Source organism: Vulpes lagopus, chromosome 1 (genome assembly GCF_018345385.1).
Source record: "Vulpes lagopus strain Blue_001 chromosome 1, ASM1834538v1, whole genome shotgun sequence".
NCBI classification, from domain to species: domain Eukaryota; kingdom Metazoa; phylum Chordata; class Mammalia; order Carnivora; family Canidae; genus Vulpes; species Vulpes lagopus.
This window is the reverse complement of record NC_054824.1, coordinates 121,695,665-122,272,380: the sequence shown is the minus strand read 5'-3', so window position 1 is coordinate 122,272,380 and position 576,716 is coordinate 121,695,665. Positions and strand designations below refer to the sequence as shown.

Sequence of the window (576,716 nt, the reverse complement as noted above, 5' to 3'; positions counted from 1 at the left end):
AAGTGTTTTATAATCCAAATATTACTATCTCAGTAAGACACTCCAGTGTGTTTATTAATCCATATCTACTTGCATACCCTCCTTGACCTTCAGTCACATGCCTTACAGCTCAGCAGGCTTCAAGCAAGATGCCAAAACTCCTGCTCTGTCTAATTGCATGATTTTCAGTTACTCTACATTATTTCTTCCCAGAGAAGCTTTACAAAAAAATAATCCCTTGCCAGTTTAGTCTCCCTTGCTAATGACAATAGGCTGTACATTCATTACATTCTTGGTATATTAGAGCCTTTTCTTTTAACCTTCCTCTTTAAAAAAAAAAAAAAAATCCCTTCCTAGTCCCTGCTCCTTTTCTGTTTTCTAAAATAAGACAACCTCTTTATTAAACCCCTCAAGAGAGATGGGAGTCTGTCATCCAGAGAAGAAGATGCAAAATTCTCTCCTGTGAGCTATTTCGCTGACTAATCCCTCATTTTCCCCATATCTCTACAACCTCCCTCTACAAGGCCAGGTCTCTACCTACCTTGTCTATCAAATACGCCCCCCCACACACACACACAACCCGGAACCCAGGATGTATGCCGGTACTTAATAGGTGAGTATGTCCCCCAAAACCCCTTGTTCTATCATTTTGGACCATTTTATCTTGTTTATCTTTAATAGAGGGGAGAGAGAATTTCTCCAGAGATTCGACGTGCTATGACACATTTATTAAAACACATCAGTAGAAACTGAAGACATTCAAAATTCCTCTTCCTGGCAGGCAGGGCTCCCCACACTCCAGCCTCGCCTTCCACCACTTCTGGCACCTGGTCTTTCCTTCCATCCTGACTTCAGCTGACTGAACCAATGGTTTCCAAAACACATCGAGCACATTTCCTGCCCCGACCTCTTTGCCTGTACTGTTTTTCTCAACCTGGAAGGCCTCCTTGGAGAACTCTGCCTATCAAAACACCTGCCCACCTCAAACACTTAACTCAGAGTGCACAATGGCAACAGCACACACTTTAGCATCAAATAAACAGAGTGGCAGGAGATTAATTACTTAAATTTCCTGCACACTTGCATCCTGCACACTAGTATGCAGATAACCTGGATATTAAACATTCCTACCACGTGTGTAGAAAAGGAAGAACCAGAACCATTTGGTGAAGCATTAATGATGTCGTTTCTAATAAATCATAAACTCCTTAAGCAGAAAAGATATCTTGAATATCTGTTATTCTTGATAGCTCCAGAGGGTTTAGAACAAGGTAGTCACAGATAAATGAAAACAGAATAAATAAATGAATGCATGAGTAAATGCAGAGGGAAAGAGAGGAAAGAGGCAAAAGCAGCACTGGAAAATACAGAGGAGAAAACTAAGAGAGAGTTTATGATTTCAGGTCCCTGATGTTATTTCTGTAGGTGTATTTGAGCCAGATCGTCCCCATTGGGGAAACAGCAGTGCTGTTCAGCTGCAATATTCTTAAAGCTGTGATATAGAGCCTCACAGTGGCACAAAGGCTAACCCTGTATGCAGCAGGGGAATGCTTCTGGGGGCAAGCCAGAGAGCAAGATGGGGAGGATTTTGTCTTTCCAACTGTAGAGTGAGTTAATATTCCCAACCCCAGGGTCATTCATAAAAACAAAAGTAGTTGGTTCCTTACTAAGTGTATCCTGGACTCCAACAAGAAGACATCCCCCCCCACCCCACCCCTGCCCAGCTACCTGGTTCCCAAGACCTCTTCCTCCAACCCAGGACTTTCTGGCCTCAAATTCTTGCATTAACTTTCATTTGCTAAACTTTGAGTGAATTATTGTCCTCTGCTAGCATGCTTTCTCAACATGCAAAGATAAAGCTGTGTGTCATCGACATTTCCATGAAAATGGGTTAAGAAATTCATGACTCTCAGAAGAATCTGAGAATAGTAAGAGAACAAGGGTGCCAGGATCTAGATAAAAAGAGGAGGAAGAAAACACTGCAAGACAGGGGTGTCTGTGTGGTTCTGGTTGAGTGTCTGCCTTTGCTCAGGTCGTGATCCTGAGGTCCTGGGATCGAGTCCTGCATCGGGCCCCGTGGGGAGCCTGCTTCTCCCTCTGTCTATGTCTCTGCCTTTCTGTGTCTCTCATGAATAAATAAATAAAATCTTTAAAAAAAAAGAAAGAAAAGCATAAGACAGCCCCCTTCTCCATTCTCATCAACCCCCATGCCTAAACTGCTACTTCTGAGTAGGTGACACTCACAACTTACATTTGTCTTCTCCTCTCTCCAAAGTGTCTGGCTTCTCAAAGCAGCTCTATTTAGATGTCCTCCAGGCATTTCCAATCCAACAAGTTCAGAGGTGTTCCAGCCACCTCCCTTCCTGACACATCCTATCCCATCTCCTCATATCCACACAGACCAGTTCTGTTCTTCACTAAAGACCAGCATACATGCCATCTTTTCAGTGAGACTCTTCATTTGAGACTCTTCATTTGGAAACAATCTCTTTTGAAATATGCATGCCTTTAATTTGTGCCTCGGCAGTACTTGTCACTCTCTACCTTGTACTCTGGTGATGGAGATTCTTTCTCCCAGTTTAGATTGTAAGACCTTTTTATATTCATAAATTCTCTGACAAAGGCTATGCAGTGTTTTCTGCACAGAAATGTTAGTTGCATTAATCAGTGAATCAATTAGTCAAAGGGAAAGAGAAATATTGGACAAGAAGAACAGCCTACTTCACAGTCATAATTAAGACTTACAAAGAAATCTTATAGCAAGAGAAGTTTACTGACAAGTATAGGGGATTCTCCTTCCCTATGAGGAGCCATGTAGCAAGCATACCTCAGCCAACCACACTATCATGAGCCTCTCATTGCTGACCAGCAAAAGGCAAATGGTCAGGTCATACACCAGCCAATAGGAGAACAAATCTCTGGGAGAAGGATGGAAACCAGATTTTGTCAGCAATTATATGAGTGGTCCTAGAGGGATATCTCTTAGATACCACATTGTGGTGAGGGGCAGGCAAAGAGGATTGGGCTGGGTATGTGTGTTAGCAGGCATAAATTCCCCAAAGCAAACCCCCTATCACCAGTGGGGGTGGGGGAGTGGAATGGAGGGGTGTGAGAAAGAGAGAGAGAGAGAGAGAGAGAGAGGGAGAAAAGGAGGAAGGAAGAGAGGGAGAGGGAGGGAGAGAAAGAAAGAGACAAGGAGATAGAGACAAATGGAAGAAGAGAAGGGATGGGAGGGGAGAAGAGAAAGAGCAAAACCCACCCAGATGACAGCCATCTGGGATCCTAGGAAACCCACGCCTCTACTCCATTCAAAAGTGTCCTCCCTTAATTTGTTGGAAATGAAGCTCTATAACTTTGTCACAGACACTTGACACAATGAAAGGAGCCTCAACACTCATCCAATGCCTCCTTTTTTTACGGATTATGCTGAAAGAGGAAATTATTGAGAGCTACTAGTCTAATCAGAATTAGACTAGTGGCAGGACAAGAATACGCAACCCCAGGGAAGATGGAGAAACTAGGGTCATGTGATTTGATCCAAGTGGAGTCACCTTTTTCTGGTACACTGCATCTTTTGTTCAAAAGCAAACACTCTAGACAGAAGGGAGAACTTAAGCTTTATCCATCATTCATGTGCAGTAGTCCTTAAGCCTCAGTCATCCCTTTACTTCCTTTCCAGTTTTTGCTCCATCTGTATACAATTTGTCCTTTTCGTTACCAATTAGTTTTTTTTCTAAATTCATGTGTAAGCTTGTAATCTTCAGCAGAGATTGCCAACTATTCCCTAGTTTCCATTCTGCCCTTTGCCTTAAGGTAATAAGCACCTCTGCATCACTGAGTTTTGGTTTGCAGAGGGTAGAGACATATGACAACAGAACGTGGGCAAAGGTAATATACACAACTTCCACTTACGTAGAGGAATAAAGTTCTTTGCTAAGAAATTCTTTTTCCCCTTTCTAACAAGCTAGAAACGGCAAGGTCATGCAGCAGCTTTGATCCCTCAGAGGAGAGCAATGCCATAGAGGATGGCAATATGAAGAATCCAGGACCATACACAGATTCATAGACCCAAGTTCAAGACAGCTACATTGAAGATGAGTTCTGTTGTATTTAAAAGTTGTATTTTGGGGATCCCTTTGTGTAATATTGTGACTTACAATGGGAAATATATGTTTGGTCTTCATCTCTGTTCCTGACACAGAGATCCTAAAACCTCAGTGATTTCCTAAGAGATAAAGGTGTCCTTTGTTATGTTAATGAGCCAACTTTTGGAAAGCCCCTCAGTGGGTCGTGGGACCCCTGGTTACTAGGAGAACCAATCATGTGACCAGAGCATGGAATCTGTCAGAGGTTGAGGTCAATCACTAGTGGCCAATGACTTAATCAATCTTGCCTTTGTAATGAAGCCTCCATAAAAACCCAACAGGACAGAGTTCAGAGAGCTTTGGGGTTGGTAAACACAAGCAGATTCAAGAAGAGTGGGCACCCAGAGAGCATGGAATCTCTCCATCCCCTTTCTCTATATGTTGCCCTATGCATCTCTTCTACCTGGCTGATTCTGAGTCATATCCTTTTATAATAAACTGATAATGTAGTAAGTGAATGTTTTCCTGAATTCTGTGAGCTCTCCTGGCTAATTAATTGAACCCAAGGGAGGTCATGCAAACCTCAGTTCTATAGCCAGCTGGTTGGAAGCACAGGTGACAACCTAGACTTGTGATTGGTGTCTGAGGGGGGTGATGTGCAGTCTTGTAGGACCAAGGCCTTAACTTGTGGGATCTGACAGTACATAGTGTGAGAAGTGAGTTAATTACTTAATGGTGCTGAGAAAACACACATTGATCTATGTTATAGCAGCTTAGCATTTATCCTACCTAAAACAACATTCTATGATATCCATTAGGACTTTATTTAATCCTTTCGATAACTAAATTAAATTATATAACTATTTCAATAAAAAGATACTTCAAATACAATCTAAACCTCATTCCTATAGCACAGAAGCAGAAACATAATGCGAGGAAAAACTGACATGAGAGAAGCAAACACAAGTTTTGATTAAAATAAGTGGCAAGGGCCACTATTCTCAATGTAGGCAGTGAGAGAAGGGAAAGGAATACTAGGAAAATTAAGGCTAGTTTCCCCAGAAGTAATCTGTGCCTTCTCCATCATCAAGCCTTGAGCAGGCTTAGGTCTGCCACACCGTCCAGGGAAGAGTGGAAAGCTAAGGACTGACAGACCACCTGGCCTTATCTCCATCTATAAGAAGGATTCCAGACTCAGGAGGGACACAGATCTCCCCCACCACCAATCCCCAGCAACCACCCAAGATGGGGCTTGATAGCCGTGGGGGCCATTTTAGGAGGCATTGTACAGGACAGTTTGGCCATCTTCAGCTACTTCTCCTAATTCCCCTTCCCTGTGCAAACTGGGAGGGGGAGGGGAGCACAAGATTCAAGGAACTAAGTGAGAAAGGCAATACCATCTGTATTTGCAAAGAAAGGCAACTCTTTTGTATGTTTTTCATGTTGGGCTTCCCCCCTCTGGCTCTTCCTCTGCAGGTAGCCTCTTTCCCCTAGGGGACAAGCATGAGAGGATACTGATTGGAAACACATGTGCCAGAAACTCACCTCCCCTTGACCTACAGTGTGCCCACTGCCACTACTCTACATGGCCTCTCCCCCTAACTTCAATGTGTCTTGAAACATAAAAATGCTGTTTTGCCTGAGGCCAACTTGGAAGCAGAAGAAAATGAGTTTTTAAACTAATTTTCAGAAAACGATATTCATCATGTTAGCTTCCCATCTGGAATTATTTAAAAAAAAAAAAAAACATACAATGGCAGGTTTTGCCTTCATCTCTATCGTTACATTTGACCCCTGCACTAAAGCAGAACAGAATCGAGTAAAATAACCCTGTATCCTTTTCCTTAGGAGGTGGTTGGGCAGCTTACCCCGCCGCCCCACCAAGAAGCACTTCCTTGAAGTATCCTTTAAGGCACTGTCAGTACAGAGACCCTGGATTTCCCTCCTCAGACTACACTCACTCATCAGCGTAAACACATCAAAGTGAAATTGTTTAGTAACTACTTTCACATGTATGGGCTGGAAAATCTCATAATTTAGCACCTAAGCTAAGCAGACTAGCAAACAAATCACCGTGATTAGCAGAAAGGATCTTAGACTTTAAATTTGGGCAGACCTAGCTCTGCACTGAAAAGCTGGTTCAACACAAGTAAGTCGATGCTCATCTCTGAACTCAAACTTCATTCTCTGCACAACAGAGATGATGACACTTTTTACATAAGGTCAGTGGGGAAATTAAATGGGATGACATATATAAACCCTAATGGCACAACACCTGGCAGGTACTCTGTAAAGGCAAGTTATCTTCTTCTATCTTTCCCCTTCCCCCTGAAGAAAGCTTAAATGTTAAATAGTTCCAGTTGGAAGTATCAGGGGGCAATACTGATTTTGTTCTTTATTCTTTTCTATATTTTCCCAAACCCAATAGGGAACAGGTATTACTTTCCCAAAGAAGAAAAAAAAAAGTTATTTACAAAGATAGAAACATGTAATCTCTATAAAGAATCTACTTGTCTCTTCAGCCTAAATTCATGCATTTTATGTTTATTATTTCTTCCACAAACCAAACTTTAAATTTAAATCACCCTAACTTAGGGTAAATGTGTTTTTTTTTTAATTGTCAATAAAGAAAAGACATTCATCATAACAATGATGAAAGCAAGCTCTTCTATTTGTTTTTACTCCATTATATAAAATAAATATAAGCAACATCTGTTACAATTAACTATAAATGCAGTACTTTTTTCACTGCAGAATGGAATGATGGTTTAGGGTATAGAATTGAACAAGCAGTTTGGAATTATTGATTATTCAATTATATCTAAGTGTGTTATGATATTTAAACATTTCACCATCTTAAAATATTTTTTTAATATTCTGATGAACTGTAGTAGTAGAGTTCCTAAACTATAGACATGTTCAGAAGTACTCTTTCCTGGAAGCCCAAAAACCTTAATACATATAAACTAGCATCCAGCATGAAAAGTAGGATTTCAGGACAGCACTGCAGCTAGAGGACAAAAAAGTATCTGACCTTTACTGGCATCATTGCCTGTGGTCTTACTACATTATAATGGGAATAGGATAAATTTGGTCAGAGTTTGATCCTGTTCTATTACCTACAGAATCTGTTTTCGTAAATACTACATCATGAGTGAGATGCTGATTGGAAATAATCTATACACTGTCATTAGTATTGGCATATTTCTGAGTATTTTTTTATTTTTAAAATATTTTATTTATTTATTCATGAGAGAGGGAGAGAGAGAGAGAAAGGCAGGCAGAGACACAGGCAGACGGAGAAGCAGGCTCCATGCAGGGAGACTGATGTGGGACTCGATCCCAGGACTCCACGATCACGCCCTGGGCCAAAGGCAGGCACTAAACCACTGACCCACCCAGGGATCCCTCTTTCTAAGTATCATCATAATTAACTGAAATTATTATCTCTCAGATATTACATTTTGTTGTCTTCTATTTTGAGGCAGCTTCATTATATTTCAATTTAATTTCTTTTAGATATCTCTTTAGGAAATTAAAATAAAAATGCACCAAAGCCAAACAAGATTTATACCAGTAATGCAAGGATAGTTCAATATAGGAAATAATATCATGAACCATTTCAATAGAACAAAAGGGAAAATTACACAATTATATCATGAATTCTGAAAATACACTTGATAACATTCAGCATCCATCACTGATAAAAACTTCTAATAATCATAGGACGAGAGATCACGTCCTAGCATATATACTGTTCACTACTACTGTGGCCCTGAGCCCTATGCTTTAGAGTCCATTCATACCCTTCCACTGCTGGACCATCCTCAGGGTACTCAGGACCATGGAATTTCCTGTTCAAATGTCCCCAAGCCTGGGGACATCTGGGATAGCATAGTCTCTTTCCTAGGTTCATCCTCCAATGGGCAAACTATCCACACACACAGTGTACACACCCCAGGTCCTGAAGAAGACCAAAGAGTGGCTGTTTACAAGAGGGTACAAACAGAGCTCAGGGGTTTAGCTGGGGTGGCCTAACACATGAGTTGAACATTAGGCCTCTCCATCTGGGTCAAAGCTAGGAAGGAGAACAGGCTGAAAGTGCTGAATTTCGCCAGACTGCTACATTTCAGCACAAACTCTGAAGAGTCCTGACATCCTGTATTTGAATCTACTAGCTTCCGGATCTTTCTAAAGGATGCTTTTCATGGGATCCCTGGGTGGCGCAGCGGTTTGGCGCCTGCCTTTGGCCCGGGGCGCGATCCTGGAGACCCGGGATCGAGTCCCACGTCGGGCTCCCGGTGCATGGAGCCTGCTTCTCCCTCCGCCTGTGTCTCTGCCTCTCTCTCTCTCTCTCTCTCTCTCTATGACTATCATAAATAAATTAAAAAAAAAAAATTCTTAAAAAAAAAAAAAAGGATGCTTTTCATGATAAGTAATTATTTTATTTAACAGGTTTTAGCTTAATTAATAACCATAAAATTTTTGCAGATTTATTACATAGGCTTCTGTCCCTGTTCTCATAGAAATCAGGGCAGACCAGTGTGGCATAGTGTAGTGTAATAGAGGATAATGTAATTTTGAGTCAAAAACCAGGATCATGCCCCACATCAGGCTCCCTGCTAAGCAGGGAATCTGCTTCTCCTTTTGCCGGTCCCCACCACTCATACTCTCTTGCTTATGCCCTCTCTCTCAAGTAAATAAATAAAATATTTAAAAAACAAAAACAAAAACAGGATCATGCACAATGAAGTAAAACAAAAAACAATCCTTTTAAAGAAGCAGCAAAGTGACATTATCACTACTAATTAACATTGTTCTATATGGATTAGCTAAAAATTAGATCAGAGAAAGAAATTACATAGACTATTGATAAGGAAAAGCAAAATATCACTATTTGTACATAATATAAACATCTAACTAGAAAACCTAAAGGAATCAAAAAAAGTAGAAAAAAATTTAAAGTTTAAGTTGACTTGTAACAAAAGCAATATACAAAAATCAGTAGCTTCAGCCAATTAATAAATATAAGAAAAAAATATATTTGTAACTGTGACAAAATGTAAAACATATAGACATAGGTGTAATTTTTAAATTTACAACATCTCAAAATTTTGTTTTTAGGTAAGTAAATAACGTTAAAAAATGGTTATGACAATCATGAAAAAGAATAATAATTTTAAAAATTGACTCACTAGATATTATTATCTTTTATAAAGCCACAGTAATTAACATAGCAAGATCTTTTCTCCATGTAAAAACAGGGCAATGAAACAAAAGAGGGTATCCAGAAATGAACCAAAATGGATAAAGAAATTTCATGCATAATAAAGGAGTCATTTCAAATCAAAGGAGAAATAATAGATTTTCCAAACAATGATTTTGGAATATCCTATTGCAACAGCTATTTGGGGGAGTGGGCTTAAATGTAGTCTCTCTATAGACTCCTAACTTTAAAGTATATCCCAGAGAAATGAAATATGTTGAAGTCTAAAATTAAGCCATAATAATAAAAATACTAGAGAAAACATAGGAATTCTTCTATGAGCTTGGAGTAGAAAGGTCTTGTCTTTTCTTTTCTTTTCTTTTCTTTTCTTTTCTTTTCTTTTCTTTTCCTTTCTTTTCTTTTCTCCTTTTTCAAGTAGGCTCCATGCCCAGCATGGAGCCCAATGCAGGCCTCAAACTCACAGCCATGAGATCAAGACTGAGCCAAGATCAAGAGTCTGACACTTAACCAACCGAGCCACCCAGGTGTCCCTAGGAAAGTCTTTCTAAGCAAGACACAAAGGCTCCATGCATAAAAGAAAAGAATAAAAATTCTCCTTACATAAAAAAAATAAAATTTAGCACAGGAAAAAAATAATAAAGTCAATCACATACATATAATTTAATAAGATTTTTTAAAAATGAAAACACAGATGCAACACAAATGACAAGGGGTTAATCTCTTTAATATATAAACTTATATACTGATGGGGCTCTTGGTTTCAGCTCAGATCATGATCTCATGGGTCTTAGGATCAAGCCCTGTGTGGGGCTCCCTGCTCAGCACTCTCTCCCTATACCCCTCCCTCAGTTTCCATGTGCACATGTGCATGTGTGCACTCTCTCTTTCTAAAATAATACATATATATAAACACATACATATATACATAATATATATAATACATATATAAACACATAAATTAATAAGAAAAATAACAATTTAATAGAAAAATTAAAAAGGGAAAAGAATATGCAAAGAATATTCACAGAAAAATATGAAAAGATAACTCAATCATAAAAATAAATAAATACAACTGTAATGAAATAAAAATATTTAGTTTTCCATACCAGTAGATCCAGATTCAATAATAAACCAGTGACACATGTAGAGTGTACATTGGCTCTCTCTCTCATTGAGCCCACAATTCCAGCTCTAGAAATTCACCTTGAAAATATTCTTGTCACATGACCATGAAAACCTATGTAAAAGTGTATTCAGTGTGCCATTAGTAGTAGTAGTAGCAAAAGATAAAAACAGCCTTAGTGCCCATCATCACAGAATGGTTAAGTAAATATTGGTACTTTTATCCAACTGAATACAATATGGCCATTTTTTAGAATGGCAAGTCAAAATGTACAAATATAAAACTAAAAAAAAAAAAAAAACAAATATAAAACTAAACATCTTTAGGATATGTTATAGTTGAAAAATGAGCAAAGAGCATTTTGAGCTATATACATAGGATGTTTCCTTATGTAGTGTGTGTGTGTGTGTGTGTGTGTGTAAGGGTTAGATAGTCGTGTATATTTTTACATAGAACATGTCTAGTTCCTAAGGAACTCACAATTATCATCCTGGGGGAAGAGTGAGAGACTAAGGTCAGAGACGAAAGAAGGCTCTTTTCTTCCTATTCTTTTGTCTATTGGTTTTCTTATTACACGCGCATATTCCTCATTCAAAAAAATTAAAATAGACATTTTTAAACATTTTCATGTCAAAAACAAAAGTATCAAAAGAAAAAAATGGGTAATTCAGACTTCAACAAAATTAAAAACTTTTGTGCTACAAATGATCTGATCAAAAAGCAAGAAGATAATCCACAAAACGGAAGAAAAATTTTTCAGATCACATATCTGATAAGGGACTTGTATCTAGAATATACAAAGAGTTCTTACAACTTAATAATAAAAAGATAAATAGCCCAATGGAAATAACAGGCAAAGAACCTAAACAGATATTTCTCCAAAGAAGTTATATAAATGACTAGTAAGTACATGAAAAGATGCTTAACATCATTAGTCATGATGGAAAGACAAATCACAAACACAAAAGGAGATATCATTTCACATCTGCTAGGATGGCTATGATCAAAAAGACAGATAATAACAAGTGTCGGCAAGTATGTAGAGAAGTGAACCCTCATAAATTGTTTGTGAGAATGTAAGTTGGTCTATCACTTTGGAAATAGTTCAGCAATTCTTCAAAATATTAAACATAGAGTTACCATAGAACCCAGGAATTCTACCCTTAGGTTCATTTCTAAGAAAAATTAAAATATACACCTGCATAAAACCTTGTACATGAATTGTTTTCATAGCATATTAACAATAGCCACTAAGTGGAAACACCTCAAATATCCATCAATTGATGAATAGGTAAATAAATTGTGGTATAATACAATGAATATTACCTAGGAATAAAAAGGAATGAATTAATGATACATGCTACAACATGGATGAACCACAAATACATGCTACTTGAAAGAAGTCTGTCACTAAAGTCATTAATGTGAAATGTGCAGAATATATAAATCTATAAAGAAGTTAGATTAGTGGTTGCCAGGGCTGGAGGAGGGACTTGGGGGACAGGAAATGAGATGAGATTGCTAATGGGTCTGTGGTTTCTTTTTGGGATGATGAAAATATTCTAAAATTAGATTACACAGATCATTGCACAACTTCATGAATATGATTTAAAAAAAAGGGCAGCCTGACTGGCTCAGCAGTTTAGCACTGCCTTCAGCCCAGGGCCTGATCCTGGAGACCTGGGATTGAGTCCCACGTCGGGCTCCCTGCATGGAACCTGCTTCTCCCTCTGCCTGTGTCTCTGCCTCTCTCTCTCTCTCTCTCTCTCTCTCTCTCTGTATCTCTCATGAATAAATAAATAAAATCTTTTTTAAAAATTGACTTGTATATTTTAAATGGGTGAATTTTATAGTATGTGACATATCTCCAAAAAGCAGTTTAAAAAAAAAAGCATCAAGGCTGGAAGGATCCTTAGAAGTCATCTGGTCCAACTCCTCCTTTTGCAAATCTAAAAGCTCAAGTCCAGAGAGGTTATCAGATGACCTTCCTAGGGGGCACAGATGTTCAGGGGCACATCAAAAACTAGAAGCCAAGTCTCCCATGCTTTGGAATGGAGGCCTGTCCTAGACAGGGGATGAAGCCTCTGTGTGCCAGCCCACAAGAGGGCCCTTTCAACGCTTCTTTACTTGTAGGGGAAAGCTCATCCTGCTGGGATAACAGGGCAATCCCTGTACCTGAGCTAAATGCTACTGAAAAGAGCTACTCATCAGTCATTCAGCAAATATTTATTGGAGCCCTTCATGAGCCAGGCAGTTTGAAAGACTAGGAAGGCAACAGTGAGCAAGACATAATGTTTCCTTTCTTTAGGGATCTTGGATGTTAGTGATGACAATAGCTATCTTTAAAATTAATACATTATATATTGCACACTTTACATGGAACGTCTCTTGTTATCTCCACAACTATGGGTACTTCCTTATGGATACTCCTATTACAAGTAACCTATGAGTACTCTTATTGTACCTATTCTACTGATGGAAACACTGAGCCTCACGGAAACTTAGAGACTAGTCACAGAGCTGATAAGCAGTGTAGTCAGGTTTCAATCATGACACTCCAATCCCAGAACTATGCTTTGGGCCCCTGTGCTGGTCTGTTGGTTATCCAGAAAGTAAATAAACAGCAACAGCCAATTGACATTACAGTTAGTGACTAGCAGATTTCTGAGAGACATGTTTAGAGGAGTGCTTAGATGTTAGATGAGGTGATCAGTCTCTATGAGGAGATGCTGTTTAAGCTGAAAACTGAAGAATGAGGATCCACCCTGAAAGCAGGAAGAGAAGGGTGAGGTGTTGCAGGTTGTAAGGCTGGAGAGCAGGGGGAGGGGGCACACCCAGGGGGTAAGGGACTGAACAAGCATGTCCAGATGGACCATAAAAATGAGTTTGGGTTTCATTCTAAATGTGAGAGGATACCACTGGATGGTTTTAAGCAAGGTGATGTATGGAACAATGAGTAGAAACCAATTCAAAATGTGTACTGGAAGCAGAACCAAGGAAAGGAAAAATGGATGTCTCCTGAGACCCTGGGCTAGTGCTTTGTGTCAGGTCATGATGTCCCCATGCATTGACCATGTCTTATATTTCTTATATTGTGACATCTGGGGCCTTGCTGATGCAGCCCTGGAGAGACTGCCTATCCCAGGGTTAGCCAATTCCTAAAGATAGTAGAAAATTAATCCATGAGTATGCTTTTCTTTTCTTTTCTTTTGCTTTTTTTTTTTTTTTTTGAGTGTGATTTTCAAATACAAACCAACTGATCCACAGCCTATACCCCAACCACTTCTTTTATTGATTCTTGTACTCCAGGTCACTATCCACCTGCTCTAATCACTCCAGAGCTAGTTACTAACAGCTAGGGACAGTCCCGCATCCTCAGAGCTTGCACAGATTCAAACTAGCCAGTCCTAGGCCTGCTCTCCCTTCTTTGCCTGTTCCTTCCCATGAAAGCCGCAACAAAGACTCCTGCCCACGGGTCCTCTCTCTCTATCTGCCTCCCAATTGACCCTAGTGCTTCCCTATGTGTGCCTCCAAGTCACGGTGTGGCCTTTGTCCTCGGAAACCATGAGTAACAAAACATCTCTTCAATGACGGTTGTCTCTGGTCTATTGACCTACCTATACCCCAGATTTTCTATTCAGGCACTCTTATTTTAAAACAGCGCACTCAATCAGAATTTCACTTCTTGGGAAACAGAAAAGAGAAACACCATGGGAGGCACACACAGAAGAGTGAGGGTGGCTAAGCATGAGAGCAGAGTCCTTGTTGCACTCTTATGAGGATCTCTTCTGGCTTGAGATCAAGTGGGCCCCTGAAAGAACCACAAGATTCAAGACAAGTCCCCTCTTTTTTCCTTCCGAGCCCCCAGCCCTATTATTTTCCCTGGTATCCCCCAGGCTGAGAACCAGAGCTGGGCTCTCTCCACTGTCCCTACCACATGAGGCAGAAGGAAGTCCATCTGCTCCAGGCTGGGAATGAGGCTCCAGATTATGTGCCCATAGCTCCCCACAAGCTGCACTTGGACACTCAGTGCTATTGATATCACAGATATTATTTTAACAATAGCTTCCAAGATAATTAAGCCAGTGAACATCTCTGCCTGGGGAACCATAGGCAGGGTCGGTGAGAGGGTGGGACAGGGGTGACTGAACATATCCACACTATTAAAAGAGGTGAGAATTAGCAAAGGCACTTAGAGGGATTTCCAAGAGTTGTTAAAGGTGATCAGAGCCTTTTCTTCCTCAATAAGACCTTAATTGTGCTGAGAGTTACCACAATTAAGCAGTGGGTAGCAAATAAAATGCCCTGGCTCTTTGCAAAGTGAAGCAAGGAAATTGTGAAAAGTGGGTTTCAAAAAGCAAGATTGTCAAACTCCTGCCAGGAAAGTTCCCAGAGAGCACCAGATTCGGAGGCAGCGCAAGTACAGAGATAAACACACCCCACTGCACCCACTTTTCAGTCCTGGAAGCTAAGATAGGAAAGGTCCAGGAGACACCCTAGCCAAGGCTTTCAATGTACCAATGGGAACAACGGGGACCAAGAGGTGATGTGACATGGCTGAGGTCACACAGCAAGGGAGTGGCAGGGTCCTTACAAACACCCATACTGTGGCCTGTTCCCAGAAGGGTGGGCATTTTTGAAGGGGGCACTTATGACCTTGGAGCTCCTTCCTCTCTCACCCCAAACCACATGCTCCAATTCCCAGGCCCTCACCCCACTCCCATGGCCCAGACAAACCAGGCTTCTACTTAGCCTTCATGATGTAGACAGGCAGCCCTCTCCTGGGAAGCCGGGGACACATGGCCAATGCCCCGGGGCTTCCGTAGTACTCTGGGCTCTCAGTGTCGTCACCTACTCCTCACTAGTCCCTACAGTGCCTACCTAGTCCCTAGGCTGCTCAGAGAGCTGACTTTGACTTTGTTAATTTTGTATTCACGGTCCTATTTCCCACTGTCTACTTTATAATGTGCCATCTGAATTATCTGACAAACCAACTTTTGTTAACAAATTAGTGAATTACAGTGATCAATTTAATTCCTCGGGGCAGCCTGGGTGGCTCAGCAGTTTAACGCCTCCTTCGGCCTGGTGCGTGATCCTGGAGACCCGGAATCGAGTCCCACGTCGGGCTCCCTGCATGGAGCCTGCTTCTCCCTCTGCCTGTGTCTCTGCCTTTCTCTCTATGTGTCTCCCATGAATAAATAAATAAAATATTAAAAAAAAAAATAAAGAACTCCATAGAGTCTGAAAGTCAACTATGCAACCCAGTCATGTCTGCATTTGAGAGTTAAACTGTTCTTTGAGTTTTCTCTAAGCACACTCTCAAGAGATTGATGAATAATCCTGAATACCATCAAGTCACCTTTTTAAAAAAAAAAATTAATTCCTCAGCAAACTTTAAAAGGAAAAAAATATATGCCTAAACCACCACAAGGTGCCTGGGACAGACCCCTATGGAAGAAATACCAGGACCAACAGGCCTTGCACCCCCTCAAATGAACCCTTTGCTCCCTGGAAATAGAGGAAGTCTCATTCCTTAATCCAGAGAAAACAGTTATATGTAGAATCCAGAGTGTGTATTTTTCCAGTGCTTATCTGATCTAACAGAACTGAACTTATTGTAGCTTAAAGATGGGCTTTCTATTATATATGCTAAGAAACAAAATTCAACTGAATAAATTTTGAAGATTTTATTGGCTTTATTCAATGATTCATGAATTGGGCATCACCCAGGCTAGCAGATAGAAAGGTGCTCCAAGGAGCTATACAAAATGAAAGACTTTTACAAGCAGAGGAAGCAAGAACAAGGAAGCTATACTAGACAAAAAACATGTTGATTATTTCAAAGTTACTTTCCTTTAGGGGATGGCAGGGTCTATCAGGCAGATTGCCTCACTCGTGCTCACCAGGTAGTTCCCGATTGACTGGTTTAAGATTCCATTTCTGGAAAAACTAACTGAGAAATAAGTCTCAGTTTGGTGAGTTGGGGCTTAGCATAAGTGACTCCATTTTGGGCCTGTTGTCTTGTTTTTGACACATAACACAAAATATTCATCCTTGTCAGGTAATGTCAGTACAGTGGAAAATGTTAGGGAAAACACTGTCAGATTTGACTATTGACCCAATGTTGGCATATTTACTTCTTGAACCCTGAATTGTTCTCTGGGTGTCTTTTTCTAAATTAAAAAAAAAAAACATGTTTTTAAAACAATTTATCATGACAAAGGTTATTATACTGATTCTGCCAAAAAATTAAACACCTAGTCTTTAGTACACATTTTAAAGAAACTACATCTCTTCCTTCATGGTGCACAGCAACACACCATGTAGTCTCTGAAAGCACAGCCCTCCTGCATTTAATTCTTGGGCTCTGTTCCATTAAGAAAATATTAACACCATAACCACAAAGAACTGAAAACTTGAAAGGAGCCTTAGCACCCTGGACAATATTTGCCTTCATTTCTAATCAACTTCTCCTATTTGCTTAAAATGAAAAGGGAACACCAACTCTCCATAAACAGTGAATATTGAGAGCTCACTTTCCCCAGTTTTCTTTTATTTCTGAAACATTTAAAGCAGGGCCTATATTTCTCCTTAGGAGAGAACACTTAAAAGCTGGAGAATGACACTTTGTCCTGGTTACTGCAGAGGTCATTCTTCCCTCTGCACTCCTCTTCACAAGAGCCTTTTGTTACTGCCATCTCTGCTGTTACCTTTAGAGACCAGAGAATGCACAGATTCCAAAGGCAGGTGGTGCCTTATCTAAATGAAGATGCAACGTATGTTCTTCCTGAAAGACAAGGACAATTCCTGAAGCATCCACATGGCCCATCTCTCCTGAGGGGCAGAAGACAATTAACACTTTGCACAGATGTGACAGAAACAAACCTGAGCTGGTTGATGCTGCCTGTGTGGGGACAGGTGAGTGCAAATAGTCACTCGCCATGCGAGGACCACCCACAGACCTACATTTCACCTGTCCCACTATAGAGATTGACCACAGCACCACAGGACTGGGGTTAATTATACTTACATCGACTCAAAAGAAGGAAAGAGTAGCAAGCATATTAAGAGATTAAAATTCACCCTTCTCTTACCCTCAGACATATAGCTTCCATAAAAAGCAGCATGGGGTTGTTTTAAAAGTCTGGATCTGAGACTTTGCAAGGTCAGGTTTGATTCCTAGCTCTTCTGCTTGCTGGCTACATCATGTGGACAAGGTGCCTCCCTTCCCCAAATTTCTATTTCCTCATCTCTAAAGGGAGCATACCTGTCCCACTTAGTTCACAGGATTGTTGAGGTGTTCAAATGGAACAAGGATATGAAACACCTTCCCCTAGTAGCCTCCACAAATGATTGTCATTGCTATATAGCCTCCTAATGCTAGATCTTTCTGGATGAGGTCCAGTTGCTGCCAAATGCTTTTAATGCCCAGGCATGGATAGAGTCACTACAAATGTAAGGCTCAGGAAATCTTGCCCTAAAGGAAAGTGGTCAAGAAATAATTGAAGTTCTCCCATCCTCTTACTTGGTGGGAAGTCTTGAGCATGTAACACAACTTCTTAATTTCTTTGAAAACCCCCTGATGAGTCCAACAGAGGACTGAAGAGAATGACCTAGGGTATAGTCCACACTAATTTCCACCCTGGAGGCCAAGGCTAAAAGCACCAAATACAACTCACATACACAAATCCATCTTTACATACCACACCTCGACAACCTGCAGATTGAAAGTGAATTTCTGGGGTCCCTTCTTTGTACCCTCTTCTCTGGATTGCACCTGAATGTTGAATCCCTCTGATGAGTCCTAGAGAGGTCCAGCAACCTTGTGGAAAGCCCCAGAATTGTGGGTCTGGAAGAAACTTCAAACATCAACTCCAGTTGGCAGATATCCTTCCATAGCTCCCCACTGCCCTCCAACAGAGGTCAAAATGCTAACCACACCGTGTGCAACCCCTCCACCTGGCATACATTTTCCTTCATGTTCCATAATCCAGTCCCAACCTTTTGTTGCTGCAGAACCTCCAAAAAAGCTGTTTATCTGTCTGCAATGCCCCTCAATTCCATCTCACCCCCATGTCTTCCTGACTAGCTCCTCTTCTTCCTTCAATCTCAACCTAAACTTCCTTATCTTCTATTTCAACCTAAACACCTTTCCTCAAAAGCATCCCCCGACTCCTCAAACTTGGTCACATATTTGCATAGCACCATACACTTCCCACCTAAAATGTATTTTTTTAGTCTCACTATCCTATAAAATCCAAAAGGACATGAACTGTATCTGATCTACTCCCATCGTCTCCCATTTCTTAGCACAAATATTGGCACTAACTGAACACTACACAAATGATTGTTAAAATAGTTTGACAACTATTTGGTCTACCTTCCTCATGTTACAGAGGAATGTGAGAGGGACCCAGACAGATGAAGAAATTCACCCAAAGCCATCATACATCTTAGGGTGCAACCAAGAATTAGAACCCAGCTCCCCCAATGACTAGTCCCAGGGTCCTTCCCCTGCCACCCTCCTCCTTTCTGCCAGTACTTAACTCCTATTTGTCACAATCTGGGCACTTAAACAAGATTGATTCCAGACATGGATCATGATTTAATTTAGATTGTCTGACATCCACCTTCTCCATTCTGTATGAGGGTGAACTGGGAAGACTGCTATTTCACAGTCTCTTAGGAACATGCTGGGATTCTGATTTGAACATCACACAGCTGAACACATAGCAAGCATGTAGGAGCACACACTACCCCCACTGCTTTGTTCAGTGCCTTAGAAAAGTTAATGCTACATGACAATATCCTTTTGGTGTAACTGTTGAAATGGCCTTCTTTCCCCAGTGAGGAAACATCCCAAATGAGTGCAAGGTTCCCTCCAGTGGTGTCATTTTCAATGAAGCTTGCCCGTGTCATTTGCAGTTAGAGGTTCATTGGTCAGAAGTGTTTTCTAGAGATGCGTGCAATGGAAACCATTAGAGAGATACTCAGAGCCGCCAGCTAGCCCAAAAGTTTAATCCACTATATTAGCTGTAATGATGCTAGGCAGCTGCTAAAGGAGAAGAGAGTAAGAAAGCAAGAGTGCCAGCCTTGTACCAACACCCTCACATGAGGTTTTTAACAAAAGCCCCAGTGCCACCTGTAATATAATTATAGCATTAATAATCTCTTCCAGATTACCAAAAACACCTTTCAAATCCTTTAGATAATGAAAGGATCTAAAAAGACTATTCACTAAGCCAGTATGCCTCCACTGTAAGTTACTAAAGTGGAATTTTGTCACCACTTTTTATTTTTGCTTGGAATGGGCTGGGGGAGCTCATCACTCTTGGGATAACTTTCAGGATCATTTCTCAGCTGGACAGTTTCAGGCATGAATCCCAGGGAATGGTGACATTCTTCTTCAGAAGGAATGGGTAGTATAGGAATTCTCATCTCTACAACCAAAGTCATCAAAAATAAATTAGGACTTAAAAAAAAAAAAAAGACGGTCATTATCAAGGGCCCCAGCTTCACACTTGTTCATCTGATGAGTTATAGCGTGTCATCTGTACCAGCAACTCTGTGTTAGAAACAGCCAATGCAATATCTACAGTACAAATTACAGTCTTTGATCCCAACTCGCCCGTTAGAACGGAAAACTAGGCTTGCTCTTTATATTTTATATCTCCAAATGTTTCTGAGTGAAGAGATGAGAAAGTGTATTGAATCCTTTGGTTCTCTCTTTATCCATCTCTAAATGGGATCTTAGGACTTGGTGTGCTTACCTCGCCTTTTATCCAGCCTGCAGTGTGACTCATCTGCAAGCACAAATTACCTCGCTAAAGTATTCTTAGGAGAAATAATTAGCCACATGCCCCTCCTCCGCACACTCTCCTGCATTCCTCGGGAGGCCCGGATGCCTGACATAAATCATTTAGTCCTGAGCCCTCGCACACACCTTTCCCACTGGATTCCATAATTGGCAAAGTAGTTGCCAACTGGGTTTAAAGTGATTTGAAATTGTTTTCCATCCAGTCTTGCTGATAGCAAAAGGTTTCCCCTTTACCTCAAGCATGAGTTACAGTAACATGATTGAGTGTAACCAGTTATTCAGTTCAAGCTGTGATTCTGATACAGTATAGACAATATGAATTCCCCAGAGCTCAGTGAGGCCATCTCAATGGTCCGTTTAAGTCCAATTCAATTAGACTCACTATGGTTCTTAGACTTTCTTAGGTATGTGTGCAGCAGCCCTCAGGGTTGAATGTGAGACTGGTATTCATCTAGGACTTTTAAATTAGGTCTCAGGTGTCATCATTCTAAATGAATTATTACAGTGGTGTGTTCACATTGCTGTAGTTGAAGTTATGTTAGCATCTCCTCTCAACCATTTTAATCCACGGTGGAACAGAACTTGTCATGTAAGGTCTCTGCCGGAGAGTGACTTTTTCCTTGAAACCGTTTTTTAAAAGAATTGGTCTACCAAGTAAACACTATGATATGCATTTTTTGATGGCATGGGGAAAGATCACCTTAATTTATTTGGGGTCTTTGTATGTTTTACTTTGAGCACATGAAAAAATAGCTATCTTAATATTGAATTTTCTCTCACTTAACAGTTTGAGTCTTCAATGCATCCCTATTCGGAGGTGGTGGGGATGAAGACAGGTCAGACCTAAAAGTTATTATATTGATAAGCTTTCCTTTTTCAAAATTTCTTGTTGTCTGCCTCTATAATCTCTCCTTCTCTAGCCTCAACCAACATTTTCTCCTTTCTTTTAATTTCCCAGGTTTTATATGAGCCCCAGTCATGACATCAGCAAGCATGTGGGAACATCGTCAGTGTGTAGCTATTTCAGACACATTAAAAAGTACATGCCCATTCCCCTGTGCTGGAGTTGCCTAACAAACCATAGCTTAGTATAGTGACGGTGACATTAACATCATAGTGGAGGAATCAGCCAGCCTTGTGGCGAGAGCACCCTACGCATGTATCATCAATAACAAATCACATGCTGGGGAGAAAATAAAATAATTACAGGACCTACTTTTCTTTATTCAGGCGGTGTTCCAAGTGCCCACAAACCAAAGGGTTGCAGTAATCAGCCTCACTCTGATAATGTATGCAAGAGAGAGTTTAAAACAAGAGAGCCATGAAATTCAGAACAAAGTGACAACAGGTGAGCAGATTAAATGGGACACTAATTGGGTAGTTTATAAATCCGAAACGCAGGATGTGAGCATACTCAGGGTGTGTTATTTGTTCCCAGTGAAATAAAAGCTGAACTGGCAAATTGACCAATATCTCTATATACAGTGTCTGTGATGATCCCTGTGGCTTTGGTCTCTGAAGCATAAAAAGGAGGGGATATTTTGCAGTCATATGGTAAATTTGAGTGATATGCCCAAACTGTTAAGTTCCAGTCCTCCAACTACTAAGGACACCTAAAATATTCAAGGAGAGTATCATGTTCTATTCATACACAAAGGTAAGTTTATTTTTAGCCATCGCTATGAAGTCTTAAGCAAAACCATTATAGCCCTCAGAGTTTACCTATTAAATACATGCATGCTGGAGCAAGCAGTGGAAGTATTCCCCAGTTGCCTGAAGTGACCGAAAAAGTGGAGGAAAACGCTACGTGATTTTAGTGTTGAAAATTAGCTGCTGCTGGGACGCCTGGGTGGCTCAGTGGTTGAGCGTCTGCCTTCAGCCCAGGGCCTGATCCTGGGGTCCAGGATCAAGTCCCACATCAGGCTCCCTGCAGGGAGCCTGCTTCTCCCTCTGCCTGTGTCTCTGCCTCTCTCTGTGTGTCTCTCATGAATGAATAAATAAATAAATAAATGTTTAAAAGAAATTAGCTGCTGCTGATTTAAGTGGATGCTCTGGCTGTTTTTATTTCACAAATACATTGTTTCCAGAGCTATATACATTAAGGATAATATTCAGCAAGCTGAACTTCTTGCCTATTTGGATTTTAGTTTTCCCCCAGGTCTTTGCACGGTCTCCTCATCATTGACATCAATGATCTCAGCTCAGGTATCCCCAGATACTCTTTTCCTGACCACTCTGGCCAGTGCTATCCGCTTCCTGCTGTCACACTTTGTCCCATTACCCTCCTTCACATTCTTTGTGAACTGATTACCTGAAACAACCTGTTTATTTATTTGCTGATATGGATACTGTCTCTTTCCCTATTAAAATTTGGGCAAGAAATTTGTCTCTTTTACTTCGGTGTCCTCAATGCCTAGTTTGTGCTTCACTCACAACAGTAAGTGGAAGGAAGGAAGGAAGGAAGGAAGGAAGGAAGGAAGGAAGGAAGGAAGGAAGGGTCTACACACACACACACACACACACTCAAAAGGTGATAAGAATACAAGTCAAATTATTCTGACATATAAATTTACCTATGTTTTACATATATGAAATATGGATCTATTATTCCTTAAGGGAAGAAGCATGGGTCTATTCCTAAAAGGAAGAGGGTACTATCATATATTATCAGGAAATGTATAAATAATATAATATAAAATAATATCTAGGCTAGTCAAAGAACAAAAGGACCAATATGGACCACTCAGTGAGGCAGAACAGTGAATTCCTAGGCTATCACCATGGTATACATAGTGTTGGGATCTGGCTGGGTATCCATAAGTAGCTAAAATTGAGTGCCCAGTAGACACCACGAACATATAAGAAGTCAGTCCTGTGAGGATTTCTAATTCCAGCGTTATAGAAAACTAGATATTTCAGAATAGAACCCTGAAAATGCCAAGTAAATTATAGAAGAATTTTTAATTGTAAAATATACAACACAAAACATCATTAACCATTTTCAAGTATACAGTTAGGTGGAATTAAGTGCATTTACATTGTTTTGATGTAACCATCACCACCATCCATCTCTAGAACTTTTTCTTCATCCCAGACTAAAATTTTATATCATTACACTCTCCATCCCACTATCCCCCCAGCCTGCAGTAACCACTATTCCACTCTCTGTCTCTATGAATTTGACTACTCTAGGTAACTCAAATAAGTGGAATTATGCAATATTTGTCCTTTGGGTGACTATCTGATTTTAGTTAGTATAATGTCTTCAAGTTTGTTCCACATTGTAGCACACGTCAAAATCTCCTTTCTTTTTAAGATTCAGTAATATTCCATTATATTATTCATCACATTTTGTTCACTCATTCACTATTGGTAGACATTTGCTATTCCACCTCTTGGCTATTGTGGAAATGCTGCTATAAACATGGATGTGCAAATATCTGTTTAAGTTTCTACTTTTAATTCTTTTGATTACATACCCAGAATCCTTAGGTCATATGGCAGTTATATTTGTAATTCTTTGAGGAATTGCTGTAGAATTTTCCATAGCAACTGCCCCATTTTACATTATCACCAACAATGCAGAAGATCCCAATTTCTCCACAACCTCAAAACTTACTGTTTTCTGGTTGTTGTTTTCTAATAATTGCTAACTTAATGGATGCAAAGGGATATCTCATCATAGTTTTGATATGCGTTTCCCTGATGACTAGTAATGTTGAACATCTTTTCATGTGCTTTCTGGTCATTTGTATATCTTCTTTAGAGAATTTTTAAGTTCCTTGCCCATTTTTAGTCAGGTTGTTTGCTTTCTTGTTGAATCATACAAGTTCTTCATATATTTTTAAAATATATTGTAGAAATGCATATGTATACACATATATTTATAATATATATCATATATTTTTATAAATTATCAGATATATGATTCGCAAACATGACTCCCATTCTGTGGGTTGCCTTTTCACTTTATTGATAGTGTCCTTTGATGCAGAGAAGTTTTTAATTTTTATGTAGCAAAAAACATTTTTAAAATGTATGGGTATGTTGGTGAGGAAGAAGGGAAAGTCCTTAGAGCCAAAGATGATGAGAAATCTCAGACTCAATCAGAGAAAGACAATTATCATATGATTTTACTCATATGTGGAGTTTAAGAAACAAAACAGGAGCATAAGGGAAAGGAATGAAAAATAAAACAAGATAAAATCAGAGAGGGAGACAAACTATGAGACTCTTAATCATAGGAAATAAACTAAGGGTTGCTAGAGGGGAGGAGAGTGATGGTAAAGGGAGTAATGAGCATGGGTGTTATATAAGACTGATGAATCATTGAACTCTACTTCTGAAACCAATAATATACTATATGTTAATTAATTGAATTTAAATTTTAAAAATTTTCTTTAAAAAAGGAATGCATTGAATGTATGAGTAAATTTAAAGAAAACAGACATTCTGTATAATTGCAGAGAGTATTTTAGGCTACTTTGACAGAAACCATGGAAACCTATATTCAATCTTTGTTATTCATTCAAAAATGCTTATGTGGGGATCCCTGGGTGACGCAGCGGTTTAGCGCCTGCCTTTGGCCCAGGGCGCGATCCTGGAGACCCGGGATCGAATCCCATGTCGGGCTCCCGGTGCATGGAGCCTGCTTCTCCCTCTGCCTGTGTCTCTGCCTCTCTCTGTGTGTGTGTGACTATCATAAATAAATTTTAAAAAAAATTTTTAAAGTGCTTATGTGGATATTATTGTGGCAATTATTGCACAATATATGTAAGTTGCCACTATGTTGTACAGTTTAAACGGATACAGTGCAACATATCAATTAGATCTCAATAAAACTGGATAATTAATTTAAAAAAGAAAGAAATCTCAGACTTAGAAGATAACGAAGTTTGAGACCATCATTTGCCTAGGGGTTATATGCCTAGATCTTAAGTCTTACCCACCTATAGGTGGCAGGAAAGGAAAAAATCCTGAGCCCAAGTAAAGCAGGGGTTATATCTTAAAGTTGAGACTCCCGGGGTGCCTGGGTGGCTGAGTTGGTTGCATTTGGCTCTTGGTTTCAGCTCGTGTTATGATCTCAGGGTCCTGGCATTGAGCCCTGCGTCCAGCTCTGAACTGGACTTGAGAATTCTCTCCCTCACCACCTGCCCCTCCCCGATTGTGCTCTCTCTCGCTCTTGCTCTTTCTCTCTAAAATGGATAAATAATTTTTTTTAGGTTGAGACTCCCCAAAAGTGACACCCTCAAGAGGTGTATTTTTTAAAAAGGTTTCTGAGAGGGAGATGGTAGGGATACTTGCATGTCTCAGTCTTGTCTCTGGTTAGAGCATAAAAAAGATTCTCCCTCAGTAATTATTAACCATAAGCCCATTTTCATGCATGTTCAGGGCCAGAATTCATTACTGCTGGAGCCCAAGAAAACTCAAGCCAAAAATTTATTTTGAAGTGGTCTTGATTGAGGAATCCACAAACTCAAAATTGCAAAACACAGTTTAGACCTTAAAGAACAAATAAAATTATAAAGAACATGAGTTCACCATCACAATATAAATTTTTTTTTAATTTTTATTTATTTATGACAGTCACAGAGAGAGAGAGAGAGAGAGAGGCAGAGACACAGGCAGAGGGAGAAGCAGGCTCCATGCACCGGGAGCCCGACGTGGGATTCGATCCCGGGTCTCCAGGATCGCGCCCTGGGCCAAAGGCAGGCGCCAAACCGCTGCGCCACCCAGGGATCCCACCATCACAATATAAATGAGAAAACTACCATAACCAGGAATCAGCAGAAATGGCAAATCGTAGATATTGGAATCACAAACCTGAAGATTTTGAAATAGTAATATAGTGACTAGAAACTAAATATGTTTCCATGTTTAAAGAAATATTCATAATGTTTCCAAAATTATGATGAGAACTAATATAGTATCAAAGATCCCCAACATGCTCAGGAAAGAACTAAATAGAGCTTCTAAAATGTAAAATTGAAACCGAAGAGGGGAAAGGTCAATAGATGAATAGAACCAATGAAGAAAGCATATGGAAACATAAAGAGCAAGATGAATAAATTTCCAAGAAAGTGGCACAGAATGAAACAACAAGGAAAACATGAGAGGGGTCAGAGGACATGGAGGATAGAATGAGTTCTAAAATCCAATCAGAGTTCCCTCAAAATCCAAATCAGAGAAAATGAGGGAGAAGCAAGTATCCAGAACTGGGAAATATCTACCACCCTTCAGATTCAAGAAGCCCAGTAAATGTCAAGAAAAATAAATTCAAATAAAATTCACTAATCACCATTTATACACACCAATAATGAAACAGCACAAAGAGAAATTAAGAAAACAATCCCATTTGCAAATGCACCAAAAATAATAAGATACCTTGGAATAAACCTAAACAAAGAGCTGAAAGATCTGTACTCTGAAAATTACAAAACACTGATGAAATAAACTAAAGATGACACAAAAAAATGGAAAGACATTCCATGCTCATGGATTGGAAGAACAAATATGATTAAAATCTCCATACTGCCCAAAGCAGTCTACAGATTCAATGCGATACCAATCAAAATACACCAGCATTTTTCACAGAGCTAGAACAAACAACCCTAAGTTTTCTGTGGAACTACAAAAGACCCCAAGTAGCCAAAGCAACCTTGAAAAAGAAAAGCAAAGCTGGAGATATCATAATTCTAGACTTCAAATTGTATTACAAAGCTGTAGTAATCAAAATAGTAGGGTATAGGCACAAAAATAGACACAGATGAACGGACCAGAACAGAAAACACAACCACAACTATATAGTCAATTAATCTTTGACAAAGCAGGAAAGAATATCCAATGGAAAAAAGATAATCTCTTCAATAAATAGTGTTGAGAAAACTGGACAGCCACATGCAAAAGAACGAAACTGGACCACTGTCTTACACTATACACAAAAATAAATTAAAAATGGATTAAGGACCTAAATGTAAGACTTGGTCATAAAAATCCTAGCAGAGAGCACAGGCAGTAACTTTTCTGACATTGGTGTAGCAACTTTTTCCTAGATAGGTTCCCTGAGACAAAAGAAATAAAAGCAAAAATAAACACTGGGACTACATCAAAATAAAATCTTCTGCACAGTGTAGGAAATAATCAACAAACTTATAGGCAATCTACAGGATGGGAGAAGATATCTCCCATCTCAGGCTAGTATCAAAAATATATAAAGAACTTCTAAAACTCAAATCAACATAAAAAAAAATAAAAAAGCCACACACACACACACACACACACACACACACACACACACACAAATAATTCAATTTAAAAAAGGGCAGAAGACAGAAACAGACATTTCTCCAAAGAAGACATCCAGATGGCCAACAGACATAAGAAAAGGCGCTCAATATCACTCATCATCAGGGTTATGCAAATCAAAACTACAATGAGATATTCATCATACTTGTCAGAATAGCTAAAATCAAAAACATGTGAAACAAGTGTTGGTGAGGATGTGGAGGAAAAGGAATCCTCTTGCACTTTTGGTGGGAATGCAAACTGGTATAGTCACTGTGGAAAACAGTATGGAAATTCCTCAAAAAGTTAAAAATAGAACTACCCTCCAATCCAGCAATTGCACTGCTGGATATTTACCCAAAGAATACAAGAACACGGATTCAAAGGGATATATGCACCACTACATTTATAGTAGCATTATTTACAATTGCCAAGCTATGGAAGCAGCCCAAGCGTTCATAGATTGATGAATGGATAAAGGAGAATATATATTCCACATATAACGGGATATTATTCAGCCACAAAGAGAGAGTGAAATCTTGCCATTTGCAACAACATGGGTGGAGCTGGAGAGTATGATACTAAGCAAAATAAATTATTAGTCAGAGAAAGACAAATACCATATGATTTCACTCCGACATGAAATTTAAGAAATAAAACAAAGCAAAAACAGAGATGGACAAACCAAGAAACAGATTCCTAACTATAGAGAACAAACTGATGGTTACCAAAGGAGAGGGAGGTAGGGAGATGGGTGAACTCAGCGATGGGGATTAGGAAGTGCACTTGTCATGGTGAGCACCTGGTGATGTATGGAATTTTTGAATGGTATATTGTATACCTGAAACTAATATGACACTTTATGTTAATAACTGGAATTAAAATAAAAACAAAAAAATTCACTAATCACATCATAGAGAAGGATATCAAAAACAAAGCAAAGATCTTAAAAGCAAATAGAAAAGATAATTTACATACAGTTAAAGTCGTGGCAACATTGAAAGTGAGAAGACAGTGGAGTATTTCAACAAATTGAGAGCAAATAACTCTCAATCCAGAATTTTAAAAGAATAAAAGCAAATAAATACATTTTCCAAAAGAAAAACATAACTAAGGCATTTCCTACCAAACGACTCACAAAATGCAGTTCTCCAGCATATATTTAGGAAGAATGAAAAGTATACCACAGTAGGGTCTGAAATGTAAGAAGGCAAGAAAGTCTTTAACTGCGTGAAACAATAAAATGTCTAATTTGTGGCTTAAAAAGAAATCAAGAGGGACGCCTGGGTGGCTCAGCGGTTGGGCGCCTGCCTTCAGCTCAGGTCATGATCCTGGGATCTGGGATCGAGTCCTGCATCAGGCTCCCCACGAGAAGCCTGCTTCTCCCTCTGCCTATGTCTCTGCCTCTCTCTCTCAGTCTGTCTCTTATGAATAAATAAATAAATCTTAAAAAAAGAAAGAAAGAAGAAAGAAAGAAAGGAAAGAAAGAAAGAAAGAAGAAAGAAAGAAAGAAAGAAAGAAAGAAAGAAAGAAAGAAAGAAAGAAAAAGAAAGAAACCAAGAGGGAGCCAAAAGTACCAAAAAAAGCACGTAAGTGCTTAGTCATCTTAGGTTATGAGTGTCTGACAAGACAGCAAGGACAATAATTGTAGACTATGTTAATTTATATATGCATGTTAAAATTTCCACCGTAAACAGCAGAAGAATGGAAATAGTGTAGACAACTTCCAAACTAGTGGAGGGGGGAAAAATGGAATGAGAAAGATTAAAAAACAAGGCTAATCACAAGAAAGACTTCAAGAGGAGAAAAAAAAAAGTTATTTGAATGAATGAAAGATTAATTTCATAATAATGGTAATAATAATGGTAAGAACAGAAAGAAAACATCGATTATATCTCCAAAATAAAGAACAAAGAAATAAGCCAATATAATATGCAAGCTATCCTTATATATAAAATCATATTTTATAAATCACAGCACCTACATGCATCTGATTGGACATATAGTTTAAAATATTCTGATCAGAGATTTAAAAATCATGTTGGAATTTTGTAAATAAAAAAGATCTCTATAGAAAAGTACATGACCTATATATATTCAATGTAGAGATATAACAAGATACATGAATAAACAGAAAATGCTACTTGCAGAATTGTACATAAAATCCTTTCTTTGTTTTTTTTATCCTTTCTTTGTTAAAAATTTTTTCCAGTGTATATGTACATGATTGAACTCACACACAAACCCACACATCTATATAAAATGCATAGAAAAACCCTGGATGTACGGGAGGCTTTTTATAACTGTATGCATTTTGCATTGTTGGAAACTGTTTATACAATAAGCATGAGTTCCTTTTATAATAAAAAAATAATAAACAAATAGAAAATGCAAAAAAAGGCATATAACAGGCTCAAGGGACTATACACAGATAAGAAAAACAAGAGGGAACAAGATGAAGGTCATGGAAAAGAATTGGACCAGAAAAAAATAAAAATAAAAATTCAAAAAGTGAGGAACTGGGAAAGAGGAACACCAAAAGGTTATATAAATGTAGCTCTTGTTTAACTTTTGCAATAAAAAAAAAGGAGGGGGGGTGCTCTTTTATTTACTGTTTGGTTTGGGGTTTTTGTTTTTCTTTTTTAATGTGTGCTGGTATGTTGCCAAAGCTCTAGATTTCTCTGCAGCTAATTAAGACCCTTGTCTGGATTTGGACCCCAGAGATAAAGGTCAAAACTGCTGGTGGGGCTCTCAATGGTTTTAACTGGTGTTCTTTGCACTACTGAAAGCTTAACTCCTCAATTGCCAGGGTGAAAAATGGTGTCATCCTTTCCCCTGACAAACACTGTCCCCCCTCCTGTTTAAATCTTTGCCCATTTAACCCCTCATTAACTCATTGAACCCCTCCAAGTGAACTGACATGTTCGTTTCTTGCAGCTTTGGTATCTTCTGGAGATAATGCTGCCTGGGAACATCATTTCGTCTCTCCTACGGCTGGCTAGTTAACATCAGGACCCTGATTTTACAAACTGCCACAGCTTTTTCAGGATGAAAAGCCCTGGGAGGAAGGTGTTAATCAGAGCAATACCTAGAACAATTGGACTCTGGGTACCAGCTCAAATCCTGAGGTAAAAACAACCTGAAAATATCCAGTGGCTCCCAGGCATCAAAAAAAGTTATGAAAACTGAAGGAGGGGATACACAGGAAAGGCCCAGGCAGGAAATGAGGTAATGAGTCATATAAATCCTCTGGTCTACCAATCCAACATGTGTTTTAAGAAGGACAGGGAAGAAAACAAAGGTGCTCCTCTCCACTGCTTAATCTATAGCAGAATACGAAAACATTCTACTAATGCAATTTTCACAGGATTCCTTGCACAATTAATTATTAAGTCTTCAAAAGAAAGTATGAACTCATGGTATGGCTAATTAAAATTTAAATACTGTAACCAAAGTCACTTCAGTCTTAGCTAATGAAAAATAACATGATCCACCACTGAAGGCCTCCTCAAAGCCCACTGGGTATATTTACAATCCTCTTGGTCCCAAAGCTATCTGGCCCCTTGGTTCCAATACAATAGCCCCAATATGTCAGCCTATCTCTATTTGCTTCAAGCAACATGGAGAATTCACTCCTTTAACACTAGGTGAATTTTCATCCTCATGAACGACTTTACACATAACCAAATAGGCAGGGATCCCTGGGTGGCGCAGCGGTTTGGCGCCTGCCTTTGGCCCAGGGCACGATCCTGGAGACCCGGGATCGAATCCCACGTCGGGCTCCTGGTGCATGGAGCCTGCTTCTCCCTCTGCCTGTGTCTCTGCCTCTCTCTCTCTCTCTCTCTGTGACTATCATAAATAAATAAAAATTAAAAAAAAAAAAACAAATAGGCAGATATCATTAGGTAAACGGTGTTTGCAGCGGTCCCCTGAAATCTCCTAAGAATGTCTCCTGCACCCAGGTTCCAAAACATCCAAAACACTGCCATTGAAGAGATACAGAGCTTAACACAGAACTTAAAACTAAGACATTTTCTTGATCCAGATCTCTTTCAAAATGCAAATATGGGAACGTCTGGATGGTTCATCCCTGACTCTTGATCTTAGCTCAGGTCTTGATCTCGTGATTGTAAGTTCAAGCCCCCATGTTGGGCTCCAGGCTGGGTGTGGAGATGATGATAGATAGATAGATGATAGATAGATAGATAGATAGATAGATAGATAGATAGATAGATAGATAATAGAAAATATGAGGGGCCCTGCCTGGCTCATTCAGAGGAGCATGCAACTCTTGATCTTGGGGTCATGAGTTCAAGCCCCACATTGAGTGTAGAGATTGCATAAATAAGCATACAAACAAACTTTAAAATTCAAATATGACAGGAAATACAGCATACAAATCACTAACATTATAGCTTAAATCAGTGCATCTGGGATGCCAACTACCTGAGACCCAGGGTAAGAACCTTCACCATCCTGGAATTCAGTAAAAGGTGAGGTCTTCCTCAGGAATTGGGATTTAGATAAGAAGAGGCTTGATTTCCTAGAGAGGACATTGTCATAGCGCGGACACCTGGACCACCTCCATTTTTCATGGCATCCTCACCCCCTGCCCACTAAATCTGCCATGCCCCAGACCCTACCTGGATAATCTGAGGCTACTCCCAGCAAGAATATTTCACAATTTCTATGCTTTTAGAATATGATTCTAAGGTTCCTCCCTGTCTATATTTATGGACTTCTTTGGTTATTTAAGGAAAGCCAGGGAGCCTACGACTAATTAATGTAACTTCAGCTGCTAAAAGAAACCAGCCCAAAATGTATAGTGCTCAAACATGATGGAAGATTTTCTTTCATATGTAAAGTCCCAAATGCACAGCAGATGCTCTCTTCTAAGGGGTGATTTAGGAACCCAGCCTCCTTAATGTTATAGCTCTGCCATCTTCAACATATAGCTTCCAAGGGTCATTGTGCTTTTAGGCATTGAGCCAGCAGAAAGGGAATATGAGAAACAGGTTAAAAGCCAGGCCTAGAAGTTGCATACAGGGGATCCCTGGGTGGCGCAGCGGTTTGGTGCCTGCCTTTGGCCCAGGGTGCGATCCTGGAGACCCGGGATCGAGTCCCACGTTGGGCTCCCTGCATGGAGCCTGCTTCTCCCTCTGCCTGTGTCTCTGCCTCTCTCTCTCTGTGTGTGTGTGACTATCATGAATAAATAAAATCTTTAAAAAAAAAAAAGAAGTTGCATACAGAACCTTCCAAAATCCCTCCCATGAATCTTAGGGTTTAGGCACCTGAGGTTAAAAGTTCCTTGGATCTGAGGCACCTGGGTGGATCAGTCAGTTAAGTGTCTTGACTCTTAATCTCAGCTCAGGTCTTAATCCAGGGTCATGAGTTCAAGCTACACATTGGCCTCCACGCTGTACTTAAAAAAAATTCTCGGGATTAGATCATTTCTTTCCTGCATAGCAATAACTTAGGACCTCAGCATCTGTCACACAGGGAGCACTTAATATGGATAGGAGATTCAGAAAAGGGAGATGGAAAGGGGCAGAAACATGCTCTATCCTCAGGGCTTTAGTAAATCTGGTCTGAGGTACATAGTGGATCCTCCTGTATTCCCAAGGAGTTTCAGCCGTTGTTCATTAGAGACCGATAGACACATATACACATGTTTTATATATACATGTATATCATTTATATATTTTTGTTACCTGGTAAATAGATGCATATATGTAAATCATATACACACACTTGTAGGCATATAATTTACATTTTATGTGTAGACTGTTCTATTTGATAATAGTCATGAAAATTCCTCTTTAATGAACCTGTTCACTGCTCACTTTAGGAGGTGCAATTATCCAAAGGGGCAAACTCTGTATATTCAAACTTGCCATAATAAATAATATATCAGAAAGCATTTAATATATTGTGATGAGTCATTCAAATAGTTGTTAAAGTGACAGTTTTACATAGAATTTTCTTGTGTATATGTTTAACTTTTTTTAAAGTGCTACATTTTGGCAAACTCCCAAGGTTATGTCCAAATTAATGGTGTGAATGTCTTTATATTCAAGCTGTTATTCGAACAATGCGAGTCAAGTTTTAAAGAGATTTTCAAATCTGCTACAATGATTCTGTATTAAGCGTAAATCCAGAATACAATAACTCTTGTGACATTCATTTTAACTGAGGAAATTATTTCAAAAGAAGAAAGAAAAAGAAACCATGAACAACTGAACAAAAATTTCCCCCTACTTTGCCCTTGTAGAACTTCTCAAACTCTCTTAAATTCTGCAACCCCTTCCCCAAACACAGAGAGAAAAAGAGAAAAGGGAAGAGCATCCAAAGTACCTTTTCACAATTTGGAGCCTCTAAAATTGGTGGAACAGCTGTAGCCCTAAAAGGAAAATCACTGGGAAGATGGCATCCCCACCCTGCACTCTGGTCACCACCTGCTGTCTGCCATGATGGAGGACATAGACGACCCGATTCCATAAGACTGACCTGCCTTCTCTTTGTTATCACAAGAGGTGGGAGAAATAAGAATAGGTGCTTTTGAAAATTAGTCATTCCAGATGCTTTGATTTTAATAGTGTGTGTTTTACTAATTTTAAAAGAAAAAAATTTAAAAATCTGAACAAGATAGGTCAAACTAGAAAACATTTCTCCTCTTGGGAAATAAGAACAGCTGAATGTAGATTTCTTAAAATATTACCTGGACATTTAGCTTCTTTTTCAAGACTCTTAGAGAAAATGTGTTACTTTTATCACATACTTCTTTCAAATGAAACAAAACCTAAACAATGTGCTTATATAAGAGAGAAGGAAAAAAATCCTCTTCCTTTACCCATCTCAGGCTCCTCAGCTGGAATTCTGCAGATTAGACTGACCAAAGACAGATTAAATTAACAAGAGGAAAACAAACCCAGGGTTATTAACACATGCATCTCACATACACACAGCAGTATTAAGAGATGAGTAACTCAAAGGGGTGATTAAAAATGGAATTTATAGTATTTAGCAAAGAATAATAATTTTGTAGAGAACAAACAAGACAAAGGAAAAGAACTTTGAGCCTCCAGGAGGAGAAAATCATGGGAAGGCAAATATATGGGGAAACTAATAGCAGATAAGGACCAGTTTATGTAGTTTCCTCTGGTGCTATGTCCAGGCTGATAAAGATCTAGAGTTGTCTCCAGTGATTAACTTCTGTCCTTCCTAGGGCCGTCTGGGTGGCTCAGTGGTTGAGTATCTGCTTTCGGCTCAGGTGGTCATCCCAGGGTCTTGGAATTGAGTTCTGCATTAGGCTTCTGTCAGGGAGCCTGCTTCCTCCTCTACCTATGTCTCTGCCTCTCTCTGTCTCTCATGAATAAATAAAATCTTTAAAAAAAAATTTCTGTCCTTCCTAGTAAAGAGGGAGGAAGGACACCTTTACAAATTGATATCCTGCTTTTCAGCAAATAGGAAGGAGAGAGCTTTTCTTATATCTATTTCTTCTTACTTGCCTTCAGCTCAAAATAATCCATATGTGAAAGTGGCATATTTTAGGGTAGCATATTCTGCTACCCTTCACTTATTAGATATTATAACTAATGTTGATGTGAATTTTTTTCTATTTAAAATTTTCTATCCATTCAAAAATGAATTTTAAAATTCCCAATGCAGTGGCTTTAGCTAATACTTGTAGGGTATCAGGTCAGCCTCATTGGGTATCTCAGTATTATCAGACTATACCATAGGCCATTTTCCATTAACAAAAAATTGTGTTGTTTTTTTTTTCAGTAATAAAGCCGTGCTTCATTTCACACCTTTAACCTTGATATAAATATGGCCCTTAATAAGATATTTTATAGATAAAAGTTTAATTAGATTTTCAAAATTAATATAATTATATTAATATTTTAAAGTTTGGGGTTTTATAAAATTCACAGCAAAGAGAAATATTTTAAGAAATATTTTATAGTGGATAATTTAGCTTAAGATTGATTTTGTCCCATTTTGTGAATTTTTACTCAATGACTTCTATTCTTCCAAGCTACCATAGAAGTAGAAGCCATTTAATAAACAGGAGTGTTTTATGAGTCATTCCGCACCAACATGTGATTTCTCTGTATTGGTGTGATAAATAGTTGTTATCATCCAGTGTGGCTAAATAAGTTGGCCATCAAGAAAGAGTTACTTTGTCATTTTGAGGTGATCCAAATATTAGGTATTGTCCCTAAGTTCTGGGTTAGAGTGATTCAAATCTACACTCTATGGATTAAAGATACCCAAAGCCAACCTCAGATATGCAGTAAAACTATTCAACCTACTTATATGTCATCCACAGCTTCTCTTTAAATAGCTCAGGTTATGGTTCTCCCCCAGGTCTTGCTTATGCACCCTGGTACTATGGTAATGGTGTTCTAGTACTAAAAGTCTGCCTTCATTTAAAGAAAAAACAAGCAAAAAACTACCTATGCAAGATACTGGTATTAAAGTTGAGAGCTTAAAGGAGGCCTTACACTTTATCAAGCCTTGGACATGCTCGTCCAAGAAGTCTTTGATTTCTCATCATGCAAGATTTTACTTTGTCCTCTCAGGGCATAGGATTACAAAGCATAATGCCATCTCCCTGTTTCCTCTTCCCACTGTCCCCTTCCTTCTGTCATTCTATGATTACTCTGTCACAGATTTGTTTTAGAAACCACCATTCTTAATCTCTTTGTTACATGGAGAAGTTCAACTCTCTGTAAATAGTGACTATATCCAAATTCAGGTTTTGCCCTTCCTTCATATATCAGACACATCTAGTTGATCACAGAAGGGTTTTTAAAACATGAAACCCTCTTCAAAAAGTCCTGTGAACTCACTGATAATTACTTTAAATGTAAATGGACTAAATTTTCCAATCAGAAGACATAGAGTAGCTTCATGGATTAAAAAAAAAGACCCAACTATATGTTGCCTACAAGAGATTCACTCCACCTTCAAGAACACACAATAAGCTAAAATTAAAGGGATGGAAAAATATATTTCATGCAAGTAGAAACCAAAAGGGAATAGGAGACACTATGTTTATATCCTATAAAATAAACTTTCAGTCAAAAGTCATTATAAGATACAAAGATCATTATATAAAAATAAAAGAATAAAAAAATATAAAATAAAAGAATAAATTCATTGAGAGAAAATAACAAGTAAATACATATGCACCAAGCATAGGAGCACCTAAATATTTAAAGTAAATATTAACAGCTCGGAAGAGATAAATAGCAATACAATAATAGTAGTGAAGTTTTTCTTTTCTTTTTTTTTTAAAGATTTTTTATGTCTTTATTCATGAGAGACATAGAGACATAGGCAGAGGGAGAAGCAAGGTCCTCTCAGGTAGTCTGATGTGGGACTCAATCCCAGGACCCCAGGATCATGACCTGAGCCAAAGGCAGATGCTCAACCAATGAACCACCCAGGTAACCCCATAGTAGGGAATTTCAATAGCCCACTTTCAACAATAGGTAGATCATCCAAATAGAAAATCAATAAAAAAAACAATAGTGAACCTGAACAACATTTTAGATCAAATGGCTCTAATGCACATGTTGACAACATTCCATCCAACAGCAGCAGAACACACATTCTTTCCCAATGCATATGGAGCATTCTTCAGAGGTGATCATATAGAGGTTCCTCAATAAACTGAAAATAGAATTACTATTCAATTCAGCAATCCCACTTCTGGGTACATAGCTAAAAGAACTAAAACTACTGTCTTGAAGAGAAGTCAACAGTGTCATGTTCATTGCAGCACTATTCACAGTAGCCAGGATGTGGAAAGAAACTAAGAGTTTGTCAACAGATGAATGGAAAAAGAAATGGGGTATAAACAATGGAATATTATCCAGTCTTAAAAAGGAAGGAAATCATGCAATTTGCAAAAACGTGGATGAAACTGAAGGACATTATGCTAAGCAAAATAAGCCAGACACAAAAAGACAAATATCACAGGATCTCACTTACATGTGGATTTTTTTTAAAAGCCAAACTTACAGGAACAGAGAATAGAATAGTAGTTACTAGAGACTGAGGGATGGAAAAAAGAAAACATCGATCAAAGGGTCAAAGAGTAGAAATTTTCAGTTATCAGATGAATAAGTGCTGGAGACCTAATGCACAGCATGGTGACTATAGCTAATAATACTGTATTCTTGAAATTTGCTAAGAGAGTAGATCTCAAGAGTTCTCAGCACACACACACACAAATGGTGGCTATGGGAGATGTTGGATATGCTAATTAGTTGATTGTGCTGATCATTTCACATATATATATCAAAATACCATGTTGTATAGCTTAAACATAAACAATTTTTGTCAAAAATAAATACATAAAAATAAAAATAAAAGCCCTGTGAGCTATACATAACAATATTTCTTCTTCATTGTATAAAACTGTTGGAAGTTCTGATGTTTTTTTTCCAACTATTATTTTTTTGGATGGGAGCCCACCCCCATACATGAACCTGAGTCACTGCAATGTGTTTTTTGCTGCCAAAGTATAGAAGCTTCCACAGTTGTTCTAAGGAGCACACACTTTAAGTCCTTGCCTCTATACAGATGTTGTCTACGTTATGTTAAGCCATCAAGTTAACTGAAACAATATGATGTTGGCCTTTGCTAAGTGAAAAAAGGGACTTCATTTACAATTTCATGTTTGATGCATTTTGTACTTTGCAGGTACTCAATAATGCTGGTGAAATGAATAGTTGCAAAAATATGCTGCTGGTAAATAAATTCTGAAGTCTTGGCTTCAATTAACATTTTATATGGGGAAGATAAAAATGATAGCTCTACATTCAACATTTGTCAAGAAGGATGTAGCCTGAGGGGCAATGTTACCAGTGTGCAATTTAAATAGCACCATCACAATAATTAGTTGAGTAAAAGGAAATTGATTCTGCATATTTTTAAAAAATCTATGTAGTATGTACACATATAAAGCTTAAACTGGTTTAAACATTGAGGTGATTTATGTAAAAGCCCAGCAACTATGACAGGAAGTATATTCAGATGGGAAAAGTATTGTCAACTGGAAATATGAATGTGCTTGTGGTGTCTTTCTGGCAATCTTAATGTTATTGCTCTGAACATAAACATTTATATGGTGAAGGAACATAAAAGTCTCATTTTTTTTTCAAAGTAACTTTCAGGTATGCTTACGTAATAACTCCACATCCTGCAATGGCACAGTAGATGATGTAGGATGCCTCTTTACCAACAGTCCAAATTCCTGGATTTTGCAGTAGCAGAATCCAGCAAAGAAAAAAAAATAATTAGGTGCATCTATTAATTAAATTTGCATCCATGGAAATTTAAGTCTCCACACTTGGTATTGTCTCACCTCTGGCTGTTTATCTGCTATTCATCCACCAGGTGTATTATAATTATCTGTTGGTATGTCTTAGCCACTCTCTGAGTCAGCTCTTTGAACACAGAGACTGGATCTTCCTCCAGGTATCATGTCTGACAAATAAAAGGCTTTCAGGAATGCTTATTACATGAGTGAATGCTGATGATCTGATTACTTGTTCTTTGGGGCCTCTCTGAGATTTATAGTCACGATGTCAACCTCAGGTTCTCTCTGTCCTTTCTTGACTCCTCTTATTCGACTTCGTATGAGAAGCTAACACTGCTGGAGTCCAGGTCACATCCAGGGACTGTGCCACACACCTCTAAATTCATTCTCATATCCTTAGCTCAAGCCTGGAGAGTCAATACCATGACTATCGTTGTCTTCATTCTCAAAAGAGAAAGCCAAAGTTTAACCAAGTTAAGTAATTTGCCTGAGGTCACACAGCTAGAAAGAGACCAGCCAAGAGTTAAGTCACTATCTGTTGAATTCCAGGGCTTCCATGTGATTTTTAGGCATTTCACTAAAAATTCTGAACTGGAAATGAGCCAAAGAAAAAGCTGAGTGCCCATTAGTAATGGATAGAAAGCATCTTGTCTTGGAGGACCCAGGGGCTTGTAAAAATTCAGCGAGTTCTTCATCTCTTCCATATTCTGTGCCCTCAGTGGATGCTGGAGCTTGAGTTTCTGAGAGAAGTGGGAGGGGAGATCTCCTACCAGTAGGGAGCAGAGTCTCCACTGGAAGATGGCTATGGGTGAGGGAGTAGAAACAGGTGATGCTTTCTCCTGGCTTTAAATGCAAAACCTCTCTGTAGCAGTGGTCCTGCAGTTCTGTACCAGAAGCCAGTACAAAGGCAGGATTCAATTATGGATTTCACCTTTACATAGCTCTAGGGGGAGAGAAGTATATTAATTAAATTTAACCACTGTTGAGTTCCCCTAGCTCCTCCCACACATACCAGGGACATCTCCCTAAGCAGCGCAGTTTCTGCGAGCAGCCAGGGTGAGCATCTACTACATGTATGATTCAAGGGAGGCCAGAAGGCCCATGGCCTCCCTCCCACACCCCACTTATCCTGCTCCAGGAGGAACCTTCCCCTGTTGATCGTCCCCACAGTTTGTAGGAAGGGCCAAGCCCCTTCTTGCAATCTTCCACAGCAGCCTTTGCAAACAAGTATATAATGTCATGCAGTGTACATGAGAGAATTTCAAAGCTGTAAGTTGAAGAAAGATCTTTCTATCCCTTCCAGCTCGATTCTAGCTCTCAAGTGGTAGATGGAGCTGCCTGGTGAATCTGTGAACTAGGTCTCTGGGGGTGTTCAAACAGAGGTAGATGACCATTCATCCAAGTCCTAGAGGGGATCCTGCATTAGGCAGGATGCTTGAAGAGGTGGCCTCTAAGATACGACTCTTCAGTTCCATGGGTACCATGCCAGGTCTGAGTGTGGCACAGACTCTCAACAATCAGTGTTCAGGCAAAGGGGAAATGGTCGCTTTCCAATGGGTTATATCTGAAAATTTGCAAGTGCCCAATAATCTCTGTCATCTAAATCAGATCACTAACAACAATTACTCCTGGATAAGATGTTTATTTCTTTGTTGAGTTGCTTATTTAGAATCCAACCTTGTCTCAAAGAAGCTCTGAGGTAACTGTAATGCAAACTGGACAAAGCAAGAGTATTAAAAATGCAGAGACAGACCTACAAAACCTCCCAAATCCTAGAGCCTAGCGGTTGGCCAGAGTATTTACTGTATATGGAGCAATAGTGACATCCAGTGGTCAATTCAGTTATAGCTGGAGGAGGTTTGCCGTTGGCTCCCAACTAGAAATACACCAGGAAAATTATTTTTTGAGCAACTCCTTTTGGGGCTCTTCAGAACTCCAAAAAGACCTGAATTTTGTCTCTTCTAATGCAAGAAAATACTTTTGTCTGTCTCTCGGCTTGCAGGTTTAATGTCTGCAGACAGAGTTTGCTCAAATGTAGAAAAAAAGTGCTCTCTACAGCCTCATCTATAAAATGGAGCAGGTAATAAACTACCTGCCAAATTGGAGCCAGCAATGAGCTGCCACAGGAAGTAGAGTGTGTGAGGATAGCCATAAATGCACATCGGAGGAAAAAAGGAGAGATGTTATTCCATAAGTCAAACACAGAACAAAGACAGAAAAGCTGAAAGAATGAGGCCAGATTAATAGTGTCAGGCAGAGAACTGCATGGAGGGTAAGGCCTTTGGCTTATTTGTTGTTGTATCCTCAGCATTTAGCACAATATCTGGCATAGAGAAGGTGCTCCAATTCTCTTTTACTCTGTGAATAATAGAATGAATGAATTGAGGGTTTTCCAGGCATTGTGTCCTACAGGACCTACCAGTTAGGGGTTATGTGGTCTGCTCAGCCCAGTTTTGATCTGCATGTTGCCCTTATGGTTGTTTCTCAAGATGAGCAGAAAGATAAAGACTCAGGATTATCTTACTGGTCTGAGAGTAAAAAAAAACTAGAACAGTAAGCAGTGTTTGTAAATCCCATGTTTACACTGAAAATCTACATGTTTCTTTATCTAATTCACTAGTCGAGGCATTCAGCTACCAACCCACTACTAAGTAGTGGCCCCAGAGAATAGAACAGGAACCTTTGGCAAGCAGCAGCCCGCAAGGTCAAGGGTCAGACAGCTCCTGCTTCATTCCCTTGGGTCCCAATAGCCAGACTTATCAGAGACCAATCTAAAGAGCCTTTTGGGCAGATGTGCTCTAGATGGTTTACATAAACTGTAGCTTAGATTATTTATCTCATTGTAAACAAAATATTTATAACACGGAACTAGAGTCAATATAGATAATTTTCTTCAATAATGTTTTGGGGCCAGTTACATAGAAAAATGTCTTTATTGTTTAGAAGCTTTTACTACTAAATCTGTTGAACACATTGATACAGTGTTAGCAAACAAAGCGAAATATTTTAAAATAGAGTCCAAATAATCTTATTCCTCTCCTCTGGATCCATCTTTGTGGGGCAGTGGGGGGTTAAAAGAGTCTTAAACTACATCAGATGGCGCTTTTGCATAGCCTGTAAAAAAATGGCCAAAAGTGATGATTTCCCATTCATGTAATAATTCGTCATCCTATAACCTTGCCAAAAAATGTAATAAAACATGATATTCTTGGTAATGGTAGTATGCCTGAGACTCTAATTATAATAAAATACAGAGAAATTGAAGGCAATTTCTTACTGGAACTGTAATTAGTACAAAAGAGCATCAAGTCCTCGAACAACAAACAGACATTTGTATTAAGAAAATAATTCTTGGCCATTACTACAAAATTGTTAATTTGTGAAAAGGAGCATGTATATCAATTGGTAGTACAATTATTATACCCTCCTCCCCACATGAAATACAGTAATATCAACATTACAACCAATAATAAATTAAAGAGTGTGCATGTGAATTCATTTAATGATGTTACTACATCTTCCATGCAGATGGGCTGCAGTCTAGATTAAAGTAAAGATTTGTGAATCTCACAAACTGCTGAAATGAATGATTAGAAAGACATCACAATCTTCCTGCTCAGCAAAGTGTCATTCGCCCTCTACCATAGCGCATAATTCCACAACTTCCCAAGAGCATATTCGGCATCCTAGGGCCTATTCAGCCCTCAGTGTGCATGAGTAAGTTCTCTCAGGGTTCAAAAGCCCAAGTATTAGAGAAAAGAGAAGGGCATCATCAGAGACCAAGAAAAGGGTCTTCTCCATGCATAGTTATGGATGTCAGTTGGACTCTGTTGCTGGATTTCATTTAATTAGTTACGTAACACATAAAAGACACTATACAGAAACATAACTCTTTTCAATGAAAGTCCATTTAAATTAATTTTCTGAGTATTTTCAAATATTTCAAGGCAATTTTTAAAAGAATTAGACACAGTGATATCTATTAATAACTAAACATCATCCCTCAGCTAAAAATCTCTGCTGTGGGTTCCCATCACCTGTCCCATAGTTCCTAACTGCCTAAAATAGCACATAAAACCTTCGTGTTCTGACCGCTGTATGCCTCCCTCCTGCTACCTGCATCATGCATGCATCCTCCCTACCTCAATGTCTCCCCCAGAGAATACTCAACATCTCAAGCAAGCACAAAAATCACAGAAGGAATTCATTTGTCTACAGCTCCCTACATTCATTAACCAAGCATCTATTTCACACCTTCCACATGGTTGGCTCTCAGGATAAAATGATGAACAAAACATTGCTCATATCCCAAAAGCTCATAATCTAATAGACTGCTATCAAATGTTGCAAAGTTCCTCTAAATCTCATGAAGGGAAAAAGACACCACCTTTCTAATCACCAAGAAGAAGGAAGCTTAGGCCTGAATGACAGGACAGGGTAAAACTAGTAGCCAAACTTCCAATTAAGGAAGCAGCTTCAAATTACCAATTACATCCAAACATGGGTCAGCCTCGACCAGTTACCCAGAAAAGACAAGAAACAGGAGAAACAACTGGTTTTGGATGTGCAGAATGGAGCTCAAGGGAGCATCCAGTGTCAACCAGATCTTTCAAGATCACCAAACTTCTGATCATGCCAGAACGAAACAAAGCCCACCACATGACCATGATGAGAAAGGTGACCAGGCCCCTAGAGGCCTTTGTAGGAGCAGAGGAGGTAGAGAAAACCTGGGGACCCAGAAGGCTGGGCAGCAGATAGTGGTTGATTTAAGTTCAACCAGAGACCATTCAGCTACGAGGTGTGAAGAAAGACCAGCCCTTCCACAACCCAGAAGGGCTGAGGACTTCTGTCCTTTGGCAGAGAGCAACCATAAGAATTTGTGGATCAGGAGTGGAATAAGAGGAAGTTGGCCAACTCATCCTTGGATCTAAGGAAGGGAAGATCAGACTATGAAAGACTAAATACCTAGCTTTCATCGCTGACCAAGATTTTTCATCAATGTAAAGAAGGAAGGGTAATGCAGGTGAGGTCTCCGATGAATAGTCTCTGTGTCTCTCATTTCCCAAAGCTACATTAATTGGGCCCTTATTAATCCTCATGACTACCTACGTGGTATTATGATCTCCATTCTATGAATGAAGAGACTTAAGGCCCAGAGAAATTAAGTAATTTGCTCAATATCCACATAATGACTATGTGTTAAGGCCACAGCTCCAAAACCAGTATTTTTATTTATTTATTTTTTAAGATTTTATTTATTTATTCGTGAGAGTCACAGAGAGAGAGAGAGGCAGAGACACAGAGGAGAAGCAAGCTCCATTCAGGGAGCCCAATGTGGGACTCGATTCCAGGACTCCAGGATCACGCCCTGGGCTGAAGGCAGGCGCCAAACTGCTGAGCCACCCAGAGATCCCCTAAAACCAATACTTTTAATCACTATGCTATGGTTCCTCTCTGAATCATTTATTTGTCCACGTGTCATGAGAATTGGAGCCCTGCTGAACATCAGTAAAGGCAAGTGCAGTTGTGCATAAGATAGTAAGGAATGCTGGTCCCTCAAACATTTCGAGGTTGACATCACACCAACTTGCCTTTAAGATTAAAATAGGCCAGCAGATGCTAGAGTCCTTAAAGGGGAGAAAAATAGCTAAGAAGCACCAACACTGTCCAAAAAAAAACAATCCCAACAGTCAAATAAATGCATATCAGGTTTATGCCACGGGGCAGTCTCTTAAAGCCAAAATGCAGGATCAAAATTAATGAAAAAGAAAAAAGTCATTCTGTTTTAGGAGTGAGTTATACAATGTGATTACATATGGAAGGGACTGATTTCCCTCTAACTGTCCCCAGAAGGTGTTGGTGGTTATTTTAAGTCTCCACCATGCTACCTGGAGACTGCTCCTGCAGCCAGCAGGTTCCACAGGGGCAGAGCCTGAAGACTGAATGTGTACACCTCAGCAGAGGCACAGAAGCTAGAGACCTGCCAACTGAAACTCGATGTAATGCATAAAAATATTTACAGCACCACTTTATGAAATGACCCATTTTCAAAGCATCAACTCCTTTCTGCAATTTCCCATCACACTGAAATATTCCCTTCTGAGTCTACATATAGAGGGAGTTGAAATATATTCTTATGAATATCGACCTGATTGGAACAGCTATTTGTAACTAAACCTAAAAAAGTGTTTTAAGGGGCATAGCATTAAGGATGCTGCAAATTGAAACTTTGAATGTGTCTATTTCATATTGTGAACAGGACCTCCGTAAGCTTTGTTTTTTATTTCTCACATGCCATTAGAAAGCTATGTGTGCCTCGCAATTTTGGGATAATGTTTTTGCCTTGCTGCTTAGCAATATAATGGAAAGAGTGCACAGCTGAAAATTTATCTCTGCAACACATCTAGAATACTAATATCCCAGTTATCATAGAACTTGCATTTATTTAGAAAGATGAGACAAGTCCCTCTGTTTTTCTTCTTTATTCATTCATTTAGTTCAGCAAATGCTATATGTAAGGATATAAATGTTCCACTAGATCAATTTCTCAACCTCAGCACTATTGACATTTTAGACTAGGTAATTCATGTGATGGGGGCTGCAAGTTCGCTCTGCAGGATATGTAGCAGGATCCTTGGCCTCCACTCTCTAGATGCCAGTAACACCCATCCCCGCAAATGTGACAACCAAAAATGTCTTCCAACGTTGCCAAATGTCTACGACAGAGCAAAGCCACCCCAGTTAACAATGATATTCCAGACTGTTCTTCAAGATGCATTCTCCAAGCCCAGCGGACAGGCATAATTGAGTTCTAATTTTCCTAACATGCAATAAACAGCTATCTTTTTTTCTCTCTCTTTTTCTTTTTTTACCATAGGCCATTGTGTTTCTCGATGAGCTCTCATTACCAAAGCACCTCAAATGCAGTGAAATGGAGGTTCTGCTCTCACATGGCTGAGAAGAGTGACTGGGGCCAAGCTGTGCGCAAGGAGACTTTCCCCCTCTAATACTGAAGCACACTTTTGTTTTTGTTTTTTTTAACTAACCTCTGCTTCCCTACCTTTAATACATCTAGTAATGTTGTCAAGGAGACGGCCAACACCTAGCAGATAATAGCTAGGCCAAGATAATTTGACCTTGGTTCCAGCCCGTTGTTCCTCTGCACACACACAATAGACCTTGCAGCCTCCTTAAATCAGGGCTGGCTGCATGATTATTGTATCCAAATAAGAAACTCACAGATTCTAATCTCCTGATCTTACCTGGTTTAAAACCAAAGAGACACATTTCATTTGCTTCACCAGATCAAATAAAGAGGGAGTCTGGCAATAGCGATAAACCCCAGAGATCAGCTAAATTATGTCCCAACTTGACATTTATATGAGCACACGCCTCTCAATCTCCGGAGGTGATTAGATTAAGTGTATTTTAGCATGCGCTTCAGGCACGCACATCCTCAGAGATTCAAGGACAGGGGTGGGTTGTGACTAATACCATCACTGCTTTTATTCAAATGTTTTGTATTACCAATATGCTGCCTAAAATGTTACTTAGGATGGAGAGCTGCATTTCAACAAATCTCACACAAAGCTTCTTACATTTCAGGATTAAGGTTTTCATCCCCGCCCTAGCTCAGACCTTGAGCAAATACTTCTGCCGTTGAGACGTGATTATGGTTTCTTATCTGGGCATCATCCCACATGGCATACTTTACCTCCAGAGACTGAAATCATTTTGCTCAGAGATTTTGATTTACTTCATTAACTCCAGAAACCTCAAGAGAGGCCATGAGACAGAGCAGTGGAATGCAGGCTGACGGCAGTGAGTCTCCGGGGTGCAGGGGAGAGCAGTGAAAGGCGCTTCCCTACCTCTGCTCTAAGTTAAAAATAAAAACAGAAATGCTAATGCTCCGTAAAATCCAGAATTATAGCTGAAATGCCAAATCACCAACAGCTAGCCAAAACCACCTCCTTGTCCTGGTACAAGTTAAAATCGCATTGATAGCATCTAGAAGAGCCTGCATTTGTCATTCTCAAAAAAGAAAATGAGTAGACACAAGGAATTTCAGATTTCTAATCTGATAGTTTCAGGGTAGATGCAGAATACATCTTAAAATGCACTATTTATTGACACGGGGAAAGAAGGATAATATTGTAGTCTTTATTTTTTTTTTATAAATTATTAAATCCCTTCAATCCAAAAGACATTTCAGTCTTGGTAAAAAAAAAAAAGAGAGAGAGAGAGATTCTAAGTAGCTGTTTGGTGTTATGAATTTTTAAATAATTTTGTCTGTAACTGGTCAAATGACACAAACTCCTTTTCAATTCTAGAAAGTTATGTAGTTTCTCTTGCTTCCCTGCCTTCTCCTTTACTCTCTATGTATTATTTAATCTATACATATTATGACCATTCATCCTCTATCTTTGCAGGCATGATTGTAAATATTCCACCCTGAAAAAAAAAAAAAAGTAAATATTCCACCCTGTTATCACTGTATCACACCCTACCTCAGAACAAGTGACCTAATTTCAGTGTCCAAAACTAGCTACAAGTGCTAATAAGCACAAAACACAATATACTTGGGCAAGAGTCATCCCTCGTCATGGCCAGACTTCCAACATCCTGCTCCACAGAACAGTTCTGTCTGCAGCAACAGAAACTCCCTAGTGCACTGCCTTCTTTTGCTTATATTCACCCGCACTTCGATCCACAAGGGATTTCAGGCAACTTAGAAAAGTACACCCATCACAAAAGACTAAAATGGTTGAAGGAATCAGGGCATAAGTCAGTGAGGACAGGAAGTTAGTGAACCCCAGAGATGAGATCTGACCACAGACGTGCACAGCATGGAACCTTGTCTGGTTGCAAGAGGCTAGTGCAGAGCTTGATTTCAAGCTGCCTAGTGAACATATCAATGACAGAAAGATGATTCGTTGTGAGATAGATGGCAAACTTTCAAGAGCTACTCTACTAGAAGTCAAGGCCTGAGGTTACCCCTCTGGGGACACCTCCTAAGAAGGTTCTATCAGACCCAGGTCCTCGATGACTCCCAGATTCATTTTTTCCATCTCTGAACCTTTCTCAAGGCAATGCCTAAACCCTTCCAAGTGGGACATGGTTGGTTCTCATTGTTAAAAACAAGCGTTAGGGAGGGAACCTTGGACACACCATCCAGTGACTCAGAGCTCTGCAAATATTTCCCTTCTCACTCCTTCTTTCTCACACGTATAATACATGCATTCTTGTCTCCTTTCTGCATCTGTTCCTCTAACCCTGCCTTCATACAGATGAAGACATAACCATCCTACAGTCCCACTTTTTGAAAGTTGTATGTGTATATAATCTCAGCACACCAGTCCCAAAAGTCAATAAGCTTTCATCTTAATCAGAACCCACAGTGCTATAAAAACGCATTTTGCTATAAAATACACTTTATAAATTTCCATAGAAAACTGTCGAGAATCTGGATTGTGTGTATTTATACCTTTCTGTAATTCCTAAGTGCCACCTAAGGTACTTTGGCCTCAGTAAAACCCTGAGGTGGGGGGGAGGGGTAGAGAAGAGAATATTACGGAAAAAATCAGGCAACAGTGAATGATAATGAATATTACATGTTCTTGTAGAGAATGTCTTCAAAGGAGAGGAGGCTTGCCAGCGTAACTGAGTAATGATCTTTGAACACAGCATTAAAGTCATAGCATGAAGGAAGGAAGATAAAATATTTAATGACATCTTAATATTCCCAGTCTTACAAAAAGCCAAGAACCGGTCACAGTGTATCAGTGGTTGTACATTGCAATATCCTTAGGCAACAATTTTTTTCCAATCAGAGTATTAGGACTACCGAAATCATAGGGTGGTAGAAAAGGGAGGGAAATAAAGTGAGCTATAAACTGCTTGGAAATCCTGTCTTTCCCAGTTGACTTTTAATATGACTGTGGAAACTGGGCTCGACAATGAATTGGCTCACTTGGTTAACAGCTTCGCCAGAGCTTCAATAAATATTGAGGATGTTTTTACAGAATAGCCTTTGACGAATCACATCAAGGACAAGTCCTCAAAAACCCTACTGGCCTCCTGGGACATAAGTATGGTCAGAAGTCATTTTAGTATCTAGTATGTCACTGCCTCCAAATCTTCCAGGTCTTTCTATATGGTTCAGTTCCAGGAGAATAACACATCTAGAACTTTGCACCAGGCAAACAGATGCCTCATAAAGATGGGATGAAGATGAGAAGGCAGGGGAACCTGTTTCATCACAAAGAGAAAAGCAAGCAGGCCTGAAAACATGAAGATGGGGAACCAGGGGGCAGTCTCTGGCAGGGCAATTTACTGAGTCACCAATGTGCCTGGGTTCTCGATGCATTTTCCTCTCCTCCTCTGCATTACCACCACCTCCAACTAGCAATGTCCTTACTATTTTCTTGCAGCAGAAATGTAAGAGACAAGATAGAAGCTACATAAAGTCAATGGCTCTTCTGCCTTTTGAAAAAACCCAAGCTAATTAAAAAAAAAAAAATCTGAGGGAGCACCTGGGTGGCACAGTCAGCTGAGTATCCGACTCTTGGTTTCTTTTTTTTTTTTTTTAATTTATTTATGATAGTCACACAGAGAGAGAGAGAGAGAGAGAGAGAAGCAGAGACACAGGCAGAGGGAGAAGCAGGCTCCACGCACCGGGAGCCCGACGTGGGATTCAATCCCGGGTCTCCAGGATTGAGCCCTGGGCCAAAGGCAGGCGCTAAACCGCTGAGCCACCCAGGGATCCCTGACTCTTGGTTTCTACACAGGTCACAGTCTTGGGGTCGTAAGATCAAGCCCTACATTGTGCTCCCTGCTCAGCTTGGAGTCTGCTTGAGTTTCTTTCTCCCTCTCCCTGGCCTCTTTCTCCCCTCTCTAAAATAAATAAATCTTAAAAAAAATTTTTTTTAGAGGACAAAGTGCCTTAATCAGCTAGGGCTACTATTAAAAAGTACCACATGGGATCCCTGGGTGGCGCAGCGGTTTGGCGCCTGCCTTTGGCCCAGGGCGCGATCCTGGAGACCCAGGATTGAATCCCACGTCGGGCTCCCAGTGCATGGAGCCTGCTTCTCCCTCTGCCTGTGTCTCTGCCTCTCTCTCTCTCTCTGTGACTATCATAAATAAAAAAGAAAAAAAAATTAAAAAAAAAAAAAGTACCACAGACTGATGGCCCTAAATAACAGAAATTTACTTCCTCACAGTTCTAGATGCTTGAAATTCAAATTTAAGATCTATGCATGCAGGGCTGAGTTCTTCTGAGGTCATTCTCCTTAGATTAGAGAATGGCTGCCTTCTCCGTCCTCTGTCTTCCTTCTGTGTCTGTCTGTATCCACATCTCTTTTCATAAGGACATGGGTTGTACTGGATTAGGGCCCACCCTCATGACTTCATTTTAACCTGATACCTCTTTAAAGGCCTTACCTCCAAATATAGTCACATTCTCAGGTACTACAGGTTAGGACTTCAACATAGAAATTAGAGGAGGCACAACTCAGCCCAAATACAGAAAAATATATTTGGGAAAATAGAGAGAGAGGTATTTGAGTCTGGTGGACATTAAGATGGTAAGATGTAGAAGGAGCCTCTCTGTGGAATAATGAGGAAGAACAGACTTAAACCCAGAGATCCCTCACCCTCCTCCAGAATTCCTCTGCTATAAGCACCATACCCAAGGAACAGAGCCTCCATATGAAGATCAAGACACTGAGAGTTTCTGTGGAGGAACAGTTTGGGGGCCAAAGACCAGATGGTCTTCCCCAATACCTAGGCTCCAAGTCCTAAATCCCTTGCAAAATTCAGGACTGGGAGCCTGCAGAGAGCCTTAATAATGACCAGTGTTGAATTTCCAGACAGTCCTATGGAATAGGGGCTCAGGGACAAATTTATATTCACTTAAAGGAAATACAGAATGTGATATTTCTTGCTGTTTACGGACTGAGTTCATACCTGCTAGAATTAGGTCAGGATGTACACTATAAAGCCTGAGAAAGAAATAAACAAAACAGAAACCAGGTCCATATGTACACAGTAAGCCAACCAAGGTATCCAAAATAGTACCAGAAGCAGTGCAGAGCTCAAACTAAGAGGTCTGGTGTGCAAAACAATTTATTTGGACTTAAAAGGCAAGAGTAAGTCAGATCTCCTGACTCACTCGGACAACACAGTGAGCTCCTCCAAGAATGCTAATAATAGTAGCTAATAGGTGCTAAGAGCTAACACTGGTCAGCTTTCCCATCCCATCCAATCAAGCCAGCATTCCCATTTCAATTTGAAATCCTAAAAAAAAAAAAAAAAAAAAATGAAATCCTTCCTGATCTCCTATATATATATAGATTTCCTATGTATCTTAACATTTCAGCATAATCTGTGATTTTATGCATCTATTGTTTACTCAGTCCTCCTATTTAAATTATAAACTTCATGACAGCAAAGTCATATTTTCTACCTCCTTTGGACTACTTCACAATACCTAGGGAAATTTCACTCATTTAATCAGAAGTCACAGTCATGACTGAGAAGTCTGTTTTTCCCTCCCTCCGTAAGCATTAAAAAGAATCCACATGTCCCTTTGTGCTTCAGACAGAATGGGTAACCTTAATAAAATCTCCCTGTTTTTCCATTAACGTAGGTTAAGAGTATTTTCAGAAATTTTTTCTTGCAGATAGCTAAGTTCAAGAAAGACCACTGAGAGGGGGGAAAAAAGGTCTGTCATTAAGAAAAACAAAAGAAACCAAAAACAAAAGAAACTCTGCAGAGAAGAGTTCAGAGCAATATTAGCACTTGAAATTCTTAACTCTATCCCATTTACTCTAGCCAAATATATGCCTTTTCCAAGAAAAGGGTCTTGAAGTTCCAAATCATTAGTAAATAAAACAAAAGAAACAAAAGAAAAAAGCAAATACGGGATCCCTGGGTGGCGCAGCGGTTTGGCGCCTGCCTTTGGCCCAGGGCGCAATCCTGGAGACCCGGGATCGAATCCCACATCGGGCTCCCGGTGCATGGAGCCTGCTTCTCCCTCTGCCTGTGTCTCTGCCTCTCTCTCTCTCTCTCTCTGTGTGACTATCATAAATAAATAAAAAATAAAAAGAAAAAAAAGAAAAAAGCAAATAGAAGATCAAATTGCCCCTTTTACTCCAAATAAAGTTTATACTATAGAATATAGGTACACCTGCAGGCAAGTGAACTTTCTAATACGGAGCCCCTGAATTAGATCTACCTTGCCTACTCTGGGAGGACTGGGTGCCCTTTGGTTCCTCTGATAGATGCCAGACCTTAGCCATTAAGCTTGCCTCGGGTCAAGAGCAATCAGGACCACGTGCGCTCTGACAGCAGCTCACCAATCAGGGAGGTTTCTCCTCTCCAAAGTGGAGAGTAAGGAGCAGCTAGAGTGTTATGCTAATGGCTATGATTGCCCTTGGAAGAAAACATCAGAAGTGAAACACGGTTCCTTTAGTGGATATGCTGAGCCCAAGGTTCCATAGATCTCTGTGGACCATCCCACTGGCACGTGCAGAGAAAGAGATGCGGATTGTTGCGGAGCAAGATCTGGGCTGGGACATGCATCTGGATGCCATCAGTGTACAGTTGTGGTTGAAATCATGAGCAGAGATAAGATTCCTCAGAAAGAAGATGTAGAGGATGAGGAAAGGGAAACCAGGAAGAGAGTCCTTAGAAATATGACCAAAGCATAGAGCAAAGAGAAGCCAGGACAGAAATGAAGACAGAAGAATCCAAGAATGATGTTGCAAAAGCCAAGGAAAGAGAGGCGGAAGAAGAGCAGACAAATAACATCAGTTAGCACCGAACTGTCAAATGACGCAGGACTGGGTTTGAGGTTGGGCAGTTCAGTGGCCTTTGGGCAACCTCTGCCCTTCTTCAGAGAAGTTTTGATGAGTTGGAGATGAGAAACTTCTCTGCCCTCCAGGAGAGGAGAGCCCTACAGCAGCAGTTACCCATAATTAAAATGCAATCACAAAAGGCATGATCTTTATCTTGGACCCAAGAATGTGCTCCCAAAAGGTCCCAAAAACTCATATGCCAAATCTTGTGTGCTTTGTGTATCTGTGCATTTTTCTAGAGCAAGACTTATAGCTTTCATAAAATCCGATTGCCCAGCATTAGGAGCCAAGAAAACATAACTGAACAGAGATAGGTCAGGATTCTAAGCCCTTGTAAGGGCAAGTGTGTAGTTAAAATTCTCTGTCTTGGAGCCCAAGGGGAGTAGGAAAAGAACTATACCCAGAAGGCAACTCTTCTGGAAGTGTTCATACTCGATACCTGGTAGACACTTTGAGAGGTCAGTTGAGGAGATCTCGATAAAGAACAGGAGAAACAAAAACAAGCCAGAGAAAGCTGGAAGGCTAAAACTGCCATCCATTCATTTCACAAATATTTGTTAAGTGCCTGTTATGTCCCAGGAGCACTGCTAAATCCTGGGGATATAGCCTGAGGGAATTTGCCTTTAGAAAGTAAGAGATTGAAACTTGAGATTTCATGGGTGAAAACAGTTCTTTCACAGCCTCTCGGTTAGGTTGCTCAATTATTTCATTCTCAAATCATAATGTTCACATCCAGAGGGAAAAAAAAGGAAAAAGGAAGAAAGCAAAACCATGCTTGGTGAATTAGCCCACCCAGCTGCCAAGATCAATCTCCAATTCAGTCATTTGAGTCTTGGGGGAAGAAAGGAAAAATCAGGATGACAATTAAAAAAAAGAGAGAAAATTGATATGTTAAAACTTTGCATTTCAACTTTGAGCTGACATTGTGGTGAGACTCTTTCCAGCTGCTTTGTCTGGCCATGTCAAGAAGTGACCATGATTTATTGTGCCACCTCCATAATTTCAATGCACTTGATCTCCCCCCGGAAGCAGTGACAAGTAAGGTTAACTGCTGTGTGAAGAGACAGTATGAGTAATGCTTCGTGCATAGAGCTGGCACAGCTCTACGGTGCGAGATGGGGGAAGCGGGGCTGTTAGCCATTGGTCAAGCCCCTTCCAAACAGCAACCTCCCAAATGCCCTAACACCTTTTGGAACCGACAGTACTTGTATGGAAAAACACCCTGAATTGTGTTAGAGTCTGTTTCCGTGTCCTTATTCACTTGCAAACATGCAAACAGCTAACCTTGCTCACACTTGCATTTTGTATTATTAGTAAGAGTTCACATTAAGTGTCCATATACCATGCCAGCCCTGCCTGTGTGCTTTATATTCTTTATTACCTCAATTAATCCTTATCTCATCATCCCTATTGTCATCCCCATACACGGAGGAGAAGAATGAGGCAGGCTAAATAGAATGAAGTTATTAAATATTTCACCAAGGTATGGGGAGCAAAGCCAGGATTTGAGCCCAGATGGTCTAACTACACAACCTCGCTGCACACTTCCTCCATGAGCCCATTCTTATTCCTTTAATTTGGTCAGCTTATCCTAATTCATATTGTCTCTTTAACTAGATTGTATACATTTCTGAAGGACTGTTGCTCTGCCACTACTGAATAAAAGTAACATGTACATTGCCACAGAATTTTTTTTAATCTCCCATGAGTATAGCTTGTCTTGATGAATACGGTCTAGTTTGTGTCTGCAACACTAATCACTTTTTCATATGTTTACACTTCATTTGACCCAAATAAATGAAAAAGAGAAAAGAAAAACCAAAATTGATGGAACACCTACTTCATTCTAAACTTTGTGGTGAGTGCATTAAGCCTCACAGTGACCCCATGAGGTAAATATAACTATCCTCATTTTATAAATTGAAAAATGGAAGCTCAAGGAAGTTAAGGACATTTTTCCTGGCCTAACTATGTGAGAGGTATAAGTGGGCTCAAGGGCCTCCCTGATTCCACTTTACCAGGACCAGACACATGCTGTAGATGTCTTTTGTATGTAACTCAGTGCCTCATATTTTATTATCCATGCAGATGAGGGGAAATTGAAGGGAAAAAGATAGGCAGGAAGAGAAGAGATAAGGAACAAGGTGAGAGTTGGCATCAGAGCTTAGATATTGCTCAAACACTGCAGAAATGGCTTCTCTACATCCCAAGGTCTGTCTACACTATTGTCAAAGACTTCAGATTCTGGTTGTCTGGATGGCAACCTTGAGATGTCACACTCACAACTTCTTCTCTGGCAAAAAGCCAAACTCCCTCCACTTTCTGGCAAATGCACAGTACCTGTGTGAAATATTCTGCTTTCCAAAATGCCTGAGGACAAGGTCAAGGATGTGCTGCTATTGGGATCTTGTCCTGCACAGCAACTCAGCTGGTGGAAACGGGGTTCCTGGAGGAGGAGGCAGGGACCTAGCCTCCTCTCATCACATGAATATCATCTTACTCTTATCCTCTCAACTCTTTCCCTTCACTGAAGAGTTCATGAAAGTCAATTCATACGTATCTCAATTCAAACTCTTTCTTGCCTAGAGAAAAAAATGCTGTTGTTTTTGTCTAATGGAAGTACCGTGCTGTGACTGGATTTGTAACAGCAGCGTGTCAAAATGCCAAAAAAGTGTGTCAAAAATAACATTTAAAAAAACTCAGGGGAGACATGTTAAGTCCTAAATGAGCATCTTTATTTCTCTGTGTTGAAAGGCATTAGTCTCCTCTCAAGAGTCTTAATAAACTTTACCAAAAAAAAAAAAAAAAAAAGGCATACAACACTTAATGAACACAATTTAAGGGCCCGTCCAGCCCTTGATACTCTCATTACTGTCAAAGCCTCTCTCACTTGTATGTGAGAGTTCTCCTCTTCCAAGGCTTCTCATGCAATTTCTTCTTCAGTGGATGCTTGTTTTCCCAACATCCTTAACCTCCAAAGTATATGCATATTGCCATAAAGTTAATCAACTAAAAACAATTAATTTCAATTTATTTTCTGTGTCACTGTTGAGGAAAACATCACGAAGTATTTCCTGACACACTGCAGATAACAGTCAAATTCATGGCAATCCCCTGTTGCCAAGGGTTTGTATATTTAATTTAATGGGCCTTTCAATAGCATTCAAGAGTATCTATAAGCAAGATGCTGGCCTCCCATGATCTGGCTGAAAGAAGATAAGAATATTAAAATTTCAGAGGCTATTCAGATCACTCAAAGTATCATTGTGTCTTTTTACACAACTCAAAGAGGAAATACTTACTTCTATCAAGATCCAGGGTGAAAGTTTTATCTAATACCATGAAACTCCTTGTATTTCCTGCTTCAGCCGCTTTATTGTTCATCTACTGCTTTGTGACTGCTCAGTTTCTCCATTGCAGAGGCAAATGCAAATCAATCAAAACCTAGGCAAAGTAATTGGAAAGCATAAGGACCTATGACAGGATAGCCATTGTTATTCTGCAAGAATTGTTGCTATACTAGGAAGAAAAGAGTATCTCCCTTTAGTTCAAGAACAGTAGAGGGTGATGTAAACCTAGAACAGCTAGTGGCCATGTTTGCTGTAACGTGGAGAACCTCTTTCTAAGTATAAAGTCAACAAAGGTAGCTGACGGCCAATACGTGAAGGTCAGTCTCAGTAATAATGTTTGAACACTTGGCTGCAACTCTACCTAAAGTAAGATCTACCCTCTTAGATTTCTAAGTTAAGTTAAGCCAATATATTTCTTTTTGTGCTCATATTAGCTGGATTTTGCTTCTTGCATAACTGAATAATATGCCTAATTCTTCCTTTAGGTAAAGAAAACTATTTTTTCTTTGTTTTTTAGTTTAATTTTGTTATTTAAATTCAATTTGCCAACATATAGTATAACATCCAATGCTCATCTCTTTATGAACCCTCCTTAATGCCCATCACGTTAAGAAAACTTTCTTTCCTAAGCCTGAGGCATCATGGTTCAATGTGGGTAGATTTTGAACTTTTCTGTTGCTATTGCTGTGCTGCAAAGATGTGGCTTGCTTATATTCAGATGGTTTTTCCTCATCTTTTTAGTGGATAATTTTCATTACAAAAGACCACTGATCACCTTCCCAACACTTGTTTGTTAAGTGCTCTGATACATCTATGGTGAGATTATAAACCAGTGCAGTCTTACTACAAGGCAAATTAGCAGGCGGAATCAAGAGTCTTTGGTATCCATACCACTGGGTTTATTCCAAAACTACCAAGAAATCCATTAATGGATCAAAAGTGAAAACTCACACAATTATCTCTATAAGTGTTGAAAGGATATTTGAAAACTTCACTATCTGCTTTTTATCTTTTTAATCTTAACAAAATAGGAAAAATGGGTACTTCCTCGGCACAGTGCAACATGTCTCTTTCAACTCAAAAACCTCCATCATACTTAATGGAGAAAAACTATACATACTCTCAGTAAAATGAGAAATAAAGACATCCATTGTGTCAGCTACTATTTAACATTATTTTGGAGATAGCAACCAAGACTACAAAATAAGAAAAAGAAATGAACCATAAAAAATGAGAAATGAAGAAGTAAAATCATCATTATTTAAAGTGGTCTAACAGTTTATCAAGAAAAGCCAACAGTCTCCATTGCAAAACTATTATTAAAGCCAAGAATAAGTAATAGTATGGCTAGCAACAAAATTATTACATATATTTAATAGCCATCGTATATTTAGTACAACTACCAGTTATATTGTGAAATGGAAGAACAGATCCCATTTGCAATAGCAAAAAAAAAAAAAAAATTAAAATATGCAAAATCTGCACAAATCAATCTTGAATGCTACTAAAAGGCGAAGGACTAAAAACAAATAGAAAAATAGAAAATAAAATATCAAATTATAAAAATATGATCTTTTCCCAAAATAATCAATGAATTGAAAACAATTCTAGGGCAGCCTGGGTGGCTCAGCGGTTTAGCGCCACCTTCAGTCCAGGGCCTGATCCTGGAGACCCGGCATCAAGTCCCACATCAGGCTTCCTGCATGGAGCCTGCTTCTCCCTCTGCCTGTGTCTCTGCCTCTCTCTCTCTCTCTCTCACTCTCTCTCTCTGTTTCTCATGAATAAATGAATAAAATATTTTTAAAAATTTAAAAAATAAAAAATAAAACAATTCAAATGAAAACACTATAGAATTAAGGGGAAAAAAACAGGCAATTAATGTTTCTATGGAAAATATAAATGAACGATTGTGTTCCTCCACCGCAGAAAAAGAAAGAAAGAAATCTGAAAAAGAATAATAAAGAAGGGACACTTGCTATGCCAGGTATTGAAATATATTATAAAACCAGAAAAATTTTAAAATATAGTTCATGAAAAAAAGATCATAGAACAGAATAGAAAAATAAAAAATAGGGATCCCTGGGTGGCGCAGCAGTTTAGCGCCTGCCTTTGGCCCCGGGCGCGATCCTGGAGATCCAGGATCGAGCCCCACGTTGGGCTCCTGGTGCATGGGGCCTGCTTCTCCCTCCTCCTGTGTCTCTGCCTCTCTCTCATCTTTCTCTGTGTGACTATCATAAATTTAAAAAAAAAGAAAAAGAAAAAATAGACCCAAATTTATATGGGAATTTAATATATGATAACGCTGGCATTTTAAAATAATACGGGGGGGAATATATCACACAACAAATGGTATTGATTCACTTTTTAAAAATATTAAGTTGTATCCCTATCTTATACTCTATACAAAAATAAACTTTAGATTCAGCAAAAATATGTGTAAAATACAAACTCATATAATTACCAAAGGAAAAAAGAATAATATATTTAAGGTCTCCAAGTAGAGAAAGACTTTCTGTGCATAGGACAATCCTCAAGATCTTTAAAATAAAAATATTGATACAGACAACCATACACACAAAACACTTCTGGGGGGAAAAACCTGTAATGCAAAAACAAATAAATAACAAACACTGAAAAGATAATCTGGACAAGATGCTTGCAAATAACATCACAACCAAAGAGCTTACATTTCATCAATTTAAAAACTGCTGAAAAATTAATAAAGAAAAAAGGAAAAACCCAAAAGAAAGCACCTCCCCAAAACAACCCATCCCCAAAAAAGGAAATAATAAGTGGCTATTAAAAAATGATCAGTCTCACCCAAAATAAAAGAAATTAAAATTACAATGAAATAACATTTTTGGCCTCTTAAGTTAGCAAAGATTAAAACATTTCATAATATATTGTATAAATGGAGAGAATAAGAAAGGACACTCTTTTCTCTCATATTACTGATGGAAACATAAATTGATATAACCTCAATGGCAATGATTTTGTATACAGTATTCCTCCCTTATCCATGGTTTTGCCTTCCATGGTCTCAGTTACCCTCAGCCTGGAATTAGGGGATCCTCCCCAGATGTATGGCCCTGTGGATAACAAATTAACACTACGTCACAATGCCTACGTCATTCCCCTCACTTCATCTTATCAGGTAGCCATTATCGATTCAGCTCATATCATCACCAGAAGATGAAGGTGGATACAGTACAATAAGATATTTAGAGAGAGAGAGAGACCACATTCCCATAACTTTTATTATAGCATACTGTTATAATTGTTCTATTTGTTAATTGTTGTTAATCTCTTACTGTGCCTAATTTACTAATTAAATTTTATCATAGATTTGTATATACGGGAAAAAACAGTACATATAACTTTGGTTACTACCATCACCATCTGCTGAAGGTCTTCAAACATAACCCCCCAGAGAAGGAGAGACTTCTATACCTATCAAAACATTAGATGCTCATAACTTTTAACCAACCAATTCCACTCCTAGTATCTTATAAGGCGGGAAATAAGGTCTACATTGTGATAGTCAATACAGAATTGTACACAGTAGGAAGAGATTAGGATTCATGTAAATGTCAATTGACAAGAGACACTCAAATATTCCACAACTACTGAAAAGAAAAACAAATAATATAAAAGATTTCTCTGAAAAGAAAAACAAGAAACTGAGGCTGGATTCCTGATGGTTCAGAGAGAGATTCAAAAAGAGATTTGATTTCACTGCATGACCTTTTGTATCTTCTAAATGTGTGTCTTATACATGTTTTTTATTATTAAAAATAACTTAATAATTTAATTATTAAATACATTTAATTATTTACATTATTAAACTATTTTTAAATAATAACTAACATATCCATAACTGTAATAAAGTAAGATCATTTCTAAGACTCTATTTTAAGAAAATAATCTGAAACAAACCAAAGTACACACACAAAGATATTTGTCACAAGGGCTTGTTTGTTTGCTGATGTGTTTTGTTTTAATAATTAGGAAATAGTAGCAACCTAAATACATAATGTTAAGGAAACTATCAAGGAGATAATATTGCATTAATAAAAGAGAGTATTACGCAGCCACTAAAAATGTTGTTGTGAAAAGCTTTTAACAAAAGGGGAATGTGCTTATGCAATTTAGTGAAAAAAGCAAGCCAGAGAATTTTTATACACTGGGATCTCAATTAAATGAAAACACATAGAAAAATGTAAAAATATGAATAACTATCTCTGAGAAATGAGATTACAGAAAATATGTTTCCTTTGTATTTTTCATAGTACCTGATTTTTCCAAAATGGGAATGTAATTTTACTATAGTAAAATGTTGAGAAAAATGAATGACTAAAAAATGTTGAGTAAAAATGAAAATGTATGTGCCCTTATTCACAATCTCTGACCTCCTTAATTACTAATGACTGGTTCAGAAAACCCTGCCTTTTAGGACTTCCTCTCACACTACATGTGACATTGTTTTCTGCTTTCTACTAAGATCCTACCAGAAGTGATTTCATTTTATGCCTACACTTGGTGCAGAGAGATCAGTGCCCACCTTTTCATCATCATGCCCTCTGTGTGAGCCTGGGAGTCCAGCAGGATGACAGGTTCTGAAGTCAGTCTGCTTGGATACACATTCCAATTCCATCATTTTCTACTTAATGTCTCTGTGCTTCCATGGGGATGCAAGCGATCCACCATGTAATGTCACCATGGAGATAAGTGAGATAATTCATGTAGGGTGCATGGGTCCAAAGTGCCTGGCGCACAGCCAATCCTTTATAAATATTCACTATTTTGCCAAAGAGAAATTTGCTTTTTGATTCAAGACTGTGACTTCAAAACATGAAGATAAACTCTCTTAATAACACCCAATTCTTTATCAGCTTATCTGCTTTTGTCATTCTCCAACAGTTTGAGGTCCTGTCACATGGTTTGAGATTTTCTTTCTCAGCCTCTCTGCATTAATTCCACGCTGACTCTGCTGCCTTTGAAACCCACACCAGCGGGAAGCTTCAGGGACTGCATAAAGATTTTAGTGCTGATGCCTTAGGAGAGCTGGCTGTCCTAGGAAACAGGGAATGAGTTGGGGGAGGGGAGGTCAGAGGAAGCCTATGACCACCAGGCCTCCAGAAGGTTTGTATTTACTCCTGAAAGGCTAGGGGTCAGAATTCTTTATGCAGAACAAGAATTCAAGATTTCTCCTAGACCATAGACTGATTTCAAATTTAAACTAAAAAAAAAAAAAAAAAAAAAGTTCGGAACTAAGATCTTGATTTCTGAACACTGTTTTCCACTAAAAGAAGCCAAGGGCTATTTGAAATAAAGTCTATTTCCAGGACTGGGGAAGGGTAAGGAAAAGATGTCCCTGGAATATTTTTTTGTGCCAGAAAGTAAGAAAGTGTTCCAAAAAAATGAAAAGGACAAGTCAAAGGAACACAAAAGCCAACTTGAAGGTGCTCTCACTGAGCATCAAGTTAAATAATGATAGTAATGGATGATATCACTTGAAATAAAATAAAATTCCAGAAGTATATACTGATGGAAGGAAAGAAGAAAGGGAAGTGGGGAGGGAGAGAGGAAGGTAGGAAAGACACCAGCAGTACCAAGGTTCCATTTTCTCCACATCATCACCGACACTTGTTCTCTCTCTCTCTTATCAATCTCTTTCTCTCAATCTCTGTGTGTGTGTTTATAAGAGCCATCCTAGCCATCCTGGTGGGTATGAGGTATTATCTCATTATGGTTTTGATTTGCCCTTCCCTAATGATGAGTGATATTGTTCGTGTGCTCTTGCATATTTTCTTTGCAGACTATTCAAGCCCTTTGCACATTTCTGAGTTAGATTGTTTTCTTGTTATTGAATCATAGGAGTTCTGTATGTATATTCTGAGTATTAACCCCTTATGAGCTATATGATACGCAAATATTTTCTGTAGGTTGCCTTTTCACTCTGTTGATAGTGTCTTTTTTTAATATATATTTTTAAAGATTTTATTTATTTATTTATTCATGAGAAACAGAGAGAGAGAAAGAGAGAGAGGCAGAGACACAGGCAGAGGGAGAAGCAGGCTCCATGCAGGGAGCCCGATGCGGGACTCGATCCCAGGTCTCCAGGATCACGCCCTGGGGTGAAGGCAGACGCTAAACCGCTGAGCCACCCGGGCTGCCCGATAGTGTCTTTTGATGCACAAAACTTTTTAATTTTGATGTAGTCCAATTTATTTATTTTTTTCTTTGTTGCCAATGCTCTTTGTGGCATGTCTGTCCTCTAGACTCTTGTGCCAATTCAGACATCAGTGAAGATGTATTTAGTTGACTTAGTTATTGACGTCCTCACCCTGTCACTTACTATTCAAGGACAGCCAGTGGTGTGGAATTCCTCAACACCCACAGCAAAGATGGGATCTCCATTTCAGGGTAGTAAAGTGTTTGAGGACTGACCCTACAGACAGCCAGTTTCTATGTGCAAACTCATCTCAGAGAAGCAAAGCTAAAGATTTTTATCATGATTCACATCTTCATGAAGTACTATCATAAATCAATAATCAGCTGATGGGCTAGAGGAGATCAAGCCCACACCAGGGACACCCATCCTTATCCTACTTTGGTCTTTGCAAGGGGAGGGAAAAGCTGAATGCAGCCTGAGAGCCTGGTGACACAGAAGAGAAAAATATTTTGAACTCTGTTTCTTAGGCAGCATAAAATTTTGTGATATGTTGATCAAAGATAAAAGCAGCAATGCAGAGTGATGAGTGGATTTTGTCCTTAGGCACCAGAAATGATATTGAGCTTCAGAAAAACTAAAGGTATATCTAGCAAAAGTACCCATATGTAAAATGAAAATGACCACCCCTCAACTTCTGTCTCTAATATGCATTTTCTAGAACCTTCTCCTTGTGCTCATATATTATTCATCTCATCTATATCACATATATAATAATAAAAGTAAGTACTTATATACACTTACTACATGCTAGACATTGTTTTAAAGGTATATTAATATATTTTTTAATCCCAACAACTCTATGAGGTAAATAATGTTATTATCATCTCCATTTTATAGATGAAGAAACTAAGTTTTAATGACTCATCCCAGGTCACAAGGCTTAGAAAGCAAAGCTAGAATTTGAATGTAGGCCATCCCAGTCCAGGATTGAGATCTTAATCACGACAATCTGTGGATAATCTGTTGTCTCTGGACTTAGAATATGTATATACATGCACACACACATGCACATACACCTGTAATCATCCGAAAGATCCCCTTTTCAAGACAATTTAAGCAGATGAGGAGAGTAAATATATTGACAGTCATCTGTCATTCTCTGTGGTCTGAGCAATACATGCCAAGTCTTTGAGATTCCTGAACAGAGACTCAAAATAGTTTATGACAGACTATCCAGCATCCCTAGGGCACTTGCGTGGCTCAGTTGGTTAAGCACCCGACTCTTGATTTCGGTTCAGGTCATGATTTCAAAGTTGTGAGATCTATCCCTGCCTTAGGCTCCAAGCTGGGCATGGAGTCTGCTTGAAAATCTCTCCTCTTTCCAGGCGCTATCCTATTTGCGCTCTCTCGCTCTCTCTCTCTCTCTCTCTCTTTCTGAAAAGAAAAAAAAATCCAACATCCCTTCAAAACTGGCTAGGATCTAAGTCTTTGGTTCAATGAATAAATTTTTTATTGTGGAACATCAGGCAGCCTCAGGTATGTAGGAAAATCTAAAGTGTGAGGACGCTCCAGTCAAGGAAGCTTTGCTAGTACCCTAAAATGCTCTGGATGGGCAGCTATCTTTGCTCTGGACGTATTTGGCTGGCCCCACCTGAGTTCCCCTGTCACTGAAAACCTTCCCTTCCCTGTATATTAGTGGGTTTTTTTCTTCAATTCCACCTTTGCATCTTTATGCTTCAATTTCCTTATCTATAAAATGGTCTAATTAAAGCACCTATATCATAGGATCATTGGGAGAATTAAATAACACATTGTAAAGTTCTTAGAATGGCTGTTGTAGCATGCTAGAAGTGTCCATTGATACTGCATTATCACCAACTAAAAATCCATTTTCTCTCTCATTTTGCATTTTGTATGAGGGTTCCAAGTGGCATTTCCCGATGGGCTGTAGACTGTTCCACCTATCTCATGACACTATCACAGACGACATCAGTTACTGATTGTTGTGGATTAAATTATGTCCCCCTCTTCCAAAAATGCTGAAATCCTAGGCCCCAGAACCTGTTAATGTGGCCTTATTTGGAAATGAGGTCTTTGCAGGTATAATCAAGTTAAGATGAAGCCATACTGAATCAGGGTAGACCTTAATCCAATATAACCAATGTTCTTATAAAAAGAGAAGAATGTGTGCTCACGCATACACACACACATACACAGAAGAATCATACAGGACAATGGAAGGAAAAATTGAAGTGATACCCCAAGCAAAAGAGACCCAAGGATTGCCAGCAATCATCAGAAGCTAGGAAGAAGCAAGGAAAGATCCTTTCCTAGAGCCTTCACAGGGAGTATGTCCCTGTAGACCCTGGACTTCAGACTTCTCGCCGCCAGAACTGTGAAAGAACAAATTTCTGTTGTTTTTTTAAGCCACTCAGTTTGTGGTAATTTGTTATATCAGTGCTAGGAAATGGATACCCTGAGCTTGGCCTTTCCATGTTCACTCTGTGGGGTTTTTTTTCTCTAACTTCCCTCCCCAGTGTCTCTCATTACGTTTTTGAGCATGAATTCTCATCTTATAAAATATCAGATGAAATATTTAGTCACAGTGGTCTGTGTCAGAAACTGCCCCATTCTCTAGGGTCGTCGTCGTTTGTTTGTTTTTTTTTAATTTGTTATACATCAATTATTTCCCTACCACAAAACATGACAGTGCAACAAAAAGCTATGCCACAGAACACTGAATTTCTTTTATTTAACTCTGTCAGTGTTAGGGAACAATGTGTTATCACTGGAATCAGAAGCCAATCTTGTCCTGCTGGGTTATCGTGAATCCTCATTTGGCTCTGGCCATTCATAATCTTGATGTCCTAATATTCTTTCAACTGGGAGATTGACAAAAAAACCACTGTCATTTCACCAAGTGATTATTCAATTTCATATTCCTAAATCTCATTTTTTCCAGCCTCTCTGAGTTAAACATTACATTTTATTTCAGCTAAATCACCCCTGTAATAGGCTGAATCTTATTCTGTTAGAGATTTTGATGACTTCTCCATTGATGGAACATAAAACAGTGTCTAGCATATATACATTTTTACAGTTTAATTCTGGGCTCCCAAAAGATAAATTGTGAACCAAATGGGGAAAGAGACATGAATAAATAATGCCAGCTGAACAGACTAAAATATGTAGGAAAAGTTAAGCCCCTCTCAGTAAATGTCAAGTATGAAATTGTTTTATATAATTTTATTCATTGGACCTAACCTACTCCCACAAGATTTCATTTGATTTTCAGAGATTGATACCATTATGTTCTGCATTTCAAGTATGAGATCAAAACATTCCCAGCACCAGACTTCAGTTTCTTGCACTGTGATGCAGAACTTGCTGTAACAATGGTGCATTCCCTGGAACAGAATGAAGTCTATGGTTCAACGAGACCCTACCCAACACTTCTCACTATGAACTGGAATGTGTGGGTAATCACTGAGTGAGGGCAGGGTTGCAGAGCAAGGAAGCTTAGTGCAAGAGCAGTGGCATCACTTCTAATTTTCAACAGCTATGGAGGCTGATTAGAGACAGCATACCAGCTGAGCTGCAGATTTTGCAGATATTGTTCACCAAATCATTTGCCTTTCCTCCTAGACATGCAACTAGACTACATATCCCAGTCACTCTTGCAGTGAGACATAGCTGGAGACAGAGTTCTGGACATTGAAATGTGGATCATAGTGGTATAATCCGCCTTCAAGCATGGGCTACAAAAATTTCCATACAATCTTCCCTCTTCTCTCTCTTCTTGCATCTGCTAGCCAGACTCAGGGAATTCAGGGGAAACCTCCAAGGCTATAGAGTAGAAGCCTGCAAGCTATTTCCTATGAAGGGCCAGAGAGTAAATGTTTTAGGTTTGGGAGGCTATACAGTGTCTGCTGCGATTACTCAACTCTGTTTTTGTATTAGGAAAGCAACCATCAACAATATGTAAATGAATGAATGTGCCTGTGTTCTAATTAAACTTCATTTACAAAAACACTTTGGATTTGGCCCACAGACCATAGCTTTCCAAACCCGACCCCAGGGAGACCATCCAATGCAAGGAATTTGGGGTCCTGAATAAGCCATGGGAATTAGACCATCCCCTCCCCTGTTCTGTCTGTTGTACTGGCCTTACTGTGTGGGACATGCGTGATGCACTGACATGAAGTTCTGTTCCTGGCAGTCACTCAGGAATCCAAGCCAAGGAAGGCATCATCTTATCACACACTTTCACAATCACCTCCCACTTTTGAAAGGAAGTATTTCAAATAGTACCCTTCTTAAAGCTTCTTCCTAGAAGCAAGGTGTCATTTCCACTCACATTTTATTGGCTAAGTGGAGGCATGTGACTGCACCTAAAATGGAAAAAATGGAGAAGGGATCCACCACATGCCCAAGAGAAGAGAATCCAATTATTTGTTAGTGATATTAATGATACTATATAATGTCAAATAAACATATCAGTCATTCACATCCAAAGTGCAAGAAAAGTTTAGTCAGACTGCTATCCTCCTAAGGCTGAAGTTTGGCCTCCTAAGCAAAGTTTGTAGTAGAACTCGGGCCACTGTGGGTAGAGAAGATTTGGGCTACATGACTGGGTCAGGGTTTTCAGAAATCAGCGTATAACACAAGGGAAATAGAAATTGCAGGAGCTTTGGACAGAGGAAGGGAAAACTAGGGGACCTAGATTAGCATCCTAGATTCAACTTTGCTTCCAATCCATGCTGTTCTCGTCCATCTACAGGAACAACAGAATTAAACTGACCCACTTACAAATAATATGGCTTAGGTTGGGCCATATGTGACTACCAATATTTGGCCATGTTTTACATACAAAACATAGTTTTGTTTTGTTTTTAACTTTTTTTTTATTTTTTTTTTATTTATTTATGATAGTCACAGAAAGAGAGAGAGAGGCAGAGACACAAGCAGGCTCCATGCACCGGGAGCCCGACGTGGGACTCGATCCCGGGCCTCCAGGATTGCGCCCTGGGCCAAAGGCAGGCGCCAAACCGCTGCGCCACCCAGGGATCCCCAAAACATAGTTTTATAAGACACTCAATTCCTTATATTTTAAATATCACCTTACGTTTACTTTGCAAACAGAAGAGCATAAAAAAAGTTCATAGAGTTACAGGGTCCTACCCAAAATGTGCTCAGAAAATAAAATATTCCCCAGACTGTATAACCCTATCTAGCTCTGGAACATACTTATAAAAGGAGCAAGGCTAACTATATTCTCGTCTTGACACCGGCTGTTCTAAAGTTGCAATCACTCCACTGCTAAACCTAATATTGAGCTCCAACTATGGGAGGGGCTTAGAGAGGTCACAGTCAAGTTGAAGTGAGGAATGAGTGGTCTGGCTGACCCCCACGCAGCCTCAAGGATCTTTCTGTCTAGAGGAAGGAGGCTCTCGCCAAGAAGAGGTGGGGAGAAGCTGATATGAATGTGGTAACATAGGGTCAACTGGGAGCCTAACCTTCAGGACTAGGTCTGAGCCCTCCAGTAAGAGGCTAGAGATAGAGTCTAGCTGGGGCTATGTTCTTGAGGGATTTTGTGAAATATAAGACTTAAGTGGTGAGTCTTTGGGGTCATTAGGATTTTGTGCCTTCCAGGTAGCAGGAACAGAGCAAGAACACCTGCAGTAGGGTCTTGATTTGCTGGACAGCAGGCAGCAACAAGAAGAGGTCTGTGAGAAGATTCTTCATAAGCCAAAGTCGGATAATCCCTTCAGAAGCTCAGAAATAATGGAGGAAGAGAAAGGAAAGAGGGAAGAGAGATGATGTGCTGGAGCTATGCGATGGGTACCATCAGTCATAGAGATGTGGGCATTTCTTACAAAGTGAATTAGTCAGGGTTCTCCAGGGAAACAGATCCAATAAGGGGTGTGTGTGGGTGTGTGGGTGTGTGTAGAGAGAGAGAGATTTATTGTAAGGAATTACCTCATGCAATTACAGAGGCTGACAAGTCCCAAGATCTGCAGGGTGAGTCGCCAAGCTTGAGACATAGGAAGGTCAATGGTGTAGTTCCAATCCAAAGATTGGCAGGCTCAAGGCCCAGGAGGAGCCAGCATTTCAGTTTGAGTCCAAAAGCATTAAAAGAAGAAACAATATCCCAGTTTGAAGACCATGAGACAGGAGGAATTCTCTCTTACTCAGGAGAAGGTCCTTTAAATTCTATCCAGGGCTTCAATTGACTGGACGAGGCCCACAATCTGGGGACAATCTGCTTCATTGAGTCCTCTGATTTAAATGTTAACCTTATCCAGAAATATCCTCTCAGAAACACCCTGAATGTGTTTGACCAAATATCTGGGTAGTCTACAGCTCAATCAAATTGACACATAATTAACCATCACACAAAGTAACCTCTTTTATTCACACAGGCTGTTAATTTTGCATTTCACAGAATCTTCCCAACAACTTCTGAATTAGGTACTCACTTACTGAAGTAAGTGAAAGGTTAAGTGGACTGTCTGAGGGCATAGCTAATGGAAGAGCTGGAATTGGAACCCATGACTTCATGTTTACATTGTTTCTAATAGTTTCCAGCATGAACACTCTTTTTTATCTTATGTATTTCTGATTTAAGGAAACAAACTATTAAGAAAAAATTTAAACAACTAGAGAAAAAATCTAATCAGTTTTATTTTTTTTTTAATTTTTATTTATTTATGATAGTCACAGAGAGAGAGAGAGAGGCAGAGACACAGGCAGAGGGAGAAGCAGGCTCCATGCACCGGGAGCCTGACGTGGGACTCGATCCCGGGTCTCCAGGATCGCGCCCTGGGCCAAAGGCAGGCGCCAAACCGCTGCGCCACCCAGGGATCCCATCTAATCAGTTTTAGATTAAATTTTATAAATAGAGTTAGGAGTAATATGGTTATAAAAAATAAAAATTGTAGATAGACCATAATAGGATAGTATTTTTGTTTGAGTTAATACATCATATATAAAGCTTTTTTTCTCTAAGTTATGTCTTCCAGGTAAAGCCCCAGTAGAATATGCCAATGGGTGTCCATTCTGATTAATTGGTGTCCATGGCATACCTCTATCAAATACTGAATACTGAGGCTGCCTCAACGTGTTGACTTCTTTCTAGGCAGGCTCTCTCCACATGATGACAAGATGGCTGCAGAAGTCCCAGCCCTCACATTCAGCTTTACGATCAGCAGAGAAAAAAAATATTCAACTTCCTTGACAGTCTCCCCAAAGCTCTAGGCTTTGCCCTTATTGGGCCTAACTTGCATTTATCTGAACCAAACAACTATGCTAGGAGGTTTAATCCTGGAGTTAAAAAAAATAGTCAATCCCATTCCATACCACATAGGCTAATATTGAGGAAGAAGTGTTGGCCCAGAATAGATGATAAATGACCAAAATCAACAATTTCCCCTCCCATATTCCCCTAAGTAGGATTTACTCTGGGTTTGCTAGTCTTTACATGATGAGGAAAGTTACTCCTTCAAGGATGGAGCATTTCCTAAGGACATGAAATTGAATCAGTACAGTTGTCCAATCTTATATTCCACTATCTCTTACCCTAGACAAATTAATTTATTATCTTTTTACAGGACTGAGGCTTTCTTGTCTCTGCTTATGTTAAATCCCTCCACCCAAAATTCCCTCCCTCTCTCTCATGTCTTAGAAAACTCCTGCTTACTGATGATGTTCAGCTCAGATACCACTTTCTCCAGAAGGTTTCCCTGAGCTCTTGGCCTCACAGCCCTCCCCCGTCCTACCTGATGCAGCTTTTTAGAAGCTTCTATAATGCTGTGTGCCTCTCTTGTGACACCTCTACTCTTCCTATGGATTTATGGGAGGCAGAGCTAATCACACTGTCATCTTTGTCTCCCTTCCAGACTCCAAACTCTGAGGCAAGCCTGCTTTTATTCATCTTCACGTGCTTCAGCACCAACCCACTGTCAGCACTCAACATGTACTAAGTCCCATTCAACTCAGCACCCAGAGATTTGTCAATTCTCACAATGATTTCAACCACCATTAAAGCAAGTCAAGGTGTACTAGTATGTAATCCACGTAGTGGATCCAAGAGCATAATTTTATTATATTATTATTATTATTATTCTATAATATGCATGACAGACAATTTTTTAAGAAGACAGGAAAAATCAAATACTTGTGGATTCCCCATCACCTGCACATGGCGCTTATACATGACAAGCTGCTTAAACTGTAGAGGGCTCTAGGTAGGCCATGCTCTGGTTTTAATTCCACCCTGGCTCCCTTATACGTTTCTAAGAGCTCAGTCACTGCTACCTTAAGAAAGCCCTGGTTGAAACTTGATGCCTATAATTCTTAATTACAATTGCATTGCTGCCTTTATGTGCATCTCTGCTCATTTAAACTCAATGCTGACTGACAAATTGTGCTCGTCTGCCTATTCGACAGTAATTTAGTCGGGCAACCTGCAGCTTGCACCAGATTGATGAGCAGCTGTTTGATCTGTTTGGGGATGTATTGTTTTCTTGGTGTAGGCTGCCTTGTGCTGCTGCTGAACGATGGATGGTTTTGTCTCCTCCAGTGACATTGTGGACACTCTGGATGGCCTCTCCTGTAACTCCAAATGCACATTTTAAAAACATCGATCACTCTCCATCGCAGACAGAGCATCACAGAGAAGAGCAGGATGAAATGGCTCATCAGACTCAACTCAAACTCACATCACTGTTTTTCAAGCCAGCGAGGGTTCAGGTTGACATTCAAAAAGTGGATATCCTGCCACTGCAAACCAGAACCTATGCGATTGTTGGACACGGTGATTTCTCTCGGAAGAGCTTTATGCTAGTAAAAGTTGCCTTTCCGTAGAATAGCCCTACCCACCACGATACAAAATACAATGTAATGGTTCTGAGCCATGCACTCTTCCCCTGCCATGTCCCATGGCCTTCAGCCTCTTGTAAGCAAGGCAAGTTTCTGAGGCTGTGAAGAGATCTCCCCTCCCCCTGACTCACGCTTTATTATTTTTTCAGTTCAGGTTTTTCATGGGCCCTGTAGCCTGACGCAAAGTGGAGGAAAAGTGAGAGTCCCTAAGGAACAAGCAACTGCTTTATTGAGATATGATTCACATGCTATGCAATGCACCCATTTTTAAGTAGAATTAAATGGGGTTTTGTATATTACAGTATTAATTCTTTTTTTTAAGATTTTATTTATTCATTCATGAGAGACACAGACTGAGAGAGAGAGGCAGAGACACAGGCAGAGGGAGAAGCAGGCTCCATGCAGGGAGCCCGATGCGGGACTCCATCCTCGGACTCCAGGATCACGCCCTGGGCCAAAGGCAGGCGCTAAACCACTGAGCCACCCAGGGATCCCCAAATTCTTTTTTTTTAAGATTGTATTTATTCATTTATGAGAGATACAGAGAGAGAGGCAGAGAAATAGGCAGAGGGACAAACAGGCTCCCCATGGGGAGCCCAACGCAGGACTCAATCCCAGGACCCCAGGATCATGGCCTGAGCCAAAGACAGGCGCTCAATCACTGAGCCACCCAGGTGCCCCCCAGAGGTAATTCTTTTAAGCTGTGGTAAAATACATATCATGCAAAATTTGTCATTTTAAGCATTTTTAAGTTTACAGTTCCGTGGCATTAATTACATTTACAGTGTTATGCAACCATCACCATTATTTCCAAAGCTTCTTATTATCACTCCAACAGAGAGTCTGTGACATGAAACAATGACACCCATTCTCCTTCCCCAGCCCCCAGGAACTTCTATTCCACTTTCTGTCACTATGAATTTGACTATGTAGTGAAATCATATAATATTTGCCTCTGTGTGACTGGCTTATTTTATTTAGCATAACATGTTCAAGGTTCATTCATGTTGTAACATCTATCACAATTTCCTTCTCTTCCATGACTGAATAATACTCCTGATCCCCCATTGTGTGTATACATCACATTTTATTTATCCATTCAGTTGTTGATGGACATTTGAATTGTTTCCACTTTTTGGCTATTGTAAATAATGCTGCACGAACATGCCTGTAAAATAACATCTGCTCAAGTCTCTGCTTTCAGTCCCTTTGGGTATATACAAAGGAGTGGAGTTTCTGGGTCAGATAGTAATTCTATGTTTAGCTTTTTGAGGAACCACCAAACTGTTTTCCATAACGGCTGCACCATTTTACATTCCCACCAGCAATGCACTAGGGCTCTAATTTCCCTATGTCCTTGCCAACACTGATTATTTCCCTTTTTTTTTTTTTTTGTATAGCCATTCTAGTAGATGTGCCCAGCATCATTTTAATCCTTAGAGCCTGGGGTAGCAATTTTCACAAGTAGTAGTGGAAAGGAAGAAGGAGATTGCCTAACTGGGGTTTGAAAATATACTGATGCCTCCACACTTTAAGGAACTTAATCTAGGTCAATTTCATTTTTTTATATTTTTTTAAAAGATTTTATTTATTTATTCATAAGAGACACACAAGAGAGAGGCAGGGACATATGGAGAGGGAGAAGCAGGCTCCCTGTGGGGAGCCCAATGCGGGACTCAATCCCAGGACCCTGGGATCATGACCTGAGCTGAAGGCAGATGTTCAATCACTGAGCCACACAGTGTCCCAGTCTAGGTCAATTTTATTTACAGATGTTTTCTGGTGCCCTCATCTGATGTCCTATGAAATTGATGGTGGGCAGTGGGGAACCTAAAGTCACGCAGATCCTCCTACTTGCAAACATGCTAATTGGTTCCTGCTAAGGGATAACAGCAAGCAAATTAAGTCACCCATAGATGACAATAAAGCATAGACATGTAACAATAGTGTATTTTATATCTCATGTGTAAGGAAGTCTCCAAAAGTTGAAGACAAATATCAGGGGGAAAAAAATCAACCTCTGAAACTAAAGCCAGGAAGAATCAAGCATGTACTTTCTTCAAACTCCCAACCTGCACACAAACCCAATATCATTACCAGTAAGGGCAATTCCCTGTTCCCTGAGAAAATAAAATAATTGATGTGGGTTTTTCCATCAGATTGAGGCTCCAGAGGACATCTCCCCAGCCCTCCCCCTCAGCAGCCTAGATCTGACCTGAGACCACATTTTGATCACTCTTCCCATCTCTCTTCCCTGCTCCTCTCCTTCCCTTTGGTTTTTCTAAAATGCACGCCCTCACTAAATCACTTACATCTGAAGCCCTGGCTCATAAGTAGGTCTTCCACCAAGTATGTGTTCTCTCAGGGACCTAGTCTCCTCATCTCCAAAGTGGGGATGAAGCTATCTCCCAGGGATGTGAAGGAGGACCCATGGCAGCCCTTAGCCAGCTTTCCCGGAACTCACAGGAATCCACTAACTGCAGGAATCGGACCTTGGCCCCCCAGGTGCAGTCAGCAATCACTGTGGGGAGTGCTCTGGTGGAGGTGGGGGGGCAAGGTGCTGTGTGCCTGGAAGGATGGGGACAGCTTCACAGTGAGTTGGCTCAATCTCAGACACCCCTGGTCCACTCTGCTCGACCTTAGCAACTCTACTCATTATTCTACCCATATTGTTGCCTGTGGACACAGCTCTTTTGACTTGATCATAAATTATTTCTAGGTATCCCTATGTGACTGCTAGAAAACTAAGACTGTCATGCACCCCATGGTAGGTCAATAAGCACTGAGTCAATAAACACTGAAATCCTCCGGTGAGAGAAACACTGGCCTCATTTCAATGGCCTAGCTCATACCAAAGGATGATGTGTACGGTCTGATAAAACTGATACAATGCAGAGGAGATGGGGAGCCATCCTGGGCATTTACACCCCAACAGGAGAGAGTCAGAGGATGGCTCACGTAAGGCTACACAATACATTTTCCCATTTGTTTCAAGATATACTAACTCTTCTCCAGCCCCGAAAATGCTGCTGTGACTTATAGGTCCACCCATATTTCATCTACCTTCTATTTTGCTCCTCAAGCCCTAAGGATTCTGCTTCCTTAGAATTAAAAGTCCCTCCCAGAACATTTTAATTTGCAAATAGATAACAAGTATTTCTTACAGATCAACCAAGAGCATTTCATTCTTCTTTCACATGACTTCCACCCCGAAGTATACAAACAATTCAGGAAACAGACATAATAGCTGTGAAGTCAAACATAACCAGATGGTTTTCCAGTCCTGGCTATCTAAATACCATGTCATCTGTGTTACATAATTCTTACAGAAAGCATGCCGCTTTAATTGTGCAGCACAGATCATGACAGATTGCTCAGTTTTTGACATCATTTTCTTTGGTGTTTTCTCTGCTCTGAGCGCAGGGAAACTAATTATGTCCAGGTGGGGTCCAGGTGCAAGTATGTGCGCTAACTCCAGAGGGCCTGCTTATATATAAAATGGTTTCATTGGAGTGTTCTAGCTTTGAAAACTTGCTCTCCTGGCCCTTTTTAATAAGTGCTCATTTCTCTCTAAATATTCCCCCATCCCCATGCTGACTAATGACTAATTGAGGTTCTACAGGAATGGAATGGGCCCTGGGAAGGAAGAGTGGCTCCATTGCAGACTGTGGGCTGCCATTCTTCACGGTCTCTCCAGAAACCTCTCTATCTCTACAGCATATGGGCTCATTCCTGAAATTAGCATCATTATATACAGGGCGAAGATGACTTCGCTTCACTTCATATTTAGAATCAAAAAATATACTTGTTAAGAAGATATATCACCTGTTATCAAAAGAAACTAAGGGAAAAAAAAGAAACTAAGAGTTTTGAAGAGGGATGGATGGCAGTGATGGCTGCACAACAATGCAAATATACCTAATGTTACTGAACTGTACACTTGAAGATGGTTAAAATGGTAAATTTTAGGTGATGTATACCTTGTCACAACAACAAAAAGTAACTGATACTGTTTCTAACTTCAGAAGATGGGCTCACTAGAAATTAGAGCAATATGCCTACTTCAGATTGGTAATATTTACAGAATCCTTCCATTCTATTGGTTACTTCAGAGACTGTCATCTTACACTGGCATAGAATGGCTTTATGGTTTGCAACGCACTCTCATATATCCTATCCTATTGGACTTTCCTTGTGTATACAAGACAAGTGGGTTTATCACCATATTGCCAATGAAGATTGTTGCCATTATGTTTGCTAAATAACAGACTAGTGGCTTAAGAAAAGCAGGAACTATGTGACTCCCCAATCTGCAGTTATGGGCAGTGCTTGGTGGGGGTTATCTCTGCTCCATGCACCATCACTTTGAGTGACTCGATGCAGACTAGGGGATCCACCTCCAAGAACAGAGTTTTCACATGGCTGGCAAGGTGGTGCTAGCTGTCAGCCGGTGGCTCAGTCGAGGATGTCAGCTAAGGGTTATTCTCCACATGAGCTTCTTCACAAGGCTGCTTGGGTTTCCTAGAGCATGATTACTAGGTTTCAAAAATGGGCATGCCAAAAGACAGGAAATGGTAGCTCCCAGTCTCTTAAGGCTTAGGTCCAGGAATTAGCACATCATCACTTGAGCTATAGTCTGTTGGTCAGAGTGGTCACAGAGCTCACTGATATTCAAGAGGAGCAGACATGGATCCATCCAACCCCTTGAAGGAAGGAACAACAAACCAACTTGTGACCATCTGTAACCTGCCACAAGGATGTCAAGGCTTAGAGTGAGTTGGCCATGGTTGCTCAGGTAGTAAGTGAGACTTGACCATTGGGCTTTGTCCACTTAACTATTCTGGATTGGTATGATGAATTTCACCCAAATCCATCTAGGTCACTTGAAATTATTTCTTTCCCATGAAGCCAGCAGATTATTGTGCTTAAACCACTTTTCCTTCTTCAAGTTAGAGTACAGAAGTGAATTCTTAAAACTAACTTTTTAAAATACAAAATGCTTTGAAACACATCTCTCCTTGGTCTGAGTTCTAGGTACACACATGAAATCTTTAATTTGGTTTCTGCCAACAATTTAAACACTATCTCCCGTAATATTTGTCACCACCAAAATACACACAAATGCAGTATCATGTGTTCTGAATCTAAGCAATTTTAACATCAAAAATGTCTTGCTTATCAAATTATCTCAAGTAGCAAAGGAATTTGTTTTATATAACCTAAAAACTCATGCTAAAGATGTCTTTTTCATGATATGAAGTTCCCATTTCAAGGTGAGGCTCTGTAGGTGAAATAACCATCTTGCTTTGAACAGTCTTACCTTGCAGCCCAATTTGCTGGTAATAAACTATTCCATCAAGTGGAAGATACTGACCTATGAGTGCTTTGTGTTGGCAAATGAGGTTGCTAAGCCATGCAGATTTGGGAAAACGTCCTTTACAATGGAGAGAGCTGGCTGCCACCACCTTAACCAAGTGATCAAACTCCACATCCTCATCATTAGTAGTGGAACGATCTGCCATTAAGTGCCTCTCAGCATGATACAGTGGGAAGTACACGGTACCACTTGTAAAATATTCTTGCCGAAAATGTTTAACTTGATGCTCATCAGCCTCAACACCTGGCTTTCAGGACACCTTTCTCAATTGGAGTTTCTCAACTAAACCAGAGATCACAGAAAATGGGTTAAGTAATGATTTATCCAATTTTCCCCTGGCAAGGGACGCCTGGGTAGCTCAGAGGTTGATAATCTGCCTTTGGCTCAGGTCATGATCCCGGGGTCCTAAGATCGAGTCCTGTACCTGTCTCCCCGCAGGGAGGCCGCTTCTCCATCTACCTATGTCTCTGCCTCTCTCTTTCTGCCTCTCATGAATAAATAAATAAAATCTTTAAAGAAAATTTTCCCAACTAGCACAACTGGTACCATTCTATCTGCAGGGATAGAAGTTAAATTATGCCATAAAATGTGTGCCTTAGGACATTGCAGCTCAATCCTCTCATGGATCTCCAGTTGCGAAGGATTAACTTAAATGAGGAAGTGGATCAGACGAATCCAGAATATGAGACATTCTACAAAACAACTCACCCAGTCTCTTCAAATAGAAAGGGCCACGAAAAGGAAAGTGGTATTTGTTAATTAAAGGAGACTAATGAGCTCTCACAAGAGATGATTTTTGTGTATTTTTTACCTTTATCTATAAGGATCATATATTGCATACTCTCTTAGTATCAAGCTTATATGACTCAAGATAATGTCCAAGATTCACCCACACTGTTGCATGATTCAGTATGGCTCTCCTTTCTACCGCTGTGTAATATTCCTTTGCACAAATATACCACCATTTATTTATCCGTTTCATTGTCGATGGACATTTGGGATATTTTCAGTTGGGAAAAATTATGAACAAAGCTGCTTGCACAGATCTCTTAGTGGTATATTCAAGCATTTCTCCTGAGTACACAATGAGGAATGGCATTACTGGGTCATCGAGTCAATAAGTTGAAATTTATTAGATTCTGGCAAACAATTTTCCTAAAATTGTGGTTAAACCAATTTACATTTCCAGGCAAAAGATCTGAGAGCTCCGGGTCCTTAATCCCTCTGGGGGATGGGGAAGAAGAGATATTGACAAGGAAAAGCTATGAGAAAACCTTCCAGGGTGGTGAAAATATTCTATTTATCGATCCGGTTAGTGCTTACATAGGAGTATACTTAATAAAAATTCATCAAGTTCTAAAACTGCTCTTAAGAACAAAATCAATTGTTAAAAAATTCATCAAGGTACACATTTAAGATCTGTATACTTCGTATGTAGGTTCTACTTCAAGGGGAGAAGAGAGGGCAAGAGGCTAAAAAGGCTTAACAACCAAATTTATAGGTGAGTCTTGATTGGTTCTTGGTTCAAAACAAAAACCAGTTATAAAAAATCATTTGGAGTCAAGTGGAGAAGTTTTAGTATGGACCGAATGTTAAATGTTATTAGAGAATTAAATTTTAAGTTTTACTAGATGTGATCATCATATCGTGCTTGGGTAGGAGGATGTCCTTATTAGGAGATGCAAGCTGGAGTATTTAGGGATGAAGTGTCACAGTGTCTGTAATTTACTTTCAAACGGTTCAACAAATATGTGCGTGCTGGGACAGGGGTATAATCTCAGAGATAAAGATAAAACAAATATGGAAAGAAAGTTAACTACTGTCCATCTGAAGTAGCAGGTACAAAAGTATTTGTTACATTATTTTCTCAACTTTCCACATATTTCTAAATTTCTATAATAAACAATTGGGCAGATATAGAAACTCAAAGTGACCAGTTGAAAATGACAATGCTCCAGGGTGCCTGAGTGGCTCAGTGGTTGAGCATCTGCCTTTGGTTCAGATCGAGATCCCCAGGTCCTGGGGTCAAGTCCCATATCCAGCTCCCACATGGAGCCTGTTTCTTCGTCTGCCTGTGTCTCTGCCTCTCTCTCAGTGTCTCTCTGAATAAACAAATAATTTTTTTTTTTAATGACAAAGTACCTAAGAAGATCCTAGAATAAAATCCAGGAACCCCAGTTCTGTGCCCTCCAATCCATTGTTGCTACCCCATGCCACAAACCAACTGTTAAATTGGAACCCGCTTTTTAAAATTAATTTCCTGGGATCCCTGGGTGGTGCAGCGGTTTGGCGCCTGCCTTTGGCCCAGGGCACGATCCTGGAGACCCGGGATCGAATCCCACATCGGGCTCCCGGTGCATGGAGCCTGCTTCTCCCTCTGCCTGTGTCTCTGCCTCTCTCTCTCTCTCTCTCTGTGTGACTATCATAAATAAATAAAAATTTAAAAAAAAAAATAAAATAAATAAAATAAAATTAATTTCCTTCAGCAGAGACCCCCTCCCCACAGTCTAACCAGACTACACAAACACATCCCTGATTTCTCTTGCAAATAAAAGTTCAGCCTATTTGCAATCTGCCTGCAAATTCGCACTTCCCTCTGCAAACATCTCTTCCTCCCTTCCCCTCCCTCCCTCTGTGGCTCCGATCTCCGGCTTGCTCTCTGTCTCTGCCTCTCTCTATCTCTCTCCATCTCTGTCTCTGTCTCTCTCTCTCTCAGGATACACCTTCAAAACCTCCCCACAACCACTTTACCCACGTCCAAAGTCCCTTCTTCTAATGCAAAAGCTGAGTTGAAAGCAGCGTGGCCCTGGCAGCCCACAGAGCCCCGCGACCCCCTGTCCCCCCAGGGCAGGAGGAGGACACCGCAAAATGCCGCACGTCTGTTTGAGGTTCGCTAACCCAGCTGCAGTGCTCCGCGGAGCTTCTCGGGTGGCTGGGCCGCTTTGAAGGTTTACTTTCAATTAAAAAATAATAATAAAATAAAGTAAAATAAGAAGAAAAGAGGCCAAATCAGCAGCTGTCAGGGACGCGGGGAAGATTTATTCAGGGTGGTCAAAGGGGAGCGTGGCCAGCAGTCAGGGCCCGAAGGTAGGCGGTTAGGAACTGCGAGCGGGAGAGCGAAATCGCTGCGGGCAAGGTCTGCGCGCGGCGCCCCCGGGCGGGGAGGCGGCACCTGCTGCGCGGCGGCCCCGGGCGCGGGCGCGGGGCGCGGGGGCGGGGGCGGCCGGGAGGGGGCGCTGCGGCCTCGGACGCGGAGCCCAGCAACCCGGTGACACCCGGGCTGCCCAACACCACCGAGTTCTACACTGCCTCCTGATTCGTGTTGGCCCCCGCGAGTAATTCTCTCATGAGTAAATATATAAAATCTTTTTTTAAAAAAAACTAATATGCACCTTTCCGATGGAATGAGCCAAGTCCCCAGTTAACCCCATCAATGTCCAAGAAGCTTCTAGAAGGAAACAGTGAAGCTGCAGGCGCGAGTTTGAACACACTTCCCCTGAGCCCCTCGGGCCGGCTTGCCCTCCTCCTCCTCCCCACCCAATCTCGGATGCGGTGGCAACAGAGAAGCTTGGAGGGGTTCCCAGCCCCACCCCTTTCCCCCAGGGGCGGATTATCCACATTTCGCCTGCTGGCTTTGCACCGTGGGTAACAAAGGTAGTTACTACCCTCCTAACTACTAGTGGAGCCGCTGCTTGTGCTAGCACAACCAGCTGGTGGATGGTGCCGGAATATCCCAGACCTCATTAGCCTGTGACTATCTTAAACCTAAATATATATAAATATTAATTTTATCATAATATATACAGAGAAAAAGAAGCATTTAAATTTTTTTCAAAGATTTTATTTATTTATTCATGAGAGCCACAGAGAAAGAGGCAGAGACACAGGCAGAGGGAGAAGCAGGCTCCTGGAGGGGACCCTGATGGGGGACTAAACCAGGACCCCAGGATCATGACCTTAGCCAAAGGCAGACCTCAACCACTGAGCCACCCAGGCATCCTAAGAAGCATTTAATTTTTAAAGAAATTATGGTAGATTAAGCCCACACTTTTCTGATTCCCAGACATTGGCCTTTTTGTACCTGTCCTGTCATATCTGACAGATGCCCTTGTACATGCCCACAAGCCAGGCTGTCAGCTGCAGTCAGCATGAGGCAACCAAGGTTCTTTCCCCCCCACCTCTGTCTCTCTTTTGTCCTTGCCCACCACTCGCGAAGCCTCCTGCCTGGGGAAGGTCCGTGCTTCCAGTGCTGGTCAGGAGAATCCAGTGGTCATCCTGAACACCAAATGATGTGGAGACCAGTTCTCAGGAGAGTGCTGGGTTCTGCATTAAGGAGATTATCTTCCTTCCTAGCTCCGTGTAACATTTTGACATCTGGTCACCAAGGCAGTTCTGTGATGCCTCGAGAATCACAAAGTCTGTCTTGAGATTTTTTATCAGCTTCTGAATCACCCTTTGCCTGGAAGGAAGTCCTCAAGTAAAATAATTCTGTCAACTTCCAGTCCTCATTCCTCTCTCCAGAGGAGTTCAAAACATAAGCCAGGAAGATGAATAAACATTATTATCCCCTCCTTTCTTACTTGCCAGCTTTTCTTCCCCAAAATAATTTTCTTTCTCTTTCCCAAATTGCAAAACAAAACCTCACAGGATTTTAATAAGTTAAATGGATATTGATTGATAGAGATGGAATGAAAGTACAATCTGCATCAACGGTATCTGGAACTCTCTTTAGTCAAAATTTTGTGTAAATCTAAAAAACCTATAGTCACTGAGGGATGCCCCGATTAAATGGTATGGAAAATTGAGGCCAAGATAAAAATGTTTACCTTGGCTTAGACTCATGGCACATGGTGTAATGCAAAATTAAAAACTATTTTGTAATTAAAACAATTTCTCTTTTTACCTCCTGATGATATATAAGCTGTGGGGGCTGGACATTTAACTAGACCTGAGCTGCAATACCAAATTTGGCCAGTAGGTGGTGCTTTCTCAAAAGGAGAAAACGAAAATTGTTTTTACGAAGATCTTTGAAGTTAGAGGATTATGAGGTCACAGCTACCTCTGTTAGAGTTTTGGATATTTTGGCATACAGTCTAACAACGAGAAATAGCTACCTTGGGGGATCACCAAGAAATGTAAAGAATACATGAAAAGAAATGCAAATAATAGTTTCGGAAAGACAGGCATAGGCTAGTGTATGTACAAGATAAGAAGAGAATTACTGTTTTTCAGTGAATTTTGGAGAAGAAAGATTTTTTCCAATTTTATTTGGAAATAATTAACATATGTCACTGGATAGACTTGCAGTGTCCAGCATGATGGCTTGATTTATACCTATTGTGAAAATATTGCCACAATAGTCTCAGTTAACATCTGTCTTTTCATATAGATACAAATATAAAGAAAATAATAAAGGAAAAAATGTTCTCCTTTGTTAAGAACTCTTAGGATCTACTCTCGATAACTTTCCTATATATCATGCAGCTGTGTTGACTATATGTTGTGCACTATATCATTGCACTTATAAATCTTATAGTGGAAAGCTTGTACCTTTCGGCCACTTTCCTCCAAACCCCACCACCTCTTCCACCTCTGGTAACCACCAATCTGGTCTCTGTATCTGTGAGTTTGTTGGTTTTTTGTTTTTTGCTTATGGGGTTCTTTTTGGTTTTAGATTCCACATAGAAATGAGATAATACAGTGTTTGTCTTTCTCATTTGACTTATTTCAGTTACCATAATGCCTTCAAGGTCCATATTGTCACAAATGGCAGGACTTCCTTGTTTTTTTATGGCTGAGTAATATTTCATTGTAGTGTATACACCACATCTTCTTTATCCATTCATCCATCAAAGGACACTTGGGTTGTTTTCTTGTCTTGACGATTATAAATACTGCTGCTATGAACATGGGAATACAGTTATCCTCTATTACTTTTAGATATACTCCTAGAAGTGGAATTGCTGAATTGTATGTTAGTTCTATTTTTAAATTTTTGAGAATCCTTCATACTGTTTTCCATTGTGGCTGCGCCAATTTTCAATCTCACCAACAGTGCACAAGGGCTCCCTTTTCTCCACATCACAGGAGCATTTGTTGTCTCTTGTCTTTTTGATGATGGCTATTCTTTTTTTCTTAAGATTTATTTATTTATTTATTTATTTATTTATTTATTTATGATAGACATAGAGGGAGAGAGAGAGAGAGGGGGGCAGAGACACAGGAGGAGGGGGAAACAGGCTCCATGCTGGGAGCCCGACGCGGGACTTGATCCCGGGACTCGATCCTGGGACTCCAGGACCCCGCCCTCGACCAAAGGCAGGCGCTAAACTGCTGAGCCACCCAGGGATCCCCTGATGATAACTATTCTGCTATTCTGACAGGTATGACATAATATCTCACTGTGGTTCTAGTTTGCATTTCCCTAATGACTGGTGACGTGGAACGTCTTTTCATGTACTTGTTTGGCCTTTCACGCATTTTCTTTGGAAAAATGTCTATGCAGATCCTTTGTCCATCTTTTAATTGGGTTATTTGGAGGGTTTTGCTACTGAGTTATGTGAGTGCCTTATGTGTTTTGGGAATTGACCCCTTATGAGAGGAATAGTTTGTGAGTATTTTTCCCATTCCATGGGTTGTCTTTTCACTTTCTTGATGGTTTCTTTTTGCAGAAGCTCTTTTTGGGAAGAAAGATTTTTAATAGGGTTTGGAGGACCTGTCATGCAATGATTTTTTTAAGACAATAATACATAATGTTTTTACAAAGAAAATATTAGCAAATGATACTGATGAAATGGACACAGAAAAATTTTTATACTTTCCTCTTAGTCTTAAGGGATTTTTAAAAGATTGCTTGAGAAAAGATTCCTGTGCTTGGAATGTGTGTGTGTATCTGTGTGGCTGTGGGGGGAGTAGATGTGTATGGGTATACAAACATCCATGTTGGTTGCTATGGGTGTGTGTGTGTGTGTGTGTGTGTGTGTTTATGTGTATGGGTGGATGTGGGAGGATGTGTGAAACAAGATGGATGTGTGTGTGGATGCGTGTGTGTGTGTGTGTGTGTGTGTGTGTGTGTGTGTGTGGTGTATGTACGGGCACAGTGGTGCTCTTATGTATACCTTGGGGCAGTCATACCTTCTCTCCAGAAGAAAAGAGGTCATTGCTTTGTTTTTACAGTTTATATAGCCTTCCATGATTTTATGAGTTTAACTCAATTTAAAATACTGACAAATGAGATAGCTGTTATCAGATTTCTTTAAATTGTAACACAAAACAATATTACCCATGTATTTATTCAGTGGCTGGGCAAACAGAAGTACACGGGAGCAAAACGATGTGTAATTACTGCCATCTTGTGGAGAAAACAGACACTGCTGTTGTGAAGGTCTGGATAGACCATGAGATTTGGATTTTGTTGATTTGGATATGTTTTGTTTTTATTTGCTTTGATTGGGGTTTTGTTGAGTTCACTGATGTTCACGTCCTTGTAAAAGGTCTGCCTCACTAACATCCCTGTTGGGGAGGAGTGAGCAGCGATCTGATAAGTGGTGAGAGACCGACCATGTGGCCTGGGCCTCACTGTGTCTGGGCTCTGGTGCAGACTCCTTGAATTCAAGTTTGGCTTCATTACCTCCTGATTGTACCGCTGGGGCAAGTCATCTACTCTCTATATTCTTCAGTTTCCTTGTCCATGGTATCAGAATATCTGTTCTACATGGGTGTTCTAAGCAATCGGGTAATTAATCCGGTCTGGCACGTTCATAAGTCTCCGTGTGATCATTATCCATGCAAATCCTATTCTAGCCTTTTCCAGTCGAAGCCTTGTCTATGCTGGTCAAGGAGAAGAGCTACATGGCCCTGCCGTGGAGGGACTGGGTTGCTTGCAGAGATAGAGCCGAGCAGGCTAGTTCTGCAGCCGTGCAGCTGTAGGGGCACTGCCCTCTCTTGCATCCCTACAAACATTGCTATAAAAGAAACAATTCATCATGCTATGTCACTTCATGGCCATGCATATTTGTATGCATGTCCCTGTAGTCACAGCTGTCCCTGTTGATTCCAAGCCAGCTGACGTGTAACCCTTAAAGGCAAGGATGGACTCCACCTAACCTGCCCCCCCAGGCCCCATTATGTGGTATGAACCCCATTGGAGCTAATATCTCAAAGCAGCAGACATTTTCCTCAGTCCAGAGAATGGTGTAGAAGAGTGTGTGGCCTTCAGAACTCCAGGTCATCCTCTTCTGGGTCCTCATGAAAGCCAGAGAGCAAAGACTACTGAGGAGAAGACCACGGTGTCCAGCTCCCTACTAGGGGGACTGCAAGCGCCTTGAGAGCTACTCATAGCTCAGTAATAATTATGAACTTTAGCCAAGTCTGAGGCATGTGAAGCCAGAGGAACAAAACCCAAAAATAAGGGTTGAACTCAGAAGAACAGTTGTATTCCAGAAATAGGAAGCTGGGAAAGACAAAACATCCAACCAGTTGCTTAACTGCCGCCTTGACCATGACTCAGAGGCACTAGACTGGGGTGAGAGCACAGGAAGGAGTAATCATTTTAAAATCATTTTGTCTTCCAGGTTCTAAGAAGGACCCGATAAAGGCCTTTCTATTGAAGCCAAAGCATAAAAAGTTTTAGATTTTCCAAATGTCAGAAAAATATTTCAACAGTTGCCTAAACTTTTCTTACAATATCCATTGCTCTGCTAGCATCACCCATCTGTTCTTGCAGGCTGTCTACTTTATCCATTAGAGCCCTTAGCATATTCATCATACTTATTTTAAGTTCCCAGTCTGATAATTCCAATATCCCTGCCAGGTCTTGTTCTGATGTTTGCTCCATCTACTCAAATTGTGGTTTTCACCTTTTGTTATACCTTGGAGGTAATTTTTTTCCTGATGGCCAGACAGGATATACTGAATAAAAGCAACTGCGACCTTTATAATGTGATAGTGAGGTGTGTGGGGAAGGGAAGTGTTCGTTAGTCCTGTGATTAGGTCTGGGTCTTTTAGTGAGCCCTTGACTCTGGACTGTGAATTTCACAAGTGCTTCTGGATTTTTTTTTTTCCTCCCCTGTTAAATGGGCCAGGACAACAACAGCCCGCTGGAGATGGGTACTTTCTTCCGCTGGGTGGGTCAGGCTCTGTAACACCTCAGCAGATAAACTAACCTGCCCTGTCTGGTTAAGGTTAACTCCCTTAGGCTCTGGCTAACTGTTACCTCAACTTTTTCTGCAGGGTGTTTCCTTTTCTGGCCAAATCCTTGTAGTCTGTGGTAAGACAGTGGGGAAAGGCAGAATGGAAATCTGAAAAAGATAAATTCAGCTTCCACTCATCTTTCATAGAGTAACTCATCACTAACCAGACTGGCTGGTTCTGTTTAAAGTCTTCTCCTTCCTCCTCTTCTTTCCTACTAGAAGTTTATGCCCAGAAATATATGCCTACAGGCATGAGCGAGGAGAAAAGCATCCATAAAAGAGAGACTATTTAATCAAACCCCATAACCAGTCCTTAGGTTGCAGTACCTGTTTTAAGATAGAAACTTAAAGAAATTGAAGGAGCTAAGAACAGCTTGTGGGAACTTGTGATGCCCTTTCTCTTCTATCCCCACAGAGCAACTTTACTTTCATGGGTGCAGTTACCCTAAAATTGTTTTGTGGTATAGTTTATGATGTTGCAAAATCAATTATACTTGCAAATGAAATCATTTTGCAATAACTATGTTCCTGTGGGGAAGTAGGTGTGGTCTAAAAAAAAATGTCCTATTACATAATAATGTTTACACTTCTTATCTCATTTCCCACAAAAGAATGAGTTATGGAAATATCTACATCTCTCTTGAAATCAACACAGGAGGGAAATTGCTTGACATGTCAGTTAGCCATTGCTGAACACAGGTCACTCCTAAAATGCAGTGTTTTGCCATTGCTCAAGAGTCTCTGAATTAGCTGAGTGGTTCTTCTGGTCTGGTCACACTAGGCTTCTTTCAGCTGGTCTGGGTTAGTCTGCATTTGCCCAGGCATCTCTGATCAGCTGCTGAGTAGCCAGGGACCAGCTGCTCTAAGATAAGCTCAGCTACTACAGCTTGATTCTATTCCACGTGATCTCTCATCCTTTAGTAGTCTAGCCTGGGTGTGTGTCCTGGCAGCTGAGCAAAGTTCTACGAGATAGAACAGATATGCACAGGCCACTTGAGACCTCGGCTTGACACTGACATGGTCGCTTCCGCTGCCTATTAGCAGTAGTTTATTGGCCACAGCAAGTCCCTCTTGATAAGAAGAACTACAAAGTCACATTGCAAAGGGTGAGGATACAGGATGGGATAGAAAATTGTCTCCATTTGGGCAGGCTTACACATGTATAGGGAAGACAATCAGACCTTCACAACACCCCCCCTTTTTTAATAGCCCTTGGAGTAAACTTTTATTATCTCTACCCTCTTCTTTTGGTACCCATACCTCTCTTTATTTAAGGAAACTGTTTCTCCCTCTCCAGATCACATAGTTTGAATGGGCTTACCCTATCTCCCTGCCACAGACATTAGTCTGAAGAAGGAACCAACCCAGGAGGACAGTACTAGTATCTACTCCTTGCTGTAGGGACTGGTCCCAAGTTATTAACACAAGATAACCATGGCACCCAATTAATATTTTCCAATATTTTTTTCTCATCTTTTCTAGGAGAAGCCCTTTCTCTAGCTGATCAAAAACATGAGCTTTCATTATCCCAGCCTTGTAGAGAAGCCACCATACAAAATGAAATTGTCACAGAGTCACTGAACTCTCTACCATCATTGTCTTTCTGCTCTTTGGCAATGGAAACCAAGATGCTGACACCGGCCCAGATGGTTCGCATTGTGTTTCTGTCACTTGTAACCTAAGGAATCCAAGTGAAAGAGCCCCAAAATGTAAGATTTCAAATAGAAAAGGCCATGTTTGTCCTTTTTGGGTACTCACTAAACTTACTTCATGAATCACTCTTCCATTTTACCTGTAGAGGGGAAGTTGCAATTCCCATGCCGAAGGGAACCACAGGTAACTGGAGATGACAAATGAAAGTAAGTATCCAGCCCTACCCCCATGAACTCTGAGCACCAGCTGGGCCCACCCCTTGGGCTGTTCAAACCTTAACTATTGGGCATGAGGCACCAGTCAGAGCTCCAAGCATCAGTCCTCTGGGATCTCAGATTCTCTTTGATTCTCTTTCATTTCCTTCCAACTTCCCAAAGATGGTAGTTGCTCTTTTAAGCTATTATGTCCGGGCTCTGTTGACATATACTTCTTGCTCGTTTAAGTTATTATGTCTTGGCTTTGTGGACATCTACTTCCTCCTCGTTTAGCTTTCCAATAACCTGTATTTACCCAATTCTGTGTATTAAATTCCTTCTGTTTAGGGACACCTGGGTGGCTCAGTGGTTGGGTGGCTGCCTTCGGCTCAGGTTGTGATCCTGGGATCCAACATCGAGTCCCACATCAGGCTCCTGCAAAAAGCCTGCTTCTCCCTCTGCCTATGTCTCTGCTTCTGTGTGTGTGTGTGTCTCTCATGAATAAATAAGTAAATCTTAAAAAAAAAAAATTCCTTCTGTTTGAAATAATGAACATGGCTTCTGTTTTCTTGACTCAACCCTGACTGGTAACAATCATTAAAACAAAAAGTTTATTTTGTATGCTAGAATTTCTTTTTCTGAAATTATAATGTGAAAAACAATCTCTTTAAATGCCAAGATCCTTGCTACAAGAGAGTAGTTACCAAACAGCCACAAAAAGCACTTCTATAAAACAGTTATGATTATTCTGTTATTTACATCAAAGCCCTCATGATTCATAAAAAGACTAGGCCTGAAGTGTGTCATACGTGGCATGTATATCCCTAACTCTGTCTTCACTCTTCTTGAATCTATTTCTAAACAGGCCAACTGAAGCCAATACTTAGGAACCAACAGTCTAAGGAATGTTCTGACAATGATACCAGTGGTGTTGGCCTAAATTTAAAATGAGCTAGTAAGTATTTTAAATTTTTAAAATATGTATTTAAAATACATAAAATTTAATAAAAATAAAAATACTTAAAATTAAGTATTGAAGTATTTTAAATCAATTTGAAATGAAGTAATGTTTTTATTTAAAATTTAATAAGTATTTATAAGCCAGATCCATTTGTGCATTTGTGGGAGAGAGACAGTGATTATCATACTAGAATAAGAGCCTTCATTTTAGGGCAAAATTTAACCGAGGAGATTGTATGAAGTTTAGATTTATAAACACGTGTTTCTACAAAATGGAATTATATATATATTTCCCCTAGAAATACCTACACCAAACTAATAATTATGATTGTTTCTTGGGTATAGGATTTATTTTATTATTGTTTTTCTTTTTATGATTAATACATATTAATTTTCTTATAATGAAAAACATATTTTAAAGTTCCTCCAGGGCAAATTTTAAAGGTTTGGATTTTAAATCTATGATTTATATTTCATTTTTACAAAAATGCCTAATGCATGCCTTCAATAAATATTCACTGAGTACCTATAGGTGCTATCACAGTAAGAGAACCCCAAAGTAATATTTCTACCCCAAGGAATCTAAATCAGCAAGGTTCACAGGCATCTTTACAATAAGTAGCTAACACATAATAGACCCCTTAAAATGTTTGTTGAATGAATACATGAATGTTCCGTCAAAAGTATTTATTTAGTCAAATTCTCATTTCACAAAGGATTAGCCTTATTCTGTTCATTCATCATAAATTTAACATACTTCATCACTTCCAAGACATATATTGCTCGCCTCTCAACAATTTTAAAATAGAATGGGACTTCCTAACAATGTTTTTTTAAGTAATTTTTCATAGACAATTTGCTGTGTTTTCTTTTATAGTGATAAATAAGGTAACAGTATTGTGTTTTATAGTGATGACATTTTTGAATGAAATACAATATATATTATATTTTCTATATTTTAGAAAATACATATGAATATTTAGGCATGTTTCTGCTAGGGTTCAACCAGAAAACATTTTCATAGGGCCTCACCATTCAATGAACATTCAAGCCTCCAACATTCATATGAAATCCACAACTCCTAATTTTTAATGTCAAAAACAATAGCTGACAAGTGACAACTTTATAAAAACCTGCATATTTACAAGGGTTTATTTCTCAAATTTTCAAGATTACTATTAAATGTTCAATGTGTATCTCTATTTTAGACTTCATGCAAGGCATAAGTATATATAAAAATTATGGGCATATCTAATCATTAATGTACTTACAGGATTTTCACATTTTAGTGTTTGAAATTAACCAAGGTTTCAAAGGTCCAAAAAATATGAAAATGACTAAACCATATAGGAATTCTGAGAACTTACAAAAGAAACACTAATAAAACCTTATGTGAGAGATGAAATTAACCATGAAATCCAAATGCAATGTTATGACAAAGCAGGCAAAGAACCCAAGAAGGAGGAGAAGCAAGTGGAGGAGGGGAAGAAGAAAAATGAATAATGACAAAAAGAATGAAATGTCACCAAACTAAGAAAATGTGACTCATCGGCAGATGATATATCAACACAAACTGCATATAAAGGAATCACTTGAGCTCTGCACATATACTAAAGACATCAAATAAATACAGAAGGTATATTTTATTAATAATTACTGACACCCACTAGTTCTGTGAATGTTATACCAGGTACCTCAGGTTTAGTCACATGATCTTTTTTGTTATCTCTTAGCCTTTCTCTTTCTTCCATATTTTCTCACAGAGGTTTTAGCCAACATGGAAGTTGGAAGAGGGCAGGAAGGAAAAAAAGGAAAGCTGTCCTTTCAACCAGATGGTAATCTTGTCTGCCCCTTACTCTCTCAACCAGTAATCACTGAGCCTCCCAAATAACTGCACTGAGGACCTTTGAGAGCTGCAGTTACCTGCTCTTCCCACCCACATTTCCTTCTTTTCTGGGATCAGGAACATAAATAGAGTCCAGAAGTACACATACCTTCTACTTTTCCGTCTGGGCACATCCTCACTCCCTGCTTCTTTTTTTTTTTTTTTTTTCACTCCCTGCTTCTGACAACTCAAGCCCCAACACGTCTGCCCACTGATCATAATAGAGTTGTCCACCTTCAGCGAGAAAGCAATAGAGCCCCTTTTCCTATTGTATACTTTAGGAAAAAATGACTTAAAAACTTGACAAGTTTTCATCATTATAAAATAAAAAGGGAAATTCACTGGAGACTATAGCAAACACTGATTGTTGAAAGAAAACAAGAACTCTTAACTTTCGCAATCAATGCTGTATGGAGATCTAAAAGCTGGGGAATCCCTGGGTGGCTCAGCAGTTTACTGTCTGCTTTTGGCCCAGGGCATGATCCTGGAGTCTCGGAATCGAGTCCCACATCAGGCTCCCTGCATGGAGCCTGCTTCTCCCTCTGTCTCTGTCTCTGTCTCTGCCTGTGTGTGTGTGTGTGTCTCATGAATAAATAAATAAAAAATCTTTAAAAAAAAAATCTTAAAGCTAAGGAAGAGGCAATGAGTCAGAAAAGTACAGTGCATTTGTAGCTAGAAGTTTACAAAAACATTGTCATCTATTTCTAATTGCACTATTATTATTCACTGGAATAATTTTCCCTTGACTTCCAGGCTCCAATTTTTTAAAAAACTTTCAAGAGTTACAATTTTATGGACTTTCCTGGTAGCAGGGAAAGGGAAGAAATGAAAATGAAAGTCAGATCAAATTCATGTAGGTGAGATTAAGACTAAAATTTTTGTCAATGATAAAATTATCTTTAAGAGGACACTGACCGATTCTGTGATGGTATGGATGGCTTTTTCATATGAAATATTTTCAAGAAAGCCTTCTGGAAATGCTTGTGACACAATGGATACAAAAAAGGATTGACAAAGGAATTGAGCCATTGAAGCCAAAATGTGATTTCGTACCCAACTATTTGAGGACGCTGTTCTAGTGGGTAAATTGAGCGAATGATGGTGAACAGAGAATAGGGAGCCCAGCAAACGGCAAAAACACCTAGGAGAATGGCCAGTGACTTGGCTAATTTCCTGGCTCTAAGCAGTTCAATATGTTCCCTTTGGTGAAGACACAGGGAATCAGAATGGGTGAGGGAAGCCATTTTGGAAGTAATTATACTGCTATTCATCTGGGCTCTTAAAGAAAGCAAGAGATTGCTCTTTCTTTCATGTCTTTTCAAAGGAACAGATGGTGCTGTTTCCTTCTGTTCAGGAAGAGATGTTCTTGGAAACAGTCCACCCCTAAGTAAGGATCCACAGTTACTGGAAGAGACAGAAGAAGTGAGTGTGGGCTGGCTTTGCCACCGACTGAGATTGCCACGCTTCCACAGGCTCCAGTATATGTACATGTTGAAATAGGCCACCGAGAGGACTGGGACAAGGAATTCAAAGAATGACGAGATGGCGAGGATGTACCATCTGGTAAAGAATCCAGGTTCACAATCCTTCTCTTCCACGACTCTGAAACTGGAATTCTTCCAAGACTCTGAAACTAGAATGATTGGCCCATGCACTAAGAAGGCCAGGACCCAGACTGCCACCATCAAAGACACAATCTTCAAGATCCCAGTGTGTTGAGCTCTGTAAGAAACCTAAAAGAGACCAAATAAATTGTTTCAATATAATGAACATATGTTGATTGCATAAGGCATATCATAGGCCCTCAGAAGTTTCAGTGCTATGCAAGAGGGAAGTTACCTAGCCCTGGATAACATGATATGGGCCAGGACAGAGGGTTCAGTGGAGCTTGGTCCAAGGTGCAGACTTTCTTAGCGACCTACCAGAAGGAATCTATTAAACCTCTGGCCCTCTAGAAAATGTTAAGATCAATATCTAAAATAAGAATGCAATGTTTCCTACTCTACAGATACTAATCTGAATGGTGGAACAACTGAAACTGGGTGCCCCTTTTCACAATGTTTCTCAATCTGCCAGCTGGATCATGATCAGAATTTTTCTTTTAATGAAGTAGAGCAGTCAATGTCAGAATGTTTCACAATTAGATGAGTTTGTATTGTTTGATGAAACTTTTGCTTTGGGAATGTAGATATACATAGAGAGGGAGAAACACATGTACTGAACCCCCTATCAAATGGTTTTCGCCTGCGGTCACAGTCAAACAAGTTTGAATGCCACTGTCTTTTTTGATTCTGATATTTAGGAAGAATCTACTCTGTAGTTTACCCAGAGACTTCAAGGTGGTGTCAAAAAGAGAATTCTTACATCACTCCCAAGGAGATGAACACCCCCCCACACACACACACACACACACAAAGTCTAAAGCTGCTATGGAGAAATAATAGAATGTTACTGAGCATTACCAAATCATTTCTTTCTATAAACATTTCCACTTGACAAAAATGGTGCCAAAGCTGTGGTGGCCAGCCACTAGGAGAGACATGGCTGTGGCAAGGACCACAGTCTTTTTTAAAGGATGAAGAATGCTCTAGGTCTGCTTGGTCATAAAGACTGGCTTCTATAAGGGAAAATGAGGTTCTATGAGTAAGGATTGCTCTCAGTTCTCAGGGCCCATGATCTTTGATAGATCCTGAAATCTTTAAAAATATTTTCTATAAGAAATCTGAAAGGTCACATAAACACATTAACCAAGAATTTTTTTAAGGGGACCTGGAACAACCTTCCTAAGCTTTTTTAGATCAGTAAGTTCCTTCCAGCTCATATGTTCTATATTTCTCTGATTTCCTCACTCAAGGGAAAGGAAATGATTTCCCCCATGAAACTGAAACATGCCTCTCTTTCCACCGTTGCTTATGTATTATTTTCTCTACAAGTCTCTAAATTTCATGCTATGGTGTGTTTTCTAATTTCTATTAAAAAGGTACAAAAATGCCCAGCACTGTCTTTCTTTGATGGATTGTGCAGGCTGGGAAGGGCTCACCAATTGGCTGGAGGTAAGAAGAAGCAGACTTAAAAAAAAAAAAAAAAAAAAAGAAAGAAAGAAAGAAAGAAAGAAAAGTTATTTTTAAAAACTGCAGGGAAGTGGGTTTTTTTTTTAAATTACTGATATTTCTGAGGCTAAGCTAAAATGCATATGGTGCTGACCACAAGTTCCCATATACAATACACTTTTTTACCTTCTGCTTCTCATGCCACTAATTAATATATCTCTTGCACTAAATCTAATGATTATGAAGATGGTAACAATACCCAGATGGTCATAAAACTGCATTTAGTTTTTTAATTGCTCTGTTCAGCCTTTGTAATGATGTGATGCAATATGCTGGAAAGTGATCTCTTTTCTATTATGCATAAGGTCAAATGGGATAATGGACATCCAAGGGAATTGAAAGGACAATGCCCATCTCTTCATCTCTGGGTAGCATTTTTGATAGATAGCTCAAGCATTGCTTGAATCCAGGCCCAAGCCAGTTGGAGTGGCCTTCCTGAGATCAATCAATGGCCCAGTCCTCACCCAGGACAGAATATGTTCATTGTTCAGGATATTGCCTCTTATCCTGCTTCCCTACCCACACCAATAAGATATCCAAACATTCTGTCAATCAAGTTTCTTTTATAAGGCAGAGCAGCCCCCAGAACTTGCTGGTGTTAATAATGAGATGAGATTGCAGAGCCATTCTAAGCACCTGTTGCAGGTTGAAATGTGTCCTCCAAAGAGATACATCGGAGTCCTAAGACCTGGTACCTGTGTGTATGACCTCTTTGCAGATATAATCAAGTTAAGATGAGGTCATATTTAATTAGGGTGAGCCCTAATCCAATATGACTAGTGTCTTTATAAGAAAGGCACAGACACACAGGAAGAACACTGTATCAATGGAAGCAGAGACTGGAGTGACACATACGAGCCAAGGACCGCCAAGGAATGCCAAGGATGGCTGGTAATATTAGAAGCTAAGAGAAAGGCATGGAACCAGCAGCAGAGAGAGCATTGCCCTGCCTACACTTTGATTTTGGACTTCAGGTCTCCAAACATTAAATGTATTCTGGAGAATAAATATCTATGGTCTTAAGCCATCCAGTGTGCAATACTTGATTACAGCAGTCCTAGGAAACTAGCCAGCCCCCAGCAACAATATTTTAATGGTCTTGATTTTACTGTTAAGCTTCCTTCTTCATCTTCAGGTAAAAAATAAGTAAATAAATAAATACTCTCCACTTACAATCTTAATTCTACACACATTTTAATCCCCACTCCTTCCAACTACACTGTTCTACTTTCCTGCATCCACTCTTGTTTCAGCCACACAGAAATCTGCCCCTCCAGAAAATGTGTCTGAGCACTGTAGTCATGCACTGCCATCTGCACTGGGCCTTCCTTTTCTGAATTATTGTCAGATTTCCACTTCTCAGGCCTAGCCCACAACCTGCCTTCCCATATTGTCTCCTCCACTTTGAACTACAACAAGAACTCAGCTTCCCCATAACTACTTCCTATGAGCTCCAGTGGTCTTTGAGGGCTTCCTGGCTCACATGGCTATATTTGAACTATTAGCCAACAGAGATACAAGAGCTACCTGTGTATCCCTTGCAAACATCCACGCACTGGTATGTGGAGCTCTTGTTACACACTTGACTCTGTGCTATGTACTAAAGATCTTAGATCCAGCTGACCCAGGCCTCATCAAATTAGAACCTACATGGCCAGGGGAATTCCTCAAGGCAAGACTAGGAAACAAAGCCACTCATTCTCTCTCTATACCTCAGTCCTCATGTCTCTGTGACTTCTAACACTTGTCCTAACTGTACAAAGTGTCCCTTGCCTTTGCACAAACCCAAGATAGACTCAAGAGCTTGAACATCCAGCAAAGGGATGTCCTAGTGAACATTAACTAGGAACATCCAGTGAAGACTAAAAAGAAATATTAACTCAGAAAAAAAGGGAAATGTTTAAGTATAAATCGGAAATATTATTAATTAAAGCACTTTCGAACATTCTGATGGACTCAAACTAAGAAATACATTATATTATTTTATTTTTTTAAGAAATACATTTTATATCATAATTAAGTGCACAGACAGAAGTACTCATAAAATAATACCTACATTTATTATGTAAAAAAGATACTCTGATATTTTATACTCTATTTTTTAGTTCTGTTTTACTATGGGTTTTTTTCTCTATTTTTTCTTTAAAAAAAAAAAAAAAAAAAAAGCTGCCACAACCCATGAACTGACTTCATAACTCAACAGCCTACAATGGAAAACCATGTGGATCACAACCTGCAATTAGAAAATCATGAGCTTAGAGGCATCTGAATTGCTCATCCAAGCTAATCTGTACTCTCTCCAGAGTTTGTGTGCTACAAATTGCAGTGGGCCATGAAGTACCTGATGCCAAGTGTCTGGACCAACACATTCATTCTCCTCTTCTTCCTGACAATATGGCAGCTCAGCTAGAGACCACATTTCCCAGCTTTTCTTGCAATGAGATGTGAGACCATATGACTAAATGTCACCAATAAAATGTGAGTGGAAATGATTGTATGATTCTGCACCACTTGGTTTAAAGAAAATCCCTTACCCTGGACTTCTGCCCTTTGCTCATCCTTTCTAGAACCTGGAGTGACAGCAACCTGACCTTGACCATGGAGAGTAATGGTCAAGAGCAGAATAATGACTTAGAGCAGGGATCAGTGAACTAGTGTCTATGAAACAAATGTGCCCCACCACCTGTTTAGATCAATTTTCATTGGAACACAATGAATGAATCATTCCCTTTTATTTTTTTTAACATATTATGTATGGCTGTTTTTGTGACATAATGGTAGATTTGAGCAGTTGCAACAGAGACCATAGGTTCCTTTATAACAAAAGTTTGCTGACCCCTGCCCTAGAGGGTGCAGAGCCACCCTGTTAACTTAGGTTCCTAGATGATTTTCTGAGCAGAAGCTTTCCTGGAATGTTCTGTGAGAGAAAAAGAAATTTCGATCTTGTTTGAGCCTCATCTTTGTTACTGCAGTTGATCCTTGCCTTACGCAATATACTCTTGTCTGCTCCAAGCTGTGCAGCCCTCCCAAGTCAGAGCTGTCACTGTCCTCCCAATACTTCCAACATGGCCCTTAGTCTACTCTGCCGAACCCATCTGTTTTTAGATCTTTCTCCACATTAGCCTGTTGTGCTCCTCAAAAGTGGAGACTTATCCCAGCACTTAGCAAAATCACACAGTAGTAGCCCCTAAAGATTTGAGGGGAGTGAAGGAGGTTTCCTATCTAGGTCTCAAAGACTTCAGATTACTGCTCTGTATTGCTATACTCCTGTCACCCTCTGTCTTTACTTGCATCTGCCTTGTATTTCCCCTTGTTCTATTGCTGATAAATTTAGCATTTGCTATTCCAAATCTTACATCATTTCAGACTTTCTTGGCATGGATCCTACACAGGCTTTGGGACTTGATCTTCCAGGCTGGTCCCACTGTCTGACCTATAGCTTCTCTGTATATTCTTTTTTCCTTTGGCTATTTTCTCACAACATTCAAAAGTCTGGGCATCAGGATGCCTGGGTGGCTCAGTGGTTGCGCATCTGCCTTTGGCTCAGGTTGTGATCCCAGGGTCCTGGGATCAAGTCCCACATGGGGCTTCTCACAGGGACCCTGCTTATCCCTCTGCCTGTGTCTCTACCTCTCTGTGTGTGTCTCTCATGAATGAGCAAATAAAATCTTAAAAAAAAAAAAAAAAGTCTGGGCATCTTTCTACTTGCCCACGAGGTTCCACCTGAGGAAAATCTTCATGTCTTAGTTTGTGTAAGGAATGGAACTGATAAGCCTACTGTGACTCTCAGGTATATCCAATCTACTGCGGACTCAGTCTACCACTTCTGAAAACTTGCCTTGGATTATTTTTTTTTATGTCTTTCCACTTGAGTGGTATGTAGAGGAGTGAATGACTTAGCCAAATCACACACAGAAATTGTTCTCTAAGGGCCAATGAAAACTTTGTGCCAAATAACAGAAGGATAATCAGGATCCTCAAAGGTTTGCCAACTAAACAAAAAATTACACGCAAAAAGGTTTTGCTTGTGGACCCAAAATGTGTAAGTACATAATCTTCTAAAGAAGGTAAATTAATGTTTTCACTTACAGCATTCGAGACTGACTGGTATCGATCATAGCTGATGAGAACAATGTTATACACCGATGTTGTACACAAAAGATAGTCGGCAATGAGCCAAAATGCACAGAGTTTATTTCCAAAGTCCCAATCAAACAGAGTGTGAGGGATGTACAAAGGAATGGAGATCATACCTGTACAAGGAAAAATAAGGAAAAAAAAAAAAAAGCATGTATCAATGAATACAAAGAGGCATAGGCATACAACACAATGACATACCTGAACTGACTAAAACTGTCTTGATTATAATTTAGAAATTCATGGTATTTCATTAACAAACTCAAGACTGATTACCTACACATTCCTTAAATACTATTTTCTTTCTTAAATACCATCTTTGCAATGGCTATTATAAATATCATATGTTTCCTTATTACTTTCCAAATTAAGCTCAGGTCTCAATCTGCATCTCCAGCCATATACAGCACAAGTCATCTTTATGTTCATGATCCAACCCAGACAGAATAGGCCAGCCTTCCCCCAAACACAGCCCACAGTTTCACATGTCCTTTGGCAACAGCACTCTTTCTTCCTAGAATATCTTCCTCTCTTCTACTGAAAAGTCTATTTATTTCCATCTCATTCTTCATTCAGTTCACAAAAATGACTACCTCCTTGTCATCTTTCTCAGAACTTCCTTGCCAGAAGTAACCCCTCTGTCACCTGCACTGTGCTGGCACTTTGCTCTTTGCTCCCTCTCTCATGTACAAATACATTCTATTTTGGATCTCTGTCATCTTATCATGTATTTCTCCTGAGAGATGGGACCTCAGTTGTAAATTGATCTTTGCATTTTTCACAACATTGAGAGCTGACCAATGGCTGATACATTTAACTTAAATAAGTTAATAATAGCTGATATGTATTGTGCAGTTACCATATGCCAGACATCATGCTATGTCTGCTGCATATATCATCTCATTTAATGTTCATAGAAACTGTCTGAGGTAGAAACCATGGTGACATCGCTGATAAAGAACTTATAGCTCAAGATGAAGACATAATTGCCCAAGGTCCACTCCACTAGTAAACAGAAGATTGGCTTTGAAGCCAAGCAGTGTGATTTCAGAACTCCCAACTTTAACCACTGCACTTCATTGAGTGAGCAAATATGTAAGTGGTTCAGCTCTGCACAGAAATTGCTTAATTATGAAAAATGACTAAACGGGGCTCCCTTTCCTTTAGCTTTGTTGGAATTTTTCATTGTGATGACATTTCAGACAAGTGACACTACTCACTAAGAATCTAATCTATTAAGAGGAAGGAAGCTCAGTGAGAAACTTCATATTTTATCAGGCACTTGGCAAGATGTCCTATTTTCATTTGAAAATCAAATTAACCGATGATGAAGAACAATAGTAAAGGCAAAAGAAAGGAGAAGGATGAAGGAAACCCTGCATTCTCCCAAAACTAGATGACATGAGGATATAATGGTGTGGTTTCAGCACCAGTGAAAGGGAATGCAGAATTTACTTTTCTGTACCTAAGTTCACATACAAAGATGAAAGACAAAGCATCATCGAGATGGAAGAGTTTTGTGGTCAGTTCTTATATGTAGTTCAATTTGCCTGCTTGTTTCATGCCTCGATTATATTTTTAATGATAACCAATCTTATTTATGGAGCCTTCCATCTCAAAGGGGCACGTGCATGCATGCATACACACACTTATGGTATAAAATAGGTAAATGAGATAAATCAAAGTACCTAAGATAAATCACCTGAGATAAATCAAAGTTTCTTCAAAACAGAGATATGTATCCTATTTTGGTCCAGAGTTGTGGCTTCCAGTATTCCCAAAATGAGTATTTTCCACACACACATGCTTATTTCCTCCACAGAATGACAAAACGTACAATGGCCAATAATCATTTGCATTACAGACACACTGTCTCTTTCAATGTTAAAGGGAGGGTGTGAGTTCAGTAATCTTGTCCACACATTTTCTGAATTAGATGAAAGAGGAAGGGTGTGTTTGGGTGTGTTCAAAACTTCAGGAGCTGCTTGAGACAGCAGTTTCAAATAGCCAATCCTCTGGCTTTAATAAAACCCTGCTGTCACCTCATGTTCTACATGATATTTGGCACAAATGTCATGCTTAGATCCTCCATCTTGTTGAGTGATGGCAATGTTTGTGGCTAATTCCAAAGCAGTTTCAAAAACTGAATCGTAGCTATTTCTAGGATACGCCCACTCTGAAGTGTTTCTATAACTGCCACTCTGGAATCATGCTTCTGAGTCAGACTGACTTGATAAGCAAATCTAAGAGTCAGTTTCTTGAAAAAAGCAATGTACCTTTAGCATGACAGTTTAAGGAGGTTAGGGGGTGGGAAGTGAGGGAAAACAAACTATATTAAGAGAAGGCAAAAAAAAAAAAAAAAAAAAAAAAAAAAAAAAGAGAAGGCAGTGAAGAAACAAAAACAAGGAAGTAAAGGAAGAAGGAGAGCAGAGCAGAAAAAAGAAGGATGAGAAGAAAAGCCCTGTTAAACCTCAGGCCATTTGCTCACCCCAGCCTGCTCCCTGCCTTTCCGTCTAACCTCCTGCTACTCCCTCTGCCCCTCACTCCCTCCACTCCAGATCCTCCTGCCTCAGATACACTGCACACTCACCCCTCAGATCCTTGCACTTGCCCCAGTAGGAAACGCTCTTCCTTTAGAGCTCCTTCTTATTCACTCTGATGTGTCCTAACCAGTGAGCCCCACCCCTGGCATTTAAATGGCAAACTCCATCTCCAGCACCCTTTCTCTCCCTCTTCCCTGCTATTTTTCTCACTAACAATGACCACCCTCTAAAATGCTATATAGTTTTATTCACTTATTTATATTTTTTATATGTCTCACCACCACCAGCAGCCCAGTAGAAATAGAAGCACCATGAGGACAGGGAGGTTTTTGTCCCTATTTTCACTGTTATACCCCCAGTATCTCAGAGAGTGCCTACTTCAAAATAAGCCAGCATTGGATAATGAGCATGGGGAAGCCCAATTTGCTTGAAAATTGCCACTATCTGGCATTGTCCCTTCTTTCCAAAACCAGGTAAGAAGCTACAATTTCCATGAGAAAGTGACAATCAAGAGTTGGAGGTAGCTAAAAACCCCAGTGAATTCTTTGGGCCAATAGGGGAATGTGTGGACAATGGTGAGTGCATAGAGAGTATTATGGACTGAATGTTTGTGTCCCCCCAAAATTCACATGTTGAAGCCCTACCCCTCAGGGTGGCTGCATTTGGAGATAGGGCCTACAAGGAGGTAAAGTTAAAGGAGTCTTAAGGATGGAGCCCTAATCCAACAGCATTTGTATCCTTATAAGAAGAAACACCAGAGAGCTTACTTGCTCGCTCTCTCCATGCACACTCAAAGGAAAGGCCACATGAGAACATATGGAGAAGGCAGCTGCCTGCAAATCAGGAAGAGAGCCCTCACCAGGAACCGAATCTGCTGGCACTTTGTTCTGGGACTTCTCAGCCTCCAGAACCATGAGAAAGTCGATTGCTGTTAAATCACTCAGACGGGCATTTGGTTGTGGCAGCCCAAGCTAACCAACAGAGAAGAGTCCTGAACTGAGGCATGAAGGGACTAAAGATAAACTCTGACCTCTTAAAACACGGTTCAGATTCTGTTGGCCCCAACCATCTCTGTCCTTGCAGATCCTGCCTGGCCATCTGTCACATGGTCATGTAGGCCCTAGGTGCCCACACACGTGTAGATGTGAGGAAGGAACCCATAGATGGAAACATAGTCATGTGATACCAATTTTATGGATATCTGCTTATAGACATAGTATTTTTTTTTTCTGGAAGAGTGTGCAGATGAGATATATTTATATCAATGTAGCTGGTACTGGAATTTCTTCTCAATAAATCTTTGCTAAACATTACATTCAGCCTGGATAGTTACTCAAGTGCCCCATAATTTAGATTTTCGATTAGAGGCCAGTTCTGAAACCTGTGAGAAGAGGGCGTTCGGCAAAGCCCACAATACCTAGCACACGCAATACTCTAGGCTGTCACCACGTGGTTCTGGAGATCAAGGTCTCTTCACCAAAAGAACTAAGAATTTCTGCCTTACAACTACAGGAAAGTTCTCCTGAGTTCTCCCCTGGCCCAGCACCACCATCATGAGCCTATAGGCTCAGAGCCAAAAAGCCCACTGCTAAGCATGACTAAGGACAAAGAACAGCCCCAACACCAAACTCTCCAACTCCAATCTTGTTACAGAAAGTTCTCAGAGGCTGTCCTAATTTCTTATACCATCATGGCAAATACTGTTAAATAAGTGGGCCTCTGGATGAAGCATGGCAAATACTGTTAAATAAGTGGGCCTCTGGATGAAGCTGGGAAAGGGAAATATCAAGGAGGAGACTGGCAGATTAACAAAGATTCTGGCTTGTGTCTGCTGTCGTCAACTGCAAAGCCATTCCTTTTCCCATCCACCTGCCAATGGAGGGAGACCCTCAGGAGTGTTGAATAACTACACCAGCAGGGATATTTCCCTAAGACAAACCACATCTTTATATTTGGTGTCCAAGCACATGGTGGTGGGGCTGCCCTGATGCTTCCATTGGGCCATACCAGGAAACCCTCTGTGCTTATCTAGTACCATCTTTGTTCAAAAGCTTCAGACCTCAGGCTCTTGTGGTTGGGTATAGTTTTACCCCATCCCTCCCTACTGCCACTCCGTTTGAGTTAGTCAAAATACATAATCAACTTGAAGTGTTAGGTATTATCTAAAAGCTGTACAATTCTGTGAAGAAGGCAAAGAGGGAGAAGTATATTTATAGCGAATATTCTCTTCACATTAAATATAATCATATAAAAAAAATAAATATAATCATATAGTTATACATGTGCCTGTGATTATAGAAAATGATATGGAAGGATCTACCTCAAGTTGTTAATGTGGGTTACCTGAAGGGGCAGAATTGAGGAGAGAAATGGGGAGATTTTTGCTTTTTTTCAATACTTCTATGTGGTTCACCATCTTCATCTGTGATCCTTCTATGCTGTGACTCCACATCCATCTCTCCAAGCTAGAAGTTTTCTCCAGGACGTTTATCAGTACAATATCAGAAGCATTAGCTGCCCTCCCAAATGCCCCCTATTCCTATAAATCATGCCATACTTTTCTTGTTCCTAGAACTTAATCTTTATCTCCTGCTCAACCCCGCCCTTGCAGCTCTGCCTCCCCAACTTCCTTTCCACCCTCCCCACAGTCACTCAGAACCTCATCATATGACTTGTGCCTAGATTGCTGCAGGAATGTTTCCGAAGCCAAGCTGCCACCTGCTCTGGCTTCTGCCACCTGCCACATCTCTGCTAATGCCTCCAAGGTAAAGCCTCAATCCATCAGATCACTCTTCTGCTTTAAAAATCCAGATCCTCACATTTTTTTGTTGAAAAACCTCCAGTCCAGACACACTAGTATTCTAGGGCCTTCATTATATAGATTCCAACTACTCCAGCTTCATCCCCTATTGATCCCATACAGCCTGTCTGGAGCTCACACTTAAGAAGATGGACACGATGATTTTCTACCAGCATGTCTTTGCTGATTCTTAGAATACTCCTCTCCATCTCTGCCTATGGAAATTCTACCCATCCTCTGAAGTTCATTTCAGATGCTTCTACCCACTAACCAGATGTGCTTTCTCCCTCCTCTGAGTGCCCATAGCACTTGGTGGGTCCCTGTGGTTCTCATATCATACTCTATACTGTTGCAGTCACTCGTGAGCTTCTCTTATCCACTCTCCTACATTGAAACCTTACCAAAGAAAGAAATTAACCTAGTCTTCTGTATATGTCATTATCTAATCATACTTGAGTACTTAATAGTCCTTACACATGGTAGGTAATCTACTATCATTTGTGATCTTGGTTTGAGTTGTCATCTATCTGTAGAGAAATCAAAAGAGGACTAACATTTGTTGAGTAACCCTATGTTCCAGGCAACGAAGTAAGTATTTTATGAGGGTTTTTTTTTTCACTGTAAAATAAATGAAAGCATTTATGTAGCTATAGACACGACAAGTTAAATTATACTAGAAGCTCCTATAAAGCAATACCATCAGCTGACATTTCCACATATACTTATAAACCTAAATATACAAGGAAAATAGCTCCAGAAACAAATAAATCTTAGACTAAAGCAATTTTAGAACTATTCTGGACTTATTTTCATTCTATAAAAAGAAAATAAATTTTGTCAAGGAAAATTCTCCTACAAACCTGATTTACACATACATACTATTCCCCTAAAGTGGCATATAGTCTCTTCAGAATTTTAATCCTTAAACTTTTTTATTTTACCATCCCCAATTCTATACAGTCCCTTGAAATAACAGACACTTATTTTCTTTTTAAAGCTAATTTAGGGCAGCCCGGGTGGCTCAGTGGTTTAGTGCCACCTTCAGCCCAGGGTGTGGTCCTGGAGACCTGGGATCAAGTCCCACATCAGGCTCCTTACATGGAGCTTGCTCCTCCCTTTGCCTGTGTCTCTGCCTCTCTCTCTGACTGTGTCTCTCATGAATAAATAAATAAAATCTTTAAAAAGAAAAAAAGCTAATTTAAAGGTTTTAGAAAGAAGTTATAATTGGAAAAGATTATCTGAAATAAAGACATGAAACTTACCAACGAAGAAGTCAGCAATGGCCAAATTGAGGAAAAAGTAGTTACTTCGATGTCTAAGCTTTTTATCCACCACAAAAGCTAGAATAACCACAGCATTTCCTAGCATTATAGCAAAAGCTAGTAAGCTCATTAAAAATGCTAGAGTAATGCGAGTACTTAGTGGTAAAGTAATTGTTCCATTAGTAGCTGACATCACATCAAATGATGAAGAAGCTCAATAGAGCAAATTAATCCAGGAAGACAATTCTGGCAAGTATGTTTTCCAATCGGGTACCTAATATATATAGTCTGCTACTCATAACTATTTTTCAAGATCTAATGCTGATCTCATTGTACTTCCTGATTCTTGATAAAGCAATCTTGTGATAACAGTTTCCCTTTAACTGACACTGAAGAAGTAGTTTCCTAAAGATAGTGAAATGTTTTAGTGTAAACATTTGAATGTGATTTAACTACCTCCCCTTAATAGAGCAATATTACATAATATATGTGAAATATAATCGATTCAGTAAATAGATAAGAAATTGGGCTCCAATGAGACTTATTTTTTGAACTGGTATAGATCTAGTTAAAGATTCTTTTCGGATCATGATGGGATACCGGGGGCTGAATTCACCATCCCATCTGACAGAACCAAAAAACTGAGCAGAATATATGAAACAATGGTTGTCAGAGCACCGGACATCAGGCAATGAAGGACAGTGATCCCTGAGAAAAGGGGAGAAAATGAGATCAGCTGTGCAGCTGCCCCTGCTTACTGTCTTTTGTGAGTTTCCAGGGCACAGAGCAGAGAGGGGACATCCAGGAGGAGCCCCCAGCAGATTACTTGCAATGGGGAGATGAAGTGCAGAGTCAGGGAGTACCAGATAGGACTCTGCTGCACAGCTGCTATGTAATACATATTTTTTAACTGCACATAAGCTGGAAGTCTTGTGTGTAAGATGGTGCTTGTAATTTCTTAAAAATGTAGCTGATAAAAATAAAATAAATATTACATAGAGAGATTAGACTTAAGGTTGATTTGATTATTTTTCATTCATGGCATGAAAATTAATGATCATGACCTTTTTTAAAAATCTGAATGAGGGGCAGCCCCAGTGGCGCAGTGGTTTAGTACCGCCTGCAGCCCGGGGCATGATCCTGGAAACTCGGGATCGAGTCCCACGTCAGGCTCCCTGCATGGAGCCCGCTTCTCCCTCTGCCTGTCTGTCTGTCTGTCTCTCTCTCTCTCTCTATGAATAAATAAAGTCCTTAAAAAAAATCTGAATGATTTTTCCCATTTGTCACTCTCCTTAATCTTTATTCTTCTTTACATTCACTCACTATTAATTCACTAACAAGAGGTATTAGGAATTTGTACGTTCTTCCACAATTACAAAGTCCCTTTCAAAACTATCCAGTTTTTATGCCTAGTCAACTTAGAAGGCCTTTCTGTTAAAAAAGCAATGCAGCACTAGTTTAATGTAATTTCTTAATTCCAGAATTCTTAATTCTATTTTTTGTAATTTCTGTGGGAAGAGGAAGCAATCTAACAGGCTTAGAGATCTTGCCTTGTGCCTTAGGTTGTGGGGAATTGCCTTCACAGAAGTGGACTGCCAGGTAGGTAACATTTGGGGAAAATAATAATGACAAATCACATTGCGCTACATTTCATTCTCTTACCTTGTGTTGAGCCAACTCAACCACAGACTTGGTAGATGTGTAGCTCAGAATTCCATTTTAGGTACTCTATTTGAATTTATTTAAATTTACTGGTGTCAAATCGCTGTAACTTATGTGGCAGATCATTTCCTTTTCTATCACTCCTGATGTATACCTAACTGTTCTTTTTAAAGCATTTATGATACTTTAAAAATGTAAGTTTTGTAAATAAAAATAAATATAAAAGAATAAATCCTGAGGCACCTTGGTGGCTCAGTCCGTTAAGTGACCGACACTTGGTTTCTGTTCAGGTCATAAACTTGGGGACATGAAGTCAAGCTCTGCATCAAGCCCCACATTGGGCTCCATGCTTAGCACAGAGTCCGCATGAGACTCTCCCACCCTCTCGCTCTGCCCCTTCCCCATGATCTCTCTCACTCACTCTCTCTCTCTCTCAATTAAAAAAATTAGATCTATCAACTGTCTATTATCAGTAATCTTCATTGGTAAGCTCACCATTCAGTAGAACCTATTCACAAAGACTGTTTTATAATCATAGATTTTAACATTCAAAAAGTCATGATTAAGCCCTTTTAATCAAGATTGTTAAACATCTAGAGGCTTTTATGTATCCATTAGCAATTTGCTATTAAATAATGAATTTAAATAACTTACCTTAGTGGACTGTAACCAGTGATTCAAGGCCTTTTGGCATTATTTAGAGCCTTTAACTTAATCTATTAATTATATGCTTATATAACTAAGAATAGAAATAAATATCACCTGGCCTCATCTAGTGACTGTGAAGATATGTACATATAAGGCAACTGAATGATGAATTAAAGATTCATCTTGCTAATGTCACGAGGAACACAGCAAGAGACTTAACCGTACCAGCAGAACTCTGCATCCAGATCCCCAACAGATCCCATCTCTTTTAATAAACAAGAGACTAACACCATCACCCTGCAGAGGCTTTCTAGCAGGTTTTGCAGCTAGAGAGAAAGAGGAAGTAGAAGGACCAGGCTCTTTTCTTCATGAAGCTATTCTGCATTTTCAATTGGGTTGTTTGTTGCTGAGTTTTAAGACTTCTTTATATATATTTTATATACTAGACTCTTATCAGATACAATTTGCAAATACTTACTCCTATTCTGTGTATTGTTTTTACTTTCTTAATAATGTCCTTTGAAGCACAGTTTTTAATTTTGATGAATTTCAATTTATTTTTTTAATTGCTTATGCTTTTGGTGTCACATCTAAGAAACCACTACCTAATCCAGGTCATGAAGATTTACTGTTATGTTTTCTTTGATAAATTTTATAGTTTTAGCTCTTATATTTAGGTCTTTGATACATTTGAGCTAATTTTCATATACATATGAGGTAAGGGTGCAACCTCATTGTTTCCCATGTGGATATCAAGTTGGCACAATTTGTTTGGAAAGGCTACTTTTTACCCATTGAATTGCCTTGGAATCCTTGTAAAAAATCACCTGATCATAAACATATGGGTTTATTTCTTTATTCTCAACTCTAGTTCATTGATCTTCATGTCTGTTATGCCAGTCCCATACACTTCTTTATTTTCTATTCAGTTTAACAGTATCTTTCTATCTTAAAATAAAGTATATTTCAAGCTTGTGATATAGAAATTTAAGGTTTAAGATATAAAATGACTTAAATTTAAGACATAAAATCATTAAGAAAGCCAATATTAAAAAGAATACTCAACAGCATTTAAGATCAATATGAAATCACATTTTAGCATTCAAACAATGTAGATTCACTTAAGTTCTTATAAAAAATTTTTTTAAAAAGCATAGTTGGCAGATGACAGAGATGAACAGCATGATTTTTCAGTCTTAAGTATAGAATTTTGTTTAAAACCTGGTCATTATGATTGTATTTAAACAAGGTAGATAACATAAACAAACATGGTCTTAGAACTTCTGGTTCCATATACAAGAAGCTTGGAATGCAACACTCTACCCTAATAAGTAAAAAAAGCTGAATAAACTGAAAAACCTTGGATCCATAAGAGAGGGAGGGACACAGGACAAACTGCTGTCCTCAAGACTGGAAAGACAGACAAGCAAATACACAGAGTTATGAGTTATCAGAGCAGGAAGTCTGAAAACAGAAAACACTAAGGAACTGGTGCCAGGGTAAGAAAACCTGAACTGTAATTGATGAGTTGCTAGAGGACCAGTGCAGACAACTCAGAGTTTAAAATTCCAAGGGGATGCAGTCATAGGGAGGGCCCCACAATTTGGTGAGATTTATTTCCAAAAGCTTGACCAAGTTCCTAAGGTAAATATCAGAAAAATCCCCTCACACTTCCAGTAGGGAGAGGGAAAAAGAAACATTTTGAAATACGCCAGAGCACTCTTGTTCTTAACGAGGCCTGCCCTCTGCGGAAACTAGTTAACTATAGCCTAACGTGCTAGGGTTAGATCAGTGCCTAACAGATTTAGGGGAACACCCAACTCCACCCCACTCTAGCCATCTTGTCCCACCTAAGGGAAGAGAGTAAGAAATATTTGTGTAGTTCACAGTCCAGAGGCATGGGCTCACTAAAAGACTGAGAGACATCGGGCAGCCCAGGTGGCTCAGCAGTCTAGCACCGCCTTCAGCCCAAGGCGTGATCCTGGAGACCCAGGATGGAGTCCCACATCAGGCTCCCTGCATGGAGCCTGCTTCTCCCTCTCCCTGTGTCTCTGCCTCTCTCTCGCTCTCTGTGTCTCTCATGAATAAATAAATAAATAAAATCTTTAAAAAACAACAACAAAAAAAGACTGAGACATAATCATAGACTATAGAATGGTTCCCTTCTCCTGATAATTCATTCACCACACCACCAAAGGCCTATTTACAGCAGTTCTTTTTACCTAGTACATCATATCTGGCTATCAAGAAAAAAAATTACAAGGCATATCAAAAGGCAAAAAAAATTTGAAGAGTTGGAGCAAGCATCAGAACCAAACATGCATGGCAGGGATGTTGAAATTATCAGACTGGGAATTTAAAACAACTATGATGAACAAATACAATGAATATGAATATCTCTAATGGAGAACATAGGCAGCATGCAAGAACAGATGAGCAAACACTAACTCGAAAAGATATATGCACCTCTCTGTTCACTGCAGCATTATTTACAATAACCAAGATATGGAAATAATCTAGGTGTCCACTGATGGATAAATGAGAAAGAAAATGTGGAGCATTAAAAAAGAAAGAAAGGAAGGAAAAATGTATATCCTTTACACACATACTTAAAATGGAATATCATTCATCCATAAAAAGAATGAAATCTTATCATTTGTGACACCATGGATGGACTATTATGTTAAGTGAAATAAGTCAGACACAGAGAGACAAATATTATATGATCTCACACGTATTGGAATCTAAAAATTAAAACAACTGAGCTCATAGATCAGAGAACAGATAGGTGGCACCAGAGGAGGGGGGTTGTTAGTAAGGGGAGTGTAGCCAAAATGGGTGAAAGGGGTCAAAAGTTATCTTCCAGTTATGTAAGTCATGGGGATGTAATGTACAGCATGGTGACTATAGTTAATAATATTTGAAAATTACTAAGAGAGTAAATCTTTAAAGTTATCATCACAAGAAAAAAAGTTATGTAACTACATGTGGTAATAAATATTAATCAGACTTTATGTGGTGATCATTTTGCAATATATACAAATCTCAAATCATTATTGTATACCTGAAACTAACATGATGTTATATGTCAATTATGCTTCGGTTTTTAAAAAAGAGAAAGAAAGAAAAGAACAAATGGGCAATATAAGCTGAGAGGCAGAAATCCTAAGAATAAGAAATTAATGTTAGAGATAAAACACACTGTAACAAAAATGAAGAATGCCTTTGATGGGATTATTAGTAAACAGGATATAGTTGAAAAAAGAATCTCTGAGCTAAAGGGCATGTAAATAGAATTCTGGAAACCCAAAAGCAAAAAGAACAAGGACTGAAAGAAAGAAAAGAATATCCAAGGACTTGGATGACTACAAGTGGTATAACATATGCATAACGAGAATATCAGAAGGTGAAGAAAGAGAGAAAGGAACAGAAGAAATATCTGAAATATCAATGACTGAGAATTTACCCAAACATCAGACACTAAACCATAGATTCAGGAACCTTAGAGAATATCTAGCTGGATAAATACCCAAAAGAACTACACATAAGCATATTATTTCAAACTTACTTACACAAAATGAAAGATAAAGTCCTGATAGAATTTCCTTGGAGAAAAACATCTTGCCCATAAAAGAACAAAGACAAGAATTACATCCAACTTCTCAGAAACTATGCCAGCAAGATGAGAGTACAGTGAATTATTATAAATGTTGAGAGAAAAATCCACCAATCTAGAATCCAGTATCCTGCAAAATTATCCTTCAAAAGTGAAGGAGAAATAGATTTTCTCAGGAAAACAAAAATTGTGGGAATTTGTTGCCAGTAGACCTGCCTTGCAAGAAATGTTAAAAGGTTTTTTGGAAGAAAAAAAAAATACTGTAAGTCAGAAACTTGGATCTACGTAAGCTAAGGGAAAGCAATGAAGAAGGATTAGATGAAAGTAAATAAAAACTTTTATTTTTCTAGTTCTTAGTTGATCTCACAGATCATAGTTTAAAATAATACTAATGATATATTTGATTATGTATATTTATGTAAATATCATTTATATGCTTATATTTGCTTATATGTAAATGAAATGAATGACAGCAATGACATAAGGGATAGAAGGGAGGAATTAGGACAATTTTGTTATTATAGCATACTCATACTACCTATGGGTATATGAAATAGTACAGTGTTATTTGCAAGTGGGCTTGGATTAACTGTAAATATATATTGTAAACCCAGTTTTATGACTTCACTCAGTAGTTTCAACAATGAGTCATAGATTCCATCATCAGTAGGTAGGCACTATACAATCATATTAGCAAAGCCAAATTTAATTTTTCCAATCCCTTATAATAAAAGCCAAGGGATCCCTGGGTGGCGCAGCGGTTTGGCGCCTGCCTTTGGCCCAGGGCGCGATCCTGGAGACCCAGGATCGAATCCCACGTCGGGCTCCCGGTGAATGGAGCCTGCTTCTCCCTCTGCCTGTGTCTCTGCCTCTCTCTCTCTCTCTCTGTGACTATCATAAATAAATAAATAAATAAATAAATAAATAAATAAATAAATAAAATAAAAGCCAAAAGAAGATTCAAATTATTAAAAATCAAAACAAAACCTTTGCTCTCTCCAGTTATTTTTTCATCCTGGTTAGAATGTGTAACTAATTTGCAAACTAATAAGCCACATGAAACAAAATTAAAGTTAAAAATAATTTTTAATAATTGGTATACACCAAAAAATTGGCATATGCCAATGAAGTTCTGTTATATTCCAGTTTTGGAAAAAATGGCACATGTTTTTCATCCCTGTGTTAAGTGACGGCAAACAAGTGTATCACAGGTAACTCACAAAAGCCTAGGAATAGAAATACCAACAAAACCCCCAGAAAATAAACAAAGAAATTTTAACAGGTATATTTACAAGAATATCAGAATATGCATCTGTGCCTATAGTTCTTTCTGTTATCCAATCTATCAGCAGATTCTAAGTTTGCTTCCTAAATGTCTTTCAAATTCATCTACATAACTTCATCTCCATTCTCATTATCCTAATCCAAACTACCACTAAGTCTTTATTATGGCATCAGCCTTTTAAATGCTTCTCATTATCCACTCTTGTTCATTTTCAATCTATTTTCTGCCAAGCAACTGGAGTTCACTTCCTAAAACACAAATCTGATTGTGTCACTTTTCCTCTTAAAATGCTTTAGTTGTTTCACTCTGCTCTTATTAAGATCTTATCATCTACAAGGTCCTACCTGACTGACTCATCCTGTCTACATCCCTCTTTTGACGATATCTCTTTCAATTACTTCTGTTTTATCTCACAAAATTCTTTCTCTAGTCCTCTGGCACTCCAGCTCTAAGCAAAAGTTCTCGATAAATTTATAGTAAAACAATGAACTAATAACGGGTAGGTCCTTCCACCAATGCAATTCCTCTAGATCATTTATTTCAGTTGGGGATTTTTTTTTTCTCATACTGGTCAGAACCCATCCAATGCCTTTGGACAACTTCCATCAGCTTCTCCTTCTGGAGCTTTTCTTCCTGCCTGCTACATCACCTCATGATAGTTAGAACAAAGCCAAAGCTACCATACACCATATAGGGTCTTTTTTTTTTTTTTTTAATTGTAGGAAAAGACATGTAACCTAAGACTTACTGTCTAAACCATTTTTAAGTGTGCCATTCAGTAGTGTTAAGTATATTCACGTTGTTATACAACCAATCTCCAGAACTCTTCATCTTGCAAAACTGAAACTCTATACTCATTACCAACAATTTCCCATTTTCCCTCCTTCTCAGCCCCTGGCAACCACCATTCCACTTTCTGTCTCTATGAATTCAACAACTCTACGTACCTCATATAAGTAGAATCATAGAGTACTTGTTCTTTATCTCACCTGGCTTATCTCACCTAGCATAATATCTTCAAGGTTGATCCATTTTGTAGTAGGTGTCAGAACTGCCTTCCTTTCTAAGGATAAATAATATACCATTGAATGTATGTAACACATTTTGCGTACCTATTTAACTGTTGATGGACACTTGAGTTGCTTCTACCTTTTGGCTTTTGTGAATAATGCTGCTATAAACATAGATGTACAAATATCTCAAGATCCTGCTTTCAATTCCTTGCAGTATATACCCAGAATTGGAATTGCTGTATCACATGGTAACTCTATGTTTAACTTTTTGAGGAATCACCATACTGTCTTCCCTAGGGGCTATACCATTTTACATTCCTACCAGCAGTGCACAAGAGTTCCAATATCTCCACACTCTTGCCAACACTTGTTACTTTGGGGTTTTTTTCATAGTAGTCATCTTAATGGGTGTGATATGATTTCTCATTATGGTTTTAATTTGCATTTCCCTAAAGATTAATGATATTGGGATCTGTTCATGTGCCATTTGTATATAGTCAATGGATAAATATCTATTCAAGTACTTTGACCAATTTTAAATTGTTTTTTGGAGTTTTTTTGTTTTTTTTTTGTTTTGGTTTGTTTGTTTTTTTTTTTTTTTTTTTTTTTTTTTTTTTTTTGGTTGTTGAATTTTAGGAGTTCTCTATATTCTGGATATCAGTTCCTTCACCAGATATATGATTTGCAAATATTTTCTCACATTCCATAAGTTGTTTGATGCACAGAAATTTTTTACTTTAAAGGAGTCTGATTTATCTATTTTTACTTTCCTTTCCTGTGCTTTTGGTGTCAGATCCATTGATTCTTATTAGTTTTTAAGCATTTTTATCACTAGAATCAGGCATAGATAAAAGAAAAAACTGAAAAAGAAATAGTGAGCTTAAAAGAACAAGTTTCCCCAAAGAGTCAACACTGATGCCAACTTTATCTATACTACTTAGTTTTCTAATTTTTTTAAGCCTATAGGCATTTTTCTTTTATATATTCTACAGTCTTCTCTCTGACAAATTGTTCAATCCTGTCTACATCCCTCTTTTGACAATATCTCTTTCAATTTTAATTCCAAATTACCCCTTTACTTCAGGCTCTGCTCCTGTACTTGACTCTCTGGTGGTATCTCTTTTTGAAAAGAGAAAAATGCTTTTGAGACTTCCGATCCACACCCTTCTATACTTCCCACTAGCTAAGAACCACAGCTGTACACAAGCCAACCTTCTTCCTTCTTCTATTTCACTGCTGGTTTCCTGACTGACTTTCCTTCTGGGCTCCAGAGCATCTCCAGGTTGACTTAGATCATCTCATAATGCTTATTTGCTCACTTCCTTTTTTTTTTTTTTTTTCCTAGGAAGTTTCTATGGGTTCTTTTCTCAGGAAATCCAATTTCTCTGATGTCTGGCTTCTCTTTTGTCCAATCTAATGCATCTAGGCCAGCCAAAACAAAAGCATCACATCCAGTCTGGGACCTGAAGTGCACCATGTAATGAATGAGATAGATGGAAGAGCAATAGCAATGCAGGAGTCGAAGGTGTCTAAGTGGCAATAAAATGGCTTCTCAATTAGTAAACCACGTTAGATGCAAATGGCACCATTGTCTATCCAATCGCCCAGCCCAGTGCTTGAATGTCAATCTTAACTCCTCTTTCCCTCAGCCTTTATATCCAGTCACCAAGTTCTCTCAGTTTCGCCTCCTAAATATATCTTAAATCCATCCACGTCCACTCTTCCCTACCATCAATAGCTCCATTCATGTCACCATCATCTCTCACTTGGCTTTTCTTTTGACATCCTTTTGTATTGTAAGGGAGAAAAAATGACTTTCCCCCTACTCTTCTGAATTCATAGTTTAGACTCCCTGTAATAAAAAACAGATTAACAAAAGAAAAACAAGCAGAAGTTTATTAACGTGTATGCCTCGTGTATGTGGGAGATACCTGGGAAAAATAAGTAAAATTCCTGAGATGGTCCAAGCCACTACTTTAAATACCATCTCCAGCTAAAGACAAAAGAAAGATGTTGCAGGGGCAGGGCGGGGGGAGGGGGGCGGTGGTGGTGGAGAGGAGGTAATTTACGGAAAGATGAGAGGAGGAAATGATTGGTAAGCAAAGGTTGTCCTGCCTTGCAGATAAGACTCTCAGGTGAAAAAGTTGTACCTGGTAATAGCTCTTTTCCTGGTACAGGCCCCCTTTCTTTCTTTTTTTTTTTTTTTTCAGGCCCCCTTTCTAATGTAAATTTCCCTATAAATGTAGGTTTCCATTACAAAAATGTAACTTTTACTCAGTTTTCAGAATTTCTTTTGTGTCTGCAGTTTCTTGAAACAATCACTCAAAATAATCCTTATGCGGAAGAGGCAGATTTTAGGGTGGCATATTCAGCATCACTATTTTATTGATTTCAGACCAATTTGACTTCATTTCTTTTACAATTTGATTTCATTTCTTTTACATGCTGACCTTCATCTTCTGAGCTCCCACTATGTGAAACTTTAGACTGGTAACATTTCACACATGATCTCATTTCATCCAACCCTCCAAAAGCCCTGTGAGGAAGGATTATTAGCCCCATTTTACAGATGAGAAAAATAAAGCTCAAAGAAGTTGAGCTGAGAAAATGGCTTCCATGTCCAGGGCATGGATTCAAAATTTAAATCCAACCCTGACTTGCAAACCTAATGCTCCTTAATTACAAACACAGAGCTGTGATTTATGTCTTGCCTGTCAGAGGACAATAATACAATTTGGTAACAAGTTTGATGTCCTTTATTTAAGGGAAAAACAATCTATAGATTAGGGGATTACAGTTCCTCACAAGCAAGTAGAGCATTCTTCCCAAGGGATTTTGGGCAAGAGGGAGTTTTATAGAACAATAGGAGAGGTGAGCATAAACAGGGCATAACTGGCTAGGCAGTCCAAGATTCCTTATACAACTAGCAGGTCCTACTTTTAAGGATAGTGTAAGTTAGCTAAAACTGAGTTGGATGATTGTGATTGATATAAATTGGATTTCCATGAGATACAATTCCTATAAGCGAAGATTGAGCTGTTTAGATTTATGACATGTGTCAGGCTACTGGAGCAGCCCCCATTTTTTGAGTCCTAATAAATGAATTAACTTTGTCGTACCCCTAAACAGTATATAACTCAAAACCAGGGCTAATGGAAAAAAACAAAAAATAAAACAAAACAGAAAACTCTTTCCTAGGTTCAGAAACTAAAATCCATCTATAAGTGTTACAAGTTTTGATTTGCCTTCCTTTCTTTTCCTACACCAGGGGGTTGGCAAACAATGGCTCACAGACCATAGTTTGGCCCCTGAGCTAAGAATTTCTTTTTCAAGATTGTATTTATTTATTCATGAAAGACACAGAGAAAGAGGCAGAGGGAGAAGCAAGCTCTCCATGTAGGGAGCCCAACGTGGGACTCAATCCCGGATCACACTGTGGGCCGAAGGCAGCGCTAAACCGCTGAGCCACCGGGGCTGCCCCTAAGAATGGTTTTTAAATGTTGTGATACTGTGATTTATAATTAGAAATATTTATTTGGTCTTTACCCCTAATTCTGGCCTAGAAGTCCTAGACCCCTAGGAATTTCCTAAGTGATAAGAGTATCTTTGTTATAACATCTGGTCTTTTGTCCTTGGTTCTTAAAATAGCTCCAGTCCCAAAATGGTAAGAAGCCCCTTTCAACCACACCTGAGTTTAAGCAATGATGTGACTTTTGGAAAGTCCCAGGGAGTGGGGGTGGAGGTGGGGCACGCTGGTTTCCAGGGAAACCAAATGTCTGATTAAAATGTGTCATTTTTAGTCCTACTGTCAACCTCTGGGGAGAGGAGTGGGCTGGCTGGAGGTTGAATCGATTGCCAGTGGCCAATGATTTAATTAATCGTACCTATGAAACGAAGCCTCCATAAAAGCCCAAAAACACAGCTGGGAGAGCTTTCAGGTTGGTAAACATGGACATACAAGGAGGGTGAATGCTTCATAGAAAGCATGGAAGTTCTGTGCCCCTTCTTCCTTACTTTGCCCTATGCATCTCTTCCATCAGGATGTTTCTGAGTTATATATTTAATAAACCCATAATTGAGTAAGTAGAATGTCTCCCTGAATTTTGTGAGCCACTCTAGAAAATTAATCCAATCAGAAGAGGGGATCTTGGGAATCTCCAAGTTATACCAGGTTGACTAGAAGAACAGGTAACAACATGGACCCAGCATATGAAGTTGGGGCGAGGTCAGTCTAATGAGATGGAACTTTAACCTGTGGGATTTGATGCTATTTCTAGTTAGAGAGTGTTAGAACTGAGTTGTAGGACACCCAAGCTAGTGTTGCTGGGTTACTTGATGTGTGGAAAACCTACACATCTAGTGTTAGAAGTGAAATATTCTATGCATAGTTTTGAAAGTAGAGGAGACACACAGGAAAAGTGTTTTCCTTAATACATGTTTACAGATTGAAAAAAATCAAGAGCAAAACATTTCATATCACATGAATATTATATGAAACTCAAATTTAAATATTCACAGTTTTATTAGAATACACCCAGGCCATTATTAGTGTGCATATTGTCTCTGACAGCTTTCACATTATGGTGAAATAGAATAGTTATACAGATGTGGCTCACAAAGCATAATAGTATTTGGCTATCTACTGAAAAAGTTTGTCAGCCTTTGGTCTGTACTCCTTGGCTAGACTGAGCATTCCCTATTGCATCTCCTAACTGTACCAGTCTATGGCTTGATTAAGCCTTTTATAAACTTTTGAAAACTGGATGCAGAGAAATTATATAACTTGTTCAAACTTGCAAGGCTAGCAAAAAGTAGTCAGGATTCAAACATGACAGGCTCTAGAGAGCCATCTCAAAGGTGCTATACTACATTGCTTCTCTAAGGGAACGTAAGAACTTCCTAACTACTCTTAAAATCCTCAGCAACAGCCTATCTTAAGTAAGATGACAGCTATCTCCTAAACAGTGAGGAAAGAGAATACTTATCTAATGGCTTTCTTAGATGCTTATTACATACTAAGTACTGTGAAAAGCATCTCATTTAATCTCCATACTATCCCAGACAGGGAGGAATCATAATCCACATTTTTACAAATTAGGAAACTAAGAGCAAAAAAATATTAAGTTTCCTGATAAATTCACAGAGAATATACCAGTGGGGGCAGTGATGGAATACTGAAATTTACAGACTAGGTGCTCAGATATGCAAAACTATAAACTTATTTCTCTGTATTTGAACCAAGTTGATAACAAGCCCCAATATTTCCATTCCTGGAAGGGAAGGAAATGTGTCATTATAAGATTTCTCAGTCACTTCAAATATAAAATGTAGTAACCAAAGGTGTTCAATTTTCATTAGTCTTCAGGGGAATGCAGATTAAGACCACAAAGAGAAACCACTACACACCACACAGCATAACTGGATTGAAAGTCAGGTAATACCAAATGTTGATCCGCAGCAACTAAAATTTTGTTCACTATGGGTAGGAGTGTAAATTGGTTTAACTGCTTTTTGGAAAACTGTTTGGCAGTGTGAGCAAAGTGTGCTGGAGCTCACAAAAAAGTGATTGTTAGGTTTTCACAAAGTTTGCCAGCTAACCAGGTGGTTTATTTCACACTGGTAGCTTGGAATTGGAGAGAGCAGATGTATTCACGCCACTGGAACTAGCACATGTTATTAATGAACAATCAGTTCAGAGTCAGTTGTTAAAAATGTACCAGCACACCTTGGGGCGGTGTACTCTAAAGCTCCACATATACATATGTCCTGACTCGGCAAAGCTGTATGTATATATGCTAGGTATGTACGCTTTAGAAATGTGTATATATGTTGACTAAAAACCATGTATAAGAATATTTATAACAGCACTGATTATAACATCCTCAGACTGGAAACTCAAATATCCATAAATAGAACTGATAAATTGCCATGTTCATTCAATGGAATATTATGCAGTGCGAAGAATAAAAGAACTGCTACGTACAGCAATCCAGATGAATCTCACAAAATATTGGAACAAAAGGAGTCCAAGCAAGGACAGTGTGTTTCCACTTATGTATAAGTCAAAACAGACCCAATTAATCTCTGGTGTCAGAAGTCAGGGAGGTGGTTACTTGGCAGAGGGAGAGAGCAGCTAATGTAGGGTAAAACACAAGGGAAGTCTGTGGTGCTGGTGGTGTCCTTTTTTCCAACTTAAGTCCCGGTTATCTGTGTATTTTGTGAAAGCTCATCAGTAAGAAGTTCAATTTAAAAAAATCAGTCATTTCTATAATCAGATATCCATATGCAGAAAAAGAACTGCAAATTGAAGCTTATATCTTATACAAAAGTTAACTAAAAATGCATAACATATCTAAACAAAAAACAAAAAAACTCTAAAACTTTAAAGGGAACAGAAGAAAATCTTTATGACCTGGGGGAAGGCAGTCTTTAGACATAATACCAAAAACATGATAACAAGAAAAAGGTGAATTACATCTCATCAAAATTAAACACTTTTACTCTGTGAAAAACACTGTCAAGATACTGAAAAGACGAGAGACAGAAAAAGAGAATGAATAGACAAGCAACAAAATATTTGCAAAAGATTATTTACAAATTACATACCTGACAAAGAACTCACATGCAGAATGTATTTCTTGGTTTTGATAAATATACTATAGTTATGTAGGATGTTATAAGCAGGAAAAGCAGAGTATTTTTATAATTTCTAGTGAATCTATAATTATTTCCAAAAAAAAAAAAAAAAAGATATTGGTAGTTTTTTCTGCTGAATCCCTACTTATCCACATCTTTTGTATCCTAAATATCTTCTAACACAATGCTAACGGAGGTATAACCTTTTCTAGAGATCAATTTGCCTACACCAATCAAGCTATTAGAATGTATAAATGTTTGACCAGGATCCATTTCTAGGGATTTTTCCTAAGAAAATAATCAGAGATAAATACCAAAAAATCTGCACAAAATGAGTTTTTTATGGTTTAGCAAAAAATTTGAAAAGCCTTAAAAACTGGAAACACGTGTGGACTAGCTAGTATATTATGATATACCCAAAAGATAGAATACTATATAGCCACAAGAAATTAAGCCATAGAAGAATATTTATTGACATGGGAAAATGTTAACAATATACTTCTATATGAAATATGCAGGATACAAAACAGTATATACAGTTTAATACCATTTTATGGAAAGAAAAATAGCCATATATACAAAATCATGCATAGGAAAAAAATAGAAGGATGTACATAGCAAATGTTAATAATGGTTATCTCTAGATAGTAGAATTAGAAGTGATTATACAATTTTCCCAGTAAATTTCACCTGTCCTCCAAACAGTATCGTTTCATGTATTCTTTCTTGGGTATGATTAACTTGATACAATTCTTTTCTTTCAAATAGTCTGTTTCATGATATATACCTCCAAATCATACTGCTTTTCCCACTTAAAAAGTAGATGCTACTTGCTCTTACATACTGGCATATGCAGAATATTTTTAACTAATACAATATACTATAAAATATGCCACAGCATAGATCTGGCTATAGAAAATTATTGTTTGGAGAATCTGAAAGCCCTCTAATAGAGAGAAATTTTAAATAGAGAAAAAGATGCTTTCATTAGTTGGGGTCCATAATGGTTGAGCATAAACAACTCAGATTCCAGAATTGGATACTCTGGGATCTTTCCCTACTAGCGAACTGATTCTGGGCAAAGGAGATTAGGTTTCTTCAGTCAGGAAAATGTGGCTAATCATTTTGTAGAAAAAAGCGAAAATAAGATTTTTTTTTTTAAATAAGGGAAAATGAGATCACGGTTATAAATGTTTTTTATAAAGACCTAAATAACTCTGAGATGAAACAGCAAGAAAGAAATTCATATTTGGTGTTGTAGAAAAATTAACTCAATTTTCCTGCAGCACCAAATACTTCCTGTTTTATATCTTGTTTTACAAAGTTAGACATGCCAAAATTATGAAATTACTTTAATGTTAATTGATGGTCTTCAATTTCTCATTTAACAGGTAATACCATAGGACATACTTAACCTTTCATGGAATCTGAGGTAAGTGTTATATATATAGTATTTATGTGTGTAAATACATACACTTCACATATCCTCTGAGGACTCCTGATCATTGGCAACATTAGACATATTTACAACAAATAGGACTTGGATTTTATTTCTCAGAATCCATTCTAGTGTAAAGCCATTTACTAGGTTTTTATTAAAAACACCAAATAAGGATGTTGGGTCTTTTAAAGGCAAGACATCAAGGGAACAGAAAAGAGTATCTGTGTCCACTCTTCGGTGATGCTCTCCATGATGCAAGCACCATTCCAAGTTGCCTCTGAACTTCTGTTCCCTCCTTTTGGAAGAGAATCTCAGGCAAATCTGCAATCAATTAATAACTTTCAATAACAGTTTGCAATCATGTCTAAAGGGGAACAGCTTATAACTTACTGTTGTATTTCAAAGATAAGCGTATAATCTAGATGCCTAGAAGTAAGGGCATATATTACAGATGAAAGAAGGAACATAAAACACTGATGTAAAGGAAGATCTGGTAAGAATAGAAAAAAAGAGGGACTTTGTTTTTCCAACCAAAACATTTGTTCCTTTTCTCCACAAAGTCGCGGAGTTGAGAAAGATAGCTGGAATGCAGATGAGATGCTGCATCACACTTACATAACTATCCGATGATGTGCTCTGGCCCCATACCAGTGGGGTTTTCCCACCTCTATCCCCTTCCATAAACACTTGTGAACTGCAGCAGAGCTTCTAGTGTCGTCCTAATTCTTCAATGAATATCACAAGAAAGGGATTTCCGGGATGTTAAAAAAAACAAAAACAAAAACAAAAACAACCAAAAACAGAATATTACACTAACATATTTCACAGGTAGGAGAAGACTACTGACACTCCATATCTACTGCTTTACAAGAATTAAACAAAAAAGTAGAGGCTAGAAAATCACATTTTGAAATTTCACAATCACCAATTTGCAACAGAAACTGGAGCATAGCACTTATGCTAACAAATATGGCAGATGAATTATTACTTCAGCATGTAACTGCAGATGGATACTCCTTGATTTTTGCTTAATCGTTACTCAATAATGAACACTATAAAATGAAAGGTGACTTATTGTGAACCAAAATCACAAGAAGAAACTCTCCAAGATCAATCTGCAATGAGTTCCTATTCCAATAAGCCATAAAGAGCAGTAAAGGGCAATATTCATTTAACATAATAAGAATCCCAATGACAAGGTATCAGGTATTTATACTTCTCTCAAGACCTTTCTTCCCCACCTAACAAAGGCACTTGACACGTACTGAAATGGACAGTTAATTCAGGTACTGCCCTGGGCAACTGTTACCATCCCCATATTAGATGAAGTGGCAATTAAGTTCAAATTAATTCTTCTGAATCAGCCTGAAATACACATGAACGTATCATAAGTTCTCTATTTTTGGCAGATGATATAACCAAAGAAGAAAATATAATGCTGGTGTCCACAATGGGTTGGCTGACTTGAACAGTCCAGGATCTTCTCTGAACAATATTCCTTGATGACTGTGGAATTTGTGAACAATGATAGGGAATTTAACCTGGCATACAATTTTAGGTATTAATGTTCACTCCTCTTCTTGTCTTTTCTTACTTTTTTGTTCTTTCCCAAAGCCTTAGATGATTCCTCCTAAAAAAGATATAAATCAATGTAGTGTCTCTGCATTTATGTGAAGATACTGGCTTAGGAACCTTTAGTCTAACCATATAATATGTATAAGAATGAAAGCATAATTACCTCTATATGTATCATCTTTCTGTTTTACATGGCACTTTCATTTACAGTCTATTTTAACATTTCCAAAATAATCAACATCATTTATCTAATAGATTTATGCTTGAATAATTTCGGTATTATTTAATCTATTCCCACTTTCTAAAGGAAGGTAGCAAACTTTAAATAAAATAAACATGCTTATAAAATATGAAACAAAAAAGAATTCAAAGTATAAAGGCAGGCACCCTAATGCCAGGGGAGAGGGAAGGTGTCTGACACTAACAGAGAATGTTAGAATTTTATACACGTTTAAAGAATATCTAGTTGACTGTGGCATGAGCTACACAACCTTTCCTGGCCTCAATTTTAGGGAGTAAAAATTAACTGGTCTTTAAGGTTTTTATAAAACTCTGTATGAATCTATGAAATTAAGGCTCAAAGAGATGAAGTGATCTGCCCAAGGTCACACAACTAACTGGCCAGTCAGATTGTTGTGACTAGAAACGAAGTCTACAATTTCGAGTTCAAAGGTTTTTCTAATGTACCACAAACATTTTTAAGATTTTATTCATTTATTAGAGAGAGAGAAAGAACACAAGCATTGGGAAGGGGCAGAGGGAGAGGGAGAAGCAGGCTTCCTGCTGAGCAGGGAGCCCAACGTGGGGCTTGGTCCCAGGATTCTGGGATCATGACCTGAGCCAAAGGCAGATGCTTAACAGACTAAGCCACTCAGGCACCCCTCAAACATTCTGACTCATTCTTGGGTTTTCTTTTTTTTTTTTTCCTCATAGGCAGCAGTGAGAATCTCTCTATATAATCTCAGTAAGGACTCACCGGTGAATTTGTGTAGTTCCTCTCCACTAGTATATTTCTGGCACAGTTGTTGATATGTTTAAAGCGATCTGGTCCTAGTAGGATTCCTCCATACCAGCGTGATACTACCACCATGACATTTCTCACATTCAAAATCTGTTATTTTCAGAAGCACAATTAGATACACACAGACATGTATAACTTCAAGTTTTAAAGGAGAATGAAATAACTCATATACAAAACTGCACATGACATTTCTCTGTGACTTTAATGGCAGAACCACATGAGTGAGCAGAGTGAAACTTCTAACATTCAAGTAAGAAAATGTTAGAATGAGAAGTGAATTTAGAAATTAAACACTGCTTCACAGTGTCTTTGAATCCCACATTTTGTAGCAACCAGATAGAGTAAAGGGAAGATCATGCAAGTAGGGTTCTAGTTCTTCATTAATTCAACCCAAATAGCTCAGTTTAAGCAACCTTTTGCCCCTAGGCCAAACAACAACTAACACCTGTTTCTGAACAAACCACTGGAAAGAACTGGGGCAGCATGAGTAATTGCTGGTGCCTATCAGCAAGGTCTTCCTCAGTCTGATATCTGTCAAATGCTGCTTTAACATGAAGCCCACCACTCTAAGGGCTTGACCACACAGAGTTCCTTCCTATCAAGGGAACGGCCTGGTTAGAAAACAAACCTCCACATACAGTAACAGAAGAAACTATAACAGCTATCTTAGGAAAAAAAAAAGAAACAATCCATTCTTAAAATTAATGGACAATCAATCACCACCATACAGATGAAGAGAATCCAGCAGCATGAAAGAGAAAGGACAAGGTAAACAAACTAAAATGAACCAGGAAAAATTTAAGGGGGAGAACATCTAATTAGCATACTCTGAGAAATTTTAGAAGATATTGCATCCATAAAGTCAAAACAGTATATTATAAAAAAGGAAAAATAGAGACAAACTCTTTTTTTCTTTTTTTTTTAAGTTTATTTATTTAAGTAATCTCTACATCCAACATGGGGCTTGAACCCATGACCCTAACATCAAGATTTGCAGGCTTTTCTGACTGAGCCAGCCAAGTGCCCAAGAGGAATGAATTCTTAAAACTTAAATACATGATTGCTAAAAAAAAAAAATGTTTTTAATTCAATGGAAACCTTGGAAGACAAGCAAGAAAATGTCTCAGAACATAAGGTGATGAGATGGACAACTTAATTTTAAAAAGCAACAACTGGGTCTGTCCAGATGGTCCAATAACACCCAACTAACAGGAGGTGCACAGACACAGAACAGAGGAAACAGAGAGGACCTTGTCAAAAAACAAAAAGGAGATGCTTTTCCAGAGCTGTAGATAATCTATCATCTATGACTGACAGAGCTTCAAAGCACAGCACTTGTTATTAACCCTGTGCTTTCTGCCCCATATCGTGGTTAAAAGTCTTTCTCAATCAGTGTTTAAAAATTAACTACTAATTAACACAAATCTATTTCATGTTATATAGCCTAACTGATTTACTTATTCTTATATGGTGCTCTGTTTCACTGAAAAATTTTATGGCTCAGAAAACAGGACGAACAGGGTTTAACTTACACTTACCTCCATGAGATGGAGAAGACGCCCACCAGCTGCTGTCTCCCCATCATCCTCACAGTCCTGTAAGAAGGTCTGTTTATCCTCACAATATATTCTAGAAATACACAGAACAGTGTTACACTTTAAAAGCCGAAAATATTGCACTAAGAGTTACACCTTCATGCTTATTGCAATCAATTTACTTCCAAAATCAGCATATTTGTTAAAAAAAAATTTCTTCTTGAACTATACATTAGACATATTTCCACTGATGATTCATTATCTGGTATGGTTCATTGTCTGTATTTGGGAAAGGCAGGAATCAAGGATGCCTCCTTTAAATCAGAAATGCTACTATTATATATCTGACACTTCATTTAACTTTGAAAAGCTATAAGGTTATAGACAGTAGTCACTGAAAAACATTGCTAGAATTTACTGTATAGAGAAACCTTATACATAGTAGGCACCATGAAATGATACACAAGAAATAAGTGGCTTACTCCTTTCTTCAAAGAACCTTAGAGCTAGTAAAAGAGACAAAAAGTACATTAAAAAAATGGAGGTGATAAAAGCAACATAAATGAACATTTTATACTTTCCTCGTGTTTTATTCTAGCCATCAAACCTTTCTCTATTCTCCCTATTCTAAGAATTATAAGATTTATTTTCTCTATAACTTTTTCCCTGGTTGGCTGGTTGTATCAGAAATAAATCATGGTATTTTTACCTATTCAAATTATCTAGAAAAGTTAGCATTTGGAATAATAACATAGGGCTACACTGTAGCAGAATAAGCATGGTAATTAAGTGTGTAATATAAAAAGAAAACAGTGCCAGTTAAGGTATGTCATCTAGATTTCTTAGGCTCCTACAAATGACACCATGTAGGATGAGGCAAATGCATGAAAAATATCTTTCCAGCTGTGGCTCTCAAGCCAGGTTCTACCATATCTATAAGCCTAAGTCAATTATAGCAATCACATTAATGTATTTATTATATATTCATATTTATCACAGCAATCATATTCATTGACTCATTCATCTTTCAATCCAACTTTCCATTCATTCACTCAATAAATATTTACTGCTTCAACTGCTATGATGAGGCTCTGTTATTATTTAGAGTTGACCTCATTCCAAGAAAACAAAGTACTATTAGGCAACATTTTATATGGCAAATTTAAGGCAAAAAGGAGTCAGCAGTTGGTTTATATTAGGACTATAATTATATCTAACACTATAATTCTATGGAACCAATGAAGAAAGTCTGAGTCATAAATCAGTACTCTTAGGTTTTTAAAAAGTGAAACATCATGGACATTTTCACTTTTTCCGGGCAGACAATGATGCAGTATCCCACAGCTGTGTGTGCCAGTAGGCTGAAGAGTGCTCCATAACTCAAGAGCAGGAACACAGCACCAGAAGCAGGAAGTAATCTTAAAAGGATCCTAAGCATTCAAATACACGACACAAAGTCCACGCAACAAATAAAAGTCCTTTATTTTACTTCCAGTGAGGTTCCTTCAAGCATCCACTTTGTGCCTGTTTAGTCTTAAGTGACACACAATTCTGACAAGCTCAGCTCTTTCATTCTCAAGTGTAAACTATAAAGGAGTCAAGTGGAGGGGCTACATAACTACATGTAGTTCTGCTGAAATTTGTGAGAGGTGACAACTGATCACCTATTAATAAGCAAAACTATAAAAATACTCACAGGTACTTAAAAATCCAAAAATCTGGGGCCTGAAATAGAATATCTGGCATATTATCTAACTTTACAATAACTTAAGATCAACATCATAGCCATCAATTGTTGAAGATACAGCTGCACAACCAAAGATTTGTATAAAACCTTAGTATTCAAAACTAAAAGGCATATAGTAAAAGCAGCACACTTAATTCATGGCTAATGGGAGCATAAATTGGTTTAAAAGAAAAACTCTAGAAAAAATTTGGCAGTGTGTATCCAGAGCTTCAAAAACGTTCAAACTTCTTGGTAATTCTATTTCTAGGAATCTATTCTTTCTTCTTTTTAAATTACACCCTCATTTCATTTCAAAAAAGAATGTGAAGTAACCAGAACCTATTCTGAGTTAGTAATCTAAACTGAATACAAAAGGTGTTCATAGAATGATTTTTACACTACAGTGAAAAATATGAAAAACTGACCAAAAAGTAAATGGTTAAATAAATGGTAGAGAGCCTCAAGGAAACATTACACAACCATTACGCTACCATTTATAAAGCAATTTTAACAACATGGAAGAAATGGGATACTAGGGTAGTGCATTGAAAAAATAAACGCTGCACAGAAGACAAAAAAAAAGTATCACTTTATTATGAAAATATATCAAATTATAATCAGTTACATTTAATGGCAGAAAATGGCTGATTTCCCCAGCAATTCTCTTTTTTTCTTTTCTGCAGCTTCCAAATATTCTACATATGATCATTAGTTTTATAAAGGAAAAAAGAACCCACATTATAGTTGGTCTCTAAAAATCATGCATTATTTTCCCCCATTTTTTACAAATGGAACATTCCTAAAATTGTGATCACTCACCGGTATGCATAGATGTTGTGGGTGGCACTAGCTATTTTCTTATTCTCATACAATTTGGCAAGAACCATTTTCACCTTAAAAACAGCAGTAATATAAATAAACTAATGTATACTTTGTTCTATAAATAAACGCTAGAAAAATATCTTAAAACATATTGATATAAATACTGTTATTCTGAAATAGTAATTTAAAGAATCTACTACACTCTGAAAAAGCCATTTCCAAGGTTTTCTCCTCATTTTAGGGGCAGAAACTGGTACTCTTATTTAGTATAAAAATATTAGTATAAAAATATTAGGTATAAAAATATTATACCAAATAAGAGTAAATAAGTAATAAAAGTAAAAAAAGTAAGTAAGTAATGAGTAAAAAAAATTTTTTTTTTTTCTCTTTCAAAGCCACAGGCAAGGCTTTATTGGGGCTTATAGCTAGAGCTGAAGTGCTGATGGAGAGTGGTCAGGCTGGCTTCCAGACCTAGTGTTTTTGAGCACCAAATATGAAAAAGTATTTGAACACTAAACATGTCTAAGGTTGGATGGGATGCCTGGGGGGCTCAGGGGTTGGGCCTCTGCCTTTGGCTCAGGGCGTGATCCTGGAGTCCTAGGATCGAGTCATTGGGCTCCCTGCATGGAGCCTGCTTCTCCCTCTGCCTATGTCTCTTCTCTGCCTCTCTCTGTGTGTCTCTCACGAATAAATAAATAAAATCTTTTAAAAAAAATAAGGTACTTATATATGAAATTTTTTTCTCCACGTTAAGAATTTTAAATGTAAATATGACCATTTTTTAAAATGAGCTCTGAAAATTTACCACATTTATGTATCCTTTGTGACAGATACAAAATAATGGTATGTTCCAAATGTAAGACCAAAACTCTCTGGGAGTCCTATAAGGTTTATACGGGTGGTAACATAACCAGCTCCTGAAAGACCAGTAGTGATCTCTTTTGCATCAAAAGGGAAGAAAAGGGTGGCAGAAGCCATTCCATTCAGAGGAAACTTCATGTGCAAATCTATCAGATTTAGCAAATAAAACATAAAGGATGCTCAGTTAGGTAAATTTAAAAAAAAATCACAATTTTTTTTTTATTAGTATGTCCCATACAATAATGTTTATTTGAAATTCCAATTTAACTAGGTATCTTGTATTTTATCTGGTAACCCTACCAGGGACATAAAGGAGAAAGGTTCTGGAAGTGACCAAGAGTTTTATATACAAACTATTTAGAGTATGAATGAGAAGACAAAAGACTTTTCATCAGGAATGAAAAAGCAAGGGTCCTATCACAAAAGGATGAATGAGAAGTTATATACAAACTATCACAAAAGGATGAATGAGAAGTTATATACAAACTATTTAGAGTATGAATGAGAAGACAAAAGACTTTTCATCAGGAATGAAAAAGCAAGGGTCCTATCACAAAAGGCCTCATATAATGAGTTTAGGGGTTTTTTGGTAGACATTGGAAATAAGCAAAGACTGGGGGCTGGGGGACAGTGACACACGGCCAGACTTTCAGAAAGGTAACTGGCAGAGGGTAAGGAAGAAATCCTGGATGTAGGGAAGACTGAGCTATAGCCATGGAGAGCAATTTGAATCAGAAACTATGCAATCTTGTGTTTATCATTTTTTAATCATTCAGGTTCTCAGATTCCTACTCAGTAAAGTACACAATGACCTGTAAGATTAATTTTAGCTCTCACAAGTTATGATCCTCTAAGTCCAAGTGACTATAATCAGAAAAAGAAAGAGGATTCAGGATGATCAGATTCAGAACAGAATGTCTAATGAGGACCTTGGCAACAAAATTATGGGCAACACCCCAGGACAAAACAGGGTTGCTGAAAGAGCCAGAAGCCTACACCAAAAGCTGTTATGTTGACCACAAGTCGATGCAGAGAATAATTTCCTCTTCTAGAGACCAGAAGAGAGTAAAAGGTCAGCCTGGTACAAAGAACTGTCTGTATCTCTGGAGGTCAGGGCTTCAAGAGAGCTTAGAGTAGAGGAGCTGCAGAGACTAAAGGGAAGAGACTAATGATTAAAACCTATGCTAAATTAACGAGACTTTTTTGTTGTTAATTTAACTTTATAGGTTACTACAGTTTGTGACTGAAAAGTCTCCCATTTGATATCCCTGGGTAGGAGCCAGGTCACCTAAGGTCAGGAGGCATAAAGAAAAAAGAATTCAGGTCGGGAAGGTCAGCCAGTCTGTCCACTGTCCCCTTCCTGGGCATCAATGGAACCCACTTGGTTTTGCAGAATTCCCACACAATAGGACAAATAATTCTTTTTAATAAGCTATTAAGCAGCATAATTTTCTACCCAACGGATTTTTCTTGTGTGTAAATCCATTACGGTATTAAGCCCTAATTAGAATTTAGATACAATTTTGAAAGCAGTTGACAAATAGAAACAAAAAAAATCTTCCACAATTCATAGTAATTTGGGGGTAGGAAAATAAGCAAATATTTTCATCTTACGTGAAAATTAAACACAACATAAGGATATTATTGTAAAACCATTTACTTGAATTACTTTGGTAAACCAACATCAAAGTGAGCTGGACATAATAACTACCTGTTTGGGGCAAACTACTGGAGCCAAGTGCGCCTGAAAAGTACTTCTTCGGTCTGTAATAGGAATGCCATGATCAATCGGAGGTAATTCTTCTATTTCTATAAATTTAAAGAATTGTATTACTTTTATCTTTAAAATTCATACATTTGAACACTGAAAAATTGACAATGGTGTGGATGGAGGGTGGGAAAGAGACGTAAATTATATGACAAATCAACCCAAACAGCCATTAGTAGTTGTCTATTAAAATTAAATTATAATTTTAAGCAAAAAGTTTCCAAACAGACTGTAAATAAGATTAAACTACTTGATTTAGAAAGGATTTTCACCTGCCAAGGTTACCCAGTAGTAGGTTGGGACTGAAATCCTGAGCTGTTACAGTAGTATAAATTGTACAATAACTAAATTTGAGGAGTATAAAAGATCCTGAGACCAAAAAGATTGTCAGCTGCTAATATACCACAATTTATTTATCCATTCTGTTGATGGACTTCTAGGGTGGGAAACCTAAGACTTTATTTTGTATAGCTGAAAGGTAGTATCTTCTTCTTAATAAAACTGTTCCTACTTTATAGGATTGAATATACTAATGATATACCAAATTGGTACTCCAAGGAGTATCATGATTTCGAGTTATTTTGCCTCTTAAACAAGTTTAAGACACTAATTTACTCTTCTCTCTGTTGAGAAACTTAGCAAACATCTGGCTGCTACATCTGCTCCATTTAGGATCTAAAGTTATTCAGGAAAAAGAATTAAAATTGTTTCCTACTTCTATTCACCGATCTGTTGAATCTTACCAAGTCAGCTTGCCTTACAATTAATGAACTATTTCAACTAACAGATATAAAAATATTTCTAGACAGCTTTAAACAAATTGTCAAAACTTACTTCACTGGCTTATGGCAGGATTAGGACAAGAAACCAGGATTATGCAGGACTTTTGCCTTCCTCCTAAAAGTTTCCTCTTCTTGTACGAACTGACCACTGTACTAGGGCAGTACTGAGGTCAATAGGAATCAGATACTATTGATTGTGACTATGATATTCACTCTTTTTCTTTTAATAGTGGATCCTGTTTCCCAAAAGAAATCATATGCCAAATTCACAAATATATAAAGGAATAAAATGTGAGACTGAAGCAGAGGTGGGGGTCCTGGGTCTTCTCACTCACTCTTTCTCTTCCTATGTATCCCCTTGTACTAGTCCTGAAATATTATGCAAGAACTTTAAAACTTCATAGTACTACTTAAAGACTACAGTGTTGGGGCACCTGGGCAGCTTAGCCAGTTAAGTGTCTGATGGGCTCAGGTCATGACCTCACGGTTCTGAGATAAACTCCCGCATCCCTCTCCTCTGCCCTTCCCCCGGCTCACATGTGCATGCTCTCTCTCAAATAAATTAATTAAATTAAAATTCTTAAAAAATAAATGATAGATAGATAGATAGACAGACAGACAGATAGGGTGCTTGGGTGGCTCAGTCTGTTAATTATCTGCCTTCACTTCAGGTCACCATCTCAGGGTACTGGGATCGAGACCTGCATTGAGCTCCCTGCTCCATGGGGAGTCTGTTTCTTCCCCTACCCCTAGCCCTATTCATATACTCTCTCTCTCAAATAAATAAATAACATCTTTAAAAAATAAAAAAAGAATTAATTAAAATAAAAAGCTATTATATAATACATAGGAAACTCTTTACCTTCAAAAAGAATGAATGTTCTTTCTGGTATATCATGGTTTTGTAAAAGACTTGAGAAAATGGACACTATTATTCAAAATTTTAAGATACTAAAATGGAAGACACTTTCTGATCGCAACATAGAGCTGATTTATCACATCAATCTATTCACAAGCTGAGAACTTCTAGATTATAGAACAAATTTGCTTAAGCAAAAATTGAAATCTTTTTTTAAATATAGTTAATTTAATTTAACTTAACTTAATCTAAAGGCAGGTGCTTGGGACACCTGGGTGGCTCAGTGGTTGAGCATCTGTCTTTGGCCCAGGGCATGATCCTGGGGTCCGGGAGCCTACTTCTCCCTCTGCCTATGTCTCTGCCTCTCTCTGTGTCTCTCATGAATAAATAAATTAAATATAAATAAATAAATAAAGGCAGATAGTTAACCAACTGAGCCACACAGGTGTCCCAACAAAAACTAAAATCTTAAAGGCATTTTACTAGGTTTAATTCAGTGGCTGTATTTTCAATCATTATATTTATTTTTATATTTGTGAGCACAGACTAAAATTTAACTCTGAGATATCAAGAGACAGCTGAGGATTTCAAAATATAAATATAAAATATAAAAACAGGATGTGAATTGAAAACATTAACACATATTTTCTTAGTTTCAGTTTCTCCCATCATTAATTCAAAACTCTAAAAAGTCATCCAAAAAGAAAAAAAAGGTGAGGCGTGAAGAAACTGCTATTTTTTCCTCACTGTTCTGACAGACCAAACATGGCCAAACACCAAAATGGCCAGCAGGCATGAAAAAAATAACTCAATTCTCTGCAAGCTAAAAACTATTTCTTAACATGTGAGAGTTTACTACATTTCTATATCATTTCAAAATTAATACATAATACTATCTCACTATCTTCAAAAGAGACTAATTAGTATTATAATTATAATTATAATAATTATACCTGTTCGATTTTCAGTGATACCAAAATCCAATGCTTTCGCAGGAATTTCTGGTTGACAGGCTAAAATAAGATCATCTTCACAGTCTACATCTTCCTCTTCGGTTTTCTTCTTTACATCGGGGCCTATTTGTATATGAGATATTATCAGTGAACTCTGAGGAGAATAAGGAATTCCACTTAAAAACTTGTTGGTCTTGGTCTCTAAATACCATTCTTCAATAGAAGGAACCAGGACTTTAATGAGAAGTAGTTGATTCCAAGGTTGGAGCAAGGAAAAGAAAAGATGAGCCTGGAACTCCTTATGATTCCAGAGAGTAAAGAAATGTTTCAAAAAAAAAAAAAAAAAAAAAAAAAAAGGAGAGGTGAGCTTATAAAAAAAAACAAAAAAAAAAACACAGGAGTTACCTGAAAGAGCTCCTAAAGGCAAAACCTAGAATAATTCGAGCAACCAAATAATGATAGTATGGAATTTTACTCCATGGAATAAAATAATATACATGAGTTCATACTGATATAAATAAATAAGCAAAAAATAAAGAAGAGACAACTCTTCCTCACAAAAGAATTCCAATTCAATGAAGAAGAAGAAAATGTAAATCATTAGGCAAACACCACACTAATAAACATTGCTGACAAGACATACTAACGGACACTAAAATTAGTGTGTGGCACTTTAAGGACCAGGATATTAGGATAGCCTCAATGTATCTCCCTCCATGTCCTTATCAACCACAAAAGGAAAGATAATAAATATCATGGTTAATTTTATATGTCAACTTGGCTAGCCCATAGTACCCAGATATTTATTTGGTCAAACACTATTCTAAATGTTTCTGGAAAGGTATTTCTTGGGTAAAATTCACATTCAAATCAGTTAACTCTGAGTAGAGCAGACTGCCCTCCACAATGTGAGAGAGCCTCATCCAGTTAAGGTCTCAATAGAAGAAGGACCAACCTCTCCAGAGCAGTTATACTACTCTGCAGGGAGTAGGGAGCCAGTAGGGAGCCAGTAAGGAGCCAGCAGGGAGCCAGCCTTCAGACTGGAGCTGCAGCATTAATTCTTCCCTGGTCTCTAGCCTGCCAAAACTATCTTGCCGATTTTGGATTTGCCAGCCAGCCTCTACAAACTCATGAGCCAATTCCTTAAAATAAATCAATCTCTCTCTCCTTCTCTTCCTAACCTCTCCCTCCCCTTTTTTGTATGTATCTCTCCTTCTCTGTCTTTATAAATACACAAACACACACACACACACACACACACACACACACACACACACCCTTTTGATTCTCTGGAGAGCCCTGATTAGTACTGTAACTTTACACTGGAGACATGTGGGAGATACCACCTTAACCAAAGAATCAAGGTAAACATCACAAATAATAAAGCATATTGATACCACAAGTTCCTTAATATATGCATATGCTCTGTAAGGACACAATACCATTTTTGTGGTATTCTTGACAAAATGCCTAATCCCACTGCAGTTGCAAGAAAACAATGGACAGACCCAAACTGAGGGATATTCCACAAAATAATCAGTACTCTTCCCAAGTGTCAGGTCATAAGAAGTCATAAAAGTCAAGGAAAGACTGAGAAACTATTTATAGACTAGAAGAGAGTAAGGAGAAATAACAGCAAAATGCAATGTAGAATCCTGGACAGCATCCTATAAAAGCAGAAAGCATTAGTGGAAAAATAAGTGAAAGTCAAATAAACTCTTTAGTTTGGTTAATATTATACCAATGTTAGTTTCCTATTCTTGGTAATTATACTGTAGTTATGTAAGGTGTTACTAAGGGAAGCAAAGGAGGGATATAAAAGAGTTCTTTGTACTATTTTTGCAACTTTTCTGTAAGTCTAAAATCAGTTCAGAATATTTTTAAAATTGTAAATAGTTGTATTTAATCACTTTAAAACTGAATATTTCTTTGGTAGAAAAATAACTATGAAGTAATAAATTTGTACTGAAGATTAACAGTAAAATGAAAATAAATTAGGTGTCCAGTGGGTGTCCTGGAATGGAAAATTCTCATGAGATATCTTCATCACTAGCTTGTAGCTAGTATTAGTTTTTCAGAACCACAAATCCTTCCATTTTAGTATGAAGTCTACAAAAACAGATCTGATAAGAAAAATTCCAAGCGAAATTTCTACAAAGTAAAAATTATAAATTGTACAACAAAAATCAATAACTCTTTAAGATTTGAAGAGTAGATAAAGTATATTGTGGATAATAGATGGAAAAGGGGAAAATGTCATTTTTAAGATCTATAATTTAAAAAATTTCCTGAGAGTTAAGTGATCCCAAAGTTTTGGGAGTCCTAAATTTCTACTGGTATACATTCCATTTTTGCAATTATCCTACACTCCAGAATGGTAGATTGGCAAAAACCAATTCTGTTTTGAGACCACTTTTCCAACTGATGTTCTGAAATGCTACAAAATCAGAACATGGATCATGAAAGTTAAGGAAAATACTTCAAAAAAGATTGACACACGGACAGAACACCTTCATACCATTTATCTCTCAGATATTAATGGAAGCAGTAAAAAAACTGCTTCTATAGAAAAATAGTAAAGTGCTCCGAAAAAGTATATCCTACTATCAACTTTAAATGTATACTGATTTTGCTAAGGGAGTCCCAAATAGTTTGTTTTTAAAAAATCTCTTTCCCAGATTGAAAATAATTCCATTAGAGGTAACAATGAAATATTAGAAATTTCCACATTGTCATATAATGATTCAATAAAAGAATAATAGGGCAAAATACTGATTTTCAAATATCTTGAAATTAGATAGTAGTAGTGGTGTACAGCTTTGGAATATACTAAAAATAACTGAATTAAAGATTTTTAAAGGATGAATAATTATGGTATGTTAATTACATCTCAATTTAAAACTACATTTTCAAAGTAAATTTTTATATCCTAAATATCACTTCAGTGTATGTTCCAAAGCTCTTTTTCTATAAACACTTCACTCATTTGAAGCTAATGTCTAATTTATGCACTCCAATAATTCAAGAAGAATGTTACACGGTTCATGTTACCTTAATAGTCAAAGAAAGTAGAACTTTAGACCCAAGTTCTTTAATCATAAAATCTACTTCTGTAAGGGTATGACGTAAAAACCAGAGGCTAAAACCATATAGAAAGAAATAACCATAATTACATGAATAAGTGAACTTTCCAGAGAAACTTGTAAAATATCACATATAAACCATAAAACAGAATAGATTTTCATTAAAAATTTTATTTAGAATATCTACATGGAAATTTAGTTACTATCAAGTTAAAAGAACATTAGTAATAGTTTTCAATCCTACCTGGTTCTGTCATCTGAGATTTTTGTATTAGAACATCTCTTATTTTCTCCACCCATAGATAAAGAATGCTTTCACCAATATTCTGTCTAAACAAAATTCAGGGGAAAAATTTGTTATTTAAAAAAAAATTCCTTCTCAAATTCAAGAAAATACAGACATATTTACAATCTAAGAAATTATATGCAATTTAGCCATGTCTTTTTAAAAAAAGAATTTATAAAAACAGATTTACTAACATTTGTTGGATGAGTATTTTATATAGATTGTTCATATCAACAACATTAAAAATTCCACCTGGCTCCAAAAATTAACATTGCTTACTTAAAATAAGCAGAGGAGCTGTAACCAAAGAAGGGAAAGAAAACTTCTGAACTTGAACTGGATGAAGTACATGGGTATAAATGCGATTTAGTTTCTGTCAGCATATATAGTTGCAATATTGATTGTTTTCTTTAACTCTTTGAACAATTTCAAACCAGTTATATGGCACATTTATCAACTGGTATAATTATTTCCACAAAGAAGAATGCAAAGCATTGGAGGAACTCCCTCAGAGAACAAACTGAAAAGACTTAAAAGATGATTAACAACGTTTTATTCACATTTTGTTTTTTTTTGTTTTTTTTTTCTTTTTTTTTGTTTTTTTTTCACATTTTGTTTTTAACAAAATATTCTGTTGCCCAAATTGATTCATTTTGGTTCCAAATAATGTCTAGTTCAGATAAATCCATCTCTAAGGGTCATTGAGAAAAAGAACATGTCGTGGTTCACGTACATGGAGTTATGTTAAATGATGACAACAGCAATAAAATAAAGGCCCCAGGTGCCTTTCAACTCTTTGGGGAATGACACTAATTTTAGCTAAGTGTCTGTTATGTGTGTTTAAAGCAACCACCATACTACTTCATAACAACACCTTACCTCCTTCCTCTGAAAGTTCCCCTTGAAACCACTATCTCTCATCATGCTACTCATCAGTACCCACCAAAGGAAACTTTCAAAACAAGCATACAGAAAAAAACAATATTGTTCTCAAATAATTATGTAGCCTCAAATTCTGCCCATCTCACCCTTAACTCCTTAGGCTAAACAATCCCCCGTGGGATCTAGTTACCTAAGATTCTTAGAGAGAGGAAAAGTCAACTTAAAAAGGTTTTAAAAATCTGAGAATGTTGGTTGAAGTTCTTTTAAACAATTTTCACTTCTAACCTTTCTTCTCAATAAGATTTAGAGGTATAGAAGGAAAAGTAAAACGTACTGAGTATATACAAAGCCTAAAGTTCATCATATGTGTCAACACATTTAATGCTCATAATTACCTAATGAAGTATTATTTCCCCATTTTACAAGTGAGAAAAAACTAGACCTAGAGAGATCAATTAACTTGTCTAAGTGTTTAGAAGCCCAGAGCCAGATGTGGATGCAGACTTACTCCAAAGTTCAACTGGCCCACTGCATTCTACTCTCCTATCAAGCAGCTGTGACCGGAAAGTAAGCCGTTGAACTCTGAGTCTGCTTCCTCATCTATAAAATAGAGACTTAAAGCATCTCATGTTACTTTACAGAAGCAGTTTATTTTCAAGAGAATCTTAATTCATTCAATATAACTTCAAGGGCCTCATCTCCACACCAGCCCTAAGGATATAATAGTCAATGAGAAAACTAGGTCCCTCATCTCAGTGTTTGTGATCATTATCCTTTAAAATTTATTGTTTCTAATTTATGTTTTTGTATGTAGTTTTCTCCATTTCCTAATCTCATTCTATTGACTTGTGCCCATCACCATCACCAAAAATAGTAATACTAGTATCTAGTGTTTATCTAGTGCAAACACTTACTATACAGAAGACAAGTAGAAAACACTTTGTTAGCTCACTTAATCCTCAAGCCACACTTTGAGGCAGGCAAATTATCCCTTGGTGAATATACATTCACATTCAGATTTGTTGTTGGGGAGGTGGGGGGAGCCGTGAAAACACCATGGAAGAATTTTCACAAGTAATAAATAACTTTTCCAAATAATAAAGAAGAAATTAAACCTAAACTCCAAATCTCCTCTCCACTGGTCCACGGCTTCCTGCAGAAAAATGTACAACAGCATTTCTGCCCAACATCAATTACTGAAACACTTCCTTCTTCTCGAGCATTTAACAAGACTTACTGAAATCCAGTGTAAAGAAGTTGTAGTGGATGTTAAAGGTTTCCTGAAGAAAATGAAAATTACTCTTTCCCTTGGAGCCCCAAATTCTATCACTAATGAGTTGGGCGGGGGGGTGGTTGTTTTATTTGTTGTTATTACTGCTGCATTTGTGTTTTCTCTTATAGGAAGAAACTGTTTTTTTCTTTGTTCTCAGATTTTAACTGTTCACTCTAGGATTTGGTGGTTTTCAGACTTTTGCCATTGCTGTAATGAAATCTCTTACAGAACCAGGAACTAAAACAGACAAAAGCGGAGAGTCCTCCTTCCTGTGCCTATCTATCTCATACCCTGCCCACAATGGGTCCTGGAAGAAGTCTGCTGAATCCTAAGGACTATGGCACAAAATTTAAAAATGACTCATTATAGAGATTCTGCACTCTTATTTATGAAATTAAATTACAGTAAATAGCTAAATAGAAAATGTCTAGGACAAAATTTGTTCCAAATTGAATGGAAGACCAACTTGGATTAAAAATAGATTTTAGAAGAGATATTTCATGAGTAACTATACTTAAATGACTATTATCCAATCCAGAACAAAACAAAGCTAAGTTATTTGTGACTCTACCTTTACTTGTGGCTCTAATTTTTATATCTTTAATTTTCTAATATTTATATTTGTTGATTTAAGGATAAAGCTACTAAAATATACTACTACGTTGTATGAACCTAGACAAAATCATTCAACCTGTCTGACTTTCCATCATCTCATTTTCAAAATGAAAAAATTGGATGAGATGATTCTTTTAATAACAAAAATAGGAGTTGCTATTAAATGGTGTTAATGTACATTACATGGATTATATCATTTAATCCTCACAATATTATTCTATCATCATCATTTTACAGATGAGAAATCAAACGGATTTGAAAACATCACATTATTTCAAAAACTGATTCAGAAGCCTGACCAAGACAGCCTAATCTCAGCTTTGCTAAACTTCAGATTGGTAGAACTTCCTGACTCTAGGCTCTGACTTTGTGTATTTTCTTTAGAAAACTTACTATCATAAATTTTTCCTTTGCTCCTTTGGAGCACATGGATATCTTTTTATAAGACTTTTATCAGTTTTATAACCTAGGAATGTCTTCCTCAAGGACCTGGGAACCATCCTTTTGAATTGTAATCATCAAGGAAGACAGCATCCCTTCTCCCAGTCTCTGTGGGAGTAGAGGAGTCTAACTGCCGATAAGCAACAATTAGCAAATACAGTTGGCCTAACCACAGAGAAACACATTTGCAACTCAAGAAATAACTTACTGTAAAAAAAAGAAATAACTTACTGTGCTTACATAGGTCACTGACTGACCTTCCCTCAACATCCTCATCACAGCCCTTATAAATTCTTCTGTTAAAGAAGAATGAAAACTGGTGCAGCCACTGTGCAAAACAGTATGGAGGTCCCTCAAAAAATTAAAAGTAAAACTACCCTGCAATCCAGGAATTGCACTACTGTGCACTTACCCAAAGGATATGAAGACACTACTATCCTTTCAAATTAAAGGATATATGTACCCTTATGTTTACTGTGGCATCATTTACAAGAGCCAAACTATGGAAGCAACAGAAGTGTCTATCAATAGGTGAATGGATAAGGAAAATGTGGTTTACATATACAATGGAAAATTATTTCACCATAAAAAAGAATGAAATCTTGCCATTTGCAACAACATGGATGGACCTAGGTTGTATAGTGCTAATCAAAAGAAGCCAGGGCAGCCCCGGTGGTTTAGCGGTTTAGCGCTAAAGGTATGATAAGCCGCCTTCAGCCCAGGGCATGATCCTGGAGACCTGGGATCGAGTCCCACGTCAGGCTCCCCGCATGGAGCCTGCTTTTCCCTCTGCCTGTGTCTCTGCCCCTTTCCCTCTCTATCTCTCTCTGTGTCTCTAATAAATAAATAAAATCTTCAGAAAACAAAAAAAAAAAAAGAAGCCAGTTAGAGACAAATACCATACGATTTCACTTATACGTAGAATTTAAGAAACAAAATAAATGAATAAAGGGAAATAAAAGAGGAATCAAAAAACAGTCTCCTAACTATAGAGAACAAACAGATGGCTACTAGAGAGATGGATGGACGGATGGGTAAAACAGGTGAAGGGGATTAAGAGTACACATAACTTGACGAACACTGAGTAATACATGGAAGTGTTGAATCACTGTATTATATGTCTGAAACTAATATAATATTCTATGTTAACTACACTGGAATTAAAATTTTAAAAATTCTCCTGGCAAGGGAAACAAAAGCAAAAATAAACTACTGGGACTACATCAAAATAAAAAGCTTCTACATAGCAAAGGAACAGTCAACAAAACTAAAAGGCAACCTATGTACGGTAGAAGATTTGCAAATGACATATCTGACAAAGGGTTAATATCCAAAATATATAAAGAATTTATAAAACTCAATATCCCTAAATAAATAATCCAATTTAAAAACGGGCAGAAGACATGAACAAGTACTTCTCCAAAGAAGACATTCAGATGTCAACACCAGACACATGAAAAGACGTTCAATAGCACTCAGCATTACAAAAATGCAAATCAAAACTACAAAAAGATTATCACTTGGGCAGCCCTGGTGGCTCAGCGGTTTAGCACCGCCTTCAGCCCAGGGCGTGATCCTGGAGAGCCAGGATCGAGTCCCGCATCGGGCTTCCTGCATGAAGCCTGCTTCTCCCTCGGCCTGTGTCTCTGCCCCTCTCTCTCTCTTTCTCTCTCTCATGAATAAATAAATAAAATATTTTTTAAAAAAGGATTATCAACCTTACAATAAATAAAATCTTTAAAAAAAAAAAAAAGATTATCACCTTACAGGTCAGAATGGCTAAAATCAAGAATACAAGAAACAAGTGTTGGTGAGGATATAAAGAAAAAGGAACACTCCTGCCCTCTTGGTAATGCAAATGGATGCAGCCACTGTGGAAAACAGTATGGAGGGTAGCCCGGGTGGCTCAGTGGTTTAGCGCTGCTTTCAGCCCAGGGCCTGATCCTGGAGACCCGGGATCAAGTCCTACGTCAGGCTCCCTGTATGGAGCCTGCTTCTCCCTCTGCCTGTGTCTCTGCCTTTCTCTCCCTCTGTGTCTCTCATGAATAAATAAATAAAATCTTTAAAAAAATAAAATAAAATAGTATGGAATTTCCTCATAAAGTTAAAAATAGAACTACCCTATGATCCAGTAATCACACTACTGGGTCTTTACCCAAAAAATTCAAAAACACTAATTTAGAGGGATACATGTACTCCTATGTTCATAGCAGCATTATTTACAATTGCCAAATTATGAAAGCAACCCAAGTGTATAAAGACAATGGGATAGGTAGATATAAATATAGATACAGGTATTTCCCCACTTACCAAAAGTTTGCATTATGCCAGTGCACTTTTACAAATGACCTATATTAGCAGCTGTTTTCACTAACCAAAAAAGCCTGAAGAGGATTTTCACTTTCACAAAAACAGCCAAAGACCTATACCAAACTTAGGTCTTTCACAAAAGTGAAGTGGTGTAACTTGAACATTCAGAAAGTGAGGGGTACTTTGTGTCATTTTGGCATTTGAAAGGGTTCATAGGGACACTCCACTTAGGCAGTGGAAAAAAATCTGTACTATAAAAAAAAGTTAATCTGTTTTCTTTTCTCTTAAACAACAGCAGTTAGTATGATGTTTGAGGTATTTTAAAATCTGTCATTTATCTTTTGTTTTATTAACATAATTATTTTCATATATTCAAAATATCCATATAAAATATTTCACTAAAAATAAGGTATGATAAGCCAACTAATCTATATCAATCATCAAATCCTAGTTTATATTCTTCAGTATTTAGCTGGTCATTCTTCATCATCCATTTTCCTGTTACTTTCATAAAAAGGCCTCCACCATCTCCCTGCTGAGATACAGACTGCTCTCCCTCTGGTGGCCCTTCCCTCAAACTCTTCAAGGCCCATCTCTCACACTGCCATACAAATCTGATTACATCACTCCTTATGCAAAATGCCTAGAGCCTACAAAATAATGCCCAAACTTCTTTCCCAACTTGCAGATTCTTTCTACTTATCCCTACCTAATCTATATACCTGGCATCTTCAACTATTTCCTAAACTCTGAAGATTGCTTCACACCCACATAATTTGCCCATGCAATTCCTTCTACCAGAAGAACTCTCCCCATTTGATTATCTGGCAAACACCATGCTCAGAAGTCTCCTTCACAATGGAACCCTTATTTATAACTTCAACCAGATAGTTTGTTGCTAAAATATCCTAAGTACTTGGTCCAGACCTCTTAAAAACGATGCCATTATATTGTATTGGTACACATTTATCTTTATTTTTAATTTTCAAACTCCTAACAGAGTGTCAGCATATAGGAGATATTCAATAAATGCTTACTGGAAAAACTGTTATTTTTCTGACTTCCTACTTTCCTACCTGAGTTCATCTGCCTATCTAGGCAAATATCAAATTTTACATACAAGATTATGCTAATGAAATCTCAATAGTGTTAAAATATTTAGAATATATTGAAACTATAAAAGTTAAGAACTATACTCATATATTTATGTACCTCATTTTAATTTTCAAAGACCAATAATATTTTTAATTTGCTGCCCCCTGCTGGATTTAGGGAAAAAATTAATTGAGGTCACAAAAGTTTTTTAAAAAAAGAGTGTTTATTTTTTGGGGTGCCTGGGTGGCCTACTAGGTCAAAGTGTCTCCCTTCAGCTCATGATCTCAGGACCTGTATCAGGCTCCCTGCTCAGGAGGGAGTCTGCTTTTCCCTCTCCCTATCCCTCTGTGCACTCGCACTCTCTCTCAAAAACATAAATCTTATTTTAAAAAGTGTTCATTTTTATTCAGACCATATGTGTGAAATTAATGCTATTGGATAGGGGTTATTCAAGCACTTTTAATAAGCAAGACAGGGGCAGCCCAGGTGGCTCAGCGGTTTAGCGCTGCCTTCAGCCCAGGGTGTGATCCTGGAGACCTGGGATTGAGTCCCACATTGGGCTCCCTGCATGGAGCCTGCTTCTCCCTCGGCCTGTGTCTCTGCTTCTCTCTCTCTTTCTCTTTCTCTCTCTCTCTCTCATGAATAAATAAATAAAATATTAAAAAATAATAAGAAGAAAAAAGACAGTATAAACCATATTGCATCTATAAAACAAACTGCAGGGATCCCTGGGTGGCGCAGTGGTTTGGCGCCTGCCTTTGGCCCAGGGCGCGATCCTGGAGACCCGGGATCGAATCCCACGTCGGGCTCCCGGTGCATGGAGCCTGCTTCTCCCTCTGCCTGTGTCTCTGCCTCTCTCTCTCTCTCTGTGACTATCATAAATAAATAAAAATTAAAAAAAAAAAAACAAAAAAAACTGCAATTTCTGATCTTTCCTAATTTTAAAATAGCTCAACTGAACAAGTTAGGGAGAACAGTAAACTGTGTTCTATGGGAGGGTATCTCTTGGTAAAAGTGGGATTTTTGAATAGAAAAGAGGAAAATGGGAATCCATTTCTGAGTATGTGACGTTGTGCATAGGTAGGAAAAAAAATCTGATGAGTATGATCAACATGATAAAAACCCAAATAAGGGAAGATTTTCAAGAAAGAGGAACTTCAACACCAGTAAAAACTCCAGAGGTCAAGTAAGATAAGAACTAAAAAATGACCATAAAATGTATAATTAAAACAACATTGGTGAACAAAGTTGCAGTATATTTATCCTATTCTACTTTAAATGGGAAGATAAATTGGTAAATAAGCATAAATAAAGGATTACAGAAAGAAATGTGCTGTGGGCATAAAAGTCTGAGTGACTACTAAAGTTACAGAAAGTTATCAGAAAACGTTTAACTGAGGAAATAAATACTTATATGCTGAGGTCATCCTTTATTGATTATGTTCTTGATTACTTTCAGAGTCAAATGTACAACTGGGGACTCAAGGAAGACCATACTTCACCTAGGTGGGAATGAACAGAATCAATTCCATAAAGACTTACCCTATTTTAATTAAATATTTTGGGAGGAAAAGAAACCTGGATGTACTGGAAAAGGGAAAGGGGTACTCTCACTGTACCAAAGGGGGTGGCCACTTAGGACATATACAACAATCTTTACCAATTTCTGCATTACAGTGAAACTGACATTATAGAACATTATTTATTTTACTAAAATAGAATCTCTCACTATAATTAATCCAACTCACAGACACCTGCTCTTGACTATTGCATTAGCTTCCTAACCAATGCCATACACATCTATTTTTGCTCCCCCTTGATCAGTTCTCTGCACAGAAATAGAAAGGTGTTTTCAAAAAGGAATTTTATCATGGCATCACTCCACTTAAAAAATCTCTGGTTCTGGGGCACCTGGGTGGCTCAGTCAGTTAAGCGTCTGTCCTCAGCTCAGGTCATGATCCTGCGGTCCTGGGATCAAGTCCCGCATCGGGCTTCCGGCTCAGTGTGGAGCCTACTTCTCTCTCCCTGCCCCCTGCTCTGCTCTCTCTCTCACATAAATAAATAAAATCTTTAAAACACACACACACACACACACACACACACACACACACACACACACAAAACAAAAAACCTCTGCTTCTTGGGGTCCTCAGACAAAGACAACAATCCTTAACATGACCTACAAGACTGCATGATCGTACCTCACCAGATCATTTTCCTGCTATGCTCCCTTCTCTCCACTCCTCTCTCTCTTCCCACTTCACACCACCAGGCTTTAAGTCCTGAAATGTGCCAAGCTCCTTGACATAGAGCTTTTTGCACATGTTGTACCTTTCACCAGAGTGATCTTCATCTTAGTAACTCAGCTCAAATCAAACAAGCCATCCCTGACTTCCTACACTAGGTCAGGTCCGGTTTCAAACTCAATTAGCACTGCATATTAATATCTTTTTTTACAGAAGTAATTAGAGCTACAAAAATGTTATGAGTGAGTAATCTCTCTCCTACAAGTAAGTTCTAAATGCCATGAAACAGGGACCATTTCTGTTTTTCTGCTAGCTATGTGTACCCAGAACCTAGTACAGTACCTGCCACGTAGTATTTGTTGATTGAATGAAAGAGTGAAAAATACAGCATATCGATAGACTCTCATTCTTATGACCTAGTACAAGATTCTACTATAACCAGTCTCATTCAACATAGCCTGTGAAAATATCAAAACGCGAGCACTATCTCTGAATTTACTTTCACAATTTGGTGTTTTTATAGCTATTAGTTCTGAATTATTATTACTGTATTTTCATATCTAAGTAGCAGTCCTATCAAATGTCTACATAAAATTATATAACCAAACTTTCAAGGACTCTTCAAATGCATTCTTTTTGTTAATGGAAATGTAGTTTAACAAAAAGTTTAGAAAAGGCCTTAACATATCACAGTTCCAACAAAAGCCCACAGTAAAAATCACAAATAGGATTTTTTAAAATCACCTGTTACTTACATATATATTTCCTCAAGGCTATTCGATAAATCTGCACGTTCTTGCCCTTTAAGCCAAGGAGCACTAAGATTAAATAAAACACAATGAAGACTATTCAAGGACTGTGTTGATATCTCAAATTACTGATTGCATTATAAATTATTTAACTTTTAAAAAGTTGCCTACTTTCATTAAAATAATCATTAGTTATACTCTACAAATCTATACAGTTCCAAAATGCTTTCATTGGCAATAACTCATTTTTCCTTACCAGAAAACATGATGATGGCAACCCCAATATTATTCAATTATAATATGGTTTAAAAGACAGAGGTGAGTTCAAGGGTATTATAAACCTGTCCAGGTTTACATAAGTGGCAGAACAAGTTACAGAATACAAATTTCCAGATTCTTAGTATTTGCTACACTATCAGGAGTTCCTAATTTTTTCTAAATGGTGTCTCAAAAACAACTTTAACAAACAGAATGCCCTGAAAAGGGCATTTATGTTTACAAGCATTCTAAAATTATATATATAATTTTCAATAAATTATTGAATTTTTTATTCAATAAATAATTAAAAATTACAGAACCATTATTAATAGCAAATTTTATTGCTGTTTTAAAACACAAAAAATTATCCCACTGGTAGGTAAAGATTTCAATAACTGAGATTTAATGGAATTGTGTTCACACAAGTTTATACAACTTAACAAGCCAAGTAGGCAAAGTGGATCAAACATTACTTGGGATCAACAGGTCAGGACTCATTAAGATTAAGCTTGGGCTGCTAAGAGTATAGTCTTCTACAGCAATGGGCAGGGAGAAGTACCAGAAGCACCATGGGTAATTCTGGAAGGCAAGCAGTTTTAGGCAGGGGCATGTCCAAGAACTATGGCTAGGTCAGTAGAACTAGGTTAGGACAAAATCTAGATTACCAGGTTGTAAAGATTTCCCTCCCTATCTCTAAAGACAATTCAGTAGCTATTTTACCCCTGTGAACCCTGTGATTCTCTTTTATACTAAGTACATTCTGCAATGTTTTTATATAATTTAATTTTTTATTTAAATGTTCTCCACCAAGTACAAAAGATGTTCTTAATTTCTATATATATTTTGATAAGAAAGTATGTTATATAAACACAATGTATAGTATAGAGAAATAATTTTTTGAAGTATAATCTTTTTATAAAATTATAAATGTAGAGCTTACTTCAGTTGATAAATAGGTGGAGCCGTTCCTGGGTATTCATTTGGTAGCATCACCTATAAATCAGTTTAAAAACAAATCTGTTTATACTTCATCATGGCCCCAAAATAACAATACTTATAAAGCTAGTCACTTGACAAATTTCTTACTTGCCAAACTTAAAAACAAAACCACTATTTTGTTCAATCTCAGGAGAGAATTCCCTCCTATTTATACCTACATATTAAATATGTTGTTAATGATGTCTATATTTTAAGGAAGAGCACATTTTTTTGCAGAGAAAGCATACAAGCAATGAAAATTAGGAAATAAGGGTGGGGAGGAGAAAGACAGAAGGAAAAAAAGGCCTGGAAATTGGGGCATTATACCCTAACCCCAAATGAATAGAGTGGCATTATAGTGCGTTCCTCGTATTTTTCTGAAGTACTCCCCAAAATCCTATTAAGTACTGTTAAACACATTAAATAGCTCATGTTTTATAGAAACCCATATACATTTGTTCTCAAATCAGTATTATTATAAAAACAAATACCGACAGAAACTTTCATGTTGAAAGTATGTGTTGTCATCAAAGAATAAGCATTAACACAGAAAACCACACTGATCTTGTCATTTATCTGTCTTAACCACAACTGATTCTCAGTTAATAAGGAAGTATCTGCTTTATGAAGTCTTTTAAATTACTAACCTATTCTTCCTCTTAAACGTTCGTCATCTTTTCAGGTTTAAACCCTCTCCTATTAAGTGGACAGAACAATGAAAGGAAGTGAAACTCAGCCTGTCACTGGTATGTTAAGAATACTTAATTAAAATAACTGGGATTGAAAAGACTATCAATTGAAGCGTGTCTTGGGAATGACCAGAGATTTAATTACCCATATGTTTAGACAATCAATCGTTAACAAAAGCCAACAGCAAAAAAAAAAAAAAAAAAAAATTCAGAAATCACAGGTTGGTCACTTAAGAGGAATACAGTATTAGTCAAACAGCGTCAATGTTGTAACTGGAAAACGGCTATAGAGAAGGGGAAAAAAAATACCTGCAAGCAAAGGGTCCACTTGGGGTCATCTATATCGTCGCTAATTCTAATACAAAATATTTTGGCACAGTCATCAATAACACACCATTCCTCGCCATAGATAGCTGCCATTGCTTCAATTTCCTCATTCTGAAAGAATTGATGGAAGGACAAGTCAATGATTGTGCATGCCCTAAAAGCCTGAGTTTTCCTTTCCTCGTTTATAAAGTATTTGCATTTCATATTACTAGCCTGGATGAAGGATCCCTGAAAAGAACAGCGCCAAAGGGTCTTAGCACCGGGTCACCATGTTCCACTCAAGGCGTGGTTGCCAGATACCATTGCAAGGAGCGTAACCAGCCTTGCTGTGCACATCACTGTGCTTTCGGCTGCCACTGAGCCAAAATATATATATGCATTCCCATATGCTATAGCAAGATTTACAAGTAGAAAGAAAAATACATCTTCTCTGCTTCACCTTTTCTTAGCAGGTAATCCTCACTCCCACTCCCCAATAGCGTCGCTACATACTAGCCCTATATTCCTACTCAGTTATCTCGGTTCTTTTTGTTTGTTTGTTTTGGATTGGGGCACAGGGCTGGGTGGTTGTTTTGTTGGGGTTTTGTTCGGTAATCAAACCCTAAAAACATTTCGGAAATCATTCTTTTCGTTCGGGGTTAAAAAAGAAAAATTACAGTGAGAAATGGGAAGCAAAGTATGCAACTTGGTACCATCTCATTTTGTCCTCGCAGCCCAGCAGGAAAAGTTTTAAGAGCATCCCCGTGAGCCACGCACGGGGGAAGGGGGGGGGGGCTCAATATCAAGAGGAGTAAGATCTAGGGGGCCCTCAAGGAATTCCAGGGGCTGTGTTATTATTGCCCATTTTGCAAAGGCTGAATCCGGGGATAAGTAGCTTGTCCAAGGTGACCCGACGGCGACAGGGCAAAAGGCAGAACCCGGATTTCTGTCTCCAGCCCAGAGCATGCTCAGTCGCGTGCTGATGGTTGACGAGGACGCCGTCCGAGGAGGCAGGCCGAGCCGCCGAAGCCCGGGAAAGGCCGGCCGAGGGGGGCTATGGGCGGAGAACAGGCGCAGGGAAAAGGGAACGCGGGGCAGCAAACGGCGCGCCTGGCGGCCCGGACGCTGCCGGCGAGACCCGCGGCGGCCCCGTGCAGAGGCCCCCTCAGCGGAGGAGGCCCGGGGCGGCGAGGCGAGGCCGAGCCCAGCCTGGAGGTCGGCGCCCCGCCGGGCCCTCACCTGCCTCTGGTCGCTCCCTGCGTCCCCCTCAGCCATGTGGCCCCGGGAGCGGCCGAGCGGCCGCCGCCAGCCCAGGTCCGGAGCGTGGGGGCGGGGCGCTGCGGCGGCGAGCGAAGCGCGGGCTGCGGCGCGGTGCGACCCGGAACCGCACCCCGGGCCGCGCCGCGCGCTCCGCATCTGCTTCCGGGTGCGGGCCAGGTGGCCCGAGGGGCTCTAGCGCCCGGGGCTCCCCGCCCGGCAGTCGGCCGCCGCTCTCCCGCCCCTTGGCGGCCGCCCGGGGAAGCCGTCCAGCGACGGAGGAGGCAGGGGGCCTTCTGGGCTCCGTGTGCCGGAAATCCCGGGGCTGGGGGCTTCAGCTCGCGCACTGCGGCCGCGGGACCCCGTCACCCCGGGAGGCAAAGGCGAGGCGGACTTAGCGCCACGTCCCACGGGGGAGCTCCACCGCAGCCCGCAGCCCAGACTCGTCTTTGCATTTCAAGGCAGGGGTTTCTTTGTTTTGGGTTTAAAAAAAAAAAAAAAAAGTATTTTAAGGGATTTTGTCTAATCTGGGCAAGGACGGGTTTGATTTACCAAAACCAAGAGAACAAGAGAGCAGGCTGCATTTTGAAAGCTTGTGGGAAAACTTACCCACTCGCTGTTTTATTGTGATAGCTTTTGAGGTTTGTTGAGTTGGTGTTTTTTTTTTTTTAAGATTTTATTTATTCATAAGAGAGAGAGAGAGGCAGAGACTCAGGCAGAGGGAGAAGCAGGCTCCATGCAGGGAGCCCGACGTGGGACTCGATCCCGAGACTCCAGGATCACGCCCTGGACTGAAGGCAGGCGCTAAACCGCTGAGCCACCTGGGCTGCCCGGGTTGGGTGTTTTTTTTTTTTTTTTTTTAAGCGTTCTCAAACATTTGCCTGAAACCAACTTGTGTACAAAACAAAACGATGACAAGGGTCGTTAATTCATTATACAGAAAATTTGGATCAGTTTGCGGCAGTTGTTCTTCACCCGAACCCCAAAGCACACATCCCAGTGCACTCGTTGTGAATTGTACGGATGCCTTAATCAAGCCACTTAATCTCTCATTCAACAGGTATTTTGTCTCCTTCACAAAGACTCAGAATATTACATCTCTCTTTTATCTTCCTTAACCATGGGCATGTTTTAATTCCCCGAGGAGGAATCGTAGAGTTCATTTAAGGGTGCAGTGTTTAAACACCTATAAAGAATTCCGCCCAAATTACTTTGAGGGGATCTTAGTGAGCCTTGTGGATTGATTAATTCAACAGACATTAATTAGGTACTTCTAAGTTTTGGAGATGTGTTTTCAGACATCATGCATTGCCTTGAAGGAGTGAAGATGCAAAGCAACAAAAGTAAGTCAAGATTATAATAGACTAGAATTGTGCCCTGTTGTGTTAGCACAAAGAAAGACTATCCATCCAAATTTTACTGGGATTCTTGTTCTGGAGAATGCTTGAACTGGGTTACAAAAGAATAGGTAAAGGTTAGCTAATTGAAGAAGAGGAGAATAGTTGTTCCAGATGGTGAGAAAATATTGGCAGAAAAATTATGGCCTATTTAAGGAACTCCATATCTCTGACATCATAGCTGTTCACCTACTCTTGTCACATGCCTTACATAATACCTTTCTGATTGCCTCCATAAATCTGCACATGTGCATTTATTTTGGTTCCAAGAGACTTGGAAGGCTTTAGCCCTCTGTGAGGTTAATCACATTTCCTCCAATTGATTTGGGCAATGTGTTTTTCTTCCATCTGGAGGTAAGGCAGTTTCAAGCCCCTCCTTCCAACCAAGTTGGGCCCCAAAGTCCATGGTGCAGCCGGGCTATCATGGTATTTCTCTACTAGGTGAGGAATTTGCCTGGAAGTGCTGAGGGGTTTGGCCACCACGCATCTCCAGATTGCCTGAAACTCTGCAATTAGCATCCTGTACTACCCAGACATCCATGTGTTGTTAAATGGCTTTCTTCCTTTGCTCTAACTCTTCCTTTATTGACTTCTTCATATTTCTTACAGCTTTTGTTGCATAAAATAGTTTTTTTAAAAAGTCATAGAATCCTTTCTTCAATGAAAGCTTATGTAAAACAAGTTAGGTCATGGCGGAAAAGAGCATTGATGAGTCTGAAGTCCCAATTACCCAGCAACCCTCCGTCCCAGTGGCCCCTCAAAGACTTTAAGCCCAAATTTGAAAACTACAAAAATATAACTGAAAACAAGGCACAGCACAACTTAAACTTCTAAACAAAGTACTCTAAATCCAGTTTATTTTACATAGTACCTCTTTTCTCACCAAATATCACAGAAACTCTTCCACATCCAAACAGCAAATACTGGTGATTCTGATTCCTATATCCCTTAATGTTCTTCATATCTTACTTCCCTGTCTTTCTGATTCCATCTGGACTCTCTTCAAGTTATCCTCCTCACATCTGCCAGAGTAATCATTCACAGTGTGAGAGTGATCATGTTTTTTTTCTTGAAATCCTTCACTTGTTCCCCAAAGCTTTCATGATAATGCTTCAGCACCTTAATACACAAGGTATGTTCCTGGTAACCTCTCTATATTCCACTTCTCCAGTGAGACCAAGCTAATTTGCATTTTCATTGATGAAAGATCTCATAACTTAAAAAAAAAGTGTGAAAACAGCTATTTTATACAATAAACACTGTATAGAACTGAGCTAAGATATACAAAGACATCAGTGACTAGAGTAAAGGAAGAGAACAGATGTGTCTAGCAATAGTGGGCAGGTACCTGGTATTAGAGTGATAATTGCCGAAGGCTTTAGTGACCTAGAGGAGAGGCATGTGGCCAGATCCCACAGGATTCTGACCTAGAAGAGATGGGATGACTGGCTGCACCAGAGCTTCTATGTAGGGTGGACTTGAGTGCAGTATGGTTGGTAGGAGAAATTTGCTTGACATTTTTTTGCTTAAGGTTAAGAAACATAAGCTGAATCAAATAATTGGAGAGGAGAAGAGAGGTTATTGAGGGATAAACGGTCAAAGCCCTCCCTTGGTACCAAAAATGAATGCATATAGATACAGAGATGATATAGCAATGCTCATTAGGTTTTGTATATAGATATAGAGATCATATAGCAATGATCATTAGGTTTTGCAAGCAGTGTGACAGAATGAGATTGAAAACTGACACTAGAGGAGAATGAGCTATGTGAATGGGGAAAAAAAAAAACAACCCTAAGCTGGAAGTGCATATATCTGATTATAAGAGATGGCTGCCACATCAGGTGAGGAATTAACCTTTAAAAGGTTCTCTATAAACTTACTTAGACGGTTCATATAGGGCTCTTCCATTCTCTAGGACCTTTATACTCACAGTGAAGTCTGCAGACCAACAGCATGAGAACCTGCTGGAAGTACAGACATTTAGGTCCTACCCAGACCTACTGAATCTGTATTTTAATAAGATTTCCGGGTGATGTGTATGTACATTTTGAAAATCTTGTGTGACAACCAAGAAAGGGCCTCTTCTACCTTGGAGAGCAGGGGGAATCATTTGACTGAAGGCCCCAGCTACTGTGCTATAAGCTCCATTACTACACTTGCACTGAGGCTGTGCTTTTCATGGGCTGCTTTCAGCAAAGCATGAGGTGGAGCTACTCAAACTGGCCCATTCTTAGGAGACAAGAATCTGCTGATGGGGAACTTAGGCTCCATGGTTCCCCCAAAGCCGTGGTGAACTTTCCTTAGAATCAGTGCCACATGACTTTCCTCGTCCTTCCATTTCCCCATTCACTTAAGGTCAGGTTTGTATCAGTTTGATGTTTCTCTGAGCCTCTTCAGGCTCCCTTCCTATTTTCTCTGACAGGTATTTCTCCCAATAAATTCTCTGCACATTCAACCTCTTTTTTTTGGGAGGTCTGCCTCTCCAGGATCCAGAGGAACACAAAGTGCCTTAGGATACGTTGTAATACAGCGGAATTCTGCCCATAGCAACTGACTCATATAGTAATTTCTGTTTCTGAACATTTTTTCTTAGGGAAATATGTCCTTAAAATATTTAAGAAACAAAACACAAAACATGTTGGCACACTAATAAGAATCTCTCCCTTATTCTCTGCTTATCTTCTGCTCCCAGCTATTGAAAGCTAATGTGGCAGACTACAGGCCAGTGAATGCCTAAGTTATAGGTCCTGTGTTCCATTAATTTGTGTTCTGCCACGGAGTTTGACCAAATATGGCCCAGAAAAGTGATAAAGGTACAAAGGAAGATGAGCATGCTGGATGTTAAAATACAAGTCATATGGAGAAGTTCTGCCAAAGAAATAGTCAAGGAGGGGGTCCCTGGGTGGCTCAGCGGTTTAGCACCTGCCTTCATTCAGCCCCGGGTGTGATTCTGGAGACCTGGGATCGAGTCCCATGTCGGGCTCCCTGCATGGGGCCTGCTTCTCCCTCTGCCTGTGTCTCTACCTCTGTGTGTGTGTGTGTGTGTGTCTCACGAATAAAAAAATAAAATCTTCTTTAAAAAATAAGGAAACAGTCAAGATTAGCAAGCGATTGGGAAAGGGAGAAAAATCCTTGAATATTATGATGTCACCATAAGTAACACTGCAACCTGGCAAGATTAGCTGGCAGTGGTGCAGTCACCAAAAAATGGTGGTGCCAGGCATTTCCTGACTTCAGGAGACTTGAAGGGAATGGAAGGGTAATGTGTAATGTGCAGTGCTGGAGTTCATCCACCATGGAACTGTGCCATAAGGATCCTGACAGCACCAATTCAGTCAGCACTCCCATTTCTGAAATAGGAAGCCCTGTCTCCTGATGAGGTGTGCCACCACTTCAACGACCTAGGACGGTGGTTGATTTCCCAGTAACAGTGTGTACAAGTGTGTATGCCACAGAAATTAATCCTTCAGTATCACGTAGTCAAGGGGAGAAGGTGTGTAATCAAGTTTATCATCACTGTGCTAAACACACGTCATCTGATAATTTTATGTTAGATTTTTCAGAGCCCTTTATATTCTGTGCAATATAAATCTCCAAGAGAGGACAACAGTATTCAGCTTTTCACAAAGAATTTGACTAAGGAATCCCTCCTTACTACTCCCAACTACCTAAAATCTTGGAGCAGTAGCATTTACTAGACCACTCTTTAATAAGCACTACCTTCACTTAGCCTCATACCCCATGTCCTCCTGGTAACAGCAGTTCAAGGTTATGGTTATACCAATTTCTCTTCCAGTATTAAGGAGGGCCTAAAAAATACTAGCTCTGACTTTTTGAGTATTTTCTTTCCAAGAAGCCTCTTTGTAATGAATAGATTTCTAGGAGGGATGACTACCAGTTCTATTGTTAATTACCTGTTAAAACCTTAGGAAGGATTGAGTTATAGACTGGCGCCGCCATGTCTGGACCCTAAGCCCCCCCGGGGGGCCTTCCCCCACTCAGCAGGTACCAAGGACCCCAGGATGCCCCAGAACCAATGGCAGGTCCTTCTGGCCTGCATGCCAGGACTTGGTCACTTCCCTGTGTTTCCTCCAGGAAACAGCAGAGGGGCTGGTACAGCCCCCTGCCCGGGGCACCCACACCCTGGGGCCCTGCTCAGAGCTGAAGGCCTTGGAGACGCTGAGACCCTTGCCTCTGGCAAGGAATGCCAAGAACATGCTGACCCCAATCAGCCAGCCGAGCTGCAGCTTGGGGCCCCCCGGAGGCTCCCCCAGCCCCTGCAGCCCTATCCTGGAGGAGGCCCTGGAAGCAGTCAAAGCCCCACTGGGGCGCTGAGAAAGTGGACCCCCAGTTCGAAGTTCCAGATAAAGCTGGATTCCAGCCTACAGATCATACCCAGCTATAGCTTGGCCTGCAGTAGCCGTGCTCAGGCTCCCTCTACAGGTCCTGCTGGGGGCCCTGAGGTCAACTGAGGAGGCACGGAGGCCCTGGGGCCATAGTGCTGTGCTTCTTGTAGAACCCAGAGGACCCCACTCTGGAGAGATGCCGAAGATGGGACCCCTCTCTGCAATGCCTGTGGTACAGATACAAGAAGTATGGCACCCGCTGCTCCAGCTGCTGGCTGGTGTCCAGGAAAAGTGTCCAGCCCAAGAAGTTATGTGGCAGATGTGGGGTGTCCCTGGGCCCTTCCTAGATCCCTAGTGGGAATAGGAGTAAGCCCAAGGCGAAACCTTCCTCAGCATTGTGCACGTTGACACTGCCTTAGCGCATGCCATATCCATGTTTTACTTCCTTACCCCTTACAGGACACCTCCGATTTCTTTTCCTCTAAAAGCTTTTCTTGATTAGAAGTAGAAAATGAGAATTAGCTCCCCCTACCCCAAAATCAGTGTTCAAAAAGATGATGTACTTGAAATTGAAAAATGTTTTAAAATGCAAGTTATCTGTTTTTTCCTCTGATGGGAATGTTATTCCCCCAATTTTCAAATGACTCTATTCCCTTATCTCTCGGTTCTCCATACAATGACACCTCTTCATCAAGGACTTGCCTGACCATCCTAACTAAAGAATTGTTCCCTCTCCCTCTTGATGTCCATTAACCAAAGACTACTGGGAACACACTGCAATCCAAGAAAGTTGGGCTTTGAGGTGTTCCTGCCAGCAAGCAGGAGATTGCACACCTTGGCAAAACATGAGACATCTCAGTAAGAAAGTCTACAGTGGGGCTTATTAAGGGCTTTGGCTTGCATTCAAGGAAGTCGGATTTACTCTGGATTGGAGGCTATAAGGAAAGGAGAGTCATTCTATGATCGGGTATCTTAATGAATCTTCTCTTGGAAGCAGAAGAAGCAGAGTACAGCTAAAGCTGCAGTTAGTAAAGAAGGAGCATTCACTCATGGTAGCTGGGAGAGGGGCTGTTTGTCATTGTAGTGGTTTGCCCAGAGTATTTGGTTTTGTCTATGCTTAGACATGATCATAGAGTAAGTAGTCTTTTTGTTGTTGTCTCATCACGATGGCAGAGTGACCTTATCTTATGTTAATGTGCCACGAAATTGTTATATTCCATGATGGAGCACCACCATCTAGCTCTGAGTGCCACAGCAGCTCCCAGTGAACAGGTAGGTGATCTTTTGCTGCTCGCTTTATCCCAAAATCTTTTTTTTAAAGATTTTATTTATTTATTCATGAGAGACAGAGAGAGAGAGAGAGAGAGAGAGGCAGAGACACAGGCAGAGGGAGAAGCAGGCTCCATGCAGGGAGCCTGACGTGGGACTCGATCCCAGGACCCCGGGATCACACCCTGAGCCAAAGGAAGATGCTCAACCGCTGAGCCACCCAGGTGTCCTGACTTAGCTGTGTGGGGATTTGTTTTGTTTTGTTTTTGTTTTTTTAGCTCTGTGTTTTAACTGCTCTTGGCCTCAGTTTCCTTGTCCATAAATGGGGATGATGATGACAGTATCTATTTCATAGGAGTATTATGAAAATTAAAGGATCTAATCTATGTAAAGAGCTTAGGATATTGCCTGGCACATAGTAAACATTAAAAATATTATTTTTATTATAGGTTACATTATAATATGTTGCTATCATATCCTATTATCATATTCTTATACAGTTTAAAGATCTGTATAATTAATAAAAACTTATAGTAAACATCTCTGCAGTGTTTCATACAGAGAACAGTATGAAGTTTTGTTCTCCAGCTTAGTATTTTTTGCTGCCTGCTGTGTGGAAGGTTCAGTATGGTACCTGGAGATATGAGTATTAGTAAGACTCAGTTCTTGCCATTGAGATACTCCCATCTAAAAACTCATCAAAGCTACTTTGTGAAAACAAACAAACAAAAACAAAAAAACTACAGTGTGTTTGGAGCAAAAGTCTAGACCTCTTAACTCCTTTTTCTAAATGTATATGGGAAACCAATTTTTCCTCTCTCCCATCTCCTGCAACATACATAGATTGTCTAAAGTGATTCTTACCACTGTGTAACTCGATTAACCATGATCTTTGTACAATGCCCTTCATGCAGTTTATATCACTCTACCCACCTGGTTTTGCTCTTTCCTTGGCTCCAAGTCCCAGATTAATTGCTCTGGACTGTCCATTTGTGCACTCAGGCCCTTCTGCGCCCTTCTCTACTCTGCTCGGTGTAAGGCGCTGCAGAGGTTTGCATCGTAACTGCCAAGCCCTGCCTGTTGTGATGCCCCCTTCCCACCTACCCCCACTGCTCACCTTAGTTCAGACCCTCTTATCTCACCCCAGACTACAGCGGAAACTTCTCAGCTTGTCTTCCTGACTCCAGACGCTTCCTCCACCTGTCCTCCTTGCTGCTGACAGAACTCTGCCCTTATAGCATCACTTGGATCATATCAGTCCTCTTTCTAAAGCCTTTCCATTTTCTGCATTGCCTGTTTCAGGGCGCCTCTGTATGCCAACTGCCCATATGAAACACATGTCATCTTTACTATTCTTCGTACTCTCATCTGTCTCATGCAATGAGGCACCATGCTCTGTCACCTAATTTCCCTTCAATCAGTTAATTGCTTCTTTTCTCCATCCTCGAAATTCTTCCCAAAGTTCAGGCCACTATGATCTCTTGATAGCAACAGCCTCCTAACTGGTATTCTCCCCTCAAACATTACTGTCTTTCAACCCTTTTTCCACCTCACCACCACCAGACTTCTCTCTGTAATAGTCGTCTAATATTGAGACTCTCCTTTTAGGCTTTAACTCCATGATTTTGAGATGAATCTCAAACTCGATGACACACTGTAAAGGACCTTCATGATGTGACTTCCATTTATCTCTCCAGTCTCATGTCCTCATCCTGACTCTTTCCAGCTGTGTGGTCAGCCCCTTACACCCAGACTTACTAAGCCACCATCCCTTCCCATAGTGGGAAGCATTCCCACTATGCTTCCCACAGTAAGCATATGACTGCTTACTGCAGTCCCATCACGTGTTATTCCCTCTACTTGGAATGCTATTACCGCCCCCCCCCCCCCCCCCCCCCCCGCTCACTGTTTTGGAATTGGCTTTCTTGATGGCAGTTACTATGCTTTTCTTCGTCCTTGCATTGTCAGCAGCTAGTATAGTGCCTGGCATCTGGTGGGCTCTCTACTGAGAAAAGTGACATAAATTGTTAATGGTCAGACACAGGATTAAATGACAGAGGGCTAGGAATCAATCTGGTTTTCTGTTTCTAAATTTTGTGTATATTCCATGTCATTGTACTGCCTTCCACCTTGGATAAAATGTCTTAGACATCTTTAAAGTCTAGTTCATTCATTGATCCAACAAATATTTGTCAATTTCCTAATTTGCGCTAGCCACTGCGTTAGATAAAGGAAGTAAACTGGTAAGCAAGGCATTTTCTGCCTTCAACATACTTCTAGTCTGATTAAAGAGATAACTAAAGAGGCCTTTGTAGTACAATGTGATAAATATCAGGGTGTGAATACACAGTAAATCAGAAAGCCTATAGAAGGGGCACATTATCCAGTTATGAAGAGTCAGGAAAGGCCACTAGAGAGAAGTGATTCCTAGGCTCATACTGCATGAAGCATAAGCCTCAGCAGGATGAGGAAGCTGGGGAAGAGAGTTGAAGGCACAAAAGAACAAGAGCAAAGATCTGAAAGTGTCAGAGGTTGTGTCAATACAGGGAACTGAAAGTTGTTCATAATTGCTGAAGTGTAAAATAACACAGTGATATTGAGACATGAATCAGGACATTGCAAGGCTTTATGATGCTAAGGAGCTTAGTCTACATTCCCAAAGCCATTAAAAGGCAGGGTGGAATTCCAAGCAAGAGAATTATTTGATTGGATTTAAAATTTGGAAATATCCTTTGACTACATAGTATAGATTGGGGTTGGCTGTGGTGGGGGGTAGGGAGAGAAAAGGGTGGGAAAGGGAGAATGGAAGGAGAATTGAGAAAGAGAATAAACATTAAGGAGGGGAAAAAACATTAAGGAGGGGAGCAGGCTTTAGGGCAGGGACGGTAGGGAAGGAGAAATTGCTCTTTTAGCTATACTGTCTGATGAATTGGTATATGAGTCAGAAGCTCAGGAGTGATGTTGGGAAACCAATTACAGGTTTGAGATGTGAGCATGCAGAAGGTTATCAAGCCATGGGAACACATGACCTCACCCAAGAAGGGTATGAGGAGAGGGAAAGTGTAGGGCAGAACTTCTGACCTTTTAAGGGAAAGGTCAAGGATGAGGAGCTTGGAGAAGCTAAGGGAAGAGAGCATTCTTAGGAGGAGGGAAAGGGTCACTGGTGTCAAATGCTGCCAAAGGTAAATGTTAGGAATAGTAAGGGTCCATTGGGTTTTGCACTCAGGAGACCTTTGGTGTCGTCAGTGGGAGCCTGTTCAGTGGAGTAGCGGAAGCAGAAGCTAGAGTGCAGAAAGTGGTGGAGAGGAAGAGGAAATGGAGAGAGTGTAGAGCACTGTGTCAAATAGTTTAATTCTGTGAAGGAATAAAGAGAAATGGTACTACTCTCTGGCAGGTGGGTTTGCAAAAGATGGCACAGGCTAGAGAAGCCCCATTCTGCCCTAGAGCAGTCCCATGTGAGAGTACGTGAAGATCCAGGAGAAAGGGAGTTGATGGAACACAGGTACTGAAGGGGGAGAAGGAGGGGCTACGAACACAGGTGCAGGCTCTGGCCTTAGACATGTCAACAGAAAAGGAAATGTGAGAAAGGGGGTTGGGTGCCAGCAAGCTTGATGCCTCGGTGGTAAGAGGTCTAGGGATTCTTATCCAACAGCTTTGGTTTCCTTGGTAGCATAGGAGGTGAAGTGGTCTGTTGAGAGTGCAGGTGGGGTGCCAGTGGGGTAAGGGATATGAGGAAGGGCAGGACACAAAGCTCAGCCCTGGCCCCTTTTATTCTCACTCTGTTATTTCTGTTCCCTAGGCCTTATCCTGCAAGCCTCAAGGCTTCATGTCGCCTCTGCACAGATGAGCACAAGTTGATATCTTTAGCCCAGGCCTCACCTCCAAGCTTTCAACCATCCACTTGTCACCTACCTGTCCTTCCCTGCCCTGCCCCTCCAGCTTCAGCTCAGAGCTGCCAGTGGACAACAGGAGACTGTTAGGCAGAGCTAAGATGTTTATCCAAGTTTAGCCTCACCCACTTGTAGTGTGGCTTACTACGTGCTAGGCCCTATGCTAGCTTGTATGCCACCCCTTGGTTTTGCTCAGACGATGTTATTTTCTTAACATGCCATTTCCTCACCTGTTTCCACAGGTTCAAATCCTAGCCATCTTAATGACTTAACTTCAAAGCCATCTCTTTGCATTCACTGATAGACCTGGCAGGAAAGCAAAACTTTCCTTCTCTATCTAAACTTTAACTTATTCTTCTTAATCTGTCTCATGGCATACCTGCTGATTCATTAGTATTATAGTGTCTTTTTTTTTTTTAAACTTATTTATTCACGAAAGACAGAGAGAGAGAGGCAGAGACACAGGCAGAGGGAGCCCAATGTGGGACTCGATCCCTAGACTCCAGGATCACACTCTGGGCCAAAGGCAGGTGCTAAACCGCTGAGCCACCCCGGGATTCCCAGTTTTATAGTGTCTTATCTGCATGACTAGATGATTAAATTCCTGAAAGCAAGGCGTGTTGTCAGGGTTTCTTTTCTTTCTTAGCCTAGAGCATGTATTCACTCACAAAATCATGTCACTTACTAAAGTAATGTGTATTTACTGCCTAATGAATAAATGAGTTAATCCATGATGAATGACATATTCTCTGCTTCGGTAAGTCTTTATGTGTCATTATCCCAATCTTCTTTCTATTGGTAATCCTATGCTGTGTCATGGGTATGTGTGGGTGATTCATAAATCTGTTAGCCCTAAGATCTTACCCAAAAGAAACTCTCAAATGTTTAGTTTCTTGCTGCCTCTTTCAAAGTTACTATGCAGAATGTGTTCATTGCCACTTCCTGGTGTTTCCTATCTAAAGCTGAGGCGGAGTGTCCATCCCATCACTTCCAAATGTCTTCTCAAATATTCTAATCCTTACTGATGTACTCTTCCCAAATCCCTGGGAGTGGTACTGTGGTTTATCTTTTTTGTTAGTTTTCGTTGTATACTTTGCCTCCAAAATTATTGCCTCCAACTTTAAGAGGCCAAGAGTTTGTGTATAAATGCATCACATTTTTGCTGTATTTCTTTGCCCTGGCCCCTTTCTCTTTTCTCTCCGGTTCTCTAGTAGTTGAGAAAAAAACTACCAGCAGAGGGCAGTAGAGAGATCAGAAGGACTAAGGATGGGGGAAAAAGGCCATATAATAGAACTTAACAAGATTTCTCTATTCTCTAGCTTCATAGAAGCAGACGTGATTTGCTTAATTCTAGGCTCTAAATTTTAAAAGATAAAAATCACAAACTTCAAATCACAATACCATGACCAGTTGGAACATGAGGACAGGCTGGAGCATCTGGAAATATAAACCTGAAAAAGAAAATCGAGGCAGTTCAGGCTAGTTGTCTTTACATTTCTAGAAAAAAAAAAGGCTTGTGAAAGGATCATTAAACATAGCAGGTGAGAGCAGTGTGCAGGCAGTATTTGCCTCAAGAAGCACTTCCAACAATAAGCAAGTTGGTGTGGGGGAGTAGTTTGAGCTTATCAGGGGTGGAAAACTTTTCCCTTCTTCCCATCTAGGTTCTTTGGCTGGTCTAATAATTAACCTGACATAAAACAGATTAATAGGAGAAAAATTTTGTACCTACTGGAGCCCCATGAAAATATGAGACTCCCCTGCAGTCAGGTAATTGAGGCTTATATGCCATCCTGAGCTAAGGAGAAGGGGAGAAAGGCCCGGGGCTTTAAAGGGAGAAAGATAAGCAGAAGAAGAGGAGAAGAGCAAATGTTGGGTAAACATGTTTGCCATGCCATGCCTGTAAGTCTTTTCTGATATAAAAAGTTACCTGTAGTACTAGCTCTCTTCCTGGTACAGGCCCCTGATCTAAATTATTTTAGGCAGTTAAGGAGGAAAAAAAAATATCTTCCTGAATCTGCTGGAGCCTATCTTCAGCTTGAAAATATCCATGTGCTTAAGTGGCACGTTCTGAGGTGGTGCATTTTGCTCCCTCTCAAATTGCACTATGAGGGATCGATCTGGCAGTCTAGGAATCTTACTTCTTTGGGTATGAAGATGAATGAGAGAAGTTTTCATTGATGGAATGGAGAGAATCTAATGCTGTACATCTGTAGTGTATTTTTTAAAATTTTTATTTATTTATGATAGTCACACAGAGAGAGAGAGAGGCAGAGACACAGGCAGAGGGAGAAGCAGCCTCCATGCACCGGGAGCCCAGTGTGGGATTTGATCCCGGGTCTCCAGGATCGCGCCCTGGGCCAAAGGCAGGTGTCAAACCACTGCACCACCCAGGGATCCCTGTATTTTAAAGTTCATAAATAGCTATTTGATACCCATAAATTTTTAAAACTTTTTAGAAGAATGGCCTGTGAAAAGGGAATTACACTTTTGTGTTTGGCTTAATCTCGAGGACCAACAGGTGAGAGCTGTGTGGGGCCAGCATTTGCCGTAGCCAGAGAAACTTCTAACAGTAATCCTGTTGGTGGGCAGAGGGGTGAATTGTTTGAGCCACACTGGGAAACAGTGATCTGCCCATTTTAGAAATTTCCCAGCCTCAGGCTGGGGAAATACCTTTTCAGAATGTGGTTTAGGACAACGTGGCTTTCGGTTTGAGGTTGGACTAGATGATTTCTGATGGTTCTTCCAAGTCTAAGATCCAGAAGTCTGTGATTTGATCTACACTTCCAATTCAGGACCAAAGATTGTTCCATCAAACCTCCATGCTGAGATCTTTGCCACTTTAATCAACAAACCAATATATCATGCTATGGTAACTCATGGAGAGTAGGGCCTTTGATCTGGCTGTATCAGGTGTTGAAAGGTGACTCAGGAACAGATAGTGGAGGTTAGTGAAGATCTGGAAAAGAGATGGATTTTAGAAGGCTCAGAAGATCAGGGAGCAGGAGAGACCATAAAGGATGGGGTGGCTATGGAAAAGAAAGGCGGTATTGACAGGGCTGTTTGTTAGAGGTTAAGAACAAGAGAGAAGAATGTGGGGAAGGGGGTAGTGGTGATATATTAGGTTCTTTCTGGGTTCAAGGAATAGATTGATGCTCAGGTTTCATCAGATAAAGAGTAGGATTTGTTGCAACAAGACAGATAAAAGCAGAAACATCTATGCTGCTCTAAAAGCTTGATGAAGACACAAAGGCAGCCACTAGTTAGTCGCCTCTCAGCAGGGAGCCTAACCCTTTGCTTCCTACTCCCAGTTCCTGCATTCTGAGGTCTCTGTCATTCTCTCTCCACTTTTGCATCTATTCCTGGTCATCTTTTCTACTCTCCTTCTTGCTTGTCCCATGGTTTCTGTTTGTTCTGTGCCTTCACTTTCCTCGATGCCTTTATGCATCTACCCTGGCTAAAGACTATACTTTGTATACTTACAGTCAGCTAGACCCAGAAAGAATCTAGATAGTTTAATCCTAATCAGGAGAGAGCTTTTCTGTTGAGCAGAGCCTTTCAACCAGATCTTTAGTAAGCCTGCTAGAAAGGTACCATTTGGTTAGGCCTTGACCCCGTGCCTCCTCTCAAAACAGGGCTGTGGGTGGGACAGACTCACTGAGACTTCTAAGAAGGGGTAGTGTGACTGTCAGGCACACCGGATGGAAAAGCAGGGTGATTCATGATGAAAAGACCTAAGGGCTAAAGGCAAAGGTGGAAATATTGCCCAAGGAGCCTTATTGGAAAAGCTATGAAAGAGAAGGGCTTGATCGAAAAAAAAAAAAAAAAAAAAAAAAAGAGGCTGTAATGGGCATTTCTGTGATGGTAGCTGCCCATCAACCATTGCCCCTTCTGGTTATAGCATGGCACCATGACTGTGTGTGTGTGTGTGTGTGTTTGTAGGTGGGGAGCTACTTCTCCTAAAGAAGGTAATCTTGTGGGACTGACAACCAACGTGTCCGGTTCTATGAGCCCAAAGTCAGTCTCTCCCCCTCTTTCTTAATTTTGCCTGAAGATCAATAGGATAGGAAGAAAAAAATCATCAGAACTTATTCCTCGGAAAAGCTATAGGCTAGCTTCTCCCACTCTAATCCCTGGAAGTGCCCTAGTCCTGCCCTCATCAGGCCAGATTTTGAGCTCTTTCTTTGGGACTGCAATACATTCCCTATTTGCTTCAGTTAGTCAATGTCAGTGCTTGTCACTTGCGACCAAGAAGCTATAGGCATAGGGGGTTTTCTAAGCTTTTTGTGTGGGGATTTGGCAAAACCAATCATTGGTAGAAGTTTAGTTACTTAGCCATCTGTGTGTGACACCTGTAGAAACAGAGGGACAGGCACAGAATTAAGTCTAGATAAAAATAATTTAAAATCTGAATATAGGCCAGCTCATTTATTTTAGCTATTAAATAAACTGGATATAATGGCACAAATGAGCAAAAAAAATTAGATAGTCAGCTTTTAAGAGAGAAAAGCCTCCAATGACCTCATAGCATTTATGGCCTGGAGTTAATAATAACTACAAAGTGCTTAATGTGTAGGTATAGGGGAGGTTAATTTCCCCCAACAAAACAATTTATCTGGATTTGCCTGATGGCATCTGACCTACTTTTCAACATTCCAGGCAGTAATTACCCAAAGCCCTCCCCAAAGTCTCAGTCTATAAAATCTTCCTTTTAATAAGATTTAACAAGCCTGTAGTGTGCTCTTGTAGCACTTTAAAGTCACAGTGGCACCCGGACAGTGTTTTTAAAATATGCAATGCACAAAGTGCATTCTGGGGTGTTTCAGGCTTAAGAGAACACTGCAGAGATACAAACATCAGGTACCATAATCTGGAGGGAATTTCGTTGGGATGTGGGGAGGAAAACGGTGGTAGTGGTAGAAAGGCTCCTAAGTTGAATCAAGCAAACAAAAGAATACTAGGTGGATCTAGGCAGTGGGTAACTCTGAAGTGCCTCACAGTCTAAAGAACTGATTATTTTTTCAATTGGGAATAGCAGAGCAAAGGCTTAGTTAGACCCCAAACCCCTTTCCATACATCCAGAGCTTCCACTTCTATTCCTATTTATGTGCGTTGCAATAGGGATGACATAGTTGCTTTAACATGCCCCCTTTTGCAAAATTAAAATAGTTACCTTCTCATAAGCTCAGAAAAGAGTTTGGAGAAAATATTTATTAACTGTTTCCAGAGATTCTATGTTTGCCAGACATTTGGCAAAATGAGAGTTTGATGTGATTGGGGGAAATTTGGTAATTCCTCAAAAGAGAATTTGATGTGATTGGGGGAAATTTGGTAATATTTTGGTGTTCTAGAACAGCACTGACAAATATGGTAGCTTCTAGTCACATGTGGTTATTGAAATTAATTAAAATTAAAATTTTAAATTCAGATCTTTAGACACACTAGCCAAATTTCAAGAGGTCAGTAGGCACATGTGACTACTATATTGTATCGTGACTACTGTAGTGGACAAGATAGAATTACAGAACATTTCCATCATTTCCAACATCTTCACTACAGAGAATTCCTCCAAGGAGACGTTTAATAGAATTGATTAGGCAGCAGTGTTCTACAATAAGAATTGTCAACAATTCTTTGTTGTGTTTTCATCTTCCTAGTCAGCAATAAGAATGGCAAAGAGATCTCATTTCCTAAAGATTTATGTAAATACCAAAGAGACTTCTGTAAAAATACAGAACAGTTAGTGATCTTATCAAGTTTGGAACTTCTCAAAAAAAAAAAAAGTAAAAAAAAAAGTTTGGAACTTCTCTTATTATTTTTTTTTAAATATTTATTTATTCATGAGAGACGCAGGGAGAGAGAGGCAGAGGCACAGGCGGAGGGAGAAGCAGGCTCTGTGGAGGGAGCCTGATGTGGAACTCCATCCAGAGACTCCAGGACCATGCCCTGAGCTGAAGGCAGAAGCTCAACTGCTGAGCCACCCAGGCTCCTGAAATTTCCTTTATTAGTAAACATAATAATGATTACCTCCTATTACCCTCATCCTCCTAATTGGCTAGGATGTTTTCATTTACTGACCCAAGAAAAGAGTACAGTGAATTGAAAACATGAGAGTAGTAAATTTCATAGTGAGAATGAAGCCTTTCATGAGATTATGTGGAAAATTGTTTCATTGGCTGTGAAGATGATTCAGTATCCTTAGAAAATAAATCCTGATGGTTCTTTGTGATGACTGACTCAGCACACATTTTGCAGTTGAAGTATTGTGCTACTCAAGTGCCTTTTTTGTTAATAAAAGATGATACTAGCCTGGATATACAGGCAAGGCTTCTTGTGTTCTCCAAACACATTCTAAGGAATCTGCCACCTGATGTATCACATGTAGGGCAATGACCAACCAGCCTATAATAGGTTCTCGATAAATGTTTCTAAAATTGAATTGAGAGAAAAACTACAGTCCCTTAGAAATGATAGCCATTTTTATTTTTTTTCATTACGAAAAAGTCACTGAATACATTGGAAAATACAAAAAAAGTCCGAAAGTTTTTCTTATGCTCAGAATTTCGTGTTTCTTAGTTATGCATAATTTTTTAAAAAATTGCAATTAGGGATCCCTGGGTGGCGCAGCGGTTTGGCGCCTGCCTTTGGCCCATGGCGCGATCCTGGAGACCTGGGATCGAATCCCACGTCGGGCTCCCGGTGCATGGAGCCTGCTTCTCCCTCTGTCTGTGTCTCTGCCTCTCTCTTTCTCTCTCTCTGTGACTATCATAAATAAATGAAAATTTAAAAAAATAAAAAATAAAAAATTGCAATTATACTGCAGTTTGAAACTTCATGTTGCACGCTGTGTAATTTGGTCCTCTGGCTAGACCTGATATGTATCGATTCTGAAGAGGTGGACTCTATGAAGCATTATTTGATGTGGGGAGGAGGCGAAGGAAATTCTCTAAGTCCTCATCCCTTTCAACATCCTTCACTGGTACCTATCTTAAAACAATTACACCTGAATGGCGTTTTAAGACCATCTTTTGACAAGGGAAAGAAAGGGTGTGGCTAATTTACACTGCCAATTAGGTCCCCGCGGGTAAAGTCGCAACCACAGCAGAAAATAAATACGGGCAGCTGGGTGATGTATTTGTTAATAATAAATTTCCAGAGCATTTACCCAGGACTTAGATTTGCTTCCTCTCCCCGCCACAGCTCCTGAGTGTCAGCCCCACTTCTTCCGAGTCGGGGTGTGGTGGGAGGAGCGCGAGGCCTTGCCCCTCCGGGGAGCGGTGGGCAAAGCCTGGAGCCGGCGTCTGTGGTCCAGGCGGCACCGGAGCGCGCGGGGGCGGGGCCTGCGGGGCGGGGCGGGGCCTGCGGAGGCGGGGCCCTGGAGGCGGGGCGGGGCCTGCGGGGGCGGGGCGGGGCCTGCGGGGGCGGAGGCGGGGCCCTGGAGGCGCCGCGCGCACGCCTCGAGTCCCCCGCGACGGTCACGTGCCGCACGGGCCCGCCACAAATAAGGCGGGCGCGCGCGGGCGGGCGGGCGCGCTCGCGGGGCAGGCGGGGCCGGCGGCGCGGAGGGGCGGCGCCACCTCGCGGAGCCTTGTTCGGCCGTGGGTCGCTCCGCCCCGTTCCCGGCGCCGGGACCCCGGAGACCGTCCTTCAGCAGGGCCGCAAGCCCTCCGGTGGTGCAGCCGTTTCCTCGTCGTGGTCCCCGCCCCGGGAGCTCTGGGAGCCCGGGTGACCGCGTAGGTCAGTTTCCGTGGCCGGTTCCTCTGCGAGCGGGTCCCCCCCCTCCGTCCATCCCCCGGTCTGGTGCGCGGGGGAGACCTGCCCTCCCCTGGTCGGCCCCTGGTCGGCCCCAGGTCGGGGCGCGGGCGCGGGCGTGCGCGGGCCGGGCCGTTCCCGCGCGTCGCCGAGGCCGGCCCGAGTGGTGCGCGGCGATGCTGGGCTCCGAGCCGCGCGTTGGGCTTCCCCGCGGCCGCCGGCTCTCCAGCGCCGCCGCGAAGTCAGTCGTTCAGAGGGGCAAGGTGTTGGCGTTTGTTGCGCTTCCACTCGGGTGCTGCGTCTTCGTGCCGGCGCCGCGTGCTCCCTCGGCACTCGGATGCGCCCCCGTCCTAACTTTTCGTCTCCTGCGGTGAGGAGAGGAGGCTCAGTGGGAGTCACGAGCCGTCCACGTGACCGTCTCAGTACCTCGTGGTTAACTCGACAGGCGTGGAAGGCCCCCACAGGGACTCAGAAACCCAGGAAAGATTGCAGCTGCACCGTGGGAACAACGATTCACTTGCCCGGCGGCCCTTCCTGATTGGCAGAGGCGTTGAAACGTTTTTTTATTTTTTTTTCCTGATTTAGCTAATATTAGGTCTGCGGCGTCAAAGTCGTTGCTCTACGTACACTGAGGCTGTGAAGTTGAACTGTTGGCCCTGTGATGTTAAGTTCATCAAGACCGCTCGAGTGTACCCGATTTAGCTGTTAGGCTCTTGTGGAGTTGGTAATACCCGTGATGGGTTTTCCCCGAAAGCTTCAGCCTTAGCATTGTAGTTGATGCGTTCTGGATAGAGTTCGGAATATCCTCTCCTCTTTGCTAAGCGTTTGGAATATGATTTTGTTGACTTGAGGACATATTCACGTTCTAACCCCGAGATCAACGAATTGTACGCAGCCAGAATTGGGTATAATTTCTAAATCACCCCCCAGTTGAAAGGAATTTTTTTTAAAAAGACTTTATTCACTCATGAGAGACACACAGAGAGACGGAGACAGAGACAGAAAGAGGGGTGGGGCCGACACAGGTAGAAGGAGAAGCAGGCTCCATGCAGGGAGCCCAATGCGGACTCGATCCCTGGTCTCCAGGATCACGCGCTGGGCCGAAGGCAGTGCTAAACCGCTGAGCTACCCCTGGGCTGCCCAAAATTTTAAAGATTTCTATGTTAATTACAGTATGGTTACAGAATCCACCCTCTTATTCCCTAGTTCATTCAGGAGGAAAATGGAGAAAACTGTCGGTGACAGTTTTAAAAATTTATCACTTTTTTGTTTTCTCCCAGACAGCATTGATATTCGAAGCAGAAGTTAACTGCCACAAGTTGAATACATTTATCTGAAGCAGTTGTTGTAATTCTGTGTAGGCCTTTGCCATGGTCCCTTTATCAGATGACGCTTGCTAAATACCTCAGCTGAATCTTGTCAGCGGGAATTTATGGTGGGTGGCTAATCCTGGTCTCTGGAGGCCCTCCAGTCTTGGAATTATTCAAGCAGTACTTAAACCTGTAATTCAGAGCAGCTAGGTGTTTCTACAAAAGCATAGATCCTCCACTCTTCCCTTAGGAGAAAGGGAAGTAATTGTTTCGAATCAACAGAATACAGCCAGTTGTTTTTCTTTTGTTTTTTTGAGGGATAACATGGTGTCTGTTAAATACATTAAAATTTTTCTTCTCGTGGCTTTACTTTACTTACAGATACATCTGTATACTTAATCTTCAAGTTGGAACTCTGTGGCCCTTTCTTACCTCTTCACATTATGAAAGCTGAGCTTTTGTACGTACTATGTATTCACTGAGAAAAGTAGGAGAAGAAATTCGGCTTAACAAATAACAGTAGAGAATGAGCTAGCAAGTGAATATGAGAATTTTGAAATGGTTAGGAACTGTGTCAGTTCTTTCCAGACAAGTCTGATGGTGATTACAACTTCATTGATGACTAGTAAATTCCTCCAGTTCCTAGAAAGAGGGCTGGTATAAGCAGTGTAGGCACCCAGTTTGACCAATTTTGCCTGAATTCATTAAGGAAGTGTTAGAAAAGATACTGTCATGCACTCTGTACAGTTTATGTTGATGATCATCATGTCATGTAAGTATCTTATAGAGTGCTCTTGATTCCTTGAAATGTTGGATTTTCCCTTACCTGACTTATGCCACTATAAGGTGGGCAAATATAGGAATAGTTCTAAAGCTTTTTCATTGAAGTGTAATTGACAGTGTTACTAGTTTCAGGTGTACATCAGTTATTGCACAATTCTGTACATTAAGATCTGCTTACCATGATAAATGCAGTTAACATCTGTCACCGTGCGTAATTTTAACACGTTTAATAAGAGGAACTACTAAGTTACTCATTTTGAGTTATTGTATTTATCAGCCAGCAAATAGGAAATTACTGTGTAGTGAAAACAGTCTTTAATTCATTTTCGGATCATGTGACAGTGGAAAGTAGTAACTACATGTTTTTACTTTGTTAAAGCTTTTCTTTAAAGAGAAACTTTGAGGGATCCCTGGGTGGCGCAGCGGTTTGGCGCCTGCCTTTGGCCCAGGGCGCGATCCTGGAGACCCGGGATCGAATCCCACGTCGGGCTCCCGGTGCATGGAGCCTGCTTCTCCCTCTGCCTATGTCTCTGCCTCTCTCTCTCTCTCACTGTGTGCCTATCATAAATAAATAAAATTAAAAAAAAAAAAAAAAGAGAAACTTTGACTATATGGTAGATAACAGGTCAGTATTATTATTTATACCTAATTTGATTAAGTTGGGAAGATAATTTTCAAATGTGCAATAATCAAGATGGAAAACATTTAAATACTTTTATCTAAAATGTAAGGAATTTTTTTCATTAAAAGGTAACAAGCTCCTTGTTGAGAATATGTTTACTGTCTAAAATTGGATTTATCAAATGTGTGGACTCCTCAGCCCTTTGCTTTTACAGATCCAAACTGTTAGAAACAGTAGTTAATAGTTCAAATCAGGTTTGCATCTAAGAGTTCTTGGTTATTGCAGCACATAAAATGTATAGCAACCTGAGGTTAATTTAAACAATTTAGTAAATCAGGGCCAACTTATATAGTTTTCAAATTTCTATTAACACTTTTAGCCAAATAGAGACAAAATACACAGCAAGTAGGATTATTCTTTTATTATGTTCATCGGGCATCCAAGTCCATGTGTGTACATAACAAATATGACTAAGAGAAAATAGAGAAAAGAGAAAACATAAAGTAAATACTTTGGAATAAACATTTTTATATTGACTTCAGTGGTTTACAAACTGTAGTGTGACATACTATAATTTTAGCTACTTCTCTATCATTTCTCCTCCAAAAAAGACAATGCTATCTATCAGGGTGCAAACTCTGATTGGAAGGAAGTTGTAAAGTTTCACTGAATTAAAAATTAAGTGAATTTTAATTTAACTTATATTTTTTTTAAAGTTTTTTTTTTTAATGAAAGATATAGAGAGGGAGGCAGAGACATATGCCGAAGGAGAAACAATGTGGGACTCTATCCCCCGGCCCCAGGATCACAACCTGAGCTGAAGGCAGACTCTCAACCACTGAGCCACCCAGGTGTCCCCAAAATTTATTTTCTTGACATTGCCATGTTTTTACATAGTTACTTCAATTTTTAATATGTTCCTCACATTAAAAGAATACGATAATGGAAGAAAACCCCACACTGTTGAGCAGCTGGCTACTTTGGAATGCAGTGTTTATTAAGTGTGCTACAGGTTTTAATGTTAGATTTAGATTGTAAAATGTTTATCAGTACATTTAATTTTTCTCACTATTCAAATTCCTAGTATACAGTGTGTTTCAAATATTATTGTAATAATACCAAGCATAAAAGCAGTATCTAAGAATTTAAAAATCACAACATGTAGTCATGGTAAGTTTTGAATAATTAGGTTCCCTTTCACTTTGATGGTACAAAAGCTATTTGACAATCATAAGACCCGCATTTCAGGATCTTCCTGACATTTTTTTTTTTTTTTTGATAGTCACACAGAGAGAGAGAGAGAGAGGCAGAGACACAGGCAGAGGGAGAAGCAGGCTCCATCCACCGGGAGCCCGACGTGGGACTCGATCCCGGGTCTCCAGGATCGCGCCCCGGGCCAAAGGCAGGCGCCAAACCGCTGTGCCATCCAGGGATCCCCTTGACATTTTTTTTAATCGTGAAATACACTTGATATAAAATTACTTTTTTTCTTTTACCATGTTTAAATCTACTAGTTACTGGCATTGAGTACATTCACATGGTTGTGCAAGTATTACCACTATCCATCTCTAAAACTATTTCATCATCCCAAACAGAAACTGTGTACCCATTAAATAGGAACTCAGAATCCCACTTCCAGCTCCTAGTAACCATTATCCTATTTTCTGTGTATTTGTCTATGCTGGGTACTTCCTATAAATGGAATCATAATGTTTGTCCTTTTGGGTCTTACTACTTTCACTTACATAATATATTCAAGGTTTGTCGATGTTGTAGCACTGGTCAGAATTTTCAAAGCTGTGGAATAATCCATTGTATGTATGTACCACACTTTATTTGTCCATGGACACTTGTCACTGGATACTTAGATTGCTCCCATCTCTTGGCTGTTGTGCAGAGTGCTGCTATGATTGTGGGTGAGCAGCAATTATCTGTTCGAGTCCCTACTTTAATTCTTTTGGGTATATCGTGTGTCATATGGTAATTCTCTGTTTAATTTTTGAAAAACTGCTATACTTTCCTGAATTGTAGTGTGCCCAGTTAAATGTTATAAGTATGATTAAAGAAAGCTAGCCTGGATGTCTATGAATTTTAACTTTTTAAGTACTGTTAAGAACTCAAAGGACAAATTGTTTAGTATTTTGAGTTTATGGCACATAGATGAATTAGCTCTGATTGTTGAACTTTATTCTTTGATTTCTCCAGAAATTTTCTACTTTGATTCTGTAGAAATTAAACTTGAACAGTAAAATAGCAATTCAACTTAAAATAGACCTCCAACTAAACTTAGCAAGTCAAGATTGTCCTTTAGGCTACAAGTTTTAGGGTCTTTGCCAAGATCTCAGAGTTGTGAGGGCTATGGAACTTATCCCCTGTATTGAATGGGCATTTAGTGGCATGGACTATCAAGTGTAAGGATCAATTTAATTAATTTACAGTGTTTATAAAACAAAATATAAATTTCCTTTCTGCAAAATAATCTAGAAACCTACCTTCCTCAGAAGACTTCAGAGGAAAGGAAACAAGGCAAAATAGTTTTTGAAGCTCAACATATGTTTTGTCTAGGTATCTCCTTGAAAATATTCTCTTGTTTATATAAAATCTCAATTAATTTTAAAAAGGGAGTTTAGAATTGCATAAATGTGAAAAGAGCAGTTGAAAACATCCTCAAGGGATCCCTGGGTGGCGCAGCGGTTTGGCGCCTGCCTTTGGCCCAGGGCGCGATCCTGGAGACTCGGGATCGAATCCCACGTCAGGCTCCCGGTGCATGGAGCCTGCTTCTCCCTCTGCCTGTGTCTCTGCCTCTCTCTCTCTCTCTCACTGTGTGCCTATCATAAAATAAATAAAAAAAATAAAATTAAAAAAAAAAAAAAAAAGAAAACATCCTCAAAATGATGGTGAAAAATACCATTGATAGGCTGTGGCTTAAATCCATTCTGATCAGGTGCATTAAGGAATTTTTTCCTTTCTCTTAAACATCAGAGACAAAGCCGTTTTCTGAAGTTAGCTTATGATTCCAAAGAATGTTTTTTAAAAAGCTGTTCAAAATGTGAATTTGGATTCTTTTATTTGCTTTTTTTTTCTAAAGTTAACTATTAATCTTAGGAATTAGTTTATTTATGAATTAGAGACACATCAAATTAAATAGTAATGTTTAGTAATCCTGGAGTATATTTTTAAAAGTTTTCTTTTTTGGTATGATTTTAATTTCCTGTGACATATAAGGGAAAAAAAAAACCCAACCAACTTGAGGTGTCTGGGTGGCTCAGTTGCTTAAGCCTCCAATTCTTAATTTCAGCTCAGTCCTGATCAGGGTTGTGAGATTGAGCCCTGCATCATCTGGGCTCCCCACTCAGCAAGGAGTCTGTTTGAGATTCTCCATCTTCCTCTGCACAGGTCTCCTGCACTCTTGCATGTGCACATGCTTTCTCTCAAATACATTTTTTAAAAAATTAAATTTTGTTATCAGATAAAGGTGTACCACTTGTGACAAGAGCATTTCCTTTAGACCTTTCTATGCTTTGTTCTCAGAGAACTAAATCTATATCCATTCATCTGTCCATCTATTTAACCTTTGATTGCCTGTTGTGTTCTAGGCACCTTGCTAGGTACTAGGAATATAGGAATATAATGGAGAACATAATAGGACCCTTGTCCTATTTAAGTTTACAATGTAAGGAGTTGCACAGAAATGACCACATGAATTTGCCAGACTGAAATATGGCAAATACAGTGAGGGATCTAGTTGAGGTTGGGAATGGAGAGGGCAAGTCAGACCTCCTGAGAGATGTGAATAGTAATTGATTTGTATACTTGCCTTGCAATACTTATTAGTTCCCCTAGTTTAAGGCCTGGTTTTATTAATTAATGAGCCATCAGAGTTCAGGTCAATACCTGGAATGTGGTAAGCCCTCAATTAAGTGTTGATTCATCTCCTAGTGTGACACTAGTGATGGGTTGATAGTGGTCCTGATGGGGGTAGGGAAGCTACTGCTTCTTGTGGATGTCATGTTAGACACCTTCCTCGCTCCTCGTGCTGATGATGACCTGGATGCTTGCCTAAGGCACATGGTTTTAGGTAGTAGTGAATATTCTAAAATTCAGGTCTATTCAGTCAGCAGCAGACTTAGTTATTCTTAAATGGAGAAACAAGATGTTAGGAATGGTTTCTTGTAGCATAGTTGGAAGAAACATAAAGATGATTATACTGGTCTAGTTAGTACTGCTAGCATTTTAGGAAATTTACTCAGTTTTTAAATTATAGGAATTTTTAGAGTTGTGCTATTTTGACTGTGTTAGAGCCACTGAGAAATTATCTTGCTATAAAATGTATTGTTTTCTGCTCCTAACACTTATAAAATGATTTGTACATGGAAATAAGTTTTAAATGTATATGTGATTTAATAAACTTGTTTCTAGGGGAAGGTAGGAGAAAGTGCCCATTTCCTCCCTACCTCTGCCACGCCTTTCTAGGATAATAGAAGTTTATAAAAGAAATGTAGGGAAAATGCATTAGGGATTTATTTTCAAGGATATTAAGTCCTAAGTTTTACAGTCAGGAAACCCTTGGAATTAGCTAGGCCTGCTGATAGACTAATTAGTTTTGATGGATATGGGGTAAAAATTGTTTTGAAAATAAGAGAGTGTCCAAAGTTGCTTTAAGAATATTTTTTAAGGGATCCCTGGGTGGCGCAGCGGTTTGGCACCTGCCTTTGGCCCAGGGCGCGATCCTGGAGACCTGGGTCGAATCCCACGTCGGGCTCCGGGTGCATGGAGCCTGCTTCTCCCTCTGCCTGTGTCTCTGCCTCTCTCTCTCTCTCTCTCTCTCTCTCTCTCTCTCTCTCTGTGTGACTATCATAAATAAATAAATAAAAAATTTAAAAAAAAGTTTTTTTAGGGCAGCCCTGGTGGCTCAGCTGTTTAGTGCCGTCTTCGGCCCAGGGCGTGATCCTGGAGACCCTGGATCCAGTCCCATGTCCAGCCCCCTGTATGGAGCCTGCTTCTCCCTGTGTCTGTGCCTGTCTCTGTCTTTCGTGATTAAATAAATAAAAATCTAAAAAAAAAAAAATGTTTTTTTTTTAATCAAGCAGGCATCTGCATTAAAAACTGTGAGTTAGGTGGAGAGCAACAAGAGATTTTCCCTTTTTTTCCTGTTTGGGTGATATTACCTGGCTTTGTTCCCTTAATTTTAAAATAAAACTATTTGAATGTTATTTACCTCTATTACACTCCCCTCCCCTGTCCCCACCCTGTCTTACAGTTCTCTCCAGTCCTGTTAAGATACCTAAGAATCTGTTTCTCTTCTGAGGAAATTGGTAGCCTTTGGACAGGAGCTCTTCCTGGGCTACTTAGCTCCCCGTCCCCCCCCCCCCCCCCCCAGCCCCTTAAGCACCATCTGCCCTGCCCCTGGCCTCTCTGCCATGCTTCTTTCTCTTGGGCTTTTCATCCACCTTCTTTTGGCCCCTCTAAGATCTTTTTAATCCCACATCCCTCCTTTCTCCTGTATGTCCAGCTTTTCCTGTATCTGGCTCTGCCCCCACAGCCTATAAACATGCCCAGGTATCTAATATCCTAAAACTGGAGCTATCACTAGCTCGCTCTTCAGAATGAAGTTGCTTTAAAGGAGTCTGGTGCCCTCTCTCCTTAATATCCTTCATTTACTTCTCAATGTACCACATGCATTTTTGCCTGCCACGCTCACTGAAAGTATTCTTGAGGCCATCGTGACCTCTGATTTGCCAAACCAGCCTGTGGTTTCGGGCCTTGTCCCTGCACTTCCTTTTTAGCATTTCACACCCATCTGGCCCCTTTGAAACTCTGCCATCTCTTGGTATCAGTGTTATCACCCTCTTCTGTCCCTTCTCCAACCTTAATCCTTCTCTGCTAGATCAGAACCCTTTGCCTCCTTCCCTTACATGCTGGTCTTCTCCTGAGGAGGGATCCTACTTGCTCCTATGACTTGAGTGACTGCTGATAACTTGGACCCTTTGAATTCTAGCCAGGAACTGCATACTTCTGCCCAAGCTGCTGCCTGGGCCTCTCCCTCCCTGTTTCCCCCAGGAGTCTCAAGCTCCTCATGACCAACATGGAATCATCACAGCTTCCCTGTGATTCCACAAGACTGTTCCTTTCCTGACATGTGTCTGTGTTAGCAACTTTCTTTACCCTGCTGATCTTGGTGAACTTTCATTCCTCAAGTTCTGGCTGAAACGTCCCTTTCTCTGGGATTCCTTCTATAACTGATGCAGATGAAGAACTAGTCCTGCCCTTTCTCCTGTATGGCCACTGCCCATTGCACACATTGCTATTCTTGGCACATGTCAGTATGATGATTGGCACATTCTCCCTGTTTCTGAAAGGCAGCGATTGTGCTGTCATTGTTACGCCTGCAGTGCCTATAGCAGCCTGTCTTTGGTAGTATTAACAACTGCTGTGCTGAATATGATACTACAGTGGGCTGTGTAAGTGGGTAAGATTTTTATCATTTTATTTTTTTCATCATGATAAGAGTACTCTTTAATCCCTGTCCCCTACTCCCCCACCTACCCCCTTCTGGTAACCATCAGGTTGTTTTCTGTAGTTAAGAGACTATTTCTTGGTTTGCCTCTCATTTTTTCCCCTTCTTTGCTTGGTTGTTTTGTTACTTAAATTCCATATGTGAGTGAGAACACATGGTATTTCTCTTTCTTTTGACTTATTTTACTTAGCATTATACTTTCTAGCTCTACCATATTATTGCAAATGGCAGGATTTTATATACATCTTCTTTATCACTGGAACTTGGACTGCTTCCACAGTTTGGCTTTTATAAATAATGCAGTAAACATAGGGGTGCATGTATCCCTTTGAATCAATCTTTTTGAATCTTGGGGGTAAATACCTGGTAGGGTGATTCCTGGATTGTAGGGTAGTTCTATTTTTAATTAAGGATCATCCGTATGTCCTCCAAATGTACCAGTTTGCATTCCCACTGTAGTGCACGTGGGCTTCCTTTTCTCCACATCCTCACCAACACTCATTTCTTGTGTTGTTGATTTTAGCTGCTCTGGTGTGAGGTGTTACCTCATTGTAGTTTTCATTTGGATTTCCCTAAGGATGAGTGGTGTTGAGCGTCTTTCCATGTCTGTTGGCCATCTGGATGTCTTCTTCGGAAAAATGTCTGTTCATGTCCTCTCATTTTTATTTTTATTTTTATTTTTTTTAATTTTTTATTTATTTATGATAGTCACAGAGAGAGAGAGAGAGGCAGAGACACAGGCGGAGGGAGAAGCAGGCTCCATGCACCGGGAGCCTGATGTGGGATTCGATCCCGGGTCTCCAGGATCGCGCCCTGGGCCAAAGGCAGGCGCTAAACCGCTGCACCACCCAGGGATCCCCATGTCCTCTCATTTTTAATTGAAATATCTTTTTTGGGGATCCCTGGGTGGCGCAGCGGTTTAGCGCCTGCCTTTGGCCCAGGGCGCGATCCTGGAGACCCGGGATCGAATCCCACGTCGGGCTTCCGGTGCATGGAGCCTGCTTCTCTCTCTGCCTATGTCTCTGCCTCTTTCTCTCTCTCTCTCTCTCTCTGTGACTATCATAAATAAATAAAAATTAAAAAAATATCTTTTTTGGTGTTGTATAAGTTCTTCATTTATAAATTTATTTAATCTCTGCATCCATCATGCGGGTTGAACTCATGACCCTGAGATTAAGAGCTGTATACTCCTCCAACTAAGCCAGCCAGTCACCCCTAAGCTCTTCATGTATTTTGAATACTAACCTTTTATCAGGTATGTCACTTTGCAGATGTCTTCTCCCATTCAGTAAGTTGTCTTTATTTTGTTGATTGTTTCCTTTGTTCCCAACACCATTTGTTGTCGGAGAGACTTTTTCCCATTGTGTATTCTTGCTTCCTTTGTCAAAGATTAATTGACCACATAATTGTAGGTTTATATCTGGGCTTTCTATTGTGTTGGTCCATGTGTCTATTTTTGTGCCAGTACCATGTTTTATTACAGCTTTGTAGTATATATTGAAATCTAGGATGCAATCCCTCCACTTTTATTCTTTTTCAAAATTTCTTTGGCTACTTTGGTCTTTTCTGGTTCCATACACATCTTAGTCTTTGTTCTGTGAAAAATGCTGTTGGTGGTTTGCTAGGGATTGCATTAAATATGTAGATTGCTTTGGGTAGTACGGGAAGTTTAACAATATTTGTTCTCCTAGTCCATGAGCATGGGGTATTTTCCCATTTGTTTTTGTCCTCTTCAATTTCTTTGAGCAGTGTTTTATAGCTTTCAGAATATAGGTCTTTCATCTTCTTGGTTAAGTTCATTCCTAGGTATTTTATTATTTTTGTTGAAATAATAAATGGGATTGTTAATTTCACTTTCTGCTATTTCATTATTAGTTTATAGAAATGCAATGAACTTCTGTATATTGATTTTTGTATCCTTTGACTTTACTGAATTATGTATCAGTTCTGATAGTTTTTTGGTAGAGCCTTTAGGGTTTTCTGTATATAGTGTCACACCATCTGCATATAATGAAAGTGTTACTTCTTCCTTACCAATTTGGATGCATTTCATTTCTTGCCTCATGGTTGCAGGTAGGACTTCCAGTATTATGTTGAATAAAAGTGGGAGGAGTGGATATCCTTGTCTTGATCACAATCTTAGGAGAAAAACTCTCAGGTTTTCACCATTGAGTATGATGTTAGCTATGGGTTTTTCATATATGGCCTCTATTATGTTAAGATGTGTTCCGTCTAAACCTACTTTGCTGAGAATTTTTATGAAGAATGGATGCCATACTTTGTCAAATTATTTTTCTGCATCTAGTGAAAGGATAGAAACCATATGATCATTTCCATTGTTGATGTAGCACATTGATTTGTGAATGTTGAACCACCTTTGCATCCCAGGCATAAATCCCACTCGATTATGGTGTATGATTTAACATATTGTTAGATTTGGTTTGCTAATATTTCATTGAGAATTTTTGCATCTATGTTCATCAGAGATAATTGACCTGTAGTTCTTTTTTTGTAGTGTCTTTACCTGGTTTTGGTATTAGGGTAATGCTGGCCTTATGGAATGAATTTGAAAGCTTTTCTTATTTTACTTTTTGGAATAGTTTGAGAAGAATAGGCATTATTATCTCTTGAAATGTTTGGTAGAATTCATCTGTAAAGCCATCTGGTCCTGGACTTTTGGGGTTTTTTTTGGTAGTTTTTTTGATTACTGATGTAATTTCATTGCTGATAACCTGTTCAGATTTTCTATTTCTTGATTCAGTTTTGGGAGGTTATGTGTTTCTAGGAATTTATCCATTTCTTTCCGATCTTTGGCACTAATTTTTCATAATAATCTCTTACAACCCTTTGTATTTTCTATGGTGTTGATTATTCCTCCTCTTTATTTCTGTTTTTATATGAGTTCTCTATGAGTCTGGGTGAAGGTTTATCAATTTGTTCTTTTAAAAGAACTAGCTCCTGGTTTCACTGACATTTTTGCTATTTTAATATCCAAATCTCTGTGCAGCTTTATATTTTAGTACAGTATTTTGGTTTTGTTTCACAATATAATTTTGTTCTCTAAAGATTAGGTTTTATTTGACTTTTTCTCTGAAATTTTTTTCAAGTTGTTTTTTTCCCCTCTTGGGCTCTGGACTTTTTGATATTTTAGAGGTTTTATTCAGATGTCTTGTCACCCTTAGCTACTGGCTTTTAAGAGTGAGGAACTAGAAAACTCATTGGAAATTGAGAAAGTAGGGGAGCCTTGTTCACTCCCAACTTTACTATAAGATTCATCTGACTTAGTTTATTGGGAGCTGCTGGTGTCTTCTTGGAATATGTTATCCCTTAGGTATTGTAACCAGTTTATCTCCACCCCCTGGCTGGAGCCCTGGGTTTTTAGCATTAGGAATGCTGATGAAGGAAGAGGGGTGGGAGTCATAGTGTTCACTGTGCATAGGCTGCCTTTTTTTTTTTTTTTTTTTTTGGCTGCTACTTTTAAAAATGATCCTTCAACTGTCTTCCATCCTCCCGTCTGTAGAGCATTTCTTCTAGCCTTCCTAGAAGATTCATTTAACTAGTTCCCTATTGATGGACATGGACTTGTTAATACCCTTTTAACCATTGTAAATAATGCAATCCTTATGAACATGCTTATAAAATAATCTTATGTCAGTATTTCTGTAGGATAGATTCCTCAAAGGAGAGTTGCCCTGGGAAAATAAATGGTATATGTGTATTTAAAAAATTTTTTGAATTGTGAAATATGTGTAAGATAAAATTTACCATCTTGAAAATGTTTTGTACACTTCAGTGGTGGTAAATACATTAATAATGTGTCCTACCATTACCACTTTAAAATTTTCTTATAAAACTGAAACTCTATACCCAATAAATAATTAGCCATTCTCCTCGTCAAGTCCCTGGCAACCACCATTCCACTTTCCTTCTCTGATTTTGACTGCCTGTGCTCTAAGTACCTCATGGAAATGGAATTGTACAGTATTTGTCTTTTTGTGACTGGCTTATTTCACTTAAGATCATGTCTTCAGAGTTAATCCATATTGTAGCATATTGCAGAAATTTCTCCCCCTGCCCCCCCCTTTTTTTTTAAAAAAAGCTTTTATTTATTTATTCATGAGAGACACACAGAGAGAGAGGGCCAGAGACACAGGCAGAGGGAGAAGCAGGCTCCATGCAGGGAGCCTGACATGGGACTCTTATCCTGGGGCTCCAGGATCACGTCCTGGGCTGAAGGTGGCGCTAAACCACTGGGCCACGGGGGCTGCCCTTCTTCCTCTTTAAACTTTGAAAAATATTCCATTGTATGTATATACTATATTTTGATTAACTATTCATCTGCTGGTGGATACTTGTGTTGCTTCCATGTTTTAGATATTGTGAATAATGAAGTACAAATACCGTGAACATTGATGTACAAATACCTCTTTAAGACCTACTTTTCAGTGCCTTTGGGTATATACCCAAAAGTAGAATTGCCAGATCATAGGGTTATTTTATTTTATTATTTATTTTTAATTTTTAATTTTTAATTTTTAAAAAGATTTTATTTATTTTTTCATGAGAGACAGAGAGAGGGCTGCCCAGGTAATTTTATTTTTAATTGTTTAAGAAATTGCTAATTTGTTTTACACAGTGGCAGTACCATTTTACATTCCTGCCAACAGTGCACAGGATTCTAATTTTTCTGCCTCCTTGACAGTCTTTGTTTTCTGTGATTTTGTTTTTCATTGTACCCTTCTTAATGGATGTGAGGTGGCATCTCGCAGGTTTTTTTTTTTTTTGTACATTTTTTTTTATTGGAGTTCGATTTGCCAACATATAGTAAAACACCCATCAAGTGCCCCCTCAGTGCCAGTCATCCAGTCACCCCATCCCCCTGCCCACCTCCCCTTCCACTACCCCTTGTTCATTTCCCAGAGTTAGGAGTCTCTTATGTTCTGTCACCCTCTCATTGTAGTTTTGATTTGGATTTTCCTAATCAGTGATGTGAAACATCTTTTCATGTCCTTATTGGCCATTTGCAACAAGTCGGGGAAGGGAGAGGGAGAAGCAGACTCCCCCCTGAGTGGGGAGTCCAACATAGGGCTCTTATTACAGGACCTTGATGATGACTTGAGCTGAAGTCAGACACTTAACCAGCTGACCTACCCAGGCGCACCCTTGCCATTTGCATATTTTCTTTGGAGAAATGTCTATTCGAGTACTTTATTTTTGAATTGTGTTTTGAGTTTTAGAAATTCTGTGTATTTTGGATATTAATCCCTTATCAGATATGATTTGGAAATATTTTTCTCAAAAAAAAATATTTTTCTCATTTTGTGACTTGCCTTTTAACTCTGATAGTGTCTTTTGATGCACAGAATTTTAAAATTTTCATGGTGTCCACTTCATCTATTTTCTGTTTTTCTTGTTACCCATGCCCTTGTTGTTCTGTCCAAGAAATCATTACCAAAACCGCTGTTATGAAGCTTTTGCCCTATGTTTTCTTTTTATTGTTTTATATCTTATATTTAGATCTTTGATCCAATTTGAGTTAGTTTTTGCATATGACGTTAGGTAAAGGTTCAACTGAATTCTTTCCCACATGGATTTTCAGTTTCCCCAGCACCATTTGTTGATAAGACTGTACTTTTCTCATTGAATCATTTTGGCACTCTTATTTAAAAAAATCATTTAACCATATTTCTGGCTTCCCTGTTCTACTCCATTGTTCTAAATGTCTTTCTTTATGCCAGTACTGCAGTATTTGATTATGGTAGCTTTATTACACGTTTTGAAATGAGGAAATAGGAGTTATCCAGCACTGCTCTCCTTCTCCAAAATTGTTTTGGCTATTTAGAGTTACTTGAAATTTCACATGAATTTTAGGATGGGTTTTTCAGTTTCTGCAAAAAACATTACTAGGATTTTGTTAGGCATTGATTGAATGTCTAGATTTCTTTGCATAGGATTGGTATTTTAATAAGTTTTCCAATTCATGAATATGGGATGTGTTTCCATTTATAAAGATTTTTTTTAAAAGTTTATTCATGAGAGAGACAGAGGGAGGGAGAGGCAGAGACATAGGCAGAGGGAGAAGCAGGTTCTATGCAGGGAGCCCCATGTGGGACTGGATCTTGGGACTTTGGGATCATGCCCTGAGCCGAAAGCAGATGCTCAACTGCTGAGCCAACCCAGGTGTCCCTGTGTTTCTGTTTATGTATGTCTCATTTTTCTCAGCAATATTTTGTTGTGTTTACTGAAGTATTTGATTTTTTTTTTTTGGTGAATTCTTAGGTATTTCATTCTTTTTTTGATGATATTATAAATCAAATTATTTTTGTAATTTCCTTTTCAGATTATTTATTAATGTATAGAAATGCAACTGATTTTGTATCCTGAGAATCTTGTATCTTCACACTTTCCTAAATTTATTTCTAAGAGCTGTTTTTATTATGGGGTTTTCTGTAATTATCCTCAGCAAACAGATCATTTTACTACTTTTCCAATTTGGATGCTTTTTATTTCTTGTCTAAATTATCTGACTAGAATGCCCGGTATTATGTTGACTAAAACTGGTGAAAGTGGGCATCGTTTCCTTGTTCTGATTTTAGAGGAAATGCTTTTACCTTTGAGTATGATGTTTGGGTTTTTCATATATGGCTTTTATTATGTTAAAATAGATTTTTATTTCTAGTTCTTTGAGTTTTTTTTTTAAATCACGAAAGGTGTTGAATTTTGTCAAATGTGTTTTCTGCATCAATTGAGGGGGTTATGTGGTTTTTTTTTTCTTCTTATTCTGTTAATGCAGTGTATTACATTGATCAGAGTTCATATGTTGAACAATCCTTGCATTTCAGGGATAAATCCCACTTAGTCGTAGTGTATATTCCTTTTAATATTGCTGCGGAATTCAGTTTGCTAGCATTTCACTGAGAATTTTTCCATCAGTGTTCATAAGGGATAGCAGTCTGTAGTTTTCTTGTAGTGTTTTTGTCTCCCTTTGGTATTAGTGTAATGGTGGCTTCTTGGATAAATTACAAAGTGTTTTTTACTCTTGAAGTTTTTGGAAAAATTTGAATAAGATTTAGTATCATGCTCCAGTGAAGCAGTCAAGTTCAGGGAGATCTTCTTTGAGAAATTTTTGATTACTGATTCAGTCTTTTTACTGGTTATGTATCTATTCAGGTTTTCCATTTCTTCATGATTTGGTTTTGGTAGATTTTGTGTTTCTAGGAATATGTCCATTTCATCTAGGTTATTCAGTTTGTTGGTGTATAATTATTCACAGTACTCTTATGCTTTTTATTTCTGTAGGATTGGCAATAATGTCCCAATTATTTCTGATTTTAGTAATTTGATTTTTCTCTTTTTTTCTTTAGTCCAGCTAAAGGTTTGTCAATTTTGTTGATGATTCTGAAGAGCCAACTTTTGGTTTCATTAATCCCCCCCCCCTTTTCTATTCTCTATTTTGTTGCTTTCTGTTCTAATGTTTATTTCTAATATCTTTGGGTCTAATTTTTTTTTTTGGTCTAATTTTTTTTTCTAGTTTCTTAATTTGCAAAGTTAAGTGGTTGTTTTGAGGTCTTGTTTTTCAACGTAAGCATTTTTGGCTATACGTTTCCCCTCTTAGTTGTGTCCCATGCGTTGGTACATTGTATTTTCATTTTCCTTCACATCTAAATATTGTCTAGTTTCCTTTGTGATTTTTTAATCTGTTGGCGTTAAAATATGTTTAGTTTCCACCATGTTGTGAATTTTCCACTTTTCCTTCAGTAATTCCCAACATCATCTCTGTTGAGACTTAATCTCTGGCATAACATATGGTCTGTTCTGGAAAATGTTCTATACTCACTTGAGAGAAATGTATATGCTGTTGTCAGAATGTTTTGTATATTTCTGCTAGATCTAGTTGGTTTATTGTTTAGGTCCTCTGTTTTCTTCTGTCTTTATAAAGATATTTAAGTTCTGTCAGCTTTTGTTTCTTATATTTTGATCTCTCATTGGGTGTTTGCAATTGATTGCTTATTGCTGTAGTAAATCTTCTATTAAAATATAATTTTTTGTCCCTTGTACCTTTGATTTTGAATTTATTGTATCTGACATTAGTATAGTCACTCCTCTCGATTACTGTTTGCAAGGATTATCTTTTTCCATTCCTTTAACATTCAGTCGATTTCTGTCTTTGGATCTAAAGTGAATCTCCTGTAGACAGCATATGATTGGATCATGTGTTTTTATCCATTCTGCCCATGTCTCTCTTGATTGGAGAGTTTAATCCATTTACATTTAAAATAATTACTGATAAGGAGGAACTTCTGTCATTTTGCTATTTTCTGTATGCCTTATAGCTTCTTTTGTCCCTCATTTACTACATTATTACCTTTTGTATTTAGCTGATTTATTTTGTACTGAATTATTTAAATTATTTTCTTTAAATTTGATAGTTATTTGAGGGGGTGATCATGGGGATTACATTTAAGGTCCTAAAGTTATAGCACTAATTTGAATGTATATTAGCTTTACTTAAAACACATACAAAAACCTTGCTCCTTTATGCTGTTCCCACCCCTTTTGGTTACTGATGTTACAGAAATATGTTTTTATACACCGTATACCCAAAATACGTTTTTATACACCGTATACCCAAAACATAAACTAATGCATTAGTCTCTTAAATTACATAGAAAACAAGATTTGGAGTTATAAACTAAAATTCTAATACTAGCTTTTGAAACAGCATTTTTTTCTTTGTACTACTCATAAATCATGTAGAAAATAAAAAGTACAGCTATAAAGCATTATTATAATAACACTAGCTGGGGGAATCCCTGGGTGGCTCAGTGGTTTAGCACCTGCCTTCGGCCCAGGGTGTGATGCTGGAATCCCAGGATCCAGTCCCGCATCGGGCTTCCTGCATGGAGCCTGCTTCTCCGTCTGCCTGTATCTCTGCCTCTCTCTGTGTCTCTCATGATAAATAAATAAAAATAAAATCTTTTAAAAAAATAACACTAGTTGTTATTTGAACATGTATTTACCTTTATCAAGATGTTTCTTCCTTTATATGGCTATGGGTTACTGTCTAGTGTGCTTTTATTTTACTTTGCAGGATTCTATTGAGCATTACTTGAAAGGCAGGTCTAGTGGTAATGAATTCCTCCACCTTTTTGTTTTTCTGGGAAGGTCTTAATTTTCCTCTCACTTTTGAAAAGTAGTTTTTTTGTTAAATATTGGATTCATGGCTAACAGTTTTCTTTTTGTACTTTGAATATATTTGCTGACTGCCCTCTGTCCTCCAAAACTTCTGATGAGAAATCTGCTGTCATCTTACCCTTGTATGTGATGATTCAGCTTCTCTCATGCTGCTGTCAAGATTGTCTCTCTTGAAAATTAGATTATATAGTGTATATCTCTTTGAGTTTCTCTTACTTGGAATTCATTGACTTTCTCAGATGTTTGTGTTCATGTCTTTTATCAAATTTGGGAAGCATTTAGCTATTATTTCTCCAAGTATTCTACCCCTTGTTCTCCCTGTACTGGGACTTTCATGATACATGTTGATGTGCGTGTTGGTGTCCTACAGGTCCCTTAAGCCCTGTTCAGATCTCAGTCTTTTTTTCCTTCTGTTTGTTTCTCAGACTCCGTGGTCTACATTGTCCTATCTTTCAAGGTCACTGAATCTTTTTTTTTTTTTTTTTTTTTTTTAATTTTTATTTATTTATTTATGATAGTCATACAGAGAGAGAGAGAGAGAGAGAGAGAGAGAGGCAGAGACACAGGCAGAGGGAGAAGCAGGCTCCATGCACCGGGAGCCTGATGTGGGATTCAATCCCGGGTCTCCAGGATCGCGCCCTGGGCCAAAGGCGGGCGCCAAACCGCTGCGCCACCCAGGGATCCCAAGGTCACTGAATCTTCTGCCTGCTAAAATCTGCCTTTGAATCCCTCAAGTGAATTTTTCATTCATTATTGTACTTTTCAGGTCAAGAATTTCTTCGTTTCCTAAGTCGATTTTCTCTTTATTTGTGTTTTCCTCTCATTTATACATTTTCTTGACTCTCTCCATCTCCTTAGATCTTCATATGTCTTTTTGACATCTGTGTCTAGTATATTTGCCATCAGATCTTCTTCAGGGACAGTTTCTATTGATTAGTTTTTCCCTTTGAATGGGCCCTACTTTCCCGTTTCTTTGTATGCCTTGTAACTTTCTTCATTGTTGAAAATTGGACTTTGAATCTAATAATGTAGTAACCCTCAATAGCAAATTCTCCTCTATCCCCGAGGTTTTCTAATTTGTCATTGTGGTTTTAGATTGTTGTGGGCTGTTTTCTGTGCTGAGGATTAGGTTAGCCCGAACTGTAAATTCAAGGTCTTCTCATGTCTTTTCTGAGCCTTTTGGTGATCATGAGGAGTCATGTTCTAATTCACTTCATACATGCAGTTGTTTTTTGATGTGCTGGTCTTTAGTGTCTGGCTTTAAAAAGAGTAGAAACAGAAAAATGAAGGGATAAACAAAAGAGTGCTGGCGCTTTAAGTCCCCTGCAAGCTTAGCCCACTGGAGGGGATTGCAGCAGTGAGAGATGGTGCAACAGCAGTGACTGCTGGCTTCTGTCTGCATCTCTGTGATCAGAAGTAGCAGTGATCTGAGCCCAGATCTCCAATATTTGGAGTGCAGGGGTCTTTTTGTTCACTCTGGCTCTTACAGGCTGTTTCAGGAACACACGTAAAGAGAGATGGATAGCTGCTGGCTTGCTAAGAGTTGACACTGGCATAAAGTAACTACAGTTTACCTTCTAATCTTGGCGGTGGTAAGCCTTGAGAAGATCCTAGGGTTCCAGAATAGTTGCGTTGGGCATATTCTGCCAGTTGCAGCTACTGTCTAGGTAGGGGAATAGGTTCCTGTGTTTCATACTCTGCCAGCTTAGTAGAATCCTCCCCAGGTGTATGCATATTTTGAAATGTACTCGATACTGACAAATTGGAGCCTCTCCCCCTGTGACATAGGAAAGATTGTATGGATTTATATTCATATTAGCAGTTTATTGCAGTGCATATTTTCTGTCTAGGACAGCATTGGGCATGTTTAACCTTTTTTTTTTTTTAATTGAGGTATTGACATGTAATGTTACATTAGTTTCAGATATATAATCTTTTTACTTTTGCTAATGTTGTAGTCAGAAAAAATTGATTTGCATTTATTAGAAGGAAATTTATATTCTGTGACTTGTGCTTGATATCATTATGACAAATGCTTTAAATTGGTTACAATCCTCTGTATTTGGTTTGAGGCTTGGAAAAATAGAGAAAACAAATGAATTGTAAATATGGCCACTCCTAGATCTTTACCTGTAATTTAGGTTCCCCCCCCCCCCAGGATATTTTGCACAGGTTTTGAATGTGTTAATTTATATTTCAGCCTTATGATATCTTTATAGTAATGACCATGTTTTAACTTTGTCTAGTTATTATGGTAATAACTATTTACAAAAAATCATGTATCTATAAAAGGATTCTGTCATACAGTGTTAACAACAGTTCATGAGGTTATTTTGCAGATGAAGAAACTGAGGATTTTGAGAGATTAAGAAATTTGCCCAAACGTCTAGTACATTTTTTCAGTAATAATAAAAAGGGGAAAGGAATCTTAAGGTCACGTTCTGGCCTTGCAGCTGATTCGTTTAGTCATTTCATTAGCTGCAAAATGAAGATGATTTTTTTCCCTTTCTGTATTAGATAGTGTCTAAATGCTAATTATGTTATTAGGTAATAGCAATATTATTTTTAAACCTAGAAATGAACACTGAAGCAGAACAGCAGCTTCTCCATCATGCCAGAAACGGCAACGCTGAAGAAGTTAGACAGTTATTAGAAACTATGGAAAGGAATGAAGTAATTGCTGACATTAACTGCAAAGGTAAGCTTTGAGTGGATTTTTTAGCTTTCTTTTGTGAGTATGCATGGTTCTGTCATTTATTTAGCACAATATTTTGATCTTGCTAGAAATACCTATCTCTGTCTAGAAAGAATCTTCATAAGAGTCAGTAAAAGGTCTCCCTAAATCAGGGAAATTGAGATCTAGTTTTAACATTTAGTGTCTGTGACAATTTTATCAGCTACGAGAGTGACCCTGAGCCTACAAGATGCATGCTATGATAGGATACAGTAGTTAAAGGAGCAGGTTTGAATGTTGACTATATGCCCAGGGTCCTGTGAAGTACCTTATAGGTGGTGGTAGGTAGGATCTCTGACCTCACTGAGATTAGTGTTGTAGATTAATAGATCAGACTAGTCTATACTATACAGTATATACCAGAATATGGAATCCCAGGGTGTCATGAAATCCCTTGGGCGAAGTATGAAACTGGAACTAGAAGAATTCGCTTCTTGGAGGAAATAATTCTAAGGTGATCTATGAAGAGTGTATAGGGCTTACTCAAGTGAAAATAGAAAAATGTTCAAAGGAGATACAGCATGTGTCAAAGTCCAAGGTGAGAGGCAGTCTAGGTGGCAAGGGCCTGTAGGCAGGAGGGGTTGAGGGATAAGGTTGGGTAGGTAAGTAGCAGCTAAATATTAATGCACTCTGTGTAGCAGGGTTGTACATATTACACTCAGGTGTCCAGAGAAATAGAATTTATCTTCTAAAATGGCTCTGATATTTCAACATGCACGTTTTCCTTCTTGGAGTATGGAGAACTAAATGTTAGTCCTCAAACTCAATTGCTTTTTGATAAATGATTGGTCTTCCAGAGCCTCTCAACTCTTCTTGCCCCATCTCCCCTTAGGTGGCATTTAAATGTAAAGATGAGCCTTGTGTGTATCTATAGCCTTTGGTTCCTCAGTGACCCTTTTCTTCCTAGTGCTCTTTAAGTATATGTAGCTGAACTTGGGGACAAAGTCAAACTGGTGTCTCTGTTTGTCATACAAGTGGTGCTTCTTGGTTGTTACTTTGTGGCCACTTTGCAGGTGGGGGCTAGGATAGGTGACTGCCAGGCAATCTTTTCCTATCACCCGGATGCCACTTGCCTGTTCTTGGTGTTCCTACAGTTTATCTCCCTCTCTGGGCTCATGGCACCATGTCTCTGCATTTATGTCTCTCTCTCTCTCCCAGGCCTCTGTTCCAGATGCATATTTTATTCTGCTGTGTCACATTTTTCTCCTATCCTAGAGCGACAAACCTTCTGGCTCACCCACAGTGGGGAAGGAGTATTATCTTTGCAGCAGGGAGGAAATGATGATCTGAGTTTTCCAGAAAGCATGAGTTGGTTTTTGGTATGCTAAAGGAATTCTAAAAATCCTCTTGGTCCTTCAACAAAGACCAGTTCTTAATCTTTATCTGGGGATGCTATTTTGAAGGCTAAAATTATTCCCGGCATTTGAAAATCCTAATAACCCTTTATTATCTACCCTTCCCACCCTCACCTGTGGTTATTTTGGGTTAACTGGTGGGAAGTCACCTTCTTGGAAATGTAAAATTGAAACAAATGTGAATGCTTTTTCAGAATTTCATTGTTATACCTGGCAGTCAGACTTTGTCTTAGGGCAGTTTAAAGGATTTACATAAAGGAATGACACCAGATGATGTGCAGTTCACCAGAAGAAGTGAATAGGGAGAGGTGGGACTGGATGTGAGCAGTGTTTCCTCATGAGGATCACCTATGCCAGGCATTTCTAGGATTTCTTTTCTACTGATTTGTTTTTCCAAACCCTGAGAAATTGAGAAAATGGTGAAATGTACTATAATTCCTTAAGAATTAAAGCTTAACAATCAACATAGAGACGTTATTCGTTGGAAGGAATTAGTGCTGTCAAGTTGAAAGTAAGAGAAGGAAGCATTGACCTGCAGTTGAAGGTAAAGGCCCATATTTGTAGGATCAGGGTACAAAGAAGGATCTAATCTGTTTTGCAGGTAGTTGTTGCTATAAGTGTGTGTTCTTGGTCCTGTTTTCTTGCAAATATTAATGTTTAGTTTTGTGCCTTTTCTTCCTTTTTTGACCTTGGGTTTCCTGTTGAGGCACCTGCCATCTTGGGCTTGTCTGGTTTGATCCAGCTTCTATGGAGTACTGCCAGGACAGGACTCTGACTTTCCTGGTTGCTGGCCTACCGATATCCTGTTAGAATTACCTACTTACTCTGATAATCTTTTTTTTTTTTTTTTTAAGATTTTATTTATTTATTCATGAGAGACACAGAGAGAGAGAGAGAGACACAGGCAGAGGGAGAGGCAGGCTCCATGCAGGGAGCAGCTTGACTGGGACTTGATCCCGGGTCCCCAGGATCACACCCTGGGCTGAAGGCGGCGCTAAACTGCTGAGCCACTGGGGCTACCCTCTCTGATAATCTGCTAAGAAATACGTTTTGGAAGCAAAATTGTAACCCAGGTCCAAAAGTGCAATAGCACATGGCTCTGGGGGTCCCAAACAGATCAGGTTCAAGCACTCACCACTGACAAAATCCAAAGATGGAGAGGTGAGTGGGGGTGAAACAAGCAGGGAATTTATTTCAATGAGGCCAACACCAGAAGACAGTGGGCTAGTGTTTTCAAAGTGCTGAAAGCACTTCTAGATTTATATAAGGAAAATGTAGAACAAAGGTTGGTGAGTAGGTACAGCTGAGCAATAAAGAGTAAAGGGCAGTTGGATCATTGTCTTGGGATCCATCATGTGTTGTCAATATTAGGACAGTCCCTCTTTTTGAGGGGCTAGCTTGGTTCCCATTACAGGATGCTTTGCCTGCCAGGTCTTTTGCCTGAGTTAAAAGATAAGGCAGTAAGAAGAGCTTAATTAGTTAAAAAGTACAGACTGAGGTCAAAATAGAGGTAGTTAAGGCTACAACAGTTTCTTCTTTCGAAATAAGAACTTATGCTGGCCGTGTCTACATGTAATTCTGTGGTGGTGTCCTGTCACCTTGTTGGAAATTCTCGATGTGAAGCTACTTAAATGTTATCCATAATATCTGCTGGTGTTTCCCAGTGTTACAACATTCTTTGTAGGGTACAGTTCTTTGTAAATATTCCTCAATTTGACATTTCTTATTTGTTGAACAAAATTTTTGGATATCCATGGTAAGTAGTAAAGAGTATAAAGAATGAAGTATTTTAACATAGGATTTTGGGAAGTCCCATTTCTTGGTCCAGAATCTTACTTGGAAACCCTAGATGTGAGGAGACCAGTTCAGAATCTGATACAGTACTTAGAGGAGACCATCATGGGTTAGCTGGGAGTAGAAGCAATGGGAATGGCAACAAGTAGGTATAGTAAGCAGTTAGGAAGTAGAATCAATAGGACTAACTGAATGTGAGGGTTAAAAACGAGAGAAGTGGCAAGAGTTTTGCTTATTTTTGACTTGAGAACGAGGGGAATAATGGCAGTTTGTTGAGGGGAAAAAAAAAGGGGGGAGAAGAACTAGCTTTAGTGAGTATGTACAGTTGACCCTTGAACGACACAGGGTGAAGAAGCACCCACTTTTCTGCACAGTAAAAAAAAAAAATTCGCATATAACTTTTGACTCCCCCAAAACGTAACTGTTAATAGCCTACTGTTGACTAGAAGCTTTACTGATAATAATCAATGAACATATATTGTATGTTATATATGTCACATATTGTATCCTTATAATAAAGTAAGCTAGAGAAAAGAAAATGTTAAGAAAGCCCTAAGGAAAATACATTTAAAGTGTTTATCGACTAACATCTGTATGTAAGTGGACCCATACAGTTTAAAACTCATGTTGTTCAGGGGTCAACAGTGTACATATAAAATGACCGATGAACTCAGCTTTGCTCTTTTTGAGCACAAGCTATTTTGTGTCATCCAAATGGAGGTGTCTAGTAAGCAGCTGCAAAGGGGAATGTAGATTTTGAAGTCAGTAGTACATGAACAGTGAAAGCAGTGGAAAAAGGCCAGGAGATACATTATTGGAGATACCAGTAATGAAGGACTAATCGGACAGTGGAACTTCCGAAGATCCCGAGAGAAGTGCTGGAACGGGGAGAGGTGCAGGGCTGTGGCAGCCTGGAAGGCATGTGAGCTGTGTTGTCCAATGCTTTCCAGTGCTGTGGCAGCTGGAAAGTGCCCCTGGGATTCGGTGACAGTGTTGGCAGATTTAAACTTGAGGACCATTTGAATGACATGGTGGGAGATGAACCTTTTCTGCCCTGGGTGGTAGGAGGCTAACGGGAATGGAAGGGGATGGAAAGGGGAAGTGCAAGCAGAGCGGGAGGGGAGAGTGAGGACAGTAGCTGCAAGGAGAAACAGGATCGGAGAGGGCTTTCATTGCTTTTGGTTATAGTGAAGAGGAAGGGGTGGAGGATAAAGGAGAAGAGTACCTGAGAAGCAGAAAGGGATGGAATCCAGGATATAGGATCTGGATTGGTCTTAGATGTCAGAAAGGAAGGATGGAAGAATGCCTATTGGTAGCAGTGAGATAGTAGATTTGGCTCTAGGAAGCCCAGGGAGTTCCATGAAAGCTTTTCTTCTCATTGTGAAGCTAAGAGACTGAGGCCCTTTGTGAAGGGGAGGTGTGTGGATAAGAGGCTTAAAGAGAATAGGGAGGACTTTTAAGTGCATGTTGTAGAATGTAGGAGAGACATCTGCCAAGCAGAGTCTAGAGTCTAGCTGAAGTATGAGATCCTGAGTTTAAGGTGCCATGAATCTACAGGGTTCTGTTATTTTTCTTCTACCACTGTTCAGCCACCTGGGAATAGTTACAGAAAAATCAAGCTAACATACTTACCAGGCTTCAAGGTTTTTGTAGGCTACTGTGACAGTTATGGAGGGGATTGGTAAGGAAGTTGAAGTGAAGGATCAAGATGATAGATTTATTGAAGGAAGTAAAGTGAAGGTATTTACATATATGAGAACTGGTTAAAGAATGAAGGGCTGATTCAATTGCATAAGTCTGGAAGGATACCTATGTGAACAAGCCAGAAAGAGGGCAGTTGGTGAGCTCAGAGATGATGACATCTAGGCTCTGGCCATGGGACTGGGTGTGTCACATCAAGCAGAGGCCAAGTTTGCAGGAAATGAGGGAAGCTGAGAAACTGAGAGACCAGGATACTAAATAGTATAGTATCCCTAGTAGACACCCCTAAGACAGTGGCACACGGTTTGCATGGGGAGAAAGACTGTTGCCTAGAGTTACTTGGTGAGGGGTGAGCCGGTGGGATACTGCTAGATGGCGGCAGAGAAGGTGTTTGAGACTTAATGGCAGAAGTCTCAAAAGAGGGTTGCAATTTGAGTGGAGTCCTTGACTAGAGATAGCATTGGGTTTTGATGCGGTGGCTCATTTGGCTTCTGTTGTGTGAGGATCAGTGGATGTGTGGGAATTGTCTGGGGAAGCTCCACCTGAGGGATACAGGAGAGTCCTTGTCCTCAGAAAGAGCTAGGTTTCAGTTGAGAACAGAAAGTAAGAGAAACATTCCATGAAATAGACTGTGGCTCTAGGATTTATTGACTCTAGATTATAGGTTCTAGAAGGCACATGTCTTCGAGGAAACAATTGTGGGAATTTGGGTAAGTGGCAAACAATCACAAGACACTATTGGTGGTATCAGTCCCTTGGGGAGCTGTCAGAGGCTTGTTCTGGGTGCAGTGAGGCTGGTTGGTGTCTGGGTTTCTGTTGGCTCAAAATCTAAAATCCAGGAAGTGAGGGCAGCCGTTAAACCCTAGTCCCTCCCAAGGAGTGCCCCTTGGGGGGCAGCATGCCCCTAGGCTCTGGTAGACCCTCCAGGGTGCTGGGCTTTAGAATTCAATAGGCTGTATGCTCTTATGCCTGATTTGGAATTTTGATAACCTTCTAGAGGTCTCTCAGCTCTAAGCTATAGTACCCTATTATTTTTTTTTCTTTCTGAATTGATTTGTATAGTATGTTTTCATCACACACAATTACTCTATACCTCTTCTCAGCAAGGATCCAACATTTCATTGCTCTTAACTTTGGTTCTTGTCTAGTTGGACTCTACCACTCTCATAACCCATATCCTCATTATTTGAGATTTTTATCTGAAGTCAGGACTCCATTTTCTGTCTCTATCTGCAGAGCTAACAACTTTCCAAATGCTGCAGAAGGGATTCTTTATCAATTCCATCTTTCTGTCTACTCTTATAACATGGTACAGGTTTTCTTGTCTTTTTCTTTCTTTTTTTTTTTGCTTTAATATATTTATGCATAAAAACAGAAAACAGTAAAAAGTTCTGAGAAACCCTCTCCTCACACACCATGAATAATGTTGGTGAACAGTGAACAGAAAGAGAAATTGATGCAGAAAATTATTGCTGTTATCACAAGTCATTGTATTCCACAGTACCTTCCTATCTGGGCCCTTTTAAAACAGTTTGTATTTATCTTGTATTAATATTTGTTAATTCCAAGCCTTATCGGGTTTTAATTTTATAAGGTAAAGGATATATCCTTAACTAGGAAACTAAGAAAGATACATAGCTCTCTGGTCATTTTGCCTGCATTCAAAACACCAGGTTGTATACATCCATTTGTTCACCAAACAATAATAAAATGAACACTAACTTTTGACTAGTCATGTTTAACTTCTCTGGGTATACCCTACTGCCTGGATTATGACATGTAAAATTTTTAAAATTTTTATTTAACATATTATGTATTACTGGTTTCAGAGGTAGAGATCAGTGATTCATCAGCCTTGTATAATAACCAGTGCTCATTCCATCCATTGCCCTCCACATACATACAAACATACCCCACATCATCTTTATCCATTCATCTGATACACATCTGGGCTCTTTCTAGAGTTTGGCTCTTGTGGACATCCCTGCTATAAACACTGGAGTGCAGGTGCCCTTTCAGATCATTAAATTTGTATCTTTTGGATAAATACCTACTAGTGTAATTGCTAGGTCATAGGGTAGCTCTATTTTCAACTTTTTGAGGAACCTCCTTACTGATTTTCCAGATTGCCTGCACCAGGTATGGCACAGATTTTCAAAAGGAGATGTTTTTCATGAAATACTGTGCTGAGAGGACCAGGTCTTTGCTAGATGATGGCAAGATTTTTAAAGATTCAAAACCTTGGAGCCAATTAGAGATCATCTACTTTGAATATGACCCCCATGATGTCTCTTTCTACCTTTTTAAGAATGAGGATATAGGGGATTCCTGGGTGGCTCAGTGGTTTAGCGCCTGCCTTTGGCCCAGGGCACGATCCTGGAGTCCCAGGATCGAGTCCCACATCGGGCTCCTGGCATGGAGCCTGCCTCTCCCTCTGCCTGTGTCTCTGCCTCTCTCTATCATAAATAAATAAAAATCTTAAAAAAAAAAAAAGTGACACCAGAATCTGGGGCTTATGGATTCTAATCATTATACTTGTTACATTTCTTACTGTGTCCTGTCTCTTGCCTCTCATTCATCAGCAGTGCAATGTGAAGGGAAGATTGGCCAGTGAATGGGAATACCTTGCTAAAGAGAAATTTTTATTATAAAATTACGTGAATAGCAAGTAAAAATGCCTTATCTTTTAACATTTTTAGGAAGAAGTAAGTCTAACTTGGGCTGGACACCTCTTCATCTGGCGTGCTATTTTGGACATAAACAAGTGGTTCAGGGTCTGTTAAAGGTACATTTATGGCTAAAGTTTTTAAATGAATAAAAGAAATATTACTGCTATGGAAATTATGAAAGTCTTAGAAAAGCCAACTAACCATAGTAGATTACTTAACACTAACACACTTAATTATTCTTTGCTAAGTAAATAAATTAGGTTAGCCTGATGACTGGTTAAAATTCTATTATTTTTTAGTCATTTGATTTTTCCATTGACTTTTTAAAATTGCAAAAGTGAATGTGTGAGTTAATGTGAAGATAATAGTTTTTAATATAACAGTTAAAAAATAACCTAAGCACATCCTAAATAATTTAAAAAAGATGCAGAATCTCTTAATGAGCACCGTATGATTTAAGATCTCACATTTTTTCAATTCTGTGATAATGTTTCACTTTGATATTTCTGAAATTGTCTTAAAATTGGGCAGTACATTTAAGTAGTGGCTTTTTTCTTTTACTGAAAACTTATTAAATTGGTGGAGAAAATATGGTATTTTGTTCAGAATATTCTTTTTTCAATATGAGGGTTTCTAAAGTAGAGTGAAGGTCTGTAGATTTTTAAAGGAAAGCAGTTTTTTACTCTTCGACCTATTATGAAGTAGACTTTTATCTCTAGTAGCTTTACTGTTTTACTGTGAATTGAATTGAATTGAATTTTAGCATTGACAACCAATGAATATTAACATCATTTTAATTTTGAAATATTTAATATATTTTTTGGGTGCCTGACTGGCTCATTTGGTAGGGTACACAACTCTTAATCTCAGGGTTTTAAGTTCAAGCCCCATGTTGGGTGTTGAGATTACTTAAAAATAAAATATATATATTTTAAAGAAATAATATAATTTTAGAGAATTATTTTCACCTTTATGTATTTCTTGACATGTGGAAGATGTCTAAAGTTTTCATGTTTGTCAGGCTGGTGCAGAAGTGAATGTATTGAATGACATGGGAGACACGCCGCTTCATCGAGCTTCCTTTACGGGACGAAAGGTGAAAACATTCCACATTTGGTGTTTGTGGGTGGAATATTTGGGAGAGCAGTGACATGTTTTTTTTTTTATGACTCTATGAATAGGAACTGGGCGAAGCCACAACAAATACATAAACCAGCACTTTGGGTCAAAAGGCCACAAGCTCTTGGAATGAACGTGAGGTCAGGTATTTCCACTCTGGAATCCTGATAGGAGCTCTTTCAGTCCCTGCTCCTGTCCTCTAGGGATGGGGAGATGGGGAACTCCTGATAGTTCTTTTTTTTTTTTTTTTTAAACTGCTTCATTGAGGTAGAATTTTATGTTGCATAAAACTCACCTACTGTAAGTGCACATTTTGGTGATTCTTAGTACATTTACATAGCTGTGCAGTCAGCTCAGAACGTTTCCTCATGCCTCTTTATGTTTATTTCCTTCTGTTCTCCCCTGCCTCAGGCTGTCACTGATTGGTTTTATATTTCAAGGATGTCTGTCCTTTCTAGAAATGTCTTGTAATTGAAATCCTACAAACTTTTGTGTTTGGCTTCTTTAATTTAGCATGGTATTGTTGAAGTTTATTCATGCCGTAGAATCCATGTATCCGTGATTTCTTCCTTTTTATGACTGAATAACTTTCCATCTTATGGCTATATCACATTTTATAATCCTTTCACTGTTCACTGGAAGGACTCTTTTCCCATTGCGTTGTCTTGGCACCCTTGTTGAAATGAATTGACCGTAAATTTCTAGACTTTCTGTTGTCTTCCTTTAATCTGAATCTATTGTTACATCAGTACTACATTGCTTTTATTACAGTAACTTTATAATTAAGTTTTGATATTGGGTGGTCTGAGTTTTCCAGCTGTGATTTAAATTATGTTGACTATTTTTAGTCAAAAATTTATCTCCAGGGGTGCCTGTGTGGCTCAGTCAAGGTAAGCATCCGACTCCTGGTTTTGGCTTAGGTAGTGATCTCAGGGTCATGAGATCCAGTCCAGCATTGGGCTCTGCACTCAGTGCAGAGTCTGCTTGAGCTTCTCTCTGCCTGCCCTGCCCAAAATAAATCTTTAAAAAAAATTGTATTTCCATATAAATTTTAGGATCATTTTAATTTCTACAAAAACACCTGTTGGCATTTTGATTGAGGTTGTGTTGTCTAGGGTCTATGGATCCATTTGGGAAGAATGGCTACTTTAACAATATTGAGTCATCCAATCCACAAATAGGAAATGCCTGTTCCTTTGTTTAGATCTTTAATTTCTGTTGGCAGTGTTTGGTAGTTTTCAGTATACAGATATTATACTCCTGTTAAATTTATTTCCAGGCATTGTATTCGTTTTGATGCTATTTTGAATGGAATTTTTCTTTTAATTTCCTTTTCTGATTTCTTCTTGCAACTGTATAGAAAGATAAGTTGATTTGTTGTTAATCTATATATTGTGTCCCTGTTGTTGACCTGTATCCTGTATCCTTGCTGAATTTGTTCATTAGTTCTAGTAGGCTTTTGTAAATTCCATAGGATTTTCTCTACACTGGATCCTATCATCTGCAAATAAACACAAATGTACTTCTTTTCCAGTCTGGATGCTTTCTTCTGCTCTTATTTTACTAGATCCTAGTAAATTGTTGAATACATATGATGAAAGCAGAAATCCTTGTTTTTTGATCATAGGGGAATAGCATCTAGTTTTTTTTTTACCAGTAAGTATGATGTTTGTGGGTTTCTCTTAGATTCTCTTTCTTAGGTTGAGGAAGTGTTACTCTATTTCTAGTTGGTTGAAAGTTTTTTTTTTTTTTCTCTAAGATTTTATTTATTTATTCATGAGGGACAGAGAGAGAGGCAGAGACACAGGCAGAGAGCCTGATATGAGACTCGATCCTGGGTCTCCAGGATCATGCCCTGGGCTGAAGGTGGAGCTAAACCGCTGGGCCACCCGGGCTGTCCTGGTTGAAAGTTTTTATCATGAATGAATGTCTAGTGCTTTTCCTGTCTTTCGAGATGAGCATGTGATTTTTTTCTTTAGTCTGTTAATATGGTATATTACATTAATTGATTTGGGGATTTTAAACATAGCTGTGTAAATCCCACTTGGTACTGGATAATGTCTTTACTGTGTTGCTGGATTCTCTTTGCTAACATTTTGCTAGGGCTTTCTTGGGTCTGTATTCATGAGAGATACTGCTTTATAGTCTTGTTTTCTTGATGTGTTTATTTGACTTTGGTAACAGGGTGATACTAGCCTTATAGAATGAGTTGGAAAGTATTCTTTTTCTCCTTTTTCTGAAATAGTTTGTAAAGGATTGGTGGTATTCTTTAAGTAGTTGATAGAATTCACCAGGTAAGCTATCTATGCTTGGACTCTCTAAATGGGAAGATTGTAAATTACTAATAAGCCATCTATGGTTGGACTTTCTGTGTGGGAAGATTTTAAATTACTGAAACAACTTAATTATTTTATGTAGGTCTGTTCTGATTTTCTGTTTCTTTGAGTCCACGGTGGTTATTTTATCTTTCTGGATTTTTTTTTTAATCTCACTTAAGTTGTCTAATTTCTTGGCTTAAAGTTATTCATGATGCTCTCCTGTGACTTTTCTGGCTATAGGGTTGGTAATGATAGTCCCTATTTCATTTGTTTTTGCTAATTGGTGTAATCTTTTTGTCTTGGTTAGTTTGGCTAAAGATTTATCAATTTTGTTGATCTTTTTCAAGAACTGACATTATTTTGATATTTTTTGTTCTGTTTATTTCATTTCTGTTCTTATTTCTCTTTTTTGGCTTTTAATTTCCTATTTTTTTTCCCTTAAAGTGAAAGCTTATTGACTTGAGTTCTTTGTTCATTTCTAGTACACGTATTTAAAGCTATAAATTTTCATTTTAGCTGTATACAATACATTTTTGACTTGTGTTTTTATTCTCATTTAAGATATTTTCTGACATTTTCGTCCCTTCTTCTTTGACCCGAAGGTTATTTAGAAGTATGTCTGCCACATATTTGGAGATTTCCCCCAAATTTCTTTCCATTATTGATTCCTAATTTTCCTTATGATCAGATAACATACTTTGAATTATTTATTGAAGAACATGAAATTCTTTTAAAATTTATTAGGGGAGCACCTGGGTGGCTCTGTCAGTTAAGTATCTGACTCATGATTTCAGCTCAGGTCTTGATCTCAGGATTGTGAGTTCAAGTTCCCTGTTTGGCTCCATATTGGGCATGGAGCCTACTTAAAAAAATAATAAAATTTATTAGGAACTTGTGGTATAGCATTTGATCTGGGAGAGTGTTTTTTGATTGCTTGAAAAGAATATATATTCTGTTTTGCGGGTGGAGCATTCTATAAATATCCATTGGCTTAGTTGATAGAGTTGTTCAAATCATTTATCCTTAACTGATTTTCTGTTTGTTTTATGAAATATTGAGAGTGTTCTTTGAAGTATAACTATAATTCTGGAATTGTGTAGTTTCAATTCTGTCAGTTTTGGTTTCATGAATCTTGGAGCCCTATTAGGTCCATATCCATTTGTAATGGAGTTATATGGAATATATGGCAATATATCTTCCTCATGTATTGACCTTTTTTATCACTACAATGTTTTTGCCTTCAGTAATGTTTCTTGTCATAAAGTTATTTTCTACCTGGTTAATATAGCTAGTCTAGCTGCCTTACGGTTACTGGTTACATTTTATTTCAGGTGTACAACTCAGTGATTTGATAGGGTTATATGTTATGCTATGTTCACCACAAGTGTAGCTGTCATCTGTCTCATTACATCACTATTACAGTATCATTGACTATATTCCTTATGCTCTGCTTTTGTTTCATTGACTTACTCATTCTGTAACTGGAGGTATGTATCTTCCTCTTCTCTTCATCCATTTTACCCACTTCCCAACCCCCTCTCCCTCTGGCAGCCATCAGTTCTCTGCATTTATAGTTCTGATTCTGCTTTTTGTTGTTCATTCTTTTTAGACTCCTTTTATGAGTGTGGTCATAGCATATTTGTCTTTTTCAGTCTGACTTATTTCACTTAGCATAATACTCTTTAGGTCCACCCATGTTGTTTCAAATAGTACAGTTGCCTCCTTTTTATGGCTGTATAATATTCCTGTGTGTGTGTGTGTGTGTGTGTGTGTGTGTGATCTTCTTTATCCATTCTTCTTTTTTATATCCATTCTTCTATTGACGGACACTTAGGTTGGTTCCATGTCCTGACTATTGTAAAGAATGCTGCAGCAAACAGGGACACATTTTTCGAGTTAGTATTTTCATTTTCCCTGGGTAAATGCTCAGTAGTGGAATTATTGGATCATATAGTATTTTTATTTTTAATTTTTTGAGAAACCTCCGTACTGTTTTCCACAGTGGCTGTACTTATTTACATTCCTACCGTCAATGAGTGCATGGGGGTTGCCAACACTTGTTTCCTGTCTTTTTGATTTTAGCCAGTCTGACCAGTGTGAGGTGATATTTCATTCTGGTTTTGATTTGCGTTTCTGTAATAAGTGAAGTTGAGCATCTTTTCAGTGTCTGCAGACCACCTGTTCAGTTGTGTGTTTTTATCTAGTCTGACAGTTTCTGCCTTTTGATTTAGTGTTGGGTCTATTTACAATTTTAATAATTTTTGGTTTACATCTTCGATTTTGTATTTGTTTTCTATGTGTCAGGTTTTTGTTCTTGTTCCTCCTAGACTGCCTTCTTTTCTGTTACACAAATATTCTTTAGTGTAAAATTTTAGTTCCTCTAGATATTAAACTTTCTGATCATGTTTATCACAGCAACTTCACATTCTTTATCTGCTAAATACAACATCTATAACCACAGACAGTCCGTTTCTGTTATCTGCATTTCTCTTATTATGAGTTTCTTGTTTCTTTGCATGTCTCACAAGTTTTTATTGAAAACTGGATTATTTATTTATTTATTTATTTATTTATTTATTTATTTATGTTTTATTTATGATAGTCAAAGAGAGAGAGAGAGAGGCAGAGACACAGGCAGAGGGAGAAGCAGGCTCCATGCACCGAGAGCCCGATATGGGATTCGATCCCGGGTCTCCAGGATCGCGCCCTGGGCCAAAGGCAGGCGCCCAACCGCTGCGCCACCCAGGGATCCCCTGGATTTTTTAAAAAAGATTTTATTTGATAGAGAGTGCATGCACAAGCGGTGGGGGGAGGGTGGCAGGCAGAGGGAGAGAGAGAAGCAGGAAGCCTGATACAGGGCTTGAACCCAAGACTCTGGGATCATGACCTGAGCCAAAGGGAGATGCTTAACTGACTGAGCCACCCAGGTACCCTGAAAACTGGACATTTTTAAAAAAATTTTTTATTTATTCATGTATTATAGTCACAGAGAGAGAGAGAGAGAGAGGCAGAGACACAGGCAGAGGGAGAAGCAGGCTCCACGCACCGGGAGCCTGATGTGGGATTCGATCCCGGGTCTCCAGGATCGCGCCCTGGGCCAAAGGCAGGCGCTAAACCACTGCGCCACCCAGGGATCCCCTGGACATTTTTTATAATGCATTTTAGCAACTCTGAATTCTGACGTGTCCACCTTCAGGTTATTTTTTTCCTTTTTTTATTAATTTGTCTGCTCTTCATCTGTGAAATCTGGAGTAAACCAGGCCTGCTGATAGCTCTTCTTTTTTTTTTTTAAAAAAAAAATTGTTTTAATGTTTTAACATGATTTCTGTTATGGACTGAATGTGTTCCCTTAAAATTCATATATTGTAATCCTGTCCTCCCCAGGGTGATGCAATTAGGAGATAAAAAGTAGGTGAGGGATGGGAATAGCCTGTACCTTCAAGGCTAAAGATGCCTGATAAGCTCACCTGACATTCTAGTTCCATTGACTATGCCTCTCAATTTGTTGTCTTTATTGAATACCCAGCACCGTGAAATGATTAATTTTGTTCAGTTTTAAGTCATTTTTTAAAGATTTTATTTTTATTTATTCATATGAGAGAGAGAGAGAGAGAGAGAGAGAGAGAGAGGCAGAGACACAGGCAGAGGGAGAACCAGTCTCCATGCAGGGAGCCCAATGTGGGACTCGATCCTGGGACTCCAGGATCACGCCCTGGGCCAAAGGCGGGGGGGGCGCTAAACCACTGAGCCACCCAGGGATCCCCCAATTTTGTTCAGTTTTATACTCATTTTTCAAGATGACAGTTGTCTGAACTCTTCACACCACCATAGCCAAAAATTGTTTTACCTCTTTTTCTTGATTTTTTTCGATTATTTGAATGATCTCGTAAATGATAGTTTTATTTGATTACTGTCCATAGTTTAATATGCCTAAAGATTATTTAAAATCCTATATTAAACTTTATATGCATTTGTCACAAGTCAATAACTTGATTATATCATTTCATACTTTTTATTATGAGTAGATTTAACTAATTTTTGTGTGAGTTACCATGAATGAACCTTGTGAGTATGTGCTTAATAAGCATATTTGAATTAGTACATTTTACACTATTACAGTCTATATGCTCATGTGTTGATACTTGTGAACCAGATATGCAGTCTTGCTAAAGCTGAGAAAAATGTACTTTTTACAATAAAAAATAAAAATAGTTGGTAAATTGTTATACTTTATGGGATTTTAAAAATGAGCTTCAGATAGTGTAATTTGCCTGATCCATACATGAACTACTTGCTTGTATCTTCACAGCCTGCACTACTCCATTTTTCTTCTGTGTAAGCAAATTCTTGGGGTTGACTTGGATCATGAGATGGCATTCTTGACAGTGCAGCTCAGATGCTGTCTCTCTAAATACAACTTTCTGCAGCTGGGAGAAAACTGCTTTTCCAGATTTCCTGAGCATATTACATCATTTTCATCTTCTACCCTATAGTTATTGTGTATATCTCTTTACTACTAGATTGCATTCATCTTGGTTTCAAAGAATTAACACACATCAAGTTTTAGTATCTTTGATAAGCACAGCACAGGTCTTTCTGCCTATCTCCACGTACCTACCTCAGATCGGCTCATTCATCTGTACTTGGTTCTTCACGTATTTGCCCGTTTCTGCTGTATTCTTGAACTTCAAACAGGAGATTCTGCTATAATTTGGGCCTTAGTTTGATTTGAACATTAGCATATATATCATATTATCTCTTGTGTTAGAAAATTTAGCCGAAGCTAAATGGGTACCTCACACAGGAAACTTGAAAAATTTATGTGCTTAATGTTTAAGCATGATTGAATTTTGCAGAAAGTTTAATTTTCTAATTGTGCTCATGAAAGGAACCCAATTATCTTCTGATGTGATCCTTTACTATGAATATAATTTATAATTTAAAACCTGTTATGGTAGTGAGATTCAGTGATTTAATAACTAGAATGAGTTGAAAAGGGATTTGGTTTGTTATTAAAGTATTTTACATTCGTGTCCTTCAAAATGTATAAAATCTCCCTGAATTTCATGAAGGACCTTCGGGCTCTTCTTGGTAATTACTGACCCCTAGTGTTATCTAATCAAAATGTACCATAATTCTCAGATGTACTCAGCATTTGTTCTTTGGTTTTTCAAATGCAGTTAGAGTGCTGAAGTTTTTATATTTTTATGATAATTATAAAATAGGGATACAATTGGTACGGTAAATAATTGGATTGTTGTACTAACCTTTGTGTTGATTGACTATTTTCCAACAGCGCTAAGAATACATTTAAAATGAATGCTTCCTCTGTTGTGTGTGTCAAGAATTGTGTGTCTGTCACCTGGCATATAGAAGATACATATAATCCTGAGGTTCCTATAAGCTTCTCTATCTTGTTCCCTAACTTACCATCTCTCATGCTTAGGCATTAAATGCCTACTCTGTATCAGGCACTGCACAAATGACCTGATAGGTCTTGTTTCATTTAAAAGGAAATGACAACAGTGAAATGTAGGCACAAACATTTCCATTTCTTGTAGTTTGTAGTCTTGTAGTTTTCTTGTAGCTTCCCAGGAATCCAGCTGAGTTGGAAATTAGTGTGCAACAGGTTAATTGGAATACTGTGGGATCACATGTGTGTTGGGGGTGGCGTAGCAGAATTGTGCAGAGGCTGAAGTCAAGCAGTGGTGCACTCACCAGGGTTGCCTCAGCCAGGTGAGGGGAGCTCTGCAAGAGAGGTGACCCATCAAAGCTGTCCCAGTTTGAAGTAAGAGAGCTCAGCCCTTAGTGATGGTCAGTCAGTAGGTATTGGCTGCCGTGGGAAGGGACATGACCTTGTGCGAGGCAGCTCTTCTTAGCTGAGTGGATACCTGGAGTAACTAAAGGTAGTGGCTGCCTCCTGGGCACTCCTAGCATCTAGGGTATTAAGTCGTCTATTTCTCAGGGTGGGGCTGGGTGTTGTAGCACAGCTTCGATCATAGCTCACCCTTTATTCTGCTCAGATTTGCTTCTTCATAAGCTTCTAGGTACCCCTTCAGGGTTCCAGTGGGCCATTCCCAGCTAGGAGGAACTTAGAGGAGGAAGGATAGTGAGACTATAGCATTGCTGCAGTTAACCTTTGGGCCACAACTGAATCCTTTTCTCCCTTTTCTGCTGTCTCTTCTAGATATACCCTTCCCTTGACTAGCACATCTGGTCTTCGTGGCTTATCCAGTGCTGTGACTCAGGTCCTCATCACTGGAGATCTGAGCAGGTCATGTCCTTCCTAAGTGTGGAGTTGCCACACTTGTTCATTATTGTCAAAACTAGACCTGGGAGGGGCACCTGGGTGACTCAGTGGTTGAGTGTATACCTTTGGCTCAGGTCGTGGTCCCAGGATCCTGGGATCAAGTCCCGCATCAGGCTCCCCACAGGGAGCCTGCTTCTCCCTCTGCTTGTATCTCTACCTCTCTGTCTCTCATGAATAAATAACTAAAATCTTAAGAAAAAAACCGGACCAGGGAATACCAAGAGCTACCTAAGTGTATCATCTGCATGCCAAACATACTCCTCCATTTCCCCATTGTATATAGTCCTCCTTTCTTATGTTCAAATTCAGTTACCTCTGCTAAAATGATGACTACTCCTGCCTCTCCTTTGTTACAGGAGGTGAGTGTTCAGGCACCCTTTCTCATCTTCTGGCATGTGAATCAGAGCATTATCCTCAGGTGTGGATTATGCTGCCCCCGGAACCTGAAGAAGCCAATGAGGCATTGTGCTTCCTTCTCTGTTTTGAGAAGTGCAAGATGGTATAATTTGTTTTTTACTTTGGAGACACTGTCCTGGCATTACCCAGACCACTGAACCCTTAAAAACAATATGGCATTGTCCCTGAATTCTTCCTAAGATTTATTTCCCACTCCCTGGAGCATTATATCTTAGCAAGGCTTTCAACATTCTAGTCTCTTCTTGTTCATCTGGTTTTATTATATGTCATTGGTAAGGTAGACCACTGTGATGGTCTGTAGGATGAACAAATGACTCTGAGGCAAAACTGTAAATGTGTACTTTGTCTATGAGAGTATAAAGTGGTTTTGATCATTTTTTCCTACCCGGAAAAGAGTACATAATGTCAAATTAGTTGCTATACCATGTCCTTAGGTAATATTAACTTGCTTGGAAAAGATAGCATGCTTTGCAGAGTGGCTATAATTGGGGCTATTTGAATTTATGGAAATCCTCGGTCTTCCTCCATATTCCATCTGGTTTTTGCAGTGTTAGACTGATGAATTAAATGGAAATAGTCTAAGAACCATCACCCCTACATTCTGAGGTTTTTTTGTTTGTTTGTAGGCTCCATGCCCATTGTGGAGTCCAGTATGGGACTTGAACTCACAACGCTGAGATTAAGACCTGAGCTGTGATCAAGAGTTGCACTTAACTCACTGAGCCATCCAGATGCCCCTACATTCTGAGGTTTTCAAGGATGGCACTGATCCAACCCATATAAGATATTAGTTTTAATTTATCTGGGCCAGGGGGCAAGGGAGGACAATTTTAGAGCCCTCCTTCTGGCCCTTAGACACCCAGGAATCCACACGAAACTGCCAACAACTAAGTGTGTCTGTTCCAATTGTGTATTCACGGACCGGGGAAGTGATTTCTGGATGTGATTGTGGACCTGCATGTACCATGAGCCAGACCTGAGCTAAGGTCTCATTTGTTACCTTGTCCTCATGTATGCCCCCTTTCTCAAAGAGGGGCCGGATGGCACTTGGGGGTCTCTCAGCATCAGTGTCAACTTGGACATTAGACCTAACAGTTCCTGAAATGTTTGGATATTCCCCTTTCCCTGGTGTAGCTACTTGGGTTTCATTAGTCCCTTTGGGAATAGTCTAGGAAAATAATGGCTTTGTACGTTTGATTTGGTGTTGCAAAATCTTTCCTTCCAGAATCTGGTCTCTCCTTCAATAGTTTTCAGTCCAAAATTGATTCAGGTCCAGAAACTGGACAAGGTGTCATGACTTCTTCAGAGACTGTCTTCAGCTTCTAACCATTCATCATTGACTTTTTTGACAATACAAATTGAGTTTTTAACTTGGATGATTCCTAGCAGCATAGCCAAAGCAGTGGCCCCTTATAAGTGTCAAAATGCCAGATATGCCTTTGCAGACAGAAGATTTTAAATAAGTAGACTTGCTAGACTGAACATAGTACATAAGATCATATTTTTTATTTTTGCCATATTTTTTATTATTTGTTGTGCCAGATTTTTTATTTTTGTGCCTGGAAGGGCCTAGAGGATACATCATTCACCAAAGCAGGAAGAAATGACTGGTGAATAAGGCACCAACATCATTAAGACCCTTATTAAGGTTTGTCTTCTAAAGTCTAGGGCTTCCAGGAAATGACACTGCAGCCCTGATTCACCAATAGCAGTGGGGTATGCAGGGGATGTGTATCATAGGACCCTGAAATAGTAGAGGCTTGGAGATGGCACCGCCACATCAGAAGCCAGGTGGATGCAATTACAGTAAGTACTGTAGCAAGTTCAGCAGGGTAAGATCGGGAGGACTGGCCTGCAGAGAGTTACAGAAATGACTAATAAAATGGCATTCCTGAGGTCAAGTCACATGGGCGTATGACAGCAGATACTACTTCTGTCATCTGTTATTTTTTTTGTTTTGTTTTTTTATACTCTTGCTGGTTTGAGAAGGTATCATGTCTTACCAATTCTTCAGTAGCTTATTACACATTCTTTAGACTTGGTATCACCCCACAGCCACTGGGTGCTCAGTTCTGTTTCTTCTTTTTTCAGACCCATTCCTCTCCCTCTCTTCAGTTTTTCCTCTTAGGTCAGTAGGGGTTAGCCAAATACTGTCTTCAAGTTTACTGATCTTTCTTGGCCAGTGTGCTCCCTGATGTCTACTGATGTCATTGAAGCATTCTTTGTTTCTGTTACTAATGATTTTTATTTGTAGCATTTTCCTCTCTTAATAGTTTCCACTTCAGTTGAAATTCTCTCATTATGTATGTAGTCCACCTTTTCAACTAGACCTTTTAATGTAATAATCATAGTTACTTTAAATTCTGTGTCTGATCATTTCAGCATTTTGGTCATTTCTGTGTCATCCTGTTGATTGCTTTGTCTCTTGACAGTGGATCGTTTTTTTTCTGTTTTGTGTGTGTGTCTGGTAATTTTTATTGGAATGTTAAACTGTGTGTAAGCTAGTAGAGACAGGTAAATAGTTTGGGCTTGGAAATGGGCATACGTCTTAGTGTGGGAGGTTGGATCAGTCTAGTCTGGAGCACATCTGAACTTGTGTTTTGTTGTTGCCATGGTTACCTTCTGTGTACCAATGGCTTCAGATTTCTATTTCCAAATTTGGTATTGCCTCCGCGTGTATGTTGTAGGCTGATTTTTCTGGAGAGTTTTTTTTTTTTCCCCTTGATGTTCCTACTTCACCCTAAGCTTGAGGCCTTCCTAGCATGCCTTGTCCCTCAGAGAGCATTTCTCTCCATGGCTGTTGCCTCTCCCTCATTAATTGAGTACTCTTGCTTGTTCTCAGTACTTGGTAGTCTTGGGGTGAGAGGAGGGGACAGAGTGAGTTGCAGTTGTCCTGGTCGAGCCTATACATCTTAGGCCTTTTGTCCCTGTGTAAGGGACAGGAGTTTCTTAGATAGTTCTTTATCAGTGATCCTGCTCCTCCAGTAATAGGAGACCTTTAATGTATGGATCCTTGATTGTTTCCTGTCTCTCTCCTTGGTTGAAAGGGTCTTCACTGTGCCTTGTGGATGAAAGATTTGCTGCCTTTTCACAGCAGTGATATTTTTCAAGGAATAACATAAGGCAGAAAGGCTTGCCTCAGGCTTTATAAGCCTTCTCTGCAGCAGTGGTAGCTCCCTCCTCTGTGCCTGCATCATCAAGGGTAAGGCTTTCTCTGATCACCTGCCGGAATCCCCATCCCCTGCCCCCCCCCTTTTTTTTTAAGCACCAGGTGGAGGCCCATGGAGAAGAGTCTGCAGGTGGATAGGAGTTTCCCTTATACCTGTGGTTCGTAGAGGTTCTATATCCTTATGTTAGTGTTTCAGCAGGTAGCAGTTCATTAAAATTTGCAGCTCAGTTCCTTTATCTGCTTGTTTGGCAGCCCCTGTCTTACTCTCATACCTACCATGGGTGAGCAAGTGCTTACTTGAGGGCAGTTTCCTTAGATTTCAGACTATAGGCATATCTCAAAGATATTGCAGGTTTGTTGCCAGATAACTTCAATAAAGCAAATATTAAAACAGTTAAGTCAAATGAACTTTTTCGTATCCTAGTGCATATAAAATTTATGTTTATACTATAGTCTATTTAGTGTGCAGAAGCATTAGGTCTAATAAAACAATGTATATACCATAATTAAAAATTCTGTATTGCTAAAAAAGGCTGTCATCTGAGCTTTTAGTGACTCATAATCTCTTTGCTGGGGGAGGATCCCACCTCCATGCTGATGGTGATTGATGAAGATTGGAATAGCTTTGGCAGTTTGTTTGAATAGGAGAAAATGAAATTTGCCACATAGATTAATTCTTCCTTTCACAGACCATTTCTCTGTGCATGTGATGCTGTTTGATAGCATTTTACCCACAGTAGAACTTCTTTCAAAATCTTCTCAAACTCTGCCATCAGCTAAGTTTATGTAGTGTTTTAGATCATTTGTTGTCACTTCAGTCTTCATAGCATCTTCCCTGGGAGTAGATTCTATCTCAAGAAACTGCTTTCTTTGCTCATTCATAAGAAGAAACTCATCTTTGAAATTTCTATCATGAAATTGCAGCAGTGCAGTCTCCCTTCTGATTCTAGTTCTTTTGCTGTTTCTGCCACAACTGCAGGGACTTCCTCCAGTCTGAAACCCCTTGAAGTCACCCATGAGGTTGGAATCAACTTCTTCCAAACTCCTATTAATGTTGATAGTATTTTGGCTGGTGCTTTTGAATCTCAAATGCTCTAAATGGCATCTAGAGCGGTGATTCCTTTCCAGAAGGTTTTCAATTTACTTTGTTCAGATCCATCAGAGGAATGAATCACTGTGGTAGCTAGGGCCTTAAGAAATGTATTTTTTTTAGTCCTAAGACTTAAAGTTGAAATTACTCCTTGATCTATGGGCTCAATAGATGTTATGTTAGCAGGCATGAAAACAATCTTAATTTTGTTGTACATCCCCATCAAAGCTCTTGGGTAACCAGGTGTGCATTGTTAATAGGCAGTAGTATTTTGGGAAGAATCTTTTTTCCTGAGCAGTAGGTCTCAACAGTGGACTTAAAATATTTAGTCAGCCATTTGTAAAATAATATTCTGTCATCTAGGCTTTGTTGTTTTGTTTGTAGAGCAAATATCAAAACAGAGATTTAGCGTAATTCCTAAGGGCCCTAGGATTTTCAGAGTGGTCAATGACGGCTTCAGCTTAAGTCACCAGCTGCATTAGCCCCTAACAAGAGAGCCAGCCTGTCCTCTGGAGCTTTGAAGCCAGGCATTGACTTCTTTCTACCTGTGAAAGTCTAGATGGCATCTTCTTCCAAAACAAGGCTGTTTCATCTAGGTTAGAAATCAGTTGTTTAGTATAACCACTCATTAGTGACCTTAGCTAGAGCTTCTGGAACACTGGCTGCAGCTTCTCTGTCAGCTCTTGCTGCTCCACCTTGTACTATGATGTCATGGAGACGGCTTCTTTCCTTAAACCTCATGAACTCCCCTCTGCCAGCTTCAGATTTTTCTCCTGTAGCTTCCTCACCTCTCTCAGCCTTCATAGAATTGAAGAGAACCAGGGCCTTGCTCTGGATTAGGCTTCAGTTTAAGGGATGTTGTGGCTGATTTGATCATCTGTTTAGACCACTCAGACTTGTCTCTGTCTCAGCAATAAGGCTGTTTCATTTTCTATTACTGTATGTTCATTGAAGTAACACTCTTAATTTCCTTCAAGAACTTTTCCTTTGTACTAACTGTTGGCTGTTTGGCCCAAGAGCCTAACTTTCAGACTATCCAAGCTGTGGACATGTCTTCCTCATTAAGTTTAATTATTTCTGACCTTTGATTTAAAGAGAGAGGTGCGTGACTCTTTCACTTGAGTGAACCTTTAAGGGTCATTGTAGAGTTACTAACTTCAATATTGTCTAACTTTAATATTGTGTCTCAGGGACTAGGGAGGAGGCCACAGGAGGAAGAGATGGGGAGTGGTTGATCCCTGGAGCCATCAAAATACACATAACATTTATTGATAAGTTTGCTGTCTTCCGTGGGCATGATTCATGGTATCCCAAAACAATAACAATAGTAATGTTAAAGATTAGTGATCACAGATCATTATAACAAATATAATAATAGTGAAGAGGTTTGGGCGCCTGGGTGGCTCAGTGGTTGAGCGTCTGCCTTTGGCTCAGGTCATGATCCCGGGGTCGTGGGATTGAGTCCTGCATCAGGTTCCCTGCAGGGAGCCTCCTTCTCTGCCTCATGCTCTGTGTTTTTCTCATGACTTAAATAAAATCTTAAAAAAAATAGTGAAAAGTTTTTGAAATAATGTGAGAATTAGCAAAATGTGACACAGAAACATGAAGTAATCTAATGCTGTTGGAAAAATGGTTCTGATGGACTTGTTGGATGCAGGGTTGCTGTGAACCTTCAACTTGTGTGAAAAAACACCAAAAAATAAGATCTGCAGTTGGTTGTCATGCCATCTCAGTTGCCTGGGTTCAGGCAAAGTAATCATTTTGTAGATGATCTGTCTTTTCCTCTTTTTTAAAAATTTTATTTAAAGGAGGGTGATGCACTTTCCAGCTTTCTAAATTCCAGGTGGAATGTGCAGGTCCCAGTTAATTTATGAAACAGTCTTTTCTTGTGGCAACATCAGAGACTGTGATACCTAAGTGTTAAGTCGATCGTGTGTCTGTGCCTTACATGTAGCAGTTAATGTTTAGCATGTCTTAGCAGTCTTTAAGGGGCACTTGGGAAGCCAGTCAGTTACGCATCCCACTCTTAGTTTTGTCTCAGGTCATCATCTCAGGGTTGTGGGATCAAGCCCCATGTTGGGCTCTGTGCTCAGCATGGAGTTTGCTTGAGATTCTTTCTCTCTCTCTCTTCAGTCAGTCAGTCAATCAATCAATCAATCAATCAATCAATCTTCTTTCTTAAAAAGGCAAAAAAACAAAAAAAACTTTAAGATTTTACTTTGTGTGTGGCCTCTTAAAAAAAAAATCTACATGTGGCTGTGCATGTGTATTTCTATTCAGTTTTATCTTTTTGGAATTCCAGGTTACCTTATAGATAAAAGACCTTCATGATTAATTTTGTACTAATTTTTTGATTTTTTTTCACCTATATTCTCTTAGTTATTTACCCCACCCCTGTTTTTTGAAAGTGATTGTCAAATCCACCGTCTAGTCTTTCTATTGAATATTTAATTTGTTAATTTTAAAGAATATTTTTCTCTGAATATTCTTTTTTGTAGTCTTTATTTCTTAACAAAGAAATAATCTCATTTTCTGAGGATATTATGGGTTTTTTAAAGGTTTTCTCCATTTTTGTCTCAAGTTTTTTGGTTTTTTTTTTCCTCTGTCTCAGTCCTTTGTGCGCTGATCAGATCTCAAATCTCAAGTTGTAATGGGCTATCGATTCATGTTTAAGAGTGACATTTCTCAAAACTTGTAGAGGTTCAGTAAGTATGAGTAAGACTTGCTCACTTGTGGGCTTCATTGTAGGTTGAAGTTTGTTGAACTTGTATAGTAGATTGGTATGTCTTTGTACCTTTTTCATGATTTCATGTAACTGTATAACACGTACAGACCTTTGTGCTTCAGATTTCCCATCTTTGTTTTTAATTTTTCTTGAAGATTTTATTTATTTAAGAGAGAGAGTGTGTGTGCCAGAGAGCACAAGCAGGGAGAACAGCAGAAGGAGAGGGAGAAGCAGAGAGCCTAATGTGGGACTCGACCCTGGGACCATGACCTGAGCTGAAGGCAGATGCTTAACTGACTGAGCTACCCAGGCGCCCCAGATTTCCCATCTTTGAAAAGAGGTGTTATAATAGTATCTATCTCCTAGGATTTTTGTGAAAATTTATATGAGTTAATAAAAGTAAAACTTTTAGAACAGTGTCTGTTACATAATTACATAGTAAATGTTAATTGAATATTGGGTATCATTATATCTTTCATTTATTTAGAAATAATTGTCTTTTTAAATATAAAATCTAGCCTTAAATTTGCTCTTATTATGATCCTAGGAAGTCATGCATCATTTTTCAGATGTACCTCTGTTGATGTTTTTTAGTAAAAATTTGGATTTTGAGGAATACTTTACTTGCCTAAGTTTGGGAAATTGTTTCCATGTGTATGGATATTGGATAATTAAAACTTACCCTTTTAAGTCTCTAGTTTTTAAAAAGTAGAACTTTTTTTAAAAAAATTGAGGTATAACTGGAGTGCCTGGCTAATTCAATCAGTGGAACATGCGACTCTTAATCTTGGGGTTGTGAGTTCAAGTCCTATGTTGGGTGTAGAGATTACTTAAAATCTTTTTTAAAAAATGAGGTATAATTGATTTGTAACATACTAATTTCAGATGTACAACATAAGGTTCATTATATAAGGTTCATTATGTATTGCATAATCACAATAAGTATATAGTTAACATCTGTCACCATACAGTTACATTTTTTTTTCTTGTAAGAACTTTTAAGGTCTTTTAGCAACTTTCACATATTCAGTACAGTATTAACTATTAGCCACCGTGCTGTACTTTACATCCCAATTACATATTTACTTTATAACTGGAAATTTTGTACCTTTTGATCACCTTTGCTCATTTTGCCCATCCCCTATCTCCTGAATTGGGCAGTCATTAGTCTGTTCTATGAGTTTCATTTTGTTTTTAGATTTCTATAAGTAACATAAAGTATTTGTTTTTATTCTGTGACTTACTCCCTTAGCATAATGCCCTTGTGTTCCATCCATATTTTTGCAAATGGCAACATCACTTTCTTTTTAATGGCTGGATATTATTCCATTTTATGTATGTACTACAATTCCTTTATCCATCCATCCATTGATGGACATTTAGGTTGTTTCCGTATCTTGGCTATTGTAAATAATGCTGCAGTGAATGTAGGTATGCTGATTTTTTTTTTTTTTTGGTTAGTATTTTTGTTTTCTACAGAAATACCCAGAATAAATATCCAGAAGTGCAATTGCCTGATCATATGGTAGTTCTATTTTTAATTTTTTGAGGAACTTCCATACTATTTTCCTTAGCTGTACCAGTTCACATTCCCACCAACAGTGCACACAAATTCCCTTTTTTCCCCCTACATCGTCACCAACACTTGTTATTTTGGTAACTATAATTCTCAGAGGTGTGAGGTGATCTCATTGTGGTTCTGATTTATATTTACTGATGATTAGTGATAAACGTCCTTTTTGTGTATGTCAACCATCTGTATGTCTTCTTTCAAAAAATGTCTCTTTAAATTCTCTACTCATCTTTTTTTTTCTTTTTTTTTTTTTAGATTTTTATTTTTGGATTGAGAGTTCCAGTAGGGGGAGGGGCAAAGGGAGAGAATCTTAAGCAGACTCCATGCTGAGCATGGAACTCGATATGGGGCTTGATCCCACGACCCTGAGATCATGACCTGAACTGAAACCAGGAGTCAGATGCCTATCCAGGCACCCCCTCTCTGCTCATCTTTTTTATTTTTTTTATTTTTTTTAATTTATTTATGATAGTCACAGAGAGAGAGAGAGAGAGAGAGAGAGAGAGAGAGAGGCAGAGACATAGGCAGAGGGAGAAGCAGGCTCCATGCACCCGGAGCCGGATGTGGGATTCGATCCCGGGTCTCCAGGATCGCGCCCTGGGCCAAAGGCAGGCGCCAAACCGCTGCGCCACCCAGGGATCCCTGCTCATCTTTTAATTGGATTGTTTTTCTACTATTGAGTTGTAGGAACTCTTTGGATATTAACTTATCAGATACATAATTTGCAGATATTTTTTTCCCATTCAGTAGGTTCCCTTTTCATTTTGTGGATGGTTTATTTTGCTGTGCAGAAGCTTTTTTTTTTTTTTAACTTTTCATTTTTAATTTTTTACTTTTGGGGTCAAATCTAAAAAATCACTGCCAAGACATGTTAGGGAGATTACCACCTATGTTTCCTTCTAGGAGTTTAATGGTTTCTTTTTTTTTTTTTTATTTTTATTTATTTATGATAGTCATAGAGAGAGAGAGAGAGGCAGAGACACAGGCAGAGGGAGAAGCAGGCTCCATGCACCGGGAGCCTGATGTGGGATTCGATCCTGGGTCTCCAGGATCGCGCCCTGGGCCAAAGGCAAGCGCCAAACCACTGCGCCACCCAGGGATCCCGAGTTTAATGGTTTCTGGGTGGGAGCTAGTTTTTGTATATAGTGTGATATGGTGGTCCAGTTTCATTCTTTTGCATGTGACCAGTTTTCCCAGCACCATTTATTGAAGAGACTGTCCTTTCCCCATTGTGTGTTCTTGGCTCCTTTGTTATAAATTGGCCATACATGCATGGCATATTTTTTGATAGCTATATTTGAAATATTATAACACATCTCCCTGCTTTCTCTAATACAGTGTATCCACATAATGAAGCCCCTCTCCCCATAAAATATTCTGCTATTTTCCTTAGAATTATATTGAAGTTACAGCTCATTATTGAAGTAGGTTTCTTGAACTCCTGAATTCTAAGAGTTCAATGAGCATAATTTATGGAAGTTATTTCTTTTTTCTAACTTTGAAACATGAAACCTATGTTGAGATTGCTTTACAAGACGTAAAATTTTCATGTGGAATTTCTGTTAAAAGTAGACTTTTTTTTAAAGGGAGGGGGTGGGAGGGACAGAGGGGGGAGGAAAGGGAATTCCAAGCAGGCTTTATGCCCAGTGCAGAGCCAGAGATGGGGTCCAATCTTAGAACTGTGAGATCATGACCTGAGCTGAAATCAAGAGTTGGACACTTAAACGACCAAGCCACTCAGGCGCCCCTGAAGTTAGATTAGTTTTACAGGAAGAAAAAAAGCTTTAGCAATCAACATGGGAATGGTCATAGCATCATTATTCATAGTAGCCCAAAGGTGGATACAGACTAAATATTTGTTAAATCTTTAAGGGATACATAGAATGTGGTATACCCATATGGTTGGAGTCTTACTCAGCAGCAGGAAGGAATAGAGTACTGATACATGCTGCAGCACTAAGGAACCTTGGAAATGTGCTGAGTGAAAGAAGCCAGACACAAAAGGCTGCCACATATTGAATAATTCTGTTTGTAGAAATACTCTGAACAGGCAAATCTATAGAAGCAGAAGGTAGGTTAGTGGTTGCCAGAGCTTTAGGGAAAAGAGGTTTGGGGAGTGGTTAATGGGTAAGATTTCTTTCTGGGGTGATAAAATATTCTGAAATGAGCTAGTGATAATGGTACACAACTCTGAATTTACTAAAAGCCACAGAATTGTGCACTTTAAAAGGGTGAAATTTATAGTATGTGAATTGTGTCCTAAAGCTGTTACTAAAAAAACAGCCTGGGTATGGAAGTTTTTCAAGTGTTTCATCTGAGTTAGGTGAGTTGTCTGATGAGCGCATAATAATGGTGCAGTGAGGGACTTCTTGGTGCCTCAGTGGTTGAGCCTCTGCCTGTGGCTTAGGTCATGATCATGGGGTCCTAGGATTGAGTCCTGCATTGGGTTCCTGGCAGGGAGCCTGCTTCTCCTTCTGCCTATGTCTCTGCCTCTCTGTGTGTCCCATGAAAGAATAAAAACAATCTTTAAAAAAGAAAAATGGTACAGTGAGGGAATGACAGTTTGCAGAGCAGAGTGGATTAGGGCAGTTTAGGGGCGTGGTTCACAGTTACGTTAATTTTGTTTTGCTCTAACCTTTGTACTAGTAGACCTAACATACAATGTGGTGCCTATTCTTTTTTTTAAAGAAGGAAAAAGACAGGGTATCAGGCTCAAAGTAAATACTCCTCTTCTTAGTGGGTAAATGCTACTTGAGGCAGGGTTGGAAGGGTACCTTCTCTGAGCAAGATGCATGTTTTAGTTCTGAATTTTAAAGAATATTATTAAAATGTATCTACTTTTCCTTTTTCAACTTCCTTAGCCCTTGATTATTTTGATTCTTTATAGTCTTTGTCCTGGCTCTCCTCATGAACAGATAGTTTTCTTAAAGGTCATCAGTGGTTTACTATTTTGAAGGCTTTCTGTTTTCAGTTTTTCTGTACCTATATTCTAACAAAGGTGATCACTTATCTGGGAGAAGATGTTGTATGGTCTTGTTGCATATCTGGCTACTTTTATTGTTCCTGTCTTTTTTCCTTTATCCTTCATTATGGGTATTCCTCTGACTTTTTTTTTCTTTTAAACCATCCTTCCCTTTTCCCTTGAAACTTTCCCCATAACAAAACCCATGTACTTTTATAGCTTCATTATTTTCCCTGGGAGATTATGTAGAAATTTGTGTTTTGACCTCCTACTTCTCTCCAGGCATCAACATCCTCTGTTCTGCTGCATGGTGGGCACACTTACCTGCCCTCAGGTTATCTTGAAATTTCATGTTTCTAAAGTGATACTCTTCTTCCTCTACATATGCTCCTTATACAGTATTTGAGTTGGTCATTGAAATACATTTTACTTTAAATCCTCCTTTTTGCTGTCTCCACTGGAGAACAAATTCCCTACTTTTTACCTGGACTTTCTGTGTCCCTGATTTTCTAATCTCTCCAATTTTCTAATTTTGTAGTTAGAATTTAATTCTACCCTGTGCAGGGATTCCCAGTCAGTATCCTAATGTCAGCTCTGATTTGGGGATCCCTTTGCTATTCATTATCTAAGTTGGTTTCCTTCTTGTGGAGGGTCTTGCATAATGGTGAGAGCTTCAGCATGGTAAGTGAATTACAAGAGTGTGGAGAGCCATGGAAGGCTCAGAAGAGAACCACATCTTCAGCCGATGGAAGGCGTGCCTCTGAGGAGGAAGTGGATGGAGCCAGACTTCCATAGAGCACCACTGACTACGCAGGACTGGATTAGGAATTCCAGATCCTGGGAGATGAAGAGAAAGATGACAACTCATTGTTTACCATCTGGACAAAGTGGTTAAGAAGTCAGGATGGTCTTTAATTTTGGCATAGAGAAGCATAGTTAGGCTTACTTTTTTTCCTGAACATAAGAATAATGATCCTGCAACAGACTCTTAAAATTAAAAAACCTCTTCTACTCAAAAAGGCATTAAAAATCAGCACCGACCTAGCCGTTGGGGTGTTTCATTGATGTCCCTGGATTAGAAATTCGGCCACTGGTCTCTTAAAATGCCTTCTATTTTCTAATTCTGTTTCAGGGCTGTTTCAACAGCCTTTTCTAACATCATTTTTGCCTGAAAGCTTGTATTCCTTACCTGAGGGCTTCTGAAAAGACAGGTTGCTGGGCCCTGTCCTCAGCATTTCTGATTCATTGGGTCTGAGATGGGGCCTGAGAATTTACATTTCTGCAGATTTCATGGTTGATGCTAATACTGCAGGTCTAGGGAAGTAGACTCTGAGAACTTTTGCTCTAAGTCTTCTCATACAGTGATCCGACGATCTTTCTAACTTGAGGTCTGATGTCATTCCTTTGAAACCTTTCAAGCATATCCTTTTACCATTCAGAGAACCTGAGCTCTCTAAAATTATATGTAACAACTCTTCACGCTCTACATTGCCCTGTTGCTTCTGTACCCTTTTTCCATGTTATTGAAGTATATTCTTTTTCCCTAATGGTATTTCTCTGTACCTTTGCTCATACCATTCACTCTCCCTTTGGGGATTTATATCATTCAAGCTCCCCGTTAGTTTTTATAGTCTTCCTGAAGATCATATCAGGATAATTGAACTCTGTGCAGTTGCAAAAATGGCATAAGACAATTAGATGAGGTATTAAATAGGATGAGAGATAACCTTGCTTAACTTAAATGTGCCATGTGCTACCAATTTTGAGTAATTCTAATAATTTTTTAAGCAACTTTGAGATTTTATACACTATACAGTTGACCCATCTAAAGTACACAATTCAGTGATTTGGATATGTTGACAGTCTTCTACAACCATCACCACAATCCATTTTAGAACATTGTCATCACCCCAAAAAGAAACCACGTAATCCTGTAACTCTGTTACCCCTCCCACTTACCCCAGGATATCACTAATCTGTCTATCTCTATGAATTTGCCTATTCTGGACATTTCGTATAAATGGAATCATAGGATACATGGTCTTCTGTGACTGGCTTCTTTTACTTTGTGTAATATTGTCAAGATTCATGATCTGGCATATATTAATACTTCATTGTTTTTTCTTGACAAAGAATATGCCATTGTATGGACATTTGACCCACTCATCAGTTGATGGACATTTGGATGGTTTCCACTTTTCAGATACTATGAATAATGCTGCTCTGAACATTTATGTGTAAGATCTTGTAGTTCATTTCATTTCTCTTGGATATATACCTAGTAGTGGAATTGCTGCATCATATAGAATCTCTATGCTTAGTATTTTGCAGAACTGTCAAATTTTTTTCCAAAGCATCTGCACCATTTTACATTCCCACTAGCATTGTGTGAAGGTTCCAGTTTCTTCACATCCTCACCAACACTTGTTATCATCAGCCTTCTTAATTTTAGACATTATAATAGTTACCAATTATTATCTCATTTGGTTTTTATTTGTATTTCTGTAATGCAAATGTTGTGCATCTTTTTGTATGCTTATTGGCCATTCTTTAGAGAATGTCCATTGAAGTCCTTTGCCCATTTATTTAAAATACTTTTTTAAATTTGAAGACTTAAATTTTATAGAGCAGCTTCATGTTGATATCAAAATTCAGAGGAAGATAGAGATTTCTTACATGTGCTCTATCCCTACACATGCACAGCCTCCCCCATTATCAGCATCCTCCACCAGAATGCAACCACCAGTCGCAGCTGATGAACCTGCATTTGTTACAGCCGATGAACCTGTGTTAACACAACTGCCCATAGTCCATAGTTTACCTTAGGTTCAATCCTGTTTGAATTAGGACAAATATATAATATGCATGTATCATTATACCATTTTACAGAGTATTTCCACTGCCTCTGTGCTCTTCTTACTTATTCTTCTCCTTATCCTAGCCTCTGGCAACTACTGATCTTTTTTTATTAATGTCTCTAGTTTTGCCTTTTCCAGAATGTCTTCTATTTGGAATCATATAGTATGCAGCCTTTTCATATTCCTTGCACATTTTTTAATCAGATTAGGTTTTTTTGTTGAGTTTTAGCAGTCCTTTATATATCCTGGATATACATTTATCAGATATATGATTTGCAAATATTTTCTTCTATTCTCTGGATTACCTTTTCACTCTCTTGGTGTATACCTTTTGAGGTACAAGGTTTTAAATTTTAATATAGTCCAGTTTCTTTCTTTTTTTTTTTTTTTTTTTTTTTGCCTGTGCTTTTGGTAGCATAGCCAGAAAAAAAAATCTTTATAGAATCCAATGTCTTGAAACTTTCTTGCTGTTTTCTTTTAGGGTGTTTATTGTTTTAGATCTTAAATTTAGGTCTTGGTCCATTTTGCTTTAATTTTTGTATATGGGGTAAGGTACAAATCTGATTCCTTTCTTTTCTTTCTTTTTTCTTTCTTTCTTTTTTTTTTTTTTTTTTTTTTGCTTGGTGGGTATCCAGTTTTCCCAGCACCATTTGTTGGAATTTTTCCTTTAGAATGGTCTTGGCACCCTTATTGAAAATCATTTTACCATATATGTGAGAGTTTATTTCTGGACACTCTTATCATGTTCCATTGGTTTATGTGTCTTTATGCCATTACCACAGTTTTGATTACTATAGCTTTGAGGTAAGTTTTGAAATTAGGCAGTGTGAGATCTCCATCTTATCTACGCCCCCCCCCCCCCCCCCCCCCCACCAAGTACTGATTGGCTTTTCAGGGTCCCTTGAGATTCCATAGGAATTGAAAGGTATTGCAATGAATTTATTATAGATTGTTTTGGGTGGTTTGCATATCTTAATATAAATTTTAAATCTTACTACCTGTGTGTACTAGCTGCCTTGCATTTATGCTGTTTTTAATTCCCTTCAGCCAGGTCTTAAAGGTTTAGGGTCCAAGTCTTTTTGCCTTCATGGTTGAGTTTATTGCTAAGCATTTTATTTCTTTTGATGCCACTGTAAATGGCATTGTTTTTCTTAGTTTTCCAATTATTCATTTTATGTTTGCCTATTGTTAAATTGGATTGTCTTTTTATTGAGTTGTAAAAGTGGTTTATTCTGGATACAAGTCCTCTATCTGATATATGATTTATAAATATTTTCTATCACTCTGTAGGTTGTTTTACATTCTTTTCTAGTACAAAAACACTTACCCCAAAATGCTACCCTTAAGATGATAGGAAATGCTAAGATTTTATTAGAATTCATTTTATTAAAATATTAGACAATCATTTTTCTATTTTTAAATGTAATATATTTTATAGAATAGTAGTTAGCTGTATTACAATAATGTATTATATAGACAACTACATAAATACTATATCCTGGAAAATACATGATATATTAGAAAATGGGGGTATCACACAAGCAACTGTCATATAAGCAAAATTATATTTAAAAAAACAGCTCCAAGGGGATCCCTGGATGGCTCGGTGGTTTAGCGCCTGCCTTTGGCCCAGGGCGTGATCCTGGAGTCCCGGGATCGAGTCCCGTGTTGGGCTCCCGGCATGGGGCCTGCTTCTCCCTCTGCCTGTGTCTCTGCCTCTCTCTCTCTCTCTCTCTCTCTCTCTCTCTGTCATGAATAAATAAATAAATAATTTTTTTTTTTTAAACAGCTTCAGGGGAGCCTGGGTGGCTCTGTCAGGATCTGAATCTTGGTTCGTCTCAAGCCATGATTTCTCATGGGTTGTGAGATTGAGCTCCACATCGGGCTCCAGAGTCCATGGGGGAATCTGCTTGAAGATTTTCTCCTTCTGCCCCTCCCTCAACTCACGGTTTCTCTCTCTCTCTCTCTCAAATGAATAAATATTTTTTAAAAAAGTCTCAAACTTATGCATAAGAAAAATGATTACAAAGAAATACACCAAAATGTTTATAGTGGTTATGTAGTGACTAGGATGATGAGTATTTTGTTTTCTACTTATTTTGTGCTTTTTAGATGTATTCAAGCATTTCTTAGTACAAAAAATTTATGAAAAGAATATAGGAAATTTTTTTAACCAAAAGGAAAAATGTAACTCATGGATAAACATAACATGTAATGACACAGGATATCACTCTGTATATATCAGTGCACAATCAGCCTGACCATTAGAATAGCACTGTTTCATGTTGCCCTCATGTAGAATGAAAGAGGACATGTTGCCACCATCTCTCTCTGTGGGTGTATACATTCCAGTAACATTAAACATCAAATCTCTAATATGCTTCTGCAAATTTGCATTGTTCTGCATTTCTCCTGCCCTGTTGTATAAATGAACTGTACCAGTGGTACTGGACTTACATATGTTACCAATTAGTTTGAAATTCCTAAAAGCAGTTAACTGCTTAGAGTAAATGTGAATGATGGTTTGTTGTTGAATACTTTTTTAGGAGATTGTTTGCTTCATTACAAGCCATTCCTTTGGTGGTGTATCCTATCAGTCTATATGAATCACATTAGAAGATGATGTTCTGTATCTTATACACATCAATTAAAAACCTAGGTCTGTGGGGCAGTTTTTTTTTTCCCGACAGGGGTTATATGAATAATGTTAAATGAATGTGTTACCTGCTATAATTTTAACAATAGCTTTGTTAACTTATACATTTAGTTTAACTACATGAATCAATTTGGTAGAACAAGCAGATGATTACTTAAAAAATCAGTTATAGAAGTTTGTGTCAATTGTGGATTGGCAATTGTTTAGGCAAGCTTCAGTTATTACAGTTAGTTGAACTGTAATACCATTGATTCTTGAATAACACAGGTGAAGGGGCACTGAGCCCCGCACAGTTGAGAATTTACATGTAACTTTGACTCCCAAAACTTAACTACTAAGAGCCTGCTGTTGACCGGAAGACTGATAACACACACAATTAATCAACACATATTTTGTATGTTATATGTGTTACATACTCTATTCTTAGAGTAAAGGAAGCTAGAGAAAAGACAGTACTAAGAAAATACTAAGGAGAAAATACATTTACGGTAGTGTGTTGTATTTATTTAAAAAATGTGCATCTGAGTGGACCTGCACTATTCAATTGTGTGTTATGCAAGGATGGGCTGCAGTGAGCTTCTTGTAGTTAGTGTAATCCCTTACTGTATACATAATTGATGTGCTACATGGATTCCTGTGGTACTGGTGGTGGTTATAGAAGCTTAGCAGTAATTAGTAATTAAGAAAAGGGATATCATACAATAAAGTTAGTTTAATAGCTAAAAACAGTTTCTCTGCTTTTTTTTTTAGGAATTGGTAATGCTTCTTTTAGAATATAATGCAGATGCTACTGTTGTTAATGGGAGTGGACAGACAGCAAAAGAAGTCACTTATGACAAAGAAATCAGAAACATGCTTGAAGGTAAACATTATGGATCTTAATATAAAAGCATTTACTTTAGCAATTGGCAAGGTAAAAAATGTATGTAGATAGCTTCTGGGATACCCAAATAGATGACACTGAGCTTATGCTCTAATGATAAGGTACTCTTTGGAGTCTTTGATTAGCCACAAAATTAGGAGTTTCCTCACACCCTCAAACTAAAACATTTTTAAAACTTGCCATTATGTTGTATGATCAAACCTTTAACAAAATAAAGCGTAGAAAAGGAGAAACCTGAGAAGGAATATGGCTAGTGAGCTGCAGAAGCCTCATAATGAAGGAATACAGAAGTGCAGGCTAGAGAAGCTGCAGGAAGTGCAGCTAGCAGGGAAGACCATCTGGCTGGCTCCATTGTCCTGAGGATGTCACTGTAGGACAGCAGCCAACAGTAATTTCTTGATGGATCAGCATCATTGTTAGGAACTTCAGGTATTAAATTGTGTTAAAGAAGATAGGAGTCTGCAATAACTTGGAACAGTTTTTCTAAGAACAAAACAAACATTATGATGCTTATGTTGGGAGACTCATGTGTTAGGCCGTCCTCTGAATGGCCACGACTTTGCTATAATTACTATTATTATTTTTTTTTTTTGGTAGTATTTCTATGCTAGAGAAGAGATTTCTTAATTTCTACTTTATAATAGAAAGCACATATCTTGTGTTTTTTTGCTTTGTAATTCGGAGAAAGGCAAGTTAATTTTGTATTTAAAGGGTATTTCTTAATTAGTATTTTTTAGCTATGTAAAAACCAGTATCTTTTTACTGCTTTCCAGTTGTTCCTGAAAACTAAAATGTTCTCTTGTTTTCCAGTTCAAATAATGTCTGCTTGTTCAGAATCCTTAGTTCACTGTATTAACTCACTCTTGCTTTTGTAATAAAACCCTTCCATTTAAAATGAACAAGCATATCAACGTAAAACATCTTCTGTAAGGTTCTATATTATGTGATTTGGGGGAGATTGCACATATTACATGTGATCCCTGCCCTTTAGTATTTGTGATCTGAGAGGACGAGGTCCTGTTTTTGACTGTGTCCTGTCATCTTATTATTTTTTTAAGTAATCTCTGTATTCAACATAGGGCTTAAATTCATGACCTTGAGATTAAGAATTGCATGTTCAACCCACTGAGCCAGCCAAGTGCCCCTGTCGTGTTAATTGTAACAAGACGAGAACCTGGAATTGAGGTTCTCCTATCAGAGTGGAATGTTAGTTTAGCCTGACAAGTTGCCATTTGATGGGGGCCAATCATAAAGACCTGTTTTACTGCCTCCCCAAATCCAGAACTGATAAGGACAAGGGCCTAGTTGACTTATGGACATTATGATTTGTCAGCTAATAAGGTGCTGCCAGCCTGGGAAATGGAAGTAGAAACTTAATTGATTCTGCTCTGATGAGATCACATTAGCCAGACAGAATTTGTGCATATAGCCTCAAATGGGCCAGACTTCAGGGAGTGCATCTAACTTCGAAGACTATAAGTAGAACAGAAACCACATGGTGGGATAATACATTAGAGATAGGAAATAGTCACAACCAAATCATACTTAAGTATATAAAGAACTGTTACAAAAAAAAAAAAAAAAAAGAACTGTTACATTGTGGTCTTATTTGTGCCAGACCAGAGCCAGGTTGACTAAGTTGGTGGAGTGCCAGGAGTTATCTTTCGGTCCTGTGCATGTAATAATGGCTTGGGTTGCATTTCAAGGTATAGTGAGTTCGCATGATTGGAGTTACTTGGACAAGGGTAGATTACTACTTGTCAGGCACTAAAGAGGAATACCTTCTTCTACATACCAAATATTTGTCTTTCATTTTATTTTGAAAAGTTTCTAACCTATGGGAAAGTTTCAAGAATAGGACATGAACATGTCCTCTATTTAGATTCACCAGTCACATCCTTTTATATGTTATTTAATGTTATTTATTAATTTTAGTTTTTTTGCAGGTTTGTAATTTACAGTCACTAATTCTTTAGCTCTAAATATTTCAGTGTGTATCCTTTAAGAACAAGGATATCTTCTTTTTTTTTTGATATCTTCTTATATAATCACACTAAAATGATCAATTTCAGAAAATACTAATATAATACATATAATTTATATTCAGATTTTTGTCAGTTGCCCACATGTTCTTTGTAGAATTTCCCCTTCAATCCATAATCCAATCCAGAATCTCATTGTGTTGTCACATTACTTTAGTGCCCTTTATCTAGAATAATTCCTTAGCTTTTGTCTGTCATGATCTTGACCATTTTGAAGAAGGTGGATTGTAGAATTATTTGTAGATCTTTGTTTTTGTTTTTGTTTCGTTTTGTTTTGTTTTTTTTTTTTGCTTTTCATATAATTAAATTCAGGATATGGGTTTATGGCAGGAATGGAGAGGTTGTATCTTTCACCAGTGCATCACAGTAGGAGAATACATGATGTCATTTTGTTCTGTTACTGGTAATGTTATTTCTGATAACTCAGTGGTCCACAGTAAAGGTACTGCCCCTCCTTTATAAGTAATATTCTGTGGGGAGAAAATATAAATTTCCTGTTTACCAATAATCTTTTTATTTTTTTGACCAATCTTTTGATCAGTCATTTTAACATTCATAATTTCTGCCTTAAATCATTTATTACTATGGAGATTGCAAAATGGTGATTGCCTGTTGTTAATGAAGTACGTTTGCTAGGTTCTTGCCTGCATTTCAAGTATATTAAATGTATATGCACAGGTTAGGATTTGGGTGCCTTCCTCTGAGGTGGAGAGGGAGTCTGGGTGTGGAAATAAAAACGTGAGAATAGGAGATGATGGTACATTGGGAATGTTAGTCATTTCTTAAAGCTAAACTAGTTCCAGTTATTGCTGTGTTTAAGATTGCAATCTCAGTGTTGTCCCACTCACTTGGTTCCCCAACCAGTGTTTTTGTCCATGACTTGACTTCAGCTAGGAAAACCTGAGAAATCTTTTATAGTTTTACTCCCTTGAAGCCTTTGCACAGGATTTTGTGACATGTTTTAAGTGAGATGACTGAGCCTTTTTATAAGATTGCTGCTTTTTCTTTTATAAGCCAGAACAGAATAAAAACCTATCAAAAAGAGACCTTATTGCATATTCCAGTCTCTTAAATTGGATTGCCAGTTGCTCTCTCTCCCTGTAAGTGTAATTTAAGAAGCACAGTAGTGATGAGAGCATGGTCTCTAGAAACAGCCTGCCCAGGTTCAAATCCCAGCTCCTCCATTTCCAGCTGTATGACCTTGGTTTAATTCCTTAACTTCGGACACCTGGGTAGCTTCAGTTGTGATCCTGGAGTCCTGGGATTGAGTTGCATGGGTCTCCCCACAGGGAGCCTGCTTCTCTCTAGGTTTCTGCCTCTCTCTGTGTGTCTCTCATGAATGAATGAATGAATGAATAAATAAATAAAATCTTAAAAAAAAATTCCTTAACTTCTTAGTGCCTCAGTTTCTTCATGTGTACAATCAGGGTAATAGTAACACCTACTTCATAGCATAGTTAGGATTTCATGAGTTAATATATTTTTTTCAAAATTTAATTTTAAAGTATAGTTGACCAACAATGTTCTGTTAGTTTCAGGTGTACAACATAGTGCTTCGACATAGTGCATATATGTTGCACAGGTGTTCACCATAAGTATAGTTATCATCTGTCACCATATAAGGTTATTACAGTAAGGACTGTATTCCATATGCTGTATTTTTTCATCTCTGTGACTTATTTTATAACCAGAAGTTATTTTTTAAAGTGCTTTGAATAGCACTTGGCATATAAGTGCTATAGAATTTGTTAAAATGTTATATTAGGTGGAAGTATAGAAGTATATATGAATCTACTTAGTTACACAGCTTGTACATCTTCCTACTGGTGCTATTTCTTACTGTTACTTTTCAGATTCTAAGGTTCTGGAAGGTATGAATGCTAGTCCTCAATATATCTACCTTTCCAAGGCAGATCTGTAATAGTATTTCAGCATGCAAAAGTAAGTCATAATTATTTGTGATGGGTATTGTAGTAAGATACTTAAAGTCCTCTGAATTGAAAACATAACATCGTCTAAAGCTGAAAGAAGTTGAACTCTGCTATCTGAAATGTAAGGCATTAAGGATAACGATAAAGTCTTTAAATGCATTTGAATTCTAATTCAGAACATTGTGACTTCCCCCCCATTGATCGTTCATTCATATATCTTTGTAATGATTTTGCTAAAGGATTCTAACTGTACTTTCCTTTTGCAGCTGTAGAAAGGACTCAACAAAGAAAGCTTGAAGAAGAACTTTTGGCAGCAGCAAGAGAGGGCAGAACAGCAGAACTCATAGCTCTGGTAAAACAGCAGCAACTATGTGTATTAGTTCTTTACCCTCCAGGAAGATTTTGACTTAATGTTAACTTCATGACTTAGTCCAGTTGTAGGACCAAAATCCTGGAGGTTATAATAGTTATAATAATAGTATAAAAATCCTTAAATATCCAAAACCACTTGGCATAATTATAGCTTAAGCAGGATATATTGTAATGATTATATTTTTCTCTGAATTTCTGATTTAACCCCCACCTCCTACTGAAAACTTGGTGGATTAAGAAACTGATTTTTCAAGGCAGATACTTAATGTAAGGATAATTTTTTTCCAGAATAAGCCAATTTAAAATCGAAACAAAATGTAGGATCCAAAAAAGGAACAAGTTTCTCTAATTTTGATAAGCAGTAATTTCTGAAAGATAAGCTATACTTTTAGAAAGTAACATACACAGAAGAGACAATATTTGGGAATTTTATATCATGTTAGAATAGACTGAAAACTTTACCCATTTCTTTTTTTCCTTTTGAAGACCTACTTTCCAGTTTCCATTTTCCACTTAGTCTCATTAAACATGAAACCAAATTTGTTCTAAATTCAAGACTGAAGCATTGCCATTTGCTTTAAAGTTATTTCAGCTCATTTGAAAAGGCCTCTTTGGTTTCCAAGTAAAGTGCCTAAAACATTTTTTAAGCTTTGTGAAATGGAGACTATATAAAGAAGTTTTTGAAGCAGTTGGGAACAACAAATTCTATAGAACTTTAACATTTAACGCACTTAACGTTTATGGTTTTAACTCTTCTGAATGACTGTCTATGGTAGGCTGCTTTGTACTTCTGTCCCAAGTGTGAGTCACAAGACTGGTAGAAGCGAGCACATCTTAGTGAAATCTCAGTGTACAAGGGTGGGTGGGGTGGCTTTGGTGTAGTGTGTGGTGTCTGTTGTCAGGGGAATGTGGGACCTGAGATCTCCTGGCAACTTGAGGACAAACGTGGAGAGAGATGTGGACTCACTGGTTTAGTGGGCAAGAAGCTCTTGACTTCCTAGAGCTATGGTCTTCATCAGGTCTGTAGTTGGAGCGTCCACCAAATCATTCAGTAACACCTTAATGTGCTTTATAGGAGAAAGTCTATATTTGACATGTAATTCTGCATTGCTTTTTTTTTCTTCATTTGTTAGCTCAACAGGCCTAATCCTCCTGATGTTAATTGTTCGGATCAGTTAGGAAATACACCCTTGCATTGTGCAGCTTACCGTGCTCATAAGCAGTGTGCCTTAAAACTTCTAAAAAGTGGAGCTGACCCAAATCTGAAGAACAAAAATGGTAAGCATGTCAGTAAAAGCCTTTGTTGGTCATTTTGAAGCTATAAAAATAAGTCAGTGCCATATAAAATTGCTTTGTTTTAGTATCCAGCCTTTGTTAAACTCTATGGCCCTTACTTAATTTTGAAGTCGAGGCATTCACACACACACAAAAAATAAACTAATTTCCTTCCTAGTTTGAGTTAACTGTTTAGTAATACCTACTCCATAGAAGGCAGTAGATTAAGATAGAGTTCCACCCTTGAGAGAAAAAAAATACAGTTGATTCTCATTATTTAAGGTAGTTATGTTCTGCCAATTGTTGTGAACAGAGAATTAACGAATACTGAGCCATTCCTCCTAAGGAAAATACAGAGTTATGTTCCTGAGAGGCTCTGGTCACAACATTTTTATATTGATTAGTACATAACCTTGTTTTGTATGTATTACTATTAATAACATCTTATTTAACATATATTGTTAATTCATGAACGTGGGAGCTTTTGCCAACAGCACTATCACTCATGCCTGGGCAGAGTTAGTCTGATACAATATATTGTCCATAAAGTACATCGCAGCCCTCTTGTAATTAGGAACACTAGATAACAATTCAATGCCATATTTGGTGGCCAGTTTCAACAGCAAAACAAAAAGCAAAAATATTGAAAACGCGGCATTAGGTAGACTGTGATGGGGAAAGTTGTTTACTGTATGAGAACTGAAACAAGAAGGCAGAGTGTAACCTTGTTCTTTACCACTTTGGACTTGCCTGTGAATGACCAAGAAATTGTAGTAAGTATTGATTTTAGGGTTACAAATTTTAGAAATAGGCACATCTGCAAGTATGGAATGTGTAAGTAATGAGTTTCAACTCTACATGCATGACAGTATCAGAGATGGGATCAGATAACCACAAGAGAAGCTACTACAGGTGTCTTGGGTATTCAGAGGGAGAACATTGCATTAGTGCCATTACCATTTTTTAGGATGCCTCCCTCTGCCTAGCATCATTAGGACCTGACTTGGCAGTGGTCCACCACAACCCTCTTTTCACCTCCATGATTGCCAAAATTATACTCCATGGTAATTGTTGGCATATGTTACTGCATCCCATGAGACTGGATTCCTAAAGGCAGGGCTAATACTTCACTGTCTGGTTTAGCTGGGACCTAGAGTAATGTATAGCATGTGACACCTTCTACATGTTGCATGTTTGTTAAAGATTTGAGTAATTAGAAATGGCTTAATGAAGGAATAGATACTTAATATGGACTGAAGTCCTTGTAGGATTAAAAAAAAATCCTCTCTAAATACTTGTATCTCTAACAAAAGGCCCTATCCATATATATTTTTTTCTTTTCAAATATAAATGGATACCTATGTGGCTTAGTGGTTGAGTGTTTGCCTTTGGCTCAGGGCATCCTAGGTTCCTAGGATCGAATTCTGCATTGGGCTCCCTGCAGGGAGCCTGCTTCTCCCTCTGCCTATGTCTCTGCCACACTCTCTGTGTTTCTCATGAATAAATAAATAAAATCTTTAAAAAAATCATTAAATTTTGGAAAGGGTATTCAAAGCAGAGTGAAGATTATGACAAAGTCATTAAGGTAAAAAATTCAAGTTAACGTTTAGATGACATCCTCAGTTTAGCACATCCACATACATGAAGAGGAGAACTACTTGGTAATCCTATGCATGCAGATTAGGCTTGCATGGTGGAAAGCCTTATTATATGCCAGATCATTTTACCCCTTAATTTGGAAGTTCAGGGGACCATGATAAGGAAATAGAGGAGTAGTGGAGAGATAAAATACTTTTTTTTTTTTTTAAGTTTTTAAAAAATAAGGACCATATTGACCTGGTCTTAGGTGAGAGGTAGTTAGGGCCTGAACTTTTATTGACCTCAATAGGAGTAGAAAGGAAAAAAGAAAATTGAATTCTCTGCTCCCCTCTCTTCTTTTGGCCCTTATACTATAGACTGGCATTATCCAGTAGGTATATAACAAGAGCCACATACATAATCTTAAGTTTTCTAGTAACCACATTTAAAAAGTAAAAAATGATGAAATTAGTTTTAATGTGCTTTATTTAAAACAGTATATCCAAAAAACCATGTGAACATGTAATCAGTGAAAAATAGATTTTTACATCCCCTTTTTGATACTAAGTCTTTGAAATCTGGTGTGTTATTTTACACTTAACAGCACATCTTAGTTTGAGCTAGCCATATCTCAAACCACTGCATAACTACATGTGGTTAGTGTCCACTATATTGGACATAACAGTTCTAGACATACCAAACTATTTGAGTCTATGGTTAACCATGTTTTCCTTACCATGTGTGTGCTCTTCTCCCTGCCAGAAATGCATTTTTCCTGCTTGTATATTTGGTAAACTCTAGTCTCACTTTAAGAGTTAGCTCAAATTGTCTTCCCCAGAGAGGCTTTCCCTGTATCTGTAGGATAAATATAGGTTCTTCCTGTAATAAAAGAAGAGAAACCAGGCAATAGAGAAGGGAAAGCACTCAGGAGATGTGAGGGAAATACCAGTTCTGTGGAAGTCAAAGGAAGAGATAGAATGTGGAGTTAAGGGAAGGGTGTATTTGTTGTCATGTGCAACTTAGTTACTACAGGTGTCTTGGGTATTCAGACTGAAAAAGATAAACATTTAGACAAGGCTGTGGAATTGAGTGACTCAGTGCCCAAAGGTCCTTTCTGAAAGGGTAGTGTCCACTGGGTAGTTGAGCAACAGCTAGGTTAGAGGTAAGGATTGAGTAGGCAGTGAGGAAGCTAAGGCAGCACTACTTATCTGCTTCTTTGCAGTATTTACGAACAGAAGGAATGGTTTCATGGCCAAGAGGAAGATTTTTTAGGCAGAGCGATTTCAGCATGTTGTTAAAGTTAGAGGACTAATGTAATAGAAAAAGAGCTTGATGATTTAATTGTGACAGTAAGAAAATGTAACTTTAAAAAATGCAATGCTTTGGTAACAGCAGAAAAAGGAACATGTTCCAATTGAAGGACATAAAAGAAGACCTAAAAATGGAGAGACCTACCATGTTCTTGGTGGGAAAAACTCAGCATTAAAAAGCTAACAGTTCTCTCCAAATTAATTCAGAGCAATCCCAGGCAGAATCCTCAAAGGGTTTTCATAGGACTTGACTACCTACCTTTCATTTATATAGAAGAGTCCAGGGCAGTGAATTTTAAAATGGAAGAGAAGCAGAGGGGTTTGTCCTGCGGGATAAAAAGACTAATTCTGAACCTATGAGAAGTAACACATTCCTTTATTTAACAAATATGTATTGTTTATGTGCTAGATACTATTCTAGGTACTAGGGATCTAGAGCAGTGGGGGGGGGGGGGGGGAGCAAATTCCTGCTTTCCGGGAGCTTACATTCTAATAGGAAAGGGCCAATTAAAAGCAAAAATTATATCAGATGAGATTTGTGCTAGGAGAGGGGAAAAAGGCAGAGAATGGAGGGGGGCAGGAATTAGAAGTGTGTTGGGTGTGAGGCGTCTGGATGGCTCACAGGTTGAGCATCTGGCATGATCCTGGGTCCAGGGATCCAGTCCCATGTTGGGCTCCCTGCAAGGAGCCTGCTTCTCTCTCTGCCTCTCTCTGTCTCTCATGAATAAATAAAATCTTTTTTAAAAAGTGTATTGGGTTTATAGAGGGTTGCTACTTTGTGAAAGGTGGCAGGAAAAGCTCTGTGAGAACAGTAAGACTTGAAGTGAGGGGAACAAGCAGTGTCAGTATCTGGGCATTGAGGATGGCCATAGGCAGTGGACATGAGGAGTATATGTGATGTGTGTCATGAAAAGCAAGGAGACTAGTATGTCCAGAGTAGCGAGGAGGAGAGTGGTCAGAGGAGGAGGTTAGAGAGGCAGTGGGAACTGGAAGATGAAAGGCTTTGAGGGTTAAGAATTGTGGCTCCTACTCTTTGTGAGATGGGAAGATGTGGCAGGGTTTAGAATGCAGCAATGATGTGATCAGACTTAGATTCTAAAAAATGATCATTGATTGTTTTCAGAATAGATCCTAGGGAGACAAAGAGGAAAAAGGGAAGCAGTTAGGCTATTGGAATAATCAGGTCAGAGAGGATATTGGCTTGGATCAAGATAGCTGCCATACAAATGTTTATAAGTGGTTGGATAATAAATATATATATATATATAATATATATATTAATTATAATATATGTATTTTGAAGGCAGAGTGGTCAGGATTTTCTGATGGCTTGGGTATGTGAGATATGAGAAAGACAGGAATCAAGGGTGACTTTACAGTCTTCTAGTTGAGGACCTGGAAAAACGGAATTTCCAGTTACTGAGAAGGTAAGAGTGGAGAGTAGGGTAGACTAACAATGGCTGGAATTAGAAGTTTGGTTTTTAAGCTCTTTAAAATTTGAAATACTACTCTACAATCTAAGTAAGACATCAGAAGTAGAAGTTTGTGCTTAGGAGAGAGAGCTCTCTAAAAATTTGGGAACTGTCAGCATACAGAGTTAGTAATGGAATGGATATCACTTAGATCTTGATATTAGGGTAGATGAAGATGAACAGATGGTTTGGAAATTAAACATGTATATGTGGGAGCTTGGTAGAAGACAAAGGTAGCATGAAGAGTGGATGAGGAAAGAACTAAGTAAATAATGCTGGGGCAGTTAGCTGTCTACATAGTAATAGGTGATTTTAGATTCCCATCATCTATTGGATACTAAATTCCAGCTAGTTTAAACCTAGTCTACTGCAGCCAAGAAAAAGAAAACGCATCCAAATTGATAAGGAAGAAGTCAAATTTTCACTATTTGCAGATGACATACTATACATACTAACTCTAAAGAATTTACCAGAAAACTACTGACACGGATAAATGATTCAGTAAAGGTGCAGAATACAAAATTAATATACATAAATCTATTACATTTCTATACACTAATAATGAAGAAGCAGAGAAATTAAGAAAACAGTTCCATTTATAATTGCACCAAAAATTATAAGATGCCTGGGAATAAACTTAACCAAGGAGGTTACTTCAAAAACTAAAACACCAGTGAGAAAGAGCTAAAGATGGCACAAATGGAAAGATATTCCATACTCTTAGATTAGAACTAATATCAAAATATATATACTACCCAAAGCAATCTACAGATTTAATGCAATCTCTATCAAAATAACAACATCAACATTTTGGGGCACCTGGGTGGCTCAGTCAGTTAAACTTCTGTCTCTTTTTACTTATTAGAGAGCAAGAGCATGTGTGAGTGGGGGGAGGAGCAGAGGGGAAGACTGATGCAGGGTCAGATCATATGACCCTGAGATTTTGACAGAAGCTGAAACCAAGAGTAAGACGCTTAAACAACCAACCCACCTAAGCACCCTGCGTCTATCTCTTGACTTCAGTTCAGATCATGGTCTCAGGGTTGTGAGATCAAGCCCTGCATCGATCTCTGTACGCGGTCTCTGCACGGGGCATGGAGCCTGTATAAGATTCCCTCTCCTCCTGCCCCTCCCCTGTGCCCCTTCTAAAATAGAACAAATAATTCTAAAATTTGTATGAAATCACGAAAGACCCTAAAAAAGCCAAAGCAATCTGGAGAAAGAAGAAAAAATTTTTAGGTATCACAATTCCAGATTTCAAGATCTACCACAAAGTTCTAGCGATCAAAGCAGTATGATAATGGCACAAAAATAGACACAGGTATCAGTGGAACAGCATAGAGAGCCCAGAAATAAACCCATACTTCTGTGGTCAGTCTTTGATAAAGGAGGCACAAAATGGGGAAAAGGTATCTGGAATATATACAGAACCATTAAAACTCAGTGGTAAGAGAATTCAATTTCAAAAAGGTTCAGACACTCCTTGAAAAATCTATGGATGGCAGAAAAGCATATGGCTAAAGACTTCACATAGAAGTATAAACCTAAAATAAAACACATTCACATGAAAAAAACATTCATATAAACACCAGTGGGTATGTACTATGTTGTTTATTTCAGCTCCTTAAAATAGTAAAAACGTGGAGATAAGTCTGAGTACTTAAGTAAACTGGTTTGATTTGATACAGCAGTACTAAAATAAGATGGGAGCTACATATATATTGTTGTGGATAAAGGAAAACTGTTGACTAAAGAAAGTAGCAGGAATGATAGATACAACATACTCTTACAAATAATACATTAAAATCATATTTAACATTTAAAAGCACTTTATGGCTACATTTCCCTATAATGAAAGTAGAAAGATATGCCTTTAAGATTTAAAGATGTGCATTTAAGGTTTAAGAATCATGAAAAACAAAATAATAAAACTGGAAAAAATTGATTACCTTTTAAAAATCAATAGTCATTTTACAGAATGATTTTACATTGAAGGGTAAACTTTTAAGTTTTTATTTTTTAGTTTTTTAGAAAGATTTTATTTATTCATGAGAAACAGAGAGAGGGAGGCAGAGACATAGACAGAAGAGGAGACTCAGTCTCCCCACAAGGAGCATGATGTGGGACTCGATCCCAGGACCCTGGAGTGAGCCAAAGACAGATGCTCAACCACTGGGTCACTTAGGTGCCCCTTATTCCACTTAACATATAGTGTACAATTAGTTTCAGGTGTATAATATAGTGATGCAACACTTCCAGAGAACACCTGGTGTTCATCACAGGTGCATTCCTTAATCCCCACCTCCCTTCTGATAACCATCAGTTCTCTATAGTTAAGAGTCTGTTTCTTGGTTTACTTCTTTTTTTCTGCCTTTGCATGTTTAATTTACTGCTTAAATTCCCCATATGAATGAAGTTATATGGTATATGTCTTTTCCTGACTTACTTCACTTAATATATGTCCTTGCAAATGCCAAGCTTTCATTTTTTATGGCTGAGTAATATTCCATTGTGTGTATGTATTTGTATATCCCACATCTGCTTTATCCATTCATCAGTGGATACTTGGGCTGTTTCCACAGTTCGGCTGTTGTAGATAATGCTGCTCTAAACATTGGGGTGCATGTATCCCTTTGAATTAGTATTTTTTTTTGAGTAAATACCTACTAGTGCAATTGCTGGTTGATAGCATAATTCTATTTTTAACTTTTTTTTTAAGATTTTATTTATTCATGATAGACATAGGGAGAGGGAGAGGCAGAGAGGCAGAGGTAGAGACACAGGCAGAAGGAGAAGCAGGCTCCATGCTAGGATCCCGAAGTGATATTCGATCCCGGGACTCCAGGATCATGCCCTGGGCCAAAGGCAGGTGCTGAACCGCTGAGCCACCCAGGGATCCCCAATTTTTAACTTTTTGAGCAACATCCATACTGTTTTCCAGAGTGGCTGCACTAGTTTTCATTCCCACCAACATTGTAGGAAGGTTCCTCTTTCTCCACATCCTTGCCAACACCTGTTGTTTTTTTCTGTTGTTTTAGCCATTCTGATAGATGTAAGGTGATGTATCATTGTAGTTTTGATTTGCGTTTTCCTGATTAGTGATGTTGAACATCTTGTCATGTGCCTATTGGCCATTTCTCTTTTGGAGAAATGTCTGGTCACATCTTCTACCATTTTTGCATTGGATTATCATCTTTTGGATGTTGAGTTTTATAAGTTCTGTGTATATTTTGGACACTAACTCTTTATCAGATATGACATTTGCAAATACTTCCATTCTGTAGGTTGCCTTTTAGTTTTACTATTTCCTTTGCTGTGCAGAAGCTTTTTATTTTGATATAGTCCCATTAGTTTATTTTTGCTTTTGTTTTTCCTTGCCTCAGGACATTACCTAGAAAGAAGTTACTGTGGCTGATGTCAGAGAACTTAACTGCCTGTGCTCTCTTCTAGAATTTTTATAGTTTCAGAAGTCTTTAATTCACTTTGAGTTTATTTTTGTGTATGGTGTAGAAAGTGGTCCAGTTTCATTCTTTTGCATGTTTCTGTCCGGTTTTTCCAATACCATTTGTTGGAGAGACATTCTTTTTCCCATTGTATAGCCTTTCCTGGTTTGTTGAAGATTAATTGACTCTATAATTGTGAGTTCATTTCTGGGTTTTCTATTCTGTTCTCTTGATCTATGTGACTGTTTTTGTGTCAGTACCATACTGTTTTGATTACTCGATCATTGTAACTTGAAGTCCAGAATTGTGATGCCTCCAGTTTTTTCTTTTTCAGTGTTGCTTTGCCTATTCAGGATCTTTTGTGGTTCCATACAAATCTTCGGATTATTTGTTCTAGCTCTGTGAAAAATGCTATTGGTATTTTGACAGAGATTGCATTAAATGTGTAGATTGCTTTGGATAGTACAGACATTTTAGCAATATTCTTCAATCCATGAACACAAATATCTATGCATTTTTTTGTGTCGTCTTCAGTTTCTTTCACCAGTGTTGTATAGTTTTCAGAGTACAGGTCTTTTACTTCTTTGGTTAGGTTTATTCCTAGATATCTTACTGCTTTTGGTGCAATTGTAAATGAGAGTGAATCCTTAATTTCTCTTCCTGCTGCTTCATTATGGGTGTATAGAAATATAACAAATTTCTGTATGTCGATTTTTATATCCTGCAGCCTTATTGAATTTATCAATTCTGGCAGTTTTTTGTTAGAGTCTTTAGGGTGTTATATATTTAGTATCATTTCATCTGCAAATAGTGAAAGTTTGACTTCTTCCTTGCCAATTTGGATACCTTTTGTTTTTGTTGTCTGAGTGCTGCGGCCAGGACTTCTAGGACTATGTAGGTAAAAGTTGTGAGAATGAACATCCCTATTTTGCTCCTGACCATCATGAAAAGCTCTCAATTTTTCCCTATTTAGGATGATATTAGCTGTGAGTTTTTCATATATGGTCTTATATTGAGTCATGTTGCCTCTAAACCTACTTTGTTGAGGTTTTTTTCTCATGGGTGGATGTTTTACCTTGTCAAATGCTCTTTCTACATCTACTGAAATGATCACATGGTTATTCTCCTTTCTTGTATTAATGTGATATATTATGTTGACTGATTTGCAAATATTGAGCTACTCTTGTAATCCAGGAGTAAATTCCACTTGCTCATAGTGAATGATTTTCTTAAAATATAAGATTCAGTTTGCTAGTATTTTATTGAGCATTTTTATATCTATGTTCATTGGGGATATTAGCCTCTAGGTTGTCTTTCTTTAGTGGTGTCTTTATCTGGTTGTGGTATCAGGGTAACATTGGCCTCGTAGAATGAATTTGGAAATTTTCCTTCCATTTCTATTTTTTGGAATAGTTTGACAAGAGTAGATAATAACTCTTTAAATGTTTCGTAGAATTCCCTTGTGAAGCTCTCTGGTCCTGGACTTCTGTTTGTTGGGAGATTTTTGATTACTGATTCAATTTCTTTGCTGCTTATCAGTCTGTTCAAGTTTTCTTTTTCTTACTGTTTCACTTTTGGTAATTTATATGTTTCTAGGAATTTATCCATGTCTTGTACATCGTCCAGTTTGTTGGCATATAGTTTTCCATAATCTCATAATTGTATTTCTTTGGTGGTGGTTGTTATTTCTCTTCTCATTTGTGATTTTATTTGGTTCCTTTCTCTTTCTTTGTGATAAGTCTGGCTAGAGGTTTATCTTATTTTTCCAAAGAGCCAGCCTCATTTCACTGATTTGTTATATTGTTTTTAAAATTTCTGTATCATTTATTTATGCTCTAATTCTTATTATTTTCTTACTTTTGCTGGCTTTAGGCTTTGTTCTTTTTCCAGCTTCTTTAGGTGTAAGGCTAGATTGTTTATTTGAAATTTTTATTATTTTTTGAGGTAGACATGTATTGCTATATAAATCCCTCTTAGGACCACTTTTGCTGCATCCCAAAGGTTTTGGACTGTTGTGTTTTCATTTTGTATGTTTCCATGTATTTTTAAAATTTCTTCTTTGATTTCCTGATGGATCCATTCATTATTTAGTAGCATGTTGTTTAACCTTCATGTATTTGTGATCTTTCCAGACTTTTTCCGAAGGGTAAACTTGTAAAAGTAATGGAAAGGGTGGGTACAGATACCTGGAGAGGATTTCCCTAGCAGGGCTCTATGAACTACAGAGCAATGGGAACACCTGTGTTACATAATTTAAATTTTATCCACTAATTATTAAGAACTAAAGTTATTTTCTTGGGAATTAAGCAAAGGAATCCTAGAAATGCTAGAAGAGTCAGAAACTGAAAATTAATGTTAACAGTATGATTCCTAGTGTCTTCACCAATTTCCCAAAGACTTGGATAGTTTTTCTATGTGGTGGTTTGTAATGTTCTTCCTTCAAAATTTAGATTCAAGGGACACCTGGGTCGCTCAGTGGTTGAGCTTCTGCCTTTGGTTTGGGTCGTGTTCCCAGGGTCCTGGGATCAAGTTCCGCATGGGGCTCCCTTGCAGAGAGCCTGCTTCTCCCTCTGCCTATGTCTCTACCTCTCTCTCTGTGTCTCTCATGAATAAATAAATAAAAATTTTTTAAAAAATGAAGATTCAAAAAGCATTCCAATGTAACAAGAATTATAATAGCCCCACGCAAATATCAGTCTAAACTGAAGTAATATCCCTGTAAACATCAAAAATTTGATTATTGGTGTTTAAATATGCTTTTACCCTATGGTTCATATTAGTAATCAAAGTTAAACATTCTCGTTAAAGTTTTTTACTTCATTTTTTTTTTTTTAATTTTTATTTATTTATGATAGTCACAGAGAGAGAGAGAGGCAGAGACACAGGCGGAGGGAGAAGCAGGCTCCATGCACCGGGAGCCTGATATGGGATTCGATCCCGGGTCTCCAGGATCGCGCCCTGGGCCAAAGGCAGGCGCCAAACCGATGCGCCACCCAGGGATCCCTTTTACTTCATTTTTTAAAGACTTTATTACTTGAGAGAGCACATGCATGAGCAGGGGGGTGCAGGGCAGAGGGAGAAGCAGACTCCCTACTGAGCAGGGCACTCATTGCGGGGACCCCAGGATCATGACCTGAGCCAATGACAGATGCTTAACCAACTGAGTCCCCCAGGCACCCTATTAAAGTGTTCTTGATAAAAATCAAGATGATACCTTCTGAGAAAGTTTTCTTTTAAAGTCATATTGTCTGCATTATAGAAAGTTTTAAAAATTGATTTAAAATATTATTTAAATCTTTGTTTCTTTGGCATATTGTACAACTTTTTCATTTTCATACCTATTTTAGAACAGTTTTTTAAAAATTGCAAAACTAATGCTTATGCTCAAAATGAGGGAAATGAAGGCACCAACAAAGTGGAATCACCTATGACCCAAATATCCATAAAGATTTAGCTTTTAGTTGTTAATTATTCTCTGGTAGATCAAACTTTTTAAAAGTTTAAAATAATAGGGGTGCCTAGGCAGCCTAGCCAGTTGGGCATCTGACTCTTGATGTCAGCTCAGATCCATCCGATCTCCGGATCGTGGGTTCAAGTCCCACAGTGGGGTCTGCACTGGGTTTGAAGCCTACTTAAAAAAAATTTTTTTTAATTTAAAATAATAAATACCAACTTAGGAGAATAGGCAAAAGAAGATCATATATTATTAATATCAAAATACAGAGGTATCTGATGATATTACAAAGCAGGCATCAGAAGGCATGGAATCAGGAACCAGAAGCTGTTAGGAATCAAGAAGGCTGCCACTCATTGTATGTGTATCTTTCTCTGACTTCTTGGTCTCTCATTTCTTTTAGCAGATCAGTTTTCCAGTGTATGCACTGGAAGATGGCTGCCCTGAACTGCAGTTAGTAAACCAGGATCTCCTAACCTCAATTGTAAATTTCAGTGGGAGATAATCCTGTGGCACCCACTGTCTTAGGCGCCTGCCTCTGCTACATTCAGCTGGAGCTCTGGGGGCAGGGCCTTATGGTGCAAACATAGCTGCTAAGGCCTCAGACAATGTGTGAAAGAGTGAGGGCTGGCAAATGCCTCAGAAAGTGTCTACTCTTTTTGTGTTATGGCTTGTAAATAGAGTTGACATATTCAAATATCAACAGTTTTTCCATATTGTCTCCAGAAGCATAGCCTTCATGGCTCACCTTCTGAATAGTATGTCATGTGGATATGTTTATCACCCCAAACTGTTGTACGTATGAATGATATGTACAATTATCTGTTTTTCTACCACTAAGTTTTCCCAGTCTTTTTTTTCCCTTTCATTCAACATTGTATTTTCATCCTAATTTGTTGATCCTCTTCTTTGATTTCTTTGGGCACTTATAGACTTAAGTAGAGATTTGGTAAATATTTGATTGTTTTCTCCCAGCTTATCTATAATTACTTTCATTCATTAAGCAAATGCTGAGCCTCTACTGTGTGCCAAGAACTATTGTAGCTGTTGGAAATCCAAGAGTGAACAAAACCCGAGAGTCCCCACACTCTCAGCTTATGTCCTAGTGGGAGGAGATAGAAAAATGTAAACACATATGCAATGTCAGGCGGTGAGGTGCAGAAAAATAAAACCGAATGAAGGGGATAGAGAGTGATGGTGTGGGGGAGGGGGCTGTTGGAAAAGGTGTGAGAGAAGGCTTCTTTGAGCACAGAGCTGAGTTAAGGAGTGAGGCCTGAGGCTTTCTGGCAGAAGAACATTGAAAACCAAGGGCAAGCAAGTATAAAAACTCTGGGGTGGGAGAGCAGTGGCATATTTGAAGAAGAAAGCTGTTAGGATGCCTAGAGCAAGGCAAGTGGGGAAGAGGAGTAAAGTCAGGAGTGTTAGCTGGAGACCCAGCCTTGTTTGTGGGTGTGGTTGCAGGGTTTTAAGTCGGCAAGCGCTGTATGGGGCAGTGTTAGGATGTGAGACTATTGGATTGCTAATCACTTTATACCTTGAATCAAGCAGTCTTTCCTTTTCCATTGTTTTTTGACTTTCTCCTACATTTTAAGAATTTCTGTTCTTTTCTGTTTTCTTTCATTGCTTCATCTGTCTCTTGCAAGTATCTCACTTTTTAATTATTGTTTTTGTAATGTGTTGATATCTGATAAGGTTTCTCTTTTTTGAGGATTGTTTTTGATATTCTTTTTTTTTTGTCTTTGATATTCTTATCTGTTTATTCTCCCAGATGGCATTTAAATAATATTTTTAGGTTCTTAGTAAAAATACTGTTGGTATATTATTGAAATCACATTCTGTATAAGTTCCTTTGCGGAATATTGACATTTTTATTTAGTGTTCTCACTAAAGGACAGATTTATATCATAGAAAAATTTAAATATTGGATCATTCCTGGTTTTTATTTTGTTGTGATTGATAATAGATGATGTGCAATTTTGAAATGACTGGCTGGTTATGGTGCTTATCTGGGTAAGGAGCTATTTCATTCAGTTCAAAAAGCATTTAATTCTTACTGTGTGTCAGGCACTTTAGGCATTGAATCTAGAAATGAAGGCTCAGTCCTGGGATTTCAGCTAAGTTGGCCGGAGTTCAGAATTTATTTTTGGTGTTAGGGCAGAATTTTGTGAAAGAAATCATTGTCATCCTCCTCTTCACCTAAAGGAATAATTTCTCAAAAGTGCTCTGTATATAGAATAAAAATAACAGTTGGCAGGTGTTTTTATAAGACCTCTTTCTATATGCTATCTAGAAAACTTAAAGTGGCTATTAATTTCCCAGTTAACACTTTAAAAAGATTTTCCCCACTAAAGTAATATATAACCAGTTCACATTTTTACCTATTAGAAGTCCTATAAATCTACCTCTAAAATCTGAAACCCATGAACTTATCTCCATATTTTCCACTCTCTTCATTTTATATACGACTAATTCTCTAGTCCAAACCACTATTCTCTTTCACCTGAACTATTGATACTGCTTTGTTAACTATTCTCCCTGCTTTTCTCTTACAACATTTATAAGGCATTTTCCACACTGTAGCCACAGGGATCTTTTTTTTTAAAAAAAAAAAAAACTTTATTTATGGAAGTTATCAAAACTTAAAAAATAGAATAGTATAATTAATATCCTCATCACTCTCTTTCAGACATTCTCAATACTAGCTACTCTCCAGTTATTGTTACTTTGTGTATAAATATTTCAGTATTAGGGCACCTGGCTGGCACAGTCAGTAGAGCATGTAACTCTTGATCCTCAGGTTTTGAGTTCAAGCTCTATGCTGGGTGTAAAGATTACTTAAAATCTTTAAAAAGTATATTTTAGTATATTTATAAAAGGGCTTTTTTTAAAAAAAGATTTTATTTTATTTATTCATAGAGATGCAAAGAGAGAGAGAGAGAGGCAGAGACACAGGCAGAGGGAGAAGCAGGCTCCATGCAAAGAGCCCGACATGGGACTCGATCCAGGGTCTCCAGATCATACCCTGGGCTGCAGGCGGCGCTAAACCGCTGCGCCACCGGGGCTGCCCTATAAAAGGGCTTTTTAAAAAATATAACTACATGATGGTTGCACAGCTCTGAATATACAGAAAACCATTGATTTGTATATTTTATTTTTTTATTATTTAAAAAAAAATTTTTTTTAACAATTTTTTTTAAATTTTTATTTATTTATGATAGTCACAGAGAGAGAGAGAGAGAGGCAGAGACACAGGCAGAGGGAGAAGCAGGCTCCATGCACCGGGAGCCCGATGTGGGACTCGATCCCAGGTCTCCAGGATCGTGCCCTGGGCCAAAGGCAGGCGCCAAACCGCTGCGCCACCCAGGGATCCCTATTTTTAAAAAATTTTTAAAAATTTATTTATGATAGTCACACAGAGAGCGAGAGAGAGGCAGGCAGAGACATAGAGGGAGAAGCAGGCTCCATGCGCCAGGAGCCCGATGTGGGACTCGATCCCGGGTCTCCAGGATCGTGCCCTGGGCCAAAGGCAGGCGCCAAACCGCTGCGCCATCCAGGGTTCCCCTGATTTGTATATTTTAAATGGGTGAATTATATGGTATGTAAAAAATACCTCAACAAAGCCGTTAAAAAAACAGCCACAATAACATTATCTTCTTAGTAACAATTTTACAAAATCACCAAATAGTCAAAGTTCACATTTCCCCTATTATCTAAATATGTTTAAAACTGTCAAAGTGTTAAAAAAAAAATCAGTCCGGTCATGTTACTCTTTTTCTTAAAACCCCGTTCAGTGGCTTTTTATCATATTTAAAATAACCTAAATCCCTGTACTGACTCTGATTCAAAGATCTGACCTACAAAGCCCTGACCTGATATGGCTTCTTTCTACCTTTTTTCAGTCTCTCTTGCCCACTAAATTGTTTCTGCCTTAAATGCTGTTCCATCTGCTAGAATGCCCTTCCCCTATATTTTCTCAAGGCCAGATCCTTCCTTTCAATTTAAACACCTTTTCCTCAGAAAGGCCTACCTTGATCAGTTGCCCAGTCTCCAGTCTAAAGTGATATCCTAATCCTTCTCTATCTTATCACTCACTTAAGTATCAGCATAGCATGGTTTATTATCTACCCTGTAATGTTTTTTTAGAGATATATTTTATTTTTTATTTTTAAAGATTTTATTTATGAGAGAGAGAGAGAGAGAGAGAGAGAGGCGCAGAGACACAGGCAGAGGGAGAAGCAGGCCCCATGCAGGGAGCCTGATGTGGGACATCATCTTGGGAACCCAGGATCACACCCCCTGGGCGCTAAAGTGCTGAGCCACCCAGGGATCCCAGATTTATTTATTTTAGAGAAAGAATTTCAGACTCCCTGCTGAGCACAGACCTTGACATAGGGCTTGATCCTAGGACCCTCAGATTGTGACCTGAGCCGAAATCAAGAGCTGGATGCCTAACCAACTGAGCCACACAAGTGCCCCTCTGCTATGTACTTTTTATTAATGTACTGTCTTTTTTCCTTTTTTCTGTGCTTTCCCTCCCTCCCTCCTTTTTTGTCATGTTCACTGCTGCATTTCCAGTGCCTAAAATATTAATTGCTAATAAACCCTCATTAGGAGAAATTCATACAAAAACTGCCTAACATCATATATTAGTTGTTTGGTATTTATAAAAAGGTTCTTTGATCAGACATCAAAAAAGAATGAAATCTTGCCATTTGTAACATCATGGATGGAACTAGAGTGTATTATATTAAATGAAGTTATTCAGGGAAAGAAAAATATGATTTCATTCATATGTGGTATTTAAGAAAAAAAAAAACAAAAACAGATGATCTTAGGGGAAGGGAAGGAAAAATAAGAGAAAAATAGGGAGGCAAACCGGAAGAGACTCTTAACTATAGAGAACAAACTGAGGGTTGCTGGAGGGGAGGGGGTGGGTGGGTGGGTGGGTGATGGGCTAGATGGATGATGGGCATTGAGGAGGGCACTTGTGATGATTACTGTGTGTTACATGTAAGTGATGAATCACTGAATTCTACTCTTAAAACCAGTACTACACTATATGTTAACTAACTTGAATTTATTTATTTATTTATTTATTTATTTATTTATTTATTTATTTAAGAATTTAAGTATTTATTCATGAGACAGATATTATATATAGGGGGGGAGGGGCAGGCAGGCAGTGGGAGAAGTAGGCTCCATGCCGGGAGCTTGATATGGGACTGGATCCCAGGACTCCAGGATCACGCCCTGGGCAGAAGGCAGGTGCTAAACCACTGAGCCACCCAGGCATCCCCTAACTTGAATTTAAATTAAAAAAAATGTTATTTGATAGAATATATTGCCTTACTGCATAAACAGAGCTCCACTTAGATATGTTACTTTTTTTTTTTTTTTTTTTTTAAGATATGTTACTTTGAAAGTGCCATTTTCTATGGCCAGGTTAGGAGAGGACTATTTTTTTTTTTTTTTTAGCTAGCTTGCTTCATATAGTGGCCTGCCTACTTCAGAACTCAAAAAAGTAACTTTAACAAATTCTGTTTTTGTTGTTTAGCAAAACATAGAGCGCTTGCATGTATAACGTTGCAGAAGTTACCATAATGCCTTGCTGGTTTTGTTCTCTATTATCACTTTTTTCTTTTGTTCTCAGTGTGGACCATCACGCTTTTAGCTTGTGAGCTTTCTCTGCTACCTATTCTCTGGTGAAGCAGCTTAGAAGTGGCTGTGGTAGGCTGAATAATGGCCCCCTAAAGATGCGATTAGTTAAGTATCTTGAGATAGGGAGAGAGTCTTGAACTATCCAGCTGGGCCCAGTGTAATCACAATTGTCCTTAAAGGGAGAAGGCAGGAGGATCAGAACCTTGGGAGAGAAAACTTAAGGATGGAAGCAGTGTTTTGAGTGATGTACCTTGAAAATGGGGGGGACTGCAAATCAAGTGATATAGGGGACTCTAGAAACTGGATAGGGGCAAGAAAATGGAGTGTCCCCTAGAGCCACCAGAAGGAGTGAAATCCTGTATATACCTTCATTTTGGCCCCAGTGAAATTGGTTTCAGACTTCTGACTTCCCAAACTACATAAAAATTGTGTTGTTTGAAGCTACTATATGTGGTACTTTGCTACTATGATGATTTAAATAAAGTAGGAAGGCTTGAAGGATCACGGAACCTGTACAGTATTCTGAGGTCCATATTGTTTACTGGTTTAATAGCTACGAGAATGGGGGCCAGGAAGAGTTGAGATGGCAACTTAAGGTGCGTAATTTGGGGTGGGGTGGAGAAGAAAAAGATGTGGTTTTTGGAGTAATGAAAGAATATTATATGCTGTAATGGTAGTATCTATTTTATATACAATTAAACTCTTGATTTTTTTTTTTTTCCCTTGTGTTTTACACAGATCAGAAACCCCTTGACCTTGCTCAGGGTGCTGAAATGAAACACATTCTTATTGGTAATAAGGTATGTAGTAATGGACTACTTGCACATGATCATTTTTAGAAAAAGATTTTGGATTCTTGAAATATATGGATAGCATTTTTCATGAAAACATATTTTCAATAGGTTGTCTACAAAGTGTTGAAACGATATGAAGGCCCTCTCTGGAAGGTAAGTGGGGATGATGTATTTATGTATAAAACTGGAAAGAGGGTCACCTGGGTGGCTCAGTCAGTTAAGTAGTTGTCTTCAGCTCAGTTCATGATCCCAGGGTCCTGGGCTCGAGCCCTGCATCAGGCTCCCTGTTCAGCGGGGAGTCGGCTTCTCCCACTCCCACTCCCACTCCCACTCCCACTCCCCCTCTCCCTGCTTCTGTGCAACTTGTGCATGAGCACTCTGTCTCTGTCAAATAAATTATATTTTTTTTTAAAAAAAGGAAAGAATTCTCAGGTGCTCCATTTTTATTAAAAAAATTTAAATATTCTGACTTAATCATTCATGGATCTTACAACATAAACCATTTCCTCTAGCGCTGGACTTTATCAGGCTTCCATTTGCTGTAACAATTGCTGTCTTTTGTGTTGATAGTCTGACACTTTTAGGTGACCAAGCCTCTACAGAACAGAGTGGGAGAACATATTTTTTTTCTTAATTGTAGAATCATAGTGTTTTTGTTATGACTGTTGAACGAAGGAGGACTTAATAGGAATTTAGTATTTGAATTGTCACAGAGCACACATTCAAAATCTTTCTGGTTCTAAAAATTTCTTTGCATTTTGGAGTTCAGTGTTTTCTACAATTAACTAGAGCATGTATTTTCATTTGCATTTGCAAGCACTCCTCTATATTTATTTACGCACAAGTATGTTTATGTTGTATGAAATCAGAACACTTTTTTTCAGCAGTTCATTCCATACTTTGTCTTTGAAGTCCCCAAATGAAAATTTTCTTGTAAATATCCCTGAGTAATATTGTCAGAACTATAAATAAACTGTGTTCATTGTTGATCTTGTTAGTATGGCATTTCTTCTCTTCCTGTCCCCCTGTAGTGAGCGGTACGTTTTCATTACTGCACTTAGTACTTTAGTTTATGTTTGAATTTTTTTTTTTAACGATTTAATTTATTTGAGAGTGAGCAAGAGTGAGCATGGGAAGGAGGGAAGAGGGGAGAGGGACAAGCAGACTTCATGCTGAGCATGGAGCCTGGTGTGGGGCTTGATCCCAAAACCCTGAGATCATGACTTGAGCCAAAGGCAGGTGCTTAACCTACTGAGCCACCCAGGCATCCCCATGTTTGATCATTGTTTATTTTATTTTATTTTATTTTATTTTATTTTATTTTATTTTATTTTATTTTATTTTATTTATTTTATTTTATTTTTTAGCTTATTTTTTTGATCATTTTTTAATGTTTAGTAGTACTGTCTAGATGAAAGACTACAATAGAACTCTGATAACTTAATTTTTATCAGTCAGATATTTGAATCTAGATGTGTCAGCTTGGAAAATCTTTGCCATTTTTTCCCCTTAGAGTTCAAGATTTTTTGGCTGGAGACTATTCTGGGTAGTGTTAGAACATGGAGTCCTTTCATGGTATAGGAAACAGTAAGTATTATGACCCTGATACTTATTAAATTTCATTATCTAAATTCTGAAAGATTAAAAGTTGCTACTTATCTCTTTTCCTTTTGTCTTGATAATTTAATATTTATTTTGAAGGCCTGATGCAGTTCGTAACATTTATCGCCAGGGATGCAAACACCTAACTCAAGCAGTATGCACGGTAGGATGACACATGGATCTTTTGCTCAAATCATGAAATCAGTTTTTGCAAGTGATTGCCCCAAATTATTTTTATAAGCTGCCTTGTAAAATCTTGGGGATAGAAGGCACTTATATATATATATATATTTTTATTTGAGAACAAGTAAAATTATGGAATCTGTTTTAAAAATATCAGTTTTTATCTCTGCATATTGTGGGATGAGACATGAGTTATCTGAAAACAAAAGAGCCTTTAACATTTTGTGTGTGTGTATATTCTCACATATATATGTATGTGTATATCTACATATTATGTTATACATGTATATGTATATATATATATATATATACATGGCTAAATTGGGATAATGAAAGTTTTTCTAGTGTTAAAATTTAAAGTCTGTGTCAAAATTGGGATTCCTAGGTTCTCATTGTTCACTGTTTATACTTTCACCAACCAGAAGAAAAAGTGAGTCTCTCCTCTTTAGAGATTAGTCTAAGTCTGGAACCTAGACATGCTTTCTTATTTCCTACTTCAGATCCTTTAGGGTTGTCAATATGTTTTGGCAGTCCATCTGCTCTTGAGAGCACAGCACCTGCCTTTCTCAGGGTGAGCACCCCCAGAAGACCAGAAATTCCCCTTGGGGAGTCCCAGACTTGTCACATTCTGCAGCAGTATAGCCTAATTGCACAGCCAGCCCTTCAGTGTCCTACTCCTTCCTCCTTTCACATTGGACCAAAGAGCCAGGGTCATTTCTCTGATCTTATCTGTGTAATTTTTTTTTTCCTCTTTCAGTGAAATCCTGGCCATTCTCTTCTGTTCCTTTATAAACTCTTTTACTTAATACCCAACTTTTTCCTCATTTGGGCCCTTTATCTCATTCTTGTTTGCTTTAAATCAAAATACCAATGAGTTGCTCCATTTACCCTTTTAAAATTTCTGGCTCTTTAACTTCTGTGAAATTGGTTAGCTCCTGCTATATTATTATCAATGCAAGCTAATGAGCATTCACTGTGTGGCTGCTATAAAGCACTCTGTTTACTCTGTAGTTTCTTAAGATAAAATCTTAGATTATTGATTTGAGATCTTTTTTTCTGATAGAAGTGTTTATAGCTATTAGTTTCTTAATTTTTTCATTTTGCAGTTCAGTGGCATTAAGTACATGTGTATTATTTTGCAACGATCAGCACCATCCATCTCCAGAACTCTTCTTCTTCCCAAACTAAAACTCTTTACCCATCAGTCACTAACTCCACTCCTATTTGCAGGCCCTGGCAGCCACCATTCTACTTGTGGTCTCTGAGTTTGACCTTGCTGGATACCGCATAAGTGGAATCATGCAATATTTGTCCTTCTGTGACTGGCTTATTTCACTTAGCCTCAGGGTTCATCCATGTTACAGCTTGTGTCAGAATTTCTTTCCTTTTTGAAAAAATGTAGTTGTGGTAAAAAAGCCCCTAACATAAAATGTACTATGTTAATGGGTTTTAAGTGTTATAGTTCAGTAGATTAAACTCTATTTACTTTGTTGTGCAACAGATCTCTGGAATTTCTTCATCTTTCAAAACTGAAATTATACCCATTGAGCAACTAACTGCCTGTTTCCCCTACCTTTCATGCCTGGCAGCCATTGTTCTACTTTTTGTTTCTAGGAGTTTGACTACTTTAGATGCCTCTTATAAGTGGAATCACGTAGTATTTGTCTTTTTATGACTGCCTTACTAAACTTAGTCTGATATCCTCAAGAGTGATCCATGCTGTAGAATGTGACAGGGTTTATTTAAGGCTGAGTAATATTCCACTGTATGTGTTACAGACCACATTTCTTGATGCATTCATTTGCCAGTGGGTATTTGAATTGCTTCCACCTCTTGGCAATTGTGAAAAATGCTGCAGTGAACATGTGCAGATATCTCTTCAATTCTTTTGATTGCAGACCTAGAAGTGGAATTGCTGAATGATATGATAGTTCTATTTTTAACTTTTTGAGGAATTTCCATGCTGTTTTCCATAGCAGCTGCCCCATCTTATGTTCATACCAACAATGTACAAGGGTTCCAGTTTCACTTTCTCCACATTCTCATCAGCACTTCCTTTTCTTTTCTTTTGTTTTTTAATATTGACCATCCTAATGAGTGTGAGGTAGTATTAATTGTGGTTTGATTTGCGTTTCTCTTTTGACTGGTGATGTTGAGCATCTTTTCGTGTGCTGCTTGGATATCATATATTATCTTTGGAGAAATACCATTTTAAGCCCTTTGCCCATTTTTTAATTGGGCTGTTTGGATTTTTGTTAGTGTTGAGTTATAGGAGTTCCTTGTATATTTTGGATATTAACCCCTTATCCGTATATGATTTGCAAATATTTTCTCCCATTCTGTGGATTGCCTCTATACTCTTTAGTAGTGCTCTTTGATACATAGGAGTTTTTAATTTTGATGTAGTTGAATTTATCTATTTTTTCTTCTATCACTTGTGTCATGTCCAAGAAGTCATTGCTAAGTCCATTGCTAAGAAGCTTTATCCCTATGTTTCCTTATGAATTTTATAGTTTAAGCTCTGATGTTGAGTGATAGGTTTCTCTTGAGGCCTTTCTCTTTGGTTTGCAGATAGCTGCCTTGTTGCAATTCTCCCATGGCTTTTTCTCTGTGTGCAGGCATCGGTTTCTTTTCCTCTATTAAGGATGCCAGTCTTACTGAATTAGGGCCCCACTCTTTTGAGCTCATTTAATCTTAATTTCCTCTTTGGAGGCCCCATTTACAAATACAGTCTCATTGAGGGTTGGGGTTCAACATATGAATTTGGAGAGGACACAGTTCAGTCCATAGCAGTCACTGTAGTCACTCTAACTCTTGTATGGATACTGTTTACACTGTGTATCTTTTTCCCTCCTTTTACTTTCACCCTGTTTATGTGCTTAGCTCTAAGTCTCTTAGAGAGAGCATACAGTTGTATTTGGTATTTTTATCTAGTTTGGCAACCTCTACCTTGTGATAGGAATGTTTATTGAGGGGCACCTGGCTGTCTCAGTCAGTGGAGAATGTGACTTTTGATCTAGGAGTTGTGAGTTTGAGCCCCATGTTGAGTATAGGGATTACTTAAAATCTTAAGAAAAAAAAAAAAAAAGAGGAATGTTTAATTATACTTAATGTTATTGATGTGTTTGGATTTCTGTCATTTTGCTGTTTGCTTCTATACTCATTTTGTTATTCTTTATTCTTCCTCTTCTGCATAAAATATGTATTTCTCATGTACCATTTCCTTTTGTTTGTATTTTACTATATTTTAAAGTTATTTCTTAGTGGTTGCACTAGATATTCCAGTATGCATCTTAATCTGTCAGAAACTATTACTTCATATTTAATATGCTTTAATATATGTTCCACTTTCTACTCTTACCTTTGTGTTATTGTTATATATATCATGACTACATGTTTAAAACTCAACAATACAGTGTTATATATATTGCTTTATACAAATTTGTGTGTTTGTTTTAAAATACTTTTATTGAACTATTCACATCATATATGGTTCACCCACTTAAAATGATCCAATGATTTTTTTGTATGGACAGAGGCTTGTGCATTCATAACCATAACCCATTTTAGAACGTTTCTGTAATTCCACAAAGAAACTTCATACCCGTTGGCAATCATACCTCATTGCTTCCTCCCACCCCCTAGGCAGTCATTAATATCTGTCTCTCTAAATTTGCCTATTCTGGACATTTCATATAATATATGGTCTTTTGTTTCTGGATTCTTTTGCTTAGCATGTTTGCAAGGTTCATCCATATTATAGCATGTATCATTACTTCAGTGCTTTTATGGCTAAATAATATTCCACTGTGTGGATAGATAGTACTTATCGATTCATCAGTTAATGAATATTTGGGTTGATTTTACCTTTTGGCTGTTATGAATGATACACTGAGCATTAGTGTATAGGTTTTTATGTTGGATACTAGTTAATCTCCTGTGCTCTTAAAAAGAGAACAGAAGAGAAAAAAATAGATTTATAGAGAGAGTCTTTTATCATAACTCATGTTTTTACCATTTCTAGCTTGGTTTATTTTTTTCGCTGGATGTATGGGGTCATTTCCTTGCTCCAACTTAGCTCCATTCCTTCCTTTATCCTCTGTCCTATTATTGTCATATGTATGGTACCACACTATGATGTTACAAGCTCAGCCATACAATTTTACAGTTGTATAAATTCCTTTAAATTATTCCAGAGAAGATACATATTTTAGAATTGCCTATGCAATTAACTTCCCCAGTTTTTTTTTTTTTTCTTGTTTGGTGTTACTTTCTTTTAGCTTGAAGAACTTTTTTAAAATTCTTTTTTGTTAGGTACACCTAATAAATTGTCTCAGTGCTTTTTTATTTGGGAGTATATTTTACCTTCATTTTAGGACAATATTTTTACAAGACAGAGAAATTTTCTTTCAGCACCTTGAATATGTCATCCTGTTACTACCTCTGTCCTCCATTGTTTTCCATGCAAAGTCAGCTGTTAATTGTACTGGGCTTCCCCTGTATTTGATGCGTCCTTTTTCTCATAACTTAAAATATTTTCTGGTTTTGGGTGTCAACAGTTTGACTAAGATGTGTCTAGGTACAGATGCTCTGGATTTATCCTACGGGAATTTATTGGACTTCTTGAATGTGTAATGTTTCCATTGAACTTGGGAAATTTTCAACCATTATTTCTTTAAATATTTTTTTCAGCCTTTTTTCTCTCCTTCTGTGACTTTGTTGGTATATGTCATAATGCCCCACAGTGATTTGTTTTTCTCCCTTCCATCTCACATCATCTCTTGAGTGAATTTTTCATTTCAATTCTTGTAATTTTCAATTCCAAAATTTCCACTTGGTTCTTTTTCATAAATTGCATATTTTTATTGATATTTTCTATTTGATGAGTTATTGTCATTATACTTTAATTATTAAATATGATTTGCCTTAGTTTTTGAACATTTTTCTGAGAGTTTTTTTTAAATGTCTGGCTCAGGGCAGCCCTGGTGGCTCAGTGGTTTACCGCTGCCTTCAGCCCAGGGCCTGATCCTGGAGACCCAGGGTCGAGTCCCACATTGGGCTTCCTGCCCAATGGAGTCTGCTTCTCCCTCTGCCCGTTTCTCTGCCATGGGCTTCCTGCCCATGGAGCCTGCTTCTCCCTCTGCCCGTTTCTCTGCCCCCCCCCACCCATGTATCTCTCATGAATAAATAAATAAAATCTTTTTAAAAAAATGGCTCACTTGCCAGTTTGTTGCTTGGCTCATTATATTTAGACCTCATTTTCTGTGATGTTGGCTTTTCCTGATTGCTTGCTACCAAGATTGCTGTTTTTTGACAAAGCCCTAGGCTTGGAATTTTCAAGACCCTATTCTAAATAAAGTCAGCTTCAGTATTTAAAGCTTGCCTCATCATGTTACAGTTAGCCACAGAGCTAGGAGGAGAGAGGGTAATGGAGCATACTCAGGCTAAAACTCCATCCATATCTACTATTCTTACTGAGAGATTCAGTAGATTTTTCTTGAATAAATGCTTTTCAGTATGTTGTCTTTCATCAGTTTTCAGTGTTGGGGAATGGTTGTTTTATTTGGTATTGCATTAAATATATAGATTTACTTGGGAAAGATTGTAACTTTAGCAATATCAAGACCTCTAAGGTATGAACATTTTTATCTCTCCTTTATTGAAATCTTCTTTAATTTCCTTCTGTAGTATCTTATATTTTATGCTAAATTTATTCTTGCATGTTTATTTTTTGAAGCTGTTGAGAGAGACATGAAGATATCCAGTTATGCTTGTGGAATTGTCCATTTCTCAGTTATTGATCACATACACACCAATGTTGTCTTCCTGGCGAATTTACCCTTTTATTATTATATGGTAGCCCTCTTTATCTCCTGTAATATATTTTGAAATCTATTTTGAAATCTATTTTGCCCAACATTAATATAACCACTCAGGCCTTCTTAGGCTTATTGTTTGCATAGTTATCTTTTTCTATTCATTTCCTTTTAACTTATATATCTTTATTTTCTATCTGGTGTAGATAGTATATATGGGTTTCTATTAACCATTCTGAAAATCTTGCCTTTTAATTAGACTTCTTTTGAGAATATGTTCCACTTTCTGCTTCATATATCAGGTGATTTTGGATTGAATCCCTAATGTTATGAATGTTAAGTTCTGGGAATTCCGGTGTCTGTTATTTTTCTCTGTTAAATATTATTTCCATTGTTTGAGCAGGTCATTTTCTTAGCTGGATTTAGGTTGTAAACTCTATTACTTGGGTGGCAGCTCTGGTCTGCATTTAGATAGGTTGTACTTAAGTGACTGCTTTGAGTCTTTTCTCAGCTGTGAACAGAGTTTGGGGATCCCCTTTTTCCCTTGGAAGATTACCTGACTCTCCTTAGTATTTATGGGTCTCTGGCTTTCCTTTACTTATTCTCAAAGGCAGAAAGACTGGGGGTTTTTCCATCTGGGCCCATGCTGCTTTTGTGCCACCCTGTGAACTGCATGTCTCAGTTGAAAAACTTGGGGATGGCAACTTACTTGCATAGTTAGTTATTTTCTTTTCTCCAAGAGCATGTGCATTCCCTGTCAGAGTCTGTCAACTTTTGTTCACTCTCCAGTTCTCCAGCAGTTGCTTTTTTTAAAGACTTTATCCATTTTGAGAAAGAGCGAGTGAGAGCATGAGCAGGGATGGGAGGGACAGAGAGAGAGAGAAAGAATCCCAAGCAGACAACACACCCAGCATAGAGCCCAATGCTGGGCTCAACCTCATGACCCCTAGATCAGGACCAGAGCCAAAATCAAGAGTCGGATACCCAACCAATGGAGCCACCCAGGCAGTTGCTTTTTATAGTTGTTTTCTGCAAGGAGAGTGGTACTCTTGTAGGGTCCTGAAGTAGAAGTCTGTCTTTTTCCATTTTTAAATCTCCTCACTTTTTAAAAAAATTTTTTTTTAATTATTTATTTATGATAGTCATACAGAGAGAGAGTGGCAGAGACAAGGCAGAGACATAGGCAGAGGGAGAAGCAGGCTCCAGGCACCGGGAGCCTGACGTGGGATTCGATCCCGGGTTTCCAGGATCGCGCCCTGGGCCAAAGGCAGGCGCCAAACCGCTGCGCCACCCAGGGATCCCAAATCTCCTCACTTTTTAAACTTATATTTCAATGAGACATATTTTCTTTCCTCCCCCCTCCACCTTTTTAAAAATTAATCTCAGATGTGCTTGTTCTTTTACACTTAGTTCAAATATTTTGTACACTCAGCTCAAAGAAAAGGTTCAGGAGAATGGTATGAATAGGAAATAGGAGCTGTGGTATTTAAAGGGTTTTATAGCCTAAGTGCATGCTAAGATTTTAAATATAAAGGATAAAACTAAAACTACATACGTAATGGACTATTAGTATTTACTTTGAGTAACTAAGAATGTGAAAGCCAGATCTTATCAAAGATAAGCTGAAATGCTTGTGATATTCCTAGTGCATCATTTTTTCCCCCAATTTTTACCAGTTTGTGTTTTAAATGTTCAATTGGATATAATTAAGTTGTTAATACTATTATGTATTGTATGTACTGTTTTTTATATATGTGTGTGTGTGTGTGTGTGTGTGTATGTACATACATACATACATGTTGGGTTCTATTTTATGTGCATGAATGATATTGTTTTACTGACTTCTTATATCCAAGGTAAAATCCACTGATAGCTGCCTCTTCTTTATTAAATGCTTTGATGACACTATTCATGGCTTCAGGGTTCCTAAGAATAGCCTTCAGCAGTCAAGAGAGGTAATTTTATGGATTCACTTACCTTTCATAAAACTTAATATTTAAAAACAAAGAATATAAGATCAATTCAATATTAATGTCTAAAATCTTTTTGACTATCTTTTTAATGGCTATTATATGAAGATTGAAATTTTGCTTGTGAAAATTTCTTTATCAACATGTATCTACAGGTATTATCTGTTCATAATTATTTTTATTACTTTGATTTTGTGACTGTAAGGGGCCCATGCTGGTTTTGGGGAAAAAAAAAAATCCTAAATGATTTTGTAGTCTGCCTCTTAATTTATAGGTGCAGAAGCTGAAGCCAATAAGAATGAAATGCTCTCTCAAGGTCACACAGTTTACAAGTGACAAAATCTGGCTTCAGCTTAGGGGTTCTGATTTATTACAGTATAGCCTCTGTCTTCCTTTGTGGTAAATTGAATAGCAGCATCAAGCAGGAAAATTGAGATTTATGGGACAGAAATTCATAATGCAGTTATTTAATGGAGACTCCATATTCCTTAGATTAAAGGAGTATCTGTAGACCTGTCTTGTTTTTGTAAATCACATAAGGGGTTAAAACAATCTGTTTTCCAAAGTGGTTAACTTTGGCCTTGCAAAGAATCCTAAACAAACTAAATCCTGACTGTCTGACCATATAATAAAGTGGTAAAATTTGACCTTGAGAAATGCTATAAGAAATGAGGAGGAAGTAACACAGATATTTTTAGGGCAAATATTTTTTGTGAAATCACTGATATTTTAAAAACAGTAAAAGCTAAAGCATCATGGCAGTTGTTGGCTTTTTTATGACTCGATTGCAAGTCAGTAGAATTATATTTCTGAATATATTGGTATACAATAGCATATCCAACAGTGTTGAGAACCTATAATTTTAAGTGAAAAAACTTCCACTCATTACTCAGTTTTTATAGTGTGTGTATTAATATTATTAAATATGTAAACTTAAAGATATATTTTTAAAGTATTAGGAAAATTTTTTTTATCCAGAATTGTGGACAAGAGACATGCATCATTATTTTGTTGTTGGTTGGTCTGGGTTTCCTTTGGTTTTTTGAGCCTGTAATATTTTCTCCGTGTAAATATATGCTTTCCAAATCATTGTCCTATTATCTCTTTTGAGTAAAAATGCATTTCACTTTTATTTAAATTCTTGTATTATTTCAGGACTGGCTGGAAGCAATAGAAGATCATTCTGCTTATAGCACTCACTACTGTTCCCAGGACCAGCTGACTGATGATGAAGAGGAAGATACAATTTCATCTGTAGACTTGAAAGAATCCTTAGAGGTATATAGAAAAACTGAATCTAACTTTTATAGCTAACTCTGTCACCAAGAATTTTTTTTTCAAATGTGAGGTTTTGAAATTAAGAAATCTGACAACAATGGAAATAGCATTGCTCTTTGTCCAGTAATGTTTTATGCTATTTATAATGTCTATTATGATGATACTGTCAAATGTCTCTATAGATGATGCTCTTAAGATATGGGCCTGTGCCTATATGTATCTTTTTTTGGTTAAAATTTTTCCATTGCTATAATCAGATTGTCATTCTGTTTGAAAACTGCTGCCAGCAGGGGGAGCATTCAGAGGTGGACTTGCTGCCCTTTATGACTTCACTGCATATTTCAGTTTAAATAGTGCAGCCATAGTGATACCTTTCCTGGCTGGTAGTTTCATTTAAAATCACTTGTAATCTGTAACTTCATTGATTAGAGGTAAGATAAAGCATAAGTAATCAAAAGACAGGCCTTTATATGAAGTGACATCAATATCTTAGTCATAGAGAAATACCAGCATATGTTATTGAGATGAAATAGGTATTTTTTTTTTTTTGGCCATCAGTTTTCTGGCTGTGCCATTTAAATGGGAATTGGATGGAGGTGGAGGGGAGTGCCTGGGTGGCTCAGTCAGTTAAGGTCTGCCTTTGGCTCAGGTCATGATCCCAGAGTATGCTTCTCTCTCTGCCTTCTTGTGTGTGCACACTCTCTCTCTCCCTGCCTCCTCTGTCAAAGAAATAAAATCTTAAACAAAAAAAAAATGGGAATTGAGTTTAGAAGAGTTAGAACTACAAAAGGATGATGGAGTTTCAATACAAATAATTATGTCAGAACATACCAAGTTGCCTACTAAATTTAATCCTTTTTTTTAAATTAAATAAACTGCTTGCAGGATTTGAATGTTTCTAAATCAACAAGTTTAAGTTTGCTAATACTTAAGGAGTTTTATTGACTTAAGGACCTATAAACTTAAATAAGAAAGATTTTGGCTTTTTCGATCCCTAATCTTATTTTATGATAGAACTTTAAAAAATTTGAGCTCTTCCATGTTTTGTTGAAGACATTCCCCAGAATTTATTGACACTCACTTTGCCAATAATACTTCTAATTTTTAAAGCCTAATGTGTAGCGTGACAACATAAACAATTTTCAGATCCGTGAACTTTGCAAAAGTAACACCTACTAGAGCATCTAAATAACATTAAAACTGTTTGGGTAAGTATAGAAAGTTTAAATATTTATGGCCAAAATCATGACACAAGTTAAAAAAAAAAAAAGCCAAAAACTGTACTAAATATTTTAAGTTTTAGTCAGTATTCCCTAAGTAAAAAGAAATGCTTTTCTATTTATCTTCAAAATAAGGTAAATGATAAAGCCTGGAAGGACTTACAGAGCATACCAATATCTTTCCTAGGATTATGGTAATTTTAAGACATTTTAAATGGAAACTACCAGGAAAATAAAAGCATACTAACTTGATTTTCATTAAAAAAAACTTTTTTGGGCAGCCCGGTGGCTCAGTGGTGTAGCACTGCCTTCAGCCCAGGGTGTGATTCTGGAGACTGGGGATTGAGTCTCATGTCAGGCTCCCTGCATGGAGCCTGCTTCTCCCTCTGCCTGTGTTTCTGCCTTATCTCTCTCTCTCTTTGTGTCTCTCATGAATAAATGAATAAAATCTTAAAAAAAAAAAAAAAACTTTCTTGAAAAAAATGTTTCTTCTCTGGCATAGTTTTCAATTTTTCATGTTATCAACTTCAACTGTACCTTTTATGTTACTATCTTGAGTATCATGCTTTTATGTTAACTTTAAAACTATGAAGTTTTTCCCTTCTAGATTTTAGAGCATCTAAAGTCAGTGAGAAGTTATAGTAGTGTTTAGCACTTTCATGTTCTGCAGTTTATAAACCTCTCTCCAACAGAATTTGAATGCTAATTCTGTGACTCTTTGACTCTATCTCAACTCCTGAAGATTGATCCCAAAATAGGTTAAAATCTGAAAAGAGTATGTTGAATTGTACTGGCTCCTGAATGCCTTTGATCATTGGATTCTTAAGTTGTAAGAATATTATGGGACCTATTTGTGTAATGAGAACTATTCTAGATGTTTATAGACTTTCTAAAGGAAATTAGGAACCCTAGGACTAGCATACTCTAAAACCATCTGAATCGACATAAAACTAACTTTATTTCCTCAGCATAGTTTTGGATAAGACCTTATGGGGGAAAAAATAAATGTCCACAGTGAAAAAGTGACCATGTTATATGATGTTTTTGGTCTCATTTTATCTCCATCCAAAATGAGAACCTCCAAAAGTTGAAAACCATTTTTCTCTTCTCTCTCTCTCACTGCCCTGAGGTTAAGTATAAGACAAATCATAGAGATATCAGCTTATGGTTGTTGCCTTAATGACAACTTGAAAATATTTCAAATATAAAAATGGAAAGACAAATTCAAGCACAGTGTTGGTTGAAATGTACTGTCCAGTATGAAAGCTACTAGACACATTTAGCAATTTTAGTTAATTAGAATTAACTCATTTTAACTCAACATAATTCCAGTGCCCATAGTCACATGTGGCTACCACTTTGGACAGTACAGTATAGAATGTTTTCATCATTCTAGAAAGTTCTATGGAACAGAACTGGGATATGTTCTTAGATCTGGGGAGGGGGCACAAGCAAAGAGAGGGTTTCATTTGTTGGTGATATAGGTTGTTGATTCTATAGGATCTGACCTCAGTGTTATAAGGAGTAATGAGAAGATGCTAAATTTTAATCAAATAAGAAAGTGATATGCTTTTCTGATTTAAGAATAAATGATGCCTAATTAAAATGAATGTACAGGAAGATGAATGTACATCCACACAGGGCTAATAAAGATTGGTACATTCAATGCAAGAACCAGACAGATTTATATATATATATTGATATGTTTAAGATTTATGGTTAAGTGAATAGGGCAAAGTATAAAATGATGTATTTAAAATGCTACTACTTGGGAGAAAAAAAAGGATATATATACACACATTTGTTTTTGTTTTAAAGATTTTATTTATTCATGAGAGACAGAGGCAGAGACCTAGGCAGAGGGAGAAGCAGGCTCCCTACAGGGAGCCTAGTGCAGCACTCGATCCCAGGACTCCGACCTGAGCCAAAGGCAGATAGATGCGCAACCACTGAGTCACCCAGGCATCCCATATACACATTTGTGTAGGCTTAGATCATCCCTGGCAAGATGAGAAATTATTAGCAGTGGTTTCTTTGAGGCTGATAAAGGAGGAAAACAGGGACTCCAGGACTGATATATATGAGATAGAATTGCTTTTTTCTTTATATATTTTCATTTAATTTTTAAATTTTGTTTAAATATCTGTTGCAAAATAACACATTGATATAATGACAGAGCAGGGCCATGATGATTCCCAGGTAACCAAGAAGAATAAATGTGCTATGGACTGACTTAGATTGAGGGAGATGGCTTTGGCTGGAGGTAGAAGCCTTGGAGGTGAGCACTGGGGCACCAGTACTTGTAATCCTGGCTGTTTGCTTGCAAAGAGGATAATGTCATCAGGGTGCTACAATATATTCTTTAAAAAGTTCATGTATAGTAAAATGAATGCATTTTCTGTCTTTAATCTGATATGTTCTGACAAATGTATATACCCTTTGTAACCACCACTTCTCCAAGATAGAGACTTTTTTTTACCTCAGAAAAGTCCCTGGGGTGCCCTCCTAGGCAGTGCCCTTCACCTCCATGTCAGGCAGCCAACTGATCTGCTTTCTGTCATTATAGGTGGTATCAGTTTTGCCTGTTCTAGAATTTATGTAATAGGAATCATATTGCATGTGCTCATTGGTACCTGTCTTTTGCTCACGATGTTGTTATCAGTGGTTCATCCCTTTGAATTGTTTGGGTAGAGGCAGTCAGCTCTGTTCTTAATTAACCAAATGTGGATTGTCTGTAGCAAATAGCCTGCAATTTATGACCTCTCTCCTACCCTGTTCAGTGCTCCCTAGCCCTTGATAATACACTTTTGAGCTGTTTTTCTAAGCCAGGGATAATAAAGTGGTTTAACATCAAGTTAAACAAAACTGCTGATATCTGGATGGGCAGGAGGAGGAGCAGAAGGCCTGTTGTGAATGTGCTCAGCTGCTCACCTGGGTGCCTCCTGCCCTTTGGGCCTTGTGCCCGTAGATACGATTCTGTTCTTGAGTTCTGTGCCCAGATTACTTAGATTTAAAATGCCGTCACATTTTGGGTATTAGGTCATTGCGCATAGTGGAATCCTGTTTATGTAGAATAAAAAACAAAAGATTAAAACCTAAAATAATGTCTGACATAAGGGGGACTGGCCTAGAAGTTCGGACACCATGCTGGGCTCTGCAAAGAACTCCAGGACATTAACCTTCATAAATGGATTTTTAGGTTTTTCTAACATAACTGGTAGCTGCTAAGAGGAAATTATAGCAAATTGGAGAATGTGTACATTTTATTGTAATGAGAACCTCTTTCTGTTCTTTATACCTTTAAAACCACACCCAGTGTTTAGAACAGAAGACACCGTGTACCTAACTATGAAACAATGTATAGATTGAATCTTCTCCAGCTGACCTAATATGTATCTTTTAAAACAAGTAAATCTTTGATGAGGGAAGCTCTTTATAGTAATTGTCAGGTAGATAGGCAAGGGAAAAGGAAAGAGATTCAGGTATTTGAGGATGATGTTAGGGAGAATGTTCTTATCTTTATTACCCCGGGAACTCTTAACCATGTTTATTACAGATAGTCTGCAGATGAAGCCAGTGCTTGCTTTGATGCATCCATAGGATGCATCTTTTACCATAGGAAGAAGAGAAAACAGTAGGATGCAACTTTTACCATAGGAAAGATCCATAGGATGCATCTTTTACCATAGGAAGAAGAGAAAACATAGGATGCAACTTTTACCATAGGAAGAAGAGAAAACAGTAGCATTGACTTGCATATGGCAGGAGGATTAAATATGTAGAGAGTGGAAATGACAATTTCTGTTAATAAATTATGAGTGATACATTTGGTTGCAGTGCCTCCAGATCAACTTTTTTTTCCCTGCCTTCAACCTGTACTTATGGGCTATGTCTGAAAAAGTGATCCAGTGTACCATTTCTCTTTCTGTGGTGTTTTAAATTTGTAGTCATAGGTATTTTCCCCCTTGAAAAAAATGAATTATATTTTTATAGTTGTTAGAGCTCTCAACACAGAGTAGTGTAGATTTTAAGGAGAACATTGCCTGTCACTAATGTGGTACCATGAATAATTCTGCTGTGGTTGAGCTGAGCTTCATAAACACTAAAAATTTTATAAGGTGAAAAAGGAGAAAAGGCTACTTACCTGTGTCACTTGTCATGTAGGACTGATTTGGGAGGAGCAGAAATGTTTAGTGATGAGCCAGTTGGTATTAGGAGTACAAAGTGGGGGGGGGGTGGAATTCATAAGGATAAGTACATTACTCTATCTACAAAAATGTGATTCTAATATTAACAAACTCAGGGTTCTCAGAAAAAATATTTTTTATTGCCATAACCAACTGACTCTACAAAAATAATTTTCTTGCTTATTTTTCCTCTTAAAAGGGAAACTATAAATAAAACTAACATCAAAATTACACTGTTAATATAATAAATGTATTTACCTGATTTTTCATTTCGGACTTCCAAATCCTGACTAAGATGGGGTGGAACTTCTGTCCTAAAACCCTGTTTTGCTTTTAGGGATCTAAAAATGTACAAATTTCAAGTTACAAGAATGCTTTCTATAATTGACATTATCTTATTTTTATAAGCTTTGACTTACTAAGAAAATGTCCATATTGGTCTGCTTATGTGGACTTAAGTGGCTGAATGAAAATCAGCTTGTGGTTTATAAATATTAGTATCACCTAGATTTTTCTTTAACAAGAACAGTTTTTAAGATATATTCTTAAGGGAAGGCATTTTATAATTCCTCAATGAATTTAATCAAGTCTACAAAAAAGATTAATCGGGAGAAATCTAACTCAGTTATATATATGATATAATGAGTTCTTAGAAGCAATAAATGCAGTTGGACATTGTTTACATGACAAATGTTGAGTGTATTTAAAATTTAGAAACATTTGTTTTTTAAATCTGTATATGATTAAATGTAATGTTCAGTTTCTGAGGAAATTTCTTTTTCTCTGTCAGGAATATATCTTAATTATTGTGGTACATCAATGTATGAACTTAAAGTTTTGATAGAGACATTAAAATGTGTATGATAAAAATTCTTTATTAATAAGTTTTAATATTGTTTTTTGTTTTTGTTTTCCCAGAAAGCACAAACATGCCAACAGAAACTAGATAGGGAAATTTCCAACTTTCTGAAAATGATTAAGGAGTGTGACATGGCTAAAGGTAAAAAAAAAAAAAAAAAAAAGTTTGGGGGGCATACTACCAAATAAAACCTACTGTTTAATACAACCCATTATCCCATTATCATAGATGTTGATCCTTTGTAGTTTTGTTGGCTATACATGTTAGATAACTTTCAGTTTTAATTTAGAATTATGTTTGATAAGACTATTTTGAAATTTTAAAAAAGCTATTAAAATGATGGAGGAGGCTTGGTTTGTAGTTAATATTTTATTCTTTTAAGAAAAAAAAAAGTTAACATTTTGGTGCAAAAATTTATTTTCGCTACATAATGAGAATCCTACTTATGAATCCCAGAAGACTTGGATTTTAGAATCAGACTGACTTGGTTTGAATTTTTGCACTGCTACTTACCAGTTGTTACTTCGAAGAATACATTTAACTTCTCTAAGCCTCAGGTTCCCCATCTGTATATGAAGGGGTTGGTTGTTCTCAGTCTTGGCCTTCTACGATTCTACGTATGTATATGTGACCTTGACTATCTAGTGGTTAACCTGCCTTTTACTAGTAACTCTTTATGTCTTCAGTCTCCACTGATTATGAATCATCCAGCGTTAACTATAAATACTCCAAAAGTCAAAATAATATATAATACAAAGTCAAAAGTCCAATACAAAAATTACATATTGAGAAAGAAGTATTACATTGTAAGTTAAAAACTGCTTCTTAGACTTTAGATTCCTAACCATTGCTTTAGATTTCAGCTATGATGGGTTTATAAGTACATTCACTGAAATATAATTAATTCACTTGTCTGAGTTTATCAGTTTTAATCACAAACTAGTTTCCCTCTGTAGACTTCTCAGTTCAGTTTATATGTGTCCAGGTAATGCAAATAAATGCTAATGTTAGAATAAACTGAACACAAATATTTTATATCTTTCCAAATGGACCTCAAGCATCCCTTTATGTCAGTTGCATAAACATTTATTTGTATCACTGATGATAGCTTTGAGAATGACAGCAGTTAAGTCATTTTGATTATTGAGGGCTGGAATACTATATTACTTAGCACTCTTCATCCCCGATGGACTTTTTAAATAAGAGGAGCTTCATTAGATACAATTCACAGTCTAAAATTTACCTGTGTGAAGTGTATCCTTCAGTGGTTTTTAATATATTTACAGATATGCAACTGTGACCACCAGTGAGCTTTTAAAACACCATCTTCAAGAACCATCAAACATAAAAAGAGATACTAATGACATCTTAAAAGATGTAGAAAATTTCCAGAGTTAGATGAAATATAAGGATTAATTCCTTTAACATGGACCAAAGAAAGAAATTACATTAGAACTACAACCAACCAAGTTCTTTTCTTTTCTTTTTTCTTTTTTTTTTTTTTTTTTTTTGGTTCTTTTTTAAACTTTGAGTCAGATCTCTTGGTTCAGATCTATTTCATGTTAGTCATGACATGTCACTCATAACGATGGTATGCATCATTTGTGTTTTTAGAGATGCATAATACTTATTATCACTAAAGAGATAATTCATTTTGAACAGTGCCATCTGGGAAACTTCAAGATGTTTATGTTCTTACAATGTTACTTCATATATCTACAATGAAACTCAATGGATTTATACACAAACAATTATAAATATTATTTCCTGAAAGATGAATGTAGATAGGTAAATCTGCATGTTCTATAAATAGTAAATAGGATTAAGATGATTTCACGAATGGGATTAAAGAGTTGATGGTAACTCGGTTACCTCAATGCCAAGAGATTGTACAGAGTAATCTTGCACCATGTGTTTTGTTGCTGATAGATAGTAGCTGATAGATACATATTCTGCTCCAAACTGTCTACATAGTTTGCCAATAACTTCTTAAAATGAAAAACTAAAATGTCTGTGAACAGAATCCAGGCCTTGTGGTTGTGATTGTTAGTTGTCTTCTATCGCTACAAAATTATGAACTTTAGTTTACTTCCTACTCCCTTACCACTTATTCCAACTGTTTTGGCTCTGTGTCCCCTTAAATCCAGGTCTCTGCAGCAGCCTCCCCTGTGGTGTCCTTTCATTCTGTCCTTAAAGGGAATCCAAAGGCTTTTAGGAACTCTTACAGCTCAGATCCTGTGAAATACTGCACTATTGCTGCCAGATTAATTTTAGAACGGTACTATTTTGATAATTTGTTTTTCCCCATTGAAAAAAATGTTTCATGGGTCTTTGAAAGTATAGAATAAAATACAAAGTCTTTATCCTGTCATTTAAGGACTTTCATAGCCCAATCACAAACTCATTTTTCAATTACAGATCTTCCTCAACTGTGTCCTAATAAGCCCATTGTAAAGTGAGATTCTCATAAGTTGAAAATGAATTTAATATACCCAACCTACTGAGCATCATAGCTTAGCCTAGTCTACCTTGAACATGCTCAAAACACTTCCAATAGCCAGCAGTTGGGCAAAATCATCTAATACAAAACTTTTTTTTTGTAAGATTTTATTTATTATTTGCGAGAAAAAGCATGCACACATGCAAACATGCTTTAGAGCATGAGTGTGGGGGAGGAACAGAGTGGGAGAGAGAGGGAAAGGGAGAGAATCCCAAGCAGACTCAGTGCTGAGCATGGAGCCAGAAGGAGGGTCAATCCCATAACCCTACAATCATGACCTGAGGTGAAACCAAGAGTCAGAGGCTTAACCAACTGAGTGTGTGCCCAAAGCCTGTTTTATAATAAAATGTTAAATATCATGTAATTTATCAACTACTGTACTGAAAGTGAAAAGAGAATAAATATCTTGAGTACAGAACGGTTTTAAGTTTATTAGTGGTTTACTCTGGTGATGATTTGGCTGATTGGGAGCTATGGCCCCACTGCCCTGCATCACAAGAGATATTCACACTGTGTACTGCTAACCCAGGCAAAGATCAAAATTCAGAATTTGAAGTATGTTTTCTACTGAATCTGTTTTGTGTTCATACCACCATTAAAAAAAATCCTAAGTCAGACCACTGTAAGTTGAAGACCATCTGTATTCATTCTCTGTTTTGGTCCAAAATATCTTCTCTTAATACCTTATTTCCTTAAACCTAATTTCTATCTGGATTAATCCCAGAATTTATATATCCAGCATTGGCAACATATCCTTCAAGGTTCAGTGAATGTGGTACTAAAACCTCTACTCTTTTAGCTTTATCAAGAGCTTGATTACAAAAACAAAATCACCCAAGCTAATAAAACTTTTGGAAGATTTTCTAAAGGCCAGTAGTCTGTTCTTCCATAAAACTCTATTACCTACCATAGAATTCTTGGAAGTGGAATTAGTGAGTTAAAGCATATTAACATTTGTGTGCCTGTTGATATATTGCTAAATTACTTTCTAAAAAAGACTTTAATAGGTCAGCTTCAATACATACACTTTATTGCATGTTACTAAATGTATGTAGCGAGTCCCTGGTTAAAGAAAGTGGAATGAATATTTTGGCAAATTGAATTTAAAATAAAAATAAAAAATAATGGGAAATATAATTTTTTAAAAATAAAAGATTAGAATGATTTCAGTTATTTGAAAGAAAAAAATCTTAAAGGAAAAGCACTTTTGTTTAACCTACTTAAAACTCTGCTCAAAATCTCAGTTTTGAGTAAACACACTTCTCACTTCCTTCACTGTTGCCAATGAGGCCCAAACCATCATTGTCTTTCACACAGTGTGGAAACAGTCTCCTAAGTGGCCCTCAGATTCTACCCCTGCCCCTCCCATCCTGGCCCCAGGGACCCTTTAAGACATCAGTGTATAAGGTTCTTTGCTCAAAACACCTGGTAGATTACAGGTCATCTAACTAAGAATGAAAAACAAACTCCTTCTAATAACCCCCACACACTTCTAGTCCTTTTTGACTTCTCTGTCCTGATCTTCTAGTTGCCTCTGCCTACTCGTCTTCCAGCCTCACTGGCCTTCTGGCTGCCCCTCGAATAGGCTGGCCATACTCCTGCCTCATATCTGGGCCGTGCTAGCCCTCTGCCTGGAAGTCTTTTCTCTCTGATACTCATGTCCTCACCTACCCTAGTGTTTAACAGAACCTTCTGGCTATAGACTACAGACTTCTGATTGGACTCTGCAAAAGGGAGACCCTGTCAGGGGATTAGTGGAGGGGGTGAGAACAGTCAGGTGTTGTCCTCCCTCCCCTTAGCCTGGCTGCCTGGGGTATAATAGCACCATTGGGTTCCTGCCCCTGTCTGAAGCCCTCCCCCCGCCCAATCCCACCCCACCCCCCACAACTCCAGCTCCTGCTTGGCTAAGAGATACTGTCCAGTCCTTTTGCCTTTCTATTCCAGGGTGGCAACTGTCTTGTATGCCAGTCTGTTAGTACACTTGCCCTCCCCTACTTTGCGTGTCATCTTTTTCAAAGAAGTTTTCAGGTGCCCTTTCTGTTTGCCAGCCACTTCCTTCCAGGACCCTTACTAATACCTCATTCTGGCCAAACTTGCAACTCCCCTTAACACTTGCTATTTTCCCCTACCTTGCTTTGTTTTCTTCTTTGTCACTTATCAAACTTGCTGTGTGTGGGGGTGGGGGTGGGGGTGGGGAGAGAGTGTGTGTAGTTGATTGTTTCTCCTATTAGAATATAAACTCCACGAAGGCAGGAACTTTTGTCTGTTTTATTTGCTGATTGTCTTCACCTTAATAGTGTGACACATGTGGGCACTTGCCATATATACAGTTGACTCTTGAACAGCATGGGTTTGAATTGCATGAGTCCGCTTATATGTGGCTTTTTTTTTTCTTTAATTCAGCACAGTACTGTGAATGTATTTCTATTTTTTTAACCTCTTCTCTCTAGCTTTTACTCCATTGTAAGAATACAGTATATAATACAGCATATGAAATACATGTTAATTGAGTGTATTATCGATAAGGCTTCTGGTCAACAGTAGGCTCTTAGTAGTTAAGTTTCAGGGGAATCAAACATTATATGTGGATTTTGAACTGCAAGGGGGTCAGTGCCCCAACTCCCTTGTTGTTCAAGGGTCAACTGTCTGTTTTGAGTGAATGAAATGAATGACTCCTTACCTAGCTTATAAATTGATAACTTCTTTTGAACTCAGAAACAAGTACTAAATTTGTTTTGTCAAATTACTACATAGATTATACAAGTGAGCACTGAACCTGCTACATGACAGCCATGCAGTCAGTGGTGGATACAGAGCCTCTCGCCTCTCTGGAGTTCCCCTTAATCACAATTCTGATAGGATCTTCTCAGGACTGTTTTCTATACTATTTGAAAATAATATAGATATTTTAGGTATGTTTGCTTTATTGGACGTTATATTATTTTTTTTAAAGATTTTATTTATTCATGAGACAGAAAGGCAGAGACACAGGCAGAGGGAGAAGTAGGCTCCATGCAGGGAGCTTGATGTGGACTCAATTCTGGGACTCCAGGATCAAACGCCCAGAGCTGAAAGCAGGCGCTAAACCGCTGATCCACCCAGGGATCCCCCTGGACATTACATTTAGCAATAAAAGCATTGTTCAAGTTCCAACTCAAAAAAATCCCACCTTTTCTCAGACTCTGCTCCATTATTCCATCCCATAATAGTTATTCCTTTCTCTGAGTATTGAACATTTTTTAAGTGTCTGGATAATTTGTTTGCTATCTATGTCTTATAACATCCCTAATACCTTTTTATTTTCCCTTAACTCTACTGTAATTCATTTAACACTTGCTGTTTTGAACTTTGTCTCCATTGCAGCCAGTGCAGATTATATAGATATAGACAGAATGGTTTAATAGTACTTGTTTAGTGGGTGATTGCGTTCACCCTGGTCGTCTTAATTTGAACAACAAAAAACATTTATATCCTCATATAGGGACCTCTCAGTTTTTTTCAAGTTACAGTTTTATGTAAAGGTTTTAGAAGGTCAGTTGATTTTTTTTTTTTTTTTAACGATTGTATTTATTTATTCGTGAGAGACACAGAAGGAGAGAGGGGCGGAGAACACAGGCAGAGGGAGAAGCAGGCTCCATTCAGGGAGCCTGACTGGGACTCGATCCCGGGTCTCTAGGATCATGCCCTGGGCCGAAGGCGGCACTAAACCAACCGCTAAGCCACCGGGGCTGCCTGGTCAGTTGATTTTTATATGCAGATATCATTTTCTTTTTTTGAGGAGAGAGTACTGATTTTCTTGAGGCATGTATATAATTCCAATTAGGTGTGAAAGTCAGTTTTTAAAATGCCTCTTGGCATGCAGGTTAGCATGTCTCTTATGTACATAGTCAGATGAATTGCCATTTTTTCCTTCACCAAAAAAACAAAACAAAACAAAACAAAACAAAACAAAAAAAACATAAGGCTTCGTGAAGAGGATGGCATTTGAACTTGGCCTTGAACAAAAAAGGTTTAAGTGGAGAAACTTCTGAATATGAATAATTATTCCAGTATTTGAGGAAGAGGATATATCTTGAACAAAGGTTTGGAGGCAGTAAAGTAAGAGTATTTCTAGGAAAACAAGTATTTTCAGGAAAGCAGTCTGGCTGAAACTGATTTAGTTTATAGAGTGTCTTAAATGTTGGCTAGTGTGGACTTTTTCCATATTAGGGTAACAATGGAGGTCATTTGTAATAGGTTTAGTTTGCCAACATAACAAGAAATAAGTATTTCCCCAATAGTTTTAAAACTTACCCAATTAAAAATTGTGTTATCATGAAAATGGCAGATGTGAGCTTTTTATATATGTCTCTAAAGTTAAGCTCTTCACCTAAGATCTTCTAGCATCTTTCCTGAGTTCAAAACTTTTTTTGCACAAAAATATGACATTTTTCCTCCAAATTAAGTGTCCAATTCTTATAGTAGGCCAAATATGGTTACATACTGGTCTTTTTACATTTGTTCATTACAACTTCATCTCTAATAATTGGCTAAAATATATTTGCATTGATTCCCAGTTGGTAACTTTTCTAGAAGCCTGGTGGCTTTACTTCTTTTTATGTAACAATATGCAAACAACATCCTATAAGAAAGAAGCATGCCACTGTGAACCAACTGGCGCCTGATATGCTGCCCTGGCACTAGAGTATCAGTTCTTATATAGACCTACTGTGCAAGTTACAGTTCATTTCAAAATCTTGCTTGAACACCAGAGTATCAGAGAAATTAGGTAACTTGACTCTTTTGGACAAAAGAATTTGATGCACTCTCAATAATGGATTCTTAAAAGTCAGTAGATATTTCTTGGGGTATCTTTTAAAAGGTTACAGGATCTGTTTTATTTAAAATTCTGAAGTTCATAAAAATTTTACATTTAAAATTTCATGCTAATCAACAAGTATATAAAAGTGTTAAATATCCCAAACACTCAAAATTGTAGATGATTAAGCATGTGATGGTATTTAATTGAAAAAAAAAATACATCCATGAATGACTATGCTTGCATCTTCTTACCAATTTGTGCCATGAAAGTGGAAAATTACTAGATTACCCAGAGCATTTATGGAAGGCAGAGGCTGTGCCTGATTTTTTTGTACATCCCCTCACCGTACTCAATCCACAGCTCTGTGTGAGACATCTGTTGAGGTACTATTTAAGTCCTATGGCATCTGGCATATGGTATTCTTTTTTGCTATTTAGCAACTAAAGAATAAATCTTCACAATGTGTATCGAAGATTCAAAATGAAAAATATGTAAAATCAAATTTATTTTAGGATATAGTAGTTTTCAATTGTTTGGGTGTTCTTTTTTGTTTGTTTGGGTGTTAAGAATAGGTAACACTAGGAAACTATTCAATAAAATGAAAAATAGAATAAAATGACATTTGGTATTTATATCCAGATAATAGTGACAGGTTGTTCATACCTTCATTCACTTACCTTTTCCTTTTGTTGCCTGCCCATTTTGCCTTAGGAGTTTTGAGGAATAATTTTTCCAAGAAGAGGACTTTTCTTTGCTAAAATAAATCACATTCCTATAGAAATCTTAGAGAATGAACAATAGCTATGATTTTATCACCTAGAAATAATGACTGTAAATCATTTGGTATATGTTCTTGGTAGATTTTATTTTCCTTTCCACTTTCCATTTGAAAATATTTGTATCTTGAAGGGACCCACTGTTTTATGGCCTGATAATAGCAAATTGCTGGCATTTGAATTTGATTACTTTTGCTTATTGACCTTATTTATTACTGTGTTATAAGAATCATGTTCTAAGTGAATCAAGATTATTTAAGACAGAGGGTGGTATATATTTGTCTTTTTCCTTTTAAGTTATTCTTAGATGAAAGGCTTTCTTAATATTTATATTTGATAGAAGGGACACATTTAAAGGATCTAAGTGTATAATTAACACAAAGGTCTAAACTGTTTGAACTAAGAGCATTTCTCTAGCATTAATCCAGACACAGGATATGACATTTTACTTGTTTTTTAGGTGATATATGTGTATTTTTCAGCTTTTTCTTGTCAGCATTCTGTTTTTGTTTTGGGTAGGGTTTTGTTTTGTTTTTTGGTTTTTATTTTTGTTTTTGTAATGGGTAAGTGGATTAAGATTTCCTTAGGGAAGTAGGGAAGGTAGTTGATATTACCATTTCTTGTTCCCAACTTCTATTCTGAAAGATACTGGCCTCCAGAGGGACACATTTGTAAGAGTGAAAATACCTATTTCATGCCAGACATTTGTCCCATAAATACTAGAGAAAGTTGAGTTAATGCCACCTTTAGGTGTTAGCCATCATGTCAACTGCCGTATTATTTTTAGTTCTTGGCTTTTGAATAAAATTACTTATCTACTATAGAATATCATGAAAGGAAATGTTAATCCACTGCTTTTCTTAAACATTATATTGTTATTCCTGTAAACTTTTAAAAAATATTTTTAAGTTTTATTTTTTTAGTCCTGACTCTTCTCCTTGCAGGATATTGGCCTTTCTAGGACAAGGTTTCATCTTTTCTTTTACATACCAATTTATGTGCCTTGTGTATAGTAGGTGCTAATAATGATGCTCAAGGAATATACAATATGCTTTGTTTAGGCAGCTAGCTGGAAGGAAACATGAAGTTAGTAGACATAAAAATGTTAGTGGTGCCTGGCTGGCTCAGTAGAGCATGCAACTCTTAATCTCGGGGTCCTGAGTTTAAGCTCCACAGTGGATATAGAGATTACTTTTAAAAAACAGTGATTTCAAAATATTTATGGTCTTAAAATCCCACTAATTTTATTTATTTTTATTTTTAGACATGCTTCCATCATTTCTTCAGAAAGTTGAAGTTGTCTCTGAAGCTTCTAAGGAAACTTGTGTAGCTTTGAGTGATTGCCTTAATCTCTTCACTAAACAAGAAGGGGTAGGTAGTTTGGAATAGAATTTTTTTAATAATTGGGTGTCACATACTAGATCATCCAGTAAATCACTGCTTTCAAATTGTCCAAAGGTAGGAGAAAATAGTCTTAACAAAGAAATTGAAAGCTTTGTTTTCACTAAAATTTGGAGAAATCTTTCATTCTTGATTAAGCAGGATGATTCTGAAGTAACTTGTGTTCATATCTAATTTACTTAAATAGTTGTATTTATCAACCATGGTTTAAAGTTCTACTCAGAGTTCTTGTGGCATTTCAACAAGAGGGTTGTGAAAATATTGTAGAAACCAAAGGTTTTATGTGAAAAATACATGATACTTGTATTTAGTAAATAAAGCGATATCACACTTACCTATGTGAACTCTCAGTGGATTAAATATCTTATGTTCTTTACCCCCTGCTCTCTCCCATTCACAAAATTGCCATTTACTTTTCCAAATATTAGAGTGGTAAGTTTACCCGTTAGTAATTCTTTTTCCGAGGATTGAAAAGTTGTAAAGATGTGTTTTGGCTGTCTGGACTAGAATTTTTCTTGTTTTATTTTTTTCCCCTTCTTGTTTTCATGATGCTAATGCAAGTCAAGCAGCCATAGGCTTTCTTTTCCATTTTATTAATTTCTACATATATGTTCAGTCTTCAACTTTTTAGATTAAGACACCATATTTCTTATTCTTGTTACAATTTATTTGTAACTTTTTTTTTTTTTTTTTTTTTATTTGTAACTTTTAATTTGATATTAGGTTTTGGGTAAAACAAGATAGATAAAAATGGTTTTATATGTTTCATATGTAAAGATCTAAAATGTGATTACAATGGAAGCTTTGGAAATTCACATAAAATTTTTTAAATGCCAGGTTTGTTATGTACACAACAAATTTCATATTTTATTTGGAGAAAAAAGTATATGAGTAATCTGAAATTCATTTAAAACAAACTTAGAGAAAGTCTTTAACAATTTTATTAACCATCACAGGAAAACATAATTGTTCATTAAAACCTTTAAATGGTTGATTCTTCCAATACTGTTTGAAAACATTCCCTCTCAGCATTTGTATTTTTGGTGATTTCATGTTCTAGCTTATTTAAATGAGGCATGATTTCATGATCTAAATAAATCTAAATAGTATTTAGAAGATTTTTTGAAATGAACAAATTATGTCTAGGGATTCAGGTAATATTTAATCATTGTAATACTAAATTTCATTAACATCTTTTATATGGCACCTGGTGGATGGATCAAATGTCTTTGTTTTAGAGGTGTATAGTTTCAAGGTAAATGCTAGATTAAAAGTAATTTAATTATGTCTAGAAGCCAGCCTATGCTAATTTTTAAACTGTTTGCTTAAAAATATAGCCTAGGTAATTACTTCTTTGAAAATCCAGATGTGCAAGAGTATATTAGCTTCAAGTTTAGGCTAATTAGACTTCTAAATTTGTCATGAGGATTAAATAACAAAACGTATGCAAAATACTTAGCATAGTTCCTGACACATAGTAAGCCCTGAGTAAAAATCAACAATTATTATTGTCGGATACTGTTTAATTATTAACGCTTGTGACTCCTTTTTTTCTGATGGCATTTTGGAGCTTTTGTGTCTTTAGCACTGAATTCAACTCGTTTTGGGAGGAGGAGGTATTGTCTAAAGAAAATTTGAGTATTTGTAAATGATTGTGTTCTTTTCATCCTTATTATTCAAGTGACAAAGGCTACTTACGTTCTCTGAACCTTGATATTTTTATCTTTCAAATAAAGGAGACCATATAGTAAGTCATTAACAGCACTAGTCTGAAAGTCTAATGGACGTTTTTATAATCTGTCTTTTCCCTAACCTACTGTGGGGAAGTTTCTGTAAAATGAAAATGTATAAACACCTCAGTGTCAGGTGTGGGGATCAAATGTATATAGATGAATAATATGTATATAGAGCATATTAACATACTGTGGTACACAGTACTCATTTAGGAAATGGCATTTGTTGCTTCAAACTTTCAGAATATCTTTAAGATTATTTTTCAGTAATGTTATAAATATAAAATATCAACTCTGGGAGGTTCTCAACAGAATTTATTCTGAGAAAAAGGATTATAGACAAACGGGCCCCCAAATATTTAAAAGACAAAATGGGATCATTGAAGTTAGTTTTTCATGTGGCTAAGACCTACAACATGGGACTTTAATAGTGTACTTGAGGTACGAGAGCAGAATAATTTGACATTATAATGCCTTATTTATCTGGAATCAAATTATATATCTATTATCTAGAAATTTTGTTAACAGTCATAAATTTTGAATTCAGAGACTGGGTCTGATTCCATGCTTTGCTCCTTAATCTCTCTTTGCTACAGTTTTCATATACAGTTTCCTTTTTAAAGTGGCAACCAACCAAAAAAGAATGTTTTGAAAAATAAGTACGATCATCTTGGCAAACACCCTATAAACTATACCTGGCACATAACGGGGATCCAGTAGGTCTAAGTGATCCCAGCCCCCACAGTAGCAAAACTGTTTTTATTGTAATCTTTTGATGGCAGTTATTCTGAATGTTATGCATTTACATCTTATGCTAAATTTTTAACACTTATCTTTTCTAGGTGATTGTCCTTTTGTCCTTTTTTCTATGTTCATAATTACTCTGTGTCTTAATACACAGATGTCTTCAGGGGGTAATGTTTATAGAACTGTGTAATTTGACTAAATGGCCCAGTCCTGCTAATGTTCTTGAATTCACTTTTGCTATTTATGGGTTTAAAATTTTTTTCTGTTGAGTTTTAGATCGACTGTGTGTCTGTCTGTACCAGTGGACTACTGATCCCTTCTGATTTATTCTTTCTAATGTTGTTTACTAAAAAGAAAACCAGATAATCAAACTTGCTGGTAAAACTATGTCCACAGTAAGAGCAAGCTGGCTCTGCATGAGAAACGTAGAGGTTTATAATGAACACAGGTTCCTGGATTTGGAGCTTTGTAGTTCTGTGGTATGTGAATATTCTCTGCTTATTTGGGGATGCTCTGATAGGACCCAGATAGTCAGCGTTTTCCATAGACCTCTACATAAATGGGGTGGATTATGGATGCATATTTTACTTGCAAATAACACTCTTTTGTTGAAAAAAAAAAAAATCCTGCAATATAGAAAGCAAGCTGTAAAGCTTGTGATTGACTTACTAAAGGGAAACTTACCAGGTGTTTTTAGGGTTGGAGAAACATTAGAGAATGTGAGTGCCTTCATTTGTCTTTACCTTTGAGAGTTCTATTCAAAAAGCTAGTGGGGCGCCTGGCTGGCTCATTTGGTAGAGCACAGGGCTTTTAATCTCAAGGCCATGAGTTCAAGCCCCACATTGGGCATGGAACCTACTTAAAAAAAAAAAAAAAAAAAGATTCAACGGCTAGAAACTGGCTTCATGAATTATGTTTGTTTCTGTACTTTTCCTCACTAGAAGGTGGTATCAGAAGTGGCTAAAACATCACACAGTGCCATCATTGGTCCCTTTCTTGTTTGGCATATTATTGAGCTCCCTCTGATATTAGTCAAACCCGTTTTTCCAAAGTAGGAACTTGCTTATTGAAAATTAGTGTAAGCTCACTCATAAAATCCTTTATGCTGCTTTTTTTTTTTTTTTTAAGATTTTATTTATTCATGAGAAAGACAGAGACATAGAGGGAGAAGCAGGCTTCCTGCGGGAAGCCTGATATGGGACTCGATCCTGGGACCCTAGGATCACGCCCTGAGCCTAAGGTAGATGCTCCACCACTGAGCCACCCAGGTGCCCCTACTTTATGCTTCTGTGTTAAAATTCCTGACGGCTAAAGAGCTGTAACCCAAACGTATGATTGGGATAACAGTGTAATGGAGACATCTGGACCTTCAGTTGGACCAACCAAAAGGTAGTGCAACTTGGGATCAAATGCTGGTATCTTTGGAGAGAAGCTCCTCCTGTGAGCTTCCAGCTCTATGAAGTCGAGGTCTCTAATATTCCTAGTCTCTTGGGCTGTTCAAGATAACTCCTTTAGTTAATCTCTTTCATTTTTTATTGTTTATACCTTTGGGCCTTTACCGCTGTCTTCTCTTCAGTCTCCTCCTTTCCCTCTGCTCTGAGCAAAATTCTGTATTAAACATGGAGGCAGTGCCTGCATTTGCTGCCAATTCCTTGCCACTCCCAACCCCCAGTTCCCTATCTTATTCTTTCCTTTCCTTGGCATCTGTCTCCTTCCATCCTGCTTCAAAAACAGCTCCTCTCTTTTGCATTCTCTACTCCCTTACAGCTTCTGTCTCCTTACATTCCTTTCCAGTTCTATTTTGGAAATGTGATACTTTCTGTTTCTACTTCTTTATTCCTCAGCTAGCCCACTGAAACCATGCTTGCCAAAAATCTGCTTACTGCTAAATCAGAGGATACCCTTAAATTACCTTGCTTGTCCTGTGTCAGGTCTGGCATTTGACTACTCCTTGCTTTTTGGAGTTCTTCTCAGTGATTTCCATGGTGCCTACCTCTTCTGGCTTCTCTTTCCTTTAGAGCAGCTCCTCCTCAGGTTTCTTTTGAAGCATCTTTTCTTCTGCCTGTGCCTTGAGTGTCAGTGTCCCTGGTTTCTGTGGGTGGCCTTCTCACTCAGCATTCTCCTTGGATGATCATAAGCATTCCTGCAAACAGAAATCCATGATGACTCCAATATCTCCACCTTAGATCTCTCCTGAGCTGTGAACCAGTATATCCAGCTGCCTTTTGAACATACATATGGTTATATCACAGGCATTTCAAAACCAGTGTGTCTAAAGCTGAATTATCCATTCAACTCAGAGTTAGAATTACCACCTATCCAGGAACCAAGCCAAGATCATGGGAGCTATTCTCAGTTCATCCTTCTTCCTTATCCCCCCCCCCCCCCTTTTATCAGGTCCTGTCATTTTTACTCCCTGTCTCTCAGCTGTCTGTCTCCCTGTTCTCCCTCTCCTCCCACCCAGCACTCAGCTCCTGCACTGCCACTTTGTGAGGACAGAGCTCTCAGGATTGCTCTGTTGGATGACTGCCACCATTTCCTCATCCCAGGTTCCACCCTTAGGAACTGGTTTAGATATCCCTCCTATTCTGAGTCCTTTCTGTTGTAGCACTTAACACATTGTATCATTATATATTTGTCTATATCAGACATATATATATATCAGACATATATATATCAGACATATATATATGTCTGATTATATATTATATATTGACTAAAGAGCTCCTTAAGTAAGCAACTGTATCTGTTATTTTTGTAGCATCTGTGTCTAGTATAGTACTTGTCATGTAGTAGGCAGTTAATAAATATCTAAATGAATGCATAATGAATGTACAAAGGAAAGAATACAAAGATCAGACCAATCAGGGTCTACTCTCTGCTGTCTTGACCTTGAGCAAATTAATACATGTTTGGGAATTTCACTTCCAAATCTGAGAGAATACAGATGAGTTATTTTATGTGAAGTTCCTCAATACAGTGCCTGGCACAGTTTAGGTTCTTTGTAAATTGCCTTCTAAAACATGTTATTTTTACTGCCTAGTACTACTTTTGTAGACTGAATTCATTCTCTAATTTTTAGAACCCAGGAGGAAGATTCTGTAGCAGCTGCATTTAGTGCCAAATGTGAGTTTTCACAATACCATTTAGTTATCAGTTTAGAATGGGGGAGGAGGGAAGCAAACTGACTTTTCAAAGACACCATGAAACCTCATTGACATTAATTCCAGATTTTCTAGTGTACTGTTGTATCATCTTTTACACATTTTATATCTGTAGCGTGGTTACAGCCACCGCTGTTGGAACAGCAAACTTAAAGTACCCTAGGATCTTGTCAAAGAAATAGTTTGGTTCAGTATTGCTCTGCTCCCTAAAGTTTGAGGACAGGTTAATACTGTTTAAAACTAATACTGTTTATTATTTTTAAAAATACTGTTTAGAATAAAAAGTTATGTGTGCCCCATCTCTATCAGAGCTTAATAGTTAACTAGAAATTTTATTATCCTGAACATCTCACTTAGTGTAATATTTATGTGGTGGGTTTTACTGTCCTTTGAATCTGTCTACCCTTCAAGCCTGGCTGGAATAAAAAAACCATCTATTTCATATAAGTAGGTTTCCCATCAATAGGATTAATACCATTGTTTTCCTCATTGCTCAAATGGTAGCTTAGAAAGTGCTTAAAAAAATAAATGCATGAAGTCTAGTTCAATCTTTGTAATGGAATTAGAAACATTCAGTGAAAGCCTGACTAAGGGTCAGTTACCTTTGAGGCGCAAGAGACCAAAGAGGATTCCTCCGCTTTTCCCCAGGGGCGGGCTGGCTCTTTAGAAGTTGTCAGAGCAGGCGTCGCCGGGAGAGGGCTTGAGCACCCAGCCCGCTCTAGGACCTCGCAGGAGCCTCCTTGGGATGCACGCAGAGCTCGAGTAGCAGTTTCCTTACTTCCTTCCCTAGGACTGCGGGCCAGAGGTCTGCCCGTCGCTCGGAGGGGCTGTGTGCAGGCTCTCGTCGTCCCGGGCAGGTCCCTACCTGCGCCTCAGCAGAGCGGGCCCCGCGGGAGGGGGGCCGGGGGAGGAGGGACTGGACGACGACAGCGGCAGCGCGGAGCCGCCTGCTGCAGGCCATTCGCCGCGCTGCTGCTCGCACTCTCCCCGGCGAGCCCTGGAGGAGGGCGGCTCTGGAGGGCGGCTCTGGCTCTGCGGCGAGGGGCGCTGCACGGACCTCTGGTGGCCTGAGGGCCAGAGCGGGAGTCCTGGGCCGCCACTCTCCTTGACCTCGCTGGAGCCCAGGGCGGGCCGAGCAAAGGTGACTTAGGGAGACCTTGCGGTGCCGCCCTGGGTTGCGCCTCCGGGCTGGGCTGGAGGGGAGGCGGAGGAACAGGAACAGGCCAAGCGCGTTTGTGCTGGAGCTGCCCGGGGAGCGCAGGGCGGAGCGCGCCGGCGGGGATCCCCAGATCCGGCCCAGGTGGGTGAGTGCGTGTGCCCCCTGGGGGCTTTGCGCGGTCAGCCTCGGGACGGCCGAGGACGCTGGGGGGAGGAGGTGGGGGAGGGCAGCCAGACGACATCTAGGGATGTGAGTAGATCCAAGAATAGTTGGACGCGTGAGTGCAGCCTCGGGCGAATGGGGAGGGGTGCGTGAAGCCGGGACCCTCCCAGCCTGGCCAGGGTCTTCCTGGCCGCCTGTGTACTTGTGCCGGGTTCCCCCAGGAAGAGCCACTGGGGGGAAAGGCAGTGGATAGCCCCCCCACCCCACCCCACCCCCGCCCAGCTAAATATTGGTAGTAGGTCAAGTGGGGCCGGAGTGGGAGGAGTAAGGCAGTGAAAGACATTATTGTCCTAAATAACCTTCCAAGTTAGTGATTTTTTGCATGTCTCTGCCCTGGCTGACATTGAGATGAACTTACCATCCGCTGTGTGAGGCTGCTAAAATTCCAAGGAAACGCATGAGTGGATTAAGGAGAAAAAGGGAAAATTATATTGGGGCTGAGGAGTGGGGAGGGAGATAGCTTTTAACTTTGTTTTGATTAGGATTTTTGATTACTCATAGGCTTTCTTTGTAGCCTAAACCAGTGGAGAATCACGTTCCCTAGCATTCAGAGCATGTGGCTAGTTGTTTTGTGTTTTTTGTTGTGCTGGTTTTTTCTGGATTTGGAGAGAGGGTAGTAAGAAAGGAAAGATGCCAGAGAGGAGCATAGTACAGCTTTTGAGAGTTATTAAAGCTATTAAAAGTTTCTTAATTTCAATTAGGCTCAAAGACGGAATGAAGGCATTTTGTTTTAAAGACATGGAGTAAATTAGGAATCTTTTTCAAAAGAGAAAAATGCTTGAAATGCGTGTTGGTGGAAGAATGTGTAGGCTAGAATATGGGGATCAAAATGTAAATTTTCTTTTCAGTTTGAGGACACACTGAAGTTAATCGCTGGTCCAAATAATGTTTGATTTCAGCGAGAAGCTGATAACTTTGGTAGTTAGGTTGGTTTTGACTGAGTAGATATTCTATCTGAACATGATGACCAGAGAGGTATTTCAGCTTTTGTCCTGGTACTACTTTTACTAGACTGGGATCTTAAAGGCATTTGTGTCATTGTGAATATGATCGCAAGACTCTGGTCTCCCCTCTTTAGAACCTCTTTAAAAGTTAATTTTAGGGAATTTCATTGAGGGTGAAAGTGACCTACATAATCTCTGTTCCTTCGCTTGTGCATCTTGCAAAATGAGGGAAAATTAAAAAGCTCATTAGATTTTCCATATTAAAAGCACATGCATGTACTACAGGGTAATATATAAAGTCAAGCACGTTTAGAATATGTACATAAGATAATTGATAAAGTAATTATGCAATAGTATGTGCTCTGAGCTTTGTACAATTTATATTTGTCATCTGTATTCTTTTAATAGGCTTTTATGAATTAGTATCTTAGTATTCAAATATATAGTTATGTTTATAAGCTCTGTGAGGATTATAAAAATTTTTAATTCCTTTTTTTAAAATTTTTATTTATTTATGATAGTCACACACACAGAGAGAGAGAGAGAGAGAGAGAGACAGAGACAGAGACATAGGCAGAGGGAGAAGCAGGCTCCATGCACAGGGAGCCCCATATGGGATTTGATCCCGGGTCTCCAGGATCACGCCCTGGGCCAAAGGCAGGTGCTAAACCGCTGCGCCACCTAGGGATCCCCTTTAATTCCTTTAAAAATTAGAAATCTAGATTTTTTTTTCTCTTGGTCCATAATTTTATTCCTAAACTTTCAGCTTGTATGTATAGTCAGGAAATGGACTACAAATTAATTTTGGAAACAGGTAGGATGTAAGTTAAATGTTCTTACTGTTTTTAAAAGTTTTTAATATGAAGTTTATGTAGCATGAAGCAGGTTTTCATTTTGATAACTTGTGAAGTATTTGAACAAAAATACTTAAGATTGTAATTATTTCAGCAGTATGAAAAGAGAGTGTGTGTGTGTGATATTAGCCTTGTCATGCTTGGTATGACCCCGGATCTTTTCCTGATAACTTTCTGTATCACAGTGGTACCAAGTCTGTAACCTGCATGCTATTGTATTTGACTTGTATTCCTATTAGTACAGTGCCTAATTTTTATGCTATCTGATGAATTTTGAATGAGTTATAGGCAGACATAATTTTCCTTTCATTTTAACTTGAGTAATAAGGCTATAACCCATATACATTTTTATAATGCTCCACCATTGATTGATATCTATTATTTTATGTAAAAACTTCCTTAATAAGTATTTACATAGTGTTTACCTCCTCAGGTATCTTGCTAAACCAGTCAAGGCTAGATGAATAGAAGGGTTTTATTGAAAAGTTTTATCAAATATGCCTAAAGAGGTATGCCCAAGATAAGTTAGAATGACTGAAAGATTTTAATCAGGGGAGAGATTTAATCAGATTTGCTCCTTATGAGAAGGATTAGAGGAAGTCCTCAAAACAGGTTGACCAGGTGCAGGAATTCAAGAGAGAGATAATCAGAGTCTGAACCTAGCTGGTGACTACCAAAGATAACCTCCTAGGAGCTGATGATAGTTGAATAGATGAGGAATGAAGGAGAAGATGGAGTCCTAGCTGACTCCCAGGCTTACGGTGGATAAATCACTGGATGGAAGGTGACTAAAGGAGGGAATAAAGGGATTAGGGGGAGGATGAGTTCACCTTCTGACATGATGACATCCAAATAAGGGCAGCCTTATTTGTAGCCTTATATGTAGGTATTGGAGGTCACCTACATAAACATGGAGTTTGTTGAGTAAAGAATATCACCCAGGAAACATACAGCTTAAAAAGTTTGAAATCAAAGGATTGAATACTGATTTTAAAAGACACGTGGGAGAAAAGAAAGCCCGTGGACAGCACTAAGCAGCAGCAACAGCTGGAGAGGCAGGAAAAGTCCAGAACAGTGGAGGCCAGTGGGGACAATTGGGTCAAAATTTTGAGGTAACAAACTAAGATGTGTTCACTATTGGTCTTTGATGAGGGGAATTCTAGAAGCATGACCTAGGGAGAAGCTAAATGGCAATAAACAGCAGATTAAATGGGAAGTGAAAAAGTAGAAATAATGAAGACAGACTGATTTGGTTTCTATAGACAGTCATAATCTATGAATGACTACAGTTTTGTTTGTTTCTTTCAATTCTTACATCTCATTTTCATGTTCCTAATGTATTGGCCAGGTCCTTTAGGACAGTGGTGAACAGAAGCTGAAATGGTGGGAATCAATCCTTGTTTTTTAAAAAAGGCACAGTTCTAACTTCCAACGACTCACTATTAAGAGTGATACTTAGTAAATACCATTTCCTAGATTAACAAAGTTCTTTTTCGTTCTTATATTGTTGAGTTTTTTTTTTTAAATCATGAAAGGGGGTTCCATTTTATCATATTCTTTCTGCATTTAATAAGAATCATAAGGTTTTTCTTTATTAAGGTGGCAAATTTATATGTTTTTTTTTTTCAAATTATATTTTTAGACTTTTTAAATGATAAGCCATCTTTGTTTACCTGGAATAAACCTAATTTGATCATTGTATTATCTTTAACGTTCACCTCAATTTGGTTTATTTGGATTTTAGCATCTATTTATGAGTGAGATTGGCTTGTAATTTTTTTTTTTTTCCTCATCAGACTTTAGTATCCAGGTTTTACTGGCTTCATAAAGCCAGTAAAGTATTCTTTACTGGATACTGGAGTATTCTTTATTGGAGAATACTGGAGTATTCTCTTTTTTCCCTGGAAGAGCTTATATAAAATTCAAGTGATCTGTTCCTTCTTGTAAAGTCATCTTTCTGAGATTTTTTTAAACTATTAGTTGGAAATATTTAATGGTTATAGGACTATTTTAGTTTTCTGTTTCTTGTTGGGTCAATTTTAACAAGTTAACTATTTCCAGGAATTTATCCTTTCCATTTAAGTTTTGAAATTTATTGTAATAAGGTTGTTCATTGTAGTCTTATATTGTCTTTTTAACTTATTTTGGATCTGTAATTACATATTTTTCCCTGATGTTTTCCATTTTTTTCCTAATATTTATTTGGATCTTCCAATAAATTTCTCTTTAAAATGCGTCTCTAAGGCTTTGTTTATTGGAATATTTTTCAAAGAACTCTCTTTAGCTTTGTTATTTGTTTCATCTTTTTAATTTTTATAGTTACCTCTATCACTTTCAGTTTATTTTTTCCCTAATATCTTTACATTTATTATTCTCTTGTCTCTTTGAAGTGGATAATTTTTTCAAAATTTATTTTCCATATTTTAAGTTGTATGTTTTGTAATTCTAGTATTTTATAATCGAGTTAATATATTTCTGCCAGCTTTATCCATGACTTTGATTTTCTTACAGACTTTAATAATGCATTCCTAGACTTCAGTTTTCCAGACTGAGGACCGCTAGCATATGTAGAGTAGTGCCCTTTTAATATTTAAAACATGTAAAACTTTTGCCAGGGTTTTAACTACTTCCATTTTTTTCTCTCTCTTACCTGACTCTTCTTGTTTGCATTGGTTGGCATTTCTGTTTCCTTTCCAGACTTGCTTCTCACTTTCTTCTTTTCTTCATCTTCACAACTTCTTTTCTGACTTGACAGTCTGCATGGTGAGAGAATGATCATTATTCCCTTGCTTTCTCTCTTTCTTTCAATGTCTTTCCAATGTTCTCCCCCATACTTAGAGGATTTTTCTATGATCTGATCAGTGTACTCCACCTTGCTTTTTCCCTGTCCTCACAGCCTTGGCTCCAGCACCAAAGGTGAGAAAGTAGATAACCTGTATCTGATTTTCTTAAGATGCTCAGAGGTTCACCTTTACTTACTATATGATTTTTGTTAACTCCTCACATTCATAATCTATCCAACTACTGATGATGATGTCAGGGGACTATGGACAGGGCCTAGGAAGAAAGCATAGATGGTAGACTATAGATCTGCTCTTATTTGGAGTCCTGAGGCACAGACTCCAGGATTAATGACCCTCCTCTTCTTGCTATATGACTCTGGGTGACTTATTCCAAGGCCTCATATTCCTCCTCTGTAACACAGAATTAACACAGACCCCTTCCCTCTACTTCAGGAGTTCCTGTGAGACTTGAGTGGTATAAGGATAAAGCCATTAGTTTTATGAGACAATCTTTCCTTTATTTTCAGAAAAATATCTTGAAAGGATTTTGTGCTCAATTCAGGGACAGAGAAGTAGAGTAAAAGTGGTTTGTGGCATGGGGTGCTGGATCAAAGAAACCCTGATGGGAAGCAATCGGTGTCATAGGAATGAGAGGAAGCACAGAAGTTGTGCTCAGTGGTTGAGATTCAAGAGAGGTGTCTGTTCTCTGGTAGATGGGGTTTTTCATCTGGTGGTGAAATACAATCCTGTAGTAACATTGTTACCTATTTATTACTTGCTACATTCAGGATACTACCTTTTTGAGCTTATATGAGATACCACCCTTCACTTAATGTTTCTACAAAGGAGATTTTGTTGTTAATTAAAAATTAAACTTGTGAAATATCTTACTTGCAAGAGAAATGATTTAGTTTTGAATTTTTTCATTTATTTTTGTTACTGTAGTTTATGTTATGGATTAGTTGTTGAAAATTTCAAAGTCATAGAATCAGTCTTAGATTGTAAAGCATCTAGTCTGGTGATCCTCAAAGATTTCACTGGGGCCTAAAGGCAGATACATAAGATATAGACTATATATAAGACAAAAGTAAAAGCACGTTATCTGCTAAGGCACCTTCATAAAACACAATTTGAAATGGTGATGTAATTGATCTGTTCATCTTTGTTTTACAAATAAGGAGAGAAAAGCTTGAAGAGAGAGGCAGCTACTTCCCCACGTTTATGTAGCTAAGTGGGGGCTACACTTAGAGCCAAGTCCGGTATTCTGCCTCCAAATCAAGGAACAACCCCACTGTATCACACACAACCTGAATTAGGAAAACTTATGCATTAAAGAAGATAGTCCTCCTTGTTTCAAAGCTGACGTGGCCATCTACTAGCTAATTTCTCAATTTGACAAAAGGATACCAACTTTAGAAATAAGCAAATGGCCAAGCATATTGCAGTGTCTTCAGATTTTGCACAGAATACCTGTATTCCAGGCTCTCAGCGGGAGATGCTGTCTTTTTTTGAAAATTTTACTTGAGAGAGGTCACATTTTTAGAAGATACTGAATTCATCTGTTTTTCCAAATATTCTGTATTTTGTCCTAAAATTAGACTGTCAGAATGCTATAGCCTGAGCTATATTTTCTTAATTTTCTGAAAACTAGCCCTTGCTGAGTTGTAAATTGGAATTACTCCCTCAATTTCTATTGAGGGGCATCTCAAAAAAAATTAGCTTTAATGAAATTATTATTTTGCCCTTTAATACTCTTATTCCCCTATACATTACCCTGAAAAAGAAATTAGAGCTAAGGGCAAAGAGGGAGTTTGTTTTCCCTAAAGAACTGATACATTTTTTTTTCCTTGTGGACAATTAAAAGGGCATAATTGTATTTCTCTTTCTGTTTTGGCCTTAAGAGAATTCAGAGCCAGATTAGTGGCTTGTCCGCAGTATCTGTGGTAGGCTCCATCATTTGTAGGTCCTACCCTACTGCCCTATTAGAAATTGTTGTGTATTTTCATAGCCTCCCAGTTGGAAATCACTGGATGACAGCATTCTCTTGTGAATTACTTAAATGTGGTTGTACTCCAGAGTCCATTCAAGTGTGATGATTGTGTTTTGGGATTTTTCTGCAAGTAGTAAATACTAAGTAAATAGTTGTTATAGTGTTAGAACTAGCTAGATATGTACTCCATACTGTGGTTTTCTTTTATGTGGAGGATATATGCATTTTGGCATTAATTGCCTTTTTAATAGATAGTTTCAAGGGCCAAAGTTAAAATATATGGCAAATATTCAATTGAACCCTCCTTTTTTTTTCATATTCATGCAAATCAGACTTACTATGTATTTTAGACCAATATTTGGAAAAGGGTTTTCCTTTTTTTTTTTTTTTTGTGGTAAAATACAGAGAGCATAAAATTTATCATTACTGTTTGTAAATGCATAGTTCAGTAACATTAGGAACCTTGTGTTATGCAGCCATCGCCACCATCTAGAACTCTTTCCATCTCTTAGTTTCATCTAAACTGAAACTCTCTACCCATTAAACAGCAATTCCCCGTTCTCTTCTTCCCCCAGCCCTTGGCAACCACCATTCTTACTAGCTGTCTCCCTGAATTTGACCACTTTAGGAACCTCCAATAGGTGGAATTACTCTGTCCTTTTGTGCCTGCTTCATCTCGCTTATCATAATGCTTTTGGGTTCATCCACATTGTATGGCAGGTGTCAGAATTTTCTTCCTCTTTAAGGTTGAATGATACTCCATTGTGTGTATACACACATTTTCCTTAACCGTTCATGCATCCATGTTGCACTTGTGTTGATGCCTTTTGTCTGTTGTGAATAGTGCTGCTATGAACGTTGAGTATACAGATATGTTTTTGTGTCTCCACTTTCAGTTCCTGTGATGATGTACTCAGAAGTGGAATTCCTGGATCATATAGTTCTCTATTCATTTTTGGAGGTCTTGTTCTGTTTTTGTAGTGACTACACCATTTTACATTTCTACTAACAGTGCATAAGGATATTGTTCTATAACCTATCCAACACTTGTTTTTCTCTTGTTGTTTTGATATAGTAGCCATCCTAATGGGTGAGAAGTATGGAAAAAGTTTTTGTGATAAGTAAAGTTAGTCACTTTTAGATCCAAATGTCAATCCCAGGGTTGACAGACTGTCTCTTCCTACATCGTTCCATAATTGCTCTGCAGAGCCATGATTTTCTTTTATTTTTAAGACCATTGAAAAGTTGCCCTGTTGAAGTGTGGTAGAGGGCACACAGTCTCCCGGGTGTCCTCTCTTTTTCCCTCCAGTTAAAAAAAAGCAGCTGCATAAAGCAAGGATGATTCTTGGTTTCTGTGGACTTAAGACTTGGCTTAGGTCTAAATATCAATATTTTACCTTTATTTTCATTATCTTTCTGTACTTTAGATAGCACATGTTGCCTTGCCATTGTATTTTGAAAGATCATTGCTTAATTGAGAAGAATTTTATCTTCTGTACAGAGTCAGCATAGGAAAATTTAAGATATATTTGAATCACCACAGATATAAAATATGAAACGAAGAAATTGATATACTTAGGTCAAGCCTACCTTCACCTGTCCATGGGAACTAATAAAGTAATATATCAAAAGCAGGAAATGATTAACCTGAGCATTAGAATTGAACAGAGAATTTAATGTATTCTGTAAGGAAATTATTATTTGATCTTTAGCCATATTGAGTATAAAATTTCTATAAACCTTGAAGTCAATGGAAAATTTTAAAAATAAGATAGAAAATTGGGGAAAATATAACCACAAAGTTATCAAAAGGATCTTAGAGGGTCATTGAATTTTCTTCCATTTGCAAGAATCCTCTGTTTAGCTTCCTGCCTAGCTAGACCGTCATTTTACATGCTTATGAATGCTGTCATCAATGGATATACAGGCAGTGTACTCCAGTACTTACAAGCTTCGTGTCTGAGTCACACAGACCTGGTTTGAATACCAGCTCTGTCACTTAAGTTATGTGATCCTAGGCGGATCATGTAATCTCAAGAAGCTTGAGTTTCATCATTGTTTACAGCACCTACCTCATAGGATTGTGGGAGGATTGTATGAGCTAGTATGCTAAGTATTTATCGTAACACTTGGCATAAACACAGCTAGATACCAGCTCCTGCACTTCCTGCTGATAACTACTATTATAAATGATTTTCCCTTACGACCACCCATTCCACTGTAGGAAAGCTTAAAACACTAGATGGTTAAACCTTACGTTAAGGTGAAGCTTATTCCATTTTTCTTTTAATTCATGTCTGCATTCTGCAGCACCACAAAAACATGTTCTGTCTCCTGTGACAATACTTCAGTTAGTTGGATCAACCAGTAAATTCTTTTTCTCCCAGGCCAAGCATCTCCAAGTTCTTTTAACTGTCAGGCTTTCTAGATCCTTCCTTTTCTTACTCTTCAATGATCTCTGTTTTTTTTCTAAAAGTGCATCATCCAGAAACAAAGTTAGTGTTCCACATGAGGTTTGAGTGCAGAACATGGTACCTCTCATTTGGCTTTCCATCCAATTAGAGGAAAAGAGTATTGATTGCTATGGTAGTAGTAGCCTACAGAGCCCCGTGGGAAGGGCCCTGCTAACCTACCTCTCAGCCTCTCCTATGCTATGCTTAGTATATACTCCCTCCCATCTAACCAATCTGCTTTGTTCTGAGGACAGCAGTCCCCTCCTGTCCCCCAGACTTGGGAGCCTGTTCCTGCCTCAAAACATTCACTGTTCCTTTTCCTGGAACATGTTTCTCCCAGGTCCTTGCTTGATTTTTTCCCTTACTTTTTAAGCCTTTAACTCAGTTGGAACCTGATCATGAGTTCTCTGGTCGTCCTGTCTCCCAGGCCTTTCCTTCCCTTCCCAACTTCATTTTTGCTTTCAGTATTTTCTGCCACACTAAACACACTAAACATTTTTGCTTATTGGTTTCCCCCCAGTAGACTGTAAGTTCTCTGAGCACAGGGATTTTTAGTCTATTTTGTTCATTGGTGACCCTCTGCAGCCTATAATGGTGTAGGTGGTTGATGAATATTTGTTGCTTGAAAAGCACAACTCCTCTTTATGTATTAGAGCACAAGCACAAGTCAGGGGAGGGGCAGAGGAAGAGGGAGCAGCAGACTCCTGCTGAGCAGGGAGCCCCATTGATTGTTGTGGGGCTGGATCCCAGGACCCTGGGATCATGACCTGAGTAGAAGGCTGACGCTTAACTCACTGAGCTACCCAGGCACTCCCCAAAACAAAAAATTTTAAGTGTTCCTCTTGAAGGGAAAATAAGCCACATTCATTGTTTTAGGACTTTGGAGGTTTTCACCTCATTTTGTTTGCTTCATCAGTATTTTATTTTACATGTAATTTTATGTGCTCAAAAGATTTTTATCTTCTGTAAACTCGAATACAGATATTTAAAACAAGAATATTTGTTCTTTAACTAAATCTTAACAGAGCTTCCTGAGTAGAGAGCTTAAGATAAATTATCTTTCCAACTTAGAATGGCCAGACTCCCAAACCAGCTGCTTGATCTCTTCCGAGGGCCCTCCAAAGATGGTTTTCTCTTTGTGCCATGACTTGAAAACTTAGGAAGCACTGCTTTAAGATATTTAATTTTTTTTTTTTTCAGATGGAGTTACAACCCACTGAACTGTGATTCTAGCGTATTTTAGTGTTTGTTTTTGCCCTAGGTTGAGAACTATGAAAGCACTTGTTAAAACAATAAAACATCAAAATTCTGTAAAAATCAGGTTATCATCTTCCTGAACTTAATGTTCCACATACATAGATGTTTCCAGAGACCAAGCTGAAGGCATTAGAAAAAATAGAGTTGGACGTCAAGGTGTAGCTGTATAGTGAAATGGTCAGCAGCAACAGCAGGAGAGCTGCTTATACTTGCAACAACATGAGTGGTTCTGAAAAACATTGTACTTAGTGAGAGAAGCCAGATACAAAAGAATGTATCATACATGATTCCATTTATTTGAAATCAAGAACAGACAAACCCTAAAGCATGGCTCTGGAAATCAGAGCAGTGGTTGCTGAGGCGGGGCGGGGGTGGGGGTGGGGTGGGGTTGGAGAACGGTAGAGTGACTACAAAGGAGCCCAGGAGAATTGGGGGCAGGGCTAGAAATAATCTATCTTTGTAGTGGTGCTGGTTACATAGGGGTGTACTTGTGAAAATTCACTGAACTATACATTTAAAATGGATTTTACTGTGTAAATTTTTTAAAAATCACTTAAAAATTAGATTTGGTAGGTGTTGCTTCTGTGTATAACTTTCTGGAGTTATTTTCATCAACGGACCTCTCAACTACAGAGGACTTGAATAACTCAAAATAAGATTTGTTTAGATTATGATTAAACTTCTCTGCTTTTAAAAATGATTGTTTATATCTCTTGTGGCCTATCTTGAAAAAAATTTATTTCGAGGATACATAAAATATATAAATCTGTGGTGAGTGATTATGTAACAGTAAGCTATTTTTAGGTGGAAGCTTTGCAACCATAATGAGATAGGAGTGTGCTTAACAGAATCTCAGTTGGGATTTTCATACTAGATGCCTCAGAAGGCCATGCGTTCTGCACTGTTTGAGAGTACCTTTCAAACATTTTGTGTTTGATGCAATGCCAATTTTTTGCAAATTTGATGCAAACATCAATTCTTGAGTAGACATACTTAAAGGAATTTTTCTAATTGTAAAGTTAGAGATATGTGGAAGATGCACAGAAATGTACAGAAAGCTATTTTCTGCTAAACATGGAGAGAAATATGAAAACCAGAGCCCAACAAACCACTGGTGGGATTTTTCTGTGTTTTGGTTTATGCGTGTTGGCAAACACACAAATGCAGTATAGGTATCTGTTTAATATTCTGCATGGTTTTCAGTAGCATCAGAGTGAATATTTTTTTCAGACATATTCTTTGAAACATGTTTGCAGGCAGACTGGGTGGCTCAGGGGTTTAGCGCCGCCTTCAGCCCAGGGAATGATTCTGGAGACCCAGGATCGAAGTCCCACGTCAGGTTCCCTGCATGGAGCCTACTTCTCCCTCTGCCTGTATCTCTGCCTCTCTCTTTCTCTCTGTGTCTCTCATGAATAAATAAATCTTTAAAAAAAAAAAACATGTTTGCATTATCAATATATGAGTAATATTTTTATGCCCTTACTCTTGCCAAATACTGTTTTTTTAATATAATTTTATTGACCTATAATTGATGTACAGTAACCTGCACATATTTAAGTGTAACTTTTGATGTGTTTACAGTAGTGAAACCATCCCTCCAATCAAGATAAAGAATACTTCTGTTATTTCCAGAAGTTTGTTCCTGCCTTTTGTAATACCCCCCACTTTCCCACCTACCCCAATACACAGGCACTATTTATCAACTTTTATCACTAGGGATCAGTGGGAATTTTCTAGAATTTTACATAAATGGAATCCTACAGTTTGTACTTTTTGGGAGGTGTAGGAGGTTTGGCTTCATATTCGTCCATGTTGCACAAATCGCTAGTTCGTTCCTTTTCATTGCTGAATAGTTATCCATTTCATAATGTACTTTTTTTTTAAACCTATTGACTTATGGATTGTTTCTAGCTTTTGGCTATTGCAAATAAAGGTATTAGTATTTGTACAAATCTTCAGTGGACATAATGTTGCATTTCATTTAGGTAAATAACCTAGGATTAAGTAGAATGGCCAGGTCATATGGGAAATGAATGTTTATGGGGCTTTTAATTTTTTTTTTTTTAGTTTTTTAATTTTTAAAAAATTGAAGTAGAATTCACAAGACATAAAAATAACTGTTTTGAGTGTGGAATTCAGTGGCACTTAGTAAAGCACAGGGTTGTGCAACCATTACCTCTATCTACTTGCACAACAATTTTCATCACTTCAGAAGGGAACTTTGTACCCAGGAAGCTGGCACTCCCCATCCCCTGAAAATGACTACCTGTATTTTGTCCCTATGGATTTGCCTGTTTTCAGCGTTTCACATAAATGAGTCATACGCTGTGTGAACTTCTGATGTCTGGCTTTTCACTTACATACTGTTTTTGATCTTCATGCTCATAGTACTACGTATCAGTACTTTGTTCCTTTTTATAGCTGGATAGTTTTCCATTGTATGTATATAACACATTTATTCATTCATTTGTGGATATTTGGGTTGTTCCCAGCTTTTGGCTGTTGGGAATAGTGCTGCTTTGAACCTTTTTGTATAGGTATTTGTTTGAACACATGTCAGTTCTTTTGGGAATATATATAAGAGCAAGTTTCCTAGGTTGTATGGTGGTTTTATGTTTAGCTTTTTGAGGAATCACCAAACTGTTTTCTACTACATGTACCATTTTATGCCCCCATTAGCAGTGTACAAAGGTTCATTTTCTCCACATCCTTGTTAATACTTGTTATTTTCCATTTTTAATTTTTAAATTTTTTTTTAATTTTTAAATTATTTTTAAGATTGATTGATTGATTTTAGAGACTATGAGCATCAGAGAGCCTGATGTGGGGCTGGATCTCATGACAGTGAGATCATCGCCTGAGCCGAAAACCTAGAGTTAGATGCTCAACTGATTGCACCATCCAGGCGCCCCTTTATTTTCCTTTAAAAAAAAAAAAAGTGATCCTAGTGGGTATAAAGTGATATCTCAATGATTTGCATTCTGTAATGCCTGAGGGTGTTGAGTATCTTTTCATAATTTGTTGGCCATTTGTATATTTAGAGAAATGTCTGCTCAAATCATTTGTCCGTTTTTAAATTGGGTGGTCATTCTATTGCTGAGTTATAGGAGTTCCTTATAGTCTTCATACAAGTCCTTTATTGGTTACGTGTGACTTACAGATATTTTCTCTTGCTTGCCTTTCTCTTAACATTATCTTTTGAAAAGCAAAATTTTTGATATTAATGATGTCCAAGTTTTTTTTTTTTTTGTATATATATTGCTTTTTCTGACCTATTTAAGAAATCTTTGCCAAGCCTATAGTTACTAAGATTTTCTCCTGTGTTTTCTTCCAGAAGCGGCCTAATTTTAGCTTTATGTTTGGGTCTGTACACCCATTAAGAGATAGATTTTGTTTTTGTTCTCTTTTTGATATATGAGGAGAAACTAGAGTCCTAAATAAACAGAGATATCCTTATTTGTATCAGAAGACTCAGTATTGTTAAGATGTTTGGTCTCCCTAAATTGATTTATAGAGTCAAAGTAATCCCAGGCAGAATTCCAGCAAGGTTTTTTGGTTTTGTTTTATTTTGGTAGAAATTGATAAACTGATTCTCAAATTTATATAGAAATGCAAAGGGCCTTATAATAACTAAACCAATTTTGAAAGAGAACAAAGTCAGGGGCACCTGGGTGGCTCATGGTTGAGTGTATGGGGCTCAATCCCACAACCCTCAGATCATGACCTGAGCCGAAATCAAGAGTTGGATGCTTAACCGACTGAGCCATCTAGGCTCCCCACGTTATTAGTATTATCTTTAATCTGAAGTTCTTTGCAGTGGTCTTTATGATAATAGGTGTATTTTGGGAGTTAATATAGTCTGTAAATCTTTATAACCAAGCTCTACTAATCTGTAGCATATGACAGTATCCTGAAGTTACTCTGCATCTTGTACCTTACCCTTGGCCATGTGGCATGTGGACCATGGGAGGGCATGGTTGTCCATCTGTATATTTCCTACATGTGTATATCATATCTTTATTTTTTTGACTAATATTTGTCTAATTTTTTTTGACATAAATACAAAAGACTTTCTAATACTTGGTGGTTACACTCTATTTAGAGACTAACCAAAGGCAAGAAGGAGCCACTGAAAAGCTTTAAGAAGTAATGTTGGATTTGCATTTTTAATATATGAGCTGGGTAGGAATGTGAAGTGTCTTTTTCTCACATTGTAATCTCAGGGTAAAATCTCCTTGGATTAACCAGTCTCTTATTCTACTTTGTATCCCCAGCACTTTACTTTGGAAGAGTAGTAGGTGTTCAGTAAACATTTTTTAACTAAATGGAAATTCTCTTAAATCAGTAATTCTTACCAGGAACCACATCCGAATAATCTGTAGCGCTTTGGGAAAAAAAATTACATGTACTAATGTTAGTATTAGCATTAAACAGGAAACTCCAAGCTACCTAACATTAGCTTAAATAAGTTAGAGATTCTTTTTCCATCTTAAAGAAGATAGGAGTTGGGCAATATGAGCCTAGGATAGTAGTTTCAGATGTTAGGGGCTATTCCATATATCAAATGGTGGTCAGCAGGAAGGAGCAAAGGGCCAAAATAGATGTGTGCCCTTCCCTTTAAGGAGATCTGGTGAATTCCCCACAATACTTGTATTCTTTGTGGGCAGAACTTAGTCATATGGCCCCAGCTGCCAGAGAGACTGAAAAATAATCTTTTAGCTGGAGGGCATTATAGCCAGCTAACAAATTGGGATTCTTCTATAGATAGTGGGAGAAATTAGCAGTTTCTGTAATAGTACACAAACCTTGTTCATTCTTGGAAGTCTTGATTCAGTTGGTCTGGGCTAAAATTAGGCCTTCTAATTAAAACAAACAAACAAAAACAACCAAACAGATCATATTAGCTGATCTAGATATACTCTTCATGATGGAGAACCGTGGCTCTAAGCCAGGTTTTGAACAGGACAGATCTACTCATTCTTGGAATGAGAAATCTTTCTCCTGGTGAGCATGGATTCAGCACGTTTCTAATCTGCCTTATGAATTTGACATTTTACAGTGATGTAATCCCTGACAGGGGTCCAAGTGATGGTTTTAACAGATGTTTTGTTGTAGTCCAGGTCAGTCTGCTTCACACACTCCGCCCCCATTTTCCTGGTCCACCAACCTGATAACCATTAACCTTCTTGGACACACCCTCCCCCAATCTCCCTAAAGTGAAACCCACTGTTTTCTGAGACTTACGATCACTTATTTCCATCACGATGTTACTGTCACACCGTGGATTGGGAAGCTTATGGGATTTGAAGTTAAAAGATCTTGGTTGCAGTTCTTATTCCTCTAACCTATGGCAAGGAACTTAAACTTTATGATCTTCAGTTTATACACATACACACATACTCCTCATAGGGTTGTTAAGATTTAATGAACTAATAGTATGCAAAAGTGCCTTTTAAACTGTAAAACGCTATACAAATAATCAGTTGTAGATATAAAATTAGTCCTGTGTACACAGAACCATGGTTCATACAAATGCTTATGAAATTCTTTTTTTCTTTTTTTCTCTTTTTTCTCAATGAACTCACAATGAAGTTAATAAGATTTTCAGAGACATTTCTGTTAAGGGCCCTGCACTTGAGTTATTTCTTGGTAAACCTCGAAATATAGATACTAGTTGAAAAAAGAATTTATTCAAAAGAATTATTTTGCATTGCTTCAATGCCCCCTCTACCTTTCTTGTTATTATATACCTTAATGTTTATTCATTTTAAAATACTGTTTCAATGATTATTTTTAGCGATATTCCAGGAACCATTCTTAGCAGTAGGAAATTCAGTTATGAACAGATATTTAATGGGGTTAAAAAGACATGATTAAGAAAGTATTTGAAAAAATTTCAGAATCTTTATTAAATAGCTGATTTAGAATTTTACCCTTTTAATATAGTCAACACCAATTTATTACATTACATTGAAAATTGTTTAAAGTGTGTTTAATATATTCCATTACATGGCAATTTAGCATTCTGTTGTATATATGATACGTGAAAACTTTTTGAAACTTTTAATATACTATAAAGTAGAATATTATATATTGGAAATTATGCATTGAACTGTGCATAGTACTATTAGGAATATAATCCTGTAAGTGCTACTTCTGGAATAGAAAGTAAACATACTTGTGGAAACTTCAGTGTAGATACACCTTATATAAGTGTTATAATTGTGGTCAAATGATTCATCTTTGCAATTGAAAGAGAAAATTATTTATGAGATGTTACTTGTACCAAGTTATTTTAAGTACAAGAACCATTGAACAAGGCAGTGGAGTAAATACATGTTGAATCTGCTGTTGGAAGTATACTGTGGAAGTGAATAGTTCTACATTATTATATTGTTTGTATGTATTACTAGTTTCTCATTGATGTTATTTCTTTGAGACATTATTTTTAAATCAGTCTGACAAAAATAAGTACTTTTGTACTTATTCCTGAGTTTGTATTCCTCCCAGTATCATTACCACATTGCTTTTAAAAACCTCCATTTATTTGTCAAATATTTCTTCAGTGCCTGTTTATTGGGCTCTTTCCTATACATAGGAGTAGCCAGTTATCCCCCAAATTCCTCCTTGATTTAAATGTCTAAAGATATACTTGGAAGTGACTTTAGATTACTAGCAGAAACTTGTTAGCAGTTTAACAAGTTCCATTGAGGTTATTTTACTTAGAGTATGTCAGTAAGTCAACAACCAGATACAGGCCCTCATCTACCTAAGGGCAGAGAGGCACGGTGGTTAATTCCCAGTGGGATTTCCTTTTTCTCTTGTCTTGAGCCAAATTGAGGAAGATAGCAATGCCAGTAAGAAAGGGACATTTTTTAATGATGCAAGAGCCAGTGGCCATTGACTGTAAGCAACAGGAAAATGAACAGCTGCCTTGTTCTAGGCTGACCAGGTTAGTGTGAATGAGGCTTTAAAAGGCCTTAGAAATGATGATTTTTTTATCACAGGGAGAACTTTTTTATGTTGTATATGTTAAGAGACTAGAGGATTCTTACTACATCACATGCTGTGATCAGTAAGTTGGTAACCTCTTTGTTATTCTCTATATTTCGTATATTCATGTTGAAGCAAAAGCAGTTAGGACAAAACTTTATTACCCGTATCTACTCATCTAAATCTGTGCACATCTACACTCTGCCTTTTTTCTTGCAGCTAAGGATGAACTTTTCCATGCCCTGACAAAGGCCAACTATATACTTGTGGATTACATCCCATCCTTTTAGCAAATTGGAGAACATCATTCCAGCTGTCCTGTCCTCTCACTCCCACATCATTAATTACCCCTGCTCTATTGAATCTTTCCCATCAGGATAGAAACGTGCTGAGTTGTCTTCCATAATAAAGCCTTGTTGACTTTCCTGTCCCCTTCCAGCAATTGCCCCAGTAGTCGTCTTCCCTTTTTTAGCAAAACTTCTTAGGTTTGGACTATACTCTCCAGGTTTCCTCTCTCATTTTTCTTGGCCCACTCCAGTCAGGGCTTTTGTCTTCAGTATCCTTTCAAACTCTGCTGAAACTGCCCATGTTAAGTTCACCATCGATCCTGTCACTAAACCTAGAGGTCCTTTTTCCTAGTTCCCATATTTATCATTGGTGTTTGACATGGTTGATGCCTAAATCCTCTTTGAAAAGTTCTCAGATGCTTACAGGACACCACATACACCTAGTTTTCCTTCTGTATCTCTTCCTCTCTCTCTGTTTCCTTGTACTGGTTCCTCTATCAGAAGAAAAAGTAAGTCTTTGGATTTCTTCCTATTTACACCGCACTTTCTCCCTCAGTGATTCCTTACGGCTTCCTTATTCTTTCAGCTCATAATATATTTACAAAATACTTCCAGAGTTCTGTTTCCAGCCTGGACCTCTTCCTTGAACACCTGATTTAATGTCTGTCTACTTGACACCTACACTTGGATGTCTGATAGCATCTCATACCTACCATATATGAAAGGAGTTCCCAATTGTCCCCATTCCTTCTGCAGTCTTCCCTGTTTTAGGTAACCATGGCTCTGTCTTTAGTTGCTTAGGCCAAAACTGAAATCATCCTTGATTTTTTTTTTTTTTTAACGTATCCTATAGGCAGGCACCCTGTCAGCAAATTATTTAGGCCTTCTTACAAAGCGTATTCAGAATCTCGCTACTTAAGAACACTTTTCGTTGCTCTTACCCATCTCTTACCTGGACTGTTTTAGCAGCCTCTTAAGGGATCTTATTGATTTGACTCTTGACCTCACCCTGGTTCTCCACGAGGTCAGCCAGGGAGATTGTATTCAGCTGTAGATCAGACAACTTTACTTCTCTGCTCACCTCTGCTCAGAGCCCCTCCATCAGTTTCCCATCCCACAGATTCAAAGCCAGGGTTCTTAAGGCCACCTGCAAGCTTTCTGCAGTCCTTTCCTGCCGCAACTGCCTTGTGTAGCCTGCCTCCTCTCCAGACTGTACCAAGCAGATCTGCTTCGATCCCTGAAGCATATTTATTCCTACATAAGTGTCTTTTTTAGTAATGGAATGGACAGAAGAAAAGTCTTCGGGAACATCAGGAAATGCATCACGCTTGGAAAGGTGGTATTGGGATGGCGCAGAAGAAGAGCATTAGAATCCATGAAAACTTCAAACAATAATGTGTGTAAAGATGCTTTGTAAATCCATAAAACAAAGTATGTCTACACGCTGTGTTCCTGAGGCTATATATATTATCACACTTGATTGTGCCTCAGACATGGGCTCAGACCTTAATTTTCCTGGACCTTGGAGGTGAGGTAGTCATTCAGCCTGACACTGCATTTAGAAGTAACTCTGACAGTCATTTACATGAGCTCCATCCTCCTACAGCGAAACAATTAGGTAGTCTTCTGGGAGCAGAAGAGCCTTTACCAACAATAAAGGACCAGGGCCACTTTAACAGCTATGTGGCCACAGCAGAGAGTCATCTAAAGCACACATAACTTAAAAAGTTTTGAAGTCCATCTAGTGTTGGTCCCATAACCACAAAAATAAGTGTCAATGTAATTCCTTACCTGAGAGAGAAAATTAGACATTTTAAATTCAGGTCTAGTATTTCAGTGTTAAGCCAATACATTCTGTGTTCTTGTAGCCATACATCAAGCACAAGGAGTAAGGCTGATGCTATTTAGCTGATGGGAGTGTGGCCAGTTGAAAGAGCTTTACTAGATTGATCAAGGCCAGAATCTCCTCTAACCTGTAATTGGATAATTGGACACAGTATTCTGTGAATACTCTCGCCTACTCCCCACCTAGTAGTGTGTTTTTGCCAGATTTAATTATTGTCTCTGTCCAACTTAGCTTCTGTGGAACATGGGGAAATAGAGTACTTAATAGAAGGAGAGTAGATAAAATGTGTGTACTGGCTAGCATGTAACTTTAAAACTCTTGATTCTTTAGCCTGCATCTGCTCACTGTTAGTGTGACGAACACTTTGGAAGTGTTCATTGTGAATTTCCAACTGCCAGCATGAAATGGAGTGAGATATAAGATGATCATGTTGCTGTGGTTTGAGAAGACTCTAGTGGAAAAGCTTCTATTTGCATTAATCTAAAGCAATACAGGCGTGGATATGGGTTTATTATTAAGAGTATGATGGTTTAGTTCTTAAATTATTCCTAGTAAGTATGACATTTATGTTTGCTATGTTACATTGTTAATTTTTGTTATGGGAAAGTTACAGGGCTGAGGGTATACATTTTATATTTGAATTTTATATTTAATTTGAAAAAATGTCACTCATATTCTAGAAAGGTTCTTATGTAATTATAAACATATATGTTGGGCTTCTGCAGTAATTTTTTAATGCCAGGTTGTCTCCTGGTGTTTCTGAAATACTGAGAGTGTAGAGGATTTGAAATTACATTATTCCAGTGATCTAACTGGCTAAATGGTATCGATGGCAGTTAAGTGTGATCCTAGATGCTTCTCTAAAGCAATAAAGAGCTCTTTACTGTAGTTTCTGTGATGTATGTACCTACTCTCAGGTACATCACTGTACATGATGAACGCAATTGTCATTTTGTGTGTAATTTTAGAGTAAGATGCCTTGAAACAAGTACAAATGCAGTCAGATCAACAAGTTAAAAACAAGGTAAGAGCTAGAATAGTGGTGAGAGTCTCTTCTGTTTCTGCTTCCCACCCCTTTCACTCCTCTTAAGAACAAGTGAGAACATATGTCTAAGTAGCAGAAATGAAGTGGTGCTTATTTTAGATGGATAAAGGATAAATTGGATTTTGAATAAGATTTTGTTGAGGGAACATGGTATTTGGGGGCCTTGATCATTTCTTTTGCCACTATTCTAAAATCTAGGTGTATGTAGGTATAAAACTAATGTATTTGTGAACTAGAAGCATTAATTTAATTGATTCGTATATTGAAAGGTTCAGTGTCAACAGTGCATTTGCATTTTGATATTTGAAAAGTTAAAAAGATAAAGATAGCAGGAGCAGGTAGGCAGGGTGAAGGAGCTTGGATCCTCCTGCAGTGGTATTTTTGGAATCTACATATATAACAGGGCTATAAAGATCTTTTCATTTCAAGAAAGGATCACTTTGGACATTGTGCTCAATTTTGTAGTCCTTGTTTACAGATAAATGAATTGTCTAACCCATGAAATGAGGGAGAACAATTTGTCTTGTTTTGTTTTTTAAGTTGACTCCAGCCATAATCAGAATATTTCCTCCTTTGGAGATAAAAATATAGATTATAGGAGTATTTGTAAGTATTTTGCAGTTTCTTAAAAACTGATTATGTAAATATTTAATCTTTTTATTTCTGCATGTTTTTGCTTATTTACTATTTATTGCTCTTATTTTGTGATCACAAACAATAAGTCAATAATCTGATGATAATCTCATTACTGTAATGATAAACACTAAGGTGCCTGAGGACTGGAACTGTTCCCAAGATGATAAAGGTTTTACTCTATTTCTGTTAGGAACTTAGGATTTCAGTAAGGCTGTATTTTTAAGTTCTGTCCAGGACTCTCTCTCAGTGTTGAACCTGATGTGGCTCTCAGCAACTCAGGGCTGCAGAGGAGTCTGGTGTCAGAATCACAGGGAGGAGAATGTGCCGGGGATGTCAGGAGGTGAAAGGGTGAGATTCAGCAGAGAGACTAATTCAGGGAGCAGCTGAGTGGGCTCTGTGACTCCCAAGACCCAGACACTGAACTTGAAATCTGTAGAAGTTGTAGAGTCTCCCTATTCAGTGCTTCTCAAACTGTTGGAACAGCCCCTGCTGTGGATATAGGAGAAAGGAAGCCATAGTGCTCCTGATTCTACCAGTGTCACCCAGTGCAGCTTTCTAAAACATCTGTTTCCTGTGTTGGAGTTATTTTTGAGAAAGGTTCTGTTCTGCTAAAGTTAAAAAAAAAAAAAAAGTAAATAAAGGTTGAAGGCTACTGATAGAGGATTCCACTGTTGTCTAATTTTTAGGTGAAGCAGCTAAGAAACATGAGATTCCTAGAGTTCTGATGCCAAGATGGGTAAAACTGTCCGCATCAAATCTAGCACCTGCTCTGTTGTAGGAGGATTGGCTTACCTAAATTTCAGGAGGTGTTAGTTAACTGCACAGGTTGAGATGCTCTTGTATTTAGGCAGGAGGATAGATTATCTTATTAAAAGATGAAAAATCAAACCAGGTTTTGCCTTTTTTATAATCCCTTTTTGTTGTTAGTGTAAAAAATTCAAGGTAAAATATGGAACTGTAACCAAAATATGGAATCGAAAAATGGAAGTCAAAATGTCATTGCCTGGCTACTCATTTCCTTTCATTTGAGATATAAGCTATTTTGGAAGTAAATTGGAGGATTCTGTCTTAAGCTTTTTTTTTCTTTGCCTTTTTTTTTTTTTTAATTTTCTTTTTTAAGAGCATGTGAGTGGGGTGGGAGGCAAGGGTATAGAGAGACTATCTTGAGCAGACTCCCCATTAAGTGCAAGCCCAACATGTCACTCCATCTCCCCACCCTGAGATCAAGATTTGAGCTGAAATCAGGTGTCGGACACTTAACCTACTAAGCCTCCCAGGCGTCCCGATGGTATCTTATGCTTTAGTGTGGTACACATTTTAATACTCAGAATGGCTTTAATTATTTTGTTCAAAAACTGGCTTAATTTCATGATTAATATTGAGAGACTATATTTTTAAAAAACTTTGACTTGTGAATTGGCTCATGTTCTAATACTAGAATCTTGATCCTTTGAGCCAAATTTGCTAGTCTTAATCCGTTTTCATTAGCTAGAGCTGTTGTAAGAAAAGGCTCCATGGGAAGAACAGAATTGGTTTAGTAATTGTGCTCATTCATCCGTGTGTGTATATCACACGACTGTTTTCATTTCTGTTGTTGCAGTTGAACTGGATCAAAAGCAAATAAATTTTACCTCCTTCTGCATAAGTCGATGTCTCCTGTCACTCTGACGTCTTTTTTTTTTTTTTTAATATCTGTTTTCTTCTAGGTGAGGAATTTTAAATTGGAACAAGAACAAGAAAAAAACAAAATTTTGTCAGAAGCACTGGAGACTCTGGCCACCGAGCATCATGAATTAGAGCGGTCTCTGGTTGAAGGCTCACCTCCTCGAAGCATCCTCAGTGAGGACGAGTTCTATGATGCGTTGTCAGGTAACGCTAGCATCCTGCCATCTGTGTTGTTGGCGATTGGAAGCCCAGCACCTAGATGTCTTTGGAGGGTAGATGTCATCTAGAGTGTGGTGGACTGAGCAGATGTAACACTACCGCTCCCCACACCATCTGTCTTCTGTGTTCTGTTATTGAGGCAGGAAGCTGAAAGTTGAGAATGAGCCTGTCTCCATTTACGGTGTATGCTAAGCTAGCGAGGGAGTGCTAAAGAATTTGATTTTTTTCTCTTGTATTCAGCGTCCGTTAAATACATCCTAGTGCCAGGTGCTATCGCATATTTAAGGATAGAGAAAGTTAACTATTGTCAGAGAGTACTCTGTACCCTCAAAGGATGCAAATAAGTAACACGTGGTTACAGTAAGTACAGTGTGTCAAGTGCCACTGTAGAGGTGAGACCAGGGTGTGGCTAGAGCAGAGGAAAAGCAGTGCTTAATTTTGCCTCAGAAATAAATGCCAAAAAACTCATACTGATGAGCGCGGACTCCCATTGCCAAAATTGGAATCCTAACTCTGACATTTGCTGGCTGCATGACCCTGGATAAGTTCTGTAACCCTTCTGGTTTTCCGTTTACACTTATTTAAAATAGGGATGAGTAGATTGTCGATATCAATAGGCTGAGGCAGGATTAAACTAATTCCTATTTTAAAACTATGTTTAGAACCTGCCTGATACGTACTAGGGGCTCCAGAAATAGGAGACATGTCAGGAGGTAGGACTCCCCTGGGAGGGGGTGGCCCACTGAGTGGTTCTGCCTTTGAGGGAATGACTTCAGAGTTTTTGAGGGTGGTAAGGGTGGGGGAGTGGCTGGAGGTGAGCAAGGCTGAGAACAGCTCTCTAACGTGAGGCAATCAAGTTCTTAGAGAATAGATGGATCTGTGCAATTACTGGTCGCCTGGAACTTGACCACAGAAGCAGGAGACCCTGGTGGATAGCAGGTGTGAAAGGATCACATTCAGAATAAAGGAAGCACCCCAAGGAGAGGCAATAGAAATGAAAACTAAAGATTGGGTTAAGGAGATTAAAAACAGTGTGATCGTATAAGACAGAGAAAATGATTGTTTGGTGGGCTTTTGGAGAAGAGATTCATTATGAGAGAAGCGGCAAATAGGGCCTTTATTTGTGGGAAGTGTGAAATAATCAAATAATGGGAAAAGTAATTTTAATAGCCAGATTTAGGAATAATTAAAGAAAAGAGGATACTGATGATGATGATGTTACTTAGAAAAGGCATTTGTGAAAGGAGTGACTGATTGGGAAGAGAAAGTAAAGCTAGGATTTGGAAGCAGTGGGATGAGTGACCCGGCATAGGAAGTGTTTAACATGACTGAGGGAGGTGGGAGAAGAGGGGGAATAACATTGAAGGCTGCAGACATTTTTTCACACCTACCCTGTGCCAAGTCCAGTAGTGTCATGTCCTGTATTCCTTCCGTCGGGGGCATCCAAAAGGGAAAGTCACTAGAGGGATCATAGGATTAAGTACAAAGAGGTCTGAATGTAATAGAGCCCAGATGCATCCTTTGTGTTCTTTTTTTTTTTTTTTTTTTTAAGAAAATGTTAAGAAAAATTGTGATAAACAATGTAAAAGTATGTGTATTACTCTGTGAAAGTTTCCCTTCATCCCTTATCCTAATTATGCACTCTTTCTTGGAAGGTCTTACTGACAGCCTTTTAGATTCTCTTCCAGGCCCTTTTTAAGGCAGTCCCATGTATATGTGCACATGTACGTATGGCTTTGTTTTGTTGTAAATCAGGAGCAGAAATAGCTGTATGATCATTCGGGGTCTGCGTTTTCATGTAACAACATAACTTGGAAATCTTTCCCATTGGTAGTACAACTCTTAAGTCATTCTTTCTAAAGGTTGTATGGAAGTCCAGGATGTGATTCACCACTGTTTTCTTGATCATTCTCTCCTTGATAGACATTTAGCAGCTTCTGTCATCTTTCTGCTTCTCAGTCATATTTTAGCACTCAAAACACTCTCCAAAATCATCTCCTCTGGGAGGAAGAGATAAAAAGAACTATAGTCCCTAGGTGACCCTTGGCAAGTATATTGCAGTTCAAGTGCCAATTCAGACTGGTTTGCAGGACCTGTTGCTTTAGGGTTTGCTGTGTTGAGAGGGATCCTGAGGCCAAGTTCAGGAGCCTAGGTCAATCAGCCTGTTCTACCATGGTTGTAGAAATGAAGGAGGGGACAGGTGCCATGCCTTTGCTCCTTCCTGCCCTGAGTGACCCCTCCCCCCCCCCGAGTTTTGGTATATTTGCCTGAACAGAGTACCCTTTCTGTGGCCACTCCTACTGTTTCCTACTAGAAATCTTGAAAATCATTTGATGCAGTGTTATAACTGCATTAAGATTAAGTCAGATGCCCCAGGTTCCAGTCTTGAACTGCTGATAGCTGAGCCATATAATTCATTGAGATCATAAAAGCCATCATTTGGGAATGACTTTATCTTCTCACTACAATCTTTACACATCAACCTCCACTCCTGCTTCCTTCTTCCTTTCTGTTGCAAAGGAAGAAATGTCCCTCCTCAGTTAAAGCCATCCCCTCCTCATTTGTGCATGTACCCCTTTCCTGGCACCTTCTCAAGGACTTCTGTTTGGTTATTGTTCTTCCACCTTCACTTTCAATACTGCATCATTTTAAGTACTGACTTAAAATTCCTTTAATCATTTCCTATTCCTGCTGTAGAAAATTACCACAAATGTGCTTAAACAGTGCAGATTTGTTTTCTTACAGTCCTGGAGGTCAGAAGTCTCAAAGTCAGGGTCTTGATTAGGGCTGTATTTCTTATAGAGGTTCTGGGAGAGAATCTATTTCCTTGGCCTTTTTAGTTTCTAGAGATCACCTGTATCCGTTGACTTAAGGCCCCATCCTTCCTCATCAAAGGCAGCAGTGTGACATCTTCCAGGCTCTGTCTCTGCCTCTGACTTTTCTCCCCTATGTTTTAAAGGACCTTAGGGATCACAGTGGGCCCACCCAGGTAATCCAGGGTGACCTCCCCACTTCAAGGCCCTCAGCTCAATCATGTCGGCAGAATCCTCTTACCTTATGAGGTAATATTTCCACTGGTTTTCAGAGGCTAGGACATGGACATGTTTTGGGGACCATTAGTCTGACTACCACAATTCCCAAATTGACAGCTCTAATCCTGACCTCTTGATCTCTTGTTAGAGACTTATATACTTAGCTGTCAGCTGGATAAATAAATGTATTTTTTCTGCTAGATGATCCTTCTCTTTTTCCTCTCGGTGTTGCCTCGCTTTAGTAAATGGCACCTCTCTCCTCTCCTAAAGCCAGAAACCTAGGAGTGGTTTGTGATATTCATGTGCCATATCAATGAAACCTAGCTTAAAGCTTGTCCGTTTCTGTCTTAAAATCATACCTGGAAGCCATGTATGTTCTTTTACTATAGGGTCAAAAGCTGGGGCTGGAGACTGTTGATACAGGAATTGGCAGACCAATAATTTATCTTTTGGAAAGTTACTTCACTTTTGTGTGCCTCATTACTTCATCTGCAGATGGATCATGAGCTTATCATGATAAATATTTATACTTAAAACAGTATCTGGCACACTAAGCGCTTATTATCACCTGTGCTGTACCCACTCTTGTCCAGCTGCTTAATACCATGCTTCCAGCCTTGCCCTCCTGAAGTTCACTCTATACACACTATCCACATTGACACTTCGCAGACTGTCACCTCATTGCATTCCCCTGCCTAAAGTCCTGTGGTGGCTTCTCATTGCACTGAAAATAAAAATCAAACTCCTTAACAGGCCTTCACGGCTCTTAACATGGTCCACATTCTGCCTGTGTCCTCAAATCAGCCTTGTTGCCTTACTCCCTTCGCTTACTGTGTTAGCCACACCAGGCTTCTCCAACCCTGAAACATGGTAGTGACAGCAGGCTACTAGATGTGGATTTAAATAAGACCAAACGTATGCAAACCTATATTTCATTTAAAGCTTATTTTTAATTGCTGACTCATAGTAAAAGATTAAATCAAGCTAATATTTAAGAGATATAAAAAGATTCTTAAAGAGTCTTCTCTTAATATATTCATAAATTATTTTGACTAAATGTTTAATTTTCTTTTTAAAAGTTGCTTACAACTTCTGTTACTTCCTTTAAAAAACAGGATAATTTTATTTGTTTAGACTTAAAGTCCATGTAACTTCCCGTTTTCTCTTAGCTGCTTTTCCCTTATCATGTCCCTTTAGGTTTTTGCAGATAAGCAGGATCAATGAAAATCTAATACAGTGTAGTTGAGAGAAAACCTTGGTGTAACCATACAGTATAGCCTAATTTTTCCAGCCCAGTGGGATCTCTTGATCATTTTTACATTACTTTTCAAGTATGCACAGTGACTAAAGATTTCATAAAATTCCCTTAAGCAAACAGATTTCTTATTCACAATTTGGTTGAATTCTGTTGTGTAATATGAGTTAAAAGGAGCAACATCTAATTTTGTGTGTGTGTGTATATGTATGGATGTATGTGTGTTTAAGAAAAGTAATGGTTGAGTGAAATTGCTGATCTTACCATAAAGTGACCACTTCCTGGTATAGGGGCCTAACAGTCATGCACACTGAAGCAAAAAAGATGTAAGAAGAAACTAAAGGAAAACTGGTTCTGTTGGAAAAATGCTGTACTGCAAATGAAAGAAGTATAGAAATAATAGAACCACTTTAGGGAAGAAGAAAGTGGTTCCTTCTTCATATTCCTACCCCCCCCACCCTTTTTTAAGATTTTATTTATGAGAGACACACAGAGAGAGACAGAGACACAGGCAGAGGGAGAAGCAGGCTCCCTGCAGGGAGCCCAACATGGGACTCGATCCCAGGTCTTTAGGATCATGCCCTGGGCCGAAGGCAGATGCTCAACCTCTGAGCCACCCAGTTGTCCCATATTCCTACCCTTTCTGTTTCACTTTTGCTCTATTGCTCCCTTCTTCTCCTACCAGAGCTTTCAAATACCTCTAGATTACCTCCTCCCCTGAGCTGTCTTTCCTCACTCCCCTGGCAGAATTAATCATTTCTTCTTTAGTGCTCACTCACTGACACCTCTTTCATAGGCTCTTCATTGTACTGTACTGGTCTTTGTATGACCATGGGTACCTTATCTTTTTAGATCCCCAAGTTCCTCTCTAAATATGGGATGCAGGTTTTGAACATATGCCACTGATATTTCTGTCCTCCCTAAAAATGCATTGGTATTCGATACAAGAGAATTGGTCGTGCTTGCTGATTTCATATGGTCTTCGTGCTCCACTTTGGATTCTGTGTGGGAGAAGAGAGATGCAAGGAGTGAGCTGGGGTGAGATGGTATCAAAGCATAAAATTTGTGCTTGAGGAAATTAACAATCCAGTTTGGGCTCTGAGACCTGCTCACAGAAAGGAGAGGGGAATGAAAAAGTTGCTAAGGGGGAGGGACAATTCAGGGTGCTTGACTTTGTGAATCTCTAGTAATCTTCTAAGGAATTATTTTTGAAACATCTGTTACCAGTTAAATAATTCTGTGGCTGTTATTTTGTAGAACTGGTCTGACTGAGATGGCAGTTTCACCAAAATTCTTGCCTTTTGGATATTATAACTTCAAAATATATTGGTTTTCTTGCTGTCTGTTCGTTTTCCTTTTTAGAAACATGTTGAGATCAGTTGCTCAAAAAAGGCTTTCTTGCTAGGTTTTCCTCTTAATGCTATTTTGGTTGAAATGTGCATGAATAATGCATACAACCCAATAGTGTAGACTGGCAAAACCAGTAGAGAGTTATGTCATGAAATTGAAACCAGTTTTAGCATTTCTCACCAGTTGCAGGGGTGGGTGCTCATGTCTTTTTAAGTCAAAACTTCAAAATGGGAAGTGGTCACATAACAATTTGGGTTTTGTCTGGAGGAAAGTAACACAGAACCAGTTATGACCTCTGTCAAATAGAGTTTAATTCAGTAAGTATTACAGGTCACAGTGGAGAAAAGTGATACCATCTCCACTGACATTTAACATACAGAAGACATAGGGTCTGACCAAAGTGGTCATTGTTCCCAGGCCCAGTGTTGTCTTCTCCTACAGCTTATTTTTAAACTGTCTGTCCGTCCCTTTCTTATCCGGCCCTCTTCTGTGTGTCTTTACTTGTAGGCTGCACCGGCCTGGTGCTTGGCGATACTACCCACCTCTGTATTTTTGGCACTCACTTCTCTCTTGTTCCCCCCTCCTTCTTCTGAGAATTAGCCACAGTGCCTTGTTCTTGCCCTTTTTCTTGTTAAGTAACTTTTTGTGTATTCTTCCCTTATATCCTACAGCATTACATTTCTCTTAAGGGCAGAGACCTTGTGGTATTTAACTTTTGTATCTTCTCTACTGCCCAATACAAAACATATTAATTAGTTGATGTGATAGACGGCAAATCGAGTACCACAGAATACAGCTCTTAACAGCTTCCATTTGAAACATGAAACATTCTAGAGGAAATCCAATAAGTGGCAGGGGCTCTGAATCTAGCTTTGTGTTTGTTGCATTAAAAAACTAGCAGCTTCCTTATATTATATTTGTGCTGTAGGTAGACACTGCTGAGTATAATTTATCCTTTAGGTTTTGGGTTGACCTTCTGGGTCCATCTTCATTTTCTGAAATGTTTTTATTGACTAAATTGATATCTTCATTAAATATTTATTGTAAGTCACGTGCACTTTGTACTGTCCTTAGCATTGAGAGGATTTCATTAACCAGATGTATCTACTGAGTGCCCACTGTGTGTCAGGTGCTTTGTTAGGCACAGTGATACCAAGATAAAGATCTGGTCCCTCAATCTGGAGGATTCACGGTCAGTCTAGGGCAAGAGATGAACGTGTGGAAAGACAGTGTCAGTATAATGTACAAGGGATCTGGCCCTTCACCCCAGCAGCTCACTGCCAAGACTGGACCTTGGAGTTTGCCTTTCTCAGGAACTGTGTCAGCACCATCCTATCTGTATGGCCCACAGCTTGACGCTTGTCTCCTGTCTTTGGACCCGCTCTCTTAGAAACCTTGATCCCAACATTGCTTTGACTACACCATATCATCTCCATCTTTACCCCACCTGCCACTCCACATGTGCCCTCACGTCTTGTCCGCCTTTGAGGCCTAGCTTTCAAGGGGCAACGTGGGATCAGTCCCCTGCCTTGTACTCTGCTGATAGGATATCACACCATCCCTCTCCTCTTGCCAGCCTCAGCCCTCAAGGGACTAGGTGAGGCTGGAGGCATAGCCAGGGCCATGCTGGTGGCTCTGGCTGTAAGCCCATGGCACTAGAGCCCATGTGTGCTCTTTTGCTGCCCCGAGGTCCTATTCCATTTCTGTAGTCCATTGCTTTCACATGCTGCTTTCATGCTTATCTCACCAGTAACAACTTTTCCATCCTGTGCCACTGAGGACATTGTTTACGGCACTGAGAAGCTTCCCATGTTCCCACTGTCACAGCCCTCACACACCTGGATGTGTCCATATGTGTGTATCTTCCGCCTTTTCTGCTTTGCCCTGATGACTATTATGTCCCTGACTGAAACCACCCTCCCCTTGTGCCTGGGATTCTCCCCGGGCCTACAGGTGGACGTCTGTGCGGCTCCTCCTCTTCCCCAGGTAATTGGTTATTCCTCATTCCCATCAGTGCTCTTGTCTTTAAAATGCTCAATCTGTTAAAAATACCTCTGATCCCAGAGTCCTCTCCTTTCCATTATCTTCTGCTTATATGTTTGTTTCCACTACTGCATGTAGTGCTCTCAACCAGATCACCGCCGGACTGCACTCAGCTGCCTGATTGAGTGCCACTTTCTCAGTTCTCTTTTTCTTTCTTGACCTCTCATCAGCATGTAAAGTTTGTGATTACAACCTCCCTCTTAGAACATTTTCTTTACTTAGCTTCCAGAATATCACATTTGTGATATCACATTCTGTTTCCTTTGCCAGTGCTTTTGCATCCTTCCAACTTCTGATACTAGAGTGTTGCAGGGGTCAGGCAGGAACCTCTTTTCTGTCCCTGCTTAGTTCTAGGTCCTTTTTTCTCCAACTGCAGTCTGATGGTTAGCATCAGCATCACCTGGGAACTTGATGGAAATGGAGAACCCAAGGCCTCAGTTCAGATCTAGTGAATAAAAATCTACATGTTTTTCAACTCTGAAAGTGGTTCATACAGACATTAAAGCTTGAGCAACATTGCCTAACATGGCCTCATGGTAGTCTTGTGCCTTGAAACATTGTCTGTATTCTGATAAATCCATAATTCTGTATCTCCAGCCTTTGTCTTCCCTCTGAACTCAGACTTCTGTCTAAATATCCATGTGGCATATTCACTTAAATGTCTAAGATAGCTCCTACATGTCATAAAATGTCCTAAAGAGAACTCTAGCTTTCTACTCAAAGCTTGCCCCTTCTGCAGTCTTTTGCATTTTGGTAGATGGAAGATCTGTCTTTCCAGGTGCTTTGCCCAAGTCTGGGAACCTTTGACTTATCCTTCACAGTTTTATTTTTATGTGTCACATCCACCTTCAGTCCATCAACAAATTCTATTAGATGTACCTTTGAAATACATCAGGGGGCACCGGGTGGTGCAGTTGGTTAAACATCTGATTCTTGATTTTGGCTTAGGTCATGATCTCAGGGTCATGAGATCGAGCCCCATGTCAAACTTTGTGCTGAACTTGGAACCTGCTTGTGATTCTCTCCTTCTTCCTCAGCCCCTTCCTCTCCCCTTCCTGCTCATGCTCTCTCTTAAAAAAAATCTGGCCACTTGGCCATATTAGACTCTTATCACCCAGATCCGCACCCCCACCATCTCTCGCCTGGATTGTCACAGTGATTTTCTGACTGCTTTCTCTGCCTGCACCCTTATCTGCAGCAGTGTTCTAAATCCAGTATTCACAGATCATTCTGAAACATGAATCAGTTCACATCAATTCTCTGTACGGAAACTTCCAATGGCTTTGCTTATTAGCTGGAATAAAAGCCAAAGCCCTACACAGTCTGGCCCTCTGCCACTGTTCTGAAGTCTGCCTCTCCCCGTCACTTTTGTCCCTCTGACCTCAGTGTTAGTTCTTGAACTTGCCAAGCATGTTCTCCCTCAGACTTTTTCTTTTCTTTCTTAGATTCAAGTTAGTTAACATACCATGTAGTATTGGTTTCAGGTGTAGAATTTAGTGATTTATCACTTACATAAAGCACCCAGTGCTCATCACAAGTGCCCTCCTTAATGCCCATCAACCAGCTCACCCATCCTGCAACCCCTCCCCTCCTCCAGCAACCCTCAGTTTGTTTCCAATGATTAAGAGACTCCTACGGTTTGTCTCCCTCTCTGATTTCATCTTGTTTTATTTTTCTTCTCTTCCCCTGTGATTCTCTGTTTTGTTTCTTAAATTCCACATATGAGTGAGATTATATGATAATCGTCTTTCCCTGATTACTTATTTTGCTTAGCATAATATCTTCCAGTTCCAGGAGCATAAGGGCAGCTCAGTGGTTGAGCATCTGCCTTTGGCTCAATCCTGGGGTCCTGGGATCAAGTCCTGCATCAGGCTCCCCATGGGAAGCCTGCTTCTCCCTCTGCCTATGTTTTTGCCTCTCTCTCTCTCTCTTTCATGAATAAATTTAACCCCCCCCCAAAAAAAAGAACCCCTAAAAAAATACCCTCTAGTTCCATCCACTGTTGCAAATGGCAATATTTCTTTCTTTTTTTTTTTTTTTTTTTTTGATGGCTGAGTCATATTATATTGTACGGATATACCACATCACCTTTATCAAATACATCTGTCGATGGACATCTGGGCTCTTTCCATATTTTGGCTCTTGTTGCTGCTATAAACATTGGGGTTCATGTGTTCCTTCAAATCTCTTTATATCCTTTGGGGTAAATACGTAGAAATGCAATTGCTAGGTCATAGGGTAGCTCTACTTATAACTTTTTGAGAAATCTCTATGTAGTTTTCCAGAGTGGCTGTACCAGCTTGTATTCCCACCAACAGTGTAAAGGGTTCCACTTTCTCTGCATCCTCCCCAGCATCTGTTGTTTTCTCAGTTGTTAATTTTACATTCTGAGAGGTGTAAGGTGGTATCTTATTATGGTTTTGATTTGTATTTCCCTGTTGATGAGTGATGTTGAACATTTTATCCTGCATCTGTTAGCCATTTTATGTCTTTGGAAAAGTGTCCATGTCTTTTACCCATTTCTTAACTGAATTATTTATTTTTGGGGTGTTGAGTTTGGTAAGTTCTTTATATAGATTCTGGATACTAGCCCTTTATCTGGTATGTCATTTGCAAATACCTTCTCTCATTCCATAGGTTTCCTTTTAGTTTTGTTGACTGTTTCCTTTGCAGTGCAGAAGCTTTTTATTTGGATGAGATCCCAAAAGTTCATTTTTGCTTTTGTTTCCCTTGCCACCAGAGACCTGTCTTGCTGTGGCCTAGATCAAAGAGGTTGCTGCCTGTTTTCTCCTCTAGGATTTTGATAGTTTTCTGTCTCACAAATGTTCATTCATTTTGAATTTATTTTTTGTATGCTATAAGGAAGTGGTCCAGTTTAATTCTGCATGTGGCTGTCCAGGTTTCCTAACACCGTTTGTTGAAGAGACTTCCTTTTTCCATTGGATATGCTTTCCTGCTTTGTCAAAGATGAGTTGACCGTATAGTTGTGAGTCCATTTCTGGATTCTCTTTTCTGTTCCGTTGATCTATGTGACTGTTTTTGTGCAGTACCATACTGTCTTGATGATTATAGTTTTATAATACAGCTTGAAGTCTGGGATTGTGATGCCTCCCGCTTTTCTTTTTCAACATTACTTTGGCTATTCAGGGTCTTTTCTAGTTACATACAAATTTTAGGATTATTTGTTCTAGCTCTGTGAAAAATGCTGGTGTTATTTTGATGGAATTGCATTGATTGTGTAGATTGCTTTGGGTAGTATAGACATTTTGACAATATTTGTTTTTCCAATCCATGAGTATAGGATGTTTTTTCTTTGTGTCATCTTGAGTTTCTTCCATAAGTGTTCTATAGTTTTCAGCGTACAGACTTTTTTACCTCTTTGGTTAGCTTTATTTCTAGGTGTCTTATGGTTTTAGATGCAGTTGGAATAGGATCAATTCCTTGATTTCTTTCTCCTGCTTCATTATTGGTATATAGAAATGCAGCAGATTTCTGTATGTTGATTTTATCTCAACCTACAGAAACTTCAACTTTGCTGAATTCATGAATCAGTTCTGCTAGTTTTTGGTGAAGTCTTTTGGGTTTTCTACACAGTATCATGTTGTCTGTGAAGAGTGAAAGTTTGACTTCTTGCCAATTTGGATAGCTTTTATTTCTTTTTGTTGTCTGATTGCTTAGGCTAGGACTTCCAGTACTAGATTAAACAACAGTGGTGAGAGTGGACATCCGTGTCATGTTCCTGACCATAGAGGAAAAGCTCTTGGTTTTTTCCCAATGAGGATGAAATTAGCTGTGGGTCTTTCATATATGGCCTTTATGAAGTCAAGGTATATTCCTTCCATACCTGCTTTCTTGAGGGTTTCTATCAAGAAAGAATGCTGTATTTTGTCAAATGCTTTTTCTGCATCTATTGAGAGGATCTTCTCATATGGTTCTTAGCCTTTCTTTTATTAATTTGATGTATCATGTTGGTTGCTTTGCAGATATTGAACCACCCCTGAAGCCGAGGAATAAATCCCACTTGATCATAGTGAATAGTCCTTTTAATGTATGGTGGGATTCCATTAGCTAGTATCTTACTGAGAATTTTTACATCCATGTTCATCAGAAATACTGGTCTGTAATTCTCCTTTTAGTGGGGTCTGTGTCTGGTTTTGGAATGAAGGTAATGCTAGCCTTGTGGAATGAGTTTGGAGGTTATCATTCCATTTTTATTGTTTGGAACAGTTTTAGAAGAGTAACTATTAATTTTTCTTTAAAAATTGGTAGAGTTCCCCTGAGAAGCCATCTGGCCCTGGACTCTTGTTTGTTGAGAGATTTCCGATAACTGCTTCAAATTTTTCGCTGGTTATGGGTCTGTTGAAATTTTCTATTTCTTCCTGTTTCAGTTTTGGTAATTTATGTTTCTAAGAATTTATCCGTTTCTTCCAGGTTGCCCAATTTGTTGGCATATAATTGGTCATAATAATTGTTTGTATTTCTGTAGTGTTAGTTGTGATCTCTCCCCTTTCAGTTCGTGATTTTATTTATTTTGAGTCCCTTCTCATTTTAATAAATCTGGCTAAGGGTTTATCAGTTTTGTTAATTCTTTCAAAGAATCAGCTCCCAGTCTCGTTGATCTGTTCTGTTTATTTTGATTTCTATATCCTTTATTTCTGCTCTGCTCTTAATTATTTCTCTTCTGGTTTTAGGCTCTATTTGCTGTTCTTTTCCAGCTTCTTTAGATTTAAGGTTAGGTTGTGTACTTGAGATTTTTCTTGCTTCTTGAGGAAGGACTGAATTACTATGTAGTTCCCTCTTGTGACCTCCTTTGCTGCGTCCCAAAGGTTTTGGACTGTCATGTTTTCATTTTCATTTGCTTCCATGTATTTTTTTTATTTCTTTTTTAATTTCCTGGTTAACCCATTCATAATTTTAAAAGGGTATTCTTTAACCTCCCTGTACTTGTGGTCTTCCCAAATTTTTTCTTGTGATTGACTTCAAGTTTCATAGCGTTGTGGCCTGAAAATATGCATAGTGTGATCTCAGACCTTTGCTTTTCATTATCTCCTTTGCCTAGAACTGTCTTATCCCAGATATCTACAGTACTTGCTCCCTCACTTCATTCTTATTCAGAAAGATCCTCACCCAACAGTGTTTATCCCCTCCCCCTCTTTTTTTGCCCTTAAAAAAAACACCTTTCACATAGTATTCATTTGTTTGTTGATCTCCTACAATTAGAATGTATGCTCCTCAGTCAAGGCAGGATTTTGTTTAGTTAACTGTTGTATTCCCCCCTGCCCCAGGATGGTGCTAGATGAAGAAAGGAGTGCTCAACAAATATTTGTTGAATAAGTAATGAGTTCTGCCAGATGGTATGTCAGGAGGGTTACAGAAATTCAGAGGAGAGTCTGCTAACTGCTTGAGAAAGTTGGGCAAGGCATCACATCACGTTCAAAGATTGTTTTGAAGAGTGAGTAAGGAGTTCTCCAGACAGATATGACGGGATAGAATATCTTTATGGAAGAGGACAACACATGCAAAGATAAAGAAAAATAGTTTTCAAAAACCCCATGAAATACGGTAAGGCCAAAGCAGAGATGAGTGATTAGGGTGCTGAGAAGTAGTGACAGGATGAAGCCAAGAAGGTAATTTAGGACCAGCTAGTAATGAGTCTTATGATAAGTTTGTGCTCAAGAATTTGAATTTTAGAGATCCCTGGTGGCTCAGTGGTTTAGTGGCTGCCTTTGGCCCAGGGGGTCAACCCAGAATCCCAGGATTAAGTCCCATATCAGGCTCCCTGCATGGAGCCTGCTTCTCCCTCTGCCTGTATCTCTGCCTCTCTCTCTCTCTCTCTCTCTCTCTCTCTCTCTCTCTCTCTCCCCCCTCTCTCTCTGAGTCTCTCATGAATAAATAAAATCTTAAAAAAGAAAAAGAACTTGAATTTTAGGTGGTGGGGAGCCAACAGACATAATTATTAGAGGGGCATCTGATTAGTGTTTTGTAAAGATTCATATTTTTCTGAAGTAAACATTAGAGAATTCTTATTACATTATACTAAGAATTGGGAGTTCAAAGAAAATAAGACCTGGTCTCTACTCAGGAGTTCACATTTTAGTAGAGTATTTGTGTTATAGGAGTAAAGATTGATTCTAGGTCCTGGTGTCCTAGATAAGAAATGACAAATTTGAATAAAATCAATTTAAGTGAGAATGGAAAGTTTCAGTTCTTTTTCTCTTTATTCTTTCATGAACACATATCTTTGACCTTTGCTTAGGGGTCAGGAGCTTCCTCAGAGAAGCCTGGTGGACTTTCTTGACTTGATCAGATCCCCACTCGCAGGCTCTCTGCAACATTTTCCCATAGTTGAAATTTTGTACAATTATTTGGCTTTTGTCAGCCCTGTCCATCAACCAGATCATACATTCCGTGAGGAACTCTGCATCCCTAGCAGCTAGCACAGAGTCTGGCATGCATTAGGAATTCAAATATTTGAGTGAATGGAATTTTAACACCTATTTTTAAGGCCAAAATAACTGAGTTTGAAGAGTACGTAGTTGGTTGTGGAGGAGAAGGATATATTTAGGATTCCCATCTCTTTTGGCACCATGCTTTGTTCCCTTCTACATACATCCCTTGTCTTGGTGAATGTATCACCATCTTCCCACTGTGAAAACTACAAATGTGTCAGTTGTCTTTTACACCTTTGCTCACCCCTCTGGTAAACTGAGGCACTGTCAGGTAGGACTGCAGTCCTCCTTAGGACCCCAGAGACTAGGGTGGTACACATCTAACAGGTTTGGCTGCTACTAGTCTTTGTCTTTGGCTGGTCTTTGTCTCTGACCAGCCATCCCTCCTGTGGCATGGGATGTCAGGTATGGGAGGCTGAAAAGTGGCCCCCATGGAAAGGTTCACCTTCTAATCCTCAGAACCTGTAACCTTTTTTTGGAAAAAAAAATATCTTGGCTGATGTAATTAAGAATTTTGAGATGAGGAGATGATCTTGGCTTATCTGAGTGGGACCTAAATGCCGGCAGCAGTATCCAGTAACAGAAAGCCAGAGGTGCTGTGAAGGCAGAGACAGGGACTAGAGTGAAGTGGCCACAGGCCCAGAGCTGGAAGACTCGAGGAATGTATTCTCCCCTAGTGCCCCCAGAGGGACAGTGGTCCTGCCAATACCAATACTCCCCTGGTGCTTTTGGTTCTAGGAAGGTATTTGGATTTCTGGCCTCCAAAATTACAAAGAACTAAATTTTTGATGTTTTTAAGCCACCAAGTTTGTGGTGATTGTTAGTAATTGTTAGACTGGCCAAGGGAATCTGATAGATCAGAGCTGTCTGTAAAGTCTAAATCTGATCTCATTACTTCCTGAAAAAACATGCCCATTACTACAGGTTAAGTCCAAACTCTGTGATCTCATTCACTTTAAAGCTTCAGCTCTGATGATCACATCTTTTCCCTCCAGCCACCCTCCTCTCTAGCTATCCCAGGTATTCTTGGACACACACTTGTTCTTTCAGGCTTTAGGACTGTTTGCTGTTCCCCTCACACCTATTTTTCTCTTTTTCGGCCTTAAACTGGCCTTTATCATTGCAGCTCAGATGTCATTTCTGCTTGGAAATGTACCCTGATTCTCTTAAAGTGACTTCTTCAACTGTTCCCACAAATGCTCTGTATAAACATATGTTTACTTATGTGTCTTACTGATTGGAGTTTGAATACTTGGCAGAAACAACCTTGTCTTCTTAATCTTCCTGCACTATTTTAGCAGCTAGTTCTTTACCTGGTGCCTGGTAGATACTTGATAAACATTAATTTATTAAGTTGAAGTCACAAGAAAATAGCTTGTTTTATAACTATGGATTATTCTGTAACTGGCCTTAGTTCTAGAGTTATTTTCTTCGTAGAATGAATGCATATGTGACCTCCTCGAAAATAATTTTAAGACAAACTGGAAGCTCTGGATTTAATAGTGAAAGTAGAAGCTTGTAAGACTCCCAGTAGTTCACACACTGGTTTGTGAAAGTTCTTCATCTTTAATTACGTGTGCAGATTTTACAAGTTGTAGAAAACAGTAGATTTAGTTGCTTGGGGAACAGCCAATACCTTTTAGAAACTCTGTCCTGAGCAACACTATACCATTTGGTTGATTTTGACCTTGGACATCATTCAGGGAGGATATGTCTAGAATGTCTCTCACTCTTGATGCTTGCTGCCAAGGTTCTGTTTCAAGCTTTTGTCACTTCCTTAGTAAGTTATTGTAGTAGCTTCTTGGCAGCCCCTTCTAGACTTATTCTGACTTCAGTTTATAATTCATTTTAAATGTGGTTGGTTTTTATTTTCTTTGTGTTCTTTATATTTACTATGTTATTTTTGAGTTTACACAATTGTCCCTTAAAGCGGAATTTAAATTTGGTGCGGGTATTTTAAGCTTGGGTTACTTTGGGTTACTATAGACATTTTTAGAATATGCCTGGTATGTGGGAGGCCAACAATAAAAGTATTAAATTGAATGTGTGTATCTCCTGACCATTTCCTGTTACCTTAAGTAAGAGGGGAAAGGTTATTTGGACCATATCCACAGTTCTTCCACGTCTCACTCCTTTGTACTATTTGTTCTCAAGCTTGTTTTTTCAAAGGTCATGTAAAAAAAAAAAAAAAAGTTGATCAGGATAACATAAGAATTGTTGGCATGTTTACACTAAATTTCATGACCTCTTTCAACCTTTTAATAGGAGGAAAACTCAAAATGTAGGATAGGGTTAATGATCCTCTTAATTCTGAGGTTTTTAAAAATACTTTATCAATGTATGAGTGACCTACAAACAGCTGTACATATTTAATATATAAAATTGTGATGAGGAATGTTTAAAGTCACATTAATGCAGTCAAAGCCGTTGGTTTCCATGCTATTTGGATGAGAGTGAAGAAATTGTAAAGTGAAAGGAGATTGTGTTCAAAATAATTCTGAGTCCTAATGTGGACAGATATTTCAAGATCTAGGCCTTTGGAGATTTGCCACATTAAAACAGACTTTCCATTAATACTGCTGTTTTCCTTGAAAATAATCAGGTGGAGTTTCTACTTTAAATACTTGTCTGTAGGCTAAAGAATTTATCTTGTAAAACATAGTCTTTGTTCTTCAGAGTATTTTTCTGACAATTTTTCTATAAAATTAATTATCAGTTAAGCCACCATCCTTTTGTGACTAGGTAGGAATAAACAAGGAGCTACAAATAAGGCAACATGAAGTGTTCCCTTTCTCATCGTTACTTGGTGCTATACCAGTTTCCCTAGTTGGCCATCAAAAGTTCAGTAAATAATGTAGGGCTATTTCATAAATTACCTTACCCAGTTTCTCAGAGGTGATGAAGTATCCTGAAAATTTGGGGCAGCTTTAGTTATTATAGAAGCACATATGTTTGTGAGGGAAAATGCTGTGGGAAATAGAATGGTGAAGGGCTAGCTCCGTCTGCAATCTAGCTGTATGTATTGCTCAAATACATATCTTTTGCTGCGTTTGGAAATATGTCTGCCTGGCAGCCCTGGTGGCTCAGCTGTTTAGCGCCTGCCTTCAGCCCAGGGCGTGATCCTGGAGACCCGGGATCGAGTCCCACATTGGGCTCCCTACATGGGGCCTGCTTCTCCCTCTGCCTGTGACTCTGCGCCTCTCTCTCTCTCTCTCATGAATAAATAAATAAAACCTTAAAAAAAAAAAAAAGGAAATATGTCTGTAGAAAAATCAACCCATCTTGCTTCTGTGTCGTTTTGATTTTCAGTGGCATTGAAGTGAGAGATAACAGGACCACAATAGAGTTCATGCATCCAGATGATAGATCTTGGCTTGACAGGTTTTTGTGTGCTTATTTGTTTGAGTTTTGTTTCATTTTTTTTTTTTTTGTAGCAATGTACACATAACCTAAAACTTGGCATTTTTGCCATTTTTAAGTATCCAGTTGGGTGGCATTGAGTATATTCACAATCAACAATGTGAAGCGCACAGCGGTTCCTGCCCCCCATCTCCACAGTTCTTAAGTCATCCCAGACTGAAAGTGAAACTCCCAACTTCGTACTCAGTAAAGACTCCTCATCTCCCGCCTGGTTTGTGTGTTTCTTTTTAAAGCAGGAATATTGTGGCCTCTTGCTATTACCAGAGCTCTGTAACCACCACAATGTAGGCAGTAAGCACTCTCTCCAAGTGCTTTATGTTTTCCACCGAGACATTACTATCTTGCCCATGAGCATTGGATGATAGATAAGGTCTGGTTCATTCGATAATTATATGTATGGGCAAAACTGAAAAACCTGAAGTTTTAAGATTGAGATTTAAGATCTCAGAAGTGCTTAGATTTATCACTGATGGATTAGTACAGGGAGATTTGAAAATTACTTCTTTGTCAGGCTTTACCTTGCTCAATGAACCTCCACAGTGGCTATGGCCTTTTCCATATTTAGCTAAACATGTTTGAATTTAAATATATCTAAAACGGGATCCCTGGGTGGTGCAGCGGTTTGGCGCCTGCCTTTGGCCCAGGGCGCGATCCTGGAGACCCGGGATCGAATCCCACATCGAGCTCCCGGTGCATGGAGCCTGCTTCTCCCTCTGCCTGTGTCTCTGCCTCTCTTTCTCTCTCACTGTGTGCCTATCATAAATAAATAAAATTAAAAAAAATATATATCTAAAACTAGGAGTCTCCAAATGCAGTGATGATCCACTGAAGACAGACTAGTGTGACTAATGCTACAAAGGCAGAGTCTTTTAAGAATGACTCCCTTTTGCCAATAAAGTAAGTCCCAAACTATTTCCCACTGTGTATATTAGACATCTCTCTGTTCATAGTATTAGAAGTAATGAGCTTTTGTTCTTAAGCAGCTAGTTTTCATCTCAAGAGCACCATAAATTGTGTTACTGATCATGTTTCTTGCTCTGCCTTGCTCTACCTGGAATGCTCAGAGACAGGTCTGTGATTTATACCTCGTGGGTATACAGAACCTCCTGATACGCATTGGGATGCCACCCTGTTTCTTGCTTTATTTTATACTCTTGTCCCACTGCCTGCCTGCCTTTTTATTCATCTTATATAGTCAGCTTTGCAAGCAACTCATAGATTCATTTCCATGCAACCACTCCTACTACTATTCCTTTGTTATAGCTTCAGCTCCCATCTTTCCCAGTACTTCACTTCTGTGTTGGGTCCTGCTGTTCTGTTTGCTTGGAAAAAGTCCTCTATTGTAACCCTCTCCCTGCCCCCCACTTTTACTTCTGTCACCTTACAGCTCAATCATCAGTCAGTCCTTTCCAGACACCTCATCCTTTACTCTGTAAAATGGCTGATCTCTCCGATGTGGCCTACTGTCCCCATTCTGACTTCTGTTATTTACCTAGAAAACTTTACTAAACTCAGGTGTTCACAGAACCGTCCACCTCTGCTAGACCCTGGGCCGGGACCAGATCTTACAGTTCTTTGACTCCCAGTGCCTGCACTTGCTAAGAATATGGGAGGAATGAATTAAGCAGTGTCAGATACTGTGGATGAGTTTATAGTTCTTTAAGAATTGAGAAAATGACCATTGGACTTTGCAGTATTCAGGTCATTGGTGACCTTTGTTAGAGCCCTCCTGGGGGAAGGGTGGGGATAGCCTGTTGTCTGTTGTAGAGAGGAAAGGAGGTTGGCAGGAAGGATTGAAGGAAGGCAGGGGTGGAAGAACTGGGAGAAAGGGAGTGGAGGAGAGAGAGGGAGAGGGGGAGTCAGGTTGTACAGCTGGCCATGGAGGGCAAGGGTCTGTGCTGCCATCTGATGGTGTATCTCTAGGGGCCATACTTGGCGGTCCTGTTAGCATGAATGAAGGTTGTAGGTCTTCAGCTTATTCTCACTAAATTGAAATCTTGTTTTGGAAAACATCTACTTCCTAGACACTCTTAACTGCCTTACCTCTCGTTTGGTGTTTACTGTGTATCTGCTTTTTGTTAAGGATTTTCTTTTTCGGTGAATATATGTCTTCTGATTTGTAGCTCTTAAACAGCAAACACATTGTCCTGTGCATAGTGCTGTGTAATAAATGCCTGAGGTTTTTTGCTTCAGTGCTTTCTGGTTTTCATGACATCTGAATTATAAAGTACTAATAATGCATCTTAAATAATACTAACCAATATAGACACAGCTATTTTGTTTGACTCTTCAAATTCTTAATTTTTTTCATATGAAATAAATTTGAAAATGTAGGTGTGAAAAATCCACCCCCAACTCACCACCTAAGAGTACTGTTGTCATCTTTGATACAGGACTTGCTCAGACAGCTGCTTCTGAACGATGCTCTTACCTCCACCTGAGTACTAGTCTCTTTTTTGTAAAGATTTACCTGAAGCACCACCTCTCCCACAAGGTCTTTCCCGATACCCATCTCCTTAGCCCAGAAAATTGATCCCCTTACTTCAGTGTGCCCTAGACAGACTTCTGTTATTTTACTGCTCTCCTCTGTATGGTCCTTCTGAACCAGCCTGGTCTATCTTTATGACTAAAGTTATTTTTTTCCTCTATCTTTTAGCGTTTCAAAATGGTATCTTGATTATTTTTGACTTCGCATTTTGCTAAAAGTATTTTTCTGTTTTATTGTTTTTGTAAGTATAATTTTAACAACTAATTTCACCTCAAGGGCAGCTGTCTTTTGTTACTGGCTATTCAGGTTATCTAATTTTTTCATTAAAAAATCGTTGCTGCCTGCTAAAACTGACTATGAAAAACAAGTCTCTTCAAATTTAGTATTAAATTATCTGCTTCTTTGTTAAAAGGTGTATGACTGAACAAAGGTATATTTTCAGAAATTCCAGTAAAATTATATTTACAGGAAAAAAATAACTTTACTGGCATTGAAAGACTTTAAATAATTTAACATCATCCAGAGAGTCCAGAATTCAGAACTCAAGATGTGCTGTCCAACCTGCAGTTGTATTTGTCCAAAACTCACTATTGTGATGTTCCCTGACTTGCATACTTTATGGTAATGTGAGAACAATATGCATTCAATAAAAACCATACTTCAAATTTTATTTTTTATTTTATTTTATTTTTATTTTTTTCATACTTCAAATTTTAAATTTGGATCTTTTCTGGAGCTAGTGCTAGCCAAGAATAGGGAACCATGGCTCCCAGTCAGCCACGCAGTCACGAGAGTAAACAACCAATAGGCTGGCAAGTGTTCTATACCCAGACAACCATTTTGTTTTTCAGTACAGCATTCAGTAAATTCCTTTATTATAAAATAGGCTTTGTGTCAGATGATTTTGCCTAACTTTTGGCTAATGTAAGTGAGCACATTTAAGGTAGGCTAGGCTGAGCTGTGATATTGGGCAGGTTGGATGTATAAATGCGTTTTTGACATTTTATTTATTTTTTTACTTAATATTTTAAACTTATGATGAATTAATTGGGACGTAACCCCATTGTAAGTCAAGGAAGATCCATAATCAACCTAATGTGATAAAAATAAGATTCCTTAATGTTGACTAAGTTATAGAATGCTGCAGAGGGAAAAGAAGGCACTAAAAAACTTGGTTTCCTGAACAGTTTAGCTATAATATAAGCAGAGGGTCAATAAATTCATTTAAGGAAGTTTGCTTGAATGTCTGTCAGAGTGCTTCTCCAGAGCAGAGGACAGTTGAGTGTCTGCTTAAGAGGGAAGTTAAAAGTTACCTTGAGTTTATATTTTAATAGAAATGTAGGTACAATTTAATTTGGGGGGGAGTTTGCTACATTGAACTGAAATCTATAGAACATGAAATGAGGGATCCCTGGGTGGTGCAGCGGTTCGGCGCCTGCCTTTGGCCCAGGGCGCGATCCTGGAGACCCGGGATCGAATCCCACATCGGGCTCCCGGTGCATGGAGCCTGCTTCTCCCTCTGCCTGTGTCTCTGCCTCTCTCTCTCTCTCTCTGTAACTATCATAAATAAATAATAATAAAAAAAATTAAATAAAAAAAAAAAAAGAACATGAAATGAGTCAGAAGACCTAGGTTCAAACCGTGGTTCGCCTAACTCAAAAACCATGAGCCCATCAGCACACTAGTTAACCCCATAAGTCTTGCAGTGCTGTCACCAGGCACCCTGGAAATGCTAAAAGGAGATGAATAATGTGATCATGCCTGAAAACTATAATGTGTTGTATAAAAATAAGTTGTCTTAGTATTCCCAAACAGGCAGATGGCTGTACCCTGAATACATAGCCAATTAGGAACGTGGTATTTCTATCCTAAAAATGCCTGCCTGATAATTGGATTTTATATGGACACTGAGCTTTAGCTCTTGAGCATTTAAATAATGTCATACCAGAAGAAGTATTTTTTGAAATATTTTAAAACTACCTTTGCTTTTGTATCTATAGTATCAGATATAACTTAAACTTCCCTAAAGTATAGCCACTATAGCTTTTTCCTTATACGTGTATTTTAAAAAATGAATGCTTGGTTGGTAAGTTACGCTTAAGATGCTTTAAAAGACAGTGTAAAAAGAGAAATGGGGGGGGGGGGGGATTACCGAATGTGATTTCTTAAAGAATTGGGTAATCTTTGGAAATCTCTTGTAATATGTAAGATATTTAACTGTAAGTTTATATAAGCCTGTATCTGTTTCATAAATCCACCTTAGCCTTATTGGGTGCAGGTTCATTGAAATCCCCAAGGATGTGGTTAATGGATGGATTGTTGAAGGACAAAGTAGGCTGCTTAAGTTTCAAAGCCTAATGCATTGTTACTGCAGCCTCACACCCAAGTTCAGCTCATTGACTATGAACCTGCTCTATCACAGAGTCCGAGTCCGAGTGGTCCCTGAGTAGACTGGAAGCAGTGACGGCGTGCTCCTTGGACGAGGAAGGAGAGCTCTTGAGCAGTAGAAAACACAGAATGTCAGAAGGAAAAGATTGTGGTGGTGGAGATGCTCTCTCCAATGGCATCAAAAAACACAGGTAGGATAGTCTTTAATGGTTACTTACCATGGCTGACTTATAAAATACTTGCGGTTCATAAAGCAAAGCATGCCTTCTCTTTGTTTCTCCTCCCCTCTGTGTTAGACTTTTATATTGCTGTTACCACCTCAGAGAAAGGATCTAGCTTACATATTTTGTTCATTTAAGAGAAGAACATCATCTGTACTTGTAGGAACAAAGCATAAAACTTGGTGTTAGCAGCCATGGTTTCGGGAACATAAATCCTTTGGTTGACGATTTAGATAGGCTCTTCAGAACTGCCTATTGCAATTGATGCTGGGCTCCTTTTTTCATCATACATCTTTTATGGCTCTGCCTCCCCATGCTATTTTAGTTTCTCGACATTTGATCTTCTTGTTGGTTTTATAAAGAGGGAATGGTAATATTGCCTGCCTGTTGATACAATTTAGTTACATTTAAACAAAGACTTTTATTAGACCCAGGGCTTTTTGAACAGATCCATTTTACACTGTCTAATAACATTAGTATCTTTTTATTCCCTTGATGATTTCATCCTAGAGATTGTCCCAAATTAATGAGACACAGCAGACGTCCGAGCTCTCCAGTTTCAGCATGAGTGTACAGACACAGTGGCATATGTGTCTGCTGGTATTCATAAGATATTTTACCAAATTATGGGTTAAGGACGTATTCCTGGGGTCATTATAAAAAGCACTTTGGCGATAAGAAGTTATTAACAGTTAATTTCTACAAGGTAGTTTTTGTTTGTTTAGTATTTGTAGGTTGTGTAACTCTGACTTCATTTCTGTACCATGATTCTGGTCCCAGTTGGTTTTAATTATTGTTCTCCCAGGAAAAAAATGTACATATCCTTTCTGATTTATGTGTATTTGCCCCTTACTAAGAAAAATGTCTTAATTTATGCTTATTTTGAAAACATTAGTGAGTTACAGGTAATGAACTAATTAAAACCAGAGTTTTATTTTGTTTGGTGAGAAGGGTGTCCTCTAAACATACTTTATGATGGAGGGTGCTGTTGCAGATTACGTGGCTAGCAGTGAGTGTCTTTCCCGATTGTCTTCTGCAGTTTCTGTCCGTTCTTTTGGGAGTCTGGAGCTAATAAGTTCTGAATAGGACATGAAATCCCTACCAGGAAACTGGGCAGGCCTACCAGTCTTACATCATGATGGTCTAGGGGGAGCACAGGTGAAATCTTTGGGTATGAGAAACTTACAAATAGCTGAAATAATAGTTAAAATAGCAAAAAGAGCCCCTGTTCTTAGATGCCCTTCTATTTTAGGGCAGGAGAGACATTTTTCTGTTGCCTTTCAGGACTCAAGAGCCCTAGCATGTGTGCTTTCATCCTAACAGTAGTTATTGTGCAATTGACAGAAATGTATTATACTATTATTCATATATTCTGTGCTGTGTCTTAGTCAAGCCCAGAATGGTAAAATGAGAAGAAAGTTAAGGTGAAATTGTTCAAAAATCAGGGCAGATCACTAAGAAAAACTACAAAGGAATGCAGCTAGTGACCTCAACAGAAAAAAGTTAAAGTTAAAAAGACAAATGAGCTGCAACTTATTAAGCTTGTAAATGTAATAAAATATTCTTTAGTTATTTAAAAGAAAAGAGGACAGTTTAGGAAATCGTCAGCAGTCAGATATATGGGGAAAACAACAGTTTCCTATTTTAAAAAGTAATTGTTATGGGGATTTTTTTAAAGCCCATCTTTTCCATAACCTTCTTTCTTATCAAATAAACAGCATATACCACAAATAATTTAAAGGTTTCCTTTCAGAATAGGAAAGTAAGTGGAGTATTGGATGTTACCAAATTCCTCTTGCCTGTGCCCTCAATTGCATTATACATAATCTGCATTTATATTGGGCAGTTATTGGGATAATATGAAGAACAATTTGAATCAGTAGTAATTTTGGTGATGCTTTTAGAAAAAGCAGATATAGAGGCCCCTGCGTGGCTCAGCCAGTTAAGCATCCAGCTCTTGATTTTGGCTCAGATCATGATCCTCAGGGTCATGAGATGGATCCCCGGATTGGGCTCTGTGCTCAGTGCAGAGTCTGCTTGTCCCTCTCCTGCTGCTGCTCCCCCTGCTTGTGTTCTTTTCCTCTCAGATGGGTGGGGGTGGGGAATAGAGGGGGAGGGTTGAATTGCCTTGCAGAAAATTAGCCTACTCCTTGCTACAGCCAGGTTCATATTTACAGGGCTTCTTGTCATTGTGGCTCTGTCCCACAGGATCAGTTCTCTCCTCTTGGACTAAATTATGAAATGTATTCAGAGCTCTAATCTTTTAACCTGTTAGCAGTTTGACCCAAGTTTTTACATTTGATAAAAATGCTGATATTTATTATATTTATTTCATCCTGTCTCTGGATGTGCTATAAAAGATACTAATGTAGAATAGAGTGTGAAACATCGCATCTATGTTATGATTCTGTAAATGTTATTTACTGTATCAATAGCATTAATAAATAAAAGAAAAATATAGCATCATCCTAATAGATACAAAGCAGGGCCACCTCAGTGGCTCAGTTGGTTGAGGATTGGACTTTGTGATTTCAGCTCAGGTCATGATCTCATCGGTTATGACATAGAGCCCCATGTTGGGCTCCATACTCACCATGGAGTCTGCTTGAGATTATCTCTCTCTCTTCTTCCCCCTGCTCACACTCTCTCCCTAAAAAATAAATTAAAAATCTTTAAGAAAAATAAGTCATTCGTGATTAATATCTTAGCAAACCACAAATAGAAGAGAACCTCTCTAGTTAAAAGTTACAAGAAACAAATTATGAGATATTAAGCACAGTAATTAATGATTATCAGGAAAAGACGAGAATGCTGTCATTTTCGCTATTCAGCATTATTTGGAGGCTGTAATCAGAGATCTAACATACCCAGGAGATTTAGAAATAAACAGAACCATTAGTATCTACAGACATATTGTCAGAGGTGGTAAGGAAGTTTGGCAAGGTTGCTTTCATACAAAATCAGCTTCTTCCATTTCTGTGTACTATCAACAGACAAACTGCAGCTAAATCTGGGAGCATTAGCGTTGAACATACCAAGTCTTATACCTAGGAATAGATCTTAGCAAAAAACGTAATATTAAAACTTACTGAAAGACCTAAAGGTTATTAAGAAAGCAAATACATTGTCATAAAGATGCTTTTGCCAAACTGATCTGCAAATTCAATGTAATTTTAATTAAAATCTCAATGCCCTTTTCCTTGGAAGTTGAAACATGGGGTTCTGAAATATATATTTAGGCACATAGGGCTTTGAGGAGCCAAGATACTGCTCAAGGACCAGGTTGGGGGAAAGGAAGACATTTGTTCTACCACATGTCAAGACTGATTGTAAATCTTTAGTGCAGAATTGTCCTAGAGGCAGACTGACCTGTACGATGAAAATAAGGTCCAAGACCCACACATGTAGGAAACCTGATACACATAGTAGACCTTGCATAGCAGGTCAGCGAGAGGAAGAATGAATTGTTAGGTAAGTGATGCTGAGATAATCATTTAATGTGGACCCTCCAAAAAACCCAAAAGGGAAACATAACCTTCTTTCATATACACAAATATAAATAAGTTCTAGATAACCAAACACTTAAATGTGAAAGAGCACAACTTAAAAACTTTTAGAAGGAAATACACAGTATAAACAGTTTTGAAATAGGGAAGAATGTCTTACAACAGAAATGTGATAGGGACTAAGTTTATATCTGATTCTAGTTAATGTACTTGTATTTATATTAACATGTTTACTTGAATAAAGCCTTCTATTCTTTAGTAAATGTGGCTACAAATTACAAAGATTTATTTTGCAGAAATGGCAGATTACGACTCCAGATGATCGTTTATTCTTTAATTATCCTCCGTGACTGCTTTAGAATTGAATTATTAGGTCACCAAATAACAGCTGTCTTCTGTTTAGAAGTCATACAAAGAATATGGTGTCAAGTTGAAGTCAAACCGAAAACAATAACTTCCAAGAAGTAAGATTATATTGAAAAAATGTTGTTAGTGATAAAAAATTATTCAACTTTGGATACATCTAATCACTAGAATAAAACCATCTTGGTTTTGAAATCTCCCTGCAGATACAGGACAGATTATCTGCTTTCAGACTTGATTAGGTCAGGGCACGAGTTAATAACAAGTCACTACCCCCACCCCAGATGTCCTCTGGTGCCCTGTGCAGAAAAAAAAATATTCGTCTGTCAGGAAATATTTGTGGTAGCTCCCTATTGTCATGTGGTGATCAGGGTCGTGTTAGAGTCCAGATACATCTCTGATTTTCAAAAGACCCGGAGTTGTGGAAGAAAGCACAAGAGCCTGCCCAGAATTAACCAGATTTGTGGTAGGGCCTATGGGCTGGAGGGACCAGTGGTTCCAAGGACATGGTGAATCTACACTCTTATCGTTCTCTTTACCTTAGAGTCCTTAACTTGCTCTGGAAAGGAGAGGACTGAATTGTTTTTTTTGTTTGTTTGTTTTGTTTTGTTTTGTTTTTTTGTTTTTTAATTAAAAAATTTTAAAAAGAGTATCACTAAAACACACAGTGCTACTCTGGAGCCTACCTGTTTAACAAGCTAGACACACGCCTGTCTCAGCAGCCTATGAGAGAAAAGTGCTAGAGATGGAGAACAGTGAGAAGCAGTAGAGGAGGATGCTTGACTCTCCTGTGAGACACAGAATTTGGGCGAGGGTACTGCTGAGTGCACGGGAAGCAGGCCTGGCTGTCCTGAAACTGCAGCTGGCTATCGGAGCAGCGGAGATTGGACCTCTGGGGCAGATTGGCAATTTTGATTACATGTGACACCCACCTCTCCAACAAAAACATGTTTGGTGGGGATCCCTGGGTGGCGCAGCAGTTTGGCACCTGCCTTTGGCCCAGGGCGCGATCCTGGAGACCCGGGATCGAATCCCACATCAGGCTCCCGGTGCATGGAGCCTGCTTCTCCCTCTGCCTGTGTCTCTGCCTCTCTCTCTCTCTCTCTCTCTCTCTGTGTGTGTGTGTGTGTGTGTGTGTGACTATCATAAAAAACAAAAACAAAACATGTTTGGGGATTCCTGGACCAGAAAGAAATTGGCAGGTGGGGACTAGGCACCCAACAAAAAGCATGCAAATGCAGAATAACAAGCTGTTAGGCTATGGAGTCACTTGAGGATACAAAGGAAATGACAAAGACCAGTAGGGGGTCTAGATTTTTTTTTAAGATTTTATTTATTTATTCATGAGAGACAGAGAAGGAGAGAGAGAGAGAGAGATGAGAGGCAGAGACACAGGCAGAGGGAGAAGCAGGCTCCATGCAGGGAGCCCGATGTGGGACTCCATCCTGAGACTCCAGGACCACACCCTGAGCCAAAGGCAGGCACTAAACCCCCCAGCCATCCAGGGATCCCCTGGGGGTCTAGATTGTTGGTAATTATCTACACAGAATTTACTGCCAGAAATCCCCCCAGGAAAGCTGAGACATCTTTTCACAGAGTCCCCCTCTTTCAGCCCTAAGAAGAGTGACTCTGAAAAACAGGTGCTGAGGCCCACCAAACCACCTCCTTATCTTGCCCTGACCCCTAAAACACCTCTTTTGGGCTTGGAGTTCTTTAAAACACTGTTGGAAAAACATAAGATCTTACTAGTTGTAGCCTTCTGTAAGGAAATGATAGTGAGATATACACTTTTACCTGACTCCAAGAGCTCATTCAAATCTATTCTAGATTAGTGATTTTTTTTTTCTGGGCAGATGAGAGTAGTTTTCTAGGGCAGCCATAATCTGCAAAGCTAGGCTTGAGTGACCAAAATAACAAATAGCTAATGATTTGTGTTGTTTGCTTTAGACATGAAGAGTAAGGAATACATTTTCTGGCACATAATCCCATTTTAGAAACTTTATGAGAGTTTTCAAACATACATACAAGTAGAATCGTGTAAAGAACCCCTTGTACCCCTCATTCATCTTCAGCATCTATTGTGTGCCCCACTTTGTTTCATCTCCAGACCTCCTCCACCTCTTATACTGTAAGAAGTTATCTTAAAAATTATGTCAAATCCAAAATACAGTTTCATCTTTAATTTAGTGTGAATCTTTAAAACATTGGGACTCTTCTAAAACCATTATGATACCTGAAAAATCAGTATCTTTTAATTATCCTCAGACAGGTAATACTCCATTTTTCCTGATTGTCTTGTAACTGCCACTTAGTAATTAAATCTAAAATGTCATTTAATAATAAAAATCCAGAAGGTCCACATACTGCATTTGGTTTTTATATGTCTCTTCAATCTCTCCTAATCTCTAGATTTCTTCTCCACTTCCCCATTTTTTTCTTGCCAGTTATTTACGGAAAAAACCTGGTCATTTGTCCTGTAGAGTAACCCCACAATCTGATTATTGCTGGTTGCATTCCCATGGTGTCATTTGACATATTCTTTTACTCCTGAATTGCTTGTAAACAGATGGTTATGTAGAGAGGCTTAACCAGATGTAGGCTTGAATTGTTTGGGACAAAGTGCTTCATAGGTATACCTCCTGTTACGTCCACCAGTAGCAGACATTGGCTGATTTTCCTTTTTTTTTAAAAAAAAAAAAAAAAGAGGTTGATTTCCTGGGGTGTCAGGCATTTTCAGTCGATACATCCATGATGAATGAAGTTGCCCAATAGCCTTGAACCTAATGATTTTAGCAGCCACTGTTGATCAGTGTCTACATCCTTGTTTTATTACGGTCTGCAGAATAGTTGTATTACATTTCTATCATTCCTTCTCCTTGGATAGAACTGAAAAAAGTTCCTATTATCTCTTTTCAGAATATGTTGGCTCCCTAACATCCTCTAGAGGTGATACATGAAAACACGCATTGGATTGCATAAATCTACTATAGTTATTTTTCCCATCTTTGGTCAGAAAGAACCCCTTTGTGTCCTTTTGACAGGGCCTCAGTTAGGTTTTTGTATTTGTTTTTGTTTTTCTTTTGAGGTATAATTTTAATACACTAATTCAGTTGATAGCTGAATTCTTTGATAGCTGCTCTGCTTTCTAATACAGAGAGATGTTTCAAGCTTATCTGGTATGCTTCCTGCCCCAGATGACCTGACTCTAGTCAGCTTTTTCCCTAACGAGCCACATTTCATTTTAGTGGTAAATAATATTTAGCTGTAACAGTCTGGGTAGTAAGAGCGCTCAGTACTAGCAGGTTGGCCACAGTTCCTACTCCTTTTCGTTGAAGAGACGTGAACCACCTTCCCTCTCCATCCCCCAGGAAGGAAAAGTGCTTCATAAGGTCATACCAATATATTTCCAGTTAAAACTTTAGATTCTAGGGTTTCCCTCTTAATTCCTTTTACTTTATTTGTATTTCATGGTTCCTAATGACATTTATATAATTACCTCTTTGAGTCTAGTATGTTCTGCACACACATACATAGAAATACTGTTACTAGCAGCAGGGTTGCTGAAAAGAATTTCAGATTTCAGTTCCTTTTCATACATTCTATCTGGGATGTATAGTCAGTGTTATGTTTGAAGGTCAGTTTCTGTGTGGCTAAACTACTAACTTGTTACACAGATAGGTTTGTTTCATATGCCTTTGGGTTTTAGAGATACCCTTTTGACTTTTTTTTTTTTTTTTTTTTAAGGAGCAATGAGAGCTTTGGTAGCACCCAGCAGACAGGCCAATGGGTGGGCTGACAGGCCAATGGTCGGGTGTTCGGACAGGCAGCAGGGAACATGTGGGCAGGCGAGCATGAGTCAGGCAGGTAGGCAGGCAGCAAGCAAGAAGGATGCAGTTGGGGGCTGCCCTGTGAGGGGAGTAGCATCCCTCCAGCTGCTGCTGCCTGCTGGGGCCTCGGTTTTTTTTTTTTTTTTTTTTTTTTTTATAGTTCAGTGAAATATTTACATGATTTCAAAGCCAAAAATACAAAACAAGGTATGTTTAGAAAAATCTAGTTTTCATTCTTTTTCCCTCAATGTTTTTTCCTTCCTTCCCCCAGATGTAATCATTGTTACAATCTCCTAAGTAGTGTTTAATATAAGCAGTGTTAAGATATATTCATATTCCTTTTTTAAGTATAAAAGATAGAGTGCAACTTTGCTTTTTTGTTTTTTCACTCAACATACGCTAATTCCAATTCTTTTGGTCTCACATTCCTTGATATTAATCAGTTGGGTTATTTTTTTCCAACACTTAAAAATTGCAAATGTGTGTGTGTCTACACATGCATATTTAGAGTAGGGATGATTCTCTTTAAAATTTTTAATTGGGGATACATTCATATGTTTCAAAGTTCAGAAATGTGTAATAGGGCATATTTTGCAAATTTTACCTCACTTTTTAAGCTAGCCATGCCCCTTCCTTTCCTCAAATGGAATTATTACATATAATATTGTTTCTTCATATAAGTGATAGAAAATGCATACATATAGTTCTTGACCCTGCTTTTAAGTGTGTGTGTGTGTGTGTGTGTGTATATATATATATATATATATATATATATATATATAAATAAATAAGTATTCAACAAAATATATATTCAATTCTATTCTAGATGCTGAGGTTACAAAATGCTATTCTATTCAAGATGCTGAGGTTACAAAAATGAACAAAGTCTTTTTCCTGTGGAGTTTCCTTTTCTGAGCTGAGGGAGATTTAATACCTTTCTGTGTATTTAAGGTTTATTTATATTTCTTTTTCTGTGAGTTGCACTTGTACTGTGCCCATTTTCTATAGGAGTGTTAAACTCACCAATTTTCAGTACTCTGTAGTGTCATTGGAGAAACTAACTTTTAAATGTAATGGGCTTTTTTCCATGTTTGCTGAAGGGAAAGATAATTCTTAGAATTTTTCATTCTTAACACATAGTGGAAAATACATTTACTAAAACTTTAATAAATGACACTGTTAATTCTATTTTTGTTTCTGAATTTTACACACATATGTATATATGCTTTTTGAGGGGTGCCTGGGTGATTCAGTCAGTTAAGCATCTGCCTTGGGCTCAGATCATGGTTCTGGGAATGAGCCCTGCTCATGGGAATCCTGCTTCTTCTCCTCCTCACTTGTGCTCTCTCTCTCTCTCTCTCTCTCTCTCTCTCTCAAATAAAGATCTTTTAAAAAAAAAAGAAAGAAAGAAAAAGAAAAAAATATATATAAGTGAATTAGAACAATGTAGGTATTAAGAGCTACCTGGGTTTGAATCCCATATTTACCACGTTTCTGACCTAAGCAAGTTATATTTTTTTTGAAACTCAATTTCCTCATCTGTGAAATGGATGTAATAACAGGCCCTGCCTTACTGGTTTATGATAATTAAAGAGATAATCAGTGCTAAGCATTCTTAGTGATTTTTGGCTAATTAAATGTCAGGTGCTGTTACAAGTGGAAAACTGATAAACCCTCAGCAAAAACAGGTAAGTGGAATAGTTTTCTTCCTTTCTTTTAACTTAAAAGGTCTTTGGATGCGTTTTAGAAGTTTACATTGTCCTTTGAAAATGAAACTTGGGGAAGAGGTAGCTGAAATGAAAGTGTTGATCTTGGAATAACATTATTACCTTTGGTAAATGTGAAATAAGGAAAATTGTCCCCACGTTTAAGGTCTCCTGTGGTTGATTTCCATTATATTTTACAACGATACAGTTAAACTGAAACATGGCTTTTCTTTCTATTGTGAGTGAAAGGTGTGCCTGGCCTTCATAAAGCTGGTTGTAAACTTATATTGTCAGAAGTGTAAACAAGAGGTGACTGGAGGCTTAAAGCTCTGTTGTTCATTCCTTGCTCCCTTGAGATTACTTTCCCCACACAGAGATCTCATTACTTCTCCTTTTGATCCCTAGGCTTTTTGAATCTCTTAGGTAAATATCCAATTCCTATTTCAAGTTTGCTTTATATATACTTATAATCCTCAGAATATCAAAAGGAAGAAGTTAACTGTTTAATAAAATGGACATTCTTGCTTGGCATCTTGCTCTATTTGGACATACACCCTCCAGGTGTGAACACAGGGTTTTGAATCCCTAGGAAATATCTTTCAGGATAACTTAGTCTTTTAATGCCCTGCCTTTTTCTCCTTACTTGGTACATTTCTTAGTTCCAGTAATTCATGTGTTAGAAATCTATCTTGACTTCTGATCCATATGGGACTTGGTCTTTACAAATATATTGAAGTATCTCCTTCCCATTGGAGCTGTGCTAATCTAAATTTTGCCTAAAGGAGAAAGCTGCCTCTGGGAACAGACAGTTTTTCAGTATTGTTTGCTTTGCTTTGTTAGCTTAGGAGGAACTTTCCTCTTTCAGGAAGCATCATATATGATAACAAGGATTTCCAAGGTAAAATAAACTGAGAAGTAATTGCTTTAAAAATACTGAGTTCCTTTAACAGTTTGTTCCTCTTTGCACCATTAAATCTTCAGAGAAACATGGTTTTTATACAACTCTTTCAAAACTTATTGACTGCTTAAAATATAATATATCCTAATCATAGAATATAATCTGTTGAGTCAATGTTGCTGTAACACGATATGGAGGCAGGATTTGAAATCTTAGGTTGAAATTCCATGTTGCCATTGTAAATATTCTCAAAGCCAGTTCCTTGTAAATTCAGCAGTGACTCCCATAAATTACATATCCTGGTTCTTAACCAGGAAATGTTGTGCCAGTGCATCTGACAATGTGGAAAATGTAAATAACTGTTATCAAGAATGCATACTATTATGATGGAATAATGATCTAAGTAGATAATGTAATACATGGTACAGCAGGGTACAGCCAACTTCTGGGAAGAGGTGAGAGAGAACATAACATCACACCAGGGCTGAAGTAAAGTAGTGTCCTTGCTGGACCATAGGAGAGCACGTTTGAGGCAGTTAGCTATTCTCAGGAAAACAGGCTTCTGTGGGTGAACCTTACCACAATAGATAAGTGATAACCATAGATTCTTTACAGTATTCTTTTGCTTTGGTGCTTTGGCATTTTCAGTCTCTTAATACCTTAAGTATATTGCTACACATTCTAGTAGCTGAATGTATGACCTGATCAGAAGGTGATTAAGAACCATCAGCGTAATGTGCTTTCTCTTCTCTTTAGGGTTTTGTTCTGGCTCTGTGACATAGTACAGCTGTCTGGCTTTAGGAAGCATATAATCTTTCCACACCTCAGCTGTTGCTCTCTAAAGTGGGCAGTGTCCCACAGAAGTACAGTCGGGGTAGCAGGATGGCTAGAACCTGGGTCTGTCAGTTTCTGAAGCTGCTGTCTTCCAAATGTATTATATCAACTTCAAACCCAGGGCTGTTTACAATATTCTGCACAATATTAATGGCTGTAGTTCACATTTGAGTTATAAATTGATGTATATAAAGTACTTTTACAAACTCTATAGCTTTTGATTCACAAAATAGCTATCAGTTATAGGAAGGGCAGGGATTATCATATCCTCAATTTTATGAATGAAGAAATTGAATCACAGAAAGTTTTTTTTTATTTTTTTATTAGTGTTCAATTTGCCAACATATAGCATAACACCCAGTGCTCATCCCGTCCAGTGCCCCCCTCAGTGCCCATCACCCAGTCACCCCATCCCCCGGCCACCTCCCCTTCTACTACCCCTTGTTCGTTTTCCAGAGTTAGGTGTCTCTCATGTTCTGTCTCCCTCACTGATATTTCTCACTCATTTTCTCTCCTTTCTCCTTTATTCCCTTTCACTAATTTTTATATTCCCCAAATGAATGAGACCATATGTTTGTCCTTCTCCAATTGACTTAGCATAATACCCTCCAGTTCCATCCACATTGAAGCGCAAAGGGTGGGTATTTGTCGTTTCTAATGGCTGAGTAATATTCCATTGTATACATAGACCACATCTTCTTTATCCATTCATCTTTTGATGGACGCTGAGGCTCCTTCCACAGTTTGCTATTGTGGACATTGCTGCTATGAACATTGGGATGCAGGTGTCCCAGCGTTTCACTGCATCTGTATCTTTGGGGTAAATCCCCAGCAGGAATCACAGAAAGTTTAATTAACTTGTCCCAAATCACTTAGCCAATAAATGATAGGGTCTGCGCTCAAACCAGGTTTCCTAATTTCAGAGCCTCTATGCTTTTCTTAAAATTTAGAATCTTTATAGATATTTAGAATAATAGAAATTTATATACCTAGACAAAGGCTTCTTAGTCTGAAATTTAAGATAATTTGTCCCAGTCTTTAATTCAGTTCTGTTTGTTTCTTTTATGTAATAATTTACTATGAATGAACAACATAGTTCCAAAGCCTTTATTAAGCATGCATCTGGTGTTGGCTCAATACTGGGTGGTATTACAAATTAAAATGGACATACAACCTTATAAATTTCTGGGCCTTTGTAAGTTTCCACTTGTATTAACATGAGCATGCAAAAGAACACATGAACATATTGAAAGTTCTGCCAATTTTAAACAGATCTGGTATCTGTTCTTAAGCAGTCCTAGAAGGGAAAAAAAAATCATTTTCTTTTCCTTTAACCTCCATTATCTACTGACTTCCTGCCAAAGGTAGAATACTCCAAAGGATGCAGGAATAATTACAGGTGTAATGTTTTTGTGGAAATGACTTGTTTTTCCTCAGCAATTATACATTCTCTTATTAGTGAAAACCAAGCGTTTTTTTTTCCTTCAGTATATGATTGATCTAATCTGTCAGAACAAGAAAATATCAGAAGGCCAGGTATACTACTTGGATCTGATTGTGCATTTTAGGGTACTGTGTAGTCTTTCTTAGCAGAAGAAACCTACTTAGGGAAGAGGAAGAATGCTATCATTTACAGTACGGGTATTTCACTATGCCCAAAGCAATCAGAAAGGAAACCAAAGGGAAACTAACATACATTTTGAATAACACCATGGAGGTTATTATATGTCACAGAGCAGGAAGGAACTAGAAATTCAACTATCCCTAGAAATTCTGTCTTGATGGTAAGCAGTCAGAAGCATCTCAGATCATTTAAAAAAAAAAAAAAAAAAAAAGGAAGTTAAATCAGGCTGTTGAACTGGCTAAAGCAGATCACAGTCAAATCGTTATAGTCATTCTAAAAATGTAGGTGTGGCTTAAAGAGAAATAAGCCTAAAAGGTCCAGATCCATGGAAAGAGGGTAGTGGTATTGGCACCTCTATCATGCAGTCCACCTTTGCTTCTCTTTGTGTCTTGTTAACTATTTTTTGCATAGTCCCCCACTCTTGTTTCAGGGATCCAAAGCACTTGTCTACGATGTTCAGGTAACATACAGCCCATTAAACACATTCTTGCTCCAGAGTTGTGTTCAAGGATCAGTTGTGGTCATTATGTACTCAGATCTACTCTGGGTTCTCACCATGCCTTGCACTGCCTATCCAGTGAGAGCATATTCAGGTTCCAAGACAGTACATTCCTTAGTATAAAGTCTAAGAAAATGCTTTTTCTTTCTTTAAGAAAAAAAAAAAAAAGTCTGATATAGGCAGGAAAGTTGTATTTTCCTTGCCCTGCCAACAAAATTGCTAGCAATAAAACAGTCCCATTTCCTTTATGAAATGTGGGGAAATATTAGAAGATTCTGCTCACCATCTTGATGACTTTCTGCTCCTTAGCTGTCCACATTCTGAGCCTTAGGTAAGTAAGCCTTTTTGTGAGACAGGAAGGAAGATCATTGGCTCTGTTCTGTGCCATACACACCATGCATTTCATCAGTTTCTGTGTCATTAAAACCACTTCCTCTAGGTCAAAACGGCCTTACCACGATCTGCTTACTTTGCTTCATGTCAGTTACTTCATATCTGTTCTAGTACCCATTGCATGAAATCTAGTTACTCCTAGAGATAAGGATGAGAATCCTGTCCCTGGGCGAAGGTCTGTTTTTCTGTCCTACCTTCCTCAACTAATGCTGAGCACCGTGAAGTAGGCCTAAAGTGACGGGTCCAGCTGCCCAAAAGGACATCATCTTTCAAAACCAAAAGACTAGTTCTTAGGTACAGTAGTCCCTCTTAATCTGCAGGGCAGCGGGTACTTTCTAAGATCACCAGTGGATATCTGAAACCACAGGTAGTACCAAACCCTATGTACACTATGTTTTTTTCGATACATACACACCTGTGATAAATTTATAAATTAAGCACGGTAAAAGATTAATAGGAAATTACAATATGCTGTAATGAAAGGTATGTGAATGTATTCTTATGTCAAGATGGCTTACTATACTGTATTCATCCTTTTAGTGATGATGTAAGATGATAAAATGCCTTCATGAAAAGGTGAGGTGAATGACTTAAGTATTATGACATAGCATTAGACTGCTGTTGACTTTGTGACAATAAATCAGGAGGATCTCTGCTTTCAGATATTGAAATTGCTGCAGAAAGTGAAACCACGAATCAGGGGAGACTACTTTAAGCTCTCATCAGTCTGTTTTGGCTTGGAAATGTGATGATTTTATAGGCTCTCCTGTTAATTCAGTAGTGGGGAAACTAACAGGAGTAGGAAGTAAACTTACTATGTTACTAAATTGATCAATGAATCCTAAATTTTAGAAAGCCAGCATGAAAATAGTCTGAAATTCTGAATATGTGATTTTGACTTAAAATCAAAACAAGTAAAATGTCTCATAAAACAACTATAACTATCTAACCTCTTTGCTATGCAGAGCCAGATTTTTTTTTTTGTTTAGGTTTTATTTATTCACAAGATACACAGATAGAGAGGCAGAGAGAGAAGCAGACTCCATGCAGAGAGCCCGATGTTGGACTCAATTACGGGACTCTGGGATCACACCCTGCCTGGGCTGAAGGCAAACGCTTAACCACTGAGCCACCCAGGCATCCTCAGAGCCAGAATTACTAAAATTTATTAATCATAAATATTTTCTAATTTAAAAAATGAAAAATCTCAAGTTAGAAAAATATACAGCAAAATCAAATAGTAATATTTAGTAATTACATAAAATTATCCCAGTAAACTTAAAATAAGAAACTAAGTTGTTAGGTTTTTAAAAAGATGTGCAATAATTAGAAAGGCATATGACTAGTCTTAAAGTTCTCTTAGACTTGTACCAACTTGCTTCCAAGATTCGAGGCTAATTTTAGCTGGAGATGTCTCAGAGCAGGTTAAATAGCCAGCTGTCAGCTAACCCCATCACCTTCACATCTGACTCAGCCCTAAGTCATGGCACTGGCTGATAAGAGGCTTCAGAATGGCATTCTAGTTATGCAGAGAAAACTGAATTCAAACTTGGAAGTTGGTAGAAGGTACATTACAGTATCAGTCATGCAAGAAAAGGTTTGTAAGTGATACGGTCTTTTTTTTTAAAGACCTGTCAAAGCTCACTTTTATTAAAATGAAGATAGGTAGGATTTGGGGATTTAACTCCCCTGTGTAGGTAAATCTTATGTATTTTAATTATGTTGACTTTAATATATTAAGTTTATAAAATATTTCATATATGATACATTCAAAGACCTTTCCCCTGCAAAGATCTTAAATCTCCATATGTATTACAGTTACAATTTTTTAAAAGATTTTATTTATTCATGAGAGACTCACAGAGAGAGAGAGAGAGAGGCAGAGACATAGGCACATAGGCATAGGAGAAGCAGGCCCTGTTCAGGGAGCCCGATGTGGGACCAGATCCCGGGACTCCTGGACCATACTTTGGGCCAAAGACAGGCGCTAAACCGCTGAGCCACCCAAGGATCCCCCTAAATTACAATTTTAATTAATGTTACATGACTAAGGAACAACTATTTTTAAGACTATGGAAATAAATCTTCGGAGGGTAAACCTTATTTTCTTTAATTGTAAGACAGTATGATTTTCATAATATCAGATTGAAGCAATTGAAGCTGAAATTCTTTGAGTGGCTGAAGAAACTAGTTTTACTCCCAGATTTAAACATTAAGATAATATGAAAAGCCATATTAATTTTTTTAGGCAATTAGGTAAACTACTATAGATGAATTATAGTTGGAAATTTTTAGTTTTATCTTATTAAAATACTTAATATTGGCTTCAAATATCTTAATGATTTCTAATCTCTTTAAAGCTATTTAGATGAAGAAGCGCCAGGTTTTAAAGCAGAATCCAGAAAATGATCTTGTTCTTGTGATGGTATGTTCTTTTTTGTTTTTGTTTTTGTTTTTTTTAAAGGGAGAGGGCGCAGGAGAGAGGGTTGGGGAGGGGAAAAGGAGAGGGAGAGAGAATCTTAAACAGGTTGCACGCCCAGTGCAGAGCCCCACTCCTGGCTTGATCAGATGACCCTGAGATGATGACCTGGGCTGAAATCAAAAGTAGGATGCTTAACCCACTGAGCCATCCTGGTCCCCTCAGAAAATTTTGAAACAGAAGTATCTCAACTATAAATGTTCTTAAATATTTTATTGATCCTGCCTCCTGTTATCCCCAAAACCAGTCATAGTAGTTGAAATTCAATGAGTATTTGTGAAATGAATGTTTGTAGGTTTTTTAAATTTTCACTTGATAATTTTTAAAAATTTTTGTTGTAGTTGACATATAATGTTACACTAGTCTTAGGTGGACAACAGTGATTCAACATTTCTGTAATGCTCACCACAATAAGTCTAGTTACCATCACCATACAACATTATTATAGTATTATTGACTGTCTTCCCTATGCTTCCTTTTTATCCCTGTGGATCATTTTTTTTTTTTTAACTGGAAGCATATACCTCTTAATCATCTTCCCCTATTTTGCCTATCCTCCACCTCCCTCTTCTCTGGCAACCAGCAGTTTGTTCTCTACATTTATGACTGTTGCTGTTTTATTTGTTCATTTGTCATAAGTGGAATCATGTGGTATTTGTCTTTCTCTAACAGTTTTCACTTAGCATAATATGCTTTAGGCGCATCCACATTATCACAAACAGCAAGAGCTCATTCTTTCTTATGACTGAGTAATATTCCATTATATATACACCACATCTTCTTTATCCATTTACCAGTGGACACTTAGGTTGCTTCCATATCTTGGCTATTGTAATAATGCTGCAATGAATATGGGGGTGTGTATATCTTTGAATTAGTGTTTTGGTTTCTTCAGAAAAATACCTAGAAGTGAATTGCTGGATCACCTGGTAGTTCTATTTTTAATTTTTTAAGGAACCTCCATACTGTTCTCCATAGTGGCTACACCAATTTACATACCAACCAACAATGCATGAAGATTCCCTTTTCCCCACATCCTTGCCAACATTTGTCATTTCTAGTCTTTTTGATAATGGCTGTTCTGATGGATGTGAGGTGATATATCATTGTGGTTTTGATTTGCATTTTTATGATGAGTGATGTTGAGTGTCTTTTCATGTGTCTTACCCATCTGTATGTTGTTTTTGGAAAAGTATTAAGGTCTTCTGCCCACTTTTACTTTTTTTATATTTTTTTTTTATTTTTTAGTGTTGTGTATGTTCTTTATAATTTTGGATATTAACCCCTTACCAGATATAATATTTGCAAATACCTTCTTTCACTTATTTTGTTGATGATTTCCTTTGCAAAAGCTTTTCATTTTGATGTAGTACCAATAGTTTGCTTTTGTTGCCCTAGTCTGAGGAGACATATCAAAAAAAATACTACTAAGACTGATGTTCAAGAGTTTATTGCTTGTGTTTTCTTCTAGGAGTTTTATGGTTTCCAGTCTTACAAGCTTTTAATCCAGTTTGTTTTTCTATATGGTGTAACAAAGTGTTCAGTTTTATTTTTTTATATGTAGCTATTCAGTTTTCCCAGCACCATTTATTGAGGAGACTGTCTTTTCTCCATTGTATGTTCTTGCCTCTTTCGTGGTAGATTTATTGACCATATAGACATGGGTTTATTTCTGGGCTCTCTGTTCCACTGATTTGAGTCTTTTTGTGCCAGTATCCCACTGTTTTGATTACTGTAGCTTTGGTGGTATATTTTGAAATCAGGGAGCGTGATACCTACAGCTTCTTTTCCAATATTGCTTTGGCAGTTTGGGGTCTTGTGTGGTTCCAAGCAAATTTTAAGATTTTTTGTTCTAGCTCTGTGGAGCTTGTCACTGGTATTTTGATAGAGACTACACTGAATCTGTAGATAACTTGGGGTATTACAGACATTTTGGTAATATTAGTTGTTCCAGCCTATGAACATGGATTATCTTTCCATTTACACGTGTCATTGACAGTTTCCTGCATCAGTATCTTACAGTTTTCAGAGCATAAGTCTTTCACCAAATTGGTTAAATTTATTCCTAGTAATTTTTATTCTTTTTGATGAAGTTATAAATGAGATATTTAAAATTTCTCTTTCTGCTACTTCATTATTAGTATAAAAATGACATATTTCTTTGTATTTTGTACACTGCAACTTGACTATATCAATTCTAATAGTTTTTTTGGTAGAGTCTTTAGGGTTTTCTCTATATAGTATCAGGTCATCTGCTGATAGTGACAGTTTTACTTCTTCATTAACCAATTGGATGACATTTTTTCTTGTCTGATTGCTGTGGCTGGGACTTGCAGTACTATGTTGAATGAAAATAGTGAGAGAAGGCATCTTTGTTTTATTTCTGATTGTAAAATTTCCAGCTTTTCACCGTGTAATATGATATTAGCTGTGTGTTTGTCATATATAGTCTTTATCATGTGAGGTATGATTCCTCTATACCACCACGTTGTTGAGAGTTTTTGTCATAAATGGATGTTTTATTTTGTCAGATGCTTTTTCTGTGTCTATTGAGATAAGCATATGAGTTTCACCCTTCATTTTGTTAATATGGTGTATCATGTTGATTGATTTGTGGATATTGAACCATCCTGCATCCCTGGAATAAATCCCACTTGATCATGCTGTATAATCCTTTTAATGTATTGTTAAATTTGACTTGCTAATACTTTGTTGAGAATTTTTACATCTTTGTTCTTCAGGTATATATTGGCCTGTAGTTTTCTTTTTTTGTAGTGTCTTTGTCTGGCTTTGGTACCAGGGTAATTCTGGCCTCAGAACAAACCTGGAAATGTTCCTTCCTGTTCCATTTTTTGGAATAGTTTGAGAAATATAGGTATTAACTCTTTAAATGTTTTATAGAATTCAGCTGTGATTCATTTGGTTCTGAACTTTTGTTGGGAGTTTGCTAATTCATTTTTATTACTTCTGTTTGTTCAGATTTTTGGTTTCTGATTCAGTCTTGGAAGATTGTTTCTAGGGATTTAAACCATTTCTTCTAGAGTGTTCAATTTGTTGGCAGATAATTTCAATAGTTTCTTACAGCCTCTTGTACTTCTGTGGTGTTGGCTGTGGTTTTTCTTCTTTCATTTCTGATTTTATTTGGGGGTGCTTTCTTTTTGTCTTGAGGCTGGCTAAAAGTTTATTTTCTCTACCTATTCAAAGAACCATCTCTTATTTTCATTGATCTTTTCCATTATCTTTCTGGTTTCTATTTCATTTATTTACACTCTGATGTTTGTTTTATTATTTATTTATTTATTTATTTATTTGCTTGCTTAGAGTAACTTCGGGCTTTGTTCTTCCCATATTTCTGTTTTTTTCTTCCTATAATTCTTTTAGCTGTAAGATTAAATTATTTGAGATATTTCTTTTTAAGGAGTGCCTGTATCACTATAAGCTTCCTTAATAGAAGTCCTTGTGCTATACTCCTAGATTTTGGAACATTGTGTTTCCATTTTTATTTGTCTCAAAGTAATTTTTGATTTCCTGTTTGATTTCTTTGTTGACCTTCCATTGTTTAGTAGAACTTTGTTTACCCCTCATGCATTTTTTTCCAGTTTTTTCTTGTCATTGATTCTAGTTTCATACTGTTATAGTCGTGGGGCACTTAGGTTGTGCAGTCAGTTAAGCTGTCAGCTCTTGGTTTCCACTCAGGTCATGAGATTGAGTCCCGTGTCATGCTGTGTGCTAAGCACAGAGTCTGCTTAAGATTCTCTTTTCCTCTCTCTCTGCCTGCTCTGCCCCTGCTTTCTCTCAAATAAATAAATCTTAAAAAAAAAAAACTTCATAACGGTTATAGTTGCAAAATATACTTGACATGGTTTGTCTTAAATCTATTGTTTTATGGCCTATCTTGTGATCTACCTGGGAATGTTCCATGTGCACTTGAAAAGATTGTATATTTGGCTGTTTGGGGATGGAGTGTTTTCTACATACCTGTTTAGTCCATATGGTCTAATGTGTCATTAGGCCACTGTTTTTTCTTTGATTTATATATGATATATATATATATGTGTGTGTATATATATATATATATATAGTCTGGATGATCTATCATGATACTACCATATATATATATATATGATCTGGATGATCTATCATGATACTATTCTTACTCATTTTTATTTTGGAAAATGGAGTTATTTCTTCATTTAAAAAATGTCAATTTAACATATGGATCATACTGTAATTAAATGAGTTAATAACTAAAAAGTGTTTTGGAGCTTTTTTCTAATATAGTTAGTAGTGGTAGTTATAATCCACAGTAAAAGATAACTCTTTGTGTCCTCAGTAATTTTTAAGAGTTAAATCGATCTTCAGAACAAAAAGTTTGAGAAATGCTGATCTGTACCAGTAAATTACATTGTAGGTTCTTTTTGTTTCTTTGTTGAAATAAAATATGTATACAGTGAAATTCACAGATCTTAAATATAGGATTTGATGGGTTTTGGCAAATACACCTACCCATGTAACTAACACCGTAGTCAAGACACAGAACCTTTCCATCACTCCAGAAATTTCCCTCTGCCTTCCAGTCAGTCCTCATCCTCCACAGACCCTCACTGTTCTGATTTGTTACTGTACATCAATCTTAGCTGTTCTTAAAGTACATTATATATGGACTCATTGCAGTATATATTTCTTTTGAGACTAATCACTCAACATAATGCTTCTAATAGGAATGATCCTATTGTGTGTATCTGTGTTTGTTGTTCTTTTTATTGTCGTGTGGCTGAATGTGCCATAATTTGCTTATCTGTATAGCCTTGTTGACAGGTATTAGGGGTGTTTCTAGTTTGAAAGTGTTATGAATAAAGCTGCTTTAAATGTTCATACATGCATCTTTTTATGGACATGCTTTCATTCTCTTCATTACATAGGAACCGAGTTTTGGGAGTCCTTAGGGCAAGTGTATGTTTAAGTCTATGAAATGTAACTAAACTGTTTCAAAGTCATTACATCATTTCTCAACACTACTGTGACACTTTCAGGTGCTCCTTGTACTCGCTAACCTTTGTTGTTTTATTGATATGACATAGTATTTCATTGTGGTTTTAATTTACATTTCCTAAATGATTTTGCGTGCTTGTTTATGTTTGTTAGCCATTTTTATATCTTTTGTGAGGTATCAGAAAGTTTTGCCTACTTTAAATTGTGTCTTTGTCTTACTGACTTGTAGAAATTCTATTTATATTCTGGATATAATCCTTTATCAAATATACATAGCACGAATATTTTCTCATAGTTTGAGACTTGCCTTTCCATTTGTTTAATGATGAACAGATGCTTTTAATATCTTACTTACACTGGAGTTTTTAATTTTAATGAAATCCACTTTGTTATTTTTCTTGTTTACCTTAAGGCTTTTTTGTGTCTTCTCTAGGAATCTTTTTTAAAATTAATTATTATTTATTTATTTTTCTAGGAATCTTTATCCCAAACTTTGAACCACTACCTGTGGCACTCTCTAGTGTCACAGAAGATGTGTGTTGTTCAGGTTAACTTCCTTAGTTTCTCAAAGTATACAAATAGCTTTTTAAAATCATTGTTACTGTGGAAGAATTATTTTGTATTAAAAATGCACTGTGGGGCAGTTTATTCAACACAGATTCCTAATTAATAGAAAACTAACTGGCATAAAGTTTATCTCAGAAACATTGACTGAGTATCTGTTGTGTTCTAATTGCCAGTTCAACAAAGCTTAGAATTTAGTGAACAATAAGAATTGAAGTAATTCTGGAACAACAGCCTTCCATGTTCTCAAGAAATAAATGGAGAGGTGAATAAGAGTGCATGTAGAAACTTACCCTTTCAGATATCAGAGAGAATGAATTGCACCTCCTATAGTTCTTTGTTCTAACCAGGAGCTAAGGGGTAGAAAGAAGTACATTTCCAAAAATGAAACTTGATACTTTTTGCATAACTTGTAAATAAGAATATGTTCCCCCAGTGATGAGAATGCATTTACCCAAGTGATGCTTTTTTAAACATGACTTGCTTTCACCTTTTTTTTTTTTTCAAAGATTTTATTTATTTATTCATGAGAGACAGAGAGGCAGAGACACAGGCAGAGGGAGAAGCAGGCTCCATGCAGGGAATCCAACATGGGACTCGATCCCAGGTCCCCAGGATCACGCCCTGGGCTGAAGGTGGCGCTAAACCACTGAGCCGCCTGGGCTTTCACCCTTTCTTAAAGAGATTTATGAACTGTATTCCAGATGGACCATGTAAAAAATGTTTCAAGTAAGATTATCCATAATTTGTGAAAATGAAATGACTTTTTTATTACAGCCATAATTGACTCTTATAACATTATTTTAAAATCTAATTTCAGTTTTGTGAATTTAATTTTATAGTTTATTTCCAGTGGCAGTCTCCTTTGGAAAACTATTTCAGTTTGGGTGATTAGTAAGCATCAGTTGTATAATAGAAACTAAAGATGATTAGATTCAACTATAAGCTTTGTTCGTTAGACTTATACAGTTGATCCTTGAACAACATGGGTTTAAACTGTGGGTCCATTTGTATGTGGATTTTTTCAATCAATACCATACCGTACTATGAATGTATTTTCTCTCTCGTGATATTCTTAACATTTTTTCAAGCTTACTTTATTGTAAGAATATAGTATATAATATAACATACAAAATATGTGCTAAACTGTTTATGTTATCCATAAGGCTTCTGGTCCAATAGTGGACTATTAGCAGTTAAGTTTTGGGAAGTCAGAAGTTATACACAGATCTTAAGCTGTGTGTGTGGGGGGGCAGTTGGCATCCCTAACCCCTTTGTTGTTCAGAGGTCACCTGTATTTAAATTGAGACTTGAGGAAGAAAGGATTTGGGTGGAGGGAGAATTCTGTTAGTTGAGCAGAGTTATATAGTAAGTAAATTCTGCAAATAGATATACACAGATAAGTTCAAAATATGTAATATAAGTATGCATACAAATTTTCAGCATTACAGTTAAAGATGTATTAAAATTGTTCTATGAAATTATTTTCTTAGATATTTAGTTCATTGATTTGATCTTGAATCAAAGATGAGAATTAGATTTTTTGCTTTTCTGAATATCCAAATGAATATTCTACTTAAATTTATGATTCCCTCAATATTTAATATGAACAAATGTTTAAGTGTCAAGTACAAGTAAAAATATGTGTTAAGAAATCTGGTTTTGAAAATGTTTTCTTAAGTGACTTAGAGTAGAATTTGATTGTGTTCTTCATACTTCACTTGCTACTTACCCATATCTCATTTTTTTCACTGTTTTTCTTTCTTTGGCCCATTTTAACTTGAGATGTTAGGGAAAACCACTAATTTTAATACACTGAGCATGTGGTAAATGCAAGATACTCTGTACTGTGAGGGATACAGAGGAGAATAAGACAATCCCTAATCTCGGGGAGATCACACTTCAGTGAGTGGGAGACATGTACACAAATAATGGGATAAATGAAGATAGGGAAAATAAAGAATTGTGAAATTAAGCATTGTGTGAACACTAGCCTACCTTGGTGTTTTACATTATTAAAACGTAAGAGCTGCTTTTAAAATCCCCTTGCTGACAAGCAGCATGTTTGGTTCTTGATCATTTCTCAGATAGGTGCTGGAGAGAGACCTCAAGGGAGGAGGACCCTTTAATGCTTAAAGTCTCCCCGGAGTGATGTGTTTGATGAAAGGAGGTACATTCTAGCCTGAAGATAGGAATCAGATTATTTTAAAAACACTGTCCTCAGCCCACCGGTATCCTGTCACAAGAGAGACCATTGGCTAAAGCAGTCATTATCCTGCAGTGATTATTAATAGAATGGTGAAGTGTTTTTATCTTGTCCATAGAGAAAATAGTGAAAGATATCTATTTGTTTCAAATATAGATTATGATATAACTTGTATTGCCTCCCCAGACTTGGTTTGGCAAATTATACTATAAACAGGATCAGAAGACCAGGATAGACTTTGGAAAAAGTTTTCTGCAATATAGGTGGTAAGTAAAATACTTATAATATGCAGAAAGCTCATACAAATTGAGAAGCTAATTTAGTAGGGAGAGGATATCACCAATGACTATGAATGTTTTCATACTAATTTTTATAAAAATACGTATTTTATAAAAATAAGAAAAGTTTAAAATTCGTTAAGACTGATGTACAGGTAAGACTCTGAAACTTGGTTGCCATGAGACTCTGAACTGTCCCAGGCATCAGTCTGTTCTCAGTACAGATTTAGCTGCTGCCAGGTAAGGAGACTGTACAGCTGTGTAGTCTGGACTTGGAGGTTTGCCCCAGGTTGTGCAGGTAGGCTGTGACGAGAGTGTGGACAGTGGCCCTGGTGGCATCCTGTGGTTCTCTTCTATTCTCTGTGAGAAAGAGTCCACACCTGAGGATAATGCTATTTCAGGAAGCATTCAGCAAGACCTGTGTGGCTCATGTGGCCTGGTGAAAGAAGCAAACCTGAAAATCATCAAACACCTGGCATCTCCTTTCAGCCAAAGCTTAAGTTCGCCTGCCTTCATTTTAAAATATCTTTTCTACTTTTTTTCCAAGTCTTCATGAGCAAAGAGCATTGTTCTGTGTTTACCAGAGCTATCCATGGAGCAAGAGCAGGAAGACAGTGGGCCTGGTGTCCATCAGGTAGATTGGGAGGCTGTGGTCAGGCTGAGCCTTACATACAGTTTCTGCCACCTAAGACTACCTTAAAGACTTGGGGGATTGTGATGTCCTGAACTTGACCAACTTTTTTTTCAGAATAAGGGGGATTCTAGCACAGCATTTGTTAGTCACACTTCGTGAATAATTTGGTTCAGTTTGGGGTCTGTCCTCAGCACTGGGTAGGCAGGCAGTAATGGGATAACGCACTGAACCGTTTGCATTACACAGATAGAACCACTGTGGTGGGACTTCTCCCTCAAAACCAGTTATTGTGCTGTTGTGCAGATCGTTGTAATGTCATCTGTATGCTTGAAAATAGAATCAGGACATATCACTCTCAGTCCCTGGTACAGGGTGTTTTCTCTCTGTGTGAAGAAAAAAAGGAAGCATAGAATTCAGGATATAATGACTCTCAGAAAGACTACAAGGGAAGAGAATAATCAATCTATGGTTTTAGCCTGATAGCTACTCTCCTCTGTTCTTACTTCTGCCTGAACTAATACCTCCTTCATCTAGTATCAATAGGGATTTTTTTTTTTTTTGTCCTGGTGGGGGTAGTGAAAATTTTAAATATAGAAGCATATCCTTTTCAGTATAAATCATTTAAAAAGTTTTAAATTTGCTACCTAATGATTAAAAAATTTCATTGTCTCTCCTTTAAGTAATACTGTGGAAGACTTAGCATTTTCTTAATGATTAGGTTATAGCATTTTCTTAATGATTAGGTTATGAACTGTCTCCCATTGATTTAGACTCCCATGTTTGGATGATTTTTGTTTTTTCCCCCACAGACTTAGAAGCAATCACAAAAATCCAGCATGTCCAGTTGTAGCTACTAGCCACCTGTGGTTTTTGAACATTTGAAATGTGGCTAGTGTGAGACAGAATATTTAGTCTTAATTAATACAAGTTTAAGTTGTAAAAATGAAGCTATTTTTTCATTAAGTGACATTTTATTGTTTTGGTAAGGCTAGACTTCACTTTAACTTGAAAACTGAGCTAAATTGAGATGTGCTCTAAGTGTAAAATACACATTGAATTTTAAAGACTTAAGATGGGAATAAATGTAAAAGTATCTCAATTTTTTATGTTGATTACATGTCGAGATGCAAATATTTTGGTCCTCAGAATATTAGCTGACAGGCAAAACCATCTAATGCAAAACCTTGTTTATAATAAAGTGTTGAATATCCCCTGTAATTTATTGAATATTGTACTACCAGGGAAAAACAGAATGGTTGTGTGAGTGCAGAATGGTTGTAAGTGTATTGTTTATTTACCCTTGTGACTGTGTGGCTGACCTGGGGGATGGAGCTCCCACTATTTGGCATCATGAGAGATTATCAACTTGTTGTTAGCCTGGGAAAAGATCAGAATTCAAAATTTGAAGTATGGTTACTAGTAGATGCATATCACTTTTCACTCCATCATAATGGATGCTTTTGATTAGTTTGTCTTGTCTAAATTGCTCCAGCTAGGACATTGAGTATTGTCTTAAATACAAGTGGTTAGAGTAGGCATCCTTGCCTTCCTGGTTCCCAATCTTAGAGGAAATGCTTTTAGTTTCTTTCCAATGAGTGTAACGTTAGCTGTGAGTTTGTCGCCTATAGCTTTTATTTAATGTTGAGGTGTGTTCCTTCCCTACCCAATCTTTTAAGGTTTTTAGTCATGAAAGGATGAATTTTGTCAAATGCTTTTTCTGCATCTATTGAGATGGTTCTGTGATTTTTATTTTTTCATTTTATTGATCCACATTTATTAATTTGTGTATGTTGAACTATACCTGCATCTCAGAGATAAATCCCACCTGGTCATGGCATGTAATCTTTTAATGTGTTCTTCAGTTCGGTTTGCTAATATTTTGTTGATAATTTTTGCATCTGTACTCATCAGGGATATTGATCCGTAATTTTCTTGTGGTGTCCTTATCTGATGTTAGTATCATGTAATGCTAGCTTTACAGAATGAGTTTGGAAGTGTCCTTCCTCCTTGATATTTCATAAGAGTTTGAGGAGGGTTGGTGCTAATTCTCCTTTAAATGTTTGGTAGATTCTTAAGTGAAACTGTCGGATCCTGGGGTCTTCTGTTTTGGGAATTTTTTAAATTACTGTTTCAGTCTCTTTCCTCATTATTGGCCTGTTTAGATTTTCTCTTTCTTGATTCAAAGTGTTGACAGGTTATTGTTCTAGAAAAGTATCCTTTTCTTCTAGGTTTTATAATTTGTTGGCAGTAATCTGTTATGATTCTGTGTATTTCTGTAGTAACAGTTGTAATGTTTTCATTTCTAATTTTGAGGGTTTTTTTTTCTTAGTTTAGCTAAAAGTTTGTCAGTTTTGTTTATATTTTTGAAGAACCAGATCCGTTCTATCGTTTCTATCCATTCCCTATTTTATTAGTTTATACTTTTCTCCTCATTACGTCCTTTCTTCCGCTAACTTGGGCTTAGTTTGTTCTTTTACTGGTTCCTTGAGGTGTAAAGTTAGGTTGTTTGAGATCTTATTTCTTCACACAGTGCATTTATTGCCGTTAATTTCCCTCTCAAAACTGCTTTGTCATAACCCACAATACTTGATATGTTGTGTTATCATTTGCGTTAGTTTGGAGATAATATTTTATTTCCCTTTTGATTTCTTTTTTGACCCATTGGTAGAAGAGTGTTTAGTTTCTACATATTTGAATATCTACACACTTCTTCATATTGATTACTAATTTCATGCATTTTTTAAAATTTTATTTATTTATTTATTTATTTATTTATTTATTTATGATAGTCAGAGAGAGAGAGAGAGAGAGAGAGGCAGAGACACAGGCAGAGGGAGAAGCAGGCTCCATGCACCGGGAGCCCGATGTGGGATTCAATCCCAGGTCTCCAGGATCACGCCCTGGGCCAAAGGCAGGCGCTAAACTGCTGCGCCACCCAGGGATCCCAATTTCATGCATTTGTGATCAGAGAAGATAGTTGGTATGACTTTAGTCGTCTTGAATTTGCTAAGATTTGTGAGCTATCATATGATGTTTCCTGAAGAATGTTCCATGTGTACTTGAGAAGAATGCGTATTCTGCTGCTATTAGATAGAATGTTCTGTGTATAGGTCTGTTAAGCCCACCTATCCTAAAGTATGGTTTGATTTCATCATTCTTTAGATGATCTATCGATTGCTGATACTGGGTACTGATTGCTTCTTCAGTTACTATATTGTTCTTAATTTCTTCCTTAAGATCTGTTATTTTTTAAAAGATTGTGTGTGTGTGAGGGAGGGAGGGAGGGGGAGAGAGAGAGAGAGAGAGAGAGAGAGCGCGAGCGAGCATGAGCAGGGAGAGGGACAACCATAAGCCAACTACCCCCCACCCAGGGACCCTGGGATCATGACCCGAGCCAAAGGCAGACACTTAACCAACTGAGACTTCGAAGTGCCTGCCTTAAGATCTGTTATTACATAACAGCACTTAACATATATTCAGTGCTCAGGTGTTGGGACTGTAAATATTTATGATTGTTATACCTTCTTGACGTATTGACCCCCCCCCCTTTATCATTATATAATGACCTTTGTCTTTTAGTACCCTTTTTGGCTTGGAATCTGTGTTGCCTGATATAAGTATGGTTACACCAAACTTTTTTCTCTTTTTTGTCATTTTGCAATATCATCATCCGTTCTTTCATGTTGAACCTATGTGTGTCTTTAGAGCTCCTGTTAGGAAGCACATAGTTGCCTTGTGTGTGCAAGCACACGTGCGCTTAAGATTTATTTATTTATTTTAGAGAGCACATGCACAAGCCAAGGGTAGAGGATTGCAGGGAGAGGCAGAGAGAGAATCTCAGGAGCCCCTTAACCCCCAAACCCCTGCCCCCACCCAGCATAGAGAACGGAGCATGATGCAGGGGTTGATCTCACAACCCAACCCAAGGTCATGACCTGAACCAAAACTGAGTTGGACATTCAACCAAGTGAGTCACCCAGGTACATGGCTCTTGTTTTATTTTAATCCATCCAGTTACTCTGCCTTTTGATTGGTAAGTTAAGTCCATTTGCATTTAAGGTATGTTGTTATGTGAAGACTAACTACTGCTTTTTTATCTTTTGCTTTTGATTATCTTTCTATTGTTTCTTGTCCCTTCTATTTCTACCTTTGTGTGTTGGTGGTTTTCCATGGTGATTTGCTCAGTCTCCCCCATTTTATGTTTTGTGCCTCTGCTCTACATTTTTGCTTTATGGTAGCCATGAGGATTATATAAAACATTTCATAGATAAAATAGTCCTTTTTCTGTTGATAGCATTCTGTTTTCATTTTCCTACCAAGGTTTTATCCTTTGTTGTTACAAATTATCTCTTTTTATGCTATGATTTTGTTACCAGGTTCTAGTAACTATAGTTACTTTCAATGCTCTTTTCCTTTATGCTGTAATTACAAGTTTAATATAGTATTCTTAAAAAAAAAGAGTTATAGCATTATTACTTGCCTGGTTAATCAGATTGAATTTTGTGTACTTTCATCTTTTCATTTCTTCACTTGAAAAGTTCCCTTCAACACTTCTGTGAAGGCAGGTCTGGTGGTGGTGAACTCCTTTAGTTTTTGTTTGGGAGGAAGACTTCATTTTTCCTGCATAAGATAGCTTTGCCAGGTAGAGTATTCTTGGCTGGCAGTTTTTATCTTTCAATATTTTGAATATGTCATTCCACTCTCCTCTCTCTTGGCCTGTAGAGATTCTGCTGAGAAATCTGCTAATAGCCCACTGGGGGACCTTTGTAGGTTACTTTTTTTTTTTTTTCCTGGATGCCTTTAAAATTGCTTTTTTACCGTCGACTTTTTTTTCTTTAATTTTATTTATTCACTCATGAGAGAGACACACACAGAGGCAAAGACATAGGCTGAGGGAGAAGCAGGCTTCACAGAGGGAGCCCCATGTGGGACTCGATCCTGGGACTCCAGGATCATGCCCTGGGCTGAAGGCAGGCACTAAACTGCTGAGCCACCCAGGCATCGCTAATATCGAGTTTTGGCAGTTTTAATATAACATGTCTTGGAGAAGGTATTTTTCCCTTGAGAGACAGTAAGGTGTTCTGTTAGCTTCTTGGACTTATATATCCAGTTACTTTCTAAGGTTTGGGAAGTTCTCAGCTATTATTTCTTTAAATGCACTGTTCCCTTCTCTTTTTCTTCTGAGATACCCATTATTCTTATATTGGCATTTCTAATGGAGTCAGAGAGTTTGAATAGGGTGTCGTCACTTTTTAAAAATCTTCATTCTCTTCCACCTGAATCATTTCTATATTTCTGTCCTCAAACTTGCTCTTATCTTCTCTTCCATATGATATGCTCTGTTTCCAGTGCATTCTAATGCATTTTTCATCTCATTTATTGAGTTCTTCAGCTCCAGAATTTCTTTTTTAGAATTTCATTCTTTCTGATAAAGCACTTCTATTCATTTTATTTCGGAGTTTTCTTATAGCTCATTGAATTTCATCATAACTGCTAATTTAAATTATCAATTAGATGGCAGTATTTCATGTCTTTGAATTCCATTGTTAGAAAATTGTCATTATCTTCTTATGATATTGTATCACCATGGTTTCTCATGGTGTTTGATGAGAAGTACCACTGCTTCCACATTTGAAGTAGTGAACACTTCTTATTTAGCCAAGGCTTTGTTTACTAACAGTTCAACAGGTTCGTAGATGGGGGCTTTTCTTTTCTTTTCCAGAAGATGGGGCTATAGCACAACTTTTTGGTTTTTGTTACCAGAGCTGACTTCCTGCTAAGGGTAAAGAGCATGAAAAACGCAAAAGGGTAGTGGCAAAGTGGGAAGGAGGTAGGTACTTAGCACTTGGGGCTTTGGGTGTGCCCATAGCTTCTTGGGGGGATCTTCAAGTGGGAAGGGTACCAGAGGTTTGTGGGCCAGCCTCTTGCCTCTTGGGGCAGACAACAGATGCTTTCCTTTAGTTCCCTTTGTCTACTTCTCTTACCTTCCCTCCTCTGGCCACTGGAGTCTCTTCTCAGGGCACCTGGTCCCTCCTGTTGCAGCATCTGTTGCCAGGCAGACCCCCACTCGCTGCCTTATAACCCTCCACCTCCTCTCACTGCCTTATAACCCTCCACCTCCTCTGGCAAAAAAGTGCTGGTTTGCACTCAGGGACCAGTTGCTGCCAGCTCCCCCACCTCTTCCATGGTCCTTAAGGGCACACGGATGGATGGATTGCTTGGGCATCCTGGTATGCTGTGCAGAGGTGCTGGTTTTTTTCTTCTTCTTCTTCTTTCTTCTTTCTTCTTTCTTCTTTCTTCTTTCTTCTTTCTTTTCTTCTTCTTCCAGGATATGTATGTCCAATTAGTTGTAAATCAGAGGAGAGAGAAGAGGAATGACTCACAGCACCATGATGCTGGATCATTCCCAAATAAAATGCTATTAAAATGAATTTGTCTTGTTCTCTTTCCTTGCTTAATGTAGCCTCTGCAAAATGTAAACTCAGAGTTTTCGTATCTCTGTGGGAGGTCTTCCAACTTTGGCACCAATAACATTTTGGGCTGGAAAATTCTTTGTGTGGTGGTCCATCTCGTTCCCTGTAGGATGTTTAGTGACATTCTTTGCCCAGCTATTCTAGATCAGCTTCCCACCCAGTACAGGAATGCCTTTTTGGGCCATGACAGAGAGGGATCATTCAGCCTGTTTGAAATGTTTACTTAATAAGAATCTTTATCATTTTGAGAATTAATTGTAAGATGGACCTTTTTATCAGCATCCTATAACTTCTTCAAGTGGTCCTAGTCCTAATCACTTGAGTAGCACAGATTAAACCAAATTCTTTACGAAAAAGCTAATGCAAAAAAAAAAAAAGCTAATGCATGCTAACAGGCCTTATAAATTCTAAAGTTCATTCAACAATTACTTAAACTCCTCCTTTGTGTTAGGCACTGTCCTAGGCAACAGGGATAAGAAGCATATGAAACATGAGCTCTCAGCGAGCTTGCATACCATCTTGGGTGGGGGGGGATGTTAATATTTGAGAGCCTACCATAGTATGTCATGTGTTGGTCAGTGCTGTGGAGAATACCAAAGCGGGCAAAGGTGTATAGGGCATGCTCTCATTGGAAGGGAGACAGGGCAGGGGGAATGGTATTACTTCTGGCCCTGTCCTCGAATACCCCAAGACCTCTACCATGCCTGCTGTTCCCCAGACCTCCAGTTTCTTTTGGAATGCATATTACCTTCATCTGTTTCTTATAAGAAATGTTTTCCAGACACCTTTGCCTAGCTTCTGATAACATTTCCTTAGAAAGTGTTAAGGTTCCTTTTAAAAGTTCCTTTTCAGATTCACGTGGATCTGAATTCTGGCTCTGGTCTGATCAGTGCAGAGTTGTCCTTAGGAATATTCTAGCTGATGTTCTCCTTTTGGCAATCCGAGATGGCACCTGCCTTTTTGGCAGCCTCCTGGTGCTGTTGACTCAGATTACGGTCAGCAAGCTGAGGTCTTTTACTGTGCTACAGCTTCCACATTGTGGGATTGTCCCATAGGATGGTGTTTCTCTTCCTGCTTTTGATCAGCTTATTGAACACAATGTGATCTGAAGGGGTTCACTTCTGCATGTCTTACAGAAGAAAATACCTGGGCTTGGTGATGGTCCATTACCTTTCACAGTCCCTTTTATCTCTACCTTTTGGTTGTACTTTGGAATAGATAATGTTGCAGGTGATCTGGCCTTCTGATGAATGAGTATCTACTACATTTTCATAAAACACCATAACAGGATATGTGCATAAAAATGAACGTGGGATATTCCCAGGTGGGATTCTTAGCTGGCAATCTTGTAATGATTTCTAAATGGAAAATTAAAAAACAAAACCCAAAATCCTTGGATGTCTTTTATCAACTTCTTCCGGAATATTTATTCTTGCCTTTAATCCAAAATAGTCATATATACTAATATAGTCAATGTAAGTATTGGTTGGGAGGGATTACAGGCCCTCATTCAATCTTCATAAAGCTTATTTCAGGCTCAGCCTTCTAGCATCTGTTCCATTTCTGCCCAACTTTTTCCTAAACAAAAGATAAAAGATTTAGTTGATATGGTTGACCCTTGAATGATATACCTCCCAGGCAGTTGAAAACCCATGTGTAATTTTTGACTCCTCAAAAACTTAACTACTGACAGCCTACTGTTGACCAGAAGATGTACCAGTAACAGTCAATTAACATATTTTGTATGTCATACATATTATATACTGTATTTTACAATAAAGTGAGCTAAAAAAATAAAATGTTATTTAAGAAATCATAAGGAAGAGAAAATACATTTACAGTACCATATTGCATTTATAAAAACAACAACAACCACCCACGTATAAGTGGGCCAGTGTGGTTCAAACCCATGTTATTCAGGGGTCAACTGTACACATCTCTAAAACTGCATTGTGCATGCAAATGATAGATAATTGCAGGGATGCTGTCTCTAGGTTCCATTGTTCATGTCACAGAGATTCATAGTCCTGGATTGTGGAGAATGTGATTTAAATACCATCTGTGGCTACTTATCCAGCAGATTGGTTAGATGACAAATCTGCCAAATGAGCAGTGTGTGTTTCTAAAAAAGATAACCAGAATTTTACCATGGAGGATTTGAAAATCTTATCTATTTAAAAACTATATCAACCTCTATCATTCAAATTAATTAGTTTATAGAATAACAGTTCTTTAGAGGACAATATTTTCTTTAGTATTTTAGTTACATAGGTATATTTTAAACAGCAACTGCTAAACCAGGATCCCTTACCATAACCTAAGATAACCAAAAAGAATGTATTATTTTACCAGTGTTTCAGAAAGTTGGTGTGATACCTCTTACTGCTCCCCTTGGTAGTGCTGTTGCTGTGATTTGTGGAAGTGAGGTTGGCTTCTGGCCAGCCAGCCCTGGCTTCAGGATGCCCAAGCCCTGTCATGTTGCTTATCCAGACCACAGACACCCACCATCCTTTTGGCTGCCTCCAAACCCCTGCAGAGGCTTTGAAAGTACTCCTTCTGTAGAAGTTAATTTGTAAGGGGTTTCCTATATACCCAGAGATGCTAAATGTTGTTCAACTTCAGGGTCTTTGGGGAAGTACTAATGTATAATGCTGGGCCTAAATTTATTTTGGCTTTATAGTTCATTTGCATTTTTCCATTTAGTTTCTTAACTTTAAACTGGGCCCTGTGATGGCATTTTGTTTACATTATTTAGCAGGTAGAGTAAAATAATGTATGAAGTATCAAGATACGGCCAGTGTGTCTTGAACCAAACAGTGGAGTCTGATATGCCAGCATAGGAAAGGAGCATGTACCTCTGGGGTGGTGCACGTTGGACACCACTGAGGGAGAACGAGAATCATTAGGATCAGAATAACAATGAAATCATTCAAATAATCAGTGAAACAATCAGTGATCCCCAGGGTCAGGGGATCTGCTGTGACACTTCAGGGGCCAACATAGCAGTAATCAGTAATCTGTAATCTGTTGTCTACAACCCCAGACAAACCCTCTTTTACTCTCTCTACAACCAGGCATATTTTTATGGTATTTATACGTGTATGCCTGTGGTGTTTATATTAATGGCAGTAGCTTTTCCTTCCTAGTGTCAGTGGCATTAAGATTAACTGTTAATTTTTCTTTTCTTCTTCCAGAACAAGCTTGCCTTCTCCTATGTTTTCCAGAAACGACTTCAGTATCTGGAGCATCCTGAGAAAATGTATTGGAATGGTAAATTAACTCTCAGTTTTATAACATTAAGCAGATGTATGTTTCCTTGCATACTCCTTGGAAGGGAATCTTCATGTTGGCATAAACGTGATGTACAACAAAGTTCATGGAAGCTTGTATCAGAAATTGGGGAAAAGCCTTAGGTTTGCCTGACAGGATTTGAGCCACTCTTTATGCTACTTTAATAGGATTTTAATGGGACTTTTCACTGTAAAGAAAAAAAAGAAAATGAATGCTCTTTTCCTGTTGTCATACCACATATGTATTTCCCTGTAAAATTACCCAGAAATTCTCTTAGAAAGCACAGTCACACCAAAGCATAGAATGTAATTTCACGTCTACTTCTTTGCATAAGCTAGTTGTGTTTACTTTGGATGTTAAGTGTGGTATATAGATATTTGGAATGTATCTGTACTTAGCTGCAACAGGTAGATCTGATTTGGGGAGAGGGCAGCAGATGGCAAAATTTACTATTCCATAAATCCTTACATTCTCTAAAACAGTAGTCTGCAGCACCACCGTGACATCAGTTAGGCTAGAATTCTGAGTAAAGTTATCTTAACTCTTCTAACATGACCTTTGACCAACTAGAATGATGAAAATTTGAAACATGCGAGCCATAAGCTGCTAAAGAATCTGCCTGGACATTACCTTTTGTAATTTTGCAGTTTAATGTGCATTCTGGGAGTACTCCAAGAACTTTCCCTGTACCAAGAAGTATAGTCACTTTCTTTTCATTCTGGTGCTTGAAAGCCTTGCAACTCGTGACGCGCCCACTTTGGCATTTTTCTAATGTCCCTGTTCTCTGCATGGGGTTATCTCATCTGAGATTTTCCAAATGTGACTTCCAAGAAGCTAACCCCAGAAACATCATTTTAAGCAAGTATTTTCTGATTCTGCTTTGTGGAGAGTAATTCAGCTAAGCTCTACAGCTGAAAAAGGGAATTTATCCCAGCCTTGCCGCTTCCTGTTTTGAGATCCTGGAGAAGCTACCTTGCCACCCTGCAAAGGGTTTCCTCCCATGTAAAGTTAGGAGACTAATTTGTACCTAATAGATGTATTGAGAGATAAATAACATATGTAAATTGTGTAGGAAGTCCCTGATTTAGCATAATGCTCAATATTAGCATCAGTTCATCACACTTGAGAATCAGAGCAACTGCATCTAATCCTATTTTGATTATATTAAGATTCGTCAGGACAAACCAAACGTATATATTAGTAAGTTGTTAAGATACATATTACTGTCTTCGGATCTGAAATTTTTAGGACAAAAAATTAATATTTGTATTCTACAGAGTCAATATTTCTCAAACCCTTAGTAAACATATTTACCATTATGATTGAATATGCAAACATGTATATATGCATGTGTTTAAAATTAAAACCAGTTTCACAAAAGGAATAGTCATCATAACAAATGGTATTTCCCATTATGTTAAATTAAGGCTGATTCCAACTCACTGTATTAATTACACAGTCTCTAATGAATGAAACCCTCACTGTAGAATTGGTACCATATCTGTCAAGGACTGTTTGGTCAACAGAATTTATATGCACACTTAAGATGTGATTGAGTCTTTTTGGACATCGTAGAAATACAGTTTCCTGTATTTCTCTTGCTTTGAGTGTATCTGCTACCATCTCCTATCTCACAAGTGTCAGATTTAGTGGTGGGGTCATGAATTTGTTCAGGCTAGTGACCAGCGGTTCTATAGCTTATATCTAAAGCAAGCATTCTTCTGTCTAGATGGAGAATAACTATTCTTTTATTTTTATTTTTTAAAAAAGATTTTATTTATTTATTTATGAGAGAAACACAGAAAGAGCTAGAGGCAGAGACACAGGCAGAGGGAGAAGCAGGCTCCATGCGGGGAGCCTGATGCAGGACTCAATCCGGACCTCCAGAATCACACTGTGGGCCAAAGGCAGGCGCCAAACCGCTGAGCCACCCAGGGATCCCCAACTATTCTTTTAAAAGAGAGGACATAATGTTCTGTTGGATTATACCTGTCATACTTTGAAAGACACTCTATTTCTCTAGAAAAATGGTTTTACTTTTACTTTTTAGGTGCAGAATTATTTGTAAATAAATATTCTCTATTACGTTTATAAGATACTACCATTCCTAAAGGAATATTTATTGATGTGGATTGAAAGGAAATTAGCATTTGAAAGTATTGAGCTCTCTCATAGGTAATAGAAACAATCAAAAGGTGTAAGTGTTGGCCAACAATAGAGATTTAAAACACAATATATCTTGAGAGAGAAATGCAAATATCATTGCTGGAATAGAATAAAGTTTTAGAAGTAATTTTGGTATTGACTCTTCCAATATCGACCTCCTCTTACCTTCCAAAAGAAAATAGTCCAAAACTTAAAAAATGTAATATCCACAGCTTTTTTTGCACTTAAGTTCAAAGTGAAGGCATTTTTAAAATGCATTGCATTTCTGTAATTGTTTTACACTTAATCCAAAGGCTTGACTTCCTTTCTCTGTGGGTAAATCTCAGTTACGAAAGCCATGTACATTTCTTTCAGTCAGTTCTTCTCCATAGCTTCACATTCTCAGTTTCTTAACTTTATAAGTCCTAAAAGTGGTGGAGAATGTTTGGTATTCATGATGTCTCTGTCAACTTGAGGAGCATACCAGATGAGAGTAAGGAGTGTGAGCATCTTGCAGGTGGAAACCTCGCAATTCTACACTGAACCGGGGTCCAGCCCCAACTTAAAAAAAAAATGCCCTTTATGATGGTAGAGTTTTATGGTATAGTATTATTATCACAGTACATGGCTTTGGGGTGCCTGCTGGATCAGTCGGTGGGGCATGCAACTCAATCTTGGGGTTGTGAGTTCAAGCCCCACGTTGGATGTAGAGATTACTTAAAAACAAAAATCTTTGGGGTGCCATTTGGTTAAGCGTCTATTTTTGGTTCAGATCATGATCTGGGGTCCTGTTCAGTGGGGAGCTTGCTTCTTCCTCTCCCTCTGCTACTCCTCCTGCTTGTGCCTTCCCTCTTTCTCTCTTTCTCAAATAAATACATAAAATTAAAAAAAAATCTTTAAAACAAAATACATGGCTTTTATGAACTCATGAGAGATGATGCTTCTCTGTCCGGTATGATCTAGGTATAATTTGTCTTAATCAGGAAGGAATGTCAGAGTATCTTCTCTAAACATCTGCCATCCTGGACCTCACTACCCTACAGTACCCTCTGCAGCCAGACTTATTTTGACCCCATCTTCTACTTCCATAAACATACACATTTTGCTTTTGCTTCTTTCTAAAAAGAATTTGGAGACTTAGATTTCCAGCATTAATGACATCCTTCCTTTTTTCTTCCAATCTGTTTTGGACAGGATTATGTTACCAAATATTGGATTATACTACATGAAGTGAATACTTTACATAACTGATACTCAATTCTAAATCTCTCTGTGATTGAGGCTTTTACAAAAAAGATTTCCAGCTCAGAATTAATACTGATACTGGTTAGTGATTTGAAACCTTTCTTCCTGACTCACATTGTCCTTTTGTTGAAGGGCTCTAATCTCATAATCCTGTTGTTTTGTCCGTCCCCTGTTTTCTTTCTCCTCTTCTCTCCCATCCTTTTAGGATTTCTCCATGGGACTGACCTAGAGGTTAGGTCATGGGTGTTCATACTTACTGACTTTTGGACCAAGGCCAGCAGCAGGGTGAGGCAAGTGAGGGTACATGGGCATTTGTGCTCATGGCTTTGCCAGTGCTAACCCTGTGTTTGTTAAATATCTTGCAGTCATAGAATATTAGTGTTGGATTTTTATCAGACATGGAAAAAATTCTGATGTATTTATAAATGCTGACCATTTATTTATTTATTTATTTATTTATTTAAAGTTTTTATTTTTTTTATTTTTTTATTTATGATAGTCACATACACAGAGAGAGAGAGAGGCAGAGACACAGGCAGAGGGAAAAGCAGGCTCCATGCACCGGGAGCCCGACGTGGGATTCAATCCCGGGTCTCCAGGATCGCGCCCTGGGCCAAAGGCAGGCGCCAAACCGCTGCGCCACCCAGGGATCCCAAGAAACCTTGCTCATATTAATAGACAGATGGGAGTAGGAGTTTAGTGGTTTGTTTTCTTTTTTTTTTGTTGTTTAACATCTAGCAATATTATTCAGTTCTTTGACCCTTTCCTGTGTACCAAAATTCAGATAACAGTACAGTATCAAAAATATTTTTTTATGATCCATAGGTTGACAACTCAATTAAGACTTCTTCACTGTAACTGAAAACAAAAATTTGGAAAACTTATGAAAGATCTTGTTAGCTTCCATTGGAGTCATAGGTGTCTTGGTCTTTGGGAAATGTAACCAGAGAAGCTTTACCAGGACTCTCAATTCTTGCTTAATGTAGCTCTTTCCTCACTCTCACATATATCTTGTAAGAGTGAAAAGAGGGTGAAAGAATTGAAATACTTTTTGCTGAAACACACCTGTGTCAATAACCTCTGATAAAATGCTTTTATCTTACTGTAAGCTTTAAATTGTTTCCTTCAAAACCACAGATTTAGCTCATTCACTTAATGCAGGGTACCTGCCATGCAACCGTAGTAGAGCCAGACCATACTCCGACATATCCTAGGTCAACTGTCAGGAGTGTGATGTTATTAATATACTAACATATTAGTATGTCACTGTGACCACTGTCCCATTCTTGAATTCCAAATCTAAGGTCAAGACAGACCTAGATAAAATTTGCCAAAGCTGGTACCTTATAAGTACTGCCTTGAGAGACGGAGGACAGAAACAGCAAAGTAGTTCAACAAAACCCTAGCATCTTTACCACCTCACTTTACGATGATCTAAAATCAGAATACCCCAATATGGGAGAAATGGCCAGAAGGCCTCATTTCTAACATCAGGTCTTTCCATTAACTGAAACAGAGAGAAAATCATGGAGCCCTTGTGCAGATTAATGGTACCTCAATTAGAAGAGGCTTCACAGACACCAGTACTGTACTTCTAACCCTCCCTTCATTTGGGACCCTGCAGAGTTTACATTTCAGAACAAGAATACTATAAATACTATACTATGATTCAGGATGATGTCAGGTGTCCCCTCTTGCCCCCACAACCCACTCCCCCTGCCCCCACCTTGCAGAAGGGTAGTTGTAAAAGGGGAAGTGGGGAAAAAAGAAACAGCATGACCTCTAGTGCAGGTGTCTGATCGGGCCTGCCAGTTAGGAAGTAAGAATGTCTGTGGAGCCTGAGCATCCGGAAATTGGTTCTTTAGAGCAGCCCCGCCGACATAGCTATTCTGGGCTACTTATATCTTTGTGAATTCCCCTTGTGTGAATACCATGCAGAAGACTTAGATGTGGTCCAGGTTAGTGGTTCCTAGCTAATGGTTGCCCAGCCAAGTCTGGGAACACTCAGCTGCTAGACAGGAAGCATAGGAAAGGACTAGCTTTCTCTTTTTCTTTTTCCTCATAGCTCTTCTTGTCTTTTTCTTTCTGTTTCTACTATTGGTTTGCACCAGCATGCACATAGTGTGGTTCAGTTCATACACAAGCATGCACTCCATTCCTGTTCTGTCATTCCTGTGTTTCTGGCTGTGTTATTTCCATTCGTTCCTCTGTTGTCTTCCACTTGGGCTGCTCTCGAGAGCTGAGGAACAGAGGTGATGCTAGCAGTGAAAGGCATGAGGGCAGCAGTTTTTCAGACTGCTCACCCATACGGTTTCAGGAGGGCTGTCTTGTACATTCTTCATGTGACTGCTCTGGGCAGTGGTACTCAGACGGCAAGAACCTCTCATGCAAGATAAACTTGACATGGAGGGAGGGGACAGGCAGCAGAAGATGTGAAACAGATACCTTTAACCCTCCAAAGCCCTTAAATGTAAGAGGGATGAATTTTTAGATCTTCAGTAGCTATGGCAGGTGTATAGGGGGTGGGTTGTAGAGGAAGGATCCAGTGCCAACTTCATCTGGCAGAAGGCATGTCCAAGGAACAGAGCCAGAACTGCTGCTAGCACTTGACCATCTTAGTGCTTGGGTCACACTCCTGGGTGAGGACTCTGTTGGCAAGCTGGCTGCCTGGGCAAATGAGCAGACAGATTTAGCCTAAGATCTAAGTTGTTTCTCTGGGTAACCCAGGTCTTAAACATTTGCACATTTGGGTGTTACAGTGTTAGACTTTACATATATAAAATATTTTCCATTTTAGTTGGGATCAAACTTGGCCTTGCCTTCAGGTTGTTTATATATTGCTCAAGTGATGAAGCAGCCTTCTCTCTCTCTCTCTCTCTCTCTCTCTCTCAATTCTCAGTTTGTCAGTGGATGAGAAATTGCAATTAAGAATTTCTTCTGTTTCATCATTGGTTTCTATTATTAATTTGCATGGATAAATTTAAACTTTGTTTTTAGCTGGGTCACAAGGTGGAACTGCCTGACATAAATATTTAATTTTTCCAGCTGACTGATGGTCTCAGTGATAAAAGTAGTCCAGCTAGTGTTTCTTCCTGAAACTTGACCCTCATAATGTGAGTTGTTTCTTTTCTATTATTGGAGTCTACACAGTACTAATTAGTTGTATACAATATCTAAAGAGCCCAATATCAGACTGAATTATATTGGAAATAGAAATGGTGTCACTATAAATTTCTAAGACAATGAACTACAGTTTGTGTCACCTGAGTTTTTCATTACATATCTAGGGAACTTAAACAATTACAATTATTGTAAGCTTACTTTAAAATAATTGGAGTACTAGAAACAATGTTGTGAGTCCATTGCTGTATTTTAAAATAGCTTTTTCTACTCTTCTGAGAGGATGAGGGTGTTATGGAGTTGGATTTATGTGTATTTGTTCTCTAGGATCTTCTGTTTTCTTCGTACTACTTCTTGTTAGTTGGCCCAGATGTGTGCCTTTTCCTTTCCTTGAATGCTTACATTCTGAGTTACTAAAAGAAGTAGGAAGGTATTTAAATTATTCTAGATTGCAACATTGGATTTAAAGAAGCTTATTTAGGAATCTTAGGAGCTTTCCAAATGATTAAAAGATAATCTACCCATTGAATTGGTGATAAACCATGTCCTTTGTGCTTTGGTCTCCAGTTTACAGCACACACTGTTTCACTGACTCACTAACTCCTATAAAGTCCAGCCAGCTGGTGTTGAGCAGCCTGTGGCTAGTAGGCCCTTGACTGTCCCATCCTTGCCTGATTATTTTCCCCGGGAAGATAAATGGGAAGAGATGCAGCCCCCCTAGCATTGCTTTAGGGATGAAAGATTAAGTTCCTTGGCCAGGATTCTCATCTGATCTAACTAGGCACAAGTGAAAATGCTCTCACCCTTACCACATCTACTCCCTCAGGAGGTATTTTGTCCTTCTAGTGCTATTTAGGGGGAAAAATAGAGAATCAAGCTTAAAGTTCGTCATTCTTGTAATGAATAAATCTCATCCTGTTGCATACAGTAAAGTGAAATGTGGAGAACAAGAACAGCATGGTGTGGGTCACATACTAGTCAAGGGATAGGGCTCGAGTCATCACCCTGGTGAACCCCTGTCTTCTTGGTGACTGGATGGAGCAGCCAGCCAGCCAACAGAGAACCTTACCAGTAGGACTTTTCAGTCATTGTCCTGGCTGGGGGCCCAGGAGAGGTGGGTGTCCTTTCCTTCACCCCCTCATCATTTAAAGTCAGAATTCAGAAGCCATGGGGCGTCTGGGTGGCTCAGTTGGTTAAGTGTCTAACTCTTGATTTTGGCTCCGATCATCTCAGAGTGGTAAGATCAAGTTCTGAATTAGACTCTGCTCTGGGTGTGCAGTCTGCTTAAGATTCTCCGTCTCCCCTTCCCTCTGCTTGCATGTGCCCTTTTCTTTTTTAAAGACTTTATTTATTCATGAGAGAGAGAGAGAGAGGCAGAGACACAGGCAGAGAGAGAAACAGGCTCCACGCAGGGAGCCCGATGTGGGACCCGATCCCGGAACTCCAGGATCACGCCCTGGGCCAAAGGCAGGCACTCAACTGCTGAGCCACCCAGGTGTCCTGCTCTCTTTCTTTCTAAAATAAATTTAAAACAAAACAAGAAAAACCTTGGAAGCCATGCCTTTTGAGTAGCTTTTCTATAGCTCAGCCTTCACCCAGGTGATAGGGTGAAGTATCCTAACCTTTGCTTCTCTGCATCTTGGAGGACCTGGTGCTCTTGCATGTGTTCTTAATGATAATAGCTAACATGTATCGCTCGCTTTCTGTATGCCTGCTACTGTTCTCAGTGTCATGTATGAATTAACTTCACCTTTAGAAGCACTGTGAGGTACACAGTGAAATCCCCATTTGGGGAGAGTTGAGGGCCTTACTCATGGTGACGCACAAGCATGAGGCAGCAAGGGGCCTTTGATCTCAGAGCTCATTCCTTTTATTTATTTATTTATTTATTTATTTATTTATTTATTTATTTAAATTGTGGTAAAATACACAGCATAAAATATACCATTTTACCCATTTCCATGTGTGCAATTCAGTGGAAATAGTGCATTCACTTTGTTGTGCAGCCGTCACCACCATCCACCCAGCCTTTCCATCGTACAGAAGTGACACTTCCTACCCAATAAACAGTAGCTCCCCCTTCCCCTCTTCTAGCACCCGGCAGCCAGCATGCTGCTTTTTGCTCAGGACTCATTCTTTTAACCACGTTACTGTTCCTGGAACTTAGGACTGGAATAACCTGAGCATATTTTGTTGCTTCTCTTTTTTCCTTATGCCACGTAGACTTCGTTTTTCTCTTGGACGTTTTATGATTGGCATAATGTCCATGTGTGTGCTATCAGGTGGCCCAGTTTCTGCAGTGCAAGCTTGCTAGCTTCCTTCTGCCAGGCTGAAAGTATTAGATTTTAAAATAAGTCTCCTGTTTTACTCCTGATTAAAAGAGCATTAAAATGTGTTCATTTTAGGAAATTTAGGAAATACATAAAAGCATAAAGATAACTGAGATTACCTGTACTACCAGCTCCTTGAGGCAACAGCTGTTAACTGTGGTGCTATGACCACATAGCATTTGTTTCTAGGCCTATAAAACCTAGTTTTGAATGTGTTGCTTTATAACCTTTTTCCCCCACAGCATTTTGCCATAGGTTTGTATTCCAGTGAAAGGGTCAAGAAAGTGCATTGTACTAAATGCCTGATAGTACTTATAGGCAGTGGGCAGGGGGACTGCAGCAGGGCACGAGGGCAGGGGCCCCTTCAGGGTGCTCTTCTCCCTCTGGGGTGGTGAAGACACAGGTGGAGCATCAGATACTGTCCCTCCCCTTGGGAACCGTGTTCCTGTAGAGTTAGCCAGATGAGCTCACATTCCCTGACCAATCTAAGCTGGGCCCAAGACTAGGTCTGCCTTGTTCCTCCCTGAGCTCCAGGGTTCCTCCCTGAGCTCCAAAATCAAGAGTTAGACACTTAACTGACGCCTGGCTCAGGGTAGGTAGCAGCAGGTGTTTCTGGTACAGAAGAGCCCTGTGAACCATACCTGACTTTCTTTGGTGAGTAGGTTCCCCAGATATCTGATTCAGGGCCCTGCTCTGAACTCTGTGCCCTTTCAGACTTATGGACAACAGCAGGCAGTCTCCTACATGATCCAGGGCTGAGTCATGACAGAGAGGTTCTGGTCCTCCAGGAGTTGGAGGAAGCAGGAAATCAGTGTGGACTAGAATGGTTGAAGGAACTCAGGCTAGGCCCTGAAATATAGATAGGTTGTACAAGAGTCCAGGGAAGAGGGCAAGGCATTCTGGGCCAGGGTTGGCTCTACCAAGCAAGTCTTTTAACCCAGCCTAAAGAAGTGCCTGGCACCTAGTAGACACTAAGTGTGATTTCAAAGATATTTTGAAAGAAATTTAATTTCTTTTTTTTTTTTAAAGAAATTTAATTTCTAATGTATATTCTATACTGCAAGTTTGCTGTAGAAGAAATTTTCTGTGAGGTATAATTGACAAAATTAGAAGATATTTAAAGTATACATCAAGGTGATTGGATATGGTATACATTGTGAAAGAATCCCCTTGAGTTAATTAACCTATCAGTCACTTCATGTACTTTTTTGTGAGAACATTTAAATTCTACTCTTAACAAATTTCATTTATGCAAAACACTGTTACCAACTATAGACACCATGTTATTATACATTAGCTCTTCAGATCTTATTCATCTTATAACTAAAAGATTATACTGTTTTACCAATCTCTTCCTATATTTCCGACCCATAGCCCCTGGCAACGACTTCCCTACTCTTTTTCTATGAGTTCGTCCTTTGTTTTTGTTGTTTTTTTTCCCCCACGTATCAGTAATACTATGAAGTATGTCTTTCTCTGGCTTATTTCACTTAGCATAAGGCCCTCTAGGTTCATCTATGTTGTCATAGTCACAAATGGCAAGATATTCTTCTTAAGGCCAAATAATAACACTTGGGGAGTGTGTGTGTGTTTTGACCAACGGTGGTCGCGTTTTCTTGATCCATTTATGTCAACGGACACTTAGGTTGTTTCCATATTGGCTATTATAAATAATGCTCTAATGAGCATGGGAGTGCAGATATTTTTTCAAGTTAAGTGTTTTCACTTCTTTGGGCAAATATCCAGAAATGGAATTGCTGGATCATATGGCAGTTCTATTTTTTAATTTCTTGAGGAACCTCCATTGTGTTTTCCATAGTTTCTGTACCACTTCACATTCCCACCAATAGTGGATATGGGCTCCCTTTTGTCCATATCATTGCCAGCTGTTTGTCTTTTATATAGAATAGCCATTCTAATAGATGTGAGGTGATATCTCATTGAGTTTTGATTTGCATTTTCCTAATGATGAGTGATGTTGGGCACTTTTCACATATCTATTGGCCATTTGAATGTCATCTTTGGGGAAAAACTATTTAGTTCCTCTACCCATTTCTTAAATCTTTTTTCTACTGAGTTGAAAATTAGAATCTTGGATTTGTACTTCATCTCAGGGACATGATTTGTAAGTATTTTCTCCCATTATGTAGGTTGCCATTTCATGTTTTCATGATTTTCTTTGCTGTGCAGAAGTTTTTCAGTTTGACATAGTCCCAGTTGTTTCTGCTTTTGTTTCTTTTCTTTTTGGTGTCAGATTTTTAAAAACTCATCGCAAGACCTATGATAAGGAGCTTACCCCTTGTGTTTTCATCCAGGAGTTTTATGGTTTCAGTTCTGATTTTGAAGTCTTTAATCCATTTTGAGTTGGTGATTGTAAATAGTGTATGATAGTGGTCTAGTGTCATTCTTTTGCATAGGGCTATCCAGTTTTCTTAGCACCATTTATTGAGGAAACTATCCTTTCCCCCATCATATATTCTTGGCTCTTTTGTCAAAAATTAATTGGCCATATACGTGTGGACTTATTTCTGGGCTCTCTGTTGTATTCCATTTACCTGCATGTCCAGTTTTATGCCCCTACCATAGTGTGTCAATTACTATGTCTTGGTAATGTTTGAAATCAGGAAGTGAGATGTTAGCTGTAGGCTGGTCATATGTAGCCTTTATTATGTTGAGGTATGTTCTCTCTGTACCCACTTTGTTGAGAGTTTTTATCATGAAAGGATGTTGAATTTTGTCATGCAATTTTTGCATCTGTTGAGATGATCATGATTTTTAATGGTTCATTTTGTTAATGCAGTATGTCACTTTTATTGATTTGTGATGTTGAACCATCCTGCATCCCTGGAATAAATCCCATGTGATCATGGTGTATGATCCTTTTAATGTTCTTTTGAATTTGGTTTACTAATATTTTGTTGGAGTATTTTGCATCTGTGCTCATCAGAGATACTAGCCTATGATTTTTTTTCACTGTAGGGTCCTTGTTTGGTTTGGGTATAAGGATTAATGCTGACTCCTGGACTTTTGTTTGTTGTCAGGATTTTGGTTACTGCTGCAATCTCCTTACTGGTAATTTGTTCAGATTTTCTTTTTCTTTGTGATTCAGTCTTAATAGGTTATGTATTTCTAGGAATTTATCAATGTCTTCTAGGTTTTCTAATTTGTTGGCATGTAATTGCTTACACTAGTTTCTTATGAGCCTCCTTTTTTCCATGTAATTTTTTTACAGGTTTGTTTATTGTAGGCAGGAACGGGGGGTGGGAATCTCAAGCAGATTCCATGCTAAGTGCAGAGCCTGGTGTGGGGCTTGAAGCCCTGAGATCGTGACCTGAGCCAAAATCAAGAGTCTTGACTGAGCCACTCGGGCACCTCTGGACGTTTTTTTTTAAATTGAACTATAGTTGACACACATTGTTACGTTGGTTTCAGGACCATAACATAATGATCCAAGTCTATATATTATGCTGTGCTCACTACAACTGTAGCTACGATCTCTCAGCGTAGAGTGCTATTATGTTGCTATGTTGTACCTTTTTTTTCCTCATGACTTATTCCTTCCATAACTGGAAGCTCTGTCTCCCGTTCTCCTTGACCCATTTAGCCCATATGATCCTCTGCATTTTTGTAGTATCAATTGTAATATCTCTCCTTTCATTTATAGTTCTGAGTCCTTTCTCTTTTTTTCTTGATGAGTCTAAAGATTTGTCTACTTACCTTTTCAAAAGAACCAGCTCTTAGTTTCATTGATCTTTTCAGTTGTCTTTTTAGTCTCTATTCCATTTATTTCCCTTCTGATCTTTGTTATGTCCTTTCTTGTAGTACTTTTGGGCTTAGTTTGTTCTTTTTCTAGTTCCTTAAAGTGTAAGGTTAGGCTTTTATTGTGAGATCTTTCTTATTTCTTAATGTAGGTATTTATTGCTGTGAACTTCCCTCTTAGAATTGCTTTTGCTGCATCCTATGAGTTTTGGATGTTGTATTTCTATTTGTCTCAAGATACTTATTGATTTTCCCTTTTGAATTCTTCTTTGACCCATTTGTTGTTCAGTAGTATGTCTTAAATCTCACATAGTTGTAACTTTTTCCATATTTTTCTTGTAATTCATTTCTAATTACATACTCTTTTGGTTAGAGAAGTTTTGTCTCTGGGAAAAGAGCATTTTCATGTTTTTACTTCCTTACTGTTAAATTTTATACCAATAATTATGTATTCCTCTATTAATTTTTTGCTTTAATTTTTAAAGAAAATTTCAAGGAAGATATTTATAAGTAGAAGGAAGAGAGCCTCAGGCATCTCAGTTAAGATAAACTTTGGTAGGGATCCCTGGGTGGCGCAGTGGTTTGGCGCCTGCCTTTGGCCCGGGGCGCGATCCTGGAGACCCGGGATCGAATCTCACATCAGGCTCCCGGTGCATGGAGCCTGCTTCTCCCTCTGCCTGTGTCTCTGCCTCTCTCTCTCTCTCTCTTTCTCTCTCTCTCTCTCACTATCATAAATAAATAAAAATTAAAAAAAAAAAAAAAAGATAAACTTTGGTAGTCCTAGTTTTCTGACCTGGGCCCCAACAGTGAATTTCTGGAGTTAATGAGCTCTCAAAGTATATATGGTACAGCTTTCTTTCTTTATCTCTTTCTAGACTCTTAATCTCCATTGTCTCCCCGGTGAGAAAGCAATAAACTTACCATTTCTTTTAATTAGGTTGAGCTGCCAAATGTCTGTTCCACAATATTTTATGGTAATTAATGGGTTTAATTTTTAAAATGCACTCCAGTTGTATTTTTATGAAGGCTATGTTATGTTTAATTGTACATATCAATAAGAATATGGTTGAGAGGGAATAAGTCAGAGCTAAGACAGGTAACATTCAACCTGGATGGCACCTTGGGAATGTTCACCTGCCCCATGAACGTTTAGTCAGCAGACTTTATGAAACACCTGATTTCCAGAAGAAAGGTAGGTAATGGTAGGTGGAAGGTTAGGAAGATCATCAGAGTATTCTAGAGAATACCAAGATAAGTTTGTTCCTAATGCATTTTTTTAAAGACCTAATAATGTTTGCTGGTAGGATAGGGTAAACAGAGTTGAAAATTCAAGTCAAAGAACCCCTGCCCAGTCATTACATTATGTTTGGAAGTCTGCTGTGATTGTGTCATCCTAGCAGGCAGAATTTAAAACCTATTCTATAAAATGCATAATAGCCTTCTAGTACCAAGTCCACAAAGTATAGTAGATTTGAGTGCTCAGGAAACCTCAATGTAGTTCAAAAACAGTCTGAAATATCTTTTGGAAAATTAGCACAAAAATGGTATATTATTGACCCTTTAGCTCATGTGAAGACTTGTTTTTTGGTCCACATTGCCTTCCTAATTCTGGTGTAAGGCAGATTTATTAATAGTTACCATCTAATGCTCACCAGATCATGAACTCAAAGCCAAGGAGAATGTTTAGGTAGTCTTTGTTTCCTTCCATGCCTAGAACAATATACTCCATATTGTTAGGTGTTCTGGAAAGATTTGTGGAATTGAACCAATACTAATTAAATTTCACGGGCACTGTTTTCTATTACTTCTTTCCCATGAGCATTTTAGGTTAAAGATGGCAGCAGGTAAGTTTGCCATGTGTATGGGACATCACCGTTTCCATTTTCTTGTGAAATAGGAACTGTCCAAGATCACCATGCCAGTTATATTTAATGAGCCCTTGAGCTTCCTGCAGCGACTCACTGAATATATGGAGCATACTTACCTCATCCATAAGGCCAGTTCATTCTCTGATTCTGTGGAAAGGATGCAGGTATGTGCCAAACAAGCACTGAAAGGGCATAAGTCTTATAGACTTCTCTGCCACCTCCACCCCCAAAAACACATATGCAGAATTTGTGCTAAACACAACTCGAAGTTGGGCAGTGTTATTAAAATTCGAGTGTTGGGAGTATCCTCTGCAATACCCACCCATTCCCCGCCACCCCCCCATCATCTAGCTGGAGTGCCACCACCATGGAAAGACCAGTGTGTGTGGCTGGGTTAGTTACAGGCAGAGCAGAGTAGACACATTGTTCTTCAGACAAACTGGTGGCATTCTAAAGGAATCTTTCTATTCTTTTATTTATATCCATCAGCTTTTCCCAACCTCATGGGACTTGATATCAGTTTGTTCAGTTTTATTTATTTTTCCCTATCCTAAAAGTGTTGTACTTTTTAGAAATTTTAAGAATATTAAAAGTAATTTGGGGTTTGAGAGTTTTTTTTAAAGTTCTTGAGAGAATTTGTAGTATCCTGAGGGTGTTATAAAAAACTATATGGCTCAGAATGACTTTAGCAGGAGACTCCATAATTTTCATTTTGAATACCCACACTGGCATATTAAGTTGCTAGAGCTGTATTAAAAACCCAAAGTAATTAAACTCCTCAAAATAATTTTGAAAATTACTGTCTTCAGCAAAATTTCAGTTCCTAAAAGAATGGGGAACACGCTAGGCTATTTTTAACTTCTGATGCTGTGTTCCACAGTGTGTAGCTGCATTCGCTGTGTCTGCTGTTGCTTCTCAGTGGGAACGCACTGGAAAGCCTTTCAACCCGCTCCTGGGGGAGACCTATGAATTAGTTCGGTAAAGATCTTTCACTTTTTGAGATGGGTTTTGCGTGATTTGTATAGCTTTTCAGATGAAGAGGAAAGATACATACTTTTTTTGAACATTACCAACATTTTGCATTACTGGAGCAAGTTAACAGTTTAGGTGTTTGTTCTATTTTAAAGACTGTCAAAAATGTGGAAACATACACAAAATGCACCAGTATAAAAAATAATTATAAAGATTTCAATATTTCTGGGATCCCTGGGTGGCGCAGCGGTTTAGCGCCTGCCTTTGGCCCAGGGCGCGATCCTGGAGACCCGGGATCGAATCCCACGTCGGGCTCCCGGTGCATGGAGCCTGCTTCTCCCTCTGCCTATGTCTCTGCCTCTCTCTCTCTGTGTGTGTGACTATCATAAATAAATAAAAATTTTTAAAAAAAGATTTCAATATTTCTGATCATGTGGATTAGTTATTCTTTTCTCCTTCTGTAGATCATAAGATATGATTGGAGTTGTTTTAATACCCACATAATATATGTTACCACGGATTTATACTGTTGGCATTAAAGGTGATAAATACATCTACAAATCTAATTCTCTGTACCCACTGTAGCCTGCTGCTTTACACACAGAGAATCCATGTCACTTTAATTTTTCTGAATCTACCTCTTTATCTCTCCACAAGTCTTGATATCATTTGTATTCTAGATGTTTGAAAGGACAGGGACACATTAGATTCCTCTGTGTATCAAGGAAATAAGTTTTAAATTTACATGGCTAATATTGTCAGTTCATGCAGATTGCCCAAATTCATGTGCCTGTTATGTTCAAGTAGCTAGTACCTGTTTCTTAATATTTTAACATTGCCTTTTGACTGAAATGACAATAATGTACATATTGCATGGTAGGAGTTAATTATAATTCCCTCACCCCCACCCCCCTTTTGTTTTTTTAAAGAGATGACCTTGGTTTCAGACTCATCTCCGAGCAGGTCAGCCATCACCCGCCCATAAGTGCATTTCATGCTGAAGGATTAAACAACGATTTCATCTTTCATGGCTCAATCTACCCCAAACTAAAGTTCTGGGGCAAGAGTGTGGAAGCAGAACCCAAAGGAACCATCACTTTGGAGCTCCTTGAGTGAGTTGAAATCAAGCCATTAAACTTTTCATGTATGCCTACTCATAAATATGTATACTTGTACACAGACCTAACAGCATTGTTCAAAAGCTGGAGAAAAAGAAACAGCTTTTATACAGTGTAAATTATCTACCTTTCTGTAAAAGAATTGAGAAGCACTGCAGTAGCCAGTTGATAACTGTTTATCAATTTAGGTATGTACAAAAAATTTAACTTGATGTTTGACTATGGTGTCTGGATCTATTTTAAGATAGAATGGAGTCAGTTATTCCACATAGTTCTTAAGAAACGCTTTCTATACATCATGGTGATATTTTCTTTAATATCTTCCAAAATGAATTCACTTTGAGAAATACTGAAATAGTAATTGTATGGTGCATTTTAAACATTAGGTAAATTTGGAAGTTATTTTGCAATACAAAATATTAGCATAGAATATCTTTCCATGCATTTATGTCATCTTCAATTTCTTTCATTAACGTCTTGTTTTCAGTGTACAGGTCTTTCACTTCCATGGTTAAATTTTTTCCTAGATATTTTATTCTTTTAATTATTTCCAGTTAAAAATAGAATTGTTTTCTTAATTCCATGCTCATGGATTATGAGTTAATACTGTTAGTATATCCATACTTACCAAAGCAGTCTACAGTTTCAGTGTAATTCCTATCTAAATTACAATGACATTTTTCACAGAAACATAACAATTTAAAAATTTTTATGGAACCACAAAAGATACTGAAAAGCCAAAGCAGTCTTAAAAAAGAACAAAGCTGGTGGGATCACACTTCTCAATTTTAAACTATATTACAAAGCTATGGTAATTAAAACAATATAGTATTGGTACAAAAATGGACACATAAAATTAATGGAGCATAACAGAGAGCCCAAAAATAAGCCCATGCATATATGGCCAATTTATGAAAAAGATGGAAAGGCCAGTTTATTCAATAAATGGTGTTGGGAAAACTGGGCAGCTGCATGCAAAGAATGAAACTGGACCACTGTCTTGCACCATTAACAAGTTAATTCCAAATGGATTAAAGATTTGAATATAGAACTAGAAAGTACCCAGAAGAAAACCTAGATGATGAGGTCACATAATCTTGACATTATGTGACCTCATCATCTCATTATTTTTAAATCTCACACCAAAAGAAAAAGCAAAAGAGCATGGAAAAAGGAAAAGAAAAAATGTGGGACTACATCAAACCAAAAAAGCTTCTGCACAGCAAAGGAAACCATCAACAAAATGAAAAAGCCACCTACAAAATGGGAGAAAATTTTTGCAAATCATCTATTGGATAAGGGGGCTAACATCCAAAATAGACAGAACTCCTACAACTCAAAGGCAAAAAAAGCAAACAGTCCAATTTAAAAATTGGGCAGAGGATCTGAATAAACATTTTTCCAAAGAAGGCCTACAATTGGCCAACAGGTACATGAAAAAATGCTTAGCTTTACTAATCCTCAGGGATATGCAAATCAAAACCACAATGAGATATCCCCCAAACACCTATCAGAATGTCAAAATGACTAGAAATACGAAGAAGAAAAGGGAATCCTTGTGTCCCTTTTGGCGGGTATGGAAACTGGTGCAGCCACTATGGAAAACAGTGTATGAGGTTCCTCAAGGAATTAAAAATAGAACTACCACACTGTCCAACAGTTCCACTTCTGGATATTTACCCAAAGGAAATGAAAACACTAACTTGAGTAGACATATATACCGCCCGCCGCCCATGTTCATTGAAGCATTATTTGCAACAGCCAGTATATAGAAACAGCCTCAGCCTAAGTATCCATCCATGGATGCATAAAGAAAAGGTGATATAGGGGCACCTGGGTGGCTCAGCGGTTTAGCGCCGCCTTCAGCCCAGGGCGTGATCCTGGAGACCTGGGATCGAGTCCCCCATCAGGCTTCCTACATGGAGCCAGCTTCTCCCTCTGCCTGTGTCTCTGCTTCTTTCTCTCTCCCTCTCTCTCTCTCTCTCTCTCTCTCTCTCTCATGAATAAATAAAAAATCTTTAAAAAAAAAAGGTGATATATATATATATAATGGAATATTATTCAGCCATAAAAACAAGTGATATCTTGCCATCTGCCACAACATGGCTATACTTTAGAGCGTTATGCTAAGTGAAATAAGTCAGAGAAAGACCATATGAGTTCTCTTATATGTGGAAATAAGTAAGTAAATAAGTAAAAAGTAAAAAGGCAAGCTCATAGATACAGAAAGCAAAATGGTGGTTACCAGAAGTAGGAGGGAGAAGATAGAAGAAATGAGTGAACACTCTTTGTTTTTCATTTAAGTAAATTGAATTAATTTTTTAAAAGAAAAAAAACACAGATTTAAATCCAAAGGTGGTTTCTATTCTAGTTAAAATGGAGTGAGCACCCTCTAGTATGTCTTTCCTATGGATTACAACTGGCCAGAAGACATAAAGCAACTATCTGAGGAGTCTGAAGAGTAAAGGACCCTTTAATTGGTTGTGGGGAGATACTGAAATTTGTATCAAAGACTTTAAAGCAGCTTTTATAACTATGCTCCATGAGATAAAGATGAACACTCTTAAAATGAATAGAAAGACATTCTAGCAAAAAAAAAAAAAGTATTTGTGGAAATTTTAATACTGAAATATACAGTAACAAAAATAATGAGATAGGCTCAGCAGAATGAAGATGATAAAGTATGTATAGGACTGTTTGCTGAACACTATACAATACTGATGGAAATAACAATTGAGTAATGGAAGACATACTGTGTTTCAATATATTTGGAAGCTTTAATATAGTTAAGATGTCAGCTCTCCTCTAATTGATCTAAAGCAGTCTATATTAAGACTATTCAAATAAAAAGTCTGAGGATGATTTTTAATATAGAGAAGTTGATTCTAAAACTTATATGGAAAGGCAAATGAAATAAAACAGTCAGAACTTTTGAAAAGGAAGAACAGAATTGATGGACTCTCACTTCTCAATTTTAGGACTTAACTCTAAAAATCAAGAGACCAAGAAAGTGTGATGATGACAAAAGGACAGACATATACATCATTGGAACAGACGAAAGAGTCCAGATATTGACCCAAAGAAGTGTGGTCGGTTGATTTTTGACACAGGTGCAACACAGTTCAGTGAAGGATAATCCTTCCTACAGATGTTAGGGGAACAATTGGACACACATATTTAAAAAACAAACTTCAGTTTGTCTCACATCATATATAAAATGAACTCAAAATAGATCATAGGCTAAAATCAAATTTATAATGTGTAAAGCTTTTGGAAGAAAACAAAATCTTTCTGGCTTTGGATTAGGCAGTGGCATCTTACAGGTACATACCAAAGCACAATCCAGAAAAGACAAAATTGATAGATTTTATCAACATGAAAAACTTTTGCTATGTGAAAGACACTCTCCAGAGAATGAAGAGAGAAGTTCTAGATGCGTAAATATTACTTGCAAATTACATATCCAACAAAGAACTTGTATCCAGAATATATAAAGAATTCTCAGAATTTAGCAGTAAGAAAACAGAGCAACTCAATAAGAAATTGGGCGAAGGACACAGATACTTCACCAAAAGACATATAGGGATGGCAAACACATGAGAAGATCTCAATAGCATTAGTCATTAGAGAAATGCAAAATTATAATCAAAATGAGATACCACTGCGCATCTATTTAGAATGGCTAAAATCAAAATAATTTTTAAAATTGATAATAATGCCAACTGCTGACTAGGATGCAACCTAACTAGAACTATTTGCTGGTGGGAATGTAAAATTGTAGAGTCACTCTGGAGAGCAGTATGGCAGTTTCTTACATAGTTAACTACAGGTTCAGCAGTCTCCTCCTAGGTATTGATCTAGAGGAATGAAAATTTAGGTTGTCACAAAATCTTGCCCACGGATGTATATAGTGATAGTATTAATAATCACCAAAAGCTGGAGTTTCCTAAAAAAAAAAATTAAAAATAGAACTGTATGATCCAGTAATCACACTACTGGGTATTTACCCAAAGAATACAAAAACACTAATTCAGAAAGATACATGCACCTTTATGTTTATTGCAGCATGTTTTACAGCCAAATTATGGAAGTAGCCCATGTCCATCAGTTAGATGAATGGATAAAGAGGAGGTGGCTCTACATATACATTGGAATATTACTCAGCCACAAAAAAATGAAATCTTGCCATTTGCAGCAATATGGATGGAGCTAGAGAGCATGATGCTAAGTGAAATAAGGCAAATACCATAAATTCCACATGAATGAAATCATAAGAAACAAATGAACAAAAGGAAAAAAAAAAAGACAAACCAAAAAGACTCTTAACTATTGAGAACAAACAGATGGTTACCAAGGGTGGGGGAAGGTAGGTGGAGGGATGGAAGAAATAGGTGTTGGGACTCATCATTATCTTGATGAGCACTGAGTAATATATGCAATTGTTGAATGATGGTAACTACACTGGAATTAAAAATTTTTAAATACAAATAATTACCCATAACTGAAAGCAACCCAAAATCTTCCCATAAGTGAATGGTTAAACTCTGGTATATCCCTAAAGTGGAATAATACTCAGAAATAAAGAACAATTTATTAAAACATGGAATTTAAAATGTATTACACAAAGGAAGCTAATGTAAAAAAGCTACATAGTATATCATCTCATGTATATGACATTTTGGGAAAGGCAATAGAGAACAGATGCATTGTTTTGGGGTGAGGGATGGACTAGGTATTCAGGGCTTAGGGAGAAGGGGAGGGGCTTGAGTGAATTTAGGGGGGAAGCTATGATTGAATTGCTCTACATTCTGATTGTGGTGGTTACAAGATCTATATATGCTTTTAAACTCATAGAATCGCAAAAGTGAATTTTGCTGTTTGTAAATTAAAAATACATTTAAAAAACACAAATGTATGAAGATGTAAAACAAATGTTTTCAAAAGCAAAGTATGTGTAAAGTTGGAGCTTATTCGCATATGTAAGTATTTCCCTTTGGTGAGCTAGAAGTTACTCTTCTGGAAAGTCCTAAATAGACCTTCATTTTTATTTTCTACCTCTAATTTTGTTTTTATATATTTTCCCAAACGTTTGAATGCTTAGGATGAGTATAGGCATACCTTGGAGATCTTGTGGGTTTGCTTCCAGACTACTGCAATAAAAATACTGCACTAAAGCAAGTCAGATGAATTTTCTGGTTTCCCAGTGCATGTAGAACTTAGGTGTACACTATATTGTAGTCTATTAAACGCACAATAGCATTATGTCAAAGAATAATCCAACATGCATACCTTAACTTAAAAATTTCTTACTGCTAAAAAATGTTAACCATCATCTGAGCTTTCAGTGAGTCCAAATCACTGATCACAGATCACCATAACAAATATAGTAATAATGAAAAATTTTAATATACTGCAAAAATTACCAAAATGTGACACAGAGATATGAAGTGAGCAGATGCTGTTGGAAAAATCGTGCCAGTAGACTTGCTCGCTGCGGGGTTGCCACAGACCTTCGATTTATTTAAAACAAAAAACAAAAAACATTATCTGCAAAATACAGTAAAACTGTTTATATACTGATACGTACATAGTTTATTTGGAATTTGGTGGAAGTGTAGGTTTTTCTCTTAGGCTTCTGTATCCTTTTAAGGAACAGCGAGAGTAGTCAGACAATAGCCATTTCGTTGTGAATTAGCATCAATAGAGGTTTTGAAGTCTTAGAAGTTAGTTACGTCCAGCCTCCTGAATTGTCATCCTGAGTAATGGTGTTTGAGACAAATGCACTTTTTAAGCGAAGTAACACTTCACATTTACTTTTCTGAGTTGTTGGTTTTTTGTTTTTGTTTTTTAGACACAGTGAAGCATACACATGGACAAATCCTACCTGCTGTGTACATAATATCATTGTGGGCAAACTCTGGATTGAGCAGTATGGCAATGTGGAAATCACAAACCACAAGTAAGATGCTTTAGGGTTCTTATCTATCCCTTCAACTGTCATCAGCCCATTCCAGTGGACTTCATTTTTTTTTTTTCAAAGCCCTCGTAGAGCCTAATTATAATTTAAGAACCCCGCAGTGTGATTTTTGGGTAAATAGAAGCCCATCCATTTAACGAGTGGAGTTCATTAAAGTTTCTGATTAGGGATGACTTGGTGATCTTTGAATTTTCACAGATGAAATTATAACTTCATCCTCAGCTCATTTTGTTTACAGTGCTTAGTTTGTAGTATTCACAGAGGGAGTGAGGTGGGAAGAACATGGAAGTTAAAAAGAGCTAGGTTTGGGGATCCCTGGGTGGCTCAGCGGTTTAGCGCCTGCCTTTGGCCCAGGCGCGATCCTGGAGTCCCGGGATCGAGTCCCGCGTTGGGCTCCCCACAGGGAACCTGCTTTTCCCTCTTCCTGTGTCTCTGCCCCTCTCTCTCTCTCTCTCTATCATGAATAAATAAATAAAATCTTAAAAAAAAAAAAAAAAAAGAGCTAGGTTCAAATCCTACCCTGTGCCCTTAGGCACATGTCTTATTCTGCTGGGGCAGCTTTAACAGACCATGACCGACTGGGAAGCTTAAACAGTAGAAATTTATTTCTCATAGTTCTGGAAGCTAAGAAGTTCAGAGTCGGGGCACTGGCAGCTTTGATGTCTGGTGGAGGCTCTTTCCCTGGTTTGCAGCGGCTGTCTCCTCGTATCCTCATATGGCAGATGCAGAGCTCATGTCTTTTGTCTCTTAGAAAGGCAGTAATCTCATTCATGAGGACTCCACCCCCAGTTAGGGCTTCAACATAGGAATTTGGGGAGACACAAATATTGATTCCTTAGCAGTAGCTCTCGTTCTTCATGAGCCTTGCTTACCTGGGTGGGTCCAGTATTAATTGAGGATCAGCCATTGATAACCTCTGATGGAGCCTGGCATATGTTAGAAAATCAGTAAACAGCAGCTGCTCTGGAAAGGTCACCTACCTCATTACTCTCTACTGCTGCTTCTGTGGTAAATGGTCATCTGAGCTTTAATACCTTCCTCACAGGACTGGTGACAAATGTGTGTTGAATTTTAAGCCATGCGGCCTTTTTGGTAAGGAATTACACAAAGTCGAAGGCTACATTCAAGATAAAAGGTAAGGTTTCCATTTTAAATGTTGAGTAGTGTAGGTGTCCTCCACTAAATAAAATGTTAGTATTAAAATCTACCATAGCTTAGGGAACCTTTCAGTGAGTTGAAATTTTTTTTCTTCTACAAGGAAGTATCTTGTTTCTTTAAAGAATCTGATTCATAAGCATCTTCATGATAAGATTCAGTCACAACAAAACACTAGTTTAATTGTTGGCTGAATATCAATTTCTCTTGACAGCAAAAAGAAGCTCTGTGCCCTCTATGGGAAATGGACTGAATGTTTATATAGTGTTGACCCAGCCACTTTTGATGCTTACAAAAAAAATGATAAGAAAAATACTGAAGAGAAGAAAAACAGCAAACAGGTAAACATCCTATAAGGCGATATGGGGGGAATCACTGGGCTCTTGAATTTGTACTGATCATTTTAGAGGTGGTCTGTTACTGGGTCATAGTTTGACCTTCCCCCCCCCCTTTTTTGGGGGGGTCTTGTTGCTAATGCATGTAATTATTCTCCCTGGATCATCTTTGTTTAATTGAGGTATAGTTGACATACATCCTTGATTCTTTTTAATGAACAGATAACCTGTGCTTGTAGCGACCGTTTGACGTTACCATAATGGAGTATGGGGGTACACCACTTTCAGAGCTCTGTGCATTGATGTGTGAGGCATTGACTGAAGTCACCTAGCTTTGGAAAGTTGGAGTTCATCTTGGACAAATGCTCTTTTTCTTCTTTCTATTTATGTGCATTTGAAGTTGAGATCAGTTGAATGTTTAAAATTTCTTCCAAAATGCTCTCCTACGTTTTCATGCCTGTTAGCAGTTTTTTTTTTTTTAAATAGTTATTTATTTTAGAGGGAGGGAGGGAGAACCTCGAGCAGATGCCCCACCAAGCATGGAGCCCAACGACCCTGAGATCATGACCTGAGCTGAAGCCAAGAGGCAGACACTTAACCAACTGAGCCCCCCAGGCAACCCCCTTAACAGTTTTGTTGCCCCCACCCCTCACGTGTAAACCACTCAAGTGAAGACCCGCACCATGAGACAGTCATTCCTTGTTAACCTTTCTTCCTTGTGAGACCGTCGGCCTCCCCCGTCCCCCACCCGTGAGGCTGACAGCTGCTGGCCGCAGGCCCGCCGAGGCCTGCGTATTGAGTGTGCTGCCTGTCTCCGTGCAGTTGCTGAGCCTAAAGGAAGGGCTCCTGTTTGACAGGAGAGGCTTGAGGACTGCTTGCCGTCCAGGAGCGGGCGTCATGGTTAGGAGCACGGCCTCTGGGGAAGAATCTTCGCCCACATTGCTGAGTGGGGCAGAGGCTTAGGTTTCCCCCTTCTGTCTGGCACCTTCGGTGCCTTCATTTGTAAAACGGAGATGGTAACAGTAGCTGCCATGTGAACCAAGTGGAGGAGTGGGTAGGGGCTCGGGGCACTGTCTGCCTGTTGTGAGCACGACTGACATGGAGGCCGGTCTGCTGGCCTGGCCCAGCCAGCGGGCCTCCAACCTCCCCTGGGCAGTTCTCATGCCTGTGAAATTGAAGAAGCCCGAGTTTTCCACCCAAATAGCTGTATTTATGAGTGACTTTCTTGTAAACCAAGTTAACCAGGGTCCTGAGGCGAAGGGAAGGAGTTTTGTTAAAGTGACCGGGCGTGCTGCTTTGCTGCAGCTTCAGCCCTTCTCTTTCTGTCTGTTTCCCTGCGTCCCTCTCTGCACAGTGCTGCTCTGCCTGCCCCTCCCTGGACACGGGACTGGCGGACCGGAGAGGGAAATGTTCCAGGACCCTGGGAGCCCTGACCCAAGGTCCTGGCAGCCGCTCTGACCAGGAGGGGGTCGCTTGGCAAAGATGGCCTCACCGACGCTGTGGCATCCGCCCTGCTTTTACACAGTTGGGGTGGGGGCCACGGACATTCACAGAATTTCAGAAAATGCCCCTCGTGTCCTGTGAATCCAGTCAGTCTTCACAGACAAGTGGCCTTCCCCCTTGGAGAGAGAGGACTCTCGCTCATTCACACCCTGCCCGAGTCCCCCTTCCTGTGCGCACATCGTCATCAGTGTTGTCACCTCTGCTGCTCTTCTGTAAACTGTATATGCACTGAAGCACCTCACCCAGTGGTTTCACATTTGGTGACTGTGTGACGTTGGGAGTATTACTTAACCTTCCAAAGGCTTAAAATCTTCATATAGAACCCCGATATTCCCGTGCCCTTTATTCTGTGAGGTTTATTCTGTGAGGACCAGCACCCGGAGGACCAGCACTGGCATGGTTCTGCCTGTGGGGGGTGGAGGGAGGAAATGGGAGTTTCCTTGTCAGCTTTTTAAATCTTTTTATAGATTGCTTTAAGGATCCCTACTGCTTTTGTGTCATTGGTAACTTTAGTTAACTGCCCCAAGAATTTAACCTTTTCTTATTCTCATAATATTCCAGTAAATATTCCCTTGAGTTATTTTTGTCTTCAAAAACAAACAAAAAAAAAGCTTTAAAAACATGAAGACACTGTAGTAAAGAGCACTGATGATAATTGTCTTGCCTCGAATGCAGCTAGCACCAAGAGATACAGCTCACAGAGCTCACCAGACACAGCCCCTGATCAGCAAGTGGTTCGGACCTCTACGCTGTCTAGAGGCCAGGACCTACAAATGAGGTCCTGGTGCCCCTGCCCTCCTGCAGCTCACATTCCAGCGGTGTGCAGGAAGCGGTGGTTGTTTCACAGCTTGTTAAGTGTATTCTTAAAACATTTAATTTTGGGGCAGCCCTGGTGGCGCAGCGGTTTAGTGCCGCCTACAGCTCAGGGTGTGATCCTGGGGACCTGGGGTCAAGTCCCACATGGGGCTCCTTGCAGGGAGCCTGCTTCTCCCTCTGCCTGTGTCTCTGCCTCTCTCTGTGTGTGTCTGTCTCTCATGAATAAATAAATAAAATCTAAAAAAAAAATTTTGTCCATCTGTTGGATCTTCTAGATGAGCACTTCTGAGGAGTCAGATGAAATGCCAATGCCAGATTCTGAAAGCGTGTTTGTAATCCCTGGAAGTGTTCTTCTGTGGCGAATAGCCCCACGGCCTCCAAATTCCGCCCAGGTGAGCCTGGGCCCGGTGGAGGCAGCCTCCCTGTTTCTGTCAGCACCCCTGCTGCTCCTCCCCAGCATCTGTGGGGCCAGCAAAATAAAATGCCCCTCCCTGAGATTCAGTGCGTTTGCGCTGTCCCTCCCTCCCTCCTGGCGTCTGGCCAGGGAGATGGGTTATGGTGGGACTCCTGGGAGCTTCTGTAATGACTCAGGAAGAAGACTGGCACTCATCGAAGACAGGGCAACACAGACACTTCCGTATTGAGCCCCCCAAATCCAGCCAGTAATGATTTTAGTGGAGGAAAAAGAATGTTGGTTTGGTTGTAGTTCCACGTCAAGTTGACAGTGATAGCCGATGTTTATCTGTGTGGCCTCCTTTGAGATTTCTTTGAGACACACACTCATCGGTGGTGCAAACTTTGATGAAAACAATAAGACACGTGGTCTGAGAAGGCTGGTCACTGTCACCACAAGGCAGAGGGAGGCTGTTTAGTTTGGGGGTTTTCGGTTCGCAGGATGCCTTGGTACCTGTTAATTTGGACATGTTGCTGCCTTTCAGATGTATAATTTTACTAGCTTTGCCATGGTTTTGAATGAAGTAGACAAGGACATGGAGAGCGTGATTCCTAAGACAGACTGCCGGTTGCGGCCTGACATCAGAGCCATGGAGAATGGAGAGATAGGTAACGAGCATCCGAGGGTGTCACGGTGGAGAGTCATTTTAGCAGGGGAAGGAGGGGACTTTGTGATTGCATTTTGTGGTACAAACATTTGTAGTCTGAGAGATTCTTTTAATTTAAAATTCAATTTAACTTCAGCTTTCATTTAAAATTTGGAAATCTGAGTAAGACTTAAGTAGCTCCGATTCATTATTTCAGTGGTCCTCCCTGACAGTTTAATATACTACATCTGGCCAGAGGCATATCTTAAATGTCAGAGAGGAATTTGAGAAAAGAATAGCATCATTATCAACTTGAACTGCATACTTAAAAAAAAAAAAAAGAAAGGAACTGTATACTAATTATTTCAGTGTAGGTTTCAGAACTTAAACACTACTCTGTGAGCCTCAAAGAAGAGCATGGCCTTGGTTAGTTATAACAGTTTTTAGCTGATGTTAAGTTTCTTCTAATTTCGTGGTTCTTAAAAAGGAAGCAGTTTTTACCCCCAGGGGTCCATGTGGCAGCTTCTGGAGCGTTTGTCATGCGTGGAGCACTGCTACTGGCCTCTAGTGGCCAGAGGCCAGGATGCTGCCAGAGGCCCTGCTGTGCACAGGGCACCCGTGCAACGCACGGGGAACCCCAAGGTCAAGAGTCCCTGTCTGAGCACTTAGTGCTCTCTTTGAATGATCAGTGATACCATGCACCAGGATTTTGGAAAAATGTTTGAATTTCTGATGAATCTCAAGGAGCTCTGTGAGGTCTCACCAAGGACTAAGACAAGTTTCACATTTATTCAGTTTTTCCACTCAATTTTTCATTGAAACTCTTTAACATAATTTTTTTTGACCTTAAGAATAAGCAGGTCCTTTGAGTAAATGCAGAGCTTGTTAAGGGTTAGACTGTAGAAGGAAATGACTGGGTCTGGAGCACCAGCTCTGCCTCTTACTACTTTGGATATGTGTTAAATTTTAATGTTTGTCTTCTGATAAAATGGAGAGAGCATGCAGATGCATGTGGATGATGCGTCTCTAACATTACTGTGCCCGGCAGTCTCTCCCTGTAGAATAACTGGTTTCCATCGATTTTTGTACCTTAGATCAAGCTAGTGAAGAAAAAAAACGACTTGAGGAAAAACAAAGAGCAGCCCGCAAAAACAGATCCAAGTCGGAGGAGGACTGGAAGACGAGGTGCGTGCGTGCTGCTGGGCGGGGCGGCAGGGCGCTCAGGCTTCCCCAGGCCTGAAAGAAAAGCTGTTGCCCCCAGCTATTCAAGCTGAGAGACTTGCATGTGTGACCAAGGAAAAGGGGCTGTTTGGAGATTAGGGTTAAAATACTCCCACACCATTACTGCAGGTAAGTGTTTTGAGGAAACTGTCTGCCTACCATGACTGGCAAAGTCCTGTCCTTTTCTTACCATAAGAAGGAAAGTAAAATCCAAAATGACAGATTTGGGCTCGAAAGTAGGTTCAGAGCCATTGCTTATAGTGTATGTGAGTAAATCCACAGGGCCGTTTGCTAATACGTGCATCATGTATCTAGGATATCTGGACAGTGCCTTTACTCTTCGAAACAGGACGGATTTGACACGTAACAGAAATGGGATTTGTATAAAGTAACATCTTAAATTCCATTCAGAAATAGAAAGTGGGCCATAAAATTGATACATCTTGAAAGTTTTCAGAGTCAGGAGTTTCACAGTGACTTTCTTGAGTAATAGAATCACTTGTTAACAGGAATAGAAAAAACATTTTCTGCATTTATATCACGTAATAGAAATCCTTGTCCCATAATTCAAAGTCATTAAATAAATTGTAGAGCCGATATGGGCGTACTTTTGCAAGCATTTCAGCAGATGTTATTTGGCAGCCCTTTTCCATCTTAGAAAAAGATAATGATTAGAACTAGAAATTACCTTAGATTTCATCTAATCCTGTGGCTTTTGGACTTGGTTAGTGTAAAAAATCTTTTTTGCCAGTGAATGCATGAAGAGTCTGCAAATACAGAACTCTGCAGGCAGACCTGCCGTAGTTGGCTGAGGAGGGGGCAGGACTGTGGCCAGGCCTCACGTTCTCCCACCCTGTACGCACCCTGGCTCCCTACAACTCCATGGAATACCATTTGAAAGTGGTCTAGAAAACCCTTCATTAGAAGACACGTTGATGGAGTTAGTTTCAGGGACTTGCTCAAGGACACAGAACTGGAGCCTCCACCTTCATCAGTCCTTCAGGCAAAGTTCTCTCTCTCCCTCTGCAATCCTTTTTAAAAGATTTGATTCATTTATATCATTATTTCTAGTCTCTTTTGCAGAAAACCCCAGTTTTGTACTCTGCTTCTGATTATTAACTCCGTGGTTTTTCTGGTCACATTGTCAGGTGTACAATGTAAGTGCAAAGTCCACTAAGAATTTTTACTGTCCAAATCTTAGCATTCAGAGAGCTTTGGGCAGCTCTGCAGTAGCCTGAAAATCACATCAGGCGCTGCGCTGTGAGCTACAGCTTCAGGCCTTTCTTCCACGGCTCTCTCTTAGCATCAGTAGTGCTTATGGGTGAATGGATGTGTCTTTAAAATGATCCTCCTGACCCTTTGTCAACAGAATATGTGCTCTGAGCTCTTCTTCAGTGGACAGAAGAGTGCACATTCACTGACTTGATTCTTAGGACTGATGATGGGTTTGAACGCCATTGTTCAGCTGGAGGTGGGGCAGGGTGGCTTGTAGAGGAACAATTTCTGCTAGCTAGAGAAATCAAACCCAGAAACTTGTAAAATCTCTCCCCAGTCCCTCCACACTCAAAGCTGGCATTCCTGCTCACGTTTCACTCGAAGAGAGTCTGGGCTCCAGAATTTTTCAGGCTATAAACTATGGTTCCTGCTTATGAGAATGCCTGCTTGCAATCCCGATCGACTTTCCTTGAGGAACCCTAGAGGAATCCTCACTACGATGTGAGATGCGGGGAAGGAGTGGACGGGCTGATGAGGGGGACAGGATTGAAGGGAGGTGGGTGAGGCAAGGAGGTGAAAATGTTGGCAGCATTGTCTCCCCGACGGTCCAAGCGGCATGCAGAATTCATACTTGAGTAAAAGGTGGTAGCAAAGAAATCTTAACCCTCCTCTGTCCTCTTACCCATGCTTGTCTCAAATGTTTGAGTTTAGAAAGACAAATCCACTAGACTTTTTATGTGGGGAGGGGTGTGATGAGAGCAGCAGGTTTCCAGACCTGCGAACTGGCAGTTGAAGGAAACTCTAATCCTGTGCATCAGACCATTGACTCAGAGGTGCTCACCTCTGGTACCGTGTTTGGACTCTGTCCATGAGCATGCGGCCTGCAAGAGCGAGCCTGCAGGTGCAGACGTGGTTTCTAGAGAACTTTGCTTGCCCACGGAACATGGTCTGAGTTAGTTTTCATTACCTCGATTTTGATTTGCCTGCTTTTCTGAAGTGCTTGACTTTGCTAACCCTAACTGCAAAAGTGCTTTTACTGATTGGACTTTGGAGACCAAAAGGAGTGTAACTATGTATTTCATATTATTAGAATTTTCTGAATTCGATCAAATAATGTTTTTTTAATATATTTCCAGTCTGGTTAACCTTGATCATTTAAAGTAGACTTAACTTTTCTAATTAGGAAAAAGTCCCAAAAGCTAAATAGAGACTTTAGATATTAATATTCTAGAAAATGTGGTCTAATGGGCATTTACTGTGTAATCCTTCAAGGAATCTGCCTCATGTGGAAGCATCTTTTTTCTCCTCAGGTGTTTTGTGCTGCTGTAGGGATAATAGCATTTGGGACTTAACCCAACATATCTAACCTCATTTTAAAAGTTAAAAACAATGTTATAAGCAGTTTATTTGGAAAGAATGGCAAAGACCTGTGAAACTTCACAAATGTTACTTTGAAAATATGATGCACATTTAATTGCAAGCCATTATCTGAAGGAATCTGCGACTTTGGGAACTGGGTGGATTTTTAAAGGACAAGGTAGTGAAGAGGGCAGCTCTTTGCAGGATTAAAGACGGACCCGGATGTTAACAGCTAGTACAGCCTAAGAAGCTGTATTAGCGTGGGGAAGACGGAGACCCAGGAAGATTAGGAGTAATTTCAGTGGATTAGGTGGAGCATAGTAGATTTGAAAAATCATGGGCTTTAATCGTGGGCTTTAAAGTCAAGTTTAAGTTTGCTGTCATTTACTAGCTTGAGCAAATTATGTAACTTCTCTGACATTCCACTCCTGCTTTAAGGGGCATTAGGTATATTGTAAAAGTTTGCTTCCTAAAATAAATAACATTTAAATTTAAAAAAAAAAAAAAAAGTTTGCTTCCTTATCCTAATTCTTTGCCAAAAACAAAACAAAAAACCCCTTCTGCTGGAAAATAAGGAATGGGGCTGGAAGACGATTTATCCGCGTCCCCCTCCTCCTCCGAAGATCCTACTTCTATTGAGTACAATTACCAAATACTGTGGAAAAATCCATAAGCCCTTTGTGTGGTGTCATTACATCTTCCGGAATATTCTGCATAGGTGCTCTCTAGAAACAGTAGGACTTCTTTGCAAGTCTCTTTGGAAATCCCGGTCTCAAGAGTGAAACAATTGCTGTGGTGGCTAATGAAGTCACAGGAACCCTGTGCCTTCAGTTCCCTCATCGGTCTTGTTCTTTCTCTCTCAACAGGTGGTTCCACCAAGGCCCCAACCCCTACAATGGAGCACAGGACTGGCTCTACTCGGGCAGCTACTGGGACAGAAACTATTTCAATCTGCCTGACATTTATTAAACTGCAGATGGGTCAGGGTGTTTGGCTAATCTACAAATAAGTCTTAAAAAATAAGTCTTAAACCTATGTTTTTAAAGTTTTTTCTTGGTTTCTACTCATCTTTTAGAAAAGAAAAAACCTGCTCATGAGATAACTTGCATTTCACCCAGCGAAAGTAGGGCATAAGGTGATATACTGATGATGAAAGTCAGGGAAAAAAATGGGTAATTTCACTATCCAAATAGACTTACTGATTTGGAATTCTATTTTATAAAGGTGAGAGAAACTGTAGAGAATATGCTTTCTATGGTTGCTGTTGCCATATTTACTGAAGGTTTATACCCAACTGTTAACTTTAGCTTTATGGAATTCTATAGTAATCCCAAATCAAGTTATTTTGAATATTTTTATGCCGTCATGCTTGAATGTTTTAGATGTAACTTTGAAAATGTTTAGAACTCTTCTATACAATGTTTATGTGCTCAAATGCAGAGAAGGTTATGTCATTTTGTAAAGACTGCATTAAAAAGATGGCTTTTCTTCACACTAACCCCCTCCATTACTCCATTACCCTTTCCCACCTCCAAAAAGAAAAATTACCTGAATAGTCAGGTGTTCCTGATTTCAAAATTCTAAAGAATTAAACTGGAAAAAGGTATTTCTTTTAGTGCTCTAAATTTACTTTTACAATTTTCTGTAATCAAGGTTCTTAGAATTAAAAGGTGTTTGAACGTTGGTATAGAATCTAGCAATTCACAAAAATACCCTAGAAATAGATTCTAATCACCATCATTACATAATGACAAACCTTTTTAAATGCTTCAACTTCGTGGCAAATGCCACCAGAGACATTAAGTTGCACTCATGTATTATAAGTACCAAACTATATAAAAGGAGGTCTTGTGCATTTCAAGTTTGCAAGGCACCTGTGTGCTTAAAATATGTATGGAGACCTACTGTACAGTAGCTTTGCCCCTTTAATTGGGGTACATTAGTCTTAACGATATTTACCCACCCAACCCCAGACTGAGATCTTGCTCCAAGGGGCTTTAGGTAGCTGCCAGTAAATTATTTTAATTGCTGTCTGAAGTTAACAAGTGTTATAATGAAATAATCTACCTGATGCTAAATAAAGGCTGTAGAATGTTCCTCAAAAGTGTGATTTCTTAAACTTCCAAATCTATTAATGTTGGCAGTCACTATGATCCTTAGTTACCGAGTATCCTTGCAAAGAAGTCCTTGTGCTGCTGCCATCTGCAGGGCCACAGAGCCACCCGGGCAGCTGGCACTTGGCGAGTGTTCCTGGGTCAGTGCGGCATTCTCGAGGGGTGCTCTGGCGTCTGCCTGGGGGGGGGGGGGGGGTGCAAACCCAGAGTCGCCAGGCAGAAATACCCACCTGGAAGCCAAGTCAATTGCTAGAAAGTGGGAGTTTTTCTCCTGCAGCACCTGCAGAGTTGGAAAAGGCTACATGAGTCTGAAAAGATTGAAGGCCGCCTGTGTAATCGGTTAGATTTCCTAAGTTAGAAAATAAGAGCACAAGGTTTTATGCTTGCATGAAGTTTATTGACAAAGTACGTTCGGGTGGCAGACTCCACCTTGAACGTTGGCTCAGACGGTGGTGGTTTCAGCATCTGTTAGGAATGTAAATAGTGAATTGTTTAATCACGAAACTGAACGTGTAAAACGAGGGGCAGATCAGAAATGCGAGGTCTACCCTCCCGTTACTAAATGCTCATCAATTTAGCTGCACCTTTGCATGAAATACCCCAGCATTTCACGCTGGAAACAGCCATTTTGACAATTCCACCTCCTGGCAAGTAGGAGGGGCACAGACCCGACACTGGATAACTGAGTTACCTCCTCAGCTACTGTCACTGTGGTGCTTGAGCCTGCCCATGGAGGAAATCTGGCTTTGGCCATCAGATGTTCAGCTTGAAATTTGCACAAATCGTCTGAAGTAACCGAACTCATTGGTGTGTGGGTTTGACGTTTGCATTATACCTGCTTAACTCCTTTTCCTGCTTCCTCTGGTGACCTCCTCCTGCCTTCCAGGGCAGTCCTTCTTCTGGCTTCCTGCTGTGCTTTGCACCCCCAGTGTATCTCCTGAGGCTACTTATGGTCCCCTCTTTGCTGCACCCACACGTCCTCCTGGGTGCTATTCCCAGCTCCTCCCCACCCATCTCATCTTGGCCTCCCTGCTGTGGCTCAGTAGTCCTACTCTGTGGGCTCCCTGTGGGGCTGGGTCCTTCCTGGGACTCGGGTCAGTTGACCTCTGGGCCTGAACGCCCTATAAAGGAGGGCCTGTGTCAGCATCTTGTTTTCCTCACTGCCCACACACGGGATAGGGCCTGAAGTACTGGGTGGGTAATTTGTGAGAGAAAATGGTCTAATCCAGTTAATCCCAGTTGTTTTTGTTCCTTAGGGTGTTTCCAACCTGCCCATCCTATAGTAACTCCTCCCTCTCAAGAGGAAACAGATGCTACGTGATGGCGGGGGGGGGGGGGGGCACTCCCCCACATCTCTAACCTCTCACCTTTCTCTCCACTTGGCCCCAGTACTCACGTCTGGCTTCTGCTCCTAGCCACCCCTTAACATGCCAGTCAACTTATAAAGTTCTTACAGAAGGTCTGTCTTTCTTATAAAGCCATCCCTTTTTAGCACCTTCCCGGGGGGCTAGGTGAAGAACCAGGTATTCAAAGGTGATTGAGTGGATGGATTCATGTCTCAGGCACCAAGTCCTTGGTGTGAGTCATCCTGGTGCAGTACACCTGCTGTGCATTTCTTAGTAATTGGGGGTAATGAACTTGGAGAGGATAACCACATCAAACTTGAGTATACCCTATCTCCTTGCACATCTCAGTTCAATTTCTGTAAATACCTCTATCTCCCCGTCAACAAATCAAACTACTAGTGTGTTAAGGCCCACATGTTATGGTAGGAAAATTTACCTACCAGTTTTAAGTTTCTGCTCTGCGAACATGGGCAGTAGTCACGGTTATTTCTCCAGCAATACCGTAACTTCCAAAGGGAGTACGTTTGTCACCAGATCCTGAACCTTTTTTGGCTACATCTTCTACTGGGAATGCAACAGAAAGAAAAACTGGGCTTTGTGGCCTGGGGACATCTTGTCCACTTGTAGGAGGACTACCATTCTGGGGGTTTGGGCTATGTTTCTGGAATTTCTGATCTGCAGGAACAGCAATGGGTACTTGTATTGCAGCGTATCTCTTCAAGGCATCTGACTGAGAAACAACAGCATGTCCAGGAAGAGGTTTCCAATCCTGGGCTTCCTGAACATTCGAGCCTACTAAAATAAAAGGTGGGGCACTGGTCTTCTTGCTGTCATCCATCATCACGTAAGTTGGAGAAGTAACTTTCGGTGGCTGCTGCAGAAACTGTGGATCCTTAGGATTAGATAAATAGAGGGTTGCTTGGGGGAAAGGCCCAGGTGCAGGTGGCGGTGATGGGCGACTCTGTTGATTCATATCAGTTAGACAATAAAGGGTCCACATGTTAGAGTATGGTGGTGGTTGTCCTGCTTCGCTTGCTGCTATGGCTATAAAAAAACAAAACAAAATTTGCAGGCATTAAAGGTCGGTCTCTGTATCAGGCACTATGCACAGAAATGTCTTTGTAAGTTTTCTTTACATATAAACAAATGGCTGTGGTAGTAACATGTGCCATAAAGCATGCTAGAGAGAGGGCTAAATCCTGTTTGGTAATGTGAAAGAAGCGAGGCTGTCTACTGCTGGAAAGCGAGAACAGTGTCGTGCTAGCAGGTGGCAGGGGCACTGGAGTTGTGGCTGAAGCAGCAGTGTCATCCGAAGCTGCCGGTCCCAGGGGCGCCCGCATGCAGGACGTGGAGGATCTGCAGTTGGGGCTTTACCAAAAGAACCAATTGAAGTGTGTGTGAAGCCACTGAAAAAGTGTTAATGCATCTGCATGGTGACTTTTCCTTTACTAGAGAAGTCTGCACAGGGCATCCTCTTTTGGTCACATCCGTCCCTTATCTCTGGCCCTTCACAGGCCCCATAATCTCATGTTAATTTGTCACCACACACAGAACATCGCATACTCCAGGACTCAGAACCCCAGAGAGCATCCCCTTTAGGCAAAACTTGAAATCATAGGTCCTGGGTGGCAGTAGAAGACTGGTTGGTCCCCAAGGGGTAAGAAAAAAGAGGCCTAGGTAGTGCCATCTACCTTCTACATAACACCAAGGAAGCTATGATGGCAAGTCTGACCTGCCTAATGAAGGCTGTCTTAGACCACTGAGTCCCAGAAGATGGGATGGAGGAAAAGCTGCACTTGGCTCAAATTGAGCTGAGTTCACCTTTTGAACGCTGGGCCAAGTATCCCTGGTACAGCTTTTCTTCCCCAGAAAAGAACAGAACACTATGCACATGATTAATGGGAAGTTTTCAGTAGCTTCAGATACCATCAATTGAGCCTTCCACAAGCCAGTTACAAAACAGAACAAGCCAAACCATCTGTTTGAAATCTCTACATAGTACTTTAGAAAAAAGGCGAGGCGCTGAGGAGCCAGAACTTGGGATGCCACTGCCACTTCGCCACAAGTGTCGTGCCCGTCCCGCACACTAGCTCCCAACGCTGCCCTAGGCCTTTTCAGTTGTGCAGAACCCCATCACACTGCCAGACAGAATTTGATCCCCAAATACCTGCTCTGGTAACATTTGACCATTCTGGCTCTGGGAAGAGTCCAAGTTGAGAGTGTTTCTGCAAAAGGAATGGGGGAGGTTGGCTCCATCTATCCCTCAAGGGGCGGGGGGGGGGGGGCAGATCAGACTCCTTAATTAGATGGAGGGAGAGATCAGGCCAGGTCTGTGTCATGGGCAAGCCCCAGCGATACCAGCAGCCCGGCCAGCAGTGGAGACCAGTCCCCTCAGCCGCTCTGGCGCCTGGCTGGCCTTCCTGCTGCTGCCACGCCGATGCTCACCCATGTGACAGAAGTGCAGCCAACCCGTCCAGTCCACCCAGCTATGAAGCTGCCCCCTCGGCCGCAGGAGCTCTCCCCCAGGCCAGGAGAGCCTGACCAGCTCCCCACACCCAGTTGCAGAGCTCTCCAGCTGCAATGCGAAAGCAGGGGCGACACACCACCATGTCTCTGTGGATGGCGTTGTGTGGTTGGATTTTACACTCACAAGCGACTGATTTCAAACCAACACCCCCCGACTGGCATTCACAGCAGAATATTCGGATCACAGATTTTGTGCCTGACAGCAGGTGCTTAAGGTTTTTCACTCCAGGTGGTATGTCCGAAAGTGATAGGTGACCCAGCTTTGAAGCCAGGCTTTGGTGCTGTCGTTTTAAAATCACTCCTCTCCTAAGAGTAAAATCTCAACTACAACAAAGCCTTTAAATAGGTTTGCTGTTTTAAAAACTATTGTGAATAAAGCCTTTTGACCAACTTGTAAGAAGCCTTGAACCTCAGTGGTTACCTGAAATATAGAGGTCACCTGAAAATGGAATTTGTTATTTTGTAAACATTGGATTTTCTTACCTGGCTTCATCAAACCTTGTTCAAGTGCTGCTTCCAGTTCTGGTTCGAGCTCAGGTTCAGTAAGACCTTCTGGAACAGGAGTGGGGCTACCACCAGCTGCCCTTACAGATGCAGCTGAGAGCACTGCTGTAGCAGCTTCCCCAGAGAGCACGAGTTTGACCTCCGTCTCCTGGGCTGCAGAGCTTCCCTGGGACTCCTCCTGCCCCGAGTTGCCAGGAACTAGGGCAGTGAACTCCACTTCAAGATGCAGTGGTTTTTCAGAGCCGACTGCTTTGGTGGAGCCCCCTGCATCCGGGAATTGTGCAGGCTGACCTTTCAAAGAGGTGTCAGAGAACAGAACTGATGCTTCTGCCTCCATATGTACTGAGGAATAGTGTGATTCCACCTCCAACTGTGCAAGACTTACGGAACCTACGGTTTTTTCAGACATGCCTGTGTCGCATGCTACAGGTATGGGACTATCTGGTGGCTCATTGTCTTTAAGGGAAGCAACGTGATCAGTAAAAGGGATAACTATGTGTTCTGGTATTTGCTCGACATAAGTAACTCCTTCAATCACAGGCTCATTGTTATAGATGGATGAAACATGAACGAATGATGTGACCTCAATATCAGCCTGCAAAGGGACCTCGGGAGCTTGATCGTAAGCAGGAGGGTCTTGTTCATCCTGCAAGGGGAAGGAGGAAGCCGTTGTTGGTTCAGCTTCATCGTCTTTAGGTTTAGGACCCAAATCTACATGGACAGATGTTTGGCTCAGAACCTGCAGGGCTACAACCTCTGCGGAATACACAGAGGGAATGGCCACCCTGGCATCTTCGGCAGCCTCTGAGCTCAGCACCTCCTCAGAAAAAACAGGCATACTTGTTGCCACATCCACCATTAAAACGTCAGACTGATCAGAATGAATAGATGAAACATTACCTAACATCTGAGCAGCAAACTGAGCTGGGTCAGCTGGCACATAAGCAAACTCTTGTGAGACAGCTGCTGGAGATGGTGAGGAGGGTGGGGTGACAGCCTTAGGGGTAGATGGTTTCGGGCTGCCACCGCAGGCTGCTTCGGGGGTCTCCTCGGGCTCCAGGAGCACCTCTGCGTGAACTGATGGGAACTGAGTGGTTTTGTTCATAAACAGTGGTCCAGCTATATTGTCCTCCTCTGTGTCCGTAGATTTCTCCATCCGTGTAGGTTCTTGGGAAACTACAGATGTTTCTACCTGTTCTTCCATACATTCTGGTTTCTTCTCTTGTGTCGTTCCTTCTGACCACTTCTCTACTAAAAGAGCCAGATGGGTTAATAAGCATATATCCCTCCCACCACCACATTTTAGAGCAGTAATAGGCTGCACATTCAGATGTCAATATGCATACAAAAGAGTTTTGCTTAATTTCCCAATACCTGATTGTGTAGGTAATGAAACTTCCCTGTCTTTATCCACTTGGAAGACACCCCAGTTCATCTCCTCAGAAATCAGTGACTCAGTGACAAAACGAGTAATCAGATACCCTTTGGCCTGTCAGCGGCGTCAGGGGAAAGACCATACTAACTCCACCCAGAACTAAGGAAGCTGAAAACCTCCATGGGAAAAGCTTTTCATCTAAACTTCTCCACAAACCCAAGGGTTTGCGGGTGGGAAGACATCAAAACTGAGCAATAAGTGATCTAATCTTCAGCTAATAGAACAGCTTATTAATGAAACACATGCTGTCATGTTAATAAAAGCAGTCCTCAACTTAAGAAAACTGGTATATAAAATTTAACAATGAATGGGAAAACTTGGGGGCCTAGAGGATATTCTGACATTAGGAGACATCGTATAGTCTAACCTAAAACTGGTAGCACTTGCTGGTGAGGTGTGATCACGCAGCAGCCAACATCATACTGACCCAGACAAGAGTGGCAGGAAGAGAGTTCCGGATCTCTAAGTGGACTCAGCAAATCCTCAGGCATGAGGACCTTCCCATGGCCTGGGAGGTCGAGACAGCTGATGACCTAGAAGGACTCCGAGGGTGGAGAAACTGCTCTGAAATCCTTGTCTCCACCAAGCACCTGCTTGGTCCACTCAGCACCACGCCCATCTGACCACCTCAGGCCTTCCTCAGCACACGCTCTCACAGCTGCTTGCTCTCCTGAGGATTTTTTCTTGGGAAGCATTTCCCCAATATAATGAAATTGGCAGAAAAGCAGAAAGTAGGTGTGTTTCAGCTCTGTCCTTACTCCTCGCACACTGTCTTTATTCCTTGGCTGTGACCTTCCTGGGGTCTCACTGCAGCTCCAGGACTTCACAAGCCTCTTCATGTCCGCTGGGCCTAAACCCCCTGCCCCCGACAGCACCCCACTTCTGAAATCCCCACTCGGCTTCTCCACTAAGCCTCAAGCCATCCTCCATACACAAGCAGCGCAGGAGTTGGCCAGCAACCCAAAGGAAACGGCTTTGCAGACTTTGGGGAGATCCTTCTCTGCAAACACTCCCCTCGCTGATACTTTGGTGCCCAAATCCCAGCCAGATTAGTAGCCCTGAACTCTGCTTCTCCATCTTTTTCTTCCCAGACACACTTCTACTCTGCTTGGCCTCCCTTTCCCTGTGTAAGAATTTGAAAAATGCTGCTAGGGTGAAGAAAGGGGCTCACTTTCTGTGAATTCCTTCTCCCAAGGACCCAGGCACTGGACTTTGTTTTATATAATTGCTCTAGCTTTTATGATGATTGATGAGAGGAGGCTAAGTGTGATTTAAGCCCCTCCATCATAGCTGAGAGTGAAATCGCTCTTCCTCCACTGACTTTGACCTAGCATAGCATCTGGCAATGGGTATGAATTTAAAGATTTGTTGAATGAAATAATGAACTGGACTTTACAGATAGGTAGAATTTGAAAGATGCATAGGAGCTCCTGGAGAGGGAACTAGCATAAACCAAAACCAGATGATGACAAGTTATCAGTCTGGTATACAATGAGAGACAGGATTGCAAAGGTAGAGTAGCTGCAAATTGCAGAAAGCTTTGTTCACACGGCAGGGTCTTAGAGAGGGATCAAAAATTTAGGTGCTATGACAGACTTGTCAGAATGCATTATTTTATTTGCATTAAAAAGCTTGTTTCCAAATGGCAAAATTTATTTGATCATGCCCAAGCATCAGATTTCTCTTAAGTAAAACTGTAATGATGTCACCTACTTATAAAGTCACTTTAGTTGACAAAATACATTGTGAGTACCTAGGACAAAACAGGTATACATATGTCTCATTTTGTTGTACTTAATTGCAATTTGCAAATACTACCGTTTTACAAACTGAAGGTTTGTGGCAGCTCTATGTCAAGCAAGACTGACTGGCTCTTCCCCTAGCTCTCTCCCTCCCCTGTGTCTTCTAGTAGAGGCATCACTCCTATTACTGGGCCCTGGGTATTAGGCCCTGACTTTGCTGTATTTATTGAAGTATTTCCACTTTGTAAAAAACGTGGCCTGGGAATGAAAGGAAACAACCTCCGGCGACAGAGCCCCGCTCCCAGGCGCTGCCAGAGAACCAACACCGACTTCTTTCTCTTTCCCCTCATTGGCGCTTCACCGCTGCCATTCGCCTCTGAGGCTAAAAGTGGCATTCTAAAAGCAATTTAAAAATCATGTCAAGCTCAGTTGAACAGAAAAAAGGGCCTACAAGACAGCACAAATGTGGCTTTTCTAAGTCAAATAGAGACAAGGAATGTGGACAATTACTAATCTCTGAAAACCAGAAGGTGGCAGCACACCAGAAGTGCATGCTCTTTTCATCTGCTGTGGTATCATCACACTCTGATAACGAAAGTCTTGGTGGATTTTCTATTGAAGATGTCCAAAAGGAAATTAAAAGAGGCACGAAGCTAATGTGTTCTTTGTGCCATTGTCCTGGAGCAACAATTGGTTGTGATGTGAAAACATGTCACAGGACATACCACTACCACTGTGCATTGCATGATAAAGCTCAAATACGAGAAAAACCTTCACAAGGAATTTACATGGTGTATTGCCGAAAACACAAGAAAACTGCACATAACTCTGAAGCTGACTTAGAAGAAAGTTTTAATGAACATGAACTGGAGCCTGCATCACCTAAAAGTAAAAAGAAAAGTCGCAAAGGAAGGCCACGAAAAACTAATTTTAAAGGGCTGTCGGAAGATACCAGGTCCACATCCTCCCATGGAACAGATGAAATGGAAAGTAGTTCCTATAGAGATAGGTCTCCACATAGAAGCAGCCCTAGTGACACCAGGCCTAAATGTGGATTTTGTCATGTAGGGGAGGAAGAAAATGAAGCAAGAGGAAAACTGCATATATTTAATGCCAAGAAGGCAGCTGCACATTATAAGTGCATGTTATTTTCTTCTGGCACAGTCCAGCTCACAACAACATCAAGAGCAGAATTTGGAGATTTTGATATTAAAACTGTACTTCAGGAGATTAAGTGAGGAAAAAGAATGGTTTGTGGTTTTATATTTATGCTATGCAACGTAACTCTTCTGACTTCCTGCTTTAAATTTAGAACACATCTCAAATTTATCCAGTCATCAAAACATTTAATATATAAAGTAGTTCATATGTTAAAGCAAGTATATATTTGACTTATTTGTAATATAATAAAGGATGCTGATGTTTCTGGAACTTAAAAAAAAAATGTGGCCTGTTATTTCCTGGAAGATCCCCTTCCTAATTTGGTCCTCTTTAGCATCTGAGGCCTAGCTGCCAATTTTTATTTAGTCCTAGTGTGTAGTGTGTAGCCCTATTCCCTGGGCTACGACAATATTGAAATTAGGCCAAACAATAACCCTACAATGGCCTTTAGAAGTGTTCAAGTGAAAGGAAGAGCCGTATATCTCTCATTTTAAATCAAAAGCTTGAAATGATTAAGCTTAATGAGGAAGGTATGTGAAAACTTAGGCCAGAAACTAGGCATCATATGCCAACCAGTTAGACAAGTTGTGAACACAAAGAAAAAGTTCTTGAAGGAATTTGAAAGTACTAACCCAGTGAACACACAAATGCTAAGCAAAATAGCCTTGTTGCTGACATGGATAAGGTTTGAGTGGTCTGGATAGAAGATCAAACCAGCCATAATATTCCCCTAAGCCAAAGCCTAACCCAGAGCAAGGCCCTGACTCTTCAATTCCATGAAAGCTGAGAGAGGTGAGGAAGCTGCAGGAGAAAGGTCTGAAGCTGTAAGCAGAGGGTGGGTCATGAGGTTTAAGGAGAGAAGCCGTCTCCATGACATCAAAGTACAAGGCAGAGCAGCAAGTGCTGACGGAGAAGCTGCAGCAAATGATCCAGATCTGAGATTAATAAAGGTGACTACACTAAACAGATTTTCAATGCAGACAAAACATTCTTATATTAGATGATATCATCTAGGACTTTCACAGCTACAGAGGAGATGTCAATGCCTGGCTTCAAAGCTCCAGAGGACAGGCTGGCTCTTGTTAGGGGCTAATGCAGCTGGTGACTGTAGGTTAAAGCCAATGCTCATTAGGATTCTGAAAATCCTAGGGCTCTTGAAAATTATGTTAAATCTACTTAGCCTGTGCTCTACAAATGGAACAACAAAACCTGGATGACATCGTCTGTTTATACCATGGTTTACTGAATAGTTTAAACCCACTGTTGAGACCTGCTGCTCAGAAAGAAAGATTCCTTTCAAAATACTACTGCTCATTGACAATGCACCTGGTCACCCAAGAGCTCTGATGGAGATGTACAACGAGAGGTACAATCATATGCTAATACATCAATATTACAGTCTATGGATCAAGAAGTAATTTCAAGTCTCATTATTTAAGAAACACATTTTGTAAGGCTAGAGTTGTAAAAGATAAGGATTCCTCTGATGGATCTGGGTAAAGTCAGTGGAAATTCTGGAAAGGATTCACCACTCCAGATTCCACTAAAAACATTTGTGATTCATGGGAAGAGGTCAAGTGATCAACATTAACAGGCATCTGGAAGAAGTTGATTCCAGCCCTCACAGATGACTTGGAGGGGTTCCAGACTTCAGTGGAGGAAGTCCCTGCAGATGTGGTGGAAACAGCAAAAGAACTAGAATTAGGAGAGGAGCCTGAGGATGTGGCTGAACTGCTGCAAGCTCATGATAAAACCTGAACAGATGGGGAGTTCCTCTAATGGATGAGCAAGGAAAGTCCTCTCTTGAGATGGAATCTACAATCCTGGTGAAGGTGCTGTGAAGATTGTTGAAATGACAACAAAGGATTTACAGTATTCTAAAAACTTAGTTGATCGAGCAGCAGCAGGGGCTGAAAAGATAGACTCTAATTTTGAAAGAAGTTCTGTGGGCAAAATGCTATCACCCAGCATTCATGCTACAGAGAAATCATTCATGAAAGGAAGTATCAAGATCATTCATGAAAGGAAGTATCATTTGGTGCAGCAAGCGTCACTGATGTCTTCTTTCAAGAAACTGCCACAGATGCAGCCACCACCCTGACTTGTCAGCAGCCACCAATATCAAAGCATGTCTCTGGAAGCTCAGATGGTAGTTAGCATTTTTAGAAATAAGTATTTTTTTTAATTAAGGTATGTAAACTGGTTTTTGACATAATGCTATTGCACACTTAGTAAACCACAGTGTAGTATAAACATAACTTTTATATTCACTGGGAAACCAAAAGAATTCACTTAACTGATTTTATTGCAATATTTGTTTTATTGTGGTGATCTGGACCTGAACCCCACTATCTCCAAGGTCTGCTTGTACTTGATAATTCCATTCCTTTCTTTTCCTACCTGTGACATAGTAAGTGGCAGAACTCAGATAATTTTTTTTACCCTAACAGATTACCCGAGTTTCTAAAATCCCAATTAATGATTCTGTTCTACAAAGAAACTCTCTTGAGAGGACTGAAAAATGGGGGTTCTTTCACTGATTCATATGGTAAGATCTGTTTCATCAAATTGCAGAAAAACAAGAGGATCCAAGGAAGTTTCACCAGCACAAGCTGCCTTGGAAATGGGCACGTGCAGGCCAATGGGTCAGATGCCACAGTGGAGGCCTGGACAGAGCCAGGAACCAACCTAAAGATCCCAGGCTCTGGAAAATGGGGGAAGCAGTGACAGAATAGAGAAGTAAGGAAAGTTTGCTCTCATGTCTGGTTCTTTTCCTCCTTCCTCTCCCCTCATGAATTTACATGAATTTTTAAAGGCACAGGGAGATGGGTAAATACTACTGGTCCTATAAAGAAGCCCACCAAAAATGGGCTTCCTTCCAAGAAAAATCCAGGATAAAGTGTTAAAACAAATGATATGTGCAGGAATATAATGTGGACATAAAACTAAGGTCTTTCAGGCTCACATCTGATAACTGGAAGATGAGTGGGGATTAATGCAGCAGGAATGGGAGTGAGCCTTTGCCTCACATTATTACCAAGAGCTAATACCTGCTGCTGCCTTAAGGTTGACCTTACCTCATGCTGAAGAGACTGAAAGACCAGAATAAGGGTCAGTTGACATATTCCTCAAAGAAAGGTCCATGTTCCCATACTGCAAATTACAGGAAGCCTAGGACAGCCACATTCCTTGGGACCAACAGAGCACGTAGGGTATTACAGACACCACCATCCATACTTAACACTGGGATCCAATTAAAGGAAGTGTATTTAGAGGAAAGAGAATATGCCACTTGTTCTACCCACTTTTTTATTCTACAGAACTGGACAACCATGCAGCCAAATTTACTCAGCACTCCCACAGGAATAGCAGTTGAGGAACTGAACCAGTCAGAAGGTAGGAGGATGTCACTCAGGGGAGAAAATGCCCTACCAAATGGAAACTTTATGCTGTATATCCCTCGATAGTCCCTCTGCAGCCCAGACTTATGCTTTCCTGGATATAGATGGGCTTGAGTAGTCTCTGACAGGACCTAAGTTAATGAACACTGTCATTAAGAAACCAGTTGGTATGACAATAAAAAGAAAGACGAATGAGCCAAATTGGTATAAGACAGTAACAATGAACTCTATTTTCGGGTCATCTAGTCATACCTTCATGTTACCTACCCATTTCCCCCATAAATTAGGAAACAAGGCAATGTTCACTTCTACTCTACTACCAAAGACCAATCTATGTCTACAGCCATACTGTGAACTGACTTTTAGGATTAACTGCATGTTATGTAACTTGCCTTGGTATTTGTAGTTACTGGAAGAGAAAAACATTTATCTCCCTCTCTTTACGTCTGCCAAAAGTAGATCTGTTCCATTAGTTCAGTCTGTTAATTAAACTAATCCGCATTAATTTAGTCCACTTGTAAGCTGAATGGTGGGTAAGTTCCTCAGTAAACAAATTAGCCTCAAAAGCTACCAGTTAGTTATCTCCCACCATAAAGATTCACCAACTTTACCACCATTCTCAAACAGGAAGCCTACTCAATCCCAGGCTTCTCAAACACAGCTCCTGGTATAGAGGGCATGAGTACAAAGCCCATAATAACCTTGACTTCTTGGGAAACCAGCCTAATAGGGAAAAGGAGAGTGGTCAGTGTTCTAAGAGCACCTGTCTGTATATCCTGCTAGTGGTAAGCAAATCCCAGACCTGTGTCCCAGGGTAAGCTGAGAATGCCATCAGGGCCCTGCAGGGAAGCAGCCAGACTAGAGAGCAAAACATTCCTGAACTACAGCGATTCACTCTCCTGCTCCTTCAAATGCTGACTCTTGCTAGTTTTAGTCTTGTTTGGTTTTGGGTAGGTCTTTCACCATAGATCCAAATCCTCAATTCTTACATTTTCCTAGATTCTACTCCTGGCTTCTCCCTAGCTGGATTATGTTATATATTGGCATCACCAAACTGTCAGAGTGTAAAAGTGGCTCAAACTGGTACGCCTGGGTGGCTCAGTGGTTGAACACCTGCCCCTGCCTAGCTCAGGGCGTGATCCCAAGGTCCCGGAATCGAGTCCCACAACGGGCTCGCAGCATGGAGCCTGCTTCTCTTGTCTCTGCCAGTCTCTCTCTCTCAATAATAAATAAAATCTTAAAAAAAAAAAGTGGCTCAAACTCACTGATCCTACCTTTTCTTTTCCTACAGTCATTCCAAAATATTGGCCAACCAATGCAGCAAAAATTATTTCATTATTTCCCTCACTGTCACAAGTCTCCATTTTCTCCATAAAATTCTGCCAGTTTCTTCTTACCATTCTTCTAGATGTGTATGCCTGTCCTTGGGATGACCAATTTATCCCACTTTGCTTTGGTGATCTTCTTGAACAGTCACCATGTAAACTTTGCCTTTCTCTTTCTCCCTTTTTTCATTGCTCCTCTACCAATGCAGTTTCATGCTCTCATGTTCACATAGGCATTTACACATATACCCATAAAACACAACTTTTCTGAGCAGATGGACGGCCCTTGGTGACAGAGATGGACTGGAGAAGACCACTTTCCAGGAAAAATGTATCTCTTAACTACCTAGAAACTCTTGGAACAGAAAAGATGGTCACTAACACCTAACTGATTTCTTGCCCTTCAACTGGACTGCAGTTAACCTATCACAGGGAGGGAAAAAGGAAAAAGGATGTGTCTTTGCTTAATAAAAAAAATCTTCCGAGTATTTATGCAAGTTTCCTGAATAGTGTATCTCATTATAGTTTGAGTCTTTATTACAACAATATCCAATTTTCTTCAAAGTTCAGTGTACTTTCTTAAAGACAGGAATACTGGAAAGGGTGTGAAGCATAGTTTATACACACTGTTAGAGGTCTCATTGGACCAGATGGTTTGCAGAAGATGAGTTTTTCCTATTTTTGTCTTTTAGAGATTTAAAAATCCTCCAAACTGTCAGTCTCCAGATTTAAAACAAACAAACAAACAAACAAAAAACGGATCAAAAAACTAATCACATCAGTATGATCAAAGTATGGGCATCATTCTTAAGCTTGGACGTATGGTAATAATGATGCAATAATTTATAACTAGAACATATGGTAATAATGATGCAATAATTTATAACTAGTATCACTGAATTGTTACCACTTGTGGTACTTACCTTTAATCTGATGAAATTGTTTAACAAGATCTTTTATATCCAGAGAAGTATTCCCTGAGGGAATAAATACAGGAAATTAGATACATAAGATGCCCAATTTAAAATGCCTTCCTTTTCAAAGCAACAAATATATAATCTAAAGGAATAACAAACCTTCTCTAAATACAATAAGTTCTTTAAAATAAACTGCTGCGAACTGGGTGATGTTTGGTGGATTAATTTTAAGAATGGCTCTGCTGACTCCCTCGAGCAGAGTCTTGAGGCCATAAGGTACGACAAGTCTGGGCTTTGAAGAAATCATTTTGGCAGGATGTCTGTAATCTCAACTATAATGAAAAAAAACAAGGTCTTATAAATAGTATGTTTTTTATTAAAATGTTTATTAATTAAATATAGTTTCTAAGAATAAACCTCTTACTTAAATTATTAGCTTGTGTTCTAATCTCTAGGCATTTATTGTAGCAAAAATGGGCTAATTCTTAACAGTAGTTTACACACACACACACACACACACACACACACACACATGCACTCTACCAATAATTTATTATGTGCAGATGAGCAATATGGTACTATTAAAGAAACCCATGGGAAAAGCCCTGCCAAGAATTCTAGGATAATATTAAAAACAAAGATGGAAAAACCAACCAAACAAAACTTGTTCCTGTAAAATTCAGTAAATATTTCATACAGAAGTTCAAGAAAAATAAATCAAGCTCATGTGTCTGTGTCTAAACAACATCCTTCCAAACTACATGGGCACCGGCTTTTCTGTGCCTTCATCAAACAGAATAATAAGGTTTCTATAAGAAAGTGTCTTTTTTCCTTGTTTCTCTAACTCTATCCCTGGACACACTGCTCATCTTTCAGTATATTACTTTTAGCTCTAAATGTAATTTTGCTTTAACATTAATCAGAATAAGTTACTTGTGGTCACACCATCCACTGCCATATGTCCATCTTTCTCTTCTCATATCCTCCTTTAACCTCTACCTTAGTTTTCCCCTCCTCCCCCAAACTCCTGCCTTTCTGAATTTTAAGTGGTACCAAAGGTATTGCATAGTCTAACCTGTAATGCTCAAGAGTTAGAGAGGTTGCCATCCCAAACTGTGTGTGTGTATTGTTCCATTGCAGAAAATGGTTTAAGGTTTATAAATACATGTAAAGAACAAAATTATTTAAGGAAATGAGTTTAGCGGTAAGGAAAAAAGTATGGTACAAAAAATACAGGTTAGTGTAGGACAAGCCATAGGTCCTACACTTGATAGAGATGGGCTGTCAAATCAACTCCTGAGCAACCGAGCAGCCATCAGAAGATAGGAAAACAGCGGGCTAAATGATTCGGGTTTCCTGAGAGAAAAAAACAAATCAGTTGCCTGGAAGAATCACAGGTATTCTGAACACTGAGACCCAGGAGAAATTTCTCCAATGAATTTTCATAAAGGGGAGAATAGTGCGATATAATGAATCATGTCAACAACATCCCTACAGTAGAGAGAGTAATGAGTTTCACGGGGCTAAGCTGCACAGCTGAGTTACAGCAATTATTCAAGGAGCCAACCTCTAATAAAAAGTCATGTGTTAGCAAAATGCTGAATGCCTAAAAGTACCCTTCGTCTTCCCCAAGCTCAAGGAAGAAATAAATACCGGCCAAAGCAAACCCTCTGAGCACATTAAGAGTATTGAATCCTTTAATGAAAGGCTACTTTTAGGGACGCCTGGGAGGCTCGACGGTTTAGTGCCTGCCTTTGGCCCCGGGGTGTGATCCTGGAGACCTGGGATTGAGTCCCGCATTGCGCTCCCTGCATGGAGCCTGCTTCTCCCCTTCCCTGTGTCTCTGCCTCTCTCTCACGAACAAATAAAATCTTTATTTAAAAAAGAAAACCTACTTTTAGAGTAGAAGTCAACAGGACCTTTACTGAATTAAATCATCTTTAAAAAAAATTTTTTTTCACATTTTCCTTGTATAAAATTTGTATTAAATATCTTTAAAAAAAAAACAAAACTCCTGGCCTAGGTCTGGCAGGCCAACATGCTAAAGTCAAGGGCCATAGGCAGGAAGTGTAATGTATGTATGATCCGTATATGTAAACTGTTTGTGTGTATCGTTCTTCCCAGTGCACAGTCCACCCTGCAGCGCGGGCAGGTAGGTCTGTTTGGAGAAGCGGCTTACTAGCAGCCAAGATGGAGCCATCGACACACCCTGGGAGCAGGCAGTTAGCGGTCGACGCTCCCAGCCGCGGGGGAACGGCCGTCCCGTGATCCTATTGGTTGTCGCCCTCCGCGCCCCGCCCCCGCCCGGCTCGGGGCGGGGCCGGCGGACCGCGGCTGCCGAGCGCCCTGCACCTCGGCCCCGTGCCGAGAACGGTCCTGAGCAGGTGGAGAAACGCCGGGACGCCCAGCAGGGCCACACCGACTCCCACAACACGCTGACGGCTGCTTTCCCACGACAGCCTAATTCTTCCCACGTCCCTCCTTTAAAGAGTCTCTGTCAAAACCAGCTTTAGGCCCCGGGCCCCCGCGCTGACGCGAACTTCCGTTTCACCCGCTCCCCTCAGGGCGCCTAACGCCCGAGCGGGACCACAGGGCTGCAGGCCCGGGGCGCGCGGGGGGGAAGGGGGCTTCCGAGCCACCGGCTCCCTCAGGACCGAAGCGGCCGGCTGGGGTCTGCGTCGGGTCGCCCTTGGCCTTGCTGGGTGGAGAGGGCAGCGAAGCAGGGGGACAGCGGGCGCCCCGGCTCCGCGTCCACTAGCCCAAGAGGCGCAGGGGGCCGGCCTCCCGCCCCGGGGCCCTCCGGCCTCCCCAGCACTGGAGGAACCGTCCGCTGAGCCCGCCGCGCGAGGCGCCCCGAGGGGCCGCAGGCTGTACGGGGCCTCTTCGCCAGACGCGCCCCACCTTCTCCTTTCCGGCTACGCTCCCAAGAGCTTCCTCGTTGCCCCCTTGCCGGCGGCTCCTGTAGGAGCCCGCGCTCCCAGCGGGCCTTTATACCCCTGCGGACGTCAGGGCGTGCGTCACAGAGCCCCTCCCCCCGCGGAGGGCTCGGGCGGCCACGGCGGGGGCGGGGCCTCGGCGCCCCCAGCCAATGGGGAGCCGGGCTGGACAAAGGCGGGGAACTCCGTGGGCCGGACCGGCGCGCCCCCAGCCTTTTCTGGGAGAATAGAAACGGGCGACGGGACACCGGCGTTTCCAAACGGCCAGCAGTCGGCCCAGACGAGGAAGACCTCGCTTTTGCTCGCTCAGCGTAAAAATAAGAGCTACGGTAGAAGGAAAGATGGAGGTTCATGGCAGTTCTTGTCGGCAGCGCCTCACCTCTTCACCCGACTCCCCCCCTCCCATGGGGTTACTCTGCAGTCATCTTTTCGAAGAATAACTTGTCACGGGATACACAGCACACGCGAGTGTAAGGAGGACGAAACATTTCGTGCAACATGGTACTTTTTTCCCCCTTTGGAAAGAGAATTTGGCACGAGCCCCGAAGCTTCCAGGGCCCGTTGGTAACCCGGGTCTTGCAAGACCTCGGGCACAGCGTCCCCGCAAGCCGCCGCGGCCGCAGCAGGTGCCCTTTCAGACCGGCTCTGCGCGCCTGCCCAGTTCAGCTCACGGGTCTGGGCTGGGCGTTCACCGTAATCCTACGACGAGCGCATTCCGAACAGGCTTCCCTGAAATCCATTTTCAAATATTTAAGAAGCAAGAACCACTGGAACTCAACCATCAAATAACATCTTCAGGGCACCTATCTGAGAAAAACATTTTTTTAAAAAAGCCCTCAGAAAACAGGCTTGCAGAGCTCTTGAAAGTTAAGACGCTCTCTCTCTCATGAATAAATAAAATCTTAAAAAAAAGTTAAGACGCAATGTTGAGGCCCTGGTCTACATCTATGCTGCACAGAACACTTTGTATGGATATTCATTCATCCATACCCTAATGTCTGAGTGTCCCTTATGTGGCAGACAGGCTCCCTCTTCTCATGAGGATTAGATTTTAAAAGGAGAAATGCTATTTTTTTTTACTTTGAACGTGATGCTAGGTCTGCAGTTTTGTGTTTTTTTTTCCTTCATCACTACCCCCAGCCCTACTTTGGTAGATATAAGTGAAATGAAGCAGTCATGATTTCTGATAGTTTGGTTCATTATACATTTAACACTCAAAGAAACTGACCTACTAAAAACCCCAAGTATAAACCCCATTTATAGTGTCTTTGGGAATTAAAGACATTTATGCTTGTAGAGCAGAACCTTGACAGGCCATCTCGGACACACAGGTGTTAGGTGTTGTGCAGAACATCTGCAACTCAGGTCAATCCCTCACTCCACATTTCTTCAATAACTGTTTGTCCAACTTCCTCTGAAATGCAAACTGTTAGTGAAAACATTTAACCCAAAACTTTCAAACCACCATTTGCTGCTTTAATTTCTAGAACTCCCAATGATCTCATATAGTTTTACCTTCTTCCCTTTCAGTCCACTAGGGATCTAAAGGCAAAATGCAAATCTACTTTGTTCTCCATTGTTCCCTGCTCCCCATCCTTACTTTACAGGTTTTTGGTTTGACCTCTGCAAAATTCAAAATTCAAATCTTATTTGGTCCATTTTCACCAGACTACATCCTTCTTTAAAACTCAGCTCAGGAGGGGCACCTGGGTAGCTCACTTGATTAAACTTCTGCCTTTGGTTCAGGTCATGATCCCAGCCTAGGGCTGAGTCAGCAGGTTCCCTGCTCTGTGGGGAGCCTTCTTCTGCCCTTCCCCCTGCTTTTGCTCTCTCTCAAATAAATAAAATCTTTAAAACAAAAACACTCAGCTCCAGAATCTCCTACTTTAGAAAGCCAGTGGGTGAGAAGCATTTCCTCAGTAGCCCCATGATAATACACTGTATGAGCATAGCCTTGCTATAGAATTCTTTGTGTTGGACTCTTAGATTTGTAAAATACTTAGCAAAAGATGATAACCTAGGGCAGCATTTCTCTAATTTAGACCACCTGCATTTAAATCATTTTTAGGAGCTTGTTAAAAATGCCCTCCTAAGCCGTATTTGGTACCTACTGAATCAGAATCTCAAAGGAGGGCTAATTTGTAAAACTAGAATTTGTGAACCCCTGGGCTGTGGTTGGAGAACGTGTAACCCAGAGCTCACCCAGTTAAAATACCCCAGGCAACGAGGAGCTACAACTTAGTCAGTACCCTTACTAGTTTTCACAAAGCCAAGTACAATGTGCACTGGATGATTTACACTTTACAGAAGAAGGGACCAACTTCCCATTCTCTTCTCCCAACCCTCACCACCTGCCATCCTTTTCTTTCTGGATTTCCTTTTCCTAGCTTCTAAGTCTCCTCCCTCTACTATGTGTCTTCTTGGGATGATCTGAGCTTAACCATTTTTTTCCTACAAAATACACCACCAACAGCATTCTAAAAAGTGTACGAAATACCAAACAGTACATCATGACTATGAATGTGTATCTTCATAAGTACAGAGCCATATTTGTACACTCCCCACTATAATTTGCTTAAGGAAGCAATCAACTAGGAAAGGTTATACAGCAAAGAAATACATGTGATTTTAAAAATCAGATATGTCCTTTTAGCTGGCAGAAATATAAAAGTGCAGATTCTATAAATAATTGACTTGTACAATATGCAACAATAAATTCCTAATTTTCAATGATCTCTGAAATACTTCTTCACTTGGCCAAGTACTTAGCTATCATGTGCTAAAATCCAAAGGCCCCTAACCTAACAACAACAACAAAAAATCTTAAAATGTTTTCACCACATAGGTACATATATTACATTATTAGACCATGCCTCCAAAGTGTGTCAAATTATAAATGTGTTCGGAGTACATAAATATACATCAGAGATCTTTCTCCTCATAGGCAAAATCTAATACAAAAATACATTTGACACTCATAAATTAGAAGATCCATTTGAGAGCCTCCAAAATAGAACTGGGGAAGTAGGGCATGATGCCAACAAAGCACACATAGATGCAAATTGTTCTGGTTATATGATTATTTTCTTCATCCAAGAGGGGGAAAGAGCAATTTACACCAAGCTAAGTTTCCAGGCAAATCACAGTTCACAGGCTGGATAAATCAAGGCACGCAGGCCAGAAAAAGGTCATGAATTACTCAACTCAAAAATGTACTCAGACTTCAGTCTGTCTAATGGTATCATATACCTGCACTGTGGTTTGTTATTTTAGAGACTTTAGAATCATCATCTACCCCATCTCCATACTCTACCACCTTGTTAACGGACATAAACCACAAGGGTTATCCTGCACCAAACACAGGAGACCATTTATAAACAAACCTCCTCTTTGACTATTGAAGTGGTGTGGTAAAGCTGTCTTCAGTTAAGTGAAGTGGACACAAACTTATTTGAAATCCTGAAGTCTCTCTAGAGATTACAAATAAATATTTAAAGTAGTTAATGTAGGAAAAACTTCTTTTAAATTTTAAAGTACAGGGCTTTATATAATCTTTGAATACTGAGTAATAGTTCAAACAATATTTGAACTGAAAATTCAAGTAAGTATGAGCTGAAGCAAGAGCTTCAGGATGCAGAATGCTCCACAATCATAACTGAGAAGTTTGCCTCGTATGATATAGCCAAAGAGGACAAAATGGTAAGAGCCATATTTAACAGATTGATGATGTTCTTCCCTTAAGCCTTGATGAGATTAGGGAGCCAATATTTTTTAATACCAAATTTTCTCTTCAGAAAGCATCTACTTAAAAAAAAAAAAAAAGAAAGAAAGAAAGCATCTACTTGGCTTCCAGATCTACTCATTCACTGAATGCAAGATAGCCATCTTTTCTCTCTGCCTAGTGTCAAAAATCCATGCAGGATTCACACCAGAAGGAAAGAATAAACACTTTGGAAGTGAGGAATCATGAATACAGTTTTAGTCAAAGTCAGTGAGGAATAACTCTTTCTTTCAAAGAAATTATTATTTCCTCAAAACCAGATTAAGTAGATTAGGGCTGTCAACATTCTAGCTGCTTCTGTGTTTTATTTTGAAAAGAAATATTAAAGTACTGACATCACATGAGATCATGCTTCAACTAAAAGGATATGTAAATAAATGATACCCAGAGAGGACACTCTTTAGCTCAATATGAATTTTAAAAAGTCTAGTCTTAAGTCTGAGCCAAGATAGTCACACAATTATGGCAGAAATTCTTAAGTGGCTGAGGTATTTAGACTCTTCCAAACCACAGGTGTGAAGTACTGGACAAAGAGATAAATTAAATGACAATAAAAATTAGCAATGAAGGATTAAAAATTAACTTTGAACTCCCTTTATAGAATAACCTGAGCTAAAGAGAAAATGATTAAATCCTGGCAACAGCCCAGCAAATCCTTCACCAGCAAATATTGAGGCTTTTAAACCCTGTGTTCATTCAAGAATAACCTTTTCAAAGTAATTTGCTAAAAGATTTCCAAAAGTTGGTAATTAGACAATTTATCACAAAAAAAAAAAAAACCCTCTTAAAATGTAGGTATTATCTGTCTAGCCTATAGACTAGCCTTTCTAATAAACTAGCCAAATAGTTCTACCTTAGGTTGTGAAACTATTCTATTGGCTTCTATTTGGTTGGCTTTCATAGGGAGGAAAAAAAGGGGTTTGTTACTTCAAAACATTTTATGGACAATGTGAAGATAAGTATTTTTTTATGACACAACTTCAGCCAAAGAGTATTTGTGTTTTAAATAAGGAAAACAAAATTCTGGGTTATTAACTTTTTTAAACAAGACTATTCCATCTGTGATCAGGAGATCTGTGTGCTAGTCATCGCTCCACTGATAACAGGAAATAATCAACTAGGGTAAGTCAATTAGCCTTTTTGTGCCTGAGTTTCATTGTCTAGACAATGGGGATAAAATATCTGTGCTATGCTATTCACAAGTTAGAGGATAAAGTAAAACACTAGAAAGCACTTTTATTTTTTTTTTCAAAACACAATATAAACGCTGTGTCATAATACTGTTGATAATTCTCCAGGTACCTCCTAGTGTTATCCAGTCACATGTGTGCTTATGGGAGGCGTTCCTAGAATATCACAAGTTGAATATTTAGTTTGATTTTATTTTAAAAATAATAAATCACAAAACTAAAATGTTTGAACAAGGTCACTTAACCCTCTCCCCAGGTGGTTAGTTATAATTACTAGAATCGTCATTATTATTACTTCTTAGCTATATGTTTAAAAGAGGAGATCTTTAATATGTCAGCCTAACTGGGAAAATGTGCCCCTGGCACAGGTGGTTTTCAGAAGAAGAGCCAGTCTTCGGAAGAGCTGTGTCCTCTGCTTTTATTTAAAGTGCAGAACCTGGTGGGGAGGGTCAGAGCAGGAACCCTGTGTCTGTCACTGAGGAACCAGTTCCCTCAGAGAAGCCAGAGCAGCGTGGATGCGGACATGCAATCTGTTTTCAAAGTCGTAGCCAGAGAAATCCTCCTGTAAGACCAAAGAAAGATATTTATGGACTCTATTAGACAAGCTTTCTGAAATACTGCAGGATAAACTGCATGGTTTTGTGCTTCCCAAAGTAAAATCTCTAACACTCCTGCCAACGGCTTCCTATCCACTCGATTTCCTTCTTTCCCAAACCTCAAACTCTGGGTTCATTTTTAACACCCAGGGTAATGTCATTAATGCTTGTCTCTGGAAAATTTTCTTCATGGTATGCTTGAAATGGTAGTCTGAAACTCCGCTCAATCTAAGTTGCTATTAGAAATTTTTCGTTCGAGATTGTAGTTATGAAATCAAAAGGTATTTTCCCACTCAAGCAAGAAGTGTGTTTGTAAGGCAAGATGGGCAATTTCATGAGTTTTTTAGAATACTGGTAAATTTCACTTAAAAATCAAGCAATCAGGGGGTGCTTGGGTGGCTCAGTCAGTTGGGCATCCGACTCTTGGTTTTGGCTCAGGTCATGGTCTCAGGGTCCTGAGCCTGAGCCCCGCGTCAGGGTCTGCATTCAGCAGGGAGTCTGCTTGAGATTCTCTTCCTCTGCCCCTCCCTCCCCCAAGCATGCTCTCTCTCTCTCTCTCTCTCTCTCTCTCTGTCTCGCTCTCTCTAGGATAAATAAATCTTAAAAGAAAAACTCATGGATCACTGAATCAATTAGTTATTATTTTTCTTTCCAGAAATATCCATCAGAACAATCATCTCACAAAACTTCTTGAATTAAGACTTAAGTGGATACAACAGAGGGTAAGAAGCCCCTGGGAATAGGCAGGTGCAGTATCTTTACCTTTGCTTGAAGAAGTAGAGTTCGGCCTCTTCCTACAGTCTATGAATATAAGAAAAACACATTATCTCTTAATATCTACATTTATACATACTCAAACAGAAAACATAAAAGGACAGGTTAACTGAAACAACCCCAGTAGACACAGAGGTGAGTCAACTGCTCATTCAAGTTGAATGACCCCATTTTTTTTAATGATGCTCGTAAGTTCGCATCAAGGCACTGCTAAAGAACTGTGCATGATCCTCACTCTTCTGAAAGAGAGAACAACTTAAAAAGAGTCGTAATAGCTTAAGATCTTACTGAACAACCTAAAATTGATGATCATTAAAAAGTTTACCCAACACCAGTAAGTTAGATCTCCTCTAAAAGGCATTACTGGTTGAAGGAATCAACTTCATTTTTCAAGAAACAGACCAGCCTTGTTATATCTTAAGTATATATGTTAAGGCTGCATTAAGAGTAAAAATTTCCTTAAAATAAAGAATATAGTGCTAGGATTTTCTACCAAAATTCACAAGACTTGTCTTTTCTATTTTCGTAAAGTTAGAATTTCAAATAAAAAGACTTACCAATTAAAAGCCTATCTTTGGCAAGATAGGCTACCTGTCTAAGGTTTAGGCTAGAATCATATTTCTGTTGATTTAGCTCAACTTTTAGAAAGTACATATATTTTATAGAATTGAATTTACTAAAAATCATAATTTTACAAAGCTATTATTATGTAACTGAGCTTCTAAAAGAAAGTATCAAGCAAATATAGTTGGGTTTTTTTTAAACAAAACTGCAGTGTACTTAAATACACAATAGTAATTGTCAAATTTATGATATTCTAAAAGTTTTGAAGCAATCGTCATATCTTCCTCATTTATTCTCACCATAATCTCAATTAACTTGGAAAGGCAGGTATTTTTTTATCCTGTCTTACATTTTTAGGAGGAAGGTATGTGGTTAACCAGTATCTTACACAAGGTAAATGAAGAACTGGAACCATAACGCAATCTCAGGTTCTTCTGAATAAGCTGCCCTATAGCATATCTCATACCATCCTAAAAAAGGCAGTGATTTCCCCCTCAAATGAGTTTTGGTCCAAAAAGCTACATTTATACTTCTAATTCCAGAAAAGAAATGACCTCATTCAACACATTAAGACAGAATTAGTAGCTTCTTGGATTCATTCTACATGAAATCAAGGAAAACAAAAACAAAAATAAAAACCCCACTACGTTTAATCAACTGACTTGAAATGAAGGATGATGCTTTGTGCCTTCTTACTTGTACATTTTTTTTGCTGAGGAACATCATTTAAGAAACTAGGTAAGATCTTACCTCTGGTTTGTCTAACAGAAGACAGCCAAGTTCATAGCAAGCATATGGCTGAACGTATAAGTTATTCTGACGACACAACTCATCTTTAACAGCTCGCTGGAAAAACTGAAAATAATACAAATATTATCAGGATTAACTTACTTCCTTACCTAAGGTTCATCCTATCTTTAGGAGGCAGAAGGGGGGAGTTATTTCTGTATTCTAGATCAGATTTTCTCTCTTTTTCTTTGCATCCTTATTTCTTCCCTTCCATCCTCATCCATACTTTGAAGTCCCCTACATGCTTGCCTCCAGGCTACGCTACCCATCAGTCAGCTCAATTTGTGTTACTTAGTTCCCCAGTCGACACACTAGCCTCTATTGATTGTATTGTCAAAAACATCTTTATCTGATCTCAAAGTCTGAACATACCATTTTAATATTTCAAACAGAAAGCCTGCAAGCCAAGAACCATCTCTTGACACACATTTTGCTTGCTGATACCTAAGAAAGTGATTTAAAATAGGCTATTTAGACCTGTATAATAACTATTATGACCCTACACTGAAAAATTTAAAATTATAATACAAGTGCATCAACACTCTAGGATTTAAAAGTCAAAGGCCCCTACTACTGTACATAAACTCTTTCAACAAGTAATCAGAATAACACTAGGGTATACCTCAAAACATCCAACCACACAAAAGCTTCAGAAAAATCCCTCCCAAGTATATTTGAAAATAATGAATGTGTACCCAGAAGAGCCTACACTAACTTTCTAGACCTTACCTCCAGTGCTACATCAATAATCTGTAGTTACAGAGACTGGAAAAGTGAACACGTGGACACACCTGATCATTTTTTTATTTCTCTAACTATGAAGTTTCATTCTATTCCTTTAAAACTGTCTGCATCCTCATTTCCTTCTCCTCCAAATGAGCCTGTCATCTTTGATGAGTAGCTAGTGCCAGAAAAGAAGCCTGTATGTAAAGAAGTATTCTAAAAATCTGAAGTTACATTAAAAACTACCATTAACCATCATCTTCTGGCATCTGAGAAGATGACCTGTATCAGCATAGGGGCCAGAGCTCACACTGCAAAGGGAGAGGTTTAGTTCTGTTCAACGCATTTTTCATTTTTCTTATTCCTAAGCACACATACAGGTCTTTACAGTTCGTTTTCCTTAGCTGAAACAACAGCAGTGAACGGTTTACCTGAACAGCATCTTCTGAGTTTCCTAGACATTTGTGTATGGCACCAAGAAGCAAATACTTTAATCCAACAACAGATGAATCATCCACTTCGTGGCAAGCTTAAAGAGAAGTGAAAAGAGCAGAAAGCATACACATTCACTTAATTTCTTAAGTATCATCAAGAGTTCAGTATTTCATTGTTTAGTGACCTATTCACCATTCAAGATCCTGCCCCCTGACACTCAGAAGGTTCCTTTTTCTGATCCAGTATTCTTACTCATCCCTATTCAAAGAAAGACAAAGATATCAAATGTCATAGCAACAAGAAGACTCAAAATTACATCATATTGTTACTAAGAACAAGACACCAATCTGAAAGGCTACAGACCGTATGATTTCAACTATAGGACACTCTGGTCAAGACAAAACTATTGAGGCTATAAAAGATCAGTGGTTGCCAGAGGCCAGGGGGCGGGAGGAACAGATGGAAGACAGAAGACTTTTAGGGCAAACTATTCCATATGATACTGCCTCTAAGAGTGGATATAGGTCACTACATATTTGTCAAATCACACAGAACGTACAAAACAAAGAGTGAATGCTAATGTACAACTAAATCCTAGCAGTGTGTCAGTGTTGGTTCTCTGGCTGTAACAAACGTTATCAATCAGGTGGGGGATGCTGATGGCCAGGGAGGCTGTGTGTACCCGGTAGTGAAGGGTGTTGCATGTGGAAACTCTCTGTACTTTGTGCTCAGTTTTGCTATGAACCTAAAAGTACTCTAAAAAGTACTTCAAAGAATTCTATACTACTGTCATAAGCCATATGGTGGGCACCTTCATATGTTTGTACTGATGCACTGCACTGGTCACTGAGGAGAGACCAGACATGATCCCTCCACTTCAAGAAGCTTGCCATCTCCTGTGCAGAATGGACACACATGTAGGAGGAAGGTTACAGGAGTTTTCCAAGGAAATGAAAAAGGGAAATTGGAAACATAGTGGAGCTAACAGAAGAGGAAAGGAAGTAACTGTTTCTATGGACCAGTAGAGATATTGAGATTTGGGAAGACTTAATAAGTATATATATATATATATATATATATATATATACATACACATACTTATAAATGTGTATATATATATACACACACACATAAATTTGTGTGTATGCATATATATTTATATACACATAAATGTTCAAAGTTCCAAAACAAGTAATTGAAAGAGTTTGGCAAGTAGCAAAAAGGTAAATGTTAACAATAGAGTCTGAACCTATAAAAGCAGAAGTTGCCTCAAAAAGCTAGGCTGAGAATACCTCCACATAAAAAGACCCCAGGCAGTGCCTGGATACTGCAGTGGGTTACGTATCTGACTCTTGGTTTCATCTGTGGTCATGGTCTCAGACTCCATGCTCAACATAGAATCTACTTAAGATTCTCTTTTCCCTCTGCCCTTCCTCCTAAAATAAATATGTAAATCTTAAAAAAAAAAGATTTTAAGGAAACAGTGTCAAGGAAAGTGGAACACTCATGCATGTACTCATTCGTTCAATATAAACTGAAAATCCACGTGCTAGGCACTTCTAGGTGCTTGCTTGGAATACAGCAGTGACAAAATAGATGATACAAAGGACAAATCAGTAAAATAAAGAAGTGTTAGTGCTAAGGCAAAAAATAAAGTCAGGATGGGGGATGGAGGTATGCATGTATGTCAGAAAGGTACGGTTTAAGCCTCAATGAAAAGATGGTATTTGAGTAAAGACCTGAAGGAAATGAGTGAAAGAGCCATGTGGATGTTTAGCAGAGCATTTGCAGGCAGAAAGAAGAGAAAGTGCAAAGGCACTGGGGCCAGCATGTACCTAGTGTGTTCAAGAACAGTAATGAGTGTGGCTGGAGCCTGGTGAGCAAGGGGGAAGAGCAGTGAGAGGCAATGGGTTAGGAGCAGGTGGTGGACAGATCACAGAACATTATAGCCCCCTGAATGGATTTGGACATTTACTTTAAACAAGATGAAACAACAGGGTTCTAAGCTGCAAAATGACATGCAACAGTTTAATAGGATCACTCTGGGCACTGTGCTGAGGATATATAGAAACATCTTTAAAATACAGAGGAAGGACACCAGGGGTGCTCAGTTGGTTGAGCATCTACCTTTGGTTCAGGTCATGATCTCATGGTTCTGGGATCAAGCCCCATGTTGGGCTCCCTATTCAGCAAGGAGCTTGCTTCTCCTTCTCTGTCTGCCCCTCCTTCTGTTTGTGTTCTCTCTCTCTCTCTCTAAATAAATAAATAAATAAAATGCAGAGGAAGAATGCGGTGCATAGGGGAGGATGGATGGAGGAAGGGCTATGAATAAAAGCATAAGACAAGGATGTGAAAATCGAACTCATGAAGGGAATCTGCTCATGAAGGGAGCTGCAGATGGGGACTCTGAGAAGCTGAATGCACAAAGCTGGATGGGCATTAAATTAACCATCCACTAACAGTTTTTTCTAGAACTTAACTGTTTCTCTATAAAGATCTCTGCACTTTATACAGCTGAAGAGATTTGGATTATTGCTGCTTAACACTGGGGAATGATAGAAACTAATCAATCTCAAAACTGCACTAATATTTAACAAAGATATTAAAGACTTATATCATGTTTACTCAAGAGCCTCCCTTTCCCTATGACCACATCTTTGCTCTTTATTTCGATACCTGGAAAGGGGTTCCAAGAATATGTAGTCACATTAGGTGATAATCGTTCTTGTGGCTGCAGATTATTGCCTATTTGATATTTGCATTTGTGTCTGAATTATCTCTACAGGATCTTGCAATTGTGCATTACAAAGAATACTTAAAATTCTGTATTGTTCCTTTGAGTTAGATATTGGTAGATACTCCATGCTTGTATCAACAACTAGGGATGGGTTTAAAATTATGCATATCCTTTTGAAATGGACATAGCAGAACTTGTGTATCCAAGAAAATTCTGTTTTCTTTCAAGCAATGCCCTTTAGAAGGGTTACATACTCCAATTACAGGGCCTTTGCACACAGCTTCCTTTGGAGATGTATTCCTTTGATCTCTAGAATATCAACATTGACAAAAGCTTTTACCTTTGCGGGGAGACCCCTTTTGGGGGAGGGGAATAAGCAAAAGGTGCCTACAAGAAAGTCTGATGATAAAAGTATGTGATACAATGGATAATATTCTTTATTTGATCAAAAAGTGTGATTGTGGAGAAATCTGATGAATTTTCTTCAATGACTAACAAACCGGTTTTAAGTCCAAATATTAATATTAAACCCCTTTCGAAAAAGGGCAGCATATATGTGAATAAGAGTACATTTCTATAAAATCATTTTTTGGATGTATGTGTTTTTAACATAAGAGTCTCATGCTGCAATCGTACTTCTAGCTATATGACATAAATCTCATCATGCTCCTGAAGATGAAGCTGTAGGAGAGGATAAAGCTCTGTCACTCAATGTGCTTCTCTCAGACCAGTAACGGCGACACCTGTTCTGATTGGAGCTGGGCATGTCATGTAACTGTTCTGAGTTTTAGTTTCCTCATTTATAAAATGGCTATGACAATATTGTCGCCTTTCCTACTTACCTAGAAAGCAGTATAGACCAAACTAAACAGTATGCCATATTTGATGGCATCAAATGTCTGCTATTAAGCCTTTTAAAAAATGCTACAATATTTCATTAATAACCAATAAAGCTTTATTTTACTTGAAGATTTAGTTTATTCTTTCTGTGAATTTTTCCTACAGCTTTAAGAAAAATGACTTTATGAAGACTATATTTATCATAACGTATGGTTCTATGCTTCTCTCTCTCTCTCTCTCTCTCTCTCTCTCTCTCTCTCTCTCAAGATTTTACTTATTTATTTGAGAGAGAGCAAGTGAGCATGATTGGGGGGAGGGTCAGAGGGAGAAGCAGACTCCTCACCAAGCAGGGAGTCCGACACGGGGCTCCTGGGCTCCATCCCAGGACTCTGAGATCATGTCCTGAGACATGCATAACCAACTGAGCCATTCAGGTGCCCTGGTCCTATGTTATGTTTTGTTTTAATACATGAATCAAAAAATCTAGGCTTCTAGTTATACTCCTAGGTATTTACTCCAGTGAAATATTGTATACTTATGTTTCTAGCAGCTCTACTCATGATAGCTAAAAAACCAGAAACAAATCAAATGTCCATTAATAGGAGAAAGAATAAATAGTGTGGTGCAGATATAGCCAGATGCTGGAGTGCCACTCAGCTAGTGGAAAGAATGAACAGTGGTATAGGCTATACCACAGATCACTCCCACAGATCCTATGCCAAAAAAAGGAAGCCAAGCAATAAAAATTATATATGGTCTGAACTTATATGAAGTTCAAGGACAGGCAAAAGTAATCTGTGGGAGAGAGAAGTCAGAACAGTGGTTGCCTTGGGGTGGGGACTGACCAACAAGGTGCACAAGGGAAATTACAAGGGTGCTGGAAATGTTCCGGAGCTTCACCGTGGTGGTTGGTGTACACCAGCATGTATATATTTGCCAAAACCCAGTGAACCATATACTGAATATCTGTGCATTTTAATACATGTGAATCAAACCTATATGCAACAAAGGGCTTTTGTTAGGAACAAAATGTATGCTTTCAGCAACCCCCAGGGCTATACAGTCAGTGATGCTTAGGGCATTGTGTGCCTCACCACACACCACTAACAATGTGGACATGTCCATACATTCTGGTGCTGCCTACGCCTATCACCTAAGTAACGTTCTTCATCACTACACCGTCCATCCAAGAACAACAGATCTGAATCAGCGAACATCCATGAGCAACCGAAGGAACCAGCTGATGTGTATAGTTTTATTTTTACCTTGACTCATCCTCTGCAGGTTGGGGAAGGAACAGTTGGGAAGGGCTTTCCACAGGTACAGCACTTCGATGGAGGCCAGCACACAGAGCGCTCTGGTTGGAGCTTGTTTCCGAAACCTCTCTGCCTGCAAGTGGGTAGAAGAAGCAGGCTAAGTTTGGGCAAACAAATTCAAATAAAAACATATCCTTGGGAGACAGTAAAAAATGTATGAATCCTGATTGACATGAACAACCTCCCTTCAACAAAGCTAGAAATAAGAACTTAGCTCTAAAAAAATTTTGCTTTCTAACTTTTCATGTATTGGGAGATATGCCTTTCATTCATTATTCAACTCCATCTACAATCAAGATCTGGGGTGCATTCAGACAACTTGGGATCAAACTGGATTCATTTCAGTTTAATCAAAAGAACTTATAAAAGTTGGGTGACAAGTAATAAGGAATGGGTTCATAGGGAAGATGTAATACTAGATGCTTCTTAGTTATGGTTTTACTGACTTTTTAATTTTCTATTCAGTCCCTGTGGTCTCAGTGGCATTCCACATTACCATCTAGTTTATACTCATATCAAGTCATCAATTGTTCACTTGTTAAAAACAAACTAAAATCATGGAAAATTCAGGATATGACAAGTTGTCATGTGATCCACAGTAATTCGGCTTTTATTTTTAAAAGTGTAGAATAAATCAGGGACTTTGTCCCTACAGTCCTGGGCCTTTCTACTGGTAAATCTGATACATACTTTTGTTGTTGATTAAGTCAAAATGTGGTGTGTTCACTAGATTGAGAACCAATAGTTCATATATTTCTTGCCTAGATTCTGACAATTTCTATTCTTCTGAAATCCTCTCTCTTTAGAAAGATGCTTTTCCTCTCTGGATAGGCTCATTAGCTCTGCATGGTCTATCATGTGTCCACCCACTCAAACAAGTAACAACTGCTTTAATCATGTGCAGCAAAATAAGCACTTTATACTCAAAGGAGAATTATGACCATGGGAGTAAATTTCCTCCATAGTGGCAAAGTGCATGCTGCATGGCAAGTCAGTTGCCAGCTTTGATGAGGATTTCCTAAAACCTGTCCGAGGTGGCATCAGTTACAAATTCCCATCATAAATAACACACCAGATAAATTGGCTCCAACATACCTTTTTCACTGAGAATTGTTCAATCTGATTGTTTTTCCTTTTGAAGAGTTTCTGAACTTCTTTGAAGACTATCTGGGCCCCGTCCACATCACCAGTGGCTCCCTGACAAACTGTAAGAAACCACTGTTGTACTCCTTAAGCATCAGGGGAAAAATATGGTTGATGGTACTTGGAAAATGTTACCAAAGAAAAAATGGGAGCACATGTTTCTAAAGATTGTTACACAAAGGCCTGCACCATCCTGTTGACTGTTATGCCACAAATTCAACAACTATTTCCCAGCAAACTGGGTTCCTGGAGCTTTGTGGGGACATATAGGAAAACCACGGTCCTAGTCCTCATGTTGGGCAATAGTCTTAGATGTGACAAAAGTCCCAGCTATTATCATAGTGTACAGTCTAGCAGGAGCCCACATGCTCAGAAAGTGGACTCAAAAGGAATCTAAGAAAGAACAGCAAGGAACCAAGAAGATCATGAAGTTTCATGATGGGTGGAGGATATCCCTGTGCCTGGAAAGAAAGTCATGAAATTAGTCTTACACATGTTCATTGGCCACCTACCACCTACAACTCACCAGCAAGAATGTGAAGAAGAAACACATGTTTAAACCTGAAATGTCCATTTCAGCTGGAGAAATAAGATATATACATAATCCCATAGCTACAGTGTATATGATGATAAGAGCCTCAAGGGTAGGAAAACCAAAGTGCTTTTGGAAAAGCCCAGGAAAAGAAGAGATCATTTCTCTTTAGAGTGATCAGAAAAATCTTAAGGATCTAGGAGTAAGGCTGAGCCCTGGAGGATGATAAGATTTTCATAGTCTGCACACAATCTGGTGATGATGGTTGTATAACAATGTGCATGGATGTAATGCCACTGAACTGAAGGCTTAGTACAGTTAAGGTGGTAGATTTTATGTTACATACATTCTACTACAACTGAACAGTACAAGAAACTAAGCCCCTGGTGGCAGTGTTTCTGATCTCCGAGTGCCCCTCCCATCTCTGCCTGTCAACATGTACCTTTAGGGCCAATTCGAATGGCAGCTCTTGCAAAATGGCTGATAGCACAACAGAAGCGAGCCACCCCTTTCTCATGAACTCTTTCTGGTGGAGCTCTTGACACATCCTACCATCTGCACAAAACCCCCTTAGCAAAGGCAGAGACTAAGCTTTCATGCTCTATCAGCTCCTACAGCATGTTATGATCCTGGGATTTCCAGTATTTGGAGAATAAATGCTCCTCTACACAGCTGCACTGTACATTTGTTTGTGTTCTATGCTCAACAAAGATTAAAAAAGAAACAGCTGCCCACAACTGACTGTGTGAGTCCATAACACATTAACAACCAATTGCTGGGTTGTCGTGAAGACCTCTGCTTTTCAGTTCCCCCACTCCTCAATGTGCTGGGCACACGGAGGCCACTCAGTAAATAGCTGCCACTGTCATCTGAGAGGCATGTGAGTTCTATACAACAACTCTTAAGGTGTGAAACACAGTAGCCTGACCAGCATCCTGAGAATAATCCACTCAAACATCAGCTACAGAGCCTTACAAAAACGGGTGCCCTGCAGGGATTACAGTAAAGAGTGTGGGTATATGGGGGATCCCTGGGTGGCGCAGTGGTTTAGCGCCTGCCTTTGGCCCAGGGCGCGATCCTGGAGACCTGGGATCGAATCCCACGTCGGGCTCCCAGTGCATGGAGCCTGCTCCTCCCTCTGCCTGTGTCTCTGCCTCTCTCTCTCTCTCTCTGTGACTATCATAAATAAATAAAAATTAAAAAAAAAAAAAGAGTGTGGGTATAAAGGGATTTCATACTGATTCCTAATGGACGGCAATTTTTGAACATCCAGGACATGCAACTGTTAATTCTCTCATTTTTAAATAGATCACTTAAGGGGTTGGAATGACAGGAAATATTTCACTAAATCCAAATAGAGAAATAAGGAGATACTTAAAATTTTAAATTATGTTTGGATTAGTCTTGAACTTTAAGTAAAAGAATCACTTATATGGCTGGACAAGGAGGGAGAGGTCACCATCAGAGGCAGAAAACGTACAGCCTGGGTACATAATGATGGCAAGTAAGATACCTCGGGGCACAGACAACCCTTTCGTCCACCAGGTGGCAGTACATCTTCATCTTCTGATGAGAGGACAAAAAGCCAACCGCTCATTCATATTGGCAATTACAGGTGTTCCTGCCAAATGATGTTCAAATACCTCATGCTCTGCAAAACCACTGTAAATCTAACAAGGTTAATAGGTAAAACAAGTTTGGAGCTGACTACTCAAAATCTAGGCAGCTTTGTTACCAGAGCACTAACAATCCAAACAGAAATATTAACACAATTTCAGAGACATGTTAAATTCCCTAAAAATTGTTTAAATTCTCAAAGACTAAAAACCATATTGTAGAAAGCAAAGGAATAGGGTAAGCTGAGGCTGCTTAGGGCAAAATGCACAGAAAGCTTCACAATTATAATAAAGCATTTTCAGGACAGAGCATGTGACCCAACAGCCCAGATGGGGAGCTGGTGTGCAGGACGGCAGTGTTCAGCTGGGTCCGAGAATACTGTATTACTCAGTTGTACAAAACATTAACATCCTGGGGGGAAGTGAGCAAGGAGAACACCACGTCCTCCTGCCATCATCCTCCCATCGTCCTCCCATTGGCCAACGTGTGTGGGAGACAGAACTCAGGGTACAAATGGGCTACTCACCAGCAGTTAAATAGGCATAATAGCACTGGGACCACCTGGACTCGTTTTTTAGCCTCTCAAAGGAATCAAACGCATCCTTGAAATTCAGCTCTATCATGCTGCACCAACCTATGAAAGAGATTTTTTTAGTATGGGACCCTAAGGTAGTGATTTACACCCCATCTTTAAGCTGGGAATCTGATACTGATTCTTTGAGTACTGCACGTACACTACCTGAAAAACCTCTTCTGTCTCGTAAGTATTTTCAGTGTGATATTCTGAGTATGACAAGGCACTTCTGATTTCACAACTCATTAAGCAGTACAGAAGCAGTAGAGTGGGGGACACCCGGGGGGGGGGGCAGTTGGTTGAGTGACTGACTCTTGGTTTCAGCTCAGGTCATGAATGATCTCAGGGTTATGAGATTCAGCCCTGCACTAGGCTTTGCTTAAGACTCAGTCTCCCTCTTCCTCTGCCCCTCCTCCTCCCAAATCTTAACAAAAAAACAAAAAACAAAAAACAAAACAAAACAAAAAAACCCCCAGCAGTATTGTGAAACATAAAGATTCCTATGAAAATAATCTGTCTCCTATACTCCAATTTGGGTTGTAAGATTAATCTAAGTGCAGCGGAACTTATCCAAGAGCAGGCACAGACACAGAAAAAGAAGCAAAATATCATTAGACTGCATATAGTGACTACCTCAAAAAGTCTTCAAGCACTCACGGAGCTCCTTAATGATTACTATTAATTCTCAAACCCTGTGAGAAGTGGAGACAAGCCAGTAAGAAACTAAGTACTAGCCTGCCTTTCCTCTGCAGGTTGACAGCAGAGCTCAGAAACATCTTTCCTGGATCAAAACACCATGAGACAGGCCTTCGGTAAAGAGTGGCAGCCACGAGAATGTGAGGAATTCTATCTTAGTTTTTAGAAATTTATCTTCCATTGCCTAAGCCCTTCCATGTGTCAAGCCCTATGCCAGGCACATGATATGATTCTAATTCTACTAGGGGCTTCCTAGGGTGGTGATGGCATAATTTTACCAAGGAGAAAATCTAAGGCCTGTAGAGATTGGTGACTTGCTCAAGGCCATAGAGCTACTGAGAGGAAAAAGCCCAGGAGTGAAGGCCACTGCTCTCTCCTGTCCACAATATCACTCCATAATAGATTCTGATATCTGGTGTATTGTGAAGTATTTGTATCACCTTGGAACTGCCTTTGAAGTACAGGGATGAGAGGGATCCACACTACTAGAAAATCCAATGTCAAATTCTATGAGATAGGATATGAAGTTGACATAGTTTATAGTAAAGATTGGGGCTAATTGTGTCCATCTAATGAAGAGTTAAATGTGAAGTAGAGGTGGAGGGGACACAGAAAGTGCAGAAGCCTGAGTTATGACTGTTCTTTCTTGGATTGACCTTCCTAAGCCTTATAAGGTTTAGGTTTTGATCATTTCCAAGCCTCCTTCAGGTGTAACCCTCCATCCTGCCACAGACCTTGAAATGGTGCGCCGAAAGAGGCCATCATCATCACTTTGCAATAAAGGCAGGTATCAAATGGTCATGTCACACAACTTAAAACTAAGATATTGTATGTCAATTATACTCAATAAAAGTGGAAGGAAAAAAAAGGCAACAATATCTTAAGAACAAAAAAGGCCACCAAATCTAGGTGTTAATTTGAGTTCTTTGAAATATATTCCATCCTACAGTATAGCTGTTACCCAGAGCTCCACCAGGGTTGATGACATAAAAATCTATTTTCCATTGGATTCTACTTCAGCTCTTCTCTCTAAACCATAACAGGTGCTTAAAACACAATATTATTTTACCGGGAAGTTCCCAATCTTTAAGCTTGTACTTAAAAAAAAAAATCTAAAAGTATTCAAGAAGAGGGACGCCTGAGTGGCTCAGTGGTAGAGCATCTGCCTTCAGCTCAGGGCATAATCCTGGTCTGAGGATCGAGTCCCACATCAGGCTCTCTACAAGGAGCCTGCTTCTCCCTCTGCCTATGTCTCTGCCTCTCTCTGTCTCTCATGAATAAATAAATAAAACCCTGACACAAAATTATGACCACAGCAGATAAACAAGTGGCAAGCATCACAGGGTCTTGACCTGACAGGTGGCAAATGCCTCCTAAGCATTCCCCATTTCTTCTTCCCTTCTCTGCAGAGGACCTTGGAGTTCCAATTTTCCCACTGATTGCATCCCTACCTCATCATTTCTCCATTCTCTGGTTCCTCTATTCCCTTTCTAGGTTCTGTGTGACATAACCTTGTCATACTGGGCTGAAACCCTAATAGCATGAACCCCTTATTATATTGTATCATTACTGTTTCAAACCCAACTGTGTGTTGATTCTCCTCAGCATGATAGAGCAACTGCTATATAAAAATATTATGGAATTGCTAAAATAACAGGACGGGAGAATTCTAGTGCAGTCAGCAAAAAATTCATAGTAACAACTTTGGGACAGGAAGGAGAAAGCTGTAAGCAAATATGTATTTCCATGGCTGCTTATAAACTTATCTGCAGGAGGGGAGAAGCATAAGGAAGGAGCTGACACATGTGGAGGGCCTTCTGTGTGCTGGGCATCCCACCTGGTGCTCATTCCTACTTCATCTGAACCTCACCACAGCTAGGACAGGCACTTCTCAACACTCATGGCAACCATGAGGCTTACGTAACTTTTCCCAGGCCTCTGAGCTAGTTAGTGGAAGGGCTGGGACTGAGCCCACATGCCCAACTCTCTCCCAGGCCATATTTCTCTTCCCAGGTAAACACCGGAATGGGAAGGAAGGGAAGGAAAGCATAGTTTTGGATTCTAATGTGCAGTCAAATAAAGTAGTTACAAATGAGTTTTATCTGGGACACCTGGGTGGCTCAGTGGTTGAGCATCTGCTTTTGGCTCAGGGCATGATCCTGGTCCAGGAATCGAGTCCCATGTCAGGCTCCTCACAGGGAGCCTCTGCCTATGTCTCTGCCTCTCTCTCTGTGTGTCTCTATGAATAAATAAAAATCTTTTAAAAAAATGAGTTTTAGTCAACTCCTTTAACATGACCTATTATCCTAAAATCAAAATGTTGTAAGGAATGAATAAATTCTAAAGCAGTAGTGACAAACACTGAGATAAGCATCATTGCTTGTCCTAACAGTCTTATTATCACAAAAGGCAGCAAGCATTTTACAAAAATCCAAAGTGAACAGCATTAATAATACAGACGTGCACAAGAATGCATTAAGACTCACAACAGGAAGCTGGACATCCAGCTGGACATAAGTTGAATGCATTAATGCCATTTCATTACAAGAAGCTAGACAGACATTTCATATTTACCAATTTCATACAGACAGACATGTTGGATTTCTCTCTGATCTATCGCAAGTTCCAAAGCCGTATGGAAAGAAGTCAAGGCACTGTTGATTTGACACTAAAGAAAAAATGAAAATAGAGTTACTGGCTAAAATCTGTCATTAACATTACCATCATCCTAATTCCAAAGCCTCTTCTTCCTTAACAGTTATTTAAACAGATTAAACAGCACAGAAGAGTATGATATCAAAATTTCTGGAACATTCTAATTCACCTCAGTTGTGAGATGAACCGCAGCACAGAGCACTTCTTTTGCTCTGGTAGGAAATTCCTCCAGTGAGGGCTTAGTTCCCATTCACCTCCTAGAGCACACTCTTCAGACTTGTGCCACAGGACTTTGCTCAACTGTAACCGTAATTGCAAATCCAGCCCCTTGTTACCAAATAGGTTCTACACGGACAGGGACTATAATTCACCCTCTGGTGTATACAACAGGCGTACCTCGGAGATAACCACAGCTTCAGTTCCACACAACAATAAGTGAATATTGCAATAAAGCAAGTCAGAGGAATTTTCTGGTTTTCCAGTGCATACAAAAGTTATGCTTATACTATCCTATAGTCTATTAAGTGTGCAATAGCATTGTGTCTAAAAAACAGTGTACATACCTTAATTAAAAAAAAAACTTTATTGTTCAAGAATGCTAACCATCTGAGCTTTCAGCAAGTTGTAATCACAGATCACCATTAATATAACAATAATGAAAAAGTCTGAAATACTGTAAGGATTACCAAAATGGGACTCAGAGACATGAAGTGAGCAAATGCTGTTGGAAAAAAGCTGCCAACAGACTTTTAATACAGGGTTGCCACAAACCTTCAATTTGTAAAAAAAATCCAATGTCTATAAAGTGCAATAAAGTGAAGTACAATGAAATGAGGTGTGTCTGGACCTGCCCCAGGCCAGAAAGACCCTGGTCAGTCCTGAGTGACTGTGTGAAGCCTCTTTTAGGCTGCCCTCAGCATGCTCTCTGCTCTGTGACCCACTCTCTCTCTGTCCTACAGTAGGATTCCGTATCCAAAATGCTTTGTCTGGTTGCTCCTGGTCATCACATCTCCTCTACTAACCCTCACATCTGACTTTTGCATTCATCTAGCACTGTCCAGATCCCAACAGACTCTCCAATGACTGTTCTTACTTCTGACTAAATACATTTAATGTTTCTTTCCACCAAAGACCCCTTTCAAAGTCTGCCAACTTCATGCCAGAGCACCTAAAAAGCATCAAATTCAATCCTAAATACAGCAATGATAGGTGTTAATAAATATAAATCCTAAATGCCCTAAAAATGAGATATACCCTGCTCTCCATGATTCACGTCCAGGGCTGTGCCCTGTCCCCACAGCTGGCACTCAGCTCCCTCTGCTCCACCCAGCCCTCCCTGGGCTTCCCTATGTGCTCTCTCTGTTGCTCCCTGGCCATCTCCTTGCCAGTGCCCTTTCTGCCTCTTCTCGCCCACATGGCCAGGCAGGGGTGAAAGCAACATAGAAGAAAGGCTACCACATTCCTTGGCTCCTTCAGTGATGCATGGTCACTGTGGGAGGCCTCTTGGATGCCACACGCCACACTGATGAGTCAGGGAGAGCCTTAGGACAGCCTGTGATTCCAAAGCACAAGCCAAACGACTCATTAACCAAGGCCCTGGGTGGATCAATAACTCTGTTCATGCTCCATCGTGATGTTTCATTTTGCCAGAATGGTTCGGACTGTTGTGTTGAATCCCTTATCACCATCCACAAAGGCTAAGGACACACATCTCCACATCAGTGATTCCTGTTCTCAAGGAGGTTAACATCTAGGTAGAGGGAATGTGAGAACAGGCGCCAACCCTGTCAGACATTCACACTGGACTATAAGTACACTGCCACCAAGGTCCCAAAGAGGTGAAAAAAAAATTTTTAATGCAAAAATCAATCTTGTATGCTATGTACGTGTGTGCACACGTGCCCACAAGCATGTTGCAGAGTAAGTTAGGTGGCACTGTCTTTCTAGATCAGCAGTTCTTTCCCTGCAGCATACATGCACTCATCTTAGCGTATTTGCATGAAACCATAGTGCTAGGGGTTCTTCTTTGCATGCATCTCCAAGGTCTAATTTCCTGACGCTCAATGATCACACACAGAATATTTCTGGATGAGCCATCGTCCGCAAGCTGTGTCCAGCTGCGGGTACACCGCATGACAATGCAATGCCACACTGCCCTGCAAATGACCAAAAACTACTTGTGAATGTTAATTAGTGGGCAACTACTAAGTGCCTGAGGTAGTATTGGCTTGAACTACAAAGACAAATCAGAACAGAATTTTTTTTTTTTTTTAAATTTATTTATTTATTTATGATAGTCACAGAGAGAGAGAGAGAGGCAGAGACACAGGCAGAGGGAGAAGCAGGCTCCATGCACCGGGAGCCCGACGTGGGATTCGATCCCGGGTCTCCAGGATCGCGCCCTGGGCCAAAGGCAGGCGCCAAACCGCTGCACCACCCAGGGATCCCTCAGAACAGAATTTTAAAAGGAAATTTAGGAAAGAAAAAAAAAAAAAAAGGCAAGCAATTCAATCAACATTGTTTCTCTTTGCCCTTTCAAAAAGAATCTGAGGCTGGCATGTATTAGTTTCATTTTCAAATGGAGAAACCAAAATTCAAAGAGGTGAAGTGGTTTGGTCAAGGTCAACAAGCTAGCAATAGGGTAGTATTCACTCTGCTTTGATTGCCTCTAGAATATGCTTTTTTCAGGAAGAGCATATACAGGTATGATTACACTACGGGCTTTGAGATGGGGAGAGTATCCTGGATTATCTGGGTGGGCCCTCAATGCAATCACAAGTGTCCTGATAAGAGGCAGGCAGAGAGAGTGAGAGCTGACACACACAGAGGAGGCAGTGTGATCACAGAGTCACAGACTGGAGATGCAGCCTCAAGCCCAGGAGCCACTAGAGCCCACAAAATGCAGGAAATGGACTGTCCTCCCAGCCTCCAAAGCCTCCACCCCCAATCACTTTGATTTCAGCCAGTGAAATAGATTCTGGAATTGTGACCTCCAGAGCTGTGTGAGATTAATCATGTCTGCTGTTTTAAGCCACTAAGTCTACGATGATTTATTTCATGGCCTTAGGAAGTGAATACAGGGGATTAGTTTCAAAATTAAAACTGTGAAGAAAGTACCACTGCCCTGATGGAACTAGAAGGGATGGAGATCATTATGGAGCCTAACAATATTATCCCAAGAGTAATAAGCATAACTACAAAGTTAATTCCAGTTCTAGCCTGATTACTCATTAAAGAATTCCAATGACTAGCCATTAAAACAGTGAAAATAGGTTTCCCCTTTGTTTTCACCAAAATAATTTTTTATTTAATTATTATTTTTTTAGAGAATGCATGTGCATGAAGAGGGTGAGCAGGAGTGAGGTGGGGAGGGACAGAGGGAGAGGGAGAGAGAATCAAGCAGGCTCTATGCCAGCACTAGTGCAACTCAGGGCTGGATCTCACAACCCTGAGATCATGACCTGAGCTGAAATCAAGAGTCAGACGCTTAAACCAATGAGCCACCCAGGTGCCCCTTCATCAAGGTAATTTAAAATAAAAATGATCTAGTAGGAATTTTTATGCTATAAATTATAATATCCACAACATAACAGAGAAGGAAGAATTGTCCTCAATTTGATACCTGATTCACAGTTTAAGTTTTGGAGGAACTACATATATGCTGAGCTGAAGAGAATACAGGAAACAGGCTAGTATGAAACAGCCAGGGATCCAAAAATTGGAGGTCAAGTATCATCAAAGCCTTTGCCTGGAGAATTATTGCACAGACACTCTGTATCACAGAAACTACCTGAGGTCTCAGGTTCCTCACTGGTAAAATGAGGAAATAATGTCAGCAAGCATTATCTGCTTCCAGAGGAAGCCGTGGGAAACACAAGCACAATTCTTAGCCAAATTAAGTGGAGCATATTTGTTGCCAAATTAAAATCAGCACAGTGTATAGCTACTGCTTCATTACTACAGAGATACAGTGTGTTTTTTCAGTCATTCAGGACACCTTTCTTGATAGCTGTATTCCTCTGTGCTTTAGTTGGGGCAACTATCCTCAAGACCTGTTCCTCCATTTTACCTTGACTGAATGTTGCTAGTGTGTAGGAAAACTCTGGAAGTTGATTTTTGCATATGTCACATTCTACTCATGAATCCTCATATGATTTTTAAAAACGTTTCCTCTTGGATTTCTGGGGCACAATATTCAAATCATTTGCAAATAATGGATAGTGTTGTCTTTTCCTCTACAAGAGACTTCTTTAATTGGTGAGAACTATTAGTTAAGATACTATTAGCAAACCACATGCACCCTTGCTTTATTCCTGTCTTTCATGAAGATGTTCTAATGCTCCACCATTAAGTATAGTTTGCAGCACGTTTTTAGTAGATGCCATCTTTACCAAATGAAATTCCCTTTCTATTTCTAATTTGCTAATAGTTTGGTTTTCAAAGTGGATTTCAATAAATGCCATTTGGATACCTAGTGATGGTTTTATCAATTACCTCCTTAATGCAGGTTATAACAGAAAGACATTTCCTCATGCCGAACCATGCTCACCTCTTTGAAATAAGCCCTACTAAGGTCATCATCATATGGCACTTAAAAAATATATTGTTGGATGTGACTTGTTAGTATTTATTTAGATTTTGTATACTCAGAATGAAGTTGACCTATATTTTTTGTTCAGGGCTCTCCTCCAGGAGTTGATATCAAGATAATGCCAGAACTTGCACACTTGTAGGAAATAATTTAATATTTTCTATGCTCTGGAACTATGTAAATAACTGGTTCACTATAAAGCCATATCTTTCAATTGCATAATTCATTTAAAATGTTTAAAATACCAGAGTGCCTGGGTAGCTCAGTGAGTTTAGCATCCAACTCTTGGTTTCAGCTCAGGTCATAATCTAAGGAGGATGACATCAAGCCCTGCATCAGGCTCTGTGCTCAGCACTGAATCTGTTTGTCCCTTCCCCCCAGCCCCATGCTCCTTTCCCCACTCATGCTCTCTCTCAAATAAAATCCTTAAAATGTTTAAAATACTGTAATTAAATTTCTTTTAATGGATATACAACATGACAAAGAATATTAAACTTTAGTCAACAGTACCAGATTTCAGTGCCAACTTCAAAACCAACAAAATTTTGAACCTTGGGAAATAAATTTATTTATAAATCTCAGGAGATATTGAAATAAATGAATTAATGCACATAAAATGCTCTTAGGGAAGGTACATTGTCTTTAAAAATAGGTCTATCTCGCTTGTTAGTATTGCTGGGAAATAAATCACAATATTGTTTTCCAACATTTAGAAAGATTTGCAATAAATAGCAATTGAGCTTCTCACTATTGTTTTTAGACCACTGGAAGAAATTCTAGATTCTTTCCTGGAGCCATAATTAAAAGCTGTTTGAGTTAAGGTTCTACCACAAATACAGAAGTGTGTATTCCTGCCTAACCCAAACACACACATACCTGAAGAGACAGGGGTCAAAGAGAAAGGAAATCTGTAAGTGACCACAAATCACATTCTCCAATTTTAAAATGTAAAATATTTCCACTACAATATATCTTTCAAGTCCTTTAGAAAGTAAAGATTTCAAAGTACAAATATGAAAATACAAAAAGTCTGAATAATTTTCAGAGTCAGCACAGTAAGATTGGGGTTACTAATGTTACATTCTGTTCTACTGGAAGATTCCCACTAGCAACATCAAGCTGAGAAGATACACTGAATTCAGCTACCAAGCCAAAGGTTTCCTTTCTAGAATTGCAAAAAAAAAAAAAAAAAAAAAAGTGGAAATGGAAACAAGGCCAAGCCCTTTTGGGGGCCTGACCCAGACTCTAGTGCCAGAAGGACTTCAAGTTCCAGACTTCTCTCAATCTGAAGGCAAGATTCCACTTCCCAAGCTAACAGTTTCCTTTTGTGCTCCCTCCAAATCGCATTTAACATCAAATGACAGCCCCAGCTCACAAACAAAAAGGTCTCAGCTCAGAGCCATTCCACTGGCATTCAAATAATGTTGGTATCACTCAATTCTGCTGTTAAACACCAAAGAGGATCATTGTTGTGATAGCAAATCAAAGAACATGACAGTGTTCTGTGGACTCAGGTGCTAGGAGAGGGAGATGCCCATACAGACCACTCTAATAATCACTTGAAAATTTCCAGCTCTGTTAGACACAGAAGTTTGTAAGTTATAAGCACATCCTTTGAAGAGGTTTTAAGTAACCAGTATGCAGAGTTTGTTAGACACAGAGTTCCTGAGATGTGTCAAGAATACAATACGTACTCTGCAAGTAGAGCCTGTGTGCATGTGTCAGAGAACAAAAGTGCCACGAGGTCTCTGTTATTCACGAGGCACCCAGGTACTAAATATACATGAGACTAAATATACAAAAAGCACTCAATATTCAGAATACTAAGTACACATGAAACGCTAGTAGTTAGGTGGCCTTAATCTGACCATCTACTGGTAACACGCTTTCTGGCACCATGTGTCCTCTACCCAAGAAACACTAATAAAACCCCTGAGGGTCGTTTTAGCTGTGGCCAGTGATGTGCAGAGTCAAGCAAGACATTACACACTGTACCCCAGGATTCAGCGTGGCCTTTCCGCCTGCCCCTGCACACCATCCTAAGAGCGTTAACCTACGCTATCCTCTTCGCCTTGCTTCTTGCTGTGTTTTACACTGATCGAACCGTGTGATTCAAGCCCATTTTAAATTGGCACATGCCTCTTTCCTTTTGAGACCTCTGGAGGAACTTGCTAGCCCTGCACCCAGTAGGGTATCAGGGGGCATCTATGTGAAAACAAAGGAATACCCCAAGTGCCTGTGAGGAAACACCAGTTGGCATAAATATGGGCCGAATTATGTCCCCCAAAATTCATATGTTGAGGTCCTAATCCCTAGTATCTCATAGTATATTTAGAGATAAGATCTCTAAGGAGGTAATTACATTAAAATGAGGTCTTTGAGGCAAGCCCAAATCCAATATAACTGGTGGCCTTTCTTTCGGGAGCCATTCTCCTATGTGATGGGAATGGGACAGGTCCTGCTTCTCTGGAAAAACCTTTCTGATCTCAGCAAGAATATGAGCACCTGACCTAAGCTCAGCAGATCATAGTATCTCCTCCTCCCTCCCACTCAGAATCTACTCCTGCATTTTTCTCACAGGTTATGAATGTGGGCAGGTCTGATTTATGTACATATATAGTACATCTAAGTTACTCTCTATACAAACTATGTAATTTGTATAAATACTAGACTACTTGTCCCAAAGGTTTTATCAATGTACATATGTACCAATAGTTTAAAAGAGGCCTATTTACCTAAAACTTTTCCCAACAGAGAATGTTTTTAGTATTTGCCAATTATTTTTACCCTTAATTTGCATCTCTTTGATTCTATCATCAGGGTCATATGTTACTAGTTGTGTATCTTGCCTTATGGCTTGTCTGTTTAGGTGTTTTGGCTCTTTTTCTTTTTGTATGCTTATCCTTTTGTGATGTTCCAGGTTTATTAGAGTTCTAATGTTAAGGATGCTAATCCTAGCTTTATTCCTTATGTTTTTAACTTTATGATATTTTGTAATACAGAAGTTCATTTTTATGTCTGTTCCACCAATATTTTGATCCATGTACTATCAATTCTATCAGTCTTTTGTTTGTTGTTTTGGTCCTAGAGTTCTGTTTACACAGTTCTTGATGGGGGAGGGTGGAGCTTTTAATACCACTACACACACGGAATCTATGAATTATGCATAATGAGGGGAACTTTTCAAAATGCCATAAATATGGCTGCTCTCATTCTGACAAAAATCCAGCGGCTAACAAAATAGAACTATCATCACAGCACAACCAAGGGAGGCAAAGGGCAAGAGGCCAGAGTATTCACTCAAGGTTTGTGTGTGTTCACACACACAGACATTCACGCTCACACTGTCGCACTCACTCTGAAACCCTGCTGTCTGGAAGCCAGGCACTGGTCAAGGCATTTGAGATATGCAGTGACCCAAAGTCCCTGCCTTGAGGAGCCTGCATTTTCATTCAAATGAGGAGAGACAGACAATGAGCCAACAAGTAAAGCACTTTACTCCATGTGTCCAGTGAATAGGAGTCTCTGGGCAGAAATGAGGAGGGGTGGTGAAGAGTCAGGGGGACCGTGGCAGGAGTGAGGCCAACACATCCAATACACAGTCACACAAGGTCTCCTTGAGAAGGTGAATGAACAAAGTCAAAGGAGGTGAGGAAGTGGCTCTTCCCTCACTCAGCTTCTATTTCCTCCATCCCCCCCGTCCCCAGTCCTCTCCACCCATGATGACCACCGCCAGTTCATCTGGCACTTTTATTGCCTTGAGTGATCACCCTTCATGCATTCAACATTGCTATTCATAATTAGATTGTAAGTTTCTTTAGGGGCAGGGGCTTTTTCTACTCCTCTTGGCATCCTCCAGAAGGCCTTTTACATCACAGGCAACAAATCTCTGATTATGCACAAAAAAATGGAATATGGTAGTTATATTTTCAGCACCTCCACATGGATAGCAATTCTCTTGGAAAAGGAGTTATGTAACCAAATCCAGCTCTAATGAATGTAAAACTGAATAATGCACCAGTTACAACATTTCCTTGGTCCCTCAACAGTTACACACATGATGTCAACAAAATCTGTGATGGAAAGTGCTTTATACTGGATTTACAACCCAGACAAAATTCTGTCTAAACAGGAAAAGCCCTGACGAAGCACCATGTGCTAGCACTGTGCCATATCCACATTATGCTATCTAAGGCTGGCATGGGAGGCACTGTCCTCTTTTCACACACAAGGACACAGGCTCAGAAAGCTTGGCCAGTCAAGAAGTGGAAGAGTCCATTTTGAGCTGAGTCTGATGCTTTTCAGCTATACTATACCATGTTGCTTTTTAAAATGACAGGGAACTTATGTGAAAAATAGCAGTAAATTTAAAAGAAATGTGTGTATATTAACAATGGTATCAAATAACTAAAATTAGGGATGCCTGGGTGGCTCAGCGGTTTAGTGCCACCTTCAGCCCCAAAGTGTGATCCTGGAGATCCAGGATCGAGTCCCGCATTGGGCTCCCTGCATGGAACCTGCTTCTCCCTCTGCCTGTGTCTCTGCCCCTTTCTCTGCGTCTCTCATGAATAAATAAATAAAATCTTAAAAAAAAAAAAAGAACTAAAATTAACAGTGTAGAAGATAATGCAAAGAATTACCTCAGAAAAATGAAGACCATGGAAATACACTAATCTACAGAAAGTCACACTACTCAAAAGGCAATTCAAGATAAACAGATACACCAAGAAAATCAATGGAGAAGATCTACTATCCACAGAGGTTGGCATGAGAGGAACAGAAGCCGTAGTCAGGAAAGCAACTGAGAAGTTTTCCTATAACTGAATCGCATTCTCTATAAAGGATGGCAAATGGGCAAGCTTCCTATATATTTTCCCCCCACAAAGAGGAATTAAAGACAAGTTGTAAAAAGCTGAAGCAATCCCAGGTACTTCATTTTGAACATTAAAGAACCATAAAAACATTTTTATGACAGTTCTGTTGAGATACATTTCACATCAGAAAACCCATCCTTTTAATTTATACAATTAAGGTGCACCTGGGTGGCTCAGTTGGTTAAGCATCTGCTTTCAGCTCAAGTCAAGATCTTGATCAGGTCTGAGAATCAAGCCCCATGTTGGGCTTCCTGCTCAGATGGAAGTCTGCTTCTCTCTCTGCTCCTCCCCCACACCGCTCATTCTCTCTATATATTATAAATAAAATCTTTTTAAAAAGTAAAATAAAATATATAACTAAGCAGCTCTTAGTATATCCACAGAATTATAAAATTTGAAAGCTGGGGGGGGACCTTAAAATTATGTAGTCTAGTGTTTCTCAAAGTGGATTCCACTAAACCTTTCGGGTCTCATAGGCTACTATATAAAAATGAATTTTCTAGGTCAAACAAACTGGATAAACGTGGACAACATACCTGCATACTCTAGCTTCCTCACAGTGCAGAACTAAAATCTCTGAGCAGTCTTGGCATATCTGGATTTGCCTGACATGGCACCTCTTTTCATGGAACGTGTCCAAACTAGTCCCTCAAATCAGGACTCCAGGGGTAGATGCTTTGGAAAAACGAATTTTCCAAGGGAAGAAACAGTGACAGAGAATGCTGACTCCCTTGACTGAGACCTTATAGCTCCTTCATGTTGTCTGGCCTATGAGCAGCCATTTGGAAGGAGATAACATCCTTTTTTTCTTTTTTTTAAGATTTTATATATTTATTCACAAGAGAGAGAGAGAGAGAGAGAGAGAGAGAGGCAGAGACACAGGCAGAGAGAGAAGCAGGCTCCCTGAGGGGAGCCTGAATTGGGACTCGATCCCAGGTCCCCGGGATCATGGCCTGAGCCAAAGGCAAATGCTCAACCGCTGAGCCACCCAGGCGTCCCGAAACTGTCTTTATTGTTTATGGCAGAGCCAAACCAGATCTTCAGACTTAGTTCTGTGCTCTTTCTACAGTACTACATCTCAAAAGCAACAGGACAACAGATTCCCAAAGCTAACAAGCCCTCTACCAGACACCGTGGAGAAACGAAGACCATCACACCAAACAAAGCCAGGCACAGATTCAAGAATTCCGTGTGCCTGTGCATTGAGTCCAAAATTATAAAGACAAACAGGAGAATTCAATATGATGCTATGAAAAAATATAAAATTTCATACATGAGCTCTGGACTAGAGGTAGGTAAAAGTGAGCCATACTCTTTCCTAAAACCAGACTCTGTCACCTCTCCAGGAGGAGTTTACCGTATTCTCCTTGACATCAAGAGTGAGGGACAAAGGACTGGAACACTGTATGGATATGCAAACCCATGTTTAAAATAGGAGATAAACAAGTAAAACATTAAACTCCTCTTTCGATCGGATTTAAATCCTTTCAATCGGATTTAAAGAAAAATCTATTCAAAGACAGGTAAGCAGAAATGAAAACAAGAATATACACAATCCTGAAAGGCAAAGGAAAACAATGCACATGGATCACATACACAATTAAATATGAACAAGGAACTCCTCTATGAGAAAGGAGATTTGGGTTGAGAAACAAAATCAAATGATCTCGTTTCCCTAAGTCATTCCTGTTCCACCTGCTTCTCTCCACCACACGTTCCAGCCCCACTGAGCTTGAATCCCACAGTAGGTAGCCTCTTCTAGGCTTTGGGTTTGAAGGCAGGCTAATCCCCCATGCTCTCATCTCTACCTTCAAACTCCCACATACGCTTCAACAGCCTGACCTCTAATATTCATGAGGCACCAGGGTATTAGTATGGGCATCACCCTTCACTTCTGTGTTGTCTTTCCCAGCTATGAAAGTGGCATCATCGGTGAGCCAAGCATGCCTTTCCTTCCAGTAGGCCCGTGTTTATGTTTCAAAGCCTGGCCACATCTCCATCTACTTGCTGCCTGCCTGCTATGCAGTAAGGCTCTTCCCATGCAGGAGACTGTCCCCCCAGCTCTGCAGGCTTAATGGCAGCCCTGTCATCATCCCAGCCAATGATGACTAGCACTCATTCAGAGCTCCATGATCAGCATAGGCTTCCCAGTTTACCACATCACTGAATCTTAAAAGCAAAATTAAGCCCTAGGTTCCCTTAGCTCTGGAGCTACGGCCAGGCAGAGGATGAGGGCCACAGAGAGACTCAAACAAACCTACCAGACAATTTACATAATATATGAGATCAATCGTAAGAACAAAAGACACTGGCCAATGAACATTTTATAGCCCTAAACCTTCAGGCAGCCTAAAGGAAAGCTGTTTCTTCTACTCACAACACTGCTGACACCAGCTGTGTGGGTTTTCCACAGCAAGGAATCCCCCAATTCTCTCCTGACATCAACTGGGGGTCCTCCAATTTAATACAATTCTAATACTAACTACTTGAAGTGAGTGGAGTCCTCTTCAGTTAGGGTCTCAGTCTTACAGGATTCAGGCAAACACTTTACTTATTATTACTGGCTCATTATTAAGGATTTTATAAAGGATACACATGAACAGCCAGAGTTCCAAAGGGGTCCTGAGCATAGAAACTTCTGTCCCTTGGAGTTTGGGATGTGGCACTCTCCCAGCATATGGATGTTTAACCTATCTGGAAGCTTTCTGAACCCCATCATGTAAGGATTTTAATGAAGAATCCACTAGTTAAGTTTGATTGATTACATCATTTCTCTAGGTAACTAACTCAATCATACCTACCAGCCCCCATCCTGCAGCTACCTAGGAGCTACCAGTCAGCGCATTAATACAAACCCAGGGTAAAGTTGAAAAGAGCGTCTTATGAGTAACAACACACTCTTCTATCACCTCTCAGGAAACTCCAAGGTTTTAGAGCTCTGTGCCAGGAACTAGGGACAAAGACCAAACATATTTCTTATGACAGCACAATATTATTAGTCCCCAAGCCCTTTCACGTAAAACAAAACGCAAGCTAAGTTTCAAAGAATACAATATAATCCCTATCTATATAAGAACACTAATGTTTCACTATTAAAAGAAGTATATATGGGCGCTGGGCCAGCTCAGCTAAGTGTCTACCTTCGGCTCAGGTAGTGATCCTGGAGTCCCAGAATCCAGACTGGGACCCACTTCAACTCCCTGCTCAGTGGGTAGTCTGTCTCTCCCTCTCCCTCTGCTCCTCCTCCCAACCTTTGCTCTTTCTCTGTCAAATAAATAAAAATCTTTAAAAAAATTTTTAAAAAGAGGAGTATAAAGTTTTTTAAAAATGAATTTTAAAACAAGCTAAATTAAAGAAAACTAGAAATAAAATGGAGGTAAAAAACAAACTGATAAAAAAAAAATCACATCTAAAAGCCAGGGTAAAAATAAAATAAAATAAAATAAAAATAAAAGCCAGTGTAACCTCAAAGCCCAAACATAAAATAAACACAAACTTATAAAATACTACAAATAAAGTAGCACAAAAAATACCACAAGTAAAAAGTAACACCATACTTTTACATATTAATAGTATTGGCTTTTTTTTTTTTTAAAGTAGGCTCCACACCCAGCATGGAGCCCAATGCAGGGCTTGAACTCACAACCTTGAGATCAAGATCTGAGGTGAGGTCAAGAGTCAGATATTTAACTGGCTGAGCCACCCAGGTGCTCCAGTACTGGCATATTAAGTAATACGTGGAAATTTAAAAAGTGCAATAGAAAATGAAAATGCATATAATTTTTAATATTAAAGCATTATTGAATAAATGCTATTAAAAATTGATTTCAAATGGGTACTTGATGAGGAACAGAAAAATATGTTAAATGTTTAGTGATAGTTTCATTACTTTAAGGGACCTGCTTCTCCAAAATGTAAAAAAGATACTCTATTAATCAACTCATTCTTAAAAAATAACAGATTTTTAAAGCCCAGTAAGAATAAGCCTCCTTGGATATTTATATTTACATTTATATTCACATTTAAATATATATTGTTTGCTAATAAATTACATATAAAACATACTGTCCAAAAATAACATTACATAATACATATATGTGTGTATATATATAATTTATGAGCAAATAAAGGCTAAAGAACATTGGATTAAGAAAGAATCCCTGACTTCTAGTTCCTCCTTAATTCCAAAATAACTATGTACACGTGCAAATACTTATGTTGTTTACTATAGACAGGACAGGACAGATGTACACACAAAATAATTATAAAGTCTAATAGAAATACAAGGACATGTCTAAATTAGCAGATATCCTTAGAAATGAATAAGAAATATTCTATATAGAATATCAATTAAATTTCCCTATAATATAGAGAAACTGACAAACTAATAATTTAGTATATATATACATATATATGAGAAAAGTGGATAAAAATACTAAAAAGGTATTTTTGGGTTTTTTAAAGATTTTTTGGGGGGGGAGAGAGAAAGAAACCACAAGCAGATTTCCCATTGAGTGCAGTGCCTGATGCAGGGCTCAATCTCACAACCCTGAGATCAAGACCTAAGCTAAGATCAAGAGTCATACATTTAATTAACTGAGCCACCCAGGCACCCCACTAAGTAGGTTTTTTTTTTTTTTTTTTTAATGATAGTCACAGAGAGAGAGAGGCAGAGACACAGGCAGAGGGAGAAGCAGGCTCCATGCACCGGGAGCCCGACATGGGATTTAATCCTGGGTCTCCAGGATCACGCCCTGGGCCAAAGGCAGGCGCTAAACCACTGCGCCACCCAGGGATCCCCTAAATAGGTATTTTTAAAGGCAGTAGTGATATGTTATTCAGAGGATTATAAAATCACAATTATAAAAGCTAAAGAACATTTATTTAAAAACATCTATAAAAGGCGGAATATAAAGACATCTCAAAAATAGATGCCATCTGAACCTTTTCTGAACACAACACTATGAAACTAGAAATCAACCATGAGAAAAAAAATCTAGAAAGAGCACAAATACATGGAATTTAAATAACATGCTACTAAACAATGAATGGATCAACCAAGGATTCAAAGAATAAATCAAGAATCAAATAGAAACAAATGAAAATACAATGGTTCAAAATCTTTGAGATGCGTAAAAATGGTTCTAAGAAGTTTATAGCAATACAGGCCTACCTCAAAAAGCAAGAAAAATCTCAAACAACTTAATCTCACACCTAAAGGAGCTAGAAAAAAGAATCCAAACTCAACAAAAGGAAGGAGATAATAAAGGTTAGAGCAGAAATAAAGGATATAGAAGCTTAAAAAACCAGTAGAATGGATCAATGAAACCAGGAGCTGGTTCTTTGGGAAAAAGAAAAAAAAAAATCAACAAAATTGCTAAACCTGTAGCCACACTCATTATATTAAAAAAAAAAAAATCCAAATAAAATCACTAATGAAAGAAGAAAAAAAAAACCAACACCACAGAAATACAAATAAATCTAACAGAATACTACGAAAATCTATGTGCCAATAAATTGGACAACAGAAGAAATGGATCAATTCCTAGAAACACATAACCTACCAAAACTAAAGCAGAAAGAAGTAGAAAATTTGAACAGACCAATCCCCAGCAATGAAATGAATTAATAATCAAAAAACTCCCAAAACACAAAAGTCCAAGATCAGATGGCTTCACGGGCAATTCCCACCAAACATTTAAAGAACAGTTAGTACTATTCTTCTCAAACTATTTCAAAAAATACAAGAGGAAGGAAAACCTTCAAATTTATTCTATGAGGTATTACTCTGATAACAAAACCAGATGAAGTCACCACAAAAAAGAGAACTACAGATGCCAAAATCCTCAACAAAATATTAGCTAATAGAATCCAACAAGATATTTTAAAAAATCATATACCACAATCAAGTGGAATTTATTCCCAGTATACAAGGGTGGTTCAATATTTGTAAAACAATCAATGTGATACATCATATCAATAAAAGAAAGAATAAAAACCATACAATCATTTAACAGATGCATTTGACAAAGTACAACATCCATTCATGATAAAACCCTCTACAAAGTAGGTCTACAGGGAACATGTCTCAACACAATAAAGGCCTCATATGAAAAACCCACAGCCAACATCATAGTCAGTGGTGAAAAACTGAGAGCCCTTCCCATAAGAGCTCTTCCCATAAAGTCGGGACCAAGACAAGGTTGTCCACACTCCCCACTTTTATTCCAACTTGTGGCTGGAAGTCCTAGCCACAGCAATCAGATAACAAAAAGAAACAAAAGGCATCCAAATCAGTAAGGAAAAAGTAAAAAGCTCACTATTTGCAGATGACATACTATATGTAGAAAACCCTAAAGACTCCACTAAAAAGCTACTCAAACTGATAAATGATTTCAGCAAAATCACAGGACACAAAAACCAATGTACAGTAATCTGTTGCATTCCTATACACTAATAATGAAGCAGCAGAGAGTGAAATTAAGAAAACAATCCCATTTACAATTGCACCAAATACAATTAAATACGTAGGAATAAACTTAACCAAAGAGGTGAAAAACCTGTACTCTGAAAAGTTTAAGACACTGATGAAAGAAATTCTAGATGACACAAAGACTAGAAAGACATTCCATGCTCATGGGCTGGAAGAATAGATATTTTTAAAATGTCTATACTGTCCAAAGCAGTCTACACATTTAATGCAATCCCTATCAAAACAGCAACAGTATTTTTCACAGAATTAGAATAAACAATCCTAAAATTTGTATGGAACAACAGAAGACCTCAAATAGTGAACTTGAAAGAAAAAAAAAAAAACCGGAGGTATCACAATTCCAGATTTCAAGTTATATCATAAAGCAGTAGTAATTAAAACAGTATGGTACTGGCATAAAAACAGACACACAGATCAAAGGAATAGAACAAAAATATGCCCACAATTACATGGTCAATCAATCTTTGACAAAGCAGGAAAGAATATCCAACGGGAAAAAAGACAGTCTCTTCATCAAATGGCGTTGGGAAACAGCACAGCCACATGTGAAAGAATGAAACTGAACCACTGTCTTTCACCATATAAAAGAAAAACTAAAAATGGATTAGATACCTAAATGTGAGACCTGAAACCATAAAAGTCCTTGAAAGGAACACAACATAGGCAGTAATTTCTCTGACACTAGCCATAGCAGCATTTTTCTAGGTATGTCTCCTGAGACAAGGGAAATAAGTTAAAATAAGCTATTGAAACATCAAAATAAAAAGCTTCCACAAAGCAAAAGAAACTATCAGCAAAACTAAAGTACAACCTACAAAATAGAAGATATTTGAAAATGACATATTTGCCAAAATATATAAAGAACTTATAAAACTCAACACCCCCAAAACAAATAATCTAATTAAAAATGGAAAGAAGAAAGAACAGACATTTCTCCAAAGACATCCAGATGGCTAACAGACAGACACTGATAAGATGCTCAACATCACTCATCAACAGGGAAATGTAAATCAAAATTACAATGAGATATCACCTCACACCTGTCAAAATGATAAAATCAAAACACAAGAAACAACAAGTGCTGATGAGGATGTGGGGATGAAAGAACTCTCATGCACTGTTGGTGGGAATGCAAACTGGTGCAGCTACTGTGAAAAACAGCATGGAGGTTTCTCAAAAAATTAAAAATATAACTACCCTAAAATCCAGAAATCATAATAGTATTTACCCCAAAATACAAAAACACTAATTTAAAGGGATACATGCACCCTTGTGTTTATTGCAGTATTATCTACAATAGCCGAATTATGGAAGCAGCCCGTGTCCACCGATAGATGAATGGATAAAGAAGACGTGGTATGCGTGTATATGTGTTTGTGTGTATATATACATACACACACACACATATATATACATACATACACATACTAGAATAGTTTTCCATTGTACAAAAGAATGAAATCTTGCCATTTGCAATGATATGGAGAGAGGTGGAGAACATTACACTAAGTGAAATAAGTCAGAGAAAGACAAATACCATATGATTTCACTCATATGTGGAATTTAAGAAAAAAATGAACAAAGAAAAAAGACAAATCAAGAAACAGACTCTTAACTATAGAAAATAAAGTGATAGTTACCAGGGGAGATGTTGGTGGGAGGATGGGGGAAAAAGAGGATGGGGATTCAAGAGTACACTTAAGATGGAAAAAAAATTAATGAAGAAAGCAAAAAAATTTAACAAGAAAAAAGTGGATTGTATCTGTCTTAAGGGATTTGACTCAGTAATAGAAGGAAAAACAAAAGTGTTAATATTCTTGAATTACAGCAGGCATAAGAATTAAACCATATCTTTATCTCACACATGCAAATAGATATGAGAATATAATAAGAGTTTTTAAAACATCAGTGTACACCCTATAAAAAATAAATAAAACATCAGTGTACAATCTAGAAGGAAACAATTGTCTGTGTATCCCCATTTAGGCAGAAGATAAATTTCTGAAGAAATGAAGTCTGTTATAACAAAAATGTATACATGTTTGAATGTTCTTTTCACAACACAATGTAATAATAGTTATCAAATTAAGGTATTAGAAGAGGGGAAATATATAAGTACCCCCTATGATTATATTATACACTAATTTGAGCAAATATACAAGGAAAATACTTTTTTACTGAGAAGTCACATTCAGTTGCATCAACAGTTTATATCCAGGGCAGCCCGGGTGGCTCTGCAGTTTGGTGCTGCCTTCAGCCCAGGACGTGATCCTGGAGATTGAGTCCCCACGTCAGGTTCCCTGCACGGAGCCTGCTTCTCCCTCTGCCTGTGTCTCTGCCTCTCTCTCTCTCTCCCTCTCTCTGTCTCTCATGAATAGATAAATAAAATCTTTAAAAAATATAAAAAAAAAAAAAATATATATATATATATATATAAAACAATTTATATCCAAAGGAAAAAAGGGGCAGTAATATATTCATACAGAAAATATCCTCAGTAACTTTTTTTTAAACATCTATGAGATAGAATTCAAGTATCATAAAGTTCACTCACTTAAAGGATACAATTCAATGATATTTAATTTAGTACAGACTTGCACAACCATTACCATAATCTAAGTGTCAAATTTTTATCATCCCAACAAGAAACCCTGCACCCACTAACAGTTATTCTAACTCATCCCCCGCCCCCAGTAAGCAATAATCAACTAAATGCCTCTGTAGATTTGCCTGTTCTAGAAATTTCATATAAATGGAATCATACAATATTTGCTCTTTTGTGGTTGGCTTTTTTCACTTAACATGCTTCCTAGGTTCACCCATGCAGTAGCATAAATCAGGACTTCATTTCTTTTTATTGCTGAATGATGCAATTATTCATCGTATGGATGCACATTTTGTTTATCCATTCATCAACTGATGGACATTTGAGTTGTTTCCACTCTGCTCTATGAATAATAATATGGACATATGTTTTCATTTCTCTTGGATGTATTCCTAAGAATGGGACTTGTGGGTCATATGGTAAATCTATGTTTAGTATTTTGAGGAACTCCCAAGCTTTTCCCAAGTGGCTGTACCATTTTACATTCCCACCAGCAATGAATGAGGTTTCCAATTTCTCTAAGAACATGCTTGCCTGCACTTGTTATTGGCTGTCCTTTTTATTTTTTATTTTTTTAAAAAAGATTTTATTTGAGAGAGCAAAGTGAGAGAGAGCATGGGTAGGGGGCGTAGAGAAAGCAAGCGAGGGAGGAAGAGGTAGGTAGAGAGAGAGCGAGGGAGGAGGAGGAGGCTCCTTGTTGAGCAGGGAGCTCAATGCTGGGCTCAATCCCAGGACCCTGATATCATGACCTGAGCCAAAGGCAGATGCTTAACCACTGAGCCACTCAGGTGCCCCAGCTGTCTTTATTATTATAGGTAGCCTGGCAGATATGAAATAGCATCTCACTTGGTTCTTTTTTTTTTTTAAGATTTTATTTATTTATTCATGAGAGACACAGAGAGAGAGAGGCAGAGACACAGGCAGAGGGAGAAGGAGGCTCCATGCAGGGAGCCTGACGTGGGACTCGATCCTCGGTCTCCCGGATCACGCCTGGGTCTGAAGGCGGCGCTAAACCTCTGAACCACCCGGGATGCCCTCACTTGGTTCTTATTTCCATTTCTTCATAATGACTTACGATGCTGAGCATCTTTTGATGTGTTTATTGGTCATTTGTCTATTTTCTCTGGGGAAAGGTCTCTTCAGAGCATTTGCCTACTTTTTTTTAATTGGGTCTCTTAATTGAGTTGTTACAGTTCTTTACATATCCTGGATATCAGCCCCTTGTCTTATCTATAACTTGCAAATATTTTCTCCCATTCCATGGGCTATTTACTTTCTTGATATTTTTTGAAGCACAAAAAGTGTTTAATTTTGACATGGTTTAATTTATCTGTTTTCCTTTTGTTGTTGTGTTTTTGAGGTTATGTCGAAGAAGCTACTGCCTAACCCAAGAGTTTTGTGGTTTTACCTGTTATATTTTGGTCTATGTTCCATATGCATTCATTCTTACGTATGGTATGAGGTAGGAGTCCAACTTCATTTATCTGCATGTGGAAATTCAGTTGTCCCAGCACCATCTGTTAAAAAGACTATTCTTTGCCTATCGATTTACTTTTGTCAAAAGTCAGTTGATCCATAAATGTAAAGGTTTATTTCTTGGTTCTCATTGATCTGTAGGTCTATTCTTACTACAATACCACACTGTCTTGATTAAGTTTTGAGATTAGGAAGTATGAATGTTCCAACTTTGTTCTTCCTTTTCAAGATCATTTTGGCTGTTCTAGTTCCCTTAGGTTTAGTATCAATTTGTCAATTTTGCAAAACAGCAAGCTATGATTTTGAGAGGGATTGTACTGAATCTGGTAGCTCAATTAAAGGAGTACTGCCATCCTAGCAATAGTAAGTCTTCTGATACATGAACATGGGATGTCCTATCAGTAATATTTTAAGAACTATTTTTAAACTGCCTTAATTTGCATCATTATGGAAATAAAATAAAAAGAAAGCTATGCAGCAGAACATGCTGCTGAGACTCTGTATAAAAATAATGATTATACTCAAGAAATAGTGGGCCAGAATATGATCTCTTATGTAGCAAGAGCTATGGAACTGTTCACACTTTTTTTTTTTTTTTTTAAGGATGGTGGTGGAGGTTATGCCACATGCAACCTTCCTTTTTTTATTTTTAAGATTTTATTTATTCACGAGAGACACACAGAGAGAGAGAGAGAGGCAGAGACACGGGCAGAGGGAGAAGCAAGCTCCATGCTGGGAGCCCGACATGGGACTCGATCCCTGGTCTCCAGGATCACACCCTGGGCTATAGGCAGCGCTAAACTGCTGCGCCACTGGGGCGGCCCTGTTCATATTCTTTATTCTAATAATGACACCACTGGAGCTAAAACTCAAAAAAAAAAAAAAAAAAGAAAAGAAAAGAAAAGAAAAGAAAAGAAAAATATGTTACTTATTGAAGCATTTACAATCACAGTGAAATATTGGGAAATAATAGAGAAATAACAATAACCAAATATCCCAACAACTTCCCAACAAGGGAATATGAAATTATTAACGTAACATATCTAAATAGTCTGCATCCAGTTACTTACTTAAAAAACGATGTTAAGGGACACCTGGGTGGCTTAATCAGTCAAGCATCTGCCTTCAGCTCAGGTCATGATCTCAGGGTCTTGGGACCAAGCTCTGCACCGTTGTTATCACTGGGCTCCCTACTCAGCAGGGAGTTTGCTTCTCCCTCTCTCTGTGCCCCTCCCTACAACTAGTACTCTCTCTCTCAAATAAATAAATAAAATCTTAAAAAAAAAAAACCTGTTAAAACACGTAAGCAGATTTGTAAATGAAATTGTATGAAGTCTCATGTGTCTATTAAAAATCACAAAATAATTTGAAGTAAAACAGCTTAGAATTTAAGTATCACTGGGTTATTTTTATGAAGTTGCTTAACAGCTTAAACTATTATGTAGATGTTTTAAAAGGAGAGGCCTGGGATCCCTGGGTGGCGCAGCAGTTTAGCGCCTGCCTTTGGCCCAGGGCGTGATCCTGGAGACCAGGGATCAAATCCCACGTTGGGCTCCCGGTGCATGGAGCCTGCTTCTCCCTCTGTCTATGTCTCTGCCTCCCTCTCTCTCTCTCTATCATAAATAAATTTTAAAAAATTAATAAAAATAAATAATAAAAAATAAATAAAAGGAGAGGCCTTCCTTGTCACCTGTAGCACGCAAGAGGACATGCTGTGACAATCCACGTATTATTACTTGTTACTCAGCATTAATGCTGCTGACTAGCAGAATCAGTTTAGCAATACTGTTATCAAGGACACCTAACAATAGATTGTGCATTTGACCCCTGCCCTTAGGACTGGGCTAATGTAGGCAAGGGAAAGCTCATCCTCTTATGCACATTTAGTGAGCTTAGGGATAGAAATCATTAACCTTCTACTTGCTTTTCAGCCCAACAGCCTGTAATGATAGAGTTGAAAGAACAGCAAATGTATTTAACCTATTAGCAATGTGGGTTACTATCCTCTTCTCGTTTCAGTGAACAGTTATTAAACCACATGACAGAAATCTATTTTACTGGAAAGTGGAGACAAATATATCCCCTCATCTCTCTTATACCAGCTTGAATCAACCTCTCGTTTTGTGTTCTCCTCAGAAAAAATGTTAACTCTATTTTTTAGGCGCCTGAAGTAATAAAGAGAACCCACATAGGATAGAGGGAGAGAAGACAACGATTAACAGAACTTCAGGGAATTATTTCTCTTCCTGCATTGCCTTTTTCCTGATCCTATAAATAACAACATTACATCATGCTGGCAAGGCCTGCTGTTCAAATACAAGAGGCAGGCTTTCTCTTCGACAGATGCAAAGACACACTGCTAGCAAACAGCTTGAATAATGTCAACGTGCCCCAGAGAAGAAAGCTCAGGCACCAGCCCTCACTGTGGTCAGCACTCCTGTGCTGGCCCCTCCTCTCCATGACCCCTGCTGGCCTTGGTCTCTTTTCTCCAGCTGATAACTTAATCACCAAAGGACCAACCTCTACTTTTCTGTTCCTGTCACAATCATGAGCGGATGGGCTAAAAAACAACACAGACCTCCCACTTATTCTGGGAATGCCAGTGAAAAATATCACCCGTCTTAATAAAAGGACAGAAAGCACTATGGTCAGTTTTTTATAAGGTACCTCAGACAGCTAAAGTCACCTCAAAGAATGGTCAGAAAGAAAGTCCAGGGCAGCCTAGGTGGCTCAGTGGTTTAGCGCTGCCTTTGGCCTAGGGTGTGATGCTAGAGTCCCAGGATCGAGTCGCACGTCAGGCTCTCTTCTCCCTCCACCTGTGTCTCTGCCTCTCTCTGTGTGTGACTTTCATGATTAAATAAATAAAATCTTTAGAAAAAAAAAAAAAGAAAGAAAGAAGGTCCACAGATGGGACACACGCTGATGTAGATGTGTGCAAGCCTTTCACACAGAACTTCATAGCCAGGAGAAGGAGTACCCCAACCCGCTTGGCAGGTTGATATGAATATGGTGATGTGAAGGTCAACCATCAAAGCATCCCCTGCAGGGCACTGTTCAGGAAAAAGAAACCACATCCTATCATATGCCTTCTTGGAAGGAAGCAGAGGGAGGGGGGTATGGAACAGGGGAGCAGACTGCAGTGACAAAGCTGCATTTCTCAGAGCAAACAAGGTAGCTTCAGTAAGAGAGGGAGGAGATGACTGAGATGTGCACACACACACACATCATAACTTCTTCAGTGTGGCCTCTATGACGTCTTGTACAAACTTTCTTTTGGCCTCAGGAAGCCAGGCCTGTAATGGTTGGAATTGTCTGAGAGGCAGTTACAGTCAAGAGCCTCACAGGCTGGGCGAAGGGAGCACCGGGGCTCACTGCCTGCTCATCTGGGGGCTCCCGACCATAAGCAGAGACTTCATTTCAATCCAATTGCTTTTTACCTAAATTATTCAATTCAGCTTTGGAGTCCTACTTCTCTAGCCAGTACATTAGCATTTCAACATCTCATTCCATACCCTCCTTAAGAGGACAATCTCTTACACGGATTATGAAGACACTTTTGCAACTCCTTCTTTAGAACTGGTTTCAGAAACAGGCTTAGGTGCCACACAAGGAGACAGTCCTTGATAATCAACTTTTCCTTAACAAAGAAATGATATTACTCTCACTGGTTAGTGGATTTCTCCTTGATTGATGGACTCATCTATTCATTCAACAAATATACACTAAGGGACAGTCTTGTGCAAGGAAGGTCCTAGCTGCTGCTCCCCAAATCCAAACCCTAGGTTTTAAAATGCCAGTACTTGGGATATTCACAAAGTAGGAGCCTCAGCTTAGAAGACAGTTCAAAATAAGAGTTCTCAAAATGCTTGAATAGTCACCTCATTAGAATGTTTATCAACTTTCATTTAGATATTAAAAATTAGTTTCATTACTAAATCGTCATGATATAGTGTGTATATCAAAGTGATAACCTATAAAACCAAATACACACACACACATATATCATACTAAGTAATTATACACTAAAGGAGAGGGAAGTTGGGCAAATCTGTACTGTTTAAGGGAGAAAAGAGGACTGGGGAGAAATAAAAACAAGTGATTAAAATGTAGACTTGTCTCAATACTTTTTTAAATAACCAAGAAAAATATTCATTTATCAATTGTAGGTTAATGGACTTATCACTACCATAGGTTTACTGAAAAGTACAAAAATTCAAAACTATAAATTCATATTTTAAAACTGAGATTACTATACAACATATAGGACCAACTTCAGGGAAAAGTAAATATAGGTGCTATATAGTACCTGTAGCCCCTCTGGCTACAAGCCACCCACTTTGCCAATCATGGGCCCAGTTTTACTGATCACTTTCAACACCAACTTTTCTCTCCTAAAAAGAAAAAAAAAAGAAATTTGATAACTTTACTTCCCAGGCTTACACACTCAGTAAGAATATCCACCACACTCTAGTTTTATATCATTTATCCCATGCTAAGTACCATAAGAACCCATGTGTGCCTCCCAACAGCATGACAAGACACATGGGAGAAGTCAACAGAGACCGGACAGGTTGTGAGAACACAAGAGGGTGGAGAGGCTGGAGGTGGAAGATATAGAAGCAAAGGCAGTAAAGAGGGAAAATTCTTCAGGCTGGCTGAGATTCCTGCTTCAGCAGTCCCAAAGAGCACAGGCGACATAACATCCTGAAGTGCTGATGCACCCCCAAACCAATGAAGGTATAGAACTCCATCACCAGGTCAAGTTAGGCCGCAACCACAGGAAACACTGAAACCACAATAGCAAGGGTATCAAATGTCAGGACAGAGTGGATATATCAAAGACCATTCCCCAGGTGGATTCCAATTGTCCCACGTAAACAGTTGTTCTTGAAATTAAAAGAGAAAGCAGGCAAGTGCACAGGCTTTGAAAATAACGTGTACAGAAAATGAAAACTAACCAGCACATATTGAGCTAGTCACCCTGTATGACAGCAAGCTTACACAAAAGCAGCTGTTCAAATTATTTTGTAGATTGACTCACCGAACAAACTTAGAGTCATATGATGCATCTGCCAAAGTTAAAGCCTGCAGACCGTGTTCTCAGAGGGTTTGTTGATAAAAAGATCTCAGGAGTCCTGTCTCTAGCCTAAATGCTTGCTGAAAATTAAAAAAAAAAAAACAAAAAAAACAGTCTCTGCAAGCAGACTTGTCAGCAGAGCCTTGTGTTTTCATAAGCCAGGTTTGGGACTTTACAGGCCCTTCCAGAAAGCCCCCAACAAGAGCTATAACAGCCTCTCTGGGTAGTCTCTCATCTGCAAACAGGATTTTAACCTCCCAACACCACCTCCCCATAGCTTCCTCAGTCACTTGGGAAGATAAATGAAATGCTGGTGTCTGGGCACTGTGAGAATAATACCACTAATATACCAAATTAGCCTCAAATCCTTTCATCTTCTGGGCCTTTGAAAGGCCAAACACAACCAGCATATTCCCTTGGCCCTGAGGCTATAGCTCACTAATCGGAAACAAACAGATCTTTCAAAAAAAAAAAAAAAAAAAAAAAAAAACAAACAGATCTTTCAGTCTTTTTTTTTTTTTTTCTGGAAAACCAAGGATCAAGTTCAGTAAGCAAGCAAGCTGCTTCATGGTGAAGTAGTCCTAACATCTACCACCCACACTCAGATCACAATTCTCCCCCTTGAAAGAGCCTGAATGCTTGCCAAGAACTATATAATGCAACTATGTACCTTTCCAAACTGTATTTAGAAGGGTCCTCTGATGGCTGTGGCTTCCTCATTTCTGTGGCACAAGCTAAAACCATTACAAATTAAGTGTTTCGGGGGGGGGGGGGGGGAGTCATCAATTAAGCTAAAAGTTAAGCATTTTTGTTTTGAAATAAAAAATTAAAATGGCAAGCTTAACAAGAGATAAACCTTTTACATGTCCAATTTAACAGCTTCAAAGTCCAATTTAGAGCATTTGTTGATCTAGGAGTAGAGAGAATTCTAATAAATGCCCAATGCTAAGGTGCCTTACTGCTGTGCCACTCTCAACCCAGGTGGCAAATCTATTCAACACTGAGCCTAGTCTCATCATGTTCAGAGTTAATCAAAATATATACCACTTGCTCTTTAAGAAATGGACATTTAATGGGGCACCTGGGTGGCTCATTGGGTTAAGCAAACCAAACTCTTGGTTTTGACTCAGGTCATGATTTCAGGGTCACAAGTTTGAGCCCCGCATTGGGCTCCACACTCAGTGGGGAGTCTGCTTGAGATTCTCTCTCTTCCTCTGCCCCTCACGCAGCTCATGCTCTCTCTTTCTATCTAAAAATAAATAAGGGCAGCCCCAGTGGCTCAGTGGTTTAGCACTGCCTGCAGCCCGGGGTGTGTTCCTGGAGACCCGGGATTGAGTCCCACGTCGGGTTCCCTGCATGGAGCCTGCTTCTCCCTCTGCCTGTGTCTCTGCGCCTCTAAATAAATAAATAAATAAATAAATAAATAAATAAGTAAATAAGTAAATAAGTAAATAAGTAAATAAGTAAATAAGTAAGTAAATAAATAAATAAATAAATAAAAATAAATAAATAAACAAAATCTTTTAAAAAATAAAAATAAAAATAAAAATAAATAAATCTTAAAAAAAGAAGAAAGGAAAAGAAATGGACATTTAAGAAAGCAATGACCCTGTAATCCAATTTCCATGCAGAAACGGTCACTGAAGTGAGAACGCTTAGCTTAAAATGTCCTTATACGGCGTTATTTCCTCCTACACGAGGCCAAGGGAGCAGAGAAACTTGAGTACCAAACATCCTTCCCTACATGGAAGACCATAACCCTGAGCTTAAAAGAAGAAAAGGCTAACAAAAAGAACAGGCTGCACAAGAAACTGGTCAGAACTATGTGTCTAAGACTGAAGGAAAAGAGGGAGAAAGAGAACTGAAGGCTCACAAGCCTGGCTGCAAAGAAAAACAGGCTCAAGATAAGGAGGGGGAAAAAACCCAATTCAGACATAGGTTTAAATAATTCAGATCCTGCTGAGCTTTCTGTACTGTGTTTTAATTATAAATCATCAGTAGACTCTCTAAAATATAACTTCCATATGCAAAGGTGAGGAGTCCTTGGATTTAAGGAGGCACTTCATGAGGGAACGGAATTATTCGGGAAGTAATATACACTCTGTTGCCAACAAAAAAAAATTAATGAACAAATCAACTCTACTCGCAAAAGTGTTCCTAGGCAAAAATCTTCAAAAGCACACATGGCGTTTACTGGGGGCTGACCTCTAGAACCAACCGTGCTGCAGGGCCCCCAGCTAAGGGGAGAAGAGAGGTTGTTAAAACCTTGCAGTGGGGGATCCCTGGGTGGCTCAGCAGTTTAGCGCCTGCCTTTGGCCCAGGGCGCAATCCTGGAGTCCCGGGATCGAGTCTCATGTCGGGCTCCAGGCATGGAGCCTGCTTCTCCCTCCTCCTGTGTCTCTGCCTCTCTCTCTCTCTCTCTCTCTCTCTCTCTCTCTCTCATTCATGAATAAATAAATAAATCTTAAAAAAAAAAAAAAACTTGCAGTGATTCTCTACAAGCTGCTGGTGCACCAGGCACAACAGCCACCTTCTTTCATATGTGTAATTTTTTTCTTATAAATACTTTTTCTTCAAATCTTCATGACCCCAAGCAAGCAGACAAAAAAACAAAACAAAACAAAAAAAGGAGTAGGGGAGGAAGAAGGAGAAGCAGAGATGCTCCAAAGTCTAGGGTGTGTTTTCCTTCTGGAATAAAACAACCTAGCCTCACTCACTGGGTATTCTGGGAAGTCACTTGAAGCCCTCTTGGATACCTTTGTCTATAAAATGCAGATGACATTTTTACCTCTGTCATAGGGTTGCTCTGGAGATTAAATCAGGTATCATGTATAAAGCGCCCACCACAGGATTTGCCCAAATGAAGCCAATGAAAAAGTAACAAAAACTACTACTGTTTCAAAGTTGATGGGGTCCTTGACATTTCAGGCAATAACTTGTGTATAAATCAATTTTTAACCAAGATAAAAATTTAGAAACAGATTATTAGTAACTCCAGAGAAGGAAAAAAATCCTATTTTGTGTTCTTCAACAAAGACAGTTGCTAATGCTCCTAAGTCTTTGGTGGAGAGTACACCAATCTCATCTCATTACCCACCAGATAGCTCACCCTGCCTCGCCCACATCTCCTGAACAGAAGGTTACTGACTAACATCCTGGGTTCCTGGAAGAGGCTTTTGTAGCAATGATGCAATGAAAAAGCACAAGAACGAAACGTTCCTTGGCCCAATGACATTTGGGCTCATTTTGATACTAGTACTCGAGTCAGAATCACAGATTTGATCCACAGAAGGCTTTATTTAAAAACATGCGGAAGGCACAGTACCTCTAATCGTTGGATGCGTCCCTTGAAAAACATGAAGAGGGAAGAATTTGGATAAGCAGCTTCTTTTTTGAGAAGAATTTCCTTTGCTTCATCCAGGCCTGCTTTGTTATCACTGCCATCCAAGGCAAAAAACGGGCGGACTACAGTATGATACCAGAGCAGAGCCAATCTAAAGGAGAGGGAGAGAAACATTGATCAAGACTTTTCTTAGAGTGTTTCCACTTTTTAAAAACTCAGTATGTGCTCTTCCAGAACATGCCCCTTCCAAAAAGCTTACTACACAGTCTTTGAAGATACAGAGTATCTTTCCCCATTTTAATTTTATCAATATTTAGAAAACTGAAACTTTGGCACATCATAGAAATCACCATACTCCCATCAGGTGAGAGCAGAATAAGATAAAAGCCTTTAGCTCTTCTGAGGCTTCCAGGGCTCTCTGAAGGTATGGACCGATATAAATTTCTCTATTCTGCACTTCACTCAGCAATGCACCAATTAGAAACAGTGACTAGTTACCATGAATTTACTGTCCCCTCACAATAAAAGGATTACCTTTTTTTTTTTCAAAAGGAAAATGCTATTTTCTCCTGTGTTCATAAAGTTAGAGTGTAAGCCTCAGAATCTAAATTTAAATATGGGAACCACAGACACAAATTATTCTAAAATGAGTTAAAATAAGTGAGAGGAACTGGGGGGAAAAAAGGCTCTTTCTCTGGCCTTTGAAGATGCTTAATTCGAAAACCAAATAATTAGTTAAAATTCCTTTACTTCAAACTCATCCTTTCAAGAAGAATACCATGTTAAATAAACTTGGTAAACAAAATAGATTCATTAGAATCTGCTTTAATAAATAGACAAAAATATTTCACTAACACATCAAATATTGTTATATAAACGTATGCTTCTAGCATGTTTATAAAACTGGTTCTCTTCTGGAGATTAGACTAATTTACATTACTAATTCATTTCTTTTGACAAAATACTAAGATATAAATAGACACATTATCACATTAGAAAACCATTAAATCAAATTAATAAAATACCACTGTTTATGTAATTTAATGACTTTGGGGAAGCACAAATATTTTTGAAATGAAAATTTAATGATATTTTTAATAGCTGCCAAATGATTAAGAGTGAATATTCAAATTCCTCAATATGGATAGGCATGAAAACAGAGCTCGCTCAAGTTCTCCATGATAACATTTTTTGGAAAAACTGACAAGTAGTGTAACGTCAAAGGACATATAGTGTCTGGTAAAATTATTCAAACTGAAAAAAAAAAATCAAGTCATTTTTAATCGTGGAGGAATGGGTAAATCCTTGCTCTGGATAGTGATACCAGCTTCTCCACACTCCCGTTCAAATTATTGTCATTTCAGTTTAGATTAACATGACTCAATTTAGTTGACCAGCACAAAATATCCAAGCCACATATGAGAGACCAATGGACCGACCAGGATCAAAGAAAATCATCAAGTATCAGTATTTTCTGTAAGAAAAAAAATTTCAGAATCATGGGGGAAAAGGCTTATCAAATTTGTCTTCCTTAAAAATTCAAAAATCAGGATCATGAATCTCAGCAACTGTGGCCAAGGTCACAAAAACTGCTTACAAAATCATCTGAGGTTGAAAAGGATGATCATTTTACCTGTTGAAAATAAGGGACTCATGAGAGTCGAGAATAGTGTTCTGCTCTCTGACGTTAGCTCCCAAGTCAGCTTATAAATACCACCCAAAACACAGTTCTCAGCATTGCGTTAAAAGACTCAAGGCATCATGTCAACCAACCAACCTATTTACCTGACATTTCCTTTAAAGGCTTTGATTGTTGTTTACTTACTTTCAACACTATATTATCTACCAAAGCATTGCAATACAGCTACTCACGTAGCTAAAGGGGCCTTCATGTCCTTACTTTCGCTTGCATACATCAGTGAAGAAAGGCCTTGCAGGCGGTCTCCGGGAAAACCCAGCAGGTTGATGATTTTGAGCAGGTTGGGAGGCACCATGGAGATGCAAAGGTGGAAAAGGCCGTATCCAAAGCTAACAGCACCTTTAAGTCTGCTTAGAGACTCCTCAGACACCCCTTCAGTCACAATGTCATTATCATTTGCTGCGTCACAAGTCAAGGGCTCTTCAGTTAGTTTCTTCTGATACAGCTCCTGGAGAGCATTGATATCCAGATAGCACTTATTGTAAATCTTCCAGGCTTTCCTAAGGATCCACCCACCTTTTATATAGGCTATGGAGAAAGGGAGAAAGCAGGAGAAAAAAATAAGCATTCAAAATAATTTTCCTGTAGTAATAAGGGATATTGAAAAATGACCTGAAATTCAAGCAAAAAAAATTTAAAAAGCAATAAAATGATCATCTCCCATTGCACTTTGTTTTCTTCAGAGGGCTTAAATTACTTGTTTCCCTTTATTATACTGAATGACTGCTTGGCAAGAAACTACTAGTTCTTTTGTTCACTGTTCTATCAAGCCCCTCATACATGAACTGGGACGTCGTATAGGATATACACTGAACGAAAGAATAAATGCATGAATGCCAACATGCAAGCATCACTTGAACCTGACTTTCGTTCTATGTGCTCTGTGAAACATGAATTTCCGCCGTGTTTCTGAACTACCATGGCACTTCCCCGATAAATCTCTTTTGGAACTCTGACATTTGTCTACCCTGTGTTTCACTCCTCCTAAAGAGCAAGTTTTAAGTCTAATTCACTGCTAAAAATATACCTTGGCATCAAACATGGCAACTTGCCAAAAAATAAAACAAGCAAACGAAAAGGATTTAATTTATACTTACTAGGTGAACAAACAGCCAGTTCATTACCGTATAAGTCATTAGGGTATATGCAGAAATGTAAAGAATCCTCCATTCATCTGTATCTAATGCCTACTGTGTGGCTGAAGCATGCCTTATTAGGATGGCATTATTTGGATAATGAGAATGATGCTCACCCTACTGCCCCAGCCTAGATCTAGACAGCTCCAGCAAAGGACGGTATCAAAAAGAAGCTACTTCACACCAGAAGTGAGAAGATGTTATTTATAAAGCTGCTTCCATTATTTCCCATCAGATCAATTTTTAACATAGTCTTCATAGTTTCTGAGAGAAATAACAGAGATAAGACTGGGATTTACCCAGTTCCATGTCCCACTGGCCCCTTGCAGACAAGCCCACAGGTCCTGCCTCACCCTCTCTTCCTGCGAACATATTTACACCTTCTCATGAGGAAGGGAAGGGCGCAGTTGATGCATCTGTGCTCATCTGAGTGCATCATCACCATACTTTTGAGGAAAGGTCTTCTACAGGGAATTTTCTACAGAAAAGAGCTTATACATACTCAGCACTGTTATCAATATGGCCCCAGTAATCTGACCCCAGTGCACAAGTGGAAGACAAAACAAGCTGTCCCAGAGTTCCAGGCCCTTTGGGGCAGTGGAAAAAGAAGTTTGTAAAAAGTTATATTTAAATCCCAGAAAGCGGCAGCCCAGGTGGCTCAGCGGTTTAGCACCGCCTTCAGCCCAGGGCAGGATCCTGAAGACCCGGGATTGAGTGCCGTGTTGGGCAACCTGTGTGGAGCCTGCTTCTCCCTCTACCCGTGTCTCTGCCTCTCTCTCTCTCTCTCTCTCTCTCATGAATAAATTTTTTAAAAAAATTTAATCCCAGAAAGTACATAACACAAAATCTGATTTTGTGTCTAATCCCTGAATTGAAAGTGATCAAAGAACCCAAGAGTCTAATCCCTGAATTGAAAGTGATCAAAGAACACATGGTATTTTGAGAAAAGAGCTACCAGAGCAGGACCACTGCTATCCTTTGCAAAGTCTGCTTACAAGACTGACCCTTGGCTGGGGTCTGTGAACTTGAACTTGGGAACATTCCAAGCATTCCCAGAACTGATAAGAATGGCTCACTGTGCCTACCCTGCTTGTATAAACAGTACGTTTCATGTCAAACACTTGCTTTCAGTGTTTCATTCCAGATCCCAGGGGTCTGGAATATGGGTATGTGCAAGGCAGGGTGTACATATGCATGGCCAGTCCCATCAAAAACTCTGGATACTGTGTTTCTACCAAGCTTCCAGGTTGATAACATGACTCACTGCCCAGAGAATTAAGCATGTCCTACAGACACCTCTGGGAGAAAACTTTGGGTCACTTGTGCCTGAGTTTTCCTGGACTTCCTCCCACGCATCTTTTTCCTTTACACATTTTGCTTTATATCTTTGCTGTAACAAATCACAGCCACGAGCATGATTATATATGGAGTCCTCCTGGAAAAATCATTGCACCTCAGGGTCCTAAGGATCCCCCCAATCCATGGAATCCTAATATTTAATCAAGTTAATAATTTTACTTAAATCTATCTATCAATCCTAATATTTAATCAAGTTAATATTTTACTTAAATCTATCTATTTATCAAATTGATAAAATCTATTTATCAATTTCTTGACAAATGATGACCGTATTCCTTATGGGATCACAATTCAAAACACAACCATCCCATAAGTTCCAAGTTCTAGATTGTTAATGCTCTGCAGACTAAGTCCACTGAAAAGAATACTCAAGATAGGATGAACAAGCAAAACGAAAGTTTTTTTTTAAGGGAACAATTTTTATAACTTTATAAAAAGTAACACACACTTAAAACAACTTTCACGTAGTTCAATTTAACAAAAAAAAATTTTTTTTGAGAGAGAGTGAGTGAGTGCCAGGAGTATGGGGAGGGGCTAAAGGAGAGAGAGAGAGAGAGAAAGAGAGAGAGAATCCTAAGCAGGCTGCATGCTCAGTATGGAAGCCGATGCAGGGCTCCATCTCACAAACCTGAGAGCACGACCTGAGCCAAAATCAAGAGTCAGGTGCTTAACCGACTGAGCTACCCAGGTGCCCCAATTTAACAAAAATATTTAGTGAGCAAATATTACATTTCAGGTACAGTTTTAGGAGAATCCAAGAGAAATAAGATTAGATCCTGCCTATTAGAGGCACAATGACTTCTCCCTTCTAAATGGAAAATGAAAAGTTGGAAAAAATCCTGAAACTTGTATGCTGACAAAGCACTCATGTTGATCTAGTATGTCCATAAACAAGAGGACACGCAGTTATGATCCAAAAAGCCAAAGGTTGAATAGAAAAACAGAAAAAGAAAATAGGAACACAAAACCAATTGCAATCTAACAAAGGGGAAAATGCTGGGTACAGATTTCAAAAATGAAAAAAAACTTGCAAAATGCTAAAAATGTTAATTTGCTATTAAGTTCCTGTTATGTGCTTAGGGCTGTGCTTGGTAACTGAAGGATATTAAAGAACCGTAAGACACAATTTCAGCCCTTCAAATGCCCACAATAAAACTGAAAAGTAAAACAAATGAGAAAAATAAGTGCATATATATATCTCTATGTGTTTGTTCATGTGCCCTACTGGGGTCATAGGTAGAAAAAATTAAAACAAATCATGTTGAGATGATGGGTGAGTTGTTCTTTAGGTCCTTTTTGTCCTAAAATTTTCTATATAATAAATATATAAATGGATTAGTGCAGAATAAGTATTGCAAGATTTCAGTAGAAAATTTTACTCCCTCCTGCCTCCAGGCCTAACCGGAAATTTTAAGGAAAATGTTTAATTCTGTTTTCTCCTGCATTTTCCAGGCTGCTGCAGCTTCCCTGGGGAAGCAGAAGTTCCATCTAAGGCGTGTGAGTATGAAGGAGCAGGTGGGCAAGCCATTCAGAGGCAGAGTGATACCGGGAACACAGAGACCAAAGGGGACACAGGGATGGCATGCTCAGGTTATGGGGGCCCCCTGATGTCCAACTAAGGAATGGACATTTGCACAGGAAAAGCAGGCAATTCGTAAGACTGTGGCTGAGGGGACCACCAGTGTTAGGGAGACACATTGCAGGAATTCAGATCTCAGGTGAAGAAGAGTCATAACAAGGGATGGTGGCAATGGAAACCAAAGCCAAAAATCCATCAATGCCAACTGCACAGACTCAACAACAATAAAAAAATGACATTGGTAAAAACCCTATTTTTATAAAATAAAAATGTAATTCGACATGTCTTTAATTTCTTGCCTGAGAGAGGAGTTTAGGTGCCAATGTTTAAAAGTGTATGTTAAAATCTGTGGTAACAAGTTGTTTTTAAAAAATTTTTATTTATGTATTCATGAGAGAGGGGGGTGATGCAGAGACACAGGCAGAGGGAGAAGCAGGCTCCATGCAGGGAGCCTGACGAGGGACTCGATCCCAGGACTCCAGGATCAGGCCCTGGGCTGAAGGCGGCGCTAAACCTAAACCGCTGAGCCACCCAGGCTGCCCTGTGGCAACAAGTTTCAATGCCTTTAACCGAGCGACGTAAATAAAACCCAAAGCTCTAAGTCGAAGACTATAATTTGTGCAAGATGAAATTAATATGCATGTAGAAAAGATTTTGCTTTTGCTACTTTCTAAGCTCAACGCGGCAGAGAAACAGGTTTCCCAGGACCCTACTTCCCAGTCCCAAATGCTGTGACCAAAACATCTGAGCACAGCCACACCTAGCCTACAGAACAAAGGCTGCCCTGGAGTGTGCTCCACAGCAGACAGCAATGCAGCTCCTGGAAGAGGAGTGACCCCCTCTTCGCTGTGAAGCTGTAACAATGCCTCTAATGAACATACATATTCCCAAAAGGCAGAGAAACAGCATTCAAGAGCCCCACATCCTGCATAGCCCTCCATATGGCTCCTCTAAAAGGTCAAATATAAATCATTCAGCCGCTGCTATCTATGTTTTTGGAGGAAGACACACACAGCAAAAAACCACAGACCATTTGCCCTCCCCTATTAGGGCCAGCCTCAATCAGCTGGGAGATGTAGGGGAGAGAGGAGACTTTGTCCCCATTATAAGGGAAGGGTAGTGTGTGGGAGGCAGGGAGTGAGAGTCCTTCCCAGGAAAGGGCAGGAATTGTCTCAGAAGTGAAAATGCCAAGTTATACTCATTGATGTTGGGATAAATCTCATGGATTTTTCAGCAGGGGATCATATCTGGTGGACCTCCTGCCATCGTACTGTGTCTGTTCACTTGTCCTAGGTGAGGCTGATTAACCCTATAACAAAAGATTAGTTCAGGATTACCTTTTTGTGAGTCATGGAACAGGCTTTGGGAGAAAAATTGTCTTGGTTTCACTTCCAAAAGACTTCTAAAGGACTCATTTTTCCAATCTCAACTATTCTTGGGGCTCCATGTCATGCAACTTTTTCCTAAATGGCATCACCCATCCTTCACCCCTTCAATTCACATATTATACACCCACCATGTGACAGGGGACAGTACCACATCAGATGCCAAGGACAGAGAGCAAAACTGACTTCCATTCTTCATCAGTCTGCTCAGGATCTTCCTTGATCTTCCCAGGTCAAGTTTCTGAGCTCCTCATTCCCTGCACCCAATTTGTGACTAACTTACACATCTAGTGGGTCAAGTATTACCCTGAATTATAACTGACTCACTCCTCTTTCTCTCCTACTAAGCCAGCTGTTCCCCTGGGGCAAGAGTGTCATCCCACTCATCTCCAGAACCCTGGCACCTATGACCCCACAGTATGGGATGCAAAGTAAAAGCTCAGTGAGTGTGGACAAAAAAGACAGCAGGTGGACAGAGCTGCTACCCTCAAGGAGATTACAGTCAAATACCATGGGCAGACATGTACCTAAAATGTGTACTGCTATGTGGTGAGTGATCTGACTCTGCACAGAACACATGTGGAACAACAAAAAAGCAGATGATGAAGTGAGGAAGGAGTACATGAAGGAAGCTGGCCCGGGAGGCACCTGGATAGGCAAGAGAGAAAGATAAAGGGGCTGAGGGCATTCCACACCGAGGGAGTAGCATATACAAAGGCAGGAAGACAGCAAAGGCATTTCAGGGAAGTGCAAAGAGCTTGGCTTAGCTGGCTGCATGATGGGATGGCAGGCAGGTTGAGGAAGGAATTCAGACTCTTCCTTTTAGGGGATGCAGAAGGGCTGACTGTTTAAAGCACAGATCTAACAGGTTTTAGGAAGATGGCTCTGATGGCAACAGAGAAATCGTGGCCTGGAGAAGCAAGGGAGTTAACAGCAGGCAGTCACACTGTTCCAAGGGCTAGCGCCAGAGGACAAAAGGGCAAGTGACATGGCTGGGTTTCTGGGCCTCTCGGCGCAGAGCCACAAGTAACCAAACTCAGCTGATGGGAAAATGGTGAGAACACTAGGAATTCAGGTAGGAAACAAGAAACCCTAGGGATGCCTGGGTGGCTTACTGGTTGAGTGTCTGCCTCAGGCTCGGGTCATGATCCCATGGTCCTGGGATCGAGTCCCACATCAGGTTCCCTGCAAGGAGCCTGCTTCTCTCTCTGCTTATGTCTCTGCCTCTCTCTCTGTCTCTCTCTCTCTCTCTGTGTCTCTCATGAATAAATAAATAAAATCTTTAAAAAAGAAAAGAAACCCATGGCTTAGGCCTGGGCTGTGGTCACTGACAAGCTACGTCAACTGTTCAACCTCACCCAAATCATGCAGCCTCTACTGCCTCCCCTGTAAAATAAAGCAAGTAAATTCACTTGAAGAAAATGTATTGAGCATATACTATGCCAAGAATACAAAGGTGAGTACAACGTAGGGCTTATCTTCAAGTTCAAAAAAGTAAAGGAAACAAAATAAGGTGGTAAGTGCCATAAAACAAGTTTTAAAAATAGCTTCTTGTTATGAAAGTAATTAATATATGCTTATTGGGGGGGGGGGGGGGGAAGCAAGTAAGCAAGCAACAAGCAGCCCTCAGTAACAGAGTAAATTAAAAAGATATTTATAAAGTAGTATATAAAATGAAGAGAGATGATAGGACAATTCATTCTAAAGAAGTTCCAATGAGAGAAAGCACAAGAGTTCTTTTAAAAGTATGAAGTATTTAAAAATTCACAGACTCACCTCTACCTGGAGCTCAGGGAAGTGTGTGCCCTCCTGCCTACCTCTGAGCCACCCACTCTGGGTGGGGAAGGGACACCTATAACAAACATCTCCAAGAAGACAGCTTTTCTCCAAGAAAATTATCCATCAAAAGAATTTTCTAAAGAATGGATCCCAACAAAATTAATTTTTTATCATTTAATAACCCAGTGGGTTTCTAAAAGGCTAATGAAGTGCATTTTTGGCTATGTTTTGTTTGAAACAAATATGGAGATATTCACAAAGCAAACGGCCACTATATATATTTACGTCTGTCAGAATTTCATTTCAATACCAATAACTGTTCACTAAATTATATGGCTTCAGGAAAAACCTGTTCAATATCTATGATAAATAGGATTAAATAACTGATTAACATCAACTTACTAGGAGAATGGGTAAAGGTTAGGAAATAATTTATTAAATAAGTTTATTAATAAAATATAAAAATAGGTTTGACCTCAATAACCAAAAAAAAAAAAAGGCAAAGCAAAGAACATCTGAATGTCCAAAAGCAATCAGTTAAATAACCCATGGCACATTCATATGAAAAACTACTATGTTCTTATTTAATATTTTGAAATTGAGTAACCGAGAAGCTATGTAATACAATCTAAGAGAGAAAAATTGGATACAAAGCACTATAGATTCCATTTTGTAAAAGAAATAAAGAGAAACATAGAACATTAGCAGTAAAGAAGGATTTCTCCAAGTGGTAACAGAGGACTTGCTTTCTTTTTTAACCCTTTTGTATTTTCTAAATTTTCTTTTTTTTTTTTAAGATTTTATTTATTCATTTATGATAGACATAGAGAGAGAGAGAGAGAGGCAGAGACACAGGTAGAGGGAGAAGCAGGCTCCATGCCGGGTGCCCGACATGGGACTTGATCCTGGGACTCCAGGATCGCGCCCTGGGCCAAACGCAGGCGCCAAACCGCTGAGCCACCCAGGGATCCCCTGTATTTTCCAAATTTTCTATAGTAACGTTCAGGGATTTTTAAGCAGAATAATAATTTTAGAAATAAATAGCATGAATTGATGACCTGAAGTTTCCTGAGGGCAGGGAGCATAGCCTGCGTGCTCATCTAACACAGTGCTTAGCATATCACATATGCTCAGTAATTATTTGTGGAATAGACCAATGAGTGAGCAAAAATTTTTTAAATTTTTATGTACTTTCAAACTTACAGAAGAGTTGTAAGATTAACACAAAGGATTCCCAGATGCCCTTTACCTGATTCCCCAAACATTACATATAAATCCTACACTGGATTTATCCGTCTCTCTAGACAGATATTTTCTCCTAATGGCTAAAATTAGCTCCTTTAAAAAGTCCTTCTTGAATGTCAGAAAAAAGGAGTGCAAAGATCACAGAAAATGCCAGAGATCCTATCTTGACCCAAGAAGTCCAACAACTCTGCTGCTTTTAATATATACGTTAATGTAGAACTTCAAGTGAGGGATTTTATGTTGATGCATCACTGAAATAACACATGAGCTATGAGCCCTCAACCATTTAAGTATCAGGCAAGTCCTGAGAGGATTAGCAAGAAGAACATAAACCATTGAACCAAAACAAAAGGCAAACATATTTTAAAAGAAGGATACGTTCTAGTCCAAATTTTGGAGGTCAAAATAAAAAGAAGGATACGTTCTAGTCCAAATTTTGGAGGTCAAAATAAAAGTTAAGTTCTACTTCTGACTTGAGCCAAATAGAAAGAAGCATCCTCAAGGATGAGATGGAGGGAGGAAAGGAGAGAGAGAGGCAGAAGAAAGAGAATAGAGAGAAAAAGTGGTCTCTGGCAGTCTAGAAAGAAAAGTGTATGTTACAACTTAGCAGCAATAGACCTTCATTTAAGGTTTGGAAGGAAATGCTTTTGTGATTTTGAGTTTTAGTTGGTTTCTTTCTTGAATTTTCATTTTTTCAAGTAAATCTGATCTGCCAAAGAAGCAAATTTCTCCTGGCAGTATCAGACCGATCACCACATACAGGAAAGAACGGGTGTCTGTGTTAAACACAGTCTTACAGAAGCTGTTAAAGGCTCGATTTGAGTCTACAGCACTCAAGATATCAAAGCTACAGAATCTTGGAAAACAACAGTATTGGACAAACGAATTAAGAAATTCATTTCTAGCCCTTACTATGAAGGTTGTTAAAATGTAGGTCATTCAAGAACGTAAGGAAATACTTGGTATATGCTCAGGCCCTCAATAACAATTTCCTGCAAAAATTTAATCTAAACTAGTTATATTTCACTTTAAAGGTTATTCACAACTTGATTCTCACAAAGGAAAAGTATGATCCACTTATCTGGCACTGATAATTTCTCTATGACAGCATTATCTTGAGATGGAAAGGATGAAACACTGACTTCAAGTCTAAAACTATTTCCCTAGGGGATGCCTGGGTGGCTCAGTCAGTTAAGTGTCTGCCTTCGGGTCACATCATGATCCCAGGGTCCTGGGATGGAGCCCCACATAGGGCTCCCTGCTCAGTGGGGTGTCTGCTTCTCCATCTGTCCTTCCCCCTGCTCATGCTCTTTCTCTCTCCCACTCTCAAATAAATAAAAATATTTTTTTAAAAAAAGTAATAAAACTATTCTCCTAAATACACATTAAGCACTTGTGGTTTCAATTTCCTAAGTAAAAATGCATACCATGCCCCAAAGAGGCATCACATATTTTCAAAGACTGAAATAGGAGGCATTGAAAAAAAAGTGGGGGGCATTACCTATTGTGTCCATTGAATGTTGAAAGCCATTAAAAATAATGCTTTTGGCATACCTGACAATTCTTGTTTTACAAACGAGAGCACAGCCAGGTAAACTTGACAGTCAGCTATGATTATCTGCCTCTGAAGCCGATCAACCATAGAGAGGGCAGATTTTCGGGCATCAACCTGTTTGATGGAAAGAAAAGTACATGTTGATAAATCACACCCAAGAACAAGACACTATCCAAATAACTATTACTTAACTGTGCAAAAGAACTTCACGCAGGAACTGAAAGACAGGTGCACTGAAAGCCAAGACCAAATTTATACTGTATTCCCATGAGATCTACAATAGGATGAAGAACACTGCAACTCAAAGACAAATATTCTGAGTGAGAACAATCAAGCTTGTGGGAAACCATGAAAGTCAACATAGAAGTTCAGACTTTTACCTTTTTAAAAAACAATTTAAGTTCTTACCTATCCAAAATAAAAATTACTAAAGGTAGAAAATGTTCCCCAAAATAGAGAACCTGAAAAACCACTTTGCAGCCATCTACCTTTGTTCACGTAGGATGAACACTGGGGTTCATTCCCTATGTGCACACAACTGAGATGTAAGGGTCAAAAACGGATACATTTTAGTGAAGGAGAAAAGAGCTGAACTGAATCAGAATTTAAGCCATACCTCTAAGGTTACTACCTCTATAAAAGAAGCAAAGGTAAAACTAAAAAACACTTTTTTATAAAATGTTGGTCCTTATTATAAAGAATGTCTGTAATTTTAAAAAGTTTGCTCTGATAAAGAATACTGCATTTTTAATACAAAGTGAACCTGAACAAGATAAGCTACATAGTTTTCATGGGCTTTCACAGTGACATAAGAACTGATAGGATCTTTGCAAATACGACAATAGCATATTTACTAAACACAAAAGAATGAACTGTTTTCCTTTTTTCTAGATTAACATAATCTATTATGGCCACTATTGTTGCAAATGCAGCCCCAGAACTCATTACTTTGCCTAGGCAAATGCCAGTTTATTAGTGCTTCTGTTTCTTTGTAATAACATCTACTGTGTAGGGTTGTTCGAAGGGGTAATGAGATACTGTATGTGAAAATGCTTTTTAAATTGCAAAGACCCATTACCAATGTTAATTCCTAACATATGTGTTAGGCATAGAATTAGATACAGAAGACAGACATATGAATAACTTACAGTCTAATGAGGGAACACTGACCTCATTACCATGTAATGCAGTTAAGTGCTCTGAAGGGTCAAGTATAGGATACTACGGGGATGGGATCCCTGGGTGGCGCAGCGGTTTGGCGCCTGCCTTTGGCCCAGGGCGCGATCCTGGAGACCCGGGATCGAATCCCACATCAGGCTCCCGGCGCATGGAGCCTGCTTCTCCCTCTGCCTGTGTCTCTGCCTCTCTCTCTTTCTCTCTGTATGACTATCATAAAAAAATAAAATTAAAAAAAAAAAAAAAGAATTATTAAAAAAAAAAAAAAAAAAAGGATACTACGGGGATGAGTAGGAAACCTACTCAACATGGCTTTGGGGCTCAGGCAAGTGTCCTTGGAGAAAATGATCTAGGAAGACCTACCTAAAGAAGGAGTAGGAATCAGGTCAAGAGGGAAGAGAACATTCTAGGCAAAGAACAAGGAAGCACCAAGTCAGCCACTGTAAGGAGTTTAGACTTCACTGTAATGGCAAGGGTTGGGGCCAGGGACACCGAAAATGAAGCCAGCAACATATTATTTGCATTTTATACACTGTATCATTGGAGAATGAATCTGAGAACAGTGAGAGTTGTTGTAGGCAAATGGGGATGATGGTGGACCTAAGGAAATGGCAAGAGGGGGAGAGAAGTGGATGAATTCAGGAGGTATTCTAGAAAGAGAGGCAACAGGACTCTGTCCCTGATCAGATGCAGGGTTTGCAGAAAGAGTCATCAAGGAGACCTCTGGCCCTTCTGGACCATCAGGAGCCAGTCCTCTTGGCCCGAGTGGCTTCCTCATGGTGGATACCATTAGCAAGAGCAGAGATGAAGCAAGTTGGACACAACGGAGCCAAAGAAAAGATGGGCAGCTTTTGAGGACTGTAAACAGCTTTTGACTGGTTTGTCAGCTCAACAGGTAACACCTGCAAGACCCCTGGGCACTCCAGAATTATCAAGGGTAGGAGGATGCCTTGCCAAAGACTAGACTTTTGCACTGAAAGGTGAAAGCACAATCACGGAAAGTGAAATACAATGTTATTTTGACTTTATTTGTAACCAAAGGCTGGTAAGTCCTGCAAAAAATCAGATAAATAGCCAGATCCCTCAACTATGCCAAAATGCAACATATTTGAATTATATATGCACGAAAGTCTCATCACAAAAGCTCTTAGCACATGGCCCATTAAGGAAGAAGATAATCTTAAGAAGGCAAAAGAATTAATGCACCAAATGGCTCTGATGACTGATGGGGCAGGTGGGGGTGGGGCTCTATGGTTTTAAAAAATACATTTTACATAATCAAACATGTGAGAAACACACATTGTGCTTTGTCATAGCCAAAATATCAAAAACCAAGTAAGTGAGCAATGATCTCAGTCAGTGGCACTCTGTTCACAACCTAAAGACTCAGTGCTTACATTCTTCTTAATTTTATTCTTGATAGTTTCAATTACTCCAGCCTCTTCACTTTCACACAGCTTCTCTGTCGTCTTTAAGTCATCACACGCCAACTGCATTTTTTCTTCTTCAAATGTCATCATGGCGTTCTTCCAAGAAAAAAGTAAGGAAAGAATGAATGAATCAGTAAGCATTGGAAAATTTAGGTGATTTATTACAACAAAACCCCAAGCTAGGAGAAACAAAAAAAAAAAAACATTCAAATTATTTGTTGCAAGTAAAAAGAATTGGAATGTTACAGTGAGCCCTAATCATTTCCAAAGACTATAATCTCAATATAAAATAAGAATATACCGGGCAGCCTGGGTGGCTCAGCGGTTTAATGCCACCTTTTAGCCCAGGGCCTGATTCTGGAGACCTAGGATTGGGTCCCACGTCGGGCTCCCTCCATGGAGCCTGCTTCTCCCGCTGCCTGTGTCTCTGCCTCTCTCTCTGTCTCTCATGAATAAATAAATAAAATCTTAAAAAAAAAAAAAAAGAATATACCTCGATCACACCTACACGAAAAAAACAGAGGGTAATAAAGGTTCTTGCAATTACTGTTCTATGACCTTTTTTGTTGCTATCGAACACAGTAACCAAAGCCCTGTAAAATTTCTGACTGGTCCACTTCATTCAGGTGGTTTTTGTTTTTGTTTTTGTTTTTTTTTAGATTGTATTTATTTATTCATGAGAGAGAGGTGGGGGGGCAGAGGGAGAAGCAGGCTCCATGCAGGAAGCCTGATGTGGGACTCAACCCCAGGACTCCAGGATCACGCCCTGGGCTGAAGGCAGGCACTCAACCGCTGAGCTACCCAGGGATCCCTCACTCAGGTTTTATAGCGGTGTCCCACTGCAAAGTTCATGCTGCCCACACGTGGACCCCTGGCTCCATCAAGTACTGTGCTAATGAAACGTCAGCTAGTAGGTAGGTCTTGGAAAACACCGGTCTTTTCAAGGACAGCAATTTCAATGGGTTCTCTTATTTGGAATTATATAACACTGTTGTCCATGGTGAAAAATTTCACTGACAGCCTGGTAGATTTTTCCAGGCCATATCTGATTGGGTAGGGGTAACCCTTTCTCTGCCAAAAACCTGATACTTTCACCAGTGGAACGGAGATTTCTGAGGTTATGGATGAGTCATAGCAGCAGAGACATGACACTTGGCTCTTGGAAGGCTTAAAGAATTCATTGGAGCTGGCTCTCCACCATGCCCTATCCATTCAGCAAGCCCTCCCCTTGGCATTCGAGGCCTCCTCCTTGGTAAGACTGCAATATACTCTCCCCCTGTAGCCAAACTAGATCACAGCCACCTTTGCCCAAGCACCCCACTGCTGGGCAAACAGACTCCAGCCTTGCCACAGTGTCTCTCCCCACCTTTCTCCTCCACCCAGCCAACCCTCACTGCCTTTGTAGTTAAGTGGGTACTCATGTGATTTCCACAGAGTACCGTAAAGTCCAATGATGCTATGTTTTCTTATCAACAGCAAGCCTTAAAAATTTGTGTTGAATCCCCTGGCAAAAAGAGGAAATAAATAGTTTTAATGAAAATCATGTCACCAGAAGCTGGCCTGGTACCTGAGGCTGGGCACTGGCAGCCTGCACAGGACTTACCAGTTTGTGGACATCTTCCTAGATCTGAAATCCAAATGTTTTTTCTATTTTACCTCACTTGATCTCTACACGATATTGATTGTAAATACATACACACACACACACACACACACACACACACACATTTGCTATTTTACCATTCTATGATAGCTTTTTTAAATTATGTATTTGAAAGTGATTTATACGTGATGTTATATGTATTTCTGGAAAAGAGCATCCAATTTTCTACTTTAAACACCTAACTGTAACCTATTCCTTCAATTCCTAAATACTAATATTTAAAAATTTAATAGTAACTAATAAATTTCAGCTCTGCTAATTTAACTTGCTTTCCAGTCCATATTTAATAATTTTAGAGCAAACCTTTAGTATCCAAAGTCTGACCTTTTTTTTTTTTTTTTAACTGCTAATTCAGGGACACCTGGGTCGCTCCGTAGTTGAGCGCCTGCCTTTGGCTCAGGTCATAATCCCTGGGACCTGGGATGGAGTCTCGCATCAGGCTCCCTGCAGGGAGCCTGATTCTCCCTCTGCCTATTTCTCTGCCTGTCTCTTATGAATAAATAAATAAAATCTTTTTTTAAAAAATCGCTAATGCAGTTTTATTTTTTGGAAAGGTCTTTCCAAATTTATTTTTATTTAAAAAAATTGGGGAAAAACAGTACTCTGGAAAGTATAAGCATTTTATTTTTATTTTTTAAGATTTTATTTATTTACTCATGGTAGACATAGAGAGAGAGAGAGAGGCAGAGACACAGGCAGAGGGAGAAGCAGGCTCCATGCTGGGAGCCAATGCAGGACTTGATCCCAGGACTCTAGGATCACACCCCAGGCCAAAGGCAGGCGCCAAACCGCTGAGCGACCCAGGGATCCCCAGCATTTTATTTTTTACATTGAGGAATACAAGATATCTATCTCACAGGTCTTGATTGATATGCAAAACTTTATTCCACTTTTAAATGCTAAAAGATGTGTATCGATAGGGGGGCCTGGGTGACTCAGTTGATTAAGTGCCCGACTCTTGATTTCGACTCAGGTTATGATCTCAGGGTCATGAGATGGAGCCCCACATCAGGCTCTGTGCTCAGCAGGGAGTCTGCTTGAGATTCTCTCTCTCCTTCTGCCCACCCCCTCCAACCCTGCATGAGCATATGCTTTCTCTAAAATAAATAAATCTTAAAAATAAAAAGATCTGTATTTATACAGCTAGCAACTTTAAGACATACTTTATATACCTGTTTCTTTCACACCAATACCTCTCCCCATACCAACTTACCAAAAAACTGACGAAGCTGGCTCCGAAACTCATTAATGGGCTATGATTTCTGTTAAGGAAACAAAATAAAATTATTTTTAATGTATACTTTTTATAAACATTTGATATATTAGGATCATTATAGATTCCTAATAATTGGACAAACAGTAAGGTCTTAAAGCTGATAAAATTACACTAAGAAAGAGGCACCTGTGTGGCTCAGTCAGTTAAGCATCTGACTTGATTTAGGCTCAGGTCATGATCTCAGCATCATGAGATTGAGCCCTGAGCCAAGCTTTGTGCTAGAAGTGGCACCTGCTTGAGATTCCCTCTTCCTCTGCCGTTAATCCCCTTTCTCTCCCCTCCTCTCAAAAATAGGAAGGGGAAGGGAAGAGGAGAGAAACCTGGCCAACTCTTCAAAGCAAGGTGCACAAGAAAGTCAAATTATAACAAGAGATTGCTTTAAGTAAACCAACCTGACATCTGCAAACACGTGACCAAGAGAAGATGATTAATATTCATTTTAAAAAATGCAAAATATATTCAAAACTTTACACACATAAAATACCATTTTTAAAGTAGATCAGAGGGTTTTATCAGAGCCAACCTTGCAAATTCACTCATTCCATCTAAAGAACTTCAAGAATGCCTCCCTAGAGTCAGACACTCTCCCACCGTAATACAGTCATTAGTGAATTACATACGTAAGCCAAAAAGAAACCAAATCAAACTACCAATTCAAAAGATACAGGAATATAAACTTTCCACTTCAAATTTACAACCAGAACAAAATCTAAATCTCTATAAATTGTGCTAAAAGAGAAAACAAATGGTAATTGCCTTCTTAAAGAAAAATAACTTTACTGATTTTTTAATTATGTAGATAGCATATGGTCATCCTAAAAAAGGAAAGAATAATGCATTTAGTCAATCCCCTACGGAAATTTAGTTTCGGTTCAAAGGGAGTGTGTGTTTGGGGGTAGAAGTGGGGAGGACATGCACATTTATATGTATATGTACATATACACATATATCCAATGTGTGTATCAGATGAGCATCTTTGTCCATATATCTCTTCAGACAAGTCCAAATACGTTCTTAGGATAAATTGCTAGAGATGGCATTCCTGAGTCAAACAGTATGCACATCCATTTTCATCTTGGAGGCAGAGGGGAGGGAGGGAGAGAGAGAAAGAGAAAGAGAGTAGAGGGAGTAGGGAAGGAGAAGACGCAGTAAGGAACCTGATTTATTTGGAATATTAGCTTTTTGCTACATTTTTTCCCCATCTATTTAGTACTTACTCAAATTCTACAATGAATAATAATTTGTTTACCCTCACCTAATAAGGATATTAAACTAACAAGAAAAAAAGCAGGAAGATCAACTCATTAGTGAGGAATGCCCTGCTAGCATTCACGTCCATAAGCAGGCTGAAGCAGGGCATCCAGAGAACACTGTGGAGTCAGCCATCCCTCCTCTGCAGCAGAGCAGATGGCAATCTTCCCAGCCCACAGCTCTGCATGGACGTACCATGATAGCCTCTCAACCTAATTTGGTTTGCCTATACTGTCCCCTCTAGGATGTCATTTTCTGCCTCTTATTCCTTATCATGCCTTACACACAACAGGCATTCAACAATTATGAATCAGTGAAGGAATGAAAGACAGAGAACCCTGCCTTTCAGGAACATTTTAATTAAGCCCTGACGAGTATGGCTTTTCCCCTTTCCTTGCTTATATGTTAGCTACTTGGTCATCTGAAAAATGAAAGCAGCTGAAACCAGGGCCTGGTGTTGCTATATGTGCTTCTTGTTCTTGACTAAAATTAGGTTTCTGAGAGCCAAGGCTATTATTTATTCATGGTATCCTAGCCTCACTCTCAGTACTTCACATACCATCATAGGTGAAAAAACAGCCCAGTGGGAACCCTCTTCCCTCTCCGATGTACAGTCTCTGCAAACTCCACAGCATCTGGTACATTAGACAGTGTACGTGGTATAATAAACCGATCAATAAACACACACTCGCTCATATGCTGCACAAAGACCTGGTGTTTTAAGAATTTAACAAGTTTCACTTGACTTTTTAAGCCTATGTTAATTTATCTCATCTTGATTATTTTGGCCCACAGATGTGTTTCTACATAAAACTTACTCATTTTGGAAATGTTCCCAAAGAATACAAGTATTACTTTAAAGCTGAAGCTAAGAAAAGAGAAGGAAAAGGCTCCTAGCTCACCTCAATATGCTCATATTGGGAACCAATAAATGATGAACCAAACAGGAGGGCAGTGAGGGTATTATGTAAAGACTGAATATAAAGGTAAGCATTAGAACCAAAATGCAGGGGATCCCTGGGTGGCTCAGTGGTTTGGAGCCTGCCTTTGGCCCAGGGCGTGATCCTGGAGTCCTAGGATCGAGTCCCACATCAGGCTTCCTGCGTGGAGCCTGCTTCTCCCTCTGCCTGTGTCTCTGCCTCTGTCTCTCATGAATAAATAAATAAAATCTTAAAAAAAAAAAAGAACTAAAATGCAAAGCTTCCTAAATACTAGAAGACATAAAAGTGAACAGAGGTGAGGACAAGCAAAATTTATTAGATGGTATAAACCTCCCTTATTTAAAAGAAGGAAGGAGGGATCCCTGGGTGGTGCAGCGGTTTAGCACCTGCCTTTGGCCCAGGGTGCGATCCTGGAGACCCGGGATCGAATCCCACATCGGGCTCCCGGTGCATGGAGCCTGCTTCTCCCTCTGCCTATGTCTCTGCCTCTCTCTCTCTCTCTCTCTCTCTGTGTGTGTGTGTGTGTGTGTGTGTGTGTGTATGTGTGTGACTACCATAAATAAATAAAAAAATTTAAAAAAATAAATAAAAGGAAGGATATATATATATAAAGATATATACAATTTGCTAATTTTGAAAAAAAGTTGGAATAACCTATGCATTTAAAAAAAAAAAAAAAAGGATACCTAACAAGGTGAGATAAGGAATAGAGAAGAAGAAACAAGGATAGAAAGAAAGCTTTTTAGTACTTTGTTTTGTAGTTTAGACTTTGGAACTATGTAAATATTGCCCATAATATCAAATTTTAATAATGCGACCCCTAAAATGTAAAATTAATGCAAATCCAGCTGGTAAAATAACCACACAGAACTATTCCAAGTGACATTACAACATAATAATCTGACAGTGCATTTTTATTATGAAATACCCTTAAAAACAGACCGTAGAAGATGGCAAAAAATTTGTTTTCAGTAATCATATTCTCACCAGTCAACTTGGTATTGTCATCCTAAGGCTGCTGGGGATGTAGTTTGTGATAAAGCAACGCATAGGTATGTTGGTGTTTGTTAGGACTCAGGGCTTTGTGCATCGGAAAAAGAATGAAGTTAATTAAAAATCCTATAGTCTAGAATATGAACTTACTGGTTTTATCTCTAAAAAAATACATATTTTCTGTCTACTGAAAAAGCCTAGAAATAACACCACCAGTAGCACTGAGCATGCCCAGCACCCTCTCTAATACATTAGGTAAAAGAGACTGGCTTCTTGAAGAAATGGCTGATTCCAGGTCAAGGGTAAGAAATGTTCAAGAGGAGCATGGAATATAGCAGAAAGCAAGGAAGCTTAAAAATTATATTAGGTTCTTAAAGATATTCCCACTATGCAAACATGGAACAATCTAATCCCTTATGAGGGTAAAAACAGCAATGGATTGAAACCTCAAATAAGATTAAACTCTAAGTTCATAATGGTACTCTTAATTAAAAAAAAAAACAAAACACCTCCCTGTTTGCATATGGAAGATCCTAAGGAACCAACTCATTGTTTTGGAAACTGATTTTAACAAAAGAGAAGAAATAACCATTTACCCTGTCTTTTCTCTGAGGACTCAGATTAATGAATTAGTTGGGTGGGAGGGCAGTCTTTTTACATAAATATCCTGGGATAATAAATGAGAAGCAAAGATAGAATCAATGTTTCATTTTGCAGCTCCTAATGGAGTAATGGATATGGGCACTGACCATAGAGAGAAAGGAACATATTAAATACCACCATGCTGATATAATCAGCAATATCCAAGCTATGGGATACCACAGAACAAAAATCTTAGACTCACCAGCAACACTAAAAAAGTATATGGGGGGATAAAAGAACTGAAAAAGAATTTCTGAAATTAAAGGTATAAAATACAATAGACACTTAAAGACACAGACACATCAAACTATATACATATATACACACATACACACATAAACACATATATACAAACCAGTAACAATTACAATATGAAACAAAAACCACAATAGCACCAAATCACTAATTATCTAAGGATGCATCTAACAAAGATGTGTAATACTGCTGCACTGAAAACTCAAAACATTACTAAAAAAAAAAATAAAAGACCAGGGTTTCTTAACACTTTGGGTCAGATATTTTTTTCTCAGGGGGGCTGTCCTATGAGTTGTAGGATGTTGGGCAGCATCCCTATCCTCTATCTATAAGATGCCAGTAGCACATGCCACTCTTCCACCACAGATGTGACAACAAAAATGTCTCCAGACACTGTCAAATATCCTCTGGGGGCAAATCAACCTGAACTGAAAACCACTAATCTCAATACAGAGATATACAATTTTTATGGGTTGGAATTCAGTATTGTTAATTTCACTTAAACTGAACTGTAACTTCAATGCAATCCAAAGCAAAATCTGTGTGTGTGTGTGTGTGTGTGTGTGTGTTTGTGTGTGTATTGAAAAGCTGATTCTAAAATCTACATGGGAAAGAAAAAACAAAATGGCCAAATCAAATGTGAGGAACAATGACAAAGCTGGATACCTGAGATCAAAACTTAATTAAGAATTTCTGTTCACCCATTAGAGATTTAAAAAGACAAATCACAGACTAAGAGAAAAAAATTAAATACACTTATCCAACAAAAAGCACATCCTCAGAATATATAAAGAATTCCCATGAATCAGTAAAAAATGACTACCCTGGCAAAAGTCTTTAATAGGCATGACACAAAAGAGTTTATCTTAAAGTCAATAAGGTAATTATTAAAAAGTGCTGAAAAGGAAACACTTTGTTTATCAGGGAAATACAAAGTAAAGCCACAGTGAGATACCACTACTCTCCCATCAGCTTGGCCATACTTGCAAGGACTAACAATATCAAGCATTAATGAGAATGTAAAATAACTAGCACTCTCCTATGTGGCCCTGCAATACCTATGAAAGCTCAACATGTGCTTACCCTGTGATCCAGTAACTGCGCTGCTCAGTATATATATGCACACACAACAGAACTGAATTAGTATGACCTCAAAAGATACGTATGGCAGGTTAATAGTAGTATTCATAATAGCCTCAAACTGGAACCAGCAGAATGGATCGAATAATTACAGTATATTCATTCAACGAAATAGAGTAGTTCACAGCTACAAGGAAGGACAGACTACTGCTGAATAAAACAACATGAATCAATTCCATAGACAATGTTGAGTGAAGAAAGCCAGACACAAAAGAGCATATGATTCCATTGATATAAAGTTCATAACCACTGTCCTGACTTCTGTCGTCAGAGGGGTGATTACTGACTGAGTAGGAGCCCTGCAATGCTGGAAAGATCCTATAACTTTATCTGGGCTTAAGTAGTTACTTAAGTAGTAGTGATGTTCATAAATGTATGCACTCTTCAGTGTATGTAAGCTTTTCCTCATGAAAAAGAAAAAAAATAAAAAGCAAAAAATCAGATAAATGATCATCGAAGGCATTTGATTATATCAGTGAATTATTAATTTATTAGGTATGGCTACATTTAAAAAATATTTTTAGAGATGCATATGAAAGTATTTATGGGTGAAATGATGACTGGGATTTGCCTCAAATACAAGTTGAGGTAAGAGTATTAAAAGAGAGCTGAAGTATGACTGGCCATGACTTAAGGCTGGCATACAGAAACATGAGACTTGATTATACTATTTTATGTACATTAAGAGGATGTAGGATATTTTTAAAAGAAAAAGTTAAAAAGCAAACACAAATCAAAATCTTCTGCAAAAGAGGTCTTTTGGAATCCTGTTTGTTTTTTTTTTAAGATTTTTATTTATTTATTTGAGTGACAGCATGAACTGGGGTTGGGGGAGGCAGAGGGAGAAGACGACTCCTCGCTGAACAGGGAGCCTGACATGGGGCTTGATCCCCAGTCTCTGAGATCATGACCTGAGTCGAAGGCAGACTTAACTTTCTGAGCCACCCAGGCGCCCCTGGAATCTTTTTTGATGAGAAGTCTTCTTATGGTCATTGCCATTGTTTGCTTTCTGAAAATGAACCACCAGTAGTAATAAAATGGCTCTAGATTTTTCTCTCTGTATATGGAGTCTCCCAAAGACAGAAAACCTGTTGCAAATACCAAGGAATAACTGATCATCTTTCCCTCAATTCATCAACACTGCCAAAGTTTAAAAAACATTTATCTAGAATATTAAAACCTGAATCGATGAAAATTTTATTTTCTGAAACATAGTGGAAGAAAATGTATGCATTTGACTTTTTTTTTTTTTTTAAGATTTTATCCATTTATTCATGAGAATACACAGAGAGGAGAGAGAGAGAGGCAGAGACACAGACAGAGGGAGAAGCAGGCTCCATGCAGGGAGCCCAACGGGGGACTCGATCCTGGGTCTCCAGGATCACGTCCTGGGCTGAAGGCGGCACCAAACCGCTGAGCCACCTATGCATTTGACTTTTAAAGAAATATTTTTTTCCATTAAATAAATGGGTATAATTACTTTGTTAGTCCATAACTGAATATGCTTTTTCAAATGTGGTTTTAATCTCCTAAAATAGTGGCAAATGATTGGAATTTTTAAAAAATTTTTATTTTTGTGAAAATGTTTTTTATTTACATGATGCTGGGATGCCTGGGTGGCTCAGTGGTTGAGCATCTGCCTTCAGCTCAGGGTGTGCTCCTGGAGTCCCAGGATCGAGTCCTGCATTGGGGGCTCTCTGGATGGAGCCTGCTTCTCTCTCTGCCTATGTGTCTGCCTCTCTCTCTCTCTCTCTCTCTCTCTCATAAATAAATAAAATCTTAAAAAAAAATATTTACGTGATGTTGAGTTCTTAGATGAATTCTCCAAAAGGACTTTTCTTCCCTTCAAACATGCAGGGAGATTTATTTGACTTTTAGTTTTTTTGTTGTTGTTTTGTTTTTTTGTTTTGTTTTTTTTTTTTAAGGCAATCCAGGGCCACCTGAAGCTAATAAGCCATGACAATCATCTTCATCTTTCACTGCATCCCCAAGATCCCAGATTTGAGGGTCAAAGAAATAATCACATAAATTCACTCCCTGCTGCTTTTTAAGGCAGCTGTGCCTTTTCTGTGACCCAGGCTGCTCATGTGACCCACGCTGTTTTAAAAAAATCACAGTTCCTTGGAACAGCTGGGTGGCTGGGTTAGGTTAAGTGTCTGACCCTTGATTTTGGCTCACGTCATGAGATCAAGCCCCACATCTTTCTTCCTCTCCCTCTGTCCTTCCCCTTCTCTTCTCTTAAAAAAAAAAAAAAAAAAAAAAAAAAAAAAACCACAGTTCTAGAGGACAATATGAGCAATTAAGTTACTGAATGCTTCTATAGATGCCGCTCTCCTTGCCTTCAGAAACAAAACTTTTGCTAATAAAACAAGTAATATCTTTTATTCTGTCTTGTGTCTTCATGGGCTCTAAGGGAACTAAACTGGTTCAGTACTGCATTTTTCTCTCTCAAAGTAAATAGTATAAATAATAGTGAAAGGGAATATAAAGGAAGGGAAAAGAAATGTTGGGAAATATCAGGAAGGGAGACAGAACATAAAGACTCCTAACTGGGGGAAACGAACTAGGGGTGGTGGAAGGGGAGGAGGGTGGGTGTTGGAGGGGAATGGGTGACGGGCACTGAGGTGGACACTTGACGGGATGAGCACTGGGTGTTTTTCTGTATGTTGGTAAATTGAACACCAATAAAAATTAATTTAAAAAAAAAAAGTAAATAGTATAGTGCCAACAGAAGGAAAAAGCTGAGTACATGATGCCATTCATTGCAGCATTATCCAGGGTAGGGAAAGTGTAAGTGTAAAAAACTGTCTACAAAGGGGAAAAGCTTCATGACATTGGATCTGGAAATGATTTCTTGGATATGACCCCAAAGGCACAGGCAACAAAAAGTAAAAAATAAATTGGACTATATCAAAATAAAAACTGTACATCAAAGGACATAATCAACAGTGAAAAGGCACTGCAATCCACAGAACTGGAGAAAATATTTGCAAATTATCTACCTAGTAAGGGGTTAATGTCCACACTATGTAAGTAAGTCTTATGACTTAACACAAAAAACAAGTCAATTAAAAAGTGGACAAAAGACAGTTCTCCAAAAAAGATATACAAATAATAAATACATGAAAAGATGCTCAGTATCACTGATCATTTGGAAAATGAAAATCAAAGCCGGGATGAAATACCACCTTACACCCATTATGCGGGCTATTATGAAAGGAAAGAGAGAAAATGAATGGGTTAATGAGGACATGGACACTGCTGCACAAGGAAACCCTTGTGCACTGCTGGTGGGGATATAAAATTGTGCAGCCACTATGGAAAACAGAATGGCAGTTCCTTAAAATATCACAAATGAAATTACCCTATGGCCCAGCCCAAAAGAACTGAAATCAGGAACTCAGATGTTTGTATACCCTGTGTTCTCGCAGCATTATTCACAATAATCAAAAGGTAGAAGCACTAAGGCAGATGAATGGGTAAACAAAATGTACACAAAATATGGTATATCCATACAGTGGAATATTATTCAGCCTAAAAAGGGAAGGAAACTCTGGGGCATCTGGGTGGCTCAGTTAGTTAAGCATCTGCCTTTGGTTCAAGGTTGTGATCCTAGGATTGAGTCCCACATCAGACTCCCTGCTCAGTGGGGATGCTGCTCCTGCTCTCTCTCAAATAAATAAATAAAACCTTAAAAAAAAAAAAAAAAAGGAAGGTAACTCTGACTCATGCTGCAACATAGATGAGGCCTGAGGATGTTATGCTACATGAAATAGGGCAGTTATAATAAAGTACTGTATGACTTTACTCATATGAGGTACCTACAGTAATCAAATTGAGAGAGAAGAATGGTGGTTGCCAGGGGCTGGGGGCAGGGAGGAATGAGGAGTTGTTTAACGGGTACAGGGTTTCAGTTTTTGTAAGATGAAGAGTTCCGGAGATGGATCAAACCACAATGTCAATGTATTTAACTAAATGGCACACTTAAAAGTGGTTTAAATGGAAAATATTATGTATATTTTATCACAATTAAAAAATTTCTGAAAATGGACAGAAAGCTTGCAGTAGAATAACCTAGAAAAAAACGGCTATGACAGAATGTGATGTAAAAACAAAAGTTCCATGTACACTATGTTCCAACACACAGAGACAATCAAAAAATGAAAATACTTGCTGTGGGAGAGGGCAATAAGATCAATGGTGATTTTATTCAATGATAAGTATATGTATGTGGGCGGATAAACAATCACGATTAAGCTGCAGTAATCATGTTTCAATAACGTCATTGAGGACATTCTCCCTACATTTAGATACCTTTTAGAGGGAAAAAACTGCATCATTTAAGTCAATTTACTTGTTCTAAATACTCCATGATTCAGTTGTTGCTTTGATACAATTTCTCAACAGAATATATCATCCAGCCAACCAAACAGAATAATGGGGCGATTCAAGAGCAAAAGAGACAAAGCTGCTTGCGTGGGAGTGAGTTATTCACGGAGTGGCAGGCTGTGGCCCAGCTCTGCCCAGCTGTGGCCCAGGGTGCTGTTCGCATGGGGCCAGGAGACAAACGGTAGCAAATGGAGAGAGAGATGCTTATAGGAGGTTACTTCCCAAAACAGTCTCTGATTGTTTTCCAGAAATGAATGCAAATGATTTAGAGATTGCTTTTTATAGTATCTATATAAGTAAGATTTTTAAACACATCCTCTCCAAAATATTAAAAAGAAAGATGCAGCAGCAAGCAAGCCAATAGGCCAAATGGAATCACAGGTTTCTTGCTTTTAGAATTATTTTATTGCATTTTTTTTTTCATTTTTAACAGTGAAATCTTCCCTCTATCATGCTGACTCCTCCCACCCGGCCAAGAAAAATAGATAAATAAACTCCTTATTATAAGACCTTCTGACAAAAGCAGAGTTAAAAACTAAAATATGCTGAAATCAATACAAAATAGATAAAGCCTCGAACTGTTTAAATTTCATAGGACACTGGCCATCTGAATATGGAACTCATAACTTGTACTTGTGTCCCCTGGGCTATTCTCGCAATTTCACTGTCCTGTGTTTTCAAGTCCTCTTTTGAGTACACTGTATTAACAATCAACAGAGAAGATTAATTTGGCTCCTCTGCAATGAACTATGTTTTCCTAATAGACTGTACTTTTTAAAAAAAGATTATTTATTTATTTATGTGATAGAGAGACCACAAGCAGGGGGAGTGGCAGGCAGAGGCAGAGGGAGAAGCAGACTCCCCACTGAGCAGGGAGCCTGATGCAGGGCTGGATCCCAGGACCCTGGAATCATGACCTGAGCCGGAGGCCCCTTAACCGACTGAGCCACCCAGATACCCCTGAATTTACTTTTTGACACCATTTAGAAATAAGAAACCATGATGGTGAGCTAGCTGAAGGGCTTGGTCTTCATCTAAAGATGCTACAGCAACAAGAGAGAAAGGAGTGCCTGGCCTGCCAGGGCCAAAGATCAGGACGGTTTTTATCACTTGCCATTAACTAAAGAAACTGAAGATTCATCTCCACGCCTACCATGACAGCAACGAGGAACAGCAACATTTCCAACCCCTTGTTCTTGTTGCATTTACTCAACAAATGTGCATGAGAGTACCTCTTCCCTGTGCAGAAAAGGGAATGGTGCCTCTGTAGCGATGAGGGAAAAGCTCTAGCCCATGAATCCAGGAAGGAAAATACATTCTTCCCTCAGGTGGCAGCTGAGGAAAATAGAGGTAAAAAAGTACATTTGAAAGGTTTTTCTTGACAGGATTTATAATAGTTATTAAGAACACTTTTCAAAATGAATAACCGAATTGATTCTGAAAGTATCTTAGTTAAAAAAGTCCTACAAAAGGTTTCTTCATGTATGACACAAGGCATCCCTAGAGGTCTCATATATGAATGGAGAGCACGGGTAAACGTTCCCTTTTGAAGCTTGTTATGAATCAGACTATAATATAAAAATAAATATCTGTTGGGGCGCCTGGGTGGCTCAGTCAGTTAAGCATCTGGCTCTTGATTCAGCTCAGGTCATGATCTCAGGAGAGATCATGTGAGATCGAGCCCCAGGTCAAGCTCCATGCTGGGTGCAGAGTCTGCTTGGGATACTCTCTCTCCCTCACTCTCTCCCCTTCCCTCCTCCAGGCCCTTGGGCTCATGCTTGCTGTCTTAAAAAAAAAATTCATTATCTGTCATTTTTTTGAAAGTTCAGTCACTTCCATAGGAATAGCAGTGGATCTATCCCATTTACTTTTCATCCTCCAGGCCTATGTACCTCACTGCTCCACAACTCCTAAGTCTCTAAGATAAATTTCCTATTTTAAAGCAGCTTCCTGGAACGTATAGCTGACTGAGCCTGTTCAGTGAGGGGTTAAACTGTCAATCCTATCCAAGTCAAACAATTATGAGAGTGATTAAGAAATCAGGCCCAACCATAAACTATACAATTTACTATCAAAGTCAAAGAAATAATAGATGGCTTTCATGTCAGTCCTTTCATTCTTCAACAAATTTAGATTTAAGAGAAAGCCATAAATTTTATTTATTTTTAAAGATTTTATTTGCAAAAGAGCAAGAGCAAGAGAGCACAAGCAGGAGGAGGGGCAGAGGGAAAGGGAGAAGCAGACTCTCCACTAGGCAGGGAGCCCGATGTGGGGCTTGATCCTAGGACGTTGGGATCCTGACCTGAACCAAAAGCAGATGCTTAACCGACTGAGGCACCCAGGCACCCCCATAAATTTTTTAAAAACAAAAATGTTTTTTAAAAGGATAATTTTAAAATCATGCACCAGAGTCTTAATTAGATAATGTTCTGCAGTTTAAAAGAAAGTAAACGAGAAGTGATGTCTTTAACACATAGGGCTGAAAAATTCTAACAAATCTACTTTTGTTTCATTCATCCACTCAAAATATACTCATTGCACACCAAATATACAGTAGGCACTGTGCTATGCAGTGAAGAAACAAAGATGAATGAGAACACGCAGGCTGTTCAAGGAACCTAAAAAGTCCAGTTTGGAAGCTGCTGAAAACATTCCAGTAATAATAAATGGTGCTAGAAAGTGGGCAGATGGGTGCTGCTTTTGCACAAAGCCATCCTTTGTCACCCTATTTTTCGTGGATGAATGAGGCTCCCTCTAACACTGTATTTGATGACATCTAAAAGAAGCTACTTGCCATTTTCATTTCCTCTTCTCTAGTGTTTTTAGAAAGGACATATTAATAAACTCCAATCACCCTCTTCCACATCTCTATAATTCTCTGCAGAGAAAGATTTGGTATTTGCCCTGTTATTTGTCTGCATAAATGTAAGCCCCGAGAGTGGGAATACCATCTCTGCATGTGTACCTGTCCGGACCACACAGACAGAACCTGGCACACAGACAGGCCCCCAGTATAAATCTGTTTAACAGACCAACCATCTCCTGCAGAATCCATGCTTCACAACATTTCATCTAATGGACGTTTCTCCCCAGTTTCCAAAAAATTACCATACATAAGGCTGTCCTCAACCTGAGCTCATCAAAACCACTTTCACTAACAAAAAATACATGTGCCTGCTTCCTTTACCAGAAAGGAGCAGTGGGGGAATTTCGTGGAACGCCTCTATTCTTACTCTTCAAACACAGTTCAAAGCATGATCCTTGGGGAACTTTCTATCTAAAAGACAGCGTGTGTCTGAAAACGATGATCACAGTCACTTAGTTTATGGCCAAGAGTGTTTGTCTTCTGCTCAGACTTGCATTATGGTAGGGCCTCTCTTCTTGGAGATATGGGAGCCTGAAGTGCACCACCCGCTGGCCACTGGGACACTGCGCTTCTGGTGAGGGACACTTCTAGACCAGGGGGATGCCAGTCCCCAGCAATGTCTGCACTCACAGCCACTGGAGTGTCTGTGTACTTTTATAACAGGATGCAGCCTTGCCTCTTACCAGAAAATGACTTTGTAATCCACCAGCTGGTGTCAAGAAGCCATGAAAGACTACTGAAAGCAGTGTAGCCATCAGCTTATGGCAAGCATGGGAGGGCTTGGGGGTAGGAGGCAGGTTGAGACTCAGTCTCCACCTCACATGGAGACAAAATACACAGGGTCTTGGTCATTTCCTACACCTTGATGTCCTAATTATCTACAAACACAGGATTCATAAGCCACTGTATCCAGCACTCTGAAAAAAGCAACTAGGTCCTAGATCTTTACGTCCAATGGACAACTGTTCTGATGGATACATTTTTAGATATATGTACATTAAGAACGCATCTCCTGCATATGTCAAGATGCCCCTCAAAGCCACTGAACTTATTTAAAATATAAATAGCTCTTATAAGTGCATGGAAAAAAACGGACTTCGCTTTTTAGGCTTGTCTCTGGTATCTCGCAAAGGAAATGCTAGCAGATTCAAGGTATGCCTCTGGACTTGGGGTAGAGGGAGATTTGGGGAACATCTACAAAAGGGAAATGGTGAGCAGGGCAGAGGACATGGAGGGCCTGGCTGGGTCGGAGGCTGGGGAGCCTGAGCTCAGATTGCTGAGTGCCACCTCTCACAGAGCCCCAAATGGTGGCCCGGCACCCAGCCAGCAAAGCCTGTGATGACGAAGAAAAGGAAAGCCTGCAAAAGGGGAAAAAAAAGCCAAATAAAAGGCAGAGAGACCAGTTTGGCCCTGAGTCCCCATTTTTAACTTCCAAATGATTTCTTAAACTAGAATTAGTATGACAGACTATTTAGTAAACTGGTATTTGTCTTGCTACATGCAAAAGAATGAAACTGGGCCACTTTCTTACACCAGACACAAAAATAAACTCAAAATGGACTGAAGACCTAAATGTAAGACCTGAAACCATAAAACTCCAAAATATAGGCAGTAATCTCCTGGCCTTAGCAATATATTTCTGGCTCTGTCTCTCCAGGCAAAGAAAACAAAAGCAAAAATAAACAAGTGGACTACACCAAAATAAAAAGCTTTTGCAAAGAAAACCATCAACAAGAAGGCAACCTACTAAATGGGAGAAGATACTTGCAAAGGCAATATCCAATAAGGGGTTAATAACCAAAATATATAAAGAACTCCTACCATTCAACACCAAAAATAATAATAATAATAATAATCCAAATAAAGAATGGGCAGAGCACGTGGGTATTTTTCAAAGAACACACACAGATGGCCAACAGAGACACATGAAAAGATGCTCAACCTCACTAATCATTAGGGAAATACAAATCAAAACCAATGCGATCTTACCACACACCAGTCTGAATGGCTAGTAGAGAAAAAAAACAAGTGTTGGTGAAGATGTGTAGAAATGGGAACTGTCATGCGCTGCTAGTGGGAATATAAATTGGTACAGTCACTGTGGAAAACAGTATGATGGTTCCTCAAAAAAATTAAAAAGAGAAATACCATATAACCTAGTAGGTTCCACTTCTTGATATTTACCCAAAGAAAACAAAAACACCAATTCAAAAGTTACATGTACTCCTATATTTACTGCAGTGTTATTTACAAGAGCTCAAATATGGAAGCAACCAACCTACGTGTCTGTCAATAGATGAGTGAACAAAGAAGATGTGGAGCACATGCACACATGTGTGCACACACAGTGAAATATTACTTAGCCATACAAAAGAATGAGATCTTGCCAAGCAATGACCTGGAGAACCCAGAGAGCACTACACTGAGATAAGTCAGGAAAAAAAAAAAAACATATAATTTCACTTATGCATGGAATCTAAGAAACAAAACAAATGAACAAACAAACAAAAATAAATACAGCGAACAAACTGGTGGTTGCCAGAGGGGAAGGGAGTCATAAGTGAAGGGGATTAAGAGGAAAAAACTAACGAAGAGTTATAAAGTAAGCCACGGGAATAAAAAGTATAGCATTGGAAATATAGCCAATAATATTTATCATATGGTGACAGGTGATAACTATGTTTATCATAGTAAGCATTTCATAATGTATATAATTGTTGAATCTCTATGTTGTACACCTGAAATATAATATTGTATGTCAAATATACTTCAACAAAAGTATTTTGAGACAAACAAAATAAAATAGGTTTCCATTTTTATTTCCTTTTATTACTTTATCCTGTAAAATTTCCAAGTCAAAGTACAATGAGAAGGGAAGATTATGTTCTCTTGCCATGGGCTTTGGCAGACAGGGTTCCCTTGCATGAGTCACTGACCTTCTACTTCTATCCTCACTTAGCTCCTGCACATCTTCCAGGCTCCGGTCCAAAAAATACTGGTTCCAGACCTCCCTTCCTGATCCCTCATATCAAGCTGGAGCCTTCCTCTGGGCTCACACTGCTCCTTGGCCTTCACCCCCAGAGCACTCATGTACTATTATCACTTTTCCCACCTGAATGGTACCCACCCAGCACAGAGTATGGCATCTAGAACGCCCTCGAGGAGTACTTGAATGAATTAATGAGTGAATGAATGAGTGGCATGATAAACAAGCAACTAAAAGAAGGCAGAGAAAGTGCTATCTATAGGTTATTAAAGGTAGCCATGTGATAGGTGAGGTGAAATTATTTTTTTTATGTTGTAAAGCTATTTTACTCTGTGAAGAAGTTAAACAGTGCCTGGCATATAGCAGTAAAATACAAGTATTTACTGAATGAAGTAAACAAATAATGAATTATTCTAAATATGCAAAAAAATCTTTTCTATGCCTAAGAAATTACTCCTAAAAACAGGATTAATAGTTGTAGTCTCTGGAATATACAAAATGCTTAAAGTGATTTGCTTTTACTGTTAATTCTCATAATATTCTACAACTATATTTCTTGAATTGTTCACTTGTATAGGACTCTGAAAAGTATTTATGGTGGCATTATAAAGGCAGCTTCTTAAACTAGGACTCCTTTTATTACATAATTATAAAATTTGTCTTGAGTTGGCAAACATCTTAAGAACTACATAATTAGGGATTGACATGTTCATGTTATCACTATTTTAAATTTTTAACAATTTAAAATTTAAATAAGTACATGTAGAATATATTCTTTTTGAAAAATCACAATAGAAAGTAACAAATCTATTTTTTTCTACACACTTGTAGTCAACCACAGACTAAAAGAATTCCCTGCATTTCAAAGTCCAGTTAAGGAAAAAATGAACTCAAGATGGCAATCACTGATATTTCCCATGAAAATGGTATCTAAGATATTGTTATCATTTTTTAATAAACAGGATTACAATACACCAGAAGAAACCAGTAGCTATTCAAAGTTTCACTAAAATGGGGGATCCCTAGGTGGCGCAGCGGTTTGGCGCCTGCCTTTGGCCCAGGGCGCGATCCTGGAGGCCCGGGATCGAATCCCACATCGGGCTCCCGGTGCATGGAGCCTGCTTCTCCCTCTGCCTGTGTCTCTGCCTCTCTCTCTCTCTCTCTCTCTCTCTCTCTGTGACTATCATAAATAAATAAATTTGAAAAAAAAAAAAAAAAACAAAGTTTCACTAAAATGAATTGCTATTCCAGAAGAATAGAGGTAGAAAAGATTACGTTTTAACAAAAACTCTACATTTAATTCAAATGTTTATCACATCACCCTTTTTAGAACAAGTAACTCAAATCAGAATGGTCTAGGCCTTAAGTTTCTCACTCGTACCAGTATGACTGCCTCCAGGCTATGTGCAGCCTTGCATAAATGAAAAAAGGCAGCAAGTAGAAACACATTTATTTAAGAAGTGAGAAATAGGGTATCTCAGCTGAATTTAACAAAAGCTATTCACATTCACAAATTCGTAAATGCTTAGGCAACCATCAGTATCTTAGAGTTTATCAAGTATTTCAAAAATCAGAACATGATATAACATATTCGGGAGAGTATACATATCAAACTCACTGGCTTATTAGTCTCGCACAAATTTACTAAACTATAAAGCTATATTTATTTCTGTTCCAGGGGAGGCATTATCAGACCACAAAATCATACATATATGTAACAGATAAAACCTATCTACAAGAGATTCTGTTCAATGGAATGAATTTTTTTTTCTGCCAGGTTAAAGTTGTTGTGATGATATTTGGGAAAGCTATCGTGCAGATAAAAACGAACAGGTGATGTATCAAATAAACATGGCTAAATGATTAAGTCAGTGTTCTACTTTGTATTGTTTCCATATCTTCCTATAGTGGTCCTGTCTCCAATATAGAGCTATTCTATTTTACAAGGATCTGTTAGGATTCCAAATATTAACACCAGGAGGGACTTCCTTCTTTAGCTGTTTTATTAAAAAGTATCAAATATTTCCTGTGAGTCCAGTGTTGAACTATTATGGAAATAGAAAGTGACCCTTTGCTCTAGATTTTCTGAAGAAATGCAGTGTATAAAATATTGACCATTCGCTTTTCTATTAAAATGTGTCTTATTCACCAAAAAAAAAAAAAAAAAAGGTATCAAATAAAGCTCCATATAAGAAAGAGTTTGTTTGGTTTTCCTGTTTTTGTGATAATACAGACTTTCCCCTCTGCACCATCTGTCTTCCTGCTACAAAAAGAAAGAAGGAAGAGGGGGAAGGTGGGTGGAAGGGAGGGGGGAGATAGGGAAAAAAAATACTGTCAGTCTAAGATGATACAGATGCCATGATTTCTGAGAAGAAAAAAAAAGCATTCAATACACATCAAGGTTGAATAAGTTGTACAACCATAAAAAACTCACAATTTAAGAAAGGAATTCTGAGCTTAACACATCTTTTTAAACTGCGGGGTTTATTAAGCTGAGGGTATGAGCAGGGCAGTATGAATGTTATGCTAAAGTTCTACGTAATTTTGAAGCTGATATTGAGACATCTAAACATTTCAGTAACAAATATACATTAAATTTTGTGATATAAAAGTCAAATTATTTAAAGTTAAAAGAAAACACATTCAAATGGATTTTTTTTCTGAAGTATGGTGGACCCATTACTTTGCTCGTATGTATTCAAACACACAACATTACAGTGACTGATGGGAATGAAAACTTGCAAACCTTTTGGAAAGTTCTCTTTCAAGAAAATTAAAAATAGGTCTGAGTATCTACCCTATGAAAAATGAAATGCAGAAAAATAATTTTACACAAAGATGTTCACTGTAGCAGTCATCAAAAACCTCCCAAGACACAAAAGTCCAGGGCCAGATGGCTTCCCAGGGGAATTCTATCAAACATTTAAAGAAACAATACCTATTCTACTAAAGCTGTTCAGAAAGATAGAAAGAGATGGAATACTTCCAAATTCGTTCTGTGAGACTAGCATCACCTTAATTCCAAAACCAGACAAAGACCCCACCAAAAAGGAAAATTATAGACCAATATCCCTGATGAACATGGATGCAAAAATTCTCAACAAGATACTAGCCAATAGGATCCAACAACACATTAAGAAGATTATTCACCATGACCAAGCGAGATTTACCCTGGGATGCAAGGCTGGCTCAACACTCGTAAAGCAATCAATGTGATTGATCATACCAGCAAGAGAAAAAACAAGAACCATATGATCCTCTCAATAGACGCAGAGAAAGCATTTGACAAAATACAGCATCCATTCCTGATCAAAACTCTTCAGAGTGTAGGGATAGAGGGAACATTCCTCAGCATCTTCAAAGCCATCTACGAAAAGCCCACAGCAAATATCATTCTCAATGGGGAAACACTGGGAGCCTTTCCCCTAAGATCAGGAACACGACAGGGATGTCCACTCTCACCACTGCTATTCAACATAGTACTAGAAGTCCTAGCCTCAGCAATCAGGCAACAAAAAGAAATAAAAGGCATTCAAATTGGCAAAGAAGAAGTCAAACTCTCCCTCTTCGCAGATGACATGATACTATACATAGAAAACCCAAAAGACTCCACCCCAAGATTGCTAGAACTCATACAGCAATTCGGCAGTGTGGCAGGATACAAAATCAGTGCCCAGAAATCAATGGCATTTCTATACACTAACAATGAGACTGAAGAAAGAGCAATTAAGGAGTCAATCCCATTAACAATTGTACCCAAAAGCATAAGACACCTAGGAATAAACCTAACCAAAGAGGTAAAGGATCTATACCCTAAAAACTACAGAACACTTCTGAAAGAAATTGAGGAAGACACAAAGAGATGGAAAAACATTCCATGCTCATGAATTGGAAGAATTAATATTGTGAAAATGTCAATGTTACCCAGGGCAATTTACACATTTAATTCAATCCCTATCAAAATACCATGGACTTTCTTCAGAGAGTTGGAACAAATCATCTTAAGATTTGTGTGGAATCAGAAAAGACCCCGAATAGCCAGAGGAATATTAAAAAAGAAAACCATAGCTGGGGGCATCACAATGCCAGATTTCAGGTTGTACTACAAAGCTGTGGTCATCAAGACAGTGCGGTACTGGCACAAAAACAGACACATAGATCAATGGAACAGAATAGAGAATCCAGAAGTGGACCCTCAACTTTATGGTCAACTAATATTTGACAAAGCAGGAAAGACTATCCACTGGAAAAAAGACAGTCTCTTCAATAAATGGTGCTGGGAAAATTGGATATCCACATGCAGAAGACTGAAACTAGACCATTCTCTTGCACCATACACAAAGATACACTCAAAATGGATGAAAAGATCTAAATGTGAGACAAGATTCCGTCAAAATCCTAGAGGAGAACACAGGCAACACCCTTTTTGAACTTGCCACAGCAACTTCTTGCAAGATACATCCATGAAGGCAAGAGAAACAAAAGCAAAAATGAATTATTGGGACTTCATTAAGATAAGAAGCTTCCGCACAGCAAAAGATACAGTAAACAAAACTAAAAGACAACCTACAGGATGGGAGAAGATATTTGCAAATGACCTATCAGATTAAGGGCTAGTTTCCAAGATCTGTAAAGAACTTATTAAACTCAACAGCAAAGAAACAAACAATCCAATCATGAAATGGACAAAAGACACGAACAGAAATCTCACAGAGGAAGACATAGACATGGCCAACAAGCACATGAGATAATGTTCCGCCATCACTTGCCATCAGGGAAATACAAATCAAAACCACAATGAGATACCACCTCACACCAGTGAGAATGGGGAAAATTAACAAGACAGGAAACAACAAATGTTGGAGAGGATGCGGAGAAAAGGGAACCCTCTTGCACTGCTGGTGGGAATGTGAACTGGTGCAGCCACTCTGAAAACTGCGTGGAGGTTCCTCAAAAAGTTAAAAATAGACCTGCCCTACGACCCAGCAATTGCACTGCTGGGGATTTACCCCAAAGATACAGATGCAGTGAAACGCTGGGACACCTGCACCCGGATGTTTCTAGCAGCAATGTCCACAATAGCCAAACTGTGGAAGGAGCCTCAGTGTCCATCAAAAGATGAATGGATAAAGAAGATGTGGTTTATGTATACAATGGAATATTACTCAGCCTTTAGAAACAACAAATACCCACCCTTTGCTTCGATGTGGAGGGACCTGGAGGGTATTATGCTGAGTGAAGTAAGTCAATCGGAAAAGGACAAACATTATATGGTCTCATTCATTTGGGGAATATAAAAATTAGTGAAAGGGAATAAAGGGAAAGGAGAGAAAATGAGTGAAAATATCAGTGAGGGTGACAAAACATGAGAGACACCTAACTCGGAAATGAACAAGGGGTAGTGGAAGGGGAGGTGGGCAGGGGGTTGGGGTGACTGGGTGATGGGCACTGAGGGGGGCACTTGGCAGGATGAGCACTGGATGTTATGCTATATGTTGGCAAGTTGAACTCCAATAAAAAAAATTAAAAAAAAATGTTCGCTGTAGTATTATATATAGTATTGTCGCCAACAAGACCTATTGACCCCCTGAACTCAGGAAACTCCTAGAAGCTTCTTGTAACTGTCCATTTCATCTTTTAGAAACTAAGAAACTGCTAGACAGGAAAAAGAAACATTTGAGGACAGAAAGCTCCTCCGTTATTTCAGCTTCATTGTAATGTTAAAATCCCCCTCCAAATATTCATGCCCAGCCCAAAATAAAAGAACCTTGCCTACCCCTGGGTTATTCCTTGTTTGCACAAATAAAGACTGTGAGGGAGCCTCACCAGGTGTAGTCTTTGTAACTCACCAAGGAGCGGATCCACCCTGGCCTGGTAACAGTATCAAGAAATAAGAATACTAGAATGTTGACAAATAAAGATCGTAAAACAAATTACAATATATTTACCTAGCAAAATATTTTACACACACACCCCCAACAGAAAAGAAATGCTTATTACTCCAGTGTGTATGAGAAAGCGTGGGCTCCAGAAAATGGCCCTGAGTTAAAAATCTGAATTCGATCAAGGACTGGCAGTGTGACATTGAGCAGGATATGCGAACTTTTAGCCTGTGTTTCTTTACTTAAAATTGTGATATAATGCCTAATTTGGGTTTAATAAGTAAGTCAGTATCTGAAATGCCTATTTTGAAACTTGGCACACAGGAATCGCCCAATGAACAAATACTCTATGACAGGTGAAAAAGTAGAATTCCAGGTAGTATGTGCAGTATGACAAATTATGTAAAAACATTCACAATGGAAAATATTATACAATGTTACCTATGAGTCATGGGAATAAAGAGTGATTTTTCTTTTTCTACTTTTCTTGTCTAAATTATCAACAAATAAGCATATATCTCCTCTGCAATCTGAAAAGCTTTTAATCTAATCAACATAAAGCATAATTTAAAAATGTGCACAGGAAAGGAATTTAAAATAACAATATTTAGTTAATATTCACCCATGTACATTTCTAAAACATTACAAATATCTTTTAAGCACCTAGACATGCCAAGCACTGTTCAGACATTGAAATAAGACCCCTTTGCAGGGAGCTGATGATCCAAGAGTGGAAAGACGTATTTATTGCTAAATCATCAGTTCTAGAACTGATCCTAGAAGTACTTTTAAAATGATATTCTTGGCATTTATTATACACTTGCAAAAAAAATAAAAACAACAAAACTTAGTATGTCATAATAATTTAAGTCACAAATTTTTCCCCCAAAGTCACAAGACAGTGTGTCAGAGCAGTGCTGTTTACTATGCATTCGAACCCCGCCCTTGTCAAAATTCAGAATCTCGTTCGGGTGGTCAAGGGTGAGGCCTGAGCTTCTACCTTGTAGCAGGTCCCTAAATGCTGATGCAGCCAGGTCCATAACCACACTTTGAGTAGAAAATGCTTAGAGGCATTGTTAGGACTTTTGTTTTAAAAAAAAAATGCTAAGGTTGATAATGCTGGCAGACAGTTTTGCTAATATATCCTACATTCTAATGTAAACCTTTTAGAAAGGAAAACTTAAAGGTGTTACTAATATTTTTCTACCTAAAATTTAAGATTCTTGCATTTATTAAGGCCAGCTTTGTTGAACCAGATTTAGGATCCCATTTCTCAAAGTCCTGTCTTCCTACTATCCGTGATCACTAGCTCCACATCCTCTGAGAGGCCCTGGGAGCGGAGGGCCTTCTTGTCCTTTTCTTCCCTCTTTCCCTCACACCAGCCTCTACCTCCAGCCTCACCTCTCATGATGGCCTCCCCCAGACTCCAGTCCACATGAAAATGCCAGGAGAGCAGTGTTCCCTGGTATACCTTACCACGTGTCATCTGTCCTTGGCCAGTGCCCATTCCCATGGCACATCTGGACAAACTACTGCCACTGCCTGGTGTTCTCAGAGCATCAGCCGTTGGGCCCTCCCTGGCTTTACTTCTCATTTCTTCTTCCAAGAAGAGCCCTTCCAGTCTTCGAGGCCTTGACCTACCTCCATGCTGCCAATCTTCTCTCTCGGCCTCTGCACTATCTCCCTACTCTTCTTCACACACACCCCCAATCAAATCCTGAAAAAAAAAAAAATCCGACTTCTTCCATTAAGCCTCCCTGTGAGGTACAGTCGGTGTTTGAGGCTAAAGTTAAATTCTTGGGTTCACCCCAGGGAACTGGCAAGATAGGTTTCCAAACTCATGCGGACGGATGAACACTGGCCTCTCCTTTCCGTCAGCTGCTGGTACAGGAGAGGAGTCTCATCCCACAGGTAAAATGGGATAGGTAAGAATACCCCTAGATTAAAAAAAAAACACACTCCATCGCTGGAGATAAAAGACTTCTGGCCCGAAGCTACGCTGTCCTGGCCTGGGAGATGCTACGGGGGGCGGCGGGGGCAGCACCCAGGCCTGGTGGGGAGTTCCCGCAGACATGAGCCTGCGGTGATCCCCTGGAAGGCCGACGCCGCGGCTCTCCCTCTGAGGGCACCTCTGCTTCTCTCCGTGCACCCTGCCCACGGCTTCTAGGGTCTGACGGTGACCGTGCAGGACCCCAGCTCCGTCAGCTCGGAGCCCGGGATGGATGGCGGGAAACGCGGAAATGCCGCATGAGGCAGCTTGGGGTTGAGCAGCCACAGTCCCAAGTGGTCCCACACGGCAGCTGTCCGCGACATGTCCCGAGTCCCACCCGGCACTTGGTCCCCATGTCCCTGGCTCGGTGCATGCTCAGAAGGCTCTGGTGTTTGTCCATCCTTGTATTTTTCAGTGTTTTGATTAAGTGCTCTAATAATAACTTGTTTCTCTAAATATTCATGTCTAAGGTGGGGCTGAGGGGGTAGGAAAAGAATAGCATCACCCGGTAGCTCCTGATTTCACTCTTTTTCAACATACACGGCTTCTAGTTAATTTTCAAGAGAGTTCTATAAATTATACTTCCAGCTACCCTGAGATTGCTTCATAAATGTCTATCCTTCGTATGTGTATGTTGTATAACCCCTGCTAAGCTCCAAATTTCTAGACGACGGAGACCACGCCTTATTTGTCCACATGACTGTTCTATCACTGACACGTACCACTCTGCAGGCACTGCACACAGGAATCTTTGAGAGGCACGGTACCTGCTCACGAATTGCTCACAGAAGCTCCTATAAGGCTTCAGCACACAGGGGATGCCAGCGACACAACAGGCCAAAGGGAAAATCCCTAAGATCCTAAATGTCCCTAAATGTCATTAGGCACACTCCTTATATACACTGCATCAGCATAAACAGTACTTTTGCCATTTGAATCTTTTTAGGCCTTTTTTTTTTAAGATTTTATTTATTTATTCATGAGAGACACAGAGAGAGAGAGAGGCAGAGACACAGGCAGAGGGAGAAGCAGGCTCCATGCAGGGAGCCGGACATGGGACTCGATCCCAGGTCTCCAGGATCACACCCTGGGCTGAAGGTGGCGCTAAACCGCTGGGCCACTGGGGATGCCCACATTTTTGGTCTTAAAATCAAAATATCCTATATGGGAAAGGAGAGGCAGTTAAAGAGAAATCTGTAAGCCCCTGTAAGTCTCCCGAGAGAGATCTGGCAATATATAGTAACACTGAGCCCTTCCACCAGAGAATTCCACATCTAGACATATACCCGGATAATGTTTTGCATGTGTAGGACATGAATAAAGAGTTCACTAAAGCACTCTTAAGGACCCTAAGGAAGTGGAACTCACCAAAATAGTTATTAGTAATGGATAAGCCCAGCATCTATATATATGATGAAACACTATGCTGAACAGTTAAAATGATTATACTTAATTTATATGTATGACAACGTGGGTAGACTTCAAAAATTTAAAAATTGGATGAAAAATGCAAACTGTAAAAGGTACTCATTATGGACACTTAAAAAACACAAACCTATATGTTGTTTATGGAGAGAGATGTGTCAGAAACATGTAAATGTGGATAACAAAGACCCATGACAACTTGAGGACAGTAGAGCCGCCTCTGGGGAAGGAAAGAGGGAGACTGGAACGGGGTTGGAGTACAAAGAAGATCCTAACTATGTCTGTCATGTTTTCTTTCTCTAAAAAAAATCCCAAGTGAATATAGTAAATATTAATATTTGTTAACTCTGAGTATGAAGGCCATCTACATTTTTATAGTATGCTGTACTTTTTTATGTGTTTAAAACATTCAGTAATTTAAAAAGTGGTATTACACTTCCATTAAAATTATTAAAAGGTTCAATTTCTCTCCTTGCTAAATAATAACTAAAGCAAACCAGGGAAATAGGAGAGTGTAAAGTTGACTAAGGTATTTCACAATTACTAGCTATTCCTAACCTAGTAACAAAGGCCAATACTCCTGCTGGACTTTGCATCAGAGAACTTGTTGCGCCTACATTTGCTCAGTGTCTTTCAAGTTGGTAAAAGCATTCCTGGGCCTGCTCCTGCCCGGTTACCCACTGCTAAGCCATTAGGTGGGTGCTTTCTACCCTACTCAGCCATCCACCAGAGGCCCTGTCAAACACAGGCTCTCTACAAAGTAGAGCCAAGTGTTCTCTTCCTGTGGTAGCTAATCAATGCTAATCTTGTCATCAAGGGAAATAACTGAGTTTCTGCTATAATGGACCTACATGTGAAGGCTGTTTTAGAAGCTACAATTAGCTGTGCTTTTAGCCTTGCTAGAAAGTAGGTGGGCTGATTTTGCAGCAGTGATCATTTTAACCGATGGCATTAGGAACCTAAGAAGTCATAAATTATGAAGTGACATCTATAAATCAAAATTTCCTTTTTCCAAGAGAGTTACTTCTTCTCATCTCTCTCTCTGGTAATTCAACAGTCCCTCAGATCCCCCACATTTTTTCTTGAACTCCACTCATTTCACTACTATATTTAATGAGAATTCCACTAACACCAGTTTTGCATAGTGCTTCCTACAATCTACATTTCCTCTTTGTAACTGCTCTAAACATAATCAGAAATTTAGAATGTAGCCCAGAAAAAATATGGCACTACCATTTCAAACTCATGTCTAAAATTATTCTTGTTTTATATGCACATGCGCACGCAAAATACACATCATAGTAGAAACTCAACCAATATCCACTCACTTAAATCTCCAGATTAACCAACATCAGAGGGAGAAACAGAAGCCCTTCGCCTACTGAACACTCAAGCTAGCCAGCCCTTCTCCGATGCCTACTGACATTCGCTGGTGACTGTCCTCAAACCTGCTTGTGCCTATTGATTTTACTACTGCAATTATATAATTCATTGTTTGTTATGTAAATAGATGAAATAAGGGCAGGAAAAAAGTAACCTGGATGAAAAATAATTAAATGCTTTGAAAAGACCAATGAGGGGCACAGGACTATAAAGGTTCCTCTCGGATGAATGAGTGTGAGAGAACAACAAACTTGTAAAACCAAGGAGCTTCCACCCAGAACCGTTTGGCTTCAGTGTCTGGCTCCACTTTAAAGCCATTGATACTGAAAGTCACAGGAACGCAGAGGTGCGGTTTAGGCAAGGAAGCCAATTTGAGAATGCACAGCAAACTCACAAAGGAAAGGCCCTGGGCCCTGCATCGAAAGTCAGAACAAAATGTTTACTCAATGTCTTTCCATTTTTATAATTCCAAATTACATAATCAGTAGTAGTCCAATCACAATGGATAAGAGACCACAAATATCATCAACTAGCTACTACAAGGCCTTTTTCAATATTCAATACCACATACATTTCTTTCCTAAGAGTTAAAACACGTGATGTAACATTTCCCAATTTATACCAAACTGGTAAAGAAACTGTTATATTACATAATCCTTCCAGTGTGTTCCTCTTTCTGTATTCCTATGCTCTCAATGGCAGCACCATCTAGCTAATGACCCCAAACATTCTCAATGTTCTCAACAACCAAAAAATAAACCAAAGCCAGTCCCATTGATCACCCCTCCTAAAATCTTCCACCTGGATTGTCACTTTGCTGTCAGCCCCCACATGGTCTACGACAACAGCCACCTCACTTGTTTTCTGACCTCCAGATTTAGTGTATACCTTGCCCCCAGAATTGATTTCCTAAAGCAAAATCTTGTCATTCCCCTGCTCAAAAGCCATGAATGCCTCCCTATTGCCCAAGAGACAAGACTAGAATTCCATGGTTCCACCCACTTTACTGGTGTCAACCTCTATCACTGCTTTTAAACACATCGCTCTGCACAGCTAGGGAGCAGCTTGCCCCTGACTCTGAAGCGTGAAGAGTCAGAGGCTATTCTTCACCTAAGTGCCCCAGGCTACTTCCCTACTTTTCCTCAAGGCACCTCCTTAGACACTCTCCTAATTCCAGGGCCCTGGATTCAAACTCTGACTCTGTCAAGTGAGTGGGCTTGAAGGCCAATTCTTCTGAGTCTCCATTTCCTCATCTGTAAAACAGGGGTAAATAGTAAATTCCAAAACTGGTGTTAGTGGAATTCTCGTTAAATATAGTAGCAAAATGAATGGAGTTCAAGAAAAAATGTGGGGGATCTGAGGCACTGTTGATTTACCATCCCTCCCAGAATGGTAGGGGATGACTGAATGAGAACATCTGGCACAGTGCCTGGTTCACTGTAAGTCCTCAATAAGGACTGGTATCCCTGTTACTACAGACCCACAATATGACTGCACGTGGAGACAGGGCTTTTAGAAGGTAATTAAGACTAAATGAGGTCATGAGGGTAGGGCTCTAATCTGATAAAACTGGTGACCTTATAAGAGAAAGAGATTTCGGGCAGGCAAGCTCTCTCTCTCCATATGTACTCAGAGAACAGGCCATGCCAGGGTAGACTGGAAGGTGGTCCATCTGCAGGCCAGCAAGAGAGCCCTAACCAGAACCTGACCATACACCATTCCAGACTTCCAGCCTCCAGAACAGCGATAAATTCAATTTCTATTGTTTATGCCACCAGTCTGTAGTATAGCAGCATGCGTAAACTAATACACCTGTTCTTGTTTCTAGTTTCATGATGGGACTTCATTCATTTAAATGAGCTGCTGTGTGGGTCCTCCTCACCAGGTTGGTATTTCTTTCAGGGCAGAGAATAGGTATTATGTACCTTTGTCTCCTCCCAGCACCTACCATGATTTGAACACAGTGGGCATTCAATAAATGTCTGACTTATTCATGAAAACAATGAGGATTTGTTTTATGCAAACATTACCTTCTATAGAAGCTGATGTTGAATTGTAAAAGCTTAATGTCATCACTAGATGTGCTTTTGACTATTCAAAGTACATGGATGTGCAGTATGGCAAGTGTCACTTTTTTGTTTTATTTTTGCTGACCCCAAGTGAGGCCCCACCTGCAGGGAAGTCTCTATATGTAGCCTGAAGAATGAAAAGAAGTTGAATGTCTTTTCTCTTAACCTGACCCATGATACCTGCCTTACACAGCTGCAGAGCAACACAAAATGCCATAGTCCTTTTATGACTTTCTTGAAGCACTAGGGGTCCACAAAGCAGCCCTGCCACCAACTATACTTTACTACCATTATACATTTGTACTGAATTTTGTATTTCAAAAAATATTATGCAGTGTCTAAGTGCTAAATGGATAATACTGAAGTGTTACACTAACCACTGAACCCTATACAGAATGTCTGATAAATGCAAGCCTTAAAACAAGTGAAAGAAATTCATTCTTATCTAATATATTTAATTCTCCTAGTGAGAGAATTTATCTGAGACCCTACAACACTACTTTCCAATACCCCACACAAATCTCCTACCATAAAGAAGGCAAACATTTGAAAGATGGGACCCCTGTGAAACTCATGTTCAAAAATAAAGATCATTCACACATCATTTAGTGACTAAGTACCTACTATATGCCAGACATTAGGCTGGGTGCTGGGAATACAATAGTGAGCAAATCACACAATGTCTTTAATCTCACACAATGTCTTAATTAGAGCACAGTCTAATGGAGGGAAGTATTATTAGGGAATGAAGGTAGTGCTTGTTTTACGTGGTCATGCAGCATCCCAAAAAGGACCATGCAAGCTGAAACTACACAGAGTTATCTTAATAATAAATGAGAAAAATTACAATTGTGCTGTGACCTTTAAATTTGTTTTATCAAAACATTAAATCCATCGCAAATATTACTCAGTGGTTAAAGACTGAACAACATATTCAACATCCTACCAGAAGGCACCCAAAATAGGAAATTATCTCTATTCACATATGACATATGTGTAGAAAATCCCAAAATTACCACAAAAAATGTAAGAATAAACAAATTCTGCAAGGTATCTGGATACCAAATCAACACATAAAAGTCAGTTGCATTTCTATATACTAACAATGAACAATCTGAAAAGGATATTACAAAAATAATTCCACTTACAATGGCATCAAAAAGAATAATATATTTAGGAACGAACTTAACTAAGGAGGCAAAGACTTACATACTAAAACCTACAAAACATTCTGAAAGAACCCAAAGACAACCAATTAATGGAAAGGTGTCCTGTGTCATGGATTATATTGCTAAAATATACTTGAAGCTATCTACAAATTGAATGCAATCTCTATTAAAATCCCAATGATGTTTTTCAAAGAAATAGAAAAATCCATCTTAAAATTCATAAGGAAAAGCAGTGGATACTGAATAGCCAAAATGATCCTGAAAAAGAATAAAGTTGGAGGTCTCACACTTCTTGATTCCGAAACTTATTACAAACCTAAAACCTAAAGTAATGAAAACAGTATGATACTGGCACAATGACAGACTTATAGACCAATGTAATAAAACAGCCCAGAAATAAACCCTCCCATATATGGTCAAATGATTTTCAACAAGGATGACAATCAGAAAAGAGTGTTTTCAAAACTCAGTACTGGGAAAAACTAGACATCCACATGCAAAAAAAAAAAAAAACAAAAAAACAAACAAACAAACCCGTAGTTGAATGCTTCCCTTATGTCATACACAGAAATTAACTCAAATGGATACAAGTTTAAGAGCTAAAAGTATAAAATCCTTAAAAGAAAAACAATGGGGGTAAAACTTCACGTCATTTGATTTGGCGAGGTTTTCTTGAATGTGACAGTAAAAGCACAGGTGATTAAAGAAAATATAAATTGGACTATGCCAAAATTAAACATTCTTCCATCAAAGGCCACTATCAACAGAGTGAAAAGGAAGCTGCAATCAGGAAAAAATACCTGCAAATCAGAGCTAATAAGAATTAATATCAAGAATATATAAAGAATTCCTACAATTCAACAACAACAACAACAACAACAAAAACCCAGCCAGATTAAAAAATGGGCAAAGGACTTGAATAGATAGTTCTCCAAAGAAGATATACAAATGACCAACAAGCACTCGAAAAGAAGCTCAACAATAGAAATCACTACAGAAATGCAAATCAAGGCTACAATGAGATACCACCTTACACCTTATATTAAGATGGCTATTATCAAAAAAAGATAGAACAAGAGTTGGCAATGATGCAGAGAAATGAGAGTTCTTGGGCACTGTTGGTGGGGATGTAAAATGGGGCAGCCACTATGAAAAACACGGCAGTTCTAGGAATAGAATTATCCTATGATCCAGAAATTCTACTTCTGGGTGTATACCCAAGAGAACAAATCATGACCTCAAAGAGACATTTGTATGCCCATATTTTTGCAGCATTATTCACAATAATCAAAAGGTAGAAGCAACCAAAGCATCCATCGATTGATGAATTCATATACAGAATGTGGCATATACATATGATATAGGTATATACAAAATGTAGTATATACCCACAATGGAAAATTATTCAGCCTTAAAAGTAAGGAAATTCTGATGCATACTACAACATGGATGACTCTTGAGGACATTATACTAGGTGAAAAAAGCCAGTCACTAAAGGACAAATACTGTATGAGAGTAGTCAAATTCAGGGAGACAAGAAGTGGAAGGGTGGCTGCCAGGGCTGAGGGGAAAAAGGAACAGGGAGTTATGTTTAATGGATATAAAGTTTCAGTTTAAAGATGAAAAAAGTTCTGGAGATGGAGAGTGGTTACAGTTGTACAACATAACTGCACTTAATACCACTAAGCTGTACACTCAAAGATGGTTAAAGTGGTAAATTTTTCCCTGTGTTTTGTAATTAAAGAGTAATTGTAAAACATTAAAAACTGTCAAAGTTACAAATATATAAAGAAATAAACAGCAATACTAATTTAATAGGCTGTAATTTAATAATTTTATAGGCACTAACATTAAAGTACTTTACTTCTCTGTAAAAAGCTATCAAGAATATGTGAACAGCAATTTCCTTCTTGTCCTGTAACTTATGAGGCACACTGAGCATTTTGCTATGCCTTGGTGAACTGTCGTACTTCTTACTGTGTATCAGTGTCCAACAGTTTAATCTTTGTTGTGAAATACCTGAGCCTTTAATGTGAAATTTTTTGCCTGCATCACCAACCCTGGGACATTTTCATCTTTTTCCTTACATCATTTTCCTCCTTTGTGTTGATAAGAATGCCTTCACTAGGGGTAGCTGGATGATTCAGTGGGTTAAGCATCTGCTTTCAGCTCAGATCATGATCCCAGAGTCCTGAGATGGAGCCATGCACCAGCTCCCTGGCTCAGTGGGGAGTCTGCTTTTCCTTCTCCTTCTGTCCGTCCCCACCAGTCATGCTCTGTTTCTCTTTCTCTCTCCCTCTCTCTCTCAATAAATAAATCTTAAAAAACAAAACAAAAGAATGCCTTCACTAGGTACCCAGGGCTGCACATGTCCTCTCTCAAAAGGTGTCAGGGACATTCTAACCTTAGCTTTTCCTTCCATAACTCCAGTTATGTTTGATTCACATTTCAACTCCAACATTATCACTTTTTGCTGCACTTTCATCTTTGTTGGCCAATTCCCTCTTTTTGTTATCCTTTTTAGTAAAATGTTATGTGGGTTTATCCCTATTAAACAAGGCAGCCACACAAGGACACACTTTGCAGTCTGTGTGGGAACTGAAGAAGCACAATGACCAATCACAGGCAGTCCATGGAAGAAATGATATGGTTCACTGATCATGACGTGTACCTGTCACACCTGTGGTGACTGGCAGGCTGCAGAGCTAGCAGCTTGTAAATATCATCACTCACAATTCAAACACAGGGGTAACTGAAATTTGAACCCTGTTATCAGGTCTTCTTTAATCTAACTCTGGTAACTGAAACCCATGCGTATCAGTACCAAGCAAAGCAAGTGCTATCTCTGTATAATTACAAACAGAGATAAGAAGACCAGAGGAAAGGAACAGGATTCTTAAGAGAACCTTTGAGAATCTGAAAGATGATCACGGTGGTTAAAGGTCAACGAGTAAGGGAAGAGTGCAACAATATAAGAGAAGGCTATAGAAGGATATAAATGGCCACAGTACTGCTACTTTAAATAATGGTTATTATAAATTCTAAAGCTTCTTAAGACCAAAATCACTGTGAATTTAAAGCTATTTTACTTTTTCTAAGATGTTATTTATTTATTCATGAGAGACACACAGAGAGAGAGAGGCAGAGACATACACAGAGGGCGAAGCAGGCTCCCTGCAGGGGTCCTGATATGGGACTCGATCCCAGGACCCTGAGATCACGACCTGAGCCAAAGGCAGGTGCTCAACCACTGAGCCACCCAGGCATCCCACTTTTCCATTTTTATATAAAGTGTCATATGAAAAAGAGAAGCTATGAGTCTATAGTATGAGTTTACTTGGCTTTGTACAGTGATATCGTATAAGGAACACAACAAAATTATTTTTAAAATAGAAGAAAATAAAAAGATAAGTCCATAGATGGTCAAGGAACAAGCCATGCAGGGCCAAGCCACACCACAGATTTACTGCTGGAGGTTCTGGTCCTAATCCTGAGAGCAGTGGTAGGCTGTACCAGTTTCCTGGGGCTGCTGTAACAAATCACCACAAACTTGGTGCCCTAAAACAACAGAAATTTCTCTCTTCCAGTTCTGGATGCCAGAAGCCTGAAATCAGTTTCACTGGGATGAAATAAGCTGGTGGCAGGGCTGCACTCCCTCTGGAGGCTTTATGGGAGAATCCATTCCCTGACTACCATGGCTTCTGGTGATTGCTGCATTCCTGGGCCAATGGCGGCCACTAACTCCAATCCTAACACCGGCATCTCCAAATTTTTCCTTCTGCCCCATTTTCATACCACCTTCTGCGTGTAAAATCTCCCCCTGCCGCCCTCTTATAAGGGTATGTGTGAGTGCACTTATGTAATCTGGGTGGACTAGCGATCCACCTGGATGGTCTTCCCATCTGAAATCTTTACCTTCATCACATCTGCAAAGACTTTTTCTTGGAGGCTGCACTACAAGGTAACACTCTGAGGTTCCAGGAATTAAGATGTGGGTAATTCTTTTGGAGGACCATTTTTCAGCCTACCACAAAGGCAACGTAATTAGACTCACACTGAAAAGACCACTGTGATGGGGTGAAGGAGGAACAGGGGATACGACGAAGTAGCTGGGCTACTATAGTGATCTAAATCAGAGGTAGCTTAGACTAACTAGGTGGTGATGGAGGAGGTGGGGATGAAGAGAAGGAATGGAAAGAGATACTCCAGATATGAGTAAAACAGAGGTGCGAAAAGGGCCTTCTAAACTCCTGGCATGTATAACTTTGTTTCAAGTGGTGCCACGTGCTGAGCTTGGGAGCACCAGAAGGCCAAAAGTGCAAGAGACCGTCAAGCTAAACAAGGGACTTGCAATACTGCTGGGTAATGCAAAACACAGTAACATGAGGATTCTTCTGGAGGAAGTGGGGGACAAAGCATACTCTGTGGGGATGGGACCAGATCCTCCACTCACAATGGTTTTTAACTTGGGTTCCATAACTCTTCATGTTGTCACATGCAAAGTGGTAACACTACTACTTACCCTCAGGGCCCTGGAAATAATTGGGAAGAAGGATGAAATGCACATGACACAGTGTGCAATAGTAAGCACTGATTGCCTACCTGATTACCATTCACTGCCACTCTTTTCCTGCACAGTAATGCAAGCAAAGACCAAGACTTGTATGATTACAAGACAGTAATACGTTTAATTTCATTCTGATTCCTCTGTAGCTTCGCTAATTCATATTCATTTATTGCTAAAGGCCTGATGCTCATTTAGAGTTACTGATATATCCTGAAAATAACTCTTCAGGCTAAATAAAGTCAACTTTTTTTAGTTTTCCTAATTCTGTCATTAATGTGTATCAAATATCTTCCTAACTCATTACCGTTAGTTCCTGCTCTATCTTAAATCACACAAATAGGTAACTCAATCATCTCCATTCTATACCAAAAGCAGGTGGACCAGCATTGATAAGCAACTTACAAAGAAATAACCCAGACACATTTTATCAATTGCCTAAAAAGCCTTTCCAACCAACCCTTCAACAGAGGTTCTTCTTAAAAGTAAACAAAATCGTTCAACATATTTTTTCATCTGTAAGTTATAATGAGGTCCCTTTATCATGTGTGGCAATAATCCACAAACTGCATGAATACTTTAACTGAAGAATAAACAAACTCAGCTGTTTATATAAAATAGTGTTTGAACTGTTTGTATGATCAGTTAGAAATCTTGTATTTCTCTATTACTTAGTTAAGAGACATTTCAAAGGGAAACTAGAGACTCATTCTTCATAATGAAGTTTCAGCAGACTGGTTCCTAGTAAACAGTTCTGACTAAACTTCATAAGGAAGTGTGGGTCTCTCACCAAGGCACCTGTATTTTCCTTTAGTTTTTAGAAGAGTATAGGTCAAGAAAATTTATTCGTGTTTCCTTCATCATTCATAAGCCCCTTAACTATAAATTTAGGCTAGCACAGCAAGCTCTCTGATCAGATCTGGTTTTATTTTACTCAGATAAACGTCAACATTGTTTTATCAAGAGAAAAGCTCACAATTTCAAGCTAGACACAACTACTCTCTCTTATCAGCCAATCCCAGATCTGAGATGCCACACAAGGACTACAGAAAAACACCCAAACCATTCTCTCATTTCCTGCCATTATAATAGCAATTGCACCAGAACAAGAATCTCTAAGAATTCCTAGATGATAGATCTTTACACTTGGCTACATGACTTTAGACAGCCATTCCCCATCTCCCATGCCCCCCACTTTTTTTCCTGTGCTACTTCAAGAAGAATAAGTCCTCACTCAATGTTTAATTTTGATAATTCAAAGTAATGAGTGTCTCGTCAATCATCAGTCCAAAAACTCTGTGGATCTACATGGTTGACAGCTGAAGCAAATGGCATTCTAGGTAGAGACAAAACTCCTTCCCAGCCAATTAAAAAAATGCAGACTCTGCTATAATGTGGAGGAAATTAACATCCTTCGTAATTTCCTTAGTCTTCCAAGGTACACTGCTTTTTACTTGTTTTATTTACATTTTAAATATGCCTACTTCCCAACTGGAATGAGTTAAATTGTTCTTAATTAGAAGTAGTCTGGAAATTTCACTCCTTTGTTTCTCCCTCCCCTGTGGGAATGGAGGATTACTCCAACAACTGCAGGCCTACAAAACAGCAGCCCCATGCTCACTTTGGCCAGTTCAGGAGTCACAGGTATGCTGCTGAATTCAACCTGCTTCTTATAAACATCAAGAAGAGGGTGAGCATGATTTACAAGATGCAAAGATAAAGTCCTTTCTTTGCTCCAGAGATCAACTGACAATACATACCTTGAGATTTTGCAATTCACTGTTCAGAATGGGGAGGAGGGGGTGAGCACTTCACAGTGACTCACATACGGGGATCAGTCCTAAAGACACCACACTTTAGTCCAGTTGTTTCTCAAAATCTGAATCTCTGTCATTTAGCAAATTCAACTTGGATTCAGATATGAAATATCCTTTTCCCTCATTTCCTGTCCTGTTAGGATAGCACCACAATTTTTACTTGTGATAAAGAGAAAAAATACAAACGTTTAAAAGTCTGTTTATCTGGTGAAGGTTGAATAATCCACATGAAGTAAAGCCTGGAGGGCTGCCGCAGGGGAGGCAAGAAAGCCCAGTGCCAAAGCAAAAGACCTCTACCTAGATGGCAAAAAGGCCAAAGTGGGAAAAGCACCCAATAACGGCCGTGAACTGTCGGGACCCAGAGACGGACGCCCAGACTCCTATTTCCCTTGAGCCACACACAGCGAGGGACAGGATGGTGCCATCAAACACAGAGGCACACGTTGAACCAACATGTATTATGGGATGCAGCTGACGTCACGTTGACAGTGGGGGCGGGGAGAACTCTCCATCTGGGCATCGAGGCACCCTATCAGAGGCTAAACAGTATGTGTGGGTGTTTTCTACTCACTGCTCTTCTAAGTACAATGGAACAGAAAATTGTCATGAAGCATCCCATCCAATTTCCTCCCACTTCAGAAGAATCACTTTTGTGGTCTCCTTGGCTATGGAACTTTGGGGTAACTGCATCCTGACTCCTGGGGATTTGGGCCTTCTGTGCCTGTGTGTAAGTGACCTACTTAGTAAAAAGCTTGCTCACTTCTGGGGAAGGAAGCGGACCATGGGCCAGTTTATACCTGGAGATTAAAAATTAGGAAGACCTGGGTGGGGACAGGACAGACAGACTAGGGCTCTGAAATCAAGTCACCTAAGGCTGGAAAGACACAGGTCCTGCAAGCTGGCCCCACAGTGAAGGGGTCCCACAGGTTCTGCACACCCACAGGGAAAGAGACAGAAGAACCAGTGCTAAGATCTCTTCCTGGAGCTCTCTGGGCCCTAGAAACAGGCATGTGCATGGGTGCGTGCATGTGTGTATGTGAGAGAGAGGGAGAGGGGGAGAGAGAGAGAGAGAGACCTGGAAAATCCAGTGTGTAGGAACAGTAATCCCTGGAATCCAGCACTGGAGGAACCCTGGGCCCTGCCTGGGTCCCCGTGGTCACAGGTGCAGTGGAAGCCCTGCCATCACCACCACACTCCTTCAGAGGCAGCCAACCCGCCTGGGCAGCCCCCCTCTGGCTGTCAGCAAAGAGGCCTCACAACCCTGTGCTGCTTCCTGGGGCCCCAGGGTTCCAGCTCCACACCCCAGCCTGGTCTTGAGCCTCATGCCCCCACTCAGTGCCTCTCCATGGAGGGGTTTGGGAAATCCACGGGGCCATCTGGGGATGACACAATGACAGTGGCAGAACAGGCCGTGGATGCGGGGCAGCCTGCAATGTGGGAGACTCCTACATATTGCCCCATGTCCCGCACAACTTCTGAACCCTACTTTCATCGGTGCAGAAGTACAAAGTCAGGCTGGCACTGTTTAAATATACCCCTTATTAAGATTCGTTCACAATTTTAGAGAGTTACATCACCAGCGGTAACACTGCTGTGCTACTAGAACTGCTGGCTTGCAACACCTCCACTAGCCTGCGTGTGCAGCTACCATAGGCCAAATGAACAGGGATATTGAAAGCTCCCCTAAATATATTTAAAGCCAAACATTTTTTGAAGGGCCAGGAAATACTAGATACCAATTATTTTCATTAACATATTTGATTTTTGTCATCCTATTTTAAGAATTTGTAACATACTGAGATTTATCACAAAGACTGTATATAGAAATATTTTGGGGTTTTATTCTAATTTTTCCACCCTACTCTGATACTATCCTCAGGGAATACGCACCACCCTCACCCCAACTTCCCTATAAGCTTTTTAAATTTATCCTCTAATCCCAGACCTCTGTTAAAGGTTTTGGTCTCCAAAGTACTTGGCTTGGCGAAGGATTTAAAGGCGGGAGACCTATTTTCTAAGACACGTTGTCAGCACACATCCCCCGTCCTAATGCCGGAAGCTAATTATTCTGATGCCCTGCCTCGGGCAGCCTGGCTCACTGCAAAAATGTCACCCTTCCTCATTTGCACGACTTCAACAGTGCTTAGCCTTGGCATATTATCCCTAATTCAGCTGAGGTATTTCCCCACTTTCTCTTAACATATACAGAGAAGTCTGGTCTATTACTTCTTTTATTTCAAAGTGCACCTGCTCTCTCATTTTTCTAGTATGGAATGGCTTTTGATCTTCTCCTGAATCCAAATTTATTCATTACACCCAGGTGCAAGCACTTAACTACTTTATCATCTGGTGAAGGTGTACTGAGCATGCACTTTTTGGAATGTACGTAGTTTCCTTTTTTTGAATTTCTTTTTACTTCTCCTTTATAATAATAGCATGTGGGCATTCCATGGACCGTTTTAAACATTGTGTGAGCAGGTCCTATCACCTGTCGATTTTATTTTAGGATCATAAAAAGAGGGCATGAGATCTGATACCGTTGAGAGTCCCTGCTCTAGACTGCTTCCCCTCACAGCCACCAAGTTTTTCCAAAGACAGTTCTTCCTGAAATGCAGGACAGCGATTTTGGAGTAGGGAAGCTAGGTTTCTGCCTTCTCATGCCAAAGAGGCAAATAACACCAGAACGCGGCATGCTGCCATCACCCAGGGGGAGCCAAGAGCCCTGTAGGTGACCAATAAAAGACAACAAAGGACAGACCAGTTAGGGTAGGCTGCCTCTCAGCCACACACAACGCTGAGCAGAGGGCAGCTCACTCAAAGGACTGAGATCCCCAGAGTTGCCACTGCCAGGGGGACTACCTGTGACCACTTCAGAAGCAAGAGACTTTGTCAAATCACTCTGCATTCCCTCTGATTGCATCTGTTAGAACTAGCATGTACTCAGTGACAGCTTTGCTCCCCACTGCCCCACAATGAACACCGGGCAGCCTGGATGCACCAAAGGGAAGAGGCTGAGAGCCAGACAGTTCTGTTACCTGGTTCTGAGAAGCAGAGCATCAATTCTGGGGTCATACTGGAGCACTGCCACTGGCTCAAGAGACATACCTGGCACACATCAGCATGCTGAGGGGGGGGGGATGAATAATCCAGCTTCCAGAGCTCTGAAAGGTCACTGACCCTGGGCTATACTTGCTGACTGGCAAATAAAGGAGTGCTTATATCCCCCTAAGATCTCTTGGGCCTCACATGACTCCAGTGACCTCAGGAAGGCCAGGAACCCCTGATCAGGAGATCCACCTATCTTTACAATCTCAGTTCACTCCTACAGAGAGGCAGTCGTGTACACAACATGCAAACATCACCAGTGCTAGAAAAAGGGACAGAAAGAGCCCACAGGGCCACTGAGGCCCCTTAATACCTTGGAGAAGTCAGAACAAGTTAACTGATGCAAAATACCCCAGCAGGACCAGTGGGAAGGAAACAAAGGAAGAGTCAGAGAAGCAGACAGGTCAGATCACAGGACATCCTATGTCAAGCCAGGACCCTTATTTTAGAATGAGTGCCCAAAGCTCTGGGAGACTTCTTCTCCCTGGCGGCTTATCAGGTGGCCTCTGGGTGTTAGGGTATTGTTAGCAGATTGCTGGGATCTCACCCCAAAATGACTTTAGCAGCACACAGGTCAACTTCTCATATTGTGAAAGTTATAGAAGAGTGGTACTATAGTGTAGGGGTGAAACACACAGACTCTGGAGTCCGCTGGCCTGGGTTCACACCCAGCTCTTCCACTTAACTCTGAAAACTTGGGCAGGTCATTCAATGCAACTGTGCTTCCCCTTCACCCCCTGTGAGAGGGAGATAACAAGAGCACCCTCTCCTCACAGAGCTGAGGGAGGAGAAAATAAAGATGAACATTCTGGAAGTGCTGGTGTGCCCCTGGTACCAGTAAACACCAACTACTATTTACCATTATGTGCTTATTTTGACATGTATTAGGAAAAGTCAGTCACCTAAGCCAGTGATTTCACAGACAGTACAGCTGTGGACAAGACGACGTGTTCAAGTGACCATTTCTGAGGCAGACTGAAAGATATCAAGTAGGCAATGCTGCCTCGAAGGACTTGCTTCTCACCTTTGTGTCTCACACACGGTAGATGCTGTGCAGGGGTTTTCTCTGTAATCACAGATCATCTTCCTGGAAGACAGGAGTAACTACCTGTTGTAGATATATATTTCTTATGTTCTGAAATCCTTGAGCAAGAAGGAAGAGGTGGAGAAAGCCACGCCAGCTAAGGAAACGACCAAGACAGCAAACCATCAACCACCTTTCCGAAAAAAAGCCCCTATTTCAGGGGCTCCTGGACGGTTCAGTTAAGCGTCTCCCTTTAGCTCAGGTCACCATCTCTGTGTCCTAAGACTGAGCCATGTGCTGGGCTCTCAGCTCAACGGGGAGTCTGCTTCTCCCTCTCCCTCTGCCTCTCCCCTCTGTTCATTCTCTGTGTTTCAAATGAATAAATAAAATCTTAAAAAAAGGGGGAAAAAAGCCCCTATTTTAATCTCCACATCAGTTGCCAGGCAGTCAGGACTTTCTCTTCTGACACAGCAAATTTACGGGTAGTTTTATAGAAAACTATGTTTTTGTAACTATCTATGGTGAGGGATGTCAACTAGACTTGTAGTGATTATTTCACAATAGATACAAATCATTTATGTTGTATACATGAAACATCTACATCAATTATATCTCAATTTTTTAAAATGGGAAAGCCATATATTTAAACACTGGAATGCATTTCCCCCATCAGAAGGGTTTCAGTGGTGATTATGTTCCCAGGTTTGCCACAAAGGTAATTCAACCTCAACTTGAACCTGTGTGCTGGTTGAACAGCATACTAAGGATTCAGGGAACAGACTAAGAGGTGGGACAGGTCCATGAAAGAGAGAAGTTCCTCCCACCCACCCACCCCAACCCCCAGCACTAGGCAGTTTTGAAAAAACAGGAAAATTCTCTGCAGCACAGCCATCTACTTTCTGTACATCCTTTATACTCTTCTCCTCAAGCCCTTCTCAGAATTAGCCTTTACAGAGTCCCACAGCTATTGCAGGGGGAGGAGGAGAGTGACCTTGGCAAAAGAGATCAGGGTGCAAAAAAAAACAGAGTTAAAACAGCCTGAGCAAAAAGGTCTAGACCCCTGAAATGTGATGATGTGTCTGGGGATCTCCAAGTGGTTTCATGTAACTAGAACAGGAAGTGTTCTGTGCCTCAGTATTCTTGGTCTCCCCCTTTGTGTTTTCTTACTTCATCAAAACCTCATTTCTCTCAGTATAAGTCCTCTAAATAGGGTAGGGAAGAAGGCAATTTCTCAGAACTACTTGTTAACAGAACGCAGAACTCAGAGCACACAGATTGTCTTAAGGGTTCACATCTTTAACTCTGTGTGCTTCCAAGTACATGGAGGGACACACACACACCGCGGTATACATATCCCCCTTTTTTTCCCCTGTTAATTTCTTGTATATAAACTCTCCCATTAGTCTAGAGGCTTTTTTTTTTAAAATAATACCAATTAAACAAAATGAATCTTTAATGGTTAATTGGGACCTTTCCAGAAAGTGCAATAATTGGGGGGGGGGGGGGAGAATCTATCTATCTATATATATATATTTTTTTTTTTTTAAACAAACCCAACCCTAAGTTTAGAAGGATGGAAAAAGGCAACAGAGGAGTTTCCTGTTTTTCCTGCCCGTTCCCTTACACCATTTCTGCTTTTCAGTGCTTCTCCTTTTCTTGCATTTCTGCATCTACGGACTCTCCATAAACTCCAATGGCAAGGCACAGACATGATGCTGTCTGGGAACAGCCAGACCATGCGGAAAATACAGGTGGCCTACAAGCTCTTCCTGTCCTCTAAAGTACCTGCCACAGTTTTAGGCTCAAGCACCTACTGGCCCAGGCCTCTTACACATGCCTTTTGAGTCTTTCCAGACAGAGCTCTGGTTTGTACCAGGGGTCAATAATTTTTTTTCTGTAAAGGATCAAGGAGTAAATATTTCAGGCTTTGTAGGCTATGTGGTTTGTCACAGCTATTCATTACTGTTTCGGTATTGTACAACAACTACAGAAAAGGTATGTAATCAAGTGAGAGTAACTGTATCCCAATAAAACTTTATTTATAAAAACAGACAGATTGGGCCCATGAGCCATCATTTGGAACCCCTGGATTATACTACACCATCTCTATGACATGACTAGCTCTGTAAACCATATGCGCACAAGTAAGACACATGGCACATGGTTTTGTTATATGTGCCATAAACTATGCTAAATAATTTAGAATCCATACTTTCATTTTAAACATAAACATTACCTGCCGTGCATTTTTCTCACCTTTTGTTTTTATTGTCATTTTTAGAATTTAAAATGGAAAAGAAAAATGTAAATCATAATACCAACTATTTACTAATTCTATAGTAAATCCCATATTTAAGTATGCATATTTATCCTCAATGATTATCCCTTATAACCACTATATGCTTGTTTTAGTTGACAATGATTTTTTTAATATGACTTTTTAATAACATCTACAGCCAGAAATTGGTGGTAGTGTCGGCAAGGTAAGAACTGCAGGTGATTTAAGGTCAGAGAGAACAAACACCAGGAGTTAAAACAGGACGTAGGGATAGTGGTACCAAGGGGAGGAGGGAGATAAATGTCCGGCCTGGGAAACAAGAACAACAAATTTCATTTTGGCCAGGACCTCCAGATACCTCCTGTCTTCCTACCTCAGTGTGCTTCACCTCTCCTGATGGTCCTCCAGTTAAAAAAGTAATGTTGCAAGCCAAAAAGAGACAATGGCACCAAGAGTTAACTATGGATGTGAGGGCCACAGTGAGGAGCATGGTCATCATAAAATGTGAGTTGACTGGACAGCCAGCAGCAAAGTAACCCCAAAAAGCAGCACTGACTCACAGGAAACACAGACCAACCAGTGATCCAAGAAAATACCAAGCATGGAATAAGCCATCAAACAGGACAACCTAATCACACTGATCAGCTTGCAGTGCTCACTCATTTTGCCTCTCCAGATGCCATTTCGTAGCTCCATGTGGGTTTTTCACTGTTTCCTAGACTTCATTTCCGCCCCACCACTTGTCACATACCCCTCCCAACTCCTCCCCCATCATGATAATCAGATATTTCCTCCACAAGTTTCCTTTGCATTGAATTACAAGTTGTTGCCCTCTATTCCTATAGGTCATGGTGGGCCATGGCTACGTCTCCCAGCCTCCATACCACTGCCAACTGTACCTACACCGCCACATCTGAAATCCAGTATCTTTTCTTGTGCATGTAACTATCACCTATTTTATTGTGTGTACAAGTACCTAAAGCTCTGAGCCTCTGTCACACATGTGACCATCAGTTAGTGTTGGGGGGTGAGTGAGGGAGTGAGCACTGCCACATTGTCACTAAACCCAAAGATCAACAATAGGAATTTAATTTCAGGTGGTATCATGAAGGTACAAAGTTATGCCTTTAGGCTCAAAGCAAAAAAGGCCTCATCACAGCATCCATCTGTCTCAACCTCTGGAATACATCCCCAAGTGCATGACAGGGTCTCAGCACCAACAACAGAACATCTGGTTATTATTACATTATTACTGGGATCCCTGGGTGGTGCAGTGGTTTAGCACCTGCCTTTGGCCCAGGGCACGATCCTGGAAACCCGGGATCGAATCCCACGTCGGGCTCCCGGTGCATGGAGCCTTCTTCTCCCTCTGCCTATGTCTCTGCCTCTCTCTCTGTGTGTGACTATCATAAATAAATAAATAAATAAATAAATAAATAAATAAATAAATAAATAAATAAATAAATGTATTATTATTACATTATTACTATAGTTACAACAGAAGTGACACATTCTGAAATCCCAACTACAGGGCCTCTTAGGGCTCAAAAGAAATACTCTCCTACGCATATATTTCTACTTCCTATATATAGGATATCTAAATTACACAATCCAGCTTTTCCATTAATTCTGAATGGCCTTCGTGATAGGTTTCTATAAAGTAACCATTCCTCCTCATTCCATAGCTGTTGATCAAACTTTTATCATTGTGACATGAGAAAATGACCTTCTTGCTTTAATAAAAATGTTATTGTTACACTAGATGCAATGTTTCTATTGTCAAACTATAACGGATAAGATTCCAGAAGGTTTGCTAGCAGGGTAAGGATGGTCTTCCATGACAAAACAGTCCTAAGAAAGGAGAAAACCAATAGCTTTCTCTTCTGTAAAGAGTTGGAGGTGTTCCTGGAGTACTTATTATAAAGTCACTTCTAAGTTTCCCAGCAGACCATTCAACTCTAGAACAGAAGACAAGTTTCCCAATACATAACAGACTCTAAATCTTTCATATGCCCTATATAAGGCTAACCTTAAATATAAATGCTACCTGGGACAGCTGGGCAGCTCAGCGGTTGAGCGTTTGCCTTTGGCTCAGGTATGATCCTAGGGTCCCGAGATAGAGTCCCGCATCGGGATCCCCACAGGGAGCCTGGTTCTCCCTTTGCCTATGTCTCTTTCTGTGTCTCTCATGAATAAATAAAATATTTAATATATACACATATATATTACAGCTACCTGCATACAGGAGGTTTTTTCCTTCTACTCAAACTATGCCATCAAGAAGAAAGCACAACAATGGGGAAAACATCAAATATAAAGCTAGCTAGTGTTTACTGAGCGCTTACATTGTGCTAGCTGTCACGGATTATCTCTTTTAATCCTAACAGTCACATTATGGGGTATGCTACTCCCATTGTATTGAGCAAGGAAGCAAATTTTGAGTAACCAAAGTCAGCAGCTACAAAAGTGGCAAAACTACAATTGCAACCCTTGTTATAGGACTCTGGTCTGCAAATACACCTCTACTCAGTTATGTTTCCAAAGTATGGATCAGCAGCACATTTAGGAGATGACAAGAATGCGAGGCCTTCCCACATCACAAATTAGATGGATCAAGGGAAAGGTGATGGCATAGTGCTACTACAGTCTATCCTTTAAAGCTTCAATTGTCAGAAAATAAGGTCAGAGGGCAAATCACAAGATACAGTTGACAAGATACAGTCGAACAATGTGGGAGTTGGGGGCATCATCCATATGTTACTTCTGACTCCCCAAAAACTTAACTGCTAGTAGCCAACTATTGACCAGAAGCTCTACTGACAGTCAGTATTTGTATGTTGTATGTATTACATACTGTTTTCCTATAATAAAGTAAGCTACAGGAAAAACTTAAGAAAATCACAAAGATGTAAAAATATATTTATAGTACTATTTTTAAAAATCCACATGCAAGTAGATCCATGCAGTTCAAACTTATGTTAAGGGTCAACTGTATAATAATCCTAGTGAGACAGGCAAAATGAGATAATGAAAAGAGCCCTGATTTAGAACTGCTGTGCAGTATCCTGGGCCATGCACATATACACAAGATTCAAGCCTCCTGCTATAAAATTATCATGATAAATATACAGCTCACTCTTGTCATCACTAGAATAGTCAGAATATAACGGTGTGCCTAACACTGTGTCTGGCAGAAAACAGATACTACAATAGTTTATTTCCTTTTTTATTCTGAAAAGGCAAGTGATCTCAGGCTATGTGGGATTGAGCCACACATCTTGGGTGCCCTGCTCAGTGAGGAGTCTGCTTCTCCCTCTGTCCCTTCCCCACCAACTCAAGCACTTGCCCGAGCTCTCTAAAATAAATAAATCTTAAACACACACACACACACACACACACACACACACACACACATAGAAGTAGACAGTTCCTATCTATATAGTGTAAATTCTCCCTGGACACTTCCCCCTCCCTCTACTCTTAACACGCAAATTTACTCTTTACACACTAAAGTACATTTTTAGACTGAAATCAGACTTGTAGGCTTTAAAAATAAAATGGCCTGATAAGGCTGTTTCCATTTTTAGGTGTTTTTGTTTTTGTTTTTAATAAAAACTGATTTAAGAGTAGGGACACTTGGGTGGCTCAGTAGTTGAGTGTCTGCCTTGGCTCAGGTCGTCATCGAGGTGCTGGTACCCCAAGGGGAGCCTGCTTCTCCCTCTGCCTATGTCTCTGCCTCTCTGTCTCTCACGAATAAATAAATAGAATCTTTTAAAAAAATAACAAGAGTAAACTGTCTTTAGTGAAACGTTTATAGTTGTGAGATATTTGCTTTGCATTAAAAAGTGAAAAGCTCCAACTGTAGAACCGCCAATCTTTGAATCCGGAAAGAATCAGGGGTCTCCACCTATCCCTCTTCCATTTCTTTACAGACTGTGGCTCTCGATCGCGGACGCACATGAGTCCCTACATTCCTTCCAGATCATTCAGGTCTTAAATAGTGTGAAGCAAACACCTAAGGGGAAGTTGCCAATCAACATCCCTGAGACTCAACACTGGAAGGGCAAATCACAAACTTGTCTCCTAAACCAGAAAGCAGATGCTTCTGGTCCCCAGTGAAACTGAAGGCTCCTCCCACTCACAGAAGGAAGATAACCAGGTTTCAGTTTTCGTTTTTTTTTTTTTTTTAAAAGCCGAATTTCTAAAAAGCAATTAACTGAGCACACGTGTTCTTCCACTCTTGCATGTATTTACAGCCCCTCCATTTCCTTCTTTAAGTTAGAGAAGTCCATAGTAAGCACTCTCTGGAAAGGCATTAGGAACGCGTTTTAAGGGCTGAGTTCTAGGAGGCAGGCGGGAGGAGAGAGGTGAGCAAGCCGAGTTCGACTCAGTTTCCTTCTTAATTCCTGCACTACAAGCAATCACACACATCTGTCTTCAAACAAGAAAAGCGCTGAAGAATGCACCAACGATGCAAAGTAATGCGAGGCACAAGGCACGGGCACGATGCAGCTGGTGTGCTCCGTGTCACAAAAGGCTGCTCGGGCACAGCCCCGCGAGTCGGAGGCTCCCGGCTGCCTCTAATCGCATCCGGTCCCAGGTCCCAAAACCAACGGGCTTCGGAGCGGGCGGCGGAGAGGCGACCCGCGGGAGAGGCGCCGACACGCTCCGGGCGCCCCTCTCGGGAGCTCGGGGAGGGCGGGTGGCGGGTCCCGCGGAGGGAAAGGGCAGCCGAACGCGGGTGCAAGGGAGCGACGTGACAAAGGCGCAGGAGCGCCGGCTGCAGCGCAGGCCGAGGGGGCGACCCGGGCGCCGGGGCCGGGGCTCGGCGACCCACGGGGGCGGGGGGGGGAGGGTTCTGGGGCCCGCGGCGGAGCGCAGCGCGCGGGCCAGCCCCGGGGGGCGCGCGGCCGGGCCGCAGGAGCGCGGCGCGTCGGTCACCTGTATTGTTTGAAAAGCTGGTCCGACTCCCTGAAGCCGTTGTTGAGCAGCATGTTGATGCCCGCCAGGGCCAGCTCCGCGTCCTGCAGGGGCGCCGCCGCCGCCGCCGCCGAGTCCCCGTCGTCCTGCCGCCGCGGCCGCTGCTGCTCCGAGCCGGCCATGGGCGCGCGAGGCTGTGCGCTGGGCGAGGCGAGGTGGGCGGCAGCCGCTGGGCCCCGCGCGCCCGGAGCCCGCTCTACCTGCCCGGAGCGCCTCGCACCGAGCGGGGGAGGGGCGGCGCGGCGCGGCGCGGGGCGGGGCGGGGCGGCGCGGGGCGGGGCGGGGCGGGCGGCGCGGAGGGGCGGGGCCGGGCCGGCTGCGGCGCGGCGCGGCGGGGGACGTGAGCGCTCGGCCGCCACCTCCCGCCGCCGCGGGGATTACTCAGCAGCGCCCGGACGCCTGCGCCGCCCGCTGCCTCCGAGACGCCCCCCTGGCGCGGCCACCCAAGTGGAATCCGTTTCCGGTGTCCCCCCCACCCCCGCCGAGCCCGGGCCCGAGCGGCCGCCGCCCCTGCGCCTGCAGCCCCCGCGCGCCCTTTGGGTCCCGCCACCCCGCAGCCCCTGGGACACTCGCGAGGCCCGGAGGCCCGGAGGCCCGGAGGCCCGGAGGCCCGGAGGCCCGGAGGCCCGGGCTTTGACTCTCTCCTCCAAAAGAGCCGGACCTGGGGCCGCGGGGAGGCGAGCGGTTTCGAAAAGGGGGCAGGGAACCCCGCCTGGGGCGCAGCGGCCGGAGGCTGCGGGGCGAGCCCGGCCCCCAGCGCCTGAAACCCAGAGCAGCCCGCGCCCGCGACCCCCAACTTTATCCCGACCTTGGGCCCGCCCCCCTGGCCGGGGTAGCCAATCCCCGAGGAGGTGGGCGGCGGGGGCGGGGCCCGGGGCACCTGTCGGACGGCCGCAGGGATGCCCGCGCCGGGAGCTGGAGCCCAGAGCATCCTGGATCCTGGTACCCACCCTCTCCAGTCCCCACCAGCCTTTTTGCTCGATGGGGGCAAGAGGACAAATGGAGGCCCACGCGGCAGATACCTAAATACTCAAAGTTTATAAATTAAGCTCAAGTGTTTTCTATTATTACCCTGACAATGATACTTTCACAGCATTGAAACAGAAATATAAGGATAAAACTAGGATTATTACATGACTGAATATCAGTAAAATGTCAAAGATGACAGAACGCAGTCATTATCGTATATGTGTGACTGTTCTAATGGGCTGGTAATGTCTGAGTGAGTAATATCATGGAGACAAACAATTCGCAAGTAATTTTTATGTTTTTCCATAAATTTTTATTTTTCAACTTTACTTTAGCAAAATCATTAAATATATTGTGACAATCAAGATATGTTCTTTTTTTTTTTTGAAGATTTATTTTATTTATTTATTCATGAGAGACACAGAGAGAGAGAGAAGCAGGCTCCTTGCAGGGAGCCGGATTCAGGACTCAATCCCAGAACCTGGATATCACACCCTGAGCCAAAGGCACACTCTCAACCACTGAGACACCCAAGTGCCCCAAGATTATGTTCTTAATGTCAAATCAGACCACTTCTCTTCAGTCATTATAGTTCTTACAGTGCGGTTTATTAATTTCAGCTTGGAGAAATTGCTCTGCTGAAGCACTTACGAATGACATTGTTTTTAAAAATTAAAGCAATATTCGGGTTTAGAGATAACCCATTCACATTCAGCATTATAATGAGATCAATATGAAGAATTATCACAGACGATATTTCAAAAAATAATTTTATCTCATCATTCAAATTGCTATCACTTATGATTTGTGCCATCCCTTACAGGAATATCTAAACTCATATAGCATTTCCAACATTCATATATACAAACTTAAGAGTAATGTGAACTGCTGTCATTCCTTAGCTGTTATTTGTTAGAACACCATGCTAATTCTTTTTTTTTTTAAGATTTTATTTATTTATTCATGAAAGACAGAGAGAGAGGTAGAGACATGGGCAGAGTGAGAAGCAGGCTCCTCACAGGGAGCCTGATGTGGGATTCGATCCCGGATCCCAGGATCACACCCTGAGCCAAAGGCAGATGCTCAACCGCTGAGCTGCTGAGCCATCCAGGCCTCCAGAACACCATGCTAATTCTTGAGTACATCTGGAGCCACAAATTGGAACATCAAAAGAAGGAAGAAAATGGATGATTCTCACCTCTCAGAAACAATTCTTTGTAATAGAGCAATCACTGTATGCATGTGATCTGAAGGGACTTGATAGGTTTGCCAGGTTTTTTTTTTTTTCAAGTACTCCTGGATTTAAAAGTGTTAGACTCAAGTATCGGCAGTGTCACAGATCTACATGGCATTCATAGGCTGTAACCTTTGTCATTAGGACATTGAGCAAGAGGTAAGTAACATTGTCTTGGGGTCTGAACAATGTTAATCATGAGAATGGATGTTAAGGGTTCTAAGTTCCGTGGAGTCAGCACTGAGCGCTGGATCCTGAGTGACAGAGATGCACACGTGTTCTTTAATAAATGTGTGTGTGTGTGTGTGTGTGTGTGTGTCTTAGGTACTGTACCAGCCATGGGGCTCTTGCCAGAGAATGTTCCCTGGTCACACATTGCCATTCATAACCAGAGCTGACAACATGCCTGGTGCTTATAAGCTGCCTGAACTTTGGATCTGTGGATCCATCTACCCCCTAATCCTGAAACAATCTAGTCAACAAGGGAGAGAAGCCAAGAGGGCATACCAAACTTAGCAGATAGCCTGTACTCCCCAACTGGAGAAGGCAGCCAAGCACAGTCCTCCAGGTCCCTATTTCTGAAGAGGACAGTCAAGGAATCGATGGCCCCATGGGCATTGACAAGTTGTATCTGGGGCCCTGCAGCTCAGAATGGGGGGTGGGAATGAATAAAATCAAAGCAACCTGTCTCAGAAACTTAGCACAAATGGTTACACAGACTTAGTGAAGTTTAGCTGTTGAACAATTGGAGCAAGATCCAGTGCAACTGCCCAGCACCCCATAATAGGTGATAAGGTTAGAGATAATTCCGCCGTGTAATTTACACCAGATTATGTGCCAAATTGGATCTAACCAAATGCCACAATTAGATTAGCAGCAGCATCTTGAATGGACATTTTCAAATATTTGCTCTGCAATGAGGGATACAAAGAGGATTCAAAATAGGCCTCACGACCCGGAAGAGAAGCAATACATGAATCAGTAATTAGACCGTGACAGCTATAGTTGGCAGTGACACCTGCCCACGGTTTACCTGGTAGGCAGGGAATGGCAGTTGACCGTGTTTTCTTCACTAGATAACAATGGCAGAAAATGATGGATATTTAAGAGGTCACGGTGTATATTACCTACAAAAGGAAGGAAAATCTAGATTGCCAACACATTAGGGCACCACACACTTGAAATGCTGAGATTCTTAGCACCCTTGTGTAGCACTAAGGCAGTCTTCAGTGCACTTGGCTGTAGCCTTATAGGATTTACCCGGTGTTCCCTTTGGCAGAAGGAAGGAGAAAAGGAGAGAGAAGGAGAGGAAAAGAAAAGCTCTTAAATGGAGGAAGAACCCGATTTCCTTTCTACATACCCCTTGTGGGTATTATCAGTATTTTGTGGTTCTCCATGAGATTTCATTGTGAAATTGAAACCCCAAGTCTAACTGATTAGTGAAAAGTTTGGATGTGTCTTACTTTTTACATGGTAGATTTTTTTTTAAGTTAAGACATTTTAGTTGCAAGTAACAAAAATCTGACCCAAATGGCCCAGAAGAAGTAAATTCATTGATTCAGGAAGGGGATTTCCCAAAATGAGGCTGGACCAGGGCTGCAAAACTGTGACTTGCACCCAGTTTCTCCATCTTTCCACCCTGAGGTTCTGTTACTTGGGTGCTTTATGGGTCTATTCTTAGATAGATCCTTCTCTCCTGGTCCCCAAACAACTGGAAGTTTTTCGGGGCTACCTGTTTGCTTTTTTGCATGAAAATGCAAGACATTTCATTTTCAATGGTTAATCAAAATCCCCCTAATTGAATCTCATTGGCTTTCAGTGGCCAGGTTGTGGCCAGGTGCTCATCCTTTTCTTTTCTTTTTTTTTTTTTTTTTTTTTTTAAGATTTATTTATTTATTTGAGAGGGAGAGGGAAAGAGAAAGAAAGCAGTGGGGAGGGGCAAGCAGACCCCCTGTTGAGTGTGGAGACTGATCTGGGGACCCAGGGCTGCATTCCAGGACTTCTGAGATCATGACCTGAGTCAAAATCAAGTCAGATGCTCAAGCTCAACTGACTCAGCCACCAAGGCACCCCCAGGAGCTTGTTCTTGAACCAATGTGGTTAGCAGGTGGTTCCTTATGACCCACTAAGCCAATCAGAGCCTGCCCCAGGATCTGGGAGGTGGAACCCATTTCCCTCAAATGCCGTGGCTGGGAAATTCTAGGTTTACCAGGAACAGGAATGTAGAAAATGGATGTTAGAGGGACAACTAAGAACATTCCCTGTCCTTGTCTTCCTAAGCATGTTTTGAGTTTTCAGAATTATGTTGCAAATGCATTTAGAGAATACACTACCTTTAGAAATCTTGTTGTATGTGCTTAGGTCATATTAACATTTCTTAGTAGTGTTAGTAATCGTGCTTTGATGTATCTTTCTGTAAACCTGCACCATCAGTTGAAATAGATTAGGTTCCAGAAGGTCTGGAATTCTAAAGTGGAGGAGAGCTGGGAAATTAATGTCACTGCATTTTCATGTTAGGCTAGCTTTGCGATTAAACTCAGCCCTACCACTCACTTACTGAAGGTGAGGGAAGACTTAGTTAACTGCTCTTAATTAGGAAGCCCATCAGGTCAAGTGCTGGCATGTAAAACTGTAGAGCAGGTTCTATCCTTTGCTACTCACAGATGGGCTGCTGACTGGCCTCTAAGGAGAGGAGATTGTGGTAGACCCTAGGGGATGCACTTGGCTGTTTCTCCAGCAGGGGGGAGATAGGACACTCAGGCCACCCTGCAGACCACAATAGTGGTGGCCACCAATCCCCTTCAGGACTGGGTACCTTTTCATTTTGTTGTCCCCAAACCCAATACCCAACAGACAAAGTATAGGCTTAAGCAAGTGTTTACATTGCTCTGCTGCTGCATCGATCCCGGGGCATGACTGGGGAAGGCATCATAACCCTCCTCTACTTGCTTCCCTCCCCCAGGCAGCTCAAGCAGGGAGGCCCCCTGCCCAGGTCCCCAAAAGGGATGTGTTGGAGTGGGAGTACAACTCCTCTCTTGGTCTTTTTTTTTTTTTTTAAATTCATGAGAGACAGAGAGAGAGAGAGAGAGAGAGAGAGAGGCAGAGACACAGGCAGAGGGAGAAGCAGGCTCCCTGCAGGGATCCCGATGCAGGACTCGATTCTGGATCTCCAGGATCATGCCCTGGGCTGAAGGCAGGTGCCAACCCGCTGAGCCACCTGGGCTGCGCCTCTCTTGGTCTTCACAAAGGTTCTCTCTCTCTTTCCCTCTCTTTCTCCCTTCCCATTATTTTGTATTTCTTTCTGTCTCCCTTGCCTTTAACCTGCCTCCTTGCTTTTCACTAATATTTGCTGCTCCCCAGATCTACCACCCTCCCTGCTCTTTACAGAAATAATAAAATCTCCATCTCCCTTAGTACCTTCTCATGATTTGCACATTTTGTAGCCTCTAGTGAAGTCCATGACTTCCTGTCCACTGATTGCTGCTCTGTAAAGGAAGATATTGTCTCTCGTTTCAAGGTCTGGGTCTGTTGAGTCCCTGAGTGGGAAACAAATGAGCTCTGGGCTTATGGATAAAGGCAGGGAAAGGTGTCAGAAGGAGGTTTCATTTAGTGCACTGGTGGATTTTCTTCTGGAGTATATAAAATCAAACTTATCAGGGCACCTGGGTGGCTCAATGGGTTAAGTGTGTCTGCCTTTGGCTCAGGTCATGATCGTGGGGTCCTGGGATGGAGCCCCATGGCAGGCTCCCTGCTCAACAGGAAATCTGCTTCTCTTTCTGCCCCTCCCCCAAGGTCCAGTGTGCCCTCTCTCTTAAGTAAATAGAATCTTAAAAAAAAATTATCTTGGGATCCCTGGGTGGCACAGCGGTTTAGCGCCTGCCTTTGGCCCAGGGCTCGATCCTGGAGACCCGGGATCGAGTCCCACCTCGGGTTCCCGGTGCATGGAGCCTGCTTCTCCCTCTGCCTGTGTCTCTGCCTCTCTCTCTCTCTCTGTGTGACTATCATAAATAAATAAAATTAAAAAAAAAAGTTAAAAAAAATTATGTCTGTTTCTATCACATAACCTTATTTCTTACTAATAATCCTGGCCTTATTGTGCTAAGACATTATTAAACCTTTCCTACGTCAACCAATAACAAATGTCATATCCCAGTTCTTCTAACCACCAGCCTTCTTCCTGACTGAAGGAAAAAGGAAGAGATACCTTTCTGTTCACCTAACCACATATGTGAATCTATTTTGGGTGGAAGCTGCAGCCTTGACATTTGCTTCTCAGAGTGGATTTTTTTCCAAATTTTAAAGTGTAGTCAGATTCTCTAGGACTGTCTAGAGCATGTAATATAGGTTCTCAACACCTGTTTATAAGTTGTAGGATGAGGGTGAGCTACCAAGAGGGTGAATTGGAAGTACAGGGGGAGGGGATTGTACCAGGAGTCTAAATCAGAGATTATGATTCTGGTTCTGCAGTACATTAACTTTGTGACCTAGAACAATTCTACTTAACCTCTTTCAGGCTTAGTTTTCCCATTTATAATATGAAGGTAATCAGTACCTTCAAGGCAAGTAAATGAAATGGTGGGCATGTGTTTCATAAGCTGTAATGGCAAGATATTATCTGAATCCATACAATTAGTTTTCTAATATAAATTAAAGCCAATTGATCCTTCTGTTCATATATTTACTTGTCAGTGGTATTATCTTGAAATATCCAAGATTTTTACAAAAAATCTGTGCAAATAAATAACCAGATGCATCATATGGAGATGATTAATTTAAACCATTTCTGCTATAAACAATACATTTTTGCTGTTATTAATGCAGCCTGAGGAGGAAGTGCGGATTTTCTTCCGAATGTATAAAACATAAAAAGTTAAAATATCCAGGTTTTAGAATTCTTCATTTGTGTCTGAATTATCTCTGCTTTAATAACCTATTAATATGTTTTAGACATGACTTGAAGGGTTGGACAAGGAAAACAATTAATATTTGGCATGAAGATTTTATTTTATTTTTTAAATTTTATTTATTTATTCATGAGAGACAGAAAGAGAGAGAAGCAGAGACACAGGCAGAGGGAGAAGCAGGCTCCACACAGGGACCCCAATGTGGGACCCAATCCTGGGTCTCCAGGATTATGCCCTAGGCTGTAGGCAGCACTAAACCGCTGAGCCACCGGGGCTGCCCTGGCATGAAGGTTTTAAAAATGCATCTTCTACATCCTGTGTATAGTATATGTTTCACAGTCAGCTCTTACCTTTTCAAGGAGGGATGTATTACTAATATAAATTAGTGCCTTATTTATAAGTCACTTGTATTTTGCTCTCAGGTTCAGTTAGCAATCCAGGTGTTTCAACCCATACCTTAGCATCACTGAATTCCCCATGGTAACTTAAGGAACTAGTTGAAGAAAAAGTTTTCTATTAATGCAAGTAATCCACACAAGTGTTACCTGTGCAAATATCTGGACATCCTAGAGCTGAGTGTCCTGAATCTCTGTTTTTTCACAGGGCACTCACTGAGTGTTCCCTCTGCATCAGAATAGGGGTGAGAGCTGGCAGCATTTAGACAAATATACAAGCCCTCTCAATACTGCATATGTGACATGTAGCCAGATACACACTGATCGTACAATATGGTAAGTACCATTAGCAGATGTTGGTACAAAGTTTGTACAATTTAATTCCAGGATCCATTTAATTTCAGGATTTATTCCTTAAATAAGTACAAAAAATGTATACTTTATAAACTGATAGATGCTGATTTTATATTAATTTATTGATTATTGACATCTTTAGAATTAGTCTAAGGGCCACACCACAACACCTACCTCATTAATTTATGGCCAGTTCTTGATTTCTGAGTCTTTAATAGTATTAACCAGGTTGAGTTCCCCTATTAGTTGTCAAAGGGAGCTAATCACCATTTTTTAAAAAGACTATTTATTTATTCACCAGGGACACACACACATACACACACACACAGAGGTAGAGACATAGGCAGAGGGAGAAGCAGGCTCCCTGTGGGGGAGCCTGATGCAGGATTCAATCCTAGGACCCCAGGATCATACCCTGAGCCCAAAGCAGACACTCAACCACTGAGCCGCTGAGGTGTCCCTAATCACCATTTTTTATCACTTTCACATGTATCTTCAAAAGCAAATCCATCACAATTGGAGATATTTAAAACAATGGGAATAAAATTTTGAAGACAAGTCCAGAAAAGGAATTCAAAAGATGAAAAAAAATAGTATCTTAGAAAAGAGAATATTTCTAGTTTCCCAAGGTAGGTAAAGGAAGATATATCTGCTACAGTGTATAATATTGTATATTTCCTTTAAAAGACTCTATTAAAAGAGCTGCTTCCCTAACACATGCACACATGCAAAACTTACCTTGAAAATGTTCTAAGATTGTATAGTGGTGATGATTACACAACTTTGTAAATATACTGAAAACCATTGGGTTGTCTACTGTAAATGGTAATTTTTTCAGTATATAAATCATAACTCAATAAAGCTGTTAATTTAAAATTTAAAAAAATCATTCCAAACCATGGGATGCAAGACTGAGGGAGAAGGGAGTTTATGGTTTATTTCTTTGATTTCACATATTTGGGCCGGAAAAAAACAGTTTGTTATGAAAAAGAAAATAAACCCCCATCTAAGGAGTACACATAGATTAGGAATGGCTGTCGGCTGCCACCACTACATGTCTATGGCTAGATAAAGACCTTACAGATGTTGTTCTATTTAATTCTCTAAGTAACCCTATGAGATGGGCTTTACCCCACGTTTACAGATGTGAAAAGAAATACAAAGAAGCTGGATAAGTGTCCCAATGCCATGTGGCCAGTGACGGTTGAAGTGAAATTTAACTACGGGTCTCATTGCACATAGGGAATAAGTCCTGGTTGTTAAAGTAAATCCAGTATTTTCTAGAGGCCTGACTGATGAAACACACACCTGCACACCCTCATGAGTTTTAAGTGATCATCATCACCTCTTCCCAAAAGTAAGAAAGAGCATCACTTAGGTTTAGAAGGTATTTTGAAGACAGACAGATATATGATCTCATATATGATCTGTGGTGGGGTCCAGGCATCTGCATTTTACCTGGAAACCCAGGCAGGTCCAATGTCAGCAACCTCACACAGTCCTATGAAAAAGAATCATCTAGATGGAAACTCCTAGAAAGCAGAGAGCCTATCACTCACATTTGTGTATATAGGCCTGATTTCTTAACTTCAGTGTATGTTGCAGAAATATTTCATCAATAAATGAGGGGGAAGCATAACCTAATATGTGATTTCGATGGTAAATCATTTTTATATTGTTGGATATGAACAGCTGTATTATTAAACTCTGGATAAAGGTGTATATTTAGATCTTTAAATAAAAGGCATTTTATATAACATCTTAAAAAAAACTGTATGCATTCCACTAGCTAGTGATTTATATATCTGGAGTTGAAAGCAACACAATGCAGAGTGTAACCAGTCAGAAGAAGACAGGCCCCCATTAAAGAGGGAAGAGGATGTGGACACTAAGAAATCACTTAAAGCCTAACTCTTGACATTTATTTTTAAATGTGGTTGTAAAAGAAGACTCAGAACATTCAGCTGTGTCATGGCTAAAAATACACATTTCTTCACATCTCTTCACCCTCTTCACCCTGCCATCTTCTCAGAGACAGAAACAGTGAAAACAAGGAGATCTGGGAGACAGTAAAGGAAAAACGAGAACACAGATTATATCCCCAGATAGGGAGCTGGATGCCCAGATACTACAGGGACTGGCCTCATCATTTCCAAAATCAGACCAAAAAACAACAGTTTTCTGGGCTCAGGAGCAACCTTACTTCCCTTACCTCTCTGAAAAGGAAACAACCTCCAATGTGCAGCCCCTCACTTCTGCCTACGAGCAATGTACTGTTTCCCTACCCCTACCCCAACCATACTTGCCTGGGAAGCTAACATCGCCTTGTGTAAGTTCAAGAAAGAGGGGGAAGGCTTTCATTCCTCCAGACTTAAGATAGCAGTTCTGTTGTTTTCCTTTGTTCAATTTCCTTGTTCAAGCAAATTTTAAAATTATTTGCCTGTATAGAATACTTTTTTGTACAAGTATCACACTGAGACAGTGGAGGATAAGCAAGAGGAACCTAACTCCTGTAAAGCCACTGATCAGAGGCAGGGGTTAAAAGTTTCCGTACACTTAGAAACAAATCCCTCCTTCTGGGAAAGTGATCAAACAAAAGATAACAGCCATTAAGGGAGTCAGTTTTCAGGGCAAAATTAGAAGTAGCAATTTAAAGCCTGCTTGTACCAATACTTCTATTTTCCAGGAGCCCCAAAAGCATGTTGACTATGGAGAAAGACATGTGATTGTCTTGTGTCCATTGAAAAGTAAGGACCAGGGATCCCTGGGTGGCGCAGCGGTTTGGCGCCTGCCTTTGGCCCAGGGCGCGATCCTGGAGACCCGGGATCGAGTCCCACGTCGGGCTCCCGGTGCATGGAGCCTGCTTCTCCCTCTGCCTGTGTCTCTGCCTCTCTCTCTCTCTCTGTGACTATCAAAAATAAATAAAAATTAAAAAAAAAAAAAGAAAGAAAAGTAAGGACCACAAGATAATGACCGTGGGAGGAAGGATGCTTGGCCTCTCCCAGCCACTCACCCTTTGGAGAAGTGCCTTTATAAGCCTAGCATGCTACCCCTTCGGAGAGTGACATTCCTCTCTTTTATTGGCTCTTTTATATGCAAGCTATCTCTAATAAACTCTGCTTGCTTTCTTTAAGGTTCAGTGTTCATTTCTATGACATTGAGACTCAAGAACCTGGTCTTGAGATCCAGTAACAATGCAAGTGGTCATAGGTATGCTAGTGTTTCATTTTTTGGAGTTTCAGTCCAAGAATGACACATTATGTAACTTGCAAGTTAACCCAGTTGTTGTCCAGGATGACTTAATTACTGGACACATCAGAAAGATGATTATATTTTACCTGTATATAGCCAGGTCTAGTTCAGTTCAATGACCTTTTTCTCAAGGGCTACTACTATGTGCCAGCCACTGTAGGCTGGCTGCTATGGAAGACAAGACTGAAGAAAGTACAATCCCTGAATCTGAGAATCTTCTAGTCTAGTGGATGAGACAGACACACCAACAGATATTCTAATATTAAATGGTTATAAGATAGGGGTATATGTTGTGTGCTATGGGAGCACAGAGAGGGGGCAGTAGTCCATCTCGAGATTCCTGGAAGGCTTCCTAGAAGGGTTATGATAATGAGCTGAGTTTGGAAAAGAGAGGTAGGAAATATATCCCAGCTAAAGGGACCAGTATGAGCAATGGCATGGACATTTGAAACAGCTGAAATCTGCAAACACCACAGTGGCAGTTGCACCACCAGTTGTGCTTAGAGAATAGGAAGTGTCAAGGGCTGTGGCTGGGGAGGTGGGTAGGAGTCAGGGCACGAGGACTTTCTATACTTTGGTAAGGAGTACACAGGCAATGAGGATCTGGTAGGGAATTTAGAGATGGGAATGACATGGTCACATTTGTGGGTAGATGGAAGGCTCACCTGATGTAATATGTAGGACTAATTTAATGTGAAGAAGACCAGAGACTTATGAGAGTGAGAGCCAATTGCAGAAAACCAGATCATTTGTTACTCCCTAGTGTGTGAAATCGTAAGTTCTCTTTCTGCCAAACGGGCTTTGATGGAAAAGGTGCACCCTAAGGTTAGATCCCTGGTATCTACAGGGCTTGATACACATGTTCACTCAGAGATGCCAGGACTCTACTCCTCTTTATGGGGTTGGTGTTTTTCCCTCCTGCAGTGAGAGAGCAGGTAACAGGACAATTCTTCACTCTGTAAGACTGTCCTGTACATTGCAATAGTCTAGCATTTCTGCTTCCCAATGCTAAAAGCATCTCCCAACATTTCAATGACCCAGAAATCCTCACATGTGTAAGAAAGAAAGAGTCCTGGGACTGGTACTATACTCTACCTTGAGTCATCACTCTAGGGTATGAGCAATTCACTGCCCTTGTTTTGCCAGATTTCCATTTTCTATAGCACCCTCAGCTCTTATAATTCTAAATGACTGCTGGTCAACTCGATTTCTGTGACTTTATGAGCAAATAACCAACATGAAAGATCTTCTCAAGCAGTAGTCTCTGAATCTAGATCCCACTCCCCACTTCTAGTTTTTTTCTGTGAGCTTTGGTCTCCATGCTCATTCACTCTTCTGGAGGAAGAGAGACCTTTCTCTTTCTCTCTTCTTTCTTTCTTTCTTTCTTTCTTTCTTTCTTTCTTTCTTCTTTCTTTCTTTCTTTCTTTCTTTCTTTCTTTCTTTCTTTCTTTCTTTCTTTCTTTCTTTCTTCTTTTTTTTTTGAATTTCTACATAACCATTGCCAAGGATGACTCTGATTGATGCTGCTTGAGTCACACGGCAATTGCGGACATAGTCCCTAGAAGATAGAACATTCTGATAGGCCAGCATAGGTCATATGGGGAGGCAGAAAGGAGGGTAGAGTACTCCTGGCTAACAGCCTCACCAGACCTACACAGAATGGGGAAGTTCTTTCCAAAGAAAGGAATGTCGGCACAAACTCATGTCTACCTCAGAGGATGAATAAACAACGAAATATAATTATGGGGCACCTCACCCTAATGATGTTCCATTCTGTGGTAAAGAAAATTTTTTAAAAATCCAAACCTCCGGGATCCCTGGGTGGCACAGTGTTTTGGCGCCTGCCTTTGGCCCAGGGCGCGATCCTGGAGACCCGGGATCGAATCTGATATCGGGCTCCCGGTGCATGGAGCCTGCTTCTCCCTCTGCCTGTGTCTCTGCCTCTCTCTCTCTCTCTCTGTGTGACTATCATAAATAAATAAAAAAAAATTAAAAAAAAATCCAAACCTCCTTCTACCTCTTCCAAAAAGTTTGGAAAATGATCTATTTGCTTGGAATCCAAGAGTAATTTAAGTGCAACTTTATTCAATGTTTTTTAGGACATTGATTATATATAACTGACTTGAAAATCTCCAGGGTATGTTGGTGATGCTGGGGACAGAGCTGTGAAGAATAAATTGACTATTAGAAAAAACTGTAGAACAGGGCTGGGAGGAAAAGTAGGAACATCAAAGGAGTGTCAAGAGACCAAGTTCACTGGCCTGCTACAAGAGCACCAGTCAAGTAAGGACAGACAAGATAGACCAGGAGAGATGATGAAACTCCATGCACACAGATGAGAAGGGTTGGTGTATCTCAGGAAAGCAACAGGCTGAATATCTAGAACCATGGAAGGGGATCATCAATTGGTTCTTGAAGGCATTTCTCTAGGTCCTTGACCAAGGGCACAGATCCAGCGGCCTAAGGTCAGCAGTTTCTGTCTGAACCTCAGCCAGGAGGCTGGCAAGAACTCTGAGTCTTCAAAGATACTCATGTCTAATGGGGAAATAAATAAAAGTAGACCAGCAGAGAGGACCAGCAAAAAAGATGGTACCGTCCATTGAGGCTGGTAGAGGAGCTTCTTAAGGAGGAACCCAGGGACATTAAGGACCACGGAGAAGGCACGGAGCCTGGTTTCACATGTTCTGTGTTAGTCAAGATAGTGGGGTGAACGCAGGCCAACTGTGTCAAGATTTTAGATCCAAATTTTCTCAGTTTTCAGATGAGTTCTAGAACTGCAGAATCTCAAAATTGGATGGAACACAGAGGTCACCGCATTGGAAACCTCAGTTCCTAATCAAACTCTGGCTAGTTCTGTTGACCCTGCTGCTCACTCTGTCAGCTTCAGTTCCTTCACCAAATGCCAATAATGAGAAAGCTCCTGTTTACCTACAGGATTGCTCTCATAGCCAGGTGATGGGATCGACTATAAAATTAGTAGAGCTTCATGCAAAATGAAAACGTGGGGCTTCTCATTAAAAACTATTAAGACTTTTAAGATGGCAACAGCAGACCATGAAAGCTAGAGCCAGGTGCTTCTTCTTTTTTTTTTTCTTTTTTCTTTTTTTTTTTTTTAGCCAGGTGCTTCTGAGAGCAGAGCTCTGCGTGACTGTACAAGTTTCCTGCCATGAAGTCAGCCCTGCCTGGTAGGATGATATACATCAAAGAGTTTAGCAATCTACAAAGAGTTCCACAAAACTCCTGAGGGTTTTTGTCTTCCCTTGGTTCTCCAGCATTATATTAGTTTCTAGGACTCTCATTAAAAAAAAGAACCACAAACTAGGTGGTATATACAACTGAAATGTGTTGGGGGGATCCCTGGGTGGCGCAGCGGTTTGGCGCCTGCCTTTGGCCCAGGGCGCGATCCTGGAGACCCGGGATCGAGTCCCACGTCGGGCTCCCGGTGCATGGAGCCTGCTTCTCCTCCCTCTGCCTGTGTCTCTGCCTCTCTCTCTCTCTCTCTCTGTGACTATCATAAATAAATTAAAATTAAAAAAAAAATTCTTAAAAAAAAAAACTGAAATGTGTTATCTCATGGTTCTAGAAGCCAGAGTCCAAAATCAAGGTGTCGGCAGGGCTGGTTTCTCCCAAGGACAATGAGAAAAGAACCTGTCCCAGGCCTCTCTCCTTGGCTTGTAGATGGTCATCTTCTCCTGACATCTCTTCACATTGCCTTCTCTCTATGTGTGTCTCTAAGGCCAAATGTTCCCTTCTTATAAGGACATCAGTCATATTCAATTAGGGCCCACCTCAATGACCTCATTTTTTTAATGACCTCATTTTAACTTCATTACCTCTGCAAAGACCCTATCTCCAAATAAGATCACATTTTGAGGGACTAGGGGATTAAAAATTCAACCTGAACATTTGGGAGGGAGGATATTATTCAAGTCCTTACAAGTATCAACCCCCTTCTATTATTTGGAGGCATGCCTGTTGGTGTGTGGTCTCATGGGGAGGCAGTGATGTTAGGCTGTGTGTGTGTGTGGGGGGGTGCCACCACGACAGGGCTGTGGGGTCACAGTTTCTGCTACCTACTGCTCATTGCAGCTCTCACTGCTTGGTCTATAAGACCCACTCTTCAGTCCCTTAAAGCTCTTATGTGTACACCCAATAAATTCCTTTCTGGTTTAAGAAAGCCAGAGTATGTTCCCATGGCTTGCAACCAAGAACACTAACTGATACTCAAATATTACATTAGAATTGGAAAGGATATTTGTATTGGACTGGATTTCTGTGCCTCCCCAGACTTGCTTGGCACCCTCTGCCTCCTGGGCCCCGGAAGCTTGTTCAAGAGGAGCCCTGGCCTCCCACTGAGGCCTTATCTCTGCCACCCTCTGCAGACACAGCCTCCCAGTGTGAGGACCAAGGGCTACTGCAACAGAAGCCACAGCAGCTTAGCCATCCAGGTCCTACCTGAGGAGACCTGCAGAGGTGCTAGCTCTTCCCAGCGCTCACATGAAGCACCTTGCCACCTTGCTAGGGGCATAGAAGATGGCTGCCACATAGCTGTGTGGAGGGGCCAAGTGACCACCCGGAACTGAGGGATAGCTGAATCCCTGTGGGACCAGCCCTGAATGAACAATGAGAGTCAGGAGATGGAAGGAACTGGCAGGTAAGCTCTTCTCTCCCTTCATCCCTGGTGATTGAGGATTCCAACATGTGGTGGTTCTGTTTGGCCTACCCACAGAGCCATGCTGGCTCAGCACTGGGTGTGGTTTTTGTGGCACCTGGCCAGTGTTATTACTCATCACCCTACATTTGCTCCCATTCTCTCCCTAACACCCTTCCCTCTCCACTTACTCTTCTGCTCCTGGATAGAGTCTTATATACAACCTAAGCTTCACTTCAGGCTGTTTTCTATGAAGGCTGTTTTCATCTCCAAAGGCGAGGAGCCTTGGAGGAAACCTTGGGTGTAGAGCGTCGGAAAGGGAATAGAGGAAACCAGTTCATCACACCCACACGTCCATATGTCAAGTTACCTAAGCTCAAAGACATGGGAATGACAGGCAACCAGAAATTACGAACAATGAGACCAGGCATATTATGAAAACATCAATTGTCTCAAAGCTGCTCGGAGAACTGAGGGAATCATTGAAGATGATTCAGAACAGCAGCTGAAGCACAAAAGAGCTTCCACCTGGACCGGCCATGTAAAGGTGGCTGTCTCAATGGGGGCCAGGCTCCCAAGTGTATACTTAGAGGGCATGGCTTTTTTGCCCTTTGTTAGAGGCTCCTGAATAGCAGGATGGAAATAATTTTTAACACTGTACAGTAGATAACTACTTCAGTGCTCCCAAGAGCTGCACTCTCTCTATTTAGAACCAGCTTGACGTTTACAGTTCCTATTGCAGTACTACTCCAGGGAATTAAAAATACAGCTCAGTGTGTCATTGATTCTGGTTGCACAAATGGTGGCTGGTCAGGCTGTTCAGGGCCGGGTAAATAAATTTATATATTCTTTTTTTGAAAGTGAGGTTCCAGTAGGTCTTCTAAAACAAACAAACAAACAAGCAAAAAACTGAACTTTGGGTCAACCAAGACAAAAAGGGAAATTCCAGAAGGATAAACATTCTGTCATCTACTAGCTTTATGAACTTGAGCAAAGAGCCAGACCTCCCTGAGCTTCAGTTTCCTCTTCAAAACACTGGGGACTGTGATAACCTCTTCCTATGTTGTTATAAGAATTAAGGGAGCTAGGGTGTGGGAGAAGCCTAGCACATAATGAATGACTATTCCATAAATATTAGTTATTATTATCAATATGGGTTAATATACATGATTACTTCTCAACATAGAGGTATGGTGATATGTAAGAACTACTTCCAGAACACCAGTTTGCAAGTACATAAACACACCATCCTAGTGCTCTCTGTACCTTTCTTTCTTTCTTTCTTTCTTTCTTTCTTTCTTTCTTTCTTTCTTTCTTTCTTTCTTTTAGATTTATTTATTTGAGAGAGAGTGCCCACACACAGGTGGAGGAGGGGCTGAGGGAGAGAGAATCTCAAGTAGACTCCCCATTGAGTGCAGAGCCTGACACAGGGCTCGATCTCATGACCCTGAGATCATGGCCTGAGCTAAAAGCAAGAGTGGGCCACTCAACTGACTGAGCCACCCAACTACCCCTGTTCCCTACTTTCTGAAGGAAAACACAAGTCTCTATGCCCCAAAGTGGCTCAAGGACATTTCTCTTGAAATGATTTTCTTGAGAAAGGTATCCACCATGGCCTGAAGATAAACTCTAGCAGTAGAGAGTGGGGTCCCTAGTCCTCCTTGAGTTGACAGACCTGGACGTTTTGAGAGCATAGGAACCACCTGCTGGGTTTATGCGTATTTTTAGGTCCCATCTTCAAAACTTCTGATTCAGTGGTTCTGGGTTTAGGGACTTGGTAATTATCATTTACACATGTGTGTATACATGCACACACACACACACACACACACACACACACACACACCATGATTATGAGGTAGAAGGACTCTGGTCCACATTTCCAGAGTTATCCTCTGGAGTTCTCACTCTTCCAGCTCTGAGGTGAGTATATGCAAACAACCTGAGCTCCCAGAAAACACTTCTAGTTCGCTTGGACTGCAGGCATGTTTAATTAGCCAGTCCTGCCTACACAGACCTATTTTAATGTTAGCACTGGTGCAACAGCTTAAGTTTAGAGTATACCTATATAAAGAGGTTATCACAAGGCAATACTTCCCAAACTTAGCTGCATATAAGTAATATCTGGGGAACCTTTTAAATTTATTTGATAAAGAAAGAGAATGCATACATGCATGTGCGAGTAGGGGGAAGGGGAAGAGGGAGAGGGAGAAAAGTTGACTCCCTGCTGAGTGCAGAGCCTGATGTGGGGCTCCTTCAATAACTCTGAGATCATGACCTGAGCGGAAATCAAAAGCCATATGCCTAACTAACTGAGTCACACAGGCATCCCCGGGGAACCTTTTAAATGCCATCTCTCTCATGTCTAAATCCAATTAGAAAATGAGCAAAAGAGACTTTAAAAAAAGACATTTCACTGAGGAGGATATATGGATGGCAAATAAGCACATGAAAAGATAATTGATATCACTAACCATGAAGGGAATGAAAATTAAACCACACTGAGCTATCACCATACACCCATCAGAAGGGCTAAAATAAAACATAGTGATAACACCAAATGCTGACAAGAATGTAGATAAACCGAATCTTTTACATGTTACTGGTGGGAATGTGAACTGGTACTGCTACTTTGGAAAATAGTTTGGCAATTTCTTAAAAAAACTAAACATACACTTAACATATGACCTAGCAATTACATTCCTAACATTTATCCCAGAGAAATGAAAACTTAGGTTCACACAAGACCATTTTATACAAATGTTCATGGTAGCTTTATTTTTATTTGAGTGTAGTTGACACACAATGTTACATTAGTTTCAGATGAACAACATGGTGATTCAACAAGTTTATACATTATGCTATGCTCACCACAAGTGGAGCTACCATCTGTCACCATACGTCCCTATTACAACATCATTGAGTATATTCCTTATGCTGTGCCTTTTATTCTCGTGACTTCTTCATTCTATAACTGAAAGTCTGTATTTCCCACTCCCCTTCACTCATTTTGCCCATCCTCTTCCCCTCCTCCCTTCTGACAACCACCAGTTTGTTCTCTGTGTTTACAGGTCTGATTCTGCTTTTCTGTTTTCTTCTTCCTCCTCCTTCTCCTCTTCCTTCTTCCTTCTTCTTCTTTTGGTTCCACATAGAAGTGAAATCGTATATATTTGTCTTTCTCAGTCTGACTTGTTTAACTTGGCATAATATCCTCTAGGTCCATCCATGTTTTCACAAGTGACATGATCTCATCCTTTTCTGAGGCAGAGTAATATTTTATATACACATACACCACATCTTCCTTATCCATTCATCTATTGATAGACACTTAGGTTGCTTTCATATTTTGGCTACTGTAAATAATACTTCAGCAAACACAGGGGTCCATATATCTTTTCAAATTAGTGTTCTCATTTTCTTTGCATAAATACCCAGTAGGGGAATTTTGGAGGCATATGGTAGTTCTATTTCTAATTTTTCTGAGGCATCTCCATATTGCTCTCCACAGTGGCTACACCACATTTCCACCAACAGTGCACAAAGGTTCCATTTTCTCTATCTAATTGTCAGCACTTGTTATCTCTTTTTATTTTAGCCATTTTGACAAGTGTGAGGTGGTATCCCACTGTGATTTTGATTTGCATTTCCCTTATGGTGAATGATGGTGAGCCTCATTAGTGTGTCTGTTAGCCATCTGGAAATCTTCTCTGGGAAAATGTCTATTCAGGTCCTTTCCCCATTTTTAAAATCGTTTTGGTTGCTTGGTGTTGGGTTGTATAAGTTCTTTATATATTTTGAATATTAACCCCTTATTGGATATATCATTTGCAAATATTTTTTCCCATTCAGTAGGTTGCCTTTTTGTTTTGTTGATGGTTTCTTTAACTGTGCAGAAGCATTTTGACATAGTTCCAATAGTTTACTTTTGCTTTTGTTTCCCTTTCCTGACAGCTTTATTTGTAATAGCCCCAAACTGTAAATAATCAAAATTTCCTACAATCAGCACAGTAAATGAACTGTGGTATGTCCACATCATGGAATACCACTTAGCAATAAAAAGGAATGAACTATTGAGACACACAATGACTTGGATAGATCTCAAGAACATTATGCTGAGTGAAAAAAAAAATCTCAAAGGGCTACATACTGTATAATTCCATTAATAAAATCTTCCTGAAATGACAAAATTAGAGACATGGAGAATGGAATAGTGTTTGTTGTAGGGAGAAGGTAGGGAGAAGGGGGTAGATGACACTATAAAGGTGTAAGTACAAGGGTGATCTTTGTGGTGATGGAACAGCTCTGTATCTTAACTCCAGTGGTAGTTACAGGAATCTGTGAAATGTAAAATGAGAAAAAAAAATGCCACAAAATATGCACACACATTGTACCAATGCCAGTTTCCTGGATTTAATATTGTAACTATGTTTATATACAATGTAATCATTACGGAAAACTTTACAGCCTCCTGTGAATCTGTAATTATGTAGAAAGAAAAAGTCCTGATACCCAGGCTGGCCCCCACCTCCACCAAACCAATGAAATCAGAATCTTGGGGCAGGGAGCAGTTCAGGGATCAGCATGTTTCAAAGCTGTCAGGTGATGGCTAAGTGTAGCCGAAGTAGAGGTCTACTGTAATTGGCATTTCATAGCTTCTGCTGCCACTAGTTTTTCATCCACTGAGCATCATACTCAGTAGAAGCAGCCATCCAACACAAAGCAAGGCTATGAGTGCCAACGCTGACTGCATAGCGATGAGGCCTTTTAAAGCCTTGAAACAGGGCTGGCTGATAATATTCCCTGAGCAATCAGCATGTGGGGATGAGCCCCAACAATGGGGAGTGTCGGGATGGGGGCTCACGGTGTTAATCTAGGTAGGCTAAGGGAGACCCTGGGTTTCATTTTCATTTATTCCTTCAGATTTCTGCACAAATGCAAAATGCTCTCTTGGATTTCCACTTGAAGTTCACAACAAATTCCCTAAGTATTTGTAAAACATCTGCCTACCACACTGGTGGGCTCTTACAGAAAGATGTTAGAGATACAGGCTGGTTTCCTCTGGTGACTTACAATCAATTCTGTCTGTCATTGTCTTCTCTATCATCTTATTGTAAACAAATGAAAGCCATTGCGCAAAATAAAACCATACTTCTTGAAGGAAGGCATATTTATATATTTTTCCTTTTTATCTTTGGTTGAAAAATCTAAGGGCTGATCATAAAACTAATTGAACACCTTTTGCACTGATTGTTTACCCCCTTTTTAAAGCTTTTACTTATTTCTTGCTATTTTATTGCTATAGTTTCATATTGTTTCAGAGCCTCCTGTGCCCGATGCTTCTAAATGCTTTCCAAAGTGAATTTCTCCAGCTGCATCCCAGATATGGATGCTTTGTTAATTGTGGCAGTTCATTTATGATTAATATGAAGCTTTCGGGTTGATTGTTGGTGATGTCCTATGAACTCCCAAAACCTCTAATGCCAAACTGTATCCTTTCCCACTGTGTTTCTCAAGATAATTAAACTGCTGTATCATTTTTTTAAAAAAATGATATTTGGTTTATAATGTGTGCAGTGTCTTTGAATAATTATCCAGAATGGTATTTCTAATTGTGGCATTATTGAAATATTTATGAAAAGAGAACTTTGATCTGCTATTTCATTCACAGTAGCTCAAAGATGGTGAAAGATGAGAGTCCAAACCTCACAGCCAGAGGGCTATATTTTGCTTTTTACATAAGCTTCAACTGATTCACAGTGACTTTTTCAGTCATTTTTAAATATTCTCAACCAAGTAAAGGTGTAAGAATTATAAGTGGGGGGTCTACTAAATTATCTGATGTCAAAAGGGGCCATTAACTTTATAATAGTCATTACAAATGCAGTGGGCATTTGTCAATTTATTACATACTTAATATGTGCAGACATGATAGTAGACCTTTTCTACTAACTGGACATTAACACATGTCTTTTCACCTAACCTTCCATGAAAGACCATGGAAATGCTTTAATATCTGGTATTTGTTCAAGTATTAGAGATTTTTAAGAATGGCGCTTGAGCAAGTCTTGTCACACTTTATGAAGTCAATTCTGGAAGCATTTTTTTTTCAACCACATTTCTTGTCTATTTCGTAGCGAAAGGTCTTTTATTGTGTCCTCAAGTGCAACAGTATTGTAAGATCAAAGCTGAACTTAACCAGTGTGATGAGATGCCTGATAAAAACATAAAATGATATAAGTGATTCTTCTTACCACTCATGCAGTCTCATTGAGCCACTTCCCACAAAAGACACTTGGAATTTCTTAGGAGCAAGACAGGAGCCTTTCTGAGCTAATAGCAGGATTGTTTTTCCCAGTGACACTGAATGTAGCTGCAGGAGGTACTAAGTGTTCAGGAGAGACAGGAAAGGAACCTGAAAATAAATTCCAATTCTACTATTGTTGTAACAAAACTCTTTATTCTTCCTCAGCTTTGCCCAGAACCCGCTTATGTGACTGTGGCTCACCTGTGTGTGTAGGTGGCATTAAAAAGCCTGATGTGGCCCTGGCAGTCTTTTCTGTCCTGAGCGCCCAGGAGCGCAGCCTTTCTGCTGGAAGTGGTCGGCTGCCTATCAGTCCCTGCGTGCCGCCCGGCGGTCTGGCCTGCCTGTCAATTATTCAGTGGTTTCATTGAGGGAGAACCGAGCTGTGCTTGTCAAACGGGTTGCTGCACTCTGAGCACAGAAATGTCAAGTGCACATAATTACTGCTAATTAGAAAACATACAAAAGCTGCTACAATTAAGGGGGCAGTGGGGCAATGCCTTTCCCATTTTTGGAGAGAACTAAAATTACAGCCGGGCAGTATCGTGAGATCTCTTTGCCACCTAGTATATGCAGATCTTTTTGATTTATTACAATGTGTTATTACGTATTTTGTTTTTGATCTACCCTCTCCCCATAGCCTCCACCAAGGCAAAGACCATATGTCTATTTCATCCTCCACTGTACTCACCCAGGACAATGTTGGAACTCAGTGACTGTTTAATGAACAGATGACCATAGTACTTCATTTGTGGGAAAGAACTTCCAAATACATTTACTCACTTTCATTGTGACCTTATTCAACCACGTTGACTGGGCACTCAATATAAGCTCTACATTGTTCATGTTGAATTATTGGGCCACACATGGGGGATTGCCGTAGTAGCCCATTGACGTTTAACATAAAGTGTGATGGCCATGAAAGCTTGCACATCAAAAGTCATAGACGAGGAGGTTCATTAACTGATAATCTTTTCCATTTCTTTGTCTCTTGAAAGAGCTGCACTTCTCTCATTCTGTATAGCCATTTTCTGTATCCAAGTGATACAGGCTTTCTTAGAAAGATTTCATTGCCTCCTGTAATTTATTCTAATGCTTAACAGTCTTAAAGATGACACCATACTGTTGACACATAACAGATGTTAAATAAATATTATTGTTGTTTATGTGAATTGAACTCAGCAGTAAAAATGAAAATCACAGCTACTAAATATTTGGTGTGAGTTATAGGGGTTCTCTTTAAACTCTGGTTTTAGTTCAGTTATGTTTGCATAAGTTTAATTGCCTTCCTTCTGGTACCCAATCTACATGTGGCTTTCCCACTAGAGGCAAGCATTTTCCCAGCCATTTTCATTTTGCCCTGCTCAGCATTTCAAGGTAGACGGGTCCAGGCATAACTCAGATCCGGAGTACCTGACTGAATCGCTGTTCTCGGGACCTCTCAAGGGTAGGGTTTACTAAATTATTTCTTGGTTTTCTTCTATGTACTTGAAAGAAATACATGCTCTTGTCATGTGCAATGCTTCATGGATATCACCTCTTAAATATAATTTATTGGAAAATCACATTTTTACAATTCTTTGGTTAGTAAATTTTTAGAGCCATATAACTGCTAGGTATGAAGTATTATTGTTCCACACACTTCCTATGAGCCAGGAGCCAGAACGACAGCTCTTATTATGATTAAAGCATTTGCTCACCACTTGGCTTACCTCCAGAAAATGAAGGTGATGTTGCTTCCTCCGCAGAGAATTCTGTATGAGAAGTCATCTTGGCCAAGTTCAAGGGCTAAAAGGTAGGAGCATTATTTGTACATATTTTTTAGCTTAATCTTTTTTTAAAAAAAAAATCTTGATTTAGGTATAATTAACATATAACATACTGCACATTAAAAATATACTATTTGATAAGTTTTGACATCCCGGTTTTGACAAACCAGTGAAACCATCACCACCAAATCCAGATAATGAACACATCCATCACCCCCAAAAGTTTCTTCCTTTGTCATCCCTGTCCCCAAACTCTCTATGCTCCAATCTATCCTTAGGCAACCCTGTATCTGTTCTCTGTAACTATAAATTATTTTGCATTTTCTAGAATTTCATAGAGATGTAATCTTACAGTATGTACTTTTTGTCTGGCTTCTTTTATGCAGCATAATCATGTTGAGATTCACCCAAGTTGGAGCATATATTAAAAGCTCATTCCTTTTTGTTGCTGAGTAGCATTCGATTGCATAGAGAGAGCACCATTAATTTATTTGTGGATAGAAATTTGAGTTCTTTCTAGCTTCTCTCTTTCAAATAAAGCCTCTATGAGCATTCCTGCACATGGATTTATTCACGGACATATATTTCCTTTCCTTTTGATTGAATACCTAGAAGCAAATGGCTGGATTATACGACAGGTATATATTTAAGTCTTGAAGAATTTGTCAGTTGTCTTCTAAAGTGTCTGTATCATTTTCCATTCCCAACAGCAATATAGGAGAGCTCTGGTTCTTCCACTTCCTTACCTACACTCAGCATGGTTAACTTTTTAATTTTAGTCATTCTAATGGGTTTGTAGTGGTTTCTCACTGCGGTTTTAATTTGTATTTCCCTAGTGGATAATGATGTTGAGCATCTTTTCATGTACTTGTTAGCAGTCTACCTTCTTTGGTGAAGTGTCTGTTCAAATCTTTTGCCCAAAGTTTCTGTTGAGTTGTTGTTTTCTTATAACATAGTTTCGAAAGTTCTTTATTCTGGATACAATTCATTCATCAGATATATGATTTGCAAATATTTTAACCCAGGCTGTGGTCTGTCTTTTTGTGCTTTATTTTGGAAGAGCAGAAGTTTTTAATCTGATAAATACAAAACTTATCAATATGTTATTTCAGAGGGCTGTACTATTAGTGTTGTATCAATGAAATCTTTGTGTAACCCAAGGTCAAAAAGTTTTTTCTTATGTTTTCTTATAGAAGTGGTATAGTTTTAACTTTCACATTTAGAACTGTGACCCACTTTGAGTTGACTTTTGAATATTATGTAGATATGAATCAAAGCCCCTCCTTTTTTGCATATGGATGTCTAATTGTTCTAGCACCATTTACTGAAGAGACTATCCTTTCTCCACTGCATTGCCTTTGTGCTTTTGCAAAAATTCTGTTGCCCAGGTTTTTGTAGGTCTAGTTCTGGACTCCATATTCTCCATTTAACCATTTGTCTATCTGTACACCCATATCATTTCTTTTGACTAGTGTAACTTTATAATAAGTCTTGAAATCAGGTCACATTAGTCCTACAACTTTGTACTTTTTTCAAAATTGTGTAGACTATCCTAAATCCTTCGCATTTTAGAATCAGCTTTGTCCACAAAAACCCAGCCTTCTAGTATTTCAATTGACAATTGACAGTTACATCTGTAGATCAACTTGGGGAGAATGAAATCTTAATAATACTGATTCTTCTGACCCATGAAAATGCTATATCTCTTCATTGATTTAGGTCTTATATAATTCCTGTCAACGATGTTTTGTAGTTTTTGGTGTAAAAAATTTTCACATTTTATGTCAGATGTATCTCTAAGTATTTCATATATTTAATGTACTGTAAATGGTATTGTTTTTTAAAAGTTCAATTTCCACTTGTTCATTGCTTAGGGAAATACAGTTGATTTTTGTGTATTTATCATATATCCCATGACATTAGTAAACTTATTTATTAGTTTAGTATCTTTGTAGATTCCTTCACATTGACTGCATAAACAATCACATTGAATAAACAGAGCCAACTTTACTAGCAATATTGATCTGCAATTTTCTTGTAATTTCCACCTTAGGTTTTGGTATCAGCATAATGCTTGCTTCATCAAGTGCTTTTTTCAGTACATTTAGAGATATTGTTGCATTGTCTTCTCACTTGCATTGTTTCCAGCAAAAAATGCGCTGTTGTCCTTATGCTTGTTCCTCTGTATGTATGTTTTTTTCCCATCTGGCTACTTTTAAGATTTCTATTTCTATCTTTATTATTGAAGTTAAAAAAATTGTATTATTATCAAAAAATTTTTAAAGATTTATTTATTTTATTTTAGAGAGAGAGAGCAGGGGAAGAGCAGACAGAGAGGGAGAAAAGCAGACCCCCATAGAGTGAGGAGCCCAATGTGGGGCTTAGTCCCAGGACCCTGAAGATCATGACCTGATCCAAAACCAAGAGTTGGTTGCTTAACTGACTGAGCCGCCCCGTCACCCCTCTGAGCAATTTAATTATGATGTGCCTTGATGATGTCTTTTATGTTTCTTGCATTTGGAGTTAATTGATCTTATTGGATTTATGGGTTTATAACTCTACCCAATTTGGAAACTTTTCAGCCATTATTTCTTCAAACTTTTTTTCTATACTTCTATCTTTGTCCTCTTCCAAGGACTCCAATTACACATCTATTAGCCTAGTCAAAATGGTCTCACAGCTCACAGATGCGCTGTTTGTTACAAAAATTCTTCTTTCTTCATTTCGTTTTGGATAGCTTCTATTTCTATGTCTTCAATGTCACTAATATTTTCATCTGCAATATCTAATTTGGTATTAGAAAGTGGAGGAGGGACAGTAAAGTATCCTCCAGACTGAGAAGTCCCTTTGAGAGCAAAAAATGACACAAGCCACTCATTATGATTTATACAGAGTTTTATTCAGGTGAACTTACTGACAGGGGGATCTCATGGACAGCAATGCAGCTCTCTTCCACAAAGTCCAGACCTTAACTCACAGATTTTCTTTTTAACTCACAGATTTTTTTAAAAAATATTTTTTAAGATTTTATTTATTTATTCATGATAGTCACACACACACACACACACAGAGAGAGAGAGAGAGGCAGAGACATAGGCAGAGGGAGAAGCAGGCTCCATGCAGGGAGCCTGACGTGGGATTCGATCCCGGGTCTCCAGGATCACGCCCTGGGCCAAAGGCAGGTGCTAAACCACTGCGCCACCCAGGGATCCCTAAACTCACAGATTTTATAGAGCAAAGTGTAGTCATCTAAAGTGGTGCCAGCTGGACAGCAGAGGGAAGATCAGAACAAGCCCTCCTGCATTCTGGTCAGGGCATTTATTAACTTCTAAGAGGCCTGGCATATGCAGTCCCAGAGGGAAATTCCTGCACAGACATGGACTGGAGGAAGGGCTAAAGATAGAGTCAGTTTTGTCAGCACTCTTACAGCTATTAATATCATTGATTGTATTTAACATCTTACAAATTATAGTTTTCATCTCTAGATGTTTGATTTGCATCTTTAAAAAAAACCATCTATTTATCTTGAGAGAGAGAGAGAGAGCCCAAGAGAGAGGAGGAAGGGGCAGAGGGAGAGGGAGAGAGAATCTTAAGCAGACTCTGCACTAAGTGCAGAGCCCAGTGCAGGGCTTGATCTCATGACCCTAAGACCACAACCTGAGTGGAAACCAAGAGTCAGATGCTAAACCTACTGCTCCACCCAAGCACCTCAGGAGAGAATCTTTCAAGCAGACTCCCCACTGAACGAGGAGCCTGATGCAGGGCTCAATCCCACAACCCATAAGATCACGATCTGAGCCCAAACTAAGAGTCAGTCACTCAGCCAACTGAACTAATCAGGCACCCCAGATTTGTATCTTTTTTGGTATCTTCCATGCATCTACTTTAATTTTTTGAATATGTAGAATGGTGTTATAACTATCTTTTTTGCTTGTTTTTTAAATTTACTTTTCTAAGTAACCTCTAACCCAACATGGGATTCAAACTCACAACCCTGAGATCTAGAATCACATGCTCTTCTGATTGAGCCAGCCAGGCACCTTGTGTTATAACTATTTTAATATCATTGTCTGCTAACTCTAACATTGGCATTCTGAGTTAGTTCAGTGGATTGATTTTCTCCTAATCATGAGTCACATTTTCCTGCTTCTTGCATGCCTGGTAATTTTTTTTTTTTTTTTTGGATTCCAGACATTGTGGATTTTATCTTCTTGAGTGCTGGATATTTTTGCATTTCTATAAATATTGCTCTGGAATGCAAAGAAGTTACTTAAAAATAAATTGATCTTTTTAGGTCTTGCTTTGAAGATTTGTTAGGTGGGTCTGGAGGAATGCTCCATCTAGGATTAGTAATGATTCCTTACTATTCAGCCAAAGTCTTTTGTAATTTACAGATGGCCTGAGAAGCATGAAGTTTTCTGTCTGGCTGGTGGGGACAGAGGCTATTCCTGAATCTTTCTGAGCACCGAGCACTGTTACTTCTCATCCTTTAAAGACTAGTTTTTCCTCTTGTCTCAGCTAGTTCTCTCACTTGCACACACTAATCAGTATTTAGCTGAAAACTTGAGGGGACTCCTTTTTAGATCACTGCAGTTTTTCTACCCTGGGCAGCAAACTCATCTCCTGAATTCTGTCCTGTGAATTCTAAGCACATTGGTCTCCCCTGACTCAGCTTTACCTGTTTAACTCACAGGATCTACTGATGTCTCCTTGGGTTTCCTGTCACTGTGCTGTGGAAACCCTCTCAAGGCAATCCTCAGCTCACCTCAGTTATCTCTTGTCCCCAGTTCTTTGTTGCCTGATGTCGAATTGCTTCCCACTTTGTTTTGCATATTTTGTTTGTCTCAGTCACAGTAGATCCAGTCCCTGTGGCTCCATTTTGGTCAGAAACAAGTCTTAAAAATTTTTGAGTCTCTGAACTTTAAGCCTAAATGGCTAGTTTTGTCTTGGCCTTTCAAATGCCATTGTCCTAAACTTATCATGTGACATGGTATTTGGACTTTCTGTTTTACTGTAGTTTTAAAAGGATTTTATTTATTTATTTATTCATGAGAGACACAGAGAGAGGCAGAGACACAGGCAGAGGGAGAAGCAGGTTCCCTGCAGGGAGCCCAATGTGGGACTCGATCCCAGGACCCCAGGACCATGTCCTGAATTGAAGGCTGATGCTCAACCACTGAACCACCTAGGCGTCCCTTGACTATATTTTTAAAGAAAAGTTCAGATTACTGTAATGGTTACTATTACTATTACTATTAGTATTACTATTACTATTATGGTTGTTGTTCAAAACAAAATCAGGTAGTAGTCATGTTAAGTACCATGTTAAGTGGTAAAGTAGTTATTTCAGATAATCGCAAAATGTTAACATTGTCCTTAAATAGTTATCCCTTTAGAGAATATTCCTTGAGCCCCCACTAGAAGCTGGGCATTCTGACAGACTGAAGATACAGTAATGAATAAACATAATCCCCGCCTGCAAGGAGCTGATGCTCTAATGACAGAGCAGGTGGGTAGGCTGGCAGAGTGGTCCTCAAGTGCAAAGGCCGCATGTTGAGAGAAAGCATAGCACCTTTTGAAAAGCCACTGGTCCTTTATAGTTCCCAATTTAGGAAAGAAAGATTCTTTTTTTTTTTTTTAAAGATTATTTATTTATTTATTCATGAGAGACACAGAGAGAAAGAGGCAGAGACACAGGCAGAGGGAGAAGCAGACTCCATGCAGGGAGCCCGATGCGGGACTCCATCCCGGGACTCCAGGATCACACCCTGGGCCAAAGGCAGGCGCTAAACTGCTGAGCCACCCAGGGATCCCCGATACTCTCTCTTTTAAAACAGCATCCCCAAAGAGCCCTGTGGGGATTGGATTTGATGATGATCCTAAAAACAGCTAATGTTTATTGATCTCTCATAATATGTCAGTCACTACTTTACAAGTTTTCTCTTTTAATCATCCAAACAACTCCAGAAGGGGTAAGGATTGTTACCATCCCCTTTTTATAGTTGAGGAAACTGAGAGCAGTTAAGTAATAAGCCCAAGGCCATACTCATTGTTCTGGTTAAATGGTAAACTCACTTAGACTCATACTTTGACCACACATTCTGTAACTATATTTCTTTTTATGGTAGGTAGTAGCATATTTATCAGCAGTGGACCATTCCTTTTGAACAGTTTGCCTCATAGTGTGTGGGGTACAAACTAAATAATCTGTACCTGAAAACTTAGTCCACAATCTTTTTCTTTCTAGAACATCTTCTGGAAAAATATAAGTTCTCAGATGTTTCTATTTTTATTCTAGTTTCCTTTTCTCTGTGTTAAAGCAAAGGTTACCCTTTGCTTTTGCGGAGTGATTAGTCCTCTGATTTTCTCTAGCTATCTTACTAGAGTAATCATTGGCTTCCATTTCCTCTCAAAATTTTCCCTTCAGTACCTTGGATCTGTTCTGGAAGATGCTAAGTTTTAGAGAATGCAGGACTGTACAAACCTCCAGAATTTTATTAAGTGTTTGAATTTTACCTGGAGAGTGCAATTTGTTTCAAAGGACTTATAATTTAATTATTCATGCAACCGTTTTTTGTTGAGCGCCTTCTACGTGGCAGGTGTCAATGGAGAAGTGCATAAAAGAAAAATAAAGCATTTCTTTATGGAGCTTACATTCATATGTATGTATGAGGGGTGGAGGAGGGCATACAGGCCACAAATAATTAAAATATAGTAGACAAAATTAAAAATACAAAAAACAAAGGATAAAACAGTACGTATAGCTTCTTCGTATATGCCTTAATTATTTCATTGTAACAAACAGGCATAAATTAATGAGAACTTCTCCTGATCTCATACCTATTTTGGGGGACTCAAACAAGAAAATTTGAGAAATTTGCTTATGGTAATGTTCTATATTTGATTTATTTTCATATTTACCTTTACATTCTTATTTCTTGAAATGTTTTGTCATAGACATTTTACAGACTTTTTTTGCTGAGTCCCCACAATCAGTCTGAAACTCAGAATTTGCTTTACAAATATATAATTGAAGACAAATTGCCCATAGATCACTGTATCCCCAGGATACTTTTGCCTATATCCGATGAATCACTTGAATAGTAATTTTCAAGTAGTAATTCAGTTGAGGGTGGCCGGATGTTTACTTTAAGGATGTTCCCTTCTTTTTTTTCACTTTTTTTTTTTTAATTTATGATAGTCACACACAGAGAGAGAGAGAGAGAGGCAGAGACATAGGCAGAGGGACAAGCAGGCTCCATGCACCGGAAGCCCGATGTGGGATTCGATCCCGGGTCTCCAGGATCGCGCCCTGGGCCAAAGGCAGGCGCCAATCCGCTGCGCCACCCAGGGATCCCAAGGATGTTCCCTTCTTGAAAATTAAGATCAAGACCAAGGAAAGGGTTATAAACATGAATGTGTTTAACCACATATATGTCCACTCAAAGACTAATTCTTCTTGGTTAAAGGAATCAGCAACTTGGGGGAGTCACCTAAAGAGATTTGGTATACATTCCACTGATATTTATACTATTTCAAAAAAATGACATAAAGAGGAGCAAAGTGGTAGTGCTGGGCAGAAGAAGGACCAGACATGAAGGTAGTGGTTGGTGGAACTAGTCTTTGGTGTTCTCCTCATTCTCTCTGGCCATGCCCAAGGCCTGCCATCTGCACCAGGGTGTGAGTGGGCATCTGTGGTGTGACCCCAGGGGAGACAAGGAGATACAGCTTTGTCTCTTGCTCATCTGTCACTGATGCCCAACATTCCCATTTACTGTATCTCTGCTACGTAGGGACTAAGAATTCAAGTAATAATAATAACACTAACAGCTGATACTCATGTGGTAGCTGAAGTAATTTACAAAGCTTAACCCTTTTAATTATCACTACACTCTATGGGGTAGGTACTATTTTCTCTTTTCTAATCTATGTCCTTCTGGCTCCTTCCCAATATACTTGGAAGGGAGCTGATTCTTTTTTGAAGATTTCATATATTTATTTGAGAGAGAGAGAGAGAGAGCGAGCGAGCACATGAGCAGTGGGGAGGGGCAGAGGGAAAGGGAGAAGCAGACTTCGGGCAGAGCAGGGATCCCAATGCAGGGCTTGATTCTAGGACCCTGTGATCATGACCTGAGCCAAAGGCTGATGCCTAACTGATTGAGCCACTCAGGTGCCCCTGAGGTAGGTACTATTATCCCCACTTTGCAGAAGTGGAAACTGAGGCACCATTACTCAGGTAGTCTGGCTGCAGGGTCCTACCTCGACTGAGCTATACTGCCTTTCAAACTGAAGGGTCATTAAGACACCAGTGGTGCCCGAGAGGTATACTAGTCCTGCAGGAAAAATTCAATCACTTACCCATTTGTTCCTTCCTTTATTCAATGTTTATTACGTATCTGCTCTAGGTTGACAGCTATGCTAGCTTGGAGGTTGGCCTATCCCTTGTCCTTATTGAACTCACAAGTTCACAACCTATTATAAAATGTGGCACATGCAAGATGGAGACATTATACAGTATTATGGGAGCCCCAATTGGAAGCCATTGACATGGTTATGGAAGGGGATAGGGTAGGGAGAGCTTTCAAGAAGGTGATATATGAGCTTCATTTCTAAGGATGGATTTTACATCTCCCATTTAAAATATAACTCCTGAGAGACCTAATGTTTTAAATTGGATCATTTTACAATTGTTTGGATGTATTCTTCTTTCCTGATGCTCAGAGGGTGAAGAGGGTGAGTGAGCAGAGGGTAAGAAAGGAATATTACTGGCTTGGCAGCTGGGGCCAGGGAGAAGAGTCCCACTGGTTGGAGGACGAGAGGCAGAAACTTCTGAAAGGGACTTCTCTTGCTTCTCAATTTCCCATTTCTCCTTCTCCACCTTGTCCTCTGGGGGTCTGGTGCTGGACACAGGCTCACCTGCCCTGAGAATGGCTGGAGTTCCAGAGTCACTACCCACCTTGCTCTTTATTCTTGGTCAAATTCTCAGTTCTGGATGGAAACCCACTCTTATAAATCTGTATGTTTGCTTAAAAGTAGTCTGTCTGCAGATATGATCATCCCTTTGAAATTGGAGATTTTTTTTCAGAGTTCTAACTGTAGAAAGGCAGAAGTTACTCAAGAAGCCATTTGTGTTTGACTCCCAGCATCCATGGGTTGGGGACTTAGGCTGCCAGGAATATTGTTACTTTCCAAGGAAAGGGTCACGAACACAGAGAGTCCTCTCCCTACATAATGAGTATGGTCTCTCTCTTACAGGAAAGCATGGAAAACACAGTTTTCTCTTTTATACAAAGAGAGGATATGGGTTGTTATATGGAGCTTATATTCTTTATACTCCAGAGGGGCTACAAGTAGACCTTTATAGCATAGGAATATTTTATATAAAATTGGATAGTTAATAAGTAGAAGGAAAATAAAGCATCTTAATAAATATTATAATAAATAATACCCTTACCAATAAAGAGTAAAGGACCACAGATAGATGGGGCACAATAGGTGGTGTAGACAGGAGAGTACTTCCTGAGGAGGGACACTTAAGTGGAGCATGAGGTAAGAGAGCAAAGCCATTGCCAAGATAAGAGGGGCATGGGTGGGTCAAGCCAGGTGGGAGATGGAGCCACACTTGGTGTGGGCCCCTCGTGGGCCTGTATCAATCATGAGCACAGGACCAGAGTAAGGCTGGTCTATGTAGCTTTGCTGAGGACAGAAACCACCTTCTCTAAGAGAGGTACCACCTTACCCGGTTGCCACTACTTCTTTTTCTGTCCATCACTCCTCTGGGGTTGGCAGGCAGACATCAGAGCCTGGAGAACAGATCCTGGGATGCAGGGCAGGCTGCTTTGGAAAAGGAGGAAAGGTTGCAAGTGGGACACAACTTGACTCCAAGAAGGTTGCTACAGTTATGGATATGATCGTTATCTGCAGAACAAACTACTTTTAAGCAAACATACAGATTGAAAAGAGTGGATTTCTCCAACCAGAACTGAGAATTTGACCAAGAATAAAGAGGGTTCCAAAACACAATTGAGCTGGAAAAGCAGTGAAGACAAGCTGCACATATTCAAAGTTTTTCCAGATTCAGGAGCAGAGCCTCCCTCCCTCCCTTCCCCCTCTTCCTTCTGTCCACCTCTCCTTTTCTGTCTTTCCCTTAGGGACACAAGATTATGTAAGTCCTAACTCTTACTCATAACGCTGTCTCATCACTGGTCTATGCAGAGTCTTGGCACAGAGCATTTTAAAGTCTCGGGATTTCCCTGCTTCTCGCCTTGCTCTTGAATTGATTCAGCTGGAAGCCTTCAGCGACCTGAAGCTGACAGGCAGGCGTGGAAGCTGGCTGCCTGTAGTGGGCCTGGTGACTGTGGATGAGGTGGGCGTTGGGGGGAGAGAACCAGGCTATTTCTGTGCTCACTTACTTATCATCGGATTCCATGCAGACCCTACGTCTCCTTTGGCCAGCCTTTTGTCTTAGAGCCCCCGCTTTCCACAGATGGCTGTAGGGAGCCATGAGAGGAAGGGTTGGGTGCCGCAGTGAGGCAGCCTGGGCCACGTGGAGGGCTCCCCCAGCGCACCTTTGTCCGTCCCTAGTGCAGAGCAGCTGTGGGCCAGAGGGAGCCCTGCAGGCAGCTGCCCACCCACCGCCTGCCTATGGGATCAGCTGCCAGAGAGGCCCAGGTCCCAGAGACATTACCGCTGAGTGCAGCTGGCTGCTTGCCGCCAGGCCTGCTATCTATAGACCTCCCTCCCGTGCAGCAGAGATACTACACAAGAGGATTTCTGAGCTGGAACTAGGTTTCCTGTCATTTACGGCTTCTGATAGTCCTTTGTTATTAATCCTTCTGGAGAATATGACGTGCACCTTCTCAGACTTTAGCAGAACAACGACTAGTTCTTAGAAAAGAAACACCGAGGGGCTAGGGGCTCAGTTTCGCAGCTGAGCTCTTGGGTGCTGTCCACCACCGGGCCTGCCTGACTCTCAGAATCCCCGCTGCCTTGTGAATTACTGCACTGCTCCCTCCTCGGGCTTAGAATACCTTTAAAGATGCACTAACATACTCTTGAGGATTTGAACACTGAAGGAAGGTGAATAATTGGACTATAGTGTATTGTATAGATAGACACACTTAGTAGGACCCGCAAAGCTCCCTGTGGGATTTTAATGATAGTAAGGTTTTGTTTTTTGTTTTGAGAGAAAGAGCATGAGTGGGAGGGAGGCAGAAGGAGATAGAGAGACAGAGAGAGAGACAGAGAGAGAATCTGAGGTGGGCTCCATGCCAGCTCTGAGTCTGACCAGGGGCTCGATCTCATGTCATGACCCTGAGATCATGAACTGAGCCAAAATCAAGAGTCACTTACCAGCTGAGCCACCCCAGCACCCTGTTTTCTTCTTTTATAATATAGATGATATTACAAGGGTGACATGGGTAATATTATTTTCTTACCAGTATCAGTTTAGTAAATGTAGTGATACTAACACTAATTAGTATTAGTAATACTAATAAAGTTAATAATAATAGGTGATAGTAATACAGGTAAGATTATTTCCTTAACAGTATCAATTCCATTATCAGGCAACACAGACTAATACACTTTCAAAAGATCTTAGTTCATTAAAATAGCCAAGTTCCCGTTCATTTTAATAATGTTTAAGGTGCTAAACTCTTTCCAAATAGCATAAATCATGGTGACAACATTTAGCAATAATCAATAAAATATATAATTAAAAAATGATCACATAATCTTAAACTACCAGAGGCCAAGAGGATGTTAATGATTCATTTGAGAAAGGTGTAGGTTTATTACAACTTACAAATTTGCCTAGAAGTCTGCAGTTTCAAGAATTTAACTGCCCTTGAATCCATTCCAGAGTCATTGAAGACTAGGTATATGGGTGTAGTGGGATGAGGAATATGAAAAATATGAAGGTCAGTAAAAAGTATATCCATTATCTTAGTTTGAGTGTCCCTTAAACAATGCCTGAGACAAGGATTTGGCTATTTGGAATTATTATCCTGACAAGTAGGAGTTAGGGAGTGGAGAGAGACAGGGAAGAAGAAAAACCAGTATAGGTCCATATTATTAAGGGGATGGAGTGTATTTATCATCAATTGGTGTTTGTAGTTAACTCTAAGTTTCAGCAAATGGAGCGGCATAACATGACACAGTGTAGCACAGATAACTGCATTAGCTCACAGGCTGCAGAGCAGAAGTCCAACTCGGGTCTCAGTGGGCTAAAATCCAGGTCTTGGCAAGGCTGCATTCCTTTCTGGAGGCTTTAGGGGATGATTCTTTTCCCTTCCTTTTCATTTCTAGAGGCTGCTGACATTCCTTGGCTTATGGCCCTTTACCCCCCATCTTCAAAGCTGGCAACATCACATCTCCCTGACCCCTTTTCTGGCATCAAGGCTCTTTCTGAGCACAGCTGAGGGCAAAATTTCTGCTTTTAAGAACTCAAGGGATTAGATTGGAACCATCAGGATTATCCAGGATACTCTCCTTACCTCAAGGTCCTTCATTTAATTCCTTCTGCAAAGTCTCTTTTGCCAAGAAAGGCAACATTCACAGGTTCTGGGGTTCAAGGATGAACATGTTTGGGGACATGATGCTGCCCTCAAGAGGGGGCAATTGGCAGTAGGCAGTGCGGGGTCTCTTCCAAACTGCAGAATGCCAGAACTGTCTGCCTGAAGTAGAGGCTGGACAATTTATCCCCCAGCTCCCATGCCCCATTGCTGAGGCATTCTCCTGGAGATAACTTGCTGCACATCCAGCAGCCCTGGATGGGACAGGTGGGCTCTGTCGTGTTAAGGCACAGAGGTCCTGGGCCCTATCAGCACAAAGCGAGGAGAGCTGGCAAGGAAGGGTCTCCCACAGCTGCTCTAAAAACATAGGTGGCTGAGAGGATGTGAATCCTCTACATCTAGGGAATGATGGCACTTGGTGGCCTAAGAATCAGTTAGGTCTGGAACTTGGATACTGGAACTCAAACCAAGTCCCATCACTCCCTGTGAAGGCTTCATGGGTGTTAACCCTTCCCCAAGCCTCAGTTTTCCCCATCTGTCAGAGGGGAGACTGCTCAGGAGCACATGGAGTAGTAGGGGCATTAAATGCACTACCAAATGCAAAGCAGCTGATGTGCAGCGAGTGGTCGTACAAATAGTAGCAGAAATTTGTACTTATCTACCCAAAGACACATATATTGGTTGCCAGGCCCCGGGGATGCATCTGTGAGCGAGACTGGCAAGGTCCTTGGCCTCACGGAGCTTCTCTTCCAGTGCGGCAGATAAGCAATAGACAAGTAAATTAATATCCAAGGCGTTATGGATGACAGTTGCTGCAGCAAAGGATATGAATAGAGGGACGCTAGAGAAAGTAAGGGGGGGTAGGGATGTATCAGAAACTGCCCAATGTCCCTCCAGTCTCCACCCCTACTTTTCTGTCCCAGCAGAACCGAGGCCACCCAGACAGCATGGGGGTTGCTTGACTGTGACAGCAGAGCCCCTCCCTCAGCCCCAGGGGTGAATCATGCTTGGTCTAAATCAGTGATGATCATCCCATTCTCTTTGGCAAACAACTGGCATAAAAGCAGACACTAGACCCACTGAGATCCAAGGGGCTGTGTGTATGTGCGGGGGATCGAGGCCTCTGCTCCTGCCCAGTGCAGAGAAAGCCTTTTGCCTTCCCCCCATTTCTCCTGTCTCAAACAAAATGAGTTGAGCCATCTGGACTGCCAACAACTTCAGATCATGAAACAGCAAGCATGAAGATAAAAATCTGATAGAGCAGTTCTTTTTTTTTTTTTTCTTTAATTTTTATTTATTTATGATAGTCACAGAGAGAGAGGCAGAGACATAGGCAGAAGGAGAAGCAGGCTCCATGCACCGGGAGCCCGACATGGGATTTGATCCTGGGTCTCCAGGAGAGCACCCTGGGCCAAAGGCAGGCACCAAACCGCTGCGCCACCCAGGGATCCCTGATAGAGCAGTTCTGAAGGGCTGAGTCCTTGATGATTCTGTGGAGCTGCTGAAGCAAAGCCAGTAACTACTTCTCAAGATGGCTCATATAGGAAAAAGAAACTTCTCTTTTTTCTCTATTTTTTTTTAATGCTTCAGCTATTCTGGTTTTCTCTTGCTTGTAGCTGAGCAACACAGGTATTCTTAGCCAAGACAGGTATTCCAGAAATGATTTTGATTGAAGGCAGGAAGGGTCAGCTATGGAAAGAACCAGGGAAGAGCACTGAGGCAGAGGAAAGAAGAAGTGGAGTCTGTGACGAGGTTGGAGGATGTTGGGGGGCCGATAGGGCACTGAGATAGGGGGGAGAGGGAACGAGTGAGGTGGCCAGGGGGGACCCTTCCCAGGGCCTTGACTTCAGGAAGAGAAGGAATTTCAGAAACAAAGTGAAACTACACCATGCATGGTTCTAAGCAGGAGAGTGACAGGTGGTCGCAGAGACTTGCAAATTCCACGTTCTTTAATGTAGAAATGGAAAACTATAAGACCTATCATTTTGATAGTGCCATAAAAATAGTTATTAAAGATTATCCTGAGACCAGAAACTTGCAGGTTTCTGATTAGCGGTTGTTAGCAAAGAATCTAGGGAAGCTAAGAATCTGGTGACTCAGTTGTCTTGGGAAGACAAGGCCTGGAGCTATAAAGCCTTTTACAACTAATTAATTGTTAAGGAGAAAGGCTAGCGATATTAGGATATTTGACTTGGAAATCTTTCGAATGTAATCCTAACCCACGTTGGGGTAAAGGCCCCATTGTGTCAGATTGAGTTGTTTTGTACTTGGTTATTGTGAAAATTTCTTTGCCAGTTTATAAGAATTATTTTACAGACATCAGGACTTTAAAAGTGTGATATACCATCTCCTGTAGAATGAAACCATCAATCCTAAAGCAACATATTAATTGATTGACATAGAAAATTGAACTCAACCTACTGTTTATAATTCCTCAGGGACGTGATTTCACTTTTTATCTTATTTTTTTGGTAGGAAAGTATCAAGTCTTTGGCTTTCTCCCTTCAGGCCTGATTGAAATGAATGACTTTAACACATTCATTGTCATAAGTAACTCTAATGTTTCTTTCTTTTTAAAAGATTTTATTTATTTGAGAGAGAGAGAAAGAGACAGAGAGAGAGAGAGAGAGAGAGAGAGAGAGAGAGAGAACAAGCAGGGGAAGCAGCAAGGGAGAGGGAGAAGCAGGCCCTCTGCTGAGCAGGGAGCCCATAGAGGGGCTTGATCCCATGACCCCAGGATCATGACCTGAACTGAAGGCAGATACTTAATCAACTGAGCCATTCAAACGCCCCTCTCGCATTTATTTCTTAAGAGAATTCTCTTGACAGATGTATCTGTCTGATGTGTCACCAAGAATCACCCTGACTACAATAGGAAGAATAATTGATAAAGAGCTAGAGCTGGTACAGGATGCCCACTGAGGAGTCTATCAGAGTAGCCCAGGAGAAAGACTGACAGCCCGATTTAGGGGCACAGTGGAGACACAAACATGTGGACAGAAATGAGGTGTGTGTAGGAGGAGAAACTGAAATGGCAGGCTGACAGGACCAAGGATGAGTCACAGGGTTTTGGCTTGAGTGATACTATTTACTGAAATTGGAACATTCAGGAGATGAATAGTTTTGGGTGAATAAGCAGTTTAGATTCAGGCATATCTCAGCTCAAGGTGCCTGGTTGGTATCCAGATGGAGCTACAAAGTAGCCAGTTGGATGTACATAAGTCTGGGGTTCTGCACAGAAGAAAGTGTGCACCCAGAGAAGGGATCTCAGGTGAGACTCTGGGGACAGTATTTACAGAAGAACACCACCCCCATTTATATATAGGGAGTAATTTGTTACCAAAAAGAATAACGCCAACCAATTTTTCTGGCCCACTCTATCCTTCTTTGGAGGCCTTACAAATGCAAGATCTGGTTTAGGCATATCCTGTTATAGAATCTGTTGCTCCATCATTCCCAAAGACCCTGCGTCAATTCCTTAGGTACACGTAATGGAAGCTTTTGCTGGCAGTGGTACTCAATGTCCACTGTGGACAGCAAAGCCCTATTAACTGTGTGACTCAGATTGTTGAAAGCTAGCTGTCTGGGGTGACCACGACTCCTTTGAAAAGCATGCCTTTGAAAGAAGATGTGGTGTTTGGGCGATGTTTTAGTGCTTGGATGTTGGAGTGCTCTGTGGATCTTCTATTCATGTGCAGAAGTCACTTCAAGCAAGAGAGGAGGAGGGGAAAGAGAGCTCTGCTGAAGCCTGTGAGCTCATCTGTTCACTACCTGCTTTTCACAAACATGGGACTGGGCTGAGATCAGCTCCAGGAAGCGGACAATCCTGTGTGTGTCAGCCCAGAACAGTGAGGCGGGAAACAGGCTGAATAAAGTTATTTTGGTGATTAATTACTATTTTCAACTGAAGACTTTGGCTTGCTGATCTAAGTATGCTAATTTGGCCAGCTGTCCCTAGGTAGCTAACTTTACCCCTAAGTTACAAAACCTTCCATCTCAAATGGAAGAATGCTTTCTGGAGGACGTAAGGATGCCCACCCACCAGAAAGAAGACTAAAACAAAGTCCTACTTCCCTTCTGCAAACGCAGATCAAGGCCCCCCAGATATTCTGACATTTTCCTTCCCTGTCACCACAATGCCATTGAAACTCAGTGAGAAATGGAAGGCCACTACGGGGGTCGAGTAGGGTTAGTGAGTTAGACGAGTGATCCTTCATGCCCTTGGAATATACTCTTGAAGGCTTTATTTTGTCTTTGAACACACCTATTCTGTTAATAAATAAGTCACGATGTATCCTGCTAGTGTTTCTGCTTTCATGATTCAGGTTAGTGCAGGGGTGACCCTGGGTGTGTATTAAAATGTAGGTCTTGTTATTTTTCAGGGATGGTGAGATCAGCAGATCGGGAGACAATTGCTATTGAAAACATGGCTTGTTATACTCATGGATCCCAATAGGATGTTATACTCATGGATCCCACACCATGCCGTGGACGAGGGAGGGAGAACCCATGAGAAGGATCAGGGTCAGTGGGGAAGCAGGAGGAGAGAGGACAGATGGGGGCAAGAGCTTTCACTGTGGTTTCAGTGGAAGAAACAGGTAAGGCAAGGTAGGCAGGGTTGGGAGTGGCTGATCTAAATAATTTCAATGGGGGGGGGGTTTGGCATGGGGCCTCTCCCTAGTGATCTGGTACCTGACCCAGGGGATAATGGACCTGAGTGTGGGAGCCACAGAGGAGGTGGGGGCAGGGGCTCCAGATTGAGGGGTGAGCATATGAAGGGCACGTGTCACAGGTGATTCTTTCACCGCCTCTGTGAGTTAGCTAACCCTGGGAGAAGCAGTCCCTCCAGGATGAGCAAGCCTGCCCTCCCCCACGGTGGAGCATCCGGAGCGTACGGTTAATACAATGTGAATCATAGTTCTGTGAGGACTGACCTGCTTCTGATCTTTGACCGGGACAAGCTGGGGCTGCTGAGCATCTTGGGGTAACCTTGGGGCTTACTGAGTCTCAGTTTCCTCCTGTGCCAAACAGAGGAATAATACCTGACTCTTAAGGTGGATGTTAAGAGTAAATGACGTTGTGTAGTCAAGAGGTTAGCACAGTGTCTGGTACCTTGTCACGTGCTTAATACATGGTACATGTGTTCTTTTGTTCTGTTTTGTTTTTAATTAATGGCCAGATCCTGAGCTTTGGTTACAGAAGCCTGAATTGTTCTGGTTGGAGAAGCTGTTGGGCTGCTGTGCCCTGTAGCATCTGATTCTCCTCCTTGGACAGCAGTTGCCATCAGGACCCAGGCGGGTTTTCTCTTTTTAATTATTTTAAATGCCCAAAGAGTTGCTTTGTGTAGAGGTGATGGTGTCATTTTGATGAATCCATAGGTTAAACTGATTCCACTTACCTGGGGAAACATTGGACCCAGGAGAGGAAGTGGTTCCCTTAGTTTTCACCAAACAGTTGAATAGTCATTCTGTTTCTAAAAGTCTTCCACTGATTGATTAATGGATCAATTTCCCATTAACCTTCAGTAATAGAACACATGATGCTATTGAGAGTTGAGAGCGGCGTTTGGGAATCTTTACATTTTAGTTCATCCCCACTTGTGCAATTTCTTTCTTTCCTTCTTTCAATGAATATTTATTATGCCTGAGACATAGGGAGGAAGCAATTTACATAAAAGAATTTAATGGGAGGAAGCAGGGGGAAGGAAGCTCAGAGTGCCACACATTTTCTTGATATGTAACCAGGTTTGCTTTTATTTTAAATTTTTCTCCATTTTTGTGAGTGTGTAAATGAAATTACTAAAAGAAGAAAATGAAGTCTGAGGCCAGTGAATGCCTGCCCTTGACAGTAATTAGTTGCCTCTGGTTTACATTTCCCTTTCTTTTGACATGAGGGCTTTATTCAGCTTGTAATTATTCTGCAGTGTCTTCAGACCAAATGATGTTAGCTCTTGGATTTGTGGAGCAACTGACAACGCAAAACTATGTGGATAATAGGACTTGAAATAGCTGCCTATCGGCTGAACCTATCAGCTTTCATCTTTTACTGCAGCCCCAGCTTGTCTTGGTCAAAGATCAGAACCAGATGCAGAGAGATGTTCTTTAAAAAAGGCCACAATCTTTCCAAACCTAGTCCCTACTGCTTCTCTTTTTTGTACCGTGCAGCTTGCTCTTTCCAGTTTTTGTCCTGTTCTGGGACCCAGTTCCAGCATGGAGTAGGGAAATACCTGTGTTCTGAATCAGAGCACCTGGCTTTGAACCTTGGCAAATTGCTTAAGCTTGCAGAGCCTGAGCTTCTTGGTCTGCAAGATGGGACCAGTGGCACCCAGAGTCAGATGTATTTCTGAAAGAGATCACAGTGCTGTTCCTGATTCTTGAGGAGCCTCCTTTGGGGCTGTGATGGCTTCCCTTGGTATATAGAGTACAAAGCACTTACCAGGCAAGTGCACCCACTTCCCTATGAGGTAGAGTTTTGACTCAAATCCCCAAAAGTAGGCTGGGTCCCATATGAGTCTTTTTTTTTTTCTTTAAGATTCTATTTATTTATGAGAGAGAGAGAAAGAGAGAAAGAGAGAGAGAGAGAGAGAGAGAGAGAGAAGGAGCAGTGGAGTGGAAGAAGCAGGCTACCTGCTGAGCAGAGAGCCTGATGTTGGGCTCAATTGGAGGATCCTGGGATCATGACCCAAGCCAAAGTCAGACACCTCGCTGGCTGAGCCACCCAGGTGCCCCCCATGTGAGTCTTCAGGAGTCTTTTGTTCTTTTAATCTTAGGACTAGAGGGGGGCCAGCTGATTCTTCTTTTTTTTTTTTTTTTTTTTGCCAGGTTAGAAAACCTGTCCAAGATTATAACACCAAGTTGTATCAGGGCTAGGTCTCCAGCCCATTTGCTGAGTCTAAAACCCACACTCTTCCCTCTACATTTCCATTTTATACCGAGAGCATGAAATCCAAAGGGATCCACTTTAGTGGTTGAGATTAGTGAGAGCTCAACAACAAAACAAACATAAATAGCAGCACACTGGAGAAAGTGCTCGAAGGACTCTTGGGCTGCCATGCCCTTCAGGGTAGGTCATTATGGCAGGTGGTCCCCACTTCTGCCTCATAGGCTCCCTGAACTTGTTGGATCTTTAATTATTACGGTACCCCCTTAACTCTGCTCTATGGCCTAACCTTCTACGGCCAAGAATGACAGGTGGGGCCAGAGAGGGCAGCATCTAGCGTGCAGCTTGTTTGCTGTGTGACTCCTGGGTGAAATCAGGATGCAGCCAGTGAAGACATGGCTTTATGATGCCAGCAGAGTGTCTCCTGTCATCACGTGTGGGGCGGCAGTGTCAGCCCTGAGAAACCTGGCAAGTCACTGTCTCCATCCCACATCCAGCATCAATGTGCCAGCTCCCAGGGTGGTCCCATGATGGCAGCTCCTATGAGCTCTCTGCATCCCTGAGGTAAAAGCAGAGTCTTTAATGTGCAACTTTGCAGAGAATGCCTACAGCAGGCAGCAAATCATGGTCAAGACCAGAGGAAGGCAAGGGGTCAGCTTCCCCTCTCCTGACCCACAGTAAGGGTCAGCCTGTGAGGAGACTCAGAGGGGGAGAAGAGACATGAGAGGGGGTTGTGGGTGGTGCCACAATAGAGAGACCCTCTGAGCTGTTATCCCAAAAGCTTCAATCATGTCCCGTGCTAGGTGGCCACGGTGGCCGCGGCAGATACACGGTCCAAAGGAGCTTTTATTCAGAAGGCTGTGGAGCTCCTGGACTGCGCCCTGGCCTGGGGCAAGGGACGATTTGGTGGTCCTCCCTCCACCTCTGTGACTGAAACCTCACTGCAAAGGGCATATCTGGCACATTCTCCATTGGCAAGACCCGTCACACACTGCCTGTTTCCACTTCCCCACCACCTCATCTGGAACACTCACTCTTTGCTGTCAGTTGGGGACTCTGAGAGGGAGACAGAAAGAGAGAGAGGGAGAGAGAGAGAGTGGGAGAGCATACACATTTGTGCATGCACATGCGTGTGTGTGAGTGAAAGGGTGAGTGTGTGTAGCCTTTAGGACCCACTACCAACTACATGGGACCAGGATCTGGCTTATTCCTGGTGCCTTTTCCTACTTGCTTTCCAGGAGGAGCCCTGTTAGTGTAATGAGCAGCACCCCCATTTCAGTGAGGCTGAAGTACCTCCCATCTCACAAGGAATGCTTTCTTCCTGAGAGACTCAGGACTGAAACGGTCAGATGCGGTAGTCTCAATCCAGGTATTGATCACTGTGCTCCATGTGCCTGTCCACCCCTCCCCATCTACCTAAAACAATATATTTTACCTAAAACAATATTTAAAGGAGTTCTTTAATCTCAAGACTTGGTAAAAGTTCAAAAGATTTTGTTGAAAGGGATACTGTGAAATGAAAGTTATGTTAAGCTATAATGAAACCCATGGTTAAGGAAACATGTATAAAACAAAGTTCAAAAGAGTTTCAGTGGCCACCTCTTATAAAATTCTAGTTATTGCTCAGCAAGCAACTGGAAAGGACTATTCCCCGAGCATGGCTGACAGCAAAGGATCTGGATGCCAGCTAATGTATACTAAAAATGCTTTAAAAATGACTTAATAGGGCAGCCCTGGTGGTGCAGTGGTTTAGTGCTGCCTGCAGCCCAGGGTGTGATCCTGGGGATCCTGGATCGAATCCCATGTCAGGCTCTCTGCATGGAGCCTGCTTCTCCCTCTGCCTGTGTCTCTGCCTCTCTCTCTGTGTCTCTATGAATAAATAAATAAAATCTTTAAAAAAAATGACTTAATATATTGCCTCACTTAAGATCAGAATTCTGGGGAGGTCTGGGGACACAGACATCTGTATTGAAGAGATTGGGAACCACTGGATGAAATAAGCCAACCAGGCTGTGAATGGAAGAGGGTAAAGAAGTCAACTCTTGCGGTGCCTGGGTGGCTCAGTGGTTGAGCAACTGCCTTCGGCTCAGGTCGTGATCCCGGGGTCCTGGGATCGAGTTCCGCATCAGGCTCTATCAGGGAGCCTGCTTCTCCCTCTGCCTATGTCTCTGCCTCTCTCTCTGTGTCTCTCATGAATAAATGAATTAACAAGTTAATTAACTTAAAAAAGAGAAGTCAACTCTTGGCACCTGGAAAATGGAAGACAAAAATTGAAAGAAAAAAAATAAGGATTCGAAAGCTTTATTCTTTATTGCTCTACCTGTCTAAATATTAGTTTGTGAATCAGTGCCACCAAAAACCTACCTTAAAGCATATCCCTGGAGAAGCCCCAAGTTCTCCATAACTGTTGTGCATGTACCTGGCAAGCTGATCCTCATAGCGCCCACAGCACTCACTGACATTTTGTCTTTTGTCCTCAAGCCCCCTCCCACAGACCACATTATCTCTTAATTCTCTGGGAAAATAGAAGCTCCCTAAGTTCTCCAAGGGCGCACAGAGTCCCCTCTCCACTCATCCTCCCATCCTCTAGGCTCAAGGGAAGAGCCCTCCTTTCTCTTTTATCAAGGCCACTCCCTCCAAGTCCATTCCTGCCCCCTTTACCTCGTTGGCAGCATCAAATATCCTCCTTAACTTTTCCCTACAAACTAACTCTTTGCCAGCATACAACATACTCTATCCTGCCTTTTTTTTTTTTTTTTAAAGATTTTTATTTATTTATTTGAGAGAAAGAGCATGAGCAGGGGGAGGGGTAGAAGGAGAGGGAGAAGCAAGCTCCCACTGAGCAGGAAGTCTGATGTGGGGCTCCATCCCAGGACCCCGAGATCATGACCTGAGCTGAAGGCACACCCTTAACCAACGGAGCCACCCAAGTGCCCCTCTACTCTGCCTTCTTAAGTCAAAACAAAGCAATCTACTCCAATCATATGTTCCCCAAGTTCTTTCTCCTTTCCATCACAATCAAGCTACCTGAAAGTAATTTTGACGAATTGCCAATACTTCCTCATCTCCTGCCCACTCCCCTTGGTTCTCCCAGACTTTGACTTCAGGCTTTGTCACTCCACTGAAATTTCCCTCACCCACTGCCTCTTTCTTGCTTTCCCATGTCTCACAGCAGCTAGTGGGGGATCTTCATGTCCCAGGACTTGGCTTCCTTGTGGTCACACTCTGCCCAAGCAATGTACCTGGGATTCTCATCAATTCCCCTTAGCCATGCTCACTCTCTTCTCTGTGCCTTAGCACATGCTCTTCCCTCTGCCTGTAATGCTTTTTCCTACATTTTTTTTTATTCCTGAATTGCATATGACCTAGCTTAGATGGCTCCTCATTCTCCTTTGACAGGAAGAGTTATTTCCTAGTTGACATGAGAGGGAAAAAAATGGCTTCTACCATTGGGCAGCATCGCGGGCTCTTTGATGCTTCCTGTGTGACACGGATAACCCTCAGCTGTGGCAGTTCAGAAGGTTTGTTTTCCTCATTCTATACAGTTACATTAGATCCTTAGTTAAATGCAGATTCTCTAACTGAAGGATAACTGTTTTGGGTGCTAGTAATAGGATTATTTTCTAGGCAAATCTACCTATTTGTAGAATAGCAACGGAGTGAAATGTGAAGTCGTGTCTTTCCTACATTTGTTTGATTATGAGAACCACCTGGTGTATTTATTTAAAAGAACAGAATTCTGGGCCCTGATCCTACCTTGGGAATCAGAATCTTCAGGAGCTCTCCTTTCTCATGAGTCTTTAGGGCAGCCCGGGTGGCTCAGCAGTGTAGCGCCACCTTCAGCCCAGGGTGTGATCTTGGAGACCCGGGATCCAGTTCCATGTCAGGCTCTCTGCATGGAGCCTGCTTGTGTCTCTACCTCTCTGTCTCTCTGTTTCTCATGAATAAATAAGTAAAACAAAAACACAAAGGTCCCATTATCTCCTAGGACGTAGGTTTGTGACTTTCTGATAGCAAGGCCAATTACCTGCCCATGCTCTATTGAAAAGGCAAGAAAGACCTTCCTGGCTGAACTGGAGAAACTGGGACATTTGAGCAACTTCTGAGATCAAGGCGAAACTAAACGCTAAGTTTTCTGCTCATCCATGGGCTCCTGACTGGTTCCCCTCACTCCTGCCTGAATTGGGCTTCTCCAAATGCATTATCGTATTGCACAAGGCATGTAGGGGAGTGAGGAGGTGAGTCTTTATGGACCCCAGTAATATTTTTCTGTGCTGTCATGGAATTGCAACATTGGTTCGAGTTTCAAGGCATCTGGTTCCATGGGGTCTTTACACCCACAGAGGACACACAGAGACAAGATCTACTTGTTAGAAGGTATCTAAAATTTGGCATCCCCTGAAGCAGAGCCTGAGCAAGGACTTGAGTACAGGTAGCTTATTTGGGAGGTGACAGAAACACCATTCATGAGGGAGGAAAGAGAGGAAGACATAGAAGGATAGGCAGCCAATGAAGTGAGCTTTCCAAGCCAGTTTCCACTATGGACAACTGGAGAGGTATCTTGCTGGAGAAGCTCGGGGAACCAGTACAGGACACATCCTTGCAACACAGCTGGGGAAACAGACACAAGCTCCTGAGAGTCATTGGCAAGAGACACACCTGAGGCATGAATCCCTATACAGCTGGCTGACGTACTGCCTGAGTGGACACAGCTGACTTTGGCAATCAAAGAAAAGCCTAGAAGAAATGTAGGAGCTGGCATTTGGAAGTCAGGGTGGCCAGCCTTGCAGGGGTGAGAGTGAAGGGGTGTGAGCTGGCAACAAGCTGCATCTACAACAAAGGTTTTTTTCTTCCCCTGACATGTATCTTGCTCATGTACACGGCAATGCTATAAGCACAGGGGAAGTTGGCTTCCTCCACTGTTTCCCTGGAATGGCAAATCAGGAAAAGTGACAATCCTAAGCCATAAGTAGAATAGGAAACTTCCTCAGTACGTTTCTGGCTTTCCTACTTTTGGACATTTGAATTCCTTTCCCAGAAAAAAACTGAAGGCATAAGGACGTATCCAACTTCTGATAGGTCTGTTCCCTGCTTTACATTGTTAATAGCAGGTAACGCCAACAGCGACTTTCTCAAACAGCTTATATTCATCATCTCACTGAAGTCTCAGAGAAGCCTTTGAAGTAAGGGATGTGATTTTTTATAACTTCTAGAATATTCTAAACCCTATGACAGAAAGCCTGCATGCTTGAAAGTCAATGGAAATTATAGGCCCAAGAGAGCAAAGAGTGGCTCAAATTCAAATGACTTCCTAGAGCAAAGGTTTTTCCTGAAGGTGGGGGGCAGTGGTTTTCCCAAGGGGCTTCCCTCTAATCATGAGGAAGTGAGAAGAGGTGGATTATGCGCAACAGTAGAGCAGGAGACAAACCCCACTGTGATTGGTGAAGTCCTTCAACACCTCAGCCCATGAGAGAGGCCTCCCCCTCACCAAGGACATTGCAGAAACATGACATTAAGGATCTTATTTTCTGTTGACAGCACTGTAGCTGAATGCCAAAGATGCTTGCTTATTTTATAGCGCACAGACTACTTCTGAGGAAGCTTATTCCCCATAGGAATAGCAAGTACCTACTGATATTTGTCTTTCGAATGGACAACATGCCGACCTACATCAGCAGTTATCCAGCTCCATTATATCTGTCTGGGAAAGCACGTTCCCTGGGTATGAAATGATTACAATTACTGATTAATTACCAAAAACCCTTTGAGCAAGGGATGGTTTAATTGGTAAGTGTATGCTGTGCTGTGTGCAGTCACAAAGACTGAAGTGCTGTAGAAAGTTCCAGTCCTTCATCCTCTGAAATTCTCGATTCTCATTTTATCAAGAACTCAATGTAGAGTAAAATAAACCACACATTTAAAATTTATAGGGAATTAAACCTCCTGGCAGTAGAAAGGTACGTTTCACATTCTGAGGTCATAGAAGTTTTTATGAACAAAGGAGAAAAAAACATTTTCAGTAAACAGTATTCATCATCTTAGGACCCTGTCCTCTGGGAGAATAACTTTTCCTCACCCTGAGGGTGATTAACAGATATTCCAATTTTGTCTCTGTTTTCCACACTCAGGCATGCAGGCATTATGCTAGAATTTCAATGCTGAGGAATTAAGTTATATTGTTGGGCAAATTAGGAAACTGGAAACATGACACATCTGTCACCAACCGCCAGTGCTATTATTGTGCTATTATTACCATTATCACTCATGTTAAAAAAAAGGGTTTCTGTTCTGGATTTCTCCATTGTGGGGGGCAGGGTGATGAGAGGGATGGGGGTTTGAGCTTCTACCCATTTACACCCTAGAAATTTTGCCTCAGCGAATCCTTACTTAAGCTTCAAACCCAAAGAAAGCAAACTTACAAGATGGAGGAGGAAGAAGCCATTGACTGAACTCTGGCTGAGGTTCGGTGGCTGCCCAGAGAGCACAGTATATTCTTCAAACCCTCGGATGAGTGCCTCGCTCTTTTCTGGAAGCATGTCCCAGGCCTGACATTGGTTTGGGGCTCTCTGAGAGTGCCACATTCTGCAAACCTGGCCCCTTGTGACTCAGCACTAGTTCTTAGGAACAAATGATAAAGCTGCTTGTGTTCTAAGGCTTACCATGTTGTGCAGAATGACCCATCAGAGCCCGTCAGCTGACCATGCATTTCCAGGTGCCGGGATTTTGGTTCAGATGAGCCTGGAGCATGGTGGCTGTCTATGAGCTGTTTGTTCCCACAGCTGCTCCTTGTCTTGAAGCCCAGGGGCAGATGTTGGTGAGTTCATACTTAGTGGCATCAGACCCTAAGGCCAGTTTAAAAAGATTTGAATGTAAGAGGATATATAACCTTTTAGGACACATGTGGCAATAGCTAACCACAAATATAAAAACGTTCATACCCTTTGACCTGGTAGTTCTACTTCTAAGAAGAAGAAGAAAAATAAATGAGTTTATATTCCATGACATATTCATTCTAGTGTTGCTTATAATTACAAAAAGTTGAAACAACCCAGTTGCCTAAGTGGCCGGAGGTTGGTTGAATACATTATGATAAATTCATTTGTTGGAATGTTCTATAGTCAAAGACCTGGGAAAATCCACCATATAGTTTTGAAAACCATATAAAAATATATGTAGTATAATTGTAATTTTGTAAGGAAATACATATGCATTTGAAAAGAATACAGGGGCACCTGGATGACTCAGTGGTTGAGCATCTATCTACCTTTGGCTCAGATCATGATCCTGGGGTCCTGGGATCGAGTCTTGCAGCAGGCTCCCCGCAGGAAGCCCTCTTCTCCCTCTGCCTACATCTCTGCCTCTCTCTGTGTGTCTGTCATGAATAAATAAATAAAATAAAATAAAAAAGAAAGAAAAGAATATGGACATATAACTAAAGACCTACAGATTTCTGAGTGATGAGCTATGAGTGATTTTTATGCTTTTCTGCATATTCTGATTTTTCTATAGTGAATGTAGATGCCAGTTGTATTCAATTACAATAATGCTATTGAGAAATGGTTCTACTCATGTTGGCTTTAAGCTGTCATTCCTAAGAAAGAATCTGGCCTCTCTAG

At 39.4% G+C, this 576,716-nt stretch overlaps 6 protein-coding genes and 1 pseudogene across 15 annotated transcripts; 3 read left to right on the top strand and 4 right to left on the bottom strand.

The window, feature by feature from the left end:
- Positions 1 to 91,270: 91,270 nt before the first annotated feature.
- On the bottom strand, positions 91,271 to 104,416 carry HRH4 (histamine receptor H4). 2 transcript variants are annotated; one of them, XM_041747267.1, is made up of 3 exons: positions 104,224 to 104,416; positions 97,571 to 97,734; positions 91,271 to 92,104 (listed from the first exon to the last, which is right to left on the bottom strand). In XM_041747267.1, the coding sequence occupies exons 1-3, from the start codon at positions 104,414 to 104,416 to the stop codon at positions 91,271 to 91,273; spliced, it is 1,191 nt and encodes a 396-aa protein (XP_041603201.1). The 2 variants fall into 2 exon arrangements, with proteins under 2 accessions (XP_041603201.1, XP_041603276.1); XM_041747342.1 differs by lacking the exon at positions 97,571 to 97,734 and having other exon boundaries at positions 91,271 to 92,004.
- Positions 104,417 to 119,532: 15,116 nt separating this feature from the next.
- Positions 119,533 to 149,028, bottom strand: IMPACT (impact RWD domain protein). 3 transcript variants are annotated; one of them, XR_005990319.1, is made up of 12 exons: positions 148,877 to 149,027; positions 147,641 to 147,769; positions 146,605 to 146,657; positions 145,413 to 145,475; positions 135,754 to 135,839; positions 132,427 to 132,549; positions 129,776 to 129,873; positions 127,201 to 127,274; positions 124,659 to 124,749; positions 123,076 to 123,210; positions 121,140 to 122,154; positions 119,533 to 120,845 (listed from the first exon to the last, which is right to left on the bottom strand). XR_005990319.1 is itself a non-coding variant. In XM_041771678.1 (11 exons), exons 1-11 carry the CDS (start codon positions 148,910 to 148,912, stop codon positions 122,086 to 122,088), a joined length of 912 nt encoding a protein of 303 aa, XP_041627612.1. In that variant the 5' UTR covers positions 148,913 to 149,028; the 3' UTR covers positions 119,533 to 122,085. The 3 variants fall into 3 exon arrangements, 2 of the variants coding, with proteins under 2 accessions (XP_041627612.1, XP_041627597.1); XM_041771678.1 differs by having other exon boundaries at positions 119,533 to 122,154; positions 129,776 to 129,828; positions 148,877 to 149,028; XM_041771663.1 differs by having other exon boundaries at positions 119,533 to 122,154.
- LOC121487418 lies at positions 148,911 to 154,987 on the top strand (annotated as a pseudogene).
- A 12,333-nt stretch (positions 154,988 to 167,320) lies between these two features.
- OSBPL1A (oxysterol binding protein like 1A) lies at positions 167,321 to 394,715 on the top strand. 4 transcript variants are annotated; one of them, XM_041742615.1, is made up of 28 exons: positions 167,321 to 167,533; positions 188,551 to 188,673; positions 196,259 to 196,344; positions 197,250 to 197,324; positions 224,176 to 224,287; positions 228,548 to 228,633; positions 229,787 to 229,931; positions 247,582 to 247,643; positions 247,746 to 247,790; positions 249,151 to 249,224; positions 249,339 to 249,402; positions 257,095 to 257,193; positions 258,364 to 258,486; positions 264,812 to 264,893; positions 274,094 to 274,200; positions 304,050 to 304,212; positions 326,687 to 326,843; positions 361,344 to 361,419; positions 375,937 to 376,071; positions 376,788 to 376,885; positions 377,809 to 377,991; positions 383,849 to 383,956; positions 385,020 to 385,109; positions 385,344 to 385,470; positions 388,059 to 388,175; positions 388,722 to 388,845; positions 389,918 to 390,008; positions 393,485 to 394,715. In XM_041742615.1, exons 2-28 carry the CDS (start codon positions 188,553 to 188,555, stop codon positions 393,585 to 393,587), a joined length of 2,853 nt encoding a protein of 950 aa, XP_041598549.1. In that variant the 5' UTR covers positions 167,321 to 167,533; positions 188,551 to 188,552; the 3' UTR covers positions 393,588 to 394,715. The 4 variants fall into 4 exon arrangements, with proteins under 4 accessions (XP_041598549.1, XP_041598556.1, XP_041598562.1 ...); XM_041742622.1 differs by lacking the exon at positions 257,095 to 257,193 and having other exon boundaries at positions 167,324 to 167,533; XM_041742628.1 differs by lacking the exons at positions 167,321 to 167,533; positions 188,551 to 188,673; positions 196,259 to 196,344; ... (10 more) ...; positions 264,812 to 264,893; positions 274,094 to 274,200 and adding an exon at positions 280,666 to 281,015.
- Positions 394,716 to 395,082: 367 nt separating this feature from the next.
- CABYR (calcium binding tyrosine phosphorylation regulated) lies at positions 395,083 to 412,090 on the bottom strand. Of its 4 annotated transcripts, XM_041742662.1 has the most exons (6): positions 411,991 to 412,090; positions 409,249 to 409,421; positions 409,096 to 409,149; positions 399,088 to 400,359; positions 396,519 to 397,122; positions 395,123 to 395,197 (listed from the first exon to the last, which is right to left on the bottom strand). In XM_041742662.1, the coding sequence occupies exons 2-5, from the start codon at positions 409,394 to 409,396 to the stop codon at positions 396,524 to 396,526; spliced, it is 2,073 nt and encodes a 690-aa protein (XP_041598596.1). In that variant the 5' UTR covers positions 409,397 to 409,421; positions 411,991 to 412,090; the 3' UTR covers positions 395,123 to 395,197; positions 396,519 to 396,523. The 4 variants fall into 4 exon arrangements, with proteins under 4 accessions (XP_041598586.1, XP_041598613.1, XP_041598604.1 ...); XM_041742652.1 differs by having other exon boundaries at positions 395,083 to 397,122; XM_041742679.1 differs by having other exon boundaries at positions 395,083 to 397,122; positions 400,009 to 400,359.
- LOC121484045 (PHD finger protein 6-like) lies at positions 400,220 to 404,414 on the top strand. The gene has a single exon (XM_041742692.1). It carries the CDS (start codon positions 402,702 to 402,704, stop codon positions 403,521 to 403,523), a length of 822 nt encoding a protein of 273 aa, XP_041598626.1. The 5' UTR covers positions 400,220 to 402,701; the 3' UTR covers positions 403,524 to 404,414.
- A 2,993-nt stretch (positions 412,091 to 415,083) lies between the features above and the next one.
- TTC39C (tetratricopeptide repeat domain 39C) lies at positions 415,084 to 526,113 on the bottom strand. The gene is made up of 14 exons (XM_041766048.1): positions 525,839 to 526,113; positions 478,666 to 478,714; positions 475,757 to 475,885; positions 473,183 to 473,297; positions 463,319 to 463,673; positions 461,429 to 461,597; positions 432,907 to 433,000; positions 429,589 to 429,696; positions 426,866 to 426,975; positions 425,720 to 425,843; positions 420,874 to 420,971; positions 419,681 to 419,785; positions 418,355 to 418,393; positions 415,084 to 417,558 (listed from the first exon to the last, which is right to left on the bottom strand). Exons 1-14 carry the CDS (start codon positions 525,997 to 525,999, stop codon positions 417,469 to 417,471), a joined length of 1,746 nt encoding a protein of 581 aa, XP_041621982.1. The 5' UTR covers positions 526,000 to 526,113; the 3' UTR covers positions 415,084 to 417,468.
- Positions 526,114 to 576,716: the final 50,603 nt, after the last annotated feature.

What these genes read in the sequence shown, in the direction of transcription:
- HRH4 (XM_041747267.1), bottom strand. Translation starts at nt 104,416, where the DNA reads ATGTCAGCTACTAATGGAACAATTACTTTACCACTAAGTACTCGCATT. An exon ending in CATTGCTGACTTCTTCGTTG is followed by an intron (nt 97,735 to 104,223) that starts GTAAGTTTCATG and finishes TTCCTTGTACAG; the next exon opens with GTATGATCTCCATTCCTTTG. An exon ending in ACCAGTCAGTCTCGAATGCT is followed by an intron (nt 92,105 to 97,570) that starts GTAAGTGAAAAC and finishes GGTCTCTTTTAG; the next exon opens with GTTTCTTACAGAGCTCAACA.
- OSBPL1A (XM_041742615.1), top strand. Translation starts at nt 188,553, where the DNA reads ATGAACACTGAAGCAGAACAGCAGCTTCTCCATCATGCCAGAAACGGC. An exon ending in ATTCTGTGGAAAGGATGCAG is followed by an intron (nt 376,072 to 376,787) that starts GTATGTGCCAAA and finishes TGTGTTCCACAG; the next exon opens with TGTGTAGCTGCATTCGCTGT. An exon ending in CATGGAGAATGGAGAGATAG is followed by an intron (nt 388,846 to 389,917) that starts GTAACGAGCATC and finishes TTTGTACCTTAG; the next exon opens with ATCAAGCTAGTGAAGAAAAA.
- TTC39C (XM_041766048.1), bottom strand. Translation starts at nt 525,999, where the DNA reads ATGGCCGGCTCGGAGCAGCAGCGGCCGCGGCGGCAGGACGACGGGGAC. An exon ending in GACGCATCCAACGATTAGAG is followed by an intron (nt 433,001 to 461,428) that starts GTACTGTGCCTT and finishes TTTTTTCTTTAG; the next exon opens with TGTCAAATCAACAGTGCCTT. An exon ending in ACTCAGAAGATGCTGTTCAG is followed by an intron (nt 419,786 to 420,873) that starts GTAAACCGTTCA and finishes TATTATTTTCAG; the next exon opens with TTTTTCCAGCGAGCTGTTAA.
- CABYR (XM_041742652.1), bottom strand. Translation starts at nt 409,396, where the DNA reads ATGATTTCTTCAAAGCCCAGACTTGTCGTACCTTATGGCCTCAAGACT. An exon ending in ACTTATTGTATTTAGAGAAG is followed by an intron (nt 409,150 to 409,248) that starts GTTTGTTATTCC and finishes TTATTCCCTCAG; the next exon opens with GGAATACTTCTCTGGATATA. An exon ending in ACAATTTCATCAGATTAAAG is followed by an intron (nt 400,360 to 409,095) that starts GTAAGTACCACA and finishes TGGCTCTTTTAG; the next exon opens with TAGAGAAGTGGTCAGAAGGA.
- IMPACT (XM_041771663.1), bottom strand. Translation starts at nt 148,912, where the DNA reads ATGGCTGAGGGGGACGCAGGGAGCGACCAGAGGCAG. An exon ending in CCACCTATTTATCAACTGAA is followed by an intron (nt 145,476 to 146,604) that starts GTAAGCTCTACA and finishes ATTTAATCTTAG; the next exon opens with TGCTCCTTGGCTTAAAGGGC. An exon ending in GGAACTACACAAATTCACCG is followed by an intron (nt 122,155 to 123,075) that starts GTGAGTCCTTAC and finishes TATCTTTTTTAG; the next exon opens with GAGGAATCATCTAAGGCTTT.
- LOC121484045 (XM_041742692.1), top strand. Translation starts at nt 402,702, where the DNA reads ATGTCAAGCTCAGTTGAACAGAAAAAAGGGCCTACAAGACAGCACAAA.